At 59.8% G+C, this 562,108-nt stretch overlaps 3 protein-coding genes across 7 annotated transcripts; 2 read left to right on the top strand and 1 right to left on the bottom strand.

Moving 5' to 3' along the window:
- Nucleotides 1-3,489: 3,489 nt before the first annotated feature.
- On the top strand, nt 3,490-92,804 carry Ppfia1 (PTPRF interacting protein alpha 1). 4 transcript variants are annotated; one of them, XM_027944217.3, is made up of 29 exons: nt 3,490-3,552; nt 4,210-4,473; nt 39,681-39,782; nt 40,108-40,272; nt 40,703-40,777; nt 41,094-41,195; nt 41,612-41,833; nt 43,039-43,185; nt 44,608-44,742; nt 46,299-46,382; nt 47,751-47,882; nt 49,008-49,070; nt 50,344-50,423; nt 53,185-53,320; nt 56,203-56,426; nt 58,375-58,606; nt 62,748-62,899; nt 64,385-64,557; nt 64,865-64,958; nt 76,623-76,704; nt 76,802-77,002; nt 79,181-79,243; nt 84,444-84,619; nt 84,699-84,796; nt 86,318-86,493; nt 87,247-87,315; nt 88,353-88,518; nt 90,810-90,879; nt 91,526-92,804. In XM_027944217.3, exons 2-28 carry the CDS (start codon nt 4,210-4,212, stop codon nt 90,866-90,868), a joined length of 3,672 nt encoding a protein of 1,223 aa, XP_027800018.2. In that variant the 5' UTR covers nt 3,490-3,552; the 3' UTR covers nt 90,869-90,879; nt 91,526-92,804. The 4 variants fall into 4 exon arrangements, with proteins under 4 accessions (XP_027800018.2, XP_027800017.2, XP_071472070.1 ...); XM_027944216.3 differs by lacking the exon at nt 79,181-79,243; XM_071615969.1 differs by lacking the exon at nt 90,810-90,879.
- A 12,367-nt stretch (nt 92,805-105,171) lies between these two features.
- On the top strand, nt 105,172-132,001 carry Cttn (cortactin). Its single transcript, XM_027944432.2, has 17 exons — nt 105,172-105,257; nt 108,164-108,242; nt 110,447-110,533; nt 110,626-110,699; nt 112,504-112,633; nt 115,607-115,717; nt 116,376-116,430; nt 117,046-117,156; nt 119,037-119,147; nt 119,529-119,639; nt 121,565-121,620; nt 124,104-124,173; nt 125,711-125,859; nt 127,781-127,870; nt 128,925-129,102; nt 129,710-129,781; nt 130,746-132,001. The coding sequence occupies exons 3-17, from the start codon at nt 110,447-110,449 to the stop codon at nt 130,880-130,882; spliced, it is 1,542 nt and encodes a 513-aa protein (XP_027800233.2). The 5' UTR covers nt 105,172-105,257; nt 108,164-108,242; the 3' UTR covers nt 130,883-132,001.
- A 25,222-nt stretch (nt 132,002-157,223) lies between these two features.
- On the bottom strand, nt 157,224-499,040 carry Shank2 (SH3 and multiple ankyrin repeat domains 2). Of its 2 annotated transcripts, XM_071615968.1 has the most exons (23): nt 498,834-499,040; nt 477,312-477,515; nt 474,524-474,595; nt 472,538-472,646; nt 462,021-462,172; nt 460,740-460,907; nt 450,910-451,026; nt 443,526-443,603; nt 412,250-412,316; nt 360,686-361,004; nt 351,592-351,761; nt 346,763-346,876; nt 291,068-291,143; nt 265,368-265,450; nt 263,761-263,885; nt 180,715-180,850; nt 179,810-179,890; nt 178,355-178,375; nt 172,166-172,296; nt 170,503-170,614; nt 169,747-169,767; nt 165,967-168,370; nt 157,224-157,880 (listed from the first exon to the last, which is right to left on the bottom strand). In XM_071615968.1, exons 1-23 carry the CDS (start codon nt 499,038-499,040, stop codon nt 157,310-157,312), a joined length of 5,538 nt encoding a protein of 1,845 aa, XP_071472069.1. In that variant the 3' UTR covers nt 157,224-157,309. The 2 variants fall into 2 exon arrangements, with proteins under 2 accessions (XP_071472069.1, XP_027800313.3); XM_027944512.3 differs by lacking the exons at nt 412,250-412,316; nt 443,526-443,603; nt 450,910-451,026; ... (4 more) ...; nt 477,312-477,515; nt 498,834-499,040 and adding an exon at nt 364,785-364,821.
- Between the last annotated feature and the right edge of the window lie 63,068 nt (nt 499,041-562,108).

The raw sequence follows: 562,108 nt of genomic DNA, 5'->3' as shown, positions 1-562,108 counted from the left end.
GCTATAACAACATGCCTGAGGGTGGGTATTTTGTAAAGAAGAGAGGTTGATTTAGCTCACAGTTTCTGAGTAAAGATCTGTAAAGATTTCATAGTGGGTGGCATTATAGTGATGGGAATGTGTGAAGACACCTCCCGCCAGCCTGGAAGCCAGAGAGTGGGGAAGGGCTTACTCTTATTTTCCCCCTGGTACTGGGGGTCAAACCCAGGGCCTCAGGCATGTTAGGCTACGGAGCTCCATCCCCAACCCTTTCTAAAATTGTTTTGTGAGACAGGGTCTTGCTAAGTTGCCCAGACTGCCCTCCCACTTGCCATCCTCCTATTTTGGCCTCTAGAGTAGCGGGGATTGCAGGTGTGTGCCACAGGGATTGCAGGTGTGTGCCCCAGGGATTGCAGGTGTGTGCCACAGTGCCTGGCTGCTCTTGCTCTTTTTTGTAACAACTCACTGTCTTGGGAACCAACCAGCATCTCAAGAGAATGATGTCACCCCTCCAGCCCCCTCCCCACCTCATCTCCTCCCATTAGCCCCTTTGAAAGATTCTACCATCTCTGAAGACCACCAGGCAGGGGACTAAGCTTCCAGCACATGACCCTTTGAGGGTCAGACCAAACCAAACCCTAGCCATAGCTATACCATCCAGATGCCTTCCAGAGAGCAGCTGGCGGCCTCTGCGGCAGCCCCGTCTGCGAGATCAGACTCTGGGTATGGTAGTAAATCTGCTTCCTCCGGCCCTGCTGTACAGAGTCTTTAACAGAAGAACTGGACAGAAAGCTTTTCCATCTTCATTGTTTTCTGATAGAGCCTTCTGAGGCTACCACCCAACTCCGAAATGTGCTTCAGACAAAAGCTTTTGGGAAGTGGTTTATTGGGTGGTGTGGAGCAAAGCCATTTCAGTTTCCAGAAGGCAATTCCTCACCATCTGTCTCGCCTTGGCTTTATCGAAGTAATGTGCTTGGGAGGTTTTCCTAATGATAAAAATAATGCACATTCACAATGAGGTATCTGGAAGACACAGATCAGCACAGAGGAAAGGAAAACTCTAACCACAATTGTGTGTGTGCGCGCGCGTGTGTGAGTGCGGAGAGAGAGGAAGAACTGGAGAATGAATTGAATACAGAACACTATTTTCATCTATAGATATGGTTTTCTTGACAAATTTGATATGAAATTTAACTTCACTTTTCAAAAGTATATCATACAAAACTTATTTTGTTAAAAAGTTCTATTTAATTAATAAGTCTAGAGCTTCCAAATACAAGATGATAAATTTTAAGCAATACATTCTTTACCTCAACAGGCTGTTTTTAAATTTTTTCTGTTTAGTTGTAGATGGACACAATACCTTTACTTTTATTTATTTTTATGTGGTGCTGAGGATCAAATGCAGTGCCTCACAGCTCCTAGGCAAGCGCTCTGCCTGAGTCTGCAGAGGCTGTTTTCTGAATTAGGTACACACTGTGGATACTTGTTTTGATCTTGATTTTTTACAGGATTTCCCTCCATTTATAAAAACTAGGGCATGCTTTACATATCAGCGTAGTTGGGTGAGTTTTGCCAACAGTACACAATCGAGTCACTACCACCATGATCAGGATGCAGAATTATGCCTGTCATTAGGCAGTTATCTAAACTATGACCGTGACAGCCAAATTTTCTGTGGCTTGCAAGTGCATGATTTAAACCATCTCTTTTTATGAGACATTTAGGTTGCTTACAGCTTTCCTCTTACTGATTTGCAATCTGGGGGAACAAAAGTTCATGGGAATGAATGAAACCCAGGATTTCCTGAAGCAGTACCCATAGGGCTTCTCCCTTCTCTGTTGGAAAAACTTGAGTGTTGTTCTTCTCTGCGAAGCTCCCATCATGCAGTGAATGAACAGTTTACTCTGTTCAACTACATTTTGGCATTGTGGTGATAGAGCCTGATAGAACCTTCTGGGCTCTATGAGGACATGGGCAAGATGATTAAGCAGGTTACCTGTGAGAACACCTGGGATTCTTCTTCCCAGGCCCTCGACCAGGGGAACTGGGGACTTGTACAGAATTGATTTGAGGTACAAGGGGTACCTGCAGAACACCTCACAGAACATTTGTACAACTTTAAAATAGCAAAAAGCTGAGAGCCGGAAGTGCATTTATGAATGCACATTTATGCAGTTAGTCAACATATAATGAATAAATATTCCATAAATAATGAACAACAAAATGAATGGAAGGAAGTGCACCCGAGCCTGGTGTGTAGGAAAGTCAAGCACACTCGGTGCCTGTTCTTGGCGAACTCGCAGTGTGGGAATCACGAATCGACCTGGGAAGGGATCACCTCCGGCCCTCTCACCCCATGCTGCCTTCCTCAGTTCAGGGGCTCTGGCTGCTCACCACCAACTGCACACAGTGACCCCTGGTGAACAGCAAAGATGCCTTGACATTTGGGTTTGCAAAGAATGTGTGCTCTTCAGTTTATTAAAGGTACATTTATTCATCTCCGTGCCTGCAAGATTTAGCCCAGGTCTTGGCACACAGTAGGCGTTTAGAAATGTTTGCAGGGAGGATAAAGACGACCCGAACGAGCAGGGGCCTCCAGCCAGGCTGTCAGCTCCTCGGGTTTCACTTCCACCTCAGCACTGCGTCGCAGGCCTGGGTCACTTTCCCATCCTACAGCGGAGGCCCTGAGTCCCAGGCGAGCTTCCCGAGTTGCCCAGCTTCCTGAAGCAGGGGAAAAGGAGCGGCGGGCAGGGGAGGCCGCTGGGCCTGGGCTCCGCAGCCGGCCTCTCCACACACCGCCAGGAGCCTCAAAATCGCGCGCCGCTCATCTCTGCCTCCCCAGGTACAGCAGGCGGCGCTCAGTGAGTGGGTCTTGCGTGGACACCGCGTCCTTCCGAGCCTGAAGGAACAGTTCGCAGGAGGCCTGGCTCGCATGGATGGCTCCGCGCGCTCCCGACTCTGCGCAGCTGACCGCAGCGCCGACCAGCTCCCGGTACCGCTCGGGAGAGCGGGGTGGACGTACGTTTGCGAAGTCTGTTTCAGCGCCTGACGCCCGCAGTCGCCGGCTAAGTGCCTCGTGACCCCGCGGCCGCCGGGACAGACCTGGGACAGCGCCAAGCGCCCGGGATCCGCGGTGCGAGGATCCCAGCGACCACCTGAGTTCGCACCTGCGGCTCCGCCAGCCACCGCCGGGGCGCGGCCTTAGGGCGGGGCTCCGGGCCAGCCCCAGCCAATCAGCGCAAGCGAGGCGCAGCCCGCCCTCTCCTGCGGAGGCAGCGCGTGCGCACTCGGGCCGCGGTACTCCGGACCCCGGGGCGGCGCTGACGCTCGCGCCGACGCGCCGGACGTCGGGCACGTCGACGCCGGCGACGCGCCGCCGGGCCCGCTCCTCTGCGCTCGCCAGTGTCCGGCCGCGGGCCGGCCTTCGTGACTGGGGCGGCGGGCCCGGGCCGCGCGTGGGGGCGCGGACGCCGGCCGCGGGCCGCCTTCGTCGGCCCCCGAGCTCGTCCGGAGCGCGCCGCCGCCCGCGCCCGCCGCGGAGCCTCCCGGCCGCGCCCGCCGGCGAGCAAGGTGAGGAGCGGGAGACCGAGGCGGCGGGCGGGCGGGCGGCGGTGTCAGCGCGGACGGCGGGACGCGAGGCCGCGCACCTGTGGCCGCTCGCGCGCACCTTCGGCCGGCGGGGACGCGGAGGCCCCGCCAGGTGCGCGTCCCGGAGGCCCGGGCGCCCTCGCAGCTCGCCTTCCCCGGGGTGCCCTCCGCGCCGGCCCGGCCCGCGGACCCACGGCTCCCGGAGCGGACTCGGTCCGTTCCGTGGCCGGGAGCTTACGTAAGTCAGGCCGCCGCGGCCGTCGGAGAACACCTCTCCCGGCCCTCGGCCAGTCCCGGCCCGTTGGAGCCGCCGAAGTCCGCCCGAGAGTCCCGGGAGCGCCGTTGCCGGGCCGTGCTCCGCCTGGGAACCGCCTGGGCGGCCGGTTCGCTCCCCGTGACGCCGAGAGCCCGGCACCTGGGGCGACGGGCAGTGCCCAGAACCCCGGGGTGGCCCGCTGGCCCTCCTGCCTGGTCGGCGCGGGGCTGGGTGCTGCCGCGGGAGCCGCTGCCCAGGTGCGCGCCGCTTGGCTGCGCTGGGAACGCGGCTGCCACTCGGGACGCACGGCAGGGATCCTGCAGGTGCACCTTGTGGGGACCCTGTTCTGCACTTCGTGACTTGCTCGGGTCTGTGGTCCCCAGATGATGTGCGAGGTGATGCCGACCATCAGTGAAGCAGAAGGTCCCCCCGGAGGAGGCGGGAGCCACGGGTCCGGCTCCCCCTCGCAGCCAGACGCGGATTCCCACTTTGAGCAACTCATGGTCTCCATGCTGGAAGAGCGGGACCGGCTCCTGGACACGCTGAGGGAGACTCAGGAAACCCTGGCGCTGACCCAGGGGAAGCTGCACGAGGTTGGCCACGAGCGAGACTCCTTGCAGAGACAGCTCAGTACCGCACTGCCCCAGGTAGGCCCCAGCGCCGGGCTCCCTTGGTGGTGTCTTCTTGGTGAAGGCAGTAGCTGAGTATTCCTGCGACCTGTGGAGTGGTGTTCCCGGTGTTCCTAAGCACACACAAGTCCCCAGGGATTAGACTGCTTAGGGAGCGCAAACTGGTGTTCTCCGAAGTCATGTGCAAATACCTCATTGCTCTCATTCCTGTCTTGGGGAGCCGCCTAGATTTGGAAAAATGCTTGGAAGTTTTTATAAAAAGGCATGAAGCAACCAAGCTCTGGGTGTCTTCCGTCTGTCAGGGCCTTTTCTCCCTGAATGTGGCTCTCTGTGGCTTCTACCTGAGGGACTGTGTGAGCATTTCCATGGGTTTTTTCCAATTTCTAATGAAGTTGGATGGACAACTGAGTTCACAGAGATGTTTTCACAGTCCACCTTTGTCAGACATTTGTGCTTTGTTTATTGGCACTGGGGATTGAACCCAGAATCCAGGGGTGCTTTGCTACTGGACTGTGTCCCTGGCCCTTTTCACTTTTTATTTTGAAACAGGGCTCTATAATTTCCTGAGCCTGGCTTTGCAGGGGCATTCCTCTGCCCTCAGCCCCCGAGTTGCTGGGATCACAGGACTTTGCATTGCCTGGCTTACTTTGTTTTTGTAGAAGACCAGAGGTTGATTTCTTAGGATTTTTTTTTTTTCTTTTCCTTTGCAGGTGAGAATTTTAAAGCTTGTGACAACTGAGGTTGTTGCTTTAAGAATGTTACATTCAGGCTGGTGTTTCAAAGCCTTCTCTTACAGAGTTAAATGAGAATTTAATGGTAGGAGAAGGGAGAGAGTGTTGAGGAGAGATATAAGGTATGTGGCACGTGGCACCATGGGAGTTAAGTAGGCTGCTTGGGTGGTTGTGAGCTGTCTGGGTGCCATTTTACTCATTCATAATAGGTGCCTTTATGGTGTATATGGTAGACCCGAGCCGGCATAGGCTGGTGCTCCCGCTGCAAATGAATGATTACTACTAGCCTTAATGTGTTTCTTGGCTGTAGTCAAGTCTCCTGAAAGATTCATAAGCCAGTGAACTCTCTTTTTAGAAATGACAATTTGATGTGAGTGCTATATGTTCCCTTTTTGTGGGGTTAGAGAATCATTAAGATTTTTCTGACTAAAATCTTATAAATTAAAAATTTATTTAGGTCAGATTTTATTATTGCAGGCCTAAAAGTGTTGGCCAGGATTTTATCGCCCATATTTGCAAATTTCTGGTTGTTTTGTTTTTGTAAGTGTAGTTTTTGGTGGGGAGTACTGGAGCTCACACCACGTGAGTACCCTACCACTAGGCTACATCCCCAGGGCCTTTTTATTCTTAGAGGGGGCTTATACTTGGGATCCCATGCCTCAGTCTCCTCGGCAGCTTGGATCACAGGTGTGGGCACAACATGCAGCTTTGTGTTTGTTTTAATGTCATCTGAGGTGCACACACTGAAGCATTTGTCTGATACTTGTGTAATTGGTAGGGTACTTTTGGGGAAAAATAGGTGCCTAGGACATGGCAGGGAAGCGACAGGAGTTTTATAGTCTCAGGCTGTGGGCATTTCTACACCTGCTGGCGAGATGGTTGCTCACTGTAGCAACCTGGAAATGCCAAGCTGGGTAGATAATGTGATGATGCCAACAGTTGATGTCACCACCTGGTTCCAGCATTTCAGAAGCACAGGAACCATGAAGTAAATTTCCTGAAATTGGGCTCATCTTTGGGTGGCTAATAGAGTGACCACCTACCTAGGTCTATGCGTCAAGTGACTGCATGTGTCTCTCGGCATGTCAGATGAGGAAGTCAGAGTATACTGTAAAACATCAGCTGTGCTATAATCCCAGAAATGTGGGAGCTGAGGCAGGAGGTTTGCAAGTTCAAAGCCAACCTAGGCAATGTAGCAAGACCTTGTCTCAAAGTGAAAAAAAAAAAAAAAAAACAGCTGGGGATGTAGTTCAGTGGTTAAGCTCCCCTGGGTTCAATCCCTGGCACCAAAAACCAAACAAACAAAAAACCTGTGGCATTCATCAGAAACATTCACAGATGTGAGTGTACATCTCAGTGAACTTTCCACAAAGTTAACGCTGTGGATCAGTAGGCAGATTAGGAGGTGGGATGTCACCAGGCTTCCTGCAAGTCTCTCCTGTTATTCCAGTGACCCTCCCCCAATTCTAAAAAGGATCTTGACTTTTTTTGTTTGGTACTGAGGATTGAACCCAGGGGTGCTTTACCACTGAGCCACATCCCCAACCCTTTTTATGTTTTATTTTGAGACAGGGTCTTGCTAAGTTGCTGAGGGCCTTGCTAAATTGCTGAGATTGGTCTCAAACTTGGGATCCTCCTGCCTCACCCTCCCAAGCTGCTGAGATTACAGACATGCACCACCCCACCTGGCAGAATGATTTTGACTTTTTATTGTTGATTACTTTACCTGTTCTTGGTTTTTCTATAAGTAAGATGACATGTATATTTTCATTTATTGATTTGTTCACTCAACATTATGAAATGCACTTGGTCATTTCCTGTAGCATGCTTGTTGTCAGAGTATGAATATACCATGATTTGTTCTTTGTACTGTTGTGAATGTTTGGTTGTGCTTTTATAAATGCCACCCTGAACATGCTTGTTTTGTGTGCAGGTGTGGTAAATTTCTGTGGCGCGTGTATAGGGAATGTACTTTAGAGGTGATGGTGTGTGCTTTGCTCAGCCTTGGGATATACTACCAAAAGTGGCAGTGTGACTGTTTGCTGCCACTCGCAGTGTGAGCAGGCAGCTATCCACAGGTTGGTCACACTGGGTATTGTGTGTTCCTGTGGGTCAGCTGTCCTGCGGATGTCTGGGTGTCTGTCTAGCTCACGCTGCCTGGATCTGCTGCTTCCTGGTGAGCAGAGTGTGCAAGGGCTGGAGCTCTGCAGTGGAGTAAGTTCAGTGCGTGTGTTGTCTGGGCTATGTATTTTGTTTGAAGGAGTTCTTTACGTATCTCAACACACACACCAGACTGTTTTATACTCTTGTGTTTGCTTTTTCACTCTCAGTAGTATCTTCTGAAAAGCAGAATTTAAAATTTTAACATGCTTTAGTTGATCTTTTTTTTTTTAGTGATGTTTAATGCTCTTTGTACCGTTTAAGAAGTCAGCTAGGCTAGGTTTGTGAAGATACTATCCTGTGTTGTCTTGTAAAAGCTCCACTGTTTTATCTTCTGTCTGAAGTTGATTTTGTTTGTGGTGGGAGACAGGCCAAAATTTTTTTTCACCTCTGGATATCTGGTTGACACAGCTTTGATCCATGAAGAAGACCATCTTTTCCCCAGTGCATCACAGTGCCATCTCTTTCATCTCATCAGGTAACTGTGAACATATGATCTCTTTCTGAACTCTGCTGCCTTGACCTTTTTTGTCGTATTTGCACAAGTACCATCCTGTAAACTACTGTAGATTTACTTGGTCTTGAGAGTTGGTCGTTTAAGTTCTCCACCTTTACTCTTCAGGATTTTCTTAGCTGATCTTGGTCCTTTGCATTTTCAGATATATTTTATTTTATTTTATTTTTTTTAAACTTTAATATTTATTTGTTTTTAGTTTTCGGCGGACACAACATCTTTGTTTGTATGTGGTGCTGAGGATCGAACCCGGGCTGCACGCATGCCAGGCGAGTGCACTACCGCTTGAGCCACATCCCCAGCCCCATTCAGATATATTTTAGAATCTTCTTGGCAGTCTCACTGCAAAAAAAAAAAAAAGTGCTGGGATTTTAATTGGGACTGCATTTAATCAGCAGACCAGTGGGGGAGAAATGACATCTTTTTAAAATATTGATCCTGTAATCCAGACACATAATAGCTATGTAATTATTTATTATTTTTATAGAGAGAACTGATTCTTTGCATGTTTAGAAATTTTTCCCCCCATGTGCTGTAACCATTTTTCTTTTCTTTATTATACTGGCTGAGAAATTTAGTACGGTGTTGAAGTGGTGAACATAGTGTCCTTGTCTTCTTCCCAATAACCAGGGAAAGCTTTTACCATGTCACCTGTAAGCGTGATCATTATTGTAGGGTTTTTGTAGATATTCTCTATCAAAATATAAAAATTCTTCTTTATTTTTATTTTGCTGAGAGTTTTTTTTTTTTTTAATTATGAGTGGTTATTGAATTTTTTACATTTGTTTTTCTGCATCTTTTCAAACAATCGTGCTTTTTCTGTTATTTGATGATACAACTTTTTAAAAATTTTTGCAGTCCTGGAGATTGAACCCAGGGCCTTTTATTTGGCAGGCAAGTGTGTTGCCACTGAACTCCCAACCCAGTTTGACGTTTTAAATTTGCAATTCTAGAACAATTCCAACATGATCTCTAGCTTGTTTCTGTTTCTGTTTTTGTTTTTGCTTTGCAATACTGGGGATTGAACCTAGGGACACTCTACCACTAAGCTACATCCTTAGCCCTTTTTATTATTTGTTTTTTGATACTAGAGATTGTACCCAGAGGTGCCTTACCATTGAGCTACATCCTTAGCCCTTTTTATTTTTTATTTTGAGACAGGGTCTTGCTTAGTTGCCCAGACTGGCCTTGAATTTGCAGTCCTCCTGCAGCCTCTTGGGTAGCTGGGGTTACAGGCACGCGCCACTGTGCCCAGCTTGTAGTCTTCTTTTGCTGGGTTTATTTGGTGAGAACTTATATAGGATTACTGCCTCTGTACTCATGAAAGAGACTGACTGATGATTGTGCTTCCTGTATAGTCCTTGTTTTGTATCAAGCTTATGCTGGTCTCATGAAAAAAAGGTGGAACATTTCTTGGAAGACTTCCTATGAACTTGGTGTTTTTCTCTACAGATTTTTGGAAGAACCAGCTGGTATAGCCGTATGAGAAAGAAAAATTTTAGAATCAATATTATAGGTAGAAGTCATTAGTCCTACCTATATGCAGGACATTTGTCATTTTAACTTATAGGGCTTTTCACTGTATCACTGGGTGTGATCATATATGGCAAAAAGTCAAATTAGGAAAAACTATTGTCATCATCTCAAAATATCTCAAAATACATTTAATGAAATACAAACATACTTTTGTGTGACAAAAGCCCTTTACCAAAAGGATGAATATAAGTATGTTATTTTCTAACATAATGAAGGATGTGAAATCCAAGTCAGGAGCTTTCTCATTTAGCAGGGCATGGTGGCGTATGCCTGTAATCTCAGTGGCTTTGGGCCTCTGAGCAACTTAGTGAGACCCTGTCTCAAAAAAAAAAAAAAAAAAAAAGAAAGAAAGGGAAAAAGGAAAAAAGTGGGGGGGGATGGGATGTGTCTCAGTGGTTAAGTGCCCCTGGGTTCAGTCCCTGGTGTGGGGGGGTAGGTAGGTTGGTTTCTCATTTAAATTAGAATGAGATGATGATCTGTGGTAGGTAGAATTTGAAGATGAATTCCAATTTAATTTCCTTGGTATGCATATCTCATATAATTCCCTCCCATGGAGTGTAAGCCTGACTTGTGAATATGACGAGATTCTGCTTCTCATGATTAAGTTACTAATCATTTGACTTTAGTAGAAAAGGGGGTTATCCTAGTAAGAGTGGTCAGTAGAATTTATGATCTTCAAAAACCATGAGATTAATAATGTCTATTACTATAGGTTGTTATTTGGTGGTAATATTTAATGCGGAAATAGAAAATGGAATGGACTATGTAATCATCATTGACATAAAATAAAATAGTATAATTATAGAAGAAAAGTTCTGTCATGGGCAATTGCTATGATTTTATGGTTTAAGTGTGACCCAAAAGTTTTATGTGCTGAACGTTTGGTCACCAGTATGGTAGAATTGATGTGGTAGGACCTTTAAGAGGTGGGGCCTACTGGGAAGTAACCAGGTCACTGGGGACATCAGCCTTGGACAAGTGCACTGTAGTTCCTTGGGACTCTGGTTAGTTTCCATAAAAGTGGGCTGTTCTAAAAAAAGCGTGCCTGGGCCTGAATCTCTCCTCCTGTCTCATACATGTTCTTGCCATGGTGCCATCTGCCATGTAGCTAGAAGGCCCACACCAGAACCAAACCATACCAGTGCCATGCTGTTGGAAACACCTTTTCTTTACACATCACCAACTTCAGGAATTTTTTTATAGGAAGAAAATACTGTAAGTGAATATTACTTGAACTAGCCTGAGTAATGATACATATATATGTGTCAAAATTAATAAGCTACTAAAGAACCCAATTTGTGGCAGCAATAAAATATAAAAATATGCTAATTGAATAATATATTTTTTTAGTTTAAAAAATTATAGGTAGCAATCAGATTTTTCTGATATTTCTTTTTATGTCTGTTAGGCAAGGCATTTTTCCCACAGAGATTTGTCCAGACTTCCCAGTTTATAAGTGTAAAGTGGTTTATTGTACCGTTATTATCTGCGAGATCTGTAGTGACGTCCCCTTTTAATAATTCTTGATGTTGGCAATTTGTACCTTGTCTCTGAAATGGCCTTGCTAGGAGTTCGTCAGTTTTATAAACTGCCAGAGAACCAATGTTGGCTTTATTTTTCTATTTCACGTTTATCGTCTATTTCAGATTGTGTATTCTTTTCCTTCCTTCCGCCTTGTTTTTCATTTGCCATTCTTTTTCCTAATTTCTTGAGTAGAAACTCCACTGATTTCAGCTTTTCTTCTTTTTTGTGTATTCAAGGCTGTAAGTTTCCCTCAAGCACAATTTCAACTGCATCCCACAAGTTTTTGATACGTCAAATTTCACTATTTGTATGCAAAATAGAGTCTGATTTTCACTGTGGTAAGTTTTTTAATTTGTAAAAAGTTGTAGAAGTACCTTGCTTGGTCTTGTGATATGGGGGGTTCTTGTGGTCTGCTGATTTCTAGTGTGATCCCTGAGTACACGTTGCAGCCCTTCACTGCCTGAGACGCACTGGCTCTCCTAATGGCCAGTCCTCGTCACTACTGTTACGTGCTTCCTGAGCACTTGAAAATAGTGAGTGTTGATGCACAGCCTTCTCTGCTGTGCCTGATCAGCTGTGCTAGTCGTGTGATTCAGAGCAGTGGCCTCTTTAAAGCAGAAAGAAATAGGTGAGATTAAGTTTAATAATATATTTTATTTAGCTCTCAAATCCTGTCATTTCCATGTTGTCAACATTAAGCACAGGCATTTTGCGTTCTCTTTACTGTGCTACCTCTTTAAAACCTGGCGTGTACTGTGTGTCTGTCGTGCAGCTTCAGGTGGAGCAGCTGTTTAGTGTGTGTGTGGCTGTGCACAGGCAGCACGGTCACACCCGGCTTTCTTGTGTATTCATTCTGTTAGTTACCGAGAGATGTATTACTGTGATGGTGGAGCTGACTATTTCTCCTCTTAGCTCTTCATTATTATGTGTCTTAAGATTGTTCTGGGTACAAACTCAGAACTTTGATCCCCTTGGTAGAGGCAGCGTGGTCAGCCTGAGGAGTCCCCTGTCCCTGGCACTGCCCAGCGTTTGCCACATCAGCTTTCTTCTCTGGGTGTTTGCCTGTGATCTTGTAAGTAAGGTGTGCCCCTGTGAACTGTGGGTGGGTGGTGTCGTGGTCATTCTGACAATCTTTGTCTTTTAATTAGAGTCTCCTCCACTTAAATATAAGTGGTGATCCCCACCGCCACAGGCACCGTCACCGTCGTGCCCCTGGTTTCCTGTCTTGGTCCTCGCCTTCCTGTAGAAGCGCCAGGTGTTTAACAGCTGCTCTTCCCTGTTGGGTTGGGGTGCCGTGCATTCATGCCTAGGTAACGGTACGCTCTGGATTGAAGCTTACCTTCACCTTCCCTCCTCCCTCCTTAGGCACTGCAGTCAGTCTCCCACACCTTAGTGTCGCGCAGCTGAGCTTTAGATGTGTTTTGGCACTGTCAGGTGGTTCCTTGCCTCCTCACAGTTGGCAGGTGACGTCTGGGGGACTGCCTCTGCCCCAAAGGAGGACCTTCATGTTTCTCAGTCCCGTCTGTTGTTGCCTGAGTGGGTTCTTTTTTATGCATTTTCCTCGTTGTTGTTTGAGTTCCTCTCTGGGTGTCCCCGCTCTGGCTCCCATCCTGGCTCCTCACTGTCCTTGTGGGCTTGAGCGTGCTCCTGGGGTTGTCCCAGTTAGGTAGAGCCTCCCTCCCTGGCTTTCAGCATTTTCTTCCTGGAAACGTTTTGGCCATGGACTGTGGACACTTCCTACTCGCGTTTTGGCTCTGCTGGTCTGAGGGTGTTTTTCTCTGTGTGCCCCGGGCTTTTACCCTGTCCAGTGTGCTTCCTGCGCTCCTTCCCATATGTCTAGCCTTTTCTCATACTTCTGATTAGACACATTCTTGGTGACCTTTCTTCCTGCTAGCCGATCCTCTCTTCAGCTGGGTCCAGTCTGTCCAATTTAGCCCTAGGTTGAGTTTTTAAATTCAGTTCTAGAATTTTGGTGCTTGTCTTTTAGTTCTCTAGTGAAACATTTCCTTTTGTCCGTATAATTTTGAACATTCATAGTTTGTACCTGATAACTCTGATATTCAGTACACCGCTGGGCCTGTGTCTAGTTCTTTCCCCAGTCCTATTTGTTGATACATACCTTTTTGTATGCTGTCTTCCTCCTGTCACCTGAAGCCCTGGAGTAGGGACAGAAGACCCCAGTTCAGGCTGGGACTGAGCCTTGTGAGGCTGGGATTCAGGTTCTGTGAGCCACAGCCTCGGCCGTCTGCACCCCATTACCTCCAGATCTCTGAGACCCTGGGGCATTGCCCCGTGGGCCTCCTGCTGGGGGTGCTGAAGCCCAGTTCTCATCTCCCTGGCCTCATGAGACACCTGGAAGCCTGCTTCCCTGCCAGGTTCCCATAGGATGGGGCCCGTTTTCTCTGTCTGTCTTCCCCTGGAGTCCTCTAGCTTTGGCTGTCAGCCTGTGCTCCAGTTTTTGTCGTCCAGCTACTTGAGGTCATCCCGCGCTCTCTTAGCCACTGCTTCCTAAGGCTTTCTGCTGTTTTCTTCCCAGCTTATTGTTGTGCTGCCCCATGCCCTGAGTGTGGGCTCAGCCACAGTAGGCTTCCCTTTGGTGTGGACACAGTAGGCTGCCCAGGGAACGTACGCTTTGGATTGAAGCTTGCCTTCACCCCTCTGGTTTGTGGCTGCCTGTCCAGCAGACTTAGCAAGTATTCAACTTTTCTACTCCTTGGTGGGTTGACACGCCACCAGCTGGCTACCCAGTGCGCTCTCCACCTGCAGCCATCTGTGAAGGTCCCAATGAATCTGTCAATCATCGCCATTCCATATGGGAGCAGTGCCAACCCGTGCTTGGCACTCATTGTTCAGTTTCTGATCATAATCCTCACTTACCCCATCGAAAGACTGTCACCAGGGGGCCCAGCGCAGGTCCTTGGCTCCCCCGCTCCTTGGTTGTCCCCTGTGTGGGATGTCCCGACCTGTTCCCCTGCCCCGCCCGCCCAGGAGAGGGCTGCAACAGCAACTTGTCAGTGGCAGAGGAACAGCTAGGGACCTAGACAGGTTGCCCTGTGCTCTCCTTGAGTCAGTCACTTGTGGAGTTTTCTTAAAAAATTACTCCTTTTAGGTTTTGCTCCAATTTCAATTTGAAGTTTCAGCTGTATTGTTTTTATTTTTTGTAGTTGTAGGTGCCTTTTTTTTTTTTTTTTTTTTTTTTAGGCGGTGCTGAGAATCGAACCCATGCTAGGCAAGCGCTCTACCACTGAGCCATAGCCCCAGCCCTCAGCTGTATTTTCAAATGTAGATCTTATTCTTAAAGTCTAGTGCAGTGGCTTTATGGTCTTTTTGAAAGTAACAAATGAGATTTTTTTTTTTTTTAAAGAAAGACCTCTCTCTTGGAGATTCCAATATATAAAAACAAGAAAAGACGATCTGTTCAGGTTCTGTTGTAGATGGGGCCCATCTGGGTGTCTCACAGCGTCTGCTCATCCTCGAGACAGGAGTCCACAACTCACAACTGTAAGGAATAAAAATAAAGAGCAGTCTACTACGTCAGTTGTGTCCACCGTCCTAGTGGTAGTGGGGGTGTGCTGGTGGCAGTGTGGAGTGTGCTGGGGAGGCTGGAAAGGCATGCAGGCAGAGCCTGCTGAGAGGTGCTGTCCCAAACTAGGACTAGCACTGTAGGAGGGATCCCAACAAGCACTGCACAAGCGGGCAGGAGTGAGGACGCTCTGGCGAAGCGCAGTGGGAGGCCAGGGAAGGTGCTGGTAGTGCTTGGAGGTGTTGGGCTGCCCAGCTGGGGCAAGGGTGCTCCCCAGCACTCCGCAGTGGTGCTCCCACAGCGAAGACTCATCTGCCCCAAATGTGGGGAGCAATTCTGGTGTGAAGAGCCAGAAGCGCTTCTCAAGCATGCCTGCAATTCAGAGTTGCCTACAGCACTTTTTCATAGTTTAATCCTCAAGTGCTGTTGTCACTTGCCACACTAGGTTAGTGAATAATGTGGGGAGAATCAGGTGAAGGTAGGTTAATGACTCTTCCCTGAAGGTGGACAGTGATGACCACCGTGGGTCAGAGGGTGCCCTGCAATGTGCTTGACTACTGGCTTTCAAGACGTAGTTGGCAAAACCCCTCTTAGAATGCCATGCTTCTTGCCACGGTGTTGGGTTTATGAAACAATGAATACACCTTTTGAAATACTACTGGCCGTTTACATCCTTGGTTTTTGCACATACTCAGCTTGCCATCATTTATGTGGTGGCCCTGCACCTCTGCTGGTCAGCAGAGAGACAGAGTTGTCCATTCTATGTCTAGCCCTGTGTGCATGTGACTGTTACAGGCTGCCAGAGAAGTGGTGGTGGCAGAGAGGACCCTGCCCTCAGCGGGCTCTCACAGCTCACACCTGTCTCAAGACATGTGCAGACTTGGGACAGCCTGACAGGAGAAGATGGCTGGAGGATGGATGATGTTGGCTGTGTGGGTGACAGGCCGTTCTGAGGGGTTGCTTGCCACTAAGCTGCACCCACAGGTCTTTTCATTTTGTTTTGAAACAGACTTAACAAAGTTGCCCAGGCTGGCCTGGAACTTGCCATCCTCCTGCCTCAGTCACTGGAATTATGGGTGTGTGCCACTGTACCCGGCTTCCCCCAGCCCTCTTATTTTTTATTTTGAGAGAAGGTCTCACTGGCTTGTCCAACTTTTGATCCTCCTGTCCTAGCCTCCTGAATAGCTGAGATTACAGGCGTGCACCCCCATACCTGGCCAGAGGGGTTCTCTTTCAAGTTGGGATCTTGGGGCCAGGAAGAGCAGGGCATGGGTATAGGCTGCAGGCAAGGAGGAACTTACCTGATTCAGGTCCTGGGGATGGAGCCATTGTTCTTGACCTGGACAGAAGGTAAGCTTGCAGGGGGAGGTAGGATCAGACAGCTTCCAGGGCAAGGCCTTGTCTGCTTTCTTTCCCAAACCTGGAGGCTTCCTTCCTTTGTGCTTTATGGGAGGTTGGGGACAATGGGAAGGGACGAGTTTTGTGTGGATGTGGCTGAGGGTGGAGGCACAGGATTGGAAGCCGAGTTAGGAGAGAGCTGAGCTGCACTGGCCATGCTGTGGGCGAACATCTGGACCCCTGAGCATCACTGACCCCGAAGCACAGAGTTGCGCACCCTTCTGTGTGCCATGCACGTAAATGCATGGTATTTTTTAAAGGTTTAATTCAGTTATTTTGTGGTACTGGGGATTGAACCTAGAGATACTCTATTACTGAGCTACATCTTCAGCCCCCACCCTCTTTTTTTTTTTTTTGAGACAAGAAAAATGTTGCTAAATTGCCCAGGCTGGCCTTAAATTTGTAATCCTCCTGCCTCAGTGAGCCTCCTCAGTGGTTGCAGTTATAGGTGTATACCACCATGCCTGACAACGTATAGCATTTTGAAGTGATAGACATAATGTTTATGTGTATGTGAGTGAGTGATTATGCATATAAGCATATTCTAGTATTTTACTGAGGCCTGTTTTGTTTCAGGAACGAGGTGCTGAATATTCAATAGGTAATAAGGGTGACATAGCCCACATATTTTAGTAGTTGTGTAAAGAGGTGGAAGAAAGAAAGAGCCTGTCCAGTTTGGTTTGAGCAGGAAAAGTACAGGGCTCATGCAGCTGTGGGAACCCTTGCCACCATCTGTGGGGGGGTGGGTGCAGAATTTGGGCAGGTGGCTACCCACTCTCCCCTACTTGCATAGCTCTAGCTCCCCACTACTGGACTTGTTTGGGTAGCCTCTAGACTCCTTAAATTCAACATGACCAGACCTGTGTTTCCCTCAGATCTGTCCCTGCTCCTGTGCTATTTCTTGCCTGGTCAGGAAGGCCAGAATTTGGGGGGCAGCTGTACCAACTCCATCCTACCCGTCTCCAGGTCCTATAGTATGGACTTTGCCATCTCTCTGATCACTTCAAGAGACCACTGGTGTCCTGGGGTCTTCATCCAATGACCTTGGGTAGCTTCTAAATGGAGGTATCTAAAATGCAAATGTGCCCTTTCTCCACTTAAAGTGCTTGTCTCCATTTCCCTGAGGCTGTACCCCAGTCTCTTGGAGTGGTGTACTGCATCTCTCTGGCTTTGTCCTGGGCTGGCCTCTTCCAGCTCTCCCGATGACCAGGGTGGTGCCTTCGCCATAGGTACCTCATGTCTTACAGCTGGCTTCTGTGCCAACACTGCTCTCTTAGGCTAGGCTTCCTCGTCCTATTTTCTGCTTTCTAGCTCTTCCTGTTAGCTACTGCTAAGTAATTTGGCACAGCCCTTGTGAAGAACCAGTTTTGCCCTGTCTAAAGGTCCTCAGAAGTGCTCCTGATCTGGCTGGGGTGTGACTCAGTGGTGGAGCCCTTGCCCAGCATGCACAGGGCCCAGGGTTCCATCCTCAGTACTAAAAAACCAAACAAGCTCAGATTTTAACACAGAAGCTTGACTTCTGCTAAGGAAAGAGTTCTTACCTGGAGTTCTTTGAGCTGTTTCTGCCTCAAATGTGAAATGTCCCTGATCCCTTTCAGGATCCTGTTCCAGGGTCAGCGTCTTCAGGTTCCTGTTGGCAGGCTGGAAAGAGTAATTTACGGAAAGAGCGATCCTGATTATTTCTCACTTGAGTTCATTTAGTTAGCATCGCTTTGTCCTTTATTTTGTATATGTCTTTCTTTTATTATCCTGATCGTCTTGATTTCTAATTACATTAACATCATTTTCTTTATCCTATGGTGTCTGTAAAGTGGTTTCAACATTTTAATACCTTGTTTTTATAATCAACCTTTTGAATGAAGCTTTTGATTTCTTAGCAATTCTTTTGGGCCTTAGAATAAATGCGTCTTAAGAATACACAGTTAGAGGGGTTGTGGTTGTGGCTCAGAGGTCGAGTGCTTGCCTACTGTGTGTGCAGTGTGGGTTCTATCCTTAGCACCACATATAAATAAAAAATAAGTAAATAAAGGTATTGTGTCCAACTACAACCAAAAAAAAAAACATTTAAAAAACACAGTTAGAATAATGGGGTTTAAAGCAGTTTGATGTAACAAAACCATATAGATAAAATAATTATCAATTTGGTATATATTTGTTCCTGTTTATTTTTGAGTCTCATCGTGTTGCCTGCGCTTAAGCAGTCCTCTGCCTCAGCCTCCCAAGTAGCCAGGGCTACAGGTGTGCCACCAAGCCCAGCTTGTTTCTGTTTATATTTATTTTTATTTTTTTGGGGGGGGGGTACTGAGGATTGAACTCAGGGACACTCAACCACTGAGCCACATCGCCAGTCCTAATTTGTATTTTATTTAGAGACTGGGTCTCACTGAGTTGCTTAGCGCCTCACTTTTACTGAGGCTGGCTTTGAACTCGTGATTCTTCTGTCTCAGCCTCCCAAGCCACTGGGATTACAGGCATGTGCCATCATGCCTGGCTGAGTTTTTTCTTTTTCAAATATACATCACACCAGGCAGAACTGAGTAAATACGTGTGTTGAGAAGTCTTTCCAGCCCTGTCCCAGCACCCACTGGAACTGTGGGTCCCAGTTTCAATGGAGTAGTCCTGTTTGTGTGTGTTGTCCAGGAGCAGCTGGTGATAATACCCCTTCCCTCTCAGCTAATGCTAATTCAGAAATGCGGACAGAATGTTTCCACTGTGTAGATTTTTCTCTGTAGCTAACAGTGAGGACTCACTGGGTTCTGCGGGCTTGTGGAAGGCGGCTGTCTTGGCAGGGGAGATCCATCCCAGAGTTCAGATTCTTGCTTTTCACAGAGTCTCATTCTTATTCAGAGGAGGAAATTTCATTTTGCTCCAAAAATAAATTTGGGAGCTTGAGGCATATCCTGCATTTCCAAGTTTTTCTGCTTTGCTAGTGGGCTAATTATCCCTCCTGCCTGCAGAGTTCTGAGTCTTTGCCAGGACTAATGAAAAAACTGATTTAGTGTAGTGGCATTTTGACACTGGTGACTCTTATAAAAAAGTTGAAGCTCTGCTTGGGATGAGTCAGTATTTCTGAGCAGTTGATTTCTTAAAACCTGAAGGTGCTCATAGGGAGCCAGTGCCCTTTCTCTGTCCACCTCAGAAATGGCTTTTGCCCAGTTGCAGCCTAGAATCCCATGGAGATGTGGCAAGACTTCATTATTTAGAGTAGTCAGAGGGCTGGGGATGTGGCTCAAGCTGTAGCGCGCTCGCCTGCCATGCATGAGGCCCGGGTTCGATCCTCAGCACCACATAGAGTAGTCAGAGCATGGATTTGAAAAATCTGTGTGGTATTTCTTATCATGCACATTAAACTAGCTGGGTGTGGTGGCGCACACCTGTTATCTTAGTGAGACCCTGAATCAAAATAAAATTTATAACAGGCTGTGGACAGCTCAGTGCTAAAGCGTCCCTGGGTTCAGTCCCCAGGACTGGAAAATAAAAGGGACTTGGTTTGTGACTAAATGTGAAGTCTAGCTGGTGCCCAGAGGTTAAAGAGGCCTGTGTAGAATTTTTCTCTGCTGTGTTACGCTGGCTCCATGGGCTCCTGCTGCAGGGAGGCTGGAGGCTGGCTTTCCATTCTTCATGCTGTTTGAAGGCATTCGGCCCCCACCGCGTCTTAAGATGCAGTCCGCCACCCTTGCCTCCCAAGATCCCCATCCCCTGGTCGCTGTGGAGAGCCCTGGTGATAGGCTGGGTGGAGTTTGCACTGGGAGCCAGCGGGATTCACGGGCCAGCTTTCCCGTGTCACGTCTGTCATTTCACCTCATCTCTGAGCTCTTGGTCTTCTCGTTACTGATTGAAGGATGATAACTATTGGTTTTTATGTAGTAAATGTTCATTGAATGTTTGCCATGAGTTAGGCACTGTCCAGGGCGTGGTGAGTGGGTGATTGGGAGAGATTATGAGGTGAAGGTTAACACTGATACCTTCAGGTCTCTGTGGAAGTGGTCTCATTGACGCCTCATGGAGGACTCCTTAAAACAGGGCGACATCAGTACCGTTCACCAAGACAGAGGTCTGGGCACTTACTCAGCGTCTGGCAGGTACTGAGTAGTGGAGTCTTCTTGGAACCCGGCAGAGTCACTACCGAGTTCTTCAACTGCAGGGTAACACTGGGCAGTACCCCTCAGGTGCTGGTTCCAGAGCAGAGGCTCCTTGTTTCCCAGCCTGCTGCCTCTCCATACAGTGGTAGGAGTTTCCTCTGCTCCTGGGACAGGGGCCTCTGGCTAAGCAGGCACCTTCCCACGAGGCCGGGCATTGTTGGGTCCCCAGTCCTGAGCATAGTGCCTGGTGCATAGTGCCTGGCGAGGCACTGTGGAATGATGGACTGTTGCAGTGTCCGAGGTTGGTTTCTTTAATACCCAGAACCTTTAGCAAGCACCTGTTCTTCGATGTCTTGTCTAGTTCTGTTTCTAGCTCTTCTGCTTGATTTAATCCAAATTTCTGCTTTTTTCTTTCTTGCTTGCTTTTCCCAAAAACCTTTTCCCAGTGCAGAATAAGGGGACTTGGTGTGTGGTGCACTGGCCATACACCAAGTGTGGATCACTGTGCTTTGTTTCTGGTCGGTCAGCTCTTGGCTCATCTTAAAATTAAAATTTGTAACCTGCAACCCTGACAGTATGTTTAAGATAACAACATTACATAAATCAAAGAAGAAACAGATAAAAGTAGAGGTGACACTTGGGAATGGGACAGATCAGCCAACCCTAGTTTGCCTGTGGCGATGGTCAGAGCCTCTCCCTCGTTCCCTGCTGCTGTCCTGCACAGACTGCAGAGCCATGTGTAGAGGCCTGTGGCCTGGTGCTGGAAGGTAGACGAGGCTCTGGCTTGTCACAGTTAACCTCTTGGGGCCTGGGGTACTTTGCAGAGTAAGGGAGTGGATAGGCCCTGCCGCTTAAAATTGTTTGGAATTAGCCATCTCTGAGGGGTCTTAAAGCAGCCAGCACAGCTGGCCCAGAGCCTCTTGGACTGCTGCTGTACCCCGGCCCATGAAGGGCTGCTAGGAGGACATTTAAAAGCCCCAGGACCTAAGTGATCTTGGACAGTGCTTCTGATTTTGTGCTTGTGGGGATGATCTGGAGTCCTGAACACTCTTTTCTGCAAGTTACAGAAAGGCCAGCATTGAATTCCAGAATTCTCCTGCAGAAGATCTGAGCTGGTGGCTGGAAAAGGTTGGTGAAGGTGGCATGGGGGGGACAGTGGGAATGAAATCCAGCCTGGGGATGCTGAGGTCTGTCCTCTATGGCATGTTCTTGCTGGAGTGGTGTGTCCTTGTCATTTGGTTACTGACAGTGGGATTTGGTGCCCTTGAATGAGGGTGTAGTTCCTACATACCTAGTGTAGGAGGAATGGAAGTTTATGAGAAGGACTGAGAGTCAGAAGGGCAGTTGGAAGACTTTTTTTCATGGTGTTGGTTTCTGTGGTGTCTGGGGAATGGCTGGTTAGTGCAGAGTAGCTGTGAAGGTGTGCCTCGGGGCAAAGGCCCTGAGTCTGGGTTGCCCCCTCCACTTACCTCTCACCAGGAGACCTGCCTCAGGAGTTGTGGGGAAGACGGGTGAGATTGCCTCCAGGAGGCCCTCTGCAAGGGGCCTATGTGTCACAGGTATGGCCATTTTGGTGTCCCCACTTGAGCTAGGGAATGGAGGGTGGGGGTGGGGAAGAATGCTTCTCCTGTGATTCCAAAGCTAATCATGACCAATGGAAGGAAGAAGGAGAAAAATGGGGGGAAGTGCGAACACCATGGAATTGCCTGAAGTGCAGCTGCTCCAGGAGCTGGGTCCACAGTCTCAGGTGGTGTCTGAGGAGTGCATTCATACTGTCTGCTCAGAGTGGACGAAGGTCTTGGCTGTAAAAGTGTAAGTCGTGAGGAAAGCACTTCACACTGCCTGTGGGATCTGTGGGAAGCAAGTTCCGAAGGATTTCAGTGGCTCCCAGTGTCTCTGGGAAGCTGGGAGAGCCAGGCTTGGGGGCCACATGGCCCCATCATGCTGAGCAGGTTTGGGGAAGCTGCTTGATCTGGAAACTGCTGTGGGCTGGGGCCACTTTCACCCCTCAGTCAGTGCTGAGGGTGATTGGCAGATGCCGGCAAGGCTGGGAGGACAAGTGCCGGGTGCCCTCCAGGCCACTTGCTGTGCTTCAGGGCTAGGCCACTGGCTGTGGGCGGGGCTCAGGTGGTGGGAATAGAGGACCTAGCACAGCTGTAGTTTTCCACAGGCCCGTGGCCCTGAATGAAGCAGGTTGGCCTTGCTCCCCGTGGTGGGTAGCACTGCTGCTTCCTGCCGGTGATGGGCCTCGTCACTTTCCCCCCTGCCAGTTCTCCCCTAGAAACCCTATTAGCTGTTTGGATTTCCTTTCTTCTTTCTTTTTAAAAAATATTTATTTTTAGTTGTTCTTGGGCACAATACCTTTATTTTATTTATTTTTATGTGGTGCTGAGGATTGAGCCCAGCGCCTCACATGTGCTAGGCAAGAGCTCTACCATTGAGCCACAACTCCTGCCCTGGATTTCCTTTCGTCCATCAACTTTCTGTTGATCTTTGGCCCATCTCGAGGAGAAGAGTAGGAGAAATGTCAAAACAAGAAATGTGTGTGAGTCTTATGGGTGCCTCACAGTCAGTAAGAGGTAGAAAGGCCCTTAAAATAAAGGTTTAAAATTGGAAGTATGTATATTCCAGGGTTATTTTCTTGTGCAAAACTTAGAAATGCTTGTTCTAGATGTTGTTTAGTGATGAATTAAGAGGTGACTGGAGGCCGGGCACGGTGGTGCACACCTGTAATCCTAGCGGCTCAGGAGGCCGAGGCAGGAGGATCACAAGTTCAAAGCCAGCCTTAGCGATTTACCGAGGCCCTAAGCAACTCAGTGAGACTCTGTCTGTAATAAAATACAAATTAGGGATGGAGATGTGGTTCAGTGGTTGAGTGCCCCTGACTTCAATCCTTGGCACACCCCCCTCAAAAAAAGAGAGGTGATTGGAAAGTGCGCTCTTCTGCTGGACTTTGGTGTGTTTGTGTGTCGCAGGTGCCTGCTGCTTCTCTTCGTGCCCCACAGCATTTCTGCTGTTTGTGGAGATTGCAGAGCGCCAGATGCTGCGGGGAGCGGGCTTTCCCACAGTGTACCTGCTGCACACCATGGGGGCCTGAGCACTGCTGCTGCTACTCGACGGCAGCACAGGCACTGTGATGGCCACTGTGAGGGTCACTTGGTGTCTCCTGGCAGAAGGCATGTGTCTTGTGCTTGACACACAACCTGTGGTGCTTCCGTTAGAAGTCCATCTCTAAGAGCCTGTTGGGTGTGTGGCAGTGCCACTGCAGGAAGAGATGTGGACACATGCAGTACTAAGTCAGAGTCACTCTGAAAACTGTCGGCAGTGTGTCGGCAGGTGTCTAATACTGTTGTTGTTCGTTCTTCTCTCAACAGTTAGCTTTGCTATTGCCAGTCTGTTTAAATAAACACCGTCCCACTCTACACTCCAGAGTGGGACGGTGGCGGTCCGTTGGTGCCCTCCTTCGCGGCTCCCTGGTGTACTCTGCTGCTGGATGTACTTGGAGGCTTTCTCCACATTAAGAAAACTCTGGGGAGAGACCCGAGGGAGAAGCAGCACTTGCTCTTTGGAGGTGTGTGGACTGGGGCTGGGGTGTACCTGTGGTGGAGTGTTTGCCTAGCACGCAAGGTCCTGGGTTCTGTCCCGACACTACAAAAGAGCAAACAGAGCCCACATATTCAGGCCGTCATCTTCATGTGAACAGAGCAGCGTGACTAAGAAGGCCCGTGAAGTCGGCGCCACGCTTGCCTCGCTCCTGTGGTCCTTACCCTGCAGTTCCTTCCCTCTTGTCGATGGTGTAGCTGCCTCTCTGTCTTCAGCCCCTTTTGAGACTGGCCCCACATTCTGTAGTGTCTTCCAGATCCCGCCACGCAGATGTCCCGCTGTGCCTCCCTCCTTTATGGTGCTCACCTTCCCCCTGGGCCAGCCCCTTCCTCCCCGCCTCCCTCCAGCCCCGGTGTGCATTCTCAGTACCACCTGCACCCCGCACCCGGGTGTCCTTTGTGTCCTGGCCTCCTTCCACCATCTGCACACCTCAGACTGCCCCAGCTTGACCTCTACTGTTGCCTGGAGAGCTGTGCTTCCGAGCTGCAGGAGGCAGGAAGGCTGGAACCCCATTCTACAAAGAGAAAATCCCCAATGAAGGACCTTCAGTGAGTTTTGTACGTAGACTGATTCGTTCGGAGAGACTTGCTTGTTAAAGTAGAGGGGAAAGAGGTGTGTGGTGAAGGCTCTCGGGTCACACTGCATTGCAGAGCCATGGAAGTTGAAGGATACTAGTGCAGTAGCATTAGCTGCCACCAGTGGTGCGATACTGCCTGACTCCTATACCCACACACTCTGGGGACCCTTGAGCTGGGCTGGATTCTTTGCCAGGGCACAGAGTTTGAACAGCCATGGAAAAGTTCTTTTCCCTAGGGAGCATAGAGTCCAAGTAAACTCAGAAGGGTGCCATAAAATGTTGGCAGTTACGGCTCCTGTGGACAGAGTTCATGTCTGCCTGGGGAGGACCTGGCGGGGTCTTCCTGGCTGGAAGGGCCAGAGTCTTCCCGAGGACGGGGAGGTGAGAGCTGAGTCTGTGAGGTGAGACCTGCATGCAGGAGGTCATGGTGTGGGCAGTAGTGGGCAAAGGACCTCAGCTGGAGGAGCAGGTGAGGGCTAGCTCCCTGGAAGGGACTGCTGCCTGGGAAGAAGTGGGAGGAAGAGGGTTTTAGACCCAGGGCTGTGAGCTCACAGGAGTGCAGTCACCAGGGGCTGGAGGGACCTCTGAGAACCTTCTGTGGGAGGATGGCTTGGGAGGATGGCTGGGGAGGGCAGCATGGGGCAGGGAAGCGGGCGTGTCCAGACTCTTCCTTGGTTGACAATAAGCCTTTTCTTTTTATCATTTCCACCAGTCGGTTGTGTTGTTTTCGGGTAGGCAGGCAGCATCACTCTTGTTATGAAAACTGCATGAGACTGAAAAGCCTTTTCGCGGGTGGCTATATTTATTCCATTCAGCCTCAGCTGTGTGCTCTGAACACTGCAGTGCCTGTGTTTCTTTGACGTGTCAGCAGAGCATTAGGAAGTTGCTGTCACTTGAGCACAGGTGCTTGGGAACCACTCGCTCTGGGCCTTTCCATTTTCTAAGCTGTGGAGCCCACGAGGACGTCCCTGACATGCCTTTCAGTTACAGCTTCATGCCTAGACCTTTGATTCATTCCGGAATAACTGCTTGTCAAGTTAGACAGCTTCCTTGACTCCATGCTTCCAGAACCACTAGAGATGACAAGAAAAGTGACCACCCAGTCCCCCTCGCCTCGTGTGCTAAGGCTTGAATTTTCAGTCCTGGTCTTCCCGGCTTGTTGAGGACTGTCCAGCAGCCTCCACCAGTTATTGAGACCTGGGGGTAGGGGTGGGGGGGCTGCACTGTGGCTCTAGAGCCTCGTGGGATATGATGGGGGAGACCCTGTTGTGTGTTGGGTGCTGTCTTCAGTGGCCCCTGCTGGGGACATGTGGTCATATGATTCTGTCAGCAGGCACTCATGAAGGTGCCGAGTCATGTCTTCAGAACCTCTTCTGGGCACAGGCACTTGATGAACAGCCTTGAGAAGGGTCAGACTATCCTGCAGCTGGGCATTTCTGACCTAATATGTTGCAGGTTGCTTACTCGTTTGCAGAAGAGATGATTGTGGCTTCCTTTGCAGATTTGAAAAGTGCAAACTGAGCTGGGTATAGTGGTGCACACCTATAATCCCAGCTACTCTGGGGGCTGGGTAATACGATCTCAAATTTGAGAAGTTAGCAACTTAGGGAGACCCCATCTCAAAATAAAAAGGGAGCTGGGGATGTAGCTCAGTGGTTGAGCACATCTGGGTACCAAAATGGGGAAAGAAAAAAAGAAAAGAAAACTGAAGCTGGAACTGAATCAGAGAACCCTGTGTGAACCTGCAGACTTTTTTGTACTAACCTGTGAACTGTAAGGCAGTTCCTGAGTGTGCCAGTGTGATGTTGTGATATAAGCTGGCAAGTGGTGCACACCTGTGATCCTAGAGACTTGGGAGGCTGAGGCAGGAGGATTGCAAGTTCAAGGCCAGCTTGGACAACTTAGTGAGACCTTGCCTCAAACAAAAAAGAAAAAGAAAGAAAAAAATTTAAAAGGACTGCGGATAGGGATGTTGCTCAGTGCTAGAGCAACCCATGAGTTCTATTCCTAGTACTGCCCTACTGCCCCCCCCCCCCCATATATATATATATATATATATATATATATATATATATATATATATATATTTTTTTTTTTTTTTTTTTTTTTTTTTTTTTAGGGACTCTGCCCTGGCCTACAGCTCCCCAAATCCTCCTAAAACTCTCCAGAGTGGCCAGAGTGTCTTTTCTATGAGTTACTGGTGGCTGAGGGTCCCTAGATAGGTTGAGGAAGGGATGGTCACCAAAAATTCCAGGGCAGAATTAGGAGGTTGGGAGTTTCAGTCCTAGCTCCCAGACTCCAGGGACGGAAAGGGGGTCATAGGCTGAGTTGGTCACTAGTGTCCGGTGACACCCACATAATGAAACCTCCATTAAACTCTAAAAGACAGTCTTGGAGGAGCTTCCGGACCACTGGACACAAGAGAGGCCAGCTCAGTACGCCTTCCCAGGCACCCTGCCCTGCACTCTTCTGACTTCATGTGTCCCTTGTGTTGTCCTTGATGATGAATGGGCAAATGTGAGCCTTTCCCGAGCTCTGAGAGCCACTTAGCAAATGGATCAGATCCATGAATGAGGCGTGGGAACCTGATTCATAGCTGTTTAGTTAGAGGCACAGGCCACAACCTGGAGCAACAGTTGGCACCTGCCTGAGGGTGGGGCAGTATTGTGGGACTGAGTCCTCAACTTGGGGGGCCCAGCACCACCTCCAGGTTGGGTTAGAGGAGGCTGCTGGAGAGATGCGCTGTGCGGGAATGGTGTGGGGAGTGGGGCGGCCAGCATGGCCTCATTCCACCAGAGCACGGTGCCTACCTGAGGGCCTGCCCTGCCCTCAGGGTGGCTCAGCCCCCAGATATGAGGAGCTGCAGGTGCTGGCACCTCCTGAGTTCCCATGCCTTGCTGCATGCTGCGAGTGTCCCCTGCTGCCAGCATCACAAGACACAGCCACCAGGTAGGACATGGCAGCAGTGTTGAGGCCTGGTGTCCTGCAGGCAGAGCAGATGGTTCCCTTTCAAGGTGAGGATGTGGTGATGGTACCAGCAATGGTGTCACAGGATGCCCAGATGGCTCACCAAAAGGTGCTGTTGACACAGCAAAGAGGGAAAAACAGTGTAAGGATTTCTCCGAGGTGTTTTAAATGCATGGAGTAGGCGCTTGCTTGGCACGCCAGGGCCCCTGGGCTCCGTCCCCAGCACCCCTGCCCCCACACAGGGTGACACACACAGTGAGTTAGTACACTACTGGGACAGAGAGCTCCGTCTGCCGACCAGCCTGCCTGTTTTTCTTGCTCAGCATTCAAGGCAGAGTCTGAGTCAGTGTGACCGTGCAAGCTGTGTCCCGCATTTATTTATTTATTTTACACAAATGGAGCACGGCTTTTCATCTCTGGTTGTACACGATGCAGAGTCACCATTCATGCAGGCACACACGTACGAAGGGTAATAATGTTTGCCTCATTCCACCCTCTTTCCCACCCCCACTCCTACCCCATCCCCTCCCCTTCAAGCTGCATTTCTAAATGTACATATTTAAAGTGGCCAAAAAGTGTTGTTTTTTTTTTCCTTTTTTGCTGTGGGGGAATGCACTCAGGGGTGCTCGATCACTGAGCCACATCCCCAGCCCTATTTTGTATTTTTTTAATTGAGAGACAGGGTTGCTTAGAGCACTGAGTTGCTTAGTGCCTCACCATTGCTGAGAGGGTGGCTTTGAACTCTCGATCTTCCTGTCTTAGCCTCCCGCCCCACTGGGATTATGGGCGTGTGCCACCACACCTGGCTCCAAAAAGCTTTTTTGGTAGTTGTTTTCATAAGAAAGTAAGAGAATTGCTTCTTATTCAAAATTGTTTTGTATGTGGGCTTAGGTAGTATATATGTGATGTTTAAATAAAAGTAGTTGTAATATCAAGCTAACCATTCATAGGTTTATGGTTATTTTTACTGTTGTATGATAAGATAATAAATCTCCCTTTTTGCCACAGGAAGATTTAAAAAGGCAAAAATTTTAAATGGAGGGAAATTGTGTGGACATTTGAATGAAATAACAAATAAATTTTATGTTTAAAAAGTAATAAGGCAATCCTGGTGTGGTCACACATGCCTGTAATCCCAATGGCTCAGGAGGCTGGGGCAGGAGGATCGTGGGTTTGAAGCCAGCCTAGCAAGTTAGTGGGGGCCTAAGCAACCTAGTGAGACCTTGTCTCAAAATAAAAAAATTAAAAAGCCTGAGGATGTGGCTCAGTGGTTAAGTGCCCCTGATTTCAAGCCTGTGTACCAAAAAAAAAAAAAAAAAAAAGTAATAAGGCACAGTACTGCAGGGCTGGCAAAATGGCCTTGAGGCTGACCTGGTGGAAAACCATTTTAATCATCCATGGGGAAATGCTGACCTTTCAAAATAAAAATTTAAAAACTTTTGTACCATAAATTAAAAATGTTTGGGGAAATGATGAAAACAGTAAAACTATATTCATTTAGTGCAGTGTAATTTATATCATTAGGCACATTGACAATTCAAAGTACCCAACCCTTTGAGCCAACAGCTCTCTCTTTCTCTAGGTATACCCCTTAGAGAATCCAGGCCTCATTTTATAGTACTTTAAAATGTGTTCTTTGTTATCATGAAATGACGTTCATTTAAGAAGCCTACTCAAACACATGATTTTAGAAAACCAATACGGTGCCCTAATTGCAGCATAAAATAAACAAAAGGAGACTGGCCCAGAGTGACATGCATATCACATCAGTGTTCGGCACAGCCATACTCGAAGGCACCAGGCAGATGTTTCTACCTCCTGGGAGTGAGTGCTTAGGACTAAGAGGTGGGGGTCAGAGCCATCAGAGAGAACCATGGGAACAAAGCGAGGTGGCCACCCTGTGGACAGGAGTGGGTTTAAGTGCCAGCAGGCCGGGATGTGGTCAACGAGAAGTCTGACCATGTGTGCTGTGGACCGTCCCTGGAGGAAATGCATCCTCATTTCCAGTGAAGTCAGTACAGCTAATTCCCTTGGCTGTGACAGGGTCAGGGGAGTGACAGCCTCACAGAAAGCATGCTCTGCCCTGAACTCCTGCCACCCAGTGTCCAGGCTCACAGTCAGTGTAACACACACAGAGATTTTGGAGACCTCTGTGTGACAGCAGGGAATGGAAGACGGATCCAAAAAGGAGGGTGGACTACAGAGCTTAGTGGCACCCCAGGACGGTCAGGTTACAAGGAAAGCAGTGTTCTCAGGGCGCCGGGCCCTGGGGGTAATTCAGCATGTATTCAAGTTATGAATGCCCTTTCACCCAGAGTCTGTGGCTTCTCCTGCAGACACGCCTCGCATGTGCATAGTGACACACGCACAGGGCTGTCCATAACTGTGTCCTGTGTGAGCGTGGAAGCTTGGCAGCAGGAGTGTCAGCGCCAGTCACAGCAAGTGAAAAGTTAAATGGTGGCCTTAGCCCTGGGTGGTGTCACACCACCTGCACAGGAGCAGGCCTTCTTACCTGCCTCTGGTGGATGAGAGCCCACCCAGCACTTCAGCTACCCGCTGTGTGTGGTGAGCATGGCTGGAATCACAAGTTTTAAAAGTTATAGTTTTTTTTAAAAAAACAACAACAAACAAATTCTGTCCCAAACTCCTTTCTCCTGCTGCTGCTGTTGGTTTTTTGGCAGTCACTGGAGACCAGGCATGCCCGTAGAAGTCTCACTTGCCTGGTCCCTGACGATGGCTTCAGACCGTCGAGCTCCCACCAGCAGTTTCTCATCTCATGTTTTAAAGATGGCTCCTCTGTGATTCAGTGACTTCTCGGCACAGGCATAGACCAATGGAACGAAATGTTAAAACACGAAAGTGTCTCACACCTTTGTGAACATGAGCAATGCCAACAGCACAAACTAGCTTTACTGGGAAGCTGGGAAGCTGATCTAAACATAAACTGGGTGTTACTGCACTTCATATTGTGTCTCATCTCATTGCCGAGTGTGTTTTTTTAATATCTATTTTTTAGTTGTAGTTGGACACAATATCTTAATTTTATTTACATGGTGCTGAGGATTGAGCCCAGGGCCTTGCACGTGGCTAGGCGAGTGCTCTACCACTGAGCCACAACCCAGCCCCATTGCCTAGTGTTTTAAATTCATTTAGAACCTTTTTCAGCTAATATTCTTTTTAAAACATGTTTTTCAGTGTGTAAAATGTGCTTAGAAGATGGCAGGAGGCTGTAATCCCAATGGCTCAGGAGGCTGAGGCAGGAGGATCGTGGGTTTGAAGCCAGCCTAGCAAGTTAGTGGAGGTCTAAGCAACCTAGTGAGACCTTGTCTCAAAATAAAAAAATTAAAAAGCCTGGGGATGTGGCTCAGTGGTTAAGTGCCCCTGATTTCAAGCCCTGGATTCCCTAAGGGGGGGGGGGTATACCTAGAGAAAGAATTCCTTGATGACCCAAGTAATTCTGCCCTTGATTTTATTTCATTGGTTTGATCTTCCTCTCCTCTAGACTGTTTTAAAAAATTAGTTATAGATTATTTTTCATGTGGCTGTTTCATGAAATATACATTTATGCTAATATTTCAGGTTATTTTGAAACATACGTGCACAGTCATTTTTAAGTACTGAAATGCTGGTAACCAAAAATGGTTGAGTTTGCTCTTTAGCAGAAAAATGAAAGTAAGCGAAGCAAAACTTAACTCCCATGAAGAAATTGCAGTCTTGCGTAAAAGAACAGCCTTGAGAAGACCAGGAACCAGGGGGGAACTGCACGGGGCTGCACTTTCTGAGCACCCAAAGCTGGGTACAGAAGGCGTCACCTCCTGTCCTGTCCTTTTCTGGAAGGTCAGGGCAGTTGGGGTGGAAGCAGAGGCAGCGAGCATGGCCTTGGTGGTGAGCCTTCTGAGGTGGACAGAGGTGTTGGTAGCACCTTAGGGTGTTCTAGAGACCCCTGAGCCTTACACTTTGAAATAGTTAAGACGGTGATGCTTTGTCTTTATGAACATTTTAAATAATAGAAACAGTATGGCTATTATAAGTTTGAGGAATGTGAATGATGCAGACTTCAAGTACTGGCATTGAATATTCACATCCGAGTTGCACTTCCTGTGAAGTAACACAGCTCCCCTAAGAGTGAAACACGGAGATGTCCAGCAGGCTGCAATGCGGGGCCACAAGCTGGTGGCTCTAAGCTGTGCATGGCTGCCCCTGGCGGTGCCACTTTAGCGGGCACATCAGGCATCTGATGGAAGCTTTTGGGCAGGCCCAGAGCAGGGCTGCGGGAGTGGGAACCCTGCCCTCTTTGGTTGTTGGGCCAGAAGCCCCTCAGCTCACCCTTGAAAACACCCAGGGCTCTTAAAAACTTTTTCCTGCTCCAAATGAAAATTCAGTTTTTGACAGTAAATTCAAGCTGCTTTTGGCCTCGGTGGACTCCTCAGCATGTAGACAAGACTGAACCAGTTCTAGAAGGTAGCCCAGGCCTGGGGCCTAGTGTGGGTGGCCATCCTCCCACAGGTGCAGGAGAGTCTGGTGCACAGGCGCTCAGAGGCACTGGGTTCCTTCACCCTTGGGAGCAGGAGCACCCAGGAAGACAGGCCATTCTGGGAAGACTTGCTTAGCCAAGATGGGTCAGGGTGAGGGTCGGTTGGAAGTCCAGAGAGTGGCCTCTAGACTATGAGGGATGGGTGCGTGGGTTGTGTGTTGGAATGCGTTTGTATAAAGAAAATGCTGCTGTGAAGAGTGGAATTAACACTTGAAGGTTAAAGTGACTTCATCCTAGCAGTGTGGCAGAAATCACCAGCATGTCCCAGCCAGTGAGCCACCGGGCTCTGGGAGAGCTGGTGGGACTCCTGTTGTCGTGGCCTTCCAGCACACCACCTTTCAGTTCCACATCTGTGACTTGTCCCTTTGACACTCGGCAGAGTGAGGTACTGAGGTCATAGAAGTCATTTGTTTCCAAACATGCAAGGATGGTGACTTACCTGGGGAGCTTTGAGAAAGTACGCATTTCCAGAAAGGTTGGTTGAGGAGGGTGAGGCTGGGGCTTGCAGCTGCACCCACTTGGTGCAGCCCGTCGCTGGGTGTGGCCATGCCCTGCCACCTGTGAACCTGTGTGCCCAGATTGAGGCTTTGCTTGCCTCCTAGACAGTGTACTTCCTTGGGAGCACACGTTCCTTGCTGCCATTGCTGTCTCGGCACACATTGGCTGGGTACTTTCCTGCAGTAATAATTTAAGCACAATGGCACTTTCCTGTAGACCTGGGCTTCTGCTGTCAGGAGCCCCCATCTAGCGGGGAAGGCGGCTCCCTGCAGCCAGTGAAGGCTAGACTGCTGCTGGGGGCGGGGGCTGCGTGAGCGCCTAGCAGGGAGGCTGCAGACTGGGGAGCTGGAAATTTGTGGGTGCACGTCAGTGGGAGTGACCGTGTATGCAAGGGCAGCAGAGGAACACAAACTGGGTGTCCTTGACAGATGTGCTGAGTGTGAGGCCCAGTGATGAGAGAGGCAGGGCCAGCATCCAGGGGTGCCTGCTTGAGTGCTGCTCTGACGTGCACTGGGGGCTCTGTGTGTTCCCTCTGTCCCTCTTGGGGGTGCATTTGGTGAGCTGGTCTGTGCAGGTGCTCCACAGGTGTGTGCTCTTCTCGTTGGTGTCAGGGGCCTCGGGCTTGACCGTGAGGGCAGTGGGAAGTTCCTGAAGGATTCTGAGCAGGAAGTCACAGAGTATGGTTTGTTTCAAATGGTGTAGAGGACAGATCGTCGGGAAGCAGGATGGAGGCCCGGTGAGTAGGCAGCTCTGTGGTGGGCTGAGGAGCTATGGGGGCTGGCGGAGGAGGGGCAGGGCCATGGGAAGCACGTGGTCCCCACTCGTGCGGTAGGATCAGCAGTCCCCAGCTGTGGTTGCTGGGAGAAGGAGGAGGCAGTGTGCCCCTTGGGTGCCTGACCCATACAGTGGGGTCGGACAATCTGTGGTGAGGCCTTAGGAGTTGGCGCCAGGGTCGGAGTGAGCAATGAGCTCAGGTAGGGAGAGTGTTTGGGGCCCCTATAAGAACTGTAGCTGGGCATGGTGTCCATGCCTGTAATCCCAGCAGCTTGTGAGGCTGAGGAAGGAGGATCATGAGTTCAAAACTAGTCTCAGCAACGGCGAGACACTAAGTAACTCAGTGAGACCCTGTCTCTAAAAAATATAAAATAGTGCTGGGGATGTGGCTCAGTGGTCCAGTGCCCCTGAGAGTCCAATCCCCGGTTAAAAAAAAATATGAGACCTGAGCTGTGGGGTGAGTAACACCCTGGAGAAGCCCAAAGGCTCCTGTGTTCCATCAGGGAAGGAGCAGGAAACCACAGCTGCTGTTCCCTCTCAGGCCAGTTAGGGGAGGCCAGAAACTGCCCTTTGGGTGTAGTAGAAGGGAGTGAGGTGGTTGTCAGTCATAGGTCCTGCAGCCAAGGCTGCAGTCAGACTACAGAAGTGGGCAAGGAAGCAAGGGAAAGACCTGAGGCCCCAGGGCTGAGAGTTGGGGGTATTTGTGAGCAAGTTATATGTCCATGTGGACAGTTCCTGAAGTTTTAGAAAGGAGGATGTGTAGTTACTGTTTTCACGTGTTTAGAAATTAAGTAATAAAGGGTTATAAATGATCTCCCAGCCCCTTCCCCAGCTGCAGTGTAGCAGTGTTAGCAGCTTGGTCTGCATGTCTGTGTTTCATGTATGAATGTCGCAAAAATACACACAAGTGTGCATTTGCTTTTAACCAAAAGGGGCTGTGTGCAACACTGGGGTGTGCAGGGCTTTTACTCCATGTGTGTGAAAGTGTTGGTTGTGCGGAGTGAGTGTCCCTTCACTCAGTAGAATGATAGCATGCCTGAGTTTTCTTTTTTTTGTGGCTGAATTATATTTCAGGCAGTGATGTTTTCTTCCTGTTTGAGCGATTGAGTGATTAAAAGCAGTTGAAACTGAAATGGAATTACTACTGATGAGGAGTAGGTTAGAAATGTCCCATGTTGTGATCGTGGGAGAGAACGGGAGGAGCCAGGGTCATGCCAGAGGAAGGGGGTGATGAGTCGCTGCTACCTCTTCCCATAGGAGCACCTGGAAGCCACTGGAAGTACAGGAGGGAAGGTTTTCACCTTTGGAGATAAATGTCACATGCCATCCATGGGACTTAACTAAAAAATTGGCCTGATTGTGGATTTGATCAATCATGTGGGGTTAATATAATCTGTACCCATTATCCAGATCTGAACCTTCCGGTCAGAAATACCCATAACAGATAAATACCAACATTTTTAAGCATTATATGAAACCAGGTTCTCGAACCGGTCTTTGTGGTTAATGTTATTTTCTCTTGACCCCAGATGAATTCAAATGGAAATGCAAACTTGGACTACTCAGATGTAGATTTTTAAATGAAGAGTCCTAGTGATTATCATGTCTGTTCAATTTAAGAAAATACTTGAAATTTTAATTCCAGAAAATATCAGTAAATACAGCATCACCTTAGACTAGTGGTCTGCTTGGCATACAGCATTGTTTTAGTTGACATTTTAAATTTAGATTCCTGTATAGTAATAAAGTGGGTTGTTGGTTGCACATAGTTGAGGTTCATACCCATTTTTCCTGCAGTAATAATTTAAGCACAATGTGCAGAGGAACATTTTTGGAATCCTAGACTTTGGAATTTCCTGTTCAGTGTTTATCTCAACTCCTAAGTTAAAATTGCTTTGATGCATTTTTAGCTACTGAATTCTTTTGAGCAAAGAGAAAGGTTTTCCTTTGAGTGAAATGATTGTCAGTGCTGTAATGTTTTTCCTACCATAACCAGAGCGGAATACCCTGGAGTAGTCTCCACTGTTGAATCCAGTAGGTGAATGACGACAGTTTGCTGGGGGCGTGCGTGGTGCTGGTGGGGTCTCAGGAAAGTCTTCAGGAAACTTGAGGAAAGGGGCTCTCATCTGGGGATGAGAGACCCTGAGGAGCGGAGGGGGTGCCGTGGGGAAAAGGGGAGCCCATGCCTGTAGCCAGCATACCACCCACACCCAAGTGCTGACCCAGCTTCCAGGTCCTCCTGCTGTGCCTGGACTGGGTGTTTTGTGTGAAGACAATGGTGTTTGTTCACAGTAGACTTTAGAACAGAGCTGACGCTCAGCCCTTCTGTGACCTGTGCTCCTGGGAGCCTGCTACCTTGTGGCCGTGCCTCCCGTTTTTCTTGCCCACCCAAGTCCCAGTGCCTGTCGTGCCATCACAGCCCCGGTGCCCTCTGTGCTGCCTCCTGCCCCAGTGCCCAGGCCGGCAGTCCTGTCTTTCCCCAGGCCTCCTGCCCTCCCCAGGCAGTCTCAGGCCTCCTCTTCCTCTGCCCCCCCCCCCCCCCCCCCCGCCAGGCCCAGGCCCAGGCCCGCGCCTGCGGCCCCTCTGTTCTTTCAGGCAGCCCCTGTAAGCTCCCCACACGTCAGACCTGCGCTTGTTCCCTGCCTTCTTCCCTTGCTCTCTGTAGAGGCTGTGCTCCCAGAAAAGCTTGTTGTCTCCTCCAGGCCACTAGATGCCACTGCCTGCACCTTCTCAGAGCCACCACTCTGTCCTTTCCCCTCGCCCCTGAATTCTCATCCACATGCAGACATCTGCCTCATCTTCCCAAGGGTCTTTTTTGACCCCACATCTCCTGACACCCCTCTTTTGTCCTCTACTACCAAGGTTCATGGGGGGACCTTCTGCCTGCATCTGTCCTCGCTCCTCCCTGTTCTCTCTTGCACTCAGTCCGGCCAGCGTTTTGCCTCCCTGAGCTGAACTGCTGTTGTCGTTGAGTCGTGGGCACTGTTGTCCTCCACTTCAGCACCTTGCTGTCGGTGAGAGTCCAGATGGCTTGACATGCCAGTGCTGTGTGTGACGGTGATCATCTCCTGGGACAATCCCAGTGAGGTTATAATGGCTTTTTATGTTAGCCTGTCCAGGCCTTGGCCCTGAATGTTGTCCACATCCAGTGCCTGGGTGGTTGGCGTGGAATGACGTTCATGCCGGCCTCCCTTAGCGTGGCACCTCACTACAGGAACCCGGTGTGGGGATCGAAGCTTCTGTGTGGCCATGCTACTCGTGCTGCTCCATGCGTCTGGCAGGTGTCAGGTGGTGTGCTTGTTTTGAGAACTCTCTCCTAGTGGCTGTCCTGTTGCGGAGCTCAGGTCAGACTCCCTCCTTCTGTGGGACCTGCAGCTGTAGGTCAGACCCCCTCCTTCCGTGGGACCTGCAGCTGTGCGCACGCCCTTCCTCACCTCCCGCCCAGCCGCAGGCTGCTCCTGCATGAGAGCTCTGGCCGAGGCCTTGGTAGTCTGGCCCACTCCAGCTCAAGGCCCTCAGTGTATAGAGCAGGCAACTCCTGGTGCCCCCAAGGCCCCCAGCCTCCTGCCTGTGTCCAGGGCCTCACCAGCAAGCCCTCCCACCTGTCCCCACACCCTGCCCATGGCCCAGCAGCAGGGCTCTTCCTGCTTTCCTGAGGGAGGTTCTCACTGGCCAGGTGGCTGGTCCAGACTCGGCTCAGGGACCTGGCACCTCTCCCTCTGCGTGCCCTCCCCACAGGTACTTGCCAGCCTGTTGCCTGTCCTGTAGAGTGCCCTCAGGAGTGGGCAGCCCAGTGGCTGGTGTAGGCTAGGTGTGACGCCTCCTTGAGTGAATTGTGGCTTCCTGCCAAGAAGGAGGTGGAACTCACGCTGTGACTGACAAACCTCGACTGTACACAGTAGTGACCAGGTAAGATTTAGAGAGGCAAACTGGCAATATGCCAGCCAGGCCCCAGGTAAGATGAAGACCCTCTAGTACAGAAGCAGCTAGAAACCTGCGTGGGCAGCAGGAGGTGGCTGATTCCACAAGGCCCCAACAGGCAGTGCTGGCAGGCACCTTGGATGCTCAGGCACGATGGCAGGGTTGAAGGGCTCTGTGGGACTGGAGCTTAATGGAGGCTCTCTCGTGCGCGCGCGTGTGTGTATTGCTGGGGACTGAACCCAGACCCTGGAGTCTTGCTTTTTGAAGTTGGGTTTAGATGAGGTTTCCTCAGGGAAGGTCACTTGGCACCGTAGACACCCTTGGGATTTCTAGGGAGAGTGGACAGCCACACTGTCCCATGGTTCTGTGACAGAAACACGTCACCATAGAACACTTAGTTTGGACTAAGGCCTGGGAAGTTGTGGAGGACAGCAACCTCAGAACACTATGCTGTGTCCCTGAGAGTCACTTTGAAATCCTCACCCCAGGCGATAGTGTTGGCAGGCGAGGCTTTTAGAGTGATGAGGCCTGAGGGTGGAGTCATCCTGAGGGGGTTAGTGCCTTATGGAAGAGATCCCAGAGGGCTCCGGGCCCTTCCACCATGTGAGAAGTTGGCAGTCAGGCCTTCGCCAGACACTTGATCTGCCAGTGCTAGGACCTCAGACAGACTTCAGCCTCCAGAACTGTGAGAAGCGCATGTCTTGCTTCTTGGCCACCCACTCTCTGTAAGTTATTTTTTCATTTTTCATAGTAGTTGAAAGTGGCTAAGACAACTAGGCAGATGAGGGGTGCTAGCAGATGAGGCCTCATTTGGGCGATCCTGCAGCCACACTGCATGGAGCTCGAGGGCGGATCATGTGAGGTGCCCCACAGGGTTACCTCCTTCAGAGAGGTGCAGTTGCTCCATCTGAAGTGGGTGGAGGGTCTGGCAAAAACTGCCAAAGTCAGTCTGCACGTGATCGTTGAAGATACACGTTAATATACCTGAAGAGACAGGAAGGCGTCCAGCAGAAACAGAAAAGGAAGAAATGGCAGAAAACCAAGTTGAATTCTAGGAAATGAAAAGGACAGTAGCCGGGATGACAGACTCTGGTCTGGACACAGTCAAAGGCAGGATTCCTGAGTGAGCGGTAACTTCACAGAATTGACTCAAACTGCAGCACCAGGGGACATAGTGATAAAATAAACATTCAAGGTCTTGAATTCAGGCAGGCCCAGAGCCAGCTCTGCCTTGGACGTGACACTCATGTGAGTAATAATAATAATAGCCTTTTGGTTTAAGCTAGTCACAGGCCAGTTTTCTTTCACTTGCCTCCCAAAGAATCTATTTTTCGTGCAAGACCCTGTTGAGGAGTGTCAGTGCCCTTCTTGGTGGTGGGCTCCTGATGGTGAGCTGGAGGAGCTGCCAGTCAGAGGGCTTCCCACAGGACAGCATTGGCATCTACAGGAGAGATCCCACGGAGGGGCGCACTTTGTGGGCACATGGAGTGATAGGTGAATGCGTCCCATGCGTGGGCCTCTGAAGAGTCTTGCTGCCTGGCCAGGTCTGTGCTAGGCTTTAAGGCACAGAGGAAGCGGGACCTCCAGTGTCGGCTGCCAGAATCTGGAGGAGCCTGTGTCTCTGAGCTGGGAGGGGGAAGCTCCGGTTCTGCTCCTCCTGAAGTAGTATTCGAGGCATAGCATGTAAATCTTCCTCTTGCCCTTGTTGATGGTGGCAGTGCTGCATATCTGTGTCCCTCAGGAAGAGGGTTTTAGCTCTCACTGTGGCTCCAACAGGCGTCTTCTACCTGTCAGCAGGTAGAAGCAGACTCCCAGGGGTGGCGGGTTCCTGTGGGAGGCTGAGCTGGAGTGGGAGGGTCCCGGGAGTGCCCTGGAGCACCGCCTGCTTACTGACTTCCAGGACCACCCCTCAGGCTCTTCCCACTGTGAGCAGCGGAGGCACTGAGTGTTGGACTCATCCCAGAGACACTACAAGGGACTTGACTGAGTTTCAGCTGTTTCGCCCCATGTGATGACTGGCAGGAGAGTGTGAGTCCCAGTCTTTGGGCTCAGCTTGTCTGCAGCATCCATGGAGTGCCCGGTGTGGCAGTGCAGAGCTAGCCCAGATCAGTGCCGGGCAGATGCTCAGGGGCACTTGACTCCGAGCCACATCATCAGCCTATTTTGTATTTTTACTAAGAGATAGGGTCTTGGGGCTAGGGTTGTGGCTCAGCGGTAGAGCGCTCGCCTCGCCCGTGCTAGACCCTGGGTTCAATTCTCAGCACCACATAAAAATAAATAAGTGAAATAATGGTCTTGTGTCCAACTACAACTAAAAAATAAATATTTATTTATTTTTTTTAAAAAGAGATAGGGTCTCACTGAGTTGCTTGGGGCCTTGCTAAGTTGCTGAGGCTATCTTTGAACTCGCGATCCTCCTGCCTAAAAGTCATTTTTGCAGTTGACATTTTTACAGTTGACTCCCCAGGGGAGTCTCCAGGGTCCTGTGATCTTCCCAGGGGCGAGCCTGCCTAGGCAGGAGGCGGCCAGCATGTAGGCCTGTTTTCCCCTTCCCCACAGGTGTAGGTCATGTTGCTACAAGTCATTTGAAAATGTCCTCTGCTTCATCCCAGGTTCCCTCCCGGTTTAGGACATGTGTGACCTCTGTGGGTGCGGAGGCGTGGGCTTCCATCAGCACTGTGCCCCCGCCGATGGTCTGGCCTGGGCTCTGATCCATGAGGGCACCCCTGGTCTCTGGAGGACCCCAGGGCTCACTCCTCCACACCCCGGGTGGGTCGCCCATACGTGTGGACCGAGGAGGTGATGGAAGTCCCCCCAGGAGGGCTCGCTGTTCGCTCATGTGCGCGGTCACCCTCTCTTTGCCTTCCCTTTGCTGCTTTCCAGGAGTTTGCGGCACTCACAAAAGAGCTCAATGTCTGCAGGGAGCAGCTCCTGGAGAGGGAGGAAGAGATTGCTGAACTGAAGGCAGAGCGGAACAATACCAGGGTGAGTCAGTGGGCACCTGACTGCTGTCTGCCTCTGGCCACCGTGTGGGGACCTCCGGGAGCTGCTGTCCCAGAACTGCAAGGCCATCTGTGCTGCCTTTAAACTCGTTTCACGCTTCTCATGCTGAGCAGTGCGTGCTCGGTCGGCCCAGCACTGGAGTTGCTTGAAACTTGCAGTGGGACCTAATGATGCTGTGGTACAGCCGAGGGGGGAATTTCTTGCTTCCCACAGAGTGGAAGGGATTCTGACTAGTTTAGCGTGACATTGTAAGGGACTCACATGTGAAAAGTGAGCTCCCACATGTCTCTCTGGCCTTCTGCTTCAGCTGTTGCTGGAACATCTGGAATGCCTGGTCTCCAGACACGAGCGCTCTCTCAGGATGACAGTGGTGAAGAGACAGGCACAGTCTCCCGCAGGTGTGTCCAGTGAGGTGGAAGTGCTCAAAGCGCTGAAGTCACTGTTTGAACACCACAAAGCTCTGGATGAGAAGGTACTGTTAGCCCTGGACTGATGGTTCTGGATTTGCACATGAGCTATTGGGCAGGCTTCATCCTGTGTGTGCCAGTACGTTCATTCTGTTCTCATGCTATAGAGATGGCAGATAGCTTCTTGAATTCTAAGAGCTCGCTGGCCTAAGTGTCTTAACAGTGATTAGTTCTGTGTGTTAATTTTCTGTTAAGAATTAAATAAGCTGTTTATTTAGAGGCAGAATTTTACTGGGATTTCTCTCCCACTGAGCTACATCCCCAGCTATTTTTTTTTTTTTAATTTAAAGCCATTAAAAAGGAAGTTTTCTTGATAGTAATGGCAGTGAAAAACATGATAGGTCCTCTGTTGTACTCACTGACATTAGGGTGACTGTACTCTAAGAACAAAGTGAATGCATTGGCGCACACAGGAGCCCGTGCTCTGGTTTACAGGTGAGAGAACGACTGCGAGTGGCACTGGAGAGGTGCAGTCTCCTGGAAGAAGAGCTGGGAGCAACACACAAGGAGGTGAGCTGTGCCAGCACCGTGGTGCGTGGCCTCATCCTTTAGTCTGAAGAGGAGCATGGGGCCTGTCTAGTGGGAATCGGGTTTTATTCACTTCTCTGATTGAGGACCAGCGGCTGGGGTCGTGTGAGGACCAGGCCATGAGACTTGGTGCAATTGCAGGATCTCCAGTCCTCGTTGGTCCAGCAGATGCAGATTCTGATCCTGAGGCTGCCCTGGGTGCCATGGGGAGCGGCTGAGGGTCATGCTTTTCCAAAAGGCCTTTTGCTGCTGTCACTTTCCTTAGAGTCATCATGTTCTTGTATCTTTTTGGTTTCAGCTGATGATTCTAAAGGAGCAGAATAATCAGAAGAAAGTGGCGGCAGGGGGAGTGCCTGACGCAAGCCAGGAGCAGGAGAGCACGCCCAGCACCAATGGAAAGGCAAGTCCTGCGTTCCCTGCTGTGGCCACCGCATGCGGGGCTTCTGGGAGGCTGTTGCCAAAGTGCCACCACAGCTTGAGCAGCAGGAGGGCTGTGCTGCCCAGGAGAGTGCACAGGCCTCTCTCTCTCGTCTCTCTCTCTCTCTTTTTTTTTTTGCTGGGACTGAACTGGGATTTCTCTTCCACTGAGCTGCACCCTTAGCCATTGTTAGTTTTCATTTTATTTGAGGCAGGGTCTCACTGAGTTGCCCAGACTGGCCTTGCACGTGTGACCCTCCCACTTCAGCCTCCTGAGTAGCTGGGGCTACAGGCCTGTGCCTGGCTTGTAAATCGGTTTCGATGGTCCCTGTTTCCTAGAAGCATTTTATTTCACAGCACACCAAGCAAGGCTACTTAAGGGCGTGTGTCTTCCTGTAGAGATCTTCTGACGGCTCCTCCAGCCACGAGGAAGACCTGGCTAAAGTCATCGAGCTCCAGGAAGTCATAGACAAGCAATCACGGGAGCAGAGCCAGATGAAGGAGCGCCTGGCCACCCTCTCCAGCCATGTGGCGGAGCTGGAGGAGGATCTGGACACAGCTAGAAAGGATCTCATCAAGTCTGAGGAGATGAACACAAAACTGCAACGAGATGTCCGTGAAGTGAGTGGTGTTAGAAATGGCAGTGCTGCCGGCACCTTTGGGGCGTGTGGGACACTTGGTTTCTCTCTGCTTCTCCTAGTCCCTTCCAGCCTCGGGGCTGGTGTAGAGCAGCAGGGACGGAAAACAGCACTGTGTGCCTGGCGTCCACGGTGGGAGGGCCTCCTCTCTACGGCCAGTCTTGGCGTCCCTCACCCGACCCACTTCCTTTGGCCACTGCTTAGCCGGTGTGCGCAGGCACTGCTGGTTGTCTGCAACCGGCCGGGGAGGGCTGCGGACACTCCCTCCTCTCCCCACCTTCCCTCTGTCTCAGGAGGCCGGAGGCCAAACAGTGGTCCCACTTGGGTCACGTTGGGATCATCGTGTGAAAGCACATGCAGCTACACTAATTTCTGACAAACGTCTGTGTCTGTGCACCTGTGAGAAACCAGGGACTCTTATAAATCAAATGAGGGCTGGATACTCTGCTGTGCCACCTTTTGTCATTTCCTAACCTGCTCTTTGTGCCTGCACACGACCATCCGACCATCCTGACCCTTCAGTGTGGATGTAAGAACAGGGATCAGTGAGCAACTTCATGGAAGGGTTGAGAACAAAGGAAAATATTTGCTCATATTAGATCCTATTATATTTTGGCTACAGTAGAAGATTATGTGGCAGAAAGAGTAAAATTCTTTTTAGGTTTTTTTTATTTCTTAATTTTTGGTCAGTCCTGGGTATTGGGAGTTGAACCCAGGTGCTCTCTACTGCTGTCCTCTGTTCTTTTCATTTTTATTTTGAAACAGGGTCTCGCTAAGTGCCAGACTGACCTCCTACTTCAGCCTCCCAAATTGCTGGGATTGTAGGCTTGTGCCACTGTGTCTGGCAAGACCTATCTTTTAAAGACTTTGTCATCATTAGTGACTTAGTAAACAGGGAAGGACCTAAAAACGGTGAGTTTGTTGGCGGTATTGTGTGAATAAAATTGTGGTCCTGGTCTCAGCATTGGGCAGTGTGTAGGATTCATTTTGCTACACACTTTGGGTGGTTGCGTCCAGTTAAATTAGCCTGTGATCTCTGTTTGCATTTGACAACACGGTTGGATTTTGTAACTACAGAGTTTACTAGAGGTTTTATCCGTCTAGTAAAAGATGGAGAAGGAAGGCTGTGTGTGGCTTGACGCAGACGCTTTCCTCATCTGCCTTCCTCCCTCTGAAATGTCTCTGTAGGCCATGGCCCAGAAGGAGGACATGGAGGAGAGAATCACGACCCTTGAGAAACGCTACCTCGCTGCACAGCGTGAAGCCACATCTGTGCATGACCTCAATGATAAGCTTGAAAACGAAATCGCAAACAAAGACTCTCTGCATCGGCAGGTAATGGGTTTCACAGGCCTTCGTCTGGCTTTAATTATTAATGAAGATAAAGGTATTTTTCCTAAGTTTCATGTTGAAAATATAAAGTCCAAATATTACTTTTCATCATCTTACAATATTGCGATCAAGAGGGAGGGTTATTGCAGCCTACGAGGAACTGAGGCTTCACCACTTCATGGAGCTGCTTGATTCTGCTGTTCCCATGACAAGCTGACCTGGTGCTTGCGAGCTCATCTCGTAGGAAAGGAGCAGAGTGTTGGACAAGTCCAAGGCTCTGGCTACCAGTTGATAACAGGGGTTGCTGGCAAACTTAAAAGTGAAGTGCTTAGAATCAGTGTCTCCTGTAGTTTGAAAACCTTATTTACTCCTGTTTCTCTGTAGTCCCAGGGAACTGAGAGCTAACCAGAAAATCCTGCATCAGTGTTCTTGAAAATAAAGTATCCGGTATTTAATAAGGAGCATTGTTTAACCAAAAATAAAATATTAGGCTGTTATTAAAAGGGATATTTGGAATAACTTTTACCAGGCTATGCTAGTGTGATATATTTTGAGGGTTTAAAGCATGTACGTATGTCCATACGAAGAAGATGTGGACAGATGTTAGCTGCTTAGCAGCTAAAAACTTTTAGGTGTTTTAAAAAATTTCTTCTATGTTCAAGTTTTTAGAGTTAGGAGGTTTTTTTTTTTTTTTTTTTTTAAAACCTTTGTTCCATTTATTCTATTTTTTATGTGGTGCTGAGGATCAAACCCAGGGCCCCCCACATGCTAGGTGAGCGCTCTACCGCTGAACCACAACCCCAGCCCCAAGAAGATTTTTAAAAAAGAAGAAGAAATGTGCCTTTAGAAACTCAGCTGAGCAGCTCGTCTGGCTCACGAGAGCCCTGGGCCACACACAGGCCGTTTGTGGCAGGAGGCATGGCCTCCAGGTGTGGGCTGGTTGCTTTTGGCGAGGTTGGTACTAACCCCTCTCACCTTGATTTGTCACTGAGAATGAGGGGGCTCTTAGAGAAAACTTGTTTTCCTTAAGGTCAGGGACCTTCATTTGTTCTTAAAAAATCACTTTCTTAAGAAAATAGCATGGGGCTGGGGATGTGGCTCAAGCGGTAGCGCGCTCACCTGGCATGCGTGCGGCCCGGGTTCGATCCTCGGCACCACATACAAACAAAGATGTGTGTCCGCCGAAAACTAAAAAATAAATATTAAAATTCTCTCTCTCTCCTTAAAAAAAAGAAAAGAAAATAGCAAATAGGTTGTCAAGGGGAGTTTGGGGCTTGGAGGTCAAACCTGATAAGCAGGGCCAGAGAAGCCCGGCCTGAGCGGGCCACCTGAGCAGCCGGCGTTCCCTCAACAGCCCAGTCTGCCGAGTGGTGACAGAAAGCACTAGACGATTCCCACGTCCTGACGCTGGGCTCTCTTCCACAGACAGAGGATAAAAACCGGCAGTTGCAGGAGCGCCTGGAGCTGGCGGAGCAGAAGCTGCAGCAGACCCTCAGGAAGGCTGAGACGCTTCCGGAGGTGGAAGCGGAGCTGGCCCAGAGGGTGGCGGCACTCTCCAAGGTGTGCGGGTGGCTCTGGTCCCATGGCAGGACTGTAGCTGTCAGTCAGTGCAACTGGACCCATGTGTAGCTCAGATTTGCTCTCAGTGCCTTGCCTGGACGGGATGCCTTTTAAATGTCAAACCTGTCCTCCTTTGTCATCTCCTGAACCTCCCTCCAGTTCCTTCAGGTACATACCACATAGGCTAGAGGTTTTCATAAAAGAGGATCATTTTTTCTCAGAAAAAGAAAAATGCCATTCTCTTTAAAGACAGACTTGTCAAACTTTTAATTTTATTCTTTTGGAATAAAAGTACAGTTTTTTGTTTGTTTTTGAGGTGGGGTCTCATTGTGTTGTGCAGGCTAGCCCTGAACTCCTAGCTCAAGTGATCCTCGTGCCTTGACCTCCCAAGTACCTGGAGCTATAGCCACGGGCCACCATGCCTGTCTTTAAAAATGACTTTTTGATGGATGTGGTGCCTGTAATCCCAGCAACTCAGGAAGCTGAGGCAGGAGGATCACAAGATTAAAGCTAGCCTCAGCAACTTAGCAAGACCCTGTCTCAAATGGAAAAATAAAAAGAGCTGTAAATATACTTAGTGGTTAAATGCCCCTGAGTTCAATCCCCAGTACCAAAAAAAAAAAAAAAAAGTTTTTTGAGTAGCAGCCATTCCTCTGTTGACCAGTTCTTGGCGAGACAGATGCAGGAGCACTCCCTGCCCTTGGTTCTCAGGTCCCTGGGAGAAGCAGGCAGTGAAGAGGCTGCTCCAGAGTGATGTAGTAGGTGCTCAACTCAGGCATTCACACAGGCCCTGGGAGGCCTCCTTGCCAGACCCCCGGCCTTCCTGGGGGTAGGAAGTACTTAGTGCTGCAGGGCAGGAAGCACCAGCCAGCCTTCTTGTCCCCTGGCAGGGATCCTACTCGCCTTGGCTAGGAGGCAGTCTCCTACTGGGGAGAGGTGGGGAGAGGGGTCCTTGGACAGAGGTGCAGTGTCCTGTTGCTGAGGCAATCTTGAGGCAGGCGGGTGGCAGCCATATTTGCCTGCCTGTCCCATGAAGCAAGAGTATTGGCCCACTGTGACCACCTGGTTCCCTTGATGATCCCCTTTTAAATTCTCGGTTTCTTCTCTTCCTGCTTTCTTTCCTGTCCTTGTCGGCTTTGTAGTCTGACCCTTTGTCTTCTGGGAGCTCTGCTGCTAAGGAAGCTAAAGTGTTGGAACTTACTTCCAAGCTTAGGAAGGTAGACGTGTGCCTTGCTCCTTCCCGTGCTTGCTGCTTTCTGCTTTACGTGCTGACTGACCAGCAGTCTGAGGATGGGGAAGTCACGGGTCGCTGAGGTCAGGCACGTGGTGGGGGGCACTGAGCCGTCGTCAGCACCGCGGGCTTCAGAGACAGCGCTCAGGGCCGGTTGTCTCATGGTTAGCCCCCGCAGCCGCGGGGCCGCGGGGACAGTGTGCACAGGGTGTGCCTCGCGTGAGGCCGCCCCACCGAGCATGCCACGCTTGCTGCTGTTGCTGCAGTGGGACACAGCATGCCACCCACAGAGGTGCGTGTGCGACACTCACGGCGTCTCTGACAGGCTGAAGAGAGACACGGTAACATCGAAGAAAGGCTGCGGCAGATGGAGGCGCAGCTGGAGGAGAAGAATCAGGAGCTGCAGCGGGTGCGTACACGCTAGAGCCGCGAGGGGCGCAGAGGCTGCCTGCTGATGTGTGCAGCCTGGCTGGCAGCAGGAGCCTGTGCCCACAGGCAGGTCTGCGGAGGCAGACTCTGCTTCTCTCGCCCACAGGGAACTGCTCCAGGCACATGTGGGCTTCATGGGAGTCCCTCAAAGCTGTGTGCTAGCTGGGGGTGCCTTGAAGTGTAGAGCCAGGTCCCCATCCAAGGTGAGACACACCTGCTCAGGGTGTGACACTGAAGTCCCCAGTTCAGGTCAGGAGCCTGACCTCTGTCCCAAATCCCGGGTTATCATTCGCCACCCAATGGTAGTTGCCGGGGCAAGAGGAACACCGAGATGGCCTGTGGTGAGAGCGCTAGGACACAGTGCCGCAGAGGTGTGTCTCTGAGTCCTGAGTTTTCCTGGAACTGGGCGGGGGGCGGGGGCGGTGCGTGTAGGGCAAGGTCAGGACACAGGAGGCCTGAGTTCAGGCTGGATTCTACCTGTGTAAGTGAGTGGAGGAGGCACGGACATCTGAGTGTCGAGCCGATGCACCTCACCTCAGCCAACTTTCTGACATTAATTTAAGGCAGTTAGGTTTTATTTTCCCAAAATTCTGTGTTCGTGGCCGTGCGCTTTAGAGCATTGAAGAGCTTCCAGGAGATGGTTTTAATGCCTGCCTAAAGGTTGCATCCTCCCGCCACTCAACGTGCACACTTTGATCCCATGGGCAGAGTGACATTATGTATTAGAGGACATACATCATTACTGTCAAAACCAGTTCATGAAGTTGTGAAGGATAGACTTTGGGATCGAAATAATTCTACCAGTTAAAAATAAACATTAAGCTGTTTTTACTTTAAAAATACTCAGATGTTATTAGATGCCGTGGTCGACACCTGTGATCCCAATGACTTGGGGGCTTAGGGTCTCAGGTTTAAGGCCAGATCAGCAATCTGTCGAGGCCCAGTCTCAAGATAAAAAGGGTTGAGGAGGTATCTCATTGGTAAAGCATGCCTGGGTTTAATCCAACCCACCCCACCCACCCGCCAAAAGTTAGATGCTAACAGGAAACAAGCATCTACCAAAAAGGAATCTCAGGTATTCTGTATCCTGTGTGATGTGTCCTCCTTTAGATAAGGACTGTTGCTCTATGTGAGGCACATTGTGAGGGCTGTATATTTAAGATTTGTCCCTGAGTTTTCCATATCCATGAGTTGTTCTGATCGGCACATGGAAGTCCACAGGATTGGTAGCCGGAAGGAGCAGCTGGAGCGTGATAGCAAGTGAATGGCTCACGTTGGTCCTTGGTACTTTTAAAGTAATGCTCCTACCTCTGCTCAAAGTCTCAGGTCTTTGTTGGTCCTATTTTAGGCGAGACAGAGAGAAAAAATGAATGAAGAACATAACAAACGTCTCTCAGACACTGTTGACAAGCTCCTTTCAGAATCCAACGAGAGGCTGCAGCTCCATCTGAAGGAGAGGATGGCTGCGCTGGAGGACAAGGTGGGTGCTGGGCAGGCCCTGCAGGGCCTCCCTTCCAGAGCAGCCATTACCCTCTTCTCCAGGAGAAGGCAGTGGGGCTGGGGGTTCTGCTGTGGGGGGAGGGCACGGCAGTCTCCGGGCTGCACACAGCCTTACTCAAGCATGAGTGGCAAGTTGTCTGTCTCTCTGACTCCAGGACACGAGTAGGTGAGCAGTTTCTATAAAGGGCCTGATGGTGAGCATTTTAGGCTCATTTTAGTAATCGAGAATAATTTAGTAAAATAACGTCACACTAGTTAGTAATCAGCACAGAAGCAGCCGCGGACAGCTCACAGGTGAACGGTGCATCTTTTTTCTAATTGGCTTGTATAGGCCTGCACTGCCATCTCACTGAGCCCCACCTCTCTCCTCTGCTCTTCTGTGGAAGTTGATCTGGTCTTGTTCATACACACAACGCATGGCGTAGTAGGAGAGATGGAATCAACTAAAACCAGACGCTCCCATCCCAGGCCCCGCCTTCCATCTCCTCACCCGCTTGGAAGGAGGTCTCAGCCCTGCCTCTGGGGCTCACATCTCCCAGGAGCTGTTCCCTGCGTCTCCAGCTGAGCTGGGATTGGGTGTGCTGGTGGGCATGTGCATCCCTGGAAGTGCAGCTGGGAAGTGTCCCTAGACTGGCACTCAGCTGGGTCATGCAATTTGAAAGGATCAGTGGTGATTACTCCTCATTAGGGGACACGTTTATTTTACACAAAACTAGTTACAAAATACATTATTAGATGCCGCACAGAATGGCTCATTTTAAGGTAGAGGAATGTTTTTAGCTTTGTTCTAATTTTACATTTGAAACTTAACTTCAGGTTTCAATTGACCAGTACATTGCACAGCCTCGTAGTCGGTATAAACTAGTTTATCTGATTAAAGTGAACTTGCCCATGAACCTGGCTAAGAGCCTACCTACATTTAGCAGCTGGGTCAGTAAAGGAGGGCATTTACATGGCGAGAAGGATTATCAGGTGCATCCAGCCCTGGGCCTGGGCACTGCTCCCTGGCACACCCAGCAGTTCCTTCCTTTCCTGTGCTGCTGCACCTGTAGTGTGTCACCCGGGACATTTTAAAGTCTCAACTGATGGATGCTCTCTCTTTCAGAATTCTCTACTGCGAGAAGTTGAAAATGCAAAAAAGCAATTAGAAGAAACGCAACATGATAAGGTACTTAAATGCTCTGATTCATTGAGAAACCCGTTAAGAGCTGAATTGAGTAACTGTTATCACAGATATGTGGTGCAAGTTGAGAGAAGCTTAGCTTACAGCTCTCCTAGGCTACTAACAGAAGATGTGTGCCTTTGTATTTGAGATACAAGTGTATGAGGCTAATATATTAGCAGAGACCTTTCATCAGGAACAGAGCTGTTGCTGGGTATGGTAGCACATGCCCAGAATCCCAGCAACTCAGGAGGCTGAGGCAGGAGGGTTGTAAGTTTGGGGCTAGCTTCTGCAACTTAGTGAGACCCTGTCTGAAAAGATAAAATAAAATGAGTTGGGAACATAGCTCAGTGGTTTAGTGCCCGTGGGTAAATTCAGCCTCTAGAACCAAAAAGAAAATAAAAATATACAGTGTGGGCTGGGGTTGTGGCTAAGGGTAGAGTCCTTGCCTAGCACCTGTGAGGCACTAGGTTCGATCATCAGCACCACATTAAGAAAATAAAGGTATTGTATCTGTCTACAACTAAAAAAATTAAAAAATAAAAAGTGCTGTTAGGGCTGGGGCCAACTTAGTGGCAGCACATTGCCCAGTGTGCTCCAGGCCCTGGGTCCATCCCCAGCACTGAAGCAAACCAGCCGACCACACTGCTGTCCAGCAGAAATACAATGTAAACCACTTATGTGATTTTCAACTTTTTAGAATCCACGTTCAAAAAAGTATAAATAAACATGTAAGAGTAATTTATTTAATAGTGTGAGAATATCACGATTTTGTTTATCAATGGAAAACATCAGTGAGCTACTTATGTTCGTCTCATGTTCCGGCTTTGAATTCTGGACCCCACGAGCACAGCAGGTCAGTTGGGGCTGTGTTTTGAGGGCTCCATGGTCACCTGCAGTCAGTGGCCACTGTGTGGCAGTGCAGAACTGGAAGTGAGAGAAGGCCTGCAGGGGTGGCCAGCTGAGTCCTGGATGCCCTGCTCCCTCCTGGGAGTCCTGCTCTTTCTCCTCAACCCTCCTCTGATGGTCTGCTGTTTATCCCCTGTGTGACTTTGTAGTCACTGAGCATCACTTTCTATTCGTTAGGGTTTACCTCACAGGCCATCTCCGCATTCACATTTACTGTGGGGCTCATGGAGAAAATTTTCCCCGAAGGAAAATTGTTGTAACTAGTAATTTAGCCCGTTAGGGTTATGTTTGATATCTGAGCACATTTGTTGCAAATAGTTTGAAAACCTGAAAGACATCCTTGCAATGTGAGTCCCTGACTGTTTTATAGGACCAGCTCGTCTTGAACATCGAGGCCTTGAGGGCTGAACTAGACCAGATGAGGCTGAGAGGTGCTTCACTTCATCATGGGTATGGTATCGACAGACCTGCAAGTGTGTTCTAGCCTGTCCTGGCCTGTAGGTCGCCGAGCTGGGTGTAGCGCCAGCCTCACTGCAGGAAATGGGTGGCTTAGTAGCAGCAAGAGTGCAGAGGGACTGTGTCTCCAGAGGTGGGGCTTGAGCCAGGAGACACGGCCCTAGCAAACCTGGACACACAGGAGGTGGTTTGGAAGGTGGGGAATGCCTGGTTCGTCTTTGGGCATATTAGGTGCCTCAGGGAGGGCGGCACTGATGGTGTGGGGACCGGAGGACAGAGCCCAGGGTAAGAGGTGAAGCACTGCTTTCCCCGGAGCAGAAGCCATTCACACAGGGAGACACGGCCGAGGGAGGAGCTGATCCAGCCAGAGCTTGGGTTCTTTGACCTTCGCGGGTTTGGTGGAGCATTTCTGTTTATTTATTTATTTTGGTACTGGGAATTGAACCCAGTGTCACTCTACCATTGTACTACATCCCCAGCCACTTTTATTTTATTTATTATTTAAAAAAAAATGTTTTTAGACGTTGGTGGGCCTACGTGCCTCACACATGCTAGTCAAGTGCTCTACCACTGAGCCACAACCCCAGCCCCAACCACTTTTATTTTTTGAGACAGGGTCTTGCTAAGTTGCTTAGGGCCTCACTAAGTTACTGAGGCTGGCTTCAAATTTGTGATCCTCCTGCCTCAGCCTCCTGAGCCACGGGGATTATAGGTGTGCGCCACTGTGCCAGCTGGAGCTCTACTTGTTTTGAGGCACTGAAGTTGTGAGATACAGTCATTTTAAAAGCACTTGAGATAGGACTTTGCTTTGGCCGGTAGAGGACTGGGTCACCTGTCTTGGGAATGACCCCAGTAAAGTGCTCAGCACACAGAGCTTCTTGTCTTTTTCTTTCTTGTCATTCAGAGGCAGTCTGATTAAGAGTACCTTTTTTTGGTCGTTGTTTCTTTGAGGAAAATGGTCATTGAGTGAAAGTTAAACCTCAGCTAAAGTTTCTGAAGCGGTCAACTGGTGTCAGGCAGGTGCAGGAGACAGCACAGTGGTGGTGTAGGGGGAGCGCAGAGCCTGGTGGGCGTTCCTGCACTTGCAGACATCAGGCATCGTGTACTATGGCCTGGCCCACAAGACACGATCAGACAGAGCCAGAGCGCGCTGTGTGAAAACCAGGGGCTGGACATCCAGGATGAGGGCCTCCTACCCACAGAGGGACGTGCTGTGGCCACAACAGGAGTCGCGGAGAGGTGCTGTTACTGGTTGGAGCCAGTCAGGGGTGTCTGGTGCCCACACGACTCTCGGGAGGCCACTGTGTGTGTGCCGCTTTCTGGAACAACAGAGGGAAGCAAAGAGGTGGACAGGCAGTAGAGTTGGGCAGTAGAGCAGGCAGTGTTTCAAGATGGAGAAGGGTGCCTGTGTTTGACATGGGAAAGAAGATGGGGAGAGGACATGTTTGCTCGGGAGCTCAAGGGGCCAGGCAAGATAGACCGCCTCACACTGAAGAGGCGAGGCAGAGAGGGTCCCGCTGTCCCTGGAGGCTGGCCTGCAGAGTCCACACCTGTCAGCTTAGAGAGGAGCAGTCACAGTGGGTATGGTTGGGCCAGGAGGAGGGGTAGGAGAGTGAGCTGAGAGTGCCTGCCCGGGGAGTGCCAGGCCCCAGGGCTTCCCCAGGGGCCTGGGAAGTGCCTGCTGTGGGCTGTGTGGAGGGGAAGGTGAGCCAGGAGAAGGGCATCGTGATTAGGAGGCGCGGTGGCTCCCCAGGATCTGCGTGCCACCTAGAACCGCCGGCAGATTGCCTGCAGAAGGCCTGCAAAGAAGGAGCAGGCTGATGGTCAGGAGCGAGGGAGCAGGTGAGAAGTAGCTGCAGGGTTCGACGTCTTGCCAGGACGTAAAGCAGGGAGAGGCTGTGAGCCCTGAGAGGAGCTGGCCTGCCTTTCACGCCCTGTCTGCAGGGCTGCTAGAGGGTCCTGAGGCTCGCCTGCATGACTTCCTGTGAGCAGATCTTTGCCTCTGAAGGATTTCTGAAATGAAGGCACAATGCCTTTGTTTGACAAGGATCCAGAGGTTCCCAGGATGCAGGCTCCGGGCTGCTGCAGTGAAGGCGGTGGTGGACTCTGCCTGGTTGACCCCTGATGCTCCCTCCTCCTCCTCAGGCCTTGGCCAGTGGGCACAGCGGGTCTCTTAGCTGCTTCACCCAGTCACCCAGCCTGCTCCTTCCTGAGGACTCTGCAGCCCAGGGTGTTGGTTTTGTCACCGGACCTGCATACAGGTCTGGAAACAGACACACAGCAGGCTAGGCCACACAGATGTGCAGCCAGGGCCTCCCAGGAACGCTTGTGTCTGACAGCTGTCACACCATGGATCTTGGCATGATTGGGGAAGCCACAGAGCACTACAAGGCCAGACTGGTATCCAGGTGCACCTCTTGCCAGCTGTGGGAAAGTACGGTGGAAATGCAGCCCCGCGACCTTGCGCTGGAGAGGGGTTCTCTCTGCAGACAGAGGCTGGAGGCCTGTCTTCCTCCATGCCAGTGGCCTCTGTGTGGGTTTTCCTGTGGTGATTGACGTTTTCCACACGAGGCCTGAAAGACTGGGGTGGAAATGCTGGCTGGGAGCAGGCAGCATGTAGCTCTGAGGGCACACCAGGGAGGTGCCTGCCTCAGTCCGCCTGCTGACGCCTTGCGTTCTGACAGGGGCGGGTCTGCTTGTCGAGAGGTGCTTGCTAGGTCCCTCCTCTAACACCCTCCTTTGTTTCCTGTTTCAGCCGCCCCCACCTGGGCAGTGTCCCAGACTTCAGGTTCCCTGTGGCAGATGGGCACACAGATGCCTACAGCAGCAGTGCAGTGTTACGGCGCCCCCAGAAAGGCCGGCTGGCAGCGCTGCGGGACGAACCTTCCAAGGCAAGGCCTGGTGGGCGTGCCTCTGCTCGCAGGGGCGCCTGCTTGTCCTGAACCGGAGCTCTCCATAGGTCTCTCTCTCCCTTTTCCTGCCCCACTTTCCTCTTTCTGGCTAAGAGTCTACTTTTAAGTCCCTTGTGCCCTTTTTCTTTCTTTTTAAATATTTTTTGGTTGTTGGTATATCTTTATTTTTTATTTATTTATATGTGGTGCTGAGAATTGAACCCAGGGCCTCACGCATGCTAAGCTAGCGCTCTGCCACTGAGCCCCAGCCCCCACCCCCCCCTCCCTTTTTTTTTTTTTTAAGAAAAAAACAATCTACTTGCAAGCACAGTGCTGATGCTTGCCAGTTGAAGGGTGATTGAGAGTTAAAGGGTGCACTTGTGTTTCTGGTAGTGTGATGCCTGGGGTGATGGATTCACAAGAGAAAAGGGGTACCTTGGCTCATGGTCTTGGGACTTTTAGTCCTTGGTCCTTGGCCCTTGGCCCTGTGGCTTTGGGTGAGGGGCACATCACAGCAGGAGCGTGTTGGAGCAAAGCCACTCACCTCAGGAACTGAAAAGGAAGGGCCAGGTTCCCTCAGTCTCCGTGGAGGGCAGCCCCCAGTTCCTGAGTTCCTCCCACCCAGCCCACCTCCCAGAGGCTCCTCCACTGTCCAGTCCACCAAGCTGGGGGGCCCACACCTTCATCCTGTGGTCTGTCGCACAGCCTGCATCTGGGAACTGCTGGTAGTTGAGCACCACTTCCATGGACCCTCGACACAGGGCTGCTGTGTGCACAGACAGGCCCAGTGCCTGTGCCAGGTCATAGCCCAGTGGGGACATGCAGGAAAAAGAGAGGTGTGGCGGTGTTGGCCTTGCTGTGTGCGGGTCAGTGCAGAGCCCAGCGGCTCAAGACAGTGAGCATGTCTTGCTCAGTTGTGGGGCCAGGCACAGCCTGGCAGGATGGCCTCAGCTTGGGAGCACGTGTGGTCACAGGTTGCTGTCTCTCCAGGCGTGCCCACACAGCAATGGGCAGAGGCCTCAGGCCCCTGCTGTGTGCACCCTGGGTCCTCAGAGCACCTTGCTGGTCCCCTCAGAGCCCATGCTCTTTCATGTTGTGGGAATCTCACGTCATCGCTTCCCACTTTGCTTTCCTCATTCCAGTGAGCTACTGAGTCCTGCCCTCACTTGGGGGTGGTAGGAATCATCCTCCACCTCCCGCAGAGAGGAGCAGTGGAGAGAGTGGGCGTGTTCCTGAATTGTGCCAGCATGCTGGTGGCATGGGCCAGAAGCAGGGCGGGGAGCCAGGCTCTCCTGAGTTGTAGAGTGAGAAAAGGAATTCTAAATAGCATAGCCAGGGGACTGTCACCAGGGCTGTGGAGGAGGAGGAAGCAGAGGGGTCCTCCTGATGTGTCATTAACACCTGCAAGGTCTGCTGAAGGGTTGGGTACAGTGAGGGAATGAGGAGACACACGTGTCCCAGGGTCTGGGCTGCAGCACTGGGAAGGACGGGATCTATTTCTCAGGTGAGAAAAGCTGCAGGTTTCTGGGGAGGCTAAGTCGAGCCTTGTGGAATTCAGGCTGACAGACCTGTCCTGCGTCCAGGAGGAAGTGTGGGGCAGGCCATTGCGTACAGCCTGGAGCCCAAGAGAACAGTCTAGAAGTAGAGAGAAAAAGTTAGGGGCTGGAGCTGGGGCTCAGGGGTAGAGCTCCTGCCTAGCATGTATGAGGCCCTGGTATCCTGAGCACCATATATAAAAACAAATAAGGGTATTCTGTCCACCTACAACTAAAAATATTTAGCAAAAAAAAAAGACCTTAGGTATCATGAGCAAACAGCTGGTAGAGAGAAGGCATGAGACGAGGAGGCTCTCAGGTTGCGTCACTATCAGGGATGGACCATGGCGTGCTCCAGAACGACAGGTTGAGCAGGAGCTTCATGGGACAGAGTGGCTCAACAGGTGGGGGTGCCCCTCACCACCTTGCAGGCTCCAGGGTGGGAGGGGTGGGGCAGTAGAAGAGGCTAGCTGGGGAAGCTTCACTTCAGTGGGGCACAGTGGACTGGGGCCACCAGGACTTGGGGATAAAGGTCTCATGGCTTCTGTTTGGCGTTTTCAGATGGGAGTGAGAGAGAACTTCCTGATGCTGATGGGGTGATCCAGAGGGAGGGCGCAGTGACGGCACATGTGTCTGGGTGGGGACAATACTTCAGAGGAGGGTGGCAAGGGAGGGGTCTGGGCTTTGTGTCCGGGGCTGGAGTGTGTGTATGGGGATGACGTCATCACACAGAGGGGCATGACATGCCCCGTGCACATGCTTATCCTATGTTCTGGCCGCAAGAGCCTTTTCTAGGTTTTCCGGAGAAAACCCCACCCTCTGCCTCACCATAGCCTGGGTGCTGGGAAATGGCACCTGCAGGGCTTGCTCCTTTCCCCCGGGGTTCTTCCCTCCTTGTGCTTTCCCAGTGCTCCTTAGCACCCCCTTCAGAAAGAGGAGGATCCCTGGGAACTCAGATCCACTCTGTCATTGATGCCACTTGTGAAGTGTGAAGGCTGCTGACTGTACCCAGCTGCTGAGCCTTTAGATCATTTTCTTCCCATAAGCCGTTTGGGTCATTGATACCACTGTGCTCTTAACTTTCAGTGTCTGACTCCAGCATCTGCCACTTGTGGGTCGTCATAGAAACACCCCCCACCACACACACACACCTGGACCTTAGTAGCACCAGGCAGTCTAGGGAACAGGGTGTCCTCTTGCTCCCCGTTTCTGTGCCATGGGCATGACTTATTGTTCCAAACAGTTTTCGTCCTCCATAGGTTTTTACATTTCTGTTGAGTGTCTTTCAAGTTCCTTGATGAGTGTGGTTGCCCTCGGTCTGCTGAGCTTCACTTTTCTTGCTTACAGGTACAGACTCTCAATGAGCAGGATTGGGAGCGTGCCCAGCAAGCCAGCGTCTTGGCAAATGTGGCACAAGCATTTGAGAGTGACCTTGATGTGTCTGATGGGGAAGATGACAGGGACACTCTGCTCAGCTCAGTCGACCTGTTATCACCCAGCGGGCAGGCTGATGCCCAGACGCTGGCCATGATGCTTCAGGAGCAGCTGGACGCCATCAACAAGGAGATCAGGTGTGTGAGGGAGCTCGTCAGCTCAGAAAAGCCAGGGAAGTTGGGACTGGCATCTTGTAGGTATTCCGCTTTAAGAATTTAAGTTGTAGCCTGGCTTGCTTGCTGTGGGAGGTGAACGTATTAAATCTCTTCCCCAGATACCCATGAAGCACCTGGAGAGAGCCGGGGTGCAGGGTGCTCAGTGCCCCTTGGTGGGGGTCCTGAACCGGTCTGCTCCCCTGCTGTGCAGGAGTGTACCTGAGGTATAGATCTGCAGTTGTGCAGGGGCTGGGTGTGCCCCGGGGAGGGAGGGACTGGAGCCTTCAGTGGACAGGACCAGCTGGTGCCTTCTGTTGCCTCACGCCAGGCAACAGGGGCACTGGGCAGGAGCAAAGGCAGAGGGTGAGGCTGGTCGTGAGAAGCCTCTCCAGCCTTCATGTCCCTGAACTCGGGATACCTCAGTGCTGAGCAGGTGCGGGTGCCCATCCTGTCGCCAGCAGGCAGTGGAGGGCTTGAGGTTGTGCATTCCCACTCCTTGCCTTTCCCTGTGTTGAGTTGCACAGCACATGAGGTCGAGGTTCAGTGGCACCCTGAGGTACACCATTAGTGTCTCATCACACATCAAGTTAGTGGTGGCAGCAGGAAGTTTACAACCCAGCGGCTGGAGTGGAGTCCAGGAACTGTCCCTGATGATGATGCTCACAGGGCCCTCTCCGGGGCTCAGCAGTGTCAGGGCCCACAGCCTGGCCTGGATTGAGATGGAGAGCAGCATGTGGCCCTGTTGGGGAGGGGTGGTATCCTCTTGGGTGGTGGCTGTCCTACTGCCTGGACACTGGGCTGCCTGTGGTCCGGACACAGACCAGCCTGCAGGTGTCGTGTTCAAGACCAAAGGGCTCAGGAAGAAGAGCGCCACCCTGGCAGGAAGCGAGAAAGGAGAGTGGCCTCGACCTGGCAGGAAGTGTGAAAGGAGAGTGGCCCTTACCTTTAATTCTTCACAGCGTGCTGCTGGGTAAAAGTGACTGTTCTCTCACTACAGGTCGCCCTGGTGTAAATGCTAAGGTCTCTCCACTGACTTGTAGATTTCCTTCTGTTGATAGTGACTTTTCTTAGGATACCTAAGAGAACTTGACTCTGGAAGGGTTACTGTAAGGTTTCTGTGTTAGCATAGTCTGGTACTAAAATTGCTACTCCCTCATGCACAGTGCTGTAGAAGAGAAGAACGTTAATCTTCACTTCCACATTAGTGTAGCCTGAGACAATGACACAGATCCAGGAACCCACACAAGGCTGATAGAGAGGTCCATTAGGCAGTGGTCATGTTCAAATTCAGACTTGAAAAGCCCAGCCTGTTCTTGTTTAGTCTGGTGGGTTAAATGTTGGGGACTCTCATTGCCTTGGGCACCAGTTCTTTTGATCAGACTTCCTGACTTCAGTGAGGGTGCGTGTGGATAAATGGACAGCTTCCCTCTGGGGACAGGGAGGTAAGAGCTGTGGAGTCCAACTGTCTCAATTAGGGACCGCCACAGAAAACGTCACCAGCCAGCCTCCTCCAGAATTGTGGAGTGGATAAGTCAAATGACCCGTGGTGCCACTAGAACCAATCTAACAAGACTCAGTGGAGATTTACCTTTCCTTGCTCTAAATCCAGTATGTTAAAAAAGATAAAAAAGTAGAGGATTCTGCTGGAGCCCCTTCCGACTGGTGGTGGCTTGCAGTCATCAGCGTATGAGCAGAGTTTTCTTTTTTTTTTTAAAGAGAGAGAGAGAGGGAGAATTTTTTTTAATATTTATTTTTTAGTTATTGGCAGACACAACATCTTTGTTTGTATGTGGTGCTGAGGATCGAACCCGGGCCGCACACATGCCAGGCAAGCGCGCTACCACTTGAGCCACATCCCCAGCCCATGAGCAGAGTTTTCATCTGACTGTTTGCTAATAGAGGGAGGTGACCACTTTTGTTTTTGTTTTAGGTTGATACAGGAAGAAAAGGAAAACACAGAGCAGCGGGCAGAGGAGATCGAGAGTCGAGTCGGCAGTGGAAGCTTGGACAACCTTGGTCGTTTTAGATCAATGAGCTCCATTCCCCCCTACCCTGCTTCCTCCCTCGCTGGCTCCTCCCCCCCAGGCAGTGGGCGCTCCACCCCAAGAAGGGTCCCTCACAGCCCCGCTCGGGAGGTGGACAGGCTGGGCGTCATGACGCTGGTGAGTGGGGCCTTCCGGGCTGCCCGCCCTAGCGCACCTGTGTGGCTGTTGCTGGCTGTGCATTTGCCTCTTGTACGGCAAAGGAGGTCGGGTATGATTGTCACCCTAAGTGGTTCAGGATTTTTCAAACTAACCTAGTACTCAGTCATTCAGCTTTACCGAGTGACTTTAATATTGGGTGGCCAGTTAGCCAGCCATCGTGTGTTGGTGTGACACTGGGCATGGGCTTTGTACAAGGCGGACAAAAAGGCACTTGTCCAGCTCTGGAGGTCAGACAGTTAACAAGAAAGAGGAGCGCAAGAGCCCAGCATGGAGCCACCATGCATAGCACGAGGTTGTGACTGCCTTCTGCTTTCCAAGATGTAGGTGGGCACCTTCTGTCAACAGCTGGCTCCCTTCTGTCCTGGAGGTGCAGGGACCTTGTGCTGTTGGCAACACTCATAGACCTGAAGAGCGTTAGTGGCTCTCCTGTCACCTGGGTTGCCTGAGGCCTTGCTTCTTTGTGGCACTTGCACAGTTTTCCTGTTGCCGGCCTTTCCATTTCAGTTGCCCTGGGAGCCAGCAAGTGGTTAGCCAGTGGTGGGCTAAGTGGCAGCCTGACTGGTGGTGTTTGACACAGCTTGCACACTCTGCAGCCCTGACTAGTTAGGGACATTTTAAACTCCCTGACAGCCTCATCCGTGGTTCTTCTCAGCTTTCCCAGGCGGCTTGTGGCCTGCCTCCTAGTTCTGTAATCCAGAGTGCTGGCTGGCAGTCTCTCTGCCTCCCTGTTGGTTTTGATTTCCTTCGTCATCTTGCACTGTCGCATCTGTAGTGGGTTGGTCCATGTAGCTGGGTTGGTAGTGGGTTGGTAGTGGTCTGTAGTGGGTTGGTCCATGTAGCTCTCCTGCTGGCCCATCCCTATGCCCTCGAAAGTGCATCTGTGCTGGACGAGGGTGGCTAGTGCATAGTTGGGCTTTCTCTTGTTTTTTAAAAAATGGGTATTTTTAAGTAGGTGCAGGCATAGTGCACGTGATTCTTACTCAAACTGCTTAGGAGCTGCATGATTCATCAGTGAAGTGTTTCCTGTATTAAGAAGCAATCTAAGTGTAGAGTGAGTAGAAATTTTACAGGTACACTTTCTGGCTGTGGTGGTTGTGCTCAAGATAGGAAATCTCATCAACTCACTGAACGCATCCCACTGCCTGTATTAGATGTTTTAAAATTAAAATATCTTCCATGAGTCATCAGATATGAAGATTCTACACAATTCCATGCTAACTTTTGCTCTTATATATTTGCACAGAATACCTTGCTTTAAATAATAGATTTATTTATATTTTAAATATTTTTTTAGTTGTAGATGGATACAATACCTTTATTTTATTTATTTATTTTTATGTGGTGCTAAGGATTGTACCCAGGACCTCACACGTGTGAGGCAGGTGCTTTACCACTGAGCCACAGCCCCAGCCCCCCAGGGTAGATTTATTTCTGAGAAGTTGTAAATCAAATTTTAGGTAACGATTTTACATTAATGTCCAGTAGATGATTAGGTTTGTTTGATTTTATAATAGGTCTTGCAGTGACTTCTTGTCAATTAGAATAACACTTTTAATTACGACGTTTCTTACTAAAAAAAACCAAGTGGTGGAGAGATTTGGCTTAGAATAGGTGATTATCAGGGCCCTCATTATACAGAATGCCAGGTTTTAATAAATTGCACATGTTCAAATAGAATTTTACCTGGATAGTAATTTATCATGTTTCTCTGATGACTCTCAACTGGTTTTTGTTTAAATTCATGGTGGAAAATGTTCTATCTCAGCTGTTTTTCTCTGAATTCTCTCATGGATGCCTTTGCTATTATTCTGTCTTACTCTGTGCTAAACCTGGAGTCTTTGGACTGTGCAGTAAATCTGGCTTCTCTCCATTTCTTTGCACGCATCCGTCAGCCTAGCGACTTACGGAAGCACCGTAGAAAGGTAAATCACTTGTAACCTAACGTGCCATGAAGAATATCACATTTTACATGAGTGTGACGCTCTGCCATTGTGTGATAATGAATAACTTTTTAAATATTTTTTAAATTATCAATGGACCTTTGTTTATTTATATGTTTGTATGTTGTGCTGAGAATTAACCCAGTGCCTCACACATGCTAGGCAAGTGCTCTACTACTGAGCCACAATCCCAGCCCCCCCGAATAATTTATGTTTTAATAGACATGTTTAAGCCAACCCAGCACTTCACATGGGACTGTTCTATTGGACATAGTCTGTGGGACCCTGGGAAAGTAGAAGGGTTTGCTGTTTTCCTAGTGTTTTGGGTCTAATTGTTGCATGCTTTGCTCTAATAGACATAGCAGTTGAGATTTAAATACACGGCCCGATGGGAGCAGAGCCGTAGCAAGTAGTTTGGGGAGAACGGTTCACTGACAGCGTTGCGAGGCAGCAGTCAAATTGGCCTCCACACTGTCTTACTAACCCTCATGTACATCCCTGAGAGGCAGGGACCCTGTTGGTCCCCAGGTCCAGCTGTGAAAACTGTGGGAAGGTGACAGAGTAGTGCCAGAGGGTGTCTGCAGCCCCATGGTGAGAGGAGGCGCTCCTACTAGCCACCACGTTGGAGCACACCCCCAATTCAGCTGATTTGCACTTGGGTTTGGGTTTTGGCAGCAGGAGCTGCTTGGTGAGGAAGCAGCACCCAGGGCACTTTAGTGTGCAACCGGGAGCTCAGAGGGGTTCTGAGTGGGTGGCTGTCAGCTCAGCCCAGGTGTGTGTACAGAGAGCTGGGAGAGGCCAGGCGCTGCTCTGCTGCAGTGTCACTAGTCAGACTGAGGTGACTCCCACTTTCCTGGCGCTTGTAGAAGAGGCTGAGGTGAACTGGTGGGTGCTGGCACCATGCCCTGCTGAGCAGTGCAGAGGGCAGAGTGCAGCCTGGTTGTGAGCCACAAGTGTTCCATAGGGTGCTACTGTTAGCAGCTCTGCAGTGGGGCAGGCCTTGCTGAGGGACCTTGAGAGGCCATCATGTCTTTTCTTGGCAGCAGGGAAAGGGTGCTAGAAATTGAACCCAGAGCTTTGGGCAGGCTGTGCTTAGCCTGTGCTCTGCCACTGAGCTACACCTGAGCCCATTCTGGCTTTTTCTGTCTTATGATTAATATGATTAGGAAAAGATGCAGAGTTTACCAAGTTTCTGGTAAAGAGCATGTCTTACATGAACTCAGCTCCATGTTGCCCTGATCCACTTGGTTTATTGGAGCCACTCTGGAGCTGTACTGGGATCGGTGCACTTTACCTAGTCCCATTATGAAAGAAGCTCGCTGTTCAAGTCCTGTTGTGTGAACAGTCCCTGCCTTGTATGTTCCACGGAGTCTAGTCCTACTTCAGGCCCAGAAAATGCAAACCGCAAAACAGGACTGCCTGGACCTCAAAGGGCTTCACCTGTCGCTATGGTCACCGCTCTCTGGTCTCTTTTGGTGCATATGCACACGCAGTGGTCCACGGCAGGGAACCCTGTTGTTAGAGAGACCCTCTCATGACGTACCCAGGAGTAGTTTACCTAAGCCACAAGGAGCAAGCGGTTTAAATTGCTTTTCGGTGCTTCTGGTTCCAGTGTCCAGTCTAGACCCTGAGAAACCCATGCCACACATTGTCTGGGTTGGTTCCAGGCTGTTTGTTGCCTTTGTTTCCCTCATAAACAAAAAGGTACTGACACTTGACACAAACGTCTTTCCCCTCCCTCGAGTTCTGTGTTCTTCCTCACTGAGGGTGATGTTATCCTCTTCAGTGGATGAGGGTGTGGTTTGCAGACAGTGACCAGGTCCTGGCTGCTCTTCGGTGATTGTCCTGGATGTGCCTCGGGCTTTGGGGAGGGCAGAGCCTGGGGCTGAGGGAGGAGGTCGTGGCAGCCCTGTGTCTGCCTGGATCCCCAGGCTCACTGTCCTGGAGGCAGGCTCTGAGTCAGTGGCTCTGTGCTGTGGGTGCTCCGTGGTCCCGCTTCTCCTGGCCTGAACAAAGCCTTCTCTACTGGGTAGAAAGTATAGCTGACGGGTTTTCAAGTAGGTTTAGGATTATAATGTAAGGCTAAGGGCTCTGTGATTTTCTTTTTTTTTTTAAACAAACTACTGTTTACTAATCTTGCTCTTATTTTACCCCCTTAGTTACCAGCTTCCAGGGAAGAGGTACGAGATGACAAGGCCACTATCAAATGTGAAACCTCCCCACCCTCTTCCCCGCGATCACTGCGGCTGGACAGGCTGCACCGAGGGGCCTTGCATGCAGCTAGCCAGGAGGACATCAGGGACATACGAAAGTAAGCAGAGAGCTGGGCACAGTGGCACATGCCTGTAATCCCGTGGCTCAAGAGGCGGAGGCAGGAGGATTGCAAGTTCAAAGCCATAACTTGCTAATTTAGAGAGGCCTTAAGCAACTCAGCAAGACTCTGTCTCTAAATAAAATACAAAAAGGCCTGGGATATGGCCCAGGGGTTAAGCACTCCTGGGTTCAATCCCTGGAACCAAAAAAAAAAAAAGTAAGCACTGAGGTCCGCAGCCACACCTAAGCAGGGTGCACTGCCTGGTCCCCAGAGCCTCTGCCCACCTGCTTTGCTCGTCATCCCTGATGCGGATGCCTCAAGAAACCTTAGTGTATCCAGGTGTGGGGGCACAGCCCACGACCTCAGCTGCTTGTGAGGCCCAGGCAGGAGGATGGCAAGTTCAAAGCCAGCCCTGTCTCAAAAACAAACAAAAGAGTAAAGAGGGCTGGGCATGTAGCTCAATGATAGGACACCCTGGGTTCAATCCCAAGTATAAGAAAATAGGCCCACTGAAAAGTAAATACAGCACATGGCATATATGATTGTTATAAGAATACACTATAACAATCATGATATAGAAGCTCTGTTTATGATCTCCAAGCTGTTTTAAATGCACCTGTGTCAATTTCATTGATAAAGTCACAGAATTGAAAATTTGGGACCTTAATGGGTTAATTAATCTTTTCTTGAAAAAAAAAGTGTGAATTTAGAGAATTACCAATGGATTCTAGTTGACAATTATTACCTAAAAGCTTTACCTACAAGTGATTATTACCTAAAAGCCATAGGCCCACCTAGCAGAAGAAGCCATGTGTTTGGACAGAGTCCCCTAAGATCAGCACTTTTAGGAAACTTCATTTCTCAGATTCTAGTAGGCTTCTGTCCTGATGGAGTGTGCTAGGAAGATGGTGGGTTCTGGATGGTGCCCTCTGCACCCAGGTCGGATGCCACATCATCCTTACCCTTGACTCAGTGCTTTCCGTCAGGAGGTCAGTAAGCTGGTGGCTCAGGCATTCCTCACACTACCATTTATGGAGCCTCTGCCCTGCGCCAGGCAGTGTGTGCTGGGGGCGCCCATGTGAGCCCGGACCACAGCCCCACAGGTAGCTTGCACTGCTCCTGCTTTCTGGCTAGGGGGAGTGGTCCCCAGGGAGCCTGTGGAGCTGCTGGGAAGGTGGGGACTCACAAGGGTGTACTCTTCCTGCTGCTGCGCCCCCTTTCCCGCCGGCCTGGAAGTGTCCTCAGTGGCTGGAAGGAGCCTCTGTGCAGGAGGCCAAGTGCCACATCACAGTGCCTCATGGCTTTGGAGAAACGGGTCTCACAGAGCACCGAGGGGAGCCTACATGACTGCGTTTGGCAGCTGAGTGGGAGAGGGCTGGAAAGGTTTCTGGGAGTGTGAGGAAGAAATACCGCAAGTGCAGTGTGTGTGTGGAGTGCTGGGTCCTGCAGGTCCCTGATAAAGAGCCTTGTCTTTCCTTGAAGCTCCACCGGCTCCCAGGATGGCCCTGTGAGCAATCCCAGCAGTAGCAACAGTAGCCAGGACTCACTTCACAAAGCCCCAAAGAAGAAGGGCATCAAGTCATCTATTGGCCGCTTGTTTGGCAAGAAAGAAAAGGGCCGACCTGGACAGACTGGCAAGGAACCTTCAGGACAAGGTTGGTGTTTGCAGCAGCCTTCCGCACAGCCACGGGTGGGAAGGTCGGTGAGCTCACTGCGCCTGCTGGGTGACCAGGAGCCCCACACCTGTCCCAGCAGAAGGTTCTCCAGGGGGCAGTGGTCGCTCTAGGCCACATGCTCACAGAGACCAGCTTACCGCCTGGAGTTGTATGCGCTGTTGGGGTATGCTGAGAGCGCCTTCGGAACTCTCCACATGGTACTTGCAAGACTCAGCCTCTTGTTGGGAACACGCAGCTTTGCCAAATGGACTCGCTCTCAATGCAGGACTTCTCTGCTTCCTTGCAGCTGGTGTTTCAGAGACAGAAAACTCATCTCAAGATGCACTGGGACTTAGCAAATTGGGAGGACAGGCTGAAAAAAATCGCAAACTTCAGAAAAAGTAAGCTTTTTATCATTCTCCATCTCACAGTCAGTTTCCAGGGTTGACAGTGTTTGTGCTTTAGCTTTATCAGATACCTCTAGGTGTGTGTGTGTGTGTGTGTGTGTGTGTGTGTGTGTATCTTTTCAAGAGATCAGCCTAAAGCCTGGGTAAGGCTTTTTGAAGGACTGAGAGCATTTATAAAACTTTGAAAGAACGCACCTGTCAATACCCAGTCCACTTGGGAAGGTGGACTAGAGAGGGGCAGAGGAAGGGTTGGCTCTGCCCTGCACACTTAAGAGTCTGAATCCTGGCTCTGCCCGGGTCAGCTCTGTGGCTCTGGAAGTTTCTCAGCCGCATTGTACTTCCGTTTTCTCATCTGTAAGGCAGGATTAATCGGTGCTCATACCTTGTTGGGGGCCACAGCCCGAGTCGGAATGCCCCCTGGCATTTTGCCAGAAGTAATGCTTGAGAGGCGAGCCATTAAGATGATGCTGGATTGATTCAATTGTATATAGACCCCTGCTGTCCGCCGCCCGCTACTTTGGAGTTCCTGTTGAGTTCTCTGAGGGGTTCCGAGAGTGAGTGCATGCGCAGCCTGATGGAGGGAGTTCCTGGAGGGAGTTCCGGTTGGTGTGTGTGGTGTGCCTAGGAAGGCCGCATGGGTGGCGTTCGGGGGAGTTCAGAAATAAAGTTTGTTCCTGCTTGAGTGGCTCGTGATTTGTGCCCAGCCAGACTACGGCAATACCTCAAGTGGCTTTTGTCAGTTTGAGGGATGATGTGCACACACCCAGGGCTCTAAACTCTGCCACCAAGTCCTGCAGGAGCTGCAATGTGGTATTGCCCTGTGACTGTTGTGGGCAGTCTGGAGTGCCCTTGCTACACTGCTATTTCTCCTCCTTTTGTTTTTATGCTCTAGATTTTGTGATTTAATTATTTAGTTTTATTCTAAACTTCAGTTTTGAAGGTCTGGATAGCTCAGTGGTAGAGCATTTGCTTTAGCATGCATGAGGTCCTGGGTTCAGTTACCAGGTATACTGCAAACAAACAACCAAAAAAAAAAAAAAATCAAGCACCTGAATGTTATTTTTCTAGTATTAGGGATTGAACCCAGAGTGCTTTACCATTGAGCTAAGTCCTCAGCCATTTCTCTTTGAGGCAGTTCTCACCAAGTTGCTGGGGCTGACCTGGAATTTGTGATCCTCCTCCCAGGATTATAGGCGCTCCTGACACCACTCCTGACCATGTTTTCTCTTTCTAGGTGCTTTTTCTTTTTTTCTATTGGGGAATGAACCTAGGGACACTTTAACTGAGCCACATTCTCAGCCCTTTTTATTTTTATTTAGAGACAGGGTCTTGCTGAGTTGCTTAGGGCCTTGCTAAGTTGCTGAGGCTGACCTTCAACTCGAAATCCTCCTGCCTCAGCTTTCTGAGTTGCTGGGGTTATAGGTGTGTGCCACTGTGCCCACCCAGTAAATTAAGTCTTGATTCAGAAAAGAAGAAATAGTTGGAATGGCTTTGCACAGAGGCACAGTAGTTATCGGGGTGCCCTAGAGCAAGGGCAAGGAGGAGCAGTGTGTTTGCAGCTCTGGCTCTTCTCTGATTGGAGCAGGTGTGTGTGTGCTGACCGCGTTCAGAACCAGAGTCAGGTGGGTGCGCTGGCTGCCTTGACACAGTGTTGCCATGCGCTGATGAGGGAAACGCAGAACCAAACCCCTCGAGCAGTGAGACAGACAGTGCGACGTGCATGTGCCAGGAGCTTGAACTGCAGACAGCCCAGCTGAGCTGTCAAGTGACTGTCCCCAGGGCAGGTATAAGTGGAAGGAACTGAAAGTGGGGTGGTCGCTCCAACCTTGGGACAGGGTGAAAGTTGACAGGTTCTTTGGGAAACATCATGTGGCCGCTCCTCAGCGTCCCGAGGAACCCACAGTGGCCTGGTGCTCAGGGCCAAGGCCCCAGGATGGTGATGAGGCCTGTGGATCCTTGGCCGGAGGCCAGGTGGCCTTTAGCCCCTAGAGTTTCCCGTTGTGGAATCTGCTTGCTGTCCTCCTGTTACTCAGAACTGGGAGGACTGTCACACCGTGGACGTCACTGCAGGTGAAACAGCATTCTGCTAGCAGCACTGCAGGAATGCTTAGACGCTGGCCCCTGTAAGTGGAAACTTGTAGAACCCCCTTGAGCACACAGTCAGATCTGAACATTCTACCCTGAACTATGGGAGAACGGTTCTGCATCACCTAGGTAGTCTCGCTTTGGCTATGTGAAGCTTAAAATAAATACTAGGTCTTTTGCCTCTGGAACTAGGCTAGGAAAATTTGCCCCCTAGATTCTGCTCATGAGTTTCATTTCACATCTTCCTACTTACTGTAATAAAAACGGCAAGTCTGTGGTGGTGCCACTTGTCCATCCCCCCTCTGCCCTCACCCCACCCTCATGTTCCACATGCGGGAAATCATATAAGTTTCCCCAAAGTTCTCACTGTTGTCTCAGTTTATTCTGTGATTCCCAGGAGGTGTGTCTGAGCACTTAGATTCAGGACAGCCTTGATCTGCACCAGTGTGTGCTTACAGTTAGGAATATCAAGGTGCCGCAAGAAATCAAGCTCTTGCTCAAAAGTGGGTAGGCAAGGTGAATCTTGACTCCTGCCAGAGGGCTAGCAGGTGCACCAGGGTGGCATGCCACCTGCTTATATCTCTAACCTAGTGCATCGCTGCCCTTCATCCTGGTTGGAGGAGTTCAGGTTGTAGTCTATGTGTGACTGGCTAATTTTAAAATTGTGGCAGGCAAAGGGAAGGGCTGTAATTAAAATGGCTATTGGATTAAATTAAGGCTGAATACTATATTCTGAAAATGGATCACTGGACTTTCTGTTTCTCACAGATCCCCTCACCCCTCCACCTCTTTCCTCCTCTCCCCCATCTCTGTCTCTCTTTTTTCTTTTATACCAGGGATTGAACCCAGAGGTGCTTAACTACTGAGCCACATCCCCAGCCTCCTCCCCCTTTTTGGGTACCAGGGATTGAACTCAGGGGTGCTTGACCACTGAGCCACAACCCCAGCCCTATTTTGTATTTTATTTAGAGACAGGGTCTTGCCGAGTTGCTAAGCACCTTGCCGTTATTCAGGCTGGCTTTGAACTCACAATCTCCTACCTCAGTCTCCTGAGCCCCTGGGATTACAGGTGTGCACCACGATGTGCCCTGCAGCCCTTTTTATTTAGAGATGGGCTTATTAAGTTGTTTCAGACCTAAGATGCTGAGGCTGGCTTTGAACTTGTGATCCTCCTGCCTCAGCCTCCTGAAGTGCCGGGATCACAGATGTGTGCCAACTGCACCCAGCCCCTTCTCTTTTTATACCTCTTTTTTTTTTTTTTTTTTTTTAAAGATAGAGAGAGAGAGAGAGAGAGAGAGAGAGAGAGAGAGAGAGAGAATTTCAACATTTATTTTTTAGTTTTCGGCAGACACAGCATCCTTGTTTGTATGTGGTGCTGAGGATCGAACCCTGGGCCGCACGCATGCCAGGCAAGCGCCCTACCGCTTGAGCCACATCCCCAGCCCTTTTTATACCTCTTGATTTCATTTTCATTGTATACTTTGGTGTTGCCATCCATCCTAGACTTTTAGGTGGAAATCGTCCATGGTAATGAGCTCTCCCCTTCTAGCAGTTTGGGTAGCCATCTTTGATCAGGAGTACTTGCCAAGGTCCTTTCCAGCCTAGTTGAAGCTTCTCTTTCAGGTTTTGATTCAAACAAAGTCTCCAGGCTGGCAGTGATAAATTGCAGACTCCAGAAGGGGAGTCTAAGCAGCAGCTCCTAATAACCATACGGGGGGGTGGGGGACACACAGATAGGTCTCCAGTTGACTCAGAACAGACTATGACTCTGACAGAGCTTTTTGTGGTATTTGTTAAGCACCCATATTTAAAAACCCTTCCTTTAAACTTCCAGGTTTTACTTACTTTTGGGAGGACTGACACAAATGTACATCTCCAGTTATATTAAAAGAACCATTGTCTTTCCTTTTAAATGCCCATGGATGGATGTGCTTTGGTTATACCCAAGTGATCAAGACCAAGTTGGTCAACACTGACCCTGTCCTTGTCTACTCTTAGGCTCAACTGAGATTCCATAGGAGGACTCTTGGGACCGTGTGAGAAGCCTCTAGGCTCCTTAACCCTTTCCTCTACCAATTATACCATCTGCCAGGATGGATCAGGGTCTTGCTGACCACACATGGCTTCCCTTGGAAATCAGGGACATTTCCCCCTCCAGTGACCCTCCTCTTTGCAGAAGCCACTGGTTGGCTCTCCATTCTTTAGGGTCCTCTTGATCTAGAGGTCAGGTGACTCACCAGAGTCATAGCATTCTCCCTTTAGAGGAGTGCCATCTTTCCCTGGGTCCTGGCTCACCTCAGAGGGCAAGGGCCAAAATATTGGATACTTTTTCCTTGGCCTTTTATTTCCTTGCCTTTGGTTCCCAAGTTTGGGTCTTAAACATCCAGCAGGTCAGTCTCACCATTGACTTTAGTGTCTGTGATCTTGTAGTTGTCTGTTCCATCTAACTGGGACTAGGGTTCATAAGGGAGATCAGCCTTATGTTCTGCTCTGTCCTATATGTGATGGCTTATTATCTTGAATTAACTCAGGTCGATCTCTTAGGAGAACCTGTTTCAAACCACTGACTTCTAAAAGTTATAAAGTTCTATAAGGAAAGTACAAAATGAAATTAACAAGACAGAAAAATATACTCAGTTTGTATAATAGCTTTAAACCAAGAAACATAATTTCTGTAATAACAGTGATATAGCTTTGGTATCTATTTTGTCTCCACAACGACATATAGATTTATCAACTCAATCACATATGAGACCCTTTACAAATTTTACTTTGTTTTAACACTCCCTTATCTTAAAACCTCACATACCTTTTATAATTTTCCTAACCCTTTAACTTAGTTTTGTATTGTATCCCTTGGTTATTTAGAAATCACAGTGATTTTTCTTTCAATAAGTCTAGCCTCTTTACATGGAACCCTCCTGACACAGGGCAGGGTGCGAGGCAGAGCCTCATCTCAGATCAGGTGGGGCTCTTGACAAATCACAAAAGATTACATCTAAAACATGAATCAGAAACTAAGACAGCTTCTAATTTTATTTTTGTGGGAAAAGTGGCAAAATGCTTCTATGTTTTAGAAGTCAGGCCCTTCTTATTACCTTTCAAAAATCCATTTAGGGCTGGGGACATAGCTCAGTTGGTAGAGTGCAACTGGGTTCAGTCCTCAACACCACACACACACACACACACACACACACACACAAAATAAATAAATAAATTCCCATCGCAGTGTAAAGAGTAACACAAAAATTTATATATAACTTGATAACAGGTTACCTTTATCCAGTTAAAGAACATGAAATTATATAAATAAATTCCAACCAAATTTGATACTCTTATATAAATCTGAAGGAGGTCATTGCCACAGATGGTCTTAGTCTGGAGAGCACCAGCTTGGTAAGTACTCTCACAAGCTTTACTTTTTTTGGTAGCCACACTCCCAGCCCTTTTCATTTTCACTTGGAGACTTACCTCACTTCACTGCACTGCTGAGGCTGGCTCGTGCGAGTCTAGCTGTAAGATGGAGGTGGACTTTGTGCTTCCCTCAAAAGCCATCTCTCCCTGTCCTCCAATTGGCATTTGGGCTGGAATTGGGTATGGAACGTTTAGGCCTTTCCCCAGGGTTTGAAGGTCAAGGCATCCGGGTCTGAGTGCTTGTGCCAGGTGGAAGGTCACCATCCAGAAGACAAGGGGACGAGGCTTCCCTCGATCTGCTGTGGACTTCGGAGTTGTAGGTGACCACCCCTTGAGGCCTGACGTAGACTCTTGCTTTGGCTGCATTAGTTGCTCCTTGTTGATGTTGACAATAACAGAAGGGAATAGTAGCTGGAGTAGGAAGAAGAGAGAAAACTCCTGCCACGTGGGAGGGGGCCTTGATACCAGGAAATAAAGAAAAAGAAGAACCACCCATGTTGGTGTGCAAGCTTAGGGGCTGATATGGTTTTGGGGTGTGAGCATGGCTCAAAATAGATTTACACAGGCATTGAAAAGGGGTCAAGGCTGTGGTGGTGTCCTTTAGGCTGCGTTTAAATCCTTCCTGCACCTCCCATCTGGGCTCATCTCCACTTCACCCCCACCCCACCCCACCAGAGCTGGCTGGAGTGTTCCCACAGGTGGGCCTCATGGTCATCTGCATTGAAAAAGGCCTTGATGGTGCCCATTAGTACTTCCACTGGTCAGCCTCCTGGTGTGGTCTCTGCTCTTGAGCCCGACCTCAGTTGTGGCCCATCACTTCAGATTACTGACCACTGACTGTCATTGTTCACCAGCAATTGGATGGCCACCTAGAAAACCATGTGGGTTACTAGTTTCCAAGACATCTTTATTCTTACTGACGTAAGTTGACCCTTTCTGTTAAAGCTGTGTGTAAGTCAAGTGAGCAGAAAGGCATCTGCTCCACTCCTACATGAGGGCTCATTGACCTCTGAGCTGCTTGGCACTGTGTTCATGAATGTGGCACTCCCACTGTCCCCACTGTGCATATGGAAGCTTTCCATTATTCTTCCCTGTCACTACGCTTAGAGTTTTTATTCTCCATTTTTTATAGGTTTCTGTAATTAAATTTCCCTTGTGTCCTCAGCCCCCACTCCCCACCACTGGAGGGTCTTTGTACACACCCACTGGTGCTCAGTCCCCCGGATGGGGAATTTCTTGCACCTCGCATTTTGTTCCCTGGATGTCCCAGCCACCAAGGTTGTGCTTCTCTCTCCAGCTAAGAGCAGCTATTCCCACCGTGGTCTGGTCACGGTGTCACCTGGTCACAGTGGTGCTTGCTTGCTTGGGCCCTCCTGCATTGCCACTCCACTTTGGATTAGGGTCCCTTGCCAGCCTGAGGGATCAGTTTCCTCCCCTGCTCCAAAGCCACAGGAACAAGGCCTTCCTCTAGGGAGGAGTGCCAGGACCCCTGCGCACATGGAGCTCCACACTGGGCCCAGAATGGTGAAAAATAGCAGGGCGCCCCAGGGATCAACCTGTGCTCAGCAGTGGTGGACAAGCCTTCACCCCTGCCAGGAGGGCTGCGTGGAACCTGGCCAGCAAGCACACCTGGGCTTCACCTTCACTTGGGGAGTTCAGGGTTACAGTCTGCACAAGAGGCTAATTTTAAAATTGGGGCAGGCAAAGGGAAGGGCTGTATTAAAATGGCTCAGCTGGATCCAGTTAAGGCTCAGTGCTGTGTTCTACAGTGGGCCGCCAGACTTCCTGTTTCTCACATTCCCTTCCACACCAGGAGTGTGCAGTCACGCGGGTGTGCATGATGGTGGGCAGGCCACTTTCTCTGGAGCTGTGCTCTTCAGATCTGTGCCACTCCCCCTGGATGCCAGGCTCTGTGGTGGTGTGCCTATGGCAGGGTGTCTGAGAGTGACTTTCTTTGTGTCCTGTGGTTAGGCACACGGCATCTGTGTAAGTTCTGAAACATCCCATCAAGATAACAGAATTTCAAAGAGCCGGGGCTGCTCATCTGACTACGCGGGCCATTGTGTTTCTGTTGGTAGACTGAGATGAAGTGGATTTTAGGGGATCTGCTCTCTTTATGAAGGTGGACAATATTTGTTATCCAGAGATAGGTGTGATAGAGGATATAGTTTAACACTTTGTTGCCACTGGTTTTTAAAATTAAAGTAGCTTCTCAGAAGCGCTTCTTGTTAGGAGTGGCTCGACCCTGGGACCTGCTTCTCCCTGCTGAACCAGCATGCTGCTGCTGCTGCTTTCTCAGGTCATTCCAAGGACACTTGGGACTTGCTGGTGAGCTCATCCCATGCCGCCCGAGACGCTCGCAGAGCTCAGGCAGAATGGGCACTCGAGGTGCTCATCTGGCTGTGTGCACAGCTTCCAGAAATCCCCGTGTAGCATCACCAAGACCCGGTCTTGAGGTGCCCTTCCTGCTTTTCTGTGGCACTGTAGTGTGCTCACCGATCGTAAGTCCCCTGCTCCAGGTTGCATGGTGTGGGCATTGGTGGTCGCCAGGCTCAGGCTCCAGCTGAGTTTCCCCAGAGGTGTCTCCTGTCAGCTGAGCATTGCCTCCATCTCTTCCCGGGTGCTGTGGTGCCCATGGAAGTGCCTGTCACACCAAGAGCTGCCTCTGAGAGAATATCTAGCCTTTGTGCAGAGCACCTGTTGGGAAGGGTGTGTCCCAGAGTGGGGAGCTCAGCATGTAGCATGCAGCCCACCCAGGCTTCTTGACACAGTTTTGCCATTTGGCTTATGCCCAAATTACAAAATGTGTGTTATTATCCAAAAATGATACGGTCTTTCTTTTTCACATGGTCTGTTCCCCGTAGAATTTAGCATATTTCTAAAATATCTGTCTCCTCCGACTGTAGGTGTATTTTTGTCTTAATGTTTCTTAGCACCATAGGAGACTGAGCCCAGGCTGGTGCATGGGAGGTGAGTGCCTACCGCTGAGCTGCCCCCCAGCCCTCTAGCTCTCATTGTCAAGCAAGAGGTCCTGTTGGGCTGCATTAGAGCACTTACTTTAAAATTCAGCCTCGGGGCCAGGATGTGATCCTGACAGAGAGGCTGGATCTCAAGAGAAGGATCCCTATATCCCTGGCCATGTGCCATGGGGCCTGGCAGCCTGGCACTCATCACCTGGTGCAGAGGGCCCTGGCGCGAGTCCTGTGTTGAGCGCAGAAAGCGGGGGATGCAGGATCTCACTGTTCCGGAAGGAAGCAATGGCTCCAAGAACCAGTGCACAAAAGCTCCGGCACTTTGTTCTGGGGCCACAGAATGGGGCCAGTAGTAGCACCTCTTGTCACCACCCTGGAATAGTGGCAAATCACTGAGTTTTTTTAGAGCAGAATTGGGTGCTCTTGGCCTGAGGTGCAGAGAGAGCTGGGCACTCTAGAAAGAGTCCTGTTACTGTGTTCCAAGCTTTGGGTCTAATGGCCAGAAGAGTTCTTGTTTTCTTGAAAACTGAGCAGTAAAAGAAGAGTTAAATATTGATCATAATGCCAGGCATGGTGGCACTCACCTATACTCCAGTAACTCAGGAAGGTGAAGCAGGAGGAGCGCAAGTTCAAGGCATCCTCACCAACTTAGTGAGACCCTCTCTCAAGATAAAAATAGAAAATGGCTGAGGGTGTGGCTCAGTGGAAGAATATCCCTGGGTTTGATCCCCGATACTTAAAAGATAAAGGAACAATATCTGTCATACTTATTTTTGTAATTGTGGTAGAGAAAATGGGTAGTTTGGTTGTTGACACGTGATGGCGTGCATAGACGGGTGCCCTTACCTAGATGGGAAGTCAAGTAAATGGGTGTGCTCTATGTAGCTGTTCAGCCTGTACAAGTCACCATTTTGGAAAAGTCGCTGCCTGTGTTGGGGCACGCTTAGCAGCAAGTGACCCAGCTGCCTAGCTCCAAGGCCCACTGCAAAGCAGGGAAGTGGTTGATACCACCAGCACCACAGGGAGGAGTGGGCTGGCCGTGCCAGTGCCCTTCAACACGGGCCTTCTCCCCGAGAAAATTGGAGCTCTGGTGTTTCCACCTGGGGTGGTAGCACAGGTCAGGTGCCAGTTTGGTTCACGGAAGCCCAGTAGGAGAGGCAGCCAGGATGGCCAGAGGCCTGGGCCAGCACCCCTCTGGGTTGGTTCCACCTGTTCCTAATGTCTGGGACCGTGGTGTGCAGTGTCCTACCTCCACTGCCTTCTCCTTCCCAGAGCTGCACTCTCTCCTTGATCCTGGTCCCTGAAGCCCAGAGGGGCTGTCGCAGGGTGCCGTAGTCATTGCCTAGAGCAGCGCATGCCTGGCCCCAGGGCTGGGGACTACTCTGCCACCTGCTGTCTCATCAAAGTCACTGGCAAAGTGCCAAAGGCGTGTGACCTATTTAGTCCACGTCATGAAGGACACCTCCCAGGGAGTGACCCCAGGGAGGCTCACCCAAGAGTGATCTGCACTGTGCAGTGTGGCTTCCCCGAGCCATTAATTAGGTCGTAGCCGCTGTCCTGAGGAGGTTGCCTACGCAGGACTCCTCCCCTCGCTGCTGCCAGATTGGCTCCTGGGGCCTCCGCGCCCTCCTGTCCAGCGCGCCACTCGTCTACTGGCCTTGGTTTCCTCTGTTCATGAATGGCTCTCTTGTTTCAGTTCAGAAACCTTGGTGTTTGTTATTCTACCTGAGATCAAAACACTCACTGCTTTCTTGGTATAATCACTGTTAGCTAATTTAACGCCTATTATCCCCAGAAGCCTACTGGTGACCTCAGGAACTCTTTTTTTTAAATTTCCGCTGCAGCGTCTCAGGAAGGTAAACTGTGATTGTGCCTCTAGGGTGGAAGAAAAGGCCATGACTGTTGAAGGTTATTGACAGGCCAGTGTTTATCTTTAGCAATAAAATAGTTTATGAAATATTCTGCACATATTATTGCAGAAAGATAGCTGACTAAAGGTAACCTAGGAATTTAAAAATGACTTGAGCCCACTGCAGTGGCACATGCCTGTAATCCCAGCAACTCTGGAGGCTGAGGCAGGAGGATCACATGTTCAAGGCCAGCTTCAGCAACTCAGTGAGACCCTGTCATGAAATAAAACATTAAAAGGGGGCTGGAGTTGTGGCTCAGCGGTAGAGCACTTGCCTAGCATGTGCGAGGCCCTGGGTTCAATCCTCAGCATCACATAAAAATAAATAAATAAAGGTATTGTGTGCAGCTATAACTAAAAAATATTTTAAAAACCCCACACATTAAAAGGGTCGGGGGATGCAGCTCAGGGATGAATCACGCACCCCTGGCTTCAATCCCCAGTACCAAAAAAATATGAAAGTAAGTCAAGGAGGACACTGTGTGGCTCAGTGGTAGAGCTCGTGCATGGCCATGGGCTCCATCCCTGGCACCAAATTAAAGGGAGAAAGCCGACTCGGGAGTGTCCTGATGGCAAGCCCACACAGGGGCCCCTCCTCTCGGCTGGCCTGTTTCTAAGTGTCAGTGTAGGTGACCACATGAAGTCAGAGGGGTTTCTTCGTGCTTCTAGAGTACTAGCTCCAGTGTAGACATGTCACTTGAAGATGGCAGCATGGCGAGTCATGACACAGTCCCACCACCCCACATGCCTCCTCATGTCACCCTGTCCTGAGTTCTGGAGAGGAAGCCTACGGGCCAAACCAGGACCACCCAGGGACACACTCTGGCCAAGGCTGCAGAGCCGAATGGCAGTGTGCAGGAAAACCGGCGTCATCGCTCACTTGCTTTAGATCGCAACGTTTTTAGTGTTAAAATCTGTGGTGTTCTCCATTTCTAAGACTCTTCACCAAGCGTGGTTTCCTCTTCGTAGACATTTTTCTTCACTGTTTAGAGAATGGATAAGTGGATGTGAGGACTGCAGTGAAAGCCCCTGCCCACTGAGGAGACGGTGGCTCCATGGAATCAGGGGTCGCCTGCTGTTCCTCGCCCCGGTGTCCTCGGTGGCACGTGCAGCTGGCTGGGTGGATGTTGCTGATAGCATCAGGCTGCAGGGGACTGACGGGAATGAGAATGTCTGCTGCTGCCCCTTTGAAGTGCTCAGAGAGGGCACTTGGCAGTTCGTTCACATGGGTGCTGATGGTGCCAGTCTGTCCTCAGTGTCTCCTTGTTCTGTTCGCAGGCATGAGTTGCTGGAGGAGGCCCGGCGGCAAGGCTTACCATTCGCGCAGTGGGACGGACCGACGGTGGTCGTGTGGCTGGAGGTGCGCTGGGGGTGGAGCCGAGGGCCTGTCCCAGGCAGGGGCAGCTGTGGTGCTCATCCCCTGCATTAACGCTCTGCCTTGCCCACTCTGTCTCCAGCTCTGGGTTGGGATGCCCGCCTGGTACGTGGCTGCCTGCCGAGCAAACGTGAAAAGCGGGGCCATCATGTCAGCCCTGTCCGACACCGAGATCCAGCGGGAGATTGGCATCAGCAACCCCCTGCACAGGTTGAAGCTGCGGCTGGCCATCCAGGAGATCATGTCGCTGACCAGCCCATCTGCCCCTCCCACGTCGAGAACGGTGCGTTTAGCGGGGTTCAAGGGAGGGTCCTCCTGTTCTCCGGGGAGAAGGAACCCTGCCCTCAGAGGTGCTTTCCAGTTAGTAAGCACACTACCCAGGGTGGCTCTGATTCAGAGTTGCAGTGTTCAGATACCCCAGAGATTGCCACTGGGAGCTGAGTGGTCCAAAGGAACTTGACCAAATGTTTTTGTGAAAGCACAGCTAGAAAGGCCTCGTTTAAAAATAAACAAATATGAATCTATCAAAATTGAATCAGTCTAAGGGCTTTTGGGGAGGGAAAAAAATTAGCATTTTAAGTACATGCTTTATATAAAACTTGGAATTTCATTTTCTATTCCATAGTGGAAAGTAAATGATCAGCGTTTGCACTGTACAAAAGGACACTTGTGAAAAGCACATGGTGGGTGTGAGGGTTCTAAGGTGTTATCAGAGAACGCACATAGGGCAGTACCCAGTAATCCTGGGCTGTGCCCTCGAGCTCCTGCCCTGCTGGTGGAGGGCTAGCCGTGGACTGGTGCTGTGCTGCGTGCAGAAGGATTGGCCCCCTCATCCTCGTATCTGGCCCTCCCCCACCCCCCGTGCCCTGTGTGGGAGCAGCAGGCCTGGAGTGCTGCCGGGTTGCTGTGGCGCCCTGGCACTTCCTGGCTCCGCAGGCCGCCACTGACCCCAGCGCATGCGTGACTGAGAGTGGGCTGACCCTCCACAGACTGTCTCCCAGAATTCTTCACTCCCTGCTTTCTCCCATGGCAGCTAAGAGGCAGCAAGGGCATCCCCACCCTGTCATTCTGGCTCTTGGCCTACAAGTGTTTTCCCCTGTGGCTGGGGCCAGCGCTCAGGGCCCAGTACAGGTCGTGGCCTGTGGGTGTCTGACCGCCGTGATTGCTGCTCATGTGGTGGGGGGGTACGAGCAGAGTCCCCAAGCAGGGGGTTGAGGAGGTGAGAAGCCATTCTGCGGAGAGCATGGATGGTTGTTGGGTTCGGGGGGCCGCCTCCTGATTGGCAGAGTTGAGATGTGGCACAGGGCTGCCCTGCCCTGTACTTTAGCCTACCCTGGAGAGAGGACCCCTGCCTAGAGCCCAGGAGCCAGACTTCTGATGAGCAGACTTCTAGCCCCAGCCTGACTTGAGGCCACAGTTCCTTTACAGAAAAATGTTGAGATACTTTTACTTGTCTCTGCCTTTTTTAAAATCAAAGACCTTTGGAAATGAGCTAAGGAGGCTTGTTCTTGCTCATGGCTGAGAGTGCTCGTCCTGGGGGAGCACTCTAACCAGATCAAGTCAGCTTGTACTCAGGAACAGGGACTAGAGTGCACAGCAGGCAGACTGCACTGCCAGCGCCAGCCCAGAAGTGGCCCTGAGGTACTCAGAGGGCCTGCAGCGTGGCCTCCAGCTAGCCTGATGCCCTGCGCCTCGTAGTGCCCACCCTGGCCCCTTGGCTCCCTCTGGCTTCAGCCATTGGGCTGAGAGCAGCTGTGAGCCCTTGCAGCGAGGAGCCTTGGGAGAGCTGCAGCACAGCCTCCCGCTCTGTTGTCCCTTGTTAACTGTATCTACGTGGCACTTACATTTTTTGGTGGGTGGAGGTTGGTGTAGGGTTTCTTTTCTTTCTTTTTCTTTTTTTTTTTAATATTATTTATTTATTTTTTAACAATACCTTTATTTACTCAGTTATTTTTATGTGGTGCTGAGGATCAAACCCAGTGCCTTATGCATGCTAGGCAAGCACTCTACCAGTGAGCCACAGTCCTAGCCCCTGGTGTAGGGTTTCTTTTGGGGTTCTGGGGTCAAACCCAGGGCCTTGCACACCCAGCATACAGTCTACGTGGGAAGACTGTTGTGAGTACCTTGAGTCAGTCGTCACTAGGGGACTTCAGACTCGCCAGAAGTGGCAAGTGGGTCTTCCTTTGCCTGTATTTGGGTACTGTGGGGGGAGGTGCTGGCATCCAAGCTCAGGAAATCCTGTGCTGCATAGTGTTGCTGACCACGTGGGGCAGAGTGTGGTCATTCCTCAGTGGGAGGAGCTTGGGTGTGTGTCCTGCCAAACTTCTGTGGGCTTCTGAGCTGGAGCTATGCGAGGAGCCCCTGCTCGGCCCCTTCTCTGCCTGTGGCTTATGTGTGTGCCTCTCCTCTTTATCACGCTTCCCCCTGCCCTGGACGTGGCTGGTGCGCTGGGTCACCTCAGACCACAGGAAATGTCTGGTTGACACACGAGGAGATGGAGACCCTTGCTGCCACGCCACACACGGTCAGTCACACCCTGCAGCTCGCACCCCATGGTGCGCTTGCCGCTGAGTCCAGCTGATTTTTGCCTTTTTGTTGAAAACTAAAACTATCAAATTTATTTTGTATTTAATTGTTTCAGATAAGTATTCCTCTTAGGTTATTAGTTAAACGTGTAAAGTAGAATTTTGTGCTTTGTTTTAGATTTTTTTTCTGGAACTTAAAGCTGGTAGCCTCACTCTGCTTGGAGTGATTGTAATTTCTCTCTGCATTTGGAGAGACTGCAGTTTAGCACCGTGGATCGTCTGACCCCAGCTTGCTCCTTTGACAGCTGTGGTGCATGAGAGTCTGCTCCCTGCATGGCTGGTGTTGGTGGTGCGTGCTGCATGATGTGTGGTGCTGTGGACGTTTGCTCCCTCGTGCTGCACCCGCCCTGCAGAGCTGACGTGGCTCACCTCTACTAATGGTCATGTTCTTTTGCATTCCTAACCACGTGACGTCAGGAAGACGAGGAGGGAAGCTGGGCTCAGGTTGGAGCTTTTCTATGATACCTTCTTCGCTCTGTGTTGGAGTACGAAAACTCGTACAGTTTGCTTTTCTAGGGGTCTTAGCGTCTTAATCAACTAGTAGTGTTTTTAATGATCTGAAAACATTAATCAAGTGAAGCATAGGATTAAAGAGTGCGTCTCATGGACAATTTTGAATGTCCCTCCTGAGGAGCCGTGGAAGCTGAACCTGGGATCTTTCACACTCAGCCCTGCAGGTGGCTCCTGAGGTTGTGCACACCTAGCTCCATCCGGGGTAGCGCTAGTCAGACCAACTGGCAAGAAACCATGGGACACAGTACAAAACTCCAGCGCTGGCAAGGTGCCTCCTCCTCTCTGTTGGCATTTCACTAAGAATATCCTAACACTGTAGGTTTAAAGATTTTATTGATGATCTCAGAAATAAAGCCTCTTGGTCTGGGGGTGTAGCTCAGTGGAAGAATACTTGCCTAGCGTTGGCAAGGTCCTGGATTTGATCTGCAGTACCAAAAAAAAGGAATAGAAATGAGCGAGAGCTGTTTCCTCCTCTGGTACTTTTGAAGTATAACCAGTGACGCTGGATGCCCCAGCCATGCCTGTCGTCCCAGTGACTCGGGAGGCTGAGGCAGGAGGATAGCGAGTTCCCGGCCAGCCTGGGCAACTAGCGAGACCTTGTCTCAAAATAAAAAATAAAGAGGGCTGGGATGTAGCTCAGTGGTTGAGCACCCGCGGTTCCATCTGCAGTGTGCATGGACGTGTGTATAGATGGACGTGGAAAGAGGGAGGTAGGAGAAGAGCACCCCGCTATCCCACTTTTCGTCCCTCTTACACCAAGGAGGAGTGGCTGTGGACGCTGGGTTTCACCACCCTGGGCTAGGGGTCTGTGGCTCCCTCTAGGCATAACCTCATTAATTATCATTTAGGCCTTTTGTGGGACCAATAAGGACTATCAGTGGGTTAAATAGGACTCATTTCTTAATTGCTTAAATTTCAGGGCATTTTACGGGATGACACTGAACACTATCAGCAGTTGAATGTGAAATTGCCAGCATCAGAGACATGCAGGAGACATTAAATAGCTTGACACGTACCCTTGGCCATGGAACCATGACTAGGACTGTGCAGGTGCAGGGTGGCCCACCATGCTGTGGCTGGCCTCTGCTGGTGTCACTTTACTCCAGGCCAGGGCAGGCACACAGCCTGCTCTCCCTGCTGCCCTGCAGTGGCAGCTGCTTGTTCTGTTTCGTTTTGGTGCTGGGGATTATACCCAGGGGTGCTCTACCACTGAGCTGTGTCCCTGCCCTTTTTATTTTTTATTTTGAGACAGGGTCTCACTAAGTTGCTGAGACCGGCCTCCAACTTGCAATCCTCCTACCTCAGCCTCCTGAGTCACTGGGATTACAGGCATCATCAGCTCTTAGCCAAGAGGAGATGTAAACTGCCCCTGGACCCTCAGGGAGGAAGCACCGAGGCGCTTGCACTTAACAGATAGGAGAGTGCTGCTGTGTGGACACTGCCAGCTGCCAGGAGCCTCCATGAGCAGGACCAGCACAGAGCTCCATCTCGCTGAGCACAGCTGGGCCTGAGGGTGTGAGTGCACACTGTGTGGGGGTGCTCTGACGTGAGCCCCTTCTTGCTGCCGGCAGTTCCAGTACAGCCATGCAGACTGTGAAGAGTATGTGCTACGAGACCAGAGACCGTGGCTCCTGCGGGTTCTGCTTCCATGTATTGCCATGGTTTGGTGTTTTGGTTGGTTGGTTGGTTTGTTTATTTTGGGGTACCAGGGTTTGAACTCAGGGGCGCTAGACCACTGAGCCACATCCGCAGCCCCATTTTGAATTTTATTTAGAGACAGGGTCTCACTGGGTTGCTTAATACCTTGCTGTTGCTGAGGCTGCCTTTGAACCCGCAGTCCTCCTGCCTCAGCCTCCTGAGCTGCTGGGATTACAGGTGTGCACCACTGTGCCCAGCTTGGTTTGTTTTTGGTTTTTTTTGTTTTTTGTTTTTTTTTTTTTTGGAGACAAGGTCTTGCTGAGTTGCAGGGGCTGGCCTCAAACTTGTGATCTTCCTGCCTCATCCTCCTGAGTTTCTGGGATTGCAGGCGTGGGCCCAGCATTACAATTCTGTAGTAGACATTTTCTTTACTTTTTCTGCCCATTCAAGAATACATAGCCTGTAGAGCAGAAGACGGCCTCCAGCCTCCATGCTGTGAGCAGTAGGCCCAGGAGGAGGGTGGAGAGAGTGAACTGGTGGTGAGACCACAGTGTGCCTGTCACCTCACTCCCAGTTGTTCAGAGGAGCATTGTTTCCTGTTGGAATTTGAGTCGCTCTTTCCAGCTTGACTGGAACAAATATCACATTGGATGGACGTGGTGGTGGTGTGTGCGCCTGCAGGGTTGCTGTGAAGGTGACCTGGTCTTGGCTGGAGGGCGCCCGGGCTTTCCCTGCTGTGTATGTGCAGTTATGTTTGTTTTTCATTGTACAAACCTCACACGCGTTCGATTCATCTGAGAATTTTACAGAGTTGAATGCCATTACAAATGATGTGTGAGAACCTCATTTTCAACTTCACTGCTAGTATTCAAAAACACTTCCCTCTCGCTCTTTCTTCTCTCCTTTCCCTCCTTCCCTCTCTCGCCCGAGCCACTGTATGACTGAACCACATCCCCAGCCCTTTTTATTTTATCTTGAAACAGGGTCTCACATAGTTGCCCAGGTGGGACTTGAACTTGGGATCCTTCTGTCTCCGCCTCCCAAGTTGCTGGCCCTGAAGGGATAGCCATGATGCCCAGCCTAGAAATACGGTTCACTCTCACGCATCGGCCTCGCACCCTGGAGCTCTGCTCAGTGCGCGTGTCGGCTCTGACAGCTGTCCTGACCCTAGAGTCCTGTCCTCTGTAAGGACTTGGTCTCTGCCCAGCAGTGTGCTCTCTCATTCTTTCCTTGCTCTGTGCGGTGGCCAGGCCTCCAGGGCAGCGCTACTTAGAGCTGGTAGGATGGGCGCCACTGCCTGCTCCCTGCTCCCCTGAGGAGGAGGCCAGCTGTAGACGTCTGTGGCTGCCTGGCCTCAGGTCAGGGCAGTCTCCGTCATCCCTCAGTTGCTGAGGCTGGTCTTGAACTTGCCATCCTCCTGCCCCAGCCTCCCAAGTTGCTAGGATTGCACACGCGCACCACCACACTGAATGGTTTTCTTTTCCAATCTCTTCATGTAGGGTAAACTTCATTGATTTTTTTTTTTTTTTTTTTTTTTTTTGTGCCCTCCAAATGTTGAACTAATCTTTGTGCCTGGAATAATGAACCCCATTAGTCAAAATATCTTATTTTTTAAATATTTTATTGACTTGCTAATATTTTGTTAGGGATTCTTACATGATTGTTTAGTGTTAATTTTCAGCTATTTGGGCAGTTTCTAGCTATCTGCCTCCTTCCTCCACCTCCAGGTGGCTGGCACCGCAGCAGCACCACTGCATCTGACCTGTTGAATTCTGATTTATTTTATTAAGGTCAGAGGACACCCTTTGTGTGATTCCTGCTTCTAAATATGGTGAGAGGCAGTGCACCTCAGTGGTGGGCACGTGCGCGGCATGCCCGTGCCCAGGGTTCAGTCCCCAGCACCATCTGAGGAGGGCTCCTGCTGCACCGGGCCTGGCACACAGCTCTCGCCCTGCTGCTCCATGGGGCAGAGGTTGCTGGGGCCCAGCAGCTCCAGGCTGGGCTGTGCTGTGCCAGTCTGGTATCTTCATCCCTTGGCACTGAGGAGCCAGTGAGCTTATGCCGCTGCCCGACTCAAGCCCAGCAGCTTGGAAGGACTGTGGGGAGGAGGAGAGGAGAGGGCTCTGTGAGGTGCAACCAGAGCAGGGGGTGACGTGCGTCCTTCGGAGCACTTCCTTTCCGTTACCGTCTTCTCCAACCAGTGATTGAGAGAAGAGTGTCGATGTCTTCTGACTATAATTGTGTATTTGTCCCGTTCAGTCCTGTTAGTTATTGGTTTATTTCTTTTTTAAAACTATTTTTTACTTTTTAGCTGCAGTTGGACACAATACCTTTATTTTATTTATTTTTATGTAGTGCTGAGGATGGAACCCAGGGCCTCACACGAGAGATGAGCATGAGCCACAACCCAGCCCCTTAAAACTATTTTCACACTTACTTCTCCGGATTTTGAAATACACAGATGTTTTGCTTAGGAAAGAAAAGGGTTGAAAAATAAAGCTAGAACCAAGCAGGGGTGGTGGCACTGCCATCGGGGAGGGAGACACAGGATCGCAAGTTCAGGGCCAGCTGGGCAACATAGTAAGGCTCTGCCCCAAAATGGAAAAGAAAAAGGGCCAAGGATGCAGGGTTCAGTTTCCACCAAGACCAAAGCCCGCCGCCCGCCCGAGGTGTCCTAGCGAGCAGGGCTGCTGTCCTTCAAGCTTGTTCATGAGTCGTTACCTCCGCCCCATGGGGCTGCTGTAGGGCAGCTGCTCAGGGGACACTGCTAGGCCGTCACCATTTTAGTGTGATTTGGTAAAGAAGTTAAATTTTTATTATAAATGAGTTAAATTTTTAATTTTTGTATGAAATTTTACTAGCATATTTTAAATGTGGGAACACGTCAAGTTATTTAGAAATTATAGAGCAGTTTTGCCCTTAGTTTAGCTTTCAAGAATATGTAGCAGTGAGAAATCCAACCTCCTATCATCCACTCGTTATGAACAGACGCTCGCATATGGGGACATGAACCACGAGTGGATCGGCAACGAGTGGCTGCCCAGCCTGGGCCTCCCTCAGTACCGCAGCTACTTCATGGAGTGCCTGGTGGATGCCAGGATGCTGGACCACCTGACCAAGAAGGACCTGCGGGGGCAGCTGAAGATGGTAGACAGCTTTCACAGGTAAGCGGCACCACGGGCCCACTCCCAGCCCAGACTTGACGGCCACTGTCTCCTGATCTCTGCTGTTGTTGGTCACTAGGAACAGCTTCCAGTGTGGAATCATGTGCCTGCGAAGATTGAATTATGACCGGAAAGAACTGGAGAGGAAGAGGGAGGAGAGTCAGAATGAAATAAAAGGTGAGTATTTGTGCCCAGAGGATGAAGTGTATGGGCTTGGATACCCCTGTGGCCCATACAGCAGCCTCAGTGATGAAAAAAATCAAGGGCAAGAACTTAAAAAAAAGACTGGGGCTCAGCAGCAGGCACTGGCCAAGCATGCTCCAGGCCCTGGGCGCCATCTCCAGCACCCAGAGGAGGGCAGGGAAGGCTTCAGGTGGAGACGGCTGTGCCGGCCTCACCCAGGAGAGAATGGCGAATGCCAGTCCCTGGAGAGCACTGGTGCCTGCATGAGTCTGAGCCACATATCTGGGGCTGCTTTTCTCCTGGGACTTCAGAGGTCTGAGCCACATCCCTGGTCCTTCTTATTTTATTGAGACAGGGTCTTGCTAAGTTGCTGAGACTAGCCTTGAATTTGCCATCCTCCTGCCTTAGCCTCCTGAGTCGCTGGGATCAGAGGCGTGCGCCACCACACCCAGCTAGTTTTCCTCCTATTGCCTATGCCAAATGTGCTGCTGCTCAGCAGTGCTGTCCCCCCACCCCACCCCGTGCTGCGTCACTGGGGTGAAGTGTGAGGCACCAGTGCTCTGGGGTTCGCCCAGGGCCACATGCAGAAGCACCAACTGCACCTGCAGCTCTGCTCCCACAGAGCATGAGGCCCTGAGCAGCCTTCAGCCTGTCGGGGAAAGGAGTCAGGTCCATCAGCCGGAAACGGGCTGTAGCCCAGGAGGCCCTGACTGCCCGTGGAGCCAGGAGGCCACTGATCCCAGCAGTGGTGGTGGGAGGGAGCCAGCCACCCTGGAGAGCGGCAGCCCCCGCACTGCTCTAGGCCTCCATGCCATCTCTGCGGCCCTGCAACGGCCTTGTGCATCCCTGGTTCTCCCTGAGAGAGAAGCTAAAGTGCAGTTGGAGGAGGCCATTTGGATGCCACTTGCTCACAGTTGTGTCAGCACAAGTCTTGGGAAAGACCACAGGTTGGCGTTGGCACCGACAGGTACGCACAGCCTTGTATCCAGGTGGCGAGAAGCGGACACAGTCCTCTGCTGTGTTCTTTGTGTCCCTTCTGCATCCCTTCACAGTTAACAAGAACGGCCTTTGGAAGTGGTTGGTGAGCATCTGAGTGGATTTCTAATCGAGCAGATTGTGTAATTTAATTTGCACAAGCTGTCCAAAGTCTTTAAGATGCTGGGTGGTGTCTTTATGTCTCTCTCTTTAAAGTGGGAAAAATGTTTAGGATATTTACCATGAGTGGAAACTTCCAGTCCAGAAGCTGTTTGTGCTGAAGTGAGTGAGGTGTCCAGGTGGTCATAGGGCTGGGGGTCTGTGTGTGAAACGTTGGTCCATGCTGGGGCCTGCTGGGGCCTGTGCTGTCTGGCCTCGCTCTGATCTGCAGAAGGAGCTTCTTCCTGTTGTGCTCAAGAGGAGCTCCGACGGGAGCCCTCTCCTGGGGAGTCTCAGTGCCAGGCGTGGCAGTCCTCAGCGTTTCAGGGGTGTGGTGAAGAGGCTCTCCGAAGCCATAGTCACAGGGTTACTCTTTTGCAGATGTGCTTGTTTGGAGCAACGATCGAGTGATTCGCTGGATCTTGTCAATTGGTCTTAAAGAATATGCAAACAATCTCATAGAGAGCGGCGTTCACGGGGCACTTCTTGCTTTGGATGAGACCTTTGATTTCAACGCACTGGCACTGTTGTTGCAGATCCCAACCCAGAACCCCCAGGTATGCCAGGCCCTGGCCACGCCCCATCCACTCAGGCAGTGTTCAGTTGTTCATGGTGGACAAGAAGGTGACCTCAGCCACTAGTGCTCTCTCTCTCCTATCACTATCCCTCACCCAGTGGTTCAAAATCAGCAGATGCTTTATTAATATTTTTGTTTCTCATCCTTCCATTTTCTGATGCAAGCATTAGATTCTTGAAGTAAACAAAAGAAGATTGTTTCATGGTAGGGCTGGGAGTGTAGCTCAGTGGTAGAGCACTTGTCTGGCATATGAGGCACTGGGTTTGATCCTCAGCTCCACATAAAAGAAAATAAATAAAATAAAGGTATCATGTCCATCTACAGCTAAAGAAAAAAAAAAGAATATTTTATTGTAGTTCTGCTTGTCAACGCAGAGATACACGCAGTTGTTACATCACAGAGAAATATCTGGGTATGCCTCCTGGAGGTCTTATTGACCTTTGCCAGTCTTTTTGACTCATGAGCCCATTTGTGATGTTTGTGTTCTACAGAACGTCGAATGCTTTTGTCAGTCGCCTGACCAGTGCACACAGCACACTTCCTGTGCACTTCCAGGAGGTGACAGGTCCCTCCCTCTGCCCTGACAAAAGCCCTGATGCTAAACATTATCATGGCTCCGGGTTTCCAGGAGTTCAGTTGAGTTTTCGAGTCTCAGTTTCAAAGATAATTGTAATATGCAAACCTTCTTAAAACTAGAATGATGAGAGTTTTGGTGGTGGTTTTGTTATTTCAGGCTCGAGCTGTCTTAGAAAGAGAGTTTAACAACCTTTTGGTCATGGGGACCGACAGAAGGTTTGATGAGGTAAGTTTTCAGTTGTACAGTGTGTGGTGGGGCTGGGGTGGAACCCAGGAGCACTGTATCACTGAGCCACATCCCCAGCCCTTTTTCTCTTTTGAGACAGTGACTTGCTAAGTTGCTTAGGGTCTCACTAAATGGGTGAGGCTGGCTTTGAACTCAGGATCCTCCTGCCTCAGCTTCCCAAGTTGCTGGGATTCTGCACCCGGCTTCACAAAACAGTCTTGTTTTCATTTTTACTATTTTTGATACTCCTCAAAAATGGTTTTCACATCATAAAACTGGTTGCAATCTAGGTATGTAACCTATAAGTTGTGTTTCAAGGACAACTGGATCTCCCACCCCAGTCCAGAGTCCTGTGCTTTGCTGTGCATGGAGGCACGTTTCAGGAGTATATCAACGCCAAATGTGAATATCCTCTCACACAGCCGCGGCTCGTTCATTCCCACGTTAGGTGCTCCTCACTGGGCCTTAGGAGAGCTCAGTGGGGTGGGGGAGAAGCCACCTCCTGTGACGACGAGGCTGGTCAGCAGTGGCCTGGCGTCAGGCGGGGCTCTCTTTATGATGAATCAAGGTGCACCCCACAGCTGGAGAGTGACGTCGCACACAGGCAGTGCAGTGGGAGCAGCACGTCCCCTGGGAGCTCAGGGCACGCCCCAGGAAGGGGTATGCTGCATGGGGACCAGGACACATGCACAGGTCCCACTTTCCTCCCAAAGACAGTCACTCTGCCAGCCGCAACTGTCCTTTATTTGTGTGTTTATTTATTCATTCAGGCAGGTGGGCAGATACAAAGGTAGGTGCGGGGGACTGGACCTGGGACACTGTACCCCTGCGCTACATCTCCAGCCCTTTTCATGTTTGTATTCACCTTCTATTTTGAGATAGGGTCTGGCTAAGATGCCCAGGGTCTTGCTGAGTTGCTGAGGCTGGCCTGGAACTTGTGAGCCTCCTGCTTCAGCCTGTGGGACGGCTGGATCCCGGCTGTGCTGCCTCGCCCCCCTGTGCTTTCACTTAGAAACGAAGCTTGTTTTTGGTCACAGGATGATGACAAAAGCTTCAGGAGAGCACCTTCGTGGAGGAAGAAGTTCAGACCAAAGGACGTCCGGGGCTTGGCGGCCGGGTCAGCAGAGACGCTTCCGGCCAACTTCCGGGTTACTTCTTCTATGTCCTCCCCCTCTATGCAGCCAAAGAAGATGCAGCTGGACGGTAGGTGGTGGGCCGCGTGACCCACCACTCGCTGGAGCATGAGCATCCCTCTTACCTAGAATGGCCATCTCGTGTGCTACCAGACGTTTAAGTGTGGCTGCATGCCCAGATGTCAGTGTTTTAAAATCAGCCCTAACGAGCGTTCATAAAAGTTCAGCAACAATAGAGGATTTTTAAGAACATCTTGTCTGGTTGAATCTGAGCATATTCTCTCAACTAATAAATTGAAGCCCCGGTGGTGTGCTCAGGGCTGTGGCTGCCGTCTTGACGTGGCATGTGGGTGTGGCAGGCAGCCCTGGCGAGCAAGCTCTTGAGATCGCACTGTGGCAGCTTTCAGACCACGGTGTTCACTTCTCTCCACCCTGGGAAAAACGGTGGAGTGATTTTAAACCTGACAGAGTTTTCAGTGTCTGCAAGCCCCGCCTCTACTGCCTTCTGCCCACCACCATGGCCTTTCTGTGTAAGCCCACGTGTGCCTGTCAGGAAAGGGCTGCCAAGGAGACGGGACCCTGCTGGAGGCTGGGTGGAGCCAAGCTGGCCAGCCCCAGGCTTCCCAGAGAGGCCTGGGCTGCTCCCTGGGGTGGCCTCTCTGGCCCCAGGACTCAGCTGGTGTGTGGCTGGGAGGTTCCTGGGAAGGCCCTGCTCTGACCTGGGCTGACTAATGGGAGGCGGTGCGGAGAGGAGAGCCACCCTAGGGTTGAGCCCAGTTCCACTGCTCGGAGGTCACGACCTTGGCAGCATTTAGCTGTGCCCTGCTTCAGCTTCCCTGTCTGTGAAACGGGTGTCACATGGATTCTTCTCACGGAGGCTTGGCTGACTGCACGAGTCGGGGTCATTGGCAGCCCCTCTACCGGGCGTGGGCTTCGTTTGCTCTGTTTCTTGGTGCAGACGATGGGCTGTGGAGAGCAAGTGGCTCTCAGAATGTCCTTTTGGGGTTCAGTGTCTTCTGTCATTAGCACCTCCCACAAGGAGGTTTTGCTCTCACGTCATACGTACAAATCATGGAAAAGCACGTATATAGGAAGTTTTATTAGCTGGACTCTCTTGGTGAGAATGGCTTAGCACAGCATTTTTGGTAAAAGCTGGATTTTCTTTTGCTGGAGTTTAGTAATATACTTAAAGGGCAAAATCCAGTGTGTGTTTTAACTGGCAGCTTTCGGAGGATGAGCATCTTTCTTCTGAGGAGCATGCGGATGACTAACCCATGCCCACTGTGTCGTGGCCCTTGGCTGCTGGTCTATCCACTAGGGACAGTCCCTATGGGCGCTGGGCCTGTGTTCTCATTGTACATTTCCTCCTCACACTGCATTTCTTCTGTTAAATGTTAAGTGCAACAATAAGAACAAGAGTTTAAACTGACTAGAAATAAACCGAGGAGACTTTGTCTCCCAGAAACACTGAAGGTGTTGCAGCTGGTGAGATGGGTGGCTTACTGACTGGGGAGGGAGAGCAGGGGCCACTCCAGCAGCTTTCCTGGGCTCGAGATCCGGACGCACAGAGATAGCCAGTCCCATCAACCCATGGCAAGATGTTGCTCAAAGTGGTCCCCATATACCTGAGGGAAACCAGAAACTGCAGCTGGGGCAGCCGTACCTGCTCTAGGTGTCCTACCTGCCTTATGGTTTGCGAGGGGCTGGGCTCACCCCTGGGGCCTCAGGGTACGTTTCTTAAACAAGAACTCAGCTCTGTGGTCTCCATCGCTTCTAGTTGAAACACACTGGTGTAAGAGAAGTCATTGTCCTAGCCTGCGCCCTGGCTGGACACCCCTCGACCTGCTCTTTACCTCTGACCCATCCCATGAGCAGCGAGTGCTGGGCAGCAGGTTCCACCCCTGTCCTGGGTGGAGTTGGTCCCTTTCTGGCAGCCCTGTCCCAGGGCAGGGGCCATCCCACAGGAACAGGTGCTGGTGCACCTCATAGGGTTCTTGGAGGTTCAGTGCTAGGGCCAAAGGAAAGGTCTGTTTAACCGTAAATGCAGAGATTGAGGAGGAGCCAAGTGACTGCTTTAAGTGGTTGTCCTTTACTTATGCACATGTGTGTTTTGGAGTCATTTCTGTGTGCATAGTGCGCCCTTGCTGTTGTAGAGTAGGTGCCAGTGTCCTCGGGCTCCTGGGAGGTGGGAGGGACCCTCTTGAGCCCCCTGGTGCTCTTGCCCTGGCCGTCGCCCCACTCCAGCAGGCTCCCTCAGCTCCCGGGAGGCCCCACCCTAGGCGAGGAGATGTGCCCTGTGTGAGGTCTCAAAACTAACTGCACGCTGTGTTTGCACGCTTCCTGCTGTGGTGGTCGGAGCAGGCAGTGTATCGGGAGCACAGAGGTTGGATTCTGCTACAGTCAGGACTTACTCCTGCTGAAGCCTCCTCCGGTGAGTAGAGAGCAGCACCGTCCCCAGGAATGTTCCGGGCACACATTGGCAGGCCTGGAGCTCAATGCCAGGCGAGGCTGTGGGCACTGGTCCTTGAGAGCCAATTCTGCTGCTGTGGAAGTACACCTGTCAGGTGGCTCTGGTGCTGCGCCTGTCAGGAGGAGGGCAGTGTGACCTCGTCCCTCCTCACGCCTGCGCGCAGGGGCCTGCTGGTGGGGAGCACATCCTCGGGAGCGGGCCAGAGCCCAGTTGGGAATGCGCCTCGTGAGGCTGCTGCATCGAGTGACACCAGAGCCGTCCGCCTAAAGGTTGACTTTGAAGCACAGAGCCACGTCTCTGGGCCAGCTCTGGTGACTGGGATGTGTCTGTGCGGGGGGTCCTGTCCCACAGGTCCAGGGTGCTGCTGGCCTCAGCCTGCCCCGTGAGAGCTCTCGCAGGGGGAGCTGCCTGCCTTGCTCCGCTGGGCATCTTAGCTGGATTTGGGTTGGCTTTGGGTCTTGCTTGCTTAGTTGGTGCCTTCTTTGCATGCCCTCGGGGACAGTGCAGACCCTGGTGAGCTCATAGTGATGCTCGGGCCGGGCAGGGGTGGCAGGGGCGGGACTGCAGGAGGGCGCGTGCTGAGCGCGGCCTCTGTTCTCTCTTGCAGTGTACCCGCACTACTTCTACAGATGACCCAGCCTTCTGAATCCAGCAGACGACAGTTTAGAATTCAGTGGATCTTTAATCTGTTGATACTCCTTATATGGACCCTAAGATATTTTATTACAGAGTTTTTAACTAGTGAAAAATTCAAGAATATCATAGAGAAAATATTTTAGAATTTACTGTTTCTTATATTTATGTGAACTCCGCTCCTCCTGGCGTAGTTACTGCTTCCCCCCGGGTCCAGACTCTGGGTGCCCTCCCGTTCGTGGCTTATCCTAATGGCAGTCCTTCACGTGAATGTACTGTAATGCTTGTATGTATTGATCCTATGAACAAATCTAGGGCTTTTGTAAATTATGCACTTATTGTAATTATACTGTTTAATTTTTTAATGATAAACCAGGACAGAGAGAAGGATTTTACTGCGTTTATAAAATCAACGTGACACAGCAGTGTCATAGCATCATCCTTTACCAGCTCACACAATCATTTTGAAATAAGCAGACTTCATTTCAAGCGATTACTGTTGGATTTTAATGACCAACCTTAACTATACTTTTTCTATCAAGAAATCTCAGCTTCTGATAAACTTGGGGCTGAAGGGTTGAGAACACTGTGGAAGTCCCCAGCCCTGGCTCAGCTTCCCCGCCCAGTCTCTGGACTTGAAGGCTTGCCCTGGCACTGACTGCAGCTGGGAGCCACAGGGAGACGCTCAGCGGGACCTGGGGCACCTCCATCCAGGCAGCAGGTGGGGGCGCCCTCCAGCTGCTCTTGAGGACCAATCCAGCACTGTGGCTCGCTGGCTCCCAGAGGTGGTCTCCTGGCGAGGGCGAGGGCAGGGCTCCTGAAACCGCGTGCAACTCTAACAAAGGCCTTATTTTTCTTGTGTAAATCTTGTTTTTACATTTGTTTGTACACATGTTTAAAGAATGAACCTCGTGGTGCATTTTTAGACTTGGATGGTGTAGCCATTTTGCATTATCTGAGTAGCAGATGTAACTTACTTTTTAAACGGCACATTAAAAGCCAGCCCGGAGAGTCAGATCATGGTGTTATTTATTAGCAGCTGATGTGCAGATGGAGGGCGCTGTCTCTTTACATTTGGCTTCTGCTTTTGATTCACTTGTACAATTCATTGTTACTGTTGTGTTTTTCTATTAATCTTTTGTGGACTTCCTGATTATGTAACAAAGTATGTACAGTCTACTTTTGAACTATTTTTATCACAGTATTATTTATTGCTTTCTTTCAATAAAGTACTGAAGCATTTTCCACTGCCAGTGAGGAATGCTGGGAGTAAGCCGTCATCACGCTGAAAACGGGCTATGGCAGTGTCGCCATCTGAAAGGGACACTGAAGGCCAGAAGAGGGCAGTGGAGGAGCGGGTGTCATCCCACAAGAGCATCCTGACATGCGCGGAGAGTCCCCAGTGTCCTTTCCAGCCGCTGGCTCTGCTCTCCCACCCACACCCACTGCCTCATCTCTGGCACCCTTCCAGATGCGTGGGTGCTGGGCACCAGGACGCCTGCTGCCCTGGGGGCTCACACGGGTCCTGAGTCACGGAGCAGCCCAGTGAGGCAGAGGGAGCCAGGCTCCTGGGAGGGACTGTGCGGCGGTGCTGAGAGGCTACTCAGTGGCCAACCGGGCAGCCAGAGCAAGTGCCTGTGCGGCCGGGGATGGCATCACATCTGGGGGTGGCACGGCCAGCACTGCTGGTGTCTGCCCCGCTGAGGCCAATGGGCTTTCCCGGAGGGCACCATGCCGTCTTGGGACAGAGGTACCTGGCTCGTCTCTGTTGGGGCAGAGCTGACCGGAGTCTGTGTCCTGTCTGGGGCCTGTGTGCACTGGCCCGGTGTTCAGGACCTGTGGTCTCTGGCTGGGCTCAGTGCTGCACCTGCCCACGGCAGCGTCGGCTATGCTGGCTTTGGGCCTTCCCGAGGACGCCGGGCTTGCACTGCTCTGCTGTGTCCCCCGGCAGCTGCCGCGGCTCACTCACCCACCACGTGGCCCATCAGCTGTCCCGTGGCCTAGGGGCCCTGTGCTCAGCTGAGTGCACTGCTGCCACGCGTGGCCGCCTGCTGCCCAGGGTGGTTGTGGGCCTCTCCCCAGTCAGGTTTCCATGGTGGTGGGGGAGCCTCTCTTCCCTCATCCCTCCTCCAGGCAGTGGGTGGACGGGTGTGGTCACTGCTGCTATTCTGGACACCCACATGCGACTTACTGCACTTCCAAATGTCTCAAATACTTCTGTCTCCTCGTTTCCTGGGCTCCTTCCTTGGTGAGAATGAGTAGCCTCTTCGTTCCCTGGACTCAAAGCGCGAGCCTTTCCAAGTACAGCTGTGCCCGTATTCACAGAGTACTGTCCTCAGACCCGGGCACCAGGGTCCACAGCTGCTCGAGTTTCCCGGGGAACCTCCCTGTGCACGCTGTCCGGCGTGCCGAGTCCTCTCAGGAGCTCTGTGCAGTGAGGTGTTTCCTGTGTCATCAGGTGTGATGGGAAAGTGCGCACACTTGAACGTTCTCGAGATGCTCAAACCTGTGATGCGGAGCCATGATACAGAGGGCTGCGTCGCCCAGGGCTGGCTCACACAGGCGCAGCACAGTCACCGTGGGAGGAGGAGACAGGACCATCGCGGGGGCTCTACGGCAGGGCCCTCCCGCCTCCTACAGCTTCGGGGGGTTCCAAGCATTCCTCCACTCTGGGTCACAGCACTGTGGCCTCTGCTCCGCCTGCCTCGGGGTCTCCTCTAAATGTCTTCCCTCTACTTCCTGTGGGGGCACTTCTTCTGGCCCACTCATGCAGTTCATTCAGGGAGGTCTCATTTCAAGATCCAGACTTAACATCCACACAGACCCCTTTTCCAAATAAGGTCACATTTGCAGGTTCAGGATTTGGTCATTGACGTGTCTTTTGAGGACCCCCTTCTGCTCTTCACTGTTTCTGGTAAAGATGGCTCACCCTGCCCTGCCCCAGCACCTTGTGGGATCAGAGGCCACTGATATCACATAAAGGCAAAGTAGGCCGAGAGGAATGCCCTCAGTGGCCCGCAGTGCTGCTGGAGAGCACCCCTGGGCTGGAGGAGGGAGCTTCCAGACCCTGCTGAGGGGCGAGGTGAGGAGAGGCCACTAAGACTGACCCAGGGGACCAGCAAGAAAACAGAGGACATTGTAAAATAAAACAGCACTTGGCTCTTGGGACCATCTGGAGTGAGCGTGTGAAGCCTCCCTGCAGATCCGGGCCCCCTGTTCCCGTGCAGCAGCAGCCCTGGGCCCACTTGGTGAGCGCCTGCTGTGTGCCACGTGTTTCAGGTGCTGGGTGACTGCCCTTCCAGGAAAGGGTAAGATTCCAGATTCCATCCAGGTGCAGCCCAGGACTTTGTGCTGTTGGGGAGGGACTGGGTGGAGGAGCTGCCCGGGGAGACCAGCTCCCGGAGTGTCTTCACACTCAAGTGGCATGCACAACCACTCAGGTAACACTGATGCCGTGCCCAGGACTCAGGGCCCTGGTTGGTGCTCGCTGCCCTGTGTCAGGACGAGCTCCTTTTTCCATCTGACCTCTCAGGCAACAAATCCTGTGCCTTGACCCTGATGGAATAGGTCTCACTGTTCACCTTCCCTTCCAAAGGAGCCAACAGAAACCAGTTCTTGACTCTTTCTTTTTTTTCTTTCAATACCCAAAAATTGAACCCAGGAGCACCCACTGACGACTCACATCAACAGCCAGCCCTTTTAAAAATTTTTTATTTATTCTAATCAGTTATACATGACAGCAGAATGCTCTTCGATTCATGGTACACAAAATAGAGTCCAATTTTTCACTTCTTTGGTTGTACAGGACGTAAGGTCACACCATTCATGCAGTCACACATGTACCTCATTCCACCGCCTTTCCTATCCCCATGCCCCCTCCCCTCCCTCTTGCCCAATTCAAACTTCCTCCACTATCCCATGCCATCCCCCCACTATGGATTAGTATCCATTTATCAGAGAAAATATTAGGCCTTTGATTTGGGGGGATTGGCTTATTTTGCTTAGCATGATATTCTCCAATTCCATCCATTTACCTGCAAATACCATGATTTTAGTCTTATTGTCGAGTAATATTCCATTGTGTATATATGCCACGTTTGTTTTTTTTTAAATCCATCTACTGAAGGGCATCCAGGTTGGTTCCACAGTTTAGCTATTGTGAATTGAGCTGCTATAAACATTGATGTGGCTGAGTCCCTCTAGTGGGCTGATTTTAAGTCCTTTGGGTATAGACTGAGGAGTGGGATAGCTGGGGCAAATGGTGGTTCCGTTCCAAGTGTTTAAAGCAATCTCCATACTGCTTTCCAGATTGGTTGCACAATTTGCAGGCCCACCACCAATGTATGCGTGTACCCCAACCCTGTTTGAGACAGTCTGGCCAAGTTGCCAGGCTGACCTTGAACCTTTGACCCTGCACTGACACACCCAGCTTACTCTTTACTCTTGGTGAGGGGCAGTCAATGATCTCCTCTAGGCCCTACCTTCAGGTTGAGTGCTCTCAGGAAATTAAAGGAAGTGATCAGCTTAGGACGGACGGGGTATGAACCCTGTGGGGCTGGAGCAATCCCAAGGGCTTGCACATGCTCCGTCCCCAGTCCCCTCTGATTTTTCTTTTAACCATGTACATCATTGTAACCCATTCAGCCCCATCGTCCTGGATGGGGGACACTTATCAAAACTTACATAAGCAAAAAATAAGTCACTTATATTATCTTTTGAAAGAAACATTTTTAAAAGAGTTATTTTTTGAGAGAAGTAATACGTGAATGATTGGAGCATTTCAATGTACATATTTTACAATACATGAAAATGTATATGAAGGTTATATAAGATTTAGGTGAAGATTTCTAACTTAGGATAAATGCACTGGGGTCAACTTCACCAAAACATTTGCAGAATTAAAACTTGGGCTTGCTAAGTTCAAATGAAGCACACACAAGTCGGACACGTCCTGCTCGCTTTCTGCCCTGACCATGGGGACTGTAACCTGCCGATGTGCTAGGTGCGGCCTCCCGACTCCTCCAGGAGGCCCTGACTTTGGCCTCTCTTTGTGGTTGATGAAACTTACAGCATGCAGAACCGTCATTCCTTCTCCGTCTCCCAACAGAAGTAAAGGTGGTTAGATCGCATGTGTGTTACCAGGGATTGAACTCAAGGGGGCTTTACTACTGAGCTACACCCCCAGCCCTTTTAATTTTATTTTGTGTCAGGGTCTCACTGAGTCACCCAGGCTGGCCTCCAGCTTGTGATCCTCCTGCCTCAGCCTACCAAACTGCTGGGATTACAGGCATGCACCACCACATGGTCCACTATTTCCATTCTAAAAACTATCTTTAGTTTTTTTTCCAGCATGAAGGGAGCCCATCAAAAATCTGGAAGAAGTATCAACTGTAACATGCAAATATTTGAATTTTCCAAATTCTGGCAAGTGTGTGACGTCCATCTGCCAAATATGGTTAGGTATCGGTCCTCTAGGATTGACTCCAAGATTAACTTGTGGTAAAAAGGTCACACAATTTTGACATTGTTTTATTATTTGTCTAGCTTGTTCCTTAGTTATTTTAAAACGCTTTTGTAAAGTATTAGCATTGACATGGAACCTTTTATGAAAATTTGTAGCTTCTTCTAGTGTAGAGAAAATATGTATGTTATGTGTAGTTTTATCTGCTAAATCATTGCCCAAACTAAGGGCTCCAGGCAATCCTGTATGTGCCCTGATATGTCCTATAAAGAATGGATCTTTTCTGTCCCAGATTAGACTTTGTATAGTGGAAAACAAAGAGAAAACAGTAGAGGAAGGGGAAATCCTACCAGCATCTTCAAGGGATGCTGTAGCATTAACTATATACTGACTATCGGAAAATAAATTAAATACAGAATCTTTAAACATCACAAAAGCTTGTAATACTGCATTAAGCTCTACCTTTTGAGCTGATTGTTTGGGTACTAAAAATGTAAAAGTTTGATCAGGGGTAACTACTGCTGCTGTACCATTATTTGACCCATCAGTGAATATATTTGGAGCATTCATGATAGGTGTTTTTCTTGTCATTTTTGGAAAAACTAGAGGATGCGAAGACCAAAAAGACAATAAAGGATTAGATGGTAAGTGATTACCAAATGAAACATTAGATTTACACATGATTATTGCCCAAGTATTTAATTCATTAGCTAACTCATCAATTTGATCCATAGTTTATGGAGTAATAATTTTATTGGGAGAAATTCCAAACACTCCCTTTGCTGCTTTTATTCCTTTGAGTATCAATTGTCCTACAGCCTCAGGATACCTAGTAAGATAAGTGTTAGGAGAATAAGATAAATGTATCCACAATAATGGACCTTCTTGCCAAAGTACTCCTGTAGGAATATTTTTTGTTGGTAGTACAATAAATAATAAAGGCAAACTTATATCAATTCTATCCAAATGCATATTTTCCATATATGTTTCAATGATGTTTAATGCCTTTCTTGCTTCAGGCGTTAACATGCGGGGTGAATTTGGATCTGATGGACCTATTAGGATATCAAATAAAGGTCCCAACACTCCTTTTGGTATGCCTAGATAGGGCCTTATCCAATTTATGTCTCCCAATAACTTTTGAAAGTCCGTTAAGTGATTTGAGTTGATCTACTCATATTTGAATTTTTGGTGGACGGACCATGGTTGAGGATAATAGAACTCCTAAATAATTAATTGGAAAATCTAATTGTACTTTATCTATTGCTATCTCTAAATTATAATTTTTTAATAAATTTGTAAGTGTGGCATAACATTCTAGCAATGTGTTTTTATCTTTGTGTGCTAATAATACATCATCCATATAGTGAAATATTTGTAGTTCAGGATTTTGATTTCTAAGTGGCTGGATTGCTTTGTTAACATAGATTTGACACATAGTTGGGCTGTTAGCCATCCCTTGAGGGAGTACTTTCCATTCATATCTCTGATCAGGACCTTCATGATTCAGTGCAGGGATAGTAAATGCAAAACGTGGACTATCCTCAGGATGAATTGGAATTGAAAAAAAAAAATCTTTAATATCTATAACTGAAACATACCAGGTTTTTGGCAAAGCAGACAATTGGGGAATCCCTGATTGAGCAGATCCCATAATAAACAAATCATTATTAATGGCTCTTAAATCTTGCAATAATCTCCATTTACCAGATTTCTTTTTAATGACAAAAATGGGAGTATTATGGGGAGATACAGAAGGTTGGATATGTCCCTCCACTATTTGTTGTTTGACCAGGTCATGGGCTGCTTGTATCTTTTCTTTAGTCAGGAGCCACTGAGGAACCCATACTGGTCTTTCTGATTTCCAAGTAATTTTGATTGTCACAGTGACCCTTCCTGAAAACCCAATCTATGTCTATCTATTTCTTGATCTATTTGTATTGGCGCCGCTATACTTTGTCCTTTTTCTCCTAATCTTTTTCCTTTCCTAAAACCTTGTCTAGTCATAATAGTGGGTGCATTTTGGTTGATGTTATTTGTTAATGTCAAACCTAATTGATCTAGGACATCTCATCCCCATAAATTTACGGGAAGATGATCCAGTACATATGGCTGTATAGTTCCTTCACATCCTTCAGGATCCTTCCAACCTAATACCATTGCACTTCTATGGGTATTAGTCGCCACTCCTAGGCCCTGAAGCATTTGAGTGGCTTGTTGTAATGGCCAATGTTTCGGCCATTCTTGACGAGATATGATGCTAAGGTCTGCACCTGTGTCCAGTAACCCATTAAATTCATGTCCTTGAATATTTAGTTTTAGCATTGAGCGAGAATCTAAATTTAAAGACAGCATAGCCCAATCTACACCTGTGGAGCCTAATCCCCTGGAACCTCTTTGTACAGTACGACTGGAAAATTTATCATGTAGGCTGGGTATTATTAGTAACTGTGCTATTCTATCTCCTGGTGAAATTACTGATATACCCTTTGGAGAACTGGCTATAATTTTTATTTCACCTTCATAATCGGGATCAATTACCCCAGGACTTATCATAAGTCCTTTTAGAGTAGAAGAACTGCGTCCCAATAATAAGCCTACTGTTCCATGGGGGAGAGGTCCTTTTACTCCTGTGGGAATGATTTGAACTCCCAACTCTGGAGTTAGTACTGCTCTGGCGGAGGCACAGATGTCCAACCCTGCGCTCCCTCTGGTTCGTCTGATGAGAGATCTGATGGACAATGTGTCCTGGGCACTACCCTGATGGGGTTGCTGGGTTCCTCCAGTGCCCCGTATATTTGTGGTCGTGGGCCCCGGAGCATTGGACCCCTCCTGTCCGTTTTTTGGCAATGGAGCCCGATGCCTTTCTCCATGATATTGTGGATAGACACCTGGTCCTTGTTCATTTTTTGATAATAGAGTACCCTCTATGATGGTTTGAGAACAGCATTCATTAGCCCAATGTCTCCCTCTACGGCATCGTGGGCAAATACCTGGTATTCTACTCCTTTGATACCTAGCTTTGTTAAACCCTCCTCCTATGGGGTAATTCCTTTTAAAATGTCCTGTTTGTCACAATTGTAGCATGTTTTCATCCTGCATCTAAAACCTGTTGTACTGCAGCTGCCACGACTTGCCCTTGTTCATTAATGTCTCTACATAATTTAATATATGTGTTTAAATCTTCATGTTTCCATGGTCTAATGACTTCTCTGCACCAACGATTCGCTTGCTCATAAGCCAGTTGTTTTATTATTGGCATTGCTTGTTCTGTATCCCCCAAAACTCTGGTAGCTGTTTGAATAAGCCTATCTACAAATTCAGCGTAAGTTTCATTAGCTCCTTGTATTACCTTAGATAATTGACCTTGTAAATCTCCATATCCTTGTAAAGTCTTCCATGCCCTAACTGCATCTGCAGCAATTTGTGAGTATATGGCAGGATCTTATGCAATTTGTTGCAGTTGACCCTCATAAGGTCCCTGTCCTAACAATATATCTAGATTTCTCTGAAGATAACTGGCTGCTGTATATCACCTAGCTGTCTCTGTGCAAAATTCCTCATTGGCTACCTTCCATAACAAATATTGCCCTCCATTTAGCACAGATTTACACATGCTAGCCCAATCTGTTGGCGTCATGTCCAAGTTGGTAATGGATTTGACCATGCTTTCAGTGAAGGGTGCTTGAGGACCACAGGTTGTTACAGCCTCCTTTAACTGCTTCACTGTTTTGAAATCTAAAACATGGTGAATTCGCTGCCCTCCTGCCTGTTCAAGTACAGGGCATGCTTATCTTTGAGGTCCTGTCTCAGGATCCCATCTATCAACTACAGGGGTTGGGAGCCCCATAGGTGGAGCAGTTGGTTGGACACTTACACCCTCTGGTGATAGAAAGGTGTTAGTAGCAGCCTCCTGTTGTAACCTTTTCCCTCCTTATGGCCCTTCTTCCTTTAAATTTTCTTCCTCTGTCTGACTAGCTTGAGAGACCTTCTCTTTTGCTTGATCTAACATGTTTTCCACCATAGTCTGGACCTCTAACAATTTACTTAACAGTCTTTCGGTTTGTTTTTTACTAATTTCTGATCCCATATTTCTACTATAAAGATAACACAAAGCAAAACCAAAACAGAATGAAACCAAAATGGAACAAAAATGCATTGTATCAATTTTCCTATTTTTTTGAAATGTATTTTCGTGGTCTATCTTTATCTCTTCCTCAGGGCTGAACAACTTCAAACCTTGAGCCAACCATTTTTCCCAGTTTGCCTGAGAAATTTCTAGGGGCAGGCAGCTTGAAACAAAAACAAAACAAATCAAAACAAGAACACATTGTTTTTTGAAATGGTCACCCATTCTCTCGCCTTCCCTCAGGGGCGAGCAATTTCACTTACCTCTGAGCTTCAGACGTTCCCCGCACGGGCCACCAAATGCTGCAGTCTGGCTGGGCACAAATCACGAGCCACTCAAGCAGGAACAAACTTAATTTCCAAACTCCCACAGCACTCCACGCACACTCCCCGGGAACTCTCCCGAACGCCACCCACGCGGCTCCTCCAGGAACACACCACACACCAACCGGAACTCCCCCCGGGCAATCTCCCGGAACACCACCGGGCTGTGCACGCACTCACTCTGGGAACCCCTGGAGAACTCAACGGGAACTCCAAAGTAGTGGGCGCCGAGGCAGACAGTAAAGGTCTAATATACAATTGAATACGCAGCCTGTTTCAATCCAGCATCATCCAGTCACAGCAATTACAGACAGCTGAACTTACTATCATCATCTTAATGGCGTGCCTCTCAACCATTACTTCTGGCAAAATGCCAGGGGCCATTCCGACTGGCTGTGGCTCTCGGCAGTGTACTTCCATGGTAGAGCACTCTGGGTTCAATCCCGTACCAAGACAAAAAGACTCTTGTGGAACTTCCTATAACCTTTGTGTCAGGGAGACGCTCCTGGGCTAGGTCATCTCAGCCTGAAGTCCCTGGAAGCCCACCCTCTGGAGCCTCGCTCTGAGGAACCACTGAGCTCAGTGGCAGTCTCAGAGTGCAGCCCGCGGGGGGCCATTGCACGCTGTCCAGTCCCACCAGGGCCACTCCTGTGCCTCTTGGCACCTGAGGTCCTCATTGCCCCTCACAAGCCGTGGCTTCCTGGACTGGAAACACACAGCACAGGAAGGCGCGCCCACTGAAGACGGCCACACGTCTCTGGCTCCACTCCCCCTTAAACTTGAACTGGCCTTGGTGACTGTCTTGGCCAGAAGAATATAGCCGGCACGGTGCACAGGGACTTCGGAAGCTAGGTCCTAAGATGCACTACGACACCCTCCCGGGTTATGGGGGGCTTGCTCTGAAAGGATCAGCCCCCAAGTGAGAATTCCACTTCGGCCGGGCGTGGGGCACACCTGGAACCGCGCGGCTGAGGCAGGAGGGTGGCAAGCTCCAGGCCAGCCTCAGCACCTGAGTGAGACCCTGCCTCAAAACAGGAAGCAGAAGGGGCGGGTGCAGCTCAGTGGCAGAGCACCCCCGGGTTGAATCCCCAGCACCAAAACGAAAAGGAGGAGGCGGGAGGATGAGAGGAGGGAGGAGGAGGTGGAGGCAGAAGGTGTCCACTCCTGAGCCACTGTGATGGGGGGAGGCTGAGCCAGCCTCCTTGAGACCTTGGGCAGGTGAAATGCCTGGTGGCTTCCCAGCTGCTCCTGCCTTCAGACTCTAGGTCCCAGACGAGTGAGTGGAACAGCCAACTTGACCCTGCAGCCCCCAGAGGTACGACAAGATGACAGGAGGAGAAAGTCGCCCTCAGTCAGAGCCAAAGCCCCAAACAGGAGGCCCCGGACACTTCACCCCCCGGACTCCGTCCCATCAGGCCAGCCTCCCCATCTTCTAGAGCCCCCAGGAGACACGGACGAGTCTCCCCTGTGCCCTGTGCACGTCTGGCCCCCCTCTGGGTGGTTCCTCGCAGGGCAGCAGAGGCGTGTAGAGTGCACTGTCTTCTGTTCTGCCGATTCCGTTCCTGATGTCACCAACCCCTGAAAGACCGCTGACTGCTGAGGTCACTTAAGTGCTGCTACGTGAAAGTCCACCCTGGAACTTCATGGAAAACCAGGAATTCATTGTTCCTTCTGGTTCAGTGGGTTTGCAACCTGAGTGGCCCCTGTTGGTCTTTCCTGAAATCACTTATGTGACAGTAGTCACCTGGCAGCCAATGGGGGCCGGAGGGTCCAACGCAGCCTCAGTCACGTGTCCGGCACCTGCGCTGGCGGTGCCTGGGAGCCTTCATTCCCTCTCTGTGGGACAGACTGTGCTTCTCCATAGCACCATGGTCTCAGGTTCCGAGAGTGGAGGGTGGGCCGCAGGGCCTGTCGGGGGCGCCATCCCAGAAGTCACACAGTGTCCTTTCTGCAGCAGGGCCAGCCCCAAGGCCTGCCTCCCTGGTTGGGAGGAGGAGCGCTGTCACAAGCAGGCCTCCAGGAAGGATGCCACTGTGGGCGTGACCGTCAGTCATGCTCCTGGCCAGACCACCCTGGCCGGCTGCCAGCCCTGCAGAAGACAAAGGCCCCAGTCAGCTGGACGCTGTAGCTGAGGCCCACGCCGGGACTGTTTCTTCTCGCACTGGTGCAACAGTGGAATTGGTCCCAGGGCTCTCTAGCACTGACCGGGCTCCCAGCCCTTATCATGTTTTATTTGGAGGTGGGGTCTCGCTAAATTGTTCACGGTGGCCGTGGGATTGCCTCCTCCTGCTTCTTCCTCCCACATGGCGGGGAGTAGGGGTGTGTGCCACCGAGACCCAATTTAGAGGTGGAGATTATTTTTGTAAGAACAGCTTTGAGGTAAAATTCACATAAAATGCAGTTCACTCTGTAAAATGTGCAAGTCAGGGTTTTCCTCCTCCTACGTTCACAGGGGAGTGCAGCCGTGGCCACATGTAATTCCAGTTATTTTGGAGACAAGTCTTGACCAGACTGCTCTCCGCCTCCTGCCTCAGTCTCCCCAGTAGCTGAGACTACAGGAGGGCTGCTGCACCCTGCTGATTGCACTTTCTGAATGCCATCGTACCTGCTGCCACATCTGCCTGGATGTCTGCATCAGGTCTCTTCCCATGCCTTCTCCACACTGAGGGACCTTGTTCTAATGTGAACTTCTGAGTCCCCGGGTTACAGGCGTGCACCACTAGACCTGCTCAGGCCTAAATATTTTTTTTTTTTTTTTTTTTGGAGGGGGGTTGGTACCAGGAATTGAACTCAGGGGCACTTGGCCACTGAGCCATATCTCCAGCCTTATTTTGTATTTTAGAGACAGGGTCTCACTGAGTTGCTAAGTGCCTCGGTTTTGCTGAGGCTGGCTTTGAACTCTCGATCCTCCTGAGCCACTAGGATCACAGGTGTGCACCACCCCGCATGGCCAGGCCTAAATTCTCAAGCAGCACTAGAGTCTTACAGTCTAGGTGATTAATGCCTACATGCATTCCTAGGCCCAGAGCAGCTTTCTCTGATCCCCAGGTAGATTTAGGGTGTGCCTTCTCCCCAAGATGACTGTATAACTTTTACTCCTTTCATAATGTTTTCCTAATTTTATATCTATATTAGCATGCCTGACTCTCCTTCTGGGCAGGAAGGTTCCCGAGGACAAGGACCAAGTCTGTTCCAAGAATCCTATTACCCCTGACATATCTGAGCTTCGCTGGATGGTTGGATGGAAAATGGACTGAGGAATGGAGATGGCTGGGTGGACAGATGGATGGGGGGACTGACGGAAGGGCGGGTGAGGATGAAATGACTGGATGGGGGCTGGTGGCTGGAGAGATGGATGGGTGAAGACAGGAGACTGAAGGAGAGACGGGCGGGGGGACAGTTGGGGCGACGGCTGGCGCAGCGACGGGCGGGTGGCGAGATGGCGGAGTGGAAAGGGTTGGTGAAGTCGGATGGAGACGTGGAGGGGGATGGAGCGGGATGGGTGAATGGCGGGTGCAGAGAAGGACGGACGCAGGATGCACGCCGGGGTGGGCCGTGTGGAGGCTGCTGCCCCCAGGGGCCGGCCCTCGCGGCCACCCCGGAGCCCGGGGCCCAGCACGGGCGCTCCCGGGCCCTGCGCGCGGCCGGCGGCGGACGGACGGCCCGCAGCCCGGGGCGGGGCCTCGCGCGGACCCGGATGTGCGCCCGCCCGCCGCCGCCGCGGAACCGGAAGCGAGCGGTGCGGGGCGCGGCGGGCGCGGGAGCCAGGCGACCGGCGGAGGCCCCGGCGGCGGTGAGCGCGGCCCTGCGGCCCGGGCGGGCGCCGGCGGCCGGTTGCTGCGCTTCCGCTCGCGGTTTCGGGCGCTGGGCGAGGCCGTCCCGGCCCGCGGCAGGGGGATGCCCGGGGAGGAGCGGGCGGGGCGCAGGGCCGCGGGAGGGCGGGGGGCGGGGGGCGGCCGGGCTCGGGGCAGTGAGGGGCAGGGGGGGACGGGCAGTGGGGGACGGGGCAGTGGGGGGACGGGCAGTGGGCAGTGGGGGGCAGGGCAGTGGGGGACGGGGCAGTGGGCGGCCGGGGCTCAGGGCAGTGGGGGACGGGGCAGTGGGCGGCCGGGGCTCAGGGCAGTGGGGGACGGGCAGTGGGCAGTGGGGGGCAGGGCGGTGGGCCGCTGGCGTTTAGGGCAGAGCGGTGCAGGGCGGTCAGGGGCCGGGCAGGGCGGGTTGAGGGTTTAGGGCCTCGTGGGGGGCACAGGGGAAGCGGGTTGGGTCAGTGCCCCCGAGGTGGCCGGTGAGGTGGAGAGCTCTGAGGGCCCAGTGCCTCCGGATGGCCCCTCCTGGGTGTGTGCCAGTCACCAGAGGGTGCTTCCCTGTGTTCTGTTCCCATTTGGGTCACCTGGGCTGGCACCGCACTTGTGCCTGCTGCCCAGCTGGACAGTGTGTTGGGGAGGCCATGGCCGCCACCTGGGGAGAAATTTAGTTTTCTGCTCAGCAGCTGAGACCTGGCGCTTGGTGTGGCCACCTTTTGAGGTGGCTGGACTGTGCCTTATCCGGGCACCCTGTCCTGCCCTGGCCAAGCAGGGCTGTGGGATGGGAGGGCCGCCCAGCGGCGTGAGTCATGGGCTCCAGGGCCTGAGTCAGTGCCCTGTTCCCTCCGGCTGCAGAGATAGTCATCAGAAACTCCAGGGACAGGGAAGCCACCGAGTGGGCTTCGGGCATTCCAGAATCCGGAGCTGGGTTGCCGGCTCTGGTTAGGCAAGCTCACCGCTGCTGGGCAACTCGGTTGAAGCCTAGTGGAGCTCTGAGCACTCACACGGCACGTGAGCTCGCCTGGCAGTCAGCCCTTTGACCTGTGCCGCCCAGAAGGTGCTGGAATGCAGGAGCCCCCGGTCCCAGGCCGCAGGGGTTTGCTCAGCTGCCTTTCCGTGGTGTCTGGTGAGCAGGCCCACTGCCTGTGCCCAGGCCCAGCCCCTGGTGGCCTTCAGTGGCTTGCTGGGCTGGGTGCACAGAGGGGGCCTGGGCCTCTGTTTCCTGTGCCATAGGGGGAGGGCCAGGAGGCTGAGTGGGTCCCTGCCTGTCTGCCACTGAGTGTCTTATAGTGCAGCTGATCCCCCCGAGTCTCTGCGGCATGGGTTGGTGAGGGACGTTGAAGGGAGGTTGATGTCGGTGCTGCTGGATGGAGCTGTCACCTTTTTCTTTGAACAGTAGTTTTCCTGACAGCTTTGTTGAGGTCCGTGCCCTCGCCCATTTAAACTGTAGTTCAGCGCGGTTTAGTGCGTTCACTGAGCATGCCACCACCACCACAGTCACGGTGGAACAGTTTCCTCACTTCAGAAGGAAACCCTAGAATGTGTGACTGTGGCCCAGCTCCTTGGGAGGCCCTTTGCGGGGGGGAGGAAGCTCTCCACCCTGAGGCAGACCCTCTCGGCCCGCAGCCCTGGGCAGCCCGGTCGGCCCTCCCCAGCCTGCTCTCTGGGGTCATGGCCTTGAGCTTGGTGTTGTTTAGCATGATATTTTTCAAAGTTCTTTCGTATCATAGCTCGTGTTAGTACTTGGTTCCCTTTTATGTATTTCTTTTTAAGTTATAGGTGGACACAATATATTTTAGTCTATGTGGTGCTGAGGATCAAACCCAGTGCCTCACATGCTCTGAGCCACTACCCCAGCCCTACTTTGTTCCTTTTTATAGCTGAATACTATTCCCATGTGGAGTTAGAGTGCACGCTCCGCATCCCTTCGTCAGTTGGCAGACAGATGGATTGCTTCCATTTTGGGTCATCATGGATAATGCTGTTAGGAGTGTTCACAGACACGTGTCCATGGACCTGTGCTAGCTGTGCAACTGCTGGGCGTGTGGCACCAGGTCTCACTTGTTTTTGGTACTGGAGATTGAGCCCAGGGGTGCTTAACCACTGAGCCACACCCAGCCCTTTTTATTTTTTGCTGGTTCCTGAGGCTAGCTTTGAACCTGTGATTCTCCTGCCTCAGCCTTCCGAGTTGCTGGGATGATAGGTGTGCGCCACTGCGCCCAGCCCCAAGATTGTTTTTCAGTTATTTTCAAGAATTTTTAAAATTTAAAATACCGAGAAAATAACGAGTGCAGACTGGAGCCGTTGTTGGGTCGCTTTTTCCAGCTGCTTGCTGTCCTCCCTGGCAGCTACAGAGGTTGGGCTTTCCAGTGGGACCACGGGAAGGGAAAGAGCAAGAAGTTGGGTCGGGAACGGGACGGGGACTGAAAGCTGGGGGCTGGGAGGGCCAGCGCCGCCTGCGCTGCTGCGGCGTCCTGCCTGTGGCCGGCTGGACCCTCTGGCTTCCTTGCCTCTCGAGGGCTGCCAAGTCTGACGTGGCTGGGGAACCGAGTCCTGCCCTGTGCAGGAGCCCAGCCTCCTCCTGCTCCACAGGCTGCCCCGCGCTGGTCTTTCCTCCCAGACCTCAGAGTGTGTCCATCGTGTCATCTCTAGACCCCGGTGGTAGAGTTGCTGTTCCCAGCCGCGCCCCGCAGCAGCACCAGCCAGGTGGCAGCAGGCGGGCTCGGCCCTCGGGCAGTGTGCTGGGTCCGGGCAGTGTGGCTTGGCCATGAGTGAGGGGCAGGTCCCCGTCTCCCTTCAGGGTCCGCTGCCAGCCGGCTGTGTTCTGGAAAGGCCTCTGTTGGCCCCGGACCGCTGTTGGCAGGTCTCCTGAGCGTCCCCCTTCGTCTCTTCACAGGTAGAACCGTTGCCAGATGCCTGGACACTGCTGGCCCTGTCGCTGTGTTTCAGGTGGAGTGCTGTGACCGGGAAGAAAGGTGCGTGCCCGGGGGCATTCTGATGCCCTTGCCCTGGATGGCGGGCACCCTCCAACAGGAGGGTGTTCTCCCCGTGGGCCTGCAGGGGGCGGACAAGATTGAGACCAGCCTGGGCAGCGTAGAGCAGAGAGGTCTGGGACGGAGGACTCGGAGGCGCTCGTGTGTCGGTGGGGACCAGCCTCTTCCCACTGTGCCCTCCTGCCCACTGGGAAGCCACTGCAGAAAAGATGAGCAGTGAGCTCTGCCGGATGTTCCTTGAGGAGTCTGAAAAAGTGACAAGCCGGGTGCAGTGGCTGTGCCTGTCATCCCAGCAACTCTGGAGGCTGGGGTAGGAGGATCTCAAGATTGAGGCCAGTCTCAGTAACTTAGCGACACCCGTTTTCAAATTAAAAAGTGGCTGAGGGTGCCGCTCAGCAGTAGAGGGCCCCTGGGTTCAGTCCCTGGTATGGGGGGGAACAAGCAGGTGCCCCTTCCCCTTCTCACCTCTGGTGCAGGGGGCAACTCCTGGCCCCATGGGACCCCGTCCCCTGACAGGGAGGCCCTGCCTGGGACGGTGTGGCATGGAGGGCAGGTGACAGGCACTGAACAGGCTCTTCCAGTCCTGTTGAGAGCAGGCCTCTCCGACGCCCTTCCGGTTTGGGACACCTGGATGAGGCTCGGTGGCCCGCCCCCTGGTGGCAGGTGGGTGCTGGAAGGCCCTGGGCCTTGGGAGCATGCGCCCTGCTGCGCCCTCGCTGCTCCTGGGTGCTGGCTGGATTCCAGCCCTGTGGAGCTGAGGGAGGGACCCTGTCCCCAGGCCCGGGCCCAGCGCTGGCTCCTGCGGTTGTTTCATGGCCTGAGTGACCCACTTGGTTTTGATCCGGGGGTTGGACTCGGGCCCTTCACCGCTGAGCCACGTCGCAGCCCTTTGTTTTTTATTTTGAGACAGGGTCTCACTAGATCACTGAGGCTGGCCTCAAACTTGCCATCCTCCTGCCTCAACCTCCTGAGTCACTGGGGTTATAGGTGTGCACCACCAGCTGAATTTTATTGAAATTTCTGAGGAAAATGGATCAATTATTTTTGTATAAAATTTTTAAAAACTTTTTAATTGTCAATGGACTTTATCTTATTAACTTAGGTGTGTGCAGTGCCAACAGTCGAACCCAGTGCCTCACACATGCTAGGCGAGCGCTCTACCAGTGAGCCCCAGCCCACCTACAAATTTTTTTTAGGCTAGATTTTACCTTTAAAGTTACAGAAAGGGTCATCTTATCCGTGTCTCTCGAGGTGCCAGTGTTCCTGTGCTGGACCTCACAGCGGGCTGCTGTGGAGGGGTGTCCCTGCCGCCCGCTGGCGCCAGAGCTGGCCTGTGTCTGCCGCTCCCCTGGTGGGCAATGAAGCCTGGTCTTTCCAGCAAGTGCAGAGAGCTCCTCCCTGGCGCAGTGTGCGGCTCGCCACGGGTGACCTTCGCACCATCGTGGCCCTGTGCAGCCCGTGGTGGAGCTTTTTCTTGGAAAACCGTGCTGTCACTCAGGGGAGCTAGATCAGGGCATGGTCTCCAGGGGACGGAGGAAGTGCATACCCACCCCACTGTGTGGATCCCTGGAAATTCTTCTCATGAGTTGAAGCCAAGGAATGTTTTTGGTGTCAGTTGACAACCACATTAGAACTTTTTTTTTTTTTTGGTACTAAGAATTAAACAGAGGCACTCGACCACTGAGCCACATCCCCATAAATAAAATCCCCTGTTTCGTATTTTATTTAAAAACGGGGTCTCACTGAGCTACTTAGTGCGTCGCTTTTGCTGAGGCTGGCTTTGAGCTCGCGATCCTCCTGTATCAGCCTCCCGAGCCTCTAGAATTGCAGGTGTGCACCACCACGCCTGAGAGGACTTTTTTCCTATACTGATGTTGAATGCACGGCCTCCTGTGTACTAGACTAGCATGGCCCTGCCCCCGGCTATATCCCAGCCCTTTTATTAGACAAGGCCTTGTTAAGTTGCCCAGGCTGGCCTCAAACTGGGGATCCTCTTGTTTTAGCCTCCTGAGCAGCTGAGCTAGTCTGTGCCCTTGTGCCCAGTGAGGACTCACAGTAGTGAGTTTCTTTGATCCTTAAACTTCCCTTTGAGTCCCGTGGGGGGGCCAGCCCAGAGGCTGTGGCCCAGGCTGCTCTGTGGGCCTGGGGTGCTGTGTGGCCTCGTGACCTTGGCGCTACTCTTGCAGATGTGGAAGGCCTCTGCAGGCCACACCGTGGCCCTCACACAGGACGCCGGAGCAGCCGACGACTGGGAGACCGACCCTGACTTTGTGGTGGGTTCAGCCTGCCATGCTGCCCTGCCCCCCGGCTTCCTGGTCTCTCGGGTCGGGCTACTGGCCTGGGGCTCACCCTTGTTTCTCTGCAGAATGACGTCAGTGAGAAGGAGCAGCGATGGGGTGCCAAGACTGTGCAGGGCTCGGGACACCAGGAGCACATCAAGTAAGCCCTTGTGCGGACAGGCAGGGGCGTCCTGTGTCCCCGCAGGGCCTCCCGCGGGGCTGTGTGCCCTTGGTGCACGCCCAGTCTCTCTCTCGGAGGGTGTCCGTGTGTGCAGGACCGTCTGGGCTCCCATCCTGGTCACTGTGGTGGTTTTCTTTGTGGTGACAAAATACCTGAGGAAAGACTTGAAGGAGACGAGACTTCTTTTGGCTCGGGTCTCAGGCAGAGCTGCTCACCGCGCAGCCGCAGGCAGAGCAGGGGGTCGGGGACAACTTGTAGCTCCGGGCTCGTCCCCAGGACCCTCTACAGCCAGGTTCCTCCCCTGGGTTTCCACCAGCTCCCTGCAGTCCCCCCAGCCGTGGGCCCTCGCAGGTCGCAGTCCAGAACCCCTCTGAGCACTGCTGCCGCAGGATTCCGCGTCGGCAGGAGCCTTGGGAGCGTGGTGGGTCCTGGCCAGGGCTGTTGCTGAAGCTCTCCTGGGAGCAGTGGCCTTGAGCCCACGCCCACCCGCCCTCTTTCCTCTTGTGGGGCTGGAGGTGGCCGGGCACTGCAGAAGGTAGGGCCAGTGCTGTGGCCACATGTGAGGACCCTGGGCAGGAGGGCCAGAGGGCCGCGGGCCGGGCCAGTGCTGCCTGGCGCTGCCTGGCGGGGAGGTGGAGACGAAAGGTCTGCTCCGGGGTCTGGGCTGTGCTGGGCCCTGGTGCGGTGTCTGCACCCGCGTCTTCAGCTGGAGGCGCAGCCCGTGAGAGGCAGACTCCCGTGGTGGCTTCTGCAGAGTTTGATATTTCTGAGGTGGGGTCTCCCCTGGTGCCCTGCTGGTCTCTGGGGTCTGGTGATCCTCCCTGCGACTAGTCCCTCCCTGGTTTGCTCAGTCCCGCCCAGAGGCAGCCTGGGAGGGCTGCGCACAGCTGCGGGCCTTGCCTAGGCTGCGGGGACTCAGGTGGTGTCAGCCAGCGCCTCTCCGCAGCTCCCTTGTTCCCAGGGGCTCTAGAATGTGTTGGGGAGGACACGGACGGCTCCTGGGACTCACAGTCCATCCACCGATGGACTGTGAGGCGATGCCTGGGGTGGAGACAGTTCTCAGCCCCCCCCCCGCCCGGGTCCTTCCCGGATCTTGCAGTGGCATCTGTCCCTCCCTGCCCTGTGGGACATCTGGGTTTCCAGGCCTGGTGTGTATTCGGTCCACTCTTCTGGGCTTGCCCAAAGTCCAGGTGTGGCCTTGGTGTCTCTGGGGCAGACCCAGGAGGTTTTGACACATCTTGTGGTCTGTCTCACTGTCCATGGTCTTAAAACTAAAAGTGGCTTGTAGATGGCACATTCAATGTCTCATCTTTGAAGGCGTCAAAGTGCTGGAGCGCCTCATGTAGGAGCCAGCTCTGTGTGTCCTCTGGGCCCTGCCTGTGGTTGGGGACCGGGAGGGGGGTGTCTCGCTCCCTCTAGATGGTGTTTGCGGAGTTGCCCCCCAGCCTGCTCATCTGCTGAGCACACTGCTTCTCCATGCGAAGTTCAGGTAGCAGAGCTGCCTTGGGGGAGCTGGGGGTCCCCGTGCACCTCCAGGCGGCTGTCCCTCCCCGTAGGGTCCCCGCTGGCAGGAGGACTATGAGGAGAGCCTGGGGTGGAGACAGTTCTCAGCCCCCCGGGTCCTTCCCGGATCTTGCCAGGGCGTCTCTCCCTCACGTAGGCAGCTGGGCGAGCCCCAAGTGGTGAGACCTCGCAGGCTGCACCACGGGTGGGGAGTCTTGTGTGTTGCGGCTGGAGGGCAGGCGCAGGCCTGAGTGCTGTCCCTCCCTGTCCCTCCCTGCAGCATTCACAAGCTGAGAGAGAACGTCTTCCAGGAGCACCAGACCCTGAAGGAGAAGGAGCTGGAAACTGGGCCCAAAGCCTCCCACGGCTACGGGGGGAAGTTCGGTGTGGAGCAGGACAGGATGGACAAAGTAAGTGGCTGGGGCTGCCCATGCCAGGCTCAGTGGCCTGGCTGGCACTCGGCGGTGGGCAGAGTAGCCCCTCAGCCTTTCTGTAGATGGAGCGTGTCGAGCTGTGTGTCTGCGGAGTGGCCTGTGTGCGTTGGACTCACCCAGGGAAGACCCCCCCGCTTTTTCAGAAGCTCTGCAGTAGCAAGGCCCCGAGGGTAGTCAGTTCCACAGCCAGCTCTGGGAGCAGGACAGTCTGGGCACCCTGACCATGATCACCCTCATGGCCAGCGGCTACAGCTCGGGAGGCAGGGCCTGTCTCCTGGAGAGAAGCGGTGGATGGCGCGAGCACCCTGCAGACCTCCTTGTGGAGGGCATGTCCAGGCCCCCCAACACGGCTCAGCTCTGACTGGACGGGTGCTGCCCCTGCTCCAGGCAGGAGGGTCAGCCAGCCTCTGATTCTCCCTCTCTCCTCCCACGCATCAGGTGGGCATGGAAGGCTGTGGCCCTGTCACTGTCCACTGGCCATGTGGACTTGGGGGGCCGGGCAGCACCCAGAATTTGTTTAGAGCTGGAGTCTGAGGAAGCTAACCCTGCGGGAGAGAGACCTGGACGTTTGCTGGGCCAGCCATGGACACCCGGCTGCTGAAGGGCTGCCCGGGATTCTGGGAGAAGCCTGTGACACCATCAGAGTGAGCAGCAGGCTGCGCCCCCCATGCCCAGCCTGTGCTCACTCTCCAGGCTGGGGAGCTTCCGCAAGGAGGGTCTGTGACGGGGCGGGAGCCGTCCCGTGGCGCTGCTCGGTCTCCCTGCTGCTCGGGCTGGGCTGCCGTCCCCCTCTGCCTCGCACCTGCAGCCTGGGCCTTCTGTGCAGGGAACTCCTGGGGCCCGTCCCCCTCTCGCCCTCTCGCCCCGGCTGCCCTGCGAGCCCTCTCCCTGCCTCTGCCACGTGGCCTGGCTGGGTGTCCCGGCTGTGCTTGCTGTCCTTGCCTATGAGCTGCGCTCCGGCCTGGGCCTGCAGAGGGCCAGGCTCTTCACCCTTCCTGGTGGCTAGCCTGGTGCTTTGTAGGTGCTCAAGGGACTTTAGACTGTGCAGGGCTGTGCTCTGTGGTGTGCACTCAGGGTGCCCAGCCACTCTCCTGGAAGGGCACCCCATCTCCAGCTGGGTCCTGATCCTCAAGCAGCAAACCCCGTGGGGGTGCAGCTGCTGCTGAGCCCTGCTGGCCCTGGGGCCCACGTGTTGGGGTGCGGGCAGCTCTGGGCTCGTCGGAGCACCGTGGAACCAATCGTTTTTTGGAGGGTGGGGATATTGGAGATTGAACCCAGGGGCACTGAACCACTGAGCCACAACCCCAGCCTCTTTTGTTTTTGTAATTTGAGATGGGGTCTCACTAAGTTGCTTGGGGCCTCACTAAGTTGCTGACACTGACTTTGAACTCTCCATCCTCCTGCCTCAGCCTCCTGATCCTCTTGGATCACAGGCGAGAGCCACCGTATCTGGCTGAAACCAATCTCTTGTCAGATCCCAAACCTGAGTGTGAATGGCCTACGCTGCTTGGAACTTGCTTTCTCCAGGAACTGGGCGATAAAAAAGGTCCCCGTGTTAGAATTGAGGAAAGTAACGCAGAGTCCAGCCTACTTGAGCAAGCACCTGTTTGCTAGAGGGGCCAGGACAGGAGCTGTCAGGGTTCTGGTGACCCCCATCTCTGCAGGCTGTGCACTTCTGGGGTAGGGTGTGGTGGTCTGTCCTTCTCATCTCCACTGCACCCTAGAACCCAGACTCTCCTGTGGGGGCTTCAGGTCGGGGCTCTGCCCTGTGTGTCTGAGAGCAGATGCCATCTGCCGGCGGAGTGCAGATGTGGTTCTGGGGCACACGGGGTCAGTCGCGAGGGTGTCACTCTGGCTGTGTTAGACCTGATTCTTGAGATCCTTTGTGTTGGGACCGTGTGGGGTCCCTTGGCATGGCTGCCTCATACGTTCCTTCACTGACTCTGGAGGCTGAGGGGGGCCGTCGGCCTCCAGCCTCAGCAGGGCCTGGAGGGAGACAAGGCAGTACGGCTCAGAGCGCTCCAGGTGGGAGGGCGTGCGCTGGTGGCCCCTGAGCCCAGCACCCGGCGAGCCCTGTTGAGGCCGGCCATCCAGCAGCCTGCCAGCTCCTGGGGGTCTGCGGCCTGTGGCCGCAGTGGTGATGGTGGTTGGGTGCGAGACCTGCAGCGGGAGGAGACGGACGTGGGCCTCCTGAGCCCTCCACACCCACGCGTGCCACTTGTCCTCCGTGCCCATGAAGCTGCCCCTGGTGCTGTCCACTGTGAGCAGCGACTGTGGAGGGCAGGACAGCTTGGGGGCCCCTGTCCCTGCCGAGACTGTCATAGGCACCCAGAGGCACTGCCATCCAGAGAGCTTTGGGACAAAAGGCCTGGGGGTGCTCGTGAGCCCACAGACTGTGGTGTGCTGACCTGAACGGAAGGTCCTGCTCCTGCGCCTTCTCCACCAGGATGGAGGCTGTGGGTGAGCCCATAGTGAGCTGACTCGGTGGCACCAACTCCCTGCCGTGCGGCAGGTGCTTGGGGATCCCAGGGTGAAGCCCGCATTCCTAAGTTGTGTGTGTGTGTGTGTGTGTAAGTGCCCCCATTCTGGGGTCACGTGGTGACGAAGGGAGCTCACTGTGCAAACAGTCGCTGCCTTGCCCAGTCTCTACGCGGGTGGGTTCTGCGCACGTGAATGTGTGTTCTGCGCCTGGCTGGCCAGTGCTCCCCTCTGCTCTCCGGGCCTCAAGTGGGTCTTGGGAGTCACATGTGGCTGCTGGCCCCATGCCCTTTCCTCATCCCTGGACACATCAGCCTCTCCCTGCGCCAGGGCTGTGGTGTGGGCAGCCCTTGTGGAGGTGCAGTGCAGCTCTGCACCTGGTGTGGAGAGCTCGGGCTGTGCCCCTGCGTGGGCAGTATGTCTGAGGCCACCTGGGCTCTGGTGCGAGGCTCTGTGTGGGCTCTGTTGCAGTCGGCCGTCGGCCACGAGTACCAGTCGAAACTCTCCAAGCACTGTTCCCAAGTGGACTCGGTTCGAGGCTTCGGGGGCAAGTTTGGTGTCCAGGTGGACAGAGTGGACCAGGTGAGGGATGGCGGCGGGGTGAGTGATGGCCAGTGGTAGTGTGTGCCTAGCATGCCCAAGGCCCTGGGGGTGGTCTCCTGTGACCGGCGCCAGAGGTGCACCTGAGAGAAGCCTTGGGGGTGGGGGCCGTTCCTGTCCTGGACGCGACCTGCCACTGCTGTGTGTGTCCTCCGGGCCACTCACTGGGGTAGAGTGCGGTGTGCTCTGATGCTGTGGGGCTGCAGGGAGGGGCCTCTAGATAGGAGCTGGCAGGACACATTTCCCTCCAGGGACACGGAGCGTGTGGGCTGACCACTGGGGCCAGGACAGTAGCACGCAATAGGCGTTTGCCACAAGGCTGTGGGAGCCCCGTGTGGGACACAGCCTTAGATTTGCCCAGGAGTGTGCCAGTAGGGACCACTGCTGCCCCTGCACCCTGCGTGTGTGGCTCTATGCAGGGGACACTCAGAGCCCTTGCTATGGAGGGGAGGCCTGTGTGGGGGTGCTGGGTGCCAGAGCTCACTGTACCAGGGCCGTGGCGTCCTCTTGACCTGCGTTTGACTTAGGAGGCCAAAGGTCAAAGAACAAGGAGTTGGAGGATTTAGAAGCTCCGTGTGTGTCATGGATTCAGGGGGTGGTCTTCGGGCGTTCGGAAGTGACTCTCCTCTTTATTCCCCAGTCTGCTGTGGGCTTTGAGTACCAGGGCAAGACGGAGAAGCACGCCTCCCAGAAAGGTACGCTGCAGGAGGCAGGCAGCACAGCGCAGCAGAGGCCGGGTGGCCTGCGGCTGCTGTCTGGTAGGAGGGCTGCGGCCAGGGTGGCCGGATCATCCGGGCCCTGTGCGGTGGGTGCTCTGGTGGAGGGTCTGCTGGGCACCGCCCACGTCTGAGCAGGGCCACTCCTGTAAAGTCAGCTCCTCCGACTTTGGCAAAACCTGGCGACCTCCCTGAGGGTAGGAACCAGAGTGAGTCCCCCTGCTACGCAGCCGGGCCCCAAGCCTCTGGTGGCAGGTCTCCACAAGGCAGTGCGAGCCCAGGCCGCCCAGGCCACCCAGGAGCGCAGAAGCGTCGCCTCCTGCACATGAGCCACGTCCTTGTTGTAGGCATCAGCTGCCGCCGGCTCAGCACTCTGACCCTGACTGGCCATTCAGTTATGAAGGCAGGCCTGCGGCAGCATTTCTGTCCACCAGAAGGACCTGCCCTCCAGCCTGCGAGAGCGCCCGGACCACCCAGCATCCCTGTGGGGAGCAGTGGTCGCCATGTTTGGGGTGCCCTGTGGTTTTGTTTAGTTTAACAAAGGCGGCCCTGTAGCCTTCCAGGGCTCATGCCGTCTGCCACCCTGCCTTCTAGACTACTCGAGCGGCTTTGGCGGCAAGTACGGCGTGCAGGCTGACCGTGTGGACAAGAGTGCCGTGGGCTTCGACTACCAGGGCAAGACGGAGAAGCACGAGTCCCAGAAAGGTGTGGGCGCTTGGATGGACTTCCTGTCAAAGTGGTTCCGCTGGGTACCCCTCGGCCCCAGGCACGCCCTTCTCAAGGCCAGGGCGGACTCTCCGGACGGACTGGTTGGCTTTCTAGTTTGAGTGCTGGGGTCGGACCCAGAGGTGCTTACTACTGAGCTGCCTCCCCGCCCTTTTTTTTTTTTTTTTTAATATCTTTATTTATTTTTATGTGGTGCTGAGGATCAAACCAGGGCCCCACATGTGCACCTCGGGCGCTCTACCACCCAGCCCCGGTCCCCTTTTTGCTTTTTATTTTGAGACAGGGTCTCACTAAGTTCCCCAGGTTGACCTTGAACTTGGGGTCCTCCTGCCTCAGCTTCCCGAGTTGCTAGGATTACAGGCATGTGTCTCTGCACCCAGCAACTTTCCTTATTATTATTATTTTTAGTACTGGGCATTGAACCTGGGGCCCTTAACCACTCAGCCACATTCCTAGACCTTTGATTTTTTTTTTTTTTTTTTTAGAGAGAGAGAGTGTTTTAATATTTCTTAGTTTTCGGTGGACACAACATCTTTGTATGTGGTGCTGAGGATCGAACCCGGTCCGCATGCATGCCAGGCGAGCGCGCTACCGCTTGAGCCACATCCCCAGCCCCCTCTTTGATTTTTTTTTTAATTTTATTTTGAGACAAGGGCTCACTAAGTTGCTTAGGGCCTGGCTAATTTGCTGAGGCTGTCTTTGAAAATGTGATCCTCCTGCCTCAGCCTCCTGAGCAACTTTCCTTATTTTCAATGTCTGCTCAGTTCTCCATTCTATGAAGATTCCATATCTATTTAACCATTTTTTGAGTAAATTTTAAGTTATTGATGATTTTCTGATATTAAAAATCTACAGCAGTTAATATTTTTGGACCTGTTGAAAAACTTGATCCCAGAAACAGAAATGCTAGGCCAAAGGGTGCTACATTGGTGGGTGCTGCCAGATGGTGCTGGAGCTGTGGCCTCTGCTGGCCCGAGCCCTATAGGTGATCCTGGAGGACCTGCCCAGGTGTCTGCTGAGGTCGCGGCTCATCTGGTGCTCACCCTTGCTTGGAGCCTGTGACCCGCGCCTGCGCCTTGTTCTGCTTGGCCTGCCTCCACGTGGCAGGTGTTTTAAACGACTGCCACCATTTGAAAGCCGAGTGCTTACGTAGGAAAACCTCAGATTTCTTAGAAAAGTACAGCAGAAGACCCTCTGGTGGCCGTGGCCACACTGGCCTGGCAGGTTTGCATGGAGTGCCAGCCCCACGGGCACCGCTGCCTTCGCTCCCCTCTGCTACGAGGAGGGAGTGCCAGTGGGCCTGTGGGCAGCTCTGCCATGGGCCTGCTGCTCTCCTGGGGCTCCTGGGCCAGCACAAGCAGTGCTCCTCAAGCCTGGGTCAGTCCTCTGCAGCGCAGGCTCACTGGAGCACACCAGGGTCCTCTGGGACCTGGGGCCCTTTCTCTCGGGACTGACCCCAGAATTTGCACCATTGACGTCTCTGAGGGTCGTGCTTCAGTGTGAAATTGGTGTCTGGAGGCCTTTGCTGTGTGGAGCTGAGGTTTCCGGAAGGTGCTCCGTGGGCGCCCTGTGTCTGGAAGGTGCTGCTTGGGTGGCCTGTGGTTGCTTCCACTGATGAGGCAGAGACCGTGAAACCCTGGGGCCCTCCCGGGTACGGAGCCTTCAGTGACCACTGCTGGCTGCCTTCCGGGATGGATGACCCTGGTCACTGACCTGCTGTGCCTGTCCCCTGCGTGTTCACTTTCCTGGACATGCGTGGCCCCTTTGAGTTGCCCTGTCTCCCTGAGGCTGAAGGTGCCACGACCCGGGGTGCCGTGGTCCTGCTGCAGGTTTCTCGAGAGCACCTTCCTTGGTTCTAGATTACTCCAAGGGCTTTGGTGGCAAATACGGAATCGACAGGGACAAAGTGGACAAGAGTGCGGTGGGCTTCGAGTACCAAGGCAAGACGGAGAAGCATGAGTCCCAGAAAGGTGGGTGCCCCGCAGCCCTGCCCCACGTCCGCAGGCAGGTGTCCGTCACACGTCTCTCGGGCCTGTACTGCTGATGGGCAGCTGAGGTGGGGTGGGACCGGCCCGGGCAGCACAGTGAGCCCTGTAGAAACAGTCCAGACCTGGCTCTTAGCAGGAAACCTCACGTTTACACTTCTGTGGCTCTCACACCCGTGTCCCGCGTGACTCTGCGTCACGAGGCTGTGCTGCTTCTATGGGGCCTGTGGGTGGTTTCCTGCTCCTCCCCGTGGCCGTCCCCACAAGCCCTGGTCATTCAGTGGTCGTGTCCTGCTCCCCTGCGTTGGAAATGAGCTTGCGCCTGCGGCTGCTGACGCTGCTCCGTGGCTTCTGTTGTGCACGTAGACTATGCGAAAGGGTTTGGAGGAAAATTTGGTGTGCAGACAGACAGACAAGACAAGTGTGCCCTTGGCTGGGATCATCAGGAGAAACTGCAGCTGCATGAGTCCCAAAAAGGTACCGTCCCCTTGCCTGGCTCAGGTCCCTCCCCGCATGCGTGTGTTCACTCCTCGGTCGTCTGTGTCACGTCTGCCGTGTGTCCACGTGTCGTCTGTCCTCACTGTGGGAATCTGTCCCACGTCTCGCACCCCTGAGGCAGAGCAGTGACGAACCCCTCCTCCTGGTGGGTGCCAGAGCTGGGTTGGCCCCCGTGCCACAAGGCGGGTGCCCTAGGTGTCCCCACCCTTGCCGTGGCGCGGCAGCACCAGGCTCCCAGCCCGCGGTGCTCGTCGGTGAGGTGGACTGTGGCTCGTCTCCTTCCACAGGGTGTGGAGACCCTTCCACGGGCGCTGGCCCTGCGTAGCTCCAGTGGGTGGGCAGTCCCTGGCGTTGACGTGTCTCTCCTCACGAGACGCGTGCGTCCTCCTGGAGTGGCCCTGCGGAGTCTGTCCTTAGCTTCCCTGGCCCCGCCTGACGTGGCCTGCTGTGTGCCTGTTCTCGAGCCCTCGGCCACCGTCGGCCCGAGCTTGGCTGGGCTCTTGCTTTCTCGAGACGAGGTGTCCGACCTTGGGCCATGGCGGCTCTGACTCACCGGCTTCCTCTCTGGTTCTTCTCCCCACTGTCGCTCTGGACTTGCAGATTATAAGACTGGTTTTGGAGGCAGGTGGTGTTCAGTCCGAGAGGCAGGACTCCTCTTCTGTGGGGTCTGGTCACAAGGAGAGACCAGCCCAGCACGGGTCCCAGCAAGGCACCGTTGCCCCCCGTGCGCCCCTGCAGTGCATCCAGTTCCAGCACAGGCTTTGGGGTTCCCCACGGGTGCTGCTGCGTGTCTCTGGGCGGGTGGCTGCTGGCCGCCGTGGGGTCCTCGGCCCACTTCCACACTGGGAGCAGCTCCCTTCCTTCCCAGTTCTCTCTCCCTCCGACATTATCCAACCTGCCTCGATAGAGACGTGAGTCTGCAGGGCCCTCCCTCCAGCTGCACGGTGCGGTCAGGTCTTGGAGGCACCCCAACCTGGAGTGCCGCCCCACGGAGCCCAGCCTGTTGCCCCTGAGCGAGGGAGAAGTGCTCCACCACCTGGCCTTTCAGCAGAGGCTGGGGCAGCAAAGGCGTGGGACAGACGTGTCACGTGTGGTCTCTGTGTTCTGTTTGTGGTGGTGTTTTCTGGGCAGGGTTGAGGAACCATCCACATGTGGCTTCTGCACAGAGCCATGCCGTGGTGCTCGGAGCTGGAGGAAGACGTTTCTAAACAGACCTCCGCTGTCTGAACAGCCGGCACATTTTCCCTTAGTTATTCCATCCTCTCGGAAGCTGGGCTGTGTCACGGGAAGCTGGACACGCAGCCGGAGGAAGAGCGGTGCTGGGGCTGGACAGCTGCGGCTCAGCTCAGGCCTGGGTGGTGGAGGCGCTTTGGGTTGGCCTGGCCGACAGCATGGAGGTGGCCGGCGGTCCTCTGTGGCATGGAGGCCGTGTGACAGTGTGGCTTTTGTGTTGGGCGTGTGTGGCTGCAGCTGGGCCCTTTGGCCGGTAGAAGTTCCACATGGAGTTTTTTTTCTTTTGAAAAGCAAGAGAGCAGACTGCGCCCGAGCCCCCCTAGTGCTCAGAGCAGGCGTGCGGGACGCAGAGCGCAAGGCCCCTGCGGGTCGGAAGACTGCTGTCGACCTGGCGCTGCAAGGCCTGTCCTGTGCCCCCTCCTTGGCCTCCTCCCGCCAGCCTGCCGCCTTTCCCCACCCGTGCCCCGGGAGAATGCGGGCAGCATGCCGCGCCTCTGCCCCGGCCCCGCCTGTGCACTGGACACCGAGGTGGACGCAGAGCTGGCCTTGCCAGGAGAGCCCGCCTCGGGGCTCTGTCTGCTCTGGGCGCGTCCCTGCTGTCCCCGGCCTCTGCATGCCCTGCTGTCCTGCCCCTGCTAGAGTCAGTGAGTCTCCGTTCTGCTGCCTTGCAGACTACTCCAGAGGATTCGGCGGCAAGTACGGGGTGCAGAAGGACCGCATGGACAAGGTACGGCTCCGAGACCGGGGTGTCGCCCTCTCCGCCGGCAGGAGTGTGGGGGCTCCTGGGTGTCTGTGGAGCTGGACGCGCTGTGGAGGTCCTCTGGTGGGCACTCGGCTCCTGGTTCTGGAAGTGCACCATCGGGTCGGGCGTGTGCTGACACACGGTGTCCTGTGCTCCCTGGGCAGAGAGCGTGGCCTGGAGGCTGTGCCTGTCCCTTTCATGGTTGGGTCTGGGCCAAGGCAGCTCCGTGCTGGGCCGTGGCCTGGTGCAGAGTAGCTGGGCCCTTGCTGGAACTGGGTTGTTTAGGTGAGGGCCTCTGGACACCTGCCTGCGTGAACTTGGACTGGTGGCCTTAGGTCAGGTCACTGGCCACTTTGAAGAGCTCAGGGCCACGTGAGGTCTCTGGTCAGAACAGATCCTGGCCATGGTTACTGCAGAGGCCTGTGGGACAGTGCAGGTCAGGGGGTCTGTCTCTGTAGCCAGGAGGGACACTGCTGTGGCATGCTGTTGTCCTCGCACCAGGCGTCCACTCTCTGGTGCTGGGTGTTGGGCCTTGGGAGCTGGTCTGGAGCCGTGAAGTGCATCCTTCAGGTCTGCACCCTTCTCAAGGCCGTCAGCGCTGTTCGAGACCCGTGGGCTCCTCGAGAGCCCATGGGTGCTCCTCCCGGGGCTGCGGAAGGTGGGGCTGTTCCCTGAGGCTGGCGGCCCTGCCCTCCCCCTGCCCGCTGGGCTGTGCCTGTTCACGCTGGGCTGTGCCTGTTCACGCTGGGCTGCCGGCCACGACTCCTCCAGCCTCGGCCCTTTCCTTCTTCCTTGCTGCACTTGACCCTGCCACAGGTGGCACTGCTGGCCTCGGAGCTCTGCTTCCAGGGGCCCACAGCTGACTTGCCCCAGGACAGCCCTGGGAGCAGGGCAGTGGCCCAGGGAGGGGTCCCGAGGATGTGAGAGTCGGAGCCTAATTTGAAGGGACGGGAGTGGCCCTGGAGGGGCTTAGCTGGAGGGGCACGAGGGGGTCTCGCTGAGAGGTACCTGCTGGCCTCCTGGTGGAGACTGGGCTGTGAAGAGGCTCCAGCTCGGGGCAAGTGGGGCTTTGGTGGGGAACGGGTGGCCAGGTGTGCGAGGGACGGAGCCGCAGGCTGGGTTGGGCTCCCAGGCCTGGGAGGAGGGGGGAGTCAGTGGGGCTGGTGCAGCCCTGGAGACCTGCGGCCCTGTGGAGTTGGTGGCCTTGGGAGGGCTGGGCAGTGCTGGCCCGGCCGCCCGTGATGGAGGAGGCCGGTTGTCGGAGGAGCTGAGCTGGGGCTCCTGTCTGGGGCTGAGGCCCCTGGGAAGGAGGGGGAGGAGCAGCGGGCGAGTCAGATTGTGGCTTTGAGGTCGGGAGTTGCAGTTCCGTTTTGTGGTGTCTGTGGTTGGTGTGGACGGTAATGAGGTGGCCGCTGGGCTCCGAGCACCCAGGGAGGAAGTGCTTCCGTGGGCCTGGCGCCGCCTCCCCAGCCCTGTGGGCGGGGCCCTGGGTGGAGGAGCCTGGCCGGGCGCCCCGGGCGTGACCGGGACCCGGCTGGCCGCCCCAGGAGCGAGGTGGGTTGCTGAGGACGGGTCCCGGGTGGTCCCTGTGGCGGCTGTCAGGGTAGGGTGATGACCTCATGTTTGCTGAGGTGCCGGCGGTTCCTTCCCAGAGAGGAGGGAGGTTCTTCCAAGGTCACCATGGACAGGCAAGTGACTCAAGGTCAAAAGTGGCTGCCCACTGGACCCGAGAGCCAGCTGGACTGGGGGAGGGGGGAGAGGCTCCAGAGGGCAGCGAGCAGGGAGGCCGGGGCTGCTGGGCGGGCCACGCGCTCGCTGGGGAGGAAGGCTGAGCAGTGAGGTGGGGACTGCGGTGGGGACGGCCGACCTGGGTGATGGCAGGGGGCCCAGAGCAGGCCTATAGAAGCTGGGGAGGGCCAGCACCAGAGGGTCCTGACCTGCCGCCCTGTGCTTGTCCCAGGAGAGGCGTGTGTGGGAGAGGTAGGGGTTGGTGGTCTCCTGAGCCTCTTGGTCACAGACAGGCTGAAGTGGGCCCAGGTGGAGACCTAGTGCCCAGTCTCGGTGAAACTGGGCACCGGCACTGGCGTCCATCAACGCTGCCGGCCTGTGCCCAGGTCAGCCATTATATAGCTGGTCTTGTGTGCGGGACGGGGTTGAGGGTCCTGAGGGTGGGGACAGCTGGCCTCCAGGCTTGTGTGTGCCCAGGGCTCTTCCCCTCAGAGGCTTCGGGAGGAGGTGGGGGAGGCTCAGGAGGAGCCCCGAGGAGGCCTGCCCCCGCAGTGTGAGCCGACTTGTGCCCAGCAGCCAGCGTGTGCACGTGTTTCCTGGCCTCTGAGGCAGAGGGGACAGTTGTGGGCTGCCCAGGGTCTTCTGGAAGATCTGGGGCCCTCGACTTCTGTGAGACAGCAGCTGTTGCTGTGCACCGAGGGGAGAAGGGTGCCCTCCTGACATCCTTCCCGACTCCCTAGAACGCCTCCACCTTTGAAGATGTGGCGCAGGTGTCCCCTGCCTACCAGAAGACTGTGCCTGTCGAAGCCGGTGAGTCCTGCGCAGAGCCGAGCTCCGTCAGGGAAATGCACTGGGGAGGAGGTAGTGCCGGAAAGGAGCCAGAGAGAGGGGCACGTGGGTGCCTAGAATGCACTCACAAGCAGGGTGGGGACCCTCAGGGACACAGTTAAGCCATCTTTGCTTTGGGCAGTGTCTATCAAAACAGGCCTTACAACATGCTATTTCTGAAGGTGCCCCTTAAAATTGCAGGACAAGGCCAGGTGTGGTGGCACAGCTATGATCCCAGTGACTCAGGAGGCTGAGACAGGAGGATCGCAAGTCAAGGCCAGCCTCAGGAACTTAGTGAGGCCCTGTTTAAAAAATAAGAGGTGCTAGAGATGTGGTCCAGTAGTACAGTGCCCTTGGGTTCAGTCCCACTCCCCATACCTGGAAAAAAGAGCAAGCCAGAGGTCACTGTCAGTTCACTGTGATGCCCTGGGTCAGTTCTCGGACTTTGTGGCCCTGGGTCACTTGACAATTTTGGAAGTCACTGAGGCCCCAGAGAACCCCCACGATGTTGGTGAGACGTGCTGATCCCTGCTGTGTCACAGATCAGCAGAGGAAGGTCTAAGTTAATCCGTGTGAAGGTGGCAAGACCACGCATGTTTACCTAGTAGCCTTCTTTGTGAAAAGTAGCGGCAGCCTCAGGGCAGAAGGCAGCGGAGAGGCAGGGTCCTCGGGTCTCTGTCTGCCATCTGTCCCGTGCAGTAAGTCAGGCTGTCTGTGAATTCAAGCGGGGCTCGTGACAGGCAGGTGGGAAGGGAGGGTCTTGGCAGCCTTGGGGTCATGACCCGTGTCCTGTGACACTCCTCTGAGGCTCACCCCGGGGACACGCCGGCTCTCTGGGTCGAGCTCGTGCAGCCTGGGACATCTTTCATCGCACAGAAGAACTGCACCCGGCGCCTCTGTCCCCGCAGTCTGCGGGACGCTTGTGCTCCGAGGCAGCTGCGGTTCTCTGGACGTTGTCCGTTGGCAGCGGACGCTGTGGGAGCGCTTCCTGACAGCTCTTCCTGACAGGGCTCTGCTCTGTACTCTGGAGGAAGTGGCTGCGGGAGACCCCGTGGCTGTAGTTCACCTGCTGCCTGGAGCCTTGGAGACCCCGTGCCCTTGGCCACTGGCAGCTGCAGCTGTGCGTGGGAGCTGAGGCAGGAGGATCGCAAGTTCAAGGCCAGCCTTAGCAACTTAGCAAGGCCCTGCAGCTCAGTGAGATGAAAATCAGGGCTCAGTGATGAAGGGCCCTGGGTTCAGCCTGGTGCCCAAACCCAAAGGAACAAAAAGTCTGTCTAAGGTCAAGGTTTATTAAAGTCAGTACTTTCCCTGCCTTGTGAAGGTCAGTGAGGCTCGTCTGTTTTCCACCCCTGTGGCCAGTGGGAAGGATGACTGGTGGAGCAGGGCTGGAGTGGGCAGGGGGCACTGAGATGCCACTGGGCTCCCCTGGTGGGGACAGACAGCTCTCTGGGTTCCTCGCCCTGGCGTGGCCAGCCTGGACGGGGCCCGGAGGCAGACGGGCTCGCACCTTGCTCTGCAGTGACCAGCAGAACCAGCAACATCAGAGCCAACTTCGAAAACCTGGCCAAGGAGAGAGAGCTGGAGGACAGGCGGAAGGCGGACGCCGAGCGAGCCCAGCGGGTGGCCAGGGAGAGGCAGGAGCAGGAGGAGGCCAGGAGGACACTGGAGGTGAGTGGAGGAAGGTTGCTGTGCCTGGCCAGGGTGGGGCCCCGCGCTGTGCCAGCCTGCCTAGCGGGGCATTCCAGAGGTTCTTGTGCAGAATGTGTCCACACGAGGTGGAGCTTGCCGGCCCATGCCCCTGGGTCTGGGGCTGTTGGCGGTCTGCCTCTCAGAGCCCAGCCCCTGACCCACGGGAGGGCTCACGTGAGGAGGGAGGTGTCTTCTGCAGACCCAGCCTCCAGAGTCCTGTCTGCCGCTTCCCTGTGGTCCTGGAAGTGGACTTCACTGGACGAAGTGGGTGTGGGCTGGGCATGGGGCAGGGAGGTGAGGACCACCTTTTTCTGAAACATGTCCAAGACAGGCGCACGTCTGGGCTGGGCCCTGCTCAGCCCTGCTCCCCGGGCACCTCCCTCAGCCCTGGCAGCCGTGGGTTCTGAAGTGCAGGACGGAGGAGGCTCTCCTTCCCTGCCTCTCTCCAGAGGAGCGTCTCCCCCAGAGAAGTGGTCAGGGCTCTCAGGAGCCTCGGGCAGAGGCGCGGATGAGGAAGTGAGGGTGCAGGAGCTGGCCATCCTGGCACCGGAGGCGCTGTGAGCACGCCCTGCCGCCTGGTGCCAGCCGCCCAGTGGAGTGGCAGCCAGCGTGAGCTGGGTGACTAGAGCTGAAGGCCTCCTCCTCAGTGTCACCGGGGAGCTTGTCTTGGTTGCAGGACCCACACACATGCTTGCTCGCCACACTCTCTCCCCGGACCTTGTCCTTTGGCGCTCGTGCCCTCCGCACCTCGGCTGTGGGGTCAGCCCCTGCCGAGGAGGGTCAGGCTCTGTTGTCCAGGGAGGTGCTTCGGCCTCGGGCTCCCCTGCTGTGGTGCCCTCTTCCTCCCCTCGAGCTCACACCCAGGCCCTGGGCGGAGAGCCCCAGGGGGAGGGTGCTGAGCCCTCCCCTGGCAGGAGGGCCTGCAGAGAAGCTTGGTCTCCCTGGTGTCCAGCCCCGGGCCAGTCCCTACCAGCCTGACTTGGGAGGGTGTGGCCTGCAGGTGTGTTCTGATCATCTGGAACCCACAGCTGTGGTCACTTATGGCTGCAGGCCTGGTCTTCTCCCGCCCAGGCTGGTCCTGTCCTCCAGGACTCAGGCAGGACCTGAGGCCTCGTGGCGACCTTGTGGCTGGTTCTGTGTGGCCAGTCTTGGTGATGCGGGGCTTGTTGGGCCACATGAGTGAAGAGAACTGCACTCGGGGTCCCAGGGCCAGGGCAGTGTTCTTGTCAACAGAAGACAGTGTTACTGTTGTCCCCTGAGACAGAAGGGCGGGGGGGTGGAGTGGACAGATGGGGCTGAGACCCTGCTCTGCCGCTGCCTGCTGGGCGTCCCCAAGCACGCTGGGCTGTGCTGTGCAGCTGCTGTGGTCTCCTGTGGCTGCTGTGGCACCTGCACTCACATCTTGAGTTCTGGAGGTGAGGGATCCCAGGTGTCAGCGGAGCTGCACTCCTTTGGGTCCCAGTGGGTCAGGGCCTGTGGCAGCACGGGGCCCACTGATGGCCCAGAGTAGTCCCCCGTCAGACCCTGACCCTGCCACGTCTACAGGGACCCTTGCATGTGGGGTGGCAGTCAGGCTGGGCTGGGGACCGTGCAGTGCTGTGTCAGCCCCCAGGCTCACGCCTGCCTCCGCTGGCAGATGTGCTCCCCACCTGGGGCCCCGGGAGCCCCCACCTCACGGCCTCCCCTCAGCCCGGCTCTCGTCGAGTCCTCCAGAAGAGGAGGGCAGAGGGGCTCCCTGTGTGGCCACCGAGGCCCTGGTGCTGCCGTGGCTGGAGGCGTCTGGCCCTCCTTTCCTGGGAGCGTGAGGTTTTCTGCTCCTGTGCCAGGCTAGGGCCTGGGCCGTCCTCTCGGGCAGCGTGGGCAGGTGGCTCACTCAGCCTGGCTGCCGTGTCCACTGCAGGAGCAAGCCAGAGCGCAGAAGCAGACGCCCCCCGCGTCTCCCGCTCCGCAGCCGGCCGAGGAGAGACCGCCCTCCAGCCCTGTGTACGAGGTGGGTGTCCCCGTCAAGGTGTGCGTGAGGCTGACTTAACCGTGTCCCCCCCCCCCCCCGGCCTTGCCAGCATGAGTGTCCTGTGGCCCAGGGTGCTTCCTGGCTCTGAGAGCTGTGGGGGCACAGTGGCCTGGTGTGCGCACTCAGGACTGAGGGTCCTCTCCCTGGCACCTGCTGCCACGCCACCCGTGTGGGGACTTGATCCTGGAAGCTCCCTGGTGGACGTGGCCTTGAGGTGTCCCACCCAGCCGCTGTCTCCCGCTGGACCAGGTCTTGAGCGACTGGTCCCTTAAGGAGGGGCGGCCACATTCTGGGGGATGAGCAAGTGGGTGTGTGGTGGGAGGCCCTTGGGGCCACATGCCTTGAGCTGGCTGCCACCCCTGTGGTCGCCTTGGTGCCAGGCCATCTTGCCACCGGGAAGCCGCCTGGCCAGTCCTTGCCCTGCACCCTTCTGTGCCCTCAGTGCCCAGGAGGAGGTGGACGCCGTCCTTGGCCTCCTGGGGCTCTCCCTGCCTGGTCACCCTCTGTGGGTTCTGAGCCGTCTGCCTGGTGCTCTCGGACCCTCTGCCAGCCCCCCTCCTGGGCACCTCTAGAAGGAGCCTGCTGAAACCACCCTTGACCTGCAGCGCAGGGTCCAGTGGGGTCCGCAGGGCACGGGCTCTGAAGCAGCAAGGTGTTGGTTTCCCATGGACCCCCGGGAGCCGGGTCCTCCTCGGTCCCCTTCCTGCCCTCCACACTTGGTTGGCACACAACTGTGCTGTGCACTCGCAGTGCTGTCCCGGGCAGTGGGCTCTCAGAGCAGGCTGGTCGGCCCCAGAGGGAGGGCTGGCAGCAGAGGGGGCCTCTCGTGGCCTTCGGCCTCCCCAACCCAGGACAGAGCAGCCGAGCCTGGGGGTGCTGCTGGAGGGGCAGGTTCCCACTAGCCGGGGAGGCTCGGACCGTGGGGTGCTGCGGCCAGGGCCGTCCTGGGGGTGTGTCCTGTCCTGCTGTGGCAGTGTGGCTGCTGCTGTCAGACGCGCACATGGCCCAGGAAGTTCCCATTTCCCGCCCCCAGGACGCGGTCTCCTTGAAGGCAGAGCCTGGCCACAGAAGCCCCGTGGGCGAGAGCAGCCCTGAGGCTGTGTACAGCACAGAAGCTGCAGACTACCAGGATGTCGGCGGCCAGCAGGGCCTGGCCTACACGCCGGAGGCCACCTATGAAACCACAGAGGCCCCCAGCCACTACCAAGCAGGTAGGTTCCTGTGCCGGCTCGCCCTGGGGGAGGGGCTCCCTGGGGAATCCCACCCTGCGCTGTTCCCGCTGACTCTGTTCCTCCCTGGGATGGGACTCCTCCAGACACTGCAGTCCCCGGCAGCAGCCAACCCTGTCCTGCTCCCAGGGGGGTCCCTGATGTACTGGGTGGGGGCAAGGCCAGAGCAGGGTGCCTCTCCTCCTGGGGGAGGCTGGTCTTCTCAGCCCGATGGTGCCAGGGCAGCCTGCCTCTGCCATGCTGAGGTTGGCTTCGCTGGACGGGTGTAGACTTCCTTCAGCTCCAAGGTCTGGCTTGAGCTCCAGGTGGGCAGCTGGGCGCCTGGTCACCTCCTCCCACTCAGTTTCGCAGCGCGAAACCTTTCCTCCCGTTAGCGTTTTAATTGTAGAAGTTAACTCTGAACGTGGCCATGGCGCCTGTTATCATGTCCCTGGGTGGTGTCAGAGCTTGGAGCCTGTGGACGTGGCTCTGGGAAGCCGAGTTCTCAGCCTCCTCCTGGAGGCCTGATCCCTGCGGTGTGGGCGCTCTCCCTGGAGGAGAGCAGGGCCGGACCCGGTGGCATGCCCGCCTGCTCTTGGTGTGCTTGCAGAAGACGGCACCTACGCCGAGTACGAGAACGACCTGGGCCTCACGGCCACTGCCCTCTACGACTACCAGGCTGGTGAGGCCCGCTGCGGGGGTGGGGTGGGGGTCTTCCTGTCTGGGGGGGCTTGGCTTCTCCGGGGAGAGTCAGGCTTGTTCGGGAATAGCATTAGCGCTCTGGGGAGGACGCGGGGCAGTGCCCGGAGTCCCCGTGCCTCCCTCAGTGCACTCCCTCTCTGCAACCCATGAGCTCCCAGGGAGCTGCAGGGACCCTGCCACCCCTAAAGACCCTGGTGTGCATTTCCAGAGATCAGGGATGGGGTCCTACCCTGCCAGCAGGGAGGTGACACCGCCGGACACCCAGTTCACGTCTGTCCTGTCGGGGCTGGTTCCTGGGCTGGTCCCCTTGCTCCCCGGCCTCCTCAGGTCTGGGCAGAGGCTGTGCTTTCATGGCAGGGAGGGAGGCCAGGGGAACTGCGGGCGCCTCCCAGGCCAGGCTGCCTGGCGCCCTCTGGGACCCAGGTCCACAGCACCCTGTGTTCTCGTAGCTGAGCGCACAGCTCCGCTGGGTGGTGCTGTGGTGAGGCTCCCCTGGGCTCTCACCTCCTCCGACCCCCAGCCTCCTGAGAGCGTGGCCCTGGCCCCTTCCTTCTGCACGGGGGCTGGCCTTGCTCGGGAGACCCTTCCCCCAGCTCTGCTCCTTTCTGTGCCCCGCTCTGCCTCGGGCAGGTCTTCAGAAGACTCCCACCCAGCCCATCTGCAGGCTGCCTGGCACTCCCCTCCTACCTTTAGGACCCCTTCCTGGCCGTCCCCCACCAAGGGCCTACCCCGCGGCCCCTGACCTTAGGCGGTGGCACCTGGCCAGCTCCTGCAGGGAGGTTAGGAGGAAGGCCACCTGCCAAGGAGCATGGGTCTGGGCGTAGCATTGCGCCCCAAGGGCCCCGCTGGCTCTTCTGGGGAATGACGCTGTGGCAGATTCTTGGGGATCCTCCCCAGCCCTTCCTCCAGCTCCATCTGCGCCCTGGTCTGCGCTCTTTCCCCAGCTGGCGATGACGAGATCTCCTTCGACCCCGACGACATCATCACCAACATCGAGATGATCGACGACGGCTGGTGGCGTGGGGTGTGCAAGGGCAGGTACGGGCTCTTCCCTGCCAACTACGTGGAACTGCGGCCCTAGGCACCCTGCGACGCTGGCTGGCACCAGGCCCACACTACAAGTCTGCCTTCTCGGGGTTTGGGTTTGGGGTTTGTATCTTGGTTTCTTTTGTTTTTTTCTCGAGGGTGGGGCGGGGTATACACATTACATTTATATTTAATACTTTGGCTGATGCTTTTGGAAATGTTTATGCCACAAATTTGCTAATATATTGTAATCATGTTGCTTAAGAGGAGGCGGGGCACGTGTCCTCGCCTGTCGAAGGTCTTTGTGCCGAGTCAGCTGTCACGTGCAGCGACCTTGGCCTGTGGTCCTCGGGGCTCAGTAGGCATGTGCCACCGAGACAGGCAGGAGCCTCTGGCCCTGTGTGGCTGCCCTGGTGGAGCAGGAGCAGGAGGGAAGGGCTGCCGTGCCGTGGAGGCACACGGGAGCACGGGCTCCCACCGGGTCCCTGCTGCGCTGCCCGACAGCAGAGACCCAGCCTTCTCCTGAGCCACCCCTGGTCTTGTCCTTGCCTGTGTACTCCCTGGCACCCTAGTCCCCTGGAGGACTGTGGTGCCTCGCCTCCTGCCCCACGTGGCGTGTCCTTTGCCGCTCTCCTGAGAAGGGGCCACCACGAGCCCCAGGGGCAGTGCTGGGCTCAGCCTCAGCTGCTACCAGATTGCCTCGCAGCCCTGGGCCCGGGCCTGACCTCGGCCTCTGGCCGGGTGGCCGCGGGAGGCCAGGCCAGGACAGAGCGAGCTGTCATTAGGGAGCTGTGCTGCTCCTGCCAGAAGGCCACGTTCAGCTCCCGCAGAGCCCGACTGGCTGACCCGGTCAGAGCATGACTGCGGAGGAGCTGCGTTCCCGCCCTGGTACCCGGGCCGCTGTCCTTGGAGCTGCCACCCAGCCTGCCCCATGTTCATGTGCAGGGCAGCAGGGGGTGGGGCCAGCCTGGTGGGGCCACAGTCCAGCGGACGGACGGCAGGAGCGTCTGGGCTCCAGGGCGCATCCCGGCCAGGGCGCTGCTCCCAAGGCGTCTGCTTTCCCACGCAGACCGGGTTTTGTATGCGACTCGTTGTCAGTATCTGAACCCTGTAGCACCCTCGTAGGTTTGGCTTTTTTAAATCAAATATTCAGAATAAACTTCTTTCTGACCCACCTGCTGTGCAGTCTGCTTGGGCCGGGCGCTCTGTCCTCGGCAGAGGTGGCTGGCTTCCTTGGTGTCTGCACCGTCTGCTGTTGGGCTGGCTCACACCCGTCGTCAGCAGCTCAGGCCAGTGCAAGGCCTTTTTTACAGGGTGTGCTCCTCAAAAGCACTTTTATCCAGGCGTGGCGGTGCACACCTGTAATCCCAGTGGCTCAGGAGGCTGAGAAAGGAGGATCACAAGTTCTAGGCGGGTCTCAACCAATCTAGTGAGGCCCTAAGCAGCTTAGTGAGACCCTGTCTTAAAAAAAAAAAAAAAAAAAAAAAAGTGCTCTTTATAAGCTGAAGTCACCAACTCTTCATGCGAGGATTCCCAGGGAAACAAAGCAAAAACTGCTGGGTGAAGATTGTTTCTGACTTGCCACTCTCACATCTCGGGTGGGTGCAGGTAGCCAGAGGGGTGCTTTTCCTGGAGGGACAGCCCGTCCGTCTGAAGGAGGCAGTGGCCCTGGGCAGAGAAGCTGGTGGCTGCTGAGAGCCAGCTCCAGGACCTGTCAGGCAAAGCTGCGGGTCGGTGAGGAAGCAGCCGTAGTGAAGGGGACCCTGATCTTGGGAAGCCCCCGAGAGGGGCAGAGCTGTGTGCCGTCCACAGCCAGCGCCACGGTTGCTCTCCTTGGGTGGCGCTCAGACCGTGGGGTAGAGCAACACGGCCTGAGGCTCCGTGTCAGGCCTTTCCTCCTGGAGGGAGTGGAGCCATCCCGTCATGCAGCCTCCCCCGTCCCGGGGGCTGGGTGTCACCGCTCGTCCTGAGGTCCTGGTGGAGTAGGCCCAGCAGTGGCCACTGCTCTTCCTGTCCTTCATGTCCTGCTGGTCTCTGGAGGCAGGGCCTGCAGCCCTGCTCTGACCTGGCTGTCCTGCCTTTCTCCCTGTGGCCAGAGTGGTGGCCTTGGCTTCCAGGCTGACTCAAGGGTCTGCTGCAGCCCCAGGGTACAGAGTTGTGTCTTCCTGCGCCTTAGGAAGTGCGGCGGCCGCCATGGTCTGCTGCCCTGGGCCTGGGGCCCCCCGCTGTGGCCTCGTCTGGTGAGAGCTGATTGGTGGTTTCCGTGGGGTTACAGGACCTGGGGACCCTGGTTCCCACTCCGCCCCTGCCTTGGAGCCCAGGCTGAGCTGCTGCTCCCTCCAGCCTGAGCCGCCGTGGCACCCCCACACCCCGAGCACAGTGGCTGCTCCTGAGTGTTCCTGGGCTCCAAACCTGAGAACCGGCCTCCTCCCATGACACTGTGGTGTGGGCCTCCACCCCAAAGGGAGGGCCACGGGGCCTGTCCACGTGTGGTTCGATGGGAGAAGAGTGCTGCTGTGGCCACCTGCAGGAGGCAGGTCTTGAAGCAGGGGCAAGGCCACCTACCTGATGGGGGAGGGCTGGGGACAAGGAAGTGGAGCCTGTGTGCCCGTGGGCCCTGCCTGTGGCCAGGTCTCTCTGGTCTGCTGATTCCTAGGCCGGGTCCTCGAGTCAAGGTCCTCGAGTCGGGCACGGGCAGCGCTCCCAGATCACACCTGCTTTCCTCTGAAGTGTGCGCTCTGTTAGAATCACAGCCATACCTGTGTCAAGGTCAGGTCCTCCACTGGCCCCTTTGGCCTGAGGGACACACAGGCTGGTTCTGGGCCGTGCGCGCCAAGCTGCCGGGGTGGGGGTAGAGAGTGGCTGGCTTCCTCCACGTGCCTGCACGGAGCAGCCGGGTTCTACGGGAAGTGCTGCTCACTGGTTGCTCTGGATGGAGAGAACCGTGTCCAAAGAGGGGCTGGTGTCACCAGAGTCACCTTGCCTGACCCGAAGACAGCTAGTAACAGCCGTCCGGCCGTCCCGCTCATTCTGCTGTGGAGTTGGCCACCAGGAAGATGCCCTGAGAGGAGCCTGTGGAGTGCTGCTGGGGCTGCCCCCGCGCCTCCTGGGCAGACTGGCAAGTGGACCGGTGCCCGGCTGCCCCGCAGATGGGGAGCTCCAGTGTCACCTGAAGGGAGAGTGACAGCAGCGTCAGTGGTCAGGTGTCCACACACACACCTTGGCAGGAGGTGCTGGGCGTAGGTGCCTGCAGCCCCAGTGCTCGAAGGCCAGGAGTTCTGGGTGGCTAGGGCCACACAGGGGCCCGACAACAAGCAGGGCATCTGGAGGGCAAGCAGGTGCGTCTCCAGGTGCCATGTGGGTGTGCCGTGTGCCCGCTTCTGAGAGGCGAGGGGCCTTCACCTGCCCGCATCTGACCAGCTTGCCCCCAGGAAGGACAAGCCCTGTCTTTGCCGTGGTTGCGAAGTGGCACTACCCTGGCTGCTGGTCAGATGGCTTATCCCAGCCCCGTCCTGCTGTGCGGTCCGACCACGCCCCGTGTGTCCCCTCCCCTCCTGCTAGGTCCATGCTGGGCACAGGGGTGCTCAGTGAAGGACGTGCTGGCACCCGTGTCACCCCGCCAGCGTCACTTCTTGGCAGTGCTGGGGAAGAAGCCAGGGCCTCACACTGTGGGCGGCCTCACCCCAGAGCCACATTCGGCCACCTGGTTCCTTGGTGAATAAGGATCGTGTGTGCACACAGTGAGCGGGTGGTGCTTGGCTGTGTGTGGGATGGCTGTCGACCTGTTCAGGGCTTGCGCTCGTTTATTGTGTGTGTGTGAGAACACTTCAGTGAACTCTCGGCACTTTTATATGTTTATTCTACTCGTAGATGGACACAAGGCTTTTATTTTACGTTTACGTGGTGCTGAGGTTCGGACCAGTGCCTCACACATGCTAGGCAAGCGCTCTGCCACTGAGCCACAACCCCAGCCCCTCTTGGCACTTTTTAAGAGCTGCACCTTGTCATCAGCTGCAGTGAGGACAGATCTCTAGAACTTTCTCCTCCTGCCTGATGCTCAGTCTTTGCCCAACACCTCCCATTTCCTCCTCCAGCCAGCCTGGGCCCCACTGTTTGGGGTCACGTGGCACTCCCCCCTCCGTGCCTGGCTTATTTACAACTCAGTGCCACCTTCCACCACCCGGACTCACTCTTCCAGTGGTAATGGCATCTGTCACAGAGCCTCAGGCTACCACACTGGGGAAGGCCCAACCGCCTGTGTCAGATGGGAATCCAGCAAAAAATTCTCATCCAACTGGTGAAGACAAGAAGGGAATTTGTTGGCTCATAAATATATGAGCTGGCTTCAGGCAGGGTTGGATCCACTATCTCCCTTGTGTCCTCAAGGCTTGGTCTGTGTCCCGTGGGTCTGTTTTGTCCTGTGCTTCAATTGAAGTCAGACTCAAGCAGCCTTGAGTGGACCAGCTCTTCTCACAGCCCATCAGCAAGGGCGTGTCTCCAACCCACTAGTTCTAGCGCAGATATCAGGATCTGTAGTCTGCTTTGCTTTTACCTTTGCAGTGCCGGGAGTGTACCCATTCCCCAAGCAATGCCTAGGGCTGGCCAGGCCTGGTGACATGGGCTGCTCCTGCGAGGTGGGACTGGCCCGGGGAGGGGCTTCCACCAGAGAAACAAGGTGGCCTTCACAGAGGTGAATCATGTGACAGGAAGCAAGGCCCTGGGGCACACCCACTGTGGGACAGCCCTGCTGAATCATCTGGTGCTAGGGATGGGACCCCGGGTGAGGGTCGCACCCAGGCACACCCCAGCCCGGGTCTTCGCAGTGCTCAGGAATTCCTTGCTCGGGGCCAGCTGTGGCAGCCCAGACTTTCCTTGGTGTCCCAGTGATGTAGAAGTGGCCAGAGCTTGGCCCTGAGCACCACCGGCATCCACTGGGTGGCCACCCCAGCTGGCCAGCCCGTCCTTTCCCAGGATATGAGGCACGTGTTGTCTTTGCTTTGCAACCTAAAGCACAGGTGGCGGAGCAAGGAGCCCCGAAGCTCGGGATCAGCTCCAGCGTTGCCCAGTTCATGACTGTAGGACTCGGGTGCCGGGGTCACGCATGTCCTGGCCTGGCGGCAGGGGCTTCCCGGGGACTTGGGCTGAGGCCGCCACAGCGCCACCATTGAGCGCCCCCTCCCTGGCGGCATCCGGCAGCGCGCAGCTGCCCAGAGACCCTCTCTGGCGTGGGGCGCAGCAGGCGGCTGCGCAGGGAGAGTGGGAAGCAGGGCCGCGGGCTGCCCTTGGAGGGGTGGGTTCTGGGTTCTAGCTCAGTCTTTCCTCTGCCCTGCTGTCCCCCGGTGACCGCAGCATCTAACCGTCCCTCCGAGGGGCAAAGGGTTTGCTTCTCGGCGACCCGGCCGGCGCTTGCTGGTTTCTGGTTTTGTTTTGTCTTGATGTCAGCCATCCCAATAGGTGGCGTCAAGGGCTTCTCCGATGTTCTCCGATGGACTTTTATTAAGAGGTAGATTCACATGCAGTTATCAGAAGTGACAGAGATTCTGTCTGTTACCCTTGATGAGAACATCGCACAGAACCGGAGGGCCCCATCCCAACCAGGGTGTGGCATGGCGGTGTGGGCACGGGCCACCTGCCCCAGTGCCCTCTGGCCACCCCCTCGCCCCTGTCAGCGCCTGCAGCTCCGCCCTTTTGGGGCGTGGTCTCTGGGGCATCTGGAAGTGTGTGGCCTTTCCAGTTGGCTGGCCCAGAGCCTCTGCCCCTGCTCCCCAGCCCCTGACCCTCAGGGAGCCAGGGACAGTGAACGTTGAGGGCCGATTTAGGCTGCCGTGTTTTTTGGTGCTGGGACTGGAACCCAGGGCTTCCCGTTGCTCGTGTGCTCTGCCTTGAGCTGCGCTCCCGCAGGACAGGTCTGGACTTCTTTCTTGTCCAGCGAGGCTTGGCCGAGCTCCTGCGGGCCCGCCCCATTCCACCTGTGGGGGGCAGTGGCCAGGCCCATCACGTGTGTGTCCTACCCCAGGTACGTCCGCGGCAGCTGTCTGAGAAGGACGCAGTACAAGTGTCCGTCCCCGGGACCTCTGTACAGGGATGGCTTAGAGCGACTGTCGGCCCGGAGCCACCGCCAGGCTGCGGGTCGACATCCAGGGCATGGGTGACCTCCAGCAGGCGCCAGAGGCCCGCGCCCAGGAGCTCACAGCAGCGTGGCTTTTTAAACTAAACTTAAAAGGCTGGAATAGTTTTAGATTTGCAGATAAGTTGCAAATTTAATATAGAGAATTCTTGTATATTTTCCCCAAACCACCAGTTTCCCCTTAAGATTGACGTCTCCCTGACTCGGTGGTGTCATACCCACGTGGCAACGAACATCGGTTACTGCTTAGCCACGGGCAGCGTCTCCGGCTGTCCCAGCATGTCCTGGAATGCCCTTTTCCTGTTCCAGGACCTATCCAGGATCTCACATTACACACGAAAGCATTGGTTTTTTCCCTTAAAAAATAAATATATTGAGATAAAAATTGCACACCATATAATTCATGTATTTTGGGTGTACGATTAGATGCTTTTAGTGTGTTCACAGAGTTACAGAAATATCTCTGCTATTCAATTCCAGCACATTTTTGTCATTCCCCAGAGAAACTCTGATCATCAGTTGGTCGCCTCCCAGCCACCCCAGCCTCTCTCTGGCCACCACGCTCCCTTCTCGTCTGCCGCTGCCCCCCGCCCCCCGCCCCCATGTGTAGTAAAGTGGAGTCTCACACTGGGACTGGCTTCTTGGACTGCCGCTGTGTTGAAAAAGAGTATTTTAAATATTTCATACAGACTTGATTTTGGGCTCACAACAAAATTGAGAGCAAAATCCACTGCACGCGCACAGCTGCCCCGCTCTCGGCAGCTTGCCCTACACCATGGCGTGTGCACCCAGAGGGCTTCGCTCACCCTGAGGTTCACCCTGGCTGTTGGACAGTCCTTGGATTCGGACAAAGTTTTCCCGATGTGAAGCCCCTGTTGCGGGACTGCCCTTAAAATCCTCCCCTCCAAAATGTCTTTAGTAGTGAAAAGTGGGAAACAGGTAAGCATCCATCAGTGGATGGACAGGTGCATCCATCTTAATGTATTCGTATAGAGTGATTCTGTCCGGCTGTGAACAGGAACCCTGCGGATGTGTGTCATCCTGGACTGTCACACGAGAAGCTGGAGAAGGACTTGTTGCCAAGAACTGGATACCATCCACGGCTGCAGCACTTCCCAAGGGCCTTCGTGTGGGGCTGCAAGCCTGTCATTCTCCAGCAGGGAGTAGAGTGTCTATGGAAGGTTCTAGACCATGAGCACTAACCCTACATGTTGCTTATGGACACATGCATGCAATAAGAGCATAAAACACGCATAGAAATGCTGACTAAGTGCAGGGCATCCTGGCCTCCTGATGGGGGAAGCAGGTGGCAGTGGAGGGTTCCCATTGGTATTTGCCATGTCAGGCTGGGAGGTGGACATGTGTTGGCACCTCTCCATTGCTTTGGTGTGCGTGGTAGCTTTCATAATAAATTTTTAAAAGAGCAAAGATCAATGCAAGAGTGTGTGTGGAGGGAGCTATATTTGGGGTTTTCAAAGGATTCATCTATATTTGCTCCCAGACGCATGCTCTAGCCCTGGACAAAATCCTAAATAGACCTGAGCTCTCAGGGAGGGACCCTGTGGATAGGGAGGGGAGGTTTTCCTCTGATAACTTTTGAATTTTCCATGACATGTATTATTACCTATTTATTAAAAAGTCATCCAACTTATCTTTGGATATTCGTTTTTGCTTTTCTGGGCAACTTCCCACCTAGGACCTCATTGCCTTACAAAGGTCCTGGGGTTACAGGGACTGTGGCTGTGTTCAGTGGGAGCCCCACAGAGAGGCATCCCTTAGCTGGTGGCTAGTTCCTGGGGGAGGCTCCTCCACCCTGGGCAGTGGTGTCAGTGGGCCACCTCCCCCGTCTGGTGAACCACGACTCCGTGGCAGTGAGGATGGAGGGCTTCCAGGCCCAAGGCACCCTCCTGAGCTTCAGCATGACCAGATGGGGTGCCACAGCTGCCGTGTCCACGTGTGGAACTTGGGCAACTGTGAGGTGGCCTCAGCTTCCTCCCGTCTCCCAGCGTCACGCAGCTGGAGGTCCGGAGCAGTCTTAACTTCTGCCAGCACTGCGCCCTGCCTGCCACTTCTGATGAGCTGGCAGCAGGAGGGGTAACAAGTCACACATCTGTCCCATTCCCAGGGAGGCTGCGGTTGCTGCCAGTCCAGGGGCCGTGGTGTGAGGGCCACTGCCTGTGCTTCCTTTGTGAGCCCTCGGGGATGTGCAGACAGCAGGCCTAGCAGCTGCTCCTGCCACCAAAGTCACCCGCATACTGGGGCTGCACTCTGGGGGATCTGAATAATTAACTGCCCTGCAACTGTGGGCAGCTGTGCTGGGTTGTGGGAAGTGTCGTTTGCCCTACACCATCCCCAGTGTCTGGGCTGCACTCATGTGGGAGATGGAGCCCCTCATCAGGCTCAGACCAACCTCCCAGAGGTGCTGCTGACAGACCAGGACTCCCCAGAAGTGTCTCAGGTGGGGTCCTCATGCACTGTGCTGGGCTGTGAAACCATGGGCAGTTCCTCACCAAGTTAAACACCGGTGGCCAGGACCCCAGTGGGTCTGGTTCACACAAAGAGCTGAACAAAGGTGTTCAGACAAAACATGCGAATGCTCCGGGCAGCACTTTCCACACTAGCCTGTTGAGAGCCACGGCCAGGTCAAGATGGTGCCTGGAATTTTTCCAGAAGGGGCGGCTCCTGCTGCCTCAGGTGCCCGCTACTTTTGAGTTCTTGCGGAGTTCCCGTTGAGTCCCGTTGAGTTCTCGCGGAGTTCCCGTGGGTTCTGGAATAAAGTTCGTTCCTGCTTGAATCTACAAGTGGCTCGTGACCTCCCGGTTATTTGTGCCCAGCCAGACGGTGGCATTTGGTGGCCCGTAAGGGGAACGCCTGAAGCTTGGGGGGTAAGTGAAACTGCTCGCCCCTGAGGGCAGGGCGAGAGAATGGGTGACCATTTCAAAAAACAATGTGTTCTTGTTTGGAGTTTTTTTGTTTTTGTTTCAAGCTGCCTGCCCCTAGAACTTTCTCAGGCAAATTGGGGAAAGTGGTAGGCTCAAGGTTTGAAGTTGTTCTGCCCTGAGGAAGAGATAGAGATAGACCACTGATACACATGTCAAGAAAATAGAAAAACTGATACAACAAATTTTTGTTCCATTTTTGTTTCGTTTTGTTTTGGTTTTGTTTTGTGTTATCTTGTTGTGTCGCGTTATCTTTATAGCCGAAATATGGAATTAAAAAATAGTAAAAACCAAACCCAAAGGGTGTTAAGTAAATTACTAGAGGAAGGAGGCATCTCAGTAAAATCAAGAACAGTTAGGGCATACATTAAGACGATACAAATGTGTAGCCCATGGTTCATTAAAGAGGGGCTGTTAAATATATCACAATGGAACCATCATGGTGAAGATTTAAAAAGGATAGAAAAGGAAAGCCCAGGAACTCTACCAGTTGGCACATTACCATTATGGACGTTGGTACAATCTTGTTTGCTTAGTCAAGGAGAAGACATTTTAGATCAAGTAAAAGAGGAAGTCTCTCCAGTTAGTCAGACAGGGGAAGAGAGTTTAGAGAAGGAAAGGCTATCAGGGGACAAGTTACAACGGGAGGTTGCTACTAACACCTTTCTATCACCAGCGGGCGTAAGTGTCCAACCAACAGCTCCACCTATGTATACGGAGACAACATGTGCTGAGTGGCCCTCAACCCCCGTAGTTGATAGATGGGATCCTGAGAGAGGACCTCAAAGATTAGCATGCCCTGTATTTGAGGAGGCAGGAGGCCAGCGAATTCACCATGCTTTAGATTTCAAAACAGTGAAGCAGCTGAAAGAGGCTGTAACAACCTATGGTCCTCAAGCACCCTTCACTGTAAGCCTGGTCGAATCCATTACCAATTTGAACATGATGCCAGCAGATTGGACTAGTATGTGTAAATCTGTGCTAAATGGAGGACAATACCTGTTATGGAAGGTTGCAAATCAGGGATTTTGCACGGAGACGGCTAGGCGAAATGCAGCAGCTGGTTATCCTCAGAGAAATCTAGATATGTTGTTAGGAGAGGGACCTTATGAGGGTCAGCTGCAACAAATTAGATATGATCCTGCCATATACTCATAAATCGCTTCAGCCAAGGTTAGGGCATGGAAAACTTTACAGGGGCATGGAGATTTACAAGGTCAATTATCTAAGGTGCCGCAGTCTGGAGGGACACAAATCACGAGCCACTGAAGCAGGAACAAACTTTATTTCTGAACTCCACTAGCACACTCCACACACACTCCCCGGGAATTCTCTCGAATCACGCGGCTCCTCCAGGAACCAACAACCAGAAATATCCCTCCTCCGGCACTTCCCCAACTAATGGGAACTCTCCGGGAATCCCCGCGAGAGCTCAACTGGAACTCAACGCCAGAACTCAAAAGTCATCATCTTAATGGCTCGCTAGCGTCAGACCTCTCAACCAATACGTCTGGCAAAAATGCCATGTGTCATCCCGACACGGCTGTGGCTCTCAACATCTCCCCCTCTCTGTTTAAACAACAAGCAATGTGGCTTAGGGACTGTGCCTGCCTTAGGTTGTCCAATACTACATATGGTCCTTACCCGTCATCGGATGAGCTGACCTCAAGGCGTCAGCCTCCTGTCTTAGGTTGGTACCACTGCAATTGGATCTTACCCGTCACTGACTACCGGTCCAGCATACATCCATACTTGTGGATAGGCCTTTGCACCAGTGTGTGTGGGGGGGTGAGGTTCTTTGCCTCACCTCTGTTGGCCCCCAAATTTGGCCTTTGCACCAGTGGGGGGGTGAGGTTCTTTGCCTCACCTCTGTTGGCCCCCAAATTTGGCCTTTGCACCAGTGGGGGGGGGTGAGGTTCTTTGCCTCACCTCTGTTGGCGACCAAATTTTAGACCATCGCTAGCAGAAGGGAGGAGGATACAGAAATGCCATGACACCAAGCCAATTGACAGCTCCTATGGAAAAATTGTATCACCGATGACACCATCTGCAAAGATACGCCAGCACTACCACAATTCGCTGCATCAACAGATAGTTCACAATGCATACAAGTGATACATAGTCCAGACAAGTTCTGCAAGCAGTTCAAAGCAGAGGAATCCATCAATATGGCCATTTCCTCCCAAAGTAAATCGACTCCTTGATTGAGCATCACTTGTTGAGTTATTATTCATCGATGTATCAGTTTATACAGTTTACTGTGATAGCTATCGAAGAAGCTGTAGTTTTGTTAGGGTCTGTAAACAAGTCAAGATGGCGCCTGGTAGTTTGCCAGAGGGAGTGGTTTGTGAAGTAACACCAGCGAGCGTTACTTCACAATAAGATTCCTTATTGGTTGACTGCTGTATCTAGTTTATGTTAACTAAGATAAGTTGTGTGGAATGTATATATACCTCTCCTGTCCTACAATAAATGGCTCCCACTCCTGCTGTATCAATGTACACAAGTTGCTCGTCACCCCCCGGTTATTTTGCTGCAGCCTGACTGTGGCATAGTTTGGTTTTATCTTTGTCTTCACCAGCACTGGGATGAAGATAGGAATTCTGGCAATGGTGGCTAAAAAAAATTATGTAACATTCCAACAGGTACTAAGAAAACAATTTTCTTAACAATTTACATTATCCTGAACAGAATTATTAAATATAATGAAAAGGAAAGGTGAAAGTAACCAAACAGATCTGTTAACCTCCTTATTTGTTCACATGTTAAAACAATCCTCAACAGCTGTTTACCCAATTTAAATTAAACCATTAAAATCACGTGAATAAAAAAAATATATTTTAATCCATTTTTTCATGAGCGCTCCTCATATATGATATATGGACATACGTACATACAGACATACAACACAAAACACAAGTGTGCACACATAACATAAACACATAAGACAATAGTAAAGGCCTTGTAGCTTTACATAGGTGAAATCTCCATTGCAGTGTTTAAAAATTCCACAGTAAAAAATAAAACTGATCAGAAAAACATTAACCTAGGTCTGTATGAGCTCAAAAAATAATATAGAACTTTATGATGTGGGAAAAGGCAATAATAAAATAGATATTGAAAAAAGGATCCTGGTTAATCACTGTCACAGATGCAAGAATAGCCAAGCTGGAGTTCTGGATATCAGCTGTTATGGATTAGAGTCAAATCATCTTCTTTTTGGTCTGTAGAAATCGCTTTGGTTAGTCTCTCTGGAATCCAAATCGGCTACTGTTCTCCCTGTGGAAACACACAAACAGACCTCCAACTCCAGACAATCACTGGGTCAGGACCTTAGTTAATCTCCCTGGAATCCAAATCAGCTGCTGTTCTCCCTGTGGAAACACACAAACAGACCCCCGACTCCAGACAATCACTGGGTCAGGACCTTTCCATTGTCCTGTTAGAATATCCTTCCAAAGTACCTTAGGCTTATGTACATTTTTGGACACATATGACTTTCTGCAGCACTAAGCCCTGATGAATCCAAATTTTAAAAGTTTAGAGTAAAAAGGGTTATTTTAAGTTTATCTTTGGGGGATATATACCCCTTCCCAATTCCCTCTTTTTGCTTTAATAAGTATATTTGAATAGTTTGATGAGCTCTTTCAACTATGCCTTGTCCCTGTGGATTGTATGGGATTCCTGTTATATGAGTAATGCCAAATGATGAGCAAAATTGTTTAAAAGAGGTAGAAGTATAACCAGGGCCATTATCTGTTTTTAACTGTTTTGGAACGACCACAGTGGCAAAATTTTATAAGCAATGAGCTATAATATCTCTAGTTTTTTCTCCGGCATGAAGGGAGCCCATCAAAAATCCAGAAGAAGTATCAACTGTAACATGTAAATATTTTAATTTTCCAAATTCTGGCAAGTGTGTGATCCATCTGCCAAATATGGTTAGGTATCAGTCCTCTAGGATTGACTCCAAGATTAACTTGTGGTAAAAAGGTCACACAATTTTGACATTGTTTTATTATTTGTCTAGCTTGTTCCTTAGTTATTTTAAAATGCTTTTGTAAAGTATTAGCATTGACATGGAACCTTTTATGAAAATTTGTAGCTTCTTCTAGTGTAGAGAAAATATGTATGTCATGTGTAGTTTTATCTGCTAAATCATTGCCCAAACTAAGGGCTCCAGGCAATCCTGTATGTGCCCTGATATGTCCTATAAAGAATGGATCTTTTCTGTCCCAGATTAGACTTTGTAAAGTAGAAAACAAAGAGAAAACAGTAGAGGAAGGGGAAATCCTACCAGCATCTTCAAGGGATACTATAGCATTAACTATATACTGACTATCGGAAAATAAATTAAATACAGAATCTTTAAACATCACAAAAGCTTGTAATACTGCATTAAGCTCTACCTTTTGAGCTGATTGTTTGGGTACTAAAAATGTAAAAGTTTGATCAGGGGTAACTACTGCTGCTGAAACATTATTTGACCCATCAGTGAATATATTTGGAGCATTCATGATAGGTGTTTTTCTTGTCATTTTTGGAAAAATTACAGGATGAGAAGACCAAAAAGACAACAGAGGATTAGATGGCAAGTGGTTATCAAATGAAACATTAGATTTGCACATGATTATTGCCCAAGTATTTAACTCATTAGCTAACTCATCAATTTGATCCATAGTATATGGAGTAATAATTTTATTGGGAGAAATTCCAAACACTCCCTTTGCTGCTTTTATTCCTTTGAGTATCAATTGTCCTACAGCCTCAGGATACCTAGTAAGAATAGTGATAGGAGAATAAGATAAATGTATCCACAATAATGGACCTTCTTGCCAAAATACTCCTGTAGGAATATTTTTTGTTGGTAGTACAATAAATAATAAAGGCAAACTTATATCAATTCTATCCAAATGCATATTTTCCATATATATATCAATGATGTTTAATGCCTTTCTTGTTTCAGGCGTTAACATGCGGGGTGAATTTGGATCTGATGGACCTTTTAGAATATCAAATAAAGGTCCCAACTCTCCTGTTGGTATGCCTAGATAAGGCCTTATCCAATTTATGTCTCCTAATAACTTTTGAAAGTCATTAAAGTTGATCTACTTGTATTTGAATTTTTGGTGGACGGACCATGGTTGAGGATAATAGAACTCCTAAATAATTAATTGGAAAATCTAATTGTACTTTATCTATTGCTATCTCTAGATTATAATTTTTTAATAAATTTGTAAGTGTGGCATAACATTCTAGCAATGTGTTTTTATCTTTGTGTGCTAACAATACATCATCCATATAGTGAAATATTTGTAGTTCAGGATTTTGATTTCTAAGTGGCTGGATTGCTTTGTTAACATAGATTTGACACATAGTTGGGCTGTTAGCCATCCCTTGAGGGAGTACTTTCCATTCATATCTCTGATCAGGACCTTCATGATTCAGTGCAGGGATAGTAAGTGCAAAACGTGGACTATCCTCAGGATGAATTGGAATTGAAAAAAAAACAATCTTTAATATCTATAGCCCAAACATACCAGGTTTTTGGCAAAGCAGACAATTGGGGAATCCCGGATTCAGCAGATCTCATAATAACCATCTCATTATTAATAGCTCTTAAATCTTGCAATAATCTCCATTTACCAGATTTCTTTTTGATGACAAAAATGAGAGTATTATGGGGAGATACGGAAGGTTGTATATGTCCCTCCACTAATTGTTGTTTGACCAGGTCATGGGCTGCTTGTATCTTTTCTTTAGTCAGAGGCCACTGAGGAACCTATACTGGTCTTTCTGATTTCCAAGTAATTTTTATTGTCTCAGTGGCCCTTTCTGAAAACCCAATCCATGTCTATCTGTTTCTTGATCTATTTGTATTGGTGTCATTACACTTTGTCCTTTTTCTCCTAATCCTTTTCCTTTCCTAAAACCTTGTCTAGCCATAATAGTGGGCACATTTGGATTGATGTTATTTGTTAATGTCAAACCTAATTGATCTAGGACATCTCGTCCCCATAAATTTACGGGAAGATGATCCAATACATATGGCTGTATAGTTCCTTCACATCCTTCAGGATCCTTCCAATCTAATACCATTGCACTTCTATGGGGATTAGTCGCCACTCCTAGGCCCTGAAGCATTTGAGTACTTTGGAAGGATATTCTAACAGGACAGTGGAAAGGTCCTGACCCAGTGATTGTCTGGAGTCGGGGGTCTGTTTGTGTGTTTCCACAGGGAGAACAGCAGCTGATTTGGATTCCAGAGAGATTAACTAAGGTCCTGACCCAGTGATTGTCTGGAGTTGGAGGTCTGTTTGTGTGTTTCCACAGGGAGAACAGTAGCCGATTTGTATTCCAGAGAGACTAACCAAAGCGATTTCTACAGACCAAAAAGAAGATGATTTGACTCTAATCCATAACAGCTGATATCCAGAACTCCAGCTTGGCTATTCTTGCATCTGTGACAGTGATTAACCAGGATCCTTTTTTCAATATCTATTTTATTATTGCCTTTTCCCATATCATAAAGTTCTATATTATTTTTTGAGCTCATACAGACCTAGGTTAATGTTTTTCTGATCAGTTTTATTTTTTACTGTGGAATTTTTAAACACTGCAAAGGAGATTTCACCTGTGTAAAGCTACAAGGCCTTTACTATTGTCTTATGTGTTTACGTTATGTGTGCACACTTGTGTTTTGTGTTGTATGTCTTATGTACGTATGTCCATATATCATAAATGAGGAGCGCTCATGAAAAAATGGATCGAAATATTTTTTTTTATTCACAGGGAGAACAGCAGCCGATTCCAGAAAGACTAACTAAAGCGATTTCTACAGACCAAAAAGAAGATGACTTGGCTCAAATCCATAACAGCTGATATCCTTACATCTGCAACAGTGGTTCTCCCACACCTGGAGGCTTATGAATAATGAACACCATTAAGGCCTATTTCAAATGTAAAAAACCTTGGGGCTTGCTTGTGGGAATACCTTCAGACCCATATGCAAGTTACAGGAAGAAGGATGGGATATCCAAAGAAGAGTCAAACCCAGGTGGTAACCAGGATGCTTTTTTCAATATGTATTTTATTATTGCCCTCTCCCACATCATGAAGTTCTATTTTGTTTTTTGAGCTCATACAGACCTAGATTAATGTTTTTCTGATCAGTTCTATTTTTTGACTGTGGAGTTTTTGAGCATTGCAATGGAGATTTCACCTGTGAAAAGCTACAAGGCCTTTACTATTATGTTATGTGTTATATGTATTGTGTTATATGTGCACACTGTGTTTTGTGTTGTATGTCTGTATGTACGTATGTCCATATATCATATATGAGGAGCGCTCATGAAAAAATGGATCGAAATATTTTTTTTTATTCACGTGATTTAAACGGTTTAATTTAAATTAGGTAAAGAGCTGTTGAGGATTGTTTTAAAATGTGGTTAACAGATCTGTTTGTTTACTTTCACCTTTCCTTTTCATTATATCTAATTCTATTCAGGATACTAAATTGTTTAGAAAATTGCTTTTTTTAGTGCCTGCTGGAATGTTACATAATTTTTTCTTAGCCATCATTGCCAGAATTCCTATCTTCATCCCAGTGCCAGTGAAGCCAAAGATAGAGGATGACTTAAAACCAAACTACAGCTTCTTCGATAGCTATCACAATAAACTGTATAAACTGATGCATCAATGAATAATAACTCAACAAGTAATGCTCAATCAAGGACTTGATTTACTTTGGGAGGAAATGGACATATTAATGGATTCCTCTGGTTTGAACTGCTTGCAGAAGTTGCCTGGACTATGTATCGCTTGTATGCATTGTGAACTATCTGTTGGTGCAGTGAATTGTGGTAGTGCCGGGGTATCTTTGCTGATGATGTCATTGGTGGTACAATTTTTCCAAAAGGGGCAGTTGGCTTGGTGTCGTGGCATTTTGTATCATCCCCTTTTTGCTTGTAGCAGGTTGATTATGGTGTTTGTATAAAAACCACTATCCACAATTATGGCCAAATAATGCTGGGCCTGTTGTCAATGACGGGTAAGATCCAATTGCAATGGTACCAACCTAAGACAGGAGGCTGACGCCTTGAGGTCAGCTCATCTGATGATGGTGAAGGACCATATGTAGTATTGGACAACCTAAGACAGGCACGGTCCCTAAGCCACATACTTGTTGTTTAATTAAACAAAAGGGGGGAGATGTTAAGAGCCACGGCCAGGTCAAGATGGTGCCTGGCATTTTACCAGAAGGGGCAGCTCCTGCTGCCTCGGGTGCCTGCTACTTTTGAGTTCTCGCGGAGTTCCCGTGGAGTTCGCGTGGGCTCTGGAATAAAGTTCGTTCCTCCTTGAATCTACAAGTGGCTTGTGACCTCCCGGTTATTTGTGCCCAGCCAGACTGCGGCACTAGTCAAAGGTGGAAACAACCCAAGTGTCTTCCCACCAATGAATGAATAACAAAATGTGGTCTACCGACACAATGAGATGGTATTCAGTTGTGATAAAAAATGAAGCTCTGACACATGCTTTACCATGGGTGAACCTGGAAACATCTTGGTAAGTGAGAGAAGCCAGTCAAAAGCACAGCTATCACCTGATCTCATTCATATGAAATTCCCAGAATCAGCGAATCTAGAGATATTTGGCAGACTTCTGGTGCCAGGGGCCGGGGGTAGCTGGGGGTAGATTGGAGGAGGGGTGCCTCTGCTTACAGGTGTGGGCTTTGTGTCTGGGGTGGCAGAGATGGTTGCACAACACTGTGAATGTACAGTGCTCAGTGAGGGCTCTGCCCCCATGCATTATCTGGTCAGTGGCTGTAGCTTGCCCACCTGTTGTCCATTTCTAGCCCGCCTTGTTAACGCAGCCCCCATTCTGTTCCTGGCAGCACTGTTTCAAGATAATGCTCAGTTTTCCAGCCCACTTTGCTTCTAGGGATGATGGGTGACCATAAGAAACCTGGCATATGGATAGATGTTTTTGGTAAAGCGTTGCCTTTTTGTTCAAGGGGACAGATATGGCTCTCATGGTCTTGCCCTGTCTTCCTGCATAAGAAGGGCCAGGGTTGTGGCTCAGTTGGTAGAGTGCTTGCCTAGCATGTGTGAGTCGTTGGGTTCGATCCTTAGCACCACGTTTTAAAAACAAAATAAAAAATTACGAGGAGGAGGAGGAGGAGGAGGAGGAGGAGGAGGAGGAGGAGGAGGAGGGGACTGTAATGTGTGGAGGAAGAGCAGTCTTTGGTTGCTGTGAGGTGATAAATTTGAGGGAAAGGCTGCTGAGAGGATCTCCTTGGGGACCCTAGTGAGCCAGGGACTACCCACTTCTCCCAGACGCACTTCTGAGAACAGTTAGCTCTGCGTGCTAGGGCAGTGAGCCAGACAGAGCTAGGCCTTCCTGGAGCTGCAGGGGAATAAAATACTGTTCGTTTAAGCTCCCCCACTACTTTATCTTTGGGAGCCAGGACGGAGCCAGGGCCTGGTGCACTTTGGGCCAGCGCTTGACCACTGAGCCACACCGCACCGAGTCAAGCAGGGCACCAACTCCTATCTATTGCTTAAACTGTCTGAGGGCCTCCAGCCTCAGAGCGGAGGCACTCCCGCTGCGTCAGGCTGTCCTGGCCACACTGCTCAGGAGCTCCTGAACCTGGACATGGACAAGGACTTGGAGCTTGGAGCGGCTGCTCCCTAGGCAGAGGCAGCCTTCTCTGCCGCCCGCCTCCATGCCTTGCTGATTGGCTGGAGGGAGCCCAGCCCACTCCAGCCTGCCAATCGTAGGCTCAAGCTGTTGACCAGAGATTGGTTGGCGCGGCACGTGGCCGGCGGGCCCAGCATGCTCTGCGCGCCTCCTGGGAGCTCCAGGCGCAGAGGGTTCTGGGTGGCCGAGGCCGTGGAGCTGTGCCCCGCTGCCTGGCCCCAGGCAGGGTGGGCGACTGGCCAGGGACACGCCGGGTGGCGCTGTGAGAAGGCCAGGCCATGGCTGCTCCTGCAGGCAAGGCCCAGCGTGGTCGTGTGGGCTGCGGAGTCCCCTGGCCTCGGCGTCGGGCGGTGGGAGAAGCCGGCGTGGCTGCGGTCTGCAGGCGCGGGCCGAGGCGAGGCCGGCCGAGAGGAGCCTGTCCCCGCGCAGTGCTGAGAGGTGAGGTGCCCTCGCGGCCGCCCTGCTCCGAGTTCTGTGGCCCAGGAAGCCCTGCAGACACCCGGGAGGCTCTTGGGTGGCACCGGGGATGGAGCAGGCGAACACGTGGCCGTCTCTGTCCCTGCCAAGGGCGCACCGCGGGTGCGTTTCATGCTGAGTGCTCCCTGCTCTTTGCGTCCTCCTACCTGGCCACCGCAGCAGCCACCCCCTGCTCCTCCAAGCCCTCTCGAGAAAGGTGGCCCTGCTGCCTGCAGGGTACCACTTGTTTCAGGTTGTGTGATTTCCCCCAGGTCCCAATGTCTCTTTCAGGGCCTTCGTGGTCACTTTTTATAAACTCTTGCTTGGAAATGGGGCATTTATTTTTAGCTCGCCCAGATGGCAGCTCCAAGGCCAGCAAAGAAGGTTGTGTTCGCTTCATGCCTCTGGCTTTATGTCAAGCTTCAAAGCCAGGGTGGCGTGTGATCCTGCAACTCCTGTGTCGCCGTCATTTGCTGGGCCCTTTTCTGACATTGGAGGTGACAGGGAAGAGGAGGAAGGGACTGCCCCCGTCCTCACTGGCAGAGGGAGGTGTGGAGGAGAACATGCTGTGGTGGGTCAGGAGCACCAGAGCTGGTTCTGGCTGCCATTCCCAGGGCACCTGTGGGTTCTCACTGCAGATGTGGCAGAAGGTTTCTGGGTGATGCACAGCCTTGAGCCGCAGAGCTTAGCAGAAGGGCCTGGGGAGGAAGGCCCCAGGGCACTCTGCACTCCTAGTGAGGGCTCAGTCTTCAGGGACATGTGGAGTGGTGCTGGGTCTCCAGACCTCATCTGTAGTCTGGAGTGGTAGATGAGGTGGACGAGGCGGTGGAGCTGTGCCCCGCTGCCTGGCCCCAGGCAGGGTGGGCGACTGGCCAGGGACACACCGGGTGGCGCTGTGAGACGGGGGATCATCAACTGTATGGTGATATTACCTCTTGGGATCCCTGTGAAAATTAAGGCAGAGGCCACATGTAAGTGGCCATGTCTTCACCCAAGGTCCTCTGTGCCTGAGGGCCAGGGTTCCCTGGTTGACGGAGTTAGGAAAGCAGATCACCTCTGAGTTGCCTCTTTCCCACAGTCCTGAGCTGACTCAGGGGGTGGGTTCCTGCCTTGCTTGGCTTCTGAACCTGGCCCTGCAGAAATGACTTCAGAAGGAGGGTGGGAGAGGGAGTGTTCTTGTCACTGTCAGTTTGTGACTTAGTGCCAATTCCAAGGGCACCTGTGGGTTCTCACTGCAGACGGACTTAGCCCGGGAGGCTACACTACACACCCTGGTCTCTATTAGCTGTGGACCTTGGCATGGCTTGTTTTTTTTTCTTAGTTTCTACCCCATAGCACTGTTGGACACTCTGGGCAGCGTTCTGCCTGGTGCTCAGCACCAACAGCACTGGGTAGGTGCACTGTGATGTCCAGCTGGACCACCTCTGGGGCTCTGTGCTGGCCGATTCTAGTGTCTGCCTTATGCTGTGTGTTCTTCCTGCTGTCTGGGCTTTGGGGTTGGGAGAGTGTGGATTTGGTCAGCCAAGCAGGCAGGACTACAGCTGGGCAGTGGAAGGGTGGCTTACCTCCTAGGAGTGCCAGGACAAGGGTACAGATGGCTGCTGAGGGCCCTCCAAGCTCTGCGACCTCGCCATGTCCATGCTGTCCCCTTCACATAGGCCTGAGGGGTTGGCTACCTGGCTGTCTCTCCTGGTGGCCATCCTGCCCAGTGGCTACAGGTCATGCTCTGCCCCACTCTGACTCAGCCCCTTGGCACATGCTTCTCCAGAGGAAGCCATGGCTGTGGAAAGTGGAATGTAGCCCTGAGCAGCTGCAGCCCCTTTCTGACCACTGCCTTTAGTTTCCCAGATTGCTGGCTACATGTGTCCCTGAAACTACAAAATCTGGGTACACAGCTGATTCTGTCTGGGGAGCAGTAGTACTGACAGTCCAGCTAGGTTAATGGTGCAGGGGAAGATTCCAGATCTGAGGAACCCCTGCTCCCTGAGCTCTGTGTGTGTGGCTGGACAGCTCAGGGACACGCAAAGGACACAGCACAAGGCACCTGCCCTCTGGAGTGTCAGCAGCTGCTGCAGGGGCCCCAGGAATATGGGTGCCACTGCTCCCTCCTGGCAGAGGAATCCCACAGGCAGAGTGCTAGCTCCTGGCAGATGCCCAGACTTATCTGAGATGCCACATGCTCAGGGAAGCATCCATTGAGCAGATGGAGCCGGTGGTGAGGAGGCCAGAGCTGGGCTGACGGGGTGCTTACATCATGCTCCTTTCAGGAGACAGGTGTGTCTAGTCCCTTAAACTTATGAAAAATGGGCATAGTGTGATGAATGGCCTAAATCCACTCCATGACAGGATCTCTGGGAAAATGATCAATAGCTGACCTGGATAAGCATTGCTGGCCAGCACCACTGGGGGGCGACACAGCACAAGGGAGGGAGGCCGCAGACCCCTGCTGTCAAAACGCTGGCACAGGAATCTCATGCATGTGGGTATTTTAATTAAATGAAAGTCCCGGAAGTGATAGCATTTTAGTGGAAAAGTAATTGATGACACAATCTTGTTTCAATGTTCTTTTATTTTTTAGCTTAAGCGTCTGTGGGCATCCCACAGTCTTAGGCTGAGACAGGATCCAAACCACGGCTAGGTCTTCTCGACATTTCACTGCTCGACTCGCCTTTGTCTTTACCTTGTGCATTGATATGGGCTTCTCAGTTCAGAAAACAAGGCACTAGGACTATTTATCAGCTACATTGATACATTGAAGGTATGTTTATCCTTTCATTAAATATACAGCATTTGAGTACAATATGTTTTTATGCAGATCAGGTTCAAAACACCCAAGGCACACAACTTTGTTGGTTTTTTTTTTTCTTTTTTTCTTTTCTGTATTTATTTGAAGGCTCATATTAAAGTTTCAGAATTGCTACGAACAGAGAGTTCCAGAGTAGAAGCAATGAACAGTGACTGTTGTAGTTTTAAACATCAAACAGTGAGGACTGGGAGATGTAGAACCATGTTAAGGGACCACACAGGAGCAAGGTCACGGACACAGCGGCTTGAGAGCTGACGTGATCAGATCTGCTGAAGTCCCCACCGAGCATAGGCAGCCCCTGCACATGTGTTGAGAGGCCTTTTCCCCACTAGCAGATGTCCATGATGGCTTCAGACATGAGCACATCCAGCTCACTGGCTGCTAAAATGCCTCAAATCAAGTTCAAGTAAAAGAAAAAGTCTTCCAGTGACACCCCCTCCCCCAATAAGACAAACTAACACTCATCCAGGAAAGAGGCCTGGGAGAGACCTTGGGATGGTGCCCTTGTGGGGTACAGGCTGGGGAGGACTCCCAGGAGAGGAGGGAGGGACCAGGCACCTACAGAGGCTGTAGGTGGGCTTGGTGGACCAAAGCGCAGCAGTGCTGTGTAGAGGCAAGTGAGCCAACACGGAGCCTCCTAGGAACCAGGGCCCGTTTCCCCTGGAGAGGCCTCAGTGGCTCAGTGCTCAATTTGAATGCACTTTCCTAAAGCAAGTGGGACAGCCCGGGATTCCTGGCTCAGGCTTATTCACCAAAACAAAATTCCTTCCTGCTCTAGAACTTGATATGTTGCTTGTTCAGGGTGACCAGAGAGGGTGTCCAGGCCTGCAGCTCCAGGGCCTGTGGCTAGAAGAAGAGCCCGTGGGTGTGGGCCTCTGTCTTGCCTGGCTCGGCCTAGAGGGTGCTGCTCCCACCCACGCACAAGCAGCACTCAGGCCTCAGTGCCGGCTCACAGACATGTCACGGAGCCAGCCGGATGTGGCTCAGCTCTGAAATGACACACATTTCTGTCAGGACACTGAGATTAAGGAAATGGAACCAAGCCAAGCGAGCTCAGTGAAAGGAGCATTTGTCCTCTCTGGTGACAGACATTACCTGGTCCATTTTAGGGAGGTAAAGCCGGCTATGGTGTCTCCAGTAACTTAATTAGATTGCAAGTTTGGCAACTTTTTGTTTAGTTCATTCAGTTTTCACTGTTCACAATCAGAACCACAACCTTAGTGCAATAGTATATTTATTTTTTTACAGTAATTTTGGTTGCCGTACAAGTGATTGAAGGATTGGGAGAAAGTGCAAATTACAGGAGCTTTTTTTTTGTTTTGTTTTGTTTTTTAATAAAATCTAAAAAGAATTAAAGCACAAGAGTAAGAGCAACATGGAGGTGTGAATGTGTGTGGTTACACAGACTGTAGTGGGAGACATGGTATTTAAAAAACAAAAACAAACTGCCAATGGGAAGATCAGTACTGGTGACCTACACACAGAGAAGTCATTGCCAGATCAACTGGGTAATGCTTGCTTGTTCAGTAACTCAGGAAAAAAACCACCATTTTATTAACTAAAGTACCACAAATAATTCACTTTGTGATGTGTAAATTCAGCAAATCAACAGTCACATCGAGTTATTTTTATATTATATGGATTAACTTAAAATGTGCACAAACGTCCTGGAGAAGGTATCTTGGCAGGTATACATAATTTACATCTGGAGAGATTTTGGTTTGTATACACAATATTACAGAAACTAGGCATGTAAATGCAGTTTGTTTAAATTACAGTATATAACAAAAGTTGATCTGAAAATCTGGAGTACTATTAACATGATCATTATATGAGCAGTTTAAGTTTGTTCCCGGGGTAGGGCCTGGTCCTGATGTGTCCCAAAGGGGGAGAACAGTGGGCGGCAATTTGGAGTAGGGACTATTGCTTTCTATAGCAAAGTCATCCAAGAGAGCTAGAGGCCGATTCATCGTGGCAGCAGGCGTGTTTGGTGGGTCGGGCCGGTCTGAGAGGGGCTCCTATTCCTAGGATGAGACGGCGCGAAGGTGGGACTGATCTCGGCCCTGAGGCTGTCAGGGAGCTTGCTTCTGACCAGCCGCCGTGGCTGGAAGCCTCTGAGGGAGCAGAGTTCTTGTTCTGTCTTGTTGCCCAGTGACCGCATGCCCAGAGCCACAGGCCTTGTGCCTTGTGTTCTGTCTGGCACTGAGCACAGCCGGCAGGCCCCGCAGGCCAGGAGCGGCCCCGCGAGTGCAGTGCTGACATTCTAAAATCACGAACGGGAGACACATCTGAAAGGCCTTGGCAGGCGCTGTGGGTCTGGGCTGGGTTTCTCTAGAGCACTGTGGGTCACCTTGAGATGGAAACCAAAGCCGTGGGATAGAGAGCCGCAGCAACCAGGCACACCCAGGGGTCAGATTATAAAGATGGACCTGTGAGGGTCTGGAGCGCAGGAGGCCCAGCCTGGGTTTCCAGATCAAGGCCGTGTGTGTGTGCGCGCGTGCGTGTGTGGGGTGTGTTTTGCCTTTGTTTTTGGAGGAAACTGTTTAGTGTGAATTGTAACCACTTTTGAAGAAATAATCATCCTTCAATGATGAAGTTCTAGCAAATATAGAAAATATAACACAGCTCTGCTGGTTCAGATGCATCCAGATAAGTCTGATTTAAAAAGGTCATACTTGTATAATTATTCCACAGAAATAGTATCATTAAATCACAAAAGTGTTTTTTCTTTAACTTTCTAGCACTGAAGTGCACAAAGGCTGCCTAGTAGACCAGCCACTTTTTTCCTTAAAATATTGTGCTTATAAACTATCTGTACACCTATTTAAACTTGCAGTAAAGAAAGATTTTTAAATTACTAAAGTTCACGTGTTCATTCTAGAGTTCCAGACCTCATCAGACACGTGGTCGTGAGCATAAAGAAAAAAGGAAAAACCATGTTCTATAATTAGAGATGGGCTGGGCTAGTTCTGAAATCATAATAAAACCAAACCTGACGTTCATGTCTCCTCCAAAGATGGGAGAGTGTGCGGGAAGCCTGGTGATGTCTGGTGGCCCGTGTTCAACGGGTGGCCTCCCTTAGGTGCTAGAGGTATGGTTTCAGGACGCGGGCTCGGGCAGGAAGCGGGCAGGCTCCGGCCACAGGCCAGAGTGCTCCCTCCCCCTGACTGCCTGCACACATCCACGTTCCGCCCACACCCAGCAGCCCACCTTCTGTTCACCCTGGTCCTGGCCACAGTCCTTGCCCACGGGGTCCCAAGACCACATTGTACTGTTAAGACAAGCTGGTGGGATTCCTGGACTCCTGGAGAGGAGGTGGACAGCCCCTGAGTGCCACTTTCCCCAGCCTCCAAGAGCAAAAGGGCTGGCTTAGCCCAGACACTTGCCCTTGGCCGGGCTTAGTGAGGCCGTAGTGCCCTGCCAGCTCCCAGAGAGGACATGGCTCCCCCAAGGGGCACATGCCCACACAAACCACGTGTCTTCTTGTCCTTCCCGTTGAAGTGGGTGCTCAGCTGCTCTGGCCTTTGCAGAGCTCAACAGGCCTTCAGTGAAAAGGCTTCCAAGAGGCAGAGCCCCTCTCCGCCCACGCAGACGCTCTTTGGCAGGCAGCCGCTCGCGTCCCGGAGGAGGCTGGGGTCCCAGGCAGCTGCACGCTGGCTGGTTCCCATGGCCAGGCCTCCCTTCCTCCTGGGGATCGTGACTTTGTGCTTTGACTAACTCCATGTGACATCTGTTTGGCCACCTTGGAATTATGCTAATAGATTTGCAGAAATAAAGAAAGAAAGCTAAGCAAAGCCGGGCACGATCCCACTCAAATGCCCACCACTGCCAAGAACCTCGTGGCCAAAGAGCTATGGAGGCACATCACAGGAGGAGATGGGTACAGGATCTGGACAGGGAAAAGCGTTTCTCTACCTTTCAGGCCCAGGAAGGGCACCCACAAGCCTCTGGGAGCATCTCACTGCACGCAAGTTCGGGGAAGAGGCGGGAGCCAGTGAGCTCGGAGTGTCCTCCGAGAAGCCACAGGACTGAGGACAGGCCTTGTGCCGGGGCCTGGGGTGATGAGAGCTGCCCAGGAAGCAGAGGAGGGAGGCTCAGGAGGTATCTGGAGTACGCTGTCTGCCTACGAGAGCAGGGGTCCCGCGCCAAACCGACGGAGCCTCGTGGACCCAGCAAAGCGAGGCTGCCTGTGTGCTGGGAGGTAGGCTGGGAATCTTCCCGTGTTGGAACTCCCTCCCCTGTCCCCTTGAGACAGAAGCCACCCAGGAACCCCATGTGGACAGCCAGGCCTCCAGGCCTCGGCTCAGACACACCACGGACGCCCGCAGCATTTCTTTGGGTACCAGGAGACAAACCCATGGAGCGGGGTTGATGCTCAGACTCCGCTTGGCCTTCAGATCCCAGCGTGAGCCCATCTCTACTTATAACAGGGAGTCCGGGCGGGAGCAGCCGGCCTTATCTGTCCAGCAGCTGCTTGAGAGCACGCTCTAGGTTCATCCTGTGCCCGACCCGCGTCACCCCGAGGTCTATCAGGTCCTCCTTCTGGAGGTTTGGTAGGTGGCTGCCGTCGATCTCGTTGTCCATGAAGGTCTCTTTGTGCTCACCCAAGTTCAGGCTCTCCAGCCAGTCGGCCACATCTGGCTTAGTCCACAGGTGCACAGGTTTAGTTGTGAAAGGCTTATTTGAAATTGGCTGCTGCAGTATGGAGGGAGATGGCGACCTGCTGCGACCTGCTGGGTTCAAGCCAAATAGATCCCCGGCAGGGGGCTGGCTTGGAAGGCTGAAGACATCCGAGAGTGTGGGAGAAGGAGATGCGGCAGCTGCCGACAGCGGGGCGGGCAGGATCTCCTTGTTCATCTCGGTTGGCGAGACCACGGGGCTGGGGGCACGTCTCGCTCCTGAGGTCCTGCTCTCGTAGTCGGGGGGCCGGCTTTGCAGGGTGATGGGCTGCGAGGTGCCAGGTCGGACGGTGAAGGTCACTGTCGTGCTCCGAGTCCCTGAGACGGTGCTCATGACCTCTGGGCTTCTGAAACAGCAACAGAGAAAACCGTCACAAGCCAGGTCACCGAGGAGGACAGGGGAGGCACCACACCACACCAGAGTGCCCCCCGGCAGACGCACTGGCAATGAGCAAACAGTTTGCCATGCCCTGGGCAGGAGGAGGGGAAGCAGGGGCCTCGGGGACACCACAGCACACAAGCCTCCCACTCGGGTGCACCTCTCGAGGGTGCGGCACGCCTCTGCTGGGGCCAGTAAGGGTTGCACTGGCGAGGACCCTCCCTCAGCTGCCCGGCGGTCCTTGGTCTCAGGACAAGCAGGGATGGGCCTGCTTCAGCACAGAGGGCCCTGGCTTCAGGCCACTCGGGCTTGGAGGAAGCCCTCCCCTGACCCGGAGGACGAGGAGCGGGTGGTCAGTGTGTTGCGCCACAAGAGGTCAGCTTCACCAGTGACCAGTGACCCTGCCCGATGCGGACTGGACTCTTGATGCAGCATGGTTAGATTCACTGAGGGGTCCCCCTCATGGACTTGCTAGGAGGGTGGGTGGGCCTCACTGGAGCAGATGTCTGAACAACTTTGTTCCCCTGTGGTGGCCATGGGGGTCCTTGGAGTGGGCAGGAAAGCCCTCAGAGCTGGAGGGACAGGCTCGACTCTCCTCCATCCCACCCCGACTGGCCCAGCGGGAATGGCTGGCTGCCCGGAGCGCTGGGGAGGACCTGTCCCTCCTCGCCCGGATGGGGCTCATGGCCGATGAAGTGTCCCTTGCTGGCTTTCGAGGCCTCTGGCAGCAGTTCTGTAGCCACCCCTAGGAAGGACATGCACCCCAGTGGGCCCTGGTTCCTGCTCTGCAGCCCTGGATGTCCTGCCACCCTGTGCTCACAGTGCTGCAGAGGTGCGAGCTGCTCTTTCTTGCCTCCTGGGCTGTCTCGTGTGACTGGACAACCTGCTTTCCCCTCTGGACAGACCCTGCTCCAGGGCCCTCTGGAGGAGCTCTCAGAGGTGCCTGCTGTGCCTCACTCTGTGCACCCCTTGAGCTGAGCCCCACATGTTCCCCGTCGCCTCCCGGGAGACCAGTGGGAAATGCAGGCTCCTGACCCTCTCAGACCTCCTGAGGTGGACTGCTGGGTCTGGGCCATCTGTTCTGATGGACCCTGGGCCTTGGGAGCCTTGCTTAGGCCCTGCTGAGTGCCCATGGGCAGACCCGCCACAGAGCCCCAGCAGTGAGAGGACTGCAGGCCGCAGGGGGCTGTGGTTGCTCTCCAGCTCTGCTCCTGGCCTCTGTCTCAGCTACCGTGTGTTAGACGAAGTCACCAGCCAGCCAGTCACTGGCCCTCCCCTCTGAGGTCATTATCACCATTAAGTACGGGACGTCCCAGGGTGTGGAAGGTCTGTGCTGTGGACTGCCGCAGCAGCCCTTTGGTGAGAAGGGTTGCAGGGGCTGGTGGGCGTGCCCTGAGGACCAGGGTGCCCAGACACCCAGGTGCTCACAGGTAGTTTCCTGGAGGGTGGGTGTCCCTGGTGGGCAGCCCCATCTAGGATCTGCCTGGGGCGGGTGGCCATTAGAGGTACTGGTATGTTGGTTGTACCCAAAGGTCTGAGGCAGCCCCAATGAGACACCGAGACTCAGTCAAAGGAAGACCCTGGAGCCCAGCAGGCCCTGCAGGCTGGGGAGGAGTGGGCGTCCTAAGGATCTGGGCTTAGGGTCTGCAGGGGAGGTGGGCTGGGAACACACAGCCCCACCCTCCTCAGGTAGGGTTGTCCTGCTCCAGGTCCAGCCGGAACAGGCTGCAGCCCACAGGGGTGAGCAGCCTGTCTGCCCCTCTACAGCTGCAGGGTGGCATTGGGGAGCCAGTTGTTTCTACTTTGCAAGAAAACTGGGCTAAGAAAGTTAAAATATTAACTTGCAAGTAGGTGTGCAACCTGGCAGGAGTGGCTGCTGGGGTCTGTCCCAGCCTGGGCTTTTGGGAAGGGGGAGGGCTCTGAGGTGAGGACTGCCAGAGACACTTCCCTGCACTTCCTGCAGGGGGCGGGGCAGGAAGCTCGTTCCAGAGCCACTGGCTGAAGCCTGTGTGTGGAACTGTTGGGAGACACCTGGCTGCTGCTCACCAGGCTCCTGTGGGGACAGTGGCTGGTGGCCCCGTGGCCCCTGTAGGCAGAGCTGGACTTGTGGTGAAGAAGGCTCCCGACCCCTGGGTGGGCAGAGGAGGGGACAGAGCACACAGCAGACCACGCCCAGCTTGGCAGACGGCACTTACTTCTGCTCAGCACGACCCTCTTCTGCAAGCACCGGCGTGGGAGCGGGTGGGAATGACACACGGAGCCACTGAGACAGCACTGCAAAACCAATCAAAGGGCACAGGACAGAGCTGCCGCAGGACGGGATGAGTGACGTGTGGACCCTGGCCACTGCAGCGCCTGCCTGGGGTTGGACCCTGGCCACGCAGCGCCTGCCTGGCGGTGTGGACCCTGGCCACTGCAGTGCCTGCCTGGCTGGCCGCCCAGCGCAGGCCTGCCTTCCATGGCCTCGCCTCCTTGACTCAGGAGAACACATGCTGGAGGGTGGCACCAAAGGGTGCCTTCCTCTGTCTGGTGCCTTCTAGGGATGAGCCTGCTGCCGGTTCTCCAGCTCTGGTTCCAGCCCTGGCTCCCGGGTGGTAGTTTCCCTTCCACAGCTCAGGACGCATCATCCACATGCGTGGCGGGGAATGCCACCCCACCAGGACCAGGGCTTTGCCGTCTTACCATGGGATGTCAGCCAGCCAGGCTAACCATGCCAGTGCCCCTGCCCAGCATGGCTAACAGCAGAGGGCCACAGAGTCCTAGCAGCAGAACGAGGGCCCGGCTGGCCCACCCCCACCTCCTCAGCAGCGATTCCCAGGGTTCACCACCCGGCATGATTCCCTGGATCCTCCTGCGGCGGATCATTATGTTGCTAAGCAACCGCTGGGTTGCGGGCGGAACACACAGGAATCTGTTGCCCTGATTTAGAACGACACTCACACACTCCCTCTCTTGGATGATCACTCTCTAGTCTGCCTTTTAAATCAAATCCATATGGAAACATGAGACTTAAAAAAAAAAAAAAAAAGAAAACAGCCCAGGAGTTAAGTAGGACATTCCACGGGCAGGACATGATTATGGAGGTGATCATGGAGGTGAGCTTGCAGGCGCCTTCTCACCCTGTTTGCAAACTCAGGTGGGCTCCTGAGCAGCCCTGGCGGCCAGAGGCTGCTCATTGACGGCGGCTCCCCAGGCCCATCTGCCCTTCACGGGCCAGGCAGGTGCAGAGCCCCAAATCCTTCCTGAGCCAAGCACCCTGTGTGACTCACTGTATGGCTTTGGAGATGAGCCCTGAGTGGGCGCCTCCTTCCAAACTGCCCTGTCCCTGAGTTACACTCTCTCCAGCCTCTGCACGTGTAGGGCACTGAAGAGGGAACTGGGGGTACCATCTGCCCTGGGCCTGAGCCTTGGGGGTTGCCCAAGACAATGCCTCCCCCGGAACCGCCAGCGGTTCTCCACTCCAGACGCCACCATCACCCAGGGCACTGCCAGGACCTGCTCTATCTTCAGTCCCTAGGGCCTGGCCCAGGACAGAAGGAGCACTCAGCCTGCCACCTGACGAGCAGGGGCCAGGTGCCCCTGGGACAGAGCTTCCCCTTGCTACACATTCCAGGGCCTCTCCAGTGCCATTCACCAGACCACCTACAGTGCCACTCGCTGACATGGCCTTCCCAGTCACTTGGTGCTGGGGGTCATGAAGGCCCCCATAGTGGAACTGAGGTTGCAGCCCCTATTAGCAGCTTCCACGTGGCTTCCAGGGAGGGGGCTCTACCTCCAGCCAGGCACAGAGAGTTTTTAACAGCCCATCTCGACTCAGTTTAAAATCCAGTCAGGGTAACACGGAGCTGTGACTGTTGGAGGAACAGGCAAGGGGGCAGATGCTGTACTGTGGGGGCCTTCGGAAGGACAGTGGGGCTGGAGGTGGCTTTTCTAAGAGCTGGCCCAAACTCATTCCCTGGGCAGCTGGAACCTGCCCAGGGGTCTTGGGGACCTCACTCCCATGGGATGACTCTCTCTGAGCCCATCCCTACTGCAGTAGGTGACAGCCAACCTAGACATCCCTCTGCTCCCACCGCGAAGGGCTGGTTGTCCAGAGGGCACCCAGCTTGAGCCCCGCCCTCTGGTGGAATCACAGGGACCCACAGGCCCCTCGTCGCCTCTCCTGACAGATGAAGCGAAGCTGACCTTTCCTGATGTGCCAACGAAGGGCAGGCTTATCTGGCCATGAGGACCCTGGGGTCACTGGTAAGGCTGACGCCTGGGCAGGCTGTGCTGGCTCTCCAGGTTCCTCAGGCACACCTCTCAAATCACCCTGTTGTCCTGCTTCAGGCCTGGACCCCCACAGCAGCCCCCAGCCCCGTGTCGCTGTGCGGGCCCCTGCCCCTGGCCACGCAGCAGCCTCTGTGTCTTTAGGAAGCAAAAGTGGAGTCACACCTGCGTTGGTGAGCCCTGGGGTGGCTGCCAGCCCATGGGTCACCTGCCCTCCCTCCTGGCCTGGTCTCCTGACATGGAGAACACTTTCGCTGGCCTGGGTGCTGTGCTCGCCCCGCGCCTTGCCATCCCCCACCTGAGCTCTGCTTCGGTTTCTGACTGTGGCTCCTCTGTGTATTCTATGTCTTTCCAGTGTCACTCCCTGAGTGGTGGCTCTTCTGTCCAGGCCGCTTGGCCAGCAAACCATGGTTCCTTGCTCTGCGTCTGTCCACTTGGGTCTCTTGTTCAGCATGTATTGGTGGTTTCCTCTGGGAATTCGAGCTCCTCCAAGAAAGAGTGGCCTCGCGTGCTTTCCTGACCAGTGACAAGCCCAGGCTCAGCATGGTGCCCAGCACACGTGGGCACCAGTTGCAGTTGCTGCTGCTGCTGGCCGGGTCTGCTGTCCGTTTGAAGAGCCCCAGCCCCCCTGTTGCACTCCTCGTCTCTCTCCACCCCAGGCCTGGTGTCTCTTGGGCTCAGCAACATGGCTGACCCGTGGGCTCAGGACACTGTGGGCCATGCTGTGGTTCTGAGCCCCAAACTGGGTCCAGCCCATCTTCCAGGTCTGCATTTGGGTAGCTTGTCTGTCCCCAGCATGTGACTTTAACCAAGACCCCTGAGCCCTCTCCTCCTGGGTCTGCAAGGTGACAAGAACACCACTCAAGCCACACTTTCAGTGTAGTGGAAATCAGGTGCACTGAGATGTCACCCAGGGTCACAAACGGTGAAAAGCAGGGTGCAGGCCAGCATCTACACACCTCTTGGGTCCTCAGGCCCCATGCCAGTGGTCCTGGGGAGCCATGGCAGTGGCTTCTGGGGGAGCTCCCCACTCCTGTGCCCTTCTCTGCTTGGACCTACTGTGCCCAGTGATGAGATTTCTTCCCTGGCATAATCAGGCTGGTGGTTGAGAACTGCCCGGTGGCTCCTGTCTTGGAAGGCATCTCTGGCCAGGGTCTTCTCGCCCAACGCTGTCCTAAAGGACACTTCCCGATGGCTTCCTTTGGGCAGCAACACACTCGTAGTCCAGGTGTCTCCAGATTCCACATCACCCTGACCTCAGGGAACAGCAGAGACTCAGTCTTGGCTCAGGTTAGGTCAGACGTACCACAGCCATCGTCCCTGGACCCTGTGCTGGGGTCTAGTAAGATGCGCAAGGGGTGGTCTCACCGCAGAGCTGTCAGGCAAGATTCCAGGAGCAGTGGACAGATCAGGGCAGCTTCTGCCCACAGTGTGCGGGCAGTGGCCCTGCTCAGCTGGCGCCTCTCCTGGCTGTGCCCGGGCTGCCTGCCATTTCAGAAGCCCGCTGGTTTCCAGAAACACTCGCCGTGTTCCTCTGGAGGCGCTTCTCCGCCCAATTCCGAGCCTCATTTTGCTCAGGGCCATTCATAGCTCTTGATTTCTGGATGCATTTGAGGATGGTGGCCTGTGTGCCACCACGTGGGTAAAGCCCAGGCCTGTTAGCCAGCTGGCAGAGGCGGGCACCCAGGGCCAGGGGCAGCTAGGCCCCGGCCACCCCAGGACCTACTGGTGGTGACGGGGACTGCTGTCCCGACCTCGTCCCTCAGAGAGCTTGTGCTGGCACTCCTGAGAGCTGGTCGGAGTGCTGCAGTGAGCGCCTGAGCCGCGGCCTCCCCTGCCTCGCCCAGCGCCTAGGGCAGCCCTCGGCTGGGAGCGGGAAGGACTGCACACGCCCTGGGCCGCCTGGTGACCGCTTGCCTGGGAGAGTCCATCGCTGGGCGCAGCCTGTGGCCTAGACAGCCTCAGCCCGCATTTGCCCACTAGCCCTCTGGCCCTCTGCTTGGTGAAGGCCCTGGCTCCTGCAGGAGGTCAGGGGTCAGACCGGGGCAGCCCACTGGGAGGGCGGACCGAGCTCCACAGCCCTGGCTGTTTCCTTGGCTGTGAAGCGAAAGTGACCACAGGCCTGCAGGTGGGACTGCACCCTGCGTTAGGCAGCTGCTTCACAGTGCAGGCCGAGGTCTCGTCGGGTGACGGCTTCTCTGAGGCTCCTCCTTGCCCAGTGTCCACCTGGGCAAAGACAGGAAGGCCCTAGAGTCAGAGCAGGGTGGAGTCCCACTTGGCTGGGAGCAAGCCATTCTTGTCCCACCTACAGGGACTGGAGCAGGTGGGCCAGCAGGTGCTTGGCGGCCTCTGTGGCTGTAGTCCCTGGGCTCCCCGGGTGGACATACCGGAGACCCTGGCTCAGGTGAGCTGCTGGGGCCTCAACAGTGGATCTGCTTCCCTGGCCCCGGAGTCACTCCCTCTTGGCACCCTCCTGTCTGTGGCCTGTGCTGAGGAGTCTGCGTCCTGCTCTGGCTCCTGCGGGCCCAGCACTGGGAAGCCACTCAGCCCTCGGGAGAGGCGGCTGCACCTGGGCCCTTGCCCCTGGCTGTCCTCAACACCGTCCACCCGAGAGCTTCTCATGGACGTGGAGCACTGAGGTCTGGCCTTCTGGTGGCTCTGTCACAGGATTCAGTGACAGAACATAAAGAGCCTACTGTGGCTGGAGAGGGAGCTCTTGGAGGGCCACCGGGTATATGTGAAGCCCTGTGTCTGATCTCCGGTATCAAAATGAAAAAGCAGAGAGCACCTGTGGTGTTACCTCCCGGCAAGGACAGGCTGCCGGTGATCCGCTTTCCTGAGGCTCTGCCTGTGTGCGGGCACCTTCTCTTCCTCCAGGAGCAGGGAGCCCGGCAGGTGCAGCCCGCGAGGATCCCTCCACCTGGAGGTGCTCGCAGATGTCACTGGCAGTGGAGGCCCAGGAGCAGTGGCGACAAATGCCCCCACCCTCCCCTGAGAGCAGTGGGAGCCCCACTGGAAGGCAGCGGGGAAGAGCGTGGCCCAGCTGCAGATCACAGTCACTGCGAGTGAACGCTGCCCCAAGGGGCGGCCCTGGGCAGGGCCTGCAGAAGGACTTCCTCAGTCAGGACAGGAGCCTGGGCACCCTGCCTGGGCAGACAGCAAGCTTTACCCTCCACCCAGGGCAGCCTGCTGGCTCCTCCTCTGTCACCCCAGCTCCCATGGGAGTGACTACTACCTGTGTGACGATGTGAGTGGCAGCTGGGCCACCTGGGGCTTTTCCTTCGTGACGTTTGCCCTGGGCGGCACCTCCCAGCCCTCCCCCCGCTGGCCATGGAGGGAGGGGTAAGAGCCCACACGCATGTGTTTAGACACTCCCTCGCCACCCGTCAACCCCCCTCGCCGCCCCTCACTAAGGCCGCTGCCGTGGCCGCTCTTGTCAGGCAGCGCTGCCCTCGACCTGGGCTCAGCGAGCCTCCACCTGGCCTTCGCAGTGGTCCCGGCAAAGGTCTGGTGACACAGGAGAGCTGAGCTCATCTCGGAGGCCAGGGCGGGGGGCTTTGTGCCCCTTCATCTCATTAGGAGTCTTGAGGAGGGAGCGCTGTCTCCTGCCAGGACAGCTGCGGCTTTGACTCTGCCGTCCCAGAGTCTGGAGGGTGACACGCGGTTATGGCCGACAGTGTGGCCATCACAGGGTTAGGAATCCCTCTTCTCATCCTCTTGGTTCTCCCTCAGGACTTTCGTGGGCAGCACTGGACAGTGTGTGCCCAAGCCAACTGTGAACTTACCTTGGAGCTAGGCTGGCGGACTTGACCCCTGCCGGCGAGTCCAGTCCTTCCCCCGGCTTTGCCGATTTCTCTCGGTTCATTTGCTGCAGGATTGAGTTCAATTCACTAATAACGTTCGCCTTGGGGCCTGAGAGAATCGGGCTTTTGACCTCCGTGATATCACCCCACAACTTGGAGGTCCTTGGCTGGATGATCTTGGCCAGCCCAGGCTGGGCGCTGCCCGGTGGGGGCGGGGGCGCAGGTGGGGGGATGACGAAGCTGTCCGCGTCTTCCTCCAGGAGCGCGTCCTGATAAAGTGCATTGCTTTTGTGAATAATGGGCTTCATTTTTGGCTTTGGAGGTACGGGGGGCTTGTCGACCACGAACGCTTGCCCGTCTGCATAGACTGTGCAGGTGTCCACGCCCTCCCCGCCCTCAGAGGACAGGGTGGAGATGCTGGACACCGTGGAGATGGTGCTGGTTGTCTCGAGATGGTGGTCACTGCTACTGCGGCTGTCCACCTCCTCGATCCCAGAGTCGGCGACGGTGTCGAAGCTCTCGGGAGGTGGCAGGAAGGAGGCGGGCAGGCAGTTGGAAAGGCCGGCTGGCTTCTTGGTGTCCGCGGGGTTGGCTGGCTGGCTGGAGTTCAACGAAGGGGACGGAGGGGCATCGGTTTTCTTCTGCTTGACCGAGTCGGTGAGAGTGGGGACAGCAGCAGCGCGGTCATCAGGAATATCAAAACTATTTGCAAATTCCAGGGGAGGAGGCAATGGCTCTGTAAAAACAAAATCCTCATCCAAGTCCACGGATGCCAGGGGGGGGGGAGGGATGCGGAATGGCAAGACCACCGTCTCCTCCATGGAGCCCGCGGCCACAATGGTCCTGCCGGGCGCGGTGGCGGGCTCGGGGGTGACGGAGATCTGTAAAGCACCTTCGGTGTCGGAAACACCTTCTGGCACCACGGAGGGCGGGTGGTCTAGTGTCACGTCCATGTCCTCTCTCTCCTCCTCCTCCTCCTCCAGGGGACCGCCCAGCTGGGCAGCATCCACAGTGTGCACCATCAGCAGGCCGGCCGACTTCTGCTGGGCCGTGTCCACGATGTTGATCAGCATGTTCTTGTCCCCACCTCTCCGGTCCTTGCCCAGGTCTGTCTCGTACTTGTTCTCCGTCTCCTGTCGGCGCAGGGGCCCCCGGGTGTTCTGCCTGGTGACGGGAGGGAAGCCAGTGTCCCCACTGGGCCGCATTTTGGTATCAATGTAGAGAGGCTTGTTGAGGTCAGCCTTGGGGGCCTCCCCCTTGGTCCCCTGCTGGGACTCCTTCATGGCTCGGTCCCTTGCGGAGAGTGCCAGGGCCAGTGGGGAGCTGGGATCCAGCAGGCGCCCGGTGAGCGGGTGGACGTAGTTCTCCGGGCTGACGGCGTTGCTGCTCTTGGGGGCTGCCGCTGGGCTGCCCTCGGGCCCCTTGGCTTTGGATGCGGGATTCAGGGGCCTCCCGGCCTCACCCTGAGCACCGGCCTCGCCACCAACCACAAAATGGTTCTCGGGCTCTCTTGGCGCTGCCACCGGCGTGGGCGACACCAGCAGCTCTGCACTGTCCTCATCGCCAAACCCACCCTCCTCTGGGAACTTGGAGGGCCGCATCCGGGGGGCAGGCGGCCCTAGGCCCACGTCCTCATCCCCCAGGTCCGTGGAGAGGAAGGCTGGGGAGTTCCTCCTGGCCTCCAGCCGCTTCTCCCGGTCACGCACAGCCCCCGCAATGGCTGCGGCGAAGGGGCTGCTGGAGGCCAGGCCGTCCTCGGGCCGCAGCTGGCCGGGCTGCTCGGCCGGGGGCTCGATCTCCACGCTGCTGCCCTGGCTGCTCTTGCCGCTGCTGCTGGTGGAGGGCTCCTTGACGATGATGGTGGGGATGGGGATGGAGCACGTCTTCTCGGGGCTGTCCTCCACATTGGACTGCTTCACCAGCATGCCCTTCCGCCGGGCGGGCTTGGCCGGCACGTAGACGGCCTTGCTCGCGATCCTCCCCACCTCCGAGTACGGGTTCTCGGGCATCTGGCCCCGCTTGCTACGGAAGGTGGCCTGGGGGGCCGCGCTCCGGCTGCAGAGGTCCTCGGAGTCCAGGGAGTAGCGGTCCAGCTCTCGTCTGTAGAACATGCCCTTCTCCCTCATCATGGTGGCCACTGTGTCAGACCTGGTGGCGGGGGACACCTTGGCAGCAGGATTCTGATTGAACGCAGGCTTGATTGTCCCGTAGACTCTCGGAGTTGGGGACTTGGGGCAGTTGTAGGCAGTGGGGGAGGGTGGAGGTGGAGACGGGGGCACGGACTGCGGTGGAGGGGGGATGTCCTCGGACGTGTCCGGCATGGACAGGCTTCTGGTGAACTTCAGCATCGGAGGGGCCAGGAACTGCCGCTCTTCCTCTGTTATTCCTGCAGGCAGAAAGCGGGTTGAGCTTGGCATCCCACCTGCGGCCCAGCCCACTGCGGGTCTCAGGTCATGCAGCCGCGCTCGCCACCCGGCACCGCACACGGCACAGGCCGCAACACCAGAGCTCGCTGTGCAACCCACTCTGGGCCACGAAAAGAAAGAAGAGCGGGCCCTGGGCACAGGGGACACGTGCAGGAGCCCTTCTCCAGGTACACTGTGGGGCCCGTGAGGCCAGGGTCCGGCCCAGAGACGGGCGTGTGTGGCTTTTTAGGCCACGCCTGGGTCACCAACCCCTCCTAGCTGTGTGTGTGTGCGCACTCTCAGATGGGGTGGGCTGGCCACACCAGCTGGACCCTCCTCTGTCCCTGCCCCTTTCAGGTGTGGCCTGGCCCTGGGGGTCTGCAGCTGTCACCCATCTTCTGGAGGCCGGGGGCCTGAGGGTAGTAGGTGCCACTGTGTCTGCCCGCTGGTGTGGGTGGGCAGTGCTGAAGATGCCGCTGCTGGTCAGGTGGCATGTGAGCCCTGTGGTTGCTGCCCATGTGTGTGGCAGACCCTCTACCAGCAGCAGAGCTGTGTCCCTGGTGGTCTCACTGTGCTGACAGGGGTTGTGGCATCACTGTGATGGCCTCTTGGGAGATGTAGGAGCCGCACAGAGGGCTGTGCACAGCGAGCCCCTGGGTCCCCGGCAGGATGGCTGTGAGTGGGCTGGTCAGAGGTAGGGCCATTTTGGCTCTGGAACTGCCACGAGGGAGGGAGCCTTCCTCAAACCAAAGACTCCGACCCACATGGCCACAGGCTCCGGAGCAGGCACTAGGCAGGGGCCGAGGGTGCCGTGGGCTCAGCCCAGAGGCTCCGCACTGGCCTGTCTAGGGCTCTCTGCAGCCCGGGTGGAGGGCACAAGCTCAAAGCCATGTTCTGAGACAATTGTCCAAAGCTCGTGGGTGTTGAAAGCGAGTGGGCTGTGACTATGGCCCTGGGGACACCACGGTGTACCTGGAGCACGCTCTGCATGGTGACTGGGGTGACTACAGACTGGAGCACAGCACAAGGCACGAGCACAGGAACAGAAGCCACACACACAACAGACCCAGGGACCACAGCTGTGCGTCGGGCATGCAGGGTTCTAGGGCAGCAAAGTGGACTACTCGAAATTTAAAAAGTTCCCAGGACAAATCACTGATTCCAGTGGAAACTTGATATGGGTGTTCCAAACGGCACCCACTCCCCGTGGGAAGGCGGTGGCCTGCAAGGTTGGTGCTGACCGCCTCTCAGTGGGGCCTTGGCTACATGCCGACGCCGGCAGGTGTGTTCCGAGGAGTGCGATTTTGGAATGCACCTTATATAAAGGGCAGATTCCAAGCTGGAGGCTTCCACCTACCTGATAGAAAGATTCTGCTGTCTGACAGGGAGGAAATCAGTCGTTATCAACCAGTAAGGATCAGAGACATCACGGGAGTGGGCAGCTCCGCAGGAGGGCGGGCTCAGGAGCAGCCGCCACCCCCTTGTCACTGCCCGCCGCCTCCTCTTCACACTACAGCCCCAGAACTCCAGAACCAGAGCTGGGTCCCCGGGGCAGCCGGACGTTGGGGTGGACGCTTTCACCCTGTGTATGTGGCAGGCCCTCCATGTCCAGCAGTGGCCTTGGCTTCTAGCAGTTTACAGGGCAAGGACAGGTCTGCATTCTCTCCCAAAGGGACTGCGTCCAGGGTCAGGCCTCCCTGCCTGTCAGAGTCGAGGCAGCAACTGGGATGGCCCCAGCGGGTGGGAGCTGCTCTCCAGGACAGCGTGCTGTCCTTGCCATTGGAGAGCTGACCAGCCTCCCGGACGAACATGTCCCGTGAGCTTGTTCCACAAACAAGGACACAGGGTCCACTTGCCCTTCCCACGGGCCCCACCTTCCCCTCTGGCTCATGGCCCCTTCACCCCGCTGTTACACGTAGCCGTCAGATCAGAGACCATAGCCGCACTGCCTGTCTGCAGGGGCGGGAGGGCTTGCTGCTCTGCGCTGTTCAGTGGCTGCCTGGTGGGGGACCTGGGCACCCCCCCGGGGCAGGCCTGGGGGAGCAGCTAGACAGCCTGGCCCGAGGCCAGACCTCCCAAGGGCCCCTTCTTTGGGTTAGGTAGTGCTTCTTACCTATGGATTTCTGCCTTCGCATCGTACCTCGGGGGAGGCCCAGAAACGGGCCTTTCGGGCTCCCGGGAACTGTGGGTGTCATCACAGCGATCCCCTGGCGCTCGTATACAGACTGCAAACCAGAAAACTGGGTGAGACACATCCTGGCTGGTCTCGACCAGAGGGCAGCAAGGAGGTCCCTGCACCGCCACAGGCCCAGGTGGTTCCGGAGCAAGGCAGATCTCCAGGGTGCTGCGGGGCTGCTTGGAGGCGGGGCTGCGTGGAGACCGGGCAGCCCCTCTGCCTCTCCGACAGCTCCAACAGTGTGGGATGCAGGCACGTGCTGCTCTAGGGACACCCTGTACCAGAGCAGCTGGACAAGGCTCTGTGGAATGGAGCCAGGTCAGGTGTCCTGTGAGAATGAGCACAGTGGCAGTGGGGTGTGACGTGGGCTGTACCCTGTGGCCTTGGCCACATCCTCAAGCAGGGCCTCTATAGTCCTGCTCTGCACAGTGGGCTAATGCTGGCCCCACAGCATGTGTGAAGAAGACCAGGCGTGGGCGCTGTCTGGCAAGCAGGACGGCCCTGCAGCAGCCTACCCACCTGTGGCCAGGGGCTGGCCCCGCCTCGCCCCCCACCCCCAGGCCTGCTCTAGGAGGAGCCCAGAGCTCCCCTCCTCCACCTCGAGGCTGTGTTCCAGCGTGGCCTCCACCAGCCCCTGCACAGGTCTTCCCAGGGCTGCTGTGCCAGGCTGAGCTTGCTGCCCGACCCGAGGAGCAGGAGGCCAGATGTGCACTCCCAGGGGGCACCCGAGGACGGCCTGGCCCCGTCCATCTCGCTCTGTAGCTCTCCCTGAGGTTGGGGAAGGGAGGCCAGGGCCTGCTCCCAGGACGGCAAGGGCAGCTGTCCCACAGGGCAGGGGTGGAGGGGTGTGGGGACAGGGTGGGGCGTGTAGGCACGGCAGGGACACAGTGTGGCCCTGCAGCTCGGGAGGTGAGACTGGGGCTGAGCACTCTGGTCCCCGCCGTCCTTGGTGACGTTTGTTTCAGGGCTCAGGGAGAGCTCACGTATCAGGCTTGGGGAGTTTGGGGTCTCGTGTGGTGATCAGCTGAATCACGAGAATACTAAGCCACACAGTTGTAAAGGGCAGTGCTCAGAGCGGGGCCAGGCGGGGGACACTGAAGCCAGTGAGCCCCGGCCCAGGCCCCGCCCCGGCAGCACTGCCTTTGCCTGGCGCGTTGGGTATTGAGAAGCCCTGCCCTTGCGGCCTGGCCGCTGCTCCCTGAGCCAGCAGGGAGTGCTTCCGGCCCGCGGCGGGGCCCAGGTGAGTCTCAGGTTCGGCCCTGTGCTGAGGGTGTGTCGTCCATCCTCAGAGTCCACCAGAGGATGGACCTCTGTGCAGTGGTGGCCAGAGGCCTCTTCCACCCCAGAGTGGCTGTGTCTGAGGAGCACTCCTGAGGGCCTCTCTGGCCACAGCTCAGTGGTCCTCAGCTTGCACATGGGGGGTCGCCCTCGAGGCTGGGGGCCGAGTGCCAGTGTTGAGGCCCCTGTGGCAGGGCAGGGCAGGGCAGGGCAGGTCAGGGGCATGGTCTGCACGCCTGGGAGGTCCTCTGCACCTGCTCTGACCCCTGCTTCTGTGTGCCTCTAGACCGCCATCCCTCGTCCTGGGGACACAGTCACTCACGTTCATGTCTGAGGCTGCTGGGAAGCACCTGCTGGTGGGCCGCTGTTTGATGGTGGCCACTCTGGTCTCCATGGCCATGCTCTCAGCCGTGCGGGAGGGCTTGGGGGCCGGGACCGTCTCCTCTGGTTTATCTGCAACACAAGGTGAGGTTGGAGGGGCCAAGCACAGGCAGGAGGGCAGGGCTGGGTGGGGAGGAGGCGGGGTGCAGCAGCGAGGGGACTCGGCCATGCATCTCTCCCTGGCCCGTGCACCCCCCTCAGCGCCCACATGGCCTCCCCAGGGGTGCACGTGGACAGGTGGCGAGGTAAGACCACAGCACCTCAGGCTCTGGGTTTCCCGAGGAGGCTGTATCCTCACTTCTGGGATCTGTTTTGGGTCGTGTTAACTGACTGCTAGAATTTCAAAGACACTCCGAAATGTGGTTCTTTTTGGCAACTAAATGCATTTTTCAAGACAAGGGTCCTATACCCAAGGCTGGGACTTCGACAGTGTGTTCAGGAAGTTGGTGGGACACCCAGGAGTCCCCACTGTGAGACTTTCTGCATAGGAAGTTCCCACTCATTCTTTCCACAGTAGAACATTCTTGTTTCTTCTTGAAACTGACCCGCCACCAAATCCCTGGAGCTGCACTGCCACCTAGTCACCCGGTATGAAAGCATGGCCTTCTGAAGGGCAGACCAGGTCCCATGAGCAGGTGTAGAGGGAAGGGGTCGTGGGGGCGTCAGCAACGCGCAGAGCAGCCAAGTGAGACCCTGATACCGTGGAAGAGGGTTGATTCCAGTCAAGGCATTTGATTCCAGGGTTCAAGGGGGCCAGCTGCAGGCCCAGTCCTGCCCTTGACCTCAGAGCAGTTCCACACGTATAAAGAGTTACCCAGAGAGGAGGAAGGGAAAGAAGTGGAAGAGTGGTAGCAGGGACGGAAGGTGAGGCAGGGACGGCCTGGCTTGCCAAGGAGGTGTCTGCAAGCCCCGTCTGCACCCCACCCCAGCTCTCTTGCCAGCAGGAAGTGGAGTGGGTCCCAAGGTGCCAAGGAGTGCGGAGGCCCCGATCGTCCTCCTGCCCCCCTGATGAGGCGGCCACTCCCAGCTTCCCCTGCTCTGTGGGCTCCCCTCCCCAGGAGCAGGCACGTCCCCTGGTGTGTGGTGAGCACCTGCCCCTCAGGGGCTGGGCAGGACGGGGGGAACGCCCAACTCTCGTTCCTAATGGCAGTGGGGTGCCCTGGATGGCAATCAGCTGCGTCCTCACCCTGAGTTCTGCCACCCTCCCCTGCATGGAGGCCCTCTCGTCCCCCGCTCCTGGGCCCAGAACCTCCTGCCAGTGTCTGTCCCCTGACACTGCAGGTTCTCTTGTCCCTCTGAGGCAGGCTCAGGTGAGGCCGGTGGCCTGCTTTGGAGAGCCAGCTAGGAAGCATGGGGCCCGTTGGTCTGTGCCTGCAGGCTCGGCCTCTTGGCTGCTTGGCTTGGCCTTGGATGAGGGTGGCTGCTGGTTGCCCCAGAGTATCTTTCTCCAAGGAAGGGGACCGAGGTCTGTCCAGCCCTGGGGCGCTCCGTGCCACCACTGCAGTGAGTGGGACACCAGAGTTGCTCTGGGGACCAGAAGTTCTTGACAGTGCTAGCCATGGCTCCTTTTCTGCCGCCCACCAAGGGTGTGGCCTGGGGGCACAGCAGCCCTGGCACTGTGCTGCCGAGTTCCAGGAGAAGGACTTCAGCCCAGGGGACTGTGGGGCACTTCAGGTGTAGGCTCCGGTGCACCCGCATAGCCCCGCTGCCTCTGACTGTGCACAAGGGCGCCCTGCTGGCTGCTGGCTACCTTGCTTGGGCCATGACCCGGCAGGCTGACATGGGGGAGGTCCAGGGAGCACTGGCCTGGCCTTTGGGCCCTGATGAACTCAGTGGCTGGCAGTTACAGTGGGGCTCTGAGCACATCAGAGGCTGGACCTAAGGTGCAGAGGGCTGTGGCCCTTGCTGAAGGCCCTGGTGGGGACTCTGCAAGAAAAGGCAGGAGGCCAGGGTCTGATGTGCTGGGGACCATGTCTGGGCACCCTGGGGTGGAGGACTCGGGAGGAGCAGCTCTCCTATGGCTGAGAGTTGAGCCATGGAGTCCCAAGAAGCCGTGTCCTGGCTGGCCCCTTCCAGAAGCCAAGGTTTGCTTCCTGGGCGCTGATGGGGTGGGCCTGCTCCCACCCGCGTGCTCTGGGCCTGCTGCCCTGAACCTTGGAGTGCCCCTGGAGTGTTCTGGGCTCAGAAGGAGTGGGCAGCAGGCCTTGTTCCAAGGTCACAGGGCCAGCGCAAGAACCCCCAAGCTTTCTGCAAATGCTGGGTACACCAGGGTTAGCCAGAGGGACGTTGTCCTCACCAACAGTGCCAGGCCCCGGAGGGGAGAGAGGCCTTCCTCCCAGTTCTCCCAGGGGAGAGATTACCCCATTCTACAGGAAAACCACCTGAGGGTCTGAGACACTTGGGGTTACACAGGTAGGGACTGGGAGACCAGGTACACTTGAGCTCAGGCGAGGGTCACCAGTCCTGCCAGCCATCTGGACAGGTCGTCTAGCTTTGGGGTCCATGGCAGCAGGACACACACTTGGGGATTGCTAGGGCTGCTGCCAGGTCGCCTGCCTTGTCTGGCTGGCTAGGGAGCAGGGTGGTGGGCATTGGTGGGCACCATCTTCACCAGTCACACCCAGAGAGCTGGTGTGCTCCTGCCACAGGAGGAGTGTCTCTTGAAGCTGTGGCCACCTTGACCTTTGCCCTTCCCACCTCCACCTGAGACCCACAGAACTATGAGGGCAAGATGGTTTGTTAGGGTTAGGGGTAGGGTTAGGGCTAGGGATAGAGCTAGTGTTATGGTAAGAGTGAGTTTGGGGCTAATTTCTTTGATACTGGGCAGGATTCATCTTTTACGGATCCTAACTATGCTCACTAAGTTTGCGGTGTCTGAAGGTAGTGCTGTTTGTGGGGTTGAGCTGGAAGAGGGGGCTCCCCCTTTGTCTCTTGGATTGCGGGGCCCAGGGGAGCTGGTGACCTGGCCACTCAGCCCCACCCTTCAGAACTTGTTTACCAGGACACAAAGGTAGATTACAGCTTCCTCCTCTCATTGGGGCCCTGAGGGTCAGGCTTGATTCACAAAGCCCAGGTCATCTGTTCAGAGCCTGGACAGGGAGGTTAGTGGGCTGGCCCCCTGCAGTGCTTAGTGACTGGGAACAGTCCCCACTGGGCTCTGTTCTGAGCCTCCAGGCAAGGTGACGCCTTCCTTACAAGACAGACGCCTTGGGCAGGGGTCGCGAACTCGGCCCTGGGTAGCGCGGGCTCTGGGCAGGCTTTTCAGACTTTCTGGGTGTTTCTCAGTGATGCAGCCCCCACCTGCCCACCTGTCCCCCAGCCTGTGAGTACCTGGGCCTCAGGTGGACAGAGCGGGTGCAGAAAGACTGTGCCCAGATGTGGGCACATGCTGCTCTCCTTGGGCCTAGTGAGCCAGACAAGGCTTGCTTTGTTTACCAGGAGGATGTCCCCAAGCCCCTGGAATGGGGACCCTAATGGCCTGGCAGACAGGGAAGCCTGGTGCCACGGGGGGCTGTTTGGCTACAAGAACCTGCTGGGGAGCCCCCTCCAGGCAACTCATCTTGTCCTGTGGCCATGCAAGGTGGTACTGCAGCCAGACTCCAGGTCCAGGCCCATTCAGAGCGGGCACCCATGTCCCCTTGTTCCTCAGGATGCTCTTGGGGAGGACAAGACCAGGTGTTCTGGAAGTGTCTGAGTTCTACAGGTGCATTAGCCCCTCCAGCAGTGGGGTACACCACTGTTTCCTGGGGCCTGGGATGGCCTGGGGGCTGTCTGTCCAGGGCCACTGTTCCCTGCTGTGTGGCACTGGGCATAGGTTTTGCTCACCCGTACAGGGCAGGGCGTGTGCCCATCTCAAGAGTGGGCAGCACTGCACAGGCTTCCTCCGGGACCCTGCTCCAGACACCCAGGGAAGCCGCCCCATGTGCTGCCGTGGGGCGCCTCTGGCTTCCTCTCCCCAGAGCTGGGGGAGGGGCAGGAGGTGTGACCTGGGCCACTCCTTCCCAGGCAGGCTGTGGTGCAGCCCGAGGTGTTGGGAACATGGGAAGTCTCCGTCCATCCTGCAAGTCCGTCCCACCCCAGCCCGCTCTGCCTTCAAGACTCTGCCTCTGCCAGGGCCGCCCTGGGCTGCTGTGTGTCCACTAGGACCAGCCATGGTGGCCTTGTTGCCTGGAGCTTGTGCCAGTGTCTGGGGCCTCGGGCAGGTGCCTGGAAGAACTGGGGGTCACGCAGCAGGGCATGCGAGAGGTCATGGGATGAGGGTGCGTCCCTGTCCCACGAGTCTCCTGGGGTTGCTGAATCAGGACTGGGAGCCGGGCAGCTCAAGGGGACAGGAGTTTATCGGCTCGGTTCTGGAGGCAGGACGTCCACGGCAGAGGTGGGGCAGGGCCATGGTCCCCTTTGCTGTTGCGAGGTGTCCTCCCTGGCCCCCGGCTCCCGGTGGCTGCTGCAAGCCCCGGGATTCCCTGGCGTGTGCTTTCTTCTCACCAGGACAGGGCTGGGGCTTTGGGCCCTCCTGACCCGGCACAGCGGCATCTCGGCTCCACCAGAAAGACCTTATTTCCAAGGAAAGTCCCATTTGTGGAGACTCTGATCTGGGAGACACACTCTCGAGCCCAGTTTGAAGGCCAGGGTTCTGCTCAAGGCCCACAGCCTGCCTGGTGTAGGGCGTGCTCCCTGCTGGCCTGGGCAGGCCTCCCTGAGGGGCTGGAGGGCACTGTGCCCTCGGCAGGTGAGGCAAGGCTCCCAGGGCATGCTGGGAGCTGGGGCTGAGCTGTGCTTGGTGGCTGTGGGAGCAGGGGCAGCCCTCAGCCCCCTGACTGGGCCACATCCCGCCTCCTGTGCTGTCTGGGGTGGGGCACTTCAGCTCCGAGTTGCAGCCAGGTGCATGCTGCCTGAGGGGGAGGCAGGCTTCCCTCCCAGGACCCCTGCCTGTCCTCTGGGTGGCTCTGCCCGGCTGTGCCTTTGTCCGCGTGAGGTGCCCCTAAGGGGAGGCCACAGGTGCCCACGGAGGCTTGGCCTCTGCGGGTCCCAAGGCTTCTCCTGGATGGTGGTCCTCCCTTGGCCAGCTGTGCTGTGGGCCAGGCCCCGGCAGCCCAGGGTGCTGTGCCTCCCACCAGGGGAAGCTGGGCTGTGCCTTGGGTGGAGGCGAGGTCAGAGATCCGAGACCCCATGACAGCAAGATGCCTGGACCCTCAAGGGCCTCGATGCAGGGGTGACCCTGGGCCCATGGCAGTGAAGTAGGGGCTGCTGCAGGAGAGGCTGGTGCTCTGCACCTGAGGTGGCCACCGCAGCCTGCTCCCGGTGCCCATCCTGCCCTGGTGCTGGTCTTGCTGGAACCCAACACCCCGCCCCACTTCAGGATCTACAGGCTACCTCTGGTGGGGCCTGAGGCTCATGCCTGGAGCCCTGCTAGGGTCCCCTCCCAGCCTGGGGCAGAGGCGTTTTGAATGCGAGGGCCTACAGCCTGTTTGGCTCCCTGCCAGCTCTGTGCTGGGGGGCCGTGGCCAGCAGAGTACCTCCCTAGATGGGGATGCTCTGGAGGAGGGCTGGGTTCTGCTCCTGGGGTGCACACCGGCCTTGTCCTAGCTGCTCACCGCCACTGCAGCTGCCCGTCTGCCTGTCCTCCTGGCCCACGACAGCCTTTCTGAAAGACCCCACAGTCAGTCCCCTTCCCATCACACAAAGGAGACTGAGTGTTGACAGGGACAGTCTTTGCCCACTGTGAAGGAGACGGCAGGTCAGGGCTAGGGCCGGGGCTCCTGCCTGCACCCCCTGACCAGTCAGTGTGGCCAGGCTCTGGCAAGGCTCTCAGAGGGAGTGTGCAGTCACCAGCCAGGGCAGGCATGGCTGTGGCCACCCGAGGGGCCGAGGGGCCGGAGGCTCCACGTCATGTGATGTGGATAAGCTCAGGGAGGAAATGCAGAGCACGCTGGGGGTGGCCACAGACAGGGGGGCCGGGGGACGGAACAGACCCAAGCAGGACGTGGTCCAGGCTGGGGCCTTGGGTGGCCCCGACACAGAGGAAAGACAGGGGCTCACGGCACACTCTAGACGCACAGGTGGCCACAGAGGGGTTCTCTTCGGGGGTGTGATGGCGGGAGGACTGGAGACAGACAAGCACTTCCCTTACCCTTCTTCTTCCGCACTGAGGCTTGCAAACAGAAAGGGAGGCGCCGTGAGCCACCGAGCCACGCAGCCCAGGAAGCCCCGCCCAGCTCAGGGTGGTCTGGGGCCCAGCAGGAGAGCCAGGCAGGGTCCTCTCCCACAGCCCTCAGAGCTGGCTCTTTCCTCCCTGGGAACCCACCCCCTGCCCCTGCAGGGAAGGCGCCTTCCGCCTCCTCCCGCACCCTGCACACAGCCCCGTGCTGGACTGGGGAGCAGGCCTGCCTGCAGAGGGCACCTGGGGCCAGCGCAGGTCCTGCTCCAACTCCAACAGCAGCCCCCTTTAAAGACCAATCGCCTGCTGTCCAGGAGGGAGCCCCACATGACCCCTTGGAAGAGGGCCTGGCCCCATGGCTCCTTTCAGAGCAGATCATGGGTCACATGCATGCCCACGGCTCCTGCCGTGCACCCGCAGGAATGCATGGGCTGTTCTGAAGGGACCAAGAGGTCAAGGTGGGGCCAGAGGAGAGGACGGCTGTGGTTTCTGGGTGGGTCGCGCCCTGCAGCAGGGCTGCCTCTTCCAAGAGCCTGAGCCTCCTCTGAGCCTCAGATTCTAGCCCCAGCCTCCACACCTGGACCCAGGAGGACAGCAGCCGAGCGCCCCAGCTTGTGGGTGGTGTCTGCCAGGGAAGGTCGGGGGAGGGGCGCCTGTGCCTGTTTTATGCTTTTGGTAGGGGGCCTGGAGGTGTCCAGTGGAAGGCTGGCATCGGTCACAGGCACTGTCCAGGCAAGACGTCAAGGAGGGGTGCTCGCTTTTGCCCCAGGTCTGTCGCCTGCCCATGAGACCTGCCCTGGCCGCCATCTTCCTGCTGCCACTGCTGCCTCCCTTTCTCCGGCTCTGAGCCACCCTCTTTCCAGAGGTGTCCCTGGCTTTCTGGTAACTCTGTGAGGTATTGTGCAGTGTCTGGGCAGCCCATGTGGCCACCTCTGTTTATAGGTCATCATGGCTTGTGTGGCTAATTGCCACCGTCCCCAGTCTACCAGATGGGGACAAGTGGCCAGAGCGTCTGCTTCCTGGAGACTTTCCAAGGTGCTGCCCCTGAGCCTGGTGAGCAGTGCCATCTGTGCAGGTCCCCGTGCACTGCAGCCTTGGTCTGGGCCCTTCCTGCCTGTGCAGGGGCTCTGTGGGGTGCCCTAGAAGCAGGGTGCTGCTGTGGACGTGCTGCTATGGGGGCCCTGCGGCCACTTACCATTGTCCACCAGTGAAAGGCCCCAGAATCCCAGACAGAACGTGTTAGAGAACAGAAAAGGTCACCACATCCTGCAGGGCTCCTGAGGAGCTGCCAGGGGCGCAGCTGCCAGGGCATGCAGGGCAGGAAGGGCGCGTCACCCAAGGGGATGCAAGCCAGCCGAGGGCCGTGCAGGGGCGGGCGTGCAGGGCAGCAGAGCTGGGCGGGGCGGGGCGGGGCAGGGCGGCTCTTACCCAGCTCCTCCAGCTCTGCGGTCATGGACTTGGAGCGCAGGGTGAGGGCTGTGGTCGGCGCTCGCTTTGGAGGTGGGGGAGCTGGACGGGCAGACGGAGACAGGTGTGAGCACCCCAGGCCCTGCTGCCCCTCCCCCTGGCCTCTCCATTCCCCGCTCCTGGACATGGCACTGTCCAGGGGCCAGGCAGGTGTCACTGAGGCCCAGGATGAGTCATGTGGCAGGGCCCTGCGGTCCTAGGGACTCTGGGCCACGATGGTTAGGACCTCACAGGTGTTTCGGGTGGGCCGGGAGGCACTGTGGGCCAGGGGTGGAGGACAGGTGTAACCTCTGCAGAAAGAGAGGCACAGCCCTGTCCCCCAGCGTCTGCGAGAGACTCATAGCACAGTCTGGGTGGCTGCAGCAGCCGTAGGCCCTTAGCCACCAGCTGCCAGGCTGGGCACAGGTCCCACACCCACCCTGTCCCAGTGGGGACACAGGTCCCTTGCTCCAGCTGACGGGGCTTTGGGAGGAGCTGGCTCTGCCCTCCTGGTGCACAGCTGGAGCTCTTCCCCTCCCCCTGCTGGATGGCCTCCCAGTGTCCCTGCCCCTCCTCCAGTTCTGGGCATTCTCTCCCCAGCCCAGCCTTCCTGCTGTCACAGGACTTGGTGTCCCATGTCCCATGCAGCTGTCCCTGGGAGAGCTGGCTAGGAGGATGGCTGTGGCCTCCCCCTCCTTCCCACCAGTGGCCGGCGCTTGATCTCTCTCTGCAGGTTCCACTCCACTCTAGGAGGTGACCCTGGGTCAATGTCATGGCTGGGGCTGGGGGGCAAATTTCAGCCCCCTAGGTCTGGAGGCGCTCAGCTGAAGGGAAGGCCCATCCACCTGAAGTGGGCGTCCCTTCCAGGGCCCCTGCAGGGGATGTACCTTGTTTCCTGGCAGTGTCCTCAGGGTCCAGACTCCTGGTCACCGTGACGACCTTAAGGACAAGGTGATTCCCTCCCTGGCGGATCATGTTCACCACCTGCCTGTGGCCGACCTTGACGACATTCTCGTTGTTGACCTGGAGGAAGACAGGGAGCTGGCCTGAGTGGCGGGAGCAAAGGCAGCAGGGGCCAGGTGGGGACAGCGTGGAGTCCTATCTTCTGGAAGCCAGAGTGCTTTGGGGGAAACTGGGACAAGTGCCCGTGGTGGGGTCACCTGGCTGTGGCCCAGGGCCCTCTGCAGCTTCCAGGGACAGCTGGTTCTGGGGTGCCCAGTGCTCGCTCCTGTGGCTTAGGGCAGTTCTCATGGCCTGCAGGTCCCTGCAGAACCCAACAGGCGTGTCCAGGCGGGCTGCCCACCCTCTCGGCAAAGGGACCTGTGGCACTTAATCGCTTCTCACGCTGACCCTGACATGGCCCCTCCTCCCCTTCCCCATCTGGAAGCCTCAGGTGGCACAAAGTGGGGATCAACAAGGTGCCAGGAGTGGAGGGGCTGCCCTGGCCCAGGGAGGAGGGGCAGTGCCCCTGTGTGCTCTCCTGGATGACACAAGACCAACAAGGGTGGACGGGGCAGGTGTCTGGTGCCTGCCGTGCACACGGTCCAGCGGCAGTTGTCCGGTGCTGTGGGGTACACACCTGCTTGCCCCTGCCACCACACTGCACCTGGACAACAGGCTCCGCACCTGTCATCCCTGCGCTCTGCCCTGTGCCCACCTCACGCTATCTCCAGCTAGAAGCAGGAGGGTCAGACCTGCAGGATCAAGTTCAAGACCATTTACGTGCAGAAGTACTGACGCCTGTCCCTGGGTGACCGCCAGCCACCACTGGACTTGCTAAGAGTCGAACAAGGGACCCAGCTAATGCAGGAGGAGAGAAGCTGGAGTGGGCGGTGGAGAGCTGGCTGAGGGCAGGCGCAGCAGCCACCTCGGGCACCTCCTGCTCCTGGGGTTCCCTCCACTCAGCCCGTCCACAGGGACTCCCGCCTGGGAGTCTCGCCCATTCACTCATCCACCCAGTACGTGAGTCGTGAGTGAGCACTGGGAGCCGGGAGGCCAGGGCTAACCCAGCCGGCCATCTGTCCCTGCGCACAGAGCTTCTGTTCTCATGGGGAGTCGAGAGCCAGATGGGAGGAAGGAGCACTGTGCAGGGGAGAGGTCCCCAGGACCATTCTGCCGTCTCTAGCCATCCCGCAGCCCCCATGCCACCCGCTGACCCTCACGGCCCCAAGCTGATTCTCTAGAACTCTGGTTCCCGGGAGTTTCTCCCCAAGGGTCTGTGGTGGACATTGCCCTGGAGTGACCTGGGCTGTTGAGGAAGCAGACACTTACTCCTGGGTCTGGGAGGTTAGTGGGCTGGGAACCCTTTCCTCTGAAGGTCAGAGGCAGATGCCGCCCTCAGGGGAGGACAAAGGGACGAGCTGCTAACAGGGGCCTCTCCTGCAGCTCAGGGACTCGCACCTGTGCTGAAGGCCTCTGCAGATGGACGGTGATGGGACCTCGGGGCCCCAAAGGTCACCCGCCTCCCACGGCTGGCACGCCTGTGTCCTGGGAGGTGTGCATGGGGCACCACATCAGGAGGACACGGAGGCCACACGCCACGCCCAGCCAACACCCGAGGGCGTCTGCTGGGCTGCTCTCCCATGAGGCAGCTCAGGGACAGCAGGTCCCAGGCGTGCTGCTTCTTGCTAGGGCCCTCGGCAGGACAACAGCCTCTGTCACACAGTCGTGGCTCTGCAGAGCCCCCAGCCTCCCGTCATTTAGCAGGGGCACGAGCGTGGCCACCTCAGGGCCCTGTAGGCACCCTCCACGCCAGGAGGGGCGCTGGACTCCGGCCACCCAGCCACCACTGAGCCAGGGTCCTGCTGTCCTTGTCTTGGTGCCGGCTGCTTTTGGAGGCTCCACAGAGGTCTCATTCTCTGGAGGTACTGCCCAGGGGCCCAGGAGTGCTCTGCCACGCAGCCCCAGCCCCAGCCTTTTCTCTTTTTTTATGTTGACACAGGGTCTTGCTGAGTTCTGAGGCTGGCCTTGAACTGGTGACCCTCCTGCTCCTGAGGAGCTGCGATTAGGAGAGCATGGCAGCCCCAGCCACTTTCAGAATGTTGGAAGGGGACAAAAGGAGCCCTGCAGGTAACTGGTCTCAACCAGACCAGGGGACATTTGTGAAGTTGATTTCAATTTGAGACGTGCAGATGACGGAGCTGACCCAGTGCTGACCATCCAGAGCCAGGATCACATGGAACCTCGCCCTGTGCCCACAGCCTGTCCCTCTGTGGGAGCAGGAACACATGTGAGGGGCCTGCCGTTGGCCTCTCTGCATGTGGCACAGAGGCAGGGGCCACATGTCACCACCCCACGAGTTCCTCTGAACCCCACACACCAGATGGACACAGGTGAGGTCTGGGGACCCCGGGGGGAGCCCCTCACCTCAGCCCAAACTGTGTTGGCAAAAGGCGGTGCAGTGGCCCCTCAGGCGCCTGCAGGCAGCCCCGGCATGAAGCCCACAGCCCTGGTGACAGACACTTGCCTTAGTGCTCGGAGCCAGGATTCCCGTCTCCTGAGCCAGCCGAGAGCTGCTGGCCTGTCCATCCAGCAAGGCCTAGTGGGGACACCTCAATGTCCATCTGCTCCACACCCTCCAGGTGTGACTTGGGCTCTGCCACATGGCATAGAGCACACGGTGGGCCACCAAGCTGTCCCCAGGGCAGGAAGGCCCTGATGGAGAAATGGCTGCCCACAGCCCGTCCCCTGCCCTGATTTGGACAGGGAGCACACCTGTCTGCCAGGGACCCTGCAGGGCACAAGGCCTGCCCAGAGTGGGCGGTTCCCACACTTCCCACACAGGTCCGTCCTAGCCTGCTGCCTGTGTGGAACCTGGGTCACCTTTCCTGCTGCCCCGAGGCCCGGGCTTAAGCCTGCCTGCTCCATGCCCTACCCGCTTTCTGCCCGTCCCGCTCTGAGGCCTTTGGGCACTGGTCACCCCCACTCCACCCAGATTGGAGAGGCCCTTACGGAGACGTGTGCCCACAATGAGGCCTGGCCGCGTCCATGTGCCCGTCTCCCTCCACCTGTGCAGGGATGTCTTGCTGGGGGTGAGCCGTGGCACAGTGGTCCCCAAGGCTGGATTCCCTCCTCAGGGAAAGCGAGCCCCTTTCCTGGACAAAGGGACGGGCTTCTCAAGCTGCAGGGACACAGGGGTGGCAGCACCCCGCAGCGGTGCTCTGACCTCGGTCTCTCTTCGTCCTCGCCCCTCCACCAGGTCTGGAGAGCTCCCTGCTCTGGAAAGCAGATGAGCTTGGCACAGCGCCTTCCCCAGAGGAGAGGCACCCTCCGTCAGAGCCGGGCGCAGGGCCGCTTTGCCCTGGCCTGGGTGGGCTCTGGGGCACCTGCCCGAGGCACGCGAGGCCACTGCGGCTGGAAGGGCACACACTCCACAAGAAGAGCAGGGCGGCAGGGGCTGGACGTGGGGCGCTCGCCTCGCACGTGGGAGGTATGGGGTTGAGCCTCGGCACAGGGGAGATTAATAAAGGTATTGCCTTCATCTGCGACTAAAAAGATGTCTTAAAAAGAAAGACGAGCAGGACGAAGGCACACGGTGCCCGCAGTACCCGCCACCTGGGCCTCGCTGGTGGGAAATGCCGCAGGACCTGTGCAGGGAGTCCCTGTCTACCACAGCAAGCGCAGAGGGCCACCAGCTGAGTCCCATGCCTCCCAGCCTGTGGACAGGCCAAAGCCAGCTTAGCCGGCCGTGGGTCTTCAGAGCCAGCCCGTCCCTAAGGCAGAGGCCACGGGGTGCTCATGTGCTGACAGAGACCCGGAGTAGGGAGGCCTGCTGGTGCCTCACCTGCCCGCTTGGCATCCCAAACTCACTCAAAATCCTGGACCTGCAATTCTGGCATGCTGCCACCGGGGGGAGTTGCTGCACCCACACCAGGCTCCGGGAAGCACTGAGGCTCCTGGAGTTCCCGCCTTGGAGAAGAGAGAGCCTCCCAAGTCCCAGGCCCAGTTAAAAGCAAGAGAGCAACGTGCCTCTCCATGCGTTACCCTCACATACAGACAGGGAGTGAACCCCACAGCCACGTCCAGGGAGGTGGCAGGACCCCAAGCCACAGGGCATTCAGCCAGTCAGGGACCAAGACGGAGCGCACGCCCTCCTCATCAGTAATGCTCCCACGTGACGCTGTCCAGAATATCAAAGCTGTGCACACTCCTTCCAGGCCAAGAGACTAACACTGCTCCAGGTTGGTTATGGCAGAGGCCCTCTCCTCGGCCGATTCTGCGTCTCCCCCTGTCTTGAAGTGCCTGTCGTTGCTATGATATTTACGTTTTAGCTATTATCTGCTGGCTCATTGCTTTGGAAAACGATGGCTTAGCTTGGGATTGCTCAACAGTGGCATTACTGTGATTTTGGACCTGTTCTTTGTTGTGGGTGTGCACTGTAGGATGTTTAGCAATGTCCCTGAATTCTACCCACTAGATGCCAACGGCTACCCCTGCACCTGAGATGTTCCGGAACCTAGATCTCACTGTCACGGCACAGACTACAGAGCACACCGTGGGGACCCCTGTCACACTCACCCCAGGATAGGAAGCCCCACCCCATGGACAGATGTCTGAGCCAGTGGCCTCTGCCCTGCTTGAGAACAGCGCCAGGCATCCCAGGGGAGGTCAGAGGCACCCCCAGCTGAGAGCCGCCTGCCTGGCTCCCTCCCGGTGTCCCCCGCCGTTCCCAGCGCACCACTCTCCAGATACACCAGAATTTTAAGTAGACCAACGCTCAGGATCTGCTTCATGACTATGCAATATCTATTCATAGTTCAGCCATATAGTTAACTGTGATTACTTTGTTTTTTTCCTGTACATTTTTCCCCTGGAGCAAAATGATTTTTTTTATTGATTTAATTTTCTATGTACTTAACAGTAATTCAAATCCAAACACTTCCTTAATTATGTAAATCTCTTCAACATGTTCAAACCCATTTGGTATTTCAAGTCTGTCTGCTTGAAGAAGTCTCCCTTGAGGACTGTGCTTTGCTCTTCATGGCCAGAACCCACCGTTTCTGCCTCTTGTCCTCTTACTGACATCCTGGGGATTTCTTTCATGCTTTCTTATGAGGGACATATTGAACCCCAAACTCCACATTGCACTTGTTTATTTGTTTTACAGCCTCCTCTTTTGTATGGATGCCCTTCAGTAACTTCCTTAGGAAGGAATCTGGAAGTCTTACTTCTGGACACACTGCCTGTTTGAAAGTGGCTTTATTTTCATATTTAATTGGTAGTTTGGCTGGGTATAAATTATGAGGTTGGAGGATAGGTAAAGTCAGCTCCTAAGATGAATTATGTAGGTGACACTTATAAAGTCTAGACAAAACACAACCCGCAACCTAAACCCTCAAGGAAAGCAATCATCTAAAGGCTTTGGAGGCCAAAAAGAGGTGGGTGGATTTTATGTGGAGTTGAAACCTGTTAAGTTTGGGGCCAGTGTGGTGGGAGAGACGGCAGCTCTGACAGAGCAGTGCAGTGTTATAGTGTGGGAAATCAGAGGGCAGAACCCAGGGTGGCCACAGCTGCCAAAGCCAGGGGAGACTCCCAGCAGAGAGGGCAGAAATGTGGCCCCATGTTCTGTGTGCACCCCCAGGTCTCCAGGGAGTGTCAACTGTGTGGGCACAGGGCTGACCCAGACATCAGCCACTGCAGTGAGGCCACGCACCTGTGGGGAAGCTGAGCTGCCCCTGCAGGCCACACAGGGGCTAACCAAGCCAACGATCAGTCACAGCAAAAACATGGATGTTCATCTGGGGAATACAGCAGAACCCAGAGTGGCCGCGGCACAGCATTCACAATATTCAGGATACAATTCAAACCTAATAAACTCAGAGATGCCCCCGAAGTTACAATTATCAGATGAGGACTTTAGAAACAGCTATTATCACAATACTAAATTACATAAAGGAGAATATACTTATAATGAATAAAAGATAGGGAATTTTGAGAAATAAAATGGAGAGAACTAGCTGAAAGCATTAAAAGTAAGAAATATCTGAAATTTAAAAAATGCTCTGGATGGGTTTAAAAGCAGAATAGATATGAAAGAGTCAGGAGCCAGTGATCCACCAACAGAACCTGTCCACTCTGAAGACGAGAGGAGAACAGGTTTTTAAAAGAGTGAACAGATTCTTACGACTTAGGGAGCGATATCAAAGGGTAACATAGGGGTAGAGCCCTAGAAGGGGGGAAGTTAGAGTCGTAGAGGAGAGAGAAAATGAATCAGAAAAAAATATTTTGGGCAAAAGCTTCCCAGGCAGGCGAGGAACATTAATTTATAGATTCAAAACAGTGAATCCCAACCAGGAAAGAACCCCAGAGGGCCACGTTTTGCTAAGAGCCCAGGCAAGGGGGAGACGCTCAAGCAGCCAGAGAAGAGGGCCCAGCTTGCGGGATGGCGCCCCGAGTGCTTGCAGACTTCACATCTGAAACTCTGCAGGCCAGAGGACGGTGGGTGGGCCACCCTTAAAAACGTGGGAAGGAAAGAACTTTCTGTACCTGATGGAAATATTTTAAAAGAACGAAGGCAAAGCTAAGACCTGTATAGGGAAATAAAAAAACAAAGCTATTTGTTACCAACAGATTTGACCAGAGAGCAGGCAGAGGAGGGTCTGTGGGGCGAGGTCGTGGGGGCCGTCGGAGCGGGTGAACCCGAGGACACAGGAGCCTGTTTTCCCTCTTAGTTCAAAAGAGACGTGAGGGACGCAGATCAGCAGCACGGTCTTGGGGGAGTCGCGGGCGGGCAGAGGCACAGCGGGCGCACCACGTGTCCAGGTGCGGATCCTATGTGAAGTCCACTCAGACCAAGAAGCTAAGGCTGTGACCCTAGGCCAGCACCAGGAGGTGTGGAGGACACGCGAGAGCCCATGGGTAGGTCACAACAGCCTGGGACAGCAACCAAGGCGGCAGGGGAAGCAGACAGAAGCAGACAGTCTGGAAACTGACCGGTAAGCGTGGATGGACAGCATGGGTTAGATCAGGTGTCAGTGGGTAAGACTCCAGGGATAAGCACCACACGGGGTGGATCGGAAAGACCGAGTGTGCCGTCTCGGCGCTTCCCAAAGCCCCGAGGGGCTGAAAGGGTACAAAGGGAGACGGGCCCTGGTGGGTGGATGTCAGCTGCAACCCCGTCCCTTCCGCCACTAGAGCAGCACTTGGGCGCGTTCGTCTCAGTTTAAATACAAGGTCACTACACAACCCAGAGATCCATTGGCATGTCCCCAAGAGTGCCGATGGCACGTGTCCCTGTGAAAGCCTGCCCAGAGTTCACAAGGGCCACAGAGTGCGGTGCGGGGCCGGGACAGCTGCTGGGGTCCAGGGTGTTCCTTTTGGGTGACATTGACATATACCTGGGGGTTAGAGTGTCCGATGGCCACACCACAAATCATCAGCGACCCCCCACTGGGCTGCCCATTCTAGGAGACCGACGGTACGGCGAGAGCAGCCACCTCGCTGGAGTTGCCCCAACGGAGCCTTTGGAAGGAGGCGCACCAGAAGAGCAGAGTGACGTTTCATGATGGCAAGAGGAAATTCAGAAGGGGGACGTGACCGTCACATGATGTCCACACCTAGCAGAGCCTGGGCCGAAGGGAGCCAACCGCAAAGAAGGAAAGAGGAGGGCAGGACCCGGGGCCGGGCACATCCAGCAGGCGCTCGCGCTCTTCGGGACACTGGAGGCTGCGCTCCCTGTGCTCACTGCCAGGACTGCCCGAGGGCCTGAAGGCGGTCACCTTGGTCCTGTGCCTGGGACTCCCGGCTCCAGCGTGGGATCTGCTGACTCGTAAGAGCCCACGCTGCAGGGTCCCTGGAGCTCCCCTGAGCCTGGTGTGGCCGTCACCCAGACAACCTGTCCCTCAGCTCCAAGAGGGTCCCCAGTTGCTCCTCTAGCGCCCCCGCCTCCTGCTCTCCCTGAGGCTCCTCGCGGTCACCCTAGGCCTTCTGGGGCCGTCCTTTGTTTTCGAAGGTGCCCCTCCATTTCCCACCCTTTCCTTCTCTCTGAGAGATCTCAACGATTTCTCCTTTAGTCGCCTCTCAGAGGTCTCACACCTGCTGTGACGTCCTTAACTCCCGGGCTGGGGTGGTCCTCTGCACAGGTTGCAGTGCCTTCCTTGACCTCAGCCCACGGGCTTGATGGCACCCAGCCCTCCCCTTGTCCTCGCCGTGTTCCTGTGCACCAGCCCTTTCCTGTCAATTCACCGGGTGTCCGCAGCCCCCCCCCCCCCCCCCCCCCCCCCCCCGTCTCTAAGTCTGACTTCCGTGGCGGCAGTATTTCTCAGTGTAGTGAAACTGAGAAACTGATTGGGCTAAAAGATCCCAAGTAAGAAACATGATACGAAGGAGGAGAAAGTCCCCAGCTGGGGCCACAAGACTCCAAGACCTGCTGTCAGGCGATAGTAATCAAGGCCAGGTACCGGCAGAGACCCACTGGACCAACGAGACGGAACAGAGGACCATAAGGAGGCCACGTGGAAATGGCCACCTGCCCTTGGCACCGCAGCGCCGCTCTGTGGGTAAGGACAGCCTTCGACACACGTAGCAGGAAGAGCTGGGCCCCCCGCCGACTGTGGACCTGGACACAGACCCGAAGCCTCTCCTAGAATCAACAAATGAGTGGAGTCCCAGTGAACCGTGGGACTGTAAACCTGCCGACCACGCAGCAGCAGGTCTGCGCGACTCCGAGTATCCAGACATCCGGACACAGCGCAGGCACACAACCCTCAAAGGACGTGGACAGGCTGGACTATGTCCATGAGCAGCTTCCGCTTACAGAATAAACACAGCCACAGTGGTGGCCACCTGTGACGCCTGCATTTTGGGAGGCCAAGGCAGGAGGATCACAAGTCCAAAGCCACTGGTCCCAGGGCCTCCCCCTGCCCCCGTGGAACGTCGCCCGGGGTCTCACTGGGAACCTGAAGCAGCTCAGCACTTTCTGGGGTTGTTTTTGGGTCCAGACACTGAACCCAGGGGCTCCACCACTGAGCCACGTTCCCAGCCCTTTTTATTTTTTATTTTGAGACAGGGCCTTGCCAAATTGCTGAGGCTGGCCTTAAACCTGATCCTCCTGCCTTAGCCTCCCGCCCGGGACTGCAGGCGTGACCCGTGTCGGGCGACGCAGCATGATGTTTGTGAGAAGGCAGGCTCACGAACGTAAACACAGCACCTCTGTCATCCTGAGAAGAGCCCTTGACTCTTCACACCAGGCCCGTCACATTCTGTCCTGAGTTCACAGCTGGTCATCTGAGTGGCGGCTGACGGAGACCCCCTTTGCCTCTGGCCAGCATGCCCTCCTCCTCCTCTGGGCTCCCTTCCTCTGCCTCCGGCTGCGCCTTAGTTGGGGACATGCAGTCACCACCTCCCTGGGCCCTCCGGGCTCACCTCAGCCATGGTGGGGGCGTGGCCCCCGCAGGTGTGAGGCTCCCGCGCCGTGTGCAGGCGCGTGGGGAGCCCCGAGGTCTGGCTGGGTCTCTCTGTGGTGGTCTGACTTGTGAGTGGCCCCGGTGCCGCCAGCCAGACGCCTGGCCAGTGTGGGCCGTGGGGTCCTGGGACCCCTCCTCTCCGGGGCTGCCACGTGCGGGAGCCGGGTTCTCTCCTCCTCCACCCTCGGTTGGAACACTTTTTTTAAGTACTTTGTTAGTTGTCATGGACACCATCTCTTTATTTGTTTTTTTTACGTGGTGCTGAGGATTGGACCCAGGGCCTTGCACGTGCAAGTCAAGCACTGCCACTCAGCCCCAGCCCGGTCGGAACCGATTTTGAAGAGAAACTGACCTCTAGAACTGCCCGGCCGCCCGCGGGGACAGTCTGTGGGAAGGCAGAGGGAGGCCTGCTTCCTCCACTCACGGGTTTTCAGGTTAGGGAGCGGGTCCCTTCAGAGCAACCAGTTCTTTAAGATGCACCTGGTCTGTGAGCCTGGGGTGTTTGGAAAGCACATCTGTTAAGTCCCAGAGCTCGACCAGTGTCCTTTGTGTCTGAACAGGCCACGCTGTGAGCCCCCGGGGAGATGGAGTCCACTCCGCCCACTGCTGACCTCCTGTGCGCGATTGTGGTGCGGTGGTCGTTAATGACCCAAACGCCACGTCACTCCCTGGGCCCACATACACCTGGAGAGGCTCATCTCCACCCGACCCCAGGTTCAGGGCACTACACAGCACTTGGTATCACATCTCGTCAGGGTCCTCTTGGCTGGGTGGACACTTCGTCTTTGGTTCTGGTGACCCTGATGGGCAGGTCTTTTGTAGACTACTTCCAGCGGGGACTGCGTTTCCTCTTGGTTAGGCAGGGCGCGGGCTTGGTGGGGGACACGGGTGAAGCCCTTCTCATCACCTTCGGGTGCCCGCTATCACCTGACTCTGGTGGTGGGCGGTGGCCTTGGTCACCGGGCCCCTCCACTCTCACCGCTCTCCTGCGCTCTGTGGAGGGAGTCGTGTGGCAGCCCACCCTCGGGCACCTGTGAGCAGCTTGGGCCCCTGCGTCGCGGTGGCCCTGTGAGCCGACTGCTTCCCCCAGCTCCCCGGGAGCTCCAGGCCACCAGAGGCCATCCTTGGTCTTGGCCAGCGGTGCCTGGGACCAGGAGTGCTTTGGATCTGGGTTTTCCCAGACAGGGCCATGTTTTCCCATGTGGGAGAACCTCAGGGGGGAGCCGCCTCATGTTCCACGTGCGCCTGCACACGGCCTGCCAGTGAGTGCTCACCACGCCCCACGGTGTGGGGGCTCCAGCTGTGATGCCAGACCAGACCTGGCTGTGAGGTGACACTATAAAAATGTCACGACAAGAAGCCAATGTCTGGGCCCAGTGTGGTGGCACCCACCTGTAATCCAGTGGTCGGGAGGCTGAGGCAGGAGGATCTCAAGTTTAAACCCAGCCTCAGCAACTTAGGGAGGCCCTAAGCAACTCAGCGAGACCCCGTCTGTAAGTAAAATACAGGAAAGGGCTGGGATGGGGCTCAGGCCGAGGGCCCTGGGTTCAATCCCTGGTTACAAAAAATAATAATAATAAAAGCAGCAGCAGCAGCGGCAGCAGCAGGCCTGGGGGCCTGCACGGCACTTGGTATCAGGGCCTGCCTTTTGGGTTGTAGGTAACTGCCCTGCGGGTCTGGCTGCCCCGTTGACATCTAGACACACTCGGGATTGAAGAGACGCCTGGGAACAGGGCCCTCTTTCCCGTTTCTGTGAGGCGCTTCCTGTTGGGGACCCCGCACGGGCCTTCACCCCGAGGATCAGGAAATGTTTTTAAAAGAGGAAAAAAGCCCCAAGGGTAGATGACACCAATAACCTATGAATGTGGTGAGGAACTGGGGTCAGGCTCAGGATGTGGCTCCGTTCTGGGGCCCGGGTCTCCTGCCCTCCAGGGCTGGTGCTGCTTCTCACCCGTCTGCTTCCCGCAACAAGGTCTGAAGCTTCACACTAGGGGTCATTCTGGGCTTGGGGTTAGGGATCGGGACCTCGGCCTGCATGCCTGTCCCTGTTCTCTCACACGCTCCAGTCGGGGCAGCCTCTGCGCCTCGCTTCCTGGGAACTTCCTGTGGCCCTCGCTCTGTGCGCGACACCCGCTCCAGGCCCTTCGCCGGCTCACTGCCTGTCAGCTGCTCAGCGTGGCCGGGGCTGCACGCGGGGGGCTCTTTCTCTTGGCTGAGAATCTAGGTTTCTGATGGCTGCAAGTCTGGCCCGGCCTGTCATCTGTCACTCACCCACCAGCCTGTCATGAGCTCCCAGCTCAGCTTCAACATCCCCTCGAGCTCGATGAGCACTGCTGAAACAGCCGGCGTCCCTGTGGTCTGCCGTGAGGCACACACTGTCCCCAGGAATGGTTTCTCCATACAGTGCCATTAACTCCGTCTGCAGTTGTATTCATTTACATTATTTTGTTTGGGATTTTAGAGATTTAAAAATGGTTTTGATTAACTGCATTTTGGAATTACATGAAATATTTACCCAATTTCAAAATCAAATCTAAAAACCAGTTTGTCCTCTCTCTGGGCTCCTGGCTGCCATGAGGGGGCTTCTCTTCTTGTACACCTTGCTCACCCCAGGGAACAGTGAGCAAGACGTTTTGTAGGATCATTCTTACATTCAAAAGAAGAAAGCACCAAATATTTATGTGTGCCTGTGAGCACGTGTGTGCCGTGTGTGCCTGTGAGCACGTGTGTGCCGTGTGTGCATGTGACACGTGTGTGCCGTGGTGTGTGAACATGCCTACATGCCCGCCCCCCCCCCGCCTCCCTGTGACCGAGCAGCTGCTGGTCACACTCCCTCTCGCTCGCCTTCCCACGTAACAACACATCCTGGAGATGGAGACGCGGCCCCGTGAGGCTGCTCCCCTGACTGCTGCCACGTGCCCTCCCTGGGGCTGAGCCTGGGCACCCAGCCGGGCTCCTGCTGGCGGATCTCACAAACAGCTGAACAGAGTGGCCACGTGGAGCGCGCCCTCCGATTTCCTCAGTGGTCTCGAGGTTCCGTGGCCTGCGTGGGCTGCTGGCTCTAGTGCTTCTGGCCTGGGTTCCCGACAGCCATGGCGCCTGGCTCAGCTGCCTGTCCCTCGGGGCACGTGGCTCCATGAGCTGCAGCCTCCTGGGCCTGCCAGCAGGGGTCCGAGCTGCCGCGGCCTCTGTTTTGTGCTGCCTCTGCAGCCTGGGCCTCCTCAGAGACGGCTTCCTGCTGCCTGAGGGGCTCTGGGGAGGCTCAGGCCGAGAGCTCTTTTCTTTGGAGGTGCTGGGGACGGAGCCAGGCCTGTGCCTCTGGGCACACGGGCTCCCACTGAGCTGCGCCGCCAAGCCTGGCCTGGAGCCGTCCTCTCTCCCCAGCCTCCTGACTGGGGCGGATGTCTGACTGCGCAGCTCTCATGAAACCTCCCGAGGGCCCTCATTTCTGGAAAGTCACAAACGGGCAGTGCCCTGGGTGGGGGCCGGGGCTGGGTCCTCCCCAGGCAGGCTCCCTTCCGGCCTCCCTTGTACAGGACGGGGCCAGATTTGAGTCTCAGCTCATCTCCCGTCGAGGTTCATTCAAAGCCTGGTTTGATGAGGAAGCTGTCAGAGCCTCTCTGCCGGCCTGAGGGCTGCAGGCTGCGGCTGGGCCTCTGAAGCCCGGGGCCACCAGCTCCACCCAGGGCCTCGCCCAGCCCGCTCACACGGACATCCCGCCCTGCAGGCCCTAGAGGTCACGGCCGTGGGGGGTGGTGAGAAGAGTGGCCGGGGAGAGCCTGAGGCCTGGGCCTCAGCAGCCACCCAGCACTGCTGGCCTGAGGCTGCGGCTCCTCACTTGGTGACTACCGTTGCCCTATCCAGGAGCCACCACAGGCGGCCCCTTCACTCAGGCACTCCCTCCAGGCCTGCTTCAGGCCACACCCTTAAGGAGCCCCCCCAGGGCTGGAAGGCTTGAGCTTGGGCTGGGGCACCTGCAGCCCCGGGGCAGGCCAGAGGGGTGGCCGCTCTCTCTGTTCCTGCAGCAAAGCATGCGCGTAGTACCAGGCCTGTCCCTGGGCCTCAGGAGCCTGTCCTCACACCTCAGCCTGCAGCCTGGCCTGGGCCTGGTCACGGGGCTGGCGCTCCTGGCATCCACCCGGCAGCTTTCTTGCAGACAAAGGCAAACTCAGGGGCTGGGGCACCGGGCTGAGCCCGGGGTCAGGGCTGTGTGCAGACGCTCCTCTCCCTAGACACAGGGCCGCCTGAGACCAGCGCCCACGGGAGCCCGCCCAGCCTGGGGCTCGCCCTCCTCAGAGGCCACCTGCGCCCTGGAGCAGCGTCCCTCCTCCTGTGCGGTGGCCTGGCAGCCCCCCACGGCAGCCTCTCGTCCTGCGAGAGCGGAGCTCTTGGCCCGTGGAGCATGTGCAGACGGCCCCTCGGCAGCCGCCTTGTCCCTGTCATTTCAGACCCAAGCACCGGAGGAGTGTCACACAGAGGCTGCCCCAGAGAGCCCGGGTGACTGCCAGGGGACCTGTCCCTCACTGCCGGAAGCCGTGCCTCCTCCCGTCCGTGGTGACTTGGATCTTCAGTGTGCAGGACTGGTCCCCCCTGGTGCTGCTGGACGCTGCGGCTGGCCGCAGGACACATTGGGACCTGGCCTTTCCCTCTCTCTCGGCTCCCGGCTGCCATGAGGGGACAGCCTCGCCGACCACACGTTCCTGCCGCGACGCCCACCTCGCCCAGGCCAGAGCAAGGGGCCAACCAGCCCTGGACGGAGCCTCCCCTGTCCCCAGGCTCTCTGTCACTCTGCCTGCTGAGCACGGCTGCGCTGGGTGGCGTGTGAGGCCGGGGGAGGGCCAGGCCCAGGGTGGCACCCAGGAAGCCGGAGGGCCTGGCCATGCCTGAGTGTGATGGGCAGTGCGACGTCAAGGGCCAGCAGGAGCTGGGCCCCTGCCATGGCTGTCCCTGTGCCAAGGACCTCACGGTGGTCACTGAGTCCCCACAAGTACTCTGCGAAGAGGTGGCTGGTGCCCCCCATGTACAGAGGGGTTCGAGTGAGAGGAAGCCGGGGACATCTCCTCTCTCCCAAGGGGAAACCGGAGCAGCCCTGCCTCGGGACAGTGTGGAGGTGGACACTGATGGAGGCCACAAAGACGAGGAAGGGGGTGCCCACGGCCCACCTGCCCCCCAGGGGTCTCGGCAGGCGGGGGCTGCTGAGCGCGACGTGGGGGATGCAGCAGCGCTGGCCGTTGGGGGTCCTTCTGGCTGGGCGGGGGGCCCTCAGGGCTTAGCTGGGCTCTGGCCCCTTCCCCAGGAGGGTGACCCAGAGCCTCGGCCTCTCCTGCTGAGAGCAGGCAGGAGGCCTCCCGAGCAGCCGGCCAGCGCCCGCACCCCTGCCCTGCCTTCCTCCTCTGGTCCCGGCCCAACTCAGGCTGGTTCCGAGCTGGGCTGGGGCAGGCCCTGGGCGGGGTGACCCGTCACTTCCCCTCAGGGCCGGACACTCCACAGGGCTCCCCTCGGCCTTCTGGAAACGCCTCCGCGACTCTGGCTGCCCTGCGGCCACCCGACGGGAGAGCCGGTCCCATGGCGCGTCCTGAAGGGACTTCAGTTCCTGTGCGTTGTACTCGCCCTGCTCGTCCCCAGGGAGGCCGCCACCCAGAAAGGACCCCTCCCCACGGAGCGAGACCAGCCAGGACTGCGAGGGGCCTCCCCTCCGCAGTCGGGAAAGGAGCAGAGGCCATGGCCAGTCCTTGGGGCCCCAGAGACATTCACGAGGCCTGTCGAGGGACAAGGACATTGCGGGCGGTGTTCCTCCTGCCGTGCTCAGAATGACCGCCTGTGCATGGACACTGCCCTTGAAAGGGGTGGAGGGTCAGGACTGTCCAGGACACACATGGGCTAAGTCCCGGGGGAGCACCCCTTCCCCGCCATGGGCCGGGCACTTTGCTGTCCTGCGCTCTGCCTGTCCCATGGCGGCTGGCCGCCACTCGTGCTCAGTCACTAGCTGGCAGCTCCTGAGGAGGAGGCGGGGCCCATGCAGCGCTGCAGGGGCCTGTGGCCCTCCCACCCCCAGCTCTGGGCACGGGGTCGGGCATGGGGTCAGCCTCGGAGCCCACACGGAGCTCCCAGCAAGGCCCAGGCACCTGCTGGCTCACCAGGCCCCGTGCTCCTGTCCTCTCGCGGGTGGAGCGTTTCCTCCACAGGGCGCCTGGGCGGGGGCGAAGTGGGTCTGCCCCAGGAGAGAGGAGGCGACACTTGTGCGCGGCGCCTGCTCTCAGGAGTGCCAGCTGCACTGGGCAGGGCCCCCCGTGCCAATGGACCACTTCTGGTTGCTGGTAGCAGGGCTGCCCTGCACAGCTGTGTGGGCTGCTCACCGCGGGCGCTGGGAGTGGTGGCGGCCTCCGCGGCTGCCCAGGGGGCCTCTTCCCGTCTGCACAAGGTCTCCTCAGCTAGCAGAGTGGCCTGCCAGAGAGGCCCGAGTCTGTGGGCAGGACGGCGGGTCTGCCGCGTCTCCCTGGAGGAGGCCCCTGCGTTCGCCAGCCAGGAAGAGCCACTGCAGCTAGGAGGGCTCCCCAAACCTGCCACCCGCAGGCCCCCACGGGCCTCCACGCAGGTGTGGACGGCAGTAGGACACTGTGTCGTGGTGTGACCTGATCAACACGGTCAGCCAGCGTGCAGGCCACAGTGACAGGTAGCAGCGGCACCGACCGTAGAGTGAGATTTGGCGAGAGGGGCCACAGAGGCCCGAGACTCGTTGGCTGCCTTCTGTAAACACTGTCACAGGCTGTTCCTGGGTCCTGATCCTGTACTGCTTTCTGTACTTTGTACCCAACCCAGGACGCGGTGGTCGTGTGACCCAAGGCTCGGGAGTGGATTCTCGCCCCCGCTAGCCACGAGCCCAGGAGACGGCTGTAGGGGGGGCCCTTCTCAGACCCCAGATGCGGCTGTCTGAGGCGCCGTGCTGACCGCCGTCCTGGCTGCTGTGACTGGCTCGCTTGCATGACGCTAAGGAAAGTCCCCGAGCGGCGGTTTTCCTCCTGAAATTCCCAAGACCCAGGCCAGGAAAGGCTGCCCTGCACAGAGCTTCAGCCTCTACAGGTGGGGGACAGTCCTGGCCAGGTCCACAAAGCTCTCTGATTTGAATTCGGACGGACTCTGAATGTTTTCTCAAGCGGCTTCGTGGCGTCACAACTGCCAAACCATGGGAACAGCCCGGAGCGCACGTGGCCCGTCTGCACTGTGAAGGAAGGCGCTGCCATCGGCCATGGAGGGCGTGAGGAGGGGACGGGGTCACAGGAGACCACGGGAGGGCCAGAGCAGGCGGATCCCGGACATGTCCAGATGGTGGTCCCTGGGGTCGGGAGGGGGAGAGACCCGACAGGACGGGCTTCCTTTGGGGTGAGGAGAGCGCGCAGGAATCGGAAGGCAGGAGGGCGCGTCACCGTGTCCCCCCACGAGTCCCACCGCCCTGTCCTTAAGGCCTCTGTCACGGCTCCAATTCAGAAACGCAGTGTCCCTGTTCTGGCTCAGAATCGCTCAGAACCCCGGCCCGGCTGCAGACCACGCCGCCGCCCCGCAACCCGGCGCCCGCTCTCTGCGACCCTGTGCTGAGCCACGTGCATCGCCCCGTCCTCGGCCACCTGCTTCCACGGCTTTTCTCCGTGTCTGTATGTTTAACGGAGGTGACAGGGGGGTGTGGAAGTCACCCCAGCGGTCGGCCAGCTGCAAAGGCCCATTCGCAGAGCCGCGGCCGCCATCCGCACCCGGCTCCGAACTCGCTCTTCACCTGGACAGGCAGCTGTCCACGGGCCAAGGAATGATCAAGTCCCCAGGCCCCTGCAAGTCACAAACAGGCAGCTCTGCTTTGGCAAAGTGTCCCTTCCTATAAGTCACAGTCTCCTGCAGCCCAACGGTCCTGGTGACCCCCAGACATTCCCAAGAACACTGGCCAGCGAGGGTCTTGACCCTACTGTCCGCCTCCCGAGGTGAGCTTCAGGCCGCGGAGCCACTCGGGACCAACAGAGAGAGGTCAAGTCCACCAGGCCAGCGCTGCCAGGTTCCACTGACCAAAGCCCCCCACGAAAGGGGAGCTGGGCTGGGCCCTGCACAGGGTGGGGGCAGGATGCAGGTGGACGGCTCCTCTGGCTGGGAGCAGTGACGGGGTTTGGGGCCCCGTATCTGAGCAGGGTCCCTGCTGCCACCTTGCTCCCTGCCCAGGTCAGAGCTGACCGGGAGGCACACACGGCCCTGCTCACAGCCAGGGGAGGTGCTGTCCACCATCACCCTGCTCCCTCCCTGGTCCACCCACCGTCTGTCCCCCGTGCCGGGTGCTTTGTGGGGTGCGCCGTGCAGCAGGATGGTGGCCAGCCAGGGGAGCCCTGGGCAGGCCCAGGTGAGCCGGGGCAATGTGCTGACCAGGGACCCGAGGGTGGGGTGTGGACAGAGTGGACACTGCCCACCAAGGCTGCACGTCAGAGGGGCCCTGGGGCACCTCGCAGGCCAGCCCACCGCCTCGCCCTGGCTCAGCACACCCCCACCTGCTAGGGGTCAGCGGGAGCCCCCTTGGCCCCGCTGCCTCACTCGGAGCCCTTCCACGTGGCCGGAAGTGGGCAGCTGTGAGGGGCAGGCAGGCTGGGCTCCTGTGCTTCTCTCCTTACGTGCAGGACGCTGGACTGAGCTGAGCACGAGGCTTGGTCTAAATTAAGCCCGAGCTGCGTCAGTGTGTGGGCTGCTCTGGGGGCTGGGGCGGCCCTGCCGCGGGCGCAGGGGGCCGGGTGTCCTCGGAGCTGAGCCGCGGCCTCCCGGGCATCTGAGGGCAGGACAGCCAGTCTGAGCCCCACCCCATGTGTTTGGACCCAGATGGACACAGTGGACGGGAGCCCTGCCAGGGCCGGTTCCTATCCTGGGGACTGGTGAGCCAAGGCCCAGGCCTGTGGTGCCCTGCAGAGTGGCCAGGGCCAGGCCAGAGCAGGGCATGTGGGAGGCCCTGTGCCCCCTGGGAAGGGAGCACCCATGAGGCTGGAGTGTGGCTGATCTGTCCTCTCTGCTTCCCCTGGGCACCCCTGAGCACCGCAGCTCTAGGGACACAGGGCTAGCCATGCTCCAAGAGTCCATGTGACACAGTTCAAGCCAGCAAGATGCACAAGTCACGCTGCTGAGAATGTCCAGTGAAGAGTGGCTTTTCTGATTCTGGTGCCAACCTGTTACTTCCTGTGGGCTTCTTGCCAGGGATGTGATTGCAAAGGCTGGACCTTCAGCAGCCATTTGTGACAGTCAAGTAACAGCCAAGGGGTTTCAGCTGTTAAATCTTTGACTTGTTGAAATGCTGTCTTCACCTTTTATCTTCCAAATTTAAGGATGAACTAACCTGTGATTTTTTTTTGAAAAGTCACTGTTTACTTAGGTTATCTTTAAAGTGGAAGCCAGGCCCCAATTGATGAACTTGTTATCCAGCACAGAGGGATCAATTGCCAATAAACCCCAGCTTTTCAGGGAGGCTGGCCAGGAGGGGATACCTGCCTGCCAGGACCAGTAGGGAACAGGTGCTACTAGCCAGGGCGTCTGTGCACACCTGGGCACGGCATATCACGCCAAAGTCAGCCGCTGCGTGAGTCCAGCCCGAGGGACGGCTCACGGCCTGGGACCGGGGCGGCAGCCGGGGTGTGCAGCCAAGGCGTGCTGGGGGTCAGCAGCCAGAGGAGGGGATGGAGACCACGGAGACCCAAAGGGTGGCCTGGCCGGGAGGAGGGTGGAAGGCGAGGCTCGGGGTGGGGGCAGCCAGCTGCGCAGTGTGGGAGACTCAGGCACAGGCAGCGAGTGCCCACGGCAGAGCCATGCTGGGCCTGGAGCCGGGCGGAGAGCGTGGACGGTCCTGTGGGTGGTGGGAGGGAGGGGACAAGTCCCAGGGCAGACAGAGTGACAGCTGAATGGACACGAGAGGGACCACGGAGGGGGAACACAGCCGGGTGGTCCAAGGGGCCAGGCGAGGACGGTCGCAGGCGCCAGGGCTTGTGTCCACCCAAACCTCCAAGCCCTGCAGTGCACCTGCCCGAGTCTCCCAGAATCCCTCCCTTGCGGCCCACTGAGTCCAGGCCTGGGAGGCTGAGGAAGGAGGCGCCCAGGCTGTGGTCAGCGGAGGACCCAGGCCTGCCTCCTGGAGCCGGGAGGGGGCGGGGCGGCTTTACTTGGAAAAGACTCTGCAAATACCTGCAAGTCGAGGCAGCGACCTGAGACGCCCTGGCCCGCCGCGTTCTGTACCCAGACGGACGTCTTCCTGGGGTAGGGGAGGCCCACGGGAGCCCACGAGGACCAGGTGGTGGAGAGAGGCGGCCACACACTGAGGGTCAGCTGCCCCCCGAGCTGGGGAGGCAGGCGGGAGCTCCCTGGGCCTCTGCAGGGAGCCGGCCCTCCCCGCCTGGACGTCAGCCAGCTGAGCTGACCGCGGACCTCTGGCTCCAGGACTTGGAGAACCCTCTTCTGCTTCTCAGTGACCCTCTGTGGTCACCTCGTGGCAGCCTGGGGCAGCTCACGCCTCCCTGCCATGATGACCCAGGGGTTCCCACGGGCCTGAACTGAAGGCCCGGTCCCCAGCCCGTGGCATGATTGGGGGAGGGGAGGTGGCACTTGCCTTTGTAAGTGGGGCCTGGTGGCGGCAGCCAGCCTGGGGCGTGCCCTTGAGGGGACGGCGGGGCCCAGCCCTTCCCTTCCTCTTTGCCCTTTTGTGTCTGACCATGGGCTGGGGGCTCTGTCAGTGGGACACCCCGCGTGACAAGCTGCCACGGCCCGCAGCACCAGGGCCCACGGTGTGGACAGAAACCCCGCGTCCAGTGTCCTTGTGTCTCAAGAGCAGACCACCTGAGGACTTGTTAGTGACAGAAAGCTGACCCCCACAGGGACCATGGGCAGAGGCAGGGTGTGGCCCTGCTGGCCGAGCTCTGGGCTCCTTGGCCTCAGGTCGCGGAGTCAGGCCCCCAGCGGCTTCAGGAGCCATTGATGGGGCGTCCGCCAGAGGCCCTCCCACGGGTTGGGCAGCCAGAGACCAGGAGACCCACGAGGGGTTCTGCAGGCCGGGCAGCCCCACCGTCAGGCCCAGGCCCCTCATGCCCTGGGAGGGGCCCAGGGGTGCGCGTGGAGTGGGGGTGGGCTGGGGGTCAGCGCGGTTACACTCCTGCCCTCGGGATGGAGGCCTTAGTGGGCTACAGTCTGGAGTCACCCCTGCCCCACAGGGTCCAGCGCCCTGCTGTGGGGCCACATCTGTCCTCGTCTCTGTGCTGACGACTTCCAAACATCCACTGTGGCCCTTCTCGAGGGGACTCAGTGGGGACCCAGGTAGTCAGGGGATCAGAGGCCACAGCCTTGGACCCTTGAGGCCAGGCCTGGATGTCAGCGGGGCGGCGATGCCCACCCTGGCTTCCTGGGGAGACACTGGGCCCAGAGCTGGCGGCCAGAGCCCAGGAAAGAGCTCACGTGGGCTCTGAGGGGTGGGGAGAACAGCCCAGGGCTGCCCCCTCCGCCCACGGTCCCCACAGAGCCTTGTCCACTGCGGCCTGCGGATGGCGGCCGTGGGTGTGCAGGGACGTCAGGGCTGTGGAAGGCTCCACCAGTGCTGTGAAGAGCCGGGTCCCCTCCCTGTCCTGACACACAGTCCCCATGCCACGTCTTTTGCTGTTGTTTTCAGTGTTTTAAAGAATTGGGACGTGGCCGTCTTGCTTGCTTTTATTATGGCTTTAAGTGAATTTATTGGATACACAAAATAAAAATGTCGTGATGCTCTGAGGCACGTCCGCGTTTCGACGTGTTGTTGGGCGAACGTGTCCGTCTCAGACACTGCTCCTTGGGAAGCACTCCCCTCCTTCCTCTGGAAGAGCACCTCTGAAAGCCGGGGGTGCCGGGGGTCCCCTGCCCCGGGTGGGACCAATCGTGTGGCAGGGGGTTGGACTTTCAGCCCCACCCCAGCCTCCCGGGAGGAGAGATGGGCTGGAGGCCGAGCTGAGGCCCAGTGGCCCCTGTGTGAGCCAGTGTCCCTCTGCTGTGACACAATGCCTGAGACGGTCAACTTGGAGGCGGGAAGGTTTACTCTGGCTCACGGTTTCAGAGGTCCAGTCCATGGCTGTCTGGGCCTGCGGCTTTGGGCCTGTGGAGAGGCGGCACACCACAGTGGGGTCCACGGGTCCCTTCAAGGACACGCCCGTGCCTGGCCCCCTCTAAGTCCCCCCACTCCCTCTGCGAGTGGCTGGACCAGGCCTTCAGCACTCGGGCCTTGGAGACATGAGACCCAAGTGACAGGTAGCTCCAGTCGGCTGGATGTGAGAGGGCCGGAGTGGCGCCCTGGTGGCCCAGAACCTCTGAGCCCCTTCCCAGGGGCCCTGCCCTGTGCCTCTCTTCATCCCCCTGTGGTCCCATATTATCCTTGGGATAAAGGGCACGGGTGAGCTTCCTGAGCTCCGCGGCTGTCCCTGCAACTTAAGGGAACACAGGAGCGGGTGTGGGGACCCCCATTCACAGCTGGTCAGTCAGAGGTCGGTCATCCTAGAACTGTGACTGGCACCTCAAGGGGTGCCCTCAGCCTGTGGATTTGATGCCACCTCCATCAGGGTGGAGGTGCATTAGGGACCCAGCTGTGTCCTCGCAGAATCGCTTGCTTGCTTGGCTGTCACAGGAGCCCGTGATGAGTGTGGACATCCGGCGGAGGCGGAGCTGCTGACCCTGCTTCACAGCCCCTCTGACGTGGCGTCCCGGGAGGCAGTCAGCAAGTCTAGCCCCGCAGGACACCCCAGGAACGCACAGAGCAGCTCAGAACACCCCACACCTCCCCAGGGAGGGCACGGGGTGCCAGGCCTGGCTCAGCCCCCCCACACCTCCCCAGGGAGGGCACGGGGTGCCAGGTCTGGCTCAGCCCCCCCCCACCTCCCCAGGGAGGGCACGGGGTGCCAGGTCTGGCTCAGCCCCCCCACACCTCCCCAGGGAGGGCACGGGGTGCCAGGTCTGGCTCAGCCCCCCCACACCTCCCCAGGGAGGGCACGGGGTGCTAGGTCTGGCTCAGCCCCCCACGTTCAGCAGAGAGGCCGGTCCAAGAGCACCTCTGCCTGTGTCCTCACCTGTGAAAGGGGACAGTAGCAGCACCCTTCTGCAGCTGCTATGGGTAGGACGGGCCCCCGGAGCTCCTGCACCTGGGACCCTCACACAGCTGGTGACATGGCCCTTCTTCAGTGGGGTGGGGGTGGGGACCAAGGTCACTGCCCCAATCCCCATGACCCGAGCCTCTGCCCCAAGGAAGCACCGCCCCAGGTCCCACCGTGGGTTGGGCGGTGCAGAGACCACAGGCCCCGAGTGCCTCCCCAGCACAGGGCGCTCACAGGGCCAGGGCGTCCCTCTCCGTCCAAGGTGGAGGACACCCCTCGACTCTGCCTCCCCTGCCCAGGACCAGAAGCTGCCGTCTCTGCACAGACTGAGCCGGACCTGACAGGAAGGGGTCTGGGGAGACCCGGCCTGCCTCCCTCAGCTGGCCCAGGTGAGGCCGAGGCTGCCCTGGGCAGGTGTGGCTGCCAGAGGGGCTGTCCCTGGGGACGCGCAGGCTGGGGCCCTCAGTGCTGCTGGCGGTCTGCCCTGGAGCCCTCTGCGCTCACCCGGACACCAAGGGCAGAGTCTCTCACCCGGCTGAGGGCCAGCGGCTGCCTCCTGCTGGGGCGGGGCCAGGGGAGGCCTGAGACTGGAGGAGCCATCCTGGGCCAGGCCTGGTGGGCACAGGGCAGCTGCATCTGCATTTACTCCTTGGGCAGCCTGCCGCCCCTCCTGCTGAGGATGGAGGGAGGTGGTTCTGCAGCTGCTGGGTACAGGTGGCTGTGCTCCTGATGGGGCCTGCCAGAGGCGACCACCCCGTCCACCAGCTTCCTGACAGGTCCGTCGTCCTAGAGAGCCATGTGCTGTCCAGCTCGCTGCTGGCCCTGGGAACTCGGCTGCGCTGGGCTCCAGCTGACCACTCACGTGAGCCCAGCTGCTGGGCCTTCCCTCGGGAGGTGTCCGCCTGCAGCCTGCGTGGAGCCCGGGTCCAGCCTCTGAGCCTCAGGCTCCCCACCCGAGAGCAGCTGGTGGCAGTCCTGACCCCTGGGGCACGGTGACGATGCGGTGCAAGAAGGAGAGCCGCCCCTCGGACAGCGCATAGTGTGTGCTCAGTGAACCGTCCCCGAGTGGAACCAAACCTGTCCCTCAGACATGGATGAGTTCTCCACTTGTCCAGCTTCAGTGGGTCAGGGTTGGGTCAGGGTTAGTGTAGACCCTATGGGAGGAGGGCCCAGGCCCACAGGACGCCAACGCAGATGACGGGTCCCCAGGCCACCCACACCTTTGAGGGCTCTCATGTGCCCCTTCAGCTGGACAGTTCCCTGGCTCCACTCACCAAACCTAGGACAGGGCTTCCTGTGTGACGGTCAGTTTATCAGAGGCTGAGCCAGGAATGGCCACAAAGAGACACACAGGGCAAGATGGCGGCTGGAGAGGCGTGGGCTCCGGGGACCCAGGGCCACCACCCCGGAAGCTCCTGTGTCGACCTCACAATAAGACCAAGCCAGGAGGTGGGGTCCTGGGCACGCGCCTGATAACACAAACGACCTCAGAAGACCCTCCAGGGCCGCGGCCGTCTCAGCAAACCCTCATGGGAGCATGGCTGCCCAGCCACCGCCCGCCAGCCCTGACCAACACCACTCTGGGCATCGGCCCCGGGGGGCCAAGGGCCACTGTATCCAGGACAACGCACATGAGCCCCCTCCTGTCACCTTCAAGGTCCCCTTCCTTTGTCTCCCTGCACACGCCACAGCTCGCCACGGCGCAGCGTTCTGCACTCCAGTGGGGGTCCCCATCGAACTCATCCTCCCTGGGGACCCTCGGCCATTCAGGATGGTGTGGCTAGGTCACTGGCTCAGTCACTGGCCACTAGTGATGGACCTGGCCTCCAGCCCCTCCACGTCCCGGGAGTCAGGCCAGGTGGGGAGACATGTCCCCACCCTCCGCTCACTGAGGTTGGGCCACCTGTCCCTTCCTGAATGGGTTGAGGGCCTTCCCCAAGGGACAGCAAGGTCCAAGGCCTTGGCTTCTGGGGGAAATGGAGACGAGGACTAATGTTTACTTTTGGTCACACGGCAGCCGGCACCGCCCAGACCCTACCTGGTTGGCAGGCTGTCCTGAAGAATGCCTCCCCTACATCCTGGGGTCCTCCCCTCTGCCCGAGGCTGGCCGAGCCACAGTGGTGACCCCCTGCTCTCTGGCCTCCCTGGCCTCCACACAGGGCTCACCTCCCTGTGGCCCTGGCTTTGCCAGCATGCTAGCCCCCCTCGTGGGTGGAGTCTGCCTTGTCCAGCCCTGTGCTCGCCAGGTGGTGGTGGCCACTGTTGGCTTGACCAGGCCCACCTGTGCCCCTCCTTGGACGTCGAGTCGGCTAAAGAATGCGCACCGCTCCTCATCCCCCATCAGCCAGGATCCATCTGCCCAGCTTAGCCGGAACCCTGGCCCCGGTTCCTCCTGGGCCTTCCGCCTGCTGACCACCGTGCACACTGCACTGACAGCAGGCAGGTCTGTGCTGGGGTCCCCTCCCCGCCCACACCTCCCTCTCGGTGGCCCCTGGCAGGAGCCGTGTGCGGGGCCTCTCTGCTCTGCCCTCTCTCACCTCTCGCTCCCTTCGCACTCGCCGCACGGGCTGACCGCAAGCAGGAGGAACGGCCTGGGGGTGGCCCAGGCACCTCCCTCTGCTCTGCTGTGGGAGGACCCACCTCGGGGAGCAGCCTCCAGGGACCCTAGAACAGCCGGCGTGTTAGTGTGAGCCGAACTCTCCCAAGGAGCACCCCTCTGCTAAGGGGACGCCTGGTCCTGTGACTGTTGGTCATCACAGCTTTGTCAGTCCCCTGGGCCCAAGTCTGTGCTCGATGGCAGCTGAGGAAGATTAGCCTGTCACCAGTTTATGGGGGACAAGCACCTAGAACTGGAGGGTCCCGTCTGTCTCCCTGCCAGCCGGGCAGAATGCCCCACAAGGCCGGGAGCTGTGGGCAGCGTGGCTGGCAGTGCATTCCTCAGAGCTGGCCTGGTCCCCAGGGCCACTCCACCATCCTTGCTGAGGAGGACATGTGTGGATGCCCAGTGTGCTGCCAGGCGTGGCTGGTGGGCTGCCCGCCCCACCTGGAAATGCTGCCCCGTGTCTCTTCAGAGCCTGTGATCTGCCGAGCAGAGCCTTTGACACACGAGCAGTGTGACAGCAACTGGCGGCCACACCCCTTCCTCCCACCCCTTCCTCCGGGGACCACCCACACCCCTTCCTCCTGGGACCACCCACACCCCTTCCTCTCAGGACCACCCGCCCAGGTGCTGGCCATGGCTTCTGAGTCCGGGCATCCTGTCCTGTCCCCGCTGACCCTGTTCTGTGGCAGCACCTGGCACCTCTGCACACTGCCCTGGGGCTCCCGGGCTCCTGGGGATGGCAGTCCACTCTCCTCTCCCCTCCGGGGGCTCAGGCACGGCCTGTGGGGGAGGCTGGCTGGCTCTAGGCTGCACCGTGTTGCTGGGGCCATGGTCGTCGAGGGCTAAAAGGTCCCCTGGCTAAGTGCGAAGGCCAGGCCTGTGATCCCAGCGACTCGGGGACCCAAGTTCAAGGGCAGCCTGGGCAACTTAGCAACATCACAGTGTTCCCTAAACAGATGGATCCACACCTAGTCCTTGGGCACCATGAGGGGACCCCACGTAGCAGCAGGCTCCTGCAGATGCCTCCGGTGAAGACCGTCATGGGAGGACCCTGGCCTGAAGCCAAGGAGCACCAGGGTCACCAGCAAGGCCGGAAGCAGCTGGAAGAGGCAGGAGGGTCCCTAATGGAGCCTTCAGAGGGAGCGGGGCCCATGGACACTTGGATTCCAGACTTTTGATCCCCAAATGGAGAGAAGCTGCCGGGGGGTCTCCCCACCTGCTCTGTGGGACTTTCCACAGCCGCCCCAGGAAGCTGGCAGCTGCAGCAGGCATGGAACCTTGTGTGTTCCCTGCCCATGGTCCTGGGGCCACCGCCTGCCCACAGGGCTGTTTCCCAGAGCTGCCAGAAGGGGAGAGCCCCAGACCTGGCCCACGGCAGCCCCGAGGTGAAGGGCACACTCCCGAGGTGCTCCACTGTGCGAGGAGCACAAAAGTCCTTATTCAGGTCACTCCAACCCCCTGGACCAAGTTCACAGTCACACTTGTCCCCATGAGCGTGTCCCTTAGAAACCAGGTCTTCATGGCCCAGAACGTCCTCCTATTGATCTAGGAGATGGAGGCCGCCTGCCTCCTCTGAGGCCACCAGACTCCAACCAGCAGGGTCGTCCCCAGGACCTCCCAGAAGCTGGTCACCTCCACCAGCTGTGCTGCTGGGCCAGCGGGCAGGGGCAGGCGGGGCTGGGACCCCTCGGGATCTGCCAATGTCAGGGTGGGGTGGGGGCCATGACACCTGGAGGCCCGCGCCCCTGGGAGAGGAACCCCTGGGAGACGGGATCGGGGGCTCTCTTGTCTATCGCCTGGTGGCAGCCACGCCTGACTCTCCCCTGGTCATAGCGGGGAAGGCCGACCTGGAGAAGGCCCCTCCATCCCCCGACAGCTCGGGAGTGACAGCAGGGCCACCGCTGGGAACCGTGCTTGTAAATCCCATTCCTGAGACCACGGCGCTCTGGGCACAGCCTCATCAAGCCACATGCCCTGGGGAGGAGCCCACAGAGTACCCAGTGCCACTGGCCCTCACGCTCACCGTGGCTCATCACTGCCAGGTGCCCTCCTCCACGGGGTGCAGACAGACCTTGGTCCCCATGTCCCCCAGGTTCTCCCTCACCAGGACCACGGTGACGGCACTGCCACCCCCTCTGCTTGCCAGCCCTACACAGTGGGACCGAGGTCTCAGCCCACCGGTGGGTGCCCCCTGCTTAAAGTCCTCCGGCTGGTGCCTGGCCTCCGTGGTGCCCTCACTGCCCCTGCGGTAAGGCCCTGCCACTGTCACGGGGCTGAGCTAGCGGGGTGGCCTGCTGTCTCCCCGAGAGGCTCTGGTTCCTGTGTTAAATACCAACTGAGCCTGAATGCCACCAGGAACTCTGACCAGCCTTCATGTTCTAAGCAAAGAAATGCCACCAGGTGGTGGGAGAGGGGCAGAGCTGTGGAGGGAGCCCTGGGCCCACTCTCCCGCTGTCACGGGTGGGGGTCTTGCTGGGCCCAGTGGTGCAAGCCTGTAATCCCAGTGATTCTGGAGGCTGAGACAGGAGGATCACGAGTTCAAAGCCAGCCTCAGTAACTTAGTGAGGCCCTATGCAACTCAGCAAGACCCTGTCTCAGAAAACAAAACACATAAAAAGGGCCGGGGGCCTGGCTCAGTGGTAAAGTACCCTGGGTTAAGTCCCCAGTACCCCCGCCCCAAGATAATAATCAACAAACAAACACAAACACCAGGCAGGGGTCTTCTGCTCAACCAGGAGGCCTGGGTCTTTCTGGGGCTTCTAGACTGGCAGTTTTCACCTGCAACACAGCGGGCTGTGGGGCTGCCCCTCGGCCCCACGTCTGCAGGCTCCTGGGTGGGGGGTCATTCGCCTGCTCATGGGGGTTGGCACAGGAGCATCAGGCTGTGGGCTCCCTTCTGAGGCAGCATGGCACCCCGGCGCGGCAGGGTCCATCACCGCCCCAGAGCTGGCCTTACAGACCCTGCCGGGCAGGGCTCCCAAGCCCATGCTGGGGCTGCCTGCCTGGGTTCAACCTGCAGCTGTGCTGTGCCTCTGGGCAGCTCCAGGCAGAGGTCTACCCGTCTGGGCCTCAGTATCCTCATCTGTGACATGGGGACAACGTCAGTGCCCCCCACAGCAAGGATGCCGGGGTCCCTGGGCCACGCAGGGAACCAGCTCTCAGCCCAACCCCGAGCCCCGCCTCCTCCTTGTGGCCCTGAGGTCCACGCTGTGGCAGCCACCACACAGCGTTCCCGGCAGGAGGTGGACAGAGACAGTGGCCACACACGCAGGGCGAGAGCAGCTCCCGGGACAGCAGGGACGTGAAGAGGAAGGGGGAGTGCGGGTGCGCAGTTCGCACGGTGAGAGCCGCGGCCCACCGACCCCGCAGCCCACTGCCCGAGGGGAGCCGGCCCCAGCGCCAGCGCCTGCGCAGCCCAGTGGGCAGCCGAGGCCGAGCTCAGGCCTCTTCCCCGTCAGCTGCACAGACCCTGCTCCTCAGCAGCTCCAGGTGGGCTGCAGCACCCCAGAAAGGAGGGTCCCCGTGTCCCTCCTCCCCACAGTGGACACGCCTCCTGGGCCTGGACCCCACCCACAACCACCGGCTGGGATGTCCCCGTTATTATGGGGCCCACGGGCCACTGAGAGGTGCTCCACGAACCACGTGGCTACGGCCTTCCTGGGACACACGCGGTTTCTGTGAGCAGAGCCTCGGGGCACAGCCCTGGAGCGCCGGGACGGGACCCAGGGCCTCACGTGCTGGGCAACACTTACCCTGAGCTGCAGCCCAGTCCTGTTTTATTTTGAGACAAGGCCTCTCTGAGTTGCCCAGGATGGCCTGGGACTCGCCACCCTCCTGTGCAGCCTTGGAGTTGCGGGGATGGCAGGCGTGCCTGCTGGCCTGCATGTCAAGTTGTCCTCCAGGAGGGCGTGGCCAGGCAGGAGGGCGTGGCCAGGCAGGAGGGCGTGGCCAGGAACCACTGTGTCTACTGCCCACCCCACCCTTACCCAGGCGGAGGAAGAAGATCAGACTGCAGTGAGCAATTGTTCTGGAGACCAGTCTCCCTTCCCTCCCACCCCAGACCACCCACCGGGGGGCTGCACACCAATGGGACGGGAACTGGCCCAGTGGACCACAGTGCTACCTGAGAGCACCCAACACCACAAGGGCCTCACAAGCACCTCGGCAATACCTTGACCATGTGAAGGAAGCTGGTTGCAAAACGTGTGTGGACACGCAGAACTTTGGAATGGCCACGGCCACGCTGCGGAAGGACAGAGCGGGGACACCTCGACGTGGTTTACACTGGTTGTGGCTGCAGAGAATCCGCGACCCACGCTGTGGCCGAGGGAGGTGGGGCTGAGGGTGGAGCACGCGCAGCCCTGCTCACCTGGACCCTGGGGGCCAGCTCAGGCCGGGGGTGTCCCCGCGTTCCTTGTCACTACTGGCAAGCTGTGGCTTCCCCTATCTTTCTCCCCACCCGGTTAGAGTCTGACCCACCCGGCTGATGTCCTCTGGGGAACAGCTTGGGCTCCCTGCTCTCTTCCCGGCTCCTGAGTCTCTGAGAGCTGGCACCGTCTCCCACCGTGTCTTGGGCTCGTTTTGGGCTTCCTCTGCTCTTTTCCTCTTGGCTTCTGGACGTGGCAGCTGGGCTGCGGGTTTGAGGCCTGGCTGCTGGGCACGGTGGGCATCCATTCCAGGCCTCTCGCACATCCTGACACGTGTGTTTTCATTTCCTTCAGTTCCAGTGCCTTCTAATTTCCCACTTGGTTCCTACTTGAATGCATGAATCAATCTGAACAATATTATTTACTTTCCAAACATTCGGAGATTTTCCAGTGATCCTTCTCCTGTTGGTTCCTAATAAGATTCCATTGTAGCTAAAGAACACATCAGTACACGCTGAATGATTTTTGAGTTCACTGAGACTTGCTTTATGGACTAGAATAAGGTTCACCTTGATAACGATTTCAAGTGCACTTGGCAGGTACTCGGGCTTCTCAGCTGTCAGTGAGGAGGAGCTGGCCGACGCTGTTTAAGTTCTCTGTATCTTTTCTGAGTTTCTATTTGTTCTGTCAGTTATTGAAAGAGGGGTGTTGAAATATCTGGGGGTCCCTGCACTGATATCTAGTTTTCCTGGCAGGTCTATTGGTGTCTGCATTTTGAAGCTCTATGATTAAGTGCATATTCAGAGCTCTTATGTCCTTCCACGGAGCTGACCCTTTCACCACCATGAAAATTTTCTTTACTCTGTGAAGCCCTTTTGTTTTGAAGTCCACTTTGATATGCATACGGCCATCCCAGTTTTCTTTGGATTAATGTCAAGGTGGTGTTATCTTGCCCCTTACTTTTAACATTTTGGTCTTTATAATTAAAGTGTGCTCCTTAGAGGCCAGCACTGATCTAACTTGAAAACTGCCTTTTAACTGGGGGTGTCTACACCGTTTACATTTAGTGTGGTTCACTAGTATGCTCAGGTGTAAGCTGGTCCTTTTCTTCCCTCCCCTCTTCTCCCCTCCTTCTTTCTTTGTTTGTGCTGGGGACGGAAGCAGGGCCTCGTATGTGATAGGCAGACATTTACACTGAGCTCCGGCACAGCCCTTCATTTCAACTGTCTTGTGGATTTTCTCTCTCCTTCCTTATCTTTTGCATTCTTTTGGGTTGCGTGTCTCTTACGATTCCATTTTACTTCCTGTCACCTTATGAGCTACGGTTGCTTTGGGTGTTCTAGCGGTTGCGCTGGAGTGCACATTGGCCATCCTTGGAGCTGGAGTGTGGCCCTCCCCCCCACCCTAGAGCTGCTGATGCCGTCCACGTTACCTTCCCGTGTCGCGTGTCTCCATCCCCAAGCTACATCGCCCTCACTTCTGATTGAAGCCAGTTACCTTCTGCAGGGACTTCAATCACCAGGGAAGACTTTGTGCTTTACCAAGAGCTAAGCCCTTTGCTTCTTGGTGCGTCTCCACCTGTGGTCGCTTTCTGGACACCTGAATGACGTCCTCTCTTGCAGACTGGGCTGCTGGAGGAGTCCCTTACTCCACAGTTTGTATACTGGAACTGCGTAGTTGCTTTTTCTTCCTTTCCATACTTTGGAGACGTTTCTCTCCGCTCTTCTCGCCGGCACGGCTTCTGATGAGATGGCAGCTGTCAGCCTGTCTTTGCTCCTTGTCTGAAATGGGTCTTTCCTCACTCTGGCTGCTTTTAAGATCTTTGTCTTCATCGCTGGTTTTGAGCAACTTGAGAACTATGTGCTGGCTTTCTGTTCTTTTTTTTTTTATTCCTTCTAATGCGGCTTGAGCTTGGGCTCACTGAGATGCTTGGAGCTGAGAGCTCACAGTTCATTTTAAATTTGGAAAAATGTCAATGATTATTTCTTCCAATATTTTTTCTGTCTCCCCACCCCCACCCCGGACTCTACCTGCACAGGTAGGCGGCCTGAGGTTGTCCGGCGTCTCACTGTGCTCTTTTATGAACACACCCTTCTTTTCCTGTTTCCCGGGCCGTCTTCTCCTGCGGATCCTCCAGGTTCTCTATTTTCTTCCTCTGCAGAGTGCAGTCCTCCCTGACCCCACCCTGGGCCTCCCACTTCAGACTACAGTTTCATCTCTGGGATTCTGATTCGAGTGAATTAAAAAAAAGAAAATCTCTTAATTGTGACAAAATACACAAAACACAAAAGCATATGGTCTTAACCATTTTAAGATGTCCATTTCTCTGGGTTTTAAAAATGCCTTCCAGGCCTCTGGTTGACTTTCTGAGCATGTGGATGCAGTCATAACTCGGACATCTGTGTTGGTCCCCAGTCAGTCCCGAGTGATTGATTTCCCTCCTCATTATGGGTCGTACTTTCCTGCTTCTCCCGGTGCCTGGGAGTTTGAGTGGAGGCCATCACTGGCTGGGGGGTGTCACTGCCTTTTTGTAAACGTTCTTGAGCTTTGTTCAGGGTGTGAAGCTACCTGGGGGCAGTTGTTAGGTGGGCCCAAGTCATGCTTAGGTTAGGACTGACCATCCCCTGGTGGCAGACTCCTCGCGGTGCTCTGCGCAGGCTCCAGGGACGCCGGGTGCTGCAGTCTGGGGTGGGCAGAGGCACGACCCGAGTGCAGTGTGGGTGGACAGCGCTCTCTGCCTTCCGGTAGCTTCCTTTCATCGTGCACTGTCCAGCCCTGGGTGGGAGGTTCTGCCGTCCTCCAGGCCCTCTGGGGCTCTCTGTCCTGCGCACTCTGCGCCTGGTCTCCAGGACCCTCAGCTCGCTCTCTGCAGTCCTGGCTCTGGGTGGGTCTCTTCTCTGCTGCCCGGGAATGCTCAGCCCAGCAAGCTGGGGCCAGCAGGACTTGTCCCGTTTGTTGCCCATCTTGCAAAAATCACGGTCATTTGTCACCTGATGCCCGTTCTGTCATTCACATCTTTTGCCGGTTTCCTGTGGAAAGGTGAGTCTGGTCTGTTTTTCCATCCTGGCCACACACAGAACAAGAGATGATTCGTAAAATTTTTCAAGTGTCTTGTTTTTTCACTAGAAAATTGGAGACACACACAAATGTGGAGATGCACCGGGGCCCACAGGAAGCTCCCCGGCCATCCACTCCCACAGGGTGCTCAGTGGGACGAGAAGCAACTTCCTGGCTATGTTCCTTGATTTCTCACGGATGCTGTCAGGAGCTGACCCCAGGTGGGAGAGGAAAAGCAAGGGCCCAGCCCTCGCAGGACAGACAGCCCCTTCACAGCCCCACCCAGCTCACTCTCAGGAACCGGCTCCGGACCCTGCCTGAGGTTCACGATCACAGTGGACAGAGCCAGGTGGCTACAGGGGGTGGGAAGGAAGAGGTGGCGGACAGCGGGTGCCTCCGGCAGGCAGGCTGCTCACATGGCTGCCACAGCGGATCCACCCTGGCAGGCTGGCCAAATAATCCATTTAGTCTCCCATGACCACTTAGCCATCAGTCCTCTCCCTGCGACCTGTTCCGAGGCCTTTGGAGGCATCAATCTGAATAACTGATCTGAGCAGGAACGTCCCAAGCCTTTGAAGTCCCCCACTAATTACCTGGACAGGAAGAAGGAAGAATCTCCCACCAGCAGCGTCTACCAAACAGGATCAAAGAGACCCCCCGGCTCCCTCACGTCACTGTGTGTGCCGTGCCTCACCGAGAGCAGATTGTTTCTGGAACACTCCGGCTGCTGAATGTCCACGTTTCCAGGGAGCTCAGCCCAGCATCTGGTGCAGGTGCTGTCTTGGGCTGAACTGTGACCCCTCCCACTGCGTAGGTTGAAACCCTGACCCTTAGACCCCATCAGTGTGACTGTATTTGGAGACAGGCTCTTTTAAGAGGCAATTAGGTTACAATGAGGTTATGAGGGTTCCTCATCAATCTAACTGCTGTCATTATAAGAAGAGGCGCTCAGGACAGACGCACAGAGGACAAGCCTAAGGACATGGGGGGGACGCTGTCTGTAAGCCACGAGAGAGGCCTGGGAGGAGCCAGCCTGAGACACCTTGATCCTGGACTCTCAGCCTGGAGGACACGGGACAATAAACGCCTGCCATCTTGGCTGCCTGGCCTGCGGTGCTTGAGCTCAGGCCTGGCTGCGAAGCCCCAGCTAGCTGGGTGGCGGGAGGTGGGGACGATTGCTGGTACATCTGTCCAGCCCAAGCACTAAAAGCAGACTAAGCTATTCAGGCCAAAGCAGAGGGAGGAGATAGGCCACCAGAGTCACCAGTGAGAAGGGAGGGAGATGGCTCCGGGCAGGACGTCTCCAACTGCAGGCTGGGTGTGCTTATGAAGGACTACGGGCCAGGGGAAGTGGCACGCGGGGGATTCTGCAGGGGTCAGGGGTCAGGGGGAACCTGAAGGAGGAAGCTAGAAATCAGGTCCTGAGGCCACTGCCACCTCCACCTTCCAGGGGCACAGCAGGGGCTGGGAGGAACCTTGCAGGGCAGAGCCGTCCCCGGCTCAGGCTGACTCAGCTTCCTCCCTGGGAGCCCCAGGCTGTGCTGTGGGGGGACTGGGCAGTGCAGGAGAGAAAACCAGCGCCCAGCTCCCGTCTGACGGCCCAGGGTAGCTCCTCACAGGAACCCCTCAGTTTAATAGCCTAGAAAAATCAGTAAACACAAGCCAGGAATTTGTGCAGTGGACGGCATCTCAACGGTGGCAGGAGAGAAAGTCCCGGACTCTCCCAGAGTCACTCACTGTCCTTCCCCTGTGGGCAGACACTGCTGAGGGCCGACCCACCTCTTCCCTGCCCAGGACGGTGTGCTCTGGGTGGGATGGGTCAGGGGGCCAGGTGGTCCACATGGGGGAGCTGGGAATCTGAGCCCCAAAGGGTTAGCAGAACCCCACGGTGATTGTGGAGGATCCAGGCGCTCCCCAGGGACACTGTGCATGCTGATCCTTGGGGAAGTGGCTAAGTGGCGGGTCTCTGGGCTCCCTGATGACAGGGCCCCTGGCAGCCGGTCTCTGGGTGAGACGGCATCTTGCCCCGATTCCAGGCGGGTGCAGCAGGCAAGTGTGGATCCCAGGAGCCATAAGGTACTTCTAGGCTCCTGCATGGGCCGCGGGCAAACCAGGGTCCTGAGACGCCAGGAGGATGGGGTGCGGGGGTCACCACCAGCACAGCCCCACTTATGGGGCGGCCGGGTGCCCCCTCTCCCTGGTCACCAGCCTTCCGCAGGCTGGCCCTTCCCACGCAGCCGGGAGAGCCCGTGCTCCAGGACACGCCCCCTTGGACTGTGCGACCACGTGACCCGCCCCTGGCCTATCAGAGTTCGCTCGTCTCCCAGGTTGCAGGGATTGGCTGAGGCGTGGTCAAAGGCTTGGCCAATCAGAGTCCCGCCTCCCGCGTCCCCCGGGAGGCCTTGTCCTGAAAGGGGGCCCTGAGCAGCCTGCCCTGCTGCCTCCAACTGGCTGCAGACGCGGGCAGCGTGGGTGCCGGTCTCAGCCGGGCCTCCTCCCACCACCCTTGTCCCACCCCACAGAGTCCCACTGTCTGCTCTGGGGTCCAGGCCAGGGTCCATCTCCGTGCCCATGCTTAGTGAGTCTCTGCTGCCAGCACCTCTGCTGGACAGCGAGGACCTCTCCGGACCCCGCAGCCCAGGCTGAGGCTGCTCCTGGGTGTTCTGAGACTGCGCCCAGTGGCCGCACCGGTACTTGTACTTGGACAGGGTTATGCTACTTTTTCTTGGAAACAAAATTTTCTTTTTCCAAAATGAAAGTCCAAATACCACTTTCTCTTTGGAGGAGAGCCCTGGCATCCTGTGAGTGCCCCATGCCCTCCTCAGCAATGGCTGACTCAATCACTGGCAGGGTGACCTTCAGGCTAGGGAGAAGTGAGGCTGACCATCAGAGCATGCACCTCAAATAGAGGGGGCCCTGTGGTGTGTGAGCAGGATGCTGGCTGAGCAGGGGCCACGGCTGCCACGAGGGGTATGACAAGGGACAGTGGTATGCCCAGAAGGCTGACCAGCCTAGCAGAGGGGCCTGGGGTCCGGGGGGAGGGGTGGGTGTGCTGGGGCCTGAAGTGTGTCTCCCCAGGTCAGCATGCTGAAACCTGCCCCCAGATCATGGAGTCTGCAGGTGGCCAGGTCGTGGGGTCGGGAGGCTCCAGCCCCCAGGGCTGGGGGACATGAATGGCTGTGGATTGTGAGTCCCCCAATTCTTCTTCTTTCTTTCTTTTTTTTTTGGGGGGGGGGGGCAATTTGAGCTAAGACTGAGGCCAAGAGAAAAGGGAAAGGAAAAGAAGCGAGAGGACGAGGAAAGAGCCCCCTCTCCCTGACGTCCAGCCCTGGCTGGAGAGGATGGCACAGCGAGGGACAGGACAGGAAGAAGCCCAGCACCAGGAGCCGCAGGGGTGTGCAAATCAGAGCCAACCGCGCCGCCACCCCCGCCCAGTGGGCTGTCTAGTGGAAAAGAGTGCACCCCAGGGCTGGGGGGCGGGACGGCTGGACGCAGGCTCTCAGACCTTAAGGGTGGGACACCTTGGGGGCAGTTTGGCAGGTTCTGAGCTTGACATGGTCTACACACAACCCGGCCATGCGCGGAGCTCTGCTCTATGAGCAGTGACAGCCGTGACCACCACACTGGCATCCCTACAGCCAGACGCCCATCAACAGGCAGGGGCTGGCCACTGTGGTCCGTCCACAGGATGAGTCTCACTTGGCCATAGAAGGGATGAGCCACGGGTTCAAACCCCTAGTGACCATGCAGAGTGACAGACATTGACCCTAAGTCAGCAGGCACAGTGACATTCCAGGAAAGCCAGCTACCCCCAGGCACCAGAGCTGAGCCTCCGGGCAGCAGGTGGGCAGGCGTGGGAGGGGAGGGAGCCGGCGTGGGGCCCACAGGAGCTGGGAACCTGGGCTGGAGGTGCGGCCGTCCTCTTGCTTGCGATGGCCTCACGGCGCAGACACGTGTTAAAACCCACAGAACCGTACACTTTAAATACGCAGAGTTTGTGGGGTCTCAGCACAGCCCCGTCCTGCCCGGTCCTGCCCCGTCCTGCGCCGTCCGCGTTCCCTAGGAGGAAAGCAAGCTCTGGGGCTAACAAGCCATCATGGCCTCCACCGGCCACTCCGAGGGTGATGTGGGACACAGGCCTGAGTCCCCGTCCCTTGCCAGCTACTCTGGGGTGAGCAGGGGAGACTGGGCCTATGGATGCGCCTTGCCCCAAACCTGACACTTCAGGAAATGGCCACTTTCCAACTGTCTAGGAGTTGCCAGGGAACTGGGCCACACCTGCCACCCTGGTGAGAGTGGGGGACCTGGCCGCATGAAGTGCCTGGTGACACTGCAGCCCAGGTCTCCACTCTCTCGGCACCAGGTCCCCTGCAGACAGTTCTCCTGGACACCTCCCCTCCTCCCTCCAGGGACGAGGCCAGCCAGGCCGCGGCGTGTGTGGTGGAGACTGGACCAGCCCCTCCTGGTCCATGGCCACAGGGCTCACAGTGCCCGATCCCTTTGGGACCTGCCTCAGTTTACCCCACTGATCAACCTCAGGTGAGTGAAGACAGACTGCTGAGGAGGGGCCAAAGCCACCTGTGTGCCTTTCTGCTGGGGCCCTGCCGCCCGCCCCAGGTGGCCCTGTCCTCTTAGGCACATCAGGCACGGACGGCTAGGGTTGAAGTGCAACTGTCACCACAACAGTGTTGAGAGGTGATGGCCTGGGGTCCTCGTCAGGGGTGTGGTTAGCATCTGAGCAGCGGCTCCCGGCCAGCGTGCTCAGGTGATGCAGTGCCCAGGGATGACGTGGCAAGAGGGCCCTCTGTGCTGGACTGCCCAGCCCTGAGCCGGCAGCAGGGAAACTTCTAGTGCTCGTGACTGACCTGGCCCGAGGTGTCTCAGCAGCAGAAAACAGTCAATGACAGGAACACGGGACACGTCCCCCGGAACCAGCGTCACGGACACCCGATTCCCGTCTTCCTCCGTGGAGTGTGGAGGGTGCTGAGGGTGGCCAGAGGCGGAACCGGCTTCACACCCACTGCCCATTCCTGATAAGGTGGCTTGGTGGGTCCCTAACGTCCCCCATCCCTTTGTCCATCCACTGCTAGACCCTCGGCCACAGCCTCTCCTGTTCTCACACACCCGCATGCTCACGGGGGACTTCCCGTTCCTGTCCCTCTCCGTGAGAGTGGCTTGGCCAGAGGGTCCAGTGCCCTTCTGCTGCTCAGCCCTGGGTCCTGGCCACCCCAGCAAGCGGCTGCAGCACAGCCGCGGGTCCCGGTGACCCCTCCTGAGACGGGTCAGGGGGACCCTGCCATGGTATGAGACATCTGCGTGGTACCTGTACCAGGGCCACCCAGAAATGGAAGCTCCTCCAACCCCTGTGGCTGGCAGCCGTGTGACACGCTGACCGCAAACCTCACTGTAGCGAGCTCCGTCCTGTCCTCTCATTGCCAAGACACCCCGAACAGAGGGAGGCCCCGGGGTCCCACCGTCCTGTGGGCAGCCCCACTGGCCCCATGTCCACATGCAGCCCACCCTTCTGTGGTGACAGGGGCCACACACCAGGGGCACTTTGCTGTTTCACACCTCGATCCCAGATGGTTCTCCACGGACAGTCTGCTGCCCCTGTCCCTGCTCCAGGGTGGGTCAGGACCAGAGCTGAGTGCAGGAAGGGCCTGGGGACTCCTGGCCAAACCCCCTCCTGGGACAGCAAAGGATGGTCACCAAGGGTCCCTGTCAAAGTGCCAGTGTGCCCAAGGCCAACAGCACCAGTCCCAAAGTGGACACAGTTCCTGGGGCCAGAGACAGGGTGTCAGACTTTGATTTATGCTCTCTGAACGCGTGTTTTCCGATGGGCACAGGTGTGGGGACGCCAGCTGTCCAGCGAATCCGCAGGCCCGAGGAGCCCCAGCCAGTGCGGGGACACTGGACCCTGCGGCTGCCCTGAGCAGAGCCGACCTGGGCCCTGGCGGGTTTCCCTTCCCTGCCACGTTCCCTGCAGGCCGCCAGGTGTCAGCAATGACCTGAGTCACGGAGCGCCGAGGGCCACCAGGAGCCAGCTCCAGTAGGTCAGGAACGTGCGGCCTCGCGTGGACGGCTCCAGGGCTTGGATTCTGGCACACAGCCTTCTGGAACCTGGGGGTGCCTGGCCGTTCCCGTCCACCAGGGCCACCAGGGCCCAGCTCCTCACGGCCCTTCACTTTGGCAGGTGCTGGTGACAAGCTGTGGTCAGGACTAGAAGGGGTCAGGGTCCCCAGGATGCAGAAGGCTCAGGCAAAGGTCCTCATCTGAGCCTGCCCGCAGGCCACGGTGCCAGCAGGGAGCCCTCCCAGCCCCGGCCAGCCGAGCAGCCCGAGCAGGGACCGGTGCACCAAGTTCCCTCTTTATCAGATGGGTGCCGGGGCCACGGGGGGGCTCCATGGGCGTCCCCGCTGTGTTTCCGAGCCCTCCTTCCTCAGGCTTCACTGCCCCCCGGCCCCGAGAAACAGGGCAGCCGTGCCTGGCATCCGGGGGCAGCGGGTGGTCTGTGAGTGGACACACAGGTCACCAGTGCCCTGCAGGGTCGTCAGCTTGCTAGAGACGATGAGCACTCCCGCAGCAGGAAGGACGGCCCTCGCCTTCAAACAGGCCCCGGACACCTGGGTGCCCAAGGGTGCTGCCCTGCCCTGCCTCCGAAGGCCACTGCCACTCTGCTCCCCCCTCCCCAGGGACAGGCTCAGATGGTGAGGCTGAAGCCAGCTCCTCTGGTCACCCTGCCTGTCCCTGCACCCAGCCCCACGTCACCAAGGCACCAGCCTCTTCCCTCAGCCTGGAGGCTGTGACACAGACATGACATGGCGGAGCCCAGACACCCGAGGGGATTCGTGACCCCACTTGGTTGAGGAAGGGACAGTGACTTAGCCTTGTCTTGTGTGCAGCCGGCCACACACAGCAGTGCCCAGGGACACAGAAGGCTGCTGCTTGTGGCTTCTCCAAGGAGGAGGGTGTTTGGGAAAAGACAGACGCGAGGGCCGAGAGGCACCAGGCTGACGGGGCTTCCCTGGGGACAAGGGGCTTCCCTGGGGACAAGGGGCTTCCCTGGGGTCAAGCCGGGTGGGAGGACTCGTGGCTCTTGGAAGCTGCACCTGCCTGGGGAAGGTTTCTTTTCAAGAGATGGTTAGAGGGAGTGGGAGGGCAGGTCTGGAGAAGGCAGGTGACGCCCGGGCTCATCCCTCGGACCTTGGGAGACACGTTGGATTGCTCGTCTCACTAAAGTCACCGGGCCCCGCTGTTGTCTTTACAAAGAAGGCTTTGCCCTGTGGCCACGGAGGAAGGGGCGGAGGTGGCGGGCAGCGTCCTGCAGAGCGAGTTCTGGGAGCAGCGGGGGCAGCAGCCTCTCCCCAACGCTTCGGACACAGGAGGCCAGACAGGGCGGGCAGGAAGCCTGTCCCCGGCAGGTCTGGGGGCTCCTCGGTGGTTCGGGCTTTGGGTCCACCTGGGCCAGACCAGGGCCCCCAAACCTGCCTGGCCTCGGCCGGCACCAGGTGGGTCCCCGCACACTCGGTGCAGGGCTGCGCCTGCCTGAGGGTGGGGAGTGGGTGCTCCCACGTGGCCAGCAGCCTTCCTCCCCCACCAGCAGCCACCAGGAAGGTCAAGGCCAGGCCAGGGGACACTGCCCCGAAATCCCAGCCCAAGGCAGCAGCCACACCAACGTGCTGTGGCCAGTGGGTCAAGACCAGGCGGGGCCAGCCAGCTGCACTCAGCCTGAGACATTGTCCCCCTGAATTCCTTCCCCCTGAGGCACAACGCACCTCGGGCCTGGCTCTGAGAACAGAGAGTCCTCAGGGCCACGAGCCGTGTGCACCACATGGAAATGGGTCCCTTAACAAATGACCTTGATGTTCATTAAAATGCAGACCAGGCCCAAGAGTCCTGGCAGAGAGGCCACTGCGGCCTGGAAGTGACCTGGACCTTGCTGACCTGCAAACCCGAGTGACAGGTGGCCGGGCCATTCCCTGTGGACGCCCGTGTTAAACAACAGCATAACGCACTCACCAGGCAGAGGTCCCCAGCAAGCTGTAACCCACATGCAGGGACTGTCCACAGACAGGCCAGCGGGCCACGGTGGGCCACACGCCTGGTGCCTGCTTTACCCCCGTGCCCATCCTGCCCAAGCCCTCCTTGTGCTGCCCGGCAGGGTTCTGGAGCCCTGGTGTGGCCACCCCACTCATGAACTGCTGCTTGCTCAAAAAACCCTTTAAATTTTACTGTCTCTTGACCTTTCTCACAATGTCCATCAACGGATGATAGATAAATAAAACGTGGCACATGCCCACGGGGGAATTCTACCGTTCAGTGCGGCCCACACCACCACATGGACAGGCCACCACATCATGCCACGCGAGAAAAGCCAGACACACGACTCGTCTTATGTGAACTGTCCAGCGGCAGACACGGAGCTGGGAAGGGGATCAGGGCTTGCTGGCGGGTGGTGGGAGGGGGGCTTGGAGTGGGCGCAGCCTCCCTGGGCAGTGGAGCCGTCTTGGACGTAGAGATGCCGGGGTGGAGCCAGTGCGGAGGTGCCCAGGCCACCGGCTGCACTTTGACATGGTTAATAAGTGACGGAGAGAGGGCCTCAGGGCTGGGAGCCGGGTCTCTTTACTGTGCCCATTTCCTGGTGGACTCACATCTTTAAGACCTCATCTGAAGATGTCCACTCTCTGAGGCGGTGAGACCTCAAATGGCTAGGGAGTGGCCAGGAGCCCCCGAGGGAGCAGCACGAAGTGAGACTCTGGGCCGGAGGGAGGGCCTGCACTGCCACAGCTTCATCTCTGCGGCCCGCGGCTCTGCCTGGTGCCCGGTCACAGGAGAGGCTGGGGAAACATGGCCCTTCCTGACCAGGACGTGTGTTCTGTGTTGAGTATGCCTGTCCCAAATTCGTCCATCGGAACCGCAGAATGTGGACTGATTTGGAAACGGGATCTTTGCAGACTGAACCAGCTAAGATTAGGGTGGGCCCCAAGTCCAGCGACTGTCTGAGACAAGACCCAGAGACGACACCCTAGCCCGACAGAGGCCGAGAGATCCGCGTGTCAGTGCCACCAGGCATGGTGCGCCCAGGCTCCTGGGGACTCCCATCAGCAAGGGGGCGAGGCGGGTCCTCCCTTGAGCCCTGGGAGCAGCAGCCCGGCCCACACCCTGATTTTGGAGTTCTGGCCTCCAGGACCGCACGAGAGACCTGCTGTTCGGGGCTGTCTGGCCAGTGGCCTCGCCAGGGGGCCCCAGTCAGGCTGCCTTCAGTGGGCTGCACTCCGCGGAGCGCCTGGCTCGCGGCAGGGGGCACCTCCGGTCCGTGGAAGGCCTGAGCGGGGCCTGGACTGGCCCAGTGACCTGTGCAGATGGCCTCCTCTCCTTTCATGTCCCTAAGGCAGGCCTGGCTGAGAGGTGGGAACCAAGAGGGAGGGCCGTGGACACCTGGCTGCTGAGGGACTGCCCAGGCTGGGTGGGGCAAAGGACAGGGACTCGAGGCCTGACCCCAGGGTCCCAGGGTCCTGGGCTGGAGGAGGCTCCGGCTCCGAGACCTGTCCCTATCTAGTCCTGGTCTGGCCCCATGAGGCCAGGGACTGTAAGACGTCACTTTAAGGCCCAGCAGGGCGAGGCCCAGGACAGCCTGCCAGAGTCCTCGCCAAGGCCAGGGTGCCAGCTGCCGCCTCCTGACGCCTCCTGCAGAGGCTTACCGGGCTGCCCTGCTGTGCTAAACAGAAAGGCCACCTGCCCCAGGGCCCCAGGACAGTCCCCTTTATGCTGGGGAACCGTGCTTTGATCAGGTTTGTTTAGAGGGTGCCAGGAGCTGGCCTCACCCCAACATGGGGAGTCACAGGGTCTCGGAAGTGACGTCACCACTGGGGGCAAAGTGATGTCAGGCTGGGCACAGAGGCTGGCAGGTACAGGGCCTGGGCATGGACTGCTGACCACACCCTCAGGGCCTCTGCATAGACTTGAGCACCTGGGCACTTGGCACACGGGTGGACGGTCCCGGGCCCCGGCGGTCAGCCTCTGTGTGTGTTGGGGACATGAGGTTGACAAGCTCAGTCTCTCATGGTATCAGGCTCAGCGCCTGCCAGACGCCCCCCCTGCCCTTTGAGTTTGGTCTCCCCCATAGCCAGCATCCGAATGACCACAACGGCCCGTGGGGCTGCTGCTTCCCTAGTGGGGTGGGAGACCTGTGTGGCCCTCAGGTGGCCTCCTGATCACACCACGCAAGAGGCCGCCAGAGGGCTGGCCACTGTCCCGAGAGGGCTGTTTGGCAGAGCCCCTCCCCCTTCAGCCTCCATCTGAGATGTCACCCTCGCGGGGCCTTCTGGGCACCCGGGGCAGGCGGGCCCTACAGGGGCCCGGAACCCCGCACATCCCTCCCCACAGCGCATGCTCCTGGCTGTCCGCTCATGCCCCTCTGGACACTGCCAGGGCTGACTGGGACCTGTGGGGTCCAGGGCCAGGAAGAGGAGTGTGGGCGTGGCCCTGAGAGGGCCTCCAGCTGCGGAGGGCGGGCAGGCAGGGCGCAGGACCGTGGCTCACCTGCAGGCCTGCTGTGCGTTCCTGTTCTGCACCCCTGAGGGATGAGCCAGGTAAGGATAGGAGGGTTTTTGGTGGCTACTGTGAGCCCAGAGGGCACAAGTCACCCCCGAGTAGGTGGAACACTAATGACCACCCTGAGGCCAAGGAACAGAGAGGCTGTGCCACCTGCCTAAGGCCGCTCAGGAGGGCACAGAGCTGGGATCCGCAAGGCACATCCCTCGTGCACCCCCTCCCCGCCTGTCCTGATCCCTCCAGCTTTTCATGAAAACCTGAGAGGTGCCAAGCGACAGAGGTGCCTGGGGCCCCACCCTGCCCCCTTCATCGCCTGACTGGCAACAAGAAATCTCCAGGAGTGCCCTGGGGACACACAGAGGTGACAGTTTCAATACAGCTGAGCAGATGGCGCTTAGCACCCAGAGAGGGGTCAGGGAAGCAGATGACCGAGTAAAATTACTTATGCAAATACCAGACCAAGGGACGACGGCAGGGTCCCTCGTGTGGCAGGGAAGACAAGCCCGGGACACGGGAAGGCTGGCTGCCCACAGACGGGGGCAGCCGCCTGGAGCCCCCGGCCGCGGCTCTCTGCTCTCAGACTCAGAGCCCCCGGGGCTGGAGCCCCTGCTGAGGTCCTGCTCTGCATCCCTGAGTGATGAGCCAGGTAAGGACAGGAGGGACAGGGGACAGCGACTCCCTCCTCCCTCCCTCGGTGAGCTCATGCGTGGTCCCAGAAGCCACGAGGACGGCGTGGGCTGGAGTGTGGGGGGACAGGCCCCACTCTTGGGCCCCTGGTCCTCTGGCTTCAGAGACTGGGTGCCCCCAAGGAGCCCTCTGCCCTCTGCATGGTGTGGACATGAGTCCTGCAGGGCCCAGGCCCCGGCTTGGCTGGGTGCAGCCGAGCTGGCCCTTGGAGGGGTGGCAGCAGGCCAGGGGCCCTGGTCAGGGTCAGAGGGCAAGCCCCGTGAGGAGCCTGGAGCAGCAGCGTCTAGCTTCCCCACGCTGCCCGTGGCACGACACACTGCGCCCACGCCCGCAAGAACGCGCACATGCACGCACCACGCACACACCACACACGTACCACGCATGCACGCACACGCACACACCACGCACACGCACACACCACGCACATGCACGCACCACGCACACGCACGCACATGCACCACATATGCGCACACACCACACCTGAACACACACGCGCAAGCACCACACGCGCACATACACCATGCACGCGCACGCACCACACATGTGCACGCACCACACCTGAACACGTCACACCTGTGCAGACACCACACACGCACACACTACGCACACGCGCCCACCACGTCCACACAGCCCCTGGCCACCTCTCACTGTGGTAGTGGTCTTCCCCGGGGCTCAGCATACTGGCACGAGCCGCCCGTCCCGCTCCCACAGACTTAATGGCCGCAGCCTCCTGGGACCCTTTAGCAGTTTCCCTCCTGTGGCTGCCCTGTGAAAGCTCAGTGCGTCAGGATGCCCGGCACTGCCCACAGGGGTGGACTCTCCCCAGAGAGCTGGGAGGCAGCGGGCGGCTCACGCGGGCTCTTGTGCAAGGTCAAGCCACCCGGCGGCGGCTGGCCATTCCCTGCCTCCTCTGGCAGCTCTAGCAGAGGGGGCAGGGAAACTCGTGGCGCTCTGTCCCCAGACAGCAGGCTGGCGCTGCGGGGGGCCACGGCTGACAGGCTGGAAGCTGGCACCAAAGCCACGTCCCTGTTTGAAGCTGAATTTAGCAAAAAGTGCAACATTTAAGTGATCCCTCTGGAAAGCACGACTGGCTTCTCCCCCACGGGAAGGAATCGCCTCGAGTGTCATTAGAAAGGAACCCGGGGACGCGCCTGGCGGCTGGGGTCCCCGGTCAACGGCGGCCAGGATGCCTCGCAGAGCCCCAAGCCACCAAGTCCTGCGCAGACCCACCTGAAAACCAGCCCCTGGCTGGGAAGCGGCCCCCACCCAACCCTTGGCTCTGCCCGCTCAGCTCCCCACCCAGCAGCCCCCGCGGTCTGCGTGTCGGGCCCCGGACCCTCCCCTGCGGCCTCCATCCCGGAGGCGCCTTCCTCCCCACGCGGAGCCTCCCGGCACCCGTTCATCCCAGTGAGCCCTGGGGCCCGGGGTCTTGTTGACCCCCAGCCTGGTGGGGTTGCTGCGGGCAGGGCCGCGCGTGCTGGGGGCCCGTCTTCCAGACCCTGCCTCTTCCCTTCTTCCAGGGACCCGCAGGTGTCCCCCACATCCCAGCCACGCTGGGCCACTGGACCTGCTGGACTCCCTGTGTCCTGGCCATCTCTGTAGGTCCCGGGGGACTCCGTGAGTCCCAGGACCTCGCCCAGGGCTAGGAGGTGCCCTGGTGCAGTGTGGATGGGGCCTCACACCTGTCCAGGGCGCCTTGGGCCCCCTTCCAGCCAGCCGATCGCTGGCCCGGAGTCAGGCAGCGGGATGGTGGGGAGGACGTGGTCAGGGGCTCTGGGGCACCCTGGTTCCTCCAACACGCTCATCCCAGGGGGAGCCCTCAGTCCACGTGGCCCTGGAGAAGGGCAAGGCTCCCGAGCTGCGTCCCTCCTGTGCCGTGTGACCTGCAGCTCTCTGATGGGGGCCAAGGGGCGGGCTAGGGCAGGGCACCAAAGGGACACGTCCCTCAAATCTGAGAGGAAGGCACACAGGCTCTGGGAACCGGCCGATTGCCCAGGACACAGGCTAAGTCCTGGAGAAGTGACCAGATGCACTGGCTTCGGGGTTCAGCCCTGGCCAGGCCTCCCCAGGGTGAAGGGGACCAGCGCCTGCCACCCCTGGGCCCCTTCCAGGTGCCCGTCCTGCACACAGCTTCCAGCGGGCACTGCTCCCTTGTCCCTAGGTCCAGGGACATCTCAGAAAAGGCCTGTGACCACCAGAGGACAGGGCAGTGGCCCTGGGGGAGGGGCTGGTTTTGCTGCCCACTCTTCTGCTCCTGATGGCTGCACACGGTGGCTTGGCATGCCACCATCGTGGGACCCAGCATGACGGCTGTGTCTCAAGCAGCAGAAACCTACTTTCAGCCCGGCTGGTGCATTACGATGGTCAGGGTCCGGGTGAGGGCTCTGGCTGAGTGGGCTGTGGGTGTCCTCATTGGACAGCGTCTTAACCCCTTAATTTCTACTAGAAAGCAGTAGAAATTCCTAGACCCGCCCTTGAGTTCCTGTGGGCAGGCGAGCAACGGCTTGCTTCTCCACTGGACTCTGGCCAGAGAGGCTGAGTGAGTAGCCTATGGTCACACAGCAAACGCAGCGCCTGTGCTGAACATGCTGCACCATGTCTAACTCCCGGTCCCTTTCAAGGAAACACAGGGAAATGGGCCGAAAGTTCCTGCCGGAAAGCTCCCTCCCATGGAAAGAGCGACTTTTTCAGTCACCGTCTGGGCTAGGTGAGGAGTTGCCTGTTTGGACAGCTAGGGGGTCTGCAGGGTCCCCAGGGTGCTTGGGGACAGTGACTGCTTCTCCGAACACCTCAGCTCCTGAGGGGGACCGTGGTGTCTGACAGGAATGGGGTAAGCCTCGGGGCCCTGGACCTTGGGTGGTCACCCAAGCTTCTCTGGGAGCCCATCTCAGCTGAGAGCTGACCCGGGGCTCAGCAGCCTGTGGCCCTCGAGGAACCTGACCTCAAAGGTACGATTCTGATGCAAGCCCCACTCCCAGGCTCCAGCCAACCCTCCCTGCGCGGTCCCCAGGAATGTTCTGGAAAGACGCTGCGCTGCTTAGAGCGACGGGATAATGAAAACAGACGGATGCCCGTTAGTCTCCCTGCTCTGAGAGCGCGTCCCCGCTCAGCCGCGGTCAGCAGGACTCGGGCAGGAAACCCCGGGGGCAGTGCTGGCTCCTGGTGGCCCAGCGTGCAGCCGTGGCAGGGCCTGGCCTTGCAGCGCAAATACCAGGCCATGCTCACGTTTGTTCACCGCCTGCCCCCAGCTCCTGCCCCCAGCTCCTGTCCCCCAGCTCCTGCCCCCTGGCTCCTGTCCCCCGGCTCCTGCCCCCCAGCTCCTGCTCCCTGGCCTCCCCAGTCAGGTCAAGGGAGTGCTTGCCCAGCCAAGGGCCAGGAAGGACAGCTGGACGCCGCGAGGCAGGTGCTCCCAGAATGGGAGGGGACTGGGCACACCTGCTGCTCACAGGCCAAGGCCCCCAGGGCTGCTGCAGCTGTCAGCTCAGGCCCCGAGAGGCTGCTGGGCGTGCCCAGGCCAGCAACGTGGCACAGAACAACAGGGAGGCTCTTCCTAAGTGACGTACCTGCTGCCACGTGGCCCAGCAATCTCACAGCTACGCACACACCCCGGAGAACTGACAACGGAGCAGAAGACACACGGGCACCCACACGGGCACCCACACGGGCACCCACACGGGCATGGGAGCAGAACACAGGCTCCTACCCATGTGGGAGTCGCAGCACTGCTTACGCCAGCCCACGGTGGCAGAAACAACACAGTGTCTGTCACCTGAAGAATGGATGAAGACAGTGCCGTGTACACGGCAATGTGGGAATTACACATAGGCAAGGTTAGTCAGCTTCACGTTGCTGTGATGAAATACCCCAGGTAATTAACTTACAGAGAGGAAAGGTTTATGCAGCTCTGAGTTCTGGAGGCTCCCATCCAGGACAGGCAGCTGCTTTGCTCTGGGCCTCTGGTGAGGGCGGCACACATGGTGAGAGGGTGTGGGGAAGCTGACCATTCCACCCTGAGCCAGAGAGCTGAGCGAGAGGACGGGTCAAGGTCCCACAGTCCCCTAACCTAGGGGCCTCCTATGATGATTTTCTCTGAACGGTCCCCACACATGGACCCCTGGGGGACACTCACCCAGCAGAGAGCCCTTCAGCGTGGGACATAACAGGAAGCGTCACCAGCCTTGGGGTGCAGCACTGACACAGACCACAGTGCAGATGGACTCGGGGCAGGCGTGGAGGGCCACACTGGAGACACCCGCAGGGGTCAGTCCACACGACCCAGGCAGGGGACAGGAGGAGTGACTGCAGGTGGACGTGTGTTCCCTGTTAGGGTGACCAGTGCTCTGGACAGGTGGCAGGGAGGTCCGCACAACCTTGGGAATGTAGCTAATGCCACGGAGTCATTCACTCTTAAGTGGTCATGATGGCAGTGGACGGTATGTGTCCTACCACACTGAAGCCCATGGCCCTGGGACCCTGGAATCCTGCAGCACGGCTCCTTCTAGATCTGAGTGACGGATGGCTTTGCCTGGTCAAACGCTTGTCACAAACTCGGGGTCCAGGCTGTCCTGCTGCCAGCCGCACAGTGACCAATCAGGCTGGGTGTGCTAAATGCTTGGCTATGTCCTCCCGTCACCCCGCCAGGGCAACTGTCAGGTGGCCCAAGTCATGCCCGTGACCTCAGGCCAGTCCCTGCGTGTCCCCCACTCCTCAGATGCAACTGTGAAGCCAGAGATAGGCTGCGGCTCCTGGAGGCCCTGGTTCTCGGCCGTCCTGACGGCGGGGACGGTGTCCTCCTGGGAAGGCTACATTTGTAATGTAATAATTCTGCATTTTACATTCACCAACAGCAAACGCAACTCCAGCAGAGAGCGAGGCAGCTAGGGGACACAGCGGTCAGGAGGATCTCACGGAGTCGCTCACACAGGTCCAGCCCGCAGAGCGCACGCGTGGCTGCCGGGACAGGGGCAGGCCACCCTGGCCCCTTCAGGGTCCTCACAGGCACAGCAGCTCTCAAAGCCAGGGCCACTGCAGAGCCCTGTGGGCCTGTGGGCTCCTGCCGAGAGCTGCCCAGATCGTCCTCAGCTTCAGATTCTGATCATGGAGAACCACTGGTCCTTAACGATGACCGCTGCTTCCCTGTTGACCACAGGGTCCCCAACCCAGAGCCGCAGCCTCTTCCCAGCTGCAACGAGGCCTTGGTCTGAGGGTGGCCGTGTGCTGCCGAGAGCCACAGTGAGACAGATTGTGACTTAACGTGTCTGCCACCCAAGACTGGCCTCCAAGAGGGACAGAAGCAGTGACCTTTAACAAGGTGCAGAGGGTTCCTGAATGGGGGCATGCCTCTTTCCGGGGCTGGACGGGGCAGAGCAGGAAGGGCAGGAGCCCGGCGGGCACTTGGTCAGTGTTGAGGAGGACAAGTTCATGGACCCCCAGCTCTGGTCCTGCTCTCTAAGGAAGAGATGATGGTGGGGTGGGCCAGGACAGTCGGGACATTGCTGTCACCCTGACTCAGCTCCACCAGAGCCCTGCTGGCTCTCACCTCGTCCCCCCTGCCCTGGCCACAGCAGCCTGGGAACAGCCACCTCCCACCACCCTTGACCTGTCCTGCGCCTCAGGGGCTTCCTCACCTCTGAGCTCCATCCCAGTGAGCCCGGGGACAGGGACTCCCGTAAGGGCCACCTCCGCCCCTGCTCACCTTCCCGGGCTTTACTCCTGTCCTCTACCAAACCACGTGATCAGCAGGTCAGACGTGGGCAGGGGGGCATTTGGCGGGGGCAAGCGGGAGGGTGTCCTGGGGAGATGTCATCTGAGAACTGGCTACTGCCAGGACTACAGCCGGACACTGAGGACCGACCTTCCAGAGGGATGGGAGCTGAGAGCGTCTTCATTTTGCTGAAGACGGAGAAGGAGGGTGATTTCCAGTCCTGGTGACTCTCAGGGGCACGCGGCAGGGCTGACCTCCTGGTGACTCTCAGGGGCATGTGGCAGGGCTGACCTCCTGGTGACTCTCAGGGGCACGCGGCAGGGCTGACCTCCTGGTGACTCTCAGGGGCATGCGGCAGGGCTGACCTCCTGGTGACTCTCAGGGCACGTGGCAGGGCTGACCTCCTGGTGACTCTCAGGGGCACGCGGCAGGGCTGAACTTCTGGTGACTCTTAGGGCAGGGCTGACCTCCGGGTGACTCTCGGGGCACGCGGCAGGGCTGACCTCCAGGTGACTCTTAGGGCAGGGCTGACCTCCTGGTGACTCTCAGGGGCACGCGGCAGGGCTGACCTCCAGGTGACTCTTAGGGCAGGGCTGACCTCCTGGTGACTCTCAGGGCATGTGGCAGGGCTGACCTCCTGGTGACTCTCAGGGGCATGCGGCAGGGCTGACCTCCTGGTGACTCTCAGGGCATGTGGCAGGGCTGACCTCCGGGTGACTCTCAGGGGCATGCAGCAGGGCTGACCTCCGGGTGACTCTCAGGGGCATGTGGCAGGGCTGCTGCTAAAAGGGATCGAATGCCACCCCCCGACCCACCTGCTGCTGCTCTGCAGCCAGCGAGGACAAGGCTGGCATGACGTGGCACCAGAAGTCGCGGGATGGGCGCTGGGGAGCTGGGCTCTGTGCTGGGCCGTCACCTCTAGAGGAGTGGGTTTCCAGAGTGCCCTGGACAACAGCCCTGGACACTGGGGGGCAGTCTGGCTGGGCTGACTGGGAGACGGTGGAGGAAGCCCACGTGACCCCCCTCAGATGAAGGTGAACCTCAAGGTGAGCACCTTCTGTCCACCCAGCAGTGGGCAGCCCTGCCCCCGTACACCCCCCCCCCCTGATCCCCAGGTGCATCTCTGTAGGTGCATCTCCCCAGGTGTGTCCCACCAAGCAGGCTGTCAGCAGAGATGGAGCAGTTTGGCCACTGACATACATCAGCTAGAGGTGGGGCCTGAGAGACCCCAGGGCTCCCGCTGGGCCCTGTGGAAGGGCACTGCCCTGGGGAGGCAGCTCTTGAGAGAGCACCTTCTTGCAAGCCTCAGCCTGGCCATCTCCTCTGCTCTGCTTGGAGAGGTGGCCACTTGCTCCTACAAGAGACCACTGTCCTCAGCAGAGGCCAGGTCAGTGAGGCTGCCTGATCTTGAGCTGTGAACTGACAGAACTGTGAGCTAAGTAAACCCTTTCTCTTTATAAGGTTATCTGCCTCAGGCACAGCACTACAGTAGCTCAAAGCTGCCTAGTACACCTGAGAACTTAACTCATGGGAGCACACACGTTCTCCATGACGCTCTTCCTCCTTCATGAAATTATATTTGGATGAATGAAACCTTCCAATGGAACTTCACCCAGGAGGATGAGAGAATGTGCAAGAATACGTGAGACTCCACTGAGGAGAATGGAGTGCCACTGCTCCCGCTGACCCACCCCGAGGTAAGTGGGCCCGTGTTCTTGTTTTTAACGCCCTGGCTTTTCTCCCTAGCCCATCCCCTGTCTGTGTCCACTATCTGCCTTGACACGGCCGCTGTCTGAGGAGAGAGGAAAACTAACTCAGCGTCTCCTGAACTCACTCAAACGTCCACACAGACTCCTGTGGCCAAGCACGTAGGTCCCCACGGGTCAAGCAGATGGGCCATTCTGCCACAGCGGGCACCAGCCCAGGGTCCCCAATTCACCTCAGTTCTGGAGTGATGCCGGATCCACAGGACGAGGCTCAGTCCCCAACACTGGCCCCTCTCCAGGTGTGACTGACCAAAGTCGAGGTCCCCACAACCCCCTCCTCGGGTCCGACTAACCTCTAGGGCAGCTCCTGGGCCCAGGGGAGCACTCGGGTCCCTGGTTTATTAGGAAGGGTGTTGTAAAGGGTGCAGATGGACACCAGAGGAGGAGACACAGGTGAGGGACAGGAAGGGGCACGGAGTGGCCACCGCTCCCGTGTGCCTCAGTCCACGCAGATCCTGGGTCCAGCTGCTCTGGAAGCCCTGAGGCCTGTCCTGTGGGACTCCAGGAGGTGTCACGAGGTAGGCATGGCTGGACACATCACTGCCCACTGGTGACCAGCTCGGCCTTTGGTCCTCTCCCCTCCCAGGAGGTGTGTAGGGGATCCAGGTCTCCACCCACTTGTCCCACCTGGGTCTTTGTGGTGACCGGCCCCACCCTGAAGCACCTGTCCCCCAGCCGGCTCACTAGCATACACAGGACTCTCTTCCTCCTCCATCCTGGGCGTTTCTGACTATCAAAGTCCAAATACAGCTCTCAAGGTGTCACCATCCATTGTCCCCATTGGGTGGCAGGTACTCCAGCGGTGACAGGGTCCCTCCTCGCCAACAGACGCCTGTGTCACTTCCAGCCTCTTGCCCCTCCGAACGCTGGGCCTTTCCGTGTCTGTAGTGACTGGTGTGAGCAGAGGGCGCCAGTGTCCACGGTGGCCAGAGACGGGAAGTGACCCTGGCACCCGCCAGGCCAGCGTCCCTAAGAGGCTCCGTCCAGAACTGTCTCACGGTTGGTTTAAACCAAAGTGTCCCTGAGAGGCGGGGCGGGTGCAGCCGTCAGAGCCGCATCCAAGGACTCGGGAGTCCCAGGCCAGCAGCCCAGGCGGGGCCTCGTTTGGACGTCCAGCACCACCAGTGGCCTTATGAGGAGGGGGAGGGCTGGACACGGACACGCCGGGGTAGAGGCCGGGACCGAGTCGCAGTCGAGGGACCTCAGGGGCTGGAAGAGGTGACAGTGCTGGTTGTGTGAGTCCCCACCAGGCCATGCCGAGGCTTGGTCCCCGGGAGGTGGTGGGACCTTGGGGGTGGGCCTCGCGGAGGGCCCTCGGGCCAGGGGTAGGGACATCCCCTAAAGGGGCTGTGGGACCCCTCTCCTCCTCTTTGGCCTCCGGGCTCACGCGGGGCAGGTTTGCTCTGCCCGTCCTTCTCCGCACGGTGAGCTGCCCCTCGGGCCCAGAGCCAGAGGACAGGATCCTCCCCACCGCGAGCCAAGTGACCTCTCTCTCGGTAAGTCACTTGCCCCAGGTGTTCCACTGCAGGGAGGGACGCTGGTGCCCACAGGTGCCTCGAGGGAGCGGGTTCTCAGGTCCTGCGAGGGGCAGGCGCGTGCGGCGGCTGAGCTCAGGGCGTGAGTTTGGTCTCAGCAATGCCCGGGCCCTGCCTCCATCGCCGCCTTCGTCTTGTGGCCCCCGGCTGTGGCCATGGGCCGAGGACAAGGATGACCAAGCCGGCCACCCATCCCCGGAGCCTGCCCAGGCCCTGGGCCTGGGGTCCTCAGTGCAGAGCCGCTGCTGCCCCCCCCTGCTGCTTCGACAGGCAGGTGGCGTCTCCATCCCTGAGCTGGAGGGGACAGGGAAGGGGACAGGAAGGGGACAGGAAGGGCGGCCACGCTGCTCCTGCTTGGGCAGCTCCGTCCCCGAGGCACCTCAGCAGATGACTAACTGCCAGGAGACGGGAGGAAAGAGCAGCCCGCTCCACGCGCCCCACACAGAGCCCGCAGGGACCTGCCACCACAGCGCGTCACGGAAGAGGGCCTCGGAGCCCGCTGCTCTGTGCAGGGCCACCTCCTGGCGCAGAGCAGCTCCTGAGAAGGCCCTGGACGGACCCAGGGGGCAGGGCCCTGCCAGGGGAGACTGGGACTCAGTTCTGGGCTTGGGGAGGCCCCGTGTCTCCCCCAGAGAGGCCCTCTGCCAGGCTGGCCACCCAGCAGGGCCGCGGGGGCAGCAGACTTTGCCCGCACAGGGCCAGAGCCGCACAGGGCCAGAGCCAGAGACTCCAGGTCAGGAGTCCACACGCCCCTGGGTGGGAATGGGGTTTTCCTGGGGTTTTCAAAGGGTGGATTTATCATCCACTTTTAAAATGTAAAACTGTCACTTATCCTTGCACAGATCCCCAAACAGCCCGTGGGTCACATCTGGCCAACCCCTGGCCGTGAAAGGAAGGAAGAGCCAGGAGCAGAGCAGACGTGGCAACCAGGGGCTGCCAGACAGGTGGCTTTGGGCTTCCTGGGGGGCCGAGTGAAAAGGGAAACCCAACGGCCTAACCAGGGTAACACAGCACCCTGGGTGGTCTGCAGGACCCGCCCCCCTGGAGCAAGTTCAAGTTCACGCTTGCAGTGGATGCTGGACTTTGAGAAACAGTCTGAGTGAGTGGAGGTCCACCCTGTTGGCCTGCCAGAGACGCGAGTCTCTGCACACACGCTGGGGAGTTCCAGCCAGTATTGCAGAGCACACTCGGGGGAAAGGACTGTGGCTCAGGACAAAGTCCCCTGAGCTGACTGCACTCCTGTCCAGCCTTGCTGACCACGGAGGAGGCTGGAATTGCAGGCCAGGTCCTCCAAGGCTCCACGAGGCAGGCCACAGCCTCCCCTGCCAGCAGCCACATGCTGGGGCTTGGGGATGAAGTCACAAAACACAGTCACAAACCCAGTCCGGCTGCCTAGAGGGTTACGCGGCTCAAGAATCCAGTGACACCAACTCAGAGACCCGCGGGCACAACTGTGGCTTAAATCACCCCTCACCTAAACCCTGTCCCTGACCCCCTCACGCCGCGCGGACACCCACCGAGTGTGCGGCCAGAACAAGGCGGTCGGAATCCCTGCAGGGGCCTGGCAGCGTCCCCAGGTCCCATCCCTGGCCCTGTGTGAAATGGAGCAAATCTGCCTGAGTGGCGGGTGGGGACGGCAAGCTTCAGGGCCAGGGCCAAGTCCAGCGCGGGTGACCTGGCAGCCAGTGGAGCCCAGGGAGCCTCTGCTCCTGCCCACGTCTCCTCCCCTTCCTCCTGCAGACCCGGCTCGGCGGCAGGACGCCACCGTCTGCACATGGCCCGACCCCGCGTGACGTCAGTCACTCCCAAGGGAGCGCGTGAGAGTCCCATCGCTCGCCATCACCACACGTGCCACAGGAGCCCCTGTCTGAGGCAGGACCGTGACTCCCCGCAAGGTCCTTCACTTCATCTCGTCTCAAGGTCCCCTCTGCCATGCAGGGAACGTCACGTATTTGTGGTCTCTGGGGACTAGGGTGTGGACCCACCAGGGACACCTGTCCAAACAGCCACACGGGCACCTCTGCTAACAGAAGTGACCTGCTCAGGGGAGGTCACTGCCAAGCACCCCCTCGGCCTTGGTGACCCCCCTTCCCACTCTCCCCCGCCATCTTCAGGTGGGTCCTAGGCCACTGCATGTGGACGGGCCCGTGTGACTGGGGGACGTGGGATGACCCCGCTGCAGGCTGGGGGGTCGCTGAGGAAAGCCGGGGAGTGGGTTAGAATCTGCCGTCTGTGGGCTGGACACACCTGCTGGGCCCAAGTGCCACCACAGTGTCCTTGTAAGAGGGAGGCAGAGGTTTGCCGCACAGAGAGGAAAAGGCGGGGACGCAGGGACGTGGCCACAGCCCAGGGACACCTGGAGGGTGCAGGCAGGACTCTCCCGGGCCCGGCCACAGCTCGGAGCAGCTCGGCTGTACCTGTCCTCGCCCTGTCACCCAGGAGGCCTGGGTCAGTTTAAAAGAGCCACAGTTAGCAGAAGCTCTGCGGGGGCCACTGAGACCGCAGGAAGAGAACGTCCACCCCAGAGGACAGGCGTTGGCCTCTCTTCCCACAGGGCACGGATGGCACCACGGGGCCCACCCTGTGACCGCAGCTAGCCCTGTCCCCCCAAGGGCCCTGCCTCCTGACCTGCCACACGGGGCGTTCGGCTCCACCGCACACCTGGGGGACGTGACTGGGCGTGCGGCAGCCAGACACTGGGCAGCTGGACACTGGGCAGCCGGACCGTGGGCAGCCGGTCTAGCTGGGTGGGGCCTCTGCAGACTTGCTGGTCCACATTTTCCAAGGCAGAAGGACCACTGCTTTGCTTTGGCCTCCTCGGAACCCAAATCTCGCTCTTCTGCTTCCCGGAGCCTCGGCTGGGCTGGGACACAGGACCCCATGGCCGGACGTCTCCAGATGCGGGCCCACTTCCACGGAAACACCGCTGCCCTGGGCCTGCAGGGGCCAGCGCGTCCTCCGTCCTTCCCGCCCGCCCTGGACAGCCGCAGGCCAAGCTGTCATGGATGGAATGTTCCTGCCCCTGAAGTAGCCGCTACCCACCCCACGTGACTGTGTCTGGGGCCAGCCCTGGGGGAGGAACTTAGGCTGCCTGAGGTCACAGGGTGGGTGGGCCCCGATTCCTCGGAGTCAATGTCCTTGTGAGAAGAGGACAGGGAGCTTGCAGCCCGCCTTGTGAGGACACAGGAAGAAGGTGGCCTGCCCAGGAACCACAGCACCAGACCTGGACGTCCAGGCTCCGGGACTGTGAGGAGTCGGAGTCGGAGTCGGCTGGCCAGCAGCCGCCCTGGAATGTTTGTACGAAGCCCGAGCAGCTCAGGCACCTGTGGGACCAGGTGGTGTGACTCTGTGTGACACCCTCCAGCCTCTGTGAATGGGGCTGGTGCTGGCACTGCCCTTGGGCTGCAGGGACGAGGTGCAGCTCCAGCCTGGGGTGCCAGGCCCTGAGGACTGGTCCTGATCCCACGCCACACATCCAGCCTGTCCCCACCTCCCAGGACGCCCTGGTCCTGGGGCTCTGTGGGCCGCTCAGGAGCCCCATATCCCAGTGAGATGTCCACCTCACTGCTGAGAGCCACAGCCAGTCAGAATGACGCCTGGCATTTTGCAGGAGGGAGTGGTTGAGAGGTGACGCCAGCGAGCCATTGAGATGATGATGGTTATGTTAGGCGGTGTATTCAGTTGTATATGGACCCCTGCTGTCCGCCTGGGCGCCCGCTGCTTTGGAGTTCTCACGGGGATTCCTGGGGAGTTGGTTGGTGAAGCTCCGGAGGAGGGATTTCCGGTTGGTGGTTCCTGGAAGGGCCACGTGGGTGGCGTTCGTGGGAGCTGGGGCAATAAAGGAGTTCCTGTTTGAACCTACAGGTGCCTCGTGGCGGCTCGGTTATTTTGTGCCCAGCCAGACCGCGGCACCTCACAGCCTGCCCCGGTCTTGGTCCCCACTTTGCAGACAAGGAAACTGAGGCAGGAGCCACCCAGGGCCCGCCAGGGTCACAGCAAGAAGAGGTGACGCAGGACTGGCGCTCAGGCCCTCTCACCACCCAGGACAGCTCCACGTCCCCAAGACAGCCCAGTTGTGACCGTGTGGACCACAAAGACTGCCGGAGGACACGGGTGGGGGGCTGAGGACATGGTGGGGACAGATGGCAGAGCCCAGCGTAAGATCCTTTCCTGGGGACACCATGAGACTCCAGCAGGAGGTACGGCCTGAGCCACAGGTACGCTGACCAGAGGCGGGGCTCGGGCCTGGCAGCACACTGACCTCCTGCCCGCATGGCCACGCTGGGGAGAGAATCGGGAGTGAGATGTCACCTGCCATCCCCCACTCAGGGAGGACACCTCAGAGCTCTCCTCCTGGCCCTGGCCCTGCCTGTCCAGGCGCCCACGTGGAGGCCCCTGGCTCAGCCTTCTGTGCTGGCCACGTGGCCTGTCAGGAAGAAGGGGGTCAGTGTGTCACTGGGGGGACAGGTGAGCCCACAGGTACTGGACAGCCCTCTGTGCCCTGGAGCCCCCTGGACTCAGGCGGATGTGTAGCCGGCGTCTCAACACAACACAGTGGACTCCTCCTCCCTGACCAGCACCCAGGCTGCCCCAGCCCAGCAGAGGGCCCATGGCCACCAAGACGCGTAGGAAAAGACTCAGGCGTTACCCCCCCATCTAGAGTTCCACTCCTAAGACCCCCATCTGGCCTCTTCTGGACATGGAGACAGCCCCTGGAGCTACGTGTCAGTGTCCTGGGGTCACCATGAAGCAGCAGCACAAACCAGGGGCTTGGAACGGGGAGTTGACTGACTCGCTGTTCAGGAGGTCGGAGCCACCCAAGGCCGGGAGAGCCGTCCCTGCGCCCTGCCAGCCCCTCCCTGGCTCCCACCCTGCTCGGGGCCTCCTCCGCGCCCTGGCCTCTCCTCCTCTGCGCAGGGTGCAGGCACCTGGGATTTGGAGACGCTCACATCCAGGAGCTTCTCAAGGTCCTGACCAATCACCTCTGTGAAGGTCCTGTCCAGGTCCCCAGGGACAGCAGTTCTGGGGGACACTGTCCACCTCGGCCTCTGCTGCAGTCTTCAGATGGGAGCAGACAGGCTGAGGCGCACGGAAGGCGGCGCAGAGGAGAGGACCTGATGGCCTTCTGTAGGCGCCATCTCCAGCAGGGTCCCCGCAGCAGAGGCCCCGCTGTCCAGAGCCTCTGCTGCATCTCCACGTCCCTCAGGTGAGCGTCCTGCCCGGGGCTGGCTCAGGGGCCAGCCCATGAGAGCAGTCAGCGGTTCCTCTCTTCCTGGGCGCAACTCCCCAAGGCAGAGAGAAGACAGGAGCTGGCCTGGCTGGTCCCCTGTCTGTAGCCCAAGGTGGGCTCTGCCCCTGCTGCTCTCAGGTCTGGGGCTGCGGGGGCCGTGGAGATGCCTCGTCCTGCTGTCCGGGCCCTGCTGGGCTGCCTCCCCATCCACCCTGCAGCACATGTGTGTCCTTCCCTGAAACACTCCCACGCCCAGCCAGCCTGCCTCGGGGCGGCACGGGGACACGCCATCCCCCTCCTCAGGAGGGTCCTCGCCCAGGGCTCTCAGTGCCCACCCAGGGGCGAAGCAATGTTGGGAGACGTCTGTGGTCGTCATGACTTGGGGACGCTCACTAGGATGCTCTACTCACACCCCACCAACGCAGAGGCTCAGCAGAGCAAGGGCCCCAGCGCTGACCGTGTCACTACAGAGAAAGGCCACCTGGTCCCTGCCTGAGGGTCAGCTGTGCAGACATCACCACCCGAGCAGCCTGTCCATCTGGGTCAGTCCTCACCAGGAGTGGCCAGCCTTCCGTTAGCACAGCCCACGAGATGGCCCATGTCCCTTCTGATGCAGCCACAAGATACAGGGTCCCAAGACCAGGCGCAGCCTGACGATTGGTGAGAGGACACAGAAGGAGCAAGAGCATTCACCCTCAAGGTCACCGTGTGTCACAGGAAAAGACCCGGCTAAAGGCTGTCGGGGACAAAGAGGGGTCCTCTCTGTGCAGCTGGGACTCAGTCCCCTCCCTGCGGTGACATGTGACAGGAAGCACAGAGGTAACTAGGGAAGTCCCAGGGTGGAGTGTCCTGCTGGGCTGCACCTGGCCACCGCCTGGCTCCCTTCCATGCCCCTGGGCTAATCCTCTTGGGGACTGGCCTCCCCTGGAGGCCCAGGCCAATGGGGTGGCCCAAACCATGGTCACAGGCACCCTTTAGACTGCCCAGTGGCCGGCCCCCTCCCAGGAGGTGGCGGCAGAGGCCAGGCCTGTCCCTGGCTGACGGCGCAGTCCTGCCTCTGATCTCCTGGTTTTGCAGATCGGGAGACCCAGGCCTGGGTGCCAGGGAGCCCACCCGGGTCTGAGCCGTGGGGCGACCCTCCCCTGCGGAGCGAGGGCTGCGGCCTCCGGGGCCTCCCTCAGCTTCCGCCGCCTCGCTCTGCGCCCCAGCAGCCTCCAGCCCAGCCGCCCATCGGCTGAGCACAGCACCCCGCCCGCACGGTTGCTAGGAGACGGTTGCCGAGAGTCACAACTCAGCTGGCAACGGAAACACCCCCGGCACGCGGCTTGCCAGCCCATTTAGGGAGGCGCGTCTTCCTGTCCACTCCGCCTGGCCCTGACAGGCCCCTCCAGCAGGCGCTTCTACCTGCTTCCAGGTGGCACAGGAAGGGCTACCAACAGACATGGCTCGGCCAAGTCGGCATCGACGGTGGCACGAGGCCTGGCACCGGGACCAGGAGGCAGGGAGCCTCCTTGGGGGAGCCCAGCTCTGACTGAGGCCAGCTGGGCTCTGGGCCCCGGGGGAGCTGGCCGAGCAGCCTTCCCCCCATCCAATCCCCCCACCCAGGTGGCCAGCTTCGTGCATGCAGCCTGATGCCCATTAGGTCCAGGGAGGAGCAGGTCCAGGGAGGAGCTCTGCTCCCCAAGCCACACCACAATGCCCTATAGCCCAGAGTGGGCAGCAGGACGGGGCAGAGGACGTGCGAGCAAGTCACACGTTTGTGACTTGGGTGCCCAGCCCAGGGGCTGTGGGAGCCCCCTGGCTGGTCTTGGGATAGCTGGTGGGCCAGGCGGGGCCTAGGGGCGGGGTGGGGCCTTGTCAGGAACCTGCTCTGGGCACCGTAGTCGGCTGGTCACTGAGGTCCCAGTGTCCTCCACGGGCAGGTTTCCCCCCTCCTGAAGCTGACGTGGAGGGCCAGCAGGAAGGGGCACTGATGGGTGTCCCACACTGCCTGGACCCTGTTGTGCAGCCCAGGCCTGGTGACGGCTTGGTTGGTGGGGCTCCAGCCACCTGTCCTTAGCCGGGTGGGGACGGGGCCCAACAGACCTCAGGGGTGACAGTGAGCAGGAGATGAGCCTCAGGGCTTTTACGCAGCTGCAACCTTGCGACTGTTGGTTCCTGCGCTGCCCCCTCCTCCTGACCGCTACACATCCGCCAGGTGTGGCCCTCCAGGGGCCCTGGCTAGGAGATAGGCTCGTTTTTGTACAGCAGGGTCCATGGGCAAAGAAGGACCAGCCACTCCTGCTCTGCCCACTCCCTGGTTAGGTGCGGACCCGTGAGGGAGGATGGGGTCACTCGGTAGCGCGAGCCCCGTGTGCCCAGCACTGGTGAGGTGGCACAGCACATCAACAGGATGTGGCAGCTTAAGAGGGAGGGGTCCGCTCCCTGGAGTGGGGAGGATGACACGGGGGGCAGTGAGGTGCCCAAGGTCACCTGGCCCAGAGGAGGTGGAGCCCGCACCAGCCCCACGGGCAGGCACCCGGCGGCCACCTGTCCTGACCCCCTGATCTCCAGGCCTTGGGCTCCACCTCCTGCTGCCTCCGCCCACCACCCAGGACCGGCTCCAGCAGTGTGTGGACGGAGGCTTTTGAGTAGCAGGTGGACAGGAGTCCCCAAGGCTCCGGCTGGGCAAACAGTCCCGCTCTGGGGCTCCAGGACGCAGGCCGACGGGCGGGGCCCTCTGCGCAGACAGGCTGTGCCCAGAGCCCGTCCACTGCTCTGCCAGGCGGAAGGGGATTCGTGTGCAGCCTGCAGTCGATTCCAGCAGGAAATGCTGCCCTCGCAGAGGGCCGGTGCTGGGCTGTGGGCGCGTGCCCACTGCAGCCTGAGCGCCGAGGGAAACGCGCCCCGGGACCCTCTCCTCCCAGCACCCAAGCCAGCCTCTGGTCCCAGGCACGCCCCAGACGGCTCCCTGGTCCCTCACCAGGGCCGCTGCTGACCAGGTGCAAAGGGCAGTGGGGAGGGGTGCCCTGCAGAGTTCTACAGGCCTCTGTCACTCAGCTGCCCTGGGTGACAAGGACACAGAGCCCAAAGCTGGCCTCGTGGGGCCCAGCACCTGACCGCCCTCCGGCAGCAGTGGCCTCTGTGGGAGGGAGGCCAGGTCACGTGCAGTCACCACAGCACTGGGGCCACGTGTGGTGGGAAGGGCAGGGGTGACCCGGCCAACCGCGGGACCCTCTAGCCATGGCGGCGCTCCCACCTCTCAGGGCCGCAGCAGGCCGGCTGCCCACACCCGCTGGCGGGGGGTGACGTGGGGAGGCAGGGGCTCTGTCCTCTGGTCCCAGAAGCTTTTGATCTTCCCAGGCCCCCTCAGGGGTCACTGAGAACGCTGCTGCCTCTGGGGCCCGCCCTGACTCCCTGGCTGTCCCCAGGTGTCCCTTGGTTGCCACCTCAGCCACTCGTGACCAACGCCACTGACCAGTAGCTCGAGCAGGAAGGAGGCTGCCCTCTGTCTGGGGCAAGGCAGCTGACACAGAGGTGCACCCTCTGTAGGGCTGTCCCCCATCACCCTCCGACGCCCTGACCCTGGCTGACCGGCAGGCCCAGCCCATGCCCAGGCCTCGTATTTCCCACGGGCACCGGGGCCTGGCCATCCAGCTCCAGTGGCCCAGCCTGTCCCCTCTCCTCCCCGCTGTGGAGACCCCGGCTGTGTGGGGGACACCGACTCGGCTGAAGCCCCTCTTCTCAGCCTGGCCTGGCTGCGAGCTGCGGCCACAAGGCCTGGTGTTTGTCAGGGGAATGCAAGAGGAAAGCTTCCAGAAGGCTCTGTGGGGAGGGCAGCCCTGCTGAACACTAGGGCTCTGGCGCCAACCCTGGAGATGTACGCCGCGTGCTTATGCCCACGCCCAGCTCACCCCCGAGCCGGGCAGCTCTCCAGGCAGTCGGTGGGACAGGGTGGGTCTGTGCTCAGAGTGAGAAACATCTGTCCACCTCAGCAGGCTGGCCGCGACCACACAGGCGAGCTGGGGACAGGTGGCAGGTGGCCCAAGAAGGATGGGTGGCTCTCAGCACAGGACCAACACCAAGGCCAGGGTCAGTGCAGGCTGCAAATGGAAGGGCCAGCAGGTCCTGGTGGCTCAGACCGGAGAGAGCCAGAGGGCTGACCACAAAGCCACTCCCGAGGCCTCTGAGGATCGGCCTTATTCCAAACAAGGAGGAGCAGAGCCAGGTCCTCTGAAATCCAGGTGCACCCTGAAATCCAGGCGCACCCTGAAATCCAGGCGTACCCTGAAATGCAGGCGCACCCTGAAATGCAGGCCCACCTTCAAATCCAGGCGCACCCTGAAATCCAGGCCCACCCTGAAATGCAGGCCCACCCTGAAATCCAGGCGTACCCTGAAATGCAGGCCCACCCTGAAATGCAGGCCCACCTTCAAATCCAGGCGCACCCTGAAATGCAGGCCCACCCTGAAATCCAGGCGTACCCTGAAATGCAGGCCCACCTTCAAATCCAGGCCCACCTTCAAATCCAGGCGCACCCTGAAATCCAGGTGTACCCTGAAATGCAGGCCCACCCTGAAATGCAGGCGCACCCTGAAATGCAGGCGCAACTTCAAATCCAGGCCCACCCTGAAATGCAGGCGCACCCTGAAATGCAGGCGTACCCTGAAATGCAGGCCCACCCTGAAATGCAGGCCCACCTTCAAATCCAGGCGCACCCTGAAATCCAGGTGTACCCTGAAATCCAGGCCCACCCTGAAATGCAGGCGCACCCTGAAATGCAGGCGCACCCTGAAATGCAGGCCCACCTTCAAATCCAGGCGCACCCTGAAATCCAGGTGTACCCTGAAATGCAGGCCCACCCTGAAATGCAGGCGCACCCTGAAATGCAGGCGCAACTTCAAATCCAGGCCCACCCTGAAATGCAGGCGCACCCTGAAATGCAGGCGTACCCTGAAATGCAGGCCCACCCTGAAATGCAGGCCCACCTTCAAATCCAGGCGCACCCTGAAATCCAGGTGTACCCTGAAATCCAGGCCCACCCTGAAATGCAGGCGCACCCTGAAATGCAGGCGCACCCTGAAATGCAGGCGTACCCTGAAATGCAGGCCCACCCTGAAATGCAGGCCCACCTTCAAATCCAGGCGCACCCTGAAATCCAGGTGTACCCTGAAATGCAGGCCCACCCTGAAATGCAGGCCCACCCTGAAATCCAGGCCCACCTTCAAATCCAGGCCCACCCTGAAATGCAGGCGCACCCTGAAATGCAGGCGCACCTTCAAATCCAGGCCCACCCCGAAATGCAGGCCCACCCTGAAATCCAGGCCCACGGGACCAAGTGCGACCTGGGGAGCGGGTAGGTAGGATGAGGTCATACTAGAGTGGAGGAGGGTCAGGGCCCTACCCCAGGGATTGGTGTCCTCTAGGAGAGAAAGTGAGCCTGAGTCACACAGAGCTGACTGCACCCTCCCCAGGCGGGAGCAGAGACAGGAGGGACACGGCCACCAGCAGGGAGCCCCCAGAGCCCCAGAGGCTGGAGAGGCCCTGCCCCGGAGCCCGGGAGTGCAGCCCGCTCAGCCTGATGGTGGGCCTGGTCCTCTGGTCCTCTGGGGCTAGGAGAAAGCCACTGGCTATTTTGAGGCCCGGGTCTGAGGTCCTCCCTGGCAGCAGAGGCAGGCGCAGAGAGATGGGCGTGCAGGAGGCCCCCACTAGAGCCACGCTGGCACCTGAGCTGGCTGGTTCCCCGACAGGCACTCCAGGCTCCCTGGGATTGGATGCAGGGGACCTGGGGGCCAGGAGGGCCAGGAGACCCCTCAGAGCCAGATCCACAGCGGCCCCTGCAGGGGGTGGGAGAGGCCACTCGGGGGAGGCAGGGACCTGTCACGTGCCGGGCTGCAGAACAGGAGCAGGGGCCACTGCGGTAAATAAGGCCCACGTTGCCCCAAACTGGAGAGGTGCCCGGGGCTGCCCAGACTTGGGACAATTAGCACTTGTGCATGTGGCACACCCAGCTTGAATTGCAGAGGACCTGCTCGGGAGGCACCATCTGGAACATTCGCACACGCACGCCCCTTCCCCTTTCACCACAGCTGTGGTGCTGGTCCACCTTCTCGGCCTCCAGCGTCTCTGTGCTGGGTAGGAACCCGAGGTCTTAGGTGCTAATGGGCTCAGCAAAGGCTCACCTGCAGCCCAGCCCCAGGTGGACTCACGGTGGCCATTGTAGGGGACAGGATACACAACTCAGGTGCCCTGCAGGGGGACATGTGGCCGAACCCCAGATAGTGAGCCGTCCTGAAACCCAAACCCCGTGGGAGGCAGCCTGGGCGGATGTCGCCCCTGGTACCCCTGCTCCCTGCTGGCGTCCCAAGCCGCCTCCTCGACGTCTGGAACTGCTGCGTGGCTCACAGGATGGCAGCCGCTCCTCCTGAGGGCTGTCTGTGGCCCGCCACAGAAAACACTGGCTTCAGAACAGGAAAGTGGTTTCCAGAGGTAATTTCCTGTGTTTTGTTTCTCAGAGTCGTATGCAGAAGTCAGCTAATTAGGTTTTCCGTTACTTTTGGAAAAAAAAAATGTGACTTTGAAGACTTAATGTTTGCACAGTACAATGACAGTGTTCTCTCTGTTCTGAGAAGTGCCTGGTTACGCGCGGAACACCCAGAGCCGATGAGCTCTTCAGTCTGGGAAGAGAACTGGCACCAACGTCACATGACACCAGGTCTCCCACCGTGGCTGGGTTCCGGGCTGGGAAACCGCAGGCGTCGGGGACAGGCGGACATATGGGTCTAGACCATGTCCCTGGCCCAGCAGGCTCCTGTCTTTACCAGATAACAATCCAATCTACAGATGACACTGAGAACCTCTGTTTACAACACTGTCCCCCTGCCCCATTGGCATGGGTGCTGTGTAGTGCCTGGGTGTCCTAGCCCCACGCTGGTGTCGCCCCCCCCCCCCCACAGTGGGCACTCAGAATACGGTGGCACCAGGGCCGCCAGGGCAGTGTGGGCTAGAGCAGGCAGAAGGGCTTTGGGAGAACATTCTGTATTGTTTGTTGATTGGGAAAGAGGAGGTGTTGATCTGGGGCTCTCCAGACCCTGTGCTGGGCGAGGAGTGGCCGCTAGGGCTTGGGAGACGGTCAGGTCTGCAGCTGATCTAGACTCCTGAACTACATGGACACGGGAGTCCACATGACACCATGAGACAGGGACAGGGACGGGCAGGGGGGACAGGGGCAGAGGGAGGAGGCTCCCGACCCCCACCAACGCAAATCAACTCCTCTGACGTCAGCGGAGACCCTGGCGGCCTGGGCCCTTACGGAGAAGCCTGACCAGAGGACAGCACGAAGCAGGTGTCTCCCTCCTGTACAGATGTCCCCAGTGCACGGATCCTCACGTGCCAGCCGGGAGAGCCCGCTCACCACCGAGCAAGGAGAGCCAGGACCGGGAGACCAGGGCAAGCCACAGCGCACAGCCCACACCTGGTGGGCACCTTGTGGGGACGTGAGCCATCGCCACCCGAGCGTGAAGGTCCAGCTTGCCACCCAGGTGGGGAACTGCCCTCTGTGCCCTGGAGCAGAGGAGTGTTGCCGCACGCCTGACCTGGGCCATGGCCTGCACCTAGCCACAGGCCAGCAGAGCTCACCTCCATGAGCAAGAAGGGGGCAGCCCATGGCCCACCCACAGGGACCTTGCCACAGGGCAGTGGCAGGTTAAGAGAGGGACAGCTCAGATGGAGGGAGACTAGGGGACGGATCCCCAAGTGCCATCTGGGTCCTGAGTTGAAGGAATGGACCTTTCTGAACACTCGGGAGGTGCTGAGGAACGGTTTCTGATTCTAGGGACCGCTCTGGATGCTTGCGTGAGAAGTGGCACCAGGTCCCATGGGGACACCATGACTTTGAGGGACACTGAAGAGCAGGCGGGGTGAGGGGGGAATGCCTGGACTTGCTGGGAAAACAGCCTTGTGCACCTCCAGACTCTGCAGCCCAGAGAGCTGCTGCCTGGGCCCTGGGCCAGCCCAAGCCACCCAGCCGGTCCTCCATGGGCAGGCTCCAGGGGGCCGGGGTCTGGGGGCCACCAGCAGCACACACAGAGCCACCTCTGCCGTCCCAGGCCACCGAGGCTCACACAGGCCTATGGTGGTGGTTCCCCTTCTGGGTGTCCACTCCCTGGGCAGCCGAGGACACTGGGTGGCACGCTTGTGACCGCCAGCAGCCTGCAGTGGGCTGTGAGGCACATGGCAATTTGGGCTAATTTTCCCTCGCGAAGTAGTTGATCCCATAATCTGGTAAATACACTAATCATCGCGCACTGCTCTGCGTGGGCGCCCCGGTGCCGGAGTCCAGGGGGAGTGGGCTGGCGCAGAACAAGACCGCGGCCACGGCAGGAAGAACCCGCTGCCAGAGCTGGCAGCCAGGAACACGGCTCCCGGGTGCCGAGGACCCCGGGCACCCCGCACAGCGGGCACAGGCCCCCCTCACAGACAGGGAGACAGGCCGGGGAGGGGGCCGCAGGGTGGGGGGCGGGATCCAGGCTGGCAGCCCCCACCCCCCCTCCTTCCTACTGAAGCAAAGGATGAGTCACACAGCGGAGCAGGGAGCAGCGCTCTGCAGATGCCATCGGACCAGGTGGCCCTTGCGGCCTGGCTGTGCGTCTTCTGCTCAATAATGGAAACCTGAGCAGCTGCCGACTGTGTCCCAGGGGTTGTCTAAGAACCTCCAATCTGCTTTGCCCAGAAGATGTGGGGGTACGTGCCCAAGCGGAGTCCCCTGGGCTGGCCTGGGCTGGCAGGAGGCTGCTTTTGGCCAAGGCTGTCTCTCCTGGAGGCCTCTGCGTTTGGGACCCGGGTGGCAGCTGTGGACATGGTCAGCCTTGGGTGGACATGGTCAGCCTTCCCAGCACTGACAGGTGGGCTTGGCCCACTCAGGCTGCGACTGCAGAAGCCACAAACAGGTGGCTTCAAAACCACAGGAAGAGCCTCCAGTTCTGGAGGCTTCAGGTCCGGTGTCCGGTGGGGGCCGGAGGCCTGGTTGATAGAGGCACCTGCTCACTGTCCTCATGCGGCAGGAGGGCGAGGGAGGCCACCCTCCCAACAGCATGACGGTGGGGGTCACGCCAGGCAGAGTGTACAGAGGGTCTGTACTCAGAGTGGATGCCCACTTTGTCTTCCTGGCCACATGTTGATGGGAGCCAAAGCCACACCAGGAACCCACCCCCGCACACTGCTCTGCACGGCACGGGTGACCGTCAAGTCCCTGGCTGGCCTGGGACCTGCGGTGCCCTACAAGCCCCCAGAGGGAGGTCTGGCCTCCAGGGCCTGATCAGCCCCTCGCCCCCACCCCCCACGAGGCCTTGCTCCTGACCCTCCCCAGCCCCTGCCTCTCAGTGGAGTTCAGGAGGCTGGGCCTGGGAGGCGGTCAGGGGCCTGGGGGTGGCCCCATGGAAGGGGCTGGGCTCAGACGGGGGAGGAGGGGGTACAGCCCTGGCCCACAGGCCCTGAGGCCCAGGGCTGCGGGTGTCTGGCCTGCACTGGGCTGGGTTGTGTCCCCTGTAGCGGCCAGCCACCGTGGATGGAGGCTGGCATAGCGGGTTGAGAGATGGCCCCTAAACGGACTTGTCCATCTCTCAGTCCCAGAGCCTGTCTCCACCTTGTCTGGACAGAGGGTCTTTGCAGGTGTAACCACGCTCTGGCCTGGGGATGGGAAATGACCCTGGGTGGCCTGCTGAGTGCTCCGTGCAGGCCACGTGTCCTCACCAGAGGGAGGCAGGAGGTGTGACACAGCGGAAGAGGCAGAGGCAGGAGCCGGGCGGCCACCAGCCCAGGGATGCCTGGAGCCCCGGCGCAGGAGGAGGCAGGGAGGACCCTCCCCGGGGGCCCTCGGGCTCAGGCGTCTGGACCCCAGGATGAGGGGCTGCACACCTGCTGCGTCCACCCATCTGGCCTGTGGCACAGGACGTGACCACCACGGTGCTCCCCAGCACTGAGCGGACCCGAGCCCACTGCAGGGAGGGGGGCAGGGGGCACCCAGGTCCGGCCCCTCCCCATCCCCTTCCATGGCTGGGCTCTGGGTCCTCACCAGGCTATTGACCTCAGGGAGCCTCTGCTCCCTCAAGGTGACGTGGGGACCAGGTTGGGCGTGGACCTTCAGGGTGACTGAGATCCAAGGTGGCCATGTGGTAACCTGCTCGGCAGGGTCGGCGCTCAGTGCACGCAGTTGGCGTCGTTACTGTGACGCCCTGGGACGTAGGGGGTGGGCAGACGCCCTGCACTTGAGTTAGGGAGTTCGATGGCTCAGATCACTCACGTCCCTTCACATGAAAAATAGCGATGGGTCCCTGCAGCTCCTGACCTGCGCCCTCTACGGTCTTGCCTGCAGGAGCTCCAGCCTGTGCCCAGCCTGTCCTGCATGGACAGCAGAGAACGGCACTTGTGTCCCCTTCAGGTGTGCAGTGAGGTCACCTCGCAGGCCCTGGGCTCTGTGGCAAGGAATGGCCACCAGAGGCGAGTCGAGGCACCAGGACGTGAGCTGACCTGATGTGCGCTTTCCCTCCCGCCAGCCAGATGTGGCAGCAAGGAAGCCCCAGCCTGGGCACTGTGTGCTGGGGACGGAGGAGCCGACATTACGGCCTGGAGGACAGCTGCTTCCTGCAGGTGCTCGAGGGGAGCAGGACACAGACCCCCGTTGTGAGATGAACAGTCGCCATTCCCTCCGGGCCTGTTTGTCACAGCGCCTAGCATCAACGTAACCGATGCAAAGTCCGACAGGGTTGAGGTGCTGCGAGCCGCCTCCGACGCCTGGCTCAGGGCTGTGCCAGGCGGAGAGGGCCGCCCCTCCAGTCTCAGGTTCCCACGAGGTCTGACTTTTCTGGGGGACTGAGTTTCAGGCTCTCTTTAGGAGTTCCCAGGCAGGAGGGAGGACCACAGGACAGTGGATGCGAAGCTGGGTGACGTCAGAGGACGAGGGCGGGGACACGGCACATCACCAGTGTTGCTCAGCGAGGCCCTGTGTCACAGGCTCTTCCAGTTCCGGAGTGTTCTCTCCTAAAGGACCCCACACCACATGGTCCATTCTTCCTGCAGCACACGCGACCTCAGCCCACTCTGGCTGGCAGCCGGCCCTCAGGCTGCCGCAGAGATGAACTTTCTTGGTTGAGAGCACCCCGGGGCCTTATAACTGTGATTTCCCGTTCCCTCTGAAGTAAAATCCATAATAGCCGCACTGGGGCGAACGTCCAGGCTGGAGACGGTTCCCAGGGAGTCAGCGTCGGGTGAGTGACAGAGGCCACTTAGCAGCAGCCCAGGCGAGACGGGCCCCCACGTCTCCCCGTGGGAACCGCCGTGCAAACCACGGTGGCTCTGCTCGGCTTCTGGGGATGGCGCCGAACGGCCCGACTGCGACGGGGTTTGGCCCAGGCTGCCTCCTGCGTCCACACCATGTCCATTCCAGCTGCCCCCACACCTCCCAGCAGCGTCTGGGGACAGCAAGTGACACAAGCAGGCCATGGGTTTCCTGGAGATTCCCCTGGCCCAGGAGCAGCACCTTCAGGGGGCGAGAAAGTGGAGCTGTCCCTGCAGCCGAGGCACCGCTGGGGCTGGGAGTCGGGATGTGGCGGCTGACTCCTGTTCAATTGGACAGGAACACAGTTAAAAAGGAACCGTCACTGCACAGAGGAGCTGGGTCCCCTTGGACCCGCCCCTCCTCTCCTGCTCCCAGGTCACCCCGCTGTCACGGGTGCGGAGCTTTCCAGAGCCCTCTCGTGTTCCCTGGGAGGGTGTGAGGGTACAGGCAGGGTCTGTGCCGGTCACAGATGAGACCACGAATACCCTCACAGCACGGCGCCTGCTCCTGTCCCTCCGGGTGGCGCCAGGAGGGCTGGAGGGCTGTGTGCGGTCACGTCCTCTCTTTTCACTTCTGGGTGGTCTTCACTCTTTAACAAGGACTTGTGGGGCCTGGTGCCCGGTGCTCCCTGTAGCAGGCGGGCAGCACCGAGGGTCCCAGCTCTGAGCTCGAGGACCCGGGGGGTCTGCGGGCAGAGGCACCAGCGAGAGCAGCCAGGTCACAGTGGAGTGCAGGGCTGGGGTGGAGGCCGGCCGGCGGGCGGGAGGGCTGGGGGGCGCTGAGCCAGTCTCTGCTGACACGGGGCCGTGTTGGGGGGCTGGGTCTGCTTCAGAGCTGCCCAACAGTGACCTCCTCGTGTTTGAGAAGTCAAGAGACGTCCCTGTGAATCAAGTTCACCACTGCAGGGCTGTGTTTTGAGGCAGGCTGGCCTGTGCTTCCTAGGCTCCACCTCAACCCCCTGCGCTCCCCTGGCCCCTGCCCCGGCCTCCTGGGCAGCCGGGCCCACGGCGCCTGCCCCTCATCCCAGTTGAGAACAAGAGATTTCCCTTTTCCCTTTTGGATGCTGGGTTGACCCGGGGCTTCACGCACACTAGGCACGCGCTCCACCCCGAGCCACACCCCGCCCTGATTGTAAAATTTAAAAAATTGTGATAAACACACATAAGATCCCCCGTCTCGACCTCGTTTAGCACAAGCTCCGGGCGCTGGGCACGTCCACCCTGCTGTGTGGCCATCTACCCCTCCACCTCCTCTGGAGCGTCCCCTCTCCCCAGCCGGAGCCCATCAAGTCCCAGCCCCCAGAGCAGCCCTGGCTCCCTCGGGAAGGTCAGGACGGAAGTTTGCTGGGCCTGGGCCCTGGCTGAGGCCCCGACTTGTGTGGGGGCCAGGGCATCCAGGCTTCCTCTCTGCAGGACGTAGTCCAGGGCCGACGGGGCCTGCAGGTGTCGTGGAGAGGTTCCTGGAAGTCCTCGCAGGCCAGATGGCCATGTCCAGCCTGTGCCCACCCAGACCTGGACACCATGCAGAGTGCCAGGGGCCCAACTCAGGGCTGTGGCCTGCTGGTCTTCACAGGGTCTGCGTCTCGAGGCCTGGGAGAACCAGGGGACCCCGTGCCCCCAGAGACCTGAGGCCCCTGTGGTGGCCGAGGCTCCGGGGCTCACGGGAGCACACCCTGGGCTGGTGAGGCCCAAGTTGTCACGGGCCACACTTCCAGGAGGGAAGGAGAGGGGCCCCTGCTGACAGCCCACCTGTGACTGGTCTTCCTCCTCCCGTACCTGAGCCGCCCGTCCTGAGAGCCCCCTGCCCCACCCTGCCCTGAGGTCAAGGGGGGTGGCCAACCAGCCCCTCCAGAGAAGGGCACGTGGCCAGGCCTGGCCAGTCTGCGGCTCCTTTGTGGGGAGACTCCGCGGGAGGATGGAGCCAAGAACAGGGGGAGCCAGACTGTGGAGTGAGCGCTCGGGTCCCTCCGTGCCACCTGCCATGGCGCGTCGGTGCCTCGTCCCTCTGTGGGCAAGCTGCCCTGGTGTGGTGGCGCCATGTGTGTGCCCCAGTGTCACAGCCGTTCAACCTTGTCCCACTGAGGTTTGAGTGTGTCCCCCCAGAGCCATCTGTTGGGAGTTCAGTCCCCAGATTCACCTGCGGCACTTGGAATGGGGCCTTGGAAGGTGGCCGGGGTTAGACGAGGTCACGAGGGTCGGACCACGAGTGCTGAATGACAAGAGGAGACACTGGGCTGGCTCACCCTCTCTGTCCCACCTCGTGACGTGGTGACACAGCACAGGGCCCTCCACCGATGCCCAGCAGGCCAGCTCCCCAGCCCTGAGCATCCGGCCTGCGGAACTGAAGCACAGCAAACCTCTGTGAACTGCCCGGGGCCGGGCGCTGCGTCACAGCGACAGCAGGCGGAGGTGGCCGCCCCGAGCTTCCGCGTAGCCGAGTTTGAGCACTGCCGTCCTCTGGGGCACACCTAGGCCTGGAGCTGCTGCCCACGTGGTCATTCTGGGTCCACCCAAGCTGCTGGCCCACGGCCCAGAGCCCCCACTGGCCTGGATGGGCGGGTGCTCACTGCTCCCTTGGGAAATGCCATCGTGGAAGCAGCAGAGCTGCAGAGGGAAGGACCCGGCCCTTGATGGAGGCAGAGCTCACCCCACAGGGAGCTCCCCTGCCGGGCGGCACGACACTGGCTGCAAATAACACCGGCCACCATGGTGCCAGCCAGAGGACACTTGCGTTCCCCGAGCCCAGTCAGTGCCAGGCAGCTTTGGGAGTTCGTGTGCATGAACTCACGCTGCGCTCAGTTTAGTGCAGATATTTCTGTCGGCTCCTTTTCCTACATGAGGAGGCTGAGGCACAGAGAGGGGCCTCACTTGCCTGTGGATGCACAGTGAGGGTCAGGCTGTGTCCCGGGCAGGTGGCTGCCTCAGCTTCTCCACTGGGACAGGAGCTGGTGCCACAGTTCAGGCTGGGGTGGGGCGGGTGCTGGGTCACCCCCCAAAAGCTAAGGTCAGCACTGATGGGGGCATCCCTGCAGGCTTCCTGGAGGAGGTGAGAGGAGGGGTCTTTCAATATCAAGAGAGGGTTGGTTTGGGAGAAACCAAGCAAAAGTACCCATCTCCTCATTGGTCCCCCAACTGTGTTATTCTAGAACTTTCTGTACAGCTGGCAGTATCCATTCATACTGCCCTGCAATGTTGGTCGGATATCTGAAATCCCCTGACTTCAGGCCCAGCTGGATCTAGGTGCTCAGCAATTTCCCCAGAATCCCACTCACGTGACCCGAGTGCCACGTCTGGGATCCCAGGACCTCGTGAGGCCAAGCCAGGAGGGTCGCAGGTTCAGGGCCAGCCTGGGCAACTTGGCAGGTAGGATACCCTGAGCTCCCCCAAGTGCCACGCGGGAAGGGAGACACCCAGGAGCCAGACACAAGGACAGTAATGACAGCCCCACTGAGTGGCACCGTCCTGGACGGGTGGAGCCCAGGAGCAGGAAGCAGAGCACAAGTGAGGGGTGTGGTCGCCCAGGGGACAGGTTCCTCCAGGAGACGAAGATGCTCCGGAGCCCAGGGTGGCGGTGTCTGCGCGGCACCGAGGTCTGCTTAATGCCACCGGATCGTGACTTCAAAAGGGGAACGTGGTTGCTTTCTCGGCATGTTCTTCTGCCAGGGCAGAGAGGCAGGGCTTGGAAACCAGGCACGCACGTGGGGAGACGCGTCCCTGGCAGACGGTCGCGGGCCATGGCCCCGCCTGGACGCCACACCCCTCGCGGCCCCGCCCACGTCCTCCTCTGGCCTCCCCTCATCCCTGGCTCTGGTGATTTACACAAGGTGGTAGGAAACCGCGGTGATGTGAGGGCAGGCGGTCACCCTCGCTCAGGGACAGAATCCATGCCACCTTCCTGGGAGGCCCTGGAGGAGGCCCCCCCCCCCGGGACCTCCTCGGAGTGCAGGGACATCGGGCAGGACCTGGATGGCGCAAGGGCCTGCCCACTGGCTCCCTGGGCAGGTGATGGTCAGCTTCTCAGGCCCTGGGGCCCTGGCCCTGGAGGAGAGGAGGGGACTGCAGGGAACCCCTCCCTCTCCAGCCTGCAAGGTCCCAGGGCCCCGCGGCCTCCTGCCGCCCTGAGTGTGACAGTTGGCTTCATCTATTTGAATGACAGACTCACACCCAGGTCTGAGTCACACTGTGACGTCCAGGGTGGAGTGACCCAGGGCCGGAGAGCAGGGCCCTGCTGGGCACAGGCTCTGGCGAGAGACACTCACCAGCAAACCCACGAGTTCAATAAACTCCACGAGCGGCAGTGTGGTGACAAGCCCTGTCCCTAGCTGGGACGTGTGACGGGGGGGTCTGTGCTGTCCAGGAAGGCGGCCAGCACAGGCTTGGTGGGGTGACCGGGCCAAGGAGCCATGGAGAGCACAGGGCAGAGAGCTGCAGGTGAGCAAGGACAGGCCCCAGGCAGGAAGGCAGCAGGCCACGCTGGCGAGGGTGGCGCAGGGGGCGAGCCTGGCAGAGGCAGGGCCTTGGCACCCACGGGAGGGGACAACGAGCTCCCTCAGAGACACGGCCTCCCCGGGGCCAGGGACACAACACGAGGCACGGGTGACGCACCAGTCCTGGAGGGACAGCAGAGCCCTGTGAGTGACCCAACAGGACCAACCTCCCAGCTGCCACACCCGGGGAGAGAGACGGAGGTACAGGGCAAGGGCAGGGCGCCAGGTGGCCGTCCCTGGACTGCACATCGGGCAGGCTCCACCTCCACCACCGCCCCCCAGATCCTCGGCTCTGCCTCCTCCTCCCTCTACAGCGGGGGTCTGGACATCAGCAGGTCACACACGGCCCTGCTGAAATGCCCAGGACAGCAGGATGAGGCCTCCCTGACCAGCTGGCCCGTCCTCTCCATCCTTCTTTCTCCTGCCCTTTCCTGGCATCTCCCAGGTCCCCCTCTGGCCTTTACCCTGACGGGCCTCTGCCTGTGGCTCCCTCTTCAAGGAACCATCCCGAACGCTCGGCTCTGGGTGGTGCTGCATCCCCCAGAGGGCATCTCTTGGGACAGGTAGTGACCCTGGTGGGGTGCTGGAGGCAGGCATTGTGGGGAACTCCCAGGGGGGTGGCCGGGTCGAGGTCTGGTCAAGGTTTGCTGGTGGGGCAGGCGTGCGCGTCCACCACTCATATGAATAGCCTGCTCCTGCTGCTGGCCAGCCCTGGACATTGCGAGGGCAGGCACGGCCCTGTTCAGCTCCCTGACCCCTGACCCAGGGGCTGCCCAGAGGTGTGTGCAGAAGAGCTTGTTAGATGGCCCTGAAGGCCCCGGGAGTGGCTGGTCCAGAGCCCAGGCAGCGAGCAGCTTCTAGAGCCCCGCCCCTTTCTATCCCATCTCTGCAGCTGGCAGTGCCCACCCAGGCTCCAGGGATGGCCAACTCCGTCAGCTAAAGCCCCTACAGGGCACTCAGCACGGCCTTCATTTGTCCACCTACTGGCTCATATCCCGAGACCCCCCAGCGACTAAAGGGCACCAGAGAGAAAGGAGTCCATGAGAGAGGAGTCTGCCCAGTGCAGCAGGAGATGGGCAGAGCAGGAGGGAGGCAGGTGGACAGGACTCCTCTCAGGGGAGCCAACGGTGCCAGACACTGCCCGTGTGGAGATGCCCACTTCACTGCCCCCTGCAGCCCTTGCCCTGGGAGCCTGGGGCGTGTGCAGCCACAAGCTTGGGGGACATGATGTCTGTAAGATATGCCCAAGGACTCAGGACCACCCAGGCACTGGCCAGGCAGGGGTCATGGGTCAAGCTTTGGGGTCAGTCTAGACTCAGACGTCCCTGGGGCCCTGGGCAGCCACTCAACTCTGGCAAGTCTCAGTTCATCATTGTGAGAGGGCGAGCTGTCACTCAGTCATGGGCCTCCATGCAGACAGGCCACGACGGTGGACAGGGAGGGACAGTGCAGGAGGGAGAGTGGAGAGCTGCCGGGAGGCTCCACTGCCCAGTTCTCTGCTTCAGCACCGGGGACAGAGCTGGTGCCTGGGGTTTCAGGACTCTGGACAGAGCCAGCTACCCAGGTCCTTTTCCTACCCTCCTCTGTCCCTTGCTGGCACTGAGCAGCCACACAGCTGTACCCACTCAAACTGGCCGTGGGGCCCTCCCTGGGCCAGCCTTGGCCACGCCTCACCTGGGCCCTCTGCAGTCCTGCCCAGGAAACCTCGGACCCACTGCGGCCCGTGGGCGAGGCAGCTCTGGTGAGCCCCGTCCTGACCCACCTGGGGCATCGCCCTCTCTGCCCTGTCAGCACCTCCCGTGAGCTGCCCATCTGCGTTTCCCCTCTAGCCTGGCACCCGGTGGGCACCCAACTCTGCTGCAGGGACGAGTGCACAGAGTTCCAGAAATGACTTCTAAATCATCAGATGTGCGGAGTCTCGTGACGGCAGGGCCTGTGTGACGTGCTCCACACACACTGCTGCTTACAGGTACCACACTGGGGCCACCGCGGAGCCACGTGCGCCAGCTCACGCACCAGGAGGAGGCAGAGCTGGACCCAAACGCTGCCCGTGCCCTTGACAGAGGCTCCTCCCCGCCCCTCTCCAGCCGGGGGCAGTGCCATCTGCCAGTCCCACGGAGACTGAGCACAGCAGCCACGGTCCCCTGAAGTGATTCTGAGTCTTTTTTTAGCCTGAAATTGAAATCACTGATGCTTCAAATTAGAACCCGGGATGAATGGGCCAGGTCTTCAGACCTGCCACAGCTAAGTGTCCACATCCACCTTCTCAGCAGGACTCTGGGTGGCTCCTCAGCCGGAGCCACCTGTTTCCAGCCAATATGGTCGACAAAGAGAAGGATCCCTTGGTCCAGGAGGGCCGTGTGCAGAAAAGGGGTTCAACCTCCAGGGTGTGCAGTGGCTCCCTCGGAACAGGGGCTCCTTCTGACCCTTGGGGACACAGACCCCAGGCACCTGACTCCAAAGGCTGTGAGCCTCAGGGAGCGGACCCCAAAGGCATGGCTTGAAGCCACAGAACTAGAAAGATTCCACACTCAGAGGGACATGTGTGGCTTCACTTTGACATGAGACCAGCAAGACACTGGCCCTCAGAAGCCAAGCGTCCCTGGGAGCCCAGCTCAGGAGCCTGGCCACCACCTGCCTCCTGGCCCCATCGGCTGGAGCTTCGTCTGTAACTTCGTGTTTTAGTCAGTGTTTTGCGGCTGCGACCAAAAGCCCTGACAAGAAAAACCAGAGGAAAGTTGACTGTGGGTCTTGTGGTTTCAGAGGTCTCAGTTCCTACATGGCTGGCTGCACGGCTCAGGGCCCGAGCGGGGGCAGGACACTCAGCAGCGGAGTGTGGCTGAGGAAAGCAGCTCAGGACGTGCCACCAGGAAGCAGAGAGAGAGAGAGACTTCACTTGCCAGACACAAAATATCACGCCCCAGTGCCACCTGCGCCAGCCCCCCGCCTGCCTACAGGTACCACCCAGTTAACCCCATCAGGGCGCCAATCTGTGGTGTGGTGAAGACTCTCCCAACCGAGTCATTTCAATGCTAACCTCTCGCCCTGTCTCACTCGGGAGCTTTCGGGGGACATGTCACACTTAGTTATTGAATCGTCACTCGAAACTGTGTGAATAAGATCCACAGGGCTTTTGGAGGATCTGGGGTTGGACTGAATTCCTCTGTTGGCCACTGGGACCCCCAGCAGGACACGTGACAGTCTCTCATGGTAACCCAGAAGGTAAGGTGGGGAATGTGCACTGTGAAGTGTGGCCGGATGCTCAGCTGAAGGGTCCTGGCAGCTGAGAAGCCACAGAGGCTCGGGCCTGGGCCCCTGGGTTTGTCATTGGAGGGTAAATGGGCACGGAGAAGGGAATTCCAGGATTATCTAAAAGCCAGCCCTGTGCCAGAACAGCATGACGCAAGGTGGCGGGCACCCCAGGAGCAGAGGCTCCGTCCAAATCAGGAGGCCGCCTGCCAGGGCGTCAGGGCAGGGGACGGGAGCAGGTGCCCGCACTGGCTGTCACCCTGCAGTGAGATGCAAGGGGCCACCACAGCCAGCATGACCTCAGTGGACAGGGCCCGGCTGTAGGTGGTGGCAGGGGGTGGGTGCTTCACAACTGCTACGTGCTCGAGTGGCCGCGGGAACAGTCGTCTGTCATTGTTAAAACTGACTATTATGTGCTCAGCTAACGCTGCTCGGCCTCTCCTCTGAGTCAGACATCAGCAACAGACACGCGGATCAACAGCGAGCACCCCCGGGCCAGCCCCACGCGGCACCGTGCCCCGCGGCCTCCATACGGAGAGCCTGGGGCCTCACGTGGCTCATGGCAGGTGCCGGTGCTCCCGACCCCCCATTTCACCAAGAGGGAAACCAAGACCCCAGCGAGTCCACGCTGCTGAAGAACGTGGGCCAGGACAGGTCGGGGGAGCTGGCCTTCACTTCCTTCCCTCCAGGTAACGGTGCGCTGTCCCAGGGCTTGCAACTGGCCATCTCGCCAGCTGTGCTGGGGGCAGCGGTTGAGGCGAACATGCCCGGGAGTCCAGATTACACTTCCGAGTCCCTCCTCAAGTTCCAGCCCAGGAAACACGACCCCTCTCGCGTGGCCTCTGAGGACAGCCCCGCGGCCTCCCTCTCAGCCTCCTCGGCCCTCTCAGCCTCCTCCCTCCAACACAGCCGATTAGAAAGCCGCTCGGCAGCATCGACCTCTAGTGCGAGTGTTTAATACGAGGAAAAGTAATTAGCAGCCCGAAGTGTGGCTTCCCGAGGACGAAGGGTATTAACCGCCTGCTATAATTGCAAGGGAAAACCTATTTAGGGAAATTAACACAAAAACGAGAGGGGCCACTTCAGGGCCAAGAAAACAATCACAAAAACCACAGGAGTCTTCTCGGCCCTGGGTGAGGCTGGCGGGGAAGCCCCGGAACAAGACTTGCTCCTCCCAGACCAAATGACGCCCCTCCCCAGAGTGGACAGCCCCCCAGGAAAGATCTCCCCATTGATGAATGAACACCCGTCCACCATAGGTGCTGAGGAAAGTCCGAGACAGCAGGGTCCGGAGACAGACGAGGGTGCAGCCCCTCTCCCAGGGACAGTGTGTCCTTCCCTCCCCGTGGCCCTCTCAGGGGAGTGGTGACAATACCACGCGACCATCTCACGTTGGTCCTGGGAGCTCCTGGGAGGAATAATTTCTAATGTTCTCTTAGGAATCCGCACCCGTGTCTGCCGGCCCCCGGCTGCCCCTCGGTCCTGCTGCCCTGTGATCCCTGCCTGGCTGTCCGGGCTTCTCTGAGGATGGATCCCAGACGCCAGAGTCCCAGGTCAGCTCCGTGGGTCCTGTAACACACTGTCATGTCGATCTCTGCAGAGCGCACGGCAGCTGGTTCACCTGGCAACCCCAGGGTGTTGTCACCGGCAACAGCTAGAGTGACGAAGAAGTGCTGGCTGATTCCAAACGAGCCCGGCTCCACCGTGGGGTCTCTTCTTCCCTTGGCCCCTTTATACATCAGCACACAAGAGTCTCGGGGGCCTGTGAGCTGGGCCTGACGCCACTGTGTCAGCCGCCCTGGGCCGGGTCCCCCCCTCCAGCCACCAGCTGAGTGGCCACGACCCTGGGCAGGTCATCTGGCCTCCGTGTGCCTCAGTCCCCTCATGTTTCAGATGGTGCCCACAACGGAGGACATCTATGAGGACTGCTATGGACCAGAGGGCACAGCACAGGGCCGGGCAGGGACATCAGTGGCCACAAAGGACTGGGTCTCCTCTGATCTTTGTTGTAGGTGCTGTCTGCCCTTTGGACACTGACCGTGGAACTGCCTTATGGACTATTTTTGAGATACAGGATGTGTTCTTCTTCTTCTTCTTCTTTTTTTTTTTTGGTATGGGGACTTGAACTCAGGGGCACTGGACCACTGAGCCACGTCCCAGCCCTATTTTGTATTTCATTTAGACACAGAGTCTCACTGAGTTGCTTAGTGCCTCGTTTTTGCTGAGGCTGGCTTTGAACTCGCGATCCTCCTGCCTCAGCCTCCTGAGCCCCTGGGACTACAGGCGTGTGCCACCACCTCTGGAGAGATCCAGGGTGTTCTAGTTACGAAGGAACTCTAGGAAAGGCTTAAGTGTCCAAGCGGGGTGCGTGGAAGGACAGCTGATCCTACGCCAGGCTAGCACGGTTTCTGGGTCTACGTGGGACCCAGAGACTGGATGGAAGGCCAGGGACCAGGTTCAAAATGCCAACTTGCAAGGCCAGCAGTGGTCACCCTGCCTGCCCCCGGGGCCCAGCAACACTCTAGCACCCAGACCTGGAAGCCTGGGCTCCCATCTCATGGTTCTGAGTCAGCAGGTGGCTGGGGCCTGGGCGACTCCCCTACCCAGCCACAGCAGCAGGACAGTCTGACTGTAGCCCTGCAGGATGGAGGGACAGCCCGACCTCCACCCGCGAGCCCTCCGCATCCTCCTGAGGACTCCCGTAAACTTGGAGGTGACCTCTGACGTCTCCCGCCCCATCCACTGGAGCAAGTTGGCCTCCCATGACAACCTCCAGGAGATGGCAGCCAACAGCCCCAAGCCAGCGCCTCCTGGAAGCTCTGCCCACTGTGAACACCAGTGTGGGCAGGTGTCCCGTTGTCCCCAAGGGCCAGGGCCTTTCCTGGCAGGTGGCGTCCCTGCCTGTACATCTGACCTGCAGGACAGAACTTGCCCTGCTCCCCCGCAGCCTCCCAAGCCTCCGGGCCCTCTCCTGGGTGGCTGCCACCTCACCAGCACTGCCAGGAGAGCCAGGGCACCGGCCTCAGGGGCTGCAGCAGGGAGCAGCCATCCCTCAGGCCGCGGCCCCAGCCCCACACCCCCTGCCACCTCTGAACCTCTGCTTGTACTAAGCATGCTCTGGTTTCCTCGTCATTATTCCCCAAACGATATCATATGACAACCACTGACCAAGTGTTCATGTTGCATTAGGTGTCACGAGCAGCCCAGGGACAACTGGTAGTGCACGGGAGGTGGGGGGGAGGCACCTCGGTCACAGGCAGACACACACCGTTCACGTGTGAGCACACCCTGCCGTTCCACACGTGGGACTGGAGCATCCCCTGGGGTCCTGGGGCCCGCCCGAGGATAGGGACAGAAGATCACACACAGCCCTGCAGGGCCACTGGGCCGCCGTGACCAGACGTCCTCACCCACGGGCGCACGCACCCCCCTCACCTCTGAGAGCGAGTTCACAGAGCGCACACTGACACCGTCTGTCCCTCGTAATCCCCAACCTGAAGGTAGCCAGTCACAGGGAATTTACCCCAAGGGGTGGGGATCAAAAAATCCCCCAAAAAACAAAAGACGAATTTCCCAAGGCCTCCGCGGGGGAGACGGTGAGCCCCAAGGCCATCAGGCGCGACAGGAGGCTTCATTACGGGTCCAGTGCCCAGCACGGTGACGGGGTCAGGGCGGGCTGACAAAGTTAGAGGACAGAAAATGGAGTTCCGTGGGCGCCGGGGACTTCAAAAGCCGACGCTGTCTTCAGAGGAGGCCGCTTGGCCCGTGGTTCAGACCTCAGCGTGCGTTTTACAGAGAACATAAAAAGCCTGACATACTTTCGAGGCTCTTTCAAGCAACAGAGGGAAGAGCAGGTCTGCCAAGGGACATGGGGGACAAGGACCTGAGAGCTCAGAAATGCCACCGACTCTAGGGGTGGCCTCAGGCCAAGGCGGACATTCACTGGGACCCGTGAGGCCATTTCAGACCATCCCCCCAAGGTCGGAGCTTCTCGCTGCTGGGGACCACACCTCGGGGGACTAGGTGCCCTGTGGCCAAGTCCAGGGGCCAGGAGGCCACAGCAGGGGTCCTCCGCGCACCTGCCAGCACCCAAGGGGGAAGAGGACTGGAAGGAGGCGGGTCCCTCTAGGGGACGGGCCCCTGTACCCTGCGGACCCCGTCAGTGCTCAGGCTGCAGTGACCAGTGGGGACTGTGCCAAGGAGGCCAGGTCTGCCTTAGGTCACGGGGGACACCGTGGCTCTGACGCAGCCCTGATGTGCCTCGGGGCCAGCCGTTCCTAGAATCCTGGAATCCAGAGGTTCCCCCAGACGGAGACCTGCTCCAGAATGGCAGGGGCGTCTTCATGAAGCAGCTTGAAGGCGACACCAAGGGGCTTGAGAAGGAGCCCGGACCCCAGGAGGCGTCAGCCCAGCAGGACGGCCCCCTCCGGGCCCTGGGGCTGGGTCCAGGCGCAGCAACGCCCGCCCGCCTCCAGGAGGCCAGGCTGCCCGGGCTCTGCCTCAGCAGACCAGGTTTCTTTGATCCAGGAAACAATCCAAGGAGCCAAACAAGGGCGGGCGGGAAGCTCCTGTCCTCCCAGCTCCGTTCATCACTGAAAACCCAGAGCCGCACCAGCGCTCCGCATGGCCCTGCTCCACACACAGGCTCACCATTCACAGACAGGCCGCCCGCGCCCAGGCCACGCCTCCCCCTCACAGGAAGGGGATTTACATCACAACTGCATCCTACAGAAGATGATTCAACCCAGGCCTGCCTTTTCAGGAGGGTTACAAACCCAGGGAACCCAGGGGGCCGCTCTGAGGGGCCTCGACCGCCCCAGCTCCCAGGGACCCCAGTTAGCGCACTCTTACCACAGCCAGGCTCTGGGGGTCGAGGATGACCAGGGGACACACCTCTCCACCTGGCCTGGCCCTGCAGTTTCTGCTCTGGGTTCCTGTCAGCCTCTCAGGGTCTTGGGAAGGCTACAGAGATCCTGGCTGGCACGGCAGTCAGTCCCAAGATCAGGCATCACGCAGGGAAACGGCTTCAGGGGGCTCTGGCGCCAGGGTGGACGTGTGCTACCACCAGTGGCAGGTCCCCCACGTGGCGGGCAGGCCTCCTACCCGCCTCTCCCACCCACTGTGGCTCTCTGATCCAGGTGAGCAGGGCTCAGGTTTAACACAGGGGAACACCTAAGAGATGGGACCTCCCACCGAGGGCCATCCAAGTCCACCGAAACCGTTGACAATGACCGTTTCCAACCTAGGACACATCCTTCTGTTCTCCAGAAGAGTAGCACATCCCTTCAGGTGGAATGGAAAGCAACACTGAAATCTGCAGAGGCCAGGGCTCGGACGCACTAGGGACTCGACACCCCACACGGGTTCGCGGGCCGGGGGGCTCCCACCAGGGGCATTCTTCAAAGTGGCGCCTCTGAAAGGAGGAGCGGTTTCCAAACTTCCGGGCACACGGGCTCCTCCCGTGCTGTCAACTCCAGCCACCCTCTCGCCACGCTCCTTGGTCTTTGAAGACCAACGTCCATCCAACAACGGTAAATCAATCAACTTCTCAGCCACAGACCACAGGCCCTGCCGACTTCCCTGGACACAGCGCCACACAACCGAGCCACCCAGGGAGCCACAGCACACGTCCCCAATGTCACGGCAGCCGTGTCCCTTCTTCCTAGCTTCTACAAGACCCACGTTCCACATTCACTTCCAAGGACTCCCAGCCGGAGCCCAAAGGCAGCCCCGACACAGGGCCACAGGTGGAGGCAGCCCCACGGTGGCCGCTCCAGGGCACCCGACTGCGCCGGCTGGGGGCCTCCTCACGGCCCTCTCCCCACGGAGAGTCGGCGCTCTCCCCAAACCAGAAGGCGCAGACAGCGAGTTCCTACCTCGATCAGGAAGTCCCCGGTCCTCAGCCCGGCCTGCCAGGCCACCCCGCCTTCGTCCACGGACTCCAGGTACTGCAGGGCTGGGAACGCCGGTGTTGGCGTGAACTCTTCAATGGGGGTGTCGGCTGGGAAAACAAGAGGCCCCTGGTCACCAGCTGAGCCCCACGCCCTGCCCGCTTCCCCAGGGACCCTGGCGGGGAGGGTCCTGCATCCCCTGCCGGGAGGGGTGGTCCCAGCCCACTCTCCTGGGGGAAGGGCCGGAGCCTCAGGCCTTGGCCAACGCCAGCCCGGGCCGTGGCGCCAACTGCACGAGGGCGCCTCCACCATGTTCCTGGGCCTCCCTGCCGGAGCCACAGAAGAGCGTGCTTTGCGGTACATGTCTACACGCCTGTCATTTTCTTTAAAGCGCCAGTGACTAAACATTTTCAGTTCTAAAAATGGAAAAGTTCCTCCCCTACCACAGGGCGCTGAGAAACTCCGCTCAGAGGCACTTGCCAATTTCACGTCTACGCAGACTCGCGGGCCAGGGCATGCGTCGCGGAACATGGGTGCAACAGAAGGCTGACCCCTCGGGGGGGGGGGGCTGCAGATTTGGAATCTGCTGGTCAGCCCTCTCCAGGGGGAGCCTGGCTCTCGGTGACCACTCTGTGGCCATGGCACAGGAGGGCCGGGCCTCCACCTTCAGCAGAGCAAGGCTTGGTGTCTGGGGCCCACACAGCTGCCCCATGGAACTCGAGGGCAAGAGAAGGACTTTCCTGGCAGTCAAGAGGGGCGGGGGCGGGGGCGGGCAGAGGCCGGGAAGACGCCCAGGCAGGGGGAGGGGACGCCCGCAGACGGCAGGACTCTCACATGGGAAGAGTCAGCCTCCCTCTGCACAGACCTCTGTGGGCCGCCTGCGCCCACAGCAGGTGGGCAGCCAGTAGGGAGGAGGCTCCCTGGGCTCAGTGGGGCCCAGCAGGGCAGCGCGGCTCCGGGGGGAAACTTCCCCCTGGCTGAGCCACACACGCGGTGGGCAGATGTCTCCCCTGGTGGGGGGTGCCATTTTGTCTTAGTTTGGAAGGGAAGTCCCCCACTTCCAAGGGCAGGTGGTGGCTGCGCCTCCAGGGACCGCATCCCGGAGCCTCCACCACAGGCCCGGGGTGTGTGTGCTGCCAGCTGGGTCCACGGCCGAGGGGACCATCTTGCCACTTTCCCTCGGCAAAGTCACCTTAGAGACAAGCACACAGATGCCTGCCGCCCTTGGAGCTGAAGCCACTTCCAGACAGCGGCATCCCGGGGCTGACCAGGGGCTGGTGACTGTGTGTCGGAGCCCAGGAGCTCGGAGCAGCCCCAGCGTGGCCGCAGGGAAGCACAGCACACAGCAGCTGGTCCCCCATGATGGGGAGGACGGTGGGGGAGGGAGGGAGAAGGAGCCCTTCGGAGCAATATCGTTGTCTAGAAAATTCAAAATATGCCTGAAGGAGCCGTGTTTTCGGGGAAGGCGGCATGCCGAACAGCACTGTTGTCTAGCAACCGAGCGCCCGGGAAGGGCTTGCTCCGAGCCCTCGCGGAGCCGGGGACGGTCTCCACACAGGCGCACACACACATGCAGAGGGACCCGCTCTTACCTTTCGCCCCTCGGAGCACGAACCCGAAGCCCTCATTGTCCTTCTTCTGCAGGACCACCGTCTTGTCCTCGATGATGCAGTCACTGTAGAGAGAATTCCGGGGACAGCGACCATTATTGTAACCCATCATCATCACGGTGGCTGCTCCTCCGCCGGGGACGCTCATCATCACAGCCAATTAATCACCCAGCTCGCCGGATCCAGGCAGCATGGAGGATACTGGGCGGCCGCGAGGTGCAGGAGGAGCTGGGGGGGCTGCCGGGATAGGCGAGCGGGGCACAATGGGATGTGGGGGGGGCGGGCGGCGCAGGAGCCAGGGGGGAGGACTCAGGCATGCTGGAGCCGCTGCCCGGCTGCAGAGCGGGCTGGCTCCAGGCGCCCGGGGGCTGGCCAGGACACCACCGCCCAGAGCGAAGAAAGTAAGTGGCCCGGGAGGCGGCGGCGGCAGGGACAGCGGGTGGTACAGGAGCTCCCCCGGCCCGCCTCGGCCCGACGCCTCTTCCAGGGACGCGGAGGAGACAGCCCGAGAGCCGGGGGCGGCGGTCCTGCTTGGCTTTCTCTGGAAGGGGCTGGAAAGGCAGGCTCCCCAGCTCCGCGCCCGCGAGCCGCCGCGGCAGGCACGAGACGCAGGACCTGTGCCTTCCTCCGCGCCCCGCCCTCTCCGTCCTAGGGAGTGCGGTGTGTGGCAGGAGCCCCCACAGTCATCTGACGAGCCCACTGTGCGGCCGGCGGCCGCCTGGGCGTCATCCCGCGCAGGGGAGCCGCAGCTGGGCGGGCAGCAGGCGGGAGCAGCCAGCGCTGTGCCTCCCGAGGCCAGCCAGGGACTTCCGCGGCCGGCGGGGGAGGGGCTCCGGCAAGAGGAGCCGGGCCACTGGGGTCACAGCAAGGCCTCTGCGGGCAGGGGCTCCTCCGGGGAGAGTGGGTGGCCAGGGACGGAGGCACGGGCAGGCGGCTACCCGGCGGCCAGGACCTGAGCCGCGCTGTCCCCTGAAGGCATGGCATCTCTCTGCTCAAAGACGCCAAGGAGCCCAACTTCGGTTACCTGCCAAAGCCTCCTCTCACTCACACGGCACTCTGCCGCTCGCTGTCCACCCCCAGGCTCGCGCGGGCGTAGGACAGAAGTGAGCGGCCCTCGGGGCCCACTGCCGCCCTCCCCGCCTCCTGGTGGCCTGCTGAGGGGGAGGGAGAGAGGTGCCCACATCCCACCAGGACCCAGCGGTGGCCGGAAGTCAGTCAGGAGCCAGGAAGGCCCTGCCCAGGGAAGCAGAGGGGAGGGAGGGAGGGAGGGAGGGAGGCAAGCCAGGGCCAGGGGCAGCAGGGGACAGGGCACCATGACAGAGGCCCAGACAGAGAGGGCGGCAGACGCCCTGGGGAGGCGCTGGCCCACGGTGAGAGGTCCCTGTGAGTGGGGGCAGCTGGGCTGGCCTAGGCTGGTACCTACAGACCGGGCAAGCCCTGGTGTCCAGCACAGCCACCCGGACAGGGCGGCCCTGGAGGAGGGACGGGGCAGGCAGCAGCCCCTCGGCCCCGTTTCACAGGGGAGGCCAGTGAGGTTCTGATTGGCGGGGGACACAGCCGGACAGGGCACCGGCCCTGGCGGCACCAGACTGCTGGTGGGGATGCACTAGGAAGGCCCCATCGTCCCGGGACGGGCCACCAGGGCATGAGGATGGGGACGGGGTGGACCACAGCAACCTAGGGGCTGGCCGTGGGCCGGGGACCCTGGCAGCAGGTCCAGCCCCAGCTCCTCTCTGCTGCTTACCAGCCGGCCAGCACAGGGAACCCTGCGCAGGAGCCTCTGCCCCCGAGGCCCCTGGCTTGCTCAGGGCCACCAGGCAGGGCCTGCGGCCGGCCCGAGGGACAGGGCTCTGGGCGCCCGTGGGGGCTGCGTGGCGGCTGTGGCCTTCAGTAGACGGCGGGCTCAGCAGGCCCGTTCCCCCTGTGAGTGATTTCCCAGGTCAGCGGCTCCCTGAAACCTGGAAGGGTGACCCACACAGGGTGCCCCGCCCATGGCCCCACCTGCCCTGGGGACAGGTGGACGGTGGCTGGCTCAGGGTGAACCCACCTTGTGTCCAGCACATAGACCCAGGCTGGCCGATTCCACCCACGGCCGAGCGGTGCCCAAACCCTGCCAGGCCCCAGCAGCCTGTGTCACATCCTGCCAGCTGCTGGCCAGGACCCACTCTGGCCAACAGGCTGCCTGGACCTCTTTTGACTGTCCCCCTGACCACCCAGGGGCAAGGCGCGTCCTTGCATGGTGGCCGCTCTGACTGAAGGCCACTCCACCTCCAGGGCCTCAGCTCGGCCCTGAGGAGGCGGGGACGGTGCAGGCCCTGTGCCCTCCTGCAGTGCGGCAGCTCTCGGGAACGCCATCCACCAGTGAGGACCACCGCGGGGGGCGCCGGCCCCCTCCTCGACCCCTGGGGACACCTCCCACCTCGCCACACCCACCTGGAGTCCTCCCGGCCATTCCCAACCCACCCAAGACCTTTCTAGCCCACACTGGCCACTGTGCTGCCCCAGACTGTGACGGCTCCGACCGGTCACCCGTGCCAAGCAAAGGCCGGCCCCACGGCCTCTGACGGGATGGACTGCCCTGACCTGACGGGTCATCACGGCCCTCACTGGGCCTGGGCTCACTGCTGCCCTGGAAGAGGGCCTGAGACCCTGGAGCCGCAGGGGACACCCTCGACACCTCCCTAGGGCAGCCCATTGCTGGCCGGTGCCGTGGCAGCACCCCACGCACTCTGTGCTGGGACCCAGGAGCAAATGTCCCCTGGCCCCGAGTGGCTTGAGCTCGTGAGGGGCAGTGACCTCATCTTGTAGGACGGACCCACATGGGCCCAGAGGTGAGGCAGGAGGGGCTGAAGCCGGTCAGGGGCCGAGCAGAAAGCAGAGGGAAGACGGCCACAGGGCACAGGTGAGGAAGGGGCCGGCACAACCAGGTCCCGGGCAGCCCCAGGGCAGGTGCAGGGCAGCACTGCCGAGCACCTATTGTATGCAGCTGCCTGGGTCCAGGAAGCCAGACCCCAGGCCTCGGGGACTTGTAAACTACAACTCCTGAGAAGCAACTGGGAGAGGGGTGACGTGGCCTCCGGTGGCATGGCAGCCTTGTGCGCCCCATGAGGAGGCCCCACACTCAACCTCAGCAAAGAACCCCAGGTCCTTCCTCCTGCTGGCCGCCGAGTCCAGAGCCTGTCCCCATGACGGCTGTGGCCACGACAGGACGCTGTGGCTTTAAGACCTGGCTCCACGTGCTGCCCCTCGAACTGTGCTGAACCCAGGAGCCCCAGCCGGCGCCGCCCTCAGCCCCAGGCCTGCGCCAGCAGCCCCAGCACCACGACCGTCACACGGGGCCAGACTCAGGCCTGCACAGGCCCACGCTGCTCCTGGGCAGGCCTGGCCCACGCCTCTGCAGTGGCCCCTGTAGGCACCTGGGGCACAAATGTGGTGCCTGTTCCCCTCTATATCTCTCTCACAGTTACAGCCTCTCCCGGGCGTGTTGACTGGACAACGGGGGAGCCTATGGCTTCTCCTCAGGGTGTTTTCTGAGCAGGGCGCAGGGCCTGCAGCATGCCCCCAGACATAGCCTCTTTTGCCAACTCCTGCGCAGTGGGAGCTGTGGAAGGAAACACGATGGGCAGCCAGCCCTGCCAAGTACAGCTGCGCACGTTGTGCATTTCTGCAGCCCAGCCACGGGGCACGGGCAGGGTCTTGAGGAAGGAGGAGGCTCCTGTCCCTAGTTCACAAGGATGTCCCACAGGCCACCAGCTGCTTGGAAATGAAGGAGGTGTCTCCACAGGAATCACTGACCCCTGGAGTCACAAGGCAGACGTGTGCGCCACACGCAGAGCTGGCGAGGGCTACAGGCAGGGCGGTTGGCACCGTGGCCACAGGAGGGCCTGGAGCTCAGGGCGCTCGCCCCGGCCGTGCCTGGAGATGCTCCTCCCCTGCCCCGGGGGTCACAGGTGGCCAAGCGTCAGGTGGCTTTTGGTGGTGGCCTGGGTTCACTTCCTCCAAGCCGTCAGGCCCGGGGGAGGCGGCCCTTGGCCGGGTCCAGGAGAGATGCCAGAGATGACAGCTGGCGTTTAGGATCCGCCAGCCTTTGAGCACGCTCCCTTGGCAGTGGCACCTGGTCCTGCAGAAGGTGTGACTCAGAGCCACAGGAAGCCAGGCCTGAGCCAGCCCGGGCAGGAGAGGGGACCTGGGTGGCCGGCTGCCCTGCCCCGGCTGGAGAGGGCCGCCCTGGGAAGCTCACGTTTGCTGAGCTGACCGATGGCTTCCCCTGTCACTCGGATCCAGGGCGGCGGTGGAGGACCCGGAGGCCGGGCGGCTCCTCACAGCCAGGCTCAGAGGCCCGGTCACCTTGGAGCTCCACAGAGGCTGCTGGTGGCCGGGCCAGACAGCCGCCCGCAGCACTGGGATGTGCAGGCAGGGGACAGAGGGCGTCCAGGCAGGAGAGGGCCAGGCCCTGGGAGAGGGCCAGGCCCTGGGAGAGGCGAGCGCTGGGGCTGGTGTGGGCGGGTGCAGTGCCGGTGACCTGCAGCGTCCCCGGGGGTCGTGGGTTTTAAGCCACCACTTGCAGGGGGCATGGGGCCCGGCCTGGGCTTTGCAGGGAGCTCTTTACCTTGCTGTGGTGTTCTGCTGGCTCGGGCTGGGGACAAGGCTGTCACAGAGCAGAGTGGCTCTGTCTTATCAGAGGGTGCTGGGTGTGGCCACAGAGGCCCAGAGGCGGGTAGGCGGGGCGCCTGCGGGAGCCAGGAGGACTCCCCCGGGGCAGGCGTGGGGGACAGAGCCCTCTAGGTCCTCCTGAGTCCCACCCCACTCAGGGCTGGAGGGACAGCGGCTGGGGCACTACTAGACAGAGGGGTCTCCGGGGAGCCACGGCAACCGATGGCCTGGAAACTTCCGGGCTCTGCCAATCAGGAGGGTGGGGATGGGCAGCTCTTCTGCAGGGCGCCAGGGTGAGGAGTGGGCCCAACAGATGTCCCTGGCCCTTTGGCTGCCAGCACCAGCCCGGGTTGCTGTCGGGGAGCAGCCTGCAGGCTGGACAGGGCTGGACAGAGGGCTGCTCCACGGGGAGCAGCGGCCGCCTCATCCCTGGAAAGAGTGGCAGGCTGCCCGCAGACAGGAGGGGCCCCCGGGCACCTGCCATTGGCCGCTGAGCCGAGGGCTGGACCACACGGCCCGGACCACACAGGCTGCCTCTCCCAGTGTCCCGCATCCTGCTTCCTGGGGGGCGCTCCCCGGCGTTGCCCTCCCTGCCGAAATTCACAGGGGAAGGGAGATCGATGCCGGTCCATCCTGTGCTCTGAGAGACAGCCGGAGAAGGCTGCTCCGGAGCGGGGGCTGTCTCGTGCGGAGGTGACGAGCTGGGCCACTGGTCAGGAGTGGCTGTCATTGACGGGCAGGGGACGAAGCCCACCACCCTTCCCTTGGGACGGCCGTGTGCAGCAGCGGCCGCGGCGGGCCCTGAGGAGACGCCCGCTGGTGTTTACAGGGCCGTGTTCCCCCTCACTGCCCCATGGTGACTCCACACGACTTCCTAATGGAAACCCAAAGAACGTCACTCGGATTCAATCGCCTCGTTTCCTTGTAACAAATCACCCTCCAGCGTTTCCACCTGCCAAGCACCGCGGCGCAGAGACACAGGTGTGGCCAGGGCCCGCCGGTGACATCGGAGGCCACTGGCCCTCGCTGCTGAGGTGTGGCCCGAGAGGGGCTCAGCCACTGGGCATCGCAAGTCCTGGGACTCCAGCTGCCCAGACCCACCTGTGGCCCGGCTGCGCCAGGGGCCTCACCCCGGGTCAGCACCCTCGCCGGCACAGGTGGACATAGGCCACAGGCCTGGACACCCCCAGGGTGAGAAGACGCTTGTGGACAGGTCCAGGCTCAGGCCCTGGCTCACCGCAGAACCGGGCTGGACGGCCTTGGAGGGGTGGGCGTCGCGGGCACCACAGGGACCCGGCTGTGGAAGCGGAATGTGGAAACCAGACGATCCCCCTTTCTCCTTTTCCCTTCTTGGTACTCAGCCTGGCCAGGGCCACTCCACCACTGGGCCACCTCCTCAGACCTTTGGGTCTTTTGTTTTGAGACAAGGTCTTACTGAGCTGCTGAGGCTGGCCTCCTGCCTCAGCCTCCCGAGGCGCTGGCATCGCGGGTGTGGCCACGGCCCCTGGCAAACTGAACAGACCCTCTGCTCCCAGGCGGGACTCTCCTGTGGGAATCAGCAGGGCACCCCAGGTGCACGTGGAGCACCGGGACGAGGACGTCCCCCCACGCTGTCTCACAGGCGGTGGCCCCTCAGCACAGGGCCGTGAGCAGGCTGGAGGGAGGGACGGCTGGACGCCACACTTCCAGAGCTCACAGGACCCAGGTGCGTCCAGGTCTGCCCTCCTGAGCGTCAGCTGAAGGCCGTGGCTGGAGGGGTGGACGCACCTGTGTGAGGGAGGGGGCCCCGAGCTGCAGACCCAGGACAGGGCCAGCTGCTCACGCCAGCGGCACAAGAGCACCAGGTGGCCAGCCCCAGGAAGGGTCCTGAAGCTCACCGTCCCTCCCCCACAGCTGGCCTGTCGGCAAGGGCCACCACCACGGAGTCCAGGCAAAGCTGGCATCTGCACGTCCCTTCAGGACACCCCCTGCCCACCTTCCAGTGGGGAGAGGGCTGCTGCTGTCCCCTCTGAATTCACTTTTGTCACAGAAAACTTGACCCAGAGTGTCTCTTTCCCATTTAAAATACCACAACAGATTTCCACCACAATTGGAAATAAAATCAGTCTACGCCCCCATGGCTAAGACCCTTTGTGATGAGACCCATGCCCGTCTCCTCCTGGCTCCCTCTCCCCCAGCCTTGTGCTGCCTCGTCACCCCCCGGCACGCCACATGCTCTCTGCACAGTGCTGTGTGGCGCTCTTCAGGAGCCAGGCCACGGGCAGGCCCCAGGACCTGCCTGGTGACAGCATCCCTCCTCTGTGTCCCAGGCTCTCCAGCCACAGCCTGACCCTGCCCGCGAGTGAGGAAGGGAAAGTTCCGCTCTGACTGGTCCTGGCTCTGGGCCGAACCGCCCTGGGCCTGGGCAGCCCTCCCCCTCGCAGCGAGCGCCCGGTGTCTGACCACGTCTTCCACTGCTCACAGACCCGGTGAGTGACAGGCAGCTGGACACCGCACAGCGGGTGCAGACCGGGTGACCCACTGTCCCATGTGCCTGGGACACGGGGCTTTCCACTTCAAAACCAGGACGGGACTCGGGATGTGTGGGCTCCCTCCTGGGCCACCCCCTGGGCAGGAGTGCAGCACCCCGGCCCTGACCCCCCACCCCACAGGCGGGAGCCTGAGACCCTCTGGGCGGGTGGGCAGTTCGCAAGGCCAGGACGGAAGGGAGAGGGTTTGCCAGGGCTGCCCGGCGTGGTCAGGGCAGGGCCAGGTCTGAAGCCCAGCCGTCCACCCTGTGTGGAGTGTCCTCATGAAGAGACGCCTGGCGTTGGCTGTGGGTGTGGGAAGGCTGTCCGCCTACTCCTCCCGCCAATGAGAACGACAGGCCCGGCCTGCCCGTCTGTCCACAGGACGGGCCCCCAACTCCTCACGGAAGGCCAGGCCCACCCCTCTGGCGCGTAGGGGAGGGACCTCCGTGCCCTAGGCCAGAGCCGGGCCTCTCCCGGGGACTCAGACCCGTATGGACTCAGCTGCAGCCCGGGCTTGGGGAAGGGCAGCTCTGGGCCGGGCTCTCCCTGACCTGCAGCTCCCCAAGGGCCACCAGCCTGGAACCTCGGACTGTCTCAAGGGGAGGCCAAGAGGAGCCTGGGCCAGAGGGGAGGGCCAGGCTGCTGCCCCATCCACCCCCGTGTCCACTCCCTCTACTAAGGGCCACAGAGCACGGTCATGTCCCCTCCATGAGGGGCACAGTGAAACGCCTCGCTGGGTGACTAGGCCCCTGTGGACAGCAGAGCCTGGCCTCACACGCCCGCGCTGTGGCACCTCTTGCCCCGCCACCCGGCCTGGCCACCTGCCACCCCAGCTCACGCCCGCACGGCGGTGTCTGCGCGGAACTGGACGATCGATCGCCTTGTGCAAATAAACCCGCCTGACACAGCACAGGTGGGAACGCCAGGCACCCTCACGCCCGTCACATCCGCGGCCTGCTGTTAACTGGTGTGTCTCTGTACCGATGCTTAGTAAGAGGTCAGTGTCACCGCGCGGCTACGATTCAGGAGGACGATTCAGGAGCAAGGTGCTTGAAAGGGCCCTAAACGCTTCCGACGACCGATGGGAATATTTCTGTGAAGACGAGAGCAGACACCCAGGTGTGCAGGCACACTGGGTCCCTGTCACCCACTCGCCCGCCTGGCTGGGCCAGAGGTGGCCAGGAGGACGTGCAGGCGCAAGGACAGGCTGTGCCAATAAAGCTTCGTTGACAAAAGTGGGCTACAGGCCTGGCTTGGCCCTCGGACCGCTGTTTACAAGAACGTGGTGTAAGTGTCCCAGAGACACTTCTACAACACCACATAGCACGCGCCGTGGCACTCCTGCGCACACCAGGCGCCGTGGCATACTCCTGCGCACACCAGGCGCCGTGACTCTCCCGCGCACACTAGGTGCCCTGGAACACTCCTGCGCACACCAGACGCCGAGGCACACTCCTGCACACACTAGGTGCCCTGGCTCTCTGCGCACACTAAGGCTGGAGAGCCTCCTCCTGCAGGAGCCACAGCCTGCGCCCAGGTCCCTGGCTGAGCACCGCTGCCTGGGAGCAGCCCCGCGAGCCCCTGCACAAACCAGGCCAGCTCTTCTCTGCCCCAGAAAGGCCCCTGCTGTTCCAGGTCCCCAAGGGCCTGCCCCTGAACAGACATGCTCCCAAAGAAGTGGCCCCCGTGGAAGCCCTGGTCACCCACAGCCTGGTCCATCAGGGCCAGCTCGTCCTGAGCTGGCGGGACCTTGTGCAGCCTCTCGCTGTCCGAGTCCCCCCCCCCCCCGACCACTGCAGCGGGGGAGCGCCTGGCTTCTCCCCGAGGAAGACCACCGTGTGGGAGCAAGAGCTTGTCCCTGCTCCACGCCACTGTCCCTGCAGGAGGCCGCAGCCCAGTGGCTCCTTCCACTCTCTGGAGCCACAGCCGCCACTCACAGTGGGGTGGGGACGGAGCTAGGTGCACGCGTGCCTCCCCATCAAGACGTGGCCGCCCCTGGCCAGGCTGCCGAGGGGCCACTTCCCGGGGGCCCAGCCCGGCCTGCTCCTTGCCCTGATTTTTTCAGTTCTCTAAGATCCCCGAATTGTCCTCCTGGCTGCCCTTGTGAAAGCCCGAGTCCAGGCGGGGCCAGCCGGCCAGAGCCCTTGCTCCTCGGGTGCTTAGGATGACAGCGTCGGCTCCTTGTTTGCCTGCCCTGAGCCGACGCTCTCCCCGTCCCCAGGCTGCACCCAGCTGATTTCCTTTCTTCCTTCCGGCTTCAGAGAGAGCCTCCCGGCCTGTGCCTTCTGCATTCCTTGTCCTCCTGCCCCAAACTTGACACACTCCCCGTCACCGGGGTCTAATCCAGGCAGATTTCAATAGAAACATGCACCTCAGAACCCCGCCCCCCGCAGGGCTGAGGACAGGGGCCGGCCAGCTGCAGTGACCACGGGGTCTGTCTGTGCCCAAACAGACAGCCCAGACCACGGGCGGTCACTGCCAACCGCGTGACCTCACCACAGACGCACTGCCGTGAGCCCCTGCTCTGGTTTCCCACTCACACATCAGACTTCAGACTTCAGGGGCTGGTCACCCGCTTCCCTCCCACTTCCACACGAGGGAGCCATAGCTCAGAGAGGTCAGTCAGGGGCCGGCTCTCGCCAGCTTCTGGCCCTCACCCCTGCCCTGGCTAGTCCCCATGGTAATGGAGGCGCCAGGGCCCAACTGCTCGCTCCCCACGGCTGGCACCGGGGCTGCATGTCCCAGTGCAGGGGAGAGGGGGCCAGGCTGGGCTTGGCTCTGCCTGCTGCAGTGAGTGGCCACCATCCCATCAGTCTGTCCTGTCCACTCACAGCACCAGTGACCGACTGAAAAGTTCCCCACACGATCTGGGGCGTCCTCCATGACTGGGAGCCTTGGGAGGGCTGGGCCCCATCTTCTGCTGACCCTGCACCCCCCAGGGCCTGGAGCAGTGCCCAGAACACAAAGACGCAGGGTATCTTCTGTGCGTCTGTGGCCTCAGTGACAGAGGCTGCCTGCCCACACAGCTGTCCCTCCTTTGGTGGCCTCTGACCTTCTGTGGGTGGATCTGAATAGGCGTACCTCCCCAGGCCCTGGACACCCCTGCCAGGACCTGTGGCAGTCTATCCCCAAGCCCCAGGGCCTGGGGTGTGCCTGCCACCTCGGGGCTCACAGCCCAGACCGACCCTGTGACAACTACAGCCCAGGCCTTAGCAAGAGCCTGAGAGAAAGTCCAGAAACTTGGAAGGTGGCCTGGGGGTCTCAGTCCCAGGCCACGTGCCGGGGGTGCCTGCACCCAAGTGAGGACTCACAGGGGACCGGGTGGCACAGCGTCCCCCAATCTCACGTCTGCTCAGAACCTTAGCACGTGACTCGTCTGGAACAGGGTCTTTGCAGATTTCAAGATGTCACTAAGGATGGAGATGACAATCTTGGACAATCACTGTCCTTATAGGAGACAGCAAGGGACATAGGCACACAGAGCTGTACCATGCAGCCACAAGCCAGGGAGTGCAGGCCACCAGGGGCTGGAGGAGAGATGGGTCGGGACCTCCCTGGAGCTGAGAGCAGGGGGCAGCGCCACCACCCCTGAGGTTTGGGCTTCGTCCCTCTAGAGGTGGGAGCCAGGCCCTGCTGTGTGCCGCTGTCCTGTTTGTGGTCATCTGCTGCTGCAGCCCCAGGGGTCTAACAGGTAGAGCGGGACCCTGCCTGGCCACGCCCAGGTGCTGTGAGCATGGCGGTGGAGCCAGGCCCAGAGGCCAGCGCCGCACAGCAGAGGCCTCCCTGCAGCGGCCAGTCCTGTCCTCAGAGAACGCACCCTCTGGGGCAGAGGCTTCAGGGGAACCCGAGGCCTGGGGATAGGGCCCCTCCCATGGCCAGGACCGTTCCCCTGGGGGCTGTGTGTGCAGGTCTGCAGAGGTTTCTAAGGGCCAGCGTCCTCCCCTGGCACGGCTGACCCCTAGCCAGGGCATATGAGAACGGGCACATCTTCCTGGGTGAGGAGCAGGTCCAGTGCAGCATCTGGTCAAGAGTGGCCTTGCTCTGGGCACCCTCTCTCAGCCCAGCCCTGGGAGAGATGGCCACCAAAGCCTCTGTCCCAGACAGAGTGGGCTCTGGGCTTGGGGACGGGAATGCAGGTGCTGACCTGCCCTCCTGGGAGGCCCACTGCAGCTTGTGGGTCTTCTAGAACTTGCCTCCTGTCCTGCGGGGCCTGTCACAGAGGCCGGGGTGGGGGCGGCTGCGGCTGGCACCATGGGGAAGACGAGCCAGAGCGCCCATTCCTTCCTGTGCGCTTGCTGCTGTGGGCAAGTGACCAGACCCTGGTAGCCTCCATTTCTCCACCTGTACCATGAGGCCACTTCTCCCTGTCCCCGGGAGTGACGTGTCCCCAGCTACCCTGACCCAGGCTGCCTGTGCTGGGTTGGTCATTTGCCCTTTGAGTTTCAATGTGCTGAACACTTGCAAAAACGGCCCTGTGCCCTGTGGCCGCTGTGACACCTTTGCCCACACCGTGGCTTCAAACACACAGGTCCTCCCGCTTCTGCTGGCCGGAGGTCTCAGCGGCCAACGGCAGGCGCGGGCTGCTTCCTCTCCGGACTCCACGGACCCCCTCCCCTTCCTCATCTCATGACCCTCCTTGTCTCCCTCCAGCCTGTGCCCCATGGTCCCTCTAGGGAGGACCCTGCGATCCAGCCCAGGCACTGCAGGGTCCCCTCGGAATCTTCATGTCAGCTGATTGGTGGACAAAGCCCCATGGGCAGCCTCAATGCCCCACCCAGGTGGGGGCCACATGTCTGCAGGGTCCGGGGGCTGGGACAGGGACGTCCTGAGGACCATGGTTCACCCACCCATGCCACCCCAGCCCCCCTCCTCCTGTGCTGAGGCTCAAGACAGGGCCTGTGACACAGGGTGGGTGTCCGGGGTCACCTGCTGATGCAGGGTGACTCATCCAAGCCCCGCCACTGTCTGCAGAGTGGTTGGGCAGGGCTGGGGCCGGGCGCCAGGAGACGGGCAGGGACTGCGGCCGAGGCCCAGGCTCCCCTCGGATCCACCCGAGCGCCTGGGCGGGACAGACGTGGTCGGTAATGACTAAACTCCCACCTAAAGGCCACGGCTCCCTGGTGCTGTGGCCCTGGGGTCCCGTGCCTCAGGGGGGACTGAGTGGGGATCTTGGCTTCAGGAGCCCTCGGGAGGGTCCTGCCCCTGAAGCATGAGCTGTGCCGGTTCCACCCACCCTGTTCCTTGGGGGAGGCGGACAAGGAACCCACGGATGGACACCTGCCACTCAACCGTGGGTCCTGGTGCTGCAGCATCCACAGCCGAGAGCTCAGAAGGAAATTCTGCGCGGCACAGCGCAAACCTGGCATCTGACGCTGACAGGTCTCCCAGCCGTGGTCACCTCATCTTGCAAGGTTAACCAGCCCATCAGGCTTCCAGCCCAGAGCTAACCAGACAAAGAGGGGACTCGGCCCCCGGCCATCACCTCCTCCGAGGCTGGGAGCTGCCCTCCCTCTGCGCCGCCCCGACCACGCTGGGAAATGGGATCTGCCGGCAGCACCCTCTCAGCCACTCTGGACACTGACCGCCTCGGGCTCCCGCTGCGGTGCTGCTCACGCCTCCCTGACCCTCTTGATTTAGGACGTGGCCCACGCGGCTGTGGATGACGACGCTGGCGACACCCTGTCACCTGGTTTTAAGGTCAGCAGCACGGGCTGAACCCGCGGCTACTCTGGGTGCGCTGGCCTCCCCCCGGAGGGCTGCTTTCCCTCTGCAGAGCACTGGGAGCTGGACACCTAGGCGGGGCGGGGTGGCCAGCTCTGGGAGGGTGGCCGGGCTAGAGGGCGTGTGACCCTGCACCCTGGCTCTAGGAGTGGATGCAGATGCCCAAGGGCACAGCAAGGCAGGGCCAGGGGTGACCCTGCAGCTGTGATCCCCAAACAGGGCGCGCCGAGGCCCCGGGCTGGGACACTGCAGCCCACCCCCAAGCGGTTGCTCCTAGTAAGGAGTCACCTGTAGAGATCGATGTGAGAGCTGGACACCAACAGGCTAGCGTAGAAACAGGCTGGGTGGAGTGGACGGTGTAACCCGCCACATAACCCACGGCACACCTGGAAGGAGGTGTGGTACCGGTGCAGGTGGGGGCAGGGCCGCCGGGAACCCCAGTCCTCCGGGTGAGGCCGCAGAGGCTGCTGTCCATCACGTTGTCCTGCGCGCCTCGCCTGCCCGGGTGTGGGCAGCAGGGCTCCGCCCATTTCCACAAGCCCACGAGGATGGGGTCCAGGAGGCCCACAGTGGAGGGAGGCACCCAGCCCTGGTCCTCAAAGGCGGGAGCGCCCTGCTCCTGAGACAGTGGGACGCGCTTTCCAGACCCCATCTGGGGGAGACGCGGTTGGGGGAAGGGAAAGCGTCCTGTGGCTTCACCCAGACCAGGGTCGGGGGTCCCTTCACAGGTGAAGGAGACGGGGGCACAGAGGCAAGGGGGCGAGGATGACTCAGACGAAGGGGTGGCACACCCGCTGAGCCGTGTCCTCCTGGGCTACCTTGAGGTGGCATCTCCTCAGGGGTCTCCTGCCCATGCCCACCTGTGACTCAGGGTCTGCCACTGCTGCTCCCACCCTCTGCACTGTCCTCCCACCTTTGGCTGGCTCCTCCCTCCTAGAGAGGTCCATCTGCTTGCCACCGCCCTCTGCCCTCACTGCCTTCGGCTCTCATGCCACTTGCCACCTTCTGTGAGACTGTCCCGTGTGCGGGAAGACCTCCATCTGCTAGCGCTGAGAAGGGCCGTATGCGTCTCCTGCGGCCGCTGTAACAAACTGCCCCGAGCCGGGCACGTAAAACAGCAGATACCCATTTCCCCACAGTTCTGGAGGCCCACAGGCCATTACCAGCTGTTGCTGGTAGGAATCCCAGGGCTGCACTCTGTGGAGACTCCAAGAGGTCCTTCCTGCCTTTTCCAGCTCTTGGTGGCTCAGCTGTCCCTTGGCTGGTGGCCTTCCTGGTCACAGAGCCTCCTCTTCCCCAGTCTGCACAATCTCTTCTTGTAAGGACACATGTGACAGCATTGGGGGCCCACGTGGATACCCAGCATCACCTCCCATCTCTAGATGCACCTTAACCTTGGTGCATTGCAGAGTCCTGCCCCCTCTGCCACATGAGGTGGTCTGGCGGGTTCCAGGGACTTGACCCAGGCATGCTCTGGGGTGGGTATCCAGCAGACCCCACGAGCTGATCATCTAGAGCAGGGCTCTGCATGCTTGAACGAATGGACGAGAAGAGAGGCCCAGGCCTCTGGCCCCATCTCTGTCCTCCCTCCTCACATCCACGATGTCCCCTCCTCATCCTGTCCACTCTCTGCCCTGAGACCTAGGAAACAGCTCCAGAACCCCAAACCACCAGTGCAAACCACGAGTGACCCACACATGTCCCTGGCCTCCTAGCAGGATCTGATTGACACCCGCCCTCCCTCCCAGAGAGGTCACAGGGAGAACACCAGGCACCACCCAGGGAAGCCCACTGCCCTGCCAGGGTCACCACCGAGGGCTGGAGACACAGCACTGAGCAGAGCCCCGCCCTGTCCTTCCAGGGGACGGCAGGTCCCAGCCCTGTCCCAGCTGAGGGATGCAGCTCTTTCAATCAGCCTCTGTGTCCCCTCTGTGTCCCCAAATGTGCCTCTCAGCTCCCATGCAAGCAGAAGAGGGGGGACGAGGCTCCTCGTTTCCCTGTCTTATAGGCGGGAACAGGTGCTCCAGAAAGATGAAGCAAAGGGCCCAGGGTCGTTCCTGACCCCAAGGGTGCCTGGTCCCCGTGGCAGTCCCTGACCTCAGTCCCAGCCATGCCCCTGAGTGGTGCTGCTCCATTTCCTGGCCTCAGCCGGCCCTCAGAGCCTGGCAAACAGAAGGAGGCTCTGCGACCCACCCTGAGGACCTGGGGGCACCCTCCCCTGCGCAGCCTGACCCTGCCATACCTAGGGGCAGCTCCCAGCCTGCTCAGGCCCCTTCCCCCCGTCCTGGGCCCAGAGAAGAGCTCTGCCCGCCCCTCAGCACCAAGTCCTGAGCATCCACCCACAGCGGGGCCAGCAAGGGCCGACTCAGGCCGAGGGCCGAGGGCAGGAGGCCACCATCTGCCAGGCCAGGTTTCTGGCCACCAAGCCAGCCCCCACCTTGACCTTGGTTAATGGAGTCAGGTTTTAATCAGCGTGTGCCCTGAGGAGCTAAGCCCTGCCTGTTGGCTGGCAGCTGCCCAGAGCAGACAGGCTGGGCCACCTGACCACTCCACTCCGAGAGAAAGGAGCGGCAGGCAGTCCCCAAGCTGCACTGCCTTCTGATCCCGAGGGTGCGGACAGGGGCCCGGCCTTGTGTTTAGCCCTGGAGGGAATGGGCGGCACAGCCCTGCGGGGGCAGGGGACAGCCGAAACCCCTTGGACGGCACCAAGCACTTTCCATGGTGAGCTCTTGGCACTGGGGACCCAAGTCTTCCCTGGGGACACGCTGTCCCTCTTTTCCTCACAGTGAGCACCGAGTGCTGACAACCTGCCAAGTGCCGCCCATAAAGAGGCCTAAGCATGTTCCCCATCTCGACTCCTGTTCTCACCCTGAGTCGTTGATCCCTCTACCCACCTGCTCATCCTCCACCCACCCATCCACCATCCACCCATCTGCTTATCCATTTGTCCATCCACTCATCCATCCACCATCCATCCACCATCTACTTATCCATTTGCCCACTCAGCCACCATCCACCCGTCCACCCACCTACCCATCCACTCAGCCACCATCCACCCATCCATCCACCAACCCACCCACCTACCCATCCACCAACCCACCCACCTACCCATCCACTCAGACACCATCCACCATCCATCCACCAACCCACCCACCTACCCATCCACTCAGCCACCATCCATCCACCAACCCACCCACCTACCCACCCACTCAGCCACCATCCACCCATCTACTTATCCATTTGCCCATCCACTCAGCCACCATTTCCTCACCCACCCACCCACCTATCCACCCATCCACTTATCCACTCACCCACCACTCATCCATCTGTCCATCCACTCCTCTATCGCTCATCCACTCACCCCCCAACCTATCTGTCCCCCACCCCATTCTGAGGCTGGACACTCCCCTTCCTTAAGCAGATGACAGGGAGAAGAGATGAGTCAGAGTCGGTCCCTGTCCCGTCCTGGAGGAGATGTGGTGAGGAAGGAGCAAGTGGAGCAGGCAGACAGACAGCCTCTCTGCTGCCCGGGAGACACCAACAGGGCCGTCCACTTCTCTCCCTCTTCTCCCTGAGCCAGGCACCATGGACCCCTGGTTCCTGTAGGACTCCAGAACACCAAGCCTTTGGACAGGGGTGGGATCAGCATGGACCTTTCCCAAGAGCCAGCAGGGAGCCAGGCTCAGCCTTGGGGACACCTGGAGAACTGGCCGTGGCATCCTCTCCTGGACTGGAGGCCCTTGCCTCACACCTCACGAGCAGCCATGCCTGGACACCGGCTCAGCGTACCCCAGCTCCTCTCTGGGGCCTGTGGCCACCATCCCGGGCAGGGGCCCTGGAATCCAGCTCTGCCAGGCCTGTCTAGGGCCAGCAGTTTGATGCACGCATGTCCACTCTTGGTGACTGCTGGCCAGTGGTTATGGCAGCTTCAGGCCACTGAAGAGACCTTATAGTCAGATGAGAACTGGGGAATCACACAGCCCTTTTACAGGTGGGGAAGCCAGGGCCCGTGCAGGAGCTGGTGCCAGGACTGGACAGAGCCCCAGTGTCGAGACCGCAGGCTGCCCGGCCGGCCTCGAGATTCAGAGTCTCACACTTAGTTCCAGAATCGCTGCAGCCCTGGAGCTCGGAGCCGGGGCGGGGGAAGGAGGAGCACAGGGACCCGGTGCTGGCCAGGCGGCCTGGGCTCCCACCAGCTCGCGTGGGCCAACGGTGGGCACCTCCTCCCCGCTGGGTGCTCGGTGGCCGCGGGCAGGCAGCTTGACTTTGGCCAGGGAGGGAGTTCTCGTGTAGCGGTGATCAGCAACGCTGATGCTCAGGACACAAGAGGACCGCCTCAGCCTGGGGGCTGGGCAGAGGTGACCGTGGAAAGCTGAGGGAACAGGGTCGACTCTGCGGCTGGAGGGGCTCTGGGATCTGGGGACACGGGAGCCTTCCTAGCTCTGTGGGCTCCGGCTCCAGCCCCACAGGACCCTGGGTGTGCGCTGAGGCTCGGTGGCTCTGCTGGGCCGGCCTGGAGGTGTGCCCGGATGCAGCCTCCCCTAGCAACCCCTCCGCCGCTCCTCGTCTCCCCGCCCATCTGCCTGTGCTCCCCCCACCCAGACGCCCACTCGCCACCTGGGAAATGTACTAAATGTGGCCTGAGGAGCTCTGAGCCAGGAGCCTCCCTGGTGCCGAGGGACTCAGCTCCCAGCCCCCAAGCAGGGGCCACCGAGTCCAGAACAAAAGCGCTGGGTCCTCCCGCCTGCAGAAGAGGCTGGCCGAAGGCTGAGTGGCAGGCCTCTGGCAGGACAGCTCCTCTGTCTCCGGGCCCCGGTGGCCCTGGGTGCCTCTGTGGGCCACGTCTAATAGCTCCAGAGAAAGGCCCGACTTGGGAGACCAAGTGTCCCCATTCCGAGGTCAGGGCTGTCCCTGAGCCTCACTCCCACCAGGCACCAGGTTTCCTTCGCTTCATCCCACCAGAGACTGCTGAGCTGGGTGCAGAGCTCCGAGCCCACCCCAGCCAGAAGCCCTTCAGGTACCAGGCCCCAAAGTCAGGGCACCTTGGAGTGCTGGGGACAGTGGCTGTGGCCAGGCCAGAGGACACTTATCCTGGAAAAGGAGGAGCCTGGCCTGGCCCAGTCAGCAGTGCCTGGCCACCTGAGGGGCCTAGGGCCCAGTGCCAACCCAGGACACTTCCTAAGAGCTGCCCAGGCTTGGCTCTGCAGACCCAGCAGAGTGGGTCTCAAAGCTCTGGGACAGGCAGAGGCTGATTCTCGGATGTCCAGGTGCAGGGCTGGGAGAGGTCCTGCCGGGTCACAGGCTGGTGGCTGGTGAGCAGGAGACACAGGTTCCCGCACGTCACCAGTCGGGGCGGCTGCTCCACCCTGCCCCTCCCTGGCCACCGCCTTCTCTGCGCGCTGCTTGCACACGGTGCCCCGGGACCGCTCCTCTCCTCACATGCATCACCGGCCACGTGCGCTCACTCCAGGACAAAAACACACCGACCAACCCCTCTGCTGTCATCCGGGCCCTGCTGCTTGTCCTGCAGGTGCACGCCAGCCCCTCTTGGTGTGGGGGCTTCTGGCAGGAGCAGGGCAAGGGACATGCTGCTGGGTGTGTGTCTGTGTGTTCGGAGCAACTGCAACCACTGTGGGCCGTCAGGAGAGCAGCTGGCCGCGGACACTTGCCACCCATGCTCTCTGGGTTGCTCTCAGAGATTCCCAGAAACCACTTCTCTGATATTTTCAAAGCCTGTCCCCTCACTCAAGGGGAGATCTCTTGAATAATAATAAAGTGACTGAGGAAATCATGACTTACACGGACAGACAGGCGGCTGGGGGAATTTCCCAGAATAGAGAGCAAAGTGGCAGAGACCAGCACCTGGACAGGCGGGGTGGACTCTGACACCAGCACCGCGACACAACAGGACACGAAGTCGCACGGGGGGGCTCCTACACACTTCTAGAGAGGAAATAAAGTCACCCACGGAGGACTGCAGATCAGACGGCACCTCGGCTTCCCGTCGGCACCCAGGAGGGGTGAGGGCACAAGGAAGCGAGGCCTTAGCAGCTCAGAGCGAGAGTAGTTTCAACCAAGAGTTCTCCAGGGCAGAGAGCACTGGGAAGGTCAAACACTGGTACCTCCAAGAACAAGGGCAAAGAGCAGGAACTGCTCACTTATCCCAGAGCTCAGTGGGGGAGAACTACAGAGACCAGGAGCTGGAGTTCAGAGTGAAGCAGAGCATCAGAGATCACCAATGAGAATGGCACAGACTCCAGGGAATACAGAAATGGGAAGTGGGGTGATGGCATGCCAACGAGGACACGATTCTACGATAAGGCCAAAAAATAAAGGCAACTACAAACTCCAGAATAAACATGAATTTCATGCAAAAAAATCACGAACACTAAACTCAATGAGGGATGCTTTAAAAACCTGAGAGAAGACAGGAACAAAGAATCCATTGGGCTTTGACATCAGGAAGGAACTTCTTGCAGGTCTGTGAAGAGGAAAGAGAATCCCAGCCCCACTCTTGGTGCTGATGCATACGTTCATACTGTCGTAATGAGGTAATGCTTTCTGCTGTTTGTCTTAATTTTTGAATCCAACTGATAGAAGTTAAATATGAATATAAATGTAAAAGGTCAAGTGACACTGTCCAAAGTTCATTAAACAAGAGAAAGAAAAACGTCATTTAAAAGTGATCAACTAGCAAGAACCGTTCAAGACGGGGGACAGGCGAAAACTGAGAAAGCCTCTTCTTTCCCAGCCACCAAGAAGGTTTCCCGCTGTGGTCAGAGACGGGGAGGTGATCATCTGAAGAGGGACGCCATGTCCACAGGTGGCTCCTGCCCAGCGGGATGCGGATGAGATGGGGAGGGGAGAAGACGCATCCCCGTTCCCGGCCTGTCTGCGGGCCTGTGCTGATTGGCCACTTTTATTGCACATGTGAGGAGACAGAGGTTAAGGGGAGAGTTCACCCAGAGTGGACGGGGGAAAGGGCCTGGGTAGTTAGGCAGCGGGTTACTGTGAAGAGGAGGCAACGTAGACGGGATGGGGGTGCAGGAGCCCTGGGACCCTCATGAGGAGCTGCGTGAGGGAGAGAAGCCGCGAGGGAAGGCAGGGAGGAGGGCACTGGGCCCACTGTCCATCAGGATGTGGGCCACGGAGCAGAGGGGTTTGGAAGGACACAACGACGGGTGCAGATGCCACCACACGCATCACGCCGGGGAGCAAGAGGACGCAGCAGGGCTGTGGGCTGGCGGGACACCTCCCTGTGCCTGCGCCTTGAGAGCCACCTTGTCCACTTGTGCCTCGAAAGCACTATGTCCTTGTAAAACCCAGACATACGGAAACGCACAGCGTCCAACGTCAAGCCGTCTCTCTTCCAGGCCACAGGGCCTGCCGTGCCAGCCCCATTGCCAATCGCAGGGCCCCGCCAGCCATGGCGGGGCGGACAGGCAGACAATGTCTCCTTCCGCGTCCAGCCTGAGGACATCCTCAGAGCGGCTTCCCCTCCTTCAAGTCTAAGGAGTGATAAGATATAAGAATGCCAAACTACGTGGAGGGAGCAGGGGGCAGTTTCATGCCATTTAGTTCTTACTACCTTTACAGGGACGCAGTCTTCTAGGACACCACGCGGGGGTCCAGAGGAAAGCCGGCTGCCCACACAGGCTGGTGCCACCCAGCAGCCCCCTGGATTTATTCAGCACGTGCCTCTTTGGAGCTGCGAGCACCAAACACGTTTTCTATTCATTCTTAACATGAGCACAGCTGGAGATGTGGACTGAGTGGAAATAGTTCCATTTTGCAGACAGCAGGAATTGAAGGCTCAGAGAAGGTGTGTGAGCTGCCCAAGGTCACACAGAGATAAGTCTGAGAGAAAACTTAGGACAACTTATTTTTCAGGGACTCAATCAGGCTTCTGATAATACACATATACGCTTCTATATTCAGAGCCTGTCTCTAGAAAGATCCTCAGCTAACCAGCAACTAAGCTTCTGTCTGGGGAGGAGAACTTGGGTTTGGGCTGGGAGAGAGATCTATTCCTCACACTCTATTTTCTGCGCATTTTGATTTTTTACCCCATGTATCTATTTCCACTTACCAATTTCTAAAATATAAAAATGATGCTTGAAAACCATGAAAATACGAAGGGCGACGGCACAGCTTGCAACCCTTCTACATGAAGCTTGAAGGTCAGTTTTACCAAGGCCGAGGGACAGTGACCGCTCGTCCCCTCCCCTCCCTCCCAGCAGCCTGGGAGCACCGACCACCCCGTGCAAAGTGTGGCCAGAGGCACAGGAGGAGCTGGCCACCTGCAGGACCAGGTCTGTGCCCACCTGCTTCCAGGAAGCTCCTCCCTGGGAATCCCACGGAACCGCAGAGCCCAGCCGCCCTCTCTCTCCGCTCACCGCCAGGGCTTGGCCTCCCGCCAGCCCCACCACACTGCTGGGCTGGGAGACGGGGTGTCCTGCTCGGCCCCTGCCGTCCCACTCCTCCACCAGCCATTTGCTTCTGCTTCACAGGCTCCAGACTTTTCCAGAAGCGCGGGTCTCCCCAGATACCACCGCAGGCCTCCTAGCTGGCCCCCGCTGCTGCCCCCACAGCACTGACTCCTCCTCAGCCCCAGGTGTCAAGCAGAAGTCCCTTCCTCAGAGGGACCGTCCCTGCCTCCCCGCCTAGGGCTGGCTGACCGGCCCCCTGGGCTCTAAGGGAAGTGCCGCCAAGTGGCTCAGTGCGTCAGCCTCCGTCAGCCTCCGGGGGAGCTCTCTGCCTGCAGCTGGCTGTCGCTCCCCAAGGTCAAGGCGGTGTCTTGACAATACTGGCTGAACCGGTGGAGAGTGAGTGGGTGGGTGGACTGAGAATGGGTGGGTAGGTGGGGCAGGACGGGTGTGGGTGGATTACAGGCAGATGCGCGGCTGGACAGGAGGGGGCATGGGTGGACAGCTAGTGGACGGCTGGCTGGATGAAGGACAGTTGTATGGATGGATGGACCAAGGAAGGATGGTCAGATAGAGGGGTGAGTGAAAGGGGGTGTGGATGGGTGGAGGAGAGGCCGGGAGGGTCCATGGACCTAGTGTGAGTCCATCCCCGAGGTCCTAGGGGGCCCCCTCAGGAGCCTCCTCCTGAGTGTCCCGTGCTCATGGGCCTGGGACCCGACCTAAGAGGAGTGGGAGCCTGCAGTTCCTGGGCCCGAGTAGAGATGGGTTTTCAACAGCGAGACTGAGGTTCCTGCGAAGTCCCGGGGGACAATGCCCAGGACCTCTGCTGCCTGACCCTCACTTGTGTGGCCATGTCTAGATCCCTCTCTCGCCTGCTTTCCGGGCAGGTGGAGGGGATCCCACAGAGGGCACTGGCTGGAGCGACTGGACACATTGGCCTCCGCCTCCAGGCCTACGTGGACACCAGGGGGCAGGAGAGGAGAAGCCTCCTGACTGGGGGAGGAGACATCTCACTGAGTTGGCCTCCACCGCATTTTGATCTCGGCTGCCTCTGCAGGGGAGGCTGGGCCTCCGCGCCGCCCAGATGTAACCCGCTGCTCTGGCGGGTGTTGACTGGCAGGAGGGCTCCGCTGCGCACTGCCCACTTCTGATGGGAATTCTGAAGTGGCTGATGAACTGCCAGTGGCTTTGTGCCCGCGCTGCAGTGGGCACGGCCCAGACTCCTGCTGCTCCTCAATCAGGAGCAAGAACAGCCTCCGCCCGTGTCCACTCCAGAGCCACCTTGTCCGATGGCACGTGACACCCGGGCCTTTGTCCTCAGCTCCCTCACTGCCCTCCACGCCCTGCCAAGGCCACAGAGAGGTCAAGGAAAGTCCTGTTGGCTCTAAGCACAGGAGACTCCTCGGCCCATCCCAGGGCCGGTAGGAAGGGGCCAGACGGGCGCGGAGCCAGGGGAGCTCCCCCTCCCAGTGCTGCTTCAGGAGGGGATGGCCCTGTCCTCCCTGCACCCCAGGCCAGTCCTGGGCAGTGGACTCCTGTCCTCAGCAGGGAGACTCCACTCTCGGGTTCAGATGCTCATGGGGCGGGGGCAAGCCCATAACTTGGCCTTCCCCTCTCCACCTCAGGGTCCGTCTGTCCAGTGGACAACGACCCCTGCTTTACAAGGTGGCCGAGGGGCAGCCTCAGAGCGCTGTGACCAGGCTCGGAGGCTGAACCCGGAGGAGAAGAGGAGAGGGCCACCAGGAGGCGGGTGGTGGCCGCAGCCGTGTGCCACTCTGCCATGGGGGTCAGGGTGGCTTGGGAGCCAGGACTAGAACCTTCCACCCACCGCTTAGAAGCTCCAGTTGACCCCGGTGTGGCCTGGACGCCCCTCTCCTCTGCCACAGAGCTCAGAACAGAGAAGGAACAAAACCCTTTGGACACAGCCAACAGGGCGGCTGGTGGCAGGTCCTCGGAGCTCACTGGTCCTTCTGGAACCAGAGTACCCAGCTCCACCTCGTCCGCCCAGGGAGCAGCTGTCACCCCACAAGGACGCCTCTCTGGCTGCACAGCCACGAGGGCCCTGTGTGTTCTGGTCCTGGGCTTGTGACAAGCCTCTGCCCAGGACCCCAGGCAGTGGCCCCACATCCTTCCCCCTCCCCGCTTCATCAAGTCAGGTCCTCCCATGGCTCCCCTGGGCAGTGGCCCTGAGCGTAGGGCCACCTGTGTCACGTGTCAGGTGTGTGCATGCACAGGACACACCAGCGGATGCCCCCCTGGGGATCGGGCCCCACAGACCACGGGCCTTGTGGGGACACAGCACCCCTAAAGCCAGAGCTAGAGCCCTTCAGCTTCCAGAGGGCACCTTTCACCCGGACCCCGGATCCCTGCCTGGAGCCTCCAAGCAGCCCTGGTGACAGCTCTGCCCTGGTGACAGCTCTGCCCACTTCCCCGAGCCCTGGGCGCTGAGGTCCGTGGCTCTGCCCAGACCCTCCTCGCTAGGAGGGAAGCACACAAGCAGGTGGCCCATTGAGCAGGTGCACTCTCTGCAGTGACCCCCCTCTGCCCAGGTCAAGACCCGTCGGGAAGAGCCAGCGTCAGGCACGGTTCCCTGGAGGCCGGTGGCCCTGAGTTCTCTTTCTGGACTTTGCTCACGGGCAGGTCACCAAGGTGGGCAAGTGGGACAAGACCTGGGGAGTGTGCACCCCCTGGCACCTGGGGCAGAGCACAGCTGGTGTGAGCGGTGGAGGTCTGACCAGCAGCTCCCGCCTGGGGTCTCCCTGAGCACACATCCACACGAGCCCATGGTGCAACACCCCAGGGCAGAGGGGGCCAGCGGGTAAGAAACCGCCCGTCCACGCGATGGAGCTCTCCAGCCCCAAGAAGCAAAGAAACCCTGCCCAGGGCGGACCTCGAGAACTTGGCGTGACAAACCCCGTGTGTGTGCAGGGCTGGGGACTAGGCTCTGGGCAGGTTCCCGGCTGGGGACAGAGGCCTGGAGAGGGTGACGGCTGGGTGGCAGGCAAGGGTGCGCCAGACACGGTCAAGGTGGGGACTTGGCAACATGTCCACTGTACCCCATAAGAACACCATGTGGACACCTGCCACAACACGGGTGGACCTTGAGGGCATCGTGCGTGGTGAGGGGTCAGTCAGAAGAGACCATGCACTGACACCGTTGACGTAAGGCTCCGGGCAGGCGAGTCCATGCAGGAGGCTCAGCAGGGCGGCAGGGGCCGTGGGGAGGGGAGACGGGCATGGCCGCTCGTGGGGACAGGGCACCCCCTTGGGGTGAGGAAAGGGATTCAGACCCTGACAGAAACAGAAAGCCACCGAAAGACGACGGACTTCGGCACAGCAAACGTCAACCGCGTGATTCAGGGGTCAACAGCACCAACCTGGGCCGGGTCCCGAGGCAGGCAGACAGGAGTCAGGGGCAGGTCTGAGCTGCTCCTCACAGACCCCAGGGTCAGGCAGGACCCAGGGCAGGGCATGGGGACCCTTCCCCAGACTGGTCCTGCTCCTCGGAGGGCTGGCTGCTGGGCTTCTCAGAGAGGCCCGCGGTCGGCCACCAGCAGGGCCAGCGGCAGGTCCCTTACATGCCGCAGTCACATACCTGTGTCTCCTTCCCTCCCCTGCACCACATCCGGCTCCCGTCAACCCAGTCCCCTGTGGGGTGTGGGCTCCCCACGCCCCTGTACCCAGCATGGTAGCAGGGCTAGCCAAGGGACACTTGTGGCTTAGGACAGAAATGAAGGGAAAGAGGAACCCGCAACCGGGGACACAGGGACTTGGCAAAGGGCACAGTGGCCAGGAGAGATGCTGCTCACCGAGCTTCTAAGGGAGGGCAGCACCTGGCCATCACAGCCCCACCTGGCTGAGTGCTCATCTCCAAGGGACGGTCCTGCCTGGCCCCTCTCGGGCCTAGCCACCGGATGAGCACGGCTCCTGCACAACACACCAGCCCCCACCGCCTGCCCAGCGTCCCCCGCAGGGGAAGGGCCTCCAGCAACAAACAGGAAGCCAGGGAAGTGCGGGAAGTGGCAGGAACGGAGAGGGGAACCGCCTGAGGTGAGAACCCAGGCCCCAGCAGGGCCCCAACACTCCAGGGGGACATGCCCATGGGGGACGCTCCCGGGCCACTGCCCGCCCAGCCTCTGGACTGCTGTTTCCCTCGACAGCACTGGGTCCCCTCCTGCTCCACCCAGGCCCTGGGGCCACACAGGCCACTCCACGGGCAGGTTCTCTGGAAGACGGTGGCTTCCGCAAGCCCATGCGGGGACACACCGGGGAAGCAGACCAAGGGGCCTGAGCGCTCCACGCGACTTGGCCCAGCGCTCAGGCCGCACAGTGCCTGTGACCAGAGGTCCTGGCAGGGAGACGCGCGTCCTACCTGGAAGCGTCGAAGCCGTCGTAGGAGCCCACCGTGTAGTGCCGGAAGAGCTTCTTACTGCGGTCCGCGCGGGTTTCTGTGCAGAAGAGAGAAATAGCGCTTAGAGAGGTCACGGTGCTGGACGCCGACCCCACTCGGTGCTGGGCTCTCGTTGACCCGTCCCCTGAAGCCCGAGACCCGCTCTCCTGGGGAAAGTCCTAGGGAGAAGAGGATCCTGATTCCAGGGACTGCCGGCAGAATCTGGGGACACCTATGAACCCCAGTCCTGGCCACGGAGGGTCAAGAGCTGTTCCGGGGCAGAAACAGAGCTCTGCGGAGCAGAAGGGCCGCCGCACTCCTGCGCCACGCCACGGCCCGCCTGCACGTGGCCTCCGCCCGCCTCTGGCCCATCGGAGCACCTGCAGGTGGCTGCCTCGGGGAGAGGGACACATGCCTATTGTCCTGCCTACAGTTACTTTCTCCTAAAAACAAAGACGATAAACAAACGTGACTCGATTCCTGATTGAGCAGTGTGGGCTTTCGCGACTCAGCGGTCCGAGGTGCACGCACGGGTATGAGGAGTGAGGGAGGTAGCGGATACACCGCGCGGTCAGCGGCTGGCCTCTCCTCCCGGAAACTGCAAAACTGCCCAGGAATCAAATGACTGGTTTCAGGCAGAAACCGAGGCCAACCTCCTGTGGGCCTCTGCAGCAGTCTCCCCGGTTCTGTTTTCCGAGGTAAATGTGATTTTTTTTTTTACTCAAATACCCCAAACACATTTGCACTTCAACGTGAACACGGGTCCGGGCTCTGAGAAAGGTCTGGCTCCTTTTACGCCCAAGACTCCTCTCTGACTTGAGCAGGGAATCCTGAGGCGGGAAGGGGGCAGGTGGGCGGCCTGGGACTACATTTCCCAGCTGCCCTTGCTCCCGGGTGTGGACATGTGACTCCTTCTCACCAATGGGGTGTGAGCACAGCCGGGCCCTTCACCCCTAGGCTCTGAAGAAGCCCACGCCCCTTCTCTTCCCTTTCCTGCTCTGTCAGCTTAAGGCTCTGGACCTGGAGGGCCTAAGGGTGGTGGGGTCCCCAGGTGAGATGCAGAGTGGGTCTCTGCTCCCCAGGGCTGTGGGAACAAGAAGAAGCCCTCTGCGCCCTGAGGCTGCACTTCAAGATTTGTGACAGCAGCCATGTTGCCTTAGCGGACAGCAGGGCAACGGGGGTCCCCTGTGGCCTGGCTCCCACGGCTCTCTGCCCCTTCCCCAAACGCCCAGCTCTGCAGCATGAATTCCCAGCAGAGGCGGCCTCCCGTGGCTGACTCCACTGCTGACGCTGATGAGGCCCCTCTGCTCAGGCTCTAAGTGCCGCTGGGGCTGCTGGCCATTTAACCGCCAGGCCTGTCCAGGGAGGGCTGCACGCACTGCCCTCCATGCCCTGCGCAGGACCACGGGTGCCCTCCATCAGGAGAGCAGTCTCATTTACACTGAAGGCGTCCTGCTGCTCTGGTGACTGCCTGGGCACCTGCACCCTCGTCAGCACTGCCCACTCGGCCCTGAGGCCACGCAGCTCGAAGGCCTGTGAGGAGAGTGCCCTGGCAGGACCAGAGTGTCCGTCCACGGAAGACGCCGGAAGCAGTGGCGTTCCACAGACTCAGCAACTGAGCTTTGAGCAGCAGGAGGCTGAGACGGTAAGCAGATCGCCAAAAGAAAAGTTGCCAATTATATAAGTTGGTCATTTTGTCACACTCACATAAACAGGGAGAACGAGTCAAGCCATTGGACCACAGACGTAAATAGCTAATGGGACTTCGTCCTCTGCTCAGGTTTGTCCCTCCTGCATCATTACCTGCCCTTCCTTGCATGATGGCCTTGGCCACCTGGGCACACGGAAGAAGGTGCATGACCAACTGATGGACAGCAGCAGTAACGGTCACCAAGACAAAGCCACACGCCCACACCACGCAGGTCAGCTCAGCACCTGCCTTGTAGCCACCAGCCACCCTCCCTGACCCCTGGGACAGAGCCTGGATGCTCCATGACCTCAGTGACGCTCTAGGAAGGGACATGGCCTCCTCTCTCCATATCATGCTGGGGTGGGGACATGCCTCTCCTTTAAAGTCACCTTGAACTCCAGCCTTGGTCATATGTTGATGGCATTTGCAGGGTTAGGCTTAGATGGGGTCCTGGGGGTGGCCCAAAAGAGGAGGAAGAGAGACCCCACTAGGGCACGTGCCTGTTTCCCACACGACTCCCTGCGTGGCTGTGGGACTCTGCAGGGGCCCCTCCCGCAGGAAGGCTTCACCAGGCGCAGCCCCCAGGACCTCAGAGCCGTGAGCGGAATGAGCCTTGATTCTTTATAAATGACCCGTCTGGAATTTAATTCAGTTATAACAACAAAACACTGACTCACAGACCTGCTGTGTGACACTGAGCAGATGCGCAGTGTCTGAGCTTGCTGCCCAGCCTGGGGGCCAGCACCCCAAAGCACCCTCAGGGCATCCGCAGGCACAGCACATGGGACTTCCAGGTAGGCACCGACCCGTGAGCTGACACTGCCCCCCACGCTTGGCATCAGGACCAAACGTGGCCCCGTGCGCCTCCTGCCTGGAGCCCTGCACACCCGCCTTCGCACTCTCCCTGGCCAAGTCCACCTGGAGACAGCCCCTAGGGCAGGGCCTCAGGGTCCTGCCGAACTTCCACAGGTGGCCCTAGAGTTCAGGCAAGTGCGGAGGGGAGCAGAGCAGGCAACTCAGCTGGGGGCTACCCTGGGGCGTCCACGCCGGGGCCACACATGTCCAGGCCCTGGAGGGACAAGTGGGTTACGCAGAGTGGCTCATGGAGCCACTGAAGGACCGCAGGGCTGTTAATTGCCAGTACGACTCTTAATTGTGCTGCTTAAACCCCCAGGTGGCATTTCTGTGCTGGTTGCCTAGGAAACCGCTGGGCCAGGCGGGCTGACTGGTGCAGGTCCCTGGCTGGGTCAGGGGGCCCAGGGTCCAGGAGCTAAGAGGAGTGTATGTGCCCAAACACGTGTGTGCGTGTGCGTGTGCGTGTGCGTGTGCGTGTGCGTGTTTACCAGAGAGCATTTGGAAGGGCAGCATGATGGGCCAGGTAGCTACAGTTTCCAGACTTGGGGATTTCACAGACCAGTAACGTCCTCAACCAAGGGGGGGAGAGAACATAAGCCCAGACAAAACTGATCAAGTTTTTCTTTGGTTTTGTGAGGACATTAGAAACCATCAGTCCTCCCTGCTATCACGATTAATTTACGAGAGAAAGGGAAGCGCCATAAAGGATAACGTCTCCTATCCGTTTAGCAAACTACCACTGCCCGGGCATTACTGTTCTCCGGCTCCCACACACTGCTCTAAGACATGGTCCCGAGGGTAGGAGGGGGCCCTGAGGGACACAATTATCATTACCGTAACTCATCACCTCCATCACCACCACCACCATCGCGTCTATCACCTCCATCACAGTAACCACCATCTCCACCATCACCATCACCACCATCACCATTACCACCACCATCTCCAACATCACCATCGTCACCATCACCATTATCACCATCTCCACCACCACCACCATCACCATTATCCCCGTAACCATCACCACCATCTCCACCACCATCACCACCATCTCCACCATCACCATCACCAGCACCATTATCCCCATCACCATCACCACCATCTGCACCATCACCATCACCATTACACCACCACCAGCACCATTATCTCCATCACTACCATCACCATCTCCACCATCACCATCACCAGCACCATTATCCCCATCACCATCACCACCATCTGCACCATCACCATCACCATTACACCACCACCAGCACCATTATCTCCATCACTACCATCACCATCTCCACCATCACCATCACCACCTCCACTATCACCTCCATCAACATCAGCCCCTTGCCATCAGTCTTCACCATGACCATCACTATCACCACCACCTCTACCTCCATCTTCCTCCCGCACCACCTTCATCAGCAGCATCCTCACCCTAACACCCCACCACCCCTGCAGGGGAAGAGCCACATATTTATGGCCTGCTAACAGCAATGCTCTGCGTCTCCTCATTTCACTGACACTAAGCCGGTCACCTGAGTTGGCCTCACGCAGCACTCAGCTGAGGGGCTTCCCATCTCTGTTTGACAGATGTAGCCGAAGGTGGTGATGAGGGCCGCGGGCTCTGAGGCTAGACTGGCCATGTGTGGTCTCCTTGTCGTAAGACAGGGACAAAGCAGTTCCCACTCACAGGGAGGCCATGAGGGCCGGGCTGGATGCACGTCCAGGGCCAGCACCGTGCTGGGCACACGGAGAGGCTGCCTCCCTGGCTGCTGCTGTCTTGGGTGTCTCACTCAGTTGAGGAGCCTCCACCTCCTGGGGGGCATCTCAAGGTCACTCCGACCCTTGCCAACAGCTGTGCCTCCAGCCCAGACTTTGCAGCTCACAGCCTGTGCCAGCAATACCAACGCCCACAGCGCGGTGTTTCCAGAACCTTCCCCAGGTGCCACACCCCATAAGTGCCTCTCCCAGTCCAAAGGCGGGGCTCAGAGAGGATAACCAGGGCATAGGGTCACCCCAGGAAGCATGGGCTCTATGGGGCGCCCCTGGAGGTGGCTTGACCCGCGGCCACCTGCCTAGGTCCAGGGGCTCCTGGCCCTGCCCGTCCTGTGGAGCTGCCCTCACCTGGCTTCAGCTTCTGGTCTGACACGAGAGCAGCTGAGCTGGACGGTTCTTGGACACGTCCCCTCACATCCTAGCTTGGCCCCGCTGCTCCCTGGGGCTGTGGGCGGCCAGCTCCCTGGGCCGACCCCCTCCTATGACCACTGGATCTCAGTGGTGCTGATGCTGGACCCAGATCCAGCACTGCAGGACAGGCAAAGGGAGGAGAAGAGGAGCCAGCGGCCACACCTCCCTGTGGCCGATGACCCTGATGACACTGGGACCTGCCCCCCTCACCAGGGGACTCTGGCTCAGCGGAACCCGGCACAACACGAGCCCAGGTCCCTGGCCACATGAGCCTGTGGTGGCTGCAGCCCCCTCCCCCTCCTTCCTAAGGAGGCGGAGGTGGGGGCCTGACCCTCCTGTGGTAAGCGCCCCGTCCTCTGGAGGCCCAGCCCTTTCCCAGTCCAAGGCACACAGGTGAGGCCGCCCAGCCTCTGCCCCTTGCCCACACAGGCCTGGGCTCCAGAGCTTGGTCTGAGCTGGGCAGAGTGTCCCTCTGGCCACAGCGGGGCACAGCTCAGGGGCTGGGTCCTCGTCCTGCTGCTGAGGCCACTGGGGGAGCCAGGCCGTAGCCAGGACGGTGCAGGAGCTGGGGACGAGGGGGGAGACAGACTCACCGGTGTGGCCCTGCAGGCCGGCCACCCTGGGGACATGGCTGGGACCGGGGGTGGCTGCACTGGCTTCCTACACAGGCAGGCCCCCGCCGAGTCCTTTCTGGCTGAGACGGTTGGGCCGCCTGTCCACAGGGCGCACCTGGGAAAGATGCAGCACGGCTCCCGGAGCGCCGCAGCCCACGCCAGGGGACAGAGCCCGAGGTGCCGTGCAAATGGCCTTTTTGTGTCTGCGTCCCTTGGCTGGGGATGCTTCTTAGGCCCTGGGGTCAGAGCCACCGGAGGCTGGGCAGCCCTCCTGCACACAGGGACGCTTGGGCGAGGCTGAGGACGGCCCGCCTTCACACGGGACCTCAGGGTTCGCCATTCCTACCGAGTGGCCCGTGGCCTGTGTGGGACACGTGGGCCTTCCTCCGAGACACTCTGCAGTCTGGATGCCGAAGTCCTGGCTTCCTAGGGGACAAGGTGGCAGGAGTTGGGCACTGGGTGGCCCAGGACATCATTTCCACCCCACGGAGAGGGTGGTCCCCAGAATGTGGCCGCCATGAGGCGGGAGGCAGAGCCAAGAGCTAGGGGGGAAGCGCCGGAGCCAGAGGCCTCGATGGCAGAGGCCCGGGTCCTGTGGGGGTCACAGGGCTGCGGCAGGCACGCTGGCTTCCCCACTAGCGCGGCCAGACTCTGCTCCCGGCCGCGGTCGGTGCAGCCTCGAAGTGAGTTCTGGCCAACAGCAGAGCCTCCAGGGCAGATCCCAAGGGCAGGAGCCCAGAGCGCCCTTCCTGCCCGCGGCACGGCACCACTCCATTCCTGAGGGACGCCCTTGTTCCGGCAGGCGGGATCCCCGGGCGAGCCTCCTGCTGACTGGGGACCAGCGTGTGGTGGGGATGAGAGACACCCTGGCCTTCCCTGCCACTGGGCGGAGCGCCTGTCCCTGCAGCGCGGTCAGGGGAGCTGGCTGACGGTCTGTGAACCAGGATGTCCTCCCCACACTCCTCAAGCCTGGCGGAGCTGGTCACGGGGTCACCCGCAGCTGATAGAGTCCAGAGAGTACAGGGAGGTGGGCAGATCAAGGCAGGCTGCGCTGGCCCTGGTCTGGGAGATGCCCGCCCTGGCTAGGAGAGGAGTGGCGGTCGACCCACGCACAGGGACCGTCACACTGAACGCAGCGGACGGGACCCCGCACAGCAGGTGTGCTTCCTGTGGCTCAGGAGGTCCCTGTGTCCATAGGGTGGGGACAAGCTGACCACAATGCAGCCGTCGCTGTCCCGCTTCCTCAGCCACGTGGAAGCTCCTAGAAGTCAAGAGCGCTCCAGCCAGGCCACCTCCTCAACCAGGGCCCGGCTGGTGGCTGCATACAGCAGGCGCTCAGCAGTGCGTGCAGCAGCCCAGACAGCTCGGAGGCCAGCAGTCACCATCACTCTAGTCGGAGTCACTGCCGTCTTTCAGCTGGACGGCTGCAGTAGCCCCTGTCTCCCTGTTCTGTGCCTGTCTCCCCTCATCGACCCTCTCTCCATAAACAGAACAATCCTTGAAGAATGTGAGTCAGACGGTGCCCCATGGCCCCGCCGGCTCTGCACTCTCACCCTCACCCTCTCCTCCTGATGGCTCCGCCCTGGCTGCGTGGGACCCTCTCGTTCCTTGAACACAATGAGTTGTTTGCACCTCTGGGCCTTTGCACTTGCTGGACTCTGTCTGGAACATTCTTTCCCCAGTTCAAAGTCCACTGTGCGGCTGGGTGCCCAGTTCCCCAGCACAGCCTGGTGGGCCGTGCTTGATTACTCCAGGATGGACCGTGTCCCCTTGCTCTGTCTCCAGGCTGAAGACCCACACAGAGGTGCCCCTGGGATGCTGAAGTGGGGCAGGCAGCTCCCACACCAGGAAGCCTGGGCTCCCGGGGCTGAGGCGGTGACCATGGGGACCTCTGGCTTTGCCTCTTGGCCTTTGCCTGTCGACTGCAAAATGGGACGCTTGGACCAAAGGATGCCCTGGGCCCCGTCCTCAACAGGACACCCCTCCTGTGCATCTGGGGTCACATGCCTTTTTCCAAGTGGTGGCTAGGAATCTGGGTGACATGTGAGCTGTGGTGTCCCCAAAGCCCTGCCCTGAGCAGAGCCTGGAAACTCCACATTGAAAGGGGGAAAACCAAACCTGGAAACCCCGCTTCGTCTACCCCTCAGGCTTGTGAGGAGTGACAGATTGCGTGACAAGCCTCAGATTGGCGTCCTTTAAAATAGCCCTCCGAGCAGGGGGAGGGTGCAGCTTGGCAGGGAAGGCAGGGCCTGTGCTGGGTGTGTCCTCTCTGAGGGAAGCAGGAGAGGGCCCGGTCACTCCCACACTCTGCAAGGCCACCAGTCAACTCATAAGGACCCCAGAGGGGCCAGGCAGGAGGTGGGGACCATTCCCGTGGACAGAGCAGGGCCACGGGACAGTGGTGGTCTGGCAGGCAGGAAGCCATCCTCTGAGCCTCATGGCCCATCTGCACCCAGTGGGGCGGTGAGCGCGGACCAGGCCCCCTCCACACACGGCCCTGTGCCCGGCCCGGGAGGCCGTCCAGCCACCCAGCCCCCGGGTTTGTCCAGGAACCCATCTGGTCTTCTGGCCTACAGCCCTCTCTGAAAACGACCCTGCCCTGGCTGAGGAAGACCCACCCTGGCTTATCTGTCCATGACCTGTCTGAGAGATGGCCAGCCAACTGGACGCTCCCCTGGGAATGTGGGACACAGGGGTCAGTCTCTGCTCCCTGTCTTCACTGAGGACATCTCTACTCGGGTGAGGAGGCTGTCCTGTGGGCAGCCTGAGTGGGCACCTGTCCCGGGAAGGGCCTGGTGGCCTCAGACCGGAGGACTTTGTTGCTTAGCCAGCTCTCTGAGTTTTCTGCCTCTTGCAACCAAGAGCGCCATGTTTCGGCCAGTCTGTCACTAAAGCCTGTCACTAGAGCAGCTCCCTGAGCTGCAGTGACAGCACTCCTGGATCCCACCTGGTCCTCGCCTGGCGGCCCATCCACCCCTGAGTACTGCTGTGCAGACGGCCCGGATGTGACGCCGCTTTTCCCATCTTCCCTCCAAGTCCCACGCGGTCACTCCGCGCACCTTTGGCTTCCGCATCTGCAGACCCCACCAGCCTCAGCAGAAAATATTTGAAAAAAAAAAAGTGTGTCTACATTAAAGGCGGACAGAGCCCTTGTCATCGTTCCCCAAACAGGACCGGGTAATAGCCTTCACGAGGCGTGTCCCTGATTAGGGACCACAGGAGGACCTGCGGATGCTGGGAATCAAGGGGTCCGAGCATGGTGGCTCCTGGGGTCTGTGGGGTCTCCAGTCAGCCCCCGAGGAATCCAGGGGAGACTGTTCCAGTGTCTACTGTGACAACCAAGTAGGGCCTGTTACGTCTCTGAGCGCCCCCAGGGGGCACTGTGCCCCTGCCACCTGGCGTCCTCGTGTGGCGGAGAGCAAGCCCCGGCCACAGGCGTGCGCGGTGTCCTCTGTGCAGGCTGAGGGCACGGGCGAGGCTCCCCCAGGGGCCCGCATCTCTGAAGCCCCCTCTCCGAGGCCCACCTTGGCAGGTGGATTTTAGGACTCTGGGACCCCAGAGCTCTTCACTCCAAAGAGGTGGGCGACTGAGCTGGGGTCCATGATCACAGGTGCCCATGGGCAGCTGTCAGTGTCCAGCCCAGGTCAGACATGGCCCGGCGGCCTCCTGCCCTCCCAGGGCTCAGGGTCCCCAGCGGGCAACGTGGCCAGGCCTCCCAGCTCCAGCCCCCTGAGCTCTGCAGCTGCGTGCTCCTGCCTGCCCGGGCTCCTGTGACCCCTGTGACCTTCAGATCCGACACCATTCCCTGGGGCTGAGCTAAAGGCAGGACCAGAACCACACAGAGACCCACAGGGCGGGAAGACGAGCTTTCCTTTCTAACAACCAGGGTGCTGCTGGGCTCTGTGCAGAGTGAGACCCACGTGGACAGACACAGAGGCCCCGCCTGGGCTGGCCCAGGTCACTGCCTCTGCTCACCAGGCCTGCAGGGTGCGCTACAGTGGGCAGGGCTGGAGGGCGGGGCTGCAGGGAGGGAGCAGGCACCCAGCACCGGCGCCCACTGCGAGGGCTCGCAGGTCTGGGGCCTCAGCTCTGTGATCACTGGACTCCGATGACATACACACAGGGCACGCCAGCCACGTCACGGTCACCACTCCTTGCTGGCTCAGGTGCACACAACAAGCACCCTCTGGGCGCCCAGCAGTGACCCTGCAGGAGGGGAGGAGAAACACGCCCTGTGGTCAGAACGCACAGCGACAGTCCTCGGGCAACTGTCTAGGGAGGGCCGGGCTGGGCGGCTGGGCTGCCTGGAGTTCCTGCAGAGGGCCCGGGTACCGGGTACACCGGCACACCGGGCACCGAGACACAGAGCACCGAGCACACCGAGCACACCAAGCACTGAGCACCGAGCACACCGAGCACCGAGCACACTGAGCACCGAGCACACCGAGCACACTGGCACTCCGCGGTTCTGAGGCCGCAGGTCTGGCTCCAGGCTTCCTGCACAGATGCGCTCCTTTCTGCAGGCTCCAGCCGAGAGGCTGCTTTCTCCGCCTGGGATCCTGGAGGATCCTGTCCCTGGGATCCTGTCCCCCCCACCACGTCACAGTGGCAATCCTGTCACTGCGACTCCTCGGGGTCAGGCTGTGCCCACCTGATGGGGTGCCAGGATCACCCTGTCCATCTGTGACCTACTTCCCCTTGGCCAGTAGGGAAGTGTCCTCATAGCTTCTGGGTCAGGGTGTGGACGTCCTTGAGCCCTCGCTGTGTCACCACGGTAGAGAGAGCAGCCCTACAGGACAGCAGGGCTGGCCGGGCCTGGCTGGGGAACCCATGCCAGTCCCCCCAGGGCACTCTGCTTGCAGGTGACAGAGCAGAGGCTCCGGGAGACCCCGGCCCCATTTGTGAATTCCAAGACGAAGACCCCTGCAGATTCGAGTCTGCCACCTGCTGAGACCTGGGGACTCGGCTCGGGGACTCCCCTCCTCTAGCCAAGGGAGCCAAGGTCTGCTCCAGACTGAGGGCACTGCGGGGACACAGCCTCTGCAGGGCGATGCCTGGAGCCCAGAGGACTCAGCTCTGGGCACTGCCCCGCTGGCCCCCGCTGCCCGGTTTTCAGCTGCCTGGGGGGGCCAGACCCACAGGTGTGGCCTTGGGCTCCTCGGCATTGCTGCTTCCTCTTGCGACCCACCTGTGGGGTGTGGTGTCGGCCCTGCCCTGTCCTTGCCCGGGGCCAGGGAACCAGCCTGGTGGGCACATTGTGGGTAGAGCCCAGAGCGAGCTCGGCCACAGGTTTTCTAAGGGAACCACGTGATCCGAGTCCCCTCAGCACAGGCTGGGTCACCAGGGAAGGGCACCGGCCCTGGACACAGGCCTAAGGTTCCCAAGCACTGGGGCTCCCAGAGCCAAACCCATGGACGTCAGAACAGAGGCAAAGGGAGAGGCCACCGCAGGCCGCCTCCCCCCCGCCAGTAGAACCACCCGGGAGCTGGCCACGCCCAGCACAGCCGTCTCCCCTTGTGGCTGCCCCGAGGACACGGGGCTACCTTCGGGAGGACACAGCTACCGGAGCCTCAGGAGGCCACTTGGGAGACTTTGCTTTAAGGGGCAGCATTTCAGCTGACGCAGCTGTGTCCCCCCATGGAGGACCGGGCAGTGGGGTAGACACCCACCAGCTGAGGCTCACACAGCGCCAGGCAGGACGAGGCCTGGGAGGCTGGAGGTGTCCCGGAGCCCAGGGCTCCACCTGACCCAGGGCCACGGCCAGCTGGGCTGATGTTCAGGGAATGACCACTGTGACGCTGGAGGACACACAGGAAGAAGAGGTCATCTATGTGGTTGGTCCCCAAGATTCACATGACGTGGTCCCTGTGTGGTGGTGTAGAGACTGGGGACATGGAGGCCAGTGGGAGGGCCGTGGTCACTAGGGCCTGCTCTTGGGGGGTCAAGGTGACCCTCGGGAGCCTGAGTCAGTTCTCATGAGAGCACATTGGCTCTGAGCCACTCTCTGGCCTCCTGTCTGGACACGTGACTGACTGTGACCATCCTTCCTGTCCCGCGTCTGCCATCCTGCCATCACCTGAGGTGACACAGCCAGGGCCAGTGCCTAGCCACTCTGTGCCATCTGGACTTACAGCCCCCAAACGACAAGCTCAACAAAACCTTTCTCTGTCATAGCAACACACGGACTTGCACGTCCCCAAGCCTGGCTTGGAGGAAGGAGGGGAGGGGACAGGCCATCGCCATCCTGGCGTTGACCTGTCACACCCTCCTCTGTCACCACGCACCACACTTGCTGTCCTAGACGTTGGCCACCGACCAGGCCCCACAACCCAACAACATGAGCCCGTGGCATCTTCCAGGCAGGACGAGGACCCCAATCCCAGTTGGCCCGGTTTGGAGGCCAGTCCCCACCCTGCCCTGCCCGTCTGGACACCCGCAGCTCAGATCTCGGCTCTGCCCAGCCTGACGCACCGGGCAGCCACTTGCAGCCACCATCTCCTCTCTCTGCCGCGTGGCCCGGGAGCCCATGGCGCCAGCTGGCAGGCTCCAGGCGCGGCACCTGGTCCCCACCCAGGGGAGCAGGCTGCCCCCCACGCCACGCCTCCCGGGAGCCAGGGCTTCTCCCCTTTCCTGTGCGGAGTGTGGAAGGGGCTCTGCGGCCACGTTGGCAGGTGGGGCTGAGGACAAGGAAGGACAGAGAGCCTGAGTCCCAGCTGGCACGGAGGGGCCTCTGTGCCCACCTGCCTGCCCGTCGGGCAAGACCTACAAGGCTCTGCCTTTCTCGTTGCCAAGTACAACCCTGACCACGCCTTATCCAGATGGCCACCAAAGCCCCACAAGACTGGCACTGTCCTTAACGTGACCACTCAGACAGGGAAACTGAGGCGTGGGGAGGCCCAGAGATGACCTTCCCATGTCCCATGGTCACCAAGGGTGGGGGCTGGGGACGGTGACTCCCAACATGCTTCTACAGAGTCACACAGGCCCCTCGGGATGCGTCTCTTCTGCCCTTCAGAAAAGGGACTTGGCCATGTCCCAGGTCAGCTGACTTGTGAGCCCCAGACCTGGGATCAAACCAGGCCAGCCTGACCTGTGGGGGAGGTCACCCAGGGCGGCCAGCTGGGTGCTCTGTCTCCCCCTGCCGAGTGCCCCCTGCGGAGGAGGCTTTCTGGAAGACCCTAGCTGAGCATCACGGATGAGGGGGGCCTGGGGGGCCTGGGGTCACAGCCCGGGGGAGGGAGGGCGGAGGGGCTGCAGCCCAAGGTCACACTCTCCTCCCTCGGCTGGGAGCCCGGCCCAGGGCCGCCGGCTACCACCTGGCCCTCTCTCACTCCTAGGCCGAGCAAAGCGGGGATGCCCTTGGAGGGGAGCTGGGCTGCGCGTCCAATTACCACCCTTCCAGATTGGTTGGGCACATGAACACAGCCCTTGGCTGTCAATGAGTCGGCTTCTTACTCTATAGTAATTAGAATGTTTAAAAAAAAAAACAACCCAGCCCAGGAGGCTCGGTGGAAGCCCGTCACCAATCCACGGTGCCAAACAGCAGTTTAAATGGAAATTAGTCAATGGATGAATCCGAGCCTGATTTGCATTCTGCCCACAGCTCGGTCGGGCGTGTCCCTGCTGCGGCCTCCCATCCCAGGCAGCTCAGTTTTCTAGTCTCCACACACGTGTGGCCATGGTGACCAGGGGCCTGACACACCTCTGGCCCCGGCAGCCCCGGGCTGCAGGGATGCTGGGGGAACACGGGGCTGTCCCCTGGCCGAGATTGGTCTCCTCTCCCTCCTGCCCGTGCGGAGCCTGGTCCTCCGAGGGACCCATCCTGCCTCCCCACAGGACCCCACCCAACGCCGGCCCCTCCCACACCCAGGACCTCGCCCTGAACTGTCCCCACTTCTCCCGGCCTTTTCCCAGGGCCAATCAGCACACACTGATTAAAACTGGCGATAATTGGCACTACCGTTTGGAGAGCGCCAGCAAGCTCTCCCTGGTGCCCTCCAACAGGCGGGTACCCGCAGCCCCGGAAGGTGCCGAGGCCACGCAGCAGCATCCAAGGGCACACAGGTGTGGGGAGCAGAGTCGGAGTTAAATCTGGGAGCGGGCTGGGGGCGGGAGACTCTTTTTAGCTTTTTTCGTCTTTTTTAAGGACGTTGGCAGCTGAGGCTGGGGAACTAGGACACCAAGAAAAAAGACCTGTTGAGCTCGGGAAGCGGCCCAGCCCCGCGGGCGGGAGCCGGGCTGCAGTCTGGGGCTCTGCATTCAGACTCTGACCCACCTGGACCTCGGGACCAAGCTCCCCTGGGCGCCTCCCGCCCCAGGGTGGGTTTGGCGGGAGGGCCAGGCAGGGCACGTGTCCGTAAAAGAGGACACAAGGATCCGCCTAGGAACGAGCTGAACAAGTGGGGCGGGCCAGTGGGCCCTCATTCCCAGCAGCCCACCAACCTGACACCCCCACAGAGGTGCACCCCAAATTCCACAAGACAGACCCCAGGCTGCTGGGGGTGAGGACCGGCTGGTGGCACCAGGCCTGGGGCAGCAGAGTCTTGTCAATTCAAGGCTCGCCTCTCTCTGCCCACTGCAAAGGGGCAACTGGGGGAGCCCATCAGACAGAAGTGCCCACTGACCTGGCCACCAAGCTTCCCTGCCAGCCCCAGGCGGCCGGCCATCTGCTCTCTGTGCTTCTGTGCACGAGAGGGAGCCCGGGGACAGCCAGCTGCAGGAGAGCATGAAGGCAGGGCATCTGGAACCAGGGGGCTGCTGTCTCCAGGGTGGGGAGGGGCTCCAGTCGGCTGGGCTAACACCACCCAGAGCACACTGGCCGCGCTTTCTCCGAAGGGGGCGGCGGGGTCAGGAGGCACCTGCCTCGCTCGGCTCTGGTGGGGACCCCTCTACAGTTTGTCAGGCAGGAGACCAAGTGGAATCCTGAACCACGGGTCCCCTAGTCCCACACCTGGCACAGCCCCTAGGAGGTCACCCACGCACTCACTAGCAAGAGGCACTGGAGTCTGGCTCACAACCACCAGCCGCTGCACGGCGCCTGTGGGGTGCAGACAGGACCCCAGGGATCCGGCGGCAGCGGAGACGCCTCTCCCCTCGGGGTGTCTGTCAGCTGGCCGTGTCCCTCTAAATCAGAGGCAGGAGGAAAGCGTCATGGAGACAATAGCCCGAGGCGCCCAGCACCCAGAGCACAGCGACTCGGCGCGTGCAGGATCGCCCACACGGCCCGCGCCTGTCCCCCGCGGGCGCGGCCGCGCTGCCCGAGTTCCGGGGCTCTGCGTGTCCCTGACGCTCTGTGAAGAACAAAGACTCAGCTCGCTGGCCGAGCAGCCTGGGGAGGCGGCACCGTACCTCCAAAATGAACTTTCTTCTTGAACCGCGAGTTCTCCGCCATCCTTCCTAGCCTGGGTGTGACCATGTCACTCAGAGGGGTCCGCTGCTCCTCCTCCGGGGCCATGCGGGGCCCGCGTCCCCAGGGCCGGCCTCATTTACTACCCTCTGTTAATCCAACAGGAAGGAAAGTCGCAGTCCTCCGGTCGGAAGGAAGCGCAGGAGAAGGAGGAGAGGGGCCCGGGCACAGGACCCACCGAGGCCGGCAGCCAGGACTTCTGGAGACCGCGAGCCGGGTCTGCCGAGCACCCGGCGCTTCCACACAAGTTGTGAGCTCCCGGTCGGTCGGCGCCGCATCCCTCCACTTCCCTGTACCAGGGGCTTTTTTCCCTAGCGCTGGTTTCCATGGCAACGCATCAGTCACTAGTCTAAATAAGTACGGGTGAAGGACGCCTGAAAACCAGCCCAATTACGCATGCCATTAGCGGAGAGGAGAATGATTCAACCCGCTATTAGCAGAGGGCAGAGGTATCACTTATAGGCTGCTGGTGTCCTTGTCCCGAGGAACTCCTTTCTCATTCTGTCACACGCGGCATTTTCTCTGCTCGGCAGTTTTCTGCTTTCCATGAGGTGGACAGCTGGGCAGCGAAGCCCATGTTGGCCACTCGGCCCACTGAGTCAGCACCTCGGGGAAGGCGCTGCGTCTCGGCCGAGTGGGTCCTGGCCAAAGGCGCCCGCAGCCAGCCTCCGGGCAGGACCTCCCCAGCGGGGCTGGGCACCTCTGCCGCAGGGAGGGGCCCGGGGACACAGCCTGTGTCTGTGCCGGGCTGAGCCCCCGAGGGAGGGGTTGCTGCGCTCCCGCCACCCTGCCCTGAGGGATGGCACGGAGGGCACAGGTGCTCTCCTGCCTTGGGCCACGCGCCTTGGCTTTGCTCTTGATGGCCGCCACGAGCTGCCCTGTGGCCTCAGACGGGGGCCTCCCCACAGGAGGGGCTGGTGGTGCCCCAGCCATGTCCTTCCCACCCCCGCAGGGGCACAGGGCCCCGGACAGTCACAGCTGAGCTCTGACCTTGGCCCGTCCGACTCTGCTTGTCAGATGGGCCGTCCTTAGGTGCCCAGGATGGATTGGGGCGGCTAAGTGGCGCGCAGCGGGCACCCAGGATAGCTCTGTTGTTATTCTTATTTTCAGGGCCATGTGAAGAGCGCATAAAACTGCTCCCTGCCCCCACTGGGCTCGTGCTGGGCTGGAGGGGAACTGTGTGAAGTTCACGGCAAGATTTACCCCCTCGCTTCCTGTTAGCCACCCATGTGGAACCAGATACTCAGGAAAGATTCACAGATCAGTAAACCGGGCCCAGAGAAGTTAAGAGACTGGCCCAAAGTCACACAGCCAGCTAAGAACCCGGTTCTCTGGACCCAGCTCTACTCCTGTCCCTTGTCCACACCTCAGTGCCAACGGGGATACAGGGCATTGTGGGGCTATGGGCATGGGCATGGAGCTGGCTGTTGGGCATGGAGCTGGCTGTTGGGCATGAGGGTGAGGGGCATCATTCCTCGAAAATAAACCATGCTCTCCAACGGGGGCCCAGCCCCGGTTTGCCATCCTGAACCCGTCTGCAGCTCAGTGGGGGCACCGGCCCTCCCTCCTACGGGGTTCCTGGCTCTCAGCAGCCCCTTCCTTCCAGCTGGGGTCGGCCTGATCTGCGGGCAACCTGGAAGGTCATACAAGAGCTCATGCCTGGCTCGCAGGAGCCCCGGGCTGCCGCTGCGCACAGATCACAGTGGGAGGCAGAAGCCGCAGACGGGAGTAAAAATAGCGAGGGTTTCCACGGGAGCCCGCGCTCCCTGCTCCGGAGCCTGGCGGGGAGGGCGCAGGGCCTGTGGCCTGGGCACGAGTCCTCAGCTGTGTGTCCCTGGGGACTCCCCGTCCACTGGTGGGCAGGGCGCTCGCAGCTGTACACGTGAAGAGTCTCCACCCTCCTCGGGTCCTCGACCCCCGGGCCAGGCTGGCTGGGGCAGCGAGGGGTGAAGTCTGAGCTCTGAAGTGGCCCCTCTGACTCATGACCCTGGGCCAGAACCTGAGATCAGCTTCCCCAGCAGGAAGAGGGCAGTGAGGACCCCGCGACAGGACCTGCTGGAAGCGAGTCTGCTTGGCCCGGCTCCAGGGAAGGGGCAGGTTGTCCCGGGCCTCAGGATGCCATCACTACCCACCGGGTGTCCCGGCAGGCTGCATAAACTGTACAGGGACATCACCTTTGCTGGCGTGGGGTCGTGGCCACCCGGTGGACCCAAGGTGTGGCGCACACGTACGTGGACAGCTCCAGGGACAGTCGCAGCCGGCCAGACTGAATTCTCCCCACGCCACTGGCTATGGCCCCAGGAAGGCTGAGACCTCGGCCCAGGACACTCCACCCATGAAGAAGCTGGGACCAGGTCAGTGCCAGCCCCGGGCGTCGTGAAGGTGACCTGCAGGAGAAGCGGAAGTCGCCCCGGGACGGCTCTGCTGCGAGAGGCTCGGGCTGCGGGACAGAGCGCTGAACTCCGCCCAGCCATCGGGCCCAGGGAGCAGGCGCGACTCTCAGGGCACTGGGGGGGAGGCTGCAGCCGGTGAGGGAGCCACGGCTCAGCGACACCCGTCTCTGTGGCTCACACCCATGCGGGACCCGTGGTGGGTGTCCTTGGGGTGTGTCTGTGGACACGTGCACACACACACACACACCAACACACACGCCCATGCTCAGACACACACACTTATGTACACACACACTCACACATGCTCATGCACACCCATGTACATGCTCCCACACATGCTCACACTCATGCACACACACACATTCATACACATGCTCATGCACACCCATGCACATGCTCCTACACATGCTCACACTCAAGCACACACATATGCACTTGCTCCTGCACATGTATGCACACATTCATGCACATGGACACACAGACATACAGACACACATGACCCTTGCACATGCACGCTCCCGCACACCTACACACATGCACAGAAACACACTCCACCCATGCAGTGCGTGCACGGTAGGGACGGACGGAGAGCCAGGGACTTGGAGTTCTCCCCTTGGGAGGAGACCCACGACTCAAGGTGACCTTTCCCTCCAGAGCCCACGGAGCCCAGGCCTCTCTGCTCTGGGGCCCCGCTCAGGCCTTGGCTGCCCGGCGGCCAGGGCGTGGGTTCACAGCAGCCGCCGTGTCCTCCAGGATGTCTGCACCCCAAGGGTCCCCCTCACGCCCTGCTCTTCCTTTATGGAAGTCTTGCTGCCCTCCCCGAGGTCCAGCTCGTGCCCTGTCCTGGGTGAGTGTGCGGGGCGTAGAGCTGCCTTCCACGGCGGACACGTTCCTGGCCCACACCAAGGAGGGAAGGCTCCCGGGGATCCCGCCACCCTCTGGGCTGAGGACGGGCCTCCTGTACGAGCAGACACGCCCAGGCGGGCCGGGCACAAGGCGCGTGGGCTGCCGGGGTGGGAGCGTGGCAGGCCCGGCCACACGGGAGCCGAACACAGCGGCAGGCCAGGCTGAGGGCCACGTGCTTGAGCGGCCTCTCCCTGTGTGGTCCTGGACGTGGCCGAGACGGCTGCTGGGTCAGGTGTGGTCACCCCAGTACCAGGAGGGTGACAGTCGGCTGCCAGTTAACCCCGTACCACATGGCGCCCTGAGGTCCCACCGACCTGGGGAGGCGGAGCTTCTGCACAGTCTGAACTGCTGTCCCTGGTGTCTCCACACCGAGTGGCCAGGTGCTAGGCCAGGCTCACATGGAACACGGGGGCACTGAAGGCCACAGGTGTGACCTTGTCCCCTCGGAGCACAGAGTGGCCAGCCAACTCCCCCACGCACAACCAGCCATCGGCCACATGGCCGTGAGGGCATCGCTTGGCATCTGAAGCATTCGCTGACTGTGGGAGTGACATCTACTGTGTTCTAGCCTGGTGGCACAGACCTGTGGGGTGGCCCCTGGGCCGTCACATGCACTTTCCTGTTCCCTGCCGTCACCATGGGGTGGAAGCCCCGGTTGGCTCTGCCCGTTCCTGCCCTCTGTGCCCTCAGCGGGAGCCTGCACTGCACTTTCCAGACTCTCGTGCCAGGGTGATGGCCAGACTCTGTGATGGACAGGAGCCACTGTCCCCTGCAGGGGCGGTCACTGAGGGCTGCGGGGCCTCTCCTCTCACTCTGTGCAGCACCCCTGGCTCTCTTGCTCCTCTAGCCCCGAGGGCCAGGGAGTCTTGCTGTGTGGCCAGTCTCCAGGGACACCACCTGCACCCTCTCCTGTCCAGCCCTGTGGGTGCTCGGCCAGCCAATCACCTCTCTGCCTGAATCGGCCGCAGAGCGGCTTGCTCTTGCTTTGTGGAACGGGCATGTTGATTGTTTTCAGATTCTGTGTATCACAGACCCTTTATCTACTCACTTGGAGGTAACAGGGGAGTCCTTGCACAGAGGTGATTAAAAAGTGAGTGCGCTGTGACCACCCAGGGGACAGAGCCAGAGGACAGCTCCTTCCAGGGTCGGAGGCTGCCCTGTCTGGGCTGGTGCACCTCCAGGGCCGGAGGTGGTCTAACCTGGGGCATCATCACGGGGACCTCTGAGTCCAGAAGGGACCGAGGACTTGGGGGAGTGGCAGGCAGGCAGAGTGGCCTCGAGACTCCAAGCCTCCTGACAGAGGCCAGCCGACTAGTTAGGCCAGTCCCCCTGTGGACGTGAGGCAGCCCCAGCTTGCCTGGCCGAGCCCCTCTGCCTTTACAGGACGTCCCACGGAGCACTGCCCGACTCCCCCGGCTGTCCTTGAGGGGACAGAGTCCTTGGGGGAGGTGCCACGCTTCCCCGCCTGGCCTCCTGGCCCTGGTGGGATTCCTGCCCTGAGTCTCTTTATCCGATCACCATGTCACCTGCAGTCACCTTCTCCTTGGGGCCTGTCTCTCCCCCTGCCTTGGCGAGGCCAGTAGCCCTCCGGAGCCCACCGGCAAGCTCGTCCATATAGTTGCGCAGCCTCCAGCCGGCAGGACGTTTAGGCCCGTGGTCTTAGCAACTCAGGGACTGACCTCCACCGACCACCGAGAGAACTTGGCCCAGGTCCTTCCCCAGCCAGCCTGGGATGAGAACACCGCCAGCGCCCATGTTGGTGACATCTTGCAGGAGACCCTACCCTACCCCACCCCTAACCCAGACCCTGTGAGCGAAAATGTGTGTCGGAGCCAGGAGACGCCATCACGCAGCTGTGGTGACCCACCAAGTCCACGCTGCGAGGCCCCCAGCCCAGCCGGGCAGCGCCGCCTGGTGAGCGCCCCACAGGTGCTGCCCGGAAGACCTTGGGCTGGAGATGGCACATGAGAAGCAATTTGAAAGGACAGACACTGGAGAGGCCCTGGCCGGCTGGCCAAGCAGCTGCGAGGCCCAGCGTCCCCCGGGGCACTGTTCTGATCACAGAGGGACAGAAGTGAGACATGCTCTCTCACCGCTCACGACTGGACCCGACCCGTGAACAGACGAGATAAGGCCCAGACACGTCCAACCCCGGTCCTCAGGGTGAGTCCTGCTGCCCCAGTCCGGTCTCCCACCAGCCAGTGAAGATAGAACCAATTGAGGGCAGGCATGGTGTGGGCAAGGGGACGTCCCCAGGAAAGGCCGCCCGCAGAAGAACCCGAGACCTGGCTGTCCTCCCCAGCGCCCAGGTCGGCCTGGGGGACCTTTCCTGGTCATCGTTACCTCCTTGATCTCCCGACATGAGCCAGGACCCCCAGACAAGAGCAGCCGTGCTCACGTTGGAGGATTGGCGAGGCCCAGGACTTCTGAGCTGGGAGGCTCAGAGGACCCAGGTGGCCAGATGACTGCCACCACGCGCACACTATGGGCCTGGGTGACAGTCTCCAAGTATCAGCTCGGAGCCAGGACACTGGGCCTTCAGGGCACGCTCTCGACATCTCACAGGCAGATCAGGTGGCAGACAGGTGAGGTGGCCGGGTGCCCTCCTCCTGTCCCACGGCAGAGCCGGCCTCTGCAGCCGTCGAGCTCAGGGAGGTCGTAAGAAGTCCTCCAAACACGCCACAAGTCCAAACCAAAATCTTCGTCCAAAAGAAGGGAAACCAGCGGTAGCTAAGTGCCTCCTCTGTGCACGGCCCTTCACAGATCAGGAGACACAAGTCGGTTGTCACAGGTTAAGAAACTGCGTTTCGAAGCTCGGTTCTTTGGGGGAAGCATTTCAGCTCAGGCCACCGTGAGACTCTCATCAGCCCAAGCAGCACGGACAGAAGGAGGCCCGCGGAGCCCGCCTCCACGTGCAGACCCTGGTGGTCTGCGCGGACCGCCAACCCCCAGCCAGCAGCACAACCTACTTGCAGCGGGTCCTGTTACACATCTAAAGTGGATCATTTTGCAACAAATCGTTTTGGGGACCCCTGGAAGGTGAGCACGGCAGGAGGAGTTTCCCGGAGACCAGGAGAGGAGTCCACATGGAGCCCAGGGCTTGCCAGCCCGTGCCACCCAAGGCCATCCCTGCCCCAGGACTCGCCGCCCCAGCTGCCTCGGGTGGACCATGGCCCAGGCCACAGGTTCACAGTGGGCCCCGATGGCCCTGGGACTCATCGTGGCTGAACGTGTTGGAGAACAAGCGCTGACCACCGGCCTCAGCCCCACCGAGGCTGCCGTCCCACGAGGAGGTGGAGAGGCACCTGCACTATCCACACCGAACCACACAGTCATCCCTCGGTGTCCCCAGGGGACGCATCCCAGGACCCCTGGACACTGAGATGGAGGATCGGGAAGTCCTCATATGAAGCAAAGTCGGACTTCCACGGGACGCGCACACAGGGTCCTGTGTACTTTGAATCACCCCTAGATGACCAGCAAGGACACAATGGAGCTGCCACATTGTTATTTGTGTCACTCAGGGAGAATGACAAGAGAGAAAGTCCCACACGTCAGGATGATGTGATCTTTAAAACAGTATCTTGACCCGCAGCAGCTGGATCTGCAGAGGCAGAGGGCCACCTGCTGATGTGAGGGCCACTCTGGGTGGCCGGGGACGAGGGCTCTCCTCTTGCCTGGCCCCAGAACAGCCCAGCGAGCGTGTGTCCAGCCCGGAGCCGGCCCTGCAAAGCCGGCTCTGCCCAGCTCTGGAACACCTCGAGCGGCCAGCGCCCACTGGGATGTGTGAGGGCTCAGCAGGCGGCCGGGACGCAGCTGCGTGGCCCAGGCTGGTGCTCAACCCCAGCCCTCTGGGCTCCGCTGAGCTCCTCGGAGCTGTGCTAGCCACAGGCCCACCCTCGGGCCGCTTCAGAGACAGGCCTCTTCCTCCATGAGACCCCCCCCAGAGCCCTTCGCCCTCCTGGGGAGAAGAGGAGGCCTGACCCCGCACCTCCGCGCCTCACCGAGGGCCTGGCTCCCTGTGGCTGGGTGGACAAGCTGGGCGAGGGGCCCGCACCTGCCCTCGGGGTAGGGAGTGTGGAGGTCACACTGCTGAAAGGGCACCCGGCCCCACAGCACCTGTCACCTGTCCAGACCTTCAGGGAGCCCGGGTGCCGGGCCCCGCATGGGGGCTGCAGGGACCTGGGGTCCTCACCCTGAGAGCTCCCGAGGCCAGGAGGCGGGTACAACCCACTGCCCGGGTATCAGGGCCACAGCAGACGCACACAGAGCCGGTCGGCACCAGAGGTGGGGACAAGGTCTGTCTCCCCGATCCAGACGGGAGTGCAGGGGCGAGGCCAAGGTCCCCGGAGGTGGGTGCCTGCCCGTGGGACGGAGTTTACAGAAAGAGCCGTGGGGACCCTCCCTGGATCCATCCTGTCCACAGTGTGACTCACAGGTCATTCCACCGAGAGGCCCAGTCGCCTTGCCCAGGTCTTGAGTCCAGACTGGCCTTGGGGCCCAACCGACAGACCCATCCCAGACCCAAGTCCAGACTCCCGGGCCTGGTTCCAGTCCTGCTCCGCCTCTGGCTTCGAGACGGTGTCCCCGCCTCCGTGTCCTCACCTGCCATGGTGCCCCCGGCAAGCAGGGGTCGGAGGCCAGGTGCCCAGGGGGGCCTGGGGATAGTGTGTCAAGTCACTGCTGCGCCCGCCTCGTGCGTCACTTGTAGCCCGAGGCCCTCGACCCCGCAGAGCGACTCCCAGAGCCCTCGAGAGCCTCGGAGCCGCTCCCGTGGGCCGGCTCGGGGAACCCCAGGCCCTCGCTGTCCCCTCCACCCCCACCCTGTGTCCCTGCGAACCAGTCCTGAGATGGGGCCTCCCCATGGCCCCTGCGCCCACGGGCCTCAGCAGCTCAGCCACGGCGGCCCGCGGCTCCCTGCCCTCGGCCTTCACACCCCTCAGTGACCTCTGGCTCCTTGCCCCTGTTCCTGGGAACACCCCTGCCCCGGGTGACACGGATCCTGCCCCGGGTCGGGATGTGCCCCAGGCGAAGACCCTCCACTCCGGCACCCCGGCACCCTGGCACCCCGGCACGTGCTGGCCGTCGCTGCCCCCACCCCCGCTGTTTGCAGGTGTGCCCGCCGCCCAGGGCCCTGCAGAGACCTCGCCCCGGACGCTGTCGGCCACACAGCCAGGCTGCCGAGCAGCGGATCCGTGTCTCACACATGTCACCACTGTCATCGGAGACGTGACAGCCACAGGAGGACAGAGGCTGGCGGGGGCAGCGCAGCAGATCACCACACACAGTGGGGCCGTGGCGCTCCGGGACGAGCGGAGGCAGGGAGGCTCTGCTGGAGGGGCAGAGAGGAGGCCTCCAGCTGGGCCCTGCGGGGGCAGTGGGACTTGGGCCGGTGGACAGGCAGGGAAGGGCGTCACACGCAGAGCCAGCGGGTGACGAGGCTGAGCGCGCTCACACCTGGGCCTGAGCGGCCGCGCTCCTGACAGCGGCCTTCAACTGTCATCATGAAGGGGAGGCCAGCTCCAGCCCCGCGAGGCCTGATGGTGACATCATGCCCAAGACGGGAAGTGGACCTCCAGGGCCTTGGCTGTCCTTGCTGGACACTTCAGGGTGGGTACAGGTGACCCCTGGAGCCTGGGCCTCCCTGGTCAACACAGCCTTAGGGCACGGCCCCTCCCACTCCTTGGGTGTCACTGCTGCCTCTGTGCCTCGAGGGCAGAGCTGGGGGCTGTGACGGGGCCTGTGCCCACCTGGGCCGGGACACCCTGGCTCTTTAGGCTAGGCTCTGGCCTTGGGGACGACCGTGGTGATGGGACGGGCCCTGGGGATGGAGAGGAGAGGGCCTGGCATCCGCAGGCGCCGGAGGAGGTGGGCAGAGGCAGGAGACCCTCGGGCAGGAGGGCTGGCCCCCGACCGTCACCACTGGTGCCTTTCATGGCCAGCAGGGCCTCGCCAGGGCGGACCGGTGACAAGGCTGTGTTCCTGCGCTGGTGAGCTCAGGGAAGAGAGCCGTGAGCTCAGAGCGGGACGGCCACCAGCCAGATGGGGCGCTGTCGGGCAGGGCACAGGCGGAGCTCAGGCCGGGCCCCTCCTGGGCGCAGGACGTGCCTCTGCTCAGGGAAGCGGCCTTTGGCCTGGGCCCCGAGCAGTAGCTGGGCAGCCGGAGCACGGGATCGCAGGAGCAGCTGACAGTCAAGTGTCACCTCGGGAGTGGCCTGTCCCCGACCCCAGCACAAGTGCCCAAGGCTGCCAGCTCAGGCCACATCTGCTGGGCCGGGCTTCACCAGGCGGAGTCCAGGAGCCCGAAGGACACGGAGCCCTTCTCTGTGTCCCTGGGGTCACTGGGCCAGGGCCGGGAGGGGGAGGGGTGGCTGGGGAGGCCAGGCTGGTGCTTCTGAGCCCACGGCCCTCCCACCGGCAGGGGCCACCCTGGCCCTGGCTCGGACCCAAGGACAGTGGCTGTGAACTGAGGCCAAGCGGAGCCTGGGGACAGGGCCTGTCAGAGGCTGCGGCAGGGCTGCCAAACCCAGGGCCTTCCCCGTGACCGCTGAGCGGGGAGGAAGCTGGGGACACTCTTCCTGCCACCATCTCCTCCGGGCCCAGGGGAGGAGGGACGGAGATCTGCAGGAAGAGCGCGCGGCCGTGTGGCTGGGAGCGGCAGGATATTTTGAGCAGCTCAAGGGGGATTCTGCGTTCCCCTGGAGACAAGCAGGCTCAGGCCGCAGGCCGCGCACATCTGTGCTCAGCAAGAGGCCTGTCGCGGGGTCAGCGTGGGAAGTGGGCGTGGCCACAGCCGCCCCCAGGGAGGCAGGCTTCCAGGGCTCTGCCTGGCTCTGCCAGGGGCCCCACTGCATCATGGACACAGAGGAGGCCTCAGCATGGTTTCTTGTGTGCCCCAGGCCAAGCCGGGCAACTGGGCAGGCCCGTTGCACTCCCTGCCTCTCCCCTCCCTTGCCCTGGACACATGCTTCTTATGACGTGACCTCCGATCCTGCTGCTTGCCAGGGTTCACTATTGTTTCTAGTGCCACCTGCACACCCCCTTGTGTCCAAGTTAAAACAGAAAGGAAACATTCAAGAAAGGTGGTGTCCACCCCCCGGTCTGCCTCTCTGTGTCACACTAACCGGCAGCTCCAACCTGAAAACGATTATGCCGACGTGGGTTCTGGGCTCATGGGGCTTTGGCAGCGTTGTGCCTCTACATGGGGACAGTCTGCCCCCTGGAGGCCTGGCCAACCTCAGATCTGCCCAGAAATGGCCAGGCACAGAGGGCGGCTGAGCCTGGCTGAGGGCCGTGCCTCCACCCCATCTGCTGTGGAGGCTCCCATGTGCCTCCCTCGCCCTGAGGCCCCCTGGACAAGTCAGGCCCCTCCAGGAGGCCACCGCGACTGCTTCTCTGTGCTTCAAGGCCAGGGTCAGCACCGGGTGGGGCCGCGGCCTCAGGCCACCAGGAGGGCAGCCCTGCTCTGTCCACAGGCACAGGCACCCTGGGGTCTCCTACCAGTTACTCTGGCGCGGGCCTCGGGCAGTGCCCTGGGGAGGGAGGCCTGCGTGTTCCTGGGTGGCAGCCAGAGTTGGTGGCTGCAGAGAAACGGGGTGTTCGGCCATCAGCCCAGAGTAGGGGCGCCTGCGAGATGGGGGGGCGTGGCGCCCGCAGGCTGAGCCGAGGGGCCCCTGCAGAGGTCCCCCCACGGCTGGAGGAAAGGCCTGGACATCTGTCCTAGCGCCGTGTGGCCGTGCGCACCTTGGGGTCAGCACACAGTCTGGGGGGTCCCTGCAGAAATGCCATGAATTAAAACCACTGTGACACCTGGGGACCTGAGGCCACCGCAGACACCGCAGCAGGAGCCAGCTTGGCCTGGCGGGAAGCCCAGGAGGCTGCCAACGCGGGTGGCAAAGGGCTCGCCTTCGCCCACTGCGCTGGCCCTAGACAGGGGCCTGCTGCCCGCTGCCCTGCATGGGCTCCAGGGCCAGGCCTCGTCAGGGCTACTGCCCCTGCCCTGCTCTGCCCTGCCCTGCCCTGCCCTGTCCCTGCCCCTCCCCTGTCCCTGCCCTGCCCTGTCCCTGCCCTGCCCTCCCCTGCCCCTGCCCTGTCCCTGCCCTGCCCTCCCCTGCCCCTGCCCTGTCCCTGCCCTGCCCCTGCCCTGCCCCTGCCCTGCCCTGCCCTGCCCTCCCCTGTCCCTGCCCTGCCCCTGCCCTGTCCCTGCCCTGCCCTGCCCCTGCCCTGCCCTGCCCTGTCCCTGCCCTGCCCTGTCCCTGCCCCTGCCCTGCCCCTCCCCTGTCCCTGCCCTGCCCTCCCCTGTCCCTGCCCTGCCCCTGCCCTGTCCTGCCCTGCCCCCTGCCCTGTCCCTGCCCTGTCCCTGCCCTGCCCTGTCCCTGCCCTGCCCTGCCCTGTCCCTGCCCTGCCCCTGCCCTGCCCTGCCCTGCCCCTGCCCTGCCCTGTCCCTTTCCCTGCCCTGCCCCTGCCCTGCCCTGCCCTGCCCTGCCCCTGCCCTGCCCTGCCCTGCCCTCCCCTGCCCCTGCCCTGCCCTGCCCTGCCCTGCCCTGTCCCTGCCCTCCCCTGTCCCTGCCCCTGCCCCTGCCCTGCCCCTGCCCTGTCCTGTCCCTGCCCCTGCCCTGCCCTGCCCTGCCCTGCCCTGTCCCTGCCCTGCCCTGCCCTGCTCCACTCTGTCAGGAGAGGCCCCTCGTCCTGCCGCTGGACAAACCCAAGGACGACGGATAGCGCCTGCTGGACGCAGTGGTGGCCGTCTCAGGCAGTGCTCAGTGACGTGGTGTGACGGGCCAGCAGTGGGCCCTGTCCAAACACCCCTGCAGGGAAGGCCAGCTGAAAAGGCACCAGCGTGTCCTCCTCGGGTCCCCGCTGTGGCCTAGGGCTGTGGCCTGGGCGCTGACGCCACCAGTTACCAGGCTCTGCAGCCGTCCGGGGTGACGCGGCCCCAAGGAGGACACGACAGGGGTCACTGGAGTCACTTCCCAAGTGGGGAAGGGGTCTGGGCCTCACGGCCGGGCTCCAGGCAGAAGGCGGGGCTGGCGGGGGGACACCGTCCTCCCAGGGCCGGCCGGGGCTCTGCACCCCCCAAGCTTCCTGGGTCCTGGTTCCAGATTCTGAGCCTGGTAAGGGTGACGTCAGCCAGGGCGGGGCTCCCGAGGTCACCGTGACGGCACGTGTCAAAGTCCCCACTCTGTCCCACTTCTGAGAACGGGACAGTGTCTTCCAGGAGGTGGTTTAGGTAGCATGAGGCTCAGGGTGGCCTTGGCCATCTGATGGGCCCTCAGAAGAAGGGGAGATGGGGACACAGGACCCGAGACGCCCCGGGAGGAGCCAGCCTGCGACACTGGTCCCCCACTTCTGGCCCCTGGAGGTGGGACGGCGGCTGCTCTTTATGAGCCACCCGTCTCTGCACTCTGTGCGGACCGTCCCCATCTCAGGGACTTCAGCTGCTACCAGGTGCCCCAGGCCCAGGGGCTCGTAAACCCCACGTACCCCCTCAGCCCCGGAGGCCGGGAGCCCGCCATCAGCCCTGGGGACGCCGAGTCTGCCACGGCTGCTTCCCGGCTCCCAGGTGGCCATGTGACATGGTGTCCTGGCTCGTGGGAACGGGTCACCAGTCCTACCCACCTCCCACAGCCCGGCCCCTAACTCTCAGGGGATGAGGTTGATGGGACACAGGGCCTTGGAGACACAGCACTCATCCCAGGACCCCGGTGCGCAAGGGCAAGCAGAGGCCTGACCACAGCCCAGCCAGCGCCCACCTTCAGCCCTGGCCTCTGTTCTCGGTCACACGCTGAGAGGAGGGCGGCTGTCACAACAGGATGGCTCCCACCCAGGAGACAGCCCTGACTCAGGCCGCGAACCTGCATCGTGGGATCTGGCAGCCAAAGGGTCAGGCTCCAGCTTTATCCCCTGCACCCAGAACAGTGGCCGGCATACAGCAGGCGCTCAGCGAGTACCTGCTGACTGCAGGGATGACCACTCGGGTCCCTCCAGGGATGAAAACTGAAGACGTGCCCTGGGTTCTCGCCACAGCCCCAAGAAGGGCCCTGGGGTGGGGCGCGGGTGCCCACTGAGTGTCCGCTCCGTTATGCCCCCTCTGCTCTGTGCTGTGGCGGCCTGAGATGCCCCCCGCTGGGAGCGCCCACTGTGGCCCAGCGCCTGGGGCCTGGCAGTCTTCTCTGGTCTCATAGGCTTCCCGAGGTTGCAGGCAGGAGAGGGGCCCCGGCCCCGGGGGTGGGGGGGGCGATGGCGTCAGAGGAGCAGGGACTGAAGGCTTCCCTCTCCTCCCCCTCCACCCTGGGCCGCGCCAGCCCCGGGTGGTTTTTGATCACATGACTGCCCAGGCTCTGTGTCGCTCCAACGGTTCAGCCGGGAGCTGCAGCCTGGCAGCGGGACCCCGCGGCAGCTGGTCCCAGGAGCCAGCCCCTTCCCCATGGGAGGTGCACACCCTCAGGTGGTCTGGTCCCAGTGGCAGATGAGGGTGACTAGGCCTCCAGTGGGGACGCTCCTCAAGGGACTGCCACCGTGGCCAAGTGCTACCCACTAGGGTTGAGACAGGGCACAGCCGAGACCGTTGGATGGGCAGCAAGGTGGTGCTTAACTTCGTCCAGTCCATTCCCACTCACCACTCCAGGCTGTACACCCACCCACTGTTCACTGTGCACCTAACCAGGTTCTCTCTCCCACCTTCAGAACTACTCAGATTCCATCATCCACCCACTCATCCACCCACCCATCCATGCATCCATCCACCTAGCCATTCATCTGTCCATCCAACCATCCAACTGTCTCTCTATCCATCATCCATCCATCCATCCACCCATCCATGCATCCATCCATCTACCCATCCATCCATCCTTCCAACTGTCCATCCAACTACCCACCCATCCACCCATCCATCCACCTAGTAATTCATCTATCCATCCAACCATGCAACTGTCTGTTCATCTATCAACCATTCATCCATTCACCCATCCATCCACCCATCCATCCATCATCCATCCATCCATCTACCCATCCACCCATCCACCGATCCATCCATCCACCTAGCCATTCATCTATCCATCCAACCATCCAACTCTCTGTCCATCCATCATCCATCCACCCATCCATCTACCCATCCATACATCCTTCCAACCATCCATCCAACTATCCACCTATCCACCCATCCATCCATCCAACCATCCAACTGTCTATCCATTCACCCGTCCATCCGACTATCCATCCAACCATCCATCCAACAATCCATCCGACCATCCATCCACCCATACAGCAATTCTTCCATCCAACTATCCACCTATCCATCCATCCAACCATCCAACTGCCTATCCATCTACCATCCACCCATCCATCCAACCATCCAACTGCCTATCCATTCATCCGTCCATCCGACCATCCATCAGGTGAGTCTCGGGCACAGGTAAAACCGGTACTGATGAAAGACGAGGGAGATTTCCAGGGCCAGAGCCAGGCACCGTGGCTCTGAGACCTGCGTGTGTTTCATGAGCCCAGTTCCTGACCTTGAGCCGTCTGCCATCTTCCCGGTCCCTTGTCTGTCTCCCCCCAGGACTCCAGGGCGGGTCCTGCCACACCGTAGGACAGGTCCATTCCTGTTTCCCGTCAGGTACCCTCTGCAGCAGGCTCCACTAGATAGGAACCCTACTGCGGAAATGCGATGGTAAGTGCCCGCTAGTTCAGACTGCGAGATGTCCCTCTTTCACTGTGGCCCCGTGATGGAATTCTAACACCCAAGGTCCAGGTCCTCATTCCCATGTCACAGAACAGCAAGGGGAGCGTCAGTACAGGCGGAGCGTCACGGCCTCAAGTCAGCGGCAGTGAGGGCTCAGATCCAGGGGAGCCAAGGCATAACTCCACCAAACACAGCCACGGCCGACCCGATCTTCTCCCTTCAGCTCACGCAAAACCACGGCACGTACAGAGCTCCCGCCCTTTGCGGGCTGAGCCTTGATCCTTTCCCAGGTGGCCGGTGGTCTGCTGCGCTCGCCCAGCACCGAGCTGGGCCTGGTGTGCAGAGGGGCCCGAGCCGCGGCTCGCAGGCCCACAGGCTGCCCTGAAGCCACCAGCAAAACCCAGGGTGGCCCCCTAAGGACATCTCGATTACTGGGCTTCCCCAGGGCTGTGAGGGGACACTCCCAGGCCCCAGCTGACGAAGGCCCCGAGGCCCCGATGGAACGACGCTCCGGCCAGCAGAACAGTGCATTCTCCAGCTGCTGCTGGCGTTGGTGGCCCCTCTGCCCCGGCCACCGCTCATTCCCATGTCAGGAGGGACATGTCCAAGTGGCCCTTAAGTCACTGGCCTGGGAACCCACAGGAGGGCCCTGCCACTTCAGGGCATCTCGATGTGACTCACTCCCTGTCCCTGGAGGGGACTGTAGATGGCCAGGTGGGAGAACAGAAAGGGGGCAGGGGATGGAGGGGGGCAGGGTGGGCACCCCAGCTCCTGACAGCCTGGGCCCCTGGTTGGGACTGCAGGATGGGCAGGGTCAGTGATGTCCGGGTGGGGTGTGGAGGGCACAGCGCACAGAAGGGCAGACACCGTGATGGGCCAGAGGACACAGAAATCACCACAGGCAACAAGAGAGGGTGAGGTGACCGGCCCGCAACAGGATCCCTGGAAAGGCTGGGAGCAGGGGCCAGCGCCGTGTCCCCCACCCCGGGAGGCCAGCCTCCTGTCCTGGAAGGCACGGTGGGGTGGGCGTCAGGCTGCTCCTCTCGGGCAGCTGTCACCAGGAGCCACGACCCCTCCCTCCCGGGGGCACCCTCTCCTACTCAAACCCCCGGGGCCAGCCAGGCTGCTGTGCAGAGCCGCGTCCCTGGCCCAGCCCTCCTCCCTGTCCACTCCATAGCCTGCAGGAGCCTTCTGAGCAGGTCCCTCCATGTTGAGGTGACCCCACTGTGTGCTGCACGTCATCTCCTCCAGGGACTCTGAGGGCGGACAGCACATGGGGAGCTGGCCCTCCCTGACCTCCTGTTGGCCCTGCTGCAGTGAGACTGGACGCTCGCCTGCTGCCCTCACTGAGGCTGGGCACCTGCCTCCGGGATCCCTGTCTTCACAGCACCCTCTGTGAGATGCAGGACCACTGACCCCGCTCTCATCTGACCACCTTAGGAGTGGCCAGCGGGGGGAGGCAGGGGACAGGCATGGTCATCAGGACTGTCCCGCTCTGTGCCACGGTCATGACAACCAGGGACAGCTGCAGACCTCAGCTCTGGCAGGCATGACCCTGAGGCCCCCCAAACGTGCCCTGCACCCAGCACCCCTCTGTGCAGCCTCCCGGGCAGTCTGCCCCTCTCCCCTCCACCCGCCTGGCCAGCCCGGCAGACCTCGGACACAGCCATGGCCCGCTGTGTGCTCCCTCCACAGTGCCACCCCAGCCCCGCCCATCTCGGCTGCCCACGCCTGGCACAGTAAATCCTCCATGAATGTCAGAGGAGGGAGGAGGAGGAGGGGCAGAACTGCCCGAGGCCCTCAGCGCTGGAGGCTCTGCGTCACCCTGCCTACCCTGCTCCCGGCCAGGAGAACTGGACAGGCCGAAGGGCTTGCCCAGGGCCACACGCAGGGAAGGACTGGCTGGGGCGCCCAGCTCCGAGCTCAGCCCCCCGCACCACAGCCCCTGGGAGGCTCTGCCTGCTCCCAGGAGCTCCCAGCGGCTCCCAGGGCACCCGCCACGGGCACTACCACGCTCAGCTCTGGCAAGTCCCCATGAGATGCTACTGTCCCAGGCTGCCATGGAGCAAGTCCCACGGGGGTGGAACCCCCTGGGCACGAGGCCCACAGACAGAGTGGGCGAGGGAAGAGCAGGCGCCATCTTCCAGAAGAGGGGCTGCTGTCCTGGCCCTGGCCTGGCTGATGCCCTGCTGTCCCTGGAGAGGGGCAGGAAGAGACCATCCCTGCCGCAGTCTGGCTGGGCACAAATCACGAGCCACTGCGCAAGAAAAGACCACTGACTCCAATTAAAATCAAATTAAAGCAAGCTTCTTATTTCGACCAGCCGGGCTGCCTTGCCCATCAAAATCGTGGGAGCCAAGGACAGCGGCGAGGCTTCTTTGTGGCCCAGTTTTATAGCCCAAAAAGTGACACAAAGGGGGGTTACAGATAACAACACTCTGAGGAGCATAACACAAGTTTACATTTTTGCTGGCCCTGGCATCAGAATTTATGGAGATCTTAGAGACTCAGAGAGGGTCGTTATCTGGCCAGGGAAGGCCAGAATTCATGAGGTGTCACCAAGGTTTAGGAAAGGGTTGTTATATGGTCAGGGAAAACCGGACATGGGTGAGTTCAGGGCACGGGCAGGCATTCCAATCAGCTTTACAACATCAACTAATGGCCAGGCCATACAGACATCCTGGCATTTTTACAGAAAACAGAAATGAATCCTTCATAACTTGTGACAAGCTGGCTTCTGATCTAATGAGATAACTAGGCTAGGTGTATCAACTGAAGCAGGAACAAACTTTATTTCCGAACTCCCACAGCACTCCACGCACACTCCCCGGGAACTCTCCCGAACGCCACCCAACCAGAACTCCCTCCACCAGAACTTCACCAACCAACCAATGGGAACTCCCCAACGGGAATTCCCGCGAGAACTCCAAAGTAGCAGGCGCCCAGGCAGACAGTAAAGGTCTAATATACAATTGAATACGCAGCCTGTTTCAATCCAGCATCATCCAGTCACAGCAATTACAGACAGCTGAACTTACTATCCTCATCTTAATGGCGCGCCTCTCAACCATTACTTCTGGCAAAATGCCAGGGGCCGTTCCGACGGCTGTGGCTCTCGGCACAACCCAGGGTCAGCTCAGCAGCGCGCAGGGCCCGCAGCCCCCGCCCAGCTATGCCGGCTCTGCTCAGGTCTGACAGGCCCCTTAAAGGTAAATATTCTGGAAAGGGGGGTCCTGGGAAATGAGACTGACCCAGGCTCACCACCCTTCCAGATGCAGGTGCGAGTACGTGACCGTGGGCCCCACATCGGGTATGACGCGCCACCCACAGAGGACAACGGACTGTACGGCCACCTCGATACCGTCCGAAATGACATCCACAGACAACAGGACCTTCCTGCACACCCACCAGGACAGTCCTCCCAACTGAGGACGTGGGCAAACTGAATGACCTAAGGGTCCCCAAGAGTCAGAAGAGGGGGACTGGCCGGGGCGGGGGGTTCCCTTTGGTGGGTTTTGCTCTGAGACCATGGACACAGGGCAGTAAAACCACCTAAAATAACCCACGGATGGCCTGAGCAGAGAGGGAGCGACAGAGGGGAGTCGGGGAACTGACCTGGTCCATGGGGTCTCCTCTGGAGAAAGGAAAGAGGCAGAAAACAAAACTAAGGAAGACCCGGCGCTCGGAAGGTCGGTGTTCCTAGAGCTACCAACGGGGGCGAGGCAGGAGGGCCCTAAGAACTGGGAGGGAGGCAGTGACCCCCAGCGGACGCTCAGCAGGGGCCCGGCCCAGGAGAGGCCACCAGCACCCACTCTGCGCCCGGCGACGGCAGCCGTGGAACCCGGGCAGGTGACTGGGGGGAGGCGGATCCCACAGCACCACCCCCAGGCCCTGGGCTTCCCAGTCCCTTCTTGCACGTCCCTGGTGGGGACTCCAAGGCAGCCTGGACACCACGCGTGCACACCCCGCAGCAAAGAGCCCCCAAATAGGAAAGGAGCCCTAAGATGCAGAGCTGGGACCAACGTCCCCGTTACTCTTATCTAGTGCACCTCCTCCCACCCACGGCCCCCCGACCCGCCACAGGGCCCCGGTGGCCGTGAGGGTGGCACTTCTCCTGGGCGGTGGAGCTGAGGCTCAGGGGTGGGTGCGCAGCTGTGCATGCAGACGCCTGGCAGTAAGCTCTCAGCAACGCAGGGGACAGAGCCGACTCCCCACTTCAGGCCCTCCCACGGGGTCCCGGGACGCAGAGGGTCAGGGGCTGCGGTGAGGAGGTGGCAGGAGAGGCGTCCTGGAAGAGGAGCGTGAACTCTGGGTGCCCCCGCAGCTGGTGCTGGGTGCCTCTGACCTTCTGCACACCACTGGTGCCGAAGAGCCACCTCCCAAGCCTGGGCGCTGATGTGACACCCAGACAACCGTCAGCGTCAGCGTACAAAATGCCACAAAGAGACGCCGCGAGGGCCCAAGTGGAAGGGTGACATAGTCAAAGACATCCAGAGACCTTCAGGGGGAGGGTGGCGAGGAGCAGGGGACGGCCCTGACGCAGACACCTTGGTGACTTCACCGCTGGGAAGGCCCAGTGTCGCACACGCGGGAGAGTTTGAAAGAAGACTTGAAAACCCCGACAACGCTACACAGTCCACGGGGAAGGTGGAGCCCCAGAGAGGACGTCGCCGCCCTCAGTGACTGGAACCTGCCACAGCGCTTGCTCCAAAGCAGGAGCAGCAAAACGGGGGGGCCGCGGGGAAAGGGGAGAGGTCACCGTGGGGCCAGAAAATGCCGACACTGGACTCCGGGGAGCATCTTCCGTCCTGGTGACCCTGCCGTGTGGGAATGTCACAGGCAGAGGGTGCCATGTCCACACCACCTGCTGCACGCTGCACCTTGGGGTCGGTGGCTCCCCTGCCGTCTCGGGGCCACGGGGGTCGGGAGCCTGCAGCTGGCTGGGGCCGCCCTGCATCAGGAGAGGCGGGCATCGCTGCCCAGCAGAGCCGGGGCGAGAGCCTGTCCACGCACGGCTCCACGGCCCGCACCCCACCCCCATCCAGAGCCAGCGGGCTCACCTGGGGGCACGTGACCTGGACGTCCAGCCACTACACACCCTCGCACACAGCTGACCAGGACGCACGGCCCCACCCGCTGACGCGGGGCAGCTTGAGAAGAGCCATCGCGGCCCCGGGTGCAGGGACCCGGGTCCCCAAGTGCCCCGTGCCGCCCCTGAGCAGCATGGGGAAGGCCCAGGCGGAAGCAGAAACAGGGTCCTGGGTCCCTGGGCCTCCGTGGCTACCTGATGGGCAGGTGGAGGTGCCTCGGGGGCAGAGCAAGAGGACAAGGTGGAAGGTCCAGGTGCCAGCCTCGTCGGAGGCCCCCAGGGGCCACACTCCCAGCAAAAGCCGACTGAAGGGGGGGGCTGGCAAGGGCCGCTGTGGACCTTTAGATGTCATGTGCCGGGGACAGAGAGAGATGTTCAGTCCCCAAGAATTCACAAGTGACCCCAACAGTGACACCCAGTCTGATGACACAGTAACCGCAGCAGGCGTGACGTTGGCAAGACCCACGAGCCCGCCTCAGCCTGCGCGGGGGCTGCCCCGTGGGGTTCACCACGGGGAGGAGACCCCGACAGGGCCTGCACTGCCCGGGCACACACAGGCCTCCGCCCCTCGGCTTTTTCCTGGACAGTACAGCACAGCAAGGCTTCTGTGGGGCCACCAGGCCACCCAGCGGCCACCTGAGGTGCACAGGAGGTTCCGTGGGGGCTACGAGAAAGCACACGTGTCACCCGGGGATGGAGCGCCTGTGGTCCTGGGCCCCTGGACCGTCCCCTGCCGGCACGAGGGCCGACTGAGTGTGCAAGTCCTTGCACCTCTCCTACGTGTGTGCAAACCTGGCCTACGATCACGAGCCCGGGTCTGGACCAGGTCTATAGACGAACAGAGCTCGATAGTCACAGTGGCTCTTTAGCCCCCTGTAACTGGTCACCAACAGGGACCACGCCGCGCCTGCTCTGCACAGCTGTGTCACTCTGTTCAGATCCGGATCCCAGCAGGCGACCGGGGCCAGCACCACCGTCCTCCCTATTCCACATGCGGCACGGGGCGCGAGGTCAGGCGGCCAGCAGGGGCTGGGGAGGGGCAGCCGGCTGGGCGGTGGGCGGTTGCTGTGCACAGGGCCAGGCAGGGCATTCTGGGCGTGGGGCAGAACAGGGCTGTGGGGACACCAGGCCCGGTGTCAGAGGTGACAGATCACAGAGGCCCCGGGCAGGCTTCTCGCCGTGGCTGTCCATCCTGGGGCTCCGGCAGGACGAGGCCCCTCCCGCCTCACGTGGCCAGCACTGCACAGGACTGTCCACCCCCCTGGCCTCCCTGGCACGCTGAGGCCCAAGCAGGCCAGGGGCCTGCATGGTTTCTGTCCCCAGCCTGGCCTGGGACTGTAGAGGTGGCAAAGTGACCATAGGCCTTGGGTTCAGTTGACCGGGTCAGACGGGCTCTGCTCAGAATCCAGAGCTTCAGAGACGCTGACCCAGAGGCCGCCTAACAGGGCCCGGGCCTGCCCAGGGCCTCTCCCTGGCTCCTGCACCCAGCGCCTGCCACCTAGTGGCCAAGAGTGGCGCAGCGGCAGGGACACCAAGACGGCTGTAAGGGCCTCAGCCGACCCCGGGCACCAGGCTTCCTGCAGGGCCCCCCCGGGTGCAGATGGACCAACCTTGTTCACAGCCCGGGGTGGCGCTCGGTCTCCTGGACTTGGAGTCACCAGCACGTCCGTCCCACAGGGAGGGAAAGCAGGCACAGCTTCCCGGGAGTCCTGGCCCCGCTGACCTGGTGGGGCTGGAGGTCTGTGTGACCTCGGGGAAGGCGCCTACCCTCTCTGAGCTCCAGTGTCCTCGTTGGTCACAGTGAAGGCAAATTCCATCACCAGGGTCCAGGGCCACGTCTGCTGCCCAGCAGGAAGCAGGCACTGGACACGCCCTGGGCCTTCCCAGAAGCGGGTTCTGGCAGTGGGGCTGGGCACGTCCCCGACCTGAGGCTGGACGTCGGTCTTCCCTCCTTCAGCCTGAGAAACGTCCTTTCGGCCATGTCCAGCCTAGAGAGCTCCACTCAGGAGGGCCTGCCTGGCCGACCGGGTCCCCCTCCAGAGCCCGTGTGGTGTGGTGGACAGGGATGCGAGCTCTGCAGACCGGGAGGCCCCGCAGGCCAGGGTGGACGGGTGGCGCGCAGCAGGGGTCAGGCCAGGCTGCCCGGCACAAGCACACGCAGCCCGTCCCCTCCGGGAGCCTGAGGCCCTGAGGCCCCTCGTGCCTATCCCTCCAGCCAGGTGGTGGCCCCCGCAGCTTCTCAGACTCGTCTCTCTCCCCCAGAGTCTGGGCAGGTCCTGGGCAGCAGGGCTGGGCCTCGGCCTTTGCTCTGCCCTAACAGGGAGGAGGGAGGAGGGCTGGACCCCGTCAGAGGGAGCCCTGCGTACAGCCCGCTGCTCCCCGCTTGGGCCCCTCTGCCAGCCCCTCACTCCTCTGCACCCTGCTCCCTGCCAGGGAGGCAGAGTGACGCAGCGCGGTGCCCAGTGGCAGCTGCCCCTACCCTGAGGGCTGTGACTCAGGCCCGCCTCTGCCACTCATGGGCTGTGTGACCCGGAACAAGGCACCTGCCCTCTCTGAGCCCAAGTTTCTTCATGTGGCAAAGAGGAAACCAACCAGCCTTCAAGGGGGCCGGTGACAGCTGCAACCCATCCCCACCGACACTGTTCATCAAGCACCTACTGTGCGCAAGGGTCAAGCATCTGACTGTCCTTGAGACAGGCTGGATGAGGGCCAGTACTTCATGTTCTGGAAGGAGAAACCGAGGCACAGAGGCGGGGGAGGGCGAAGCTGACCAAGGAGTGTCCTGGGAGCCGGGCGAGGCCCTGGATCCGGCGTGGGCAGCAGGAGCTGGACATCGTCCTGACTGCCACATGCTCGTGGTGCCCACGGGTGGCTTGGCCAGGGTGGGTCGCGGCACTCCTGAGAGGACGCGGGGGCTACAGAGGGGCCTGAGCTCTGGCCGCGTGTGCAGGGACGCTGTGGGCCTGGCCACTTGTGGAGGACGCAGCCCACCAGCACCAGGCCCAGAGCTTTGCCCGCCCTCTGGGTAGACCCTCGCATGCCCTGAGTGGACTGCCAGGCCCTCTGAGGATGAGCAGGTGATCCAGGACTGGACAGGCGCCAGGGTCAGGGTGGGCGGATGATTCAAAGCCCCCAGTGAGACTCAGTCCTGGACATCTTCTCACAACGACGGGGAGGAGGGCCTCTGTTGCCACTGACATTGGCCTGGTGCCTCTGGTGGGCACCTCCACGTGGCCGGGGAAACTGGCTGATGCAGAGAGTCCGAGGAAAGAGGGGGAAAAGCGTCCTGAGGCTCCGTGAGCACCTGGATGTAGCCATACCTGAAGCTGTCGATTCTGATTGAAAAGCCACTAATCCCCCTTTGGCTTCAGCCAGACGAGGTGTGAGCTGCCGTTTGTAACCCAGAGGCCTGACTGACGCAGAGGAGGCAGGCTCTCGGCCGGTGAGAGGTCCGGGAACTTCCAGGCCCGCAGGTGGCTGGCCGAGGCCGGGTGGCCCTGCGCCCTGGGCCGGGCCCCGGTTCCCAGGTGTGAGGTGCTGCTCTTCACCCAGAGCGTCACGGTCACCCCCGGGCACCTTTCATGCCCGACACCCAGGCTGCTCCAAAAAGCAAGGGGAGGAGAGGAGGTGTGGACAGAGGCCTCTGTGGGAGTGGGAAGCCGCCAGGCCACTGCGCAGGAGGACCGTGGCGGAGGCCGCCAGCGGCCCACTCCCACTCTGTCCTCCACGTCTCCCTTCATGGCAGAGTGCCTGGGACAGAACCCACAGCTCTGAGCCTGCCTTAGGTTATGCCGTGGCCATAAGTCCCAGGCGGAAGCCTAGTGGACCACGCGCGTCCTTAAGACTAGGGGGCGATCTTTTGCCTCTTCCTCCCTCCTCTACTGGAATGTAGACATGATGACTGGAGTGTAAGCAGCCACCCTGAACCACGAGGTAGTCGATTAAGGACGTTGGAGTAGCAAGAATGAAGAAACTAGGTCCCTGTGCGTTTGATGTCCCCAGAGCAGCTCTGGATTCCCTTGTCTGCCTTTAACACAACGGGAATGAGCTGTTCTCTTGAGCTGTGGTTCTCCGTTGTTTTCCTGGCTTTCTGAGATGAACTTGAGCTGAACGGACCTGGAGGAGCAGGGGGTGCCGTGATGCTCTAGCCGTGGGGACGGGGACGCAGAGGGGCCACCGTCTCTCCAAGACGGGAACACCTGGTTCCCACATTAACCCGAGAGCGTCCTGAGCCTACAGCAGCGTTCCCTCCAACTCCGCCAGCCCTGGTCCAGGTCACACAGGATCCCTCCTCAGCAGCCGCAGCGGAGGCTGCCCCGGAAACGGAGCCCCGGGGGCGGGCGGGCCTGGCGGGCAGCGGGCAGCGGCTGCTCCTGCCGAGACCTACCTGCCGCGCCTTTGTTCCGTAACAACTCCAGTGAGTCTCTCTGATTTTAGTGGCAATGCTTCTGTTCCAATCCGGGATGGTTTGGGAGAAGTGGGCTGCGGGGAGCGTTCTTGGCACACAAGTGACAAGCCATCTCTACACGGCAGACGACGGTGACTGTGACCACCCTGATTCTAAATCTGGGTCGGGCTGGGTGGCGCCTCAGCCACGGGCGCGGTCGCGGCTCCAAGGCAGAGGACCTTGCAGCCGGCCTACTGTGTGCCGGGGGGACATGGCCCCGTGTCGGGCAGGACTGGGGAGGAGCGCCCAGCCCACACGGGGCCAGGCGGGGGACGAGCGCATGGACGCGGCCTTGCTCTGTCCTGCTGTGTCTAAGAGGTGCCAGGCTGGGGCTCACACTCTGGGTCAGAGACTCCCTCGGGACCGTGGGCGGGCTGTCCTGCTCCCAGGTGGGCACGCGACAAGCCCTCCCCGGGACACCCACGCCGCACCCCAGGGGCAGACACTGATGGATGAGGAGCATCGCACACAGGGCCCAGCGGGGAGCGCGAGCCTCGGGAGGAGCCTGGCCCGCACACGGCGGGGACGTTGGGGCCTCGAAGCCGAGGGGAGCTGGGCCCGAGGGGCCGCGCCACGTGGTCCCAGCCAGTGTGGATCTGGGTCCCGCTGCCTGTCCAAGGGGGACGGGGCCCTGCAGCCACGGATCTCCACTGAGCGCAGCCTGTGCATGGGGCCCACAGCCTGTGACGGGGACTGGGGACGAGGCCGAGGAAGGCCATGGTCACGAGTGGACAGACCGGCCCCAGGAGGCAGCCACAGGGCTGCGCGGGCTCCGAGCTCCAGGGACGGTGGGCGGGTGCGGGGGCCACCCGAGGCCCCCAGAGAGGCTGAGAGGGGGTGCTCCTGGGCGGCTGGGTGGGGAGGGCATCTGCACCCAGGGACAGCCTGTGCGCAGGGCCAGGAGGCACAGGGACTGGGGCCCGGCGAAGGTGTGCCACCAGGGCGGGCAGGAGGGGACGTTCCTGGCCTCGGGGCCTCTGGGGTCTACTGAATGGCCAAGGAAGGGAGTGGCCCTCTGGAGGTGGCTTCCTGCTGGCCTCTTGGTTCAGAGAAACAGGCTGCGAGGGAAGACCCCGGGCAGCGGGAGCGGGCAGCAGAGGGGACGGCAGCGGCTGCAGGGCGGGTGGGTTCAGCTGTCTCTGGGTTTCCAGGTTAGCGTCCTGTGCCCGAGAAGAGGGGCCGCGCACGTCCCTGCACGTCCCTGAGCGTCCCCTCTGCTGTGCCCCGTCCCTCCCACTGGGGCCAAACAGCTGGATGAACCTCGAGCCTGGCCAGGCCCTGTGAATGGACCCAGGGACCCGAGAGCAGACGGCCACAGCGTTCCCTGAGTAGCGGCTACGGAGCCACCTCCGGCGGCACGGGGCAGTCAGGAGAGCGGCCAGGAGGGGGCGGGCGACGCGGGGAGGAGTGTGCAGAGGAGGAGAGAGAGAGGGCTCCCAGGCCCGGGCTGGCCACAGGCGAAGGAGGAGCAGCCGCCCGAGCTGCACGTGACTGGCACCCGGACAGGGCCGGCAGGCTGGGCGGGCCGTGGGGCTTCAGGGGGTGTCCCTGTGTGCAGGGCACACACGGCCACACTTGGGGACACTGTGGGCACCTGCCTCTCTCTGCAGGTCCCTGTGTACAGTGAACTCCGTGAAGATGGGGTCTTGGGAACTGTGTCCCAAGAGACTCCCGTGCCTCCACAGGGCCACTCGAGTCCTGGCCAGGCCCCGCACAGCAGGCAGGGACCACCTGCAGGTGCTGCACAGAGCCCAGAGAGGACAAGAGAATCCCCAGGTCACTCAGCCAAGCCAGGGTCCCCACCCAGTCAGAGCCAGGAACCTGTAAGCAGTTCTGTCCCCGCGAGAACCCTCCCCGCAGGTGGACGGGCTCCATGTGCCCAGAGGCAGAGCCACCAGCCCGCAGCGCATGGGACACGAGCCCCAGGCAGACCTGCGGAGCCCAGGGAGTCCGCGACTGCCCAGGTCAGCCCTGAGCAAGGCCCTGGCTGGGCCCAGGCCCCACCCATGCAAGGCCACGTCTGAGTGGCCTCCCTCCCTCCTGCCAGGCTGGGCGCCAAGTCACGCCAAGCTGCTGCCCAGAGTCCCCTCCAGAGGGGCACACGTCCCTGGCCCCTGAGGGGCTGCACCGGGCGGTCCAGGGCTCCCAGGTGGCCTGTGGTGGCAGCCTGCTGCTCCCTGCGTGTGACCTGGTGGCAGGCTGTCCTCTCCGGGCCCTGGTAAGATGGCGGGGGCTGACCAGGGCTGAGCAGTGAGCGGCCGGGACCCCAGCAGGTCCCTGCGGCGGGTGGTGGCCCCTGAGGCCTGCGGCTGGCGTAAGTAGGGCAGCCCAATCCACACGGCTGCCGCTGACGAGGTCACTGTCCTCCTTTGCTCTGGGAAGCGTCCCCGTTTGGAGGATAAGTGATACGGTCACCCTGGCCATCGGGCTCCTTCTAGGACCAGCCACGAGAGCAGCCCGAGCTTCGGGAACAGGAACTAGGTCAGGTCGCCGCTGGGCCCTGTATCTGTGCCACAAATCAAGGACAGAGCGGCCCTGGTGGCCCGGGAGCCGCCGCACCTGGGCTGTGTTCCACGGACGCCCTGTGCCTGGGCCGCGCGGGCCCTCAGGGCACCCACAGCCGCACCAGCAGGCCCCTCCGCTCACGTGCCTGCTGTGTGCCCCCGGCCTGGGCATCAACGGGCATGGGCACCTGTTCAGACACAGCCATCTCTCAGCCGGAACCCAGTGACACGGGTCTCCACGCAGCGTGGGGAGGGGCAAGCCACTCACGGTCCTGCCGACGCGGACCTGGGAGCCCTAGCAGAGCGGGAGTCCACCCTGGCCTCCACCCCTGGCCACGTCCAGGCTGTGCAGGAGGACCACGGGGCAGGCATGGCCTCCCGGAGGGGCGCGGCAGCCGGACGTGTGACCTGGGCCCTCCTCCCTGGCTCGCCTTGAGGCTGGGGGTGGACATCCTTCCCGGGGGGCTGTGGGTCAGATGAGGTGCTGGCCCAGGGAAGGACACAGGGCAGGACACAGCCAGCACCCGGGGGACCTGCAGGCGCCCTGTGCCCAGGAGCCGGCTCACGTGGGAGGGGGCCACTCCCCAGGCCTGCTGCGGGAGGGGCCGTCCTGGGGACCTGGGTCTCCATGGAGAGGCCCGGGGACTGTAGAGTCAGAATCTTCCAGATGCAGGCAAAGGGCCAACGAGCGGGGCCTGACCAGGGACATTGGCGGGTCAGGAACGTGGGCGGAGCAGCCTCTCGGGTTGGGGGACGTCCTGGCAGTCGCTTCCCGGGATGAACGCCGGGTCCTCACCTGGGGCCTGGAGCAGGGAAGGGGAGCCCGAGCCCCCAGGAGAGGCTGGTGCCCAGCCAGGTCCAGCCCGTCCAGCCCGTGCCTGTGACCACCCCGCAGGGCCCATGGGCTGCAAGTGGGCTCTGTCTTCACCAGCTGCAGAGTGCTGAGCCCCTGGAGGGGCGGGGAGAGGCGCCCAGACCTGGGGACGGCACGGTGCTCCTGTGGAGAGAGGAGCCTGCCCTGGGCAACCCCTGGCCAGCGGCTCACAGGACGCATGTCCTACGCAGGTGACAGGCAGTCGGACACCAGGAGGCCCCTCACAGCAATACTCAGAGACGACCACAGTGTGCCAAGAGCCGGGGTGAGCACGGTGGCGGCCCGGGGGCGATTTTGGAAGGCCATCTTTCCGTGACATGGTGGCTTTTGCGGGAGCAGACGGGGGTTTGTAGTTTACGGGGCAAACTCGACTTCAGGGCGTTGACGCTCAAGAAAGAGCGGGAACTCCGCGGCGGGGGTGTCTCGGCCCACGCAGCGCAAAGCCGCTCGCCTCGCGGCTGGCCAGGAGAGAGACGGGCCAGTGCCCTGCAGGGACACGCCCTCCCGACCGAGGCGTCCCCAGGGTCCACCTCAGAGCCAGAGCAGGGAGGAATAACGCGTCACTTCATAAAGTGACTCTTTCTCCAAAGAAGAGACAGGAGGGGCCCATGGGCACGTGAAGAGGTGCCACCTGGTTAGTCCCGGCAGGTGCCCTGAGACCACCACCCATGCCCACGCGCGTGGCGGAATCGAGCGCTGCCCGGCTGGGAGGAGTCGCGCCCTCGTGCCCTGTGGGGACCTGCCTGCAGTGCCCCCGGGGCTTGGCACAGGCCCTGGGACCTGGCAGCCCCACCCTTGGCATAAGCCAGAGGACACACGGGGTTCAACAAAACAAGTGCAGGAATGTCCCCAGCAGCCACCAGCACCTAGTGACTGACGGATGGACGGATAAGGTGTGGTCCACACGGAACAGGACCTGGCAGGACAGAGTCGAGTCCAGACAGCTGCTGCGGTGGGCACGACCCTCCGTGGGCACAGCCACTCACAAGTCCACACCCTAGACCCCGTCACGGAGTGCCCAGGACAGGGAACCCACGAGGAGGACCGCAGGGCGGGGGTGGGGCCCGCGTGGAATGACGCGGTGGTGACGTTGACGCAACCTGCGGGTCCTCCAGAAGCCATCGCGGCGTGGTCCCCGAGGGGCGGATCTTTGCCGTGGGCATGATTGTGTCCTGATTGAGATGACCACGAGGTGGTGTCACAGCCCATGTCCCTCAGCACTCAGAACCCATCAGACTGGACAGAGGGAGACCATCAAAAATCAGTCCTACTGCCCGACTGGACAAGCCACTAAGCTTCTGGGAGCCAGGGGCCAAAGCGCGAGGGGACAGCTGGACGCATCTGCGGCGGTGCCAGGAGCCTCCCTGGGTAGGGAAGCCAGGTTCCCGCACCTGCAGACCCTGGCTGGACTCAGGGCGAGGACGGCTCGCTCCCGGGGTGCCCGCGCGGCGGTCTGGAGGTAGCGGGCCTCCCCATGGCCTTAGCCTGCTCCTGGATGCGGGGACCACTCCCCAGCGCGGCCCTGAAGCCAATGTTTATTCATAGTCCCCAAATCTGCTGCCACCGCCTGTTTCAGAAGAGCCCAAAACAGCACTCCATTCAGCCGCCGAGCTCCACGTGACGGCTTCCGCTGCCAAACTGAGCCCCACACGGGAGGGGGCGGGCTCCGCCTTCGCCCAGCCACAGGGCTCCTGTCCCTGGCTCGCTGTCCCCCAGCGGGTGCCGAGCAAAGGCCCTCAGCCCGTCCTCACTGACTGCTGTCTGACAGAGGGCACACCGGCAGGGCCACCTGCGTGTCCAGAGCACTGGCTCCCTGTGCTCAGGGCACGATGGGCGGCCTCCCGGGACACTCCAGCGTCCACACACAGCCAGGAGGATGGGTGCCACCTTCCCCACGCGGGGCTCCCAGCTGGGCGCAGGCTGGGCGAGGCCTGCAGGCTGGATCGGAGGGCGTGGAACAGGAGGCCACTGAGCACCGGGGCTGGCCCAGGGCGCCACCACCTCCACCCTGCCACCCCAGGAGGACGAGCGCCGTGGTTCATGAGGTGTCCCCAAAAGCCCAGGTGTGACACAAGGCAAGGACTGCGTTATGAGAGCCCCAACCACCAGTGGGTTAACCGCGGACGTGGACTCGCCCACCGCACCTGTGGGCAGGAGGGGCGTGGCTGGAGGACCTGGCCACTGGGCGTGCCCTTGGGTCTATGCTTTGTCCCTGGTGGGTGGCGTGGCCTCCCTCTCTCTGCTTCCTGGAGCCCCGTCCTGCTGCCTCCGCCCACGCCCTTCCTCCTCGATGGTCGGCCTGACCTCAGGCTCAGAGCTGCGGGGTCGGCCAGCCACGGGCTGGACCCCAGATGTGGGCCAGAGCGCACCCTTCCTCCTCCGGGCTGTCCGTCAGGTCTTCTGGTCACCGTGAGGAAAGCTCACCGGGGACACGGACCGCCTGTCCCAGAGCATCGGCACGCGCCCTGCCTGGCTGGCGGTTCAGACTCTACAGCTTGAAGGACATCTCACGGCCACGTGGTAGGGTTTGAAATGGCAGAGGTGACATGGGGATCGAGGAGCACCCCACGGCAGGCCCACTGCGCCCACCAGGTCACCTGCACAGTCCCCCCCACCCCTCTAGCCGCGCACTCACCCTCCCCCCGCCCCCCCACCTGCCCACGCATTTCCTCTGGGCCTGTCCCCGGGTGACACCTGTGGGCAGGCTGCCCCTCCTGGGCCATGCTCTCAGAGGGCAGCAGCCTCGGTCAGCACTCCTCATTGGTCAGGTCCTCCCTGTGGTCCCCGACTGCTCCATGAACAGAGGAGCCTGCACCGACTCAGCACACGCACCGGGAAAGCTGCTTACGACCCAGACTCCAGGGTCCACTGCAGACGCGCGGCCTCGCTGGGCAGAGGGAAGCCCTGGCAGCAGGCCACTTTCCCCGACCCGCGTGCAGGGCCAGCCCTAATGTCACAGCAGGTGAGGCTGGCTGGTCACACAGCAAGGAGGTGGTGGGGGCTGTGGCACCTGAGCCAGGGCCTGAGGCCAGAGACATGGACACTGATGTCCGCCTTCCTGTGGAGGGGTCCTCAGCTATTCCCCGGGACAGCGGGAGCCTGGAGGCTGAGCCCAGGTGGCTTCCAGAGGCTAGTGGGCTGGAGAGGACAGTCTTGGCTCAGAGGGGACAGTCACCGCCCTCAGACCACGCAACAGCCCACGGCGGAGAGCCCTGGGTGCTGTGGGGAGGGAAGCCATCTCAGTGTCACCACGTGTGAAGCAAGTGCCACACGGAAACTCTTCACCTCCGTCACGGACTGAACTGTGTCCCCGGACTCCTACGCCAAGGCCCTGTCCCCGGTGGTCCTTCAGGAAGTCATTGGATTAAACGAGGTCACAAGGGCAGGACCTTAAATATGGGGACTGGCGAGGCCACAAGCGAGGGGTGTGTGTGCCCAGAGGAGGGGCGGAGTGAGCACCCAGAGGGGCAGGAGGAGGGCCTCCGGGAACCACCGTCCAGCCCTCCAGCAGCACCTCCGTCCTCCAGAGGGGGAAGAAACGCTGGCGGCTCAAGGGGGACCCCTCTGTGCAGGGCGCTGCGCTACGGCCACCCAGCTGACGCACGGGGCTCTCCCGCCCTGCGAGGCAGCAGGCCTGTCCCCGAGCCAGTGAGAGTGGCCCTGCCGTGCCCTTCCCCCTGCAGACACCGCGTCGTATGGCGGGAGAAGGGCAGGACTGGTGCCCAGCATCACCAGGTTGCCGTGGTAACCCAGAGTAGGCCACCGGGCCGCTGGGAGGGGGCGCCTCGGGGACCTCGCGGCACAGACCAGGCAGGATTCTATTTTGGGGAAAACCCAGGCATGGAAACCGGCATTTAAACCCCAGCAGCTGCGGAGAGGCACACGCACCCCCCCTGCAGCGCAGGCCTCTGAATAAATGGTGTCAAGGAAGAAGGGGCGGAGCTGGCAGCTGCCGGGTTGCCATGCGGCGCAGGCGGGAAGGGCCGCCCATGTTTGTCCCATCAGTGGGGAGAGCTGGTGACTCCCTGGGCGGCTGTTTTTGCTGCTTGTTAATATTTTAGGTCACAGTTGAGCGACGGAGCCATTTGCTGAATTCCGAATGCTCTGAAGACAACAGAGCCCTTCTATTTTGGAAGAACGGCCAAGCCGCCGTGGCGCCTTGCAGAGGGCGGCCTGCACGGGGACTGACAGAGGGTCCCCTGGAGGGCTGACCGCCTCGCCCGGCCCCGAGGCTCCAGCCAGAGCCCCTGGGGAGGGGTACAGTTCCCGCCCCTTCAGTCTCCCTGGGAAGGCACCCACTGGGGTGAAAGGGGGTCACGGCAATGTCCTCTCTGACCTCCAACGAGCCTAGACGTCCCTTCTCCCTGCAGAAGGGATCACTATGGCTAAGGCACAGAGAGGACCTGCTGGTCACAGCACCTACCTCCTCGGCAGGCTGCCCTCCCTCGGACTGACCCAGGTCTGGCCAGCATATTCCTGTGTGTCCCCACCCACAGCGAGTGGTCCAGGCTGGGCTCGTGCCTGACCCCCTAGGCACTGGGGCTAACCCCAGGGCTTCTGCTGAGCTAGGAGTCGGCCAAGCTATTCTCTCTTTCTACTGGGCTTGGACCCTGAGGCCATAAGGCCTAGAGATGCCAGGGGACACCTAGGGGTGCACTGGACAGAGGATAAAGCCATGTGGGGGAATCGGTGCCCAGAGACGGAAAGAGAGTTCCCCGGGGTCATCCGTGGAGCATCTGGACTAAGCTATGCCTGAGGCCGGACAACCTAGACTTTCCCATCATGTGAATTTATGAATTAAAGATTTCTTATGTGAACGGGGTTGGGGAGGCTCTGGGGCTTTTTACCTCCGACTGAGAGAGCGCCAATGACCGGGGCGGCCCCTGGGTTGGAGGGGGCAGGGAGGCAGAGCAGCTGGAGGTCCAGCCTCAACGCCGGCTCTGCACCAGCTGGTGTTGGACCCTCAACAGCCACAAGCCCAGGATTCCCCCTCTGAGAGGCCCAGGCCTGAGCCCCTGACCGAGGGTGTTGTCACGATCTGGGAACCGCGAGTCGGCCGAGGGATCTCCGTGTCCGGGAGTGCTGTCGCCGACCCTGCACTCAGTCCTAAGCTGCTTTTGCTGTCAGGGCACGTTTCAACAGAACTTCAACTTCCCACAGGCGGTCTCTTCCCCTCGTCACTGCTCCTCTAGGAAGTGACCTAGGAGTCGCTTGGCAGGACAGGCTGAAGCGCGGAGGGTGTTCTCCAGTGCCCGCCCTCTCCACGGTTCTGTGGTTCCGCAGACGGCAGCCAGGCGCAGGCAGGCCCGCGGTCAGCAGCCCTGGGGCCCGTGGGGCCCAGACACGTGCACAAAGCGTCCAATTCTCCGGGTCCCTGTTTCCTTTTGTGCAAAACAGTAACGATGATGCTCAGCTAGTGGGGCTGCTCCGGGGCCACAGGAGCTCCTGAGAATGCCTGGTGCAGGACGGCTGGGTCAGCGGGGGCTGGGGTCACCATCACCACGTGGTGTGTGCACGAGCCCCCGGAACCCCACGACACCCTCCCAGCACACAGAGTCCTCCAGCCAGGCAACCCTCAACCCTGGGAGACCTGGCTGTCGAACCAAGGCAGGGCCAGAGGAGGGGAGGTGGCTCAGCCGTCCCCAGGTCCTCCATTCACGGTCACTCCTGTAAGTCATTTCTGGAGGGAGCACTTCACTTCCAACTGCCCACTCCCCAGCAGACACAGGGCTCATGTTAGGCTCTGTGAGAAGAGGCAGTGGACCAAGCGGAGATGGCTCTGCTGCCCATGGTGGGCCGCAGCGCCCACACCTGCCTCTCCAGCCATGAAAGGATTTGCAGACAGGAGCCTGCCTGGGACAGTGTGGGTCCCAGGGAAAGGCCAGCCACAGCAGGGGACAGAGGTCTGCAAACGTGCCTCACTGACACAGGCACCACTCCAGAGCACGCAGACAGTGACCACAGCCAACAAGAAGCAGATCGCTGCCCCAGGAAAAACGGGCAGAGACCGGACCTGGTGGAGGGCGTGCACAGGTGAGCCACGAGCACCAAGACGGCCCCAGGGGGCTGAGCGAGGGAAGGTGGGGCAGGGGGACGTGAGACCACTTGGCCCACAGCCAGAGTAGCAGGGGTCACCACGCTGGGGTGTCAGACTTGATTGGCATCATTCCTCTGTCATGTCCTTTAAACCCTGGTCACCATGATCCGCATCGACATTACCATCTGACCATGATCTCCATCACCAGCACGATCACCCTCATCATCACCAACACCACCACCATCTTCACCACCATCACCATCTTCACCACCATCACCATCACCATCATCATCATCATCACTCCCACCACTACCACCATCACTACCACCATCACCATCACCATCTTCACCATCATCATCACCACCACCATCATCATCATCACTATCACCATCACCACCATCACCATCACCACCACCATCACATTCACCACCATCTTCACCACCATCACCATCACCATCTTCACCACCATCACCATCACCATCTTCACCACCATCACCATCACCATCATCATCATCATCACTCCCACCACTACCACCATCACTACCACCATCACCATCACCATCTTCACCATCATCATCACCACCATCATCATCATCACCACCATCACCACCATCACTCCCACCACTACCACCATCACCATCACCATCACCACCACCACCACCATCACCACCATCACCACCATCATCACCCCAACCACCATCATCATCATCATTACATTACCAACACCACCACCATCATCATCATTATCACCATCATGATCACCACCACCACCATCACCATCACCATCACTACCACCATCACCACCATCACCATCACTACCACCATCACCACCACCATCACATCACCCTCACTATCCCCATCACTCCCACCACTACTACCATCACCATTACCACCATCACCACCATCATCACCATCATCACCTCCACCATCATCATCATCACTATCACCATCATGATTGCCACCATCACCATCACCATCACCATAACCACCACCATAATATCACCCTCATCGTCACCACCATCACCACCACCATCACCACCATCACTACCAACACCACCACCATTACCACCATCACCACCACCATTACCACCATCACCATGACCTCCATCACCATCACCACCACCATCACATCACCCTCACCATCACCATTATCACCACCCCCATCACCACCATCACTACCCACACCACCACCATCATCACCATCACTACCAACACCATCACCATGACCTCCATCACCATCACCACCACCATCACCACCACCATCACCACCACCACCACCATCACCACCATCACCATGACCTCCCCCACCACTACCCTCACTGTCATCACCACCATCCCCTCCACCCGCAGAATCCCCACCCATCCCCAGCAGCAGCAGCAGCATTGTGACCACGGGCACCACCCCAAATGACCGCTGACATCACCACCACCACTCGTGGCTCTAGGAACCTCCTCTCCCCTCTCGCCTAGTGGTCACAGGCCCCAGGTGGTCCTCACAGTGAACCTGACAGTGGAGCGAGGCAGTTGACACCCAGTGTCCCTGGTCTGGGGCCTTGCCGTCTTCTCGGGGTCAGCAGGGAGCCCTGCCCCTGGTCTCCACTTACACACGAGACGCAGCACTGAAACGTCACACTTATGCCATGGTTTCTCACAAACGGACTCATGGCCAGACCCAGGTGGGGATTTGGAGGTCTCCCTGAGTTCCTTACTCAAGGTCCATCCCTGGGGACGCCCCGATTTCAGTTCAGTTTGCCGAGTTCCTAGGACGAAGTGTGGACGATCACCTGACCATCCTCCTTAATTACACAAGAGGACACCATGCCCCGGGAGAGGGAGGCAGCCGAGCCTCGGTGGCCAGCGGGCATGGCCATTATTTCCCCTCCTTGCTGGCCCCAGCACCCCGTTCTCCCTGGGCACTGCCACGACGCAGCTAGACAGGCCAGCCTCAGGCTCCCTTGACCAATGCAGAGGGCTTCTGCCAGTAAGTTAAAGGGCCTGCTGGGCAGGCCCTTATGGTGGTGAGGGTGATGTCCCTCGGGAGGGACCTTCACCTCAGGCTGCTGTGCTAGCCCCTGCCTGAGAGCCCAGCTAGGGCCACGTGGCCCAGGCCACACAACAGGTCCTTCACAAGGAACATCACGGTGACGTGCGTCCCGCTGTGCCTCACACAAGTGGCCCGGAGCCCTCATATTCTGCCGGCCGGAGGCAGAGGATCCTAAGGCCCATGAGAGGGCAGGCCCCGTGGTGGAAGGGCCTGGGCCCCAGCAGCATGTGGAGCAAAGCACAGCCGTCCAGGAGACGCCACGCTGGTGGTTACCAGGCAGGAAGAAACGTGCAGCTGTGGGCTTACTTGTTACAGCAGCTGACGTGTGCTGCCTGATACGCACCAGGACAACCGCTGGTGGAGTAAGGCACGTGCCAACACAGAGAGCAAGTGCGTCCTGCTCTGAGGAGCCGGCGCTCATGGGCCCGGGAGGAACCCAGGCACAGCACTAGCTGGCAGCTCCGGAGCTCCGCCTTCCGGGGGGCACCCTCGATTGCACAGCGACAGGGTCACATGCTGCTCCTTGCTGCCAACCCACGGGTTGCCGTGTGCAGAGACGGGTGTTTTACACAGGGCACTGCTCTCTCTCAGGCATGGAGAAGATGAAATCTACGGGCAGGCTCTTCCCCGGGCCCCTGAACAGGTCATCTTGGGCCTTTAGGTTTCAGACAAGGGAATCCACCAGGGCTGCCGAACAACCGCGCCGGGGGACAAACTCAGGCAGCTGACCTGGGAACGGACCCGGTCTCTCTCCACCCACCCATGGTGACAGGTGGACATAAGATCAGAGGCGGTCAGGCCCTGGTCACTACGCTAGCCACTCTGTGAGGGAGGCTGCCCAGACCCACACAGGGCTGAGCGCAGCGTCAGCAGTTACGAAAAAGTCACAGCGCAGCGCCATGTCCCCCGCCCGCGTCCTCCACTGCCGAGACGGGGCTGCGGTGCCACATGGTCAGAAGGGATGATGCACAGGGACCCACCAGGTGTCACAAACACCTGCTTCCCAGGAAATCGGAGCCGCCGGGAGGGTGAGCCCTCACCTCCCGCTGTCCACGGAACCCAGCGGACCCTGCGGAATTCGACCCACTCGCCACGCAGGGCCTCGCTCACTTTACAGATGGTGCCCAGCTGCTGACCACTGTCACTAGGCGGGAAGAATGCAGCTGTCCTGCCTCGGGCAGAGGCCCTGCCCGGCCACGTCCTCACGGGCTCCTGGTGCCCACTCATTCACCCCGGTTCAGGGTTCCTGGGCACCAGGCGGCTCACTTTCCACGTACAAAGCCCCGTGGTGGCCTGCACTGAGGGCAGCGCTCCCCAGGGCCTGCACAGGCCAGCCTCGTGGAAGGACGCAGCCAGGTGGGAACGTGGAAGGGGCCCTGTACCACCTTTGGGCTATTTGTAGGTCTGCCAAATTCCAGTGTCGAAAAAAGCCACCCAAAGCACTGACCAGGAAAGAAAAGAGTCGGAAAAACTGGACTTTAAAACTCAAAACTTCCACTCTTTGAAGGAGACATTAGGAAACCAAAGGCGAACCGCGGATGGGAAGGTACCAGCAGCTTGTCTCTGACAAAGGACTGAGACGCAGAAGATGAACAAGAGCACTACAGACCAGGACGAGACGGAGACACCCAGTCACAGATGGACAGGCACTCCCCAGACTGCCCAGACGAGGTCACACTGTGGCTGCACACCACACTCAGCGACAATGGTCATCAGAAAACGCATGTGACACCCACAGTAAGATGCCACTTCCCACCATCAGAATGGCTGACGTTAGAGACTGACGTGCCCATGGTGGATGACAGGCGAAGCAGCCGGAGCTCCTGCAGCCCGAGCATGCACCAGGCGGCATAGTGGCTTGGAGGACCGTGTGGCAGTGTCCTGTGAGGTTGAGCATGCTCTGCCCCAGCCCCTGTGCTCCTAGAGAGGTGAATCCCCTTGTCCATAGAAAGACGTGCACAAAATCATTCTGCAGCTCTGCTCGACATTAGGTAAATGCCAGTGTCCATTACCAGGAGGGCGAACGCACACGCTGCGGGACTCGGCAGTGAACAAGCAGACGACCGGGGCCCGCGACCGGGGGGCCGAGTACCCGGCACTGGGCTGAGTGGAAGAAGCCAGGCCCACATGTACAGCTGTGGGGTGCCATCTGGTGACCTCCAGCAAGAGGCAGCACTCTGTGGTGGCAGGGTCCAGGGAGCTGCCCAGGAGGACGTGGAACATGGCTGGCCACACCTGGGTGGGGACACCGCACCCCCCGGCCGCTGGAGGCACAGACAGTTGTCAAGCACACAGAGCCTCTGCACAGTGTGCTCTTACTGTATGCAGTCACACTAAGTCACCAAAAGACGGTGACAGTCCACAGGCTCAGCAGCCAGGGCCAGCAGCACCCGAGCCGCCGGCAGGCCTCCCGCCAGCCTCGCGTCCAGCTCAGACTCCAGCTCCTGTGGGCGCTGTGCTGTGCCCTCACCCACCCAGGGCCAGCCTGCTGTGGGACGGAGGCCCTCCACCATGGACGGCTGCCTGTCCAGGTGCTCCAGTGGCACGGCCCCACCCCAGGCTGCTCAGGTCCTACCCGGCACCGGCACCTTAGGGCACCAGGGCACCGAGGTTGCCAGTGGAATTGCAGCTGCTGATCGGGTCGCCCGGACCTGGACTGTCTGGGTGCCCCCTGATGTCCAGTCCTCCTAGGGAAAGACCAGGAGGGTCCAGGAGGTGCAGCGAGACACGAACCCCAACCCTCAACTGCTGGCCTCGGGGGCGAGCACGGGCTGCCCAGGAACGCCACGCTGGGCAGACGGGCGGGCGAGGACTGCCCCCCGCTCGGCGCAGGGAGCTCGCTGGCGGTGGCCGGGGAGGCGGCAGCGAGGAGGACTCCGTGCCAGGCAGAGAGTGGGGCCTGGCCCCTAAGTACAGTGAGGATGTGTGCCCACCTGTCTGGCTCTCAAGCCCCGGCAAGGTGGCCGGGCCGGGGCACATGGGACATGGGTGGTGGGAACACGCAAGGCACCTCTGTTCCACCACCGCCCACCGCCAGTCGGGATCCGTCTGATCTGCCTCCCCAAGTGGCCAGCTGGGACAGTGTGAGGGGTCCTGGAGCCGGCCTCTGCCAGGCAGAGGACACTGCTCCCTTAAGGACAAGTCCTGTCCTGCGAGAGCAGGAGGGCCCTTCCGGGAGCCCCCAGGGTGTGCCAGCCTGTGTGCCGCCCTGTCCCCACCCCACAGTAATCACTGACCAAGCAGCCGACCCCGGGCCCGGCTCGGGAGAACACCAGCCCCAGGCTCCACCCCACGGGGCTAGGAACAGCCCCAGGCTCCCACCTGGGGACACGGCCACCCGGATAGTCCAGGTCCAGGTGGTGGAAGGCCCAGCAGCGACTGGGGAGGCGGCAGTCCCCTGCCCTTTCCTGACCACTCACCAGAGGCCAGTGATCTTCAGAGGATGGGGAGAGTGGGAGGCCCAGGACCCCCCCGCGTGGCCCTCCAGGGCTGCCCGCCCAGGGGTGGCACAGCCAGCGGCACCCAGTGGCACACCAGCATCTTTCCAGGAAAAGCACAGAAGGGTGGCCCAGGGTGGCCGAGGTCCTCGAGGACAGACAGGCTGTGAGCCCGCTAGGGGGTGGGACAGAGCAGGGGTAAGAGGTGGGGCAGGGGAGGACCAGGGGAGGACCGCACCGGCCCGGAGGTGCAGCTGGCTCTGGGGCTCAGCGTGTCCATCACTGTGTCCAGCAAAACCCTTGGCTGCTGCCTGCTGGCCACAACCCCTGGCCACCCTCCCAGCAGAGCATGCTCCTCTTCTCTCTTGTAAGGTCCGGTTGGCCGGGTCTCGCCCTGACCCCCACAGCCTGGTCTTGGGTGTGCACTGAGCAGCCTCCTCCGGGGCCCGGCACAGAGCGAAGCCTGCAGCCCCGGGGGCCAGAGCGGGCCCGGCACAGGGGGAAGCACGCACTGAGCCCTGCGAGGGGACGCGGAAGGGCCTCGGCAGCCGGGCAGGACGGCGAGCCGGGAGGTCGGGGCAGGGCCAGCACAAGGGGGCGTGGAGAGGGTCTCCTGATGAGGCCGACTTCCCGCTGGACGAAATGCCCTGTGTGCTGCCCTGTCCCCACCCACAATAAACACCGACAAGCAGCCAACCCCGGGGCCCCAGGACACAACCAGGGACCCCGTCAGACAGACACGCTGTACTCGTGCCCCTAAGCAGGGACCCAATAGAAAAACTAAACAGACGCGTGGGCAGAGGGGACACCAGTCAATAACAGCGAGGAGACCAGGGACGGGGAGGAGAAGGAGAGGAGGACCTTCAGAGACCACAGAAGGGACAGGCCAGCCCACCAGACCCCCAGCTCCGGCCCTTCCTCTGGAGAAGTCTGCCTTTGTCACTTTTGCAATGGACCTGCTTTTGCTGGCCACTCTGTGTCCATTCTTTGCTGAGCAGAGACTGGGAACCCAGCACCCTGCGGTGACCGCGCAGGCCCCAAGGCCTGAGGGCGGACTCCCTGCTGGGCCTCAGGAGCCGGGCAGTAGGCACATCTGAGAGAGCTAGTGGCCCCAGTGCCCACCCCAGCAGGCCGGTGACCTCTGAGCGCCTGAGGCCCCCTTCCCCTGCCCTCCCACGGGCGTCTCCTGACACCGCCCACGGCCACGCCCGGCCCTCGCGCCTTCAGAACAGATCTACGGGGTTCCTGAGCCATGGCCGCCCGCGTGTGACAGCTCCAACATCCGCGCGGGGTGGGGGGAAGGCACGCGCCCACAGACTTCCCGTCCCAGGACACACGCCTGAGCCACCCTGCGCTGGGCACTCGCGCCACCTTGCAGGAGTCCCTGGCTTGGGCGAAGCCCACAAAACAGAACCAGCCAAGTGTGTCCAGGATCCAGAGGAGTCCCGTGTCGACCCCACCACAGCCGACCCGCTGCGCGTGGCAGGGAGCGGTGACGGTGGCCGCGGCCGAGGGCTTACCTGCCTGGCCCTCCCTGGGCTTGCACTGCACCTCCTCCACACACTCGGCCGGGAACCACCCAATGTGGCCGCGGGCGCTGCCTTCCCAGAAGCCACCTTCGCCGATGCTCAGAACTAGGGGACAAGGAGGGAGAGAGTCAGCCAGGGGACATGGGGTGACCTGCCAGGGACTTCTCCCCTGAGGACGCCCGGCTGGGCACGGAGATAGGGAGGGAGCCGGGAGGAGGCCCCAGGGCCTGGTCAGCGTCTCCAAGAGCAGGACAGAATCCGCAGTCGGAGGGGACAGGGCTGTGTGACGATCATGAGTGCCACCCCAAACCCGCAAGGACAGGCCCGGTGGAAAGGCCCACTGGGCCTTGGCCTGCCACTAGGGAGCCCATCCATGAGGCTGCCGCGGGTGAGCGTGCGCGTCTCTTTCTGACTTTGGCAGGAAAACCCCACCTTTAGAGAGAAGGCAAGGAGCCACACAGTGGCCGTGTCCTCGGGGCCCACTGCACAGCTGGACAGACACAGCCGTCCCCGTCTCCAGGACGGTGAACAGCTCAGTGCAGGGTCCGACACTGCCACCCTGGGTGGGGTGCCAGGGACACAGTAGGTCCCCGGGCTGAAGGGATGAGGGTATCTGTCTTGAAGCCTCGCGGCTGAGCACAAGGGAGGGACATGGGTCCACAGGTGCCGGGGACCAGGGGGAGTCACGAGGACCCACGGCTCCCCACAGCCCCACTTGATGCTCTTCCAGGTGAAGGGCGGACTCGGGTGGCACGTTGGGGAGGGACCCCCACGCCCCCTCCTCTGCCCCACCCGGAACGCAGCTGCGCTGCCGGGCAGGGGTCTCCACAGGGGTCTTCTCTGACAGCACTCGGGGTGCGGAGCCCCGGCCTGCAGAGAGGGCCCTTCCTGCCGCCTCAGTTTAACCCAAGGGCCAGATAAAGATCCATGCGGCCCCTGACTGTCGAAGGTCAACGCACAGAAAACCCGGGCTTTGCAGGATCTTGCCTCGTCATCTGAAGAGCGACCCACATGGAACAGACCACACACAGCTGACCCACGCGGCCAGAGCCGCCAGCCCAGCTTCCTCCCAGGACGGGGCCATCCCCTTGGATTCCACGCAGCCCAGCTGCCTGACGCTGGACTCGGCAGAGCCCCGCAGAGCCCCGGGCAGCAGGGAGGGAGCAGGGGCCTCACAGCCCAGGCCTGTGAGGAGCCCCTTTCATCCTGCTGCTGAGGGACGGGCTGCGTAGGTCCTGCTGGGACCTTCCTGGATGGACCGGCCCTGCTGGCTGCACTCACCCCGCCACACGTGGGCAGCTGCTTCACCTCTCTGTGCCTCCGTTTCCTCTTTGCCGGGGGGGTGGGGGGGTGGGGGATAAGACTCCTGAGCTACCGCGCCGCTGTGGGTGCCGGGTGTGAGTGCCAGGCACGGCCAGGACCCCGCTGCTGGCTCCCTCCATGCTGCCCTCTCTGGGTGGACAGTGCGTGGGACCTTGGAGTTTCTGGCAGCTGAGGGTCCTCTTTGGGAGAGGGCGTGGGGTGGGTGGAGGGCAGCCTCGGGTCCTGTCCCGGCTCACACCCGCCCAGCGGTGGCCGTCCCAGCTTCACCTGCTGCTGGCAGCCACCTGAGTCCCACACCCGGTGTGGCCCCCGCAGGTTCTGCACTCCCTGAGGTGGGGCTGTGGGGGGAGTTGGGTCCCTCACCAATCGGTGACTTAATTCACCCAAGTAACCCTTCTGTCCCTGCGAGGAGATGCAGAGGACAGAGGAGTCCTCTGTGGGGAACAAGGAAGGACGCTGGGCCAGGAGTCGGCGGGCCCTGGGGCCCGTTCTCTCTGTGGGGAACACAGGAGCCAGGCCCACTGAGCTCCAGGTGCCACCTCGCTCCCCGTGTTGCGGTGGGATGGTCCAGGGCGGCTGTCCCCTGAGCCCTGGCTGCTGACCGCACTGCGGAGGAGCAGGGGGGGGCACTGACAGCACAGTGGTGAGGGGCCGGTGTGTGGCACGAGAGCTCTGCCTCCGGGTGGGGCGTGTGCAGCACGTCCAGGGCCCTGGGAGCCTGCGAGAGGGAGGACCGTCCACATACGCCTCTGTCCCCACAGACGATGCTGCAGGGCGTCCGAGGAACGGATGGGGCACTGCTCGCTGTCTTCAGGGCCAGCGTGCCCTGCTACCACGCCCAGCACCCTGGTGGGCCTCTCCCTCCAGGACCCTCCAGCCTCCCTGGGCAGCTGGAAACCAGACACTCCCTGTCTGACCAGCTGGGTGGCCGAGGGCGGGGCTCTCCACCTGCCACACCGGTGCCCTACGCCCTGTCCACTCCGTCTGGGGCAGAAAGCAGCCATGGAGGAGCGGGGAGGACCTGGGGCCACCTCCCACACTCTGCCCTGTCTCCTGTTGGAATGGACCCTGGGGACGCCGGGATTTCCACACAGGTGCACTTTGAATTTACCCAGGATGTGCAGGGCCCTGGGGTCACAAGGACGGTGCCAGGAGGGGTGACACAGAGGCGCTCTGCGGGGACGTCCCTTACACGGCACACTCCTGTCCTGAGGCCTTTCCTCTTGCTCCACACGCTCCTGCCCCTGCCCCAGGCCATGCCCAGCTCTTCCAGGGGCTGCCCTTCAGCCTAAGCCCCAAACTGGGCCCTGGCTCTCCCACCGGGCTCCACCCACATGTGCAGCTGTCCAGCAGGGGTCAGCTGCGCAGAATGACTGGCATGGACCCCCACAGACGGATCAGCAACCTGGGAACCAGAAACGTCACCAGCCTAGAAAGCAGTGCCACACACCTGTCCCCACGTGGACCTCCCCACCATCGTGCCACATTTATGGAGGCCACTAAGGCCCAAGGGACGTGGCTGGGCAGGGGTCACTGGGAAGCAGAAGCCCCATGAGCCTGGCTTGATGGGGGAGGGGTCCTCTGGAGTGAAGGCCCAGGGCTGTGGCAGGGGCTCAGCTGACCGCAGAGCCTGGGCTGAGGGGTGGACCAGGTGGTGAAGGGGGTCCCGGGTTGGGCAGTGTCCACGGCAGAGGTGAGAGGCACGCCACATGTGTGCATAGCCTCCAGCCTCCCTGGCCTCCTGGGCAGTGGTGCGGCCCACGCGGCTGACCGGCTGGGCAAGCCGTGGTTCTCTGCAGGGTTATCCCTGGTGCTGACCGGATGACGGTGCTGGGAACCTGCCTGTCCCCACTGGTGGTGGCCGCATCTGCTGTCACCTGAGAGGAGGGTGTGAGGGCATGGGCAGGGGGGACAGAGAGGTCCTTGAGGCTGGGCTTCTCTAGCCCCTGTGCCCTGCCGGCTCTGCTGTGGTCAGAGGAGCTCACAGAAGCCTCGTGAGCAACAGCCCTGCCAGTGGACAGGTGTGGGGCTCCCTTCTGCGCCCGATGTCCCCCTGCAACCTGCGAAGCCTGGTCATGAGAGGTCACAGAGGGTGGGTGCAGATGCGGACCCTGCGAGCTGACTCCCCACACGGTCCCTACCCCTGGGGATCACTAAAAGGGTCTAGTCCAGGGAAGCCCACGCCCCACTGCCCGGGACCTTCACGGAGCTCTCCCCTGGACCTAAAGGAGCACGGGGCTCTCCCCTGGACCTGCAGGAGCACGGGGCTCTCCCCGGGCAACTGCAGAAACAAGGGAAGACGCTTGTGGGATTGGAACAGCAGACTCTCCCCAGCTCAAGGACGTGGCTCCACAGGCTGATGGCCAGAAAGCAACGGAAAATTACTAGACACTTGAAGTAAGAGAAGGAACCATGTTCCCAAGGGGAGGAGAAGCTGCTGAGCCCAGACCCGACATGAACCCGACGTTGAGACCATCAGGTGCGGTTGGGGCAGTTAATGTGGCAATTATACCAATTGATAAAACAACACGTTTTCAATCAACAAAAAAATCCCACCAGAGTACCAGGAAGTCTTGGCAAATAAGAAAACAAGCATACAGATGGAAAACCCAGTGAACATGTGATTTCTGAAATTATAAAATTCACACGAGGGACGTCAGAGGAAAGAGTGAACTTGGAAGAGGAAGGAATAGACCTGTTGGACGCTGTCGAGTGACCAGGCAGCTGTGAAGCGGGACCAGAGACAGGACGGGGCCCTGCCATCTCGAGACCCTTGCAGAAGCCCAGAGAAGTCAGACAAAGGCAGCGATGACCACCGTGGGCCAGGTGGCCCGGGCAGAGGGCAGGACTGGAGCTGGCCGACGGCACTGTCAGGAGCCCACTTTCAGCCCCTCCCCTGCGCTGCTGGAAGCCTGTCCAGGGCAGGGCACGCGTGGAGTCCCTCATGCTCCACTCAGTGAGTTCCCACTGGCCCCGTGTCCCCACGGTCCCTACGGTCCCCACTGCCCTTCTCTAGCCTCCCTGGGGCCTTGAGACCAACACGTGCCGCCTGTGCTCACCTTCCTGAAGCCTCCCAGATGACGGTGCCCCTGCAGGAGCATCGCTGGCTCCCCAGTGCCCTTGGAGACAGCCACCTCCCCACCTGTCACCCTCGGCAGCCGAGGGGGGGCTTTCCAGGCAGTCCCAGGATTCTGCTGAGAATCCCTCTGACCAGGTGGACCTCTTCCTTTGAGGGCTGCAGACACCAGGCCTCGGCCACAGCTGGACCGTCCAGCTGGATGCTCAGGCCAGGGCCTGCCCAAGACCACCTGCTCGGGGTCCTGGGGTTTTCTGGTGGGGGAGGCCCTGCCCTTTGCTGGCTCACCCCTGCAGGTGGGGTCTTCCCTCCAGCCCCGTTCCCCACGCTGACCCCCCGGTCTCTGCTGCCACCCCAGCGGGTCCTCCAGGGGCTCGACGGAGGCTGAGGGGCGCCGGCCGGCCCTGCCCCAGACACTGACCTTTGACCCTGTCTCCACGGTGAAGGGGGATCTCGCCATCGACTTGGGGTTGGTATGGCTTCACGACGACGAAGAGTCTCCCAGGCACTGCGCTGTAGAGCTTCCGCTTGGGCCCCGGGTACTCGAAGGCCGAGAGGGAGTCCTTGCTGGCACCAGGAGCGAAAGGCGGCCTGGAGGGAACAAGAAGGGAGGGGAGACGAGGTCAGAAAGCCACGCTCCGCCACCACGCCAGGCTGCCAGCCCCGCTCCACCGCCACGCCAGGCTGCCAGCGTCACCTGGACCCCACGAGGCTGCGGGCGACGGCGATGTGTATGGGCTGGGCGGCGAGCGTGAAGGCCCAAGCTGACCCAGCAACTCTGTGGGCACATCCCAGGGCAGGAAAGGCAGGGCAGCAAGGGGATTCAGGCCCTCCCCGGCCCCCAGCCGCACAGCACACCCAGCGCACGGTGGCAGCCTCCCAGGTGTCCCTTGACGAACACTCTGGTCCTTCTACACAGGGGAGCATTATTCAGAACTAAAGGGACACTCTGACCCGCACTTCAACATGCATGGACCGAGGACACTGTGCTCAGCAGGAGAGGCCGGTCAGAGGCACTGCAGGGACCCCGGACAGGGTCGCCTGCTGTCACCAGGGCCACGCAGACAGCACTGCACAGGGCGCCAGCAGCTGGGGAGTCACATTTGGTGGACAGAGCCGCAGCCTGGGGAGGTGGGCACACCCAGGAGGCCAAGGTGGACGGTGCCCTGCAGGGTGAGCGCGCCCAGCGCCCTTGGACCGCGCACTTAAAAGTGATTAAGAGGGCAAACCTTATGTTCTGGATATTTTCCCACAATTGATAAAAGACTCAGGTGGCAGCAGCAGTGAAGGGGAGCCCTGGGTCCCACTGTGCCCGTCCGCGTGAGCGGCCGTCAGGGGGCGAGGAACGCCCAGGATCTCTAGGAACAGCAGCTATGTCCAGCTCCCGGCCCGGCTCCCCCGAGGAACCCGGATCTTCACTTGCTTTGTGTCTCTGATTTCACAGAGCGATCGGGTGAGGCCAGCCCCCACCTAGAGGTCCCCAGCGGTGGCCAGAGATGGGCAGGCAGAGGCACGGGGCCGGGGCCACCTGCAGAGCAGCTTTTTATCTCATCTTGCTCCCTCGACAGTGACCAGGACAGGCTGTCAACGGGATGGACCTTCTTCATTTAATGTGAACCCCGTGTGCCTCTCATCCTGTGCACACCCCGGAGTGCACCCTGAAATTCGCGGCAGGGTTTGGTTTGTGCCTCTGGAACGTCAGAGACGTGCCGCTGTGTTGCGGTTCGTCGTGGTCCCTGGTGGCTGCTCAGCGTCACGATTGTGGGATCCCGTCACGGGGACCCTGGCTGGTGTCTGGAGGAGCTCAGTCTGCGTGTGCGTAATTGGGCTGTGGCCTGCTAACCCTAGTCCACGGTTCATACCATAGCGAGAGCGGAGGGGACTGCACGTAGGGTCAGCCTGCTCAGCCCCAAGGCCCAGATTTGTCCCTGACCCACATGAAGCTCCGAGCACAGGAAACCAGGCCACCCGGCCTCCTGTGGCCCAGGGGCAGCCTAGAGGCTCACCTGGGTGCTGGGGACACTGGGCAGGTGCCCTGTGGCCTCTCCTGGGCTTTTCTCCCACTGAGTGACAGCTGCCGACCTAAGGGTTCAGAATCCTGCCACTGCCAAGCAGCCTTGGCGCAAGGTGGAGACGCAGGGTGGGGTGTGGCCTCAGTGCCACCTCCTCATTCAACCCCTGCTTGCCTGGACAGGGGCCTCCACCGTGGGGCCCTGTGGAGGTCACTGTCCTCGAGCACCCCAAGGGCTGTGTGGCAGTGACCCATGAGGAGCCCTTGGCTGCACCACGCCTGTCTGAAGGTGCGGCTGGGTAGCCAGCGGCCCCCCCAGGAGGTGCCCACAGGGCTGGGCAGGGTGGAGACTGGCCCACCACGCTGGGGCCACCTGCCAACGTGGCCTTCATCCCCGGTGCCTGCTCCTCCCCGTGGAGATGGGACAAGGACAGAGCTCTCGCCTGTGCCTCCAGGCCTGGCTCCTCCCCGGCCCTGCTCTCCCCGTGGCAGCCCGAGAGCAGCCTGGATGAGCGGTGGCTGTCCGCTGAGTGTGGAGCACGGGGAGGCCAGGCCAGGGCACCCGGGGCCCAGCCCACGCAGCGAGATGGGTCTGCAGCTCCCCAGCCCTAACTGCCCGCGCTTCCTTGTGTCCTGGCCGAGAGCAGCAGCTGGAATTCCAGCCGTCGGAGGGCCAAGTCCCTGGGCTCTGAGTCTCCGAGAGCTGGCCCTGTGGAGTCGGGTGACTGGGATGAGGGAACTGGGCCACTTCCCAGCCACCCCGGGGAGTGGGGCGGCCTCCACACTGAGCGTCTCCATTCACCCTGGGCCAGCTCACTGCTGCTGGGCTCAGCTGCAGGGCGGGACGGGCTCAGGGGCTCACAGGCGGGCGGGGAGCGGCACAGGCCAGAGGACGGAGGGTGCCCGAGGAGGCCTGGAGGCCGGGTCAGTGTGGAGGGGCAGGGCTGGTGGCCGATGGCCTGGCCCTGGGGCCTGCCGGTGCCTCCCAGGCTCCTCTCCTGCAGAGGAGGGAGGGAGGAGCTCGGGAACATGGCCGGTCACAGGCTCTGGCACAAAGGGTGGCGGGTCCAGCACAGAGGCCCCCGGCTGGGCTCAGCACCACCGGCTTCTCTGACGGCTGCAGTCCAGAAAGCTCAGAGCCCACCAGCCCCGTCCCGCGGCAGGCTTCCCTCCCTGGCCTCCTTGGCCAGGCACTAGCTGGCCGCCGTGGAGCCTCTGTCCGGGTGCCAGCCAGGGCCACCCCTGGCTCCAGGTGGGGAGGTGCCCAGAGCCCCACCTGGGACCACAGGGGCTCACCAGCAGCCCCTCCCACGTCAGCCTCTCTGCTTGGCTCACGGGGCCCCTCTCCACCTCCGGGTGGTGGGTCCTCCACTCCCCGGGGAGGTCTGAACTGTGACCGTGTGACTCCACGGCCCCAGGTCCTCCAGGGTGTCAGCACCGGGCACGGCACACCTCCCTCACATCTGTGGTGGGCACGCACACCCTCCTGCATGCAGAAGGGGGCACAACTCAGGCTCAGGTGGCCACCTGTCAGAGAGCAGGGACCACAGACGGGGAGCCCGGAGGGCCACAGGTGTGGACTGCCATCCGTAGGTGCCCAGCAAGCGCCTGCTCCCCAGGTGTGCCCTCCACCTCCCTCGCCTGCTGGCCAGGCCTGATCCTGGGGCACCTTGCCCATGGCTATGCCTAGCCTCCCCAGTGAGGTGCCACGGTACCCTGGGGGCAGGTGACACACAGGGTGGCGGGAGAGCCAGACGTCGTACCCCACGCCTGCTCCAGCAGGGTCTGTGCCCCACTTTCTGGGTCAGGACTGGGCTGAGCGGGGGGCACAGTGACCACCCTCATGGAGGAAATCTGGTCCCTGTTCCACTGAGAGTGGGCTTGCGTGTCCAGGTCCCCACCTCCCCAGGGAAGCAGATAGAGGGCAGGTAGGGCGGGCACAGAGCAGAGCCACAGGGCACCCCGGCCACCTTCACACCCACGCACCTGTCAAGATGGGGCTCTGTCCCTGGGGAGGGGTGCACAGGTCCCCAGAACCCTCCAGACCTGCTCCCACCCACACAGGAAGCAGGAAGAGTCCCTGCCGCCGGAAGCCCACGGCGACACCCAGGGGTTCCGTGGCCTCCGAGTGCCCTGCCCCTTACTGGGAAGTGTCATCTGGGGAGAATGTCCCTCCCCGGCACTGAGTGGGAAACTGGCCTCTGCCGGGGGCAGGAAGGCCAGGGGTGCTGCTGTCCCCTTCCTCAGGACCATCTTCCCATTTTGTCCCGAACGCCCAGAGGTGGACAGGGCTCGGGGAGGCCCATGGTTCCCACAGACACAGCCAGCGGGTGGCCAGCAAAACCAAGCTCTGCCTGCTGGCCTCATCCCAAGCCGTTGCTCCCTGCTGAGCCGAACCACCCGGGAGCAGATGTTTGATGAGAGGGTGGCCACAGTGTCCCCTGGGTGGGTGAGGCCAGAGCGGCCCTGGGGACCTGCTGCCCAGTCTCTGAAGAAAGACATGGAACCCATATGCTGCAGGTGACCCTGGCCACCCACCCTTGGTGACGGGGTGGGTGGACCCAGGTGTCTCCCAGGGGTTCTCAGGACTGGGGCCCAGTTGTGCCCCTGGGCACCAGTAGAGGGCGCCGCCTTGGGCTGGGTGAGTGCAGAGCCTGCGCCTGAGCAGGGGCAGGGACGGTGCCCCCGGTGCAGTGATTTCCACCCCTCTGCACCGGTGTCTGCGAGGACAGGGACACACAGGGACTGAGGCGGGGGAGACGGACGGTCAGGGGAAGGTGAGCGGGAGACGCAGGCGGAGCTGAGGACCAGGACGGGTGCAGGTGTCCCTCCCCCTCCTCCTTCTCCATGATGCCCAGCCACAGGCTCTGGGCTGGCCTGGCAGCAGGGGGCCGGGAGTGCCTGGATGTTCAAAGTGGGAGCCCTCAGCTCCCAGCAGGCCTGGGTGACACAGGGCCTGGACGCCAAGCCCCCGGAGCCCCTCCTGTTAGGACATGGTCAGGACAGCCCCCAGGGCTCCGTGAGGCCCCTGTCCTGCTTCCCTCCAGGGGCTGCTTCCCTTCTCTGCAGGAGGTCAGCTCCTCCCTGGGGTGGGGGTCCTGCCCAGCACAGGCCCTGGATGGGAGGGAGCAGGCCACTGGTGCCAGCAGGAGTCCAGGTGGGAGCCCTCACCCCACCCACCAGGGCTGCCCTGAGCCTTGGCCTGAGGCTGGGTCTGGTCCCCCTAGGCGCCCCTCAGCTGCCCGCGGTTTCTGTGTCCGGCGGCCAGGCAAGCAAGCTCAGTCCCGGGGAGGGGAACCGGGTGGCGCCTCCCCTGGGCTGTGAGCACACAGGGGACAGGTGGTGTGGGCTGCAGGGCCTGGCCAGGTCCCCTCCTTGCTCAGGATGCCGTCTCCCCAGCAGCCTGGCCATCTCCGCTTCTCCTGCCTCTTGGCCCCAGCCAGCGTCCGCCCACCCCCACGGGACGCTGGACGGGGCGCAGGGGCTCCAGCGGCCGAGGACTCTTTCCATGCTGCCCACCCGCAGGCTCAGCGGAGCGGCCACGGGACTTCACTGCGACCAGGTCCAGGCTGCAGCATGTGACTGCTGTGCCACCCCATGACCCCTCCCCCCACGCACATGAGGTGGCACCAGGAGGCCACCGTGTCCGGGAACACTGAGGCACAGAGGTGGGTGACCTGCCCAAAGCTGGGGAAGCAGGGCTGGTGCTGGGCCCCCGAGGGAGGGACAAGGGCTTCTCCAAGCAACAGGGGGTCGTAACCCCACCTCTTGGGCTCTGCTGGTGACCAGAACGGGCCCTGGAGCCCCAAGACCACCAGGAGGCCAGGGCCAACGTGCCCCTTCCCATGTCCCACTAGGCCTGCCCCGCTGGCCCTGTCTGCCCCAGGAGAGAGCTGGCGGGCCCATGGGGGACGGGGCCCTGTGCTAAGCTTCAAGGACAATGGAGGAGCAGAGGGGTCACTGGGCTGGGATACCAGGCTGGGTGTCCTCCCGTCACCTGGGCCAGACTATGCCCTTCCCCTGCCTGTGTAGAGGTCAGCCCCTTCCCCAGGCACAGACCGGGGAGCCCCACCCTGGCCAGGCTGCTCCAGCCACGAGGCCCCAGCTCCAGCTGGCTGGAGGGACATTCTGACCCCAGCCTGGTCAGTGCACTGGCCCACACCCTGATGTCCATGCCCGGATGTCTGCAGACTCATGCACCTGGCTGTCCCTGTGCCCAGGTGGCCTCAGATTGCCACTCCATGGGTGAGTGAGCAGGGTGGCCAGATGTCCTCGGCACGCCCTTGCTGTGCACAGCCTCGGCCCCAGCACAGGGCACAGGGGACAGGGCGGCACCTGCAGCCCCACCCCATCCTGCCTCCCCAGCCCCCTCCCGCCTGTTGGGCAGTGCTACTGAAAGGCCCTGGCTAGGACAGGGGTTCAGGGAGGGACAGGTGGACTGGTCGGTGCCCATGGCGGGGCTCCCCTGGGAGCACAGCTGCTGTCACCAACAAGGGGCTGGTCCTGGGCAGAGGGACAGGCAGACTCTGAGGGGGAGGACAGAGGAGGGGCCAGGCCAGGCAGGACTGGCTGGTCAGGGTGCCATCTCAAGGAAGGGTGACGGCCAGGCTGCAAGGACCTCCTGACTCAGGGCAGGCAGCAGGCCCATGGTTAGGGGACGGGCTATCCCGCCCACGTCAGGGAAACATGGCGAGTCGGTCACCCTTCCAACAGCTGTGGTGACCAGGGAAGGCCTGGCGGAGCCCTGGGCTTGCTGGACAGGATTCGGGCTCTCGGGCAGTGAGGATGGTGCACGTATAAGGCACTGCCCTTAGTGGCTCCCCAGGGGCCTTCCTTTAACCTGAGAACAACCTGAAGTCGGTCACTGTCTGATCCTCATTTCATAGTCCACAAAGACGAGGCACAGAGTAGGTAAGTAAGAGCCTGCAGTCACACAGCAACTGAGGTGTGGGTCAAAAGAACATGTCCAGGAGTCCAGGCGCTGATCATGAGAGTCAGGCTGGCTGCTGAGGGCCACACATGTGCACACACAGATGCACAGACGCAGCCGGATACACACACGCGGCCCTGTGTACACACAAGTGCATCACAATACACACCAGGACACATTTCACAAGCAAATAGGTACGCACACACAGATGCACACACACATGCACAGGGAGCACCCTACATGTGCACACACAGGGCACATTGCACAAGCAAATAGGCACACACACACACACACAGAGATGCACACACACACGCACAGGGAGCACCCTACACGCACACACACAGGGCACATTGCACAAGCAAATAGGCACACACACACACACAGGGAGCACCCTACACGCATACACACAGGGCACACGAACACACAACCCACATGTGCACACGCACAGACACGCACGCACGCCCCTCCTCCCGGCGCTCCTGTGTGGCGTGTCCGATACCCCTGCCCCACACCTTCCCCACCTGCTAGGCCTCGGGGGGAGGGGCCGTCTCTAAACTGCAGTCCTACTCCAGCCGGGTGGGAGGACCGGGGTCTCGGGGGACCCTCTATTTAGCTCTCAACTGTTCTTAGCACCTGGACTCCCCCCGGGGGCTGCTCAGAGCCAGAATCTAGACCAGCACCAGGAACAGGCACGTGCTTCAGCTCTGCTGGGCGGGGCGGCCGGGCTGGGAGCTCAGGCCTGCTGGACAGACGGATGGGCTGGGAGCTCAGGGACTGCTGGACAGACAGCTAGGAGCTCAGGCCTGCTGGACAGACGGATGGGCTAGGAGCTCAGGCCTGCTGGACAGACGGATGGGCTGGGAGCTCAGGGCCTGCTGGACAGACGGATGGGCTGGGAGCTCAGGCCTGCTGGACAGACGGATGGGCTGGGAGCTCAGGGACTGCTGGACAGACGGATGGGCTGGGAGCTCAGGGACTGCTGGACAGACGGATGGGCTGGGAGCTCAGGGCCTGCTGGACAGACGGATGGGCTGGGAGCTCAGGCCTGCTGGACAGACGGATGGGCTGGGAGCTCAGGGCCTGCTGGACAGACGGATGGGCTGGGAGCTCAGGCCTGCTGGACAGACGGATGGGCTGGGAGCTCAGGGCCTGCTGGACAGATGGATGGGCTGGGAGCTCAGGGACTGCTGGACAGACGGATGGGCTGGGAGCTCAGGCCTGCTGGACAGACGGATGGGCTGGGAGCTCAGGCCTGCTGGACAGACGGATGGGCTGGGAGCTCAGGGACTGCTGGACAGACGGATGGGCGAGGAGCTCAGGGCCTACTGGGTGGACAGGTGAGAGGCTGGGCCCTGAGGGGCCGGGAGACCTGTGTTCCATCCCCACAACAGTGCGCCCAGCTCCTAGACCCCAGCCCCGGCCTGAGGTCAGCCAGGACAATAGCTCCCTCCTGGACTGGACCACAGGGCACTGTCCCCTCCTCATTCACACCCTGCTGCAGGCTGGGCGCTGTGTGGCTCAGGACTGGCCCAAGGGCAGGACCTCGTCCAGAAAGACTTGGTGTGGTCAGAATGGGGAACCCAGGCAGCAGTGGAGGCCGGGGAGGAGCCAGGGAGGGGCTACGGGTGGCCCCAGGCCCCAAGCACCAAGTGCTAGACCCAACGTCAGCAGGAAAACCCAGGCCCACGGGCCCACGCCCATGTGAACTCCACATCACCAGGCCCTGACCCCGGGACCTGGTCTGGCCCCGCGCTGGCTGTGTGGCTCAGGCTGAAGCAGCAGAGTGGGGTCCCCGTGCGGGCTGTGGGTCTCAGCAAGCACTAGCTGGTGTTGGCAGGGACGGTGACCGACACTGCTGTCCCTTGGAGTCCCCAAACATCAGACCCAGACCTTGAGGCCCCAACAGTGAGTGGAACCTAAAGCCCAGGAGTCTTGGAAGGGGGGTGACGAGGCCGACTGTGCCCAGGGCTTGGCGCTGGGCACCAGTGCAGCTCCCTGGATGTCCGGGGCAATAGAGTACGGGGTCCCTTTGGCCTAGATGCTGTCCTGTCCTGAGGCTCCTGTCACCTGGACTGCCTCAGAGACTGACCCAGGGGCTCCGAGAGCCCCTGCTGTACTGGGCAGTCGCACCCTGTGGCTAAGACCATTCCTGCGGCTGCTGGGGACACGGTGAGCCACCCTTGGGGTGTGAGGTGGCCTCTGAGCCTCGGTCTGGCCTGTGCCAGGGCTCTGCTGCCACTCTGCGGGGCGTTGCGAGGACAGGTGCGCTGGGCTGACAGACAGGTCCCGCTTGCTGCCCCCTGCCCTCCTGCTGTCTCACTTTGGGGACCAAGAGGTGGGTGTGCAAGGGCGGGAAAGGAGGCCCAGGCTGGCACCCCCTGCCCTGGCTCGTCCCAAGAGCCTCCCAGCTGCCCTGGGCCTGCAGAGCTGCCCACTGGGCGCGAGGCTCGGGAGGGCGCACCCAGCCCAGAGGCCCCCGCGGAGCAGGCTCGCTGGCTCCAGCCCTGGGCGGTGGAAGCGCGAGGCCCCTCGGCGCGAGGTCCCCTCCCGAGGCCTGGCCCTGCTGCTCCTTACCCCACGTGCCAGTGTGGCTGCGGCCTCTTGCCGTCCTCGCCGGCACCGCCCAGCCTGTTGAGCGACGGGGAGCGGCTGCGGGGCCCGGGGGCGTAGCTGGCCACGCTCTTCGCCACGCCGTCCGGCCTGCTGGGCATCTGCTGCAGCAGCTGGGGCGAGAGGCTGCGGTGGGCGGTGGCCGTGGGGCACACGGCCCAGTCGGGTGCGCTGGCATGGAGGTTGTTGTCGCTGTTGGAGCGCAGCAGGACCCGGGGGGCGGCCAGCGTGTTGGGGAGCCGCCGCCTGCGGTTGGAGTAGGCCGGGGCCTCTCGGAAGGGCACTGGGCGGGAGAGAGTGAAAAGAGGTGGGTGAGTGCGTCCAGGGGGTGCCCCCGGAGGCCAGGCTCATGCATCCAAGCCCCCATGCGACCCGAGGGCGGGCCGAGCTCTCTGCGGGCTCCGGCTGGGCTCCCAGAGGCCAGGACTCACCCCCGACATGGAGGCAGGGGTGGAGACGGCAGAGGGGGCCTCCCCTGCCCCGAGGCTCCAGCCGAGGCCCAGATGGAAGGGACCGGGGTCCCAGCTTCCATCGCCAGCGCCCACCCCTCCCACAGCCTGGGAAGAGGCAGCTGGCTCAGACACACGTGGGGACAGAGCCCCGTCCAACAGGCAGCTAGGACCCTGGGCACTGCTGTGTCCCCTCCTGAGGACTCGAGGTGGGCCTCTGTGTGGGAAGAATCCCTGCCCCCGAAGTCCACAGGCTGGGGTCGAACCCCGGGCCTCAGAAGGGGACGGCTTTAGAGAGAGGCCCTCATCCAGGCAGTGACGTTAAAATGGGTCACCAGCACGGGCCCTCGTCCCACAGGGTGGTGTTCTTGTAAGAGGAGACCAGGACACGGACACACAGAGGACGCCATGCGAGGACACAGGAAGGAACCGCCGTCTGCCAGCCGCGGAGAGAAGCCTGGGGGAGCCAGCCCGGGACACCTGGATCCCGGACTCCAGTCCCCAGGACCCGAGACAAAGACCATCTGCTCTTTATACTCGGCCCAGGCCCGAGGGCCTCGCCACAGGGACGCTGACAAGCGAACCAGGCTCCGGTCCAACCCTTCAGCCCCGACAGGGGCCCTTCCTCAGCCATCAAGCTGGGGCCCTGTGCGCCGAGAGCAGGGGCTCACCTCGCCTGGTTCTGGGACGTCTGCAAGAGGCCAGGCCCTCACCCGCCTGAGCCCAGTGTGCCCAGGGACATGGAGGGGACGGCTGTCCTGGGGAGCCCAAGGGCTGTGTCCACCCTGCAGCAGCCCTGGTGCTCAGAGGGCTGGCCCTTCCACAATGGCCCTCCAGGCTACAGGGGACAGATATGCCACCAGCCCCTGAGAGGCCAAGGATGCTGGGTGTCACCCCAGCTGGCCAATGTCCACGGCAGGCTCTGTACTCCCATGGGGTCTGCACTGCCAAAGGCCAGCACTGCTGTTGGGCCGACCCAGAGCTGTGAAGCAAGAGGCCACACAGTCCTCCAGGAAGCCCACCCAGGGATGGGACCTTCATGTCCTAAAGGAGACGTGTACCATGGATGGCCAAGGACAGGCTGGACATCTGCCCCTGGTGCTCAAGGCCAGAGAACACCATGAGGCCCATTAGAGGAACCGAGGGTGGTTGTGCCTATTGCAGGGCCAGTGGACAGTCCCTCGCAGGGGTCACAGGGGACAGAGGTGGCCTTGACAGAGTTCAAGGGAACAGAGGTGGCCCTGGCAGAGCTCAGAGGGACAGAGGTGGGACTGGAAAAGCTCACGGGGATAAAGGAGGCTCTGGCAGAGCTCAGAGGGGACACATGTGGCCCTGGCAGAGCCCACAGGGGAGAGAGGTGGCCCTGGCAGAGTCACAGTGGACAGAAGTGGCCCTGGAAGAGGTCAAGGGAGACAGGGGAGCCCTCTCAGACCCCACAGGAGACAGAGGTGGCCCTGGTAGAGTTCATGGGGGACAGAGGTGGCCCTGGTAGGGTTCCTGGCCCTGGTGGAGCCCCCCGGGCACAGAGGTGGGCTGGCAGGTCTCTCCTGGGACAGGTGAGAGAGGTGTGGCCCAGTGCACCCTCCTGCCTCCCAGGACGCTGGGAAGTGCCTGGGAAACAGAATTGGGACAAACCGGCACACTGCACAGAATGGCAGCAAGCTCCCTGGGGTCACAGGCTGGACTCGGTGTCCTGGTTCAGTACAGTGGGAGGGTGGGGGCCAGTCAGGGTCAGGGTCTCCCACGCAGGCAGCCTGGTGCCTCGGGCCCCTGCCCGTGGGGGAAGCCCTCTGTGGGAGGAAGACGTCGGGGCAGCAGGCCCCCGGGGACCTCAGGCCCACCCCTACTTTTCCCAGTGAAGGAGCCCACAACGGCCAGCCAGGCCGGCTGGAGGCGCAGGAGGGACAGGCTGGCTGCTTTAGGAGAAGGGCCACAGCTGGGCCAGGCCACCCAGGGGGTGCTTCTCAGGACGGAGGGAGACCCCACTGGCCTTCGGCCCTGAGCAGGCAGAGGCTGAGACACCAGAGTCCACGGTCGAGGTGCTACAGGAGGAGTGGCGCTGGAGCTTTAGGGACCTCAGATGCCAGACCCGGGGTGGGGTGAAGGACCATGCGGGGGGGCGAAGGTCCTGCAGCCTCAGACAGGGCCACCTGTCACCCCTGGGATGAGGGCCACGCGACCCTGTTGGCTGCAAGACCACAAGCTCAAGCAGACACAGCGGGGTCCGGGCTTCTGGGCGGACCCTGGGCGCTCGCCACGTACAGGACCCTGCCTGGCCTCGGGAGCAGGAGAGCTCGCAGCCGTGCCCGGCAAGGCCGTCCGTGACCCCCTGTGACCCAGGACGGGTAAGGTCTGAGCACCCCTCCTGCAAAAGCCATGGATCCGGGGGAGGCCGGCAGGGGCCCAGATCAACTCCTCAGGAAGGAAGAGTCCAGGGGAGACACGGGACAGAGGCAGAAGTCACCTGCCACCATCGCCCCCGGGCTGAGATCCTCCCATTCTCCATGGAGCCCACGGCTCAAGTCCCAGCAGGTGAATTTTGATGAACATAAGCAAAGGCTGCTTTCGACTAGATTCCCAGGAATGGGTCTGCAGGGGGAGCTGGCCCGGGGGGAGGAGGGGGGTTGCGGATTGGAACGGCCGGGACATTTTCCTATACATCTTCCCCCAAGACCAGGCAAGTTACTCAAACGGAATCACCTAGGCGACATTAGGGCGAGCGTTTTAATGAAAATCACCTTGCTTGATTACCAAGATTCCCACTAAATTAGCTTCCCGAGCACCGAGATTTCCCCAGAGCTGGTTATAGGAGGAGCCGGGGCTGGGGAGGACCTCCCTCATTCCTTTAAAGTAACCTCTGCAGAAACCTTCTGATTTCCTAAGGACGAGAGCTCCCTGTCTGACAAAACTGACTGGTACTATCCATGGAAATGATGGTTTTTTTTGTGAAAAGGGTTAAAAATAACTCTTTTCCTGTCTGAAAATGATTAATATTCCACCCAACTGTTTCTTCTTTCAGGCAATCTGCAAACTCTGGCTGGGTGGATATTTTCTTAGCCGTCTTACATGCATTTATTTATACCTTTTCCCCCACAATAAAAAAGCCCCACAAGGAATGACAAAGACCGTATGCACTTTTAAAGTCCGCCACGAGGCTTCTCCATCCACTCCATGAAATTGCCAGCCGGGGCGGCCAAGGGGAGCTGGGGAGTGGCTTTGAAGCACCTGCCCATCTGGGGCAGCGGCCATGTGCCCTGACCTCCCTCGGCAGGTGCTCAGCAGCCCTCAGGTAACGGGCAGCCTAGACTCACAACTTCCCTGATTTTCCTAGGACTTAGTTCTTAACGAGCCCCCTCGGGCACAGTCACCATGGGTGGACATTCCGGAACGTGGTTCTGCAAAGGCCGGTGGCTTAGAAACCAGTCGAATAAAAGGGCACCTTCAACCGTGTCCATCTCCCAGACCAACCAGAGCCGAACGGTATCGCACACCACAAAGATGCCCTTGCCCGACTCGACTAAGCACCGTGGTCCTGGGAGGAACTGGAAGTCCCCGTCCCCGGACCCGAAGGCTGCTGGTCCCTGGCCCGACGCTCCCGGCAGCCCCCTCCTTACCTTCCTTCTTTGTGAAGGCATTTAACAAAGACTTCATTTTCCCTCCGACTTTGGCAGTGGTCCGCTCATTATATAACCTTCTCGGAGGGGAGGAAGGCTAGGCGCGCAGCCCAGCCCCTCCGTGCTGGAGCGGCTGGGACCCTGGGAGTGGCGGCGGGCGTCTGGGCACTGTGCGCTCCGGAGCATCGCTGGGCATGCCAGACCCAGCGTGCTGGTGACAAAGCCCACCCCATATTCTGTCTGTCAGCTGGGAACCAACTGTCGTTGATGGGGCTGCTCTCAGAGCCGGCTACCTCTGGTGGCGTTCGTCATGTGAGCTGAGCTGGGCGCTGAGGAGCGGCACCGCACAGGGTTAACGGCGGGCGGGCGGGCGAGCTGGCGGCCAGGAGACGCTGGGAGGTATCTGTGAGCTCCAGCCCCAGTTATCCAAGGAAACCCGGGCTGGTGCTCCGTGCGCCTGCGGCTAAATATAATGCACTGTGCTTTTCTATTTTTTTTTTTTTTAAAAAAAACAAAATTTAAAAGAAAAAGCCAAGTCTGTTTGCCAGCTCGCAGATGTGGTAAGAAAGTCAGGGAAGCAAACATCCAGGCGCCAGCGAGGGCGCCCAGCAGACCCAGGAGCGCCCGGCAGGCATGCCGGCATCTGGGATTCTGAACGCGACCTATATTTCCCTTTGAGAGAATCAGACGCGAGCTCACGAGAGCTCACTGAGCTCACGTTGTGGTAATGACCCTGGAAGAAGCAAGAGTCCGCCCCCTCCTGCTTTTTTTTTTTTTTTTTTTCAAGAGGGATGATAAAACAATGAGATTGCAGAGCACCGGGGTGGATCCCCCCAGGCAGCGAGGACAGCAGCTTTTCACAGCCACCTCCGGAGTCTCTACATTTGCATGCCAACAGAGGTCCTGACAAAGCAGCCAGGATCCCCAAAGGCCACCTAAGGAAGTTCTGCCCCAGCAACCCAAAGACAGGGCTGCGCTCTGCAGCCCTCGGCGCAGGTGGGACACGAGTTTCCCCTACACCAGGAGCAGGGCCCGAGGAGGCTCAGTGGAACGTCCCGGGGGCAGGGCTCTGGCACCGGCACATCTGCTGCCCGGGCTGTGATTAAGGGTGCGTTCTGTGGTTGCTAAGAGAACTGCTTCCGAATCTTAAAAAAAGAAGAGAGAGAGAGAGAGAGAGAGAGAGAGAGAGAGAGAGAGAGAGAGAAGAAATGGGAGAAGACCAATTGGAAGGCGGGAGTTGAATTCCATATGGCCGACGCACTTCCACACAAACGCTGTGAAGGAGGGAAGGCAGGCAGCCTGCAGCAGGAGGCTGAGGCTGTGCCACACAGACCCCGGGTTCCGGGGGCAGAGACGGTGCCAGGTCTGCTGGGTGTGTGCCTCCAGGCAGCTGAACATTCAGACCGCTCATGTCAGACCGCCCCGCGTCTCAGAATCCAGGCGAAACAGGCTCCGAGACGCACGGGAGGAAGCCACCTTCCAGACGGGACGCCACCCACAGGCCCGCACACCTCATGCACCTCTTTGGGCCTTGGGACGAGGCCACCAGCTCCCAGAACCTCAGTCAGACGCATGGGGTCACCCACAGTGACACAGCTGCTCTGTCCCACCTGGGAGGAGCTGATGGCTGTCTCTGGGGTAGGGTACGCTGGCCAGGGCTCCAGGGTGGCCATGTCACAGAGGGACTCCTCTGTACCGAGGGACTCCTCTGCGGAGGTGGGGGTCCAGCCACTCAGGTGCCAGCCACGTGGGCCGAGGAGACTCTCTGGGATATCCAGAGATGCCCGATGCCCTCCATCTGCCCGTGCTCGGTCCATCCCAAGCCAAGTTCCCTGCCGTCACTGCTCTGGCACTGCCGTCTGTGCCACCAGCGTGGCGCAGAGAGCGTGCACTCTCCCAGGCTGGCAGAGCCAGAGGCCAGCCCTCGTGCCACAGGCTGGCGGGGTCCTGCCCGCTTCGCAGCCCTGCCAGCTGCTCTGACCTTGGGTGGAGGTCAGGCCGATGCAGACTCCCCGGGGCCTCCTTCACCTTGTGGAGAAGGCAGGCAACGTGCTGGGGAGGAAGACACCCGCAGGACCGAGATCAGGCCCACTGGGGCAGAACCAGAACTCAGCAGCATGGCGCAGCCCCACACGTGGCCCCCAGAGTCTCAGTGCCCAGCACCTGCGTGGAGTGGCCGCTCCTCTGGGGCATTTCCCATGGTGGGCGAGAGCTGGGACCTAGGCTGCCCAGCGGGAAGAAGAGGAGCGTCCCCAGCAGAGCCGGGTGGGTCCAGCAGTGGCTGGGCAGCAGGGAGGGAGGCCCCGCTCTATCCCGTGCCCTCTGCCTCCCCAGACCCCTCACTCTCCTGTGCCCCTCGGCACAGGAAGGCCCAGGGGCACCCAGGCCTGTCTCCTCCTCAGGTGTCATGGTGCTGGGCAGGGGACACAAGCAGGCTCTGGACAAACGACAACAGACCCCCGAGAGCCCCATGCCAGAGATCCCTCCTCTGAGCACCTGCAGCTCTGTCCAGAGGCGGAGGTCACGTCCCACCCACACCTTCAGGAAGCCGAGCGAGTCACTCGTGGAGCTTGGAGCTGGGACCCCATCAGACGCACTTGCAGCCTGCTCTGGGGTCCCGTGTGAGCCCCAAGAAGCCGTGAGTCGTCCATCTGTGCCACCCTCCTGGCCACCTGGCCTCCCCAGCGACGGGGACTTACCGCCCACGCACATGGCCCTGGATGTCGAGCAGGCACAGCCTCCCTGCTCGGAGGTGACGTGGCTCTGGGCCCATGCATGAGCGCCCTGCCCCTTGGCTCCAGACCACAGGCCACGGCCCACCGCTGGCCCCCTGTCCTCAACTAACTTGGTGGCCAACCAGGCACAGAAGGCAGAGTCCACCCAACACACAAGGCTACTGGGCCTGCCAGGGCACCTGCCGGCCTGCCTGTGTGGCCGGGGGGTCAGGGGGGTGGGCTCTGCGTGAGTAAGCACGTGAGCGCTGGTCAGGCCTCAGCTGCTGCGGGAGGGGAGCCGCCTGCCCTGTCCCCAGCACGAGCTTGTCCACTGGGCCCCGCGCCCTCCAGATCCCAGGGTCAAGCCGGGCTGCCGTGGAAGCCGGGCAGTGAGCAGAGGCTGGGGCAGGACCCCAGGGCTCCCTAACCGTCTCCCCGGGGACAGCCACGCTGGGGTTCAGAGTCAGGGTGACACTGGACAGCCCCTCCCCGGGACTCCCACCTCCAGAGCCCTCTCCCAGTACCTCGCCCCAGGGGGGGTCCAGGACCTGTCTGGAGTTCCCTGAGGCCAGCCGCAGGGCTCTGTGGGGTCACTGCTGAGCCCGGGGTCTGGAGGAGCCGGCTCTCCCTGCTCCCCGCCCATGTGCCAGGACGCTGTGCTCTTCCCCTTGTCCCCACGCAGTCCTTCACAGGCACCTGCAGTGACCGTGCAGAGGGCGCGGGGCTGCATTTCTCGTGGACTTGTCCTGGCGGACAGGTGGGGAGGGCTGGCGGCGGGCAGCAGAGAGGGTCTAGAAGCTCCCTGGGAACCCGTCCTGCCGCCGGCCACCCCTGTGGGCAGCTGAGCACCTCTGGGTCAGGGATGCCCCACGTCCACGGACACAGGAGAGAGCAGAAGGAAGGAGGAGACGGAGGCCCTGTGGCTGGGAGTGTCCAGAGGGAGCCGGTGACCCCTCGTGAGCCCCCGAGGCGCCCGCTTCCCAGCCTGGCCCCTCAGCCCCCGGGGCTCCCCCGCCCAGCACGGTGCCAGCCCCTGGGTGTGTATCGCCGGCAGCCCCTGTGGCCCTCTGTGGCCGTCCCCGCCCGCCCATCCCCATTGCAGGCCCCTCAGGCTCAGCGAGCCCTTCAGTCGCACGTCTTTGACAACTGCCTGACAACAGGCTGAAAATAACCTCACTTCTCGCACAAAAACGGCTCTTTGCACATGGAACATTCCGGCACTCTGCAGGCCCGTCAGGAGGCGGCCCAGGTGCTGCAGACAGGCCGTGGGGCTGTGCTGTGCCAGGGAGGGGCAAAGACGCCCCGCCTAAGAGAGCCAGTGCCCATCCCTCTGCTGGGCTTCACGGTGGCCGGGGACACCCCTGAGCGGGTTCAGGCCCATGTCCTGTGTCAGATCGTGTCCTGTGTCCTCTGAGCCCTAGTCCAGCTGCCCAGGCAATCCCAGCCCCCGAGTCCCCACCTGTAGAGTGGGGTGGCCTCAGGGAAGAGGGCGGTGTGCTCAGGGCCTGGGAGAGGACCGCCCGCAGGCAGTCCCAGCTCTGTGACCTGGGAAAGTCACACGCTCTCTCTGTGCCTGTTCCTCACCTATGAAGGGGGACGTCAAGGTGCTGGGGAGGTCAGGCACTGGTGCCTGCCGCGGTGCCTGGGCCGAGTGGCCGTGGTGATCCCTAAATGCCCTTAATTTCCAAAGTCTGCGGGCAGCTAGCTGTCCAGGCTGCCCCCACCCCACCCACCCTGTGCTGGACAAGATAGGGGTCTGTCAGAAGGGGTCTGCTATCTTTTTCGGTGTCACCTCCTAGGGGACTCATTGTGGCATTGGAGAGATCCCCCCAGGCCAGCCCCCAGGGCACTTTCTGGTGTCAGGGAAGCCAAGTCTGCAGGGGCAGGTGCCCTGTCCCCTTCTCCTCTCTACCCACTCGGGCGGGGGCTCCCTGCTCTGGGAGTGAATGGATGAGACTGTGAGGACAGAGGTGGCGCCCCCCCACCCCTCCACCCCCGTCCCCAGGGTCCCACGCCGCTCCTGCAGGCACAGAGACCCTTGGTCTCCAGTTGTACTCAGGCCTTCTGAAGCGAGAGGCCACCCTCTCTGTCCCTGCTCGCCCAGGGCCACACTGAGTGGGGCTGGTGCCAAGACACAGCCAAGCTGCCCTCCAGCCCCCAGACCTGGCGAGGCCTCCCTGCCCAGGCAGGTCACCAGTCCTCAGGCCAGCGTCCTCTGTCCTCGCTGTGACTGCAGATTCCTCACTCCAGCCGGGCTGCCTTCCTGGGGGGGACACCAGGGCCCCTCTCAGGGCCTCTGCAGGTGGCAAGGAGGGGCTGGTGGGCGTGGCCCCCTGGGCCGTGCCATCCAGGGTGACACCGGGCACCTTCCAGGCACAGGGCCCCCAGCCTGGCTCCAGGCTCCCCCTGGTTCACTGTGACACCTGACACCCCAACGAGCAGAGGGGTTCCTTGCTGAGGAGGAGCCGGAGCCAAGCCAGCTTCTGACCTGAGCTCAGGAAAGGCCGCATTTGACCTGGGCAGCCTCTGGCCAGACGGGAGGCTCAGGGGATCCCAGGGGCAGGAACCAACTCCAGAGGTCTCAGTGCCCACCAGCCCCGGTGGGGAGCAGCCCCAGCGCAGCCCCCACAGCCCGCGGGCCCGGCTTCCTCTCCTCGTAAGACTGCGTGCGACTTAACTATTAGTCGGCAGCTTCTCGTCTCACAATAATTGCTAAATGAATCATACTTTTATAAATAAGCCAGATATAGAAAGGCGCCTCAGCAATAATGCGGGGTTCTCATTGCACAGGGTGGAGGTGTCTGCGGCATGTGTAAAGTGCCGCCCGCCGGAGCCGCCAGGCCCCTGGAGCACCCCAGGGAGTAGCGAGGCGCGGCACTGAGGAGCGCACTGTGCAAACCCCCTTGGTCTTAGGTGCAAGACTGTGGCCAGGGCAGGGCCTCAGAGCTGGAGTGGGGCTGACCCCAGAGAGCTGGGGGTCCCCAGGTGCATCTGACAAGGGGAGGGGCAGGTGTGGCCATGGCCTTGGGCAGCACCAGGCACCTCTTCTGAGACTTGGGTGACTGAGGACATTGGACCTCCCACAGGGGAAACAGGCCCCAGTGACCTGGTCACTTAGCCAAGAAGCAGACCCAGGGCCTGGACATGGGGCCCAGCGGGCAGTACCCCTGCAGGGGTGTGGGTGTGCTCCGGGGGAAGACCCACCCAGCTGTGTGGGAGCCCGGGCAGGGCCAGTCCCCTGGGAGGCGCTAAGGGCAGACGGGGCACATGGCGGTCAGCCAGCGCCTGGACTGGATTTCATGGGGTGCCCTGCCTTACGTCTTTGGGCCACATTTCACAAAGTGAGTGAGACGATGGTGCTGGGGATTAAGTACTTCCTGGGTGCAGTACTTGGGCACGGTGTGCCCTTGGTGGACAGCCTGGCCTTTTGCCTTGGTGATTGTCAATGTCTTGTTGGGAAGATGCACAGGAGCTGCTGAGCCCCAGTGTGGGGACGGGGACCAGAGTGACCACGGGCCTGATGTCTGTTCCAGGACAGCAGCAGGGGCTGGTCCTGAGAACAGCCGAGGGACAGTCTGGCTCTCCTTGGGTCCAGGAGAGGGCCTAGAGGCTCAGAGAGCAGCTTGCAGGTCCCTGGGACAGGCCCTCAGCTTGGTACGGAGTGGGACCTGGCTTGGGACCTTCTGCTTGCCCTGAGGCCCCCTGGGCTTCAAGGTGACCTTGGCAGCCTCACGGATGGTGCGTGCTATGGATCGGTCTCCCCTTGCAGCCCGGTGGCCGAGACCCTCTGGGACCAGGGCTGTGGCTCCCGGGACACAGCTGCTGCTTCACACTGGGAACGGCCACCTGTGCCCACTGTGCCCACCTGGCTGTCTCTGCTCAAGGGTCTGCTTCCAGCCCCCAAGGCCAGAGCCAGCTCCTCCTGGAGTGTCCTGGACAGACACTTCTGCCCACGCTCAGCCTCGACCACACCCCAGGGCCGAGGGCTGAGCCGGTGCCCCCTCCCTGCAGGCCCCTCTCTTTTCCTGGGTGGGACTCAGACCCAACTCTGAGGCCCCCGGGGGCAGCTTTGACACAGATGACCACTTGGTCAGAGCACGGGGTCAGGCTTCACCCTGGCTCTGCCCACTCTGCTTCCCCACCCAACTCTCAGCCGAGATCCATGGTTTCTGCCAGAAGTCCCTTCCCGAGGTGGCTGCCGTCCTCAGGTCCCTGCAGATCTCCCGTCACCAAGACAGCTGCCTTCAGGGGACACAGCAGTCACCACCAGTGCGACGGGCCCTGCAGGATCGCGGGCCACTGCAGCCCGTGGCGGTGCCGCCGCCCTCCCTCCACAGCCGACCCCAACGGCACGTTTCTCCAGAACATTATGAAACAGCGAGCGAGTCTGAGTCTGGGGCTAGAAGGAGCCTGGGTCAGTCTCTGGCCCATGGCGTGACTCTGAATGGTGGGTCAGGGGCCTCCTGAGGCCTTGGAGGGTCCCCAGGTCAGCAGCCCAGGAGAGGTGGCTTTAAGGTCAGAGGAGCGGCTGAGACCCCTCCTGGGCAGCACGGCGGGTCCTCCCTCTCCAGCCACGATCTGAGCCGCTGGCCAGTCCCCCGAACCCTGCACAAGGCCCAGCAAGGTGCCCTGAGATTCAGATGGCCTTCGCTATGCCAAGCATGCAGCAGAACACCTGTGTCCCTGGGCCACACGCGGAGAGCTGGCCCTTCTGTGGCATGGCCTCTTGTCCACCTGGGGCCGGGGGAGGGTCAGGCTCTCGGTCTGTAGAGTGGGACACAGCAGGACAGCGGGGAAGGCCTGGGCTGCAGGCCCAGAGGCTGAATGCCGCTGCGGAGCCCTGGGCTGGTGGCTGCAGCGGGGCGCAGCGGGGCACAGGGGAACGCGAGGGCCAGGTGGGGCCGCGGAGCCTGGCCTCCGCGCTGGGAAAGGGTCAGAACAGCACCGGCCTGGGGGAGGGCGTGCCTGGGCCAGGGTCCCGGGGTGTGCTCCTGGAGCGCCAGGCCAGGGAGAGGCACTGCCCGTGGGTGAGCCGGGCGGCCTTGGGGGTCTGGAGCCCTCAGTGCTGCTGGGCCTCGGGGAGCCCCCTGAGCTGTGCCTGCCCCCCGCAGCCCTCCCTGGCCACGCTGCAGAGGCCAGGACCACAGGAGCCACCCCGCCACACGGGGCCGGGGCCGAGGACGGGCTGCACCCCCCAGCAGCTCCCACACGCGACTCAGCGCAGCCCGGGAACAACCAGAGGGACCGTCCTTCAGGCTGAGGGTCACATCCCTGCAGGTGCCGAAGCCTCGTCCCCAGCCTGATGCTTCCTGGCTATGACGCTGGAGCTGATCAGGTCAGATGAGGTCAGGGGGTGGCCCCGAGGGGGTGGGTGGCCTGGAGAGCCATCCCTCTCCACGTGAGGACACAGAGAGAGCTGCTACCTGAAAACCAGGGCAAGAGCCTCCCCAGAGGCCAAACCAGGAGCCGACGGAGGCCGCACCAGGGCCTCGGGCCTCGGGCCTCCCACAGGGGGGACCGACACATTTCCGCCGTCTCGACCACCCAGTCCAGGGGCACGTTCTTAAAGCACTGGGAACTGAGGAAGACCCCACATGTGGCTGGTGGCACCACTCTCCCTACGGCCTCAGGGGCCCCACACCGTCACCCCACTGCCCTGCTGTCCCACACTCCCCGTCACCCAGCTCCCTCAGCACACCACAGGGCCTTTGCCCCTGCCACAAGATAACAGGTTGTTGAGGGCACTGCCCTGGGAAAGGGTTAATGCCGTCCTGGGGACCCTGGTTAGCTCCCATGAGAGGGGCTGACTAGAGGAAGGCTGGCCCTTCCCCACCTAGGCTTCCTGTCCCATCAAGTGATCCGTCTCACATGCTTATCATCGCGATGCCACTTACTATGAGGCCCTCACCAGAGCTGGTTGGACTTGCAGCCTCCAAAACTGTGAGATAAGTAAACCTCTTTTCTTTATAAAGTCCCACGCTCAGGTATTTTGTTATAGCAACCAAAAGGGGTCGAATGTAGTAACCCCCTTATTCTCTGCCTTTATTTTCCCTTCATTACTTTGATCAAAACCTCAAGTCACATTCTTTAGGAGTTCTCTTGTACCATCTTTCTCCCGCCAGTAAAATGTCTGCAAACTGAGAGCAGGAACTAAGCCTGTCTTCATTTCCGCCTCAATGGCCTGTGTTGAGCCCAGCCCCCTTCAAGATGTCCAGGATGCTCGTCTAATACACGAGGAAATAGGGCGAGGGCTTTCCTGCCTCCCACCCGGACTCAGTGACTGAGCCTTGCTGGCCCCATTATCTGAAGCATCCGTTTCCAGAGCTCTTCCCGCCACAAACTCCCTCCCCACGGCTGGGCCTTCTGGAAGGTGTGGGGCCGGGGACGGGATTCACACCGCGTCTGTGCTCTGACAAACTCCAGACTCACCGCACACGGGGGCCCGCGAACGCTCCTTCTGGTTCTCGTGGGCCCTTGTCAGCCCGAGTTGGCTTTGGGGCTGTCTGTGACATGCTTCCGAGGTTTGCCCCTCGTGGGTCACCGACACCTTGTTCTTGGGTATCTAGTAATTTCCGATTCTCTGTTGGACATTGGTCTGTGGTGCTGGGGACACTCTGGGCTCCGGGATCTTCCTCTGGATCTCTCCTAGCTGGGGGCAGCCCTATTGGCGGGACACTGTGTCCTGCAATGGCGTGGCTGAGGCTGTGCCGGGGCCTCCCCTTGCCTTGGTCCGGCTCCTGCGGAGAGCCTAGGCATTTCCCGAGCCCCTCCAACGTGGCGGGACTCCGCTCCACCAGGACCCCGTGATGGGTGCTGCTGAAACCTGTCCTCAGCTCCGAGTTCAAGCTTCCCACTGGCCCGGGGACTTCGGCTCACAGGCCAGCTCAGGAGCCTGTGGAGGACGCGAGGGGAGTTTATGTGGGGACAGCGGGTGTGGACGGGGGGCACCCGAGTGCTGTCCGCTCCTCTTGGCGGCCTGCCGACGCCCAGAAGCAGCTGTCCATATTTATAGGCATCTTATGCAGAGTTTGTCACCGTGACCCGCAGGAGGGTATCTGCCAGGAGTGACTCTGCCTTTGAGGAGTTGGGGGTCAGGGCTCGGACACTGCACGGAAGAGGGGAGGACAGCATGAGGGACTGCCCAGCTGCAATGCTGTTTGAAGGCCCGGGTTCTAGGTGTGGGAACTCGGCTTTGAGTGGGCGCAGGCAGGGCGGGGCCGGTCCTGCCCTCAGCGTCCACCCGCGTGTGCTCCCTGGAGAGGGTGAGCGGGGCAAAGCAGAGGCGGCCTTGCCACCCGGCTGAGCCAGGAGCCCACCGGGCAGGAGGGGAGCCCGCGTGAGAAGGTCCATCACCACGAAGCCCCAGCTCCCGCAGCCGAGGCCCTCGGGGGCTGGAGGGGAGGGCAGGCCACGGCCTCTCCGCAGAGATTGGCCAGGGCCAGATGGCCCAGGCCCGAGGGAGCGCCCCTAACCGTCCAGCGAGGCGCCTCACCCGCGCCCCCCCAGCAGATCCAAACGCAGATTCGCGTTTCAGGGACTAATTAGGGCCTGGTGCCTGATTTAACCTGCAAGTGTCCTCCAGGGCCCAGATGGCGGGAGAGTTAAGATTAGACCCGGCGGGCTGGGGATGTGGCTCAAGCGGTAGCCCGCTCGCCTGGCATGCGTGTGGCCCGGGTTCAATCCTCAGCACCACATACCAACAAAGATGTTGTGTCCGCCGAAAACTAAAAAATAAATATTAAAAAATTCTCTCTCTCTCTCTCTCTTTAAAAAAAAAAGATTAGACCCGGCAACAGCCGGGAAGCCCCGAGTCCAGGGAGAATTGAACCCCGCGGGGGGACACGGGGAGGGGCAGCTAACTCCGGGGGCTGGCCAGTGGCTGGGGAGGATCAGGACCCACCGCTGGACCCCCACACCAACCCCAGCCTGTGTCCACCGCCATCTCAAGGCCCCGCCATGCACAGGGAGGCTGCAGGGCCCCCGTGCTCGCCTGCAGCCCCTGGCCTCCGCAGCAGAGGCTGGAGGTGCTACACACCTGCCGCTCGGCGGGGCGTCCTCTGCCCCGGCCTCGCTGCCCACGTGCCAAACGGGTGGGATGCCCTCTGCAGTCCTCACCCTGCAGGACCACGGTCCCCGTCAGCTCTGGACAGACCCCGCTCTGAAAGGAGCCCCTGGGCAGAGCAGACAGCGTCTCCTCCACACTGACCCACAGACGCCAGGGCACAGCAGGGCAGCCCCCTTCTGGGGCAGGGTGCCCACGGGGAGCCCTACCCCCTCGCCAGCTGCGGGGATGTTGCAGGCGGGTGCCGGAAGGAAGGGGCCTCCTTCCCGGGGCAGAGGACGGGCAAGGACCTGTGTGTGTCCCCGGCTGCCACCACCCAGCACTGGGCACTTGAGGGCTCAGGTCAGGCGCCAGGCAACGGGACCTGCCTCACCTCCTGGGGGCAATGCTCTCTCCTTCAGGGAGGGACAGAAGGCCGGGTGTGGAAATGAGACCACACCACAGTGACAACCGGGGCAGCAGGTGCCACCCCGACAGCCGGCCAGGGCAGCTCCAGCCACACCCCAGGTCCCTCCTCCTTCACGGCGCCCCGAGGTCCTGGGGCTCAGAGCAGTTCAGTATCTTCCGGAGGTCACACAGCCAGGCCACAGTGGGCTGGGATTGGCCAGCGGGCTCTGTCTTTGGGCCCCATCACCGACCCGGGCGCAGCTGAGGGCCCTGGAACTGGGGCCTCTCTGGGCAGCCTCAAGGGCCTCCAGGGTGCTGACCCCTACCCGCCACCCCAGTTGGCCAGTTGGCTTCCGCAGACTCAGGCTCTGGTCTCCAGACCACAGGGCCGGGGGGTCTGCCCATTCCTGTTCCTCCTGCCTGTCCCCCCACCTTCGCTGTGTCCAGCAGTGTGATGACACGTCCTCTGGACAACCCTCACACATTCCCTGACCTCAGCGCACCTGTCTACTCCCCGTCTCAGCCAGTCACAGCCCTGGGCAGCCCCCCCGTGCCCACCCATCCCAGCTGCCCTTCCCACCTGGACAGGTGGCCACTCCCCCCACCAGGAGAGGTTTCCTGTGCTCCTGGGACAGTCCCGTCCCTGGCGTCTCTCTCCCCTGACCCTGGGCTCCACAGGAGAAGGACAGTCCTCATTTGTCCCCCCCAGGTTCCCATGCTGAGCCCCCGCATCCCCCTGCTGTCCAAGCCACCCAGGGACAAGACGGTGCCAGCCCTGCAAGTCGCAAAGCGTTGTCAGCACAGGCACAAAGTCCAGGAGCCGTGAAAGTGTCTGAAATCCCACTCACTCCTCCTCTGTCGGGTGGAGGCCGGTGTGCCTCCCCTGGCCTGGAAGGACATTCAGGAGGGGAGCCTCTGCCACCAGTGACCACAGACTTTTCACAGCACTGCAGTGACCCCGAGATGGTCTAAGTACAGGCCTGGAGGCCCAAGGCCACAGTAGGCAGGGACATTGCAGGAGCCTGACCTGTCAGCTGTGCGGCTTGGACAGGCCCCGTAACCTCTCTGGGCCTGTCTATCACAGGGCAATGGGCTTGGGTACCACCCTCTGGGCCTGTCCCCTCCAGGGGCCCCTCCACTCAAGTGCAGGAGAGACACAGGCTGGGGCAGGTGGGCAGCCCTGTGCTAGCCAGCGCCTGTCCTCAGCCACACGACACCATCACCCAGGGCAGGCTGGGACCCCAGGGCTGACTCATGAGCCTTTGTTTCCCAGACGCTGACTCCAGGTGGCTAGCCTGGTGACCAGGAAGGAGCCAGGGCCTGTCCCAAAGCTGCAGGAAGTGCCACTGGGAGACCGTGGGAGTGGGAGGGCAGCCAGCGGGTCCCACAGCGAAGGCCCCCAGACTGAGGAAAGTCACGCCCGTGTGGGTTGCTCCCCAGGCCTCTCCTCAGGGTCCTCTCAGCCAGAGGACGGGAGGGTGGGCACCTGAGCTGAGCCCACCGCAAGTCGCTGTCGCAGGAAAGGCAAGTGGCTAGGGGCCGGGGGCTCGGAGGGCGTCCTGGCCTGACCACTTGTCTGAACAGCAGAGGTCTCGGGGAGAGCAGAGTGCCCCGAATCAGGGCAGGACCCCGATGTGGGCCCTGACTCATTGGCAAGGGGTGGGGAGCAAGCCCTGCTGTCAGAGGAGAGGTCACCACCAGGGTCAGAGGTCACTTCTCCCTGAAGGAGGCTGAAGGGGACACGGGGGCAGCTCCTAGTGGCCCCAGCAGCGGCCCTGCTTGCCCAGAGACCTTTGAGAACAAAGCAGCCAGCGTGTCCCTCGGCCTCATGGGCTCACTGGCCAGGTGGCCTGACCCGGTGCCACGGATCCTAAGGGCAATCTCACACCTCTGTGCGGAGCTGCCCGTACCCGCCCCGGGTGGCCGGATGGGGCTGAAGGAGCCGGCCGGAGGCCAAGCGTGGAAGGCTGAGTGTCCGAGCAGAGCTGGGTGGGCTCAGCGTGGCAGATGTCCAGGGTGTGTGTCCAGGAATCAGTGAGGCCGGCTACAGCCCCTTGGGGGGGTGGAGAGGCCTGCGGAGGGGGGACGGGCGAGCCGGGGCGGCCTTTGCAGAGGGCTCATGGACAGCTGCTGTGGACTACATCAGGGAGCCTCCTAAATCCATGCTCTCAGAGCCCTGAGTCTAAGGTGACCGCGTTTGGCAAAAGGGCCTCGAAGAGGTGACCTCAGAGCGGGGCCTGAGGGCTGCAAACCCCTCCTGGTGAGTGGTGCTCCCGGGCCCTGGGTGGGGAGCCCTGCCCCTGCCTCTCGGGCACCTCGCTCCCGACTCAGGGCGCCCTGCCCACGGGCACCTCCTTAACACTCCACTAGAGAGACCAGTGCTCGCCGTGCCCCACTTTCCCATCTGGGCCACCAGAGCACTGGCTCCTCCAGGAGGCTGGGGCTGCTGCTGCCACCGCCCCACTTTTGTCCCCTTGGGCAGGGGGAGGACGAGAATTCCTCCCGAGCTCGGCCCCCAGCTCCTGGACGACAGGAGGTTTAACGTGCTGACCACATGTTCTGGCCTGGCGCAGGCTCACCACAGGGCAGGGCTCAGAGACGGGTTTGGAAAGGGGCAGCCTCTGGTGCCACCATGAATAGCCCTGCTGCCACAGTCTGTGTCCCCTGGGGCAGCACGCACCCCCTCCCCCGTCCTCAGGACCGTGTCCTTAGCGCCCAGCCGAGGAGCGCTCTGCCCTGGCAAAAGGGCTGCCGTCCCTGTCCAATCTGTTCTATTCCCAGGAGGGGACTGCCAGGTCCGGGGCCCAGCAGCTCCACAGCTTGGGCACCTTGGCGGACGGCTTCCCCCGGGGAGGGAAAGGATGACGCCATCGAAACACATTTCCTCTTAAAACAGAAAATGAAATTCTTTTCTAAATGAGAAATAAAGAAAATGTGCGTCACCCAGGGGGCAATAAACGCAGAGAAGCAAGCCTGCCAGGCCTAATAAGAGGGCTCGCGGCTGCAGGGCTGAGGTGGGGCCACTAGGAAGGACGCTCAGAGGCAGAAGTCCTTCCTGCAAAGTGCAGAGAAGCAGCGGATAACACTGGCTCCTCTGGATCCCGGGGCACACGTTCCTCCGGCTCAGCTTCCCAATTGCAAGGGGCTGAGCTCCCCGCCGAGGCCAGCACCCTGGACAGGGCTGTGTCCTGGGGGCAGCGGTGCGGGTCCTTAGGAGAACAGGGACTGGGAAGACCAGGGGCCTGACGCAGGACTGGGGAGAAGCAGCGGAAACTGGATCCCAATAAAACCCAGGATTTATGGGACTGGAACGAGAGACGTCCGTGAAATGAAGGATCAGAGAGAGGCCTCAGCGCATGAGCCAACATCTCCCCTCCCTGCAGAGCCAGGAGGCAGGCGGAGCCCAACAGAGGAGTCAGCACCTCTGCCCGGGAGCCTGCGCACTCTGAAAATAGACAGGAGGGGCCAGCACGGGGGGGGGCAGCACGGGGCACCCCAGAGCCGCCTCGCTGGTCTAGTGCCCCCAGAGGAACCTGTGGCCACGGCAGCCTGCGGGGTCTGGGAGCACTGAGAGACGGCAGGGGGTCCCAGGCCGTGCAGCGGGCAGGAAAGCAAGCTGGGGTCTGGGGGCCCCCAGTAGGTGCGAGGCTGTGCAGGACTTCCCACCTGGGTAGAAAACAGAGGCACCGCCATGCTGGGGGGGTCTCAGGGAAACACCAACCCTTGGTCACCAGATGGCTCTTCTACAAATTAATGATGACCAGGACGGCCCTCAGATCCCTGGTCACCTGTCCACAGGCCCTAGGCCTGGGACCCAGGACCCCACAGGCACTGGCACGGCCAATGTCAATGTGCCCAGTGCCACACGGACCGGATAAGGCAGGTCCCCAGGAGGCACCTTCAGCTCAGAGAGGTCAGCAGCCCGAGGCCACACGCCTGGGAAAACTGAGCTCCACTGTGCCTCCCCTCACCGTCCCTCCCACCATCTGTGACATGGGGTTGGGACAGACCATCCTCCAGAGGGTGCTGTGTGCAGGGAGTGGGCTCCCCACCGCAGCCCCTGACCCGGGCACCTCCGTGGGCTGGTGACGTCACCTGTGTTCACGAGGACGGGTGCCCTCTGCTCCCAGGAGGACAGGACCTGGGTGGGCTGGGCATGTGTCCCTCCCAGACAAGATCCCTCATGTTAGGGACAAGGGTTCAGGCCATCCTTCAGGGACCCTTCATGGGCCCTGGGGAAACCGAGGCCCAGGCCTGTGCTCAGGGGCTCTGCTGGGCCGTTGTGGTGAGTCAGGGCCCCCAGGAGTTGTCCCCTCCACTCGCTCTGGCATGACAAGGTCTCCGTCAAGGGACTTCCATGAGGTTCCAAACCAGGGTTCCACAGTGCAGCCTGTTTTTAAGCAAGTAAGAAATGCCAGGAAGCCAAGCCGTCAATCCAGAATCTGCCGTCAGCGTTAAAAATAGGGGGCGCGTGCTTGGCTGCCCGCCGGCCGAGGCGGTGCCCCGCCCACTGCAGCCTTGACTAATGTGCCTGAGAAGGGACGGCGCGGAAGCCCAGTGTCCCGGCTCTTGGCAGCAGCCCTCTCAGGCGCCTCGTCCGCCCCGGGAGTCGCCAGCCCAGTCGCTGCCTGATTAGCTCAGCTCACAGCCCCGTTCACAGGTGGCACCCACCATGCCAACGCGCCCACGGGCCTCGGCAAGGCTCTGCCAGGGGCAGCCCGCCCACAGAGCCCTCGAAGTCTGGCCTCCAGCCGAGGACCTGCCCAGGAAAGTCCGGACCAGGGGCTGGGGCAGGACAGGCGACGGTCCTCCATGGGGACTGCACAGGAGACCCCTCCCTCACTGGCTGCCAGAGACTGGGGGGCCAGAGGCACAAGAGCTGCCCGGGCTTGGGGGTGCCAGCAGGGTGGCTCTGCCCTGCGAGGAGATGTGGTCGGTCAGGAAGTGGGTTCCACCTGCACCCCAACTGCCAGAGGAGCCCAGGCCAACCAAGCAGAAGAGGGGTCCCCTCGGGACAGACAGCTCTCAGCACCAGCTCAGCTACGGCAACATTCCTGCTTCCGAAAAAAGCCAGAACCCCGGATTTTTGTGTGAAGTCTCCTGATTTTAAATACCAGCGACCAGTTCCTTTTTTATCAAACTGTGCCTTACAGTATGGGCGGAAAGAATCTGCCCTGAGCCGCCAGGCACTTGAGGATTTGCAAGAAGGGCATCTTTCCAACCTGACTCTCCAGCTCCCTCCCTGAGCACCCCAAGGGAGCAAGATAGGCAGCCTGCCTGCTGCCCTGGGCACTCCTGCCCAGCCTGCTGTTCCCAAGGCAGCACCACTTCCACAGTGAGTTCCCTGGGACCCTGGAGGCAGAGTGTGCTCCGTAGTCATGTATGGGAAACGCCAGGCCATACGCAGCCTTAACTAATTAATGCAGGACTTATCAGGACCTTAAATGGTCTAAATGCATCTTTAGGGTCCAAGAGGAAATAAAGTGGCCCACACTGCCACTAGAATTCAACCCCAGCCCGTTTTGCAGAGCAGAGGTGGAGCTCCCAGAATCCAGCCTGGCACCTGTGCCTCGTGAGCACACAGGCGGGGTGCCCGGCTCCCAGGGGCTGGCTCTGCAGCCAGCAATGACACATGCCACCCTCCGGAATGAGCTTTTGGGTACGAGCTCACGTTTAGCACCAGAGGCTGCAGCCTGATACCATCCCGTCGGGAGTCCTGCGGGGTGTGAACTCCAGGGCTCTGGGAGAAACCCCGTGAGAGGCTCAGGCCTCTGACTGGCCTGGCTGGGCTGATGCCGTGGGCAGGATTCTCAAGAGGAGTGGAGCAGCGTGGCGGGGAGGCCACAGCAGCCAGAGGTCACTGTCACTGCTGCGAAGGGGCAGGACCCAGGCTCTGAAAGGCCAGGTGCAGGATGGATGTGCCACCGGGGCCCGAAGGGGAGGGGAGAGGCAGGCGCAGACCCCAGCCTGCTCTCCCGGCGACCTGCTCTGCGCCTGTGGCTGCTCGGGGCCTGGACAAGTCCATGTGGCCCCGAGGTCCTTCTCCCCACCTGCCCCGGCCCTGGTAGGTGCAGAGGAACCAGGGGCCTGGGCTTGGGAGGGGCCCTGGGTCACCTCTGCTGAGCCAAAATCTGGCAAGGGCCTCGGGCCCCTGCCAAGTGGGAACTGGAGGCGGGTGAGGGCTTGAGGGTCACCCCCGCAGGTCAGCCTTGGGCAGCAGGCTCCCGAGGCCCCTGCCCTGAGGTTTCCCACCTGGCACCCTCAGAGTAAGATCAAAACAAGAAACACGCTGACGGAGCCCCTTGCCGGCCAGCAACGGCTACCGGGCTGCCAGTCCTCCAGGTGGTGCCCGGCAAGATGGCTTCCCTGCACTGTTTTCTTTAAACACGATCTCAGCTGGTGACGCGCACAGGACATTCCTGTCCCCACCACGTCTGACACATGGTCCCGGGGCTGGGCACACCCACCCTGCTGTGCGGCCATCCCCACCCCCACCTCCACCTCCAGGGCTTCCTCGCCTCCACACTGTCCCTCTAAGAGCCAGACCTTGAGGCCACTCTACAGGGGACGCAGGGCGGGGTGCCCTGAGGGAGCCTGCCGGGGGTCTGTGAGGCCGAAGAGGCTCCGATTCAGAGGAAAGCGCTGCCCCCGCTGCCTGGCTGTTCCTGAAGCCCTGGAAGGTCAGGATGTGGGACAGGGAGGGAAAGCCCAGCCCTCCCGCACAGACGCCCCCAACGCACACAGAGCAGCCAGGGGCCTGGCCGGAGGCACCTCGGGGGGCCCTTGTGGAGGTACACGCCCCCAGAACGGGCGGCCCCCAGAGGGCAGGGAGAGCGCGGTGTCTGCTCCAAGGGGGACAGCGGCCAGCTCTGCGCTCACCAAGCCCAGGCTCCCTGGAGACCCAGGACCACCTGGGGGGCGGGGTCGCCTCCTGGGCCCCAGTCTCCATGCCAGGGCCAGCAAGGGGCAGCTAAGGCTCCTGACCCAGCAGGCCACCTGGAGGTGCTGGGCAGCCCCTGGCCTTGCCCTGTAGAAGCTGAGACCTCAGGCCCTCGAGGGCCATCTGGGGTGCGCATGGCTGAGCTGCTGGAGTACGGGGTGAGACCAGCCTTGGCGGGTCCCCCAGGGCCTCGCAGTGCCCAGGGGGATCCAGGAGAGGACCAGGAGGAAACCCCTCTGAGCCCAGAGGCAGCCTGTCTGGGGTGTGGACTCCAAAATCCCAGCCAAGTGGCTCCCTGGGCCCCCCACAGGACCCAGCGGCCAGAGCAGGACCTCTGGGAAGATGGGGGCCAGCCAGAGAGGGTGTCCATATCGGAGTTCCGAATACCCCCACAAGCCCCAGGACACCGGTCACTGGGGCACAAGGGCCCTGCGGCTCCAGCGAAGCTGTCTGCCGAGGCCCAAGTCACACAGAGAATAAGGAAGCAAAGTCCTGGGCGGGGCCCGGAGCTGCCTCCTAGTTCTCGGGGGCCAAGGGGCCCTGTGGGGCCCTCCCAGTGGGCGTGACAAGGACAAATGCCTCATCCACCTGGAGCCTCCATGTGGGGATGGCTCCTGACCTGCTCAGACTCCCAGTCCAGGGGAGGCACCATGACACTGTGGGCCTGACCTCTGTCCCTGCAGCTGCAGGGAACACAGCGGGGTGACAGCAGGGTGCCCCTCGTGCCGTCCTGCAGCCCGCCCCCTCCAGGGCTCTGAGGCCCCCTCTGCCCCTCCCAGCTCCAGGTCCAAGTGTCCTGGTCACTCGGTTTCAACTGCTCCCCACACGGCCCCTCCCCCGTGCCTCTGGGTCTGCCTCCAACCCCCCCCCCCAGTGACACCAGCCATGGGACTCAGGGCTCGCCTAACCAAGGGACCTCATTTTAACTGAGCCAATTAAATCTGCAGGAGAGGCCGCACTTCCAAGAGGGGCCATCTTCCGAGGTTCCATGGACATGACTCTGGGGGACACCTTCAGCCGCACAGGAGACAGCTCAGTGCTGGCCACTGATCTCGGGGTGGTTTAATACGTATGTATGTACATGGCTTCTCTGTGACGCCCGCTGTGCGCCCCACGTGGAGAGCGGACAGAGGCCACGCAGCAGAAGGCCATCCCGTTCAGCAAGCAGACCTGGGCACCAGGCCGCGGGGATGAGACACCCCACTGAGCCTTCCGTCCACCACCATGACCCCCAGAAGCCCAGCCCAGGTGTTCTCCTCACTGTCTATCGAGGACGGAGGCCCGGACCGGCCAGCTGTCCTGGAGACCTGGGCACTCTTAGGACCTTGGTAATGGGCAGGGACAGCCACTTGGCCAGATGCCCACAGGTGGCACAGAGGTGCCAGCTGTTTGGACAGCGGGCTCCACGCTCCTGGTGGGCTCCATCAGCCCAAGCTGGTGGCAAAGAGGAGCAGAGGAAGCACAGGGCACCCAGCCCAGGGGACGGGACGGCGCTGTCACCTGTAGGAGGGGGCGGAGCCGAGTCTGAGCAGCCCTGGCTGCATGGTCCCCGAGTCTGTCCTCCCAGCTCCCTGCTGCCGCCAGACAGCTCTCCTGCTCCTGACCTCCCTGAGCCGCAGCCCCCAGGACACTTGCGGGGTCTCACATCAGACCTTGAGACCAAAGCACCCGCCTACCTTCCCCCACCTGTCCCAGGTGCCATCCCACCTGGGCCCTGGACAGGCCACATTGTCCCCTTCCACCACCAGGCAGCTGGTCCTGCCCATCCTCAAGCTGGGACCAACCAAGAGCCACACACCAGGAGAAGGACAATGAGTGACACCTGCTGAGCACAGGGACACTGGACGGGTGTTTCCATGAGCTCAGTCCCCACGAGAACTCAGGAGGCTGGACTGTTGCCACAGGCACGTGGCACGAGGAAGTGCCATTCCCCAGGTCACACGGCTCCCAGAGGGGCACCTGGGCCTGAACCCAGGCAGGATCCAGAGTCCACCTCCCTAGGAACTTGCAGACCTCGCCACCCTGTGACGATGAACCAGGTACACAGGACCCACGGGGTCAAAATCCTCCCCACTCAGCCAGGAGGACCAGGGTGCTGCCCCCCGACAGGAGGGTCAGACAGAAACCCTGAGCACCCTCATCCTGCAGGCTGCTCCTGACGCCCCAGGGCCCAGGCAGTCCTCACAGACTGCAGAGGAGGCCTGAGCTGGCTGCAAGGGGTGAGACCTGTCAGCAGTGCAGACAGAAGGAGGCGAGGGGAGGAGCCACAGCCCTCAGCTGGCCCAGCCTCAACCAGTGCGGACCCCAGGGCTGACCTCGGCCCTGCTCCAGGTGTGGGTACAGTGCTAGGAAAATGGGTGGGGGAATGCCTGTGCCCAAATCCCAGCTCCCAACATCACAGGAGGCAGCAAATGAGGATAAATGGGCAGCCCCTAGAGACAGGAGAGCAGTCTTCAGGGGCACAGCTCATGATGACGGTCCAGAAATGAAGGGGCTGGGGAAGGGGGGAAGGAGGAAGCAGAGGTGGATGAGTGTGCAGGTGGATAGGTGGATGGGGAGGTGGGTGGATGGGTGGGTGAACGGAGGGATGGGAGGTTAGACAGATGGACCGACAGGTAGATAGGTGAATGGATGGGTGGATGGGTGGGTGGATGGATGAATGGGTGGGTGGATGGATGGACAGACAGATAGATGGATGGATGGATGGGTGGGTGAATGAGTAAATGGATGGGTGGATGGATGAGTGAATGGGTGGATGGATGGATAGATGGATGAGTGGGTAGATGGGTAGTTGTGTGGATGGGTGGATGGGAGGTTAGATGGATGGACACACGGTGGACACGGTGGATGGGCGAATGGATGGGTAGATAGATGGGTATACAGGTGGATGGGTTCTCTGATGGGTGGTGGATTGATGGATGGACGGACAGACTGACACACAAGCCAGCTGTGTGTTTGAGCACTGCCCTCTTGGTGTGTCGGGCTCACTTCTCTGGGGTGTGACTCAGCCTTGCTTCACGCACTATTTAACTGAGGACTTCAACAGCGCTGCGAGGGAGGCCTCGGATCTCTGCTGGATTGGAGTTTGAAGAGGCTCACAGAGCCCTCCCCAGAGAGCCCAGCAGTGCCCGAGTGTCCTGGACCCACCTGCTCCCTGCAGCCCCCGTCATCACCTGGACCATGGAGAGTGGCTGCTGGAAGCCCTGGCCGCCCTTGCTCTGTCTACCTTGTCCACAGCCCTCACTGCTGGACCACGCTCTGCCCACAGCCTGCCTGTGAGCAGACGTCCTTGCCACAGGGAGAAGGTGGACACAGCTGACGCTTCCCCGGCGGCGGGCGGGGCAGGCAGGGGCTGCTCTCCAGAGCAGGTTCCATGTTGGAGGCACTCCAAGGCCTGGGCCTGAGAGCCCAGTGGGACCCAGAGTGGCAGAGGGACAGTGGGGTGACGAGCAGTGCCCCCAGACAACTGCTCTAAGGACTGAAGAGTGACACCCAGGACCAGTGACGCACAGGCCAACACCTCGTGCATCCGCCATGACCGGTCCCACACGCCTGCTCCCAGGACAGGCCTTCCCAGCTTGCCGGGCACCTCCAGCCAGCCCTGCCCTCCCAGCAGGGCCACGGTCACGAGCTCCACAGGGCAGTGACAGCACTGGGTTTTGGCAAGTGGCTGCCTTTTCAAGGGGCCTCATTTCCAGATCAAGGCCTGGTCTCTTGCACGTCTCAGGAGTCCGCTCCTGGTTGGTGCCCAGGAGAGCACTGGCAGGTGACAGGGGTCCTGGGCTGACCTGTCATCCCGGTTCTCTGGTCAGCATGAGGGCCCAGCTCTTGCTACTCAGGGTGGCCTGGAGCTCCAGGGGACCTAAGTCCACAGAGCAGCGGGAGCTGACAGGGCAGCCTTAGCACATGGTGAGGGACGCGTCGTGACGTGTAGGGCCCCGCAGCATGTCAAGGTCAGGCTCAGGGCCCTGCTAATTCCCCTGAAGGCCAAACAAGAACTGTCATGAAAGGACACAGCCACGGCTGTCCCTGTGGGCCATGTACCTTCTCAGTGGCTGAGGCCACGGGGCCCACGGGGCCTGCACAGGGCTACTGCAGGGGCCCCAGCTCTGAACGCCCACTCTGCAGCAGGGGCGACCCCCCCGGTCCTGGCCAGCTGCCAAGCCCTACCAGAGCAGGACCACTCACCTCGCAGCACACTGTGACCTGAGCTGCCAGCTTCCCTCCCATCCCCGATGTGCCGGCAGGTAGATCGAGGGTGAGGGCTGCACCCAGCCTGTGTGCGGTCAGAGTGCCGTGCTGCCGAGGGCACCCCAGGCAGCCGCTCCCAGTCCCCCGGTCCCTGCCTGTGATGTGGATGGAGTCATCAAGACTCACTGCCACTTTCATATGAAACGCCAGCAGCAACCGCCCTAAGTCCGCGAGTGCCGGACAGCTGGCCACGCTCATCCTGCTTCTCTTCATCCCGAGCTTGGTGGCCAGGGCGGGGCCACAGGGCTGCTCTGCATGGAGGCACGGGGTGGGAGGGAGCCGGGGGTGGAGGGCGATGGAGGGGGATGGGTGGAGAGGGGCGGGAGGAGGGAGAGAGGGTGGATGATGGGTGGTGGGTGGGAGGGAGAATGATGGATGCCTGGCGGGTGGAGGACACTGGAGAGATGGGGTGGGTGGGCGGGCAGAGGGGTGGAGAGAGGAGTGGGGGGTGGGTCCACGGAAAGCTAGCCGGAAAGACAGATGGGTGGTGGGAGGACGGGCAGACGAATGGAAGGAGAGATGGGGGAGGGGCTAGAGGATGGGTGGGGAGGGGACACCGGGGATAATAGGTGGAGTGGGCTGGCTGGATGCCATCACCCCTGCTCTAGTCGAGCCTTTTCACTGCCGTGACCAAAAGACCTGAGGAGAGCCAGCAGAGGAGGGAGGGGAGTTTGGGGCTCAAGGTTTCTGGGGTTGGACTCCACAGAGGCCGGACTCCATAGCTCTGGGCCAAGGTGAGGCAGAGCCTGGTGGTAGAAGGGCGTGGAGGAGGAAAGCAGCTCAGGACAGGCCACCTGGGAGCAGAGAGCGCCACCCACAGGGATGACAATGACCCCCAGGGCACGGCCAGGGACCCAGGACCCTGCAGCTACATCCCACCTGCCTCCAGTCACCACCCAGGTAATCCCATCAGGGGGCCGAGTTGCTCACAGAAGCCGAGACGCTTAACTAAGACACGCGGCAAGGAAGCGGCAAACCTTCGGGGCCAACGCTAGGCAGGCAGGCCCGAGCGCTGCCCCTCACCACCAGACTAGCAGCCAAGCTCCCCCAGCTAGCAGTTGGAGTGATCCCCGGGGTGCCCATGAGGGTCCCCAGTTCTGCTCTGCAGGTGACCTTCACACAGCCTCCTGTGAAGGTCCTGCCTTCTCTCAGGAGCCGCTCTGCCACAGCCTCCTGACCTTGACCCTGCTCACCCATCACACCTGGGCAGACTCTCCCCCGCCCACCCCCTGAGCTGGGAGCTCCTCAGGTGCCATGGGTGTGCGTGGCCCATGGGTGGGGAGCTCTGCGTCTTCTCCAGCCTCACTCTGCTCCTCCCTCTATCCTGTCTCCAGGGTCAGGGTCAGTCACAGCCCGCCCTCCCCCACTGCCCCACCCAGAGGATCTCAGGCCACTCAGGGGAGATCCAGGCTGTGGGCCAGGCTCCGTGGCAGGCCCTCGGGCAAGTCCTGAATATCTTCAGCCTTCCCCAAAGCCTGAGCCCCAGGATTCCAGCAGGTGGCTCAGACAGTGTGCTCCTGGGGACCTGGGAGGTGACTTCAGCCATCCCACCCCTGTGAGCAGGACCAGCCTCTCCAGGTCCCACTCTGTGCAGGTAACAGGGCAGCCGGGCCAGGCTGGTACTGCCAGTCCAAGGTGGCAAATGGCACAGGGCAATTTAGCCAGGCCCCGGGGTGGGGGCCACCCGTCGCCCTGGGCTGAGCTTGCTCCCCCGCCTGGAGCAGCGGGGGTGGGTCTGGCGCACACGCGAAACCCGTGCAGGGCAAGTGGCCTTCCCCCTCGCTGGGCAAGGAGCCTGCTTCAAGCCCCACCTGGCCGTTGCCTAAGGGGGACGGGCAACCCCTGAAACCCAGCCCTTGCTTTATTTGGGTGAAACTTTCTCGAACGTCTTGTCCCCAACAAATAGGAGGTTTCGGGGTGCTTGCTCTCTTGCTCCTTCCAGCGCTGGAGCTGCCCCTGGGGTCAACCGGACGTCCGCCTTAGAAACCTGTGTTCCTGTGCTGCGTGGTTTCTTCACCGTTTTCTTAGTTATTGATAGAGCCAGCTCCTTCGAACCCAGTTCATAGCGCCGGTCCAGCCAGCTGGTGATACCCCAGGTTAGGGAGTGCCACCGTGTCACTGGGTCGGCCCTGCTGTCCGAGGTGGTGTTTGTTGATGGCCCTGATGTTCCTCCTGTTTCCTCTTGGTGACTATTGGTGTTGTTCCTCCAATCTGTCCTCTGAAATGGGTCGGGAAGGACTAATGGTCTTAAAGCACGAGAAACGAGGTCTGGAGCAACCCGAAAGCGCATTAGGATGGAGCTGCACTGTGCCTCACTGCGCCCTGGGAACACAGGCTCTAAAACAAGAGGGGGGATAATTGTGTGCTCTGCCAGAAAAATCCCAGCCTAGCTGCTACCTGAGTTTGTATCACAACATGCAATTTCAATCAAAATTTTCATCAAAAGTCCTATTTGGCGAGAAGCAGGCTTTTTAGATTAAAATTGGTGTTTAAAAAAAATTGGTGCAAATTCCCACCCTGAGCTGGCCTCACCTCAGAGCCCTGGAGCCCACACGGCTGCGAGCCAGGGCCTTGTTCCTCTGAATCTCCCAGCTGGGTGCGAACACAGCACCCCTGGTCGCCTCTGCAGGCTGCAGGGTCTGTGCTCTGGCAAGATCCTGGCAGATGCAGGCCCGAGGGGTCTGCAAAGGGCAGCTACATGTCCTGCCCCTTGTCCATCAGACCAACGTGGCCGAGTGCCACCTGTGTGCCAGCACGGGAGATCCACAAGATGAGGTCCCTGGCCTCGGGGAACTTGGAGGTGGAGAACACCTGGCCCAGGAAGGCTCAGACCACAGAGCTGCAGTCACGAGGAACGGGGATGGGCCCAATTTGGATACTGAGGTCCTGCATGATGTACAGAGCAGGGTGACCCCTGGGAAGTCTGGGGTCAGAGCTGGTCATCCCAGGTCACTGAGGCCTGAAGGGGCCTGGAGTCCACAGTCAGCCCTGGGCAACGAAGGTTTTCGGTGGGAGGGGGTGATCTAATGTTCTTTCTTCCTTGAACGATCCCTCTCCTTGCCGGTGAGGCAGAGGTGGGTTGCAGGCGGGAGTGGAGGAAGAGCCCTCCTGGGAGGCCACGGCACAAGGCTGTGGACTGTGTCAGGGGCAGCCGGACATGCACCTGGGTACAGACGGTGGAGCTGCAGGTGGACATGCTAGCTGGGTCTGGAGATGGACAGGATTCTGTCCCAAGACACTGGGTGGATCGTGGGAAAAGAGAAGAGCCCACGTGCTGGGGCGGAGAGGGGAGTTCGGCTTTGGACACACTGCCATGGAAGATGCCCGTGGGGCCCCGTGGTCAGCTGGGCATCTGGACACTGTCTGAAGTCCACTGAGCTGGCGGTAGGAACTGGAGGGGTCAGACCTAGAGTCACCAACTGTCCTCCTGGCGGCTCTCTGCCTGGGATTGGAGCCACCTCGTCTCAGGACTCGGGTGGCCAATGCTCCACAGGTGTGGGCTGGTGGGCAGGGCAGGGACTCAGGGGCCAGGGAGGGAGGCTTCCCCTTCAAAGGCAGGGCTGGGGTGGGGTTTTAACCCGGATTCCCCCAGACCCCCAGGGCATGCCACCTGCCCCTCCCTGTCACCTAGGCCCACGCAGTGGCAGTCTGTCTGTCTCTGCTGACCCTGGTGTCTCACCTGGAGCTGGTGCCACGCATGCTCAGGTCTACCACAGCCTGGCCTTGGTGGACCACTCGATGCCGGTCACGTCTGCCCGAGCCCGGAGCATCCTCAGCAGCCCGTGAAGCCCAACATGGCTGTGAAGGGGTATCACACCTGGATGTCCCCCACTATGGGGTCGGCCACCTGCTCCCAGGGCAACTCCCCATTTTCCACGCTAAGTTCCAGTGGCCAAGTCTACATCCACATGGGCTGGTGGAAACAGGGTGCTGCCTGCCCTCTAGTTCCTACAGACAACACCTGGGTGCTCCCTCTCTGGAGCCCTGGGTGGCCGCCACCCGGAGGAGACGCTGAGCACCAATTATCAGGACAGCGAGGGGTCGGGCTCTGTCCCGTCCCCCACATGCACACACTGGAGTCCGCCCTGACCCCTGCGCCTCAGGATGGACCTTGTCTGGAAAGGTCTTCCCTGGACCAGCAGCTTGAGGTGAGACCGCGGGGTGGGACTCGTCCAGCACGATACCATCTAAAGAGGACACTGGAGCCGTGGGGGCACCACATGAGATGAAGGTCCATCTATAGCCATCGGGGCCTCAAGGCCCAGCCCGGCTGCACCTTGGCCTGGGACTTCTGGGCTCCAGACTGTGAGGAGCGGATTCTCGCTGCTTTAAACCTGTGGCCGCCCGAGCAGAGCAAGACGAGGAGCCGTGGAAGAGGCACCTGGTCCTCCCTGTTCTGTTCCCCGGGCAGCCTGGAGAGGAGAAGAATGGACGTCCTGGTTCCCGTTGCCCTCACACGTCCACGGCTCCCATGGGCTCTGGTCACCCAGCAGGCAAGGGAGGGGTGCTTCCAAGGGACGGTTATTCGCAAAGCCAGGACCGGCTCCGGTTGCCCTGGCAACACCATGGGGCTCTCGGTTTGCACGTTGGAAACTGAAGGGGCCGACAGAGGGGTGAAGGAGCTGGGGTGTCGGCCACAGGGAGGCCGAGGTCCGGGAAGCAGCTGTTCAGTCTACGGAGCCTGGTCCAGGACCAGCCCAGGGTGCTCAGTCTTGCCCACCCGCGTCACAGTGACCAATCATGTGTCGCGATCCTTCTCCCAGAGGCGGTACTGAGAGGGGCCTTGGAGGTGATCTGTTGTGACGCTGGAGTCCTCCTGAATGGACTTAGCACCTCTGAAAGGGACGTGTGGTGCTCTCTGCTACCCGGGCCTCGGACTCCCATCCTCCAGGACGTGACGTAGGCTGTGTTGCTTGAAACCCACCTGGTCCCTGGCCCTGGGTCCCAGTGGCCTGGACGTTCAAGGGCATCCTCTTCCAGACCCCAAGAGTGTCCACTGCAGGTAGATCCCCGTGGACCTTGAAATGCCCATTAATGTGTGGCCGAGTCAGACCTGCAGCCCCCTAGGGTGCCAGGAGGGGGCACTTGTGAGGCCAGGTGGCGTCCTGGCTGGTGGTCTCTCTCACAGGACAAGCAATGACGCAGCAGGAGAAGACACTGCCCAAAGTCAGCCTGACCAAGAGCCAGAGCCCGGGAGCCCCGAGCTGCCGTCCGGGGGGCCCAGAAAGGAATGCAGGAGGCACCCTGGAGGCGAGAATCCACGTGGACGTCGGTCAGGGTGCCTCTGCTAGGAGCGTCCAGTGCCCTGCAGTGGGTATGTCGCAGCCCGAGTCTCTTCTTTCCCCAGTGACCCGTCAGCTCAGGCCATCCTGGGAGGGTGGGCAGGTGCGACAGCAAACCCGAGGCCAGGTGCATCCAAATCTGCTGCCCTCAGAATCCCCTTGGACCCCAGCCGGGCGGGCACCTCCGGAGCTGCTGGCCACACCTGCCCTCTGATGCAGCCAGCAGCAAAGCAGAGGGCTTCCTGCAGTGCCGACCCCTTCCTGTGTCTCTGAATGAGCCTCGCTCTGTCCCTTCACGCATGCACTCAGAGCTGGGCTCACACCAGCCCTGCACTGGGCGCTGCTGCCCGCCGAGGACCCCGTGTCCAGGAAGATGCCCGAGATCCTGCCCTCCTGGGTCAGGCCCTCCTCGCAGTTCAGCCCCGGCATGGCCCCTGCCCCTGCGGGACCCTCCTCCTCCCCATCTCCCCTGCTTCCTGCAGCTCCTCACCCGGGGCCGCTGCCTGACCCTGGGCTCTCGCAGCCCACAGCACAGGGGCAGTGACCTCCCCGCACCGAAGCCCTGTCTGAAAGGCCCACGGTGGTCACCGTTTTCTGGACTTGACTCTGACCCACATACCACAGGGGGGGTCTGCTCAGGTCTGCACCTGCCCAGCAAGACTTGGACCCCAGGCAGGTAGAAACTCTGGGGTGCCCAGTCCCATGGCTTCCTTCAGGCAGCAAACAGAGATGGCGGCTTTGGAGCCACCAAAAAGGCCAGACAAGGGGAGCTGGGAACCTGGGTCTGTTTAAGAAACAAGACACGTGGGGGAAAGCCACACCTGGTGACCAGCATTCCCTGGTGGCCGCGGAGAAGAGCTGGCGCCAGACGAGGGGAGACAGGTGAGGCTGGGGAGCACCAGGGACAGCGTCCCCCAGGGGGCGGCTCCACCTTCCTCCTGTGGACCCCCCAAGTCCAGACTGCGCGCTGCTGCCCGCCTCGCCCTTTGAGCGCCAAAGGCTCACGCCTGCTCTTGGGGTCCAAGGACAGCATCCAACACTGAGCGAGGACAAATCTGGGGCTGGACTCGGCCCCAACCCCACGGCTCTCCCTGTCGTCCTCAAGGACGGAGCAGACCGCCCCCACTCACCAGGACACTCTGGGGTCTCCAAAGAGCCTCTTTGCTAGTTTCCTGTCTCCATCTGACAAATTTCCACCCCGTCACCAGATGCAGCTCCACAGCCAGTCTCTGCCCCAGGGTGGCACCCCAACACCCCAGTGCACCAAGCAGTTCCCACAGGGCACAGTCCTGGGCCACAGGAGGGCCAGGGAGGGCTGATGAGGGCGAGGCCCACCCCCTTCGCCCAGTCACCCCACCAAGCACCTCGGTCCTGCTGATAGATCTGCTGTGGGCCACGGGAGTGGGCTGGCACCTACACCCCTGGGCCTGAGGGGCCAGGCCATGTAGGGTCATTCACGGTGACTGAGCTGCTCAGTGCAGCCGGCCCTGCACCCGCTAACTAACCTCTAAACAGACAGCTCAAGCTGCAGCCGGCTGACCGCTGACCAAGGAGGCCCTGTGGATTGCTGTCCTCTGCCCCAGCTGCCTCTAGGCCGCTCTCAGGCCACACTATCAGGTGGGGTTCCCAGAACGGCTCGATTCTGGAGCTGCCAGGTCCCCCCACCCACCTGCCTTGCTCTGCCCATGTCAGCGCTACTGCACCTGACCAGCCGGGGATACCCCAGCGCTGGAGATGCCCCTCTGGACTTCTCCCTCCCTGACACCACCAGCCACAGCAGGGGTGGCCTTGAACATTGTCCCCTCCCCCTCCCCCAAACCTGCTCCAAGGGCGAGGGCCACACTCCCCTCTTGCTGGTAAGGCAAAGGTGCCCATGATCTGGGGGACTTGTGCCCCAAGACCTGGTCTCTGGCACCTTCCTGAGTGGTTCCCAGAGATGGCCACACGGTGCCTGCCTATGGGACATGCACAGGTGCTGGCCAGGGCTTCAGGGGGACAGAGCCCAGGACAACTCCAGGTGACAGGGGGACAGTCCTCTTTCACCCTGATGGTGGCTCAGGTGACAGGCAGGACAGGAGTCCATGTTTGGGACACTGGACACTGCATGACTTGTGTAGATGTGGCTACCGGCAGCATGGACAGGGAACCGGAGCTCAGAGCCCAGAGTCCTGGGGATGGTCTCCCTCCCGGGACTCTCTCAGGTCCTAGGACAAGAGAGTGACAGCCCCAAGTCCACGCGTGCCCACAGAGGAAGCCATCTGGTGAAGGCGCACTGCCTGCGTCCTTGGACGACCCAGTTCAGACGGGGTGGTGGGACACAGGGCCAGAGCCCTCCAGGGGACAAAGCCCTCATGGGTGCTGATGGCCAGTGGCCACGTGCACCTGCAGGGGACCTCAGTGTGGGCCGGGCGGGATGAGCCCAGCTGCCCATCCCTGGTCTGTGGCATGGACATGCCCTCCCTGCTGGGACCTCCTCCCCAGGCCACCAAGCTGCAGCCTGAGGGAGAGGCCAGCACACGGCCTCTGGGAAGAGCCCCAAGGAGGTCCTCCTCAGGTCAAGTTCAGAGCCCCGAGGGCACAACCCCCCCCTACCCCGGCACTGCTCCCTCAAGGATGGCACTACCCCTGGGCACTGCTCCTTCACGTTTACCCAGCAGCACGAGCCGTTATCCTGCAATGACATCCAACCTGGTATTTCCTGCCTGTTCTACGGTGACACTTGTCAGGAAGTCCCCAGCACTGAGCATGGCGTCCCAGGCCCACGGTGGGCAGTAGGCTCCCAGCGGCCCCGCACCAGCCGCCCTCGCTAGACCCCATCTCTGGGCACGCGGCTGGTCTGAATTTCACGTGCTGACCCTGCGCCTGCCCCCAGGCCCACCAGGGTCGATTCCGGGCAAACCTGTGGCCCACCTGCTGCTGAGGCAAACGACGCCCCCCACCCAGCCTGGCACGCGGGATCTGCGCTCCGTGACAGGGACGCAGCAGAGCGTTTTCTCGTCTCAGTGGGAACCCCCCCTCTTTTCACAGCCTGGGCCAGAGGCTGCAGGGAGGGCGGTGGCCCCGGGAGTGGAGGGACTAGGGGCAGAGACGACCCACGCACACCTGTCCTGCACCTGATCTGCTCCTGGACACACCTGGCTCCACACCCTGCACCTTCTGTGACAAGTCTGGCCAAGTCCCAGAACACCCAGGCCTCAGTGCCTCCATCTGTGAGATGGAAATGACACGGTGACAATGACAGGGATGAGCCCTCTGCCCCACTGCTCCAGGCCTGGCCCGCTGATGTCCCAGAACTGCATGAGGACGCTGACTTTATCTCAGTGACACAGAGAAGCAACCCCAGCACAGAGAGGGCAGGTGACCTGGGCTAAGTCACACAGGCTATAAATGGCCGAGTCAAGAGGTGCATTGAGCTGGGTCATGTCCACACCTGACACGACTGGTGAACACGTCAGGAGGACGGCCCTGGCCTCGCCCACACAGGGGGCACGTCCAAGGAGGCAGGGACCACAGCCAGTCCCAAGTGAGACCCTCCAGGCGAAGGCACCTCCCCACCCACAGTTTTCTGCAGAGCCACCTGCAGGGGCCACACCCAGCTGAGCTCAGGAGCGGGCTGCATTCACCCCCACTGAGCTCCTGTAAGGAGTGGGACTTACAAGGTGACATAAATGAGCTCATTAGGGTGCACACCAAGCCAGCATGACCAGTGTCGAGGGGCCATCTGGACAGACGCACAGAGGGGACCCGGTGAGCACACAGGGAGGAGACGCTGTCTGCCAGCCGAGGAGGGGCCCGGGGGAGCCGGCTTGCGGCACGTTGGCCCTGGCTTGGGCCCCCAGGAGGCCAGGACAGGGGTGTTCAGTGGCCAGCTGGTGCAGCCTTGTCCCAGGCTCCGACTGGTGTCCTCAGGGCCTGCAGGACTCCACAGGCCTGCTCCCCTGGGGCAGGGGCTGGGGCGCAGTGACCTGCACTTCAGGGACCCCTGGGGACTATCACAGTTCCCTGCCCCACACTGGGACCATCAACACTCCCAGCAGGTGTGCAGTGGACTCTGTCCAGACGGTCAGCTGGCCCCGCCTGCCTCTGCCCACCCGAGCCCACTGCTGCCCCTCCCCGTCAGGCCCAGGGTGACAGCCCCTGATGGAGCTCGGGTCCCGCTGTGTCCAGGGCTACAAGGCTGGTTGCCTGCAGGGGCCTTTCTTGGGTAGGCATCCTGGGCTCAGGGCCTGCCATGTGACACGTCACTGTCATCGCTGGGAGTTGTCCTCTCCAAGCTGCAGGGTTCTACGGAGTGGCCTTGTAGAGTGGCTGCAAGGGGGAGTGAGGTGGTCCTAAACCACGGACCCTGCTGGTCCTGGGCACCTCCCTGTCACATCCGTGGCCTTCCCTCTGAACCACCTTGGCCCCACCTCCCATGCCCAGGAGAGCCCTCCAGGGGACCCGGGTGTCCCCCAAAGCTCACATCTACCAGAGCTAGGAGGGGGCCTCGAGGGGAAGTGGGTCCCTGAGGAACCGCAGGTGTGATTGGCAGGGACGGCAGGCCATGGGCTGAGGGTGGCCCCAGAGGACGTGGCTGCTGCCCCTATGAGGAGAGCGTGCCCAGGCTGCCTGGACGGACCAGCATGACGGCAGAACCTGTGTGGAGAGGTCACCTGAGCAGGGGGACCTTGTGCTGCCACCTGTGGGACTACAGATGGTAAAACCAGGACAAGACCCGCCACTCTTCCCACTGGTGGAGGAGCCGTGAGGGGGATGGGTGCAGAGTGAGGGGCTGGTCCCTGGGGGAGGGAAGGGCAGGCGAGGCCAGGGAGGCTCCGGGAGGCCACAGGGCTGGGTTTCATGCTGTGACGGCCATGGGCAAGCCCAAGTGAGTGTTTGTGTGCATATGTGAGTGAGCATGTGAATGTGTGAGCATGTGTGTATGTATGTGTGAGCATGTGTGTGCACATGCATGTGTATGTGTAAATGTGTACATGCGAGTGGATAAGTGTGTGTATAGGTGTGTGTACGTGTGTATATGTATGTTTGTATGCACGCCTGTCCATGCATGTGCGTGCACATGTATGCATGTGCGTGCACATAGGTGTGTGTATGTGTTTGCATGCATGTGTGTTCATGCATGTGTGGACACATATGTGTGTGTGCGTGTGTGGATGCATGTGTTCTGGAGCGGTGTAAAGCCAGGGTCCCCGTCCTGACATCTGCAGAGGAGCCGGGGCTTGGGAAGGAAGGGCACATGCAGACAGGACAGGCTGGGGGGCCAGCAGCTGGGGCAGGAAGAAGGACCCCCACAGTAGTATGGACTGGCCACACCAGAAAGTGACGTATGACCCCATTTTGTGTTGCTTTAGTGAAATGCTGAGTCTTCGACAAGGACGAGAGGTTCCGTTAGCTTGGGTTTTAGGGGTTTGAAGGCATGTCACCAGCACCGTCTAGCTCAGGAGCAGCCTCAGGGCAGATGGCATTGCAAAGAGGGCAGGGAGTGTGTGCATGGATGAGGTCCCACCACAGGACAGGGAGCCAGGGGAGTGGGGCTGGCAGTGACCTCCCATCAGGCCCTATCTCTGAAAGGTTCTCCATGTGGCCACGGTGGGGACCCAGCTCCCGATATGTGCCCCTCGCATTAACCCCATGGGCAGGAACAGGAGGAATGGGGACAGGCCGGGTGGTGGCCACTCATGCCATTACGTCACTTCTGAGACCAGAGGGAGCCAAGTCTGAGGCTTTGGTTTGCGACACTGTTGTCAGTAGAGGTGTCCAGACGAGGGACGCGCGTGTCCTGGGTTGGGTAGTTATGGAAGCAAGCGGCCAGCTTCACAAACCCAACCCTCATCCAAGTTCACATAGTGAAAGAGGAAACGGGGGGAGTCTTCAGACAATATCGAATTTTACCTTTGGGGGGTAGAGAAATAAGTTTTTAAGAGGAAATTAGATGAGGATTGACTATGATTGCTGTGGTGGTGTGATCTGACCAATGGTGACCCCAGGGCTTTGATGAACAAAGTGAGGGAATGGGAATGGCGGACAGCCCTTCCTTAACCATCCACTGACAGCTCAGCCCGGGGCAGCCCTGCCAGCTCCCAGGGGGTGCCTCGTGAGGAGACGCGCACAGCCCACCCGGGATCCAGGCTCGTTCTCTTCTCCAGGGGCCGCTGCAGAGAGCCCCACAGGGCAGAGCCCACGGGCACTCCTGCCTGACCCGCCGGCTCTGCAGAGGAGGAGGTGGACATAGACACTGTCCACCGCCGTCCATCATTCCCCCCCATTTCCCCAATTCTGGCGGTTCCTGGGAGGCACTGCTGGAGCTCACCACTGTCTCATGGGCTAGGACACCGTGGTGGTACCAACCAGCAGACAAGAGCCTTCGAGGCCAGCTCAGCCACCTGTCACCAGCATCCCGGGCAAACTGTCCTCAACTGCAATGATACAAATGGGGTGACCAAGAAGGGGGCAGGGCTGGGGCAGGGCTCCCCAGCTAAGGGTGCCTGAGTGGAGTAAGACTATGCAGAGGTCCTGACTTAGGTGGGGTCACGTCCAATAAGCTCTATGCAATTTGAAAATGCCTCAAATACACCTGACCTGCTGCACCTACCAGCTCAGCAGCTCGGCCCAGCGCAGAGGGGTGCGTGTTCCTCAGCCATCGTGGGGCTGACAGGAGGCGCCGCAGGAGCAGATCGGAGGGTGAACTGCTGGCCAGGGAAAGACGCAAACTGAATTTCAAGTGTGGTTTCTACTGAACACACATCACTTTTGCAAGATTACAGAGTCAGAAAATTACAAGTCAAGCCACAGTAAATCAGGGAGCCTTTGCATGTGCACGTGAAAGGCAGCCACTGCCTCCTGAGCATCTACACTGCACCAGGTCCCCCGAGCTGCTAGCCGGGTCAGCATCCTAACCACAGGTGACCCAGCATGGGAGACACTCAGAGCACAACTCTCCAAACGCCAAGAGTATTTTCAGGAATAGTCATGTAATAACCATTATCCCCTGAATTTAGGAGTTTGTGATCGATGTCGATGTTAAAGGTATTATACAAATCCAGGAAACATCCCTGACAATGAGCACCGAAATCTGCCTTTACCAAAAATAAATAAAACAAAAAAATCACGCCTTGTGATCAGCACGTGCGGCCACCTCACATGTCAAACAGGGATGAGCCACTGGCTCTCGGGTTGGTGCCCACCACCAACCCTACAGTCCTAACTTATGTCAAAGGAACCCAGCGGGTCCACGTGTGCCTGAGGACCACGGTGCACCTACGGTCACGCTCAGTAACGAGGGACGTGTCACAGGTGATTTCAGGGTGTGGCTCATTCAACCCGGGAGGGGTGGGCAGTGGTCAGATGTGGCCTCTTGACGCAGTTGAGACCGATGGCACGTCGTGCTCCCAGCAAACCTCTCCGGCTGGGGGACCCCCCCCCCCAGGACAAGACCCAGTACAGTGCAGTCGGGCTGGGGTGGGGTTCAGGTCTGAGTTCAAACCCCAGCGCCCCAAAGAGAATGAAGTACAGCACATATGTAAACCCATGGCACGGCAATGGGCGCCGACTGTATGCACTGCACTTTGATGTCCCTGTAGTCCCAGCAGCTTGCATCCTCCAGGGTCACGTGACACACGAGTGACGCGTTACTCCATAACCTGATGCGGCTGTGACATCAACAGATGACAGGAGTTCTCAGCTCCTTGGTGACCTTGTGGGACCACTGCCCTCTACCTGGCGCATCACTGGGGTGCCATTATGGGGCACAGGGATGCGTGACTGGGGTCTCCAGGAGAAGACCTTTGAAAAGGGCTTTGCAGATACCTGATCGAAGCCCAGCTGCGTAGGGCTTGGACCAGCCCCGGGGAAGGAGCACTTGGTCCCTGATGGCGTTTAACGTGAGTGGGGTGGACACTCGCTTCCGTGACCTTTGAGATCCTCTGTGGACCTGTGCCTCCTGGTGGACCTGTCTGCACCTGGGCGCTGGCCCCCCGCTGGCCCTCGCCACGGCTCTGCGGGGGCCGCGTGGCGAGCAGCTGTCAGTGTTGCTGTTTATTCCCGGACAGGGAAGTGGAGGCTCAGGGAGGGGCAGCTTCGCCACAGGACATGCAGGCGGAGTGTCTCTCGAGGACTGGGCAATTTAAAATAAGTTACTCCCCCAAGAGTGGACAGCGTGGCGCCAGGTCCTCCGTGCTGGGGCGACGGCGCTAGAACCTCAGCCAAAGGAGGGACAGAGAGAGCACTTGGAGAAGGGCGCCCAGTGCCTGGTCCTCACAGTCCTCAGCTCCAGGACCTGAGGGGTTCAGAAGGACTCAGGTGCTGCGAGATTCTGACCATGGAACACACACCCTGCCCTGTGACCGACGGGCAGACGTCCCTTCCTGCCTCGCCACGCCGCGGGCCTCGCCCCACTCACGGGGCTTCGTCCCTTTCCCTGGCCCAACAGGGACACACAAGGGAGCCCCTCCAAAGGACGGACCTGCCTGCCGCGCACCTGCCTGCGTCTTCCCGGAGGGTGGGAACTGGGGCCGGGTGGCCACGTGCTTCCAGAGGTGGGTCCCTGGAGGACAGACCCCAGCATGAGGCCAGGCCTCTCAACAGAACCTCAACTTCCCTCCAAACTTGGGGCAGAACATTCAGATCACAGAGGCACTGGGCGAAGGCTCCCGCCGTGGAGCAGCCCAGAGAGTTCATAGGATGATGCTCAGGAAGACGCCGGAGGCCACGTGTCCACCATGGAAACTCTGGGTCTGAGGACTCACTTGGCACAGCCTCTGGTGCTGGGATCTTGCCCCCTGCAGCAACCGCCCTGGTGGCCTTGGTGGCCTCGGCTGGGTGGGGTCAAGGAGAGAGAGAGCAGCAGAGAGACCTGGTGCCCTCTGTTCTCAGTGCCACCTGAGGGACGCACGGTGGGCTTGCTGTGGGAGGGCGGCCTCCTGCTCATCAGCTGTCCCCCCTGGGGCTGCCCAGGGCGGAAGCTGCTCCCCTCACGGGCTCCTGGGCTCGGCGCAGGGCCATGAGGAAGGGTGCACAGGCAAAACTGCAGCAGAGCAGGGTCCGTTTGGGGCAGCAACGGGCCTCCTCCCTGGCCACACCCCAGCTGCCCCCAGATCTGACCTCCGGTCCCTGTGATCACTGTCTACCCGCACTCTTCCTGCCCTCCCCAGGAGGTCCCGATGGACATCTTGGGGCTCTGGGCTGGGGCAGGAGAATGTTCGGGGGCCTTTGATCGTCTTGGTGGCCTGCACGGTCAGGGAAACCCCATGGCTGATGGCCCGGCGATGAGAGTTGGCTGAAGTCCACATCTGGTGCCCGGGCCTGGCGCACTAGGGCAGGGCACAGCCCCACGGAGCCCGGGCAGGGACTCTCCTCCTCCTCGCTAGCTCTCGGCCTCCCCCTCTGGCTTGGCACCACTTGGATGCACAGGAGTATAATTCTTCTCTGACAACGGCCTCCGCCAAGTCTCCCCGCCGACACTCATTAGAACCAGAATTAGAAACCTCTTCTCCGTTCCCTTTAACTCTACCCCGCACACTCGCCCAGGCCCTGCGCGCCTCTCAATGCCTCAAATACCTGCAGTCCCACGAGGAGCTTCACCCAAGAGCCACCCGCCCTCCCGGTTTGCATCTGGACTCAGCTCTACAGAAAGGGAATCCTGACTGCTGCCCGCGCGGGGGTGGGACCGCGAGGTGATCATCCGCAGAAGCCGCTGAGGCCCAGGGAGACGCTGTGCCGCTGGCCCGGGATGGCCCAGAGGGTGTTCCATTGGAACCTGCCTCCTCCTGGTACCTGGTCTCCTGCTCCTTCCCCAGCTCCACTACCCAGCAGCCTTTGCACGCTGATAAAAATCAAGATTTCTCGGGATATTTGCCGACTCTGGTGTGGAGGCTCCGAGTGGCTGTATGCAGGAAAGTCCGGACGTTGTGGGGTCAGCGCTTTCCCCCAAGTCACACATGGCTCCACCAGGGTCATCGGGGGCTAAGGGATCCTCCTGCAGGACACAGGGAAGGAAGGGCCCTTTCCCCTGGCAAGGGCCTGGTCTGGGTCCTGCAGTCATTCCCAGGCCTGGGAAGTGAGGGACGGTGCCCGGGAAGGTCATAGGTGGGGGATGGGTGAGAGCCACATGATCCTGGGCCCCTCCCGGGAGTGGTTCAGCTCCCCACCACCACCAGGTGTCCTGGGGCTGCCGCCTGCTGAGAGTCAGCGCCTGCCGTTCACCTGCCCTGTTGCTCTCAGTACAAGCTCAGGAGTCCTGTGCTCTGGGGTGGCGACAGGCTGGGGACAGTGAGCCACCCGAACCTGGCCCCTGACTCCCCAGCTGGCCCAAGGACGACGATGCGTGTGACATCAATGAAATAAGCCCCTGTGACAAGGTGGATAGGAGGGTGCGGCCCCCGCAGGCTGGCAGAGAGGGCCGTGGCAGCTGTGGGGGAGCCTGGGAGGGGCCTTGGAAGGCGGGTGGAGGGGCAGAGGACAACCTGGACAGGAGCTCGGGCGGCCAGGGCTCTGGTGGGCAGCTAACTGCAGGGAGAACCCAGGCCGCAGAGCACAGGGTGCAGGCCGGGCTGGGCTGAGGCCTGCAGAGGGGTGGACAGGCTGGGTCTGGGAGCAGGGGTGGCAGGCTGCTGAAGAGTCAGTGAGACTTGGCTCACAGCATAGCTCCCCACCACCACCCTGTGGCCTGGACAAGTGCCCAGCCCCAGGCAGCCTGACCTGCTCCTCGGTGACGCGGAGGGCAAGGCACCTGCCTGACAGGGCCACCGACAGGGCTGAGTAAGACCACTGAGCATGGCCAGCACCGAGGGGCCACGTGCCCGGAGCTGTGGCTGCTGTTCAGCCAGGGCAGCCTGTGGTGGCCCAGGAGGTGCTGGCATGTCACACCCACGGGCCTCAGCCCCCAGAGCCAACTTCAACCCCCGCCTACTGCAGCGCAAAGGTGCTCCATCTGCAGGGACCCAGCGGGTCAGAAGTCCAGCTCTTCAACCAGGACACAAAGTCCCAGTCCCTGCTGACCCCAGACCTGCCCAGGGCCTCACCAGGGCGAGAGCAGTACTGAGTGCAGAGAAGCTGGAATCTGGCCAAGAGAGCAAGGGAGGCTGGGAAAGAGGGAGGGGGGCCGGCAGGGCTCCAGGACCCACCAGAGAGGGTGTGGGGAGGTCACAGAGGTGTGGGAACAGGGCAGAGGCAAAGCCAGTCCCCCCAGGCCCAAGGGGACACCTTTCAACCTCCTAGAACTGAATCAGAGGTGGAGCCAATGCACAGAGGAAAGTCAGGCAGCCTCGACTGGAGATGGTGCTGGTGTTGATCATAGTGGGTGAGGCTGGGGAAGGGCGGGAGGCTCAGGGGAAAGAAGGGGGACCAGAATAACCTCACAACCAGAGGTGAGAGGACCAGGACCCAGGAAGGGGGATCTCCTCCTCCATGTGCAGAGGGCCCTGGGTAGGAGCTCAAGAACAAGGGACAGGGGTCGGGCACCGATCGGCAATGCAGGCACCACCCTGTGTGGAATCCCAGCCACCCACTGGCCAATCCTGCGGACAGGAGTCGGCTTAGCTGAGTGGCCTTCTCTGGCTGAATGTCAAACACATCACACTCGTGTGCTCACTCCCAGGAATTCCCAGGCCACAGCCCACCAGGGACAGAAAGGACATGTTCTGTTTGGTCCTGAACTTTACTGGGCGGTGGCCACCCCTGGCTGAGCACTCTCGACCCAGTCTGCACGGACGGCGAGTCCGTGAAGAGAACAAGTGCCTGGCGCAGTACTGGGCCTGCAGAGGGTGGTCTCTGTTCACCCCGTGAGTCCTTCACAGGACAGGTCAGAGCCTGTCGGGACTTGAAGAGCCCACAGGCAGGTCAGGGCCTGCCGTCCGTGAGTTCTGATTGAGGCTAAGGAAGGAGATGTGATGAAAGATTCGTCATACAAAGGGCTGCGCCCCACGTGCTGGGGGCCCGGAGAAGAAAGAGTGGCGTTGAAGGGCTGCGGGGCAACCGGAGGCAGGGGCTGGGCCACCACGTCCCTGCAGCTTCCGCCTTGCACTGGGGGTGACGGGGTGGGGACAGAGGGACAGAGAAGATGGCATCCTCAGAGCTCAGCACACACAGCACAGGCCAAAGACGGCAATGGACCCCAAGTGGACACCGGCCGAGGGCTTGGCCAGAATCAGCTGGATGTGAAACACCATCCCAACCTCCGTGTTTGCAGAGCACGGCCATTACACAGGGGTCACTGGACCACATCCACCTGCCCTCTGTGATTCGGGAATCTTCTGGATAGGATACGTATGGCGGGAAGTCAGACCTCAGCTCCACACACAAGACGGATCTCAGTAGACAGAGGAGCACCCTCGCGACCCGGAGCACAGACAGAGCCCAGAGCTGGACATGACCATCAGGACAAGACAGCCAGCCCTGTGCATGGAACAGGTGATTCACACGCACACACGTGCCCCAGGGGCCACACACGAGCTGGGCCTGCCCAGACTTCACGGCTCCCCAGCCCTGCAGAGGGGAAGAGGCGAACAGGACCAGCCCCAGCACAGGGAATCACGGTGCTGGCCAGCCTGTCACCTGCTGAGAACAGCCGGTCAGTGGGGCTTTATCTTCCTTCCTCAGCACTTGATTGGGAAATAATCTCCCAGCAGCCAGCCAGTAGCTGTGTGATTGCTATTTAATTTAAGGCGATCTATTATCCTGATGTTCCCCAAGAAAGCTTGCAACGGGGGCTTCCGCAGGGCCCCCACCCCCCCAATCTAACTGAAGGAAAGAGGTCGCGGTCAGAGGCTGGGGCTTCCCCAGCCCGGCTGGGTCCTCCGCACACACAGGGCTCTGTGATTCCCCCGGGAGCATCATCTAGCACTTCATCGGAAGTGGCACATTTCACAGTCAAAATGCCAAGAAAACAGCAATCTTCTCAGACCTATTCTATTTCCCAGCAGGTGGTAACCGCCAAACAGGTATGTACTCAGAGGAACGCCGCGCAGAATCCCCCCGGATCTTACCTCCTCACCCACAAACACACACACACGCTATCACGTTCAGAAATCTGTTTGAAAACACCACCCTCTCTCCACCATCTATGTGCACCCACAGCATCATGATACAGCCACCACGGGAGCTGGCAACCTAGCAACCGTATCCAAGTGCTGCTCAGCAAGGCAGGCGCCCCGGCTCACGCACCAGCTCCCTCCGCCGCCGTGTTCCAACAAACACACACCCCTCTTCTCGCTCCATAGCTGCAGAAAGACGAGACGCATGAAAACAAACCTTGTTCCGCCGAAGAAGAACAACCCATGTCATTTAATCCATCTGACGGCGCATCTCCCCACAAAGCCAGGCAGAAACCAAAACAACAAAGACCCTGGAAAATAGGTTAACCCGGTCCAGGGCTTATCAGCTTGCAACACGCTTAGGATCTGCATGACTGTTTCGGACGCGGGCTCCCCAGCTCCCCACCAGCCTTGCTTTTGGGGACTGCTGTCCTAAAGAAGTCATCTCAGTGCTCTGTGGCCAGCGTGCGTCCACCTGGCTGGGCTCATCTGCTCAGCCCCAGCTAAACACCGGATGGCAGCAACCAGGGATCAACTTTGGTATTCACGGTCGCTCCCACACCATCACTTCCTTCGACCTGGCTGATAAAACAACCTCACGGAGGTCACTTTTAATTCTTTAAAGAGGAAGGGGGTTAGGAAGAGGCAGCACAGATTCAGACGGGGGCAGGAGACCGGCTGGCCGGCGTTGAAGGAGCCGTGCGGCAAGCCAACGTCTCTCTCGCTCAAGGAGCCAAGCTGCGTCCACGCAGCACCCGGATCCATTTCTGGATTCCACAGCCCTCAGTGCCCACCGGTCCCACTGCTCCGGGCACACGCTGCCCTCTGTCATCTCAGAGCCACGCTGCAGCCCCCGGGAGCACCCACCTCCTGGAAGTGCACTTCCGAGTCAGGGAAACAAAGGATCCCTGGGCTCTTTTATCTTTTAAAGGGACTTTACAGGAAGACACCTCATGGAGGAGCCATGTGCCAAGTCAGGAAGAGGTTCAGGGTTTGAATCTGCTCACTTGAGGTGGCCAGCCACACTGACCCCTCCCACCCCAAGGTGCAGCGCAGGGTCCTTTCCCCACACCTGTCTTCAGGTGCACCCCAACACGACAGGAGAGAGGGGTCTTACCCGCATTCCCACAAGTTCAGAATCGGGGTTCTTCAAAACAGTGTCCCGGCCCTCACCGTCTGGCAAACAGCCTCTGCCTGAGGGTGGGAAGGGTCTGCTCCGACTCGGAGGGGAGGGCTGACGGCCTCAGGTGGGGGAGCAGGTCTCAGTTCTCCCCGTTGCGCTTAAGCAGCTTAGAGGTCAAGCGGAGCCAAAGACGCGGAGGAGAGACGCAGCCCCGTCCCGGCCTCTGCCCACCCCAATAAGACGATCAGCACAGGAAGGAGACTAGAGCCCCCAGGGACCCCTGCCCCTCCCCACCTTGGAAGTCAGGAGACAGAGGACAGCCTCAACTGGGGAGGTGCAGCCACGTCCTGGCCCGTCAAGAGATCCCAGCGCAGAGGGACAGCGCCGTACAACTCAAGTCAGGAGGAGACCTGGCCACTCGCGCTCACAACCCTGGAAGGACCTGGGGCAAGGACAGGCCCCACCGTGCCCAGAACACCCCCAGCAAGGCTCCCAAGGGACCGCATGATGCGCTCAGTACAGCAGGGACGTGCCAACATGTGCCTGACCCCAAGACCCAAGATGGGGTGGGGACCAGAGGGGACGCAGGCTCCGTGGGCAGGCAGGGCAGGTACCCCAAGTACCCAGGAGCAGTGTCAATGCCCCCACTGGGTTAAATGGTGGCCCCGGAAGATACGTCCAAGTTCTAACCCCAGGACCCTGCGATGGCCACCCTATTTGAAAATAAGATCTTTACAGATGCATTTAACTTAAGGATCTCAAGATGAGACCATCTTGGATTTAGGGTGAGTCCTAAATCCAGAGACTGATGTCCTCATAAGAGCAAGGCGGAGGGAACTCTGCGGCATGGACAGAGGAGGGCCGTGAGGTTAGAGGTAGAACCTGGAGCCCAGCCTCCACCGCCCAGGAGGGCCAGGGTGCCGGCCATCAGCACCGGAAGCTGCAGAGAACAGGCAGGTCCTCCCCTGGGGACTCCAGAAAGAACCCTCCCTGCCGGGCTCTGGACGCTGGCCTTCAGAACTGGGCGAGAACGAGTCCCAGGTGTTTTAAGCCCCTGGTGGGTGGCTGTCCTGGTATCGCCCTGGGAAGCCACCCAAGGCCCTCTTCACGTGCTGCCCAGGTCCACGGGAGGCGGGCCCTGCGCCCAGTGGGCTAGAGCGTGGGCCTCCAGCAGTGACCTCTGCAGGAACCCCAAACTGTGACTCCGGGGCCCCCCAGGCTGTGCCAGCCCCGGGGCCCTGGGCGTCTGTGCTCGGCGCCAGCTCCCGGGGGACTCAGATGCCCCAGACCTGGCACACCCCCCGGGCACCAGGAGCCTGCAGGGTGTGTGGAGGACTCACCTGTGGGTGAGTGGAGGACGGCGCTGGGGCGGGGAGGGAAGAGCACCTCCTCAAGACTCAGGGGGACCCTGGGGACCACAACAGGATGGGCAGCAGCAGTCTAAGAGGCCAGGTGTGTGGTGCCCATCCCTGAGATGTCACACTGGCTCCGCTGGGCAGCGGCTGGGAGGGCGTGCAGGTCCCCGGTCCTCTCAACACCACTTGTAGGGCCTGGGGGTGGGGTGGGGACAAAAGGGACTCTGTCCTCCTTGGTCATCTGCCCCCAAAGAGCCTGCAAACATTTCCAAGTCCCCAGTCTGCACAGGGCCATCTCGGGGGAGGTGGTCAACAGAGGGGTGTCTGAGGGAGGTGAAGACGAGGGGCCAGGCCTCCCGGGTCCCCAAGGACGTTCAAGCTCAGCGCAGTCCCTGGGCTCCAAAGGCAGACAGGATGACCTGCAGGGGGTCCAAGCAGGAGGAGGAGCGTCTCCTCTCCAGACGGGAGGTTGGCGGCCATCCTGCTGGAGCCTGGGACCATGGCCCTAAGGTCAGCGCCACGCCTTCCCTGGGGCTCCCAGAGGCCCCACACCCCTGCACGCGGGTCCTCCTCGGCCACCGGCCCCTTTACCACAGAGCAGGTGCCCCTGTTCGAGGCCTCCCAGCGGCCCCGAGGCCCTCCTGACCTCCAGGCCACGGCCACTGCACACAGTCAGGGAGGCTGCCTCTCTGTGCACAGTGACCCTGGACGGGAAGTCCAGGAGCATGCAGGACCCGGAGGGAAGCCGTCTGCTCGGCAGCTGGGAGCTCACTGGGACGTGGGAGGCCAGGACGGGCAGGCTGCTGCCCCTGAATCCACTAAAGCATGACTTCCCACCTGGATGCAGGGTGACCACCTGGCTGGCAGCTGCTGAGAGGCCACGGCAGCAGCCTTGGATGCCAGCAGTTCTCAGATGACCCCGGTCTCCGTCCGCCTGCCGCCCGTGACCACATCTTCCTCCTGCTCCTCCTGGGCCCTTCGAAGCCCACGGGGAGCTGGCCCAGAGCAGGGGAACACTATGCCCCACTGGTCCCCGAGCCACAGGGCCTGGACAAGGCAGAGGAGAGGCGGCCCCTTGGCTGTGGTGAGGGGCCCGTGCTGTGGGTGGTCAGTGGGCGGTCTGCTCTCCTCTGCCCTCTGTCGGGGAGGCCTGGGCCTCATGGGTGGGGGCTATGGGGCTGTGAGGTGAGAGGCCAGCCTCAGGGCCAGGTGCCTTTGGGGTGGGACCTGGCCTGCCCACTTGGTCCAGCATGCGGTTGTGGAAAAGCCCTGCCTGCAGACGCCTCAGGCCCTTCCTGCCTAAAACCACAGGATGGGCCGGGCCAGGACGGGCCGGGCCCACACACGGTCCCTGCACCTCACAGACACCTGAAGTTCCCTGGGGGGCATGCTCCTTGGCACCAGGAAGTCACCTGCTCCAACCAAGAATGTGAAGTGGGTAGACACACAAAATGCGTCACCCACCGAGGACCCCGGAGCCTTGGTGGCCAGTGGTACTGACCGCTCCCTGACCACCTGTGCTGGTGTCCCCCTTCCCCATTCCCTAATGCCCTGGGGCCTCCTGGCCTCAGGCTCTGCTCCGGGGAGGCCTGACCTCAAAGGCCACACCTCTGCTCAGGTTCTTCCTGGGAAGACGGACACGGCCGCACTAGACGCAGAGGCCTGAATGAACGTGACGTGGTGCGTGAGACACTGGCCAGCAGCACTCAGTGTGCGCCAGCTGTTTTCACCGCTGTTGTTCATTCAGCCAGAAGCAGCAGCTCTTGGACAACAGGACAGACACACACAGGAAGCTGCGAGGCCCAGGCGGGTCACGGGAACGGGCACACCAGATCTCCCCATCACATGCCCAACCTCTGGCCTCCGCGGGGAATGAGGGACCATGCAGATGGGGGTGGGGGTAGAGAAGCCCCCCTGGGTTCAGCCCTAGAGGCCTGTTATGTGTTGAGCCAGGGTGTCCCGGGGACCCAGTGCTGAGATCACCTGGCAGGGGTGTGAAGTCTGGGTTCATAGTGGACCCACAGCCTCATGCCCCTCACTCCTGCCCTGGGAGGTTTTCAGCCCAGTTTCTACGGCAGGGTTTGCATGGATGCCAGTTAGTTCAAAGCTCAGGTGAAGGGACGTCTGTTTCTGTGGCTTCTCTGGAGATGCAGAAGGGTCCCCATGAGGAATGCAGACTTTCTGAACTTCCTTTCTCTCTTGGGCCCTGGGAAGCCCCCAAAGCAAGCCACAAGTGACATCGACTCCCTGTCAACTGCTTGTAAAAACCACAATGTCACTGGGACGGGTGGTTCACAGAGGTAGGGGGTGGGGCAGCTCTGCTCAACCCCCCAGGGAGCCCTGGAGGCCGCACGCCCTCGGGGCAGGGCCTGCTGTTTGAATAATTGTCCAGCGTGGGTCAGTGACCTGCCCACCAGACAGCCCCCACTTTCATAAGAACAAGAATGAAGACGGCACAGGCGGGGAAGCTAACTGGATCTCAAAAGAGAGGACGGCCATGTGCCTCCCCAGGAGGCCCCTCAAATCAGCTGGGCGTCAGGGACTGGACACGTTGCTCTGACCTGGGGGGAGTTGGTGGCTGGTGCGTAGGTTTGCGGAGGGAGGAAGGGGCTGTGAGCGGCCGGCGGAGCAGAGCAGGGCCCAGGGCCAGGCTCTGCTCCGGCCAGGTGAGCAGGCTCTTCCTGCCCCTGCCCGGCGGCAGGCCTCAGGCAGGTGGGCAGCTAATGACCATAATAGGCGCATCACAGAGCTCGTTACAGGGTGAGCCATGGACTCGGGCTCTGCATCCAGGGACTCCAGGAGCAAGGCCCGCTGCCCTAGGTTGGGGTCCCCGCTCGCCGGTGTCCCCCCCTGCTGGGCGTGGGGCTTCTGCAGCCCCGGTAGCTGGGTTACAGATCTGAGCCCAGCTTTCCTGCTACTCTGCTGTCTGGCCTGGGGAGGTGGCAGGAAGACAGACCCCAGCACCCCATGAGCTCAGTTCCTTCCCTAAATGGCTCTGCAGATGTCAACGCGTCCACCTCTATAGTGTGTTCATGGGGCATTGGTGCAGCTGGGGGGCAGGCCCGGAGCTCAGAGCCATTAAGTGACTTGGGCTCACAGACCGGATGCATGGGCATCCATGCAGCCTCCAGGAGCCCTGGTGCCCAGGGCAGGCTGCAGAGGGTGGCAGCCAGGCGCGTGGCTCCCGTCACACCATCCCCCGAGCAGAGCAGGGGCAGCCACAGCTGTGCACGGCACACTCGACACAGAGACCTGACAGCCAGACACACAGCCCACTCTCTCCAGCGCCAAAACAGGGTGAGGGGCACAGGCAGCGAGGGGCAGGTTCTATCTGCTGCTCCTCGGGGCCCCCAGGAGCCCACCCGACCCCCGGAGGGACGATGTCACCCTCCGAAGCTCACCGCTGCCGGTCCAACGGGACTGCTCCCCGCTGCAGGTCCTGTGGAAGCCCGGGGCTGGAGGCAACAGGCCAGCGGGCTCATCCACGGTGCAGGACTGGGCCCAGCCAACGGCAGGGCGATGAGTATAAGGAGGAGCCCCAGAGACTGCCCTCCTGGTTGGCACAAGGGGCACTAAAAAGGGGAACGGTCATCAGCACCATCACGGGGAGAGAGGAGGAGGCCATGGGAGGGGAGGGCGAGGGTCCTGGGGCTCTCCTCCCCGTCCAGGGGCAGAAGGGGGCTGTGCCTTACGCACCTTCCCTCAAACACTCCTGCCGCGGCTGCAGATGAGTCAGGCCCGTGAGAGCCGCCTGTGACCTGCGGCGTAGCCAGCCTGCCTGCCGCCCCCTTCCCCGGCTTTGGGGCTCATTTTCTCGTTTAGATTTTTATGACTTTGATCTTTAGAGCAGTGTCAGGCTCCCAGCAAAGATTCGAGGAAGCTTCAGGATCTCCCAGGCCCCACCTGCTCAGCGCAACACCTGCCATCGACACCTCCTGCACAGAGGCACGTTGGTCCCACTGGTGGAGCCACGTAGCACCCAGGCCAACCACGCACACGAGGGAGCACCCCGGGCCGTGTGCCCTGCAGTGTGGACACGTGCACGGTGGTATGTGTCGGTTTTCAACACTTGGGGGAATGAGAGACCTGATCAGGTGGGGAGTCCTAGACCCAGACACCAGTGTCTCCTCCTGAGAAGCAGGTGGTACGTATCAGGTGGCCCAGTGTCTAGGGTCTCCTTTGGCCTCTCTGCTGCAAGCTAGGGACACACAGGGCCAGAGTGGGGGAGGCTGTCCACGCAGAGCTGCTCCCAGCTCTGCACCATCCCAGGAGGGCGTCGGAGCCGGCTCGAGTCTCCCTGCTGGACCCAACGTGCCTACTCACCGACGTCCGTCTCCCTGTGGTTCTTGATGTATTCTGCCAGCTCGAAGTTGCCCGCGATGATCGCCACCTGCAAGTGGAAGCCACATGAGGTCAGGGCCAGCGGCACAACGGGGGGTTCACAGGCTTCATATCAAGGGAGGCCCAGGACAGGGGGCCCACAGAGCTCTCCAGGCTGCTGCTGACCCGCACGCTCCCACCTGCCCAGCACCCAGAGCTCGTCCCAGCCTCCTGGTCACTTGGTGATGACGGTGTTGTCATTCACTAGGACCATGGGAGTGAGCGTGACTGACCCAGAGGCAGACAGGGAGGTCATCTGACCAGCAGTGGAGAAGTCAGCAGGCCAGAGCCTGGACCCCCACCAGGAACTGCCTCCTGTGCTCCCAGATGGCCTGCCTGCCCACGCTTGGCCCTGCCAGTGCCCACGGCTGCAGAACGGCCAGCCAAGTGCAAGTGTCTCCAGCTGAGTGAATCCCCTGCCCCAGGTGTGTGCACACCCAGGGGTGCATCAGAAGGAACCCCTGCGAAGTTCCAGAGATCATACGGGCAAGCTCACGGTGTCCAAGGGGACCCTGGGTGCCAGGCCAGCAGGCACAGGACACCAGCCGGGACACACACATCGACAACAGGCTGCCCCAGGTGGTGGTGTGGGCAGCCTTCGCAATCTGCACAGGCCTTAGGAGCTACGCGGGGCTTCCCGGGGGTAAGGGGCCTCCGTCTGCAGCTTCTGCTCTTGCCTGAGTTTCCGGTGGCTCAGACGCAGACTTGCCGGCCCCACGATCCCACGAGCCAAGGCCTCACAGGACCTCTTGGTCCTGCACACGCTCGCCCACGGGGAGGCCCCTTGACTCCAAGGGCTTCTGTGTCAATAAGCACATGGTGAGCTAAGACCCTGGAGGTGGAAACGCACTGCCTACAGCTGACTCCCACGCATCACACCTGAGGCCACGGCATTAGTGGTCATTGCCGCCATCGCAGGCTGCCGGGACCCTGCTGCTCACCATCACTGTTAGCATTGCAAAAGAGCACCGGGGAGCACGGCCAGCCAGGAAAGACGGACAGTCAAAGTCTGAGGTACGGTGTCCACTGAATCATAGCTGGCTACACCACAGCACAGGGAAAACCATTACAAGCTGCGGACTGTCTGCACGTGTGTGGACATGCAGGTACATGTGTGTGCGTGTGTGCGTGGGTCATGCTGGTCTCTCTGGAGAGGCCCCACGAACACAGCAATCAGTGCCAGCAGTGTTGTGCTGCTGTAACGAGCATCCAGACACGTGGAGCCCGCCTTGGGGCTGGACGGGGGGTGGGCTGGAAGTCTGAAGGTGCCTCTAGAAATAGGGACGTTAGTCATTCCAGGAAGAGCCCAGCTGGAAGTGGGGAGCCGCTGTGGGAATGGGGAGTGGGGTCCGCGTAGGGTGACAAAGGACCTGTCTAACTGGGTTCCGGGGCTGGTGGCAGCAAGTGCCAACAGGGACTATTGAGCTGAGAAGATTCTAGACAACACGTTGAGGAGCAGCAAGGTGGAGAGGGAGGTGGACTGGGAGGACCCGAGAAGGCTCGGCCTCTGTTCCATGAGGGCCGCGGAGGAGGCTGGCGCAGCCCTGCTGGCTCTGACTGCCTGGAGCCCGGGGCCCCTCTCGCTGTGCTCGTGCCCCTCCTGGATCGGGACTGTCCCGTGTCTGTCCCGCGGGGCTTGCTGGAAGTTTCCCTGCAGGGAATCTCGCCTCAGGAAGAACTGGGCCTCGAGCCTGAGCCGGGTGGAGGACGATCTTCAGCTGAGTCTGTGAACTTGACACTCAGGGCCGAGCGGTGAAGGCTCTGGGGCTGGCGATGTTGCATTCAAGGGCGTGGGAATTTGGGGGGCAGAGGACGGATCGCCATGGGCCAAACTGTGTTCCTTGGCGTCGTTTGTTGGAGTCTGAGCCGCTGGGGCGCATCTGGAGGGGCCTGGCAGCACATCAGGGTAGGTGAGGTCGGCAGGGGTTAGCGCCCCTCAGGGAGAGACAGGAGGGAACCGCTTCGCTCGCTCTGTACATGTGAGGACACGGCGTGAAGGCCACTGTCCAGTCAGGAAGAGCCCCAGCCAGAAACAGACCAGGATGGGCCCTGGCCCCGACTCCCAGCCTCCCAAACGGGGAGAAGACCAACGTCTACTGCTGAAGCCGCCCGGTCTGCAGGGCCTCGCTACGGCAGGCAGAGAGCAGGTGGCCCAGGGGCACCCAGCCACTCACTATCAGCGGACCCAATGCAGGAATCTCCACGTGGAGCTGACTCCCTTGCTGGGTGGGATTATTTCAGGAATAAAACAGGATCGATCAATACGATCCACATCATTGACAGAACAAAAGGGGAAACGTACACAATCATCTTTGATAGTTGCTGCATCTGACATCAATTTTGATAAATGTTTTATCAAACAGGACAGATACAATCATCCTGACTTTGTAATGAAGTTTAATAGACCAGGAATAAAGTTTAATGGAAAGGAATAAAATAAACCCTGTCGGCTACAGCGTCCACTAGTTAGAGGCAGCCCTCTGCCCCCCTGGCCTTCAGTGCAGTCAACAACAGTCAGAAAAAGCGGCTCAGCTGCACGGGGGCGCATTCCCTGCCATTATCCCCTCCACAGAACAGTAGGACCATGGTTTACAGAGCACGGCCTTGCGCAGGTGTTAAGAGTCACCTGAGTGGCGAGGAGCCAGGAGGAGTGGGCGGTGGTCATGTGTGAATACGACGCCATTCTAAGTACAGGTGAGCATCGCAGGCTTTGGCCTCTGCCGGGGGTCCTGAACTAACCCAAGGCAGGACGAGACTGCTCACGGCACTTGGAACTGAGTGGCACCTGGTCCTGAGGACGGCCGCCCTTTTGCCTGGGTGACTGCACCGTCCTAGAGGGCTGGCTGGGCTGAGGGGGCTCAGCTGTCTCCTCCACGTCTCCTCCCGTCTTCCAGCAGCCCACACCAGCTCCCGTACACCAGGACCTCAGGGCAGCGGGGAGACACACTTCTGGCACCTTCCCCTGGTCACAGCAGGGAGCAGCAGGCTCTCTGTCCCTCTGCACCCAGGATTGGATGGAACCCCGAAGGCTACACCTTGGTCTGGGTTTCAGCTGAGCTCCAGAGCCCGCACTCCTCAGCTGTGCACCATGCAGCGGGCGAAGGCCGGATCAGAACAGGTCAGGCACCTTCCACGGGTGCTGGGCACCGTCCACTCTGGGTCACTCCTGATCCCAAGGGAGCTGTCACGCTGCCCCAGAAGTCAGCACTGGGATATCATTCAGAGCCCCCTCACCGGTCAACAGGCAAAGTCAGACTGGTGGAACCCGGCAGCCGTGAGCCACGGGAACGTGAGGTCAAGGGGACTCGCTGCAGACTGGGCCACTGTGGGTGTTACGGACTGGGCCACTGTGGGTGTTACAGACTGGGCCACTGGGCCGAGCCCCACACGCTTTCTTTTAAACACCAGTTTACCAGAGGCCCCCCGGGCCCTGCTGGCTCTGTCAATAGGCTGTGCTCCGTTGTCAGCAAACAGCCTGGACCACAGGGCCAAGGCTCCTGCCTGCCCACGGGACACAAATCACCTCCAGGGGGACTTCTGTGGCCTTTAAACAGACAGACTCCAGGACTCCGGGAGGTGGGAGAATCAGAAGCAAAGCTCCAACCACAGAATCTGTGAGAACAAGTCCTAGTTAGAACAGGCGACCGGACCAGGGTTACCTTGGATCTGCAGCACGTCATTATGACACTCAACCTCCCCTCCCTGGAGAAAGGCCAGGGGACTGGGACATCTGACGCAATCCTGCTGTCAATCAAAGGTGAAAGGTGGACCTGGACGGAACTCTGGAACCTTCCTGGGACCCCCAATAAAACAGGAGGCAGAAGAGAGGCTCTGAGAGGACCCACTCTCTCCCCGTCAGCCTTGCGTACCCCTCCCCTTTCCCAGCTCTCCTAATAAACTGTGCCTACTCCTATGTGCCACGCCCTGAAATTATTCAGGCAACACTGCAAGGACTAGTGGCCGCAGGACCCCAGGGTCACCCTGGCCCCTCAGGCGACTCCTGTTGTATGACTAGACAATGGTCCAGCTGGTCTACTCTCCCTCCAGTGGCTCTGCTGCCAGCCACAGGGGGAAGGGCCAGGCAGGGAACTCTCCAGCTGGGATGGCCACCTCCTTGCCCCTGCCCTTAGAAGGGGCGTCCAGACCCAGCACCCTCTGTTCTGTTGGGAAAATGTTAATGGCTATCAAGGGGAAGAGCGCCCTGACAGACACCAGAGAGGCCTGAAGTCCAGCCAGCACGGGAGGACGGACGCGATCGTCTCACATCCACCCACTGCGTCTTCCCTTTCCCAGATGAATTTGCCAATAAAATGTGAGCGTCTCAAAAACAATGGCTTTGAAGGGCACCTTTTGTCCCAGAACTCTCGGTAGAAAGCCAGCAATTCTCCAACATCTGCTGAGAAAGGTCTACAGAGCGGCTCAGGTGGACCCGAGATACAGAGGCGTGAGCCAGAGGGCGGAGGCGTCCCCACTCTGGCTGAAGCTGGGACTCGGGGGACAGAAGTTCCGAGCCTGGCCCTGCAGGCTGAACCTGCATGCGGTGCGAGCAAGCTGGCCACCAGATGCAGCTCCCGATCGCTTGACAGGTGCACACAGCCAAGCGCCGGGTACACCTGGACTGTCCCTCGCGGCCTGCAGAGGAGGAAGAAGCTTCCGGAACTCAGGAAAGTGAGGTCTCCAGGGTCCACTCAGCTCCGAAGCCAGGGCAGGGGCTGCACGTGTGCCTCCAGGGCTGTCACCACAGACGCCTGCGGCCCCACAGGCCGAGTGCCACCGCCCTGTGCACAAAGAGGCAGCGAATGCCGACATCTGACTGAGACGCAGGAACTGAGCACCCAGCGACGGAGTGTGTTAGCTCGCTACGGCCACCTGACACAGGGCCACCCTGGGGCTTCAACAGCACCAGCCCCTGCCCGGCTCCTCCCGAGGACTCCCTCCTCCGCTCGCCAAGGTGGCTTCTCCCGCATCCCCATGTGGTCCTCGGGTCTGTCCTGACCTTACAAGGACACGGCCACATGGAGTGGGGCCACCTAGTGACCCTGTTTTAGCCTAATTGCCTTTAGAAGACACTGCCTCCGGCTGCAGTCACATTCTGAGGGTCCAGGGGTCAGGGGGCAGAGTTCAGCCCAGGACAACCTGCTCTGCACGAGAGTAGAGAGGACCCCCCTCTTCCTCCTGGACACGTAGGGTCCTAGAAAACGCCAGGCCTGCACCCCCCACCCCAGTGAGCCTGCTTCCAGGGAGTGGGGGCGGAGGGGGCCGGCACAAGAAGCTGCTGACACTGCCCCCTCCCCTTCCCCCAAGATTTTGTCATGAAAAACTCCACACACCCAGAGGGTGGGGAGGGGTGGTGAAGTTCAAGAGGGCGCCCGGCTGGCTGTCCAGGTGCAGTTGGTGAGGCTTGTGCACCTGAGTCTGGCGAGCTCCCCTCCCCAAAACTCAGATCTGCCCTAGGTCACCAGCGGAACACCAGCACGCGCCCCGCTCACCCTCCAAGACACTCCAGCTCTGCAGCTGAGGCCTTGTTCCGCGACTCTGCGTTGTTTTAATTTGGGTGGAAACGTGCACCGTGAGACGAGTTCTGACGGCCAGGACCCGCCCCTCCTTCATGCCAACCGCAAGCAAGAGCACCCCCCCACCCCCGGGGAGCTCCCCTGCCCTGCTGGCCACTTCCTGGCTCCCAGGGACAAACGCCCGACCTCTGTCACCACACTCACTGGTCCCGTTTGCTGAGAGTGGCCCAGGGGAAGTCACTTCACAGGCTCCTGTATGGCTTCTGCCCTTTTCCAGAGACACACAGCGCTACGGCAGGCTTCAGCGTTTCCCTGTGTGCCGAAGTCCCACTGTGTGCCGTGCCTGGCTGAGCTGCCCCTTCTGCCTGGACCTGGGGCCGTGACGGGGGAAGCCGCGTTGTGTGCCCTCTCCTGGCACGTGCTTGCCTCTGCCTCGCTGGGCCAGCTCCCACGGGCCAGGGCCGGGCACAGGGTGTGCGTCACACCGTCCAGCTGCCCCCTGCTCCCTGCGCAGGGTGCTGGCGGAATGCCCACGAGCCCTGGCCTGTTCCGGTCACTGTTCCCAGCACTGGGCGGAGCCTGTCTCTTACAGCTGGCCATTGGGGGAGTGAAATGGGCGGTTTTAAGCTTCCTTTGCCCTCTGTCCTTCATGACCTCATCGTTGCTGTCGTTAAAATAAAATTCACTTCCAACTGTCCCAGAAGTTTGAAAAAGCAGCGACCCTGGGACTCACACCAAGAACCGAAGCGCCAGCTCAGGGAGGCGGCAGCTAAGGACCCGCCCCGAGCCCCAGGTGCCCAGGCAGGCCACGAGGAGGCACCTCCCTCACTCGGAGACCCGTTCCTGCCCCAGAGATGAGAGGCAGGAGTAGAGATGGGTTCTCGTGGGTGGTGGCTGTTCCTCCTTATCCTTTCGGACATGTTCCCACCCGAGGGGACACCTGAAACCCAAACCCTGTGAATGCACAGAGAGCATTCGCCTTGGCCCCGTGCGGGTCTCTTCGGCATGTCGGAATGGCCACCATTCTTGCATTTGGAGCCAGTCAGTAAAACTGGGGGTCACCCAAACACAGCACCAGGCGCAGACAGGTACAAAGCAACCACTGGGCAGGTAACATATACAGTATGGATCCGCTGCCCAGGGTGATTCTGGTCCAGGGCAGAACACACAGGACAGAACGCTGGGAAAACACGTGACTTGTTCACTTATGGAATCTTCCATTTGCTATCTTGCAGAGGTTCCTGTGGATAACAGAAATCGGGGATCGGGGCAATACCATCCTCACCAGGTTACCTCACATACGCATAGGATGGTTCGCTTTACCCACTGATGCGGAGGACGTTTAACAAATCAAATCACGTGAGCTAAAGGGAAGTTGTGCAGTAACCCAGCTGTGAAGAAAGCGCCTCGTCCGGTGCTAGGGGAGGGCCCGTACCCGGTCAGCGTCTCCAAGAAACCCAATGTCTGATTTGAAATCGCGGCACACTGGGGACGCACTTCTGAAACGTGAACCGAGGGGTGTCGTCTGCGAGGCGGAGATCGCCTGAGGAAACGGTCTTGTTTCTCAGCCCCGCAGTCTTGCCAAGCTCAGGGAACGGAGCTAGAGGCCTCCAGGCCAAGTCCTGGATTCAGGTGATCCCACCCGAACCCCAGCAAAGGGAGCCAGAGCCCTTGTTCCAGCCCCCTCCCCTCCCGCGCCCCACCCGCCTGCGGGGAGTCTGCGAATGGACGCAGGCTAGGCCCTGTCCTTCAGAGAGAAGACAGCGCTGTGGTCAGTCCCAGAGCCGGCAGAGACACTGCCTGTTACGAGAGTCGGCTCCCTGTCCTCCTTCACGCACCCTAACCCCAGCCCCCAGCACACGCGGATTCCCAGCGGCCTGCAGCTGCTGCAATGCACGGGACACACGAGAACGACATTCCTCACGATTCAATAAGGTAGAATTGCATTTCGATATCTTCAGGAGCAGAACTGAGTCAAAACACGTGCGCGTTGCCGGGGAGCCTGTGGACGGGGACCGGGCTTCTCAGAACCCACAGGTGGAGTGAAGGAGAGCAGAAGGTGGCAGAGGGGCTTCTGGGGCCTCAGAGTCCCCATCTCCAGCCCTCGCCAGGCATCAGGTGGTGTCCTGATGACGGCCGCTCCAACGGGGTGTGAACCACATTTTCCTGATGGCTACTGATGCTGAGCATTTTTATCATATCTACCAAAGGAAATGACATCACCATCCCAGAGAGACACCTGCACACTGGGCTTATCACAGCTCTATTCATAACTGCAAGGATGTGGGGTGGCCCTGGGGCTGTCCACAGAGGAGGGGACAAAGGACCTGTGGAGTCTCTCCACACTGGAGTACTAGTCAGCTCTGAAGAAGGATGAAATCCTGCCATTTGCAGCAAAGGGGTGGAAATGGAGGACGTGATGCTGAGTGAAAGACTCAGGTTCAGGGGGACAAGCACCGTGAGGGCTCTCAGAGGCAGAAGCTGAAACAAGCGACCTGTGTGCAGAACAGCGTTATTGGGGACTGGGCAGGGCAGGAGGGGCTGGATTTCATCAGTGCGTGCTGTCTGCATGAGTGGAGACAAGTGAACCCCACTAATATGCACGTCTGATAAGGCTCAAAAACACGCTCTAAAAAGTTCCTATAAGTAATTTAAAATCACTAAAATGTACGCAGAGGACTCACAGTTTCCACCTAGGATTTGGGGCTTAAGGGGGGTGATTCTGAGTTGGATGCCGGCTCGAAAACCTGCTGAGACTCACGTGAAAACCCCACAAGGCAGCACCCTAAAGGGCCCGGCACTCAGGATCCGGGGTGGCTGCTAGCCTGCCACATCTGTGGGTGACAGCACGGCTCTTCCTGGCTCCTCCCGTTTCCAAGGCAAGAGGGTCCCTGGTGCCCGCTGCTCGGCCCTTCTGAAGACAGCCGGGCCCTGCCCTCTGTGGGCTCCATGGGTGTGGTCACTCTGTGGTAAACACCCTCCGATGTTACAAACTTGCAGGGTGCAGCAAACACAGCACCGGGCAGTGGAGGATTCTGCCTGGGCTCTGGGGCCCTGGGGAGGTGACAGGGCCCCAGGCAGCCCGGTGGCTCTGTGCATCTCTCTGGGAGCCTGGAGGGGACCCCGCCCACCTGTCAGTTCAGCAGCCATTCCCAGCATCCAGCCGGGCACAGAGTACCCCACTGACACGCTAGTCCCCACCCCAGCTCTGTCTCCCTTAGACACAATCCACCTGTCACCAGGAGACCTAGAGCCTGGCCTGCCCTAGCCAGGGACGACGGAGAGTCCCCAGCACACATCCCACAGGAGGGGGAGGCCTAGGGTGAGGAACTGCGGGGCTGTGAAGAGGAAGGACACCCAGGGACAGGGACCTCAGGGAGCCTCCAGGTAAGGGAGCCATTCGCCCCAGAGGCCCCTGTCCAAGGGCGGCGGGGCCTCGTCCCAGGAAGCGCTCTGCAGGTAGAGCTGACCGCTGGGGCTCGACAAGGCCTTGGGAGGATCGCCGGGCATCCTCACCTGCATGGCCAGCTGGTCCTCGGGTCCCGACAGGAGAGATGGAAGCACTGATGTCCTCCTTTAAACACAGAACCTGGTCCCCAGGGGACACTTAGCTGCCACGGGGAGCCTCGTCTCCAACGTGCCCGGCTGCTGCTCCAACGTCGGCTGCCCATGTGAGCAGGTGTGTGCACCCAGATCCCTGAGCAACTGCAGCCCGCCCAGCCCTTTAATCCCTTGGTTCTGATTCTCGGTGCCATCTGTGGACAGATCACGAGACAGTAATCCCAGAACAGCCATCGGCGTGGGCTCAGCGGAGTTCTAGCACCCAACCTAGGGGCCCATGTGGGGGGTGCTCTGCCCCCAGGCCCAGGATGGACCCAGATGACCGGCTCAGAAGGTGCTGGGCCCAGCTCGGTGACACCAGGCCCTAGCTATCCTCCAGTCCCTGACTGTCACCTGGTGCAGCTGAGACCAGGGAGGAGCTAAAGTCCACAGCCCCCCTACCTGAGAGGACAGCTGGGCGCAGGCCTTAGAGGAAGGAGACCCCCAGCCCTCGGAAGCCTGGCAGGCAGAGCCCTGTCCCTTGTGAAGTCAAGGACACCTGGACTCTGCCTGTGGGCACTCAAGCTCCCAACGTCCCTTTCTTTTCATAAACTCCGAAGTTGCGCCCCCGCCTCCTCTCACTCCAGGACGTCCCCTGGGGACCCGGGTGTGTGTCCACACTCTGCCAGGCCTGTCTGGGAGGCCGGCCACCCCTCTCCAGTGCTGGTGAACCAGCCCACGTGCCTCCTGTGAATGCCAGGGACGGATGACCTTGGCTGTCCTCTGTGTGGTGGGCAGGGTGGGCAGCACGGGGTCCAGGCGACCCAAGCCCCTTGAACTCTGCAACGTCAGGTTGGGTGTGAGCCAGGGCGGACCTAGGGAGGGGACAGGGACCCAGGAACTACCTGGACAGGGAGGGCAGGACAGATTAGCCCCCACCACTGACCTGTCACGTGGTCACATGTGGAGAAAGGCACAGAAAGCTCTCAGCACTTCCAGACCGCAAAGCTGGCAGTGACTAGAAAGGTAAATCCTGCCATCCACCGCGTCCCCCACCCCCGCCAGTGGGCCTTAGACATTTTTCCCAGAATTGGAACACTGTGAATCCCTGGAAGGAGGGGCCCGGGTAACTGCCCACCTGGCAGCTGCGTGGCACCAGGCCCCGCCCTCTGCACAGTTAGCACAGAGATCTGCACCCCCAGGCCCTGTCCCCACACCAGAGGCCACAAATGCTCAGGGCTGCAGGGCCCCTGGGAGCAGCCGGGGAAGGTGAGCCTCGGCCACTGGAGCCCAGGACGAGACTGAGCCCGGCAGGCCCTGGCTGGGACGCGCCTCCTCCTGCCTCCAGGAGCAAACCCCTCTCGCTCCCTGTGTGTGGGCCGAGTGGCTCAGCGTGTGCCCAGGGCTCAGCGTGAGTCCTTGGCACCCCGGGGCCACTGCTAGGGGTGCTTAGCTGAATCTTATGCAATGGAAAAGTGAGACAATGAGAGGGAAAAGAGCCAAGGCTCAGGGGAGCTGCCTCCAGAGGAAACTGGCCCTCGGCCCCGTGGACGCTGACACCTACGCCCACTCCCAGGATGAAGGCTGCACCTGGCCGAGCCGCCAGGTAACCGGCAAGAGCCAACCCACACTTGAAACAGTTCCAGGAGCGCCAGGCCCCGGGAAGACACGCAATTGCCATGAAACGTGTGTGTCACTAAGCTGCTGCCACGCAGGCTCCTCGACAAGAGGACACGCGTCCACACGTGGGGCCTCTGGCTGCCTGCGGGGAGGGGCTCAGACAGGCCCTGCAGCTCCACTCGGGGGCTCTGCGCTGGCCACAGCCCAGGCAGCCCACCGGAAGAGTCAGCCACAGGCCTGATTGACAGACCCAGTCGGAGGATCAGAGGCCACCGCCCACACTTTGAGTGTCCTCTGTGCCAGGTGTGGAGCCACGTGGCATTGCCTGCCAAAGAGAAATCAGGGAAAAGAAACCAAAAACTATGTGATCTCCTTCCCCCCACTGATTTTTTAAAGCTACAGATAACATTGTGCATGTTTACGATGCGCGTGGTGTTTTGAGAGGCGGCGGGAGGGCTGCTGGTGCCCGCTCCCTCCCGCGTCACCTTGCGGCTACTGCGTTTGATGAGCCCTCCTGAGCATTACCCCAGCACTCGAGGACACAGCTGCTATCAGGACCATCGCCAGGCTGCACCACACCTGGAGAACCCCCTGCTCCCATACAGCTGAAATTCTGTGTCCCCTGACCCTCTGTGCCCAGCCCCTGGGGGCCATCGGTCACCCTCGGCTTCTGTAAATTCAGGTTTAAAATGCGGACACTCTTTAAAACTGACCAAGAGCAACCAACCAGAGCCAGGCAACGGGCAGTTTCCCAGCCCGGTTCTGGCGCAGCGGTCCTACTGGGATAAGGCCGGCTTCGGGTCTCGGGTCCCAGGTTGCCAGGTGTGTGGCTTTGGCCATGTCATTTAGCAGGTCTGAGCCTCGGTTTCCTCACTGTAAACAGGGACATGCAGACCTGCATTCGGGGCCCTTGGTGCATTCTGCGAGGCTGCCAGACCCAGGAGCACTCAGAAAGCGGCAGCTCCTGCTCTCCACGTCACCTAAGCAGAGAAGGGAACAGGGAGCAAGGACAGGGGTGCTGGGCCTCCAAGGACGGCACTTGTCTTGCAGACTCAACCTTAAGATAAAACAAACATCCACAACTAAAAACCAGAATTAAAGACTTCCAAAGCAGCCGTTGACACCAAAACCAGGTTTAAAGAAAGGTGTCTGGGTGTGCCCAGGGTGCTGGCACACACCCAGGCGGCAGCAAACGACAGCCTATCACAGCGACTGGACGGCACGTCCCCCTGGGATCCTCTCAAATGACAAGGCACAGCTGTGGGTGAGGGTCTGGGCCGCCTCGGCACACGGCGGGGCCGGAGCAAGCTGCGCGGGGACACTGAGGGAAAGCACGGGAGGGGGCCGCTCCTGGGGCCGAGGGCTGCGGCCTGCTGAGGGGCAGGGTCCTGAGACCAGGAGGCTAAGCGGAACCCGTCCTGCAGGACAGCAGGCAACGCCTGGGACCCACTGCCTGGTCAATGGCCCCCAGAGCTCCTGCACTGGACACTTCACGCCCGTGCTAGGAGTGGGGTTGGACCAGAGGAGACGTGGACACAGAGTAAGCCATTATCCAGGGAGGGGGGTTGTCCCACAAGACGGGGTGATTAGAGAAGGAGTCCAGCCCTCTCTGGCCTTCCATCCACCTTCTGTGCATGGAGTCCCGGCCAGGGCTGGGCCTGCTCTTGAACTTCACACCTCCAGAGCCCTGGACAGATAAGTCTCTGCTCTCTAAGGATGACCTGGTCCCAGGTACTCTGCTATGGCAGCAGAAAATGGACCAAGACACTCACCATGTAAGTTAGCTTTAAAATACGTCCCTGCACTTGCGTGTGACCCCGGGTACAGGTTCCCCTAGAAGGATCCAGGCGTCACAGGAAATGTGGCTGATTCCGTGTCTGAGACAAAGGACAAACCAAACAACAAAAAATCCAACTTGCCAGAGCAGCATGAAAATCTTGTCACAGCGTAAAGGAAGGCATTGTCCCCGACCACGGGGCCATGTCAGAAGTTACACGGGGATGATCTGAGTAAGATCCTGGTGGTTCACAAGGACAGGCCAAAGTGACCCCAGGCAGAAAAATGCTCCCACCAAGAAGAGAGCAAAACACAAGGCAGCGGTGACACCTCTCGGCCAGTGTCAGAGACCCTGGAGCCCCCAGCAGAGGTGCCGGGGCTGAGGGACCGCTGCCCTTGGCAGACTGCACCCCAAGCCACTCCTCCTCTGGGACCCCACTGCCTTCCAGACTCGGGAAAGGACTGGTCCTTGGACAACCCACACCAGGTGCAGAGAAACCACGGGACACTTCAGCCATCGCTGGGGCTCCAGAGGCAGAGACCGCAGACCTTCAGCCCAAGGCTGGCCGGGCGGGAGGGGCGGAGACGGAAAGAAGGGCCGGTCACTCTCCCTTCCAGGACGCTGTGAACTCTGCCACCGGGAGGGGTCCAGGCCAAACCCAGGCATAAGGACCAGAGTTCAGGACGCGCCACGGAGAGACGCTGGCTCCCAGCGAGGGGGCAAGACTGGACCCCAGCGAGAGGGACAGGGAGAGGAGTCCTCCCAAACCGCAGCCGGGCTCCTCTCAGGCTCCGACTCGGTCAAGGGGAAGAGCCCCTGCTCTGGTCCCCAGCAGGAGAAAGACGAGGGACACCGCATCCTCGGAGCCTCCGCAGTCCCTCCACACACAGGCCCGACGTCCTCTGAGCGAGGGCTCGACCTCCCAGGGACAGCCCCACGTGTTGAAAGGCAAAGAGAAAAACCCACCAACAGAAGCAGGCCAAGGATGACCCAGGCATGAGCGGGCGGCAGAGCGGGCTGGAGGGGACGGCTGACCAGAGGGGACGGCTGACCGGAGGGGACGGCTGACCAGAGGGGACAGCTGACCGGAGGGGACGGCTGACCAGAGGGGAACGTCACCAGAGAACGGGGATGCAGAAGGGCCACCCACATGGGCTCCAGGCTCTACAATTAAGGCATTAAAGGGGCAGTTGAGATGGAGCCTGAACTGACCACCACACAAACCCACGGCTCAAGAAGTTCTGTGAAGGTCAGCCAGAGAAGCGCGGGCTCTCTCGCTGCCTCTGGGCTCAGGGACGTGGAAACCAAGGCGAGGATCTCCACGGAGGGCAGCAGCCACCGTTGCCTGTGGTCTACCCACCGCAGTCCCTGGACACTGGAGAGCGAGCTGTCTAGGAGAAAGGAGGACACCACTCCAGAGTCCGTACTGCACCAGGGAGAGGCCAGAGGGGGACACTCAGGGGCAAAATCAAAGCAGAGAGTCCTCGCCACCTGGATCCTGAAGGACTTCTTCCAGCAGAGGAAAAACCATGACGCGTAAAACATGGAAGGCCGACAGCGACCAGGAGCAAAGGAGGAGGAGCAGCAGGGTGCAGGGTGGGCGTCTCCAACTGTGGCCAAAGCTGGGGATGCGGGGGACAGGCTGGCCTGGAGAACTGGAGATAAACACGATCCAGAACAAAGCTTTCTGTTCCACAGAACCACGAGGAAAGCTAAAAGGGAGCAGGCGAATCGGGGTGACTCCCCACGTCGGCGACCTGAGATGAAGCTGTTAGATTCTTATTCCTACAAGAGGACACCCACACCCAGACCCCAACAGGCGAAGCCCACAGGCGGTTTCCTACCAGGGAGTCACAGCATCACCGGGTGGAGGGCAGGAAGCACCCGCCTCGGGGCAGAAGGTGGGCCCTGCAGGTGCCTGTGGGAGGGAGGGTGCCCTTGGCTCTGGACCACGGTCTCGGGCAGGGCTGCGGGAGGCCTCACGCCCAGGAGGACCGCTGTGACCCAGACCAGCTCAGGAGGCCTCTCCTCAGCCTCCTCCTGTGAGGACCTGTCAGTTGCTGCCCCGGGACCTCTCAGAGAACCCCAGGAGATACCGCGGGGCGGGGGCAGGAGGTCCACTGCATGGCCCCAGCATCCCCGGGGGAGGCCCGCAGGCCCGGCGCTGTCTGAAGGGCTTTCTTTTCGACATGCTGTAGTCAGTATCCCTCGCTCCCACCACCAGCTCCTCGCGATGCTACCAGGGTCCCCAAGGGTCTCTTCTGGTTGGGCAGGCACTGACTGGCCAGACCCTCTGCACTGAGGTCAGGCCCCAGAGCAGGTCTCTCCTGACAGGAGCTGGGGAGCTGCGGCCCGGGCACCCCGGGCACCCCGGGCACCCCAGGCATGTTCCCAGGACACAGGGCGGCTGCCTGAGCGAGGCCAGGGAACCAGAGGAGTCCGAGGGGCACGCATCCGGCCAAGACCTGACCTTCCGGAGGCCAGAACGCGCTCGCTGTTTCCTGCTAACAGGACGCAGCCTGCTTTAGAGAGAAGAAGGGAAGGCGTACCCACGGCCTGGGCTGGGCGGCCAGGAGAGCGGGGAGGGCTACACTTTCCTGTTCTATCAGGGGCTTTGGGGGGGCAGAGACACAGAGAGCCACCCCAGGGCAGGTGTGGTGACGCTGTGGTTCTGGAGGACTCGGTAGCTCTCACCTGAGAGGCTGCCTGGGGGCCTCAGTGTCGCTTCTCTGCCTTGTTCTGCTTTTCCTCTGGAGCCACTGCCCCACGGGAGGCTGCACACACGTGGCACCTGCAGCAGCACCGGAGGCCGGCTCGTGCCCCCAGAATCAATGCTCCGAGGCCACAGTCTTTTCTTGGTACCAGGGATTGAACCCAGGGGTGCTTAACCACTGAGCCCCACCCCAGTCTTTCTACTTTTTGTTTTGAGACAGGGTCTTCCTGAGTTGCTTAGGAGCCTACTAAGTTGCTGAGGCTGGCCTCAAACTTGTGGTCCTCTAGCCTCAGCCTTCCGAGTCACTGGGATCACAAGCCACCGTGGCCAGCTGGATGGTCTTCTATGGCTCTGTTCTCTGCCCGTCACTGACTCCCAATCCTCCAGGGAACCTCCTCCCTCCCACTGCCATTCCCCAGGAGTTAATGCTCCACAAATGGGGGTCCACCCTCCTCCCCCTACAGACAGTCCCTGGAAGATTCCCCCCACCCCCTGGCAGGGGGATGCACAAGGCCAGCTATAGCCATCCGAGGGCAGGGGCGAGGGGGTCAGGCTGCCCAGAGCAGTAGCTGTCTGGACCCCGCAGCAGCCCTGCATGCTTGAGGAAGCACGTCATGCGCACGCCTCATTTCACCAGCGACTTGCGGAACTAATATTTCAACGATACCCTGCCGCGGTCCACTCTGAGTGCAGAAAAACATACGTCTTCATTGCAAAGACTGCCCACCAAGGCGCACGAAGCCCTGTGTGCGTCGAGGCCCCTGGCAGCTGAGGTGCCCCTGGAAACAGGCTGCCTCCTAAGAACTGAGCCCTTCTCGGGACATTCCTTCAGTCTCTCCCTGCACCCGCCCCGTGCACTGCACCCAGCACAGCAGGTGCCCTTCTGAAGGAGCCTGTGCGAAAGCCAGAGGCTTGAAGTCCAGTAGAAAAACCCGGGACCTCGGAGCTCTGAGCCTGCTCAGCCAGACTGAATTCCACTGAAACAGCCCCCCAGCTCCCAGGAGGCGCGCCCTCGGGGGCTCTGAGAACACGCCTGGGGGACGCCTCCCCTGCCTGGCAATTGCACAGCAGCCCCATGACCCATCACCACACCGACCCCTCGGGCTGCTGCAGCTCTGGTCTGTAAAGCTGCTGGGGACACTGAATTAGTGGGTCCTGAGGCGCTGCGCCTGGGGACGTGCAGGGTGGGGTTCTCCCCAGAGTCTGAGGGCACCCCTTCAGGAGCTGATGAGACATAAAGACAGCTTCCCTGGTGGGCCAAGATGGCCCCTCACCACCGAGCCAGCCCAGCCCCCACACGCACTTCACCCCAGGGTCCGCCCTCGTGCACTGGGACACCGGAGAGCGCTTCCACTGCTCCCTGGGACTCTGCTGGCCAGCAAAGTCATCCAAAAGGCACAGGAATTCAAAGGATGAGGCACCATGTGGATTGCAGAGGGGACCCAAGATTAGGGCACCACGTGGCTCAAGTAGTTGTGGCGGGAGGCAGGCGCTGCTCTGTTCACCCCGAGCTTGATCCAGGGTAGGACCACACAAGCTGCCCGGGCTCTGTGCCTCTCTGCAGGGACCTGGACTTCAGTGAGGAGGCAAGTTCAAGGTGCGGAACCTAAATAGGAGTCCTCCCCGAGGGCCTCCAGGCCTGGCCTTCCACCAAGGGGCGGGCAGACGCCTCTGACTCTCCCCTCTCAGCTACACGGCGCCCCTCTGCGTCCTGCTCGGTCCCCTCCACCAGCCACTACAGGAAGGAAAGCCCGTGCGGAGGGTCCCTGCCACGCACAGCTGGGACAGCGGAGTCCCAGGCAGCTCTGGGCTGCCCAAGGCCCCTCTGCGCTACCTTCCTGGCTCAAACACTAAAGGCCCGTGACGAGGAGACACAGGCGCAGAAGGAGCGCTCCAGGCACAGGGTCTTATGATCTGTCAGGAACGATTCTCTCCACGCCGTTAAAGCAGACACGCGTCTCTGAACGCCGACTGAATTCCACTGAAACGGCCCTCCCCCAGGGTCCCAGGTGGACTCTCCTGTTAGGCCGTCCCTCTGGCTGCAGGCCCAGGTGCTTCACTGCCTCAGATGGCCACTGGCCCCAGGACCTGGGGGATGTGGGCCCAGGGACTGAGGGTCTGCAGGGGACAGAGGTCACAGTCAGCGCCAGGAAGAGAACCTGGGACTCGGGCCACCGCGGGAAGGGGTCAGCAGAGGACATCAAGATCCCAGGACCTGGGGCCTGCCAGGGAGGCCTTGCTGGGCAGGCCACCTTCCAGGCTGGGATGGCTGGTTTAAAGGGTCCACTCGCCTGGGCCCTGGGTGCCCGACACGAGCCCCGCCCCGGTGTGTGGGCCTATTTCACCTGGTGGGCTCCCACCACCCCAGCCCTGGGGTGTGAGAACAAAGGGCGGGGCGCGGGGAGCGCTCCCCCTGCCGGAGGGGACCATCTGAGCTGCCACTCACTCTCCTGCCCTGGGACTGGACCCCACCTGTCCACTCCCCCTGCTGGCTGGGCGCCTGGCCTCCGTAACGGCAGGAGACACCGCTCTCCTCCGTCTTGTCCCGCCGTCCTGCTGTGCAGAGTGCAAAGTCCTCCGAGGAGGCGCGTCTGTGCCCAGGATGCTGCAGACCACCCGCCCTTGGCAGAGAGCCTGGTGACCGTGGAGAGGGGGAGAGAGGTCAGCACCAAGCGCAGCTCAGCTCTGAGGCCCTTTAATGGCCAATTACTCTCGACCTCTGCATCTGACTAATGTCCTTGAGACTCCTGGGAAAACCTTCAGGATGCCACCAGGCGGGGCAGACCCAGCCTCCAGCAGCCCAGAGCTGGAGAAGTGAGGGTGACCCTGGACCTGCTGGGAGGTCCCCACTCTGCCGGGCCGCCTGCCCGAGGTGCCACCCAGGTGAGTGGACGGTGCACGGCTCATGACCCCTCCTGGTGATGAAAGTTCACATGACCTCCTCCACGTGGAGAGGCCACCCAGGCCACGGGAAGCTGGGTCCCCAGCCACGGTCACTCCTTTGGCTCAGAATGAAATGTTTTATTTCCTTTAAAACCCAGTCATTATTTTATGTCAATGATCACATAAACCCATATGCTCCTCACCAGGTCTGTTTCTCTAGAGAACTCTGCTCTGCACAAGACCTTCAACTCCACCAACAGCACGACCCAGACTCAGATGGACGCCACACCTGTTCCCCTGTGTGGAGCAGCCCGAGCCCCCCTCCACGGCCATTCAGGGCCCCTCCAGGAAAGGCGCGTCTGTTTGAAGGGAGAACAGTGATGGCCAGATGTCGAGGCAGCTGGTCAGCCAGCTAGGAAGACGAATGCTGCAGGAGCAGACCAGGCTCCAGGGGCAGACGGGGCGCATGGAGGCTGGTGGGGACCATCCGAGGGAGTGTGAGTCGGTTGCCAGGGCAACTCACCCCAGAAAGGCCCCGGGCGGAAGATGTGGCGGTCTCCCACCTGCTCCCAGCTGGACCATGGGATAATGGGGCTGGGAGAGTTGAGGCAGCACGTGGCTCCGGGGACAGAACGTGGCTCCGGGGACAGGCATCTGCTTCAGAGCTGGTCTGGTGGGGCGAGGAGGACCAGGAGCTGGTTCCCTCCAACAGGAGCCACAGGGCAGAACGGGACCAAGGGAGGAAACAGGTCACCAGACTGGCAAGACCTGGTCATCGACAGAGGAGGGCAGTGCTGGCCAGTAAGGTCCAGCTGGTGACCCTGAACTTGGAGGGCAGGAGGTGCCCGGTCAACCCCACAGCAAGCCATCCAGAGAAACAAGTGGGAAGATGACATTCTGAAGAATGGATGGGGTCACCCAAAAGTGACTCCCCGTCTCCCAGGGGGCAGCAGCAGTGGGGAGCAGACCAAAGCCAACAGACTCAGGGCAGCTGTGGACAGGGCAAGGTGGCCAGGAGGAGCAGGTGGGTCAACAGGAAGAGAAATGTCACCCTCAGGACAGTGTGTAGAGGGCCTGCCACCTCCTTAGTCTCCCCAGAGTGACGCAGAGTCTGAGCCACACTTCCATTCACTAGCCGTCCCCATGCGGTGACCAGAGGGCAGGCCCTGCAGAGATGCACGAGGAGCGTGGCGGACGGCGAGGACTCCGGGGTCTGGACACGGCTGTGTCGCGGCTCACTCAGCCTCTCTGCGGGCGGCTTCCTCGCCTGGAACAGGACGGTCCTGGGGCCTGCCGGGAAGGGCTGTGATGCCCCGTGGCTGCTGCCACAGATGGCCACGGGGCAGCTCTCAGTCCCGGAGGCGGGGTCCTCGACACGGGCAGGTCACACGCACCTCCCTGCGGCTCCAAGGTCTCCCCCTCCAGGTCCCTGAGGCTGAGCTGTCCCCTGGCCGAGCCACCATCCTCAAGGCCAGAGCGTGGCTCCGTGGCTCCTCCAGGCTTTCTTCTCCTCTGACTCAGACCCCACCCCTGCCTCCCCTGCTGGCCCCCTGACGGGCCCGGGGTCATGTCCCATCCACGTTCCCAGGCACGGGGGGGTTAGGTGGAGACCTGGGAGGCGTTAATCTGGCAGCCACAACATCTAAGGCAGGAGGTCCCACTGGCCACAGAAACAGGAGCCACCGGTGGCACGGGACAACCCCTGTAATGACCATGCCCGTGAGGCTGCTGACCAGGCTCCCGCAGAGAGCACACACGGTCTCCGTCACGCTACTCACTGCGGCTGGGGCAGCCCAGAAGCAGCCACAGGCACTGTCAGCGTCTGGGTGGGGCCGTGTTCCAATAAAACTTTATTGACACAGATGTGGCCTGACCCTGACAGAGTGCTTTCTGTGTCGTTTTTCCTCCTCGCAGGGCCTTGGCTTGCTGGGCGAGCCTCACCACTGAGCCTCTACCACCCCAGCCCCAGGTTTTCTTGGTTCCAGGCAGCCCTGGGCTCCCCTCTGCAGGGGTCTCCCTGTGGGGAGCAGTGTGCGCTCCCCTTCCCCTGAGGTCAGGTCTGCGTCCCTCTGCCCTTCCTGCCTGAGAACGCCAGCATCTCCTTCCACCTGGTCGCTGGGACGAGATGAAACTGTCCCAAAGCCACAGCTGCACACAGATGTAGGCACCATATGGACGGAAGCCACCGGCAGTGTGGGATGCTTGTTACCAGGCGGAACCTTGTCTACACTGACCAGCACGCTCAGTGTCAGGTGCTATTGTACCCGCTGTTTCCACGTACCCCGGCTCTTTCCTCCCTACCCCTCTGGCCGCTGTGGGAGGCTGAGCCTGAGACATTCCCAAGTCACTGCCAGGTCCGGGGAGGCAATCGGCGTCCGAGGTGGCAATCGGCGTCCGAGGTGATCTTGCAAAGGCAGATGCATTTCCAACGGTGGGGGGGGGAAGCACAGGAGCCGCCACGGACGGAGGGCTGCACAAAGGCAAGCCCCCACCCTGGACATCGCTCAAGAGGGGCGCAGCACTGACCTGTGCTGCAACGGAACCTGGAGAGCACGGTGCTGCGGAGAGGAGCCCACGCCAAGCCACAGGCCAAGTGGCTGCACCGCACGTGCTGTCCCCAAGGACACACCGGGACAGAGGTGGGCTTGAGGCTGCTGGTGGCTGGGGGCGGTGCCGGGTTACAGCAAGAGTGTCCTTTAGAGGGGATGGAAACATTCTAGAATGGCCAAACACAGCAGACCCTGCCTTGGCCCCTCTGCACAGCCCGTGTCAATCAAGCAAGTGCAGAGCAAGAGCTGAGGACCCTGGACAGGCACCCCACACCTCCTCCTCACCCGTCCTCAGGGCCAGTGGGACAAGGTTCCCTGGACCAGGGTCAGCACTGCCCACATGGCCACACTGGGTCAGGACAAGGCGCCTGGCAACCCTCTAGCTGTGCCTGCCTGGTTCTGCCCGGTCCTGCCTGGTACGGTCAGTGTGGTCCAGGTCAGCTTTAAGACCTCGCGGCCTTCCTAAAGGACGACCTTGGTGCCAACGATGCGACCCTGGATCAAAGACACAGGTGGCACTGGCTGTCCACGGGACAGGGAGGTGCCAGCCTAACTGCAGTCACAGACACAAAGACACCTAGAAACACCTCTCTGCCGCGTAGGCACAGGGGCTCTGCCCCCCGCTGCCTGGCGAGGGCCATCCTTGGTATTTTACAAGAGGAATGAAGCACGTCGTCCGTTTTCAAGCAGAAATCTGGCGACTCAAAATCAGCCTCACAAATACTCTGAAAGTGCCCGGAAACGGAGTCTCGCGCCACCCCTGTCCCCTATCTCTACCAGCCACTCTCAAAACTGTCACGGTCTCTGTGACACCCTGTCTCCCATGAAAGGCCTTTTCAACTGAAAATATGACATTCTTGGAAGAAAAGAAAACATTAGCTGGCTGGACACCTGGCTCTGGACACAGCTGGCTGGCCGTGGCAGGGACATCCACATTGAGGTCGGAGCTGAAATCCCAACGGGTCCCTCTGAGGACGCAGGCAGGTCTCTGACGAGAGCCACGGGCAGTAGCCATCCCCAGTGCACCTGCTCTGACCTGTAGCCACACCTCGTCTCAGATGTCCCAGACCCGGAGGAACAAGGGACCTCAGCCCCACCAGCACCGGGTCTTTGCTGGTCAGTGCACCAGCTGTCCAGCCAGGGGGGAGCAGATCCTCAGAAATCACCCCGACAACAGGTGGCTCCATGTCACCAAACCTGGCCAGCTCCAGGACGCTGGAACCTTCTTTACAAACATCCGAGCCACTGCCTCGAGCCCTGCCTCCAGCCACATGAGCCCAAAGCAAAGGAAGCCCAGAGGCCGCTGAGGGCCAGCGGCCTCCCAGAGCCTGCAGCTCCACTGCCCAGGGCCTCCTCACCACCTCCTGCTTGCGCTACCCGCTCCTGACAGTACTGGGGCGCCCACGGCAGGACCGCCAAACACAGCCGCTGCTCAGAGGGGCACAGGCGGAGCGGCGCGGGACCTGCAGACCCCACGTGAGGTCCACCTCCCGGAGCAGGATGGGTGTGCGGCTAGGTGGACGGCAGCCTGGGTCCGAAGGGCGTCCGTCAGCAGACACTCGAGGAAGCAAACAGCCGTCCAGCTGCGCAGGGGCCGGTTCTTCAGCCTTGAAAAGGAAGGGAATTCTACCCAGGCCCCGGGGTGGATGGACAACAGGGACGCCGTGCTAAATCCGACAAGCCACTCTCAACAGGACCAAAACCACACAGGCAGACGCAGGACGGGGAGCTGGGCTGCAGGGGGTGGGCAGGTTTAACGGCACAGTTTCATCCTGGGAAGAGGGGAACGATCCAGAGACGGACGGCGGTGACGGCTGCATGGCCGCGTGAACACACCCCGTGTCCCTGAACCGCGCACGTGACACAGCGACATGGCTGATTCTACGTTGTAGATAATTTACACAGTTGAAAATTACCTGGATTTCCGGGTTATTTGAAAAGCAGGAGGTCTGGCAACGAGCTGTATACTTATTGCAATTTTTTAAAAAGCAGCAATGATGTCCACGGTGCCACTCACACAGCACGGGAGGACCAGGTGCCCACGGCTCGCAGTGACGGGGCCCGCATCTGCCAGCCCCCACCTGGCCAGATGCCCAAGCGGCCCGTGGCCTGGGGACCCTCAAACACAGGGGCTGCCCTCCCGAGAGGCACCTTCTCCAGCCCGCCCAGGCTCCGAAGGCAGAGGAGAGCCTGGCTGGTCCCCAGGGCCCCCCTCAAAGGTCGTCCCCAGCACGCACTGCAGCAGTAAGGACCATGCGTCATTACTCCAGGCCACCACCAGTCACTCGTGCTGATTACCTCAGGTGGGTGACAGGAAGGACAGTGATGAGACATCGTGAAGACTTCTTGGCTACGATTCAGGCCTGTGTGAGGGGAGCCGTGCGGGGCCCCGGAGCGCCCCGGCCAGCCTGCACCCTGGCACTCACCCGAGGGGCTTCCTGTGGAGGCGGTGAGAGCAGGGGCCTGGCCACTGTGAAGCGTCCTGTCCCCAGCTTTCCCCTAAGCGTGTGCTGAATGGTGGACTAACCCGGTAGTGGGGGGACCGGTGGGCGGAGACCTAGTGGTACGTGGCTGTCCTCAGAGGAGCACGTCCCTCAGGAACACCGTGGTCCAGTCTGGCCTCACCGAGGGGGCACAGCACACCTGCAGGGCTGCTGGGCAGCGCTGTGGGCCAGAAGTGACCACAGTGACTCATCCTGACGATGATGGATGAATGATCTGAAATGCCACCAGAGCTCCCAAGAAGGGCAGAGCTGTCACCATGTAAGAGACAGAGGACCTGAGGCTCCGAGGGACGTTGCCAAGGAGACGGCAGGTCCAGTGCAGCCCGTCCACCGTCCCGATGCCTGGGCTTGGCTCCGAGACAGGGGCCCCTCCTGGAAGGGCTGGTTCTGCCAGGGACCCAGGTGAGGCCAGGCAGGGCTCTGTCACGTGGAGGAGGGTCAGAGCTGGCCTGGCCTCAGGCTCCCCACTGTCGCGTGGCTTGTGTTTGAGTCACCTCCCTGCACAGGAGCACTGAGTCCTAATTAGTGGCTAGCTGGGACGCGTGGTTAGCTGGGGCGAGGGCAGGAGTCGCGGCCAGGCCGGTGGGCCAAGGGCACCGCAGAGAGCCCAGAATCCCCCTCAGGAGGTCACTTTGAGGCCTATCAATCTTTCCAACATCCTGCAACCTAAAATGACACTGGCTGTCTCCTGTCTGGAAACCAGGGCCTCTCTGACCCTGAGACGGCCCCCACTCTTTATCAGTTAACCAACAAACACACCTGGTATGCGCCAGGCCCCAAGCTGCGTAGCTGACCGTAATTAATTGATAAATAAAAACACAAACTCTGCCAGGTGCATCGGCCACACGGGTCATCCCAGAAGCTCAGGAGGCTGAGGCAGGAGGATTGTGAGTTCAAAGCCAGCCTCAGCAACTTAGCGAAGCAAGCCCCAAGCAACTTGCAGGACCCTGTCTCTAAATTAAAAAATTTTTTAAAAGGGGGGGTCTGAGGACGTGGCTCAGTGGTTATACGCCCCTGGGTTCAATCCCTGGTCTCCAAACAACAAAAACCCCAAGCTCCATCCCCAAAGATCTTTCCAGGACCTGAGAGGCCTCCCAAGACCACGCGGCGGGGAGAGTTCTGAAGGCAGACGGATCTCTGGAGGAGTGTCTTTGTGACGTCGTGAACAAGGTCCTCTGCTCCTGGTCCTTCCAACCCTGCAGGGATGTGGAGGCGCCTGTCACAGGCAGAGACTCAGGCCCACAGGGGACCGTCCCTGGCCCAGCAGCAATGGCTGGAGGGTGGCTGCTGCCTCCCACTGACGAGCTCAGCCTGGCCTTGTGACTGTCATGCCTGCTGGGGGTCCTCTCTCCTGAACCAACACCATCCCTTAACTCCAGGCCTCTGGGGCCTCTGCTCAACGTGGTTTTAAAACACACCAAGGAGAAGGCTCGTGATTGGCCGCCAGCTTGAGGGTGTCAGTACCTTAAAGCCACAGCAGGAGCCCAGCGGAGGGTGCCCACCGGGCCCTCCACGGCCGCCACACTGCTTCCTTGCACAACAGCCGCCTTCCCGGGCCTGGCATTCTGGGCCCTTTCCTCCCCTAGAGCTCCTGATTGACATGACCTTTACGAAGTGTCACTGCCAGCTGTCACTCTCTTTGGAAGCATTAGGTGCACATTTCTGACCTGCCCCCAAACCCAGTTCTCCACTTGACTCTGGGCATCGCCCACTGACCCCGGACACACTCTCACACTCTCCCATGGAGACACACACACACACACACACACACACACACACACACCCGGCTGCTGCAGGCCTGACACTGCTGTGGCCCCTGGGGAAGGTGAAGGAACTCTACCAACACTGGGCTGAGGAGCCAGGGATCCACAATGCTGCTCCCAAGATGGCGGCCACCAAGCACATGCAAGGCACGCAACGTGACAGTGGGCTCAACGTCACCCTCTTTGAAACGGCCCCAGTGTCCCGTGGCTCCTGTGTGGGATCGTGGGCCCTAGGACATTTTGCTGAGCCCTCGCGCTCGCCCATGATGCTCTCGTGATAACGCTGCTCTTCAGGGCAACTGTCACTGGCTGTGGGACACAGGGACATTCTCAAGTTTTGCAGGGACATCAACTGAACAGATCCTCGGTCTTCACAGTGCCCTGCCCGGAGCCCCCCAGCAGTCCCTAGACTCTCCAGCCTCGCCCTGGCCGAGGCACCAGCGCCATCTTGCCTTCTGAGGGTCCTTTCTCTGGGTGGTTCTCTCCCGAGTCAGTCACCTGGGACTCTGGGAGCAACAGGCCCGGTGGACAAGCACCTGGACAAGTTGGAAGCACCCTGAGGCACCATGGCTTCCTCACCTTGGCGAGGCCCCGTGTGGCTGGTCTGAAGGGACCCCCGGCTGTGCGCACTTCCTGCCCGGGTTGGCTCCTCCCTGTCCAACCCCGGGCCCCCAGCCCCCGTCCAGGTGTGGCCACACCAAACACAAGCTCCCTTCCACTTCAGCCTCACGGTGCCACTGGGCTCTGTTGGGGGGCGAGTGGCTGCACAGGTACATGGGACTCCCCAGGGTCAGCCTTGCTGGCCCGGACGTCAGCAACAGTGACCATGAGACGGCCTCATTTTCCTGGTTTCTGTAAGGTGTCCTCGCACGTTATCAAGTCCAAGGTGAGGATCAGGGAAACTCCAGCTACTCCAGCAGCGGAGGCAGAGGCCACGGCCTGGACCTGCCGCTGGAGTCTGAGGTGGACAGCCGGGTCGGGGGCTGGCAGGCCTGCACCTCAGCGGAGGGGTCCGTGCTAAGCCCAGGGAGTCAGGTCCCAGTGAGCTGAACTGCAGGACACTGCAGGACCTGTTGCCGAGTCCTGCCGAGCCTGGGGCAGCGTCCCACACGGGCCTCCCCTGGTGTGCTCGTGTGCGGCTCCCCCCATGTGGCCCCAGCTCCCTGCAGGCCAGCAGACAGGAGCCCTGCCCCGCGCCCTGACCAACACCCCTTCCCACAGAGCCTGCTTCATCCTCCGGCCTCCGTGCTCTGAGACCTCCTCCTCCTCTGCGCTGTGCTCCCCACGGTCCCCTACACGCAGGGCCAGACCTCTGGCTCCTGGCTGATCCAGGCCTGTGGCTGGTGCCAGCCAGGCTCAGAGGAGCGTGTGGGTGGTGCCCTCCAAAGGCTGCTTCTGGGTCTGCCAACAGGACACGGCCCCCACCCTGGCACCCCTCCTCCCATCTCCCCAGCCTCCTGGCCCCTGAGGGCCCTGCTTCTCCCTCTCTGGCTGACCTCCCCTCCAGAGGCAGACCAACACTTGGTCACCCAGAGCCGGGAGGGGGAGGGTCAAGCTGGGGCGGTCTTTGGGGCAAGGGTCTATCGTAGACCATCACACTGGGTGGGCTGCAGGGGCCTGGGGTCACCCCGAGCAGGAGAGGTGGAGAGGATGCCCATGACTACTCCTGAGCTGATGGGGACCCTGGGCCACACTGCTCCTGGTGGTGGGGACGCCAGGCCAACTCCTGCCCGGGCTGGATCACAGGTACACACTCCTCCAGGGGAGCCGAGCCTGTGCATACACATGGTGCATATCTCACGTGGAGTTTGCAACTGGCCTGCCGGCTCATGCCACTCGCAACCCAGATGGCCACCCAACGAGGGCACATCCTGGGACCCAGCTCCCAGAGCCACGGGACAGCCGCAGCTCGTGGTTCTACCAAACCGCTGTGCAGGAAAGAGGCCCTGTAGGCACCTGGAGGGAACGGAGACAGGAGGGCCTGATGGGCGGGCTTCATCGCTTCCCCAGGGAAAGTGCCACTTTCAGAACCGCAACGTCCTCCACAAAGCCAGAGGGACATCCCTGCTGCCAGTCCATGAACTGAGCATCTGTTTCAAAACGGGGCAATGAGAAGAGCTGTGAGGGCCGGTCACGCGCACAGGGCTCCGCGCTTCACCTCGTGCCTGTGTGACACAGGTGGCTCCTCTCCCCGCGGCTGAACGGCTCAGTGCAGGGCGGTTCCCAGCTGCACACGGTCATCATGTCCAAGCGTGAGGCACCAGGCTGGCCCAGGGGCGCAGGCCCAGGCCTCAGCTTTCTAACGAGCGGAAGGAGCGAGCCGGAGACTCATACCCGGGGAGAGCTGAGCCCAGAACGTGGAAGCCAGGACTCAGCCGGGGATCCTTCCCCAAGCAGCAGTGTGCCGCCCCTCACGCCCGCGTCCCCGCGAACATGGACGCAATCCCCGTGCTGTGACACTGACACCATGGCCATGACCTCGCCAGGCCATCGTGATCTCCAGGACCAGCCTGCGTGTGGCCCAAGTGGATCAAAACGTCCTGTGGGGCTGGGGATGTGGCTCAAGCGGCAGCGCACTCGCCTGGCATGCGAGGGGTGCTGGGTTCCATCCTCAGCACCACATAAAGATAAAATAAAGATGTTGTGTCCACCGAAAACTGAAAATATTTAAAAATTCTCTCTCTCTCCTCTCTCTCTCTCTCTCTCTCTCTCTTTTAAAAAAGAAAAGTCCTGTGCAGCGTGACTTACAGGAGACCCCAGGGCTGGAGAATGGACACTGGGTGTGACGTCTCAGGAGCTCACGGTCACGGGTGGATCCTCCCCAGGGACTGTGCTGTAGAAGGGCCACAGCCCCCAGAGCTTCCCCCGGGCACCGACCATGAAGAGGCCAGGGAACAGAAGGTCTCCAAGGGCCTCCACGTGCACCTGTGAGCACCTGCTCTGCCGGGGGGCAGCCGGCACGGGACAGGAGCTCTCTCCTAACTCACAAGACGCTGCAGGGCTGCTCCTCGTTCCTGGCCTTGGCTGTCCTCCTGTGTGACATGCAGTGCAGAGGTCAAGGCAAAGGACAGGCCCGGTGTCCAGCCCTCCGCATGCTGTCCTCTTATGAGCTGTGCCTGGGGCCCAGCTCTTCACAGTGCTGCCCACGGAGAGCCTGGCTCGTGACCGCGTAGGTCTTGCCTTCCAGCGGGGCCTCATGCTTCTACCGGTTACAACCAGACTCGGGGCCATTCTGGATGCCCGCGGTGGCCATCTCCTTTCCTCTCTCTTTCCCGCCTTCCCTCTGCTCCTGACACGCACACCAGCCCCTCCACCGCTCTCCCCTGCACCCTGCCCCGACCGGGGTCTTTCTGTTTTTAATCCTCTTCCCTTTCTGATTCTCGCCGTCTTCAGGATCAGGACGTCTGCTGCCTTGAACAGCCTGAAGCAGAAGGGTTCCTGGTGGTCACTGCACACCAAGCGGCCAGGGAAGCTACCATCTTCCTCACTCCCGACCCCAGAGCCCAGGGCTGCAAGGCAGGAGTCAGGGACACCGACTCTGCCACGAACCAATTTTGGAATTCCAGCTAATCGTCTCTCTGTATCTGCTTTTCTCCCATAAACTGAAACAAAAAGGCCTACCTCACTGGGTTGTTCCACAGTAAGTGAGAAAACATATGAGAGTATTTGTGAGCTTCAGAACTCGTGAAAGTGAAAAGATCCGCCACTCCCACCATTCTACCACCATGCGTGACTTCATCACCACCACCACCACCATCACCACCACCATCTTCATCACCAAGGTGACCACTGTCACCACCACCATCGTCATCACCACCACCACCACCGTCACCATCTTCATCACCATGATGGCCACTGACACCATCACCATCATCATCACCACCATCATCACCATCGTCATCATCACTACCGCCACCATCTTCACCATCACCATCTCATCACCACGATCACCATCTTTATCACCATCACCATTGTCATTGATGTCACCATCACCATCAGCAGCACCTCCATTGGTGTTGAAGATAAATCCACATTTTTAAAAAATATTTTCCAGTTGTAGATGGACACACCCCTTTTCTTTAATGTGGTGCTGAGGATGGAACCCAGTGCCTCACACGTACACGGCAAGCGCTATGCCGCTGAGCCACAGCCCTGGTCCCAGCCCACGTTTTAAATGCTGCTCCTCCTCTGGTCTCTTTCCTTGGAGAGCCACTTCTGTCTGGTGAGGGTAAGAGTCCCTGCTCATGGACACAGAGCCCAGACCCTGTCCCCAGAGCTTCCGGTTCCAAGGTGAGGGTGCGGCCTGAGAACCGGCATTTCTCTCAAGTTCCTGATGCTGCTGGCCCAGCGTCTGGGTCAAGGAGCAATCAAAGGCACAGCCAGAGGAACTCGCCACATCCCCAGACTCCTTACGGAAGCCTGGACAGCTCCGAGGCTTTCCAGTTGAGCACATCTGACCCTCTGAAACGATGCAGCCACCCATCGTGTCCCTGGGGGACCCAACGCTAAACGATGCACTTTCCTAACGGGGAGGGGAGGACTGTGAATGAAAGATGAAGCCGAGGCCATTTTCCAGGCCAGGACCCGCAGAGTGAACCAGCCACTGTGCAGAGACAGGGCAGGAGATGGGGAGGAGGAACCCGGCTCCCGAGTCAGCGCAGGAGTCCAGCGGGACGGTGCCATCGGCAGGCTCCAGCCCCACTGGTTACATGAGCAACGTCTGGAGGGCACAAGTCTGGCCAGTTCATCAGGATTTCTGCATCAGTGTCACTGGGAACCATTCGTGGCATCTGACTGGTTGCTGTTAGCCACAGAAAGGGACCGTGTAGCCTTGCTCGGGTGCTGCTGGGCGCTGAGGGTGTGTGGACACTCCACGAGACACTCCCAGGCAGGGCGTCCCCGTCCACGCTCAGTGACAGGAGGGCCTCTAGGCCCTGGACGACCTGCCTCCCTGAGGCATCGTGAGTCAGTTTCTGCACGAGTGTGGGGCCCAGGAAGGTCCCTTGTGCCATCAGTGCTCACCGGGACTCGGGGGCCATGGCTGCTGTGTCTACGCAACTGATGCAACTTCGTGTCTTTTTTTTTTTTTTTAAGAATCAAAGAAATACATATTTCATGGCAAAAATAAATTCCTGAAACCAAGCCCTCCCCCCCATCCCCCCCATAGCTGACCCCGAAGGACAAGGCAGGCGCACGTTCCCACAGGAAGAAGGAACTTTCCTTGCAGAGTAAAGACACCCTTCCCAGGCCCAGCGCAGACCAGCAATCGCTGTGCAAGCCACTCCCGTCACACCCGTGCAACTCAGCGTCAACACTGAGTCCAGGTGGGGACCAGAGGACTCCGGGGACGGCGCCATCGCACTTTCAAGACATCAAGTCTGTATCGTTAGTGACATCCGAGAAGATACCAGGAAGCTCACGGGAGACCAGTCCCCAGTCCGACTCCTCCCAGCCAGGAGATGTGATCACTTCCTTAAGGAGCATCGCCGTCTCTTCAGTTTCCAGGTCCAGCGGGTGGACCTGGGTCTAGTATCCACCGTGTCTAACTCAGCGCGTCCACCGACACACGTTCACCGACACACGCACACACCCTGGTATCTCTGCACTCTGAACTAGCCGCCATCTGACAGAAACCACCACACTCATGTGGGCCTGGCCCACAGAACCAGGCCTGGCTGGCAGAACCAGGCCCAATCTGCCCTGAAAAGAAGGCAGCCCGATGCCCAGGGCAGGGCAAACCCGAAGACGTCACAGAGAGGCCAAAGGCAGGAAGCCAGTGTGGTGAGTCCCGTGTGGAATGTGCGGAGCAGACGGATCTGCAGAGACCGAGGGGAGCCCCGGCCTCCCGAGACCAGGGCAGGGAGAGTGGTGAGCGCCAGAGCGTCTCCTGGCGCCTGAGCAACACGGCGGAGGTGTGGGTGCCAGGGATCGTGATCCTAGGTGGTTACGATACCACCTTTGTGTATTTTGTCCGATTTTCTTCACTTAGGCCCAGGGTTGTGTGCCGCACCCTGGAACCCCAGGGGGTCACTCTCCCTCCACCCTGGGGTGGTGCATGGTGTGGTGCCACTGGACAGCAAGCCCCTCCCCATGACACGTGCCCTCTTCTGTGGACCGGCAGCAGAGCCCATCTTTCTAAAGAGCATCAGAGAGCAGCCAAGTCTTGGTTGCTTTTCCAGAGCTCTCCTGGGGACCTGTGCGCGTCACCTACCTGCTCAACCTAACAGCAAGGAGGCCCCAGGAGCAGCCTTCACACGTGAAACGCAACCCATGCCCCACGCTCGATGCCCTGCACAGGGACCCTAAACCTCCACCTCAAGGCCACGCGAGGCCCCCTGCCACCAGGACCCTCTTTACCTGGAATGGCGTCTGGCTGTTGTAGTTCTTCAGTTCCTTGTTTCCGCCCCGAAACAGGAGCACGCGCGCGCAGCTGTCCTGAAAGCCAAGAGAAGAAGCTGCTGTGACGCCGTGGCAGGGACCATGTCCCCCAGCCCCGCTCACAGGAGTCCCCGACACCTGCAGGCACAGCGGGGTCCAGGCTCCCACTGCTGGGGCGCAGGTGACACCAGTGTGCCCCACACAGGGCGAGGCCTGGCTGCCTTCAGGGTTCACTGTGAGCAAGCCACTCCCCCGGGAGGTGGCACTGACAGAACGTCTTGTCCACTCTCCTGAGAGAGCGACAGGAAGGAGAACCCGCAGGGGCGTAAAGGGGGGGCCAGGACACCCTCACCCAGGCCACCGCAGGGCCAAGGCCGAGGGCCGGGGGCTCCCAGCAGGGAGGGCAGCCTCCCCCCAAAGGGCAGTTGAGGCCCATAGTGTGTTTTCTGCCTGTTTTGGTGCTGGGGACTGAAGTCGGGAGCACTGCCACCAAGATACGTCCCCAGTCCCCTTGATTCTGAGACAGGGCCTTGCTAAGTTTCTGGGGGTCTCGAAAGTCGCCCAGGTTGGCCTGGGACCTGTGATCCTCCTGCCTCAGCCTCCTGGCCTCTGGGATCACGGGAACGTCTGCTGCGCCCCAGCTGCACGGGCACCTTAAAAGCTGAGAGTCCAGTAGGAACGCAGAGGCAGCGTCTGGGGGACGTGCGGCAGCACCGACTCCCCGGGAGGGAGGGTCAGGGCCAGAGCCGCAGGACATCCTCCACGGACATTCACGTGTTTTCACGTTGGCAGGAGCCCCCAAGCCACTTCCTGTGAGTTTTCACAGTGAGAAGGAATCCACCCTATTCACTTGGGCCTGGGGCCGATGAGATGGGAACCTCCTGCCGTCTCTCCAGAAGTTCCCAGTGAGGACTATGGGACAAACACTACGGAGAAGAAGGCCGATGGCAGAGAATCAAAGAACAGGCACTGGCTATGGACAGGGTCACGTTCTCCCGTGATTTTGCCATTGTCCAAACGTGACAGAATCCACTTACACAAGCGAAGAGGCCTCACACGGCCCCAGGCCACGTGACCTTACGGAATCCCCACTGCATGTGGCCCTCGCTGACCGGAAGGCCACAGTGCCTACATGACAGAATACTTCTGCCTAGCAAATGCCGTTGGCTATTTAGAGTAAGTGTGGCTCTGGACGAGCATTGAGATGACGGACGTAGGTGGACAGTGGGCAGCACGCATCAGGCCAGGCAGCCCACTGCGGAGCTGGGCACTTTCCTCCTGAGCCCGTGCACAGCACAGCCGAATGTCAGGGACCCCACCTTCACCTGCGCTCAGGGACGGGGTCGGGAAGGATCACCTGGACCTGACACTCCACATGCTCTCTCCACGAAGGGATGCTTGAAACAGCCAGCCAGGCCACCACCAGGGAGCTACAGGACACGGCGGGTCGCAGGACCCTGGCCCCAGACCAGGAGGGGAACCTGCAGTGGGGACCTGCAGGGGCCGGGGTGGGACAGTGCACAGGCCCTAGGACCTGGCAGGACAGCAGCTCTGACAGAGCCCCACATCCAGAGCAGACAGCAGGCAAACGACTGCCCAGGCCCAGAGGGCCAGAGGGCCAGAGCACAGCTCACTGTGCAGGGCTCCTGCTGGGGGCAGTGTCCTGAGGTGACTGCGGCGATGGGCGGAGAAGGGCAGAGCTCACTGCACTGGGCACCTTACCTGGGGACTGAGCCGCTTGTGACTCACATCTCAATAAACACACTTAGGAGAATGAAATAGAGCGGGGCGAGCCCGGGCCGCAGCCTGCCCTCTGCCCTCTGAGGCCAGGCAGGTCAAGGGCAGGAGGACAAGGTTCCTGGAGCCAGGAGGGGCTGCCACCCAGGACCCCATGGTCTGACAGTGAGGAGGAAAGGGGAATGGAGCCGTGGAGCCGGAGGCAGAAGGGCCGGCCGCCATCACGCAGAGACCTGGCTGTCCTCCGGGGCCAGTGTCCTGTGCACCCAGCTGCACCCAGGCTGCCCAGGGTGAAAGGTCACACGCCGCATCAAGCCCCGCTGAGGCCATGCTGGGCAGAGGGGCTCCGTCCAGGGAACCACCTTGCTGGGCAGGAGGAAGGCAGCCTGGACTGGGGAGCAGACTGCCCGGCCTCGGGAAGGACGGGGGGGGAGGCAGATGGAACCCACCACACGCTGTCCCCAAGGCACCTGTGCAGCCCAGCTCTACTGAGAAGAAAAGCCACAGAGGGGGCCCTGTTCCTGGGGGCGGTGGCTCTCGGTGGGAAACATCTGGCCATGTCCAGAGACATCTCACTGCCCCAGGGTGCTCGTGTGCTAAGCGGGATGAGGCCAAGGAGGCTGGGAGGCCCTGCGATTCCTAGGTCAGCCCCAGAGGCCACCCGGAGGGGCACAGACCTGCCGAGATGGCTCCACGGCTACTGGGGGGTCTTGCTCATGGGCACCACTGTCTCCAGGGCCTTGGAAGGACACCCCCCAAACAAGCCTCAGGCCACAGAGGGTCAGGACCCATGAGGGCCGTGGGTCCAGGCTGGGCCAGTCTCTTCCCAGAACACACCTGGGACTCTGGGACCACCTAGCGAGGTCTGTGGAGACACTCTGGGATGGGCATAAGGGACGGGAGGACGGAGGTGGTACTCAGTGGATGGCTCACCAAGGTGGGCAGGGGGTCCCCCACATGTGCGTGAGTCCCCTCCCTACCCAGCCCTGGACCAAGCAGGTCCTCACGGGGGATGTTGGCAGGTGGGGTCTTCACTGCTAGGGCTGGGCTGGGGTGGAGATCTTGGAAGGCCACCTATTCCAGAAGGTGCAAAGGGCACAGACGGGCTGCCCACGGTCACCCCAGGGAGGATCCGCCTAACGGGAGGGTGCGGCATGGATGCCAAGAGCTGTCACCAGGAAGCCGAGCTGGGTGGGGACAGGTGTGGCAATAAGAGAGGGAAGTCTGAAGGACCACCTGGGAAGACAGGAGTGGGAACCTGCGGCCAGGGGCATGGGGATAGGCTAGGCCCAGTGAGTGTGGCCGGCAGGGCCTGGAGGGGCGTTTCCATAAGCGAAGGTGTGGAGGAGAGGGACACCAGCATGGCACCACCGAGGACAGGGCTGACGGCACCTCCAGGCCCGTCGGGGGCTCCTGTCTCCCGCCCTGGGCGTCTTCAGCCGAGCGTCCACACAGGACAGCTTGCTGCCCGGCTGAGGAGCTGTTCCGGGTAGGCAATCCCTGAGGGCGGGCCTGTAGGACACCAGGCACACGCACCAGGGCACTGGAGAGGGGCAGCGTGTAAACAGGATGCTGATGTCACCAGCATGGGGCTGGACCGGGTCCCTAGTTCAGCCTGCCCCTGAAGACCACCCCAGAGCAAGGGCCAGGGTAGCTGGGGCAGCACCCCTCCAGGCCATGGGGCACCAGCACGTCTGCGGGCCTCCCCGGGGCCCTACTTGGCCCAGTCAGTGGGTGTGGGGAAGGACCTCCCGGGGAGGCCGCGGGCTGGGCGCTTCAGCACGTCCTAACTGAGCTGCCTTTGAACAAGCCGGGGTCTCCCACCTGTACAAAGGAACTGGCAGCTGAGGGGTCCCAGAGCTCGGGGGCCTCGGGAGGCTTGTGCACACCTTCCACTCCACAGGACCCAGAGTGCTTGGGGGACAGTGACCCCTCTCATGCCCATGGATGCAGAGGCAGAGCTGGCCAGGGCCTAGGGGCCATCAGCAAGGGCATGGAGATCCAAACAGGAAACACCCCACTGCTCCCACCGTGGCCCTCGCTAAGCTCCAGACACCTGCTCTGGAGAGACACGTGTGCGTGTGTGCGCGCGCGTGTGTGTGCACGCACGTGCGTGTCTTCTAGACAAACTGGCCTGGCCTGGTAACCTCTGATGTCTGGCCCTCCCTCTGGCCCTTGGTCACCCAGCCCAGGAAAGCAGACACCACTCTTGCCTCCCCTGCAGCTCTTGGAAAGCAGGCGCGAGGCTGAGGGAGTCCACAGATTAGAAACAATTTGCTGCTTACAATCAAAGCCCTAATTAGTTGATGGCATAAGAGAAGAGAGAATATTCTGATCACAGTGTGTTTTATTAGAGCTGAGGCTCGCGTAAAATGGATAAAGTACACGTATCGTCCCACACACCTGAGTGCTGTTAGGCCTCAGGAGGAGAGGCTTGTTGAGGCCAACAGCAGGAGCACCACCACCACCATCGTCACCACCATCACCACCATCATCACCACCATCACAATCACCATCACCACCACCATCATCATCACCACCATCACCATCATCACCACCATCACCATCACCATCACCATCACCATCACCATCACCATCACCACCATCACCATCATCATCACCATCACCACCACCATCACCACCACCATCACCATCACCACCATCATCACCATCATCACCACCACCACCATCATCACCACCATCATCACCATCACCACCACCATCACCATCATCACCATCACCACAACCACCATCACCACCACCATCACCACCATCACCACCACCATCACCACCACCATCACCATCATCACCACCATCACCACCATCATCACCACCACCACCATCACCACCACCACCATCACCACCACCATCATCACCATCATCATAACCATCACCACCACCACCACCACCACCATCACCACCATCACCACCACCATCACCACCACCACCACCATCATCACCACCACCACCATCACCACCACCACCATCAACATCACCATCACCACCACCACCATCACCACCATCACCATCACCACCACCACCATCACCACCACCACCACCACCACCATCGTCACCACCATCACCATCACCATTAGCATCATCACCACAATCTCCACCACCACCACCATCATCACTACTATCACCACCATCATCACTATCACCACCATCATCACCACCACCACCATCACCATCACTACCACCATCACTACCACCATCATCACCATCACCACCATCACCACCATCACCTCAGCATCATCACCACTATCACCACCATCACCACCACCACCACCACCACCACCACCACCACCACCATCCTCACCATCTCCATTCCTCACTCTCCCCATCACTACCACCCTCATTTCCAGCACTTTCACCACCACCATCACCCTCACTGTCACCATTGCCAGGTCGTCCAATACCACTACGACAGCTACAATTTACTGAGCATGTACTACATGCCAGGTACAGCATATTTGCTTCCACCATGTCTTCCCAGCATCCCTGTGAGTTAGATGGTTGCCCCCACATCACAAATGAGGAAACGCAGAACCCAAGAGAGACAGTGGGTTGCTGGCAGCAGACAGCCAGGTAGTGGTTCAGACCTGGGGACCCTGACTACCAGGCCTGGTGGGTTGTGGCTCCCCTTCACCAAGGCCCCTTCTGAAGTCCTTGCCCTGTGTCCTTGTCTTGACCACAGCAGGTGGGCCCTCCCAGGGACAGTCAATGTGTCCTGATGGCCCCCTTTCTAGTTAACGTCACTGTCTGCCCCTGAGCTCGGCACACACACAGGTGACACGTGCACCGAAGAGAGGAGGTGCTTGGCAAGGTGGTACCGTGGGGGACAGAGTGCCAGGTCAGAACCAGGCCATGCACGCCAGAGGCCTGCCCGCCAGACAGAGGCCGGGCTGCTCTCCTAGAGCCCTCCGTGAGAGCCTGGGGTGCGCGGCCCCTCTCGGAGCCCACTGAGAAGTGGCTGGAGGAGCTCCTTTCCTGTCACCAAGACCCTCCAGGGAGCTGGGGGGCCCCGGGGGGCTGCAGAGCACCCTGCTGTCCCAGGGAGGGGTGACTCCAGAGATGAGCCCAGGACCCTCCTGACATTCCAACTGGCAGCGTCCAGGCTGTGGGGCCAACAGGCCCAGTGCCTGTGAGTGGACTCAGGCTCCCCTGGAGCAGGCGCAGGGCAGCGGTCAGAGCTCAGCATGCCACCTTCGGCACTCCCCGGAAGCTGGATCTTGGCAGCGGCCGGCTGCCCTGGTGATCCCAGGCCCAGGGAGAAGACAGCTCTCCCCACCCGGGCAGAGGCCCCGGGCCTGCTGGGCAGAGGCCACAGAGCCCCGGCCAGGCATGTGGCTAACCCAGGTGGGCGGAGGGCAGGTGGGGCCTTCCACTTCAAGGCTCTGCAAACCACAGGCCGAGCGCCCTCTGCCCTGGGACGCAGCCACCCTTCCGAGAACACGCTGCAGCAGCCCCAGAGCCACAGCCTGCAGCAGGCTCCACGCGGCTCAAAGCCCAAGTGCTCACTCACTGGCCAGCAGAGTCCACTGACCCATCCCGACTGAAGGCGGGGGGGGGGGCGTTGCTTGGGACAGCCGCGGCCCCTCCTGAGTGGTGGGGACAAGCTCAGGGCGTGTGGAGTGACTTGGAGAGCACCGGCCACGTGAAGAGCTAAGAATCTTCCCCTCGGAATGTTTTGACCTTTTCCAATAAAAACTCCCATGGACGTTTTTAAAGCTTGTTTGCAATTATTTCGAGTGACAGAAAAAATAATTTCCTTTTTTTTCCCCAATGATAAAATATGCTTGAAATACACGGGAGGAAATTAAGGGATGTTTTCCGTCTCAGGCAGTAATTACTAAGCAGATGCTGTGCAGATGTGCTAGCAGCTACAGCCAGGCAAGCACCAGGCTCACAAAGCCTCCCAACAGCCACGCGGACGAGCCGCGCTGCATACAAATCCCACAGCCAGGCTTCCTGGGCTCTGCAGGACGCTCCTCCCACCAGCTGCCCTGCTGCCCAGCCCGTCCAGTCGCTCCTCTCCCGTGTTAAGCCCAGAGGAGAATGAGGCAGCCCGTGCCCCTGAGGCGGGGCTCAAGGTGGAGAGGAAACAGGGGGTGTTGCGTCCCATGCTGCACATGTCACTCTGCTGTGTCCCACAAAGGCCTGAAGGGCAGGAAACCCACTAAGCCCACCAGGGCTCTCAAGGGAAGACGCGGCTGGGTGGGGGATATCCCAACTGGGTATCGCAGGATGCATAGGAGTTTCCCAGCAAAGAATCCAGGAAGGTTTAAGAGCGGGAAGCAAATGGGACTTCGAGGTGGCTGGAGGTGCCTGGGTTGAGGAGCAGCCATGAAGGGGCTGGGGATGGACGTGGGAGTGGCTAAAGGTTGAGATGTCAGCTGAAGTCACCGTGAACCTGGGATCACAGCTGCAGACTGGGAAGAGGATGCTGAGGACTGACAGGGCGGCCAGGCCTCCAGCACAGCCCTGCACTGGGACCCCTGCTCCTCCAGGAAGACCCACCCACCTCCACTGCTGGGCTGCATGGCGCGGGGTCCACTCTCAGCACCCTGGGACCTGGGACCTGATGCTCCTTGAAACCAGGGAGGAGGGCCGCGCGTCCACTGACCTGGTTGTAGAGGGCGCAGATGTGCAGGGCCGTGTTCCCCGAGGCGTTCTGGGCGCCCATGTCCGCGCCGTAGAAGAGCAGGTGCTCCAGCTGCTGCACGTGTCCATACCTGCAGGCCTGCGACAGGGGCCGCGCTGAGACCAGGGCTACGCCCGCCCTGTGTCCCCAGTCTGGCCACACACCACACCGTGAAGTCCCTCCAGCCTGGCCCTGCGCCCACACCCCACCCTGCCGCTCGCCCAAGTCTGTGGGACCCCACGTGTGGTGGTGGTCACATGGGGCACAGCCCGCTGGCCTCTGAGTGAGGCTCGTGGTGGCTCCAGCCTCTGACTGCTGACAGAAGGAGGAGTGTGTGACTGGTTGGGGACGCATGCTCTGCTGTTGCACAGAGGGCCCCAGAAGAGGGCCTCCCTTCCCTGCAGATCAGGGGATCCTGTTGGGCAGCTCTGTGAACTGCACCCGGGGTGCTCAGCCCCCTGGTGACCCCCTTCCCCCTCGCCATGCTGTGTCCAGGCCCGAGGCAGGCAGCAGGAGCCAGGGCGGGCTGTCCTTTGGCATGATCTGCCCGTCTCTGAGCCCTCCTGGGGGCAACCAGTGTGATTTATCAACCACCAGGGCTCTGGGACCCGCAGATGTGGACCCAAGCCACAAACCTTGCACTAATCAGGGCTTTTTCTCTGGAATCTACAGGTGTGTTCGCCTGTAGAATGGGAACAACATTCCCTGCAGGGAATCCTTTGGGTCACAGGAAGCTGGGCACCCCAATAGGCTCGGTCCCTCCCTTCCAGCCTAGGTTCTGAGCCAGCGCTTCCTGGTCAGAGGGAAGTGGGCAGCCGTGCAGAGGGCAGGTGGCCCCCAGTGGTGACAGCCTCGAGCTCCCAAGAGCACAGACTGAGCTCTCCCCAGCTGTAAGTGCTGGTCACTGAGACAGACGGAGTGAACGTCACCTCTGCTGAGTCTACAAGAAAGAGCCCCAGCTGGACAGACGGTGGTGGAGGACGGTGACAGGGAAGACACTGGACTATTCACTGGGTGAGCTTCCAGGTAAAACCCTGGAGACGCCCACCTCGAACACTGCGCCTCCCACGGCTGCTGTCCCCAACCTGCCTCGCAGACCCTGCAGCAGACAGCACCGGCCCCGGCCCCTAACAGTGCCTGAGTCCTCCTGCAGTCCCCCGACACACGGTCCAGGAGGACCCAGTCCCCACTGTTCCTGTGGAGGGACAGGCATGGGGCCATCTCCAGGTCCTATCATGGCTCAGGGGCCCCGAAACCTGAGGACCCGTGACATCCCCAGATGGGGACATCTGCAGGGCAGAAGTTCGTTCCTTTTTCCAGAACATCTCAGCAACACCCCTGGGAAGTGCAGAGGTGGGGGGCGGAGACCAGAGGGAGAGGCAGGAAGCCCACAGCGGCTGCCGCGGCCCCTCCAAGCCACACTGACCCCGCCCAGGCCTGGTCTTCTCCTTGAGCCACTGAGCTGGGAAGTCTGCTCTGCACATGGAGGAACCTCTGACGAATCAGCTCCCCCAGAGGATGGGGAGCCATGCCCCTGGCGTAGTGGGATCGCCCTGCAGCCGAGGGGACGGGAACCACACCGTCAGCTCGCCAACGGCCACTCCAGGCTCGCGACTCCCGGTCCCTGGTTAACCTGTTTCTATGAGGTCTGAAGCTACCTCTGTGGGAGCCTGTCACCTCTTCTCAACAAGGTACAAGACGTGGCCACACTAGGAGATGACAGGCTGAGCCTCCTGGGGCCAGCATCCCAGGGCCTGTCCCTGGCTTCGTCTTATTCCTTGCTCATGTTTTTGCAACCAACAAAACCAGAAAGCACTGGACACTGTAAGGGTCATCTCCAGCCTGCGGACTTTCCACCCGTGCCTCTGCCAAAGGGCCACCTCTGCCAGCCGCTCCTTCCCTCTCCAACCCCAGTGGCTGAGGGAGACTCCACTGGCCAGGGTGCGCAAGCCGGGAGCCAGGCGAGCGAGGGCCCAGGGCTGAGCCACAAGACAGAGAGGCGGACAGTGGGGCGGGTTTCTCTCCGTCAAAGACGGGGAACAAATATGGTGCCATGGTGTTGGCTCGAAATGGTGTCAGCGTGAACCCATGGCCCTGGACACCGGAGAAATAAAAATGGAAGTGAGTACAGCTGGCCCTGGGTTTCCTCAGGCGCACGTCCATGGACCCAGCCAAATGCAGACTGAAGACGTCCAGGAAGTGATGGCCCTTGCCACTGTCCGCTGGCAGAGCAGCAGAGCTAGGTACAGAGTGTTTGCACTGTGGGAGGCGTGGTCACTGTGGGAGTAATGGTCACTGTGGGAGGCGTGGTCACTGTGGGAGTAATGGTCACTGTGGGAGGCGAGGTCACTGTGGGAGTAATGGTCACTGTGGGAGGCGTGGTCACTGTGAGAGGCATGGTCACTGTGGGAGGCGTGGTCACTGTGAAGTATGGTCACTGTGGGAGGCGTGGTCACTGTGGGAGGCGTGGTCACTGTGTGAGGCGTGGTCACTGTGGGAGGAATGGTCACTGTGAAGTATGGTCACTGTGTGAAGCGTGGTCACTGTGGGAGGAATGGTCACTGTGGGAGGCGTGGTCACTATGGGAGGCGTGGTCACTGTGGGAGGTGTGGTCACTGTGGGAGGCGTGGTCACTGTGGGAGGAGTGGTCACTGTGGGAAGAATGGTCACTGTGTGAGGCGAGGTCACTGTGGGAGGAGTGGTCACGGTGGGAGGCGTGGTCACTGTGGGAGGCGTGGTCACTGTGGGAGGCGTGGTACATGATCTGAAGCCGGCATACTATACTACGCCACTTTATATGGAGGACCTGAGCCTGTGGGTGTTGGTGTCAGTGGGTCCTGGAACCAAACCCCGCGGTGCCCAGGGACGACTGTGTGCACGTGCCCAGCCTCTAACTCCAGCTGTGGATCAGACGCAGCCCAGTAGCAATGGGCACACCCAACCCGGAGCCTGGTCTCCACGCGGAGGGTGAAAAGAACCGGGGATCCCGGTGGAAACGGGAGGGGCCCAGAGCACCTCAGTCAGAAAGAAGCGCAGCGCTCAGAGGACAAAGGGCACGTCCTGGAAGTGCCAGGGACACTCGTCCAGCAGGAGAGGGGGTCCGAGGAAGTGGATCTGGCCCAGGAAGACCACCCCGTGGACCTATTAGCTAAAATGGGGCACCAAGATGCTGGAAACCTGGCACGTCACCCAGTCACAGGGATGTCACGAGGAATAGGAAGTGGCCGTCAAGTGCCACCAGGCAGGACATAAGGCCAAGAGCATGGCTTAATCCTGGAACACTCCTACCAAACTGCACCCTGGCATCCTTGGGGGGACCCACGTGAGCCCACATTGAAAGATGTCCCCAAACCTCCACCTGAACTCTGCCAGGGCCCAGGAGCAGGAGGAGGAGCAGGGGGCACGGAGCTCGCCAGGACGGGGCTCGGGCTCACGGGGCAGGGCCCTCTGGCTCCAAGGGACATCACTGGGACAACAGGCAACACGAAGGTGGCTGCAGGGGTCACCTGGAGAACTCTGCTGTCCTCACGGCCCCTCCCCAGCCTGAACACAGACCCCTTCATGGTTTTAAAAGGAGGTGGACCTGGCTTAGGCTGGCCCTTCTCAGCCTGCCTCCTGGGGGCCTTGTAGAAAACGCATGCCCAGGGCCTCCCCAGGGCCCTGCCCAGTTCCCCTGAGGGTCCCCAGGGCTCCAGGTTCCCTTGGCTATGCCTAGCAGGGACCTGCCACACCACCGGCCAGGGCCCCGTGAGCCACAAGGGCTCCCCTTCCCCTCAGTGCCCTACTGCCACCTGCTGGACGCCTGTGGTAGGCCAGGTCTCCACCCCAGCACCAGAGCAGGGCACAGCAGGGCACAGCACCTGCACCTGCAACCGGAGCATGGCACAGCCCAGGGCGCTGTGGGTGGGCAGCCAAGGTCTGGGTGCCTGGCTCAGGGCCCCCGAGGGGACTACCATCCAAACCATATGGGCTTCCTCACTGGCACCTGCTTTGTCCCCAACCTGCCCCGAAGACATACCAGCCAATCAGGACCCAAGAGTCACCTTGTGTCAGCTCTGGGCCAGGAAGTGGGCTGCCCATCAGCACAGACAGAGCCCCTGGCTGCTCCTGGCCCTCGCCCCTGCGCTCCTCGGTGGACACAGCAGGCTGGGTCCTCCTGCTGGGCAGGGAGGTGTCGGGAGCCAGCCAGCACCTGGGCCGTGGCACCCACCAGAAAGTGGCACTGATCCACGTGACAGGCTGAAGCCCTGTGCCCAGCGCCTCAGGATGTGACCATGGGGACTGGCCTTTTAGGAGGTGGTTACAGAAAATGAGGCCACTGGGGTGGCCCTGATCCACACGACTGGGTCCTCAGGAGAAGAGGTCAGAGCAGGGGACGACCTGTGAGGACACAGGGAGCAGGGGAGAGGCCCTGGGGGAGCGGCCTGCGCCACCTGGATCCCACTTCAGCCCCTGCATGGGGGACAGGGACTGCTGCTGGGACCTGGCTGTGGCGCTGTCGTGACGGCCCTGGAGGCTCACACAGGTTGGACCGACTGATTGGTTAAGTTCAGTCGGAAGTGAGGACGCACAAAAGATGTCACGCAAGATCCCAGAGGCCACTGTGACCTGAGCCCCCGCTCCCGCCCACTTTCTTCTGAACTGGTGTTTGGATAATGTGATTTTTGGAAAGTGGACACCCCTTGAGGACTTCACCCATGTCACCAGGGCAGGACGGAGGCTCTGACCAAAGGGAGAGGGCAGCATGTCCCCAAACTGGGCGTCAGGGTCCTCATCCTCTCCTCCGCCACCCTCACGGCCCCAGGACTCAGAGCTGCCTGGACAGGGGCTTGGTGGTCCTACCCCTGCTGGGGGCTCAGAGAGGACACTTTGCCTGGCCAGCACGTCCACCCACGAGCAGGGTGAAGGAGCTGTGTACACTCCTGCACACTAGGAAGAGGGGACGCTGGGGACAGGGCAGCCAACTGAATGCAGTGCTCGGAAGCTCAGGAGCCCTGGGGGCTTCTCCGAGGGGGCAGGGCCAGAAACAGCCCAGCCACGTGCAGAACCCACCTGCCCTGCCTTTTCCTCTGCCACAAACACGTGGTTAAGTGTGGCTCCTGTCCGAGAGCCCAGGGATGAGGATCCCAGCTGTGGGAGTGAACCGGCTTTGTTCACTGAGCTCTGTGGCCTTGGGGAGATTTCTCACCCTCTCTGAGCCTGTTATCATCTGTGAGCAGATGGGAAGTGATCTGCTAGGGTTGCTCTGAGGAGAGAAAAGATGGTGCCAACCCAGTGGGTCCGGACTGCGCTTCACTGGTCAGTGGGACGATGGCCAGGGGTGGGGAGGAGCGAGGGTGGCTCTCCCGATTGTTCCGTCCAGGTCTGTGCCCAGCACCTATGGCCTTATCTAACAGTCCCGGCTGCTGAAGGGGACAAGGCTCAGGGAGGCCAAGCCACACTGCGCGGAGCTTGGAGGTTCTGCAGGGGAGTCTCCAGGACTGGTCTGAACGGAAGCCACCACTAGAGGGCAGTCCAGACCCGGCGCTGGGTGGGCTCGGACATTCAGAAGCAGCGACTCTGGGGCCGGGCTGAGGCGGGGTCCTTGGGTGGCTTCAGGGTGGTGACACTCTGAATCCAAGCCCAGGACCTTAGGGATGGGACCTGGCATCTGGTGAGGACAGAAGTCACAGCTGGGAGTCTATCCCTCAGCACGTGACAGCCAGGGTTCCCACGACCCCGCGTGGCCGGAGACAGGAGCTGACCCCGGGGGATGCCCCCCCCAGGGAGAGCGATTCATCGACAGAGCCAAGGGCACAGGTCTCCTGGGGAAGCCCCGCCCAGCCCACGCCCCACCCCTGGGTGCCAGAGAACAGGCAGCCCCTGGGCTCCGAGCCCGCACTCACTCTAACCGGCCAACGCTGGGCCTGCTTGTGCCCTGCCCACCCTGACCCACGACACCAGACGGAGGGCCCTGCCCTCGCCTCCCCACCCTCCCGAGAGGCCAACATGGCCCTGCAGGGCAGGGAGAGTCCCCTCTCCTAGGGTCACAGACCGCCTTTCCATGTGGCCGTCTCCTGATGGCCTGGCCTTGCCACACCTGGATGGTGTGAGAATCTGCATTTCAGTTAAAACAGGCCTAGGAGTGGGTGCACAGCAGGGGGGTCCTCAGGAATTCCTCCAAAGGGCCCCTGCGACTCCAGCCTGGGGTGCCCTGAGGACCGCGGCCATCGCCTCAGGCTCTGACACCATGCCTGGCGGTCCCCAGAGGATGCTCAACGTGGCACAGAGGCACACACGCCCCCGGCCCTCAGGCTCCCACACTGAAGGACATTTTGAAACCTGCATCCACACTTGCGAGTTCTGAAGAGAAGCACAGACGACACACGGGGCCTCCAGGGAGGACCCTCTGGACCCGTCTGACAGCCCCTCTGGACAGGCAGAGGGAGACCTCAGTGTCCCTGTCCTCTCAGGCTCAGCCCTGCACCCTGCGTCCAGCAGCCGCTGCCCAGACCCTGCTCCTGGTGATGTCCTTGGGCTGTGGGGACGGCTCACGGACACTGCCCAGCCTCGTCTGGAGGCCTCTTGTCCTGCTTGCCGTTGCCCACCACCAGCCTTGACCATTTAAAATCAAGCTCTCGAGAGTCTGGATGTCCCCACGCAGCCCCTCCTAGCAGGTCACCTCGACGCTGGGACACTCCCACCAGGACATTCAGGGTTGTCCTCGGGAGCTGCCTTTCCAGTTCCAGTGGGGGCCAAGTCTACCCCATGAGGACAGGACTGAGCCCCCAGGGCCACAGGCCATGGTCACCTGCCCTGCCCCAGGGCAGGAACGCCTGCTGGTCACCGTGAGCCCAGACCTCTGCACGAGGACACAGAGCGGGGGCACCTGCTCCAGTGGTTCTGCCCACACGTGGGCCTGCACACGCGTGTGCCTCATGTGGCTGGGAGTGCGTGCTCACGCTGCGTCTCAGGGTCCAGGGCACGGGCTGTGCCGCAGGTGCTCACGCTCGGTCCCTGACAGCCATGGTGGGGGTCTTCAGGGCAGCGGGGACACCCGGAAGTGCTCCTCAGGTGGGCGACCAGCCAGGAGACTCCTGGGAGCTCCGAGACGGCACACACGAGGGCCTGGGGAACACCCGAGGGAAGGGCCAAGCCATGAGACTCCCATGCAGGAGGCGGCCATCGTCCCTGCCCAGCGCTGCAGAACGGCTGTGGCCAGGCCCGAGCTCAGAGGCCAGCCATCCAGGTCCAGAACTCAGATCAGGCAGAGAGACAAGGGCAGACAGGCAGGAGCACCGGAGAGCATCCCTGAGAGGGCAGAGACAGCGCCTGAGGGGCCAGCCAGGAGCGTGGGGCGGGGAGCAGCCACCTGACTGACACAGTGGCCACAGCTCAGCAGGAACTCGCCTGCCTCTCTGCTCAGGCCTAGCAGGCAGAGCTCCCCAGGGAACCACCTGGGGAACCACCAGCAGGGCACACCTGTGGAGCAGGGGGACCACCAGCAGGGCGCACCTGTGCAATAGGGGAACCACCAGTAGGGTGCACACCTGTGGAGCAGGGGAACCACCAGCAGGGCGCACCTGTGGAGCAGGGGAACCACCAGTAGGGCGCACCTGTGCAATAGGGGAACCACCAGTAGGGCGCACACCTGTGCAGCAGGGGAACCACCAGCAGGGGGCGCACCTGTGGATCAGGGGAACCACCAGCAGGGCGCACCTGTGCAATAGGGGAACCACCAGTAGGGTGCGCACCTGTGGAGCAGGGGAACCACCAGTAGGGTGCGCACCTGTGGAGCAGGGGAACCACCAGTAGGGTGCGCACCTGTGGAGCAGGGGAACCACCAGCAGGGTGCGCACCTGTGGAGCAGGGGAACCACCAGCAGGGTGCGCACCTGTGGAGCAGGGGAACCACCAGCAGGGTGCGCACCTGTGGAGCAGGGGAACCACCAGTAGGGTGCGCACCTGTGGAGCAGGGGAACCACCAGTAGGGTGCGCACCTGTGGAGCAGGGGAACCACCAGCAGGGGGCGCACCTGTGGATCAGGGGAACCACCAGCAGGGGGCGCACCTGTGGAGCAGGGGAACCACCAGCAGGGCGCACCTGTGGAGCAGGGGAACCACCAGCAGGGGGCGCACCTGTGGAGCAGGGGAACCACCAGCAGGGGGCGCACCTGTGGAGCAGGGGAACCACCAGCAGGGGGTGCACCTGTGCGATAGGGGAACCACCAGCAGGGGGCGCACCTGTGCGATAGGGGAACCACCAGCAGGGGGCGCACCTGTGCGATAGGGGAACCACCAGCAGGGGGCACACCTGTGCAATGGGGGAACCACTATCAGGGTGCACCTGTGGAGCAGGGGAACCACCAGCAGGGCAAGCCCCTGTGGAGCAGGGGGACCACTAGGGGAACCACCAGCAGCTCGCAGGCCTATGCAGCAGGGGAACCACCAGCAGGGGGCGCATCTGTGGAGCAGGGGAACCACCAGCAGGGGGCGCCTGTGGATCAGGGGAACCACCAGCAGGGGGCGCCTGTGGAGCAGGAGCTTTCCTTGTTATTTCTCAAATAAGGAAGCAGAGCACCTGGACGTGGCCTTGGCGTTGAGAGTCACAGAGCCGAACTAACAGACGCGGAGGAGGCAGGGCTAATAAACACTGCCCACGTCAGGGTGACAGAGGGTCTGAGCATGGTGGATGCCACTGCGGAGGGGTCCTGGAACCCATTCCCTGTGGGCACTGAGGACTGGGCTTTGAAATGTAAGCACATGTGCGCGCAGTGGGGAGACAGAATCGTCAGGTACACAAACCTGAAATCTGCAGGGCAGGCTGGAGCGCCAGGGAGGAGCTGGTGCTGCACAACTGCTTCCTCCTCCAGAGACCTCAGTCTTTCCCCTAAGCCTTCAACTGATCGCACAAGGCCCACCCCACAATGGAGGGTCGGCAAAGTCGGCTGGTTTAATGTTAGTCTGTCTCACAGAACACCTCCCCAGCGAGACCTATGGTACTGTTGGGTCAAATGTTCAGGGACCGACGCCTGGTGAGTTGCCACAGGAAACTGACTTCCTTTCTCGTGAGGACGAGCAGCAGAACGCCAGCAGATCTCATGCCAGTCACGATACCCGCGGCCCGGGGGCCCCACCCTGGTGTGCAGTGGGGCCTTCTCCAAGGGCTCAGAACTGACCAGCACGAGGGAGGCCGGGCAGTGGTTCCCAGGGCCGACTGCCTGCTCGGCCGCTCCTCTGCACCCCTGACTGCAGTGGACAGGACAGGCCCTGTCCCCCCAGGAGTGGTGGCAGGAGGTGACAGTGGCATTGAGCATGGTGGCAGTCCCTGTGCAGGCCGAGCTAGGGACCCGGCTCCACTGGTCTCTGTGCCCTCCTGGACCTTCTCCACCCTGCCCAGAAGCCCTGATGCCAGGCCAGCCCTGAGGCTCCCCCTGATGACCTCCAGACTGCCAGGGCTCAGCCACGCAGGGCCCAGTCCTTGCCAGGGCCCCGTGGCCAGCACAGCCTGACTGGCTCCTCCCTGCCCTGCTGTGGGGGTGGCAGCCTCCCCGCTGCTGTTCGCCCTGCGCTGGCCCTTCCCCGCCACACCTGCACCGGCCACCCAGGTTCCCTGGACGCGGTCAGCTGGCCTCTGCTTCCTGCCAGGCCGCACTGACACCTCCCCAGCCCAGGGAGCGAGGTGGGTCAGCGAAACACACCCTGTGCCCTGGTCACCTACCCGCAGGAAGCCCCTGTGCCAGCCCAGGGTTGGAGGAGCCTAGCTCAGGGCTCCCCACGGCGGCCGCCCACAGCCCAGGGGCGGGGTCCAGGCAGCGGGGGCTTCCGGGCGTACCTGGTGGATCTCCTGCCAGCCGTTCTCGTCCCTGCAGCACACGGAGGCGCGCTCATGCAGCAGGAGCTCGCAGCAGTAGGGGTCCCCGCCCACGATGGCTGTGTGGTACAGCGGCGTGAGGCCGTAGCTGTCCTTGTAGTCGGGGGACGCCCCGAGCTCCAGGAGGGTCTGGAAAAGGCCCAGGTGCGGTCAGTGCGCCCCACGCCCCTGCGCAGGGCGAAAGCGTCCGAGAGCAGGGACCAGCCTCCCAGGTGCGGTCAGTGCGCCCCACGCCCCTGCGCAGGGCGAAAGCGTCCGAGAGCAGGGACCAGCCTCCCGCGGGCCAGTGGACAGGGCCCGCGTTCCCGCAGCCAGGGGCTGGTCCAGCCGCAAGGGGACGAGTAGGCGTCTCCCTGCCTGCAGCCCACCTGCCTGGGGACAGAGAGGTCACGGTCCTCAACACACAGGGCAGGGGAGGGAGGCCTGGCGGTCAGTGGGGGCACTGAGAAGATGAGGGCTGGGTGTCCAAGACAATGGTCACCACAGCTGACCTGGGGTGGCCTCCAGCACAAGGAGCAGCCCTCCCCTGCCCCTGCGCCCCCCTGCCCTCCGCCACGCACAGGGAGAGCAAGGGAGGGGCTTCCGGGGCCTCTAAAGGGGCAAGACCCACCCACTCCCCGGCACCCGCTGGGCGCCCTTCTCTGTGGAGGAGCTGCCACCTCTGTCCTGGGCAGCGGTGTCCTGAGGGTCAGAGGGCCTCCAGGGAAGGCTGCGCTGGACTATGTGACCTAGAACAGGACGCGTGACCTCAGTGAGTCCCGAGGGTGGTGAGCCACCGGCAGTGTCCGGAAGCCTGCAGGAGGGGGCAGCTGAGAGGACACTCGTGGGAGGCTGCGGGAGAAGCCCCAGCCCCAGGGTCAGCGGCAGGGCCGACCATGTCCCTCTCCCCAGGGCTCTGATGGAGAATGGGCCGCGGGCACCTGGGTTCTCTCCTGTGGGGTGGGGCACTGGAGGACGACAGGGCACAGCACACCCCGCCTGGCTCCCCACGCCCCGTGGCGGGCCGAGCAAGGGCTCAGTGTCCACTGGGTGGTGGCCCTCACAGGGACGTTGGCTTTCGGTCCTGTCTCATGGGTTACAAACACAGCCCTAAAAGGGCAGGGCCAAGAGGGGAGGGCAGGAGGCCTGGACACCGCTGTTGTCCCAGGGGACGGGAGCTGCAGTCCTCGGGTGGCCCCTGTGGGGAGGCCACGGGGCAGCCACAGGGCCCACACGGGGTGGCCCCCAGACAGGCCTGAGTACCTTCAGGGCGGCTTGGTTCCGGGTGCGGGCGGCCTTGTGCAGGGCGGTCATCCCGTCTCTGGCGCGGAAGTCCAGGTGAGCCCCGCCGTTCCTGAGAGCTTTGATGACCTCCGTGGAGCCGTCCAGCTGGGCCGCCAGGGTCAGGGGAGTCTCTGCGGGACCCGGACACACACACTTTAGCACCCACACGTGGGCAAGGCCAGGGAGCCCCAAGCCCAGCCTCGCTCCAGCGCCTGGAACTTGGGGACTTGAAGAACGGACCCCAGGTGTCACGCCCAGCCCCTGGCCAGCCTCACGTCCAGCAGTCAGGTGGCCCAGGCAGCCCTGGGCCCAGACAGTGACAGCGACGAGGCCCCAGGCAGCCATCCAGCTGGGCAGAGGGGCCCTCACCCCTGGCGATTCCAGGCTGCACCGGGTGGGGCAGAAGCCCGGGAGGAGGGTGAGGTCTGCCCACCTGGGGACAAGGGTTGCCAAGGGTCCCCACCTTCCAGATGGCCCGTGGCTCAGTGCCTGTGGGGACACATCTGTCACTCCCCATCCTCCTCACACGCCCTCTGCTGAGAAGATGCACCGCCGTGGTTAATGCAACCTGGGGAAAGGGCAGGGCTCGCGGACACCGCGGGCTCCTGTGACCCAGAAAGCCCACAGCCAAGAGCCGCTGTCTTTGGGCAGCTGGAGGCAGACCCCCCACCCAGTCCCCTGGCCCTCGTCCTGAGACAGTCTATTCTGAGCCCTGCGTTCATTGATGCAGGAGGGTCCCTCTGTCCTGCCTGCGTCTCTCACCCTCCAGCCACAGCTCGGCTGCCTGCGGCTTCCTGGTGGGTGCCACACCCCGCCCAGCGCCCGGGCTCTGCACACCACCCCCAGCTAAGGGTGACGCGCACACCCACACCCTGGCTCCTGACGGAACGGCTGGCTCCCCACTCCCCATCACACGCGAGGTCCCAGGAGGGCCACCGTGCACGTCTCTGACGCGTAGCCATGGGGGGGGCGGTTCTTAGCTTTAAAAACAGGAAGTTTCCGGGACACCTAAGGGACTTCAGTGACCTGGGATATTGCCTGCATAGGCCTGGCCTGGCGAGGGGTGTGCAGGACCCGGCCAGCTGGGAAGGGGGCTCTGTGTGTGCTGGACAGCCCTGACCTCCACTGGCTGCTGCTGCTCCTGTGGCCTCCCAGGTGGGCGCGGGGCATCTGGAGGCTTCTGGGAGGCCCTTCCTTGGAGCTGGTGGGCGAGGGCCAGGTGGGTCCTGGAAGGACGTGAAAGGACTGGGTGGCCTGAAGGACTTAGTGAGTGTGTCCACCTGAGCTTGGGGCCAGACGGGCCCTCGGGACAGGTAGGGCTTCTCCTGTGTCTGGCTGAGGGCACTGTCCTGTCAAAAGCAGACGGTCCAATCTAGGGGAGGTCTCACACGGTGCTGTCCGAGGACAGCCTTGTTCTGTACTTGAGGACACGGTCTCGGAGCCCTCCCAGGTCACGTCAAGGCCAGGATGGAGCCACAGGGACGGCTCCACCCACAGGCCCCCGGGGCCCCGTCAGACAGTGCTGGGCACAACACTGAGCCCAACAAGCAGGGTAGGGAGGACCGTCCCCAGGTGGAAGGAACAGGACGGTGGGTGACACCCTGCCGTCAAGCACTGAAGGTTCCAGAAGCCTCCTCAAATGACATTCCAGACTGGCCACACTCAGCTCTGGCCAGACCCCCCCGGCCTGGTCAGCAGAGCGCCATCTGTGGCCCTGGCTTAGGCGGCACATTTGCAGAGGGGATGTCCAGTGAGCGGATGTCCAGTGAGGCTCCACGTTTGGGGCCGATGGACGAACCCCAGGAAGACGCTGGCCAATCAGCTGTGAGCTGCAGCATCGTGGGGCTGCACGGTCTCACGCCGGGGACACGCCATGGCTCTCGAATGAGTGTGGCAACCTCGAGGCTCTGCCACTCGAGGCTCTGCCACACGAGGCTCTGCCACACGTGGCTCTGCCACTCGAGGCTCTGCCACTCGCGGCTCTGCCACTCGCGGCTCTGCCACACGAGGCTCTGCCACTCGAGGCTCTGCCACTCGAGGCTCTGCCACACGAGGCTCTGCCACACGTGGCTCTGCCACTCGAGGCTCTGCCACTCGCGGCTCTGCCACTCGCGGCTCTGCCACACGAGGCTCTGCCACTCGAGGCTCTGTCACACGTGGCTCTGCCACTCGAGGCTCTGCCACTCGCGGCTCTGCCACTCGCAGCTCTGCCACGCGCGGCTCTGTCACACGAGGCTCTGCCAGCGCTCCTGGGTTTTCACGTGCTGCAGTCGCTACGTCTTAACCTCGTACCTGACGCTCACTACGGAACCCTCAGGAGCGACTCCGTCCCCCTCCACGTGGACAGGGGAGAAGGATCTGCAATGTTGGGAGATGACCTTGAAGACCCGCATGCTTCCAGGGTCCAGGCACGTCCAGGGCGTGCTTCAAAGGCACCAGCGGGCAGTGGGCCCCACAGCACAGCCAGAGGGCAGCCACGGCCTCGGTCTTGGCAGGACTGGAGTGAGGCGGGCAGCTGGGCAGCCGGGCAGCCGGGCAGCTGGGCAGGGAGAGGGCTCAGAACAGCCTCCAGCAGGCGCCAAGCAGGGGCTGGGGGCGGGAGCCCCCTGTGTGTCCCATGAGCAGCCAAGGGATGAGGAAGCAGGGGCCAGAGACCCCACAGCCACACCTGGCAGCCGCCGTGGCCTAATGACAGGGAGGGACCCCGGCTGGGGAGCAGGATGTGGGGGCGACTGGTGTGTTCCAAACACAGGGAACCGTGTGGCAGGGCATCCCCAGTGTTGGGTCAGCTGACCCGACCAGCCAGGGACTGGAAATGCCAAAGCAATGCGACCGTTAGAATAACGGGATCGTGGACCTCAGAACAGAGCAGCCGGGGCACACGCCGGGCGGCCTGAGGCGTCCAGGCAGCCCAGACACAAGGCCACGTCCACGGGAGACGCACAGCTCCTGCAAATGCTGCACCCGGCACAGAGGGCGCCGAGCACCCTGGGGTCTGGGCGCCTGTTCAGACCTGGGACGGTTCCTGGGGGCAGGCGAAGTAGCCACAGGAGAGAACGTCCCTGGGCCACTGGCCACTAAGCCGTCAGAGAATCAGTGACACCAGAGCAGGCGCCCGCAGGAACTCAGCTCTGCAGGGCCGCTGCACCTTGGGGAGGCACTGACCCGCCCGCGAGGGTGGCTGTGGGTCGGGTCCCTTCCACAGAGCGCGGCAGGGAAGGGCGAGAAACAGGCGCCTTTCAGGGAGATCCCGCAGGAGCCACCCCCCAAAGGAGGGCGAGGTCGACTCAGAGGTGGGACCCGCCAACGCCTGCCCCCTCAGAACAACAGGTCACGGTGATCGTGCCCAGCCTCGGTGCCTCTGGCCGTCCTCAAACCTGTGGAGGCCATCGTGACCCAGGAAGCTCTGGGAAGCTGTCCAGGTACGGGAGCCACGCAGAGGCGATGGCGGAGGGCACTGGGCAGAGTGGGAAACGAGGAAATGCGGATGGAGCGTGGGCTCAGGAACAGCAAGCAGCTGGTGCCGGCTCTGACGGGCGGCCACGGCACCAGCCTGAGGTCGGGGAGTGCTGGGGAGCTGGTGCCGGGGAGTGGGGTCCCGGGGAATGGGGTGCTGGGGAGCAGGGTCCCGGGGAGCTGGGTCCCGGGGAGCAGGGTCCCGGGGAAAGGGATGCTGGGGAGCAGGGTGCTGGTGAGTGGGGTCCCAGGGAGTTGGGTGCTGGGGAGCGGGGTGCTGGGGAGCGGGGTGCTGGGGAGCAGGGTGCTGGGGAGTGGGGTCCCGGGGAATGGGGTGCTGGGGAGCAGGGTGCTGGGGAGTGGGGTGCTGGGGAGCTGGGTCCCAGGAAGTGGGGTGCTGGGGAGCAGGGTCCCGGGGGCGGGGTCCCGGGGAGCAGGGTCCCGGGGGCGGGGTGCTGGGGAGCAGGGTTCCGGGGGCGGGGTGCCGGGGAGCGGGGTGCCAGCAGGAGACTCTGCTCTATCCGTGGGATCCTGTGGTTAGAAGCTGTTCTGAAAGTGAGTCTATTTCAGAAAGCCTCAAGGCTCTTCCTCGGTGACGGTGTAGTGGGAAGGAGCTGCTGCTCAGCCTTAGGGGAGGTGTTGGGGAAAGGTGCCAAGTCCTGTGTCCAGGGTGGACCGAGAACCGACCCGTCAGACCCGGCAGAAGGAAAGCACACCCCCAATGAAGAGGTGGGTGGAGACCCCCCTCGCCTGGCACCGGGGCACCTCCCCAGTGGAAATCCACAGGAGCCCGGGGAAGGACGCTCCGTCCTGTGTCACCAGGGCTGTGAATTAAAATGACACCCACTACACAGTCAGAGGGCCACGCTGGAAACACGGGCAGCCCCGGGTGCTGGTGAGGGGTGGGGCAGGGCACGCGCTGTCCTCGCTGGCAGTGGGTCGGATGGCACAGTCCCCGAGGCACAGGCCAGTGACGGTGCCCGAGGTGTTGCCCCACGTGAGGTGACAGTGAACGTGGACGGTGGCTTGATTCAGGGCTTACCAGGCCACTGTGCCCGACCTGTTCCGTGGGTGGCTGGAGGAGACCCTGGTGCACACAGGCACAAATCCCAGGGCGCACGGCAGGCACCAAGAGCCAGCCCCAACTAACCCGGGCCCGTCACCAGGATGACACCCCACACCCGCGCCAGCGCCAGGCGTCCATATGGGACACAGGACGGGCCACCTGGGTGCTGTCCACACTTCCTGCTGGATTTTCCCACAAACCCAAAGCTGGTGCTGAGCCCGACCCCAGCTCGCTCCCGAGGACCGGCCCGCGCCTTGGCCTGGCCTCCCCCACCTGCCCATCTCGCTGTTGGCGCGTCTTGTCTTGCGTGGGCGCGTCCCCCTTCCTGAGTCACCGCGCTCCCTCCCGAGCCCAGCAGGTGTGACCAAGAACACTCCTGAAATAACTGGACGCGGTCCCTGGGCTCTCACTTGAAAACAGGGCCCCTTTAATCAGGAACCGCACTGACACGCCAGTGTCCCCCGTGCTCCCTGCAGGCCGGGAGCCAGTTACTTGGTGATCTTGAGGATCCTTCATTTGCAAGAGCGATCTGTGTCCCCTCAAGTCCCACCCACGCGCCCAGTGCTGTTCTTCACGCAGAATTAAAAACAGTGATTCATCCAGGGCCCTGGGGGCAGCGGGACGAGGACGTCAGGCACACATCCAGCCGGGCCCCTGTGTCTCCGCGCCAGGAAGCGTCCTGGGGTCCACGGTCTGCGAAGCCTTCTAATTGGGCCGTGCGGGAGCGGGCAGGGGCTCCCGGGGCTGGCCACAGCGACGCGCGGGTGGAGCGGGGCCTCTCAGCAGGACGAGGAGCAGCTGGGCTCCCCGGCAGCCTGGCAGGCATCAGAGCGTCGCCGCTGGAGAGCCGTTTAGCAGCTGGACGTCACACGCGCGCTGCGGACCAGGCGGTGCTCTGAGGAACCCGCTGCAGTGGACATTCACCCCGGGGTCTGTCCCCATGGAGGCAGGCAGCGTCGGAGGTGCTCGTCCCCAGCGCAGTCGGCAAAGCCCTTCACAGCAAGAAGGCAGCTGCACCCTCGGGCTGGGCCTGGTGACAGTCACATCGACCACGGGCAGCAGGCAGCGGCTGGTCACACGCGGCTAGGCTGTCACGGGTCATTCTCCTGGGACTTAATTATCTCTGGCGCGTCCCTCCATCCAGAAAGGCTGCTTCCCCTGACTCGGGGATGGCGGCCAGGCCTGGACACTGTGGCATTTTGTGGTCTCGGGAAGGAAGCCGTTGGTGCCTTGTCCCCAACAGGAGCTGGACCTGCTGCCCCAGCCAGGACCACGGCCTGTCCAGCCGGCATGACAGGAGGAGTCAGACCCTGGGGGTAGAGCCAAAGCTGCCCCGTCCTCGTGGTGACAGGAGACTGCCGTGGCTCCTGCTGCTGTGACACGGTCCCAGGCCCAGGCTGCTCCCTGGCTGCACATTGCCGCTCACAGCCCTGGAGGTGGGGGCCCAAGGTGTGGGAGGCCTGTGTCCTGGTCCCCAGCCCCTTCTTCACGCCTGGTGGTCGGGCAGGAGCAGGGCCTTCAGGCTAGCACCAGGGTCACCCAGGAAGCCAGGACACGTGGTCACCTCCCAAAGCCAGCCCTGTCTCTCTCCATGGCCAGAACAGACAGGAAACGGCACCTGCTGAGACTTAGCTGATGCTGATGACAACTGGGAACCTCTATAAACCCTGCAGGTGGCCCAGACCTGCAGGATGGACCCAGAGCACTCGTCCCGGGCTCCTGTTTTCCTGCCTTATAGAGAAGACCACGGGATTTAGGAGAGGAGGAGACTGAAGTTCAGAGAGGCTCAGTGACCTGGTCTGCGCACAGCTGTTTGCAGAGACACTGGGGCTGAAGGCGGCTCTCCCTGACGCTCTCCAGGGCCTGGTGCTGAGCTGGCTTCTGGGGCTCAGGACATGGTCCTGTGCTACTGCAGCCCTGGGTCCCAGCAGGGCAGCATCCGCCACCTGCAGGTGTAGGTTTCAGGTGAAGCCGCATCAGGCGCACAGTGTGGGCGGGCGAGCCGTGAGGCCTGGCTTGGCTCCCGGGAGAGCATGAGAGCGCGAGTGCTCGTCTCCCTTCCAGCGCCTTGTGACTGGGTGTGCTGCGTGCTACGTCCCAGAACTGCCACAGGTCAGCTGTCCCTGAGGACGTCCCGCGGGTACCACAGACGGTGTCCCTGAGGACGTCCAGGTGCTCTGTCCTCACCGCCCTCCTGGCCCTTTGTCTTCTGGCTCCACAGCCCTGGCTCCTCCCCAGAGTGGGGGCTCCCCTTTGGGGCTCTGAGAGTCCAGTTTTGCCTCTAGAGGCTCCTCCTGCCCCGTCACTGCTGACCGCGCCCCACGAGCACCTGCACGTGGCGTCCACTGCAGCTTCACTCACGGCCACCAGGGCTGGAAGCAACCGTCGCCCTCCCCAGGAGAGAGGAACCAAGGGTGTGCATCCGGCACAGGGGGAGGCCACCCAGGACACGGGGAGGCCACTCAGGACACGGGGAGGCCACCCAGGACAGGGGAGGGCACCCAGGACACGGGGAGGGCACCCAGGACACGGGGAGGCCACCCAGGACAGGGGAGGGCACCCAGGACACGGGGAGGCCACCCAGGACAGGGGAGGGCACCCAGGACACGGGGAGGGCACCCAGGACACGGGGAGGCCACCCAGGACAGGGGAGGGCACCCAGGACACGGGGAGGGCACCCAGGACAGGGGAGGTCACCCAGGACAGGGGGAGGCCACTCAGGACACGGGGAGGCCACCCAGGACAGGGGAGGGCACCCAGGACACGGGGAGGCCACTCAGGACACGGGGAGGCCACCCAGGACAGGGGAGGGCACCCAGGACACGGGGAGGGCACCCAGGACAGGGGAGGGCACCCAGGACAGGGGAGGGCACCCAGGACAGGGGAGGCCACTCAGCACAGGGGGAGGGCACCCAGCGCAGGGGGAGGGCACCCAGCACAGGGGGAGGCCACCCAGGACAGGGGAGGGCACCCAGGACAGGGGAGGGCACCCAGGACAGGGGAGGGCACCCAGGACAGGGGAGGCCACTCAGCACAGGGGGAGGGCACCCAGCACAGGGGAGGGCACCCGGGACAGGGGGAGGCCACCCAGGACAGGGGAGGGCACCCAGGACAGGGGAGGGCACCCAGGACAGGGGAGGCCACCCAGGACAGGGGAGGGCACCCAGGACAGGGGAGGGCACCCAGGACACGGGGAGGCCACCCAGGACAGGGGAGGGCACCCAGGACAGGGGAGGGCACCCAGGACAGGGGAGGGCACCCGGGACAGGGGAGGGCACCCAGGACAGGGGAGGGCACCCAGGACACGGGGAGGCCACTCAGGACACGGGGAGGCCACCCAGCACAGGGGAGGGCACCCGGGACAGGGGAGGGCACCCAGGACACGGGGAGGCCACTCAGGACACGGGGAGGCCACCCAGGACAGGGGAGGGCACCCAGGATAGGGGAGGGCACCCAGCGTGGGGGAGGGCACCCAGCGTGGGGGAGGGCACCCAGCACCCAAGGAGTAGAGAGATGGAGCCGGGGGGGAGGGAACCTGAGAGCTCGCTGCTGCAGAGAAGCCAGCACCCAGGAGCAGCGCCGAGGGCCTGGCCTGGGACACTCCCGTGGAGGACACCCACGCGGCGGAGGGCAGTGGCGGTTGCCAAGGGTTGTGCCGGGGGAGGGATGAACAAGGGGCACAGGGGATCCTCGGGGACCAGAGTACCCCGCACAGCACTGTCACGGAGGCACCAGGACATGGGTCTGGACCCCCAGCATGTGCTGCCCCAGCGAGCCCTGGCGTGAGGCAGAGGCCCTGTGGCTCAGAGGTGGCCGGTGGCCTGGCATTCTGAGCCCTGGGTCAACCCCGTGTTGCCAAGAAAGGTCACTCGCTGTGCCCGGTGCCAGGGCAGGAACCGGGCGGTTCACACGAGAGCTCTCTCGCCGGGTCCCGTCTTCTCTGCATGGAAACCCCATTCCTTCACACAGCGGGGGACGGGGGCGTTCACGGCCACCGAGGAGCACTGAAGCCCCCAGGAGGGAAACCCGTGGGAGGCCACCTCTGCGACTCCCCGAGAGCCCCTGCTGCGATGGCTTTTAACACTGGAGACGGCCATTTCTGTCCCCACCAAACCCAGAGCACACCCAAGCCCCCCTTCTGGGCCACGCTAACTGTGGGGTGAGCAGGTGCAGGCCCGCTGCCCTCCCGCCTGCCCGCTGCTCTGGAGCCCCCCGCTGCTGGCCGGAGCCCAGAAGGCTCTCTGTGGGGGGCTCGGCAGGGATCAGGCAGAAGAGGAGCGTCTGTGTCCCCCACCCCGGGGTCTGCTCTTTCTCCCCGACCAGCCGGGCTGTCGTCATGGGGACACAGCAGCCCCTCAGCCCCTCGGGGTTGGTCCCAGGACCCAGGGGCACCCAATCCACAGGTGCTCAGCTCCTTATAACAGTCGGTGTTTGTGCACAGAACCCAGGTACCTGCTCCCATGCAGCCAAGTCACCTGGGGCTACTTGTGGCACTGACCCTCGTGAAGACGTGCGGACAGCTGTCCACTGTACTGTTAGGGAGTACTGACCAGCAGGACACTACACCTTCAGTCCAATGCGATGTTTGTCAAGTACCTTCAGCCCCAGCAGGTGGCCCTGAGGACGTGGACCAGAGAGGGGTGACTGAAGGTGACACTCCCTGCGTCGGCTGCTCAGGGCTCCCAGGTCATTGCGGCTCCCTGCTGGGGACACACCGGCCCTGCTTTTGTCTGGACTGTGCCTCCATCGCACTGGGGGGAACCTGCTCATGGCCCCCAGGGACCTCAGCTCGAGGGGCCCAACCCGCGACTGCAGTGTTAACCCCGGGCAGGGCCAAGAGAAGCGGCCGCGCCCACCTGCTCAGGAGTTCAGCCTCTGTTCTCAGAAGTCCGTGTCCAGGTCTGGCCGGGACAACAGCCACTTCAAAAGCCTTAAAGCCCAGGAGACCCAACACCAGGGAAGGAAGCCTGGGGGAGCCCAGCTCACAGAGGTTGGTGCCGGGAACAGGGGGGCCGTCCACGTGCAGCTGGACCCCTGTTGCCGACCAGGGCAAGGTGAGGAAGCTGGCCCCTGCCAGGCCCAGTGCCCCATGGAGTCCAGCCATGAGGAGCCCAGGATGGACAGGTGAGCTGCCCCCTCCACACCAGAGGAGCCACGCCCGAAGCTCAGCCCTGGAGAGGATCCAACAAGAGACACCCAGCCAGCGGGCCGGCGGTCATTGGCAAACGTCCCTGAGGGCCCCAGTTCCCGCTCAGGAATCCGCCGTCCATCTCTTCCTACAGCCTGGAAGCCACATCTCACTGTGTCCCCGGGCCACTGTGGGGACCTCCGAGCCCTCTCCACTCTCCACAGCCACCTCGTCACGGCCTGCCAACGTCAGCTGACGTCCACGGGCTCAGGGCTCCCCCTCTGGGGATCGTGTCCCCCACTCCAGGGGACGCTGGGCAACATGGCAAGGCACTTTTGGTGTCTCAATGGGGGGTGGTCATTCAAATCCAGTGGGTCAAGGCCAGGGTGCTGCTGGACACCCTCTGGCGCTCAGGACAGAACCCACAGCCAAGCCGGGTCCAGACCAGAGGTCAACAGACCCAGGCTGGGAAAGCAGCCCTCGGACTCTCCAGAGCCTCCGCCCAGTTCTCCAGAAATGCTTGAGGCCCACGGGCCTTGAACTCGGTGTCCAACAGGGGAGCGGGACGTCTGTGGGCACCAGGGCCAGGAGGCCCACACCAGAGGGGCACACACGCAGCTGGTGACGTCACCCCTGGGGCAGGCCGCCCACAACAGCTCCGAGTGCGGGTGTCTCCGCCCACCCACTCGCTCGTCCACTGTCACGACCAGGCATTTCCTGCTGCCCACACCACACCAGAGGCCAGGACAGCCTCAGCCCCAAGGCCGGGAAGTCGGAGGGGCAACGACACACTCCCAGTGTCCAGGCGAGACCAGGGACGACGCAGCCTGTGTCACCTGGACCCACCTCCAGTCTCGAGGTCGTGGAAATTGGGATCCAACCCTCGGTCCAGCAGCTTGGCCAGCTTCTCCACCGCCCGATGCTGAGTGTGGTCCATGAACTTCTTCAGATTGGCCTGGGGAGAAGAGGAACAAAACAGAAACGTCTTTGTAAGAAGACGTCCCCTCACAGCAGGGGACGCTCTCCCCCGGGTGACTGGCCTCTTCTGCACAGGGCCACCGTGCCCAGGGCTCACTAAGTAGCGGAACCGCAGAGCCAAGCCCAGGGTGCAGGTGGCCCACGCCGCCGTCCAGGCCTAGCTGAGTGTTGGAAGATCCCTGTGGAGCCGTGGCCATCCGGCACCACCATCTGAAGGCTTCACCCGAGGGAGCCTGGGCCCCCTGCAACGGTACAGGCCTGGGGAGGTGACCGGGTCACAGAGTCCTGGCAAACGGGACAAGCATCCTTACGAAAGAGACTCCAGGGAGCTCCCTGTCCCTTCCACAGGTGGGCAGGCAGCCAGGGCTGCAGGACTGAACCTTGAGGTGCCCCGGGCACACGTCCCTGGCACCCTGACTCGGACACCAGTCCCCAGGGCCCCAGAGCCGTGAGAGGCCGTGAGTCAGCCAGGGCTCTGACAGCGTGGGACACGCCACGCCCTACAGAGGCCAAGCTTCTTCACTGTTGAGGACCAAACGCCACCGCTCCTGGCACCTGCCCAGACCCCCGACCCCCCTGACCCGGGCTGAGGCTCTACTCTGAAGAGCGGCTGCACCGCACAGAAACAGGGCGGCCACTAGCTCAGGCCAGTCCCCTTCCAGGTCAGCAGGGGCCCAGGGGCAGGACAGCTCGCTGGGCCCCAGGTGAAGGGAGGCGTCCCCTCCTCACGAGGTCAGCAGGGTCACCGGCCCTGCCTGGGTGGGACGGCCCTTGCCCATGCCTGGCGGCCTGCTCTGTCGGAGAGCCATGGCTTCCGTGCCTCAGCGGACAGCCTGGCTGCTGGGTCCCCTCTGCAGGATGGGGACCCTGCTGACGGGGCCAGCGCTTATCCCGACACACACAGGAGGGAGCAGTGGTGGTCTCCACCTGACACCCTGTTCCCTCGGCCTCTGCCACAGCTGGACCCACCTCGAGGCCTCTGCACATCCCAGGACTAGGACACATGCCCCCAACCTGGGATGCCCCCGACGCCCAGTGTCATCACGGTCTCCTCGGCTCCGTACCAATCAACACTTCAGTTCAAAACGCACTGACCCCCACAGGCCAGAGGGTGACGGGATAAACCAGAGGGACAGAGACCCAGGGGAGGGGCCGGCACCCGGTCTGGGGAACTCCAGGGCCCAGCAGGGAACGTTCCAGAGGCCAAGCATCTGTGCTGTGCCAGAGGGTGGGTGGCAGGGCATCAGGACGACAGGAACATGCCCAAGGACAGGGAGCCAGGTGGAAGGGCAGCCGCTGCACATCTGGACAATTTAAGCAGGAAAGGGGAACCGGCCGACAGATCAGAGCCCCTGGATCCCCTGATGGAAATGGGGAGCAAACAGAAGCAAAGCGCTGCTCCCCCTCCACGCCTCAGGCCCCGGCCTCCAGCACCAGGCAGCCTCCCGGGCTCCCACGGCATGCTGACAAGGAGCAGTGTCCACGGTGCCAACGTGGCGTCTGACCAGCTGAACAACCCCTGGTCCCAGGAACCCACTGTCACTCAGCCAGGGACTGGGCCCTCAGGTAACCAGCTCCTTCTTCCCCTGCTGCTCACCTGGAAGTCCCCCCTGGTGTCTACCCATTGACCCAGGCTGACAGCACTCAGCACAACCCCTTCCCTCCCCCACGCTGCACGCCAGACCCTCTTCCTCAGGGCTGCCCCTCCTGAGCCTCCATGGACCACCTGGGGCTTTGCTCTGCTTCCTGGTGGCCGGGTCTCTGGCAGCCACCCCCCACCCCAGCCCTGCTCACCACGCGGGGTGCCAGCGGGTGCCCAGGAATAGCAGAGGGTATGAGTGAGGGGTCCCCTACCTTGGTGTGGAGCTTGGCCAGCTGCTTCTCGTCCAGATCGGGCTGCTTGTACACGCGCTTCTTGTATCGAAACTGCACAGACAGAGGAAGACAGTGCGCCCTCGTCACGGCCCCCAGAGGCACGCGGCCCTGGCTGCCGTCTCCCTGCGCGCGGGACTTCAGTGCCCAGAGCTCAATACAGTGCTGCCCAGGTGCTGCGGAGCCCACGGTGCCCTGAGCCAGCTCTCCCTGACCAGGCCCTGGGCACCCCAGCAGATGTGGGCGCTGCCTCAAAGCCTGGCCTGTCTTCCCGCCTTTGGGGGATTGGGCACCCACAGCTGCCAAGAAAGGGGCACACCCACAAGGTGGGCTCCAAAACCCAGGCTGCGCGGGGTCTGAAGAAAGAGGCCCCGGGGTCCCCAGGACACAGGGGGGACCTGCTGGCCTGCACCGGGACTTCCGCCCCGGCACTAGATTCCTCGGGACGGACGTCCTGGTGTCCCGGACACCTGTGAAACCTTCCCTGGTCCCCGTCTTCACCAGCACCTGGTCCACACCTCCCAGTCCCTGACGGGGTCCCAGGTGACTCACGGCTACTGCCGTGGGCCTGACGCGGGTGGCCCAAGGGGTTCCACCCAGTGGGCACTTGTTCTAGCAAAGAACACACAGGAGGCCACCACAGCGTGTCAGCAGGAGGGTCAGCTCCCAAGGGGGACATGTGTTCCTAGGTCCACACACACCCACAGCTGCGGCTGCGCGGGCTCAGAACCCTGGGTCCCTCTCCTGCCGTGTTCTCGACCTTTGCTCAGCAGCCAACCAGCAGGGGCTGGGCCCAGCGTGGTCTCGGCTCTTCACCTGGGGGGACGGTGGCTGGGGAGAAAGAGGCCTCCGTGTCAGCAAGGACCTCATGACAGAGCAATGCGGGCACTGGCAGGGAGCCAGGCACCCAGGTGCCACTGTGCCAAGGGACGCCTCCTCTGAGCCTCAGCCAACGGACAGTCGCTGCTAACAACCGTGATGTCCTGGCTAGGATCCAAGGCTCAGAAAGGCTGGGTGAGTAGCCCAAGGTGGCCCAGCTTCTGTGACTGGGGCCACGTGGAAAGCAGGCTTCTAGGTCTCCCCGCCTCTCCCTCGGTTTCACTGTGGTCACGGAAAGATCGGCCCCTGGGCGGAACTGTACTGATCCATGGTACCTGGCCCATGTCCCTCCTCATGACAGACCTGGACATTCTGAAGACGCCCCTCTCACAGGATGGCCCGGGGAGGGCAGCAGCTGAGCGCTGGGCCTTGAGCAGGCATCCTGGCCCTCGCCCCCAGGCCCTCGCCCCCGGGCCCTGTCCTGCTCCCCACACGTCCACATTAACAGGCGTTAAACCTCAGCCTCGGGGTCCTGAGGGAACCCAGGGACGTCAGTACCCATCCCTCAGAGCCACGGCTCTCCAATGGCCGGAGCGTCGTGGAACCTGCTGGACAGCTCGGGTACCGGCTGCAGCTCACACACGGCCCTGGCGCCCAGCAGGCTGACAGCCGCCGACAGCCACACGCTGACCAGCATAGGGAGGCCGCCCCGACTGGCCGCGTGTGTGCTGCTGGGAACCCTGGACAGGAACTCAGGGTGCCGCAGGTGGGGCCAGGGGCAGGCCGGGGCTGTGCTGCAGCCACTCAGGAGCCGCAGGAAGGAGGCCATGCTTCTGGTCACAGCAGGACAGCCACTGTCCACCTCTTGACCACGACAGGGAGACTGGACCACGAGCCTGATACAGCAGCAATATTAGGTCTTTGGCCCCAGTTCCCAGCACGGCTACCCACATGCCTGGCTACCCACATGCCCGGCTACCCACATACCTGGCTACTCCCATACCTGGCTGCCCACATGCCTGGCTACTCCCATACCTGGCTGCCCACATGCCTGGCTACTCCCATACCTGGCTGCCCACATACCTGGCTACCCACATGCCCGGGGCCTCCCGAGTGACAAGATCCCTGTGGTCATGCTAATGGGATGACTGCCGACCCACAGCAGCAGGACGGCACTGGTGGCCCAGAAGGCCCACTGGGCTGGGGGGTGGACTCCCAGCCGCAGCCCTGACCTGGGGGGCGGGGGCTGGATGGAGCCCCCCCGCTCAGCACCGCCTCCGCAGGTCACTTCCACAGGTCCCTAAGCCACGGGGCTTGGAGAGCTCCTGACTGGCAAAAATGTCCCCTGCTGGGAGGTGACACACCCGGCTCCTGGGGGACAGGAGCTGCGGAGCTCGGGGCCCTTCCAGACCCGGCCGGGGTCCCCTCCACCGCTGGCCATCTGCGTCCTTCCTAATGAACCCTGGCTTCCTGAGGTCTGCAGGCCACTCCAGCTCATGGGTGAGCCCAAGAGGACGTCCTGGGACCCCGAGGCAGGGCCACACCTGCCAGCAGTGTGGGAGCTGGGGACCCGACCCCCGTGGCTGGCCCTGAGCCAGATTGACCACTGGGCACCAGCTGGTGTCTGGAGGTGGGGCAGCCAAGAAGCCGTGCAGGTGGGTGCAGGGGAGAAAAGCCCAAGCGCTCAAGCCGCCGGGGGCCACCTTGCATCCCAGGACGCAGGGGTCCTGGACACCAGCCTGGATGGACCAAAGCTCGTTCCAGAGACTCCTCCCCGAGGAGTTCAGTACAGTGACCAGCTGCCCCAGTTCCCAGCGCAGTGGGCAGCCTCGAGATCCCAGGCTACCTTCCCACCTGGGGCCAGCCCCGAGAACAGCAGGCTGGCAGCCCACTAAGGTGACGTCCCCACCCAACCCCAGCGGGTGGCCCGGTGCCCCGCATGCCCAGGTACCTCCAGGGAGGGGACGCCGGGGCCCGCGGGCTGTGGGTACTCGCGCAGCAGCCTCTCCTCGTCCAGGAACTTGCCGTGACGCCCGTTGCTGGCCGGCTGGAACAGCCCATAGTTGAGGACGTCCTTCAGCCCCTGGTTCAACGTGCAAAGGATCCGCTGCTTGGCCACCCACACTGTGGCGTCCGGGTTGAAGCGAATGCACTTCTGCAGGGCGAGAGAGACACCTGGTCAGGGGCACGGGAGCCCACGGTCACCCCAGAGGTCGGACACCCCAGCTCTGTGCAAACGCAGGAGGGAAAGGCCAAGGCAGGCACTGGCCTCCACCTGGACTCAGCCTGGCGCCACCTGCAGGGCTCCACTGGGACCCCCGGCCTCGGGCCAGCTCGGCCACTGCTTCAGCAGCACGTGCCCCCCCCCCCACAGCGTCCACTCATGTCCTGCTGTTCTGGGGGAAGCGCCGGGGGAATCACAGCTCGAGAATATGGTCCCTCTGCATTTGTGGGGCTTGGCTTCAAATCCCACAAAAAACGCCGAATCCAAAGTTGCCCACGGCCCTCCCATAGCGTGGCGCAGCACTGGGGTGCCCACTGCTCCCCTCGCTGGCTGGCGTGCCTCCACGCCCTCCTGGGTTGTCCCATCATTGACCGTGTGACACAGCGGCGGTGGAAACAGTTGTTACGTTGTATCCTTCAGGGACTCAGGACAAGGAAACGACCCACACATCTTCAGTGCGACTGTGTCCCCAAGTCCTTCCAACCTGGGGTTGTGTCGTCCGCGCCCGCGGAGCCCAGGGTGTGAGAGCTGCCCTGTGACCTGCGAGGATGGCTCCTGGAGTTCAGACGCAGGTGACCCTGTGTCACGGCTTCCCCGTGGGATGCCAGGGACGCGAGGTCTCCTGCCGCCCGCGCTGACTGGGGGCAGAAACGTGGTACACGTGGCCCTGCAGGAGGCGCCGTCAGGTGGGAGGCCAAACTGTGGCCTCCAGAGCTGGAGTCCCGACAGGGCCGCCAGACCCCACCCTTCAGAAACGTCCACAGCACAGGACAGGGACACGGTGGCTTGGTCACATTCCCAGCGCCTTCTGGGAGAGCCGCCCAGACTCCTGTTGCGCACACACCACCCTCTGCGCAGCCACCAGCGGGTGAGCCTGGCTTTCTCCCTGGGAAAAGCACCAGAGAAAGGAGTTGGGCTGCCCCTGCGCTGGGGCCCCTCCCTGCAGGGACTCCGTGTGCCGGTGCCAAGGACGCAAGAGGCCAGGCGCGGCGGCCGTCTGGCGCGGGAGCCTTGGCTGAGCGCTCGGGCTGCGAAAAGACGCGGCTGCCGTCAACAGTGACAGCGCTCCCACAGCCGGCAGGACCTCCCAGCTCCAGGACAGGACGCCCCGATGCTCTCCGTCCTCCTTCAGTGTCAGAGGCTGCATTGAGGGTGGCCCTCAAAACGCCCCGGGTCACGAGGCCATGCGCTGCTCCTTCCAGCCAGAAGACAGCGGGCCGTGTGCCCCGCACCCGTCACCCCTGAGGGAGAACCCTCTGGAAACCCGGCCTATTGAAGGAATGACCAGAAGTGGCCAGCTGGGGACCCCGATGACCCGACTCAGGAGTCGCTGCTGACCTCGGGCTCCAGCAGCACTGGCCTCAAGCCGAGGTCCCCCGAGTGGTGGTATCGGCAGGCCTGGGCGGAGGAGGGGCCACAGTGACGGGCCGGGTGAATGGTGCCCCTCAAAGCAAGGGCTGACGTCCTCCCCCTGAGCGCGATCTGTGTGGAAATGGGGCCTCTGAGCAGGGGATCAAGTTCAGGTGAGGTTGTGATGGATGAGGTGGCCCCAGCAAGGACTGTGTCCTCACAGAAAGGGGCCCTGGACACCGTGGCAGGTGCACCGTGAGGAGGCCATGAGGACAGACGGACGGAGTGGGAGACGGCTCCTACAGGCCAGAGTGCCAGCGACGGCCAGCGAGCCCCCAGGGGTGGAGGAGAGCTGGGGGCCGAGGACCCTCGCACCCACAGGAACCAGCCCTGCCCATACTTTGTCCCTGAGCTTCCAGCCTCAGGAGTGGGACAGCCCAGCACGTGCTTGGCCAGGGTGTCCCAGACTGACCAGCACGTAACCCACCTGCTGCTGACCAGCAAAAAGCAACAGCACAGCACGTCTCCCCAAGGCCACTGGCCGAGCGCCCCAGCTCCTGGGCACCCCCTTAGCAGAGTTGCCGCTGTTCACACCTGGATCAAAGCCCAGGAGACTCTCGGGTGGCCCCACTTCCCGTGTCCACCCACCACCGCAGCCATAAACCAGCTCCAGGGACACCTGACACAGCACGGGGGTGACACTGTAGAATGAATGAGTGCGGGCCAGGAGCCGGCCCCAGGCCACTACCTGCAGTGGGGAAGGACACGTCCTCAACTGTCCCGAGACGGAAAGGAAAAGGAAGCCCCCAGACAGGCTCCCTGGGAACCAGAGGAAGAGCTCCTGGGAGAGCAGGTGCTGCTGCCCAGTAGGGCCCGACCAGAGGGCTGTCTGGGACGCACAGGACACGTGGGTCAGGACGGAAATTCCTGGGGGAACCTCCAGATGGTGGTGATGTTGGTGACGGTGGTGATGATCATGAGGGTGGTGAGGATGATACTGGTAATGGTGGTAATGGTGATGGTGGTGGTGGTGGTGGTGATCATGGTGATGGTGATGATGGTGCTGATGGTGATGATGGTGGTGATGGTGATGATGGTGATGGTGATGATGGTGATGGTGATGGTGATGGTGACAGTGATGACAGTGATGGTGATGGTGATGGTGGTGACCTGACAGTGATGGTGGTAAGGATGGTGATGATCAAGATGATGGTGCTGATGGTGGGGATGGTGAGGATGGTGGTGATGGTGATGGTGATGATGGTGATGACAGTAATGGTGGTGACATGACAGTGATGGTGCTGATGGTGGGGATGGTGAGGATGGTGGTGGTGATGGTGGTGATGATGGTGATGGTGATGGTGATGATCATGATGATGGTGGTGATGATGGTGATGGTGATCATGGTGATGGTGATGATGGTGCTGATGATGAGGATGGTGGGGATGGTGATGATGGGGATGGTGATGACAGAGATGGTGATGGTGGTGACCTGATAGTGATGGTGGTGAGGATGGTGACGATTTTCGTGATGGCAACAGTAGAGGTAATGAGAATAATGGTGATGGCGAGACCATGATGATACTGAACATTTACAAGATTGAAGTCAGGACTGGAACAAGCTCTGGCGTGAGCAGGTAGCGCGGAGCCTGTAAGGAAGCAGACACACAGAGGATGTGCTGACCATGACCTCTACTCCAGGTCATCACAGACCTGATGTCCTAACACCAGCCTCCAAGTGAGTAACTCAAGACTCAGTCGCCCACTGGTGACACCCAAGCCTAACTCCTGGGCCACCCCAGGCCCCCATCTCCTATGCCCAGTGTGGGCACCAGGGCCAGCACCTGCTCCCAAGACCAGGAGGGGCTCCCTGCCCGTGCTGCCTGGACCGCCTGTCAGTCGAGGTTAACCTCCAGCCTCCAGAGCAGGGGTCCCTGTGTCCCAATGGCCACCACCCTTCCTCACCCGCATACCAGCAGCCCCTGCACTGGCTCACCTGAGTCCCCTGTACCCAGTCACCCTCACCGCCACTCTCCCCAGCACCCCTCCCCCGAAGGCTCCAGCCTCCATGACCCAGGGAGAGGCTGGCCTTGGCCTCAGTCTTGGGCTCTGTCCTGCCTGCAAATGCTCCTCCCTGCTCTCACCCTGCCACACACACACACAAACAAAAAAGAAACTTACACACACAGAAACCTACATACACAGACACACACCAGCACACAGAGGTACCCACAAACACACCCAGAAGCCAACACATACCCACAGCCCCCAAAACATATATAAATACCAACACAACACACCCATCCATGACACAGAAACCAACACGTGTGTGCATACATGCACACACACTCACAAGCACACATACTCACACATACACACACACACTCACATGCACTCACACGCACACACACTCTTTCATACACACTCTCTCACACTCGCACTCTTACACAAACTCACACACACTTACACACACTCACACACACACACACACACTCACACACTCACACAAACTCCAGCTCACTGCTGGGTGCTGTAGGTCTGAGGCCCCGGGCTCTGTGCCTCTAGCTGACTGCCCTGTCCCCTGCTCCCCTGCTGGAGGAGGCCACTCCTACTTTCCCCTGGCCAGGCCCCCTCCTGGCCTCCCACAGGACACACTGAGCACCCTGCTGGGGGCTTGGCTGATGCAGCCGCCTGTGGACATGGGCCAAGCTCTCGGTGACTCCCAGCCTCTCCACTGCGAGGCTCCTCCACTAGGGGGCAGCACCACCCTGGATTTGCCTGGGAAGGTTCTTCCACGCCTCCTCCTGACGGGCAGCAGGCAGGACCTGGGTCTCTGACGGATCTGGGGGTTCCCTGTGCTCAGTGGCCCAGGCTCACCGACACCTCCGGTGTGGCATGGTGTGCGGTGAGGTACAGAACACCTGGGAGAGGGGTCAGGAAGCTCAGGACCCAGCCCGGGGCTCCTCACTCCCCCCCAGCGGGCAGGGCGCACACCCAAGGCCCGGGCAGTGGCTGGGGTGTGGTGGGGCTGCCACAGCCGGGTGGAATAGGGCTGGGGGCAACCTCAGCCCATGCTAAGGCACACAGCCCCCAGCCAAGGAAGCTCCCGGATTCCCGCAGGGCAGCCCAGTTCGGTGTCCCCAGGCCCGCACCCCAGAGGGGCCTCACCCACGCGGGTGCAGAATGCCAAGGCTTCTGGGGGACACGCCTCTCCCCCGGCTCTCTCCCTGTCTGGAGCCCATTCCACTGCTCCTCATCCAGCCTGAGCCACCCTGGGACAAGGTGACCTTTCCTTTGGTCACCATACCTGACACTGGTAAACAGCGCTGGCATTAAGCCATGTCGCAGGGACATTCCCAGGATGGAATACGGGTGGGTGGGGGGTAACCCAGGGTGGAGAAAGGCCCAAATTCACTACCCTGGGGATGTGGGGCCGTCACTCAAGGAAGCAGCACGTGGAACAGGGCTGCCCCAGAGCCCCCATACCTGCGTGCCCCCGCCAGGCCCACCATGCTGCCCGACAGAGAAACGCCAGCTCACGGTCAAGGTCAAATGGGAATGAAGAGAATACGGGAAGCTCACGCTCGCGCTTGGCCAGCGCGGCTCGGGGAGGTTCCACAGATGGAGCAGGAGCTGAGAACACCAGTCAACGGAGACGGCAGGCCCCGGGGACGGGCAGGGGCAGCTGCCGGCCCGGACCTCCCTGGAGCTCAGGGCCCTGCACACAAAGGTCCCAGCCTGGGCAGGCCTCCCCTGCTGGGCACGGCCGAGGACTCACAGGGCGCTGACGCCCAAGGGCCAGGCCTGCGGGTCTTGTAGGTCTGTGTCCTGCTTTGTGGTAGCTGCTTGGGCCACCACAACAAACCCCACACCTGGGCCCTAGGGACAGACACTGTCCCTCATCCTGGGGGCTGGAAGTACGGTACGGGACCAAGGTGTGGCGGGCTGGGCCCTCCCAAGGCCTCAGCGCATCTGCTCCCTGCATCCTCAGTGGGCCTTTGGGTGGCTGTGTCCTGACGGTGGTCTTCTGAGGACCCCAGGCAGACCAGGCTGGATCACTGTGATGACCTCCAATTACCTCCTGAACGACCTCACTTCAAAACAGCCCTGTGCCGAGGTCCTGCGTCGGGCCATCCAGGCACCACATCACTGGATAGCCAAGGCCATAGAGCCTGTGTCCATGACGGGGCTCGGCGGACTGGACACCCACTCACGTAAATGAGGCAGGTCACAGCCCCTGTGGCTTCAGGACCTGCACCGCTAGTGTGGAGGAGTGCCGGGCGGTGGCGGCTTCCGGGACTCGGCCGTTTGACTTGCAGCTACAGGGCTCAACTATTTCACGGACGAGCTAAATTGCTTTCCAAGTGTGTTTGGGGCCCTGTGTGACGGAGACGGGGACAATGGTCATTTTCTAAGATGGCACTGAAGGCGAGGGAGTGTCTAGACAAAGCCCGAAAGGACACTAAATATTATGCCGCCAGATGCGTCCTCTTGCAGAGGGCCACCCGCACAGGTCCCGCCGACGCAGGCTGGATCACACCCAGACCTTCCGGCATCCGCCCCCATCCGTCTGCTAATGCACGGTCCTCGGTGAGACCTGAATCCACCCATCTTGACTCCCACCCAAGGAGCCCAGCAGAGGCCAAAAGGACGGGAACAAGCCTCCGGGGAGCCCCCAGCACACCCCGTTCTGCATACAGAGCCGGAGACGGTCCCTGGCAGGAATGACGCGCCCGGTCACTGCACCCAGAGCACCTTGGGCCTTGGCACGCTGTGGGAGAAAGGTGGTCCCGAGCGCCCGGGCCTCACACTCAGTGCCGCCCACACCCAAAACTCCCTCTGGATCACAGCCTAAGCCAGCACTGGTTCCCTCTCGACGCATTTCTGAAGAGCATGAGCCTGGCCCGGGCCGTGGCTAGGTGTGTGTAGGATGTCTGCCTTGCACGTCCTTGCACTCTGAAGCACAGCCCACACCAAGGCCACCCCAAAGGGTAACGGGCCATTTGCGAGTGCAACTGTCCCCGTGAAATAACGCCACCAGACCAGCATCTGTGGCTGCAAACCCCAAAGCTGGAGCTTAAGCCAGAGGACCCCGAGATCCAGGAGCCAGGCTGGTGTCTCTGTGTGTGTGGACACTAATACCGGAAGGCCTGGCCCTGGCTCCCTGTGCCATTAGGAGGGAACTTCAGAGGGCACCAGCCTGATAGCAGCCACTCTGCTATCAGGCTCTGGTGACAGGGAGGCAAACGTCTCCGGGGGGTGGCCAAGGGGCCGCGTCATCGACGGCTATTGTCAACAGGAGACTAAACAGCACTGCTCAGGGCCTGCCAGGCCTCCCGTGTGCCCGCAGGTGGTTCTGTCCTCTTCAGCAGCCAGGGTCTCAGGCAGGACCTGCAAAGCAGAGGGTCAGAGGCCGGCCGAGGCCAGCTTAGAAGCTATCCACCTGTGACAGGCAGGGTGACGGGCAGGCTGGGGAGACCATTACATGGTCCTGATGGCAAACCCAATGCGTGAACCGTGAGGAGGAGCGCCCACTGCCCACTGTCCTCCTGGAGGAGGGAGTCGCACCCCATACCCAAGGAGGAGCCCCAGACCCGGCTGTTCCCAGGCCCCAGCTGTTCCCGCTCCCAGCACCCCACTGTTCCCAGCGCCATGGCTGTTCCCAGTGCCCCGGCTGTTCCTGGCTATTCCCAGTGCCAGGCTATTCCCGGCTCCCAGCTTGGAAGGGGACCTTAAGACCTCACTTGAGCACCTCAGTGCCTCCTGCCAGCACACAGCACCCTGACGGAGTCACTGCCAGGAAGACGGACCCAGGAACGACAGCAGAGGTGGACAGGCATGAGGCCGCTGCTGTCCCCAGGGGGCTGTGTCCTCAGAGACGGACAATTGGGTGATGTCCAAGCCCAGGACAGACACTGGGAAAAGTCTTGCCCTTGGACTTAACGTGGAAAATTAAATACTGACCACTCAAGGCCGCAGGAGGGCCACTTTCTGGGTAATTCTGGTCACCTGAGCCACCAGCAGGGCCTCTGGGCCACAGCATGGGGGTCACAAGGCTTTTGTAAGGAACACAGGGGAACTCTAGCCAAAGCCACTTCCCCCCGACCTTACTTTCTCAAGGAGATTCAGGAGGGAATTAACCGTGATCTTGGGCAGAGAGCCTGGAGGCCTAGGCGGCCTCTCCAGGGACACGGCGGTCACCCGCCATGTGGCAGAGGTGCAGCAGAGAACCCTAACACCAGCGGAAAGGGTGAACGTGCTTTCTGGTCTTCTGAAGATGGTAGCTGTGAGGGCAGAGTCCTCCCAGCCTTTGCCATGTGCCCCTCAGAGGAGAGCAACTGCAGGACCCAGGCTCGCCATCCCTCAGTGCCTCCCACTGCAGCCCCAGGGCCGCCCCGGGCTTCACACCTTCATGACTCACCAACCCCCCGACGAAGTCTGCGAAGTGCCACCCCGGCACTGAAGCCCAGCGAGGGGCACTCAGTGCAGCCTCCCAGAGGAGACGAGGTGGCAGTGGGGCAAGGGGACTCTCTTTGCCTTTAGCAGCCAATTAATGAACCACAAAGAGAAGTAGCTTCTATGCCTTTCCTGCCTCCCAAAGGTGATCTAAGTGTGTCCTAAAAGGGACGTGGCAGGGTGGCTCTAAGTAGAGACCAAAGACCCTAACCACATATTTCTGTAATGCCAAGGGCAGAGGCCCAGGTGGATGATGTGTGGATGGTGGGTGGATGGGTGGGTGGGTGGGTGGATGTATGGATGGTGGGTGGATGGGTGGGCGGGTAGGTGGATGTGTGGATGGCTGGATGGGTGGATGAATGGGTGGGTAGATGTATGGGTGGGTAGATGGATGGATGGGTAAATGGATGGAAAGGTGAATGTGTGGGTGGATGGATAGGTGGATGGGCGAGTGGATGGATGGATGTGTGGATGGATGGATGGTGGGTGGGTGGATGTGTGGATGTGTGGATGGTGGGTGGATGGGTGGGGGGATGTGTGGATGGCTGGATGGGTGGATGAATGGGTGGGTGGATGGATGGATGGCGGATAAGTGGTTGGCTAGGTAGATAGGTGGGTGGATGGGAGCATTGGTGCATGGGTGGATGGGTGAGTGGATGGGTGGGTGGATGGGTGAATAGGAGGGTGGATGGATGGATGGGTGGATGGATAGGTAGACGGGTGGATGGGTTGGTGGATGGGTAAGTGGATGGATGGGTGGATGGGTGGGTTAATGGATAAATGCATGGATGGATAGGTCAATGAATAGGTGGGATGGGTGCATGGATGGATAGATAGATGTGTGAAAGAGTAGATGGATGGAGGATGGATGGATAAATGGATGGGTGGATGGGTGGATGGATAGGTGAATGGGTGACTGAATGAATGGAAGGGTGGATGGGTGGATGTATGGGTGAATAGGTGGCTGAATGGATGGAAGGATGGATGGGTACATGGATAGATAGATGGGAGGATAGGTTGGTGGATGGGTGGGTGGATGGATAAATGGATGGATGGATAGGTGAATGGATGGGTGGGGTGGGTACATGGAGGGGTAGATAGATAGGTAGAAGTGTAGATGGATGGATGGATAAACAGATGAGTGGATGGGTGGAGGGATAGATGGATGGGTGGGTGGATAGGTGGGGGAGGGATAGGAGAGTGGACAGGGTGAGTGGGTAGATGTATGAAGGATGGCGATGGGAGGCTAACATCAATAAAGATTGATTTCAAATGATGCTGCCGAGTGAACAAAGCCGAGTCCTGACAGTGCCCCCGTGTGCTCCTTGTCCTGCTCCAGTGCAGCGCTCTGTGGTGACAGTGACACATTTAAAAGGAGAAGAGTCACTCACACTGAAGTCTGCATGGTGTTTGTCTCTGAGGGGAGGGACTGGGAATCGGGATGAGGAAGACTTTGACTTTATCTACAACGTTTCCTCTTGTCATTAAAAATGGCAAAGTGCTCTTAACTATTAATTGTGTCTAATAAATACACTGGTGTTCATAACATCTTTTATGTCTTTCTACGTTTTTAATTTTATATTTAATAAAAACAGATTTCAAAGAGCTGAGGCATTCTGGAGCCTTCTGAGGACCTGCCTCCCTGTCAGAGGGGCCTGATTTGGGGCCATGGACTCGGGTCTCTGGAGGACCGGCCTCGGTGCTATCACTTCTGCAGAGTCCTGTTGATGACTTTTCTCTTAAGGCAGAAAATTGGCTCCAACAAGGTCAAATTCACGTCTTTCTAATTAAGTCTTTAGTCCCCATTGAATGTCCTACTGGCTGACAAATGAGCGGGAGGAGTCCACTGGGGGCAGGTGACCTGGTCAGCGGGCAGATGCACAGGACGGACACTTCCTGAAACATTAGTTTTACATCTCGGTATTGACCTGGCCACGGGATGACAAGGGAGGCTGTTTTGTGACAGTATTCAAGCAGTTAAGGAACACGTTGGGCACAGATGAGAGGGGACAGGCTTGTTTCCACAGGGAGCTGGAAGTCTACAGAGCGTGGCCCAGGCTCAGTCCACACACGAACAACTGCCCTCGCAGGAGCCAGACGGGGAGCCACAGGCAGAGACCTGAGGTCGGGGCCGGCAGGGAATGCAGCCCGGCTGCTCAGGGTGCTGGCTCCCCCGGGGTGGGACGCCACTCTAAGGGTGACGGGGTCATGGCCCACTTACTCGTGATTTCTCTAAAGCCCACCGAATTGCCCCTTCCCAAGGGTGAACTGTGAATCATACTGAGTTCTTTTTAAAGAAAGAAAACTTCTTTTCGGTCCCGGCTGAGAGACTGCAAAGACACAGGCAACGAGTTTAAAACTCACGGACAGGAGTCCTGGCCAAGGACGCTGCAGGTCTGACCTCGCCCACTCCCCGTCAGGAGCCTGCCCACGGGCTCCACCTTGTCCTGCGCCCCAGTCCTGGCCTCGGTCGCCACCCCACTGTGGGCAGGAGCCTCCTACCTGCCCTCCTCCTCCGTCCTCCCCACAGAGAAGCTAAGACGCCCCCCACACACCCAAGGAGTCACCAGCTCTGAACCAAACCTAAGGTCCCACTGAGCCAGGCCACCATGCCACGGGCTCACTGTCCCTCCTCCCCCCACAGAGCGATGGTGTCGGGCACCCACTCGCCCTCCCGCCAGACGTTCACTGTCCTTCACTGTCCCCAGGCAAACACACACAGAAGCTGTGGAGAGGGACGCTGACCAAGCCGTCCCCCAGCACCCCCTGTGGAGCCACAAAGGAGGAGCAGGTGTAGAAGCCACCAAGGCCTGCAGGGAGCCGACAGCGGGGGCACGAGGCGCTCCCACGCAGGCAGGACATGGGGTGGCTGCCCCAGAGGCACGACCCTGGCGCTCAGGCAAACCACCAGCGCTGGACCGGGGGACTGAAGGGGGAGTCTGGCGCTGCCCTGGGGGCCGAGGAGCAGGGGGAGGGGACGGGGCGGGTGGGACACAGGGTTCTGTGCCAGCAGGAGAGAGCGGCCTGGGGAGGGGCTGGGAAGGGCGAGCACAGGGTAGAGTGCTCACAGCCCCCAGGGGACACAACCCGACTGGCCATTAGGGGGAAGAGCTCCTAGTCAAAACAAGAGGGGAAGGAGCCGGATAGATGTGACCATGTGACGGGACAGGTCCACGGCTGCAGGACGGAACTGGGAGGGAGGACTCCCTGCACACAGGCACGAGGGACTCTTCCTCTGCCTGAGGGTGAGGCCGCCCAGCTCGGCAAACCCAAGTCGCTCACTCTTTGCTTTTGTTTTTCAGGGTAACCACTGGCTGAGAGCAGGCCCAGCAGGGAGGAGGGAGGCCAGGCAGGGAGGCCAGGCAGGGAGGCCAGGCAGGGAGAAGAGAGGCCAGGCAGGAGGAGGGAAGCCAGGCAGTGCTGCCCAACTTCAGCTTGGGGGCGAAGGTGAAGGTGTCCAGGAAGAACAGAGTGTGGTCCTCTCCGGAGAAGCACCTTGTACAGAAGAGGTGGCCATGGAGGTCCTGGGTCAGGCACAGAGATAGGCCCAGTCTGCCTGCTGCCAGGTGACCTGGGAGGCCCCCCGTGCTGCACAGCGGAAGGTCAGCACACACAGAGGACGTGCGCACAGGCAACCGACCGCAGCCCACTTCCTTGGCAATCCAGGATGAAACGCTGCACGGACAGAGGACAGGCCCCCGTGGCTGCCCACGCTGCATGGACAGAGGACAGGCCCCCGTGGCTGCCCACGCTGCCCGTTTCCCAGAAGCGTGGACTTCAAGAAGCCCATCCCCCACCTGAATAAGATCCCAAATCAGACCCCAGCCAGGCAGCGCTCAAATAGAGCTCTCAAGGCCACAGACCACCTGTGAGCCCCTTCCCACATGGCCCTTGCACAAGGGGTCAGCAGTCAGGCCCTGGCTCTACTGGACGGGACGTGGGCCCAAAGGCTGTCACGACAGGTCCTCCTCATACTCAAAAGCACAGGAACTGAATGCGGAAAGCTGCAGACTCATCATGTGCCTGAGACACACGGACCAGGAGGGATGGAGGGCTGAGGGGAGGGACCGCCCTGGGAGCTCTAGTTGGACCCTCTGGGAAAGCACAAGGTCAAGGCTGCTCTGGAGTCAAACTGTTGGCAGCTCCATTCAGAAGCTTGTGATAGATCAGGGTGTCTCACCAGCTGGGGGGGGGGGGCAATGGGGGGAGAGCAGAGTTGGGGGGAGGCTGGGACAGTGGGGGGAGAGCAGAGTGGGGGTGGGGGGAGGGACAGTGGGCTGGAGAGCAGAGTGGGGGGGAGGGACAGTGGGGGGAGAGCAGAGTGGGGGGGGAGGGACAGTGGGGGGAGAGCAGAGTGGGGGAGGGGGGAGGGACAGTGGGGGGGAGAGCAGAGTGGGGGAGGGGGGAGGGACAGTGGGGGGAGAGCAGAGTGGGGGAGGGGGGAGGGACAGTGGGGGAGAGCAGAGTGGGGGTGGGGGGAGGGACAGTGGGGGGAGAGCAGAGTGGGGTGGGGGGAGGGACAGTGGGGGGAGAGCAGAGTGGGGGAGGGGGGAGGGACAGTGGGGGGAGAGCAGAGTGGGGGAGGGGGGAGGGACAGTGGGGGGAGAGCAGAGTGGGGGTGGGGGGAGGGACAGTGGGGGGAGAGCAGAGTGGGGGTGGGGGAGGGACAGTGGGAAGAGAGCAGAGTGGGGGAGGGGGAGGCAGGGACAGTGGGGGGAGAGCAGAGTGGGGGAGGGGGGAGGGACAGTGGGGGGAGAGCAGAGTGGGGGTGGGGGGAGGGACAGTGGGCTGGAGAGCAGAGTGGGGGAGGGGGGAGGGACAGTGGGGGGAGAGCAGAGTGGGGGTGGGGGGAGGGACAGTGGGGGGAGAGCAGAGTGGGGGTGGGGGGAGGGACAGTGGGCTGGAGAGCAGAGTGGGGGAGGGGGAGGGACAGTGGGGGGAGAGCAGAGTGGGGGAGGGGGGAGGGACAGTGGGCTGGAGAGCAGAGTGGGGGTGGGGGGAGGGACAGTGGGGGGAGAGCAGAGTGGGGGAGGGGGGAGGGACAGTGGGGGGAGAGCAGAGTGGGGGAGGGGGGAGGGACAGTGGGGGGAGAGCAGAGTGGGGGAGGGGGGAGGGACAGTGGGAGGAGAGCAGAGTGGGGGTGGGGGGAGGGACAGTGGGGGGAGAGCAGAGTGGGGGAGGGGGGAGGGACAGTGGGCTGGAGAGCAGAGTGGGGGGGAGGGACAGTGGGGGAGAGCAGAGTGGGGGTGGGGGAGGCAGGGACAGTGGGCTGGAGAGCAGAGTGGGGGGGAGGGACAGTGGGGGAGAGCAGAGTGGGGGTGGGGGGAGGGACAGTGGGGGAGAGCAGAGTGGGGGTGGGGGGAGGGACAGTGGGGGAGAGCAGAGTGGGGGTGGGGGAGGCAGGGACAGTGGGAGGAGAGCAGAGTGGGGGGGAGGGACAGTGGGGGAGAGCAGAGTGGGGGTGGGGGGAGGGACAGTGGGCTGGAGAGCAGAGTGGGGGGGGAGGGACAGTGGGGGAGAGCAGAGTGGGGGTGGGGGGGCGGGGATGGTGGGCTGGAGAGCAGAGTGCCCCGGGTGAGGCAAATCTGGGGCTGTGGCTTTGGGATCTGCGCAGGCCCAGAGGCAGGGGGATGGATGGATGGCAGTGAGCTGTGCTGGCTAGGAGAGCAGTGGAAAGGCTTTTTGTTAAATGAAATATTCAGCTCCAACATGCATTTATTTAACACAGGAGAGACTCCCTGTTCCCCAGGAGCAGCCGGCCCTGCCCCTCTGCCTGGGTGCCTGCCGTCATGGGACCGACGACCAGGCTGGCAGGAGGGAGCTCTGGGCTGGCGTCCGATGCCCCGAGGACCCCAGAGGGGCGTGGCGGGCCAGCGCGTTTCTTCTTAGGTGTCCCTGGGACGCGCCTCTCAGCACCCAGGAGGAACTGAGCTGCCGCAAGCCTGGGCCCAGCTGCGTTCCCACTTCCGCGTTCGTGTCCTCCAAAACCAAAACAACAGAAGAGCGCACTGTGGGCACTGATTTGGGCACCTGCCACTTCTTTGTGGAGGCCACGTGGATTGGCAGCGCCAGCCACTGTGTCTTTGGAATGACCAGAAACGCGCCCTCCACGTGCCTCGGCCCACCTTCCACTCCCTGCGTGGCCTCTACACCCAGCCCGGGTCCCTGCTCAGCCAGGACCAAGGGCTCCTGGAGGGGTGGCCGCCCTGCCCGAGGCTGTTACTCAAAGGCTAAAGCTTCAGTCGCACTGGACGAGGGGCCTGGGTTCAGACCACACCTGGGTGAGGGTCCATACGGGGCAGTGGAGGGCAGCCCGGCAGCTTCCCCAGGCACTGTCACCCAGCCGGCCAGCATGGGGCCCCGGGATGGACCCGCTGGCAGCTCCACGAGGCTCCTCTGGGCAGGATTCCAGAAGCTGCTCGAGTCCCCAGCTAGACAGAGGACTGGCCCACAAGGGACCGCACACGGGAACAATGTCTGCTTTGTTGCTGAGAACTCACGCCCGTGGGATTTCTGGCCTCGGACTCCCGGGGCTTTGTTGGTTTTGAACAAAGTGAAGGGAAGTGGTCTTCAGAAAATCCCAGAAGTGATTATGCCCCAGTGGGGACTGACCGCGGAGGCCCTCCCTCCACAAGGCACCCTTGTGCCTCCGGGCCCAAGAGCAGGTGTCACCGGCCGCCACTCCCGAAGGTGTCCCGGGCTTCTGGCTCAGACAGACGAGACCTGCCACAAAAATGAGCCCTGCCTGCGCCTTAATGAGGGTCACCCACCAGGAGGGCTCCAAGCAGGCCGGAAGGCGGACTCGGGCTTCCCCGAGGGTGGTGCCGTGGCCATGGCTGCCCCGCGCTCAGCGGGCCCTGAGAACCTTCCAGGCCCAACGCCTCGTCCTGGCTGCGATGGAGCACCTCACCCAGCAGTGAGACGACCAACTGACCCCTCTCCCTACACGAGTGACAAGGGCCTCTGAGGTCAGCCTGGTCGGGGACACCACGGGCTCACCCTGTGCCCGCGGGGGCTCCAGCATCCCTCCCCCAAAACGCCTGGGAACACAGGTGCTTCGGATGCCAGAGTTTCCAGAGTCTAGAATATCTGCAGATGCTGACCACGGTCCCTGGGGTGAGACCAAGTCTACGTTGATTCACTGTTTTACTTGTACCTGCTGCGCTTCGCCTGAAGGTGACTTCACACATCTCTCATCATTCTGTGTGAAGCAAAGCTCCTGGTGTGGAATTTCCACATACGACATCACGTCGGTGCTCAGGACGCTGAGGATTTTGCATCCTTTCAGATTCTGAATCTTTGGATTAGGGAAGCTGGACCTGGCCAGGGCTGGACCTCCAGCCCATACTGGCTTGCTTCCAGACCAGGGTCTGCCACCCCTTGCTGACCTCACCCCTCAGGGCCTTGCCCCAAAGCACAGGATGAATGGCGGGGCAATGACTGGTCCACCCCTGCATGGCGTCCACCCAGAGCTGCCCCCATGCAGTGCTGCCCACGGCAGATGCCAGCTGCAGTCTAGGCACCAGGCCATCAGTGGGTATGTCGAATGCAAGCCTCTAGGGCCTACCCCCAGCAGGCTTCCAGGCCAAGGCCGAGTGTCCCCAGGCCACCTGCTCTGCCTCTCACTGGCTCTGGGGTCTGGTGGCCCACACTGCCCTCTGCCAACTAGGGTGACAGAAAACCTCCCTGTGCCCTGCCTGGGAGGGAGAGGGAGGGACGTGCTGCCTCTGGGCCAGCTGTGGCCATCGCTGCACCCACTGGAGCACCTGAGATACTGGCCCTTCCTCTCTGTGTGTCACCCCAGCAAAGATGCTCAGAAACACCACCCACCTCAAGACTGCCAAGGACCACACTGACCACCGGCTTGGAGACCGGACGTGGTGTGTGCCACCGGCCAGTGTCCAGGATGCTGTGAATGCGGCCTTAGTACAGTGGTGGAGCCCAGGGTCCACCACATGGGACACCCCAGCCCTGGACCTGCAGCCTAGGATGGGCACCTGTGGGCAGCCTGCTGCCTGGGGAGGGGCAGGGCAGGGTGGGGCACTTGCCGCCATAGGCACCCCTTCCCCAGCAGCCTCCCCCTTCCCCACCTTCCCAGTTCCCGGCTAAAACCTTACAAGGTGGTCAAACCCCAGGGCCAGAGTCTCCCCCACAGCAGGCTGATGCCGAGGTGCACAGTCTCCAGGGCCAAAACAGGGGAGCCACCCCAAAAGGCATCCAGAGCAAGATGTGGTGCCTTCCAAGGCCAGCAATGTCCCTCTCAGACAGTGCCCAGAGAAACGAGAGACCCCGGGGGGACATGCCCTCTCACCCTCACCGGGCCGCACCTCTCCCTCCCAGGGACATGCCAGGCAGGGCCCTGTGGGCCTGGTGTCCTAGCGGACCTCATGCTGGGGTCCTTGCTGATGGGGATGCAGCAGGTTGGGGCCACCCTCCCTGAAAGTGGAACGTCCCCACCACTGGAGTGTCTGAGACAGGCGGAAGGGAAAGAGAGTCCAGCCTCCGGGTAGAGGCCTTCCACCTGGAAAGCTCTGCAGATACACAGACAGACAGACAGACAGCTCTAACTTCAAGAGGGAGTCCAGGAAGACGCCCTCACGTGCTCTCAGATCAGAAGGACCCACTGTTGTCACTCGACTGGGAGGAGATGGGGAGAAAGGGCCGGAGCCGTGGTGAGGCTGTGACACAGAAAAGGCAGGGAGCAAGGAGTCGGCAGGGGACAGACAAACCCCGTGAAGAAGGGGGCCTCCCGGAGACCCTGACACCGGGAGGGAAACCACAGGACAGATGCCCGAGAACAGACAGCCACTGGAAAGAATGATTTCAGGAGATGGCGCAGGGTGATGGAAACAGATGAAAAGTCAGGACGCGTGGCTACGGAGGAGTAGAACTGGTAAGGAACAGGGAGGACCCCGCAGCCACAGCCGGCGCGGGGGAGCGGAAGATCCCGCGAGCATCTAGGACAGCGCCCGCGAGGGGTGACGAGAAGGGACAGGAGGAGGACGTCCAGGCCGAAGCCGACCACCAGCCCGCAGGGAGAAGGCCCCAAGTGTGACCCAGGCGCAGGGAGATGCCCTCGAAGGCAGGACCCAGGCAGAAAGGAGCGCGGCCTCTGTGTCCAGCCGCGAAGCCGGTCTCCAGAAGCACAGGCCGAGACGGCGTCCCCCAGGATGGAAAAGAGAACCAGCTCCTCTGAAGCAACAGTCACGGCAAGACCCCAGACCAGGTGCACAGATGTGACCAGGGAAAGAGCGCCCCGGCCCAGGGAGCAGGGCACCTCTTCATGGCTCAGGTCCCTTCCCCGGGGACTTGCCCGCTTGGAAGATGGTTGGCAACCGAGATCACATTTCCAAGCTCACGCCATCACAGATGAGCACGGAGCAGAGAAGTCCAGTCGCCAGGGCAGGTGTCCAGGAGGTCCAGCAGACGGAGCTCGGCCTTCTGCTTCCTGGGCTACCCAGCATCCTCCTTGGGGACGGTGCCAGGACGTTCACATTCCCACGCTCTCCTTGGGGACGGTGCCGAGGCACATGCAGGTGCCGGGGCATGGGAGGCCGTGGCGCACCACAGGGAGAGGGCGTGTCTGGCTCGGGTGTGAGTCACGGCGCTGTGGCCATGGTCCGTGTTCAGAGCCAACAGTACAGCGTCCTCACAGAACACGAGGAGCTGTCCAGCAAGGAGCCCCGCGGAGAACGAGAACCTGCTGGACACTGGCTGAGCGGGCACTGCCCCCAGGACTCCTCCTCAAAAGCAGACAGAGCACTCAGCCGTGAGCTCCACCTGCTCAGGTGAGAACCCGAACAGGCGCTGGGAGGAGGAAAGGCCCCTCCCCTGGCCAGAACCCGGCAACGCAGGGAAAGTGTGGCAGACAGTGACCATATGCAAACGGTCCTGCGCCCCCAGGAGATGGCAGGCCCAAGGGGGCGAGGCAGGGAGGGGAGGGTGTGTGCGCGTGCAGGGGTGTGTGTGTCTGTGTGCGTGTGTGTGCGCATGTGTGTGTGCGTGTTGTGTGTGTGCGTGTGTGTATGTGTGCATGTGTGTGTGTATGTGTGCATGTGCATATGTGTGTGCGTGTGTGTGCATGTGTGTGTGTGCATGTGTGTGTGCGTGTGTGTGTGCATGTGCATATGTGTGTGCGCGTGTGTGTGTGCATGTATGTGTGTGCGTGTGTGTGTGTGCATGTGCATGTGTGTGTGCATGTGTGTGTGCATGTGTGTGCATGTGTGTGCACATAGGCACCACTAGCTTCTCCCCTTCAAGCCTTCCTGCTCCTCCTCCCTGGGCGGCCTCCTTGGCACCAGGTGTGGTCTCCCGGGGGGACCAGGGGAGTGGGGAAGTGTCATTCTTCACAGTCCCCTCTCCCCTCCCTCACCGTCCCCACAGCTACAGAAAGGACCTGTGGGGGTTCCGGAGCTCCAGGGAGTGGCCCAGCTGCCGAGGAGAGAGAGCCTGGGTCCCTGAATGTCTGCGTGGATCAGAAGGCCCCACCTCTTGCCCGGCCAACCCTAGAGGCCAGAGGGAGAAGGGAACACGGACGTGTCGGTGCTGAGGCTGGAGTCTGCTCCGCGGGGAAGGAGCGGAGGGAGAAGGGGAATTGGACAGCAGAGGAGCGAGGCTCCAGCCCTCGGGGGCATCCTGCTCGGTTCCTTAAGGTGTCCCTGGACACGTCGTCTGAGACCTTCCTGTCTCCTTCTCTCCTAAGTTAAATAAAAAGCACCAACGAAGTGGGCCACTCGCAGCGTGGGGTGGGGCGTGATGCTGAGGGTGATGGACGCGGCTGGGGCGGGCCTTGGCACCTCTCTGCCTGCATTCATCCCCTTGTCCTGGGGATGCACCCCAAGACTCCGGGGGGGGGGGGGGCTGGCACTGCAGAGAGTGCCACCTGCTCATGCGATGCGTCCCTGTCACCTGTGACAAGGGCTACTTTATAAACTAGGGACAGTAAGAGAGAAGCAGCGACGGCTGGTCGTAGAAAAACCAGGCAACACACGGTGGTCAAAGCTGCTTAGAACTTACGGGTTGTGTACCTTGGAGTTTCCCATACAGTATTTTCAGGTCATGGCGATCAACACGGCAGGAAGTGAGGCCGCTGATAGGGGGCCACTGCTCGGGAATTACCTGCAGCAGTGTTCCTCAGAGGTGCCAAGTGACATAAAAAGAGAGCAGCCACACACCCAGAAGCCACCGTGTGCTTCCAGCATGGCCCAGGGCCTGCGGCACTGCAGGGGTTAGTTTGGGGGCCCTGGGTCACCCCAGCTTCCCAAGGAGAGGTGACCTGACTGACCTTGTCCTTAGGACAGTGAGGACTCTGCGGCAGCTCCAGCCCAGTGAGCGCCTACTGGAGACAGCAGGCCCCTGCTGGGCAGGGCTGGTGCCCCTGGGAGTCGATCTCCTCTAGCCTCCCTGGACCCAGGGAACCAGAGCCCTGCACAGCCTAGGACGCCAGACCCTGAGGGCACGGAGGTGCAGGAGAAGCCCCTTAACATCTCCTCTGATCCCAGAGCTTGGACCTCCAGCCACTGTGCCCCCATAAAGGGGAACCCTTCTGTGCTTCAGGGTCCCGCCCAACAGAATCCTACAGGGGCTTCCCCAGCTCCTGCCATTCACCCCCCAAGAACCGTCTTCCTCGTGTCCGCCGTGCTGGGACCGCTGGGGTGGGACAGCTTGGCTCTACACACCCCCACGGGTGCTATGGGTGCTGGGAGCAGAGATGCCTCCTGCAACGGAACACGGTTTGATTGAGACAAAGCGAACAGCACCCAGGAAGCAGCAGAGGCAGAACAGACGGCCTCACGTCACGAGGACCCGGAATGTGCCCAGGCCCACACCTCAACCCTTCAAACACAGTGGAAGTAAAGTCTGGTCTTCTCCTTCGGGCTGCAGAGGCTGGCCCTGACCTCGCATCTGAGCACCGAGCTCAGCTCCCGTAGCCCAACTCCATGTCACCCCTGACCTCGGGTCTTGCCCCTGACCTCGGATCTCACCTCCGGACCACCCACTCCCACTCGCCATGCTCCAGCAGCTGCCCTCTCGACTGAGTCCCTGCGGCCCACAGAGACGGCTCCCCACCACCTCCACCACCTGGCAACCATCCGGCCAGTGCGTGTGGGCATGCCCTCCCCGTGCCCAGAACAGCCGGTGGCTCGTCACAGATGCTCCTGCAGCCGCTGACTGTCAGCGGGCCCAGGGCACCCTCACGTCCACACCCCTGAGCAGGACGCAACCCCACACCAGGCCTGAACGCCGGCACCCACAAGCCAGACGGGAGACGCCTCCCGGGAATCAGCCCTCTGCTGGGGAGGGGGTGGGCCTGGGGGCGCTGTCTCTGCTCGGGGGCATCCGCAACCTCACGGGAGAGCCCTACCAGACACGCAGAGGAGGGAGGGACGAGGGTCAGGAGAGGGTGCCTGGTGACAGGGTGTCTTCGGAAACCGAATCACTGTCCTGTCCACCCTGTCCATCACACCCACCACCCCAGCCCCTGCCCCAGCACCAGTCGGCCTCCAGCGGAGGGCCACAGGCACCCGGAAGCAGCTGATGACAGAGGTGGACAGCACAGGCAAGCAGCCACCTGAGGGCACAGGGAAACAGCACAGGGAAGGACACGGGGCCCAGGGCTGGTGGACAGTGGCCTGGCCAAGGCCAGGAAAGGCAGGGCTCATGGGATCTCCATGCTCCCGGAAGTGGGGTGGGCTCGGACATGGGGACTACGCATGCTGACCTGGAGCAGCGAGGGAGAGGCAGGCTGGACAGAGGCCAGCCCTCAGTGTCCACAGAGGTGCTGGCTCACACTGATCCCTGTGCAGGACGGCCGCCCGTCCTGCGGGCCGAGCACGCCGTAGTACGTGCTGTGGCTTGGGTCTGGTGTGCCTGTCTCTCAGGGTGGCTGGGTGGAAATTGGATCCTCACCGTGAGGTATTAACAGGGTGGAAACAATCTGTCTGTGGTGTCCAGAGCTGGGGCCTTCGGGGCCAGATGATCAGCAGTAGATAAGGTCACCAGGGTGGGGCTGGCCGACTCCTGGTGGCCTCATGAGAGCAGGGACAGACCAGACAAGACGTGCTCCCTGCTTCCTCCACGTGGTGTCCCATGTTGCCTGGGGACTCTGCCCACAAAGAGGCTGTCACCAGAGGAGGCCTGTGACCTTGAACTCTTAGATCATAAGACAAAATAAGCCTCTTTACAAAGTAGCTTTCCTCGGGGACTTCGTCATAGGAGCGAGCGCATAGGGCTGATAGGCTGTGCCGTGAGCAGAGGCAGGAGCAGGGGACAGTGTGGCTGCAGGGAGGGGCTGGGTGGGCAGGAGGAGCACCTTGCCTGTGTCATCATCCCTGGGGGTCCAGGTTAGACCAGAGGCGCCTGTGCCCTCCAAGCCAGGTGGACGCTGCCCAGCTGTGGACGGAGGGTGGGCCCGGGAGGGCGCTGCCGTGCGCAGGGGCTCACCGTCTGCTGCAGGTCCTGGATGACCACGCGGATCACCAGCGTGTTGCCCTGGGTCTCCTCCATCCTCGCCCCGCTCGGCTTCTCCCCCGTGGCCCGGATGGTGTCGTAGACGGTCTCGTCTTTGGAGCTGTCGGACTCGGAGCCCATGGAGTAGTCGGAGAAGCTCTCGGCCATCTCGTCCTCACTGGACGTCGGGAGGCGCGGCATGGCTGCCAGGTCTCTGCCAGGAGAAGGAAACGTGAAGATTAAAGAGAGCCCGGGGGCTCCAGAGACCGGCCCTGAGGAGCGCAGGCGCAGCTCGGGCTTTGCAGGTGACACCACCCACGGTCGGCTGTGCACGTCCACGTCCACACACGGGTCCCTCAGGCGGCACGAATGCGGCGCCCCTCCCCCCCCACGCCGGGCAGAGGCAGCAGCAGCTGGGACAGGGACCTGAGCCCCAGCCTGAGGCTGCAAAACCCAGCGAGAGGCAGCCCCAGTGAGCTGGCGAGAAGAGAAGGGCTTAGGGGGCGTCACCAGGGGCCACCGGCACTTGGAAACTTCCACGTGAGGGAAACGGCTGCCTCTGGTTTTCTTTGAGGACAGAGCCGCAGGAGAGGAGGAGAAGTGGGCACAGGGTCAGATGGCAGGAATCCTCCCTGTAACAACCCCTGCTTCAAACAGCTCTGAGGGAAGTGGGTAAAAATAGCCCAGAAAGACGGGCCAGTCTCAGCCAGGAAACAGCCTCCGGGACCAGGACAGGAGCTAACCCCGCGGCCCAGAGCAGGCTGAAGCCGGAGACTGGGGTCCCCAAGAGGCTGGGGCAGCTGGGAGGGCTCCTCCCCCTCTGTCAAGGGCAGTAACCACACCCAGCAAAGATCCAGCCAGGCTGCCCACGGCTGCCTTGGACCACGGGTCTCAGCAAGCATGGAGGACAGACAGATGCTGGGAGCAGGCACCGTGACCGTGGCGCCCTCCGTTCCTGGGGTTCAGAAAGAACTGAGTGACGCTGGCTTAAACCGGGGCCTGGTGGAGGGCGTACCAAGGAGACCCAGCAATTGCACCTCTGCCCGGGCTCTAGGAAGAAGGCCAAAGCCACCTGCCTGAGGAAGGATGTACAAAACCCAGCTGTCCCAGGAAAATGGGGACACGTGTCACCCTAATCATTCAGGGTCTCTTCTGCCCATGCGTATGAATGAACCCAAGCTACGTCTGGGTGACCCCAACACGTGACTCTGAGCCAAAGGGAGTCATCTACAGAATGATCCAGAAACCCCAGAGCCTGCTCTAGAAGAAGGCTGGGAGACACAGCCCAGTCCTAGACACAGTGCGCAGGGGCCATGGCTGAACCCGAGAGGCCTCCCTTGGGGGACGAAGTGGCAGGCTGGCCGGCCTCCAGCCCCATTCTTAGACGACAAGATGCCAGACGTTGACGGAGCCGGGAAGCGGAGGTCCCCTGTGTTGTATTTATGGCTTTCTCTCTCTGGGCTGGGGGCGGGAGGGCACAGCACCCCAAACACACTTCCCCAGAAGAACAGGCGGAGCCCAAAGCAACTGAGAAGCAGCAGATGCAAGAAAAGTGCCCTGTTCTCCCCACACGGGCCCCAAAGCAGGACACAAACTGACAAGGTCCCCTCCTCTCTGCTGGGGATGCAGGTTCGTCTCCAGAGACACCTCTGACATCAGCCTGAGACCCGCACAGCACTCAGCACCAGTTCTGACCACTTTCCTCCCCGGCGCCGGCCACCTCACAGCCTGCCACCTGGGAGCTCAGCCCTTCCTCTCCCCGTCCTGTTGCATCCCTAAAAACTCCTTATTCTCTTGTTGAGATGCCACCTAAGCTGTGTCACACTGAGGGACCCTCTGAGTCACTCTCCCCAGGCTTCTCCCATGGAGTGTGCCACAGTGTGACAATCGGGTCTTCCTGGATCTCTCATCAGCCCCATTCACAGGGCCCCAGGCAGAGAACCTACAGGTGGGAGGGAAAGCTTTTCCAACTCTGCAGAAAGTCGGGGAAAGGGAGGGAGGGAGGGAGAGAAGGGAGGGAGGGAAGGAGGGAGGGAGGGAGGGAGGGAAAGAGGGAGGGAGGGAGAGAAGGAAGGGAGGGAGGGAGGGAGGGAGGGGAGAAGGGAGGAAGGAAGGAAGGGAGGGAGGGAGGGAGGAAGGGAGGGGAGGAAGGAGGGAGGGAGGGAGGGAGGAAGGGAGGAAGGAAGGAAGGAAGACAGTCAGGTGGGTGGGTGGGTGCATGGTTGTCCAGGTGGGTGGTGTATGGATGGATGATAGATACACGTATGGATGGAAGGAAAATTGGGAGGGTAGATGGGTGGATGAAATGGATGGATGGATGGATGAGTGGATCAATGGATGGATGGATGGATAGATGAGTGAATGGATAGATGGATGAATGGATGGATGGGTTGATGGATGGATGGATAGATGGGTGGATGGATGGATAAATAGGCGGATGGATGGATGAATGGATGAATGGATGGATAGATGGATGGATGGATGGATAGATGAGTGGATGGATGAGTGGATGGATGGACGGATGGATGGATGAATGGGTGCATAAATAGGTGGATGGATGGATGAATGGATGGATGGATGAATAGTTGAATGGATGGATGGGTTGATTGATAGATGGATGGATATGAATGGATGGATGAATGGGTGGATAAGTAGGTGGATGGATGGATGGAAGGAAGGAGGTTAGGAGGGTGGATGGATAGATGAATAGATGAAGAGATGGATGAATGGATGAACTAGTGAATAGATAGATGAATGAACTGGTGAGTGTGTGAGCATATGGATGGACAGAGGGACGGGTGAGTGACTGAATGGACTGGTGGATGGGTGGGTAGATGGATGAGTGAGTGGGTGGATGTGGAGAGGAGGGAGAAGAACACTAACAAGATGCTGTAATTTGAGGTGCCTGCTGTGACCTGGTCACACTGGTGGAATGAGGGACTAACAATGGCCTGGAGTCAACAATTCACTGTTCTATTTAGACTCTTTCTGTAAATTAAAACCTATCTCCTGTGCGCCAGCAATGCACTGGATTTGCAGGGGGTTGGGATGGCTCTGATCCAGAGTGTGCCTATGAGCGGCATGGGCACCGCGGTTCATGGAGCCCATGACCCACTGGGTCTCCTCCCTCCTCACAACCCTCGGGCTGGCACAGGACAGCCCCTGAAATCGGGTGCGTGGTGTCAGTGGGCACAGGTAGGCTTCCCCGCTCCAGCCCTGCAGACCATCCAACACTGGTGCTCTGCATTCTCAGGGGCCCGTGGAAACGCTGCCCGTCTCTGTGGGCACCAGGCAGTGCACCAGGACTGCGCAGCCAAGACAAAGGGGCCTGTGCACATGGCTCACGCTCTGGTCCCCACAGCAGGAGTGGGCTTTAGAAAACGCTGAGCGTGCAGTTTCCCCATGAGATTCACCCGGTGGGACTTCGGCCTTCTGAGAACCACGGCTGCGGCCACCCCAGGCCCTCCGTGCCCACTGGCAACCTCCCACCAGCACTGTGCTGCAGCCACCCCGGGGCCACTGCCCTCCCTCTGTGATGCACCGCAGCTCACTCTGGACCCGCCCACCTGCCCCGCGGCTGCTCTGTGTCTCGTGACTGGGGGCCCTGGGAGTGTGCAGGGAAGCCCTGGGAGAGCAGGACCGGACAGCAACCCGCCCCAGGGGTGGTCCCAGCTCAGCCTGTCACTCCTGCTGGACCAGCTGCAGAGCCACACCCCGCAAGAGGCCCCGAGCTTGTCCACCCTCCACCCCAGGCTCCAGGGCCCCGAGGCTGCAAAGGACCCTCTCCAGGAAGGCAGCTCCCCACTCACGGGAGTCACAAGATGGTGACCAGGGGCGTACTGAGGCTGGGGGGCTGGGGTCAAGGGGGAGGCCAGGGGCCAGATGTGGGTATGACACGTGACATTCCAACGCGGAAATTCATTGTTTTTTAAGATTCAGTTTGCAGTCCACACACATGTCCCGAGCTGGGCCCAGGGGCCCCTGGCTGGTGACCCGTGATGGACACGTGGTCAATGCTGTGAGGTGTGCATAACCCCCAGGGTCTTCTTCCCCAGTGAGGGGTGCAGCCTGGCTTGGCCTGCTACACCTGGCCTGACTCCAGGACACATCTCGAGCCCAGGCAGGGACAGCAGCAAGGAGACCTCCAGGCACCGCCCTCCAGCTGCCCGGCACATGCCCACAGCCCGCCCCTCGCACCGGCCCTGGGAGGTGGTCACACACTGGCAGGCCAGACACCTGACTACCAGGAGGGTCTTGGCCCTAACAGAAGGCTTGAGTGACCTGGCCAGCAGCTCTGTGGGAACAGCAGGCACCTGGCCCGGGAGCCTGGACAGAATTTAATGATTAACTCCTGGGTAGGGCTGCCGGGTAGGACAGAGGGCGGCCAATTACACTGGCATTCATACGAGCAGCAGATGAATTTGGCACTAAATATACCCAAATATGCGCTAAATATGATTATGCAGGACGGCGGCTCGGGTCACACTCACACTGAACATCCATTCATGGTTCATCTGACGTCCAGACAGAAGCGGAAGGCCTGCGTGTCATCCGCATCACTGTGGAGGACACACGGGTTCCCTGACCCCCTCAGGACCAGGCTGCAAGGGAGTTCCCTGGGAAATCAGCTCCAGGGCAGAGGAGGGAGGCCCCCACAGCACGGGGCACCCCTCCGTGTAACTATTCTCTCGGGGGACGCACCCAGCTATGAAGTCCCAGGGGTGAGGTTCAAGGGCTCAGACTCTTACATCAGCCCTGCTGCAGTGGCTATTAATAAGAGAAAAGAAAATAACCACCGAGAAGCAATTTCCACAAAGACTCGGTGCTTTGCTGCTAACCTGCTGCAAGAGAACATGAAACTTCCACTGGCTCATTAGGCCCCTAAAGGCCCCCGTGGACAGCAGCTGGGTTTCCCAGCGCTCAGTCTTCAGCCATCATGGAAATATAAAAGCCGCCTCGGGACAGAAGACACATAATAAAGACACAAACAGAACTCATGGCAAGGCCACTGGGCCTTTGTGGATCACCTGCAGGAGACGGGGGGTGCCCCGTGTGACTTCTACCTAAAGCACTCAAAGGTTTGATACGAGGGAACCTCAAAGAGACGCAGGAGGCGAGACTGTGTGACCACCTCCTTATTTTTTGCGTTCAAATGCATTCCATTTGCAGCGAGACCCTCCCCAGTGCTGCCCCGGGGCTTTATTTAGATAGACATCTAAAGTCAGGCCAGGGTCAGAGCTGGTGGCAGGACACGGGGTGGCCAGCCCCAGGCAAACCTGCAAAAACCTACGTGGACCCTGGAGGAGCTGCGGTTCTGCCGCCATGGTTGGAAGCGGCTGTTCCTGCAGATCTGGGAGAAGACAGCGCTGACCGAGAGCTCAAGGTTCAGGGGGCAGGGACTCCGGGGAGAGGCCACTCCAGAGCCCACCAGGTGGAGGGGCAGAGGCCAAGATGGGTTCAACATCCTCTCTAAAGGGCAGCCTCATCTAAAAGTGGCTCCCACCCACCTACTGTGCCCACTACCCAGCAAGTCCCCCTGAGAGATGCAGCCCATCCCCTCTGCCCCACCACCAGAGCTGTGTCCTCACCCCCAGGACCCCTGCCCCAGAGTGACATGAGCCCCTGTTGTAGGTCAAGCCATGCCTCCTGCAAATGCACAGAGGAGTCCCATCCCCAGCCCGTGACTGTACCTGGACCGAGCCCTTTAATCAGTAATCACAGGAAACAAAGGTCACATGCATAGGCACTAAGCCTGTGTGAGGTCGTCCCAAAAGGTGATGAAATTCAGACACACAGAGAGATACTGGGAGCCTGCATGGGGTGGGGACCGCAGTGAGAGAGCCAGTGAGAGGGACCTTCTATAAGACAATAGATAAGAAACACAGCTCCCCTCAACCTGCGCACAGCTCCAGCCACGCTGCCGACCTGGGGGTGAAGAGCAAAGCCACAACCCCTAGAGGAAAACACAGAGTGGTGCCGTCACACAGCGTCCCCAGCGCAGGCCTCTGGGGCTCCGCAGGTCCCGCGGGAGGCGGGTAACGAGGGGCTGGTCGCGGTGGCTGAAGCAGCAGTGAGCACCCAGATGCCTCCTCTCACCCTCCGGAGGAGGTCACGAGTCCTGAGTTTCGTTCCTTCCACTTTCAAAATGCGTCCATCTCTGTGGCCACCTCCATCTCCACCATCTCTGCCGGAGTCAAAGCTCTCTCTTATGACCCAGGACCCTGAGATGACATGAGCCCACCTGGACAGTCCCCTCCTCACACAGACAGAGCCTTCTTGCCAGATGAGGGCCACAGGTACCCGGAGTCCTGGGTGTGCCGGGGGCCGAGGGCTGGCCTACCATCGTCTGCTGGAAGAATCAAGGGGAGGAGCAGCCTTGTTTCAGCAAGGCCCAGGGCACAGGCATGAGGGACAAGACGGAGCTCAGCGGCGCTGACACTTCCGTTGGACACGGCAGGGGGAGACCCTGGACAGGCCTGCAGCCCAGGATGGCGGGGCGTGGAGAACCTGGAGGAGCCCCATCGCACAAAGGAAGGGACTCTGCCTGCAAACAGCAGAGGACATCGCCATCCACTGCAGATGACCCTGAAGGGCTGGTCACCACAGGAAACTCGCCCCAAAGGCACCAGGAACACAGGCCCAGGAGGCCAGGGGGGCACAGAGGCAGGCGGTGCTGAGGGCTGGGGGAGGGGGCTGTCACAGCTGCTGTGCAGTCCGCAGAGCGTCACTACTGCACATCAAGTCCTGCTGCCTGACCCCATGTGCATGCACTCAGAGATCTGCCTTAGATAGTAAGGGTGGGGCCCCTCCCACCAGGACTGTGCCCTGTAAGAAAGGCCATGGTGACATGCGCCAGGGAGAGCAGCCCTCCCCAGGAAAGGCTCACCAGCACCTTGACCTCAGACTTCCTGACCTGACCTCCAGAACTGTGAGATCAGGTCCTGTTGCTGAAGCCACCAGTCGGTGGTATTTTATTACAGCAGCCCAAGCTGACTAATACGCTTGCCTCCCGCAAAGTCACACACTAAGTATCACAGGGCTCACAGGAGCAGCTGGCCGGGGCAAACTATTCAACCCTGGGCCATTTTGTTCCCCAAACTCCCACTGGGCTATCCTGGCTCAGGCCCTGACCTTAACATCGCCATGTATTTTAGCAGCTGAGAAGCTGGGGTGTTCTGTCCCCCAAGATGGTGGCTCCCAGGGACACCAGTTCCTTCAATATTGAAAACTGAATTCACAGATGGCTTTCTGTGAGGAGTTGGGTTTTAGCTGCAGGTGGAAATGCCTTCACATCCTCATCAGAGGCTGGGCCAGGAGCCCGCCAGGACATGGAAGGTCACCCACTCAGGGCCTCTTCATGCAGACAGCCGCTGCCTCCAGGGCCTGGCAAGGCTGCGACACCTCCTCACCATGGTGACCAGAGCCAGGCTAGCGCACGGAGTCTGGGAACTGGGCACATCACAAAGTCACAGAGCTCGGAGTCCTGGACGGGGTGGAGAAGACTCAGACCTGACCGGGAGGCCAAAGCACGCTTCGCCAGAATGCCTGAGAGTTCAACACAAGCGTTGGGACCCCCAACAGTGGTGCTCAAAGCCCTCAAAAGCTGGCCTCAGGCCGGGCACGGTGCCCACCTGGAATCCCAGCGACTCGGGAGGCTGAGGCAGGAGGATGGCAAGTTCAAAGTCAAGCTCAGCAACTTAGCAAGACCCTGAGCAACCTAGTGAGACCTTGTCTCAACGTAAAATCTAAGAAAAAATTTTAAAGGATTGGGGATGTGGCTTAGTGGTTAAGGGCTCCTGGGTTCAATCCCTAGCACCAAAAAATAAATAAATAAAAGCTGGCCTCAGGCTCCTGGACAGGGGAGGGCCCTCCGGGGACTCCACGTGGAGTTTGAAGGCCGCCTCCCCTGCCTCTTTGAGCACAGCCAGCTGCCCGTGGGTGGGGCTGCGCAACCCGGCCTGCCGTCACCGTCACCGTAATGACGGGGTCTGAGCGCGAGGTGGGTCTGTTGATTCCTATTATTCCCGTGGTTGTGGGGACCGGCCATCCTTTTTGCAGCCTGAGTGTCAATTTTCTGGTCTTGTTTTCTTCAGAAAGTCTGTTGACGAAGCCCCTTTCTGTCTGGGAAGCTAAAAACATCTGAGTTGACCTCCTGCCTCCCACGGGTCCCCTCGGGGTGACCCCAGCTGTGAGCCTCCGGGTGCCAGCTTCCTAGGAGAGCAGCAGCCCTCAGGGTCCCGGGCAGGTGAACCAGGCCCCACACCAAGCCCCGGGCAGCTCTTGCTGCTGCTGCTGCTGCATGGCCGGCCCAGAGCCCTCCCTCCCAGCCTCCTGAGGTCAGGCCCCAGGAAGCCACCTTGGGACCTGGGCATCGCTCACCTTCCGATGCCCCCGGGGACCAAGCTCAGCAGGGCGAGAACCTGTGACACTGACCCTCAAGCATCCTCACAGTCCCACACACCCCCTGCTGGGAGCAGCCCAGGCCAGGAGCAGTCAGGAGCCCGCGGATGATGGGTGTCCTCGGGGTCCCATCCCCCATACCAAGGGACGACTGGCTTCAAGTGGCTGATTTCCAGAGAGCGAGGGCACAGTGGATTCTCTCCTAGAGATGTGGCTGGCACCCCAAGGGCCTCAGGCGTGATTTCTTCCTGTCCTCTCCAGTCCCTGGCTCCACGAGTGTCACTAGTGACCGCAGAGGACTGAGGAATCCGGGGACCATCTGACAAGAGTGCTAAAAGGTCAACCGAGGCACAAGGAAACTTTTAAAAAGAGTGTATCCGTGCACAGCAATCCAGAATCAGGAAGCACCGAACCGCAGGAGGGCTTGGGTCAGCGGCAGGGAAAGGCCTAGGGCAGATGCAGAGGAGAGGCAGAGGAGGCCGGTTGGCTCCCATTTTGAGGTTGCCTTACTGGTCACCCCGTCAGTCCCTCCTTGAGCAGCCCTAAGTGAACTGCAGCTTCCCACCCAGGGAGCTCATCTTGCTTTTCTTCAACACAGGCTTTTACAAGAAAGAGCTCACCGTTTGCAACTCGGCAAGGTCAAGGTCATTTACCAGCCTCTCTGGCTGGTGCTCAGGACTCTTCCCTACCTGGGCTGCATTCTAACTCACTTTATATTTACTTTCCCCACATTACACAGGTCACGTGACTGCAGGTAAGTCTAGACAGAGTATCTCAGAAACCTGATCCTGATGTTTTGCCTGAGCGGCAAGACCGAGATTCATTTTATGTTCATTAAAATACTTAATGTGATCAAATTTTCAGAAAAGTACACTTAGACGTTTCCATTTTATTTAAATCATTTTGATTTAGAAATTGCCGTGTTCATTAATTTCCATTGGTATTTTCCTTTGAGCAAATCATTTGGAATATTTTAGTAGATATCACTTTTAGAATCGTGGAAGAGAGTTAATGTTACATTTATTTTGTTTTTTTAATTAAAATACACCCAGGGCTGGGATATAGCTCAGTGATAGAGCCCTCTCGCCTGGCACACGCAAGGTCCTGTGTTCCAGCCCCAGCTCCAGGAAAAAAAAAAAAAATATATATATATATATATATATATATATATATAGTAAACTTTGAGGATATCAACTTTTTAATCATTCAGACTGACCCTCCCAATGGGCCCTGCAATAAGCCAGATGGTAACACCGCGGGTGGTGATTCTGCTGACCAGACAAGGCAAATCAGGCGGATGTATCACCGTGAATGACATTTATCTTTTTAGCTGATCCAAACATCACTGGGCAAGATGCAGTGTCTGAGCACAGGCTGGAACGACCGAATTCAGCCTCACTTGGTGCGTGGCTGGCTTTCGGTCACAGGAAATGCAGAATTCCCACAGGGTGGGCGCTGTCCTCATGAGGGCTGTCTGTGAGCCCCGTCCCACAGCGCTCAGCCCGTCAGCACCTCTCCAGGAGACCCACGCGGCGCAGGCATCCGTCTGTGCTCCTGCCCCAGCCCCAAGCTCAGGGGTGGCCCCCACACAGCCCAGAGCCAGGAGGCTGCAGGACGAGGCCTGGCCCCAGTTCCTGCCGTCGGGGGGTTTAGGAAACGCAGGCCCAGCCCGTGCCAGGCTCCTGCTGTGACTGACACTATGCTCGGCTGCTGTGACGAGACACAGGGGACGGGGGCTGAGACAACTGCAGTGCACATGTTCACATTCTGGAGGCCAGAAGCACAAGACGGAGGTGCTGGGTGAGGGCCTCCTCCTGGCGGGTTCTCAACATGGCCTCCTCCTGCGTACCGTACCGAGGACAGCAAGCGGCTCCCTGCTGCTCTTCTTATAAGGACACTCGTGCTCTGGGGTCAGGACCCCACCTGCCATTGCCTCGTTTGACCTCATGACTCCTCATCCTAAGCCCAGCCACACAGATGCACGAGCTGAGGGGACACATGTCCAGTCCTGGGAAGGCCCACTAGACCTCGAGGACCCGGGGGCCAGTGAACACCCTGGGCTGGGAGGCTCCTCCAGGATGCAGCAGGGGGCGGGTGAGGTGACAGGTGACCCCAGGGTACCTGAGGGCTAGAGATGAGCGTCACAACTCAGCACCAACCGGTGACATGTGGAGCAAGTGACCAAAGGCGAGAACCACTGCTGGGGTCCCCACACAACAGGTGCACCCCTCGCCCTTCATCTGCAGCTTCACGTCCCGCCAGTGCCCTCCCAAGCCTCACCCAGGAGGTGCGTCCACCTGGAGAAGCAGGCACGAGGTCGCCACGTGACCACAACTGTCTCATACTGTCTCAAAGAAATAGCCGAAGGAGCACGTGTGTGACCCGACGTGCGTCCCCAGGGGAGTCGCTGCCGAGGGCCACCAGGCAGGAGCTCACAGCAGGGCACCCACCCCCACAGTGCCTGGGCAGCAGAGCAGGGGCACTCGGTACAGTCCCTGCTCCCACACCTGCCCAGAGTCCCCCAGACGCGGAAAACACAGAAACACACGAGCGTCACGAATTCAAGACTCAGAGTCCTTCAAAGACACTCCTCCGGCTGCTTTTCAGAGTGGTCGGCGGACGGAGGCTGAGAAGTGAACGTCTGGCCACCACCCGACCTGGCCCGGCCGTCTCTCAGCAGGGAGAGGCCTCCCGTCTCGCTTGAGGAAGGATTTTATAAATCCATTAAATCTGTTTTTCAGCCCTGGACTTTAACAGACTTCAATAGGAGGAAAGGAAGATCTCTCCCGACGCTCGTGGAGGAGGAGATGAAAGGAAGAGATTCCACAGCAGGAGCGGAGTGCTCGCTGTGGGCACGCGTGACCCCCAGGAAGGCCACCAGGGTCCCCACCTCAGGGTTGGCAGCCCTTCCCACCCCACAGGTAAGTCCCCTGCCAGGGCCACTCCAGCTGCCCGCACAGAACGTCGACAGAGGCTCGAATCCTCCCAGACAGCTAGGCAGGTGTCCCCTAAAGAAAGTGTCCCTGTGCGTCACAGAGAAGGGGCTTTTAGCATAGTCACCTCGACTCCTGTCCCCAGAGCTGACTGTGCCAGAAAACACGGCAGGGCAGTCCCTCTCAGCCCCCAAGGGCACTGGGCTGAAGAGGGTCCCCCCAGGGTCTGTTCACCCCAAACCTCAGAAGGTGGCCTTGTTTGGAAGCAGGGTCTTGGCTGATGGGACTGGTTAAGACGAGGTCACAGGAAGAGGAGAGGACACAGACACAGACAGGGACCCGGGGGAGATGGCAGGTGGCCATGAGGCGGAGCTGGAGTGAGACAGCCGTGAGCTAAGGGTCACCCCAGGGCCTGGTGCTGGAGGAGGCCTCCCCTGGACCCCCGGAGGGTCCAGCCCTGCCTACACCCTGACTTCAGGCTTCTGCCCCCAGAACCGCGAGGGAATCCATTTCCATTGTTTTCAGTGAGGGTCTGATTGGCAGCTGCAGGAAACCAAAACACCAAGGGTCCTTCAAGGGGCAGGGCCACTGTGAACTGCTCCCAGTCACCTGGGTGTGGTGAAGTGTGGTGTGGTCACGCCATCCCACCTGCATCTTCTCAGAGCATGGCATCTCCCCTCTTCCCCCCTGTCCCACGGCACAGACACCCCCAAACCCTGCCCTCTCCAGGCTCGAAGCTCACAGCATCTGCTCCTGTGGTGGCAGCATCACCACGGGGGACTCTGTCACATCTGTGTGCTTTGTACTGTTGTGTCACTCTCAGGAGAACAGGCACAAAACCCGGCGTGCTCACTAATGCTCCCGGGCACCTAGGCCGCTGGGCGAGTCTGCAGAGCTAGTAGAGGCTCAGTGGAGGGTGGGCAGGGCGAAGGCTCTCCAGGAGATGGACCCATGCTGTGGGGACAGGTGGCCTGTGGCCCCTGGGCAGTGGGGGAGTTCCTAAAGAGAGCAGGGAGGGTGAGGAGGTGGACATGGAGAGATGGGATGGCTGGGGGGAGAGGCGCAGAACAAAGATGGGGTCAGGATGGGGGACACGGGAGAAGGGGCGGGCCTCCCCCCCAAAGCATCTGGATTCGGCCCCCACCTGACACTGCGGAGGACGTGCAGGGAGTCAGGGTGGCTGCAGCTGGCAGGAGAGGGCACGGGGCTGGGGGAGGGCAGAGCCGCATGGAGACCCGTCCCGTGAACACTGTGTAGAATACCATCAGCTTGTGCTCCAGGCTTGGGGAGCCACCAAGAGTGTCGCGGTGACAACACTCACCCACGCCACAGTCAGGGAACTGCCTCTTCCCTCAGCCCCGGGAGCCTCGCTGCTCGGGGACACGGATGCACAGAAGGCTGCGCCTCGGGAGTGGGGAGCAGTCGGGCCCGGGGTGGAGCTGCCACCACCCTGGACAGTGACGGCAAGGCCTGGCGGGACCAAGCTGTGCCTGAGCCACTGGACCCCAGAACAGAGACTCAGAACCCAGCCAACAGGTGCCGCCCACCACTCACAACGCCCCTCAGCAACCCCCATGAGAAACACAGTGAGAGCACCCCAGGCAGCAAGGAAGCCCGAAAGAGTGACCGACCGGGAGGAGGAGACCGTCGGCTCACCAGAACTGAGCGGCTGTCGGAACCAGACAGGACGTTAAAGGTCACCGGAACTGAGTTCTGATGTTCAGAAAGACAAGGAGTCACGAGGTTTAAAAAACAAAAATAAAACCAAACTTCCAAGAACAGAAAGCGACGGTGTCTGAGATGAAAACTACCCTGGAAAAATGAATAGTAAACTAGACGTCCAACAAAGGTCAGTGGCCTCAAGGGAACGGCGGCACGGCCCGTCCAGAGCGAAATACGCAGAGAAATGAGGACAACCGACCAGCGGGCAGGGCCGGTGCTTCAGTGGGCTACAGTATGGCCCCGAGGGGCCCAGGCTGCAGGAAACTGGGGTTTCTGAAAAGAGGGGGAAATGGTAAAGCTACTCAAAATTTCTCCAAATTTTATGAAAACTGTAAACTCAGAGATCCAAGAAAGTCAATGAAACCCGAGCTCTAGAATCACACCACTACACCGAGTCCTATTAAATGCCCCAGACAAGGACGAAGAGAAAACCTTAGAGGCCCACAGATGGACCCAAATGGACACATTCCATCCAGAAAGCAGCTCCCGAGGGACGGCAGACTCCTCACTGCACACAAAGCACGCGGGTGGACGGTGGGGGCATCTTCTAAAGAAGCACAGAAAGGACGAGTCACCCAGCCTCAGGGACCACGGAGCGCCTTTCAGAAGGAAGACAGGAAAGGCTTTCAGATACCCGGGAGCCAGGAGGCCCGCCCGCGGGAGACGGAGAAGAGCACTCCAGGTAAACACGCAGACTTACAAGAAAGAACAGACAGCCGGAAATGATGGTCAGGAGGGTACACCCCTAGGAAACCCCCAGAGAGGCCGGATTCACAGAGACAGGAGGTAGAGTGGTGGTCACCCGGGGCAGCAGAACAGGAACAGGGCAGGGACTGCTGAATGGGTATCAAGATTTGGTTGGATGATGGAAAGGTCTGGGTACAGGGAGGAGTGACAGTGAAGCAAGATCCCAAGCGTGGCCAACAGCACTGAGCTGTCCACCTGTGACAGCTGAAATGCTGGACATGGGGTCATCCCCCTGTACCACGGTCACGTTCCTTTAAAAAGAGATGCACCTTTGAAACAAAGATGGGTAAAAAGCAGACGCACAGGAACAGGTGTGCCTGACCAAAGGGCAGGAGGCCGTCGTAGGAGGTCTGTCCCCCTTGCCTTGATCGTCATCATCTGACCTCGAAGCACCATAGTCTCCACACAACTTCAAGTCCAACCGCACACAAAAGGCAAAATATCTCACGACCAAGTGTGACTGTCGCCAGGGAGGCAAAGTCGGGGTAACACCCGAAACCAGTGTAGCTCCCCGTATTAACCAAGAGCAAACACTGCGGGCCTGGGACAGCCCGGCTCCCCCACCAGGTTGTGATCAGCTGGACCAGAGGCAGGAGACCTGGAATGATGGTGAGACAGGCCAGGTCTCCACGGGCTGCAGGGTCCTCGGCTACTCGCAGAAAAGCCTCCAGCAGATCCCACGCAGGCTCAGGACAAGTCCTTCCAGCAAACCAGGGCCGGGGAGCCTCCTCGGCCTGAGGATGGGCAGCAGTGAAACCCACAGTCAGCGTCCTACTTCACCCTGGGAGATGGACGACACCCCGAGATCAAAGACAGACAGGGACAGCCTCCCTCAGCTCCTCGGAAAGACAAGGAAATAAACTAAAAACCTAGCTCGATTAGGAAGGGAGAAATAAAACTCTGCATTTATTTGCAGATGACATTTTTGTCTGAATTTTTATCCGAAATTTTATTAGAATACTTGAAAACATCACTAGAACTAATCAGCCATTTTAAGAGCAAGACTGGAGGTACAAGTGGAATATAAAACTACAGATTATCTTCCCACAGACCCTGGAAGACGCCCTAACCTGAAAAATCTGAAATCCAAACTACCGTCACTCAGGAAGTTTCAGACTGTGGAGCACGCTGGGTTTTGGATTCTTGGCTGGGGACACTTTACAGCTATAAAGTCTTTGCAAGTATCCCAAGATTCCAAAACAGTCCAGGATCTGCACACTTCCAGTTCCAAGCATTTCAGGTAAGGAGAACCCAACGTATAATCGCAATGAACAACTAGAAACTGAAACCTCAAAACGACAACATGTGGAAACGCCAAGGAAGGTGACAACAGGGGGTGTGCTCAGGAAAACCCTGGCAAAGAAGAGAACCACCCACAGAAGACGGCGAACACCGCTGCTGAGAGGAGCCAACAGGGGAGCTCAGAACAGAGGCCACCTCCCCATGAGGGCCAAGCTCACCAACTTCCCTGCCCCTGGGCCTCCACCTGCTGCCTCCTGGGAGTGACCCCATACTGGCTGACCATCCTGGGGACAAGCGTCATTATATTCATTTGCACCTGCAGAAATATCTAGTCAGAAGCAACCGGCTCTGCGTGCCCCTATTCCAGATGTGCCTAACTGCCCCTCCTTCGGCCCCGCCAGCCCCTCGTGTTCCTGAGAGCAAACTACAGGGCACAGAGCACGTGTGTCCCCTTATTAAACAGCCCCTGCCTCTGGTGCCCCGGGTCAACAGGGACAGGCCAGATGACAAAGGAATCCACAGGAAGATGGGGGGGGAGGTGACGGGCTTTGTCACCTCATGGTCTGGGTGATTAAAATGGCTTCTTGCCAAGGAAGGAGCCAAGCACAGCAAGGAGACACAAGTCCCCCAGCTGACCCCACCTGACAACCCTCCGCACAAGAAGCTCACAGCTAATGTCGGGTTGCAAAGAGACAGAAGAGTTCAATCCTGATTAAAACAGACGCAGCTTCCTGAAAACACCCAGGGCAGGCGTGTTTGGAAAACCCGTCCCTCCACGTGCACAGACCACACCAGGTAGCCGCCACACAGGGAGGGGCCACCAATGCCACCGTCACCCCCAAGTCCTGAGGAGGTGTGTGGGGTGGGGTGACGCAGGCCACCGAGGGAGAGTGGCACCCTGGCCAGGGCGTGGCTTCGTCGCCCAGCTCTGCCCCAGTCACCCTAGAACGTTCGCACACGGAGGATTCTGCCACGCGAACAGGGGCCCCAGCTGGTGAAGGTGCCAGGAAGAAGCGGGAGTCAGACGGGCGTCCTGTGGAGTGGTCAGGTCTTGCACTGCGAGTCCCGGAGGGAAGGAAGTGCCTCAGGAGAGCAGGACGGCACAGCGGGGCGTGTCCCCTGCAAGGCCACCACAAGCGGCTCGGTCAGCTCTGCCGACTCAAAAAGAAAACCAACCCTGGGACTCTGAAAAGTGCTTGGGCAAAGGCAGGGGGAGGTCCTTCTTGTAGCCGTTACCCCGTTAGGTACACAGAGGCACGGCAGCCTCGGGTGACGGAGCTCCTCGTGTGGCAGCTGGGACAGCCAGGCCGCTCCACCAGGTTGTGGTCAGCTGGACCAGAGGCAGGAGACCTGGAATGATGGTGAGTCTCAGAGACAGGCCGGGCCCACAGCTGGCCTGGAGCTCCAGCCCACGGCTCCACGGCCCCGACACACAGCCCTGCAGCCACCCTGTCAAAGGGGACATTTTCCCAATGGGGACATTCGTGCCCTGGCTTCACCGATGGTCGGCAGAGCCACTCCATCTCCTAGGGCTGGACAGGGCACGATGTCAGGAGCCTTGCAACCCCACACAGAGGCGGCATCGGGACGGCCATCACAGCACAGGACAGCGAGGCTGGCACAGCCACGGCCTCCCAGGGTCAGAGGGCACTGGCAGGCAGGCCAAGTCCCCCCTGTGTCCCCTGCTCTCTGCCCCACATCTCCAGCCTCTTTGGGCTTGCTGGCACCTGTGTGAGTCCCAGGGCCACTGCAGCAAAGCACACAGCCCCGCGCTCCAGCTAGGACCCTCTCTCACCATCTGGAGAGGACAGAGACATGGGGGTCACAGCTGGGTCCCTCCAGAGGGCAGGGCGCTCCCCGTGTCTCCCCACGGCTTGAGGACAGCTGTTCTCCCTGTGTCCTCTCGTGGTCCCTGTGAGTGTCCATGTCTCAAGCTCCTCTTGTGAGGACACCAGGCCTACCGCGTTAGGACCCAGCCTAATGACCTCATGTTAACTTGACCACCTCTTCAAGACCCGTCTCCACTAAGGTCAGCATATGACCCGCAGGGCCAGGGTCCAGCCCCAGGGCCGTCGGCTGGAATGGCTGGGCCACAAGCCCGGAGGTGCTCCACTGGAAGACCAAGGCAGAGAGAACCACAGGGCTGGGCCAACGCTAGTGCCACCCCACTCCAGGACGGCGCCAACGGGCGGGCACTGGGCCCTCACAGGCCACGGGGGGAGGTGCATGTAGGCAGCTGACCTGACGGCACCCCGGGTTCATTGGAGCACAACCCCCCCCAAGGTGCCCTGCGCCCCACGTTGGGCACTGACGTCTTCACTCTGAACTCAGGGGCCGTTCACAAGGAAACCCAGAACCCAGCCACGAGGTGCCTGCGGGTCCCAGGGCAGCGCAGCAGGGACGGCAGGCCAGCCAGGGAGGCACTAGGACAGAGAATCCGGGAGCCATCAAGTCAGCTAATGTCACCTGTGTGGGCTCCGGTGTCCTCACAGCCAACCTGGGCAGTCAACGCTCTAAAGACACCGGCCTGAGGAGGGAGGCACGCCTCCAGCCACGGCCCGCAGCCGCAGCCACAGCCGCAGCCGCGCGGAGCAAGCCAGGCCCGCCCCGAGCAGGGCTGGGGCGCCAGAGTCGCCAGCGCCACAGAGCCCACGGGGTGAGGACCAGCAGGTCCCCAGGAACGCCGCCCGGCCCGGCCAGCCACCTGCCCGCTGCCGAGATGAGGCTGGCCAGCAGCTCCCTAGGGGCCAGCGTTCTGCCACCCAACGAGGTCTCCGCCTGGCTCAGAGGCAGGACAGAGCCACTGACTGCCTGGCCCTCAGGTCCAGAGGAAGGTTCGTTCCTGCACCCTCCCCTGTCCATGCTGGTACTGAGGAGTGTCCACCCATGAATCCTGTCCTCCAGCCACACGTGCACCCAGGGCCTTAAACATGACCCTTTCCACTGAAAGACCATGACGGGGACATAGGAAACAGGATGTCCCAGAGGACATGGACACCCGCACACCCACCCGCACACACACCCACCCGCACACACACACACACCCAGACAGAAACACAGACACACACCCATACACACCCACTCACCCACCCCCTCACACACACACACACACACCCATACACATCCATACACACATACCCTCCCACCTCCCCACCCCCCATGTATCCTCACACCCACCCACCCTCACACACACACACACACACCCCTATACTCACACCTACACGCATACACACATACCCACATACACACACACGGACACACCCACACACCACACACACACACACACACACACACACACACGGCCAGCACAATGAGTTAATGAGAATGACTTAAACACCTCCGGCAGAATTTTTGGTTAGAATTTAAGGGAAGTGAATTTTGTAAATAGGATCAAACTTCACAAAACCCTCTCAAGGGACCAGAGAACCGATTAGAACTATAAATAGAATAACAGTCGCACATCGAACTGATAAGATTTAAGAAAAATAAGCTCTCGGCCATCACTCGAGGACATTAAAATCTCACCCTCAGATCACAGCAACCGAAACCCCCAACCTTCCCTGGGACGAGCCAGGTGCTGCCCCCATGGTCCAGTGTGCCCCGCCCTCGAGAAATGTAACGAACCTCCAACAGCACTGACCTCTGTCGCTGGCACTGTCCCCCCCAGAACCCGAAACCCACAGGCAGATGAATAAGCCCACAGAGCTGCAGAGGGCCCCCAGCTCCAGCCAGGGGGACCCACAGCAGAGGCTGGCCCTCCCTCCCACCGAGAGAGAACCAGCTGCCGACCCTCATGCGCAGGCGGGGCATCCTCCTGGGTCACCGGAGCACGTGGCCACTTGGCACCACGAGCTACATGCAAGGAAGGGCCTGGGCACCACACAGCCCCAGGAAGTGCCCACTCCTTGCTCACTTGTGTGGCAGATGACGGTATGACGATGGCGTCTTGCTGGGGATCCCACGTGGCTCTGCACAGAACCCAGCACCCCGCCCAAGACATCCAGCCAGGCACTGAGAGGGCAGAGGCCGAGGAGACCTCACCACCCACTGCCCACTCAGGCACATGGTGAGTGGCAGGTACCAGGCTGACCTCTGGAACGGCTGTTGGGAAGGTGACCTGGGTCCATGAGGTTCTGTGGGAAGCAGGCAAGGCCTGCATCCCTGGGTTCTCCACGGGCCGCCTCCATGAGCCCCCTCCACAGGCCTCCTCCATGGGCCTCCTCCACAGCCCCCTCCATGAACCCCCTCCACGGGCCTCCTCCATAGGCCCCCTCCATGAGCCTCCTCCACAAGCCTCCTCCACGGGCCTCCTCCATAGGCCCCCTCCATGAGACCCTCCACAGGCCTCCTCCACGGGCCTCCTCCATAGGCCCCCTCCATGAGCCTCCTCCACAAGCCTCCTCCACGGGCCTCCTCCATAGGCCCCCTCCATGAGCCTCCTCCACAAGCCTCCTCCACGGGCCTCCTCCACAGCCCCCTCCATGAGACCCTCCACAGGCCTCCTATGGAGGCTGCACAGCCACAGGGGTCAGGCGGGCAAGCCTGACATGGGACGTCCTTTCTCGTGGCTGCTGGCCTAGACCCCTGGACAGTGCAGCTGAAGGCCGAACTTATGAGAAAGAGAACCAGGGCCCAGGCTCTTCTTGGCTCTGATCTGCAACAATTCTCTATGAGGCCCACTCTGAGCCTTGGTGTCCATGGGTGGCTGGGGACAGCACCAAGTGACCACCAGTCTGTGCTGAGGGGTCTTCACAGGCTCTCCTGCCCCATCTGAATGCACGGCACTGGCCACCTTGGGTGCCTGTGCCAGCCATGGAGCATTGGACATTGAGCCATTCCACCCTGGACGCCTGGCTGCCACAGGGCTGGCCCAGGCCCCTAGACACAGTGGGGGCGCTGCAGTTCCCAGGATCCCCGTGACCAAGAGCCAGCTCAGGCCTGGCCAGCCCCCAGCACACCAGGATGGACCTCCCAGGACAGATGTCTCCCTGGCACACATGCGAGGAGGCCCAGCACTGGTGTGCCCCAAGGTGGCTCCAGCAGTTCCCAACTCCAGCCCTGCTGGGCGCTGCCAGTGTCCAGCACACCCTCTCCCCGTCCACCCCCCAGCTGCCCAGTCACACACCCATCTCACAGACAATTATCCAGCAAAAGCCACACTGCATAGACGGTGTCTCCCCGTCCTAAAGCCAGCCCACGGGGACAAGGAGGGCGGTCAGCGCCCACAGGCACCCCGCCACGGTGGGCACACTGCCGGCCCTCGGATGACGTGAAGCCCCGTGAGCGAGCACTGCGCACACCAGGACGGTGACCATCAGGAGCACAGCAGGGGTCGCAAGGGTGTGAGACACCGCAGCCCTTGTCTACTCAGTGGAAAGAAAATTGGCCGGCGGCTCTGGACAACAGCTGGCGGTTCCTTCCAAGGCTAAACACAGAGCCACCACGAGACCCAGTGACCCCATTGTCCCCTCCACCCAAGAGGAACAAGAACGCCTGTCCACACAGACACATGTGGACATTCAAAGCCACTCGAGTCGGGGGAGCCAGAAAGTGGGAACAACCCAAATGTCCATCCACATTAGATGCACGGAGTGGACAAGCAAAACCAGAAGGCCCAGACCACGCCGCGTTCGCCGCCACATGAGGGAATGCAGGTCCCCTACCACCTGAGGGACCTCGAGGACATGGTGCTGAGGGAATGAGCCGGCTCCCACAGGACACGTGTGGCCCCCTGTGCACGGGGCCCTAGGGGAGCCGCATCCAGATTCACAGCAGGACGAGGGGCCGGGGCTGGGGGTGTGGGCTTGGACCTGGAATGTCCCCAGCAGCTCATGTGTTGGGACCACGTCCCCAGTGCAACAGGCGAGGCTCTCGGGCAGTGGTTGGGCCATGAGGCCCCGCCCTCCCTCACTGGTGGACTGACCCAAGGATTCCTGGATGGACACTGGGGGGTGGACCTAGTTGGAGGAGTGGGTCCCTGGGTGTGTGACCTGGAGGGTCACCTTCTCCCCAGCCCCTTCCTGCCTCTCCCTCTGCGTCCTGGCTGCCAGGAGAGAACACGTCCTCCACCAGCCCTTCCACCGAGATGACCACGGACGGAAACCACGGACACCCTGGCGGGGACACACCTTCCCTCCTCACGACGTGTGTCAGGGCAGTGCCGAGACCTGCCCAAGAGGTCAGGACACAGGAGTTATGTTTAGTGGGGACGAGGCCCCTCTTGGGAAGGTAGTTGTAGAGGTGGGCACGGTGACGGCTGCATGACAATGTGCGTGTGCCTGATGCCACCGAGCTCTGCAGTAAGAATGACCAAAGTGATGAATGCTCCATCCTGTGGATCTCACCACAAGAAGCTAAAGTCTTACTTAGAAAGGCCGGCAGTGGACGGGACTGGCCCCTGAGCCGCAGCCTGAGGGCCCGGGTGGGAACGGCACCCAGGTGCCCACTCAGCGAGGCGGACCCTGCCTGCGCCTGCCCCGACGGATGCCACTTGCCATCGCCCCACACCCCGGAGGCCGCTGGAACAGGGAACCGCGGGGTGCCTCTGGGAAGCCTGGGGACGCCTGCTCCCACCCCAGGTGGAGAACGTGACCTGAGGCCATGCCCCAGAGCCCAGGAAGTCCAGGGCCACAGACTCAGCCGGGTCTAGATCACGGACGAGGCCCAGCATTACCGTGGATCAGCTCCGTCCCTCTGAAGTGACCCGGCCGCATCCTGGCCTCTGGCTCAGCTGCCCCTCAGGGGAAGGCAGCATGGGAAGCAGGTGCCTGTGGCCGACTCCGCAGACTTACGATGTGGGCACTGGGCCGTGGTCAAGGAGGCTGCGCCCTGGCCGGGGGTGTGCGGGAGGACAGGAGGAGCCCGTCTCTGCGGCTTCTGTGAGGACAGAACAGGGACACCGGGGTGCAGAGGCGGCGGCTGGTGGGAAGAAACTGGCCTGAGGAACGGCCTCCGCCACAGCTCTCCCCGACCCAGGCCCAGTCCTGCCCGGGGCCCCAGAGGACAGCGTCCCGAGATGGAGACCCACCCCCACGGCCCAGGACGCAGTCCTGTGGGCGCCTTTGCCCTCTGTCCCCAAGATGCAGGTGACAGCGCTGGCCACCCTCCTTCGGGGGCTGCAAGGCGGCTACCCTCCCGCCCACACCACCAGCCACCCGTCATGGGGACAGGGGCCCTGAAGTCACTGCTCTGCCATGTGGCAGCCGATGGCAGTGGCTCTCTGGAGGACTTTGGGAGAAACAGCCTGAGAGCCGGCCTCATGGTGACAGGCACCTCATGGTCACCTGGCCGAGGGTCCTCTGGAGGACCTTGGAGGAAGGAAGAGGGCAGGGTCCACACGGGCTCAGGAGCCCCCCATGGAGCCCAGGTCCTGGGCCTGCTGGGGCCCCCAGGGGCAGAAACGCCCCACGGTGGGCTCAGAGCTCCACCAGCTGCTGCCAGCGAGGCCGAGACCCACGGAGGCTGCAGGCAGTGCACCGTGGGCAGTGTGCCCCCTCCACGAGGGCCTGATGGACGCTCGCTCCTCCCCCTGTCACAAGGACCCGTCTCCTCCCTCTCAGAGGCCAGCCCCACCTCTAGAACAAAGAGGAGGCCACCTTCCCCACCAGAGCGGCAGGAGCTGGGCCGCAGGGTAGAGCTGTGGGCACCAGCCATGGGCCCTCGGAGGAGAGGCTTCAGCCGCCCCGTCCTGGAGCAGGGTTCTGCCCAGGTGACCCCGGCACAGTCACGTGCAGGTAACCCCGGACGCTTCCAGTGCCCTGGGATCTGAGAACCCACAAACACACACCACAGAGGGCACCCTCCAGAGACGCACGGGCAAGTGACGCACGGTGGCGGGAAGAAAGTGGCCCGAGTACCAGGCTCAGGCCCAGGACGCGTCCTTCCTCCAGCCCGAGAAGCCCCAGGACGCGGGTCCACGGCATCAGCTGCCCCGTCTTGGAGCAGGGTCTGAAAGTCAGAGAGCCCAGGCCTGAGCCTGTCGGGAGGCACCAGGAAACGACGCGGCTTCTCTAGGGCCGCTGCGGGCGCACAGGCCTCCCCTGCTCTGCTGTTCCTGACACGCGGGCGACACGGCTTTACCCACCTGCAGCTGGCGGGTCAAACAAGTGGCTGGTACAGGGGAAAAAAGAGGAGAGTCTTTTGAGAGGCCCTTAGGCCACTGGGGGCGGCCCTCACAAGGGACCCTGGGGACCTCGTCTCTGTGTGTCTGCTTCTTGGCTCACGGTGTGAGCAGTCTGCTCTACCCACCTTCCCTGCCAGCACCCAGGGCACCCAGCACCCTCACCAGAGGCCCAGAGAATGGGATCACCCGATCATGGACTGGAACCTGAAGAATCATGACCTAAATCAACCTTTCCTCTAAGTTCCCCGCCTCCAGTACTTTGTCACAGTAACAGGAAGCTGACTAATACAGCCACCCAACAGAGAATAACTAGATTACTGAACTGTTTAAAAACACTGCCTCCAGAGGTCTATTTTTAGAAGGGCTCACTATTCTCACAGAGACTGACAGGAAGTTGTGAGTGTTCCAAAATTGCTCCATAGAGTGGTCTCAGCCTCATGTCTGAGTGCCAGCTGGACCCAGCCCACACAAGCCCCGGCTGGGCCTCTTCTGGAAGACAGAGTGGGCATGGTTCTGAAGTCACCTGCCCCATCCCTGCCTGCTCTGCCACTCGCCCACAGTCTGCATTCCAGCTCATTCCACATCCTCTTCTGTCACAGGCAAAATGAATGACCACGCTTACCCCTGGGGGTCCTGGGGATCACACAGACGTGCACAGGCACCCCACATGTGGAGGAAATGTCACGCCCGCCCCTTGTGCAGAAAAGCAGCTGGAGCAGCCCCACCCTGCAGGCCCTGCCAGCACTGAGCACCTTGATCCCTCAAAAGGAGAAAAGATAAACATCCAAACAAAGTCTGAGCACGGGGCCAGCAGCAGAGCGAGGCGGCGGCCGAGGCGTGGAGAGGCCAGTGGGCAGAGCGCGGTCCTCCACAGTGCAGCCGCACAGCCCGTCAGGGAGGGGCACTGGAGCCGCCACTCGGCTGTCCTTCAAGGTATGAGAAGAAACAAATCAGACAGGGTCCCAGGTTCCCAGCGCGAGACTAAAGCCACCGGAACTTCCTGACACATCCACGGAGGACGCATCCCAAGGCACCCAGGGGGCCTGACACCCGTGAGCGCCACCGAACCCAGGTGTACCACACCTAGCCCATGACACAGACCTGGGCAAAGCTGGGGCTTACAGGTCAGGCTCAGCAGGTGTGGCCACAAGGACCGGCAATAAAATAGAACCACTGTGACAATACGCCGTAATGAACTTCCACGAATGCCCACGTCTCTCTCTCTCAAAACATCTTCTACTGTACTCGCCTTCCTCCTGTGGTGATGTGGGATGATACAAGGTCCCCTGGTGGGATGTGGCACTAGGCTACTACGCAGGGATCACGTGGACACAGGCATGGCCAACTGCAACAGCTGACTGATAACCAAGATGGCCACTAAGGGACTGACGGGAAGGTAGTGTATACAGCATGGACACTCTGAACAGAGGGAGGACTCCCATCCCAGGCGGGAGTGGGGGGGTGCCATGTGATCACCATCCTGAATGACTCTAGTTGAAGGCTTACTTATGTTGACTTCTGAGAGTTTCCACTAGTATTTTCAGACCATGATTGACATGTGGGTAATTAAAACCAAGGAAATCACAACCTCAGATGAGGGAGGATGACAGTGATAGGAAGAAGCCCTTGGAGCCACCTGAGCTCACGCGGCGGGCAGGCTGCTGGAGTGATCAGCCGGGGACTTTCAGCCCACCACCCACCTCGGGGAAAGGCGAGGGGGCGCGGGGGTCACGCCCTGTGAAGACTCGGCAAGGAGACATGTGAGCACCCAGCTGGGCCTCTCCACGGGTGGCGCTCCCCACCTGCACGAGGTCGGAACGCTGGGCTCGGACCCTCGGACCCTGCCCTCTGGACCTCTTCACCTGGTGGTCATTGTAGCCCTTGAAATACCCTTTATAGTCAACCCGGAAGTGAAGGGAAGCGCCCGCCCTCTGAGAGCTCTTGTAGCCTCACTGAAACCCAGGAGGGTGTTGCGAGGAGCTGACTTACAGCCACATGGTCAAGAGTCCAGGAAGCCCAGGCCTTGGATGAGCACCCGAGGTGGGGGAGGCATGGCAGGACTCAGCTCTTAACCCACCGATGTCAGAACCACAACACTTCACCCTCTCTGAGCCAGCATCCGGCCCCTTGATCCTATTTAGAGGACACTTTCTTAGCCCAGGGTGTCACTTACAGGACACTCTGCATTTTAGTCCTTGGTGATAATAAAGCACGAATCAGCTCTAGATAGTGACAGCCAGCCGACGTCAACGCTGCAGAACTGGACCCTGGGTGAGCGGGTGGAAGGTCTTAACTGGTTTGGCGGCCCCAGCGTTGGGCAGCTCCTCGTTTGTCAAACAGGGAGAGTGAGCCGCACAGGGCACGGTGGTTTCAGGGACAGGAAGGGACTGTGGGGAGCAGAGCAGAAAACCAGCGGCAGAGGGTGGTTTCCCAGTTGCCTGCCCCGCACGGAGGGACAGGAAGACAACAAGAGGATCACGCTGGCCAGCCTCGGGACACTTTCCCGCCTGCGTAAGGATTAATGAGGAAGTCCCCGCCAGACCTGGGGACCCTGCTGCTCCCCCTCAGTCCCCGCTGTTTGGAAGGTCAGACAAACGGTCTGGATGCTGCCTGGTGACTCCTGAGACATCTGCCGGGACCCGTGCAGGGGCACGGTCCCAACAGTGGCCTCCTGCAGGACCTAACGTGGCCTCCAGGGGACAGTGTCAGAACGGAGCTGAATTAGAAGACCCCCAGCAGCGGCCCCTGGAGGACCAGGTGGTTGGTGCGCAGTGTCCTGCTTGAGGGAGGAGAAGCAGCGGGCAGGCTCACCCGGTCAGTCAGATGCCAGATCCCCTGTGGCTTGACCCCACCCACAGGAGCCTGCAGGTCGGCACATCCCTGGAGACAGAGTGGACAGTGGCCACCAGGTGGAGGATGCCGATGGCAGATGGAAACCAGGACTTGCAGACGTAGCCTGAGCTGGCGGCTGATGACGGCTGATGGCAGTGTGAATGGACTAGAGGCCACTCGGCCGCACACTTTACAATGGCTCATCAAGATGTGAGAATTTTGCCTCCCACGGGAAGGAGGGCCACTGATCTTGAACGCTCCACGTCCTGGAATGAACACGGACCACGGCCACACTACAGAGGGGAGGAGTGGAGACGAACTCGGACCTGAGCTTCCGTCAGAGCCGCCTCCAGGGGCCACCTGACTACCACTGAGGGGCCTGCAGAGTGGACAGCAGTCCTCACTGTCCTCGGTGCCCGCTGCGGTCTGTGCTGGGAGGAGCGTGACCTTGCCGGTTGTCCTGATGGGGAAACTGAGGCCCAGGTGCAGCAGGACCAGGGGGAGGCCCCCACTCCCTCTTCAGCCTCCTTTCTCAGCCTCCCCGGCTCCACCAGGAAGGAGTTCAGCCCTTAGGAAAGTAGGACGGGGGGTAGGGGGCAGTGGGCTGGGTCCACCCACAGTGGCACCGTACCCTGCAAAAGCACCTGTCAGCCTCCTGGCCCCAGCCCAGTCACCAGCAGGGGGACAGCGCAGACTGACATGACCTCGTTACGGTGTCGTGTACAAATACTCAGAAGCAAAACTCAAACATGAACTAGCCGGGCAGCCGGACCACACCCTGGGCCCCAGAGGGGCACTGAGGACCAGCCCCGCACCTCCTCCAGGTGCTGCCCAGCTCTGCGATGGGGCAGCAACACCAACAGCTGCTGGGAGGGACCGGCGCTGGGCCTGGGCTGCCCTCCACAGGGCTGGCCCCTCATGCTCTCAGCAGGCGGCCACGTAGGGCTCCTGTCAGCCTGGGCCTCCCTGATCTACCCTCGGGGGACATCCGCTCCACCAGGCCACGGACGTGGTCATTCTGTCCGTCAGCAAAAGCAGGACAACAGCAAACATGATGCAAGCAGAGCCCCGCCCGGCCACACACTGGGCTCCCCCTCTTGCTGCTAACGGGAGCCCATGAGTGGGTGGCCAGGCCAGCCAGCTGAGCCCGGCTCCATGTCAACCCCAGACTGGCAACCCAAGCCCTCCCAGCCCACCCCGGCCAGGCCGCCCAGGGCCCACCCCGGCCACGCCCCCAGGGTCCACCCCGGCCACGCCCCCAGGGCCCACCCCGGCCACGCCCTCCAGGGTCCACCCCGGCCAGGCCCCCCAGGGCCCACCCCGGCCACGCCCTCCAGGGTCCACCCCGGCCACGCCCCCCAGGGCCCACCCCGGCCACGCCCCCCAGGGCCCACCCTGCCTGCACCTGTCTTTGTAAATAAAGTTTTCTTGGAACACAGCCACAGCTACTCGTTCATGCTCTTCCTGTCCCTGTGCTGTCCCTATCCCTGTCCCAGGTGGAGGGAGATGGTATACAGCAAGCACACAATACTGATCCTCCAGGCCTGAGATACGGTGGTGGCTGCAAGCCCTCCTCTGTGCATCCCACCAACCACAGACTGAAACACCAGAAGGACGGTTTCCCAGGCGGAACCTAAAATACAGTGACAACCGTCCCCTCCCCGCGCTCCTGCTGCCTGAGGTGGGCAGGGCCACCTGGAGAGGACCAAGGACACCGCCACGCCTCTTCTTCACAGGGCGACTCGGCCTCCCAGAGTTGGCGCCGCCAGGTGCTGGAGCAGCTGCAGGAAGCCCAGAGACAGCTCTGGACGTCCCCGAGCCCCGTCACTGGCTGCGTCCCAAGCCTGGGTGGCCAATGCTGCAGCAAAGGTGAACCGACCCGATCCTCCATTCAGAGAGACGGTCATGAGTGGGTGTCGTCACCATGACCCAAGACCAGGAAGCTGAGGCCACAGCATGAAGGGCAGGTGCCCGAGGCCATCTGGCAGCACGTGGGCAGCACGGCCGGGGGGAGCTGAGCTGGGCCGCTGGGCTCCGGGGCCTTACCCACTGCGACGCAGGCTTTGTCGGAGGGTAACCGAAATAGGGGCGCCAGTGAGCCCTCCGTCGCCACTTCCCAGGCAGTGAGTGGGTAACAAAAGATGGCAGGGTGGCACTCCAGAGGGACAGAAAGGCATCCATGTCAGGAAGACCCATCGGGACCAGGGAGCCAACAGGAAACACTCCACGGCTCCTGACCAGCTGGCGGAGGGCGGCCTGGAGTCTGGAGTTTCCAGGGGGACGACCCCCAGCCCCCCCATGACACACACAGACTGCCACTCTGTCCCCCATGCCCTGCACACAGAAGGAGTCCTCCAGCAAGGTCAACAGAGCCCTGGAAGGTGGGGTACCTCCTGGTCCCCCCATCATCCCGGGTGCCTGGCCCAGCTCACTCTGGGGCCTGGGGACACTGCAGAGAACAGGTGGGAGCTGAGAGTCACACCTGAGTCCCCGCCTCCCTGCTGTGCCCTATCGCAGGGTCCTTGCACAAACAAGAGGTCCACGGGGCAGGGAGGACCTGACAGGTCAGGGTGTTTGCAGAGGTGATGACCCCGTGCAGCCCAGCTGGTACCTAAGCAGACGACGGGTGCGTTGCCAACAGAGCCACAGAGCAGCTGTGCTCACAGCTGCACGCTCACAGCCACCCAAGCTGTCTTTACCTCCATTTTAAGGTCCAGAGAGGTCCACTAGCCTGCCCAAGATCGCACAGCAGTTATGCAACAGAGCTGCTGACCATAGGATACGCCACCTGCCCACAGGACACACGAGCTCACAGCCAAGGGGATTCCAGGGCAAGAGCAGAGAGTTCCGACCCACCGTGTGGCCCAATCCCCAGGCAGAACTCCCGCCTCCGTGGCCTACGGAACAGCGTGCATGGTGGCCCGCACCTCGGCCACACAAAGACACGTCCAGGCTCTAGTCCATCAGGAGCACCCAAGACTGGGCCCAGCGTGCCTCTAGCTACCCAGAGACTCGGGGACACGGCGACACAGACAGTCACGGGGACAGATTCTGTGAGCAGGGGAAGATCCATCCAGGGGTTACCCAAGCACCTGTTCACAAAGGTTAGGGACTTCTGGAAGGACGGGCTGTGCACAGGTGGTCAGGGTGTCCAAGACGGGGCTGTTGGGCACCAGGAGGAGGGTGAGGGAGGAAGGGGGCCACGCTGGAGTGCCCTCGGCTCTGGCTAGAACACAGCTGCTGCCCCGACCCCAGGTGGCTCCAGCGTGGTCAGCGCCCCCTGCAGTGCCCTCCTTTCTGCACATGGAAATTCTCAGGAACGAGATTTACTTCCCACAGTTCTGGAGGCGGAAGTCCAAGGTCAGCACTGGTGTCGGCTGAGGGCCTCCCGTGTGCTCACAGGGCAGGAGGAGGTCGGGCGAGGGACCAGGGAGCAGAGGAGACCGGCTCCCCTTCATCACTGACCCCTCTGTGACAGGGGCATTGTCCGTTCATGAGACGGAGCCTGCTGACCTGCTGACCTCCTAAATGTCCCGGCACCAGCCGGTGAACAAGGCAACCACGGACTCCAGGGGACACATTCAACCTGGCGAAACTCCTGGAGGGGAGCCGTGGAGATCAGAAGGTGGCACTCGTGGTCACCACACCCAAGCCTGCGCCCAGCAGGACCCGGAAGTCTGATGCAGCCCGTGGCTCATCCAGAGGTCACTGGAACAACTACTTGAGCTACTAGAAAGGCATCAGCTGTCATTTTAGGTGACTTTACTATTAACAGAAAGCCTTTTTTGTTTTGGTTACTTACACATGACAGTAGAATGCACTCTGGTACGTCACATGTAATGGAGCACAATCTCTCATTCTTCTGGTCGTACAGGATGTAGAGTCCCACGGTCGTACAGTTACATTCGCACAGAGGATAAGGACGTCTTGTTCATGCTCCTCTCCTTCCGGTCCCCTGCCTCTCGCCTCCCTCCACCCCCTCTACCTAATCTAAAGTAACTGTTTAGGAAGGAGTTATTTATCACGATGCTAATCAGGCAACAAGTGAGTGAGCGTGTAAAGAGTCCTCTCAGCCCCAGCTCGGGAGACGCCCTGCCTGGCCGGGGGGGTCTGCACCCTGGAGGGTTTTCTTCCAGAACACTGGCCCCGTCCCAGGCCACTGACCCCCACAGCTAAGCCAGGTTCACGTTGCAGGAGCATCAGGTGTCTCGGGACTGCACGTCCCTGGGGGCCGGGCTGCCACCAGCTGAAAAACTCCACAGGGACAGCAAAGAATGCCAAGTGACAGGATGCTAACCCCAGACACTGCAGGCAAGGACCTGGCTCCTCGGGACCGTAGACCCAGCAGCCACCAAACGCGATGGGTGGAGGGCAGGAGCCTGCGCCAGCCCGAGTCGGCCTGGGGCACCAGGGAGACCCAAGGGCGCTGGCTTCTGGAACCCAACACAAACTCAGCATGGGACCTGGACAGGGCACTTGCCCAAGCCAAGGCCCCACCACCTCTGGGCTGGGCCTGGGTCTCCCAGGGACCGTGCTGGGGAACCCTGGCTAATTCTGAACCAGCTCTGGGGTCCCGCCCAATCTCATGCCCCTGAGAGTGGAGCATGGAGCCCTAGCCAGGGGTCAAAGGCCAAGCCTCATCATCTTCTCCGCCCACCCCTCCTGCCCTCCAGTGAGGAGCCTGCTGTGAGCCAGGCCTGCAGCATGGGGCTCCACTCGAGGGCGAGGGGTGACGGGGGCCGAGGGGTGTCATGCAAGTCCAAGTCCGAAGGGGAGGGGCAACTGAGAGAGTGAACTCCAGCCCTCGGGAAGGAGCAGCAAACCCAAGCTACCCAATAGCAATGTAATTTGTGTTGCAAATGTAATTTTAAGTTTCCTAGTAGCCACATTAAAAAGTAAAATAAAGTGACAATGGAAATTTGCAGAGCGGATTTTATGTAACCCAATATGTGCGAGGTGGCATTTTAATAAACAGCACTAGGCATATTTCACGGGCCTGGTGGCCACCGCAGGGAATGGTGCAGTGAACTGTTCCCGCTGGCCAGGGGTCCCCTGTGGGAGTGGGTGCCTCCGTCCCCCGCGCTGCCCTTGCTGGTCGGGAGCCCTGCGCAGACCCTGAAGCTGCTTCCTTCCTCCGCCACGAGATGGAACCACGGGCACAGGGCCACCTGCAGCGTAAAGGAGAGCACAGGGCCCAGCCGCAGAGCTGGACCAACTGCAAGTCCACCTTCACCCACAAAGGTGAAGTCCACCCGTCCCGCAGAGCTGGGCCCACAGAGCAGCGGGGAGAGGAGAGCCCTGAGCAAGCCCCACAGCCAGAGCTGATCCAGAGCAGGACGCAGCACCCGGGGCTGGAGGGTCACCCCGTGGAAAGCAGACCCCAGCCTCCACCTGGACAGGTGCCAACTCCAGACAGACCAAGAAAACCGGAAAGCCAGGCCCCGAAGCTGCCGCCTCCGCACAGGGGAGTCTCGGAACCGCAGGGAGGGGGCGGGGAAGAAGTGCAACCCCCACACGTGGCCCTTCTTCAGACAGCCCAGCGGGGGACACGCAGCCGGAACACAGGAAGGACAGGCAAACCGGCAATCAGCGGACGAGGGCGCCTGGCGAGACAGCGCACCAGGAGTGGGAAGCTGGGCCGAGGCGCTGGAGGAAGCTCTCCGTGAACCAGAGAGGGCAAGCTCGGGCCTTCCACTCAGATGGGCAGGCAGCGGCCAGCACCCAGCTGCCCAGGAGCAAGCAGGAGCCCAGCCACTGCCAAGGACGGCCACCGGGTCCACCCTGGGAGAGCAGTCCGGGAGATCCGAGGACTGACCTGCAGAGGGGCTGCAGACGGGGCCATGTCGCCCAGCGTGGCCAGGCAAGGGCTGGCCCTGGGTGCGAGCATCCCCACCGCACAGAGCAAACACCGAGATCAGCCCTAACGTCCAGGAGGAAGCAGGGCCGACCAGCCCTGAGCACCGCTCAGCCGTGAAAAGGTGCCTGAGCCGCCCGCGAGCCCAGCGCCGACTGGGCACTAGCTCCTGCTCAGGGGCCGTCAAGACGAAGCTTCCCTGGAGCAGCAGGTGCCCTGGCCGCCCTCCTCCTGCTCTGCTCAGGCCACCCGGGGTCCACTGGGCCAACGACCTCGCTCAGATGTGACTCACGGGCTGGAAGAGAACCTGTTGCACAACCAGTGGGTCTCAGGCCTGAGGCCACAGAGAGGCCTGATTGGCTGCTGGCGCGAGCCACGCCCTCCTCTGCCACCTCCAGCCCCGCCTTCCTGGGTCCAGCCCTGGGCCTGCACCGAGTGGAACCACAGTGGGAGACACCCTCCAGGTCCCCAGGACACAGCGGCCTCCCTGGCAGACACGGATGTGGGGACAGTCATGCCCCACAACTTCCCCACCCAGGGGCCACCCGTCCTGAGCCCTCGCCATGTAAAAGCCTCCAGGGTTGGGGGTGAGCGGCAGAGGGTTCAGCCCTGGGATTCCACGACCCGATGGGCCTGGCACGGTGTCGCTCCAGGACGTGCTGGGGACCCGGTGTGCACGCCCCTGCGCACCAACATGGCCCAACAGCAGACACAGGGCACTCAGCACCCACAGACGCACGTTATCATTCCCCCGAAAAGGGAAGGACGCTCAGACCCAGCTGCACCACGTGAACCACAGGACGCTGCGAGTGGCAGGAGCCAGGCACGAATGCCACAGGGTCCGCTTACAGGAGGCCCAAGAGGGGGGAGCAGGGCTGGAGTCAGGGGCTGATGGACGAGTTCCAGGCTGGGGAGGCGACCAGGGGGCTGCACGGCAGGGGGTGCCCAGTCCCTGACCCCACGTCTAACAACGGGCAAGAAGGTGACTTTTAAAGCTTTAAAAATGGTCCAGGAAAAAAGTGCTTCCCACCGTCATTTCTTGCTTCCCTCCCTGGAGTCCCGGCCCCAGGACCCTCCCCAGGAGCCCAGCTGCCCACCCTCCCCACGCCCCCAGGTGCACCAGCTCTCCCCACTCCTGTCACCGAGGCCCTCTAAATTGCTGTCTCCACTGCCAGGAAGTTGTCCCCCCAGGGAGGGAATCTGTGTGTCTGGGTCACTGGTGTGTCCCAAAGTCTAGGACAATGGAAGGGACCGCCACAGGACACCCCCCAGACAGCAGAACACGCTCTTCTCACGGACACTCTGCAGCAGAGCCCGTGCCAGGCCCTGCACAGGGAAAGCCCGGGGACGGACATGCAGGGAACAGAAAGGGACCACAGACACACAGACACGTGGAGACTCACACGCCTCTAAGCGACCAAGAGGTCCATAGGTTAACTCGGAAATACTGTGAAATGATTAAGAGAGACGACAAAACAATCGGGACTCGGGAACCCAGCCACCGCACCTGGCAGGGAACGTCTACCTGCAGACGTCTGTGTTACTAAGGACCGTCTCAGCCCCGCAGGCTGGCCACCCCTTGAGGGCCCCAAAGAGCAGCAAACTGCACAGCCCCTGAGCAGAGAGCGGGGACAACCCTGGGTGGAGGGGACACCAACCAAAGCCGAGGAAGAAAGAGCAGGGAAAGCCGTGGAAACCTGGAGACGGCTATTCCAAAAAACTCAGTACCGCTGACAAACCTTTAGGTGACTGTGAAAGAAAAGGACAGATTAAAATGACCCACTTCAGGAAGAGCAGGCACAGCCTCACGCCGGGCACAAGTCAGAAGCTGAGGGAGGAGCAGGTGCCACCGCAGGACAAGGAGCTGGGAAAACCCGCCTGCGCTGGGCAAGCTTCCCCGAGAAGCACACACCGACGGAAGAAGAAACAGACAATCAGAATGGACCTCGGGCAAGTGGAGATGGGAAGTAACTCAACACCCCCACAGAGAACCGGCCTACGCAGCCTCCCTGGGGTGATCGTGGATGCAAAGTTTTGCCACATTCTTTAAATTTGTAGGGTCGTCACTCCCATGGTGTCCGTGATATTTGAGTGTTTGGATGCTTTGATACTTTATTTAAGTTTGCAGGGCTCCCTTCAGCAGGAATCCTCTGTTCTGACGAAGGTTCCAGTTCCCTTAGGAGTTCCTGCACACCCTTACATTGTGGGAACCCTCGCACCTGGGAACATGTGGACGGTGATGGACTGTCAGCTTGAAGGGAGACCTTCCCACACTCTCCAGATGTGAAGGTTCTTGGACACTTGAACACATGAGCACACTGGGGGATCACTCAGCAGAGACCTGGGTGAGGGGCGACTTGTTCATTACCTATCTAGAGGACTTTCCATCAGCCCTAACGGGTAAGCGTGGAGCTTCCCACAACCATTAAAGTCGCACGTTTGGGCACAAGGAGAGACTGCTCACTGCAGAACGGTGCGCATTTTGTAAAGGAACCCTCGGAATGATCACTTTTAGAAATGTGTCCTTGGTTTTAACTCTCCTGTCTTGGAAACGTTCGGGAGTCTGACTCAATGCTGCATTTGAAATTGGTCGAGTTCAACACTGGAGCATGGACTGGGTCTCTTCCAGGTTTTCCAAACTTTCTTTCAGAGGAAGAGTATGCTTTAAGGATTGCTGTGGGCTGGGGCGGGGCTCAGTGCAGAGCACTCCCCTCGCCTGCACCAGACCCTGGGTCCGATCCCCAGACCACATAAAAATAAACAAATAAAAATAAAGACATTGTGTCCATCTACAACTAAAAAAGATACAAAGACTTGCCGTGCATGTATTCTTCAAGTCAGACAGAACTCCTCAAAAGCAACTGGCATCAATTAGATCTTTTCCTCACCTACTGAATGTTCTTGGTGTCTGTTGACAGTGAAATTTTCATTATGAATGTTCACTTATAATTAGTTTTGTTCAAATTCTTAAGGAACATGGAGAAAAGGCCATCACATCCACCAGGGGGGCTTATCCCAAGATCCAAAGGCCGCTGAGAGCCCAGGATCAGTACCACACACCGAGTGCCCACGGAAAGGGCAAGGGGCTGACCGTCTCAGCAGACCCAGAGAAGCCCCGACCAAGGCCGACGCCCGCACAGAACAGGGACACGGGGGGGGGGGGGGGGGGGGGGGGGGGGGGGCTTCCTCAACTCTCCTGCAAAGGCAGATCCAGAGCTAACGCCACTCAGTGGGGAGACACCAGAACTGCCCCCGGTCAGCAGCAGGACTCGCACCCGCCCCTCCTGCGCCTTACACCCCACTGGGCGCTGCAGCCGGGGCACCAGCGAGGCAGTACACTAGGAGACACCAGGCTGGAGGAGAAACAGACCACCAGCGCAGGGCGAAGCTCGCGGCAGCACTGGGCAAGCCAGGCAAGGCCCCGTTCCACCCCCACCACTGGGAAAGGAAGAAAGAAAGAAAGTCACCTCCAGAGCAGAAGACACGTCCTGCACCCAGAAACCCACCCAGTCCCCCGAGGTGAGAGGCACCCGCGTGTTCAACAGGGCTGCAGTGCCCACCGTGCCTCTCCCACCCAGCAGCGACAATCCAAACCGAAACTGAGAAACAAGTGCAATTATAATAACATAAAAACATCAAAAATGTAGGAATAAGTTCCACGAAGAAAGTGCAAAGCTTAAAATCTGATCCTGGAAAACATGGTTCAAAGGAATGAAAAGATGGAGCTGGACAGAGATACGCCTCAGGGCCACCTGTCAGGCCCGACCACCCTGGAGTGGCTGGTGGGTCACCCAGTTTTGCCCCCCTGCAACCAAGACACACAACAGGACAACTTAGAGGAGGGACAGTGCATGGGGGCTCACGGTTTCTGAGGTCCCCTCCACAGATGGCCAGCTCCACTTGCTCTGGGCCCGAGGGGAGGCAGAGCATCATGGGAAGGGCCCAGCACAGGGGCTGCTCAGCTCAAGGAGGGGGTCAGGAAGCAGAGAGGTGGGGGAGGGTCCATAGAGTGACCCACCTGCTCTGCCACTCCCACCTGCCCACAGTGACCACCCGGCCACTCCCTCCAAAGTGGGATGGACCGATTAGGTCACCGCTCTCATAATCCAATCATCTCACCTCCGAACATTCCTGCACTAACAGGAGTTTCGGGGGATGCTGCATATCCAAGCCCTAGCAGATGGCACTCCTCCCCAAAGGGACCCAACATTCAAACACTGCCCATCAAAATCCCAGGTGACTTCTTTGCAGACACGGAGAGCTGATCCCAAAATTCACCTGGAGATTTGAGGAACCCAGTGCAGCCAAACCCACTCTGGACAAAGAAGGGTGTGGTCGGTGGACTCAGCCCTCCATGGTTCTAAACTACCATGGAGCCAGGTGAGCAGCTCAGGGTGGAGCTGACACAAGCACAGGCACCCAGGGCACAGCTGAAAGCCGACTCATCGTCCCAAGGGCACCAAGGCCGGACAGGGGGAGAGCAGTCTTGTCAGCAGCCACGAGGCCCTGGAGTAGACCAGCCCGCAAAGATGAAGACAGAAGCTCCTCCAGCCATTCACAAAAGGCAACTCCACCCGGACCACAAGCCTGAGTGCGAGGCCCAGGGAGACAAAGCTCTCACAGGAGAACCTCGAGTCAGGCGGATCCTTAGGTGGGTCACCAAATGCACAAGCAATTAAAAGGAAACAGATAAACTGACTCTGTTGCACCTTAAAACTTCCACACTTCAAAGGACACCATAAACAAAGCAAAAGGAGCCAGGGAAGGGGAGGGCTGTTGTCAAACTGTGCGTCCGAACAGAGATTGGTATGCACAATAAGTAAAGAGCTCTCAAGTATAAATAACAAAAAGACAAGAAAATGAACAATGCACATTTCTCCACCTGAAAAGGCGCTTGATCGTCATCCATGAGAAACACAAGACTGAACAATGCCGCATCACCCAGCAGGTCAGACAGTCATACCTGCAGGAGAGGGACGTGCAGCAACCGTCTCCTGAACACAGCTGGAGGGACAGCAAATGGCTGCCACGGTCACCATGTGACCCAGCCCTTCAGTCCTGGGTACACACCTAAAAGAAAGGACACCACTCGTCCACACAAAAACACAGACACAAGTGTTCTGAGCAGTGCGAGTCACAGTGGCCAAACAGTGGGAGAAACCACGTGCTCATCAGCCGACACACGGCCACACACACACACACACACACACACACCCAGGACCCACACGGCCTCCAATAGGAATGAACCTGGACACGCCATGCTACGTGACAGAAGCCAGGAGTGAAGGTCCCTGTAGCACAACTCCATTCAGCAAGTGTCCAGGGCGGGTGGAGCCCGAGGACAGAAGGGGTTTCTTGGGGCCTGGACGTTGGGAAGCCGGGTGCAGAGCCCCAGTGAGCTCCGTGGTCAGCGCCTGCCCCACCTGTGCCGGGCTGAGCCCCTCTCAGCACCACCAGAGAAAAGCCAACCAGTGCAGGGAGGGCTGGGGGCGCTGCCGGCCACCCCACACGGCGCTGCTGCGCTCTAGTGAGCAATCGCGCCAATCAGACCGGCACGCGGCTTGACTACTTTCCTAGGAGTCATGGGCAGGGCCCAGCTGCTGCCGGTGTGCCCCAGGCACAGGGCACCTCCGAGAAGCAGGACACGGCCTCTGCCCGCCCGACCTGCTGGGGCTGGAGGCGGTGGTAGCCAGCCCGTGAACTAACCGGGGGGCCCAGCAGGGCAGGGGGTGATGGAGCGCTGGCCGCAGCCCCAGCACCCCACCACCTGCCCTACGCGGCGTCCCTTCCCAGGGCGGAGGGCCCAGGGCCACCCTCCCTCGGAGCTCCCCTTCTGCTGAGCCCTGTGGGGACCCAATCCCCAGAGATTCCCGGCAGGACTTCCCGGTCCCCAGAGGGCTGGGCACATGGCTTCTGCTCTTCCTTGAAGGCTCGGGGCGCTCCTCAAGCCACCACCACCCGCCTGACGGACGTCAAGACGGAAGTTATGGAAGTAGTGACGATGCCCAAGAAACCCTAGCTCAGCCAGAGACAGGCCAGTTACAAAGCCCAGGAGGGTCCAAACCGGGACAGACCCGTCTGCCCCCAAACGCCAAAGCTGGACTTCAAATCCCGCGACCCGACACTCTGACCCCTGCAGGCCCACTGCCCATTCTGCCGCCTGCAGACCACAGGCCCCCGTGGGCACCTGAGCTCCCGGAGCCCTGATGCCAGCAGGTGGCTGGTGGCAGTTAAAGGGCACACAGCTGTGGGAAGCCTGGCAGAGCGTGCCTACTGGGGACGGGCCACGCGGCCGAGCATCCGGGCCTGCAGGGTGCCTGTCCGCAGCACACGTCCCGTGTGTGCTCCGTGCTCCGGGCTCAGGTCTCCTGGGAAGGGGAGGACACAGAACATGCCATCTCGTGCCCCCCGTCTGCTCTGTGACCCCCGTCTGCTCTGTGACCCCCAACGCTCACTCCTTCCCAGGTCACCACCCAGCTGAGGACACTCGCTAGGCTACCTCCTCCTCCACTGAGGCCTTCCCTGGTGACCCTTCCCACTCTGGAGGGGACACGGGCAGTCCTGAGGCGGTGACCAGCCTAGGGTTCTCTGTGCTCCACGCCCTTCTCCACACTCCCGTCCTCAGCTCTCCGGGTGGGCCTTGCACTTTGCGCCCCCCCAAACCCCGTCCAGGGCCTGCCCAGCCCCCGACCCAGAGAAGGCCCAGGAAGGTGGAGGGTCAGACCAGAAGAGGCCGCAGCCAACAGCCACAGGCTGAGTGCTCCCCAGGGCTCCTCCTCACCCACCACCCGGGAGGCCCTCAGGGCCCCACCACCCTGTCCTCCGTGAGGCCCTGCGGACAGCTGATCCCGCCTGAGTCTGTCCAGGGCTGACCTTGGCACACAGCTCTCAGGTCCCTGTCCACATACTCACAGGAGTGAACAGTGACACCATCTGTCCTCAGTGGTGACGGGCCACAGAGCAGGAGTGGCACAAAGGCCACAGCTTGGGACAGGCCTAGAGGGGGCGCCTCTCCTGGCCGTGCTCTCCATCCCACAGCTGTGTCTCCCAGGGACGCCCACCCCATCCCCGCTTCAGGGCCACGGGCAGCTCTGTCTTCCACCAGGCCCCCTCTGCCTCCCAGTGACCATCCTCCATCCTTCCCGTCTCTGCCCTGTGGACCCTTCGCCATGACACACCCTTGAGAACAGCTTCCCTGGCCCAGGGTTCCCCGGCGTCTGCAGGGTGCCCTGTCCGTGCCAGGCGTTAGCTTCTGATCGCACGGGGACAGCCCGTCTCAGACGCCGACTGCGGTCCTGGGGGACTGCGGGGCCTCCTGTTCTCCAGCTGCTCTCTCCAGCTGCCCGGACCTGGACGCACGGCCGTCCTCAGATCTGGGGTGTTCTCGGCTAAGACTCCTTTAAATGCGTTTTCTAGTCAAAGATGAGAGAATTTTGAAAGCAGAAAGAGAAAAGTGATTCCTTACAGGCCGGAAGGCTCCACAGATGACCTGGGACCCCCGCAGAGCCCTGCAGGCCAGGCGAGCCTGCGACGAGCGGACAGCAAGCGGCCTGCCCGGCTCACACGTCCACAGCAGCGGCCTTCAGGAGAGAAGTGAGTCAAACACCCCCGACCAAAGCTGGGCCCGTGCGTCACCTCCAGATGTGCCTTGCCAAGGCCACCGGGGCTCTTCATGGCCCACCGAACAGCGACACCGTGTCACGCATGAGGTACGGACGCATCCTAGAACACTGTCACTACAGCTAGTGCGTAAACTGCCACTAATTCTACCGTTAATGGAACAGAAGTATTAAAAACACCCTGTCTTCAAAACGTTAGGAGACACACCACATGACAACACTATGTGGCAACTACGTGAACGCCATGTTCTTTAAACGTGAACGTGGACGTGTGATGAGTCTACCCTTATTTTTCAAGACGTTACTACATGTCTTCGAGTGCTGGGTTCCTGACGGGGAAATATTAACAGTTAATACACAAAAGCCCTCATACGTGGGCACGGGGACCCTGGACCCTGAGTCTGAGGACCACGGTGCTGCCTGGTCTGCTTCAGCTGATGGTGAGCGGTAAGTCCGGCCAGCCTGGTGCCCAGGGAAGGACAGGAGGCTGCAAGGAGCTGGCCCCCAGGCCTAGCAAGCTCAGTCAACAGCTCTGTCCTGGGCTACTCGCCTGGGGTGTAGCCCCGGAGCCCAGGTCTCTGGCTGGGGGAGGCCCTGGGTCCACCTTGGGAGCACACTAGAGCAGCAGGTGCCATACCCATTGTCACCATCACTTCCCCAGCACAGGACGAGAAATGGAAGGAGACGACTTTGGGAGCCCATCGGACCCACAGTGACCCCGGCGGCACCCGTCAAAGGCTGAGATGGGTGGGAGGCTGGGTCCGAGAGAAGGCCGTCTCCTGACGGCGGCCTGGGCCAGAGCCCGGGGCTCAAATCGGCCAAGCATGTGACCGCCTGGGGTCTTTGCCACCCCCAGGCCTGAAATGTACCTGTCCATCTCTTAGGCCAGGCTCATGTGGACATCTGCCTCCTACATCTGCCAAACCTTGTCAGAAACAGGCAGACTCAAAAGGGACACGACAGTCCCCAGGAGGGTCCCGTCCAGACCAGACAGAAAACCCGCCAGCCCCCCCAGCGTGAGCCACTTGAACCGTCAGGGGAGGCTCTCCCTGTTCCCAGGGGACCCCAGGGACTCAGAACAAACAAAAAGCAGGCGTTCTGCTGCTTCAGCCACCAAGATGGTCCCTGATTCCAGAGACTGGGTGGACAGCAGCTGGCCCCCGGAGGGCAGGGAGCCAGGAACAGGGCAGGACTTGAAATCAAGTCGCGCAGACCCAGCCGCGCTGGCCCTGTCCAGGAAGTCCACTCCTGCTTCACTCGGGCTCTGTGTTCAGCTCGGTAAGAGAGTCCTGTGTGCCCACGGCCGCCACCCCTGCTCCCCGCGCCAGGCCTGGTAAACATGGGAGGCTCTTCTGGTGGGCATGGGCATGCGCCACCTGCCAGGAACCTGTCGCCCCAAGGTCCTCGGTGTCCAGCTGCCAGCACAACATAGCCAGCCTGGTCTTCTGCCTCAAAGCCTCTTAGGGACCCCAAGACCGGCCAGTCAGGGTTGGATGGGTGGCAGGAGTGACGCTGGAGGAGGCAAAGGGGTGGTGCCCCTTCAGGACCCTGAGATCTGGCCAGTCCCCAGGACCTGACAACCAGGTACAGAGGAGTCACCCAGGGATGGCCTTCAGGGTCCTTGGGGGCATGGGAGATGCAGACACCGCAATTCCCCCACCCGAGGGAGGAGGAATGGGGAGGGGACAGGGAAAACCCGACAGGAACAGATGAGCCCTGTGTGGCTGGGGGCACTGGAGGCACAGGAAGACCCCTCCCTCTGCAGTAGGCATCCCTTCCCCCGGGGGAGTCCAGTGCCAGATCTTCAGGAAAGTCAAGGCTCCAAGCTTATGTCCTGTCTCTCAGTCCCATGCACTCTCCGCAGGAGCCTGTGTGGGCGGGCCCCAGGCCTGGACTCTGCTTGGGATGACGGGCACGCCACGCCCTGGCCAGACCTCCAGCTGGCCACGTCCACACACAGGAGACCTGCCCGCCCTCCTCACACTCAGCCGAGCACCTGGGGGCAGGCCTCAGGCAGGCTGGTGCCCAGTCCCTGGCCATCCCCCAGTCCTGCCAACTTGGGGGCAGGCACCCTGCAATCTGTAAAAAGGCCCCAGGCTCAGAGGCCTGGCCCACGGGAGTTCACAGATGACAGCTTCGTCACTGCTTGGGCCTAGGTGTCAAGGTCCCCAGGTAGGAGCCACCTGCCAGAACCTTCAGTGCAGGTGGGATCCTGCCAATGTAGAACTTCTCCCCTGCAGGGGGCTTGCGACCCGGGCAGTCTAAAAGGAGCAGAGAATTTTCCAGAAATTGCTCAGCTGGAGAAAGGCCTGAGGGTACCCCGTCCCACCCCCAACAGTCCCCCCCTCCCTTTACATAGGAAGGGCTTTCCTGTCATCTCAGGGGAGGGGACACATCCCCGGGGATGGGGCCTACTCGGCTGAAGGATGAACCTCCTCTTTACTCTGCATTTTTAAAAGTCTGTAAGGTGCTCAGGGTATCGGGGTGACCGCACCCCAGCGAGGACAGCACTGCTGGTCTCCATTCAGACATGACTTAGGTCACAGGAAATTTTCTAAAAGTCAATTTAAATATTTTTTTCTTGCAGAGAAGTATGCTAGATTGATCAACCAAAGACCCGGGAGTATAAAAGTCTGTCACACAGAACACAGTCTCTGGGGGGAGTGGCTGAACAAAGAAAAGAGGGAACAGGGCCGGGGTGAGTGTACACGGCCTGGTTCCATCCCCTGCCCTGCAGAGAAAGCCTGTGACCATGGCCTGTCAGTGGGAGGTGGCTATCAGGTCCTGTCACCCTGGTCTGTACCACACAAGGCCTGACAAAGTGCTCTGTGGCAATTACTTTTAAATATCAGTATCTACTTCACAGAGGTACTGCATCCTTGGCAAACATTTAAACCTATTTAGAAAATGTTAGCTGCTGACTCACAAGGGCAGGAGAAGGCCAACACATGGCTCCTGGCAACCTGTGCGTGGTCGCCCAGCCTAGCTGCATGTTTGAATTCCAGAAGATTCGGCAGGAAAGGTGGCGGACACCATCTAGTTTTTAAAAATTAATGTTTTAGGGAGAAGCAAAAACCATTATTTTAGAGAGACTTGCCCTAGCCCAGCAGGATCACTCAGGTATGCAATGATTATATGCCTAATGGATACCTCCCAGGGAGTCTCCTAAATGAGGGTGTTTTAAGTTTAAGCAACTCAGGACTTTCTTCCACAGCCCTTCAACCTAAAAACTTGTGGTTTCTCAAAGTGGTTTCCCAGAATTCCTGTGGGCAGAATCCCTAGAGGAACTGGGCACTGGCATCAGAATTTCCAGGGCAGGCCAGGAAACCTTGGGCACCCCTGGGGCTCACCATCTGGAATCTGCCGCCTCCAAGTAGGAGATCCTGGCCTAATTCAACTCTATGTCCCCACTGAGCTGCCCACTGAGGGACAGTCCCCAGGGGTTAGCCCTGACATCTGGCAGCCAATTAGGGGGTTGCCCTGCTGTTTGCTGCTGCTGCCCACAAACGCCTGGCAGCCTGAAGGCTTTTAAGAGCTTAATCTCCCAGGAAGTGACATGCGCCAGCCCCAGAGCCCAAACATCAGAGTGACCCAGGCGCTGGCCCTGGGCCCCAGGCAGGCTCTCGGTACCAGTGTCGGCACACCTCTCTCCACAACCCCATTTAAGACTAAAAGCCCCTCACCGGACATAAGGCTCCTATCAGAGGCATCCTGTTACCCAAACGACCCGGGTTCCCTGGAGAGAGCCAGAAATGAACACAGCAGCCCATTTCTTGAACCGGCTTTCAACAAACAATAAAAACACACATCACACCAGAAATCTGATCAGAAACTTTGGTTTGCACCTGCTGACTGCTGCTCAGTTTCACACCACGGAACAGGAAGACTGATTTCCCCACCGTGTCTAGGCGCACCTTCCCGCAGGCCATCAGCCTGGCAGGGTGGGCCGAGCAGGACTGGGCTCCCCAGGGTCAGCGGGTGAATTTCGGCCCCTCACTCAGTAGCTGGGGGGAACTAAGGCAAGTGGCTTCACTCCCCTAAGCCAGGGCCCCAGATCTGTAAAATGGGAACAGTGACCAATGGTACCTCTCTCCTTGGGGACCTGAGAGACTTCAGATAGCAGGAGAGTGCCCAGAAGGCCCAGTAGAGGAAAGCAGGGGAGGGAGGACAGTCACATAGGATGCACTTCCCTCCCTGCTCACACACACTGGGGCCCTCTCTGCCTACAGCACCCAATGGTCACTTCCTTGCCAACCCCTACAGCATACGCACAGTCTTGGCCCTCTCTGCCTGGCTGCTCGGGGGCAGCAGCCTACTCGGGGGCAGCAGCCTCCACAGGGCCCCCACGGGGCACGCAGCAGCAGGCCCTGGCTGACCGCTGTTGAGCTCATGTTGATGCAGCATGGGAGAAAGTCAAACATGCCTTAGATCACCTGTGACCTGCAGAGGACACAGCAGGCCTCCTGTTGGGTTGGGCGGGGTTTGGTGCTATGGCTGGTCACAAAGGTCACGGGGCCTCAGATGGGGGAGGGGTCCCGGGCTCCAAGCCCAGCACTCAATCTATTCACATTCTTTCAATAGATAATTCGCTCACCCAGTGCCCAGGGGAAGGGCTTGGGGCTCCAAGAGGCCCTTGTCTGCAGCTCCCCTCCCCTCCACAAATCCCCTCCCTGTTCAGGCAGGGGTCAGGAAGTTAGCCAGAGATCCCTGGGAGGAAGGGTCCTAAACATTCCCTCCTGTGGCTTCACAGTCTAGTACAGGACACCCAGGGCTCCTGGAGAGGCCACCAACTTCAGACCCGCTGCTCTGGCCACGCCCTCCCTGCGGCCTGCAGGAGCAAGGTCAGACTACACACAGGTCGTAGAGTCTCCGGGAGCCCGGCCTTCTGCTCAGGTGCCAGGATCCACAGCTGCCCAGAATTCCTCTGAGTGGGGGCTGGAGGGTGTGCCCCCATCCTGAGCCCTACTTGGGATGAATCCCTGTGACTCACTGGAGCTGAGAGGGACACCGGAGCTGTGTCATTCAGGAGCTGAATGCATCTTAGAAAATAAAACTATGCATGTAAAAAAATTGCTTTTCTATAAACTTCCATTTTTCTACCTCGGATTTCTTTTCCTTCCCCAGGCAGGAATTTCCTGCATCTGCACGGGGGGCCCCCCCGCAGTGATCCAGATAGCTCCCCCCCAGATCTGGATCAAGTCCCCTGCAGGAGGTGGCCCCAACACGCCAGCAGAGGGCCAAATGAACGAATGAATTCATTAAAATCGCCTGGAAGGTGGCCTCTGCGCAGGGTTTTCTAAGCTGGAGGACTCACAAGAGCAGCAGACTCCCCTTCCCAACTTGGGGCCATCTAATTTGTCTGAGGCAGCCAAGGGCTGTCACCGGCCCCCTGGGATCAGCTTTTATAGACAAGATCACCTGATTCATAAGGTTCCTTTGACCCCTGAATTCCAGCCTCCTCAGGGCCCACAGCCAGGCCCAGCTTCCCACCAGGTCTTCCTTCTTGGAAGAATCCCTAACACAACAATGGAATCCAGTTCCTTCCAGAAGCGTTCTGGGAGCTTCAACATGCAGCCCACTCTCAAGCCCCTGGCTCTCCTAGGAAGTCAGGGGTCTCTCTCAGGCATATTGAGGCTTCCAGAATAAAGACCCGCAGGCTCCACCCATCAAATCTTTACACAGCAGCCTCATCCTTTGCCCCCTAATTACCAGGTGCAAAGCTGACCAGGGCCCGGGCCATGGAGGGTTCAGCCCTTTTATGCACCCAGGCTTGTTATCATCTACAAGGGACTGGAACACTGGGGTCTCCAAAGGCCAGTGTCTCCTCCTCCAGGCTGCTGAGGACATTCCAACCCCACACCATCCTGAACCAGGCTTGGTGCCCAGCACACAGTAGGTCCTCACTCACTAGCAATGACTTAATTCAGACAGCAAGGGACCTGAATCCAGGCTGAACCTCAGCCCCAGCCCTGGCCAGGGTGGTGAGGTCCAGGCCTGAATCTCAGGTGGAGGTCATGTCAACCCCCAACAGGACTTTCAAAATTACCTCTCTGCATCTTGAAACTCCACTTAATTAGCTGATTGACCCCATTAACGTCGGAACTTGAGTTTCAGACGAAAAAGAGGTCACACGCCTATCCAAATTACTACCTCAAATTTCCATGCAGAAATCACTATTTTCAGATGGCCTCAGAGGGCTCTCAGGACCGTGACCGCATCCGTGGGTCCCCAAGGCCCCCAGTACTTCGGCCTGAACCTCACCCGCGGACCTAAGCGCCTTCTCAGATCCAGCTGCTTTAGGGCACCTTTAAAAGCTCAGCCGTCAAAACTCTGGTCACTAGAACCAGCCTCTCCCTCCGGGCGCCCCCAGTCCCACAGAAACGCGAACCTCACCCGTGATCGCTCGCCCATTTGGAGCAGGGCGCCCCTCTGCGATCCCAAAACCCCCGCTGCTAGGTCCACTGCGCTCCCACACCCTCCATACCAGGCCTGCGAGATGCACCTAAACCCCAGCACCCGGAAGGCAAGGTCCACTGTGAACCCCGCACCCTTTGCACTGGGACACAGAGAAGTTTACCGCGGCGTCGTAGGGGTCGCACCTGCTGGCTCAGTTCGAGGCCCCGGCCCAGGAGCAAGTGCGTGGTCGGCGTCTTGCAGGGTGTTTCCCGCGCCCGGCGCCCCGAGCCCGGGCCAACCGGCGGAGGTTCCTGGGCAGCGGGTGCGCGCGGGCGGAGCTGCCCGCCGCGGGGGAGGAGGGATGCCCGGGCGAAAGTTGCCAGGGAAACTTGAGCAACTCGAGCGCGCCGGTGCCAGCCTCCTGCATAATTCAACCGCGGTGGCGGCCGGACGCGGGGGCCGCTCCCCTGCGCCCGCCGGGTCCCACACCCCGGAGGGTGAGCGCGGCTGGCAGGAGTCGAGCACCCCGCGGGGGCTCCGCGCGACCCCGGAGACTGCGGCGCCAGCCTGCAACACCCGGGCCCGCACCCGGCACGCCGACCACGGTCTCCCGGAGCCCGCTGCTGCAGTAGCGCGAGCGCCAGGCTGGGCGCAGGGCCGGGGTGACCGCAGCGGGGTCTCCAGAGACTTGGCAACCACTGCGCGGGTCCCCGCCCCCCGTGCGCCCCCTGGCGGCCCCGCGCCGGCTCCTCCGCGGCACGGCTTGCTGGCCCACGTCCCTGGGAGGCGGGCGGCGACCTAGGGCAAGGAGACTCTGGGCAGGGGGCGGATGTCAGTCCACCTGTGCTGTCCCAGGGGAAGGAGCAGGAAGCAATAGAGGTGGCAGAGGACCTTGCGCACAGGGGACAAAGAGGTTACTCCTGCGCTCTGCGCCCACGCCACTTCCAAAGCTTTTACAGCCGGCCCCTGCCCGGGAGGGAAGCCGTGGGGGGGTGGGGTGTCCCCACAGAGAAGCGAGCCCCACCTGAACGCAGGATCCTTCTCCCCACCCCCAGCCCCAGCCTCTACTGGGTCCAAGACAGCGCTTAGGCGGTAGTTGGGGCTCCTGGAATTCAGACGCACTGAACAGCCTCGGTGATCAGGGCTGGGTACCTGGTGGCCACCTACTGTCCTTGCCCGCTAGCGCGGGGTGCACTGGCCGCCCCCACCCAGGGCCCCGCGCCCCAGCCGCCGACCGCCGTCTTACCTGGCTCGCGGGGCAGCTCGCGTGATGGGGGCGGGCCGGAGCCCCCCGGGAGGACCGGCGTCCACGCGCACCTGGCTGGGCCGCGGGGACCGGAGCAGCGCCGCGCCCAGCGCGGCCGGAGCGCGGGAGCCGCGGCCGCTCAGGTGTCGGGGTGGAGAGCGCCGCGGCCCTGGGGCCTGGCGAGGTGGGGGAGGGGCCTCCTGCCGCCCGGGGACGCGCGCGGCCGGGGTCCTCCGGCCCACCCCACCTGCCCCGGCGGTTCGGGCCGCTGAGGCGACTCCGGCGTGGCGCGCGGGGTCTGTTGTGGCAACCCCGGGAGACGGCGGGGCGCCCGGGGCCGCCCCCGCCCCGCCCCGGGCTGCGTGGCTCGCGCACCCCGCCTCCCGGAGAAGCCCAGCGGACGAGAAAGTCCCTTCATGTCGCGAATCCTGGCTCATTCTGGGCGATTATCCCGAATGCAGCCGCCTGCCACCCCGGAGTATTTTAATAGGATTCGGAAACGGAGGCCGGCTGCACAGGAAACATTAGCAGAACCCAAGAAAACTTTGTCCCTGGCAAACACCGGGCATCTGCTTCCAGGCCGCCAGGTCTGGGGCGCCTTCCGCCCAGGGCTGTGAGACCTGCCTCTAACAAGTGCCCTCCGAGCCTAGGGAAGGTGGGGGCGGGGTGGGGTGGGGTGGGGGAGAAGAGCCAGCTGCTACAGGAATCCTCCCAGAGAAAAGGCGCCCTCCGGAGACGCCGGCATCCTATTATTATCCGAGACTCGGGAATGGCTAGTTTGCCAAAGCCCAAAGGGCCTGTCGGCAGCCTCTGGTCGCTGGATCCCAGCTGTGGCACAGCTCAATCTGCACCGTGAGCCCTGCTAGTGACTCTTCTCAAGACCCTGATAATTCACTGGTATCTCCACTCTCTGTAAGCTGCGTGTCTCTGAATAAGCTCTTGGGGTCTCTGTTCCCTGTGTTCTTCAGTGTTTTGGAAAGGGAGGGTCTTTCTAGGCACCAGGATCTGAAGGGGTGGCAGGCAGAAATGTACCAAGGTCCTGCCTGAATGGGGAATAATCACCTGTGTGATACTACAGCCCGACATTAGGCAAACCCCAGTCCGCACTCCTCCAGTGGGGAATGCAAAAACACACACACATAAACAAATATAAAACACTTTACAATATATGTTTATATATAACTGGGTATGTTTACGTATATGCTTATATATTTTATTGTTTTATAGACTACATTATAAATGTACATTTTATGTATATGTGTGTGTGTGTCCGTGTGTCTGTGTGTATATGTATATTTGTTTTTAAGTCAAGTCGATCTTATAGGACATGCCTGAGAGATTAGCATGTGCTGGTGACTTCAACATACCAAACAGGCAAAGTTAAATATTTGCTCTAGATACTTTTTTTTCCCTTGCTTGCATAATTGTCCCACATTTCAAAGTAGTCTTAAAAAGCACTTAGGTTAAAAAAAAAAAAAAAGTTGTGTTTGGGGCCTGAATATTTCAGGACCCACATGGAGTAAATATTGTAACTCCTTGAGGACGCGCCAGATGCAAACTTCTTTCTCTCCTCTGCTTCCTGAAGCATGAGACTCGAAAAAATATTTGTTCAATGAATAATGGAGGCATCCCCTCAAATAATCCTAATAATCCCTAAACCAGGAAGGAAGGAAGATGTGCTGGTGGGAGTTTGAAAGCTAATTCCGTGACTTGGAACTCTGGTCCTAGGAGGGCTGGTCAGCAGAACATCCTGGTGTCCTTCAGGTTTGCCAGGGGAGCCGGGGGTTGGAAGGCTTGGAGTGTAGCTCCACCCCTGCCAGTCCCCGCACCCCAGAGAAAGGTGCCATCTAAATGACAGTAGTGTGCTGCTCTACAAACCAGCCGGAAGGTGCAGCCACAGGATAATGCCCTCCTCCGGCCAGATTTCCACTCCCCCCGGGGCTCTTCCCAGATTGCCACTGTCAAGCTACAAACAGCAGAGTTCACCTGGGACCAGTTCTGCTGTCCCTTCTCCTGAGCAAGGCTCAAGTACCACTGGCATTCCATGTTCAAGAAGCACATCCCTGGGACCTAGGTCTCCGCCAGCCTGACCACCCAACTGGACAGCCTCGGGCCGCCCCCACTGGCCTCCTGCTCTGTCGCCTGCCCCACAGGATTGTGCCGTGAGAGCCCGCTGCCTGTCATTTTAAGGACAGGATCTGCCTACGTCCCAGTTCCTTTGTGTCTGCTTAGAGCTCTCCAGTTCAGCCCCGTGCTCGGTTGAGGCCACATACTTGGAGTCTTTAAAAACCTCTAATGAAAAGGGTCGGGGTCAGGGAACCCTGCTGAGGACATGCCCCCACCCCATGCTCAGCTTGTCCCCAAGGCTGGTTGGGCCTTTGGACCTCACTGGGTCCCTGCTCAGAGGAGCCAGGCCTAGTCCAGTTTTTATTGTGGTGGCCCCACAGCCGTAGGCAACATTGAGCTTTGTGTTTTAGTTTCAGTTTAGGAAAAGGAGAAACTGTCATGCTCCTTGGCCTCAGAACCCCATTCTTGTTTCCATGGGCTGCCTTCCGAGTCGCCCACCGTGTGACGAGGTGGACAGGGAGGTGCAGAGCCTGCAGGAGTCCTGCTTTCATGGGATGATCTTCGTTGTCCTGGCAAAGCCTGGCCAGAGCAGCCGGCAGTCACCACACTTAAGGACAGCTCACCGGGGCTCCCTGAAAGAGAAACCATCACACAGAGCTAGAAACTGGGACATCATACCAGGAAGGGATGCAGAACACAGTCACCTTGTCTGTCCTGGGGAAGACATTATAAATGTTTTGTGTCTTAGAATGACCCAGCTGCTCAGTGTGTCCCCTGCAGCCCTGCCTGTCTCCCACAGAGCCACTCCTGGGCTCCAGACATGGGGCCAGCTCCTCTTTAGAAAGGCCATCCCAGGGGGAATGACCTAGCCCTTCCTGCAGCTTACAGATGATCCGAAGAGACTTGTCCAAGGACATGAAGTCAGAGCAGGTGAAGCCAGGTGTGTGCAGGTGAAGGTAGGTGTGTATAAGTGAAGGCAGGTATCACAGGTGAAGGCAGGTGTGCGCAGGTGAAGGCAGGTGTGCACAGGTAAAAGTAGGTGCTCCAGCCAGCAGACAGGCAGGTCTCCCCATTGCCTCGTCCCTGCCAGACTCCCCCATGCTTCCGCAGTTTCTTGTCCTTCTTTTCCCCTGTGGCAAGCGGTCTGATTCCTTCCTGTCCTCTACCGGGATTGCTGGAACATGCACCATGTCTCTGTAATCCCATGATAAGTACTAGCTCAGTCACATAAGCCTAAAAACATAAATACCCCCAGATTTTACCAATGCCCCCTCCTCTGCAGGTCCGCCTCCCATGCTGCACCTCGGTGGCTTCACCAGACATTTGTTCCTCTCCAGTGATTCCACTTGGATTCGTCCCACCAGGCCTGCTGCTGGCACTCTGTCTGAACATAAGCACCCAGGGACTGCTAACTAGGGGAGCAGGGGACAGTCTGCTTCTCCTGGAGTCTGAGCTGATGAGAGGGGCCTGTCTGAAGCTTTTCCTGGAGGATGTGCGCGGGGTGCACGGATCTGGGAGAAGCCAGCTGGGCAGAGGGGCTGCTGGGCTTTGCAGCCGGGCTACGGGCTCTTCCCCCAGCTCAGCGCCATCTGGTCCTTCCACCTCCCCTCCAGGCCTTCCTCCCAGACCTCCCGCACTGATCGGAGAGCAGCCTGGAGAACGGAGAAGTCACTGCCCAGGGACATCTCTCGTCACATAGAGGCAGAGCTGGAGGCCTCTGCCCAGCAAGTGACCAGTCTGGCAGAGCGGCAGCCATGCTCGGGAAGTGCCCCGGAGCCCACAGCAAAGACTGGCACAGATGGCCTGTACCCAGATATCCTCCTCTGTGCCTCCCACACTCCTCTCCCCTGGGGTCAGCTCTTGAATAAGCAGCTGGCACCCAAGGCCCTGTCTCAGACAAAGCTTTCAGGGAAACCCAAAGTAATATAGAAGCTGTCTTTGCTTCTGTGTGGAGCTGTGGGTCGGCCCTGCGGTCACCCAGCTGATGCTGTGAGCTAAGACCAAGCCAAGGGACCTCCAGGAAGCAGAGGGCTTAGCCGAGACCATGCCACATCGGCATCGGGACGCTCTCACTAGAAATGGAACACGTCGGAAGGTCACGTGGCAAGCAAATGATCCAGAAACGCCTTTCAAACTATCGACAGGGTACAGGGTTACAAAAACAACACACGGTCACCAGGGAGGTTTGTCTCAATGATATTAAGGTGTTTCCACATTAGCAAATCTACTAGGAGATTTATTTCATTTTGCTTACTTTGGTCTCTTTGCAATGCTGGGGATGGAACCCAGTGTCTTGTGCATGCTAAGCAAGCACTCTACCCGTGAGCTACACACCCAGCCCAGGAAATATGTCCAATCAAACAAAATTTCTTGGCAAAAAAGAAATAACTTGAGAACGTTTTAACATTATTCAGCTTTATGTATCACACCAAAGCCAGTGTTACGTTTTTTGTTTTTCAATTTTTTTTTCTTTATACATGGGCACAATATCTTTATTTTGTTTATTTATTTTTATGTGGAGCTGAGGATCGGACCCAGGTGTCACATGTGCGAGGCAAGCATTCTACCACTGAGCCACAACCCCAGCCCCAGTGTTATGTTTGAATATGAGACAATTCAGGGAAAAGAAACGGGAGCCTGCTCACATCACTTAGTGTTTCTGTGAATTGCTGGCCAATGCAATCAAGCAGGAAAGTGGAATGGAAACTCGAGTTTCAGATTTAAGGAGGCAAATCACAGCAGCCTCAGAGGTGTTGTGATTTTCTCCATGCAAAGTCGGAGAAAATAAACTGAAAGTGAAAACTAAGGAAAAGTTTTCTAAGTAGTACACAACCAGTTGGGAAAATAAGACCATTCCTAGAATCTGGTTTCAAAAATAAAGAGAGAGAACAGGGACCGCTGAGCCCCCCCCCACCCCCCCCCCCGTGAGGACACTCTCACAGCAGGAGGACTGCCCTACCTGAACCTAAGTAGCCCAAAGCTGCTGGGCTACCGCTGTGTCCTGGGACGGGAACAGACTGAAGCTGCCCAGGACCACCTCACACGAACTCCACCCTCGGGGACGGTCCCCGGGTCCTTCCACCTCTCCTCCTTCGGCATGGCCCTCTCCCATGCCACTTCTTTGACTGTTACTCATTGTATACAGCACAGGTGACATACGGCCCAGGTGCCAGTGTTCACACTGTCACTGTCAGTGTCCTGGAGCTCCTGTGTGGACCCAGGCACTTGGTACATGCTGGGTGCTCTCGGGGCATGAAGGGAGGCTGCAGAGGAAGGGAGAGAGCAAACCTCGCTGGGAATTCGCTCTATCAAAATCGAGCGTCTAAGAGTGTAGACAGAAGATGGTGCTGGAATACAGGCCTATTGATTTTCAGAGAATATAGCTAAATCTTTAAGCTGCTTCTCCTAGCAAGATAACTGACCAGAATTGAGAATCAGAGAATTAGCCATTAAACACGAAATGACAGAGCATCACAGAAAGGTGCAGGTGACTGTCCTGTGAGCTGGGAGTCCTTAACACAACGGGTACGTCAGGCGGCAGGTGCGCTGAGGAAGGATGAGCCGGTGAGACGGGGCGGCGGGCAGCGGCCGAGACCCGAGGTCAGCAGGGTAGGGGGCAAGCCAGCGGTGGGCTCCCCTGCCTGCACGAGGAGGAACTGCCGAGCACCCTGAATGCACATTCCCAGGGGAACAGAAATGTCACAAGCCCCAAGTGGAAAGGGGACAATGTGGAAAAGACATAGCCCTTCAACACACAGCGCTGAACAATCAGAGATGGCCCCAAATAGACCCCGGAGAACTGTGAGAGGTAAAGCTGAGAGAAAGAGAAGGAAGGAGGAAGGAGGAAGGAGGGAGGAAAACTTGGAGAAAATCTTTTTGTCCTTAGGTTGGTCGGAGAGTTCTTAACCATGACCAAAACGAAACAATGACCCTGAAAAGAAAAAAAAATCTGATAAACGCTGGGAGGGTCGCCATGTGCAAAGCCCTGGGTTCCTTCCCCAGAACAGAAAGGAGATTTTTTATAAACTGGAATTCATCAAGGAGGACGCGTCTGCAGAACACTCAGAACAAAGAGCTCCGGGGCCACGTGGCGACAAGCAGACGGCCTGATATTAAAACCGGCAAAAGACATGGACCAGCCTCTTCCCCAAGAGGACCGGCGGACGGCCCGTGAGCCCAGCCGGTGGGAAGTGCCCACTAGACAGCACACCTACCAGAACGGCTGCTCAGAAAGTCCTGGTGGGCATGTGGGCAAGCGCCGCCCTTGCCTGCTGGTGGAGCGAGAATGGCTTGGCAGCTCCCGGAGGCCACGGGCACAGCCGATTCAGAGGCCTACCTGGGAGAATGACAAGCTTGCATGCACCTAAAACATGTAGGACTTCATAGCGGCTTTAGTCATGCTGGACTGAACCCGAAACAACCCCCAAAATGATTAAATTTCACAAATATAAATGTTCAGCACAAATAAAATTTGATGCAATCATACAGTGGAGTGCTATGCAGCTGGTAAAAATGGTGAAATTGATCTGAATTCACGGACACCAAAGACAGGACCCAGTGTAGAGTGGGGTAGCCAAAGCACACCCCAGAGCATCAGGTGCGGCCCGAGTCCGCTTACGCACAGCACAGGAAGGTGCTCCGCGTGGGCGCGGAATTGCAGCCGCAGAACTGTAGGAGCAGGACCCGCCCCTGAGCCTGCAGGGGCGCGGGCAGGACTTGAAGCTGCCGGCCCTGCTGGGCGTCCCGCATGGAGGCCCCCTGGCACCTGGGCAGCTCAATCCACTTCAAACTCACATGTCTGAAACTGAGAGGGATGTACTTTCTTTTCCACCATGCTGACCCCTCCTGGGGCTCCCACTGGGGGCAGCAGTGATACCACCGTCCACTTCAAGTCTAGGCTAGTGACCTGGAGGCAACCTGACCCCTCACAGCCCCCTGTCCTGTAGAGCCCCCCTCCTTGGCCTGTCCGGGATCCAGTGAGTCTCTCCACCCCCCCTGCTGGGTCTCCCCTTCCTGCGGCCTCCTTCCACCTTTGGGCCTCCTGGGCTCTGCCCCGCCTCCCTGCCCTGGGGGGCTGGGTCTGCGCCCATTGGCTCCTCTGCTGCTGTAGCTCAAGGCCGGTTTCCCTCCCTCCTGGGTCAGAGCTGAAGCCCTCTCCCCTCCTCGCCCTCTCTGAAGATCGGCACTCGCCCCTCCCTGGGAAACTTCCAGGCTCTCTTGCCCCTCCTGGAAGGACAGGCAGTCGGAACGCCCTCCCCTGCGTTTGCTCCCCCCCACCGCCCCGGCCCTGAGTTCCTCTCTTCCCCTGCCTGGCGGTTCTGTGCCCAGCTGCCCTCCATGTTTGCGGGGTGGGGTCGGTGGCGGGGAACTCTTCACGTTTCCAAATCAATTTAATATAAGAAACCCGGTTGAGCTGCTGCGGACCACAGCACCCTGGCCCTGCAAGGACACAGCAAGGCAGACACAGCCCGGCCCCTGGAGCCAGCGGAGGAGGCCCACGTGGACGCCTCCCACCGAAGGCAGAGCATGCTGACCAGTCGGCCTCCGTGGCCTGTGTCTGAACGACCACATCACACGGGAACAGTGGGTCGTGGAGGTGTGCAGACCCTCCGCCTTGCCGTTATCCTAAACAACACAGTAGGACAGCTGGTCACACGCCGTTCCACTGCACTGGTATGACCAGCCATCTGGGTTGTCCAAAGTACCCGGGGGGACGCTGGCAGGTCACATGCAGACGTCACACAGACAATCAAGCATCCTCTGACCCGGGCATCCTTGAGGGCCCTGTGCCAGTCCCCCAAGGTTCCCAAGGACGCTGCAGCTCTATGAGGGACAACACTGCACAAAGAAGTTCAGATCGTCACCAATACCGTAGACACCGGAAACCTCGCAAGGGGTCAGAGCCACCGAATCCATCCACGGGTGAAGCTGATTTCTGTCAGAAGGATCGACTTCTGTGCATTCACTTCTCTGAAGGCAATTATGAGGGTGTTTTTAAAACAAATGATCAATAACGCAGCGCGTTTGGTCCGTTGCTGGGTCTGGGACGTGTGGAGCACCTGGCAAGCGTCCCCTTTGGAAAGGGCCCCTTCCCCAGCCCTTCCCCGGGTCAGAGCTAAGAAAATGAATCCCACGTGGAAGAGGCGGTCCAGAAGTCACGGAGAACTGCTCCCTGGTTTGACGAGCAGCGGGAGCCTTCTCCTCCTGGGGGTGTCTTCGGTGTTCTGACAGTTCCTAAGGACAATCCCCGCAGCAGGGCCAGACGCAGCATCCAAATGGGGTCACTTAATTAAAGGCCACTGAGCTTTGTGTCTGAGCGAGCACACGTGCTGCGGGGTTCACATCTGGGTTTGCCGCTGTGAGACGCTGGGCTGCAGCTGGGGCACCAAGGGCAGGAGGCTGCTTCTAAGCTGTGCAGGTGGAGTCCACCTGACCCCCAGGGGCCAGCCTCCAGCCCCCCTCCGTCCCCCAGCGCCCTGCTCCAGGCTGTCCACCGCCTGGGCTCCTCCCTGGGGCCTGTCTTCCCATGGAGCTGGACCTCCCCGCACCCAGCACAGGCCCTGTCCTGGCAGCCTGCTCTCGTGGGTGATTCAAGGCCGGTGGGGCTCAGGGTTGGGGTGTCAGGACACCCTGCTGTGCCCCTCACAAACCCGGCAGCTCCACGTCCTGCGCATTGAGCCCTTTGCAAGCCACCGTCCAGCTCCTCCCCAGCGCCGGCACGGCACTGTCACCTGGTGTCACCCGTGCCCTTCCTTGAGTTGGCTCTCCTGAGCTTCCCTCCCATCCAGCTCTGGCACCGGGGAGCCTGCCCTGCCCCCGGAGTCCCTGTGCCACGTCCGTCTCGCTCCTCAGAGAAGCCGAGTGGGAATGGGCCACCAGCCGGTTCCGCGGCAGCAGCCACTGGTGCAGGAGAGGGCCAGCACCTCCTCACCCGTGTCACTTCTTGTCCCACCACGTCGTCCCAGCATCAGATACCAGGCGTTCCACGGGGACTGCGTAATTGTCACAGATATCCGGGGCAGCCACACAGCGCTGCACGGAGGAGCTCGTCGTTGGAGTTCTCGCGTGGACACCGTTGTGATCGCAACCTGGTGTACTCACTCATTGGCACGTTGTCATGATTAAGTTAAGGGTGTTTTGGGGACACTGTCTCATCAAGGCCACCTGAAGTCACAGCTGAGGTCTCCTGGGGAGTCAACGCCCACTCCTCAGCCAGTCCTGTCCCATGCACATCCTGAGGTGGGGCCGCGTGGGCCTGAGTTTGGGAGGAGGAGGGCGAGGTGGGGGCCGACTGGGTCCCTGTCACACACACGTGCCTTCAACCAGCAGGACATCGTGTTCTTTGTGCCTGCAACACGACAGGCCACAGGGTCGGCTCCAGGCCTGGAGAGCAGAGCAGGAGCCCTGCAGGGACCACCCGCTGCTGCCCCAGCCCCTGCGCCTGAGCCGGACGTGGTACAGCCCCATGACGCGGAGGGTCACCCAGGCAGGCCTGGTGAGCCCTGGCTCCCTCGCTGGCCGAGTGGGGCGTCCTGATGTGTCTGTCACACGCAGGCCTGAGGGTCACGCTGACGTCCTCATCCACAGCACGCCGGGCCTGGCCTCCACCCGAATTAAGCCAGTGCCATGGCCACCCATGACCCACCGCTGCCTCAGAGCGCCCTGTACTGTTGCTGGACAAGAGAAGGTGGGCAGTGGTGTCCTGTGGAGGCCCTGGCCTGCGAGGCCACCTGGTGCAGGCCGTGGGGACCCCATCGGCTCCAGCAGGAAGGCCCTGGATCGCCTCCTGGCGCGTGGTCTGTGGAAGCACCGGTGGAGTGGAACCGTGGGTGGGGACCACTGTGGGGTGGGGACCCCTGTGGGCCACGCCTGCTCTTCCCAGCCCTGCGAGGTGGGTGCCTGAGAGCTCAGGGCTCAGCTCAGCCCCGGGGCTGCCCGAGAGCCCGCTGGCCGCCTTCCTTAGGCATGATTAACGCTCTTATTAGCAGGTCTTTGTGCTGCGGCCCGGCTTTGAAGGTTAATGGGCCCGGCCATAACTCGATTATGGAACACGCATTACAAAGAATTATCACCAGTGTCTTTCACTTAATGGTCTGTCCAGCTCCTTCCCGTGACAGCTCCTTCCCGTGAGTCTCCCAAGTGCGTTCTAATGCCAACACCGTGCAGAGTTTACGCAGGGACTGTCACCAGCCAGGAGATGACCATATTTTGCTACCGTACGAGACAAAGGAAACAATGAATCTGGCCTTGATGGAGACAGAACAAAGGTGCAGAGACGACCTTGGAACGTGCCCTCAGTGCGGATGGCTGAAAACAGAGCCCTGGACGCTGGCTGGCCTGACCCTGCGCCCCAGCTCGGCCAGCTTCGGAGCCGTGGGTTCTTGAAACCAGCAAGTGAAGCGAAGGAGCCCTTAGGGAGGAGGAGCGGCCAGGCACAGCTGCTGGAGCAGCCTTTCCCACGGGTGAGGGCGCGGAGGCCCACCCTGCCGCCAGCTGGACTGTCCACACCCAGCGGGCAGCCGCAGGCCAGGATGAAACCCTGCTCCTCTTGGCCTCCGACTTGCTCCAGAAGACCCCTGGGCCATCCGGCTGCTTGTTTCCAAGTTGGCTGCTCTCTTCACGTCTTGGGAAGCGTAACTACCACGAGGCACCAACCCTCTGTGGGGCTCAGAGGTGAGGGGCCGTGATGACTGCCCGGGGCTGCGGCCAACTGGTGTCACCACGGGCAGCCTGAGGGCCTGGGCATCGGCTCTCAAATCCCACCGCTTGCTGGATATGAGGGCCCCACTTGCTGGGTCAGGTGGCGATGTCCACGTGGGATTCTGTCGTGCTTCCTATAAGACAGACCCGTCCTGCTCCCGGGAAGTAGGCCACCTGGGCTGTCCGTGGGGCTGGGCTAGCTGTAGGGCAGGATGAAGACTCTAGCAGGCCACCCGGAGTGTGACCTTCCAGAGAGGAGGAGGAGGGCCGTCCAGCCAGTGCGGCTGAGTTTCGCTGCGGTAACAAGCACCCCGCTTCCAGGAGGTGCGAGACAGCAAGGTGTTTTCCCGAGTCCTTTGTTTTTCACTCACACGTGGGACTGGAGGACTGGTCAGATCAGCTGACCCCACCTGCCTCCAGAACGATCGTGGAGGAGAGAGCAGGGACAGTCCCTGGGCTCCTAAGCCCCGGCTGGGCATGAGGCACTGCACTTCCACGCCCCCCTCCTGGGGGTGACCTTGGGGGGAGGGGTACTCCTTCCACGCTCAGGAGGGGGGCAAAGCAGAACAGGATCCCCCTCAGGAACGCTCCAGGGAGGCCACACCTCAGGTGGCAAGCCAGAGCCAGCGGCAATGGCAGGGGCTGGATGTTTGTGACGCTGCCACCTGAGATGGGTTATCCTGAGAGATGGTGTCCCCTGCCCCACCAGAGCACAATCTGCCCTCCACCCAGATAGGATGAGGCTCCCGAAGTCACACGCACACTCACACACACGTGTGCACACACACTCGCACACACGTGCGCACACGCACATTCACACACACATGTACACACACTCACACACATGTGCACACACTCACATACACACTAGCACAGTGCACACACATTTGCACACACTCATGCACACACTCACACACATGCACACACTCGCACACATGTGCACACACGCACATTCACACACACATGTGCACACACACTCGCACACACACGCACATTCACACACACATGTGCACACACACTCGCACACACGTGCACACACGCACACTCACACACACATGTGCACACACACTCGCACACACGTGCGCACACGCACATTCACACACACATGTGCACACACACTCGCACACACGTGCGCACACGCACATTCACACACACATGTGCACACACTCGCACACACGTGCGCACACGCACATTCACACACACATGTGCACACACACTCGCACACACGTGCGCACACGCACACTCACACACACATGTGCACACACACTCGCACACACGTGCGCACACGCACACTCACACACACATGTGCACACACACTCGCACACACGTGCGCACACGCACATTCACACACACACTCGCACACACACTCGCACACACGTGCGCACACGCACATTCACACACACATGTGCACACACACTCGCACACATGTGTGCACACACTCACATACACACTAGCACAGTGCACACACATTTGCACACACTCATGCACACACTCACACACATGCACACACTCACACACTCACATACACACACTCCCAACACGTGACCTCGAGTCCGCAGTGGGGAAGGCCTGAGCCTGGCGGTGGCCTGTCCTCCTCCCGTGTGGGTAACTCGACCTGCCCGGCCTCGCTGCCCCATATCAAGGTGGTGGTGACGATAAGCACTCGGCAGTCGGGTGCAGCTGGCGGAGGTCACTGAGGTGCCCCCAAGAGGCTCCAGAGGGCACGTGCTCCACCGCTGGCACCCTTGTTCTTATCCGTGAGTGGCCACTCAAGCCGTCAGGGCCGCGTGGAGCAAGAGTCGAGAACTGCTCCCAGCAGCGACGCCCCATCCAGTGCGGGGACCTGGAGGCCCTGCGGGTCCCTTACTCAGCAGCACCCCAACCTCCCTTTTTCCCTGGTTGGGGATTGAACCGGGGCACTCTGTCACTCATCTACACCCCTGCCCTTGTTCGTTTTTATTTTGAGGGAGGCTCTCACTAGGTTGCTGTGGCTGGCCTCCTTCTTGTGATCCTCCTGCCCCAGCCTCCTGAGTCACTGGGATTACAGGCGTGTGCCACCACACCAGTCTCAACTTTGTTTTCCACCTCGTCATGTTGTGCAAGAATTGCAGTGCCAACACCTACCCTGTGCCCACCCCACCAGCCACCCTGCCAGTGTGCTCTTCCCACCATTGGTGTTGCCTGGGCGGGGACAATGTGGATGAGGCTGACAATCACAAGGAGCCTGGCACAGGGGCCCTCACACCTGCCCTCACACCTACCTGCAGCCCTGGGAGAGCTGGGCTTGCTTGTTACGAGGGCAACAGCTGACCAACACGCTTGGAACCGGACAGGTCTTCTTGGGTCACAGGCGCTCTGTCACCTCCATGTGGCTTCAGAACGACCCGCGACGTGCTGCAGATCGGAGGTGCTGCTCTTCTGCGTTCTCCCAGCTCCACGGCTGCCTGGAAGGCGTGTGCTAGGCCAGCGAAGCCTGCCTCCCAGCCTGGGACGGGGGGATCTTTACAGACGCTGTTGCAGTCTTCCACGTCCATGATCACACCAGTGCAGGGCAGCGCCCTCCAGCCCCACGAAAGGAGGACCCAGCCGCTCTCCCGCCCGCCCCGCCCCACTCGCCAGAGCTGGCGGTGCCCAGGGAGGACCCCGGGTCCCTCCCAGGAGCCCTGTTTTCAATGGCTCCGAGTCACCCCCAGCCACAAAACCAGAGTTTAGTCTGAGTAAAAGACGGAATGGCCCAAGTTGACATTCTCTGCAGGACTAATTCTTAATGTGTCACCTAGAGCTAATCTGTTTCTCATTAAAATCATGGATTAAGATTTAATCCCCACGTTTCTAGAAATAAGAAAAATAAAGTCTTTGTGCCCTTCTTACTTGTTGACTTGTGTGGAAGTTTTCTGTTTAGCTCTGAAAAAGAAATCTTTTGAATGCAAGAATTCAGGACTGCATGTTGTGTCGGGAGACCACTTTGAAAACCTTTATTAACGGTTTCACAGACGGGGAAACTATTTTACCAAGATCCTGGCCCATCCTCCTGCACCCCAGGCCCACCCCGCCGACTCCAAATTCTTCCCTTTCGGTGGGATTGCAGGCAAGGCCTGAAGCCAGGGAACACCGAGCGGGCACGTGGGCAGACCTGGGATTTCGGGGGTTACTGTGTGCCACTTGCAGATGTGATGGGGGTGGGTAGTGTAGAATTGGAACCGGAGCAATCAACATGTGATACGGCCACAGGACAACGGAGAGCAAGAGGCATTTCTCAAGAGAAGCCAAGCTCCTGTCTGCGCGCCGTCTCTCGGGTCTGAGGACGCGGTCAACATGGATGGGGTCTGCATGGAGCTGGCCTGACCCAGGAGGCCCTGAGCCGGGGAGTGGGGCTGCAGCCTCTGGGATGTGGGAGGTGACCCGTGAGGAATGGGGGTGGCGGGCAGCCGGCCCCTGCTGGGGGTCTGTGGCCCTGTCCCCTCGTCAAGCTGCCCAGTCACCTCACTCTGGCATTTGTTCTAAATGGCCCAAACTCCCCCTTCCCAGGAATCCCACCACCCTGGCCGTCCTCCTCTGGGTCCCTGGACGGGAAGCCAGTGGTAAGAACCTGGAGTCAGGTGCGGGGTCCTCGGTGCAGCAGGCTGTTCTGAAGGGCGGTGCGCCCACCCCGCGGAGTCCCTTCAGAGCCGGGCACTCGCCCAGGGAGGACGAGGGCACCTGTCCACAAAGACCCATGCCCCGTGTCCAGACCTGCCTTGTCACGGCCCCACAGGTGCCACGATCCAAGCCACCAAGGAAGGGGACTCAGCCGAGCAAGGCACAGCCTTGATGCTGCTGGAGACAGGGCCAGCCTCCAGACGGTGACGCTCAGAGGAAGCCAGCCCCCCACCCGGCCTGCGCCTGGCTCCGCTGAGGTGCAAGCCCAGAGTGCAGACAAGGCACAGGGACAGGACGCAGGCCGCCAGTGGCCGGGACACCATTGTGTGGGCAGGTGGGACCCTAAAGGCATGTGGAGCCCGGGGCTGTGCACATCCTGATGGTGGGGACAGTTTCACAGGTGCACACAGAGTGTGTCCCCAAAGACTCAGGTACTGGAACCTCAGTCCCTGGGTGGAGGAGGAGGGGCCAGGGGATGGTGACTGGGCGACAGGCTCCCCCCCAGGGGACGTGAGGCCGGCCTTGCTGAGCGAGTTCGGGGTGAGGGAGGCCACGGTGTGTGCCACCTTCCACACAGACCCAGGGCCCTGCCCACTTGTTTGCCATGTTGTGAGGCAACCTGGGGCTTCCCCCAGGCCGAATGGATGAGGCCAAAGCTGTGAGCTAAACAAACCTCTTTACTGCTAAATTCCCCAGCACCAGGCATTTGTTATAGCAACAGGAAACAGACTTAGACAGACAGTGGTTCCCAGAGGGGTGGTTTTACCCCTCAGGGACCATTTGATAAAGTCTGGAGACGCCCAACCTGTGATGCCGCTAGACATCCTATAATTCTCAGGACAGCCCCCCACCTGCAGAGTTACTGCCCCAGCGCTGAGGTTGGACAACCTAGCTGAACAGGTGTCTCAACGCTTATCAGACGGTACACTCCAAACGTAAACTCTGGATCACATGCCCATCACGCATCACAAAGCTGTGCCACAGAGACCCAGCCCTGCCCCTGCTGGCTGTGTGACATTGGATGAGTCACTTCACCTCTCTGGTCTGTTCCTTCTGGAGATGTGGGAGGGAGCGACACCCATTTCCCAGAAGTGCACAGCATCAGTCCAGATCCCGAGATGGGACCAAACGCTACAGATGGAGGGAGAAGGTGCTGCCTCCGGCCTCGCTGCCGGGGACCCTCGCTGCCGGGGACCCTCGCTGCCGGGGACCCTCACTGCTGGGGAGCCTCGCTGCTCTGGGCCGCTGGCGCTGACTCTGGCTGCCAGAGGCAGAGCTCAGTAGCATCATTGTCATCCCAGAAAAGCCCTTGTCACTGGGCTGGAGCCCTTAAGGTCCCTAAAGACCAAGGAAAACCAGGGCCGGACTTTGGGCTCTGCTCCCAAGCCCGGGGGTCACAAGGACCTTGGGTGACCTTGAGCCCTGGCTTTCAGCTTGACAAGGCAGGAAATGCAGCTCTGATATGACTGACTTAAACCCAAGCACCTCGGTCACCATTGCGGCCGCTGCCTTGACAAGGGTCGCACTCTGGTGGGTTCCCTCTCCAAACACTCAGGGAAGTGCCAGAGGCAGAAGCTCCCCAGACAGGGCCCAGGCCACCGCCAGGCTCTGTCTGCAGAGCCAAGGGGCAGAGGGCTCAGCTGGGCACCAGACCCAGTAACCAGGGCGTCACCCACTGGGCCCCCTGGGCCCCGCACCCCACATGACCCCACTGGGCCCATACCCCACATTGAGGCCCTGCACCCCATAT

The sequence above is a fragment of the Marmota flaviventris genome, chromosome 9, assembly GCF_047511675.1.
Source record: "Marmota flaviventris isolate mMarFla1 chromosome 9, mMarFla1.hap1, whole genome shotgun sequence".
Lineage (NCBI taxonomy): Eukaryota > Metazoa > Chordata > Mammalia > Rodentia > Sciuridae > Marmota > Marmota flaviventris.
This window is presented reverse-complemented; position numbering and strand designations above follow the sequence as displayed.

Bases quoted from the DNA above. Each gene is read 5' to 3' on its own strand.
- Shank2 (XM_071615968.1), bottom strand. From the start codon at position 499,040: ATGCCGCGCCTCCCGACGTCCAGTGAGGACGAGATGGCCGAGAGCTTC. The intron at 472,647-474,523 runs GTAGGGGACCCC...TCTTCTCCCCAG, and splicing joins TGGCCAAGCTCCACACCAAG to GCCAATCTGAAGAAGTTCAT. The intron at 168,371-169,746 runs GTAGGTGGAAGC...TTCTGCCTGCAG, and splicing joins CAGCAGAATCTTTCTATCAG to GAATAACAGAGGAAGAGCGG.
- Cttn (XM_027944432.2), top strand. From the start codon at position 110,447: ATGTGGAAGGCCTCTGCAGGCCACACCGTGGCCCTCACACAGGACGCC. The intron at 110,534-110,625 runs GTGGGTTCAGCC...GTTTCTCTGCAG, and splicing joins AGACCGACCCTGACTTTGTG to AATGACGTCAGTGAGAAGGA. The intron at 115,718-116,375 runs GTGAGGGATGGC...TTTATTCCCCAG, and splicing joins AGGTGGACAGAGTGGACCAG to TCTGCTGTGGGCTTTGAGTA.
- Ppfia1 (XM_027944217.3), top strand. From the start codon at position 4,210: ATGATGTGCGAGGTGATGCCGACCATCAGTGAAGCAGAAGGTCCCCCC. The intron at 40,273-40,702 runs GTACTGTTAGCC...TCTGGTTTACAG, and splicing joins ACAAAGCTCTGGATGAGAAG to GTGAGAGAACGACTGCGAGT. The intron at 50,424-53,184 runs GTATGGTATCGA...TTCCTGTTTCAG, and splicing joins GGTGCTTCACTTCATCATGG to CCGCCCCCACCTGGGCAGTG.